This window comes from Adiantum capillus-veneris, chromosome 18 (assembly GCF_014529385.1).
Source record: "Adiantum capillus-veneris isolate H3 chromosome 18, ASM1452938v2, whole genome shotgun sequence".
Classification (NCBI taxonomy): Eukaryota; Viridiplantae; Streptophyta; class Polypodiopsida; order Polypodiales; family Pteridaceae; genus Adiantum; species Adiantum capillus-veneris.
In genome coordinates this window covers 68450029-68905028 of record NC_140948.1, presented here as the reverse complement: position 1 = coordinate 68905028, position 455000 = coordinate 68450029, and the positions used below count along the sequence as shown (strand labels likewise).

At 43.8% G+C, this 455000-nt stretch overlaps 2 protein-coding genes and 3 pseudogenes across 13 annotated transcripts; 2 read left to right on the top strand and 3 right to left on the bottom strand.

Moving 5' to 3' along the window:
- Positions 1–11478: 11478 nt before the first annotated feature.
- LOC147435843 (3-ketoacyl-CoA synthase 11 pseudogene) lies at positions 11479–13373 on the top strand (annotated as a pseudogene).
- A 104951-nt stretch (positions 13374–118324) lies between these two features.
- LOC147435839 (uncharacterized) lies at positions 118325–387404 on the bottom strand. Of its 7 annotated transcripts, XM_086488763.1 has the most exons (6): positions 387017–387404; positions 281913–282039; positions 225167–225348; positions 157571–157777; positions 118835–118968; positions 118325–118752 (listed from the first exon to the last, which is right to left on the bottom strand). In XM_086488763.1, exons 2-4 carry the CDS (start codon positions 281915–281917, stop codon positions 157686–157688), a joined length of 279 nt encoding a protein of 92 aa, XP_086344889.1. In that variant the 5' UTR covers positions 281918–282039; positions 387017–387404; the 3' UTR covers positions 118325–118752; positions 118835–118968; positions 157571–157685. The 7 variants fall into 7 exon arrangements, 4 of the variants coding, with proteins under 4 accessions (XP_086344889.1, XP_086344886.1, XP_086344887.1 ...); XR_015185120.1 differs by lacking the exon at positions 225167–225348 and having other exon boundaries at positions 387017–387403; XR_015185121.1 differs by lacking the exon at positions 225167–225348 and having other exon boundaries at positions 157571–157715; positions 387017–387402.
- On the top strand, positions 118382–386971 carry LOC147435840 (uncharacterized). Of its 6 annotated transcripts, XM_086488754.1 has the most exons (20): positions 118523–118660; positions 121617–121820; positions 158111–158305; positions 158412–158523; positions 158632–158741; positions 181921–182139; positions 259583–259727; positions 259865–259962; positions 260101–260409; positions 260542–260736; positions 266414–266919; positions 278694–278967; positions 279079–279156; positions 279232–279435; positions 331994–332204; positions 332616–332872; positions 332946–333128; positions 385730–385944; positions 386018–386241; positions 386330–386971. In XM_086488754.1, the coding sequence occupies exons 1-20, from the start codon at positions 118523–118525 to the stop codon at positions 386443–386445; spliced, it is 3993 nt and encodes a 1330-aa protein (XP_086344880.1). In that variant the 3' UTR covers positions 386446–386971. The 6 variants fall into 6 exon arrangements, with proteins under 6 accessions (XP_086344881.1, XP_086344882.1, XP_086344880.1 ...); XM_086488755.1 differs by lacking the exons at positions 158412–158523; positions 158632–158741 and having other exon boundaries at positions 118382–118660; positions 386330–386969; XM_086488756.1 differs by lacking the exons at positions 158111–158305; positions 158412–158523; positions 158632–158741 and having other exon boundaries at positions 118382–118660; positions 386330–386970.
- On the bottom strand, positions 222371–222891 carry LOC147435842 (uncharacterized; annotated as a pseudogene).
- Positions 227717–228323, bottom strand: LOC147435841 (uncharacterized; annotated as a pseudogene).
- Positions 387405–455000: the final 67596 nt, after the last annotated feature.

Below are 455000 nucleotides of genomic sequence, written 5' to 3'. Positions count from 1 at the left end.
GAGAAAACTTTCATATTTTCATTCTTGAGACATAAACATTCAAAACCTTAAATACTATCAAACTTTCCATGTAGATAAACTAAATGTATCAAATTACGTGGTACATACACAATTGGGGTGCCTAAAACCTTGGTTTCAATGCTATTATAGAGAACTCAAGATTTTCAAGAGTTTTTGCACGATAAAAAATTCAAGATAGAGTTCAAGCAACAAGATCTAATTGAGTTAGGGAGCCCAAAAAATACGTAGTTTCTTGGTTTAAACATATAAAGTCATTTGTAGTTGTCAAATTGCACTAGATTAGTACCAATTTCATGAGGGGACCTTCGAAAGACCAAAATTATGCTCTTATTCAGCACGTGCTCAAGTATGAAATTATGTCTATAGCTTGTATTTGACTTGAAAACTTATCTTTGAAGTGCATTCCATTGTTTTGTTACACTAAGTGCTAATACTTGGCTTTTATAAACATAAAAAAGGCCATCTCTACAAAAAGATATAGTAATTTTATGGATTTTTTTGGCAAAATAGCTTGAAATTTTACTAAAATTTATGTCTTAGAACTTACCAAAATTATCTCCATACAGATTGTATTTTGATATGGAGAAAAATCCAATGTTTTCTTTCCCTCATAACCAATCTATGGTAGAAGCAAGGTGTAAAAAACTTCTTTCTAGCTTGACAAATAAATTGCCAAAACTTGGTAGAAAAACAGGACACTTAAAGTGTCTGAGGACACTTAAGTGTCCAATTACAGAACTAGTGTTAAGCAATGTACTCCACAACCCTTTGCATGCCCAAGACCTCAATGGGAAGCGATCCGGACTCAAGAAGTAAGAGCATGCAGGGTGTTTGTGTCTTGACTTGGAGAAAGTTGGTGAGAAAACTCTTTTGGACATTCTCAAACTCTTTCCAAGTAGACTTCCTGATGCTACCACCCCACACCTCCACTCCATAAAGAAGCATCGGTGTCACCAATGTGTCAAAGAGGTACTTTTTGAGAGCCCAACACTTGATCTCTCCAGCATTGCACATATTCTCAAATGCATAATAAGCCCTCTTTCCGCATTCCAAGCGACGCATTGCACAATCCTTCCATCTATGATTGGATGGAACCTCAAGGCCAAGGTACTTGAAGCTATCTACCACTTCAAGTTGCTCATTGTTGTATACAATGCATGATTTTCATCATTGAGGATCTTTACAAGCATAACCTTGGTTTTGGATCCATTCACGACCAACCCGCTATGTAGCCAAAAGCGTTCCAAGACACTCATAAGCTTTTGTGCATCTTCTAAGGTATATGCCAAGAGCACTACATCATCGGCATAAAGCAAAAGAATGATCACCACATTTCGGATCTTAACCTCTTCTATGCCTTCTTGTTGCATAAAATCAAGAACCATGCATTCCAATTCATCAATGAGTAGCCCAAAGAGGGTTGGGGAAAGAGGGTTGCAATATCACAAGAAATTGATGTGCATGTGGCTTTTTTGCTCAATCAGCCTAATTTCTTGCACCGGCAGGCCGTCGCCTGAGAGAGAGAGAGAGAGAGAGAGAGAGAGAGAGAGAGAGAGAGAGAGAGAGAGAAAGAGAGAGAGAGAGAGAGAGAGAGAGAGAGAGACTTCTTTGTGTCCGAGCTCAAGGGCGAGGTCAAGCAAGCGCTCTTTCAAGAAAACAAAGCAGACGCCGATAAGTGCCTGGTGGGGATGGGGTTTGCACCTTGATAGAAGAGGTGTTGCTTGTGTATCTCCAAGGGCGTGCTTCCTGTGGTGCTGCAGATGTTGATGAGAAGGGAGGCCACCCACCATTACCACCTTTCTCCTCTAATTAGTTGGGGAGCCAAAAGGTCAATCTGAGGAGCGAAAAGGTGAGCCAAGAGAAGGTGATGGCCATGTGGCGCAAAAGAGACATCTACACAGATCAGGCCAAAGGAAAACTCCTGGGATGAGGTTCTGAGCGTGTCGCAGTAGTTCCTAGAGCACTTACAGAAATGAATCACGCTACGAAAGCACCAAGAGGCCATTGGAAGCTGGCGGTTATCAATGCAACGCCCAAGAGGTATCTGAGAGTCTGAGAGGGACTCAAATTAACTGTGCAGGCTAGCTATGGTGCACCTTGCTCTCGCCATCATTCTATGGCCTACACATGAAGTGGATCTCTCTCTCTCTCTCTCTCTCTCTCTCTCTCTCTCTCTCTCTCTCTCTCTCTCTCTCTCTCTCTCTCTCTCTCTCTCTCTCTCTCGCGTGCACTCTTTGACCCCACTACCCCACTTGGACCACCCTCGAATTTCTAGTTTTAGCATATTGATAGGTAATTAGTCTTCTTATGAAAAGCTACAAATTTTTTTATCTTTGGAGAAATTTAATCTCACAATGAGGGGTATTTAGGGAATTCTCAAAAATTTGAGGGGCATTTTGGGAAATTACGACAAAATATTGGAGGTATTTTTGGAATTTCCACAAATTAGAGGGGTATTTTGGTAATCTTCCCAAAAATTATTTCCCAACATTGTGCAATACAGCCGGCTGCGCGAGTGCTCTCTTTCTCTCTCTCTCTCTCTCTCTCTCTCTCTCTCTCTCTCTCTCTCTCTCTCTCTCTCTCTCTCTCTCTCTCTCTCTCTCTCTCTCTCTCTCTCTCACACACACACACACACACACACACACGCGTGCGCATGCACACACACACACACACGCGTGCGCATGCACACACACACAATGGAAAATTGGCAATGCATGCTCTCTCTCTCTCTCTCTCTCTCTCTCTCTCTCTCTCTCTCTCTCTCTCTCTCTCTCTCTCTCTCTCTCTCTCTCTCATGCGCATGCTCATGCCGCTCACGGTCATTTCTGCCCGGCTAACTCTAGGAAATCGCCCAATGCCCATCAGCCTTTGAGTATTTGCTACACGTGCGTATCCCCAAAGTTCCCCCAACTTCCAAGGTAATCCGCAGAGAGAGCAAGCCACTCCTAGCCGAGTGTTCAGTGTGCACTGAGCATAGGCTATTCACGCATGGAGAGAGAGCAAGGCGCGTGTACACTGAGCGAGCATACACACATGGAGACAGCGGCGCCAACGTCAAGGAGTGCAAGTATCCGTTATAACTTAGTCAATTCGCTCCTTACCTCCCGTAGGCCATCCTCTTGCACCGCAAAATTGCTCCACATCGCATGTCTGAATTCGGTTCTCCATAATAGAGTAGTATAGAGAGTAGATGCTTTATCTTTCCTTCAATGTTTTTTTCTCTTTTTCCATGATGTAGGTACAACACTATGGGGATAGTGAATTTATTTATTTTGAACCCATTAAAAAAATGTATACATTAGTGTAATTACTACGTAGGTACAACACTATGGATCTAATGAATTTATTTTTTTCATACAATGCACTAGAAAGTAAGCTTCAGAAAAGATGAGTCATGACGAAAATACAAAGCACAATGACTCAAGGAGTTACGGAGCCTAGCATCATGTCACCTAATTCTAGAATTACAAAATCACCTGTCATAAAATCTAAAATCTAACCAACCCAAATGATTTTATAATATTAAATTGATCACTTAATGTGGGAGAATGAACGGGAACAAGTGTTAAGGTATAGATAGGTGCTTATAGATCTATCTCAACACGCGGCCAATGGTAAAGGGGCCCAAATGAGAGATGGTCTATCAAAGAGCAAGGCTAGCCAATGGAGCATAAGACCTTAGGGTTACCTTCATTGAAGACCTCCAATAATGTGTGTAAAAGTCCTTTGACATTTGGTAAGCTAGGTATGAGCTTGAGGTGGGAACCCGGCCCAAGCTCGAGGTGCTTGTCGTGCTTGAGGTGCTTGATTAAGGTGCTTGAGGTACTTGACCTGCTGCATGATTAAGGTGCTTGAGGTGCTTTGACATGCTTGCCTGAGATGCTTGTGGGAACACCCCTAGTCCAAGTGCTTAGTCATGCTTAATGACTAAGGTGCTTGAGAACCAAAGGTCAAAAAGATCTCTACAAAGAGGGGGGCGAGCCCTTTTCTTAGGGGCTACAGAGAGAACACACACACACACTCTCAAGGAAATCCCAAGCTTAAAGAGGCAACAAGGACACATGTCAAGCCCCTACCCATGTTACCTCCATGAGGTGCTTGAACTCTATTGGCTAGGATTAAAAGGGGTCCAATGATAATTTAAAACAATTATCTAATTGTTTTTGCATTTATCAAGTCCTCTCTCTCAAAGGGGAAAGGGGGACACTTGTCCCAAGACTACTACACCTATTGCTAGAAATGGCTCAAGATTGTGATTGGCTAGGCTTGGCATGAGCCAATGAGCTTCAATGATGAGCTAGAAGAGGGGGTAGACCTAGCAAGGAGGGGGGTTGCTTAGGGGGTATACTCACCCACACACACTCACAAACACTCTCATTGTGTGCTATGCAAAGTGCAAGAACTCCCTCTCCTTCTCCAAGCAAGTAGAGGTTGAGAGCCTACACCAGCACTCTTGGATATGGAGTGCAAATCCAACCAAGAGCCATGCTTCAATGCTTAAGCTTGCCATCTCCTTCTTCTTCATTACTATTCTATTATGTATGCTAGCAACAAGAGTTATGATAAGTGAGGAACTAATTCTTTCTCCTACGAAATGTTTCTTCTTCCTCTTCCCTAACCTCATTCCCTGCTAGCTCTCTCCACCTTCGAAGGTGTTTGAGGTCTTGGGACTGAGGCTTGGGATAGTTAAATCTTTCTTCAAGTTTATGTTATGTTTGTGATGCATGAAGCTTTTCATCTTCATTGCATCACCTAGGTCACAAGGAACACAAAGATTGTATTGTAACAAGTCTCTCTTAATGGGAGAAATCATAATACAAATGCCTATTGGAGGGGGGACCGGCTCCATATAAATCCGGTCCTCAACTGTTGTCATGTTCTCTAAATTCTCTCTCTTGCAAAAGTATTGTTCATGCCAGGTTAACTAATTGCTATGATTATGTTGCTATCTTCAACTATGTTCACCCGCTGTGCTCACAAAGTCATTTCTCAAAAGTACTCTCATTAATTTCCGATACTCTCAAATTAAATAGGCCAATTCCATTACATTGGTATCAGAGCATTTGGTTTCTCTTTTCTTGCTTAAGAAGAGAGGTCCTTAAGTAGCCTATAAATGGTTGATGTTGTTAATTATATTAGGGTAAGTGGAACTCGAATCTATTATCGGTTTTGTTGAGCCCACTATGTGGGGGATGGTGCACACCTCGGGAGTTTTGGACTTAATAATGGAGTCTTTTTAGACTTGCCTACGGCTTTACCATTATTGAGCCATAAGAAGTGCGAAAGGAGCTAGCCCTTGGCAACTCTCCCATGTTAGATCTACTCCTCTACTCTCTATAATTAACCACTTCGAGCCATGGGTGTAGATACTTAAGAGCCGATTTTCAAAGGCTAAGAGGAGTGGCAATTAAGGTTTTGAATTGCCAAAGCATAGACTATGTACATACATAAATTTTGTTAACATGGCTGACAATAATCAAGAGAGTAGAATGAACATTGATAGCTTTGATTTTCCACATGAAGGTGCTAATGATGATGCTCCCATGTTTGTGAATTATCTCGTCACTAGGTTACAGCAAGCTATGGGCAACCTTGCTTTGCAAGCCGAAGTTACTCAAAAACTTCGTGCTTATGGAATTTCCCTTCCTCTCCAAGAGGAGAGAGAGCTTAGGAGGCCTCTTGCAAAGCTATGTCGACAAGGAAGACTTCTTCATCTCTCCTCTCCAACATGAGGATGTTATCCTAGGGGCACCATGGTTTGATCGCATGGCTACCAACATGAAGTTCCCTGAAAGGAGAATCTACTTCACTTACAGGGGAAAGAACATGTATATAGATGCTAGTGAGCGTGGTCGCACTATTCCACTTGTAAATCCTCTTGCTTTTGATAAGTCAATGAAGAGCTCAGTTTTTGCGTACATGATTTTTGTCAAAGAGTCTCTAAAAGATACTAATGTTTCATCAAATGTAAATGGTAAGAATCAAGAAGAGTTAGACTTGTCTAATTTTCTAAAAGGATTCCAAGATGTGTTCATCGATGATATCCCTATGGACTTACCTCCAAAACGAGGGGATGATGACCATCGTATTGAGCTCCTTCTTGGAAGCTCACCACCTAACAAGCCTCCTTATCGAGTCTCACAAGCTCAACAAGAGGAGATCATGAGGCAAGTACAAGAGCTGGTAGACAAAGGGATGGTGAGGCCTAGTTCCTCTCCCTTTTGTTCTCCAGTACTTTTAGTGCAAAAGAAAGATGGTACATACCATATGTGTGTGGACTATCGAGCACTAAACCATATCACTATCAAAAATAGATTTCCCGTACCTCAGGTAGAAGATCTGTTTGATAAGCTACAAGGCTCGACCTACTTCAGTAGGATTGACCTTAAGAGTGTCTATCATCAAATAAGGATAGTGGATGAAGATATCTTAAAGATCGCGTTTCGCACAACGTTTGGTCTTTATGAATATCTAGTCATGCCTTTTGGCTTGACTAATGCACCACCTACGTTCAATCGTTTGATGGAGAAAAATTTTAGACCATACCACAAATTCACTGGAGTGTTCTTTGATGATATCATCATCTACTCCAAGTCTTTGGAGGAACATAAGCAACATCTCCAAGTGATTTTTCAAGGATTGAGGGAGAACAAGCTTTTTCTCAACCAAAAGAAAAGTGAATTCTTCCTACAAGAGATTCAATACCTAGGTCATATTATCTCTAAAGATGGTATCCAAATGGATCCATCAAAGTTAGGGTAATACTTAACTAAGAAGAACGTTAAGTTTGTGTGGACTGCTAAGGAGCAAAATTCTTTTAAAAAGCTCAAAGAGAAGCTTACTAACCAACCAGTCCTCGTGCTTCCGGATCTCTCAAAGCCATTTGAGGTCCAATGTGATGCTTGTGGTGATTGCCTTGGAGCAGTTTTGCTTCAAGAAGGGCATGCCATAGCATATGAGAGCCGAAGGCTCACTATTGATGAACGAGTCTTGGGAATTTATGAGAAAGAGCTTTTAGTTGTTCTACATACACTAGACACATGGAAGCACTATCTCTTGGGGACTCCATTTATCCTACGAACCGACCACCAAAGTCTCAAGTATTTCATGACGCAAACCAAGCTTTCCGACAAACAAATGAGGTGGGCAAATTTTCTTTCACAATTTAATTTCCATATTGCTCACATAGCTGGTAAGCACAATCAAATGGCCGATGCACTTTCACGACGACCCAAAGTTAATGCGGTGTCTATAGCTACTCACAATGATCTATCCTCTATGATAGATGAGTATGCTATTGACCCTGACTTTAGAGACATAATGTCAGCCCTTGCTTTGGGGAAGAAAGAGGAACCATTCACCTTGCAGGATGGTTATCTTCTCCACGGCAATAGGCTATGTGTTACCCATTCTCTTCGTGAGAAAGTTATGTATGAATCCCATGCTCCTCCATATGCGGGGCATAGAGGTATTCAACCTACTCTCCGAGGAGTAGAGACGTACTTCTATTGGCCTACCATGAAAGTGGACATACAAGAGTATGTTTCAAAATGTGTAGCATGCCAAAAGACCAAGTATGATAGAGGGAAGCAACGTGGATTACTCCAGCCATTGCCTATTCGAAATTCACCATGGGAGAGTATATCCATGGATTTCATCTTTGGATTACCCAAGTCTATCCATGGGAATACAGGAATATGGACAATAGTTGACAGGTTTAGCAAGCAAGCACATTTTATTCCTGTCAAAAAGACTATTAAGGCACATCAAATGGAAACTCTCTTCATATCTCAGATTTTCAAGCACCATGGATTACCCACATCCATCGTGTCAGATAGAGATCCTAGAATGACCAGTAATTTTTGGAAAGGTCTCTTTGAAAATCTAGGAACAAGATTGAATTTCTCTTCGGCCTATCACCCACAAACGGATGGCCAAAGTGAGATAGCCAATCTTATGATACTCGATCTACTCAAGACTTATGTTACCGAAGTAGATCAACGCTCACAATGGAAAAAGTACTTACCTCTTGTAGAATATGCCTACAATAATACTGTACATACTTCTACGGGAAAAGCACCTTTTGAGATCATTGAGGGAAGACCTAAAAGTCCCTTGCTACTCAAAGTACATGGGAGCCGATGAGTATAGCCGTGACCTACAAGAATCTTTTCAAAAGATTAGGGAGGCTATATCCCTCTCTCAACAAAGGCAAAAAGCTGCTGCTGATAAGCACAGAAGAGCCTTAATGTTCAAAGAAAATGATTGGGTCTTACTCAAGTTTTCTAAGGCTCGATTAAGGCAAATGACGGGTAAAAATCCTACAGGCCATCAAAAGTATTATGCTAAACTAGCAGAAAGATACTATGGTCCTTTCCAAATCTTGAAGCCTATCAATGAGATGGTTTATCAACTCAAGTTGCCCAACCATTGGCTCATACAAAATGCCTTTCATGTAAGCCTACTTAAGCCCTACAAAGGAGAGCCACCAACAACTGAACCAATTATTGAAGACCCTCCCGAAGTTGAAGACCAAGAAGAGGTGCTACAACCCGAAGCTGTTCTTCGGCATGAAGACAAGGTACTACGACATGGTAAGATTATCCGACGATATCTTATTAAGTTCAAAAATTATCCTTTTGAAGATGCTAGATGGATGCAAGGAATACATCTTAAGGATAGTATGAACCTTGTCAATGCTTACAATGCTACATTAGAGTAAGCAAATGTACAAATTTATTTTAAATGACTCATGTTTTTGTCTTATAAGACTAGTCCTCTTTTTAATTGTGCACAAATTTAACTAGTATCCATGCTTAGAATCATGTTTGTGATGACGACGTCTCTCAAACACCAAGTAGAATTTGTCACTCTACTTTGGGAGAATGAAATGGACTAAAGAGCAGACATGCTTGCGGCAGCTATATCTCCCAAGCACCAAATGGATTAGTCATCCATCTTGGAAAGATGTTGTATGGTAAAAAGGGATCCTCTACCCGCTAAGTAAAATTGACTAATGACTAAGGCTTTATCTCTTCTACCTCATAGTCGAGGACGACTATGATTTCAAGAGAGAGGTAATGTCATAAAATCTAATATCTAACCAACCCAAATGATTTTCTCATATTAAATTGATCACTTAATGTGGGAGAATGAACGGGAACAAGTGTTAAGGTATAGATAGGTGCTTATAGATCTATCTCAACACGCGGCCAATGGTAAAGGGGCCCAAATGAGAGATGGTCTATCAAAGAGCAAGGCTAGCCAATGGAGCATAAGACCTTAGGGTTACCTTCATTGAAGACCTCCAATAATGTGTGTAAAAGTCCTTTGACATTTGGTAAGCTAGGTCTGAGCTTGAGGTGGGAACCCGGCCCAAGCTCGAGGTGCTTGTCGTGCTTGAGGTGCTTGATTAAGGTGCTTGAGGTACTTGACCTGCTGCATGATTAAGGTGCTTGAGGTGCTTTGACATGCTTGCCTGAGATGCTTGTGGGAACACCCCTAGTCCAAGTGCTTAGTCATGCTTAATGACTAAGGTGCTTGAGCACCAAAGGTCAAAAAGATCTCTACAAAGAGGGGGGCGAGCCCTTTTCTTAGGGGCTAGAGAGAGAACACACACACACACACACACACACACACTCTCAAGGAAATCCCAAGCTTAAAGAGGCAACAAGGACACATGTCAAGCCCCTACCCATGTTACCTCCATGAGGTGCTTGAACTCTATTGGCTAGGATTAAAAGGGGTCCAATGATAATTTACAACAATTATCTAATTGCTTTTGCATTTATCAAGTCCTCTCTCTCAAAGGGGAAAGGGGGACACTTGTCCCAAGACTACTACACCTATTGCTAGAAATGGCTCAAGCTTGTGATTGACTAGGCTTGGCATGAGCCAATAAGCTTCAATGATGAGCTAGAAGAGGGGGTCAACCTAGCAAGGAGGGGGGTTGCTTAGGGGGTATACTCACCCACACACACTCACAAACACTCTCATTGTGTGCTATGCAAAGTGCAAGAACTCTCTCTCCTTCTCCAAGCAAGTAGAGGTTGAGAGCCTACACCAACACTTTTGGATATGGAGTGCAAATCCAACCAAGAGCCATGCTTCAATGCTTATGTTTGCCATCTCCTTCTTCTTCATTACTTTGCTATTATGTATGCTAGCAACAAGAGTTATGATAAGTGATGAACTAATTCTTTCTCCTATGAAATGTTTCTTCTTCCTCTTCCCTACCCTCATTCCCTGTTAGCTCTCTCCACCTTCGAAGGTGTTTGAGGTCTTAGGACTGAGGCTTGGGATCGTTAAAGCTTTCTTCAAGTTTATGTTATGTTTGTGATGCATGAAGCTTTCCATCTTCATTGCATCACCTAGGTCACAAGGAACACAAAGATTGTATTGTAACAAGTCTCTCTTAATGGGAGAAATCATAATACAAATGCCTATTGGAGGGGGGACCGGCTCCACATAAATCCGGTCCTCAATTGTTGTCATGTTCTCTAAATTCTCTCTCTTGCAAAAGTATTGTTCATGCGAAGTTAACTAATTGCTATGATTATGTTGCTATCTTCAACTATGTTCACCCGCTATGCTCACAAAGTCATTTATCAAAAGTACTCTCATTAATTTCGCTACTCTCAAATTAAATAGGCCAATTCCATTACATCACCCCTCTAGAAAGAGTGAGTCGAGGCGGCCTGCGGTGCTCGAAAAAAACCTAGGTTTAGTGTAATCCCACCTACAAATTTTGAGATTTACCTTTAAATTTTATATTTGAAAGTGAGAAAACCTATAAATCTTTTTACAAATTAGTGTAATTTGGCCTGAAAACCTTCAAATTTAGTCAATTTACCTCTGTTGTTTGATTTTGTTTTGTTTTCGGAGTCGAGTAGGGCACGCCCGGCCGCTCTCTTCATACACCAAAAAAATATACAAGAAGAATGACTAGGAATATGTACCCAGAAAACCTCTGTTGTTTGTCATACGTAGGTTTGCCAAGTTTTTGGAAAAACATTTTTTGGAGCAATGGCTAGGGGTTGGTTTTTCTTGAGGGATACTTTTGTATTCTACAATTACGTGACGAAGATGCCAGGCTCTGACTCCCGCCAGTGTGCCATGAGAACTTAAAGAGGAAGACTTGTATACAGCCTTGGATATATAGCGAATGCTCGCAGTGTAAGGTGTGTACACAGACCACATGTTATCTATTAACCATCAAGACTCCATCACTCCACTCTCACAACGCCACGAGATACACCCACCCCATGTCACCACGTGCGGTGGTACAACTCCATGCCTTGAAGGCGAACAGCTACTCCATTGCTGCATGACCAACTCTCTCTCTCTTCACACACACACTCTCTCTCTCTCTGTCTCTCTCTCACGCACACACACACACCCAAGCTCTCTCTCTCACTCACTCACAGGCTCACTCATGAGAGACTCACTTACTCTCATTCTCACTCACACCCACACACACACACACACTCTCAAGCTCTCACTCACTCCAGATTGCCCATTTGTGTGTAGGACTCTGATGACCTAATTCGATTGAGCCTCAGGTGCTACATGTGCCAATCTGCAACACAGCCTCAATGCTGCGTCTTCTCAAGGCGGCGCTCCCGCTCCGCTACTTGCTGCAGAATGCCATGTATAGCTCACTCCTGCTCCCCTTGTCTGTCGCAGTTGCCGCCGAGGTTGCTCGCCTTTGGCATAATGTCAACATCGATGTCAATGTCGCAATGAAGCCAATGATGGTGCCTTGGAATATCATCATTTCCGTTGCTGTTGTATCTGTTGTCACAATGTACATCACGTCTGCCTCGCAGCGCGTGTACTTAGTGGATTTCTCATGCTACAAAGGTACCACAAAGGATGCTTGCAGCCATGCTAACTTTTTGAGGTTTTCTACTGCATTGGGTGCTTTTAATGAGGAGAGTATGGAGTTCCAGCGCAGAATATGTGAGCGCTCTGGGCTCGGCGAAGAGACGTACTTACCGCCTGCGGTGATTAGTGAGCCCCCCAATCCATGTATGGCTGAGGCCCGCATCGAGGCCGAGCGAGTCATGTTTGGTGCCATTGATGAGCTCTTTGGCAAAACAGGATTACAGCCTAAGGATGTTGGTATTCTTATAGTGAATTGCAGCCTCTTTGTTCCTTCTCCTTCCCTATGTGCAGTCATAGTGAACCACTACAACATGAGGAGCAATATTCATAGTGTTAATTTGGGTGGCATGGGATGCAGTGCGGGTGTCATCTCCATTGATCTAGCTAAGCACCTTTTACAAGTACACAAGAACACTACTGCTTTGGTAGTGACAATGGAGAACATCACATTGAACTGGTATTGGGGCAATGACAAATCAAAGCTTGTGTCAAACTGTATCTTCCGCATGGGTGGCGCCGCGATTTTACTCTCTAACAGCATGTCTATGAGGAGTAGGTCCAAGTATGAGCTCATGCACTCCATTAGGACCCACAGAGGGGCAAATGACAAAGCATACTCATGTGTGTTTCAAGAAGAGGATGGAGACAGGAATATTGGCGTCTCTTTGTCAAAGGAGTTGAGGGCGATCGCAGGGAATGCGCTGAAGATCAACATTACAACATTGGGTCCGTTAGTGCTTCCAATGTCGGAGAAATTGCGGTTCTTTGCGAGCTTGTTCAGGAGGCGGCTCGGAAGGACGAAGGTGTCGCCATATCTACCGGATTTTACATTGGCATTTGAGCACTTTTGCATTCATGCAGGGGGGAGGGCGGTGCTAGACGAGATCGAGAAGAGTTTGGACCTGTCAGAGTGGCACTTGGAGGGCTCAAGGATGACATTGTTTAGGTTTGGCAACACGTCAAGTAGCTCTTTGTGGTATGAGCTCGCATACTTGGAGGCGAAGGGAAGGGTGAAGAGGGGAGATAGGGTGTGGCAAATTGCGTTTGGGTCTGGGTTCAAGTGCAACAGTGCAGTGTGGAGGTCTTTAAAAGCTATCAAGCCCAAGGAGTCTACCAATGTGTGGAGCTCCTTCATTGATGATTTCCCTGTGAAGGTGCCTTCTGTATTACATCTCTCATAAGCCCAAGCGCCCCCCTCCCCCCTTACAAAAGCGCAAACACACACAGTTACATGTGCCTCCCCCACCCCTTCTTCTCTGAAATCCTATTCTTATTGTCTCCCAAGTTTGCTAGCTAAATCTGGTTTGATGCTAATTGTAGTTAAGAACTTCCGTCAAACCAAGTTAGCTAGCTAATTTGTTATCCAATTTAAGTTGTAAACTCGCATCTGCCATGTAATACCCCTCATTTACAAGCTTTTAACTTGGCGCTGTCTCTCTAATTACGATTTACCTACGTTTTGTTAACGCGAATCTTTTTACATTCTCTCCCCGGCGCTTTCCGCTGCATGGTGTTCCCATGCCTCAAGCTGGCTCTCCCCTCCCGAGTCTCTCCTTCACTGTGACGTCGTAGAGGCTGCCCCAGCTCGTCACGCTGACACTGTCAGTGCCACCCCTCTGGGGTGTGCTGTCCACCTTTGTCTTGCACCCCCCACCTCACATCGTAATACCGCATTGGGGCACCCGCCGTCACAGTACTGCACTGGGCTACAGATCCTATCGGCCCTCCCACAGCTCAGCAGTACGCCTCCGTCGGCCTTATGTTGCTGCTTGATCTCCGCTTCCCTCTCCCTTGCCTGAGCTTCCCTGCGCCTCGACCGCCTCGCCTCTCTGCCTGGACTATTGGAGACGAACTCCGTAAAATTGTCGCCTCTAACGTGCGAGAGACTAACACCGACAGAACAAATATCTCCAGGCTCGATAAAAGAGAAAGAGTTGCCCTATTTGCAGAGAGAATATTGAGCTGATGAAAAGAGGAACAGACAGAAAGTAGTAGGATATGGAGTATCCTGGCCAAAAGAAGGAAGCACAGTGCCATAGTTACCCGGAATAGGAAATCGAAACGGGGAACGGGAAACAGCTACATGCATGAAATGCCATTCCTTGTTTCGGATACTCAGCTTGAAACACGGAACGGGAAATTGGGATGGGAATGGGGTATGGGGACCGAAATGGCCATTCCCTGTTACTATCGAAGGAAGGCCTGAGGGAGAGGGCGACATCAAGCAAACGAGGAAAAAAAAGGGAAAAGTATCTAAGGATAACAAGCACTTTAAAGGTTTATACAGACATTTGAAGGTTCATAGTACATACATAGACAAGATAACAGGTCTCCATCTATGCCACGAATGTTTAGGAAAAATCATTTTTCTAGCCATACAAAATTCTTTTCCTTGAATTTGCCAAGAGGAAATTTTGTAAAATGAGGTTACTTTTTTGGACTTTTACACTATTTTTCTCTGTTTTGGGGCGGAATATCTCCTTTTCCCCTCTCCCTCAACCGGCATTTCTGAAATTGAAATGGCACGAATTAAGCTGAGTCACATTTTTCCCGAACACTGTATGCCATCTAAGGGCTTTTTGAAGCTTTAACATTATACTAAGAAGCATCAATAATCAAACATAAATTCTATTCATAATATCAAAAACACTACCAGAGAGAGGTGAAGTAGGTGAAACGTACAAGTACCTTGGCATCGATGTAGACTCGACCTTCTCCATTGAACGTATCGATAAAGAGCAAGCAGACAAGAGGAGGAAAAGTCTCTTCGCATGTCAGCACCTATTAGCGAACCGAGCCATCCCTATCCGGTCTCGACTAATTGTTTTTAAGGCGTATGTACATCCAGTGATTTGTTATGGCGCGGAAATTATGGGGGCCCATGATCAGCGTGTCCTTCACTCTCTGCAGCGCCTCGTCGCCACCGGGATGCAAATGTTACTCGGAAAGGGAGCAAGGTTAACTTTTGTAGGGACGACAACTCTCCATCATGAGTTTAACATACCACCCATACTTACCTTTTGTGGGGGACAACGAGCACGGGCTTTCGACAAGTACTGCTCGATTTCATCTACTTGGATGGGCGCCTTGGTAAACAAGAAGCCTAAGAACCAATCGTTCAAGAAGTGGACTAGGACGACAAGAGCTGAGAATTGGATGAATAAATATATTCCAGCGGTTGACTTCAGCTCAGTACGCTACCATGCATGGGACAAGTGGGACGAGAGGCATTCGTGCCTGGCGTTGGAGCCCTATAAGGAGGCCGGCTACGAATAAACATGTGGATACCGTAGCTCAATAGGAGCACTATAGTCAATAGAAAGGAGGAGAGTATGATGGCTCTCGTGAGAGTAGGTGGGCTTAAACTGGATGATAGTTACATGCGCAGACACAGCATTTGCACGTTGTGCTCCCAGTTAGAGGGTCGTTCGCTTTCGCATTTGTTGATGATGTGTCCAGCGGCAGATAATTTCAAGGGGCGTCGGCTAGATTGATTTAACTCCACCTTCAACGCACTCGACCCTTCGTTGGACCCTGAAGAAAGGACCGTTATCCTCCTTGGTGGGGAGGCTCACGAGAAGCGGTTGCCCTTTTGGGTATGCCATGATCTGCACTCGAGGGACGATACTGTAGGGCACGTGCCTGTGGCAAAGTTCCTCGGTGAAGTTGTACCTCGGTATTTGGGTGCTCTGCATAGGCGGATGGGGAGATAATGCTCCCCTTCCTATGTTGTTATTTGAATCCGATCCCTTCGGGGGGAAATGACGTAATTCTCCCCAAGCGAAGCCAGATGAGCTACGAGAGCACCCAAGTGCCATTCCCCCCCGGGGGGGTCAACTTCACCTAAACGGGGTTGGGAAATGCAAAAGGGAGACATTACCAGCCTTAGCGGACGCCACCTGTGAGCCGACGCCCTTCCAAGCGGGTATGGCATTTCCTAGGGGAAAATCGTTGGGTTTCAAAGGCAGTTTAGTGAGGTGAGCGATAAGTTACCTAGAGGAGGCAACTCCAAAGGGAAGACCGAAGCAAGTCCCGCAGTACTTGGGCCTCTGAACGGAGGTACTTGGTCGCTGTCACGCCCAAATCCAAGTGGCGAGTGGGTCTCTCAAGGGATTAGTCATGGCCCTAAGAGAGTAGATAATTCTGGACTCTCATAGTCCAGAGGAAACTAGTGACAAAAGCGTCTGCCTTCGGTTTCTGGGTACATAGTCTTGGTCATTCTTCTTGTATACTTTTTTGGTGTATGAGGGGAGCGGTCGGGCGTGCCCTACCCGACTCCGAAAACAAAACAAAAAAGAGAGGCACTCCTAAAGAGGAGTGAGGAAGATCAAATGAGGCTTTGTTTCTCTCAAACCAGACCATCCACGAGAATGTCCTCTAAGATAGGTCCCAAGAGGTACATCTAGAAAACTACATCCTCCCAGTGGTAATGATTGTCAAGTGCACTGAGCAGTGTCAACATAGTAGACATTCTAGAGCTCTTCTTCAAACAAAATGCTGTGTACAAACAAGTGTGAGAGAGACTCTTCATGAACTTTGCACTTGCTATGTATTCCATGTGAAACCAATTCTTTAGGCTTTTGCACCTATCCATATACAGCTTGGAAAAATAACGAGCAGGGAGTTGTGGCATGCGTCATACAGTTTCCCACCAAACTCATCGTGCATGCAGCAAAAATAGCATGTAGCAAGCATCTTTCCCGTGTGTGTGTGTGTGTGGGGATATATATTGCGATGCAGGTTGACTACATCTCAACTGTTGCACCGCTACCCATGTGTGGAACGCGTTCGAGAGAGAGAGAGAGAGAGAGAGAGAGAGAGAGAGAGAGAGAGAGAGAGAGGACCCTTCTTTCATCGCTCTAATAAAGTATGGGAAACAGACTCTACCCTTCTCCCATCCGTTTTGAAAAAGTATGAGAAAGAAAGGCTCTAGAATGTGAAGAGAAACCAGGAGGCGATTACTTGTGTATTGTGTTTGGGCAGGTAGGCAGACGGACGAAGAGAGAGAGAGAGAGAGAGAGAGAGAGAGAGAGAGAGAGAGAGTGACATAAAATCTAATATCTAACCAATCCAAATGATTTTCTGATATGAAATTGATCATTTAATGTGGGAGAATAAATGAGAACAAGGATGAGGATATGTAAAGGTCTCCAAATGAGAGATGGCCTCTCAAAGAGAAAGGCTAACCAATATAGCTTAAATACCTTAGGGTTAGCTTTATTGAAGACCTCCAATAGTAAGTGTTAAAAGTCCTTTGACCTTAGATAAGCTAGGGTTGTGCTTGAGGTGGGAACCTGGCCCATGCTTGAGGTGCTCGTCATGCCTGATAACTGAGATGCTTGAGATGCTAGGGCTCTACTTGAGGTGGGAACCCAGCCCAAGCTTAGGGTTTAAGGGCCAAGCTTCTGGTGAATACTGGCCCAAGGTTGAGGGGACTTGAGGTGTCACAAAAGTCAAACGAAATCCCTACAAAGAGGGGGTGATCCATGCAAGAAGGCGGGTGGTTGCTTGTCCACTCTCTCTCCCCCAAAGGCACCCCTTGCCCTAGAAGCAAGTAGGACACATGTCAAGCCCCTAGCTAGGTTACCCTCATGGTGTGCCTAAAGCCTATTTGTTGGCCTTCCAAGGGGTTTTAATGATAATTTAGTGAATTTAATTTTATTGTTTTAGCATTTATCAAGTCCTCTCTCTCAAAGGTAAAAGGAGGATACTTGTCCCAAGGCTACCCTTGTTGCTTGATTGGCACCCTTGCTTGTGATTGGCTAGACTATGAGAGGTCCAATGAGCTTCAAGCATGAGCTACAAGGGGCGGTCAACCAAATCATGCTAGGGGGTTGCTTGAGGGGTATACTCTCCCTCCCTCTCACTCACACACACACACACACACACACACACACACACACACACTCATTGTGTATTGTGCAAAGTGGAAGAGCTCCCTCTCCTTCTCCAAGCGAGTAGAGAGGTTGAGAGTCTATACCAACATTCTTGGCTATGGAATGATAATTCAACCAAGAGCCATGCTTCAATGCTTAAGCTTGCCATCTTCTCCATCTTCATTACTATGCTATTATGTATGTTAGCAGGAAGAGTGATGATAAGTGAGAAACTAATTCTTTCTCCTATTGAATGTTTCTTCTTCCTCTTTCCTAACCTCATTCCTTGCTAGCTCTCTCCACCTTCAAAGGTGTTTGAGGTCTTGGGACGGAGGCTTGGGATAGTTAATGCTTTCCACAAAGTTTATGTTATGCTTGTGATGCATGAAGATTTCCATCTTCATTGCATCATCTAGGTCACAAGGAACACAAATATCGTATTGTAACAAGTCTCTCTTGATGGGAGAAACTATAATACAAATGCCTATTGGAGAGGGGATCGGCTCCACATAAATCCGGTCCTCAACTGTTCTCTAATCTCTCTCTCTCTCTCTCTCTCTCTCTCTCTCTCTCTCTCTCTCGTGCAACAATATTGTTTATGCCAAGCTATCTAAATGCTATGTTTATGTTGCTTAATCAATTAAGTTTACCCGTTATGCTCTCAAAGTAATTGAATAAAAGTACTTCTCTAATCTTCACTGCTCTCAAAGTTAATAGGCCATTTCCATTACATTGGTGTCATAGCTAGGTTTCTCTTTTCTTGCTTAAGAAGAGAGGTCCTTAAGTAGCCTATAAATGGTTGATTTTGTTAATTATGTTAGGGTAAGTGGGACTGGACTGGGATCTATGTGGGATATAGTGCACACCTCGAAAGCTTTGGACTTAATAATGGGGTCTTTATAGAATTGCCTACGGCTTTATCATTCTTGAGCCATTAGAAGCCCGGAAGGAGCTAGCCCTTGGCAATTCCGCAATATTAGAACCACTCTACTACTCTCTATAGCTAACCACTTCGAGCCGTGGCTGTAGATACATAAGTGTCAATTTTCAAAGGCTAAGAGGAGTAGCAACTAAGGTTTTTTAATTGCCAAAGCATACACTAAGTAAATACACAAATTTTGTTAACATGGCTAACAGTAACTAAGAGAGCAAAATGAACATTGATAGCTTTGGTTTTGCACATGAAGGTGCTAATGATGATGCCCCCATGTTTGTCAATTATCTCGTTACTAGGTTGCAGCAAGCTATGGGTAACCCTGCTTTGCAACCCGAAGTTAACAACTTCACGCTTATGGGATTTCCCTTCCTCTCCAAGAGAAGAGAGAGCTTAGGAGGCCTCTTGAAGTCAGACCCCCAAAAGAAGACTCTCTACCATACGAGAAGAGAAATCCAAAGAGCAAGAAAGCAATGAAACTTTAAATTCCTCCGAAGATGTGGCTCCACGTAGATGACGGTCTAGACGATCGCCAACTCCTCCCAAGAGGAAAAGATCAACACACAGTCTTTCTCCTCGTCATTCCAAAAGGGAAGAGAGGAAACAAAGAAAGAAAAGGGAAAGAAAGAAGTCACTCTCTTCTCGTTCTTCACCTTCCTCTTCCTCCGACGAAATCTATGGCTATTCTCTTAGAAAATACAAGAGGAGAGGACATACAAATTATACCTTGCATGGCGAAGGTCACAAAAGCTCAAGAAGTTCGAAGAGGGGGGAAAGAGTATCTCTTTTCTCACCTATGATGGTACCTTTGGTACCTTTGGCCTTCATCCAACAATTTTGATGCGACCTTTGGAGATGAGGGCTTCACGAAGTCCTCCAAGCTATGCCATGTAGCTATGCACTTCCAGAAATCGGCTCGTCAATGGTGGGCTAGCCTTCGTTAAAATGGATAATCTCTAAAGACATGAAAAACTCTATGAGTTTCCATCATGAAGCAATTCATTGCAAGCGATGCAAAGGATAAAGTGCTCACCAAATGGCGCAGCTTGAAACTTCTCTCTTATGAGTCTGTCTACAAATATATAGACAAGTTTTGGGATTTACATCTCAAGACTAGTGTCTTCCAAAAGATAGACTTTGCCGAGCAAAAGCAACTATTTTGTGTAGATTACTGGAAGAGATAGCCAAATACGTCAACTCTCAATGGCCTGGTTCTATCACCGAAGTAATCCATCGCACCATGGTTGCTTTACGCATCAATTTCCAACAAGGGGCTAGATAGAATGTCAAGCCCATGGAAAACAAAGACAAAAATGATGCAAAGGAGAAAACCAATGCCCAAATTCTTCCCAAGACACTTCCAACAAGAACAACAACAACAATCGGTTCAAGAAGAAGGGAGTTTACAAAGGCAAAAAAAAACTCTCTCCTGAAGAGCTTGAAGCTTTTCGCAAGGACCATAATTGTTTTGTGGGGAGCAAGGACATGGCTATCATTCTTGCCCCCAGAAAAATGCTCGCAATGAGACTCTGAGGGCTTCCACCATAGAAGCTCCAAAAGAGGATTCTCATTGCAAAGGATCATCTCTCCTATGCTTGGGGAAAGATAAGGGAGCATGATGCCTTCATTCTGTTTGACTCTACCTCTACTAAAACTTCATAATAATGGAGATAGAGACCAAGTTGGGCATTCAAGATTTCAAGATGGGAGATATTCTAACGGCTGACATACCTTTCAAGGGACAACAAGCCTCTATTACTCCCTTATTGGGAAGTTAAGTCTCCATGTCCAAAGCTACGTTGACAAAGAAGACCTTTTCATCTCTCCTCTCCAACATGAGGATGCTATCCTAGGGGCACCATGGTTTGATCGCATGGCTGCCAACATGAAGTTCCCTGAAAGGAGAATCTACTTCACCTACAGGGGAAAGAACATGCTAGTGAGTGTGGTCGTACTATACCACTTGTAAATCCCCCTTCTTTTGATAAATCAATGAAGAGCTCATTTTCTACATATATGATTTTTGTTAAACAGTCTCTAAAAGATCTTAATATTTCATCAAATGTAAATGGTAGGAATCAAGAAGAGTTAGACTTGTGCAATTTTCTAAAAGGATTCCAAGATGCGCTCATTGATGATATCCATATGGCCTTACCTTCAAAACGAGGGGATGATGACCATTGCATTGAGCTCCTTCAAGGAATCTCACTGCCTAAAAAGCCTCCTTATCGAGTTTCTGAACCTCAACAAGAGGAGAAGAGGAGATCATGGGACAAGTACAAGAATTGGTTGATAAAGGGATGGTGAGGCCTAGCTCCTCTCCCTTTTGTTCTCCAATCCTTTTAGTGCAAAAGAAAGATGATACATATGTATGTGTTTGGACTATCAAGCACTAAACCAGCACTAAATCATATCATTGTCAAAACCAAGTTCTGTTTGATAATCTACAAGACTCTACCTACTTCAGTAGGATTGACCTTAAAAGTGGCTACCATCAAATAAGGATAGTGAATGAAGATATCCTAAAGACCACGTTTCGTACAACATTTGGCCTTTATAAATATCTACTCATGCCTTTTGGCTTGACTAATGCACCAACTACATTCAATCGTTTAATGGAGAAAATCTATAGACTCTACCACAAATTCATTGGAGTGTTCTTTGATGATATCATCATCTATTCCAAGTTCTTGGAGGAACACAAGCAACATCTCCTGGTGATTTTTCAAGCATTGAGGGAGAACAAGCTTTTTATCAATCGAAAGAAAAGTGAATTTTTACTCCAAGAGATTTAATACTTAGGTCATATTATCTCTCAAGATGGTATCCGTATGGATCCATCGAAGTTAAGAGGTAGTATAAGCATGGACTAATCCAAGGAATCTACATGAGCTAAGAGGCTTTAATGGCATGTGTGCATACTATAGACGCTTTATAGCAAAATTCTCTCAAATAGTAGGAGCATTGCATAACTTAACAAAGAAGAACGTTAAATACTCATGGACCTCTAAGGAGAAAAATGCTTTTGACAAGCTCAAAGAGAAGCTATTCTCCCAACCAGTCTTCATGATTATGGATCTCTCAAAGCCACTTGAGGTCGAATGTGATGCTTGTGGTGATTGCCTTGGAGCCGTTTTTCTTCAAGAAGGGCATGCCATAGCATATGAGGGCCGAAGGCTCAATACAGATGAACGTATCTTAGGCATTTATGAGAAAGAGATTTTAGTTGTTCTACATGTTCTAGATACATGGAAGAATTATTTATTGGGGACTCCATTTATTCTACGAACCGACCACCAAAGTCTCAAGTACTTCATGACGCAAACCAAGCTTTTCGACAAACAAATGAGGTGGACAAATTTTCTTTCGCAATTTAATTTCCATATTGCTCACGTTGTTGGTTAGCACAATCAAGTGGTTGTTGCACTTTCACCCAAAGTTAATGCGGTGTCTATAGCTGTTCACAATGATCTATCTTCTATGATAGATACTGACCCCGACTATAGAGACATAATGCTAGTCCTTGCTTTGGGGAAGAAAGAGGAACCATTCACCTTGCAAGTTGCAGGATTGGTTATCTTCTCCATAGAAATAAGTTATGTGTTACCCACTCCTTTTGTGAGAAAGTCATGTATGGATTCCATGCTCCTCCCTATGTGGGACATAGAGGCATTCAACCTACTCTCCGAGGAGTAGAAACATCCTTCTATTGGCCTACCATGAAAGTGGACATATAAGAGCATGTTTCAAAATGTGTAGTATGCTAAAAGACCAAGTATATTAGAGGGAAGCAACCTGGATTACTCCAGCCATTGCCTATCCCAAATTCATCATGGGAGAGTATATCCATGGATTTTATCTTTGGTTACCCAAGTCTATCCATGGAATACGGGAATATGGACAATAGTCAACATGTTTAGCAAGAAAGCACACTTTATTCTTGTCAAAAAGACTATTAAGGCACACCAAATGGCAACACTTTTCATATCACAGATTTTCTAACACCATGGGTTAAATGACTAGTAATTTTATAAAAGGTCTCTGTGAAAATCTAGGAACAAGATTGAATTTCTCTTCGGCCTATCACCCACAAAGGAATGGCCAAAGTGAGATAGCAAATCTTACGATACTTGATCTACTAAAGACTTATGTTAAAGAAGTAGATCAACTCTCACAATGGGAAAAATACTCACCTCTTGTAGAGTATGCCTACAATAATACTGTACATACTTCTACGGGAAAAGCACTTTTTAAAATAAATGAGGGAAGACCTAAAAGTCCCTTGCTACTTAAAGTACATGGGAAGATCTTTGTTGCCGATCAGTATAGCCGTGACCTACAAGAATCTTTTCAAAAGATTAAGGAGTCTATATCCATCTCTCAACAAAGGTAAAAAGCTACCGCTGACAAGCACAGAAGGGCTTTAAGCTTCAAAGAAAATGATTGGGTCTTATTCAAGTTTTCCAAGGCTCGATTGAGGCAAACGATAGTCAAAAATCATATGGGCCATCAAAAGTATTATGCTAAGCTAGCAAAATGATACTATGGTCCTTTCCAAATCTTGAAGCCCATCAATGAAATGGCTTATCAACTCAAGTTTCCCAACCATTGGCTCATACACAATGTGAGCCTACATAAGCCCTACAAAGGAGAGCCACCAAGTGAACCAATTATTGAAGACCCTTCCGAAGTTGAAGACCAAGAAGAGGTGCTAGAAGCCGAAGCTATCTTTCGGCATGAAGACAAGGTACTATGACATGGTAAGATTATCCGACGGTATCTTATTAAGTTAAAAAATTATCCTTCTGAAGATGTTAGATGGATGCAAGGAATATAGCTTAAGGATAGTATGAACCTTGTCAATGCTTACAATGCTACATTAGAGTAAGCAAATGTACAAATTTCTTTTATGACCAATTTTTTTGTCTTATAAGACTAGTTCTCTTTTCATTTTTGCACAAATTTAAATAGTATACATGCTTAGAATCATGTTTGTGATGACGACGTCTCTCAAATACCAAGTAGAATTTGTCACTCTACTCGGGAGAATGAAATGGACTAAAGAGCATACATGCTTGCGGTAGCTATGTCTCCCAAGCACCAAATGGATTAGTCATCCATCTTGGAAAGATGTCTTAGGGTAAAAAGGGATCCTCTACCCAGCAAGCAAGATTGACTAATGACTAAGGCTTTGTCTCTTCTACCTCATAGTCAAGGACGAGTATGATTTCAAGAGAGAGATAATGTCATGAAATCTAAAATCTAACTAACCCAAATGATTTTCTCATATTAAACTGATCATTTAATGTGGAATAATAAACGGGAACAATGGTTAGGATAGAAACATGTGCTTATATATCTATCTCAAAACGGGGCCAACGTTAAAGGGGCCCAAATGAGAGATGGTCTATCAAAGAGCAAGGTTCACCTATGTAGCTTAAAGACCTTAGTGTTAAAAGTCCTTTGACTAGGTGAGCTAGGGCTATGCTCGAGGTGGGAAGCTGGCCCAAGCTTGAGGTGCTTTCCATGCCTAATGACTGAGATGCTTGAAGTGCTCGGTGATTAAGATGCTTGAGGTGCTGGTCATGATTGAGATGCTAGGGTTGTACTTGAGGTGGGAACCTAGCCCAAGGTTGAGGTGAGAAATGGGCCTAGGTTTGAGGGACTTGAGGTGTCACAAAAGTCAAAACCAAATCCTTACAAGGAGGGGGCGAGCTATGCAAGAAGGGGGGTGGTTGCTTGAACACTCTCTCTCCCAAAGGGCACCCCTTGCCCAAGAGGTAAGTAGGACACATGTCAAGCCCCTAGCTAGGTTACCCTCGTGGTGTGCCTATTGGTTGGCCTTCCAAGGGGTCCAATGATAATTTAGTGAATTTACTTAATTGTTTTAACATTTATCAAGTCCTCTCTCTCAAAGGGGAAAGGGGGAGACTTGTCCCAAGGCTACCCTTGTTGCTTGATATACCCTTGCTTGTGATTGGCTAGGGTAGGAGGGGTCCAATGAGCTTCAAGCATGAGCTACAAGGGGGGTCGATCAAAGCATGCTAGGGGGTTTCTTGAGGGGTATACTCTCCCACTCTCTCTCTCTCTCTCTCTCTCTCTCTCTCTCTCTCTCTCTCTCATTGTGTGTTGTGCAAAGTGCAAGAGATCCCTCTCCTTATCCAAGCAAGTAGAGAGGTTGAGAGCCTACACCAACACTCTTGGCTATGGAATGCAAATCCAACCAAGATCCACACCAAGATCCATGCTTCAATGCTTAAGCTTGTTATCTTCTGTATATTCATTACTATGCTATTATATATGCTAGCAAGAAGAGTGACGATAAGTGAGGAACTAATTCTTCCTCTATTTAATGTTTCTTCTTCCTCTTCCCTACCCTCATTCCTTGCTAGCTCTCTCCATCTTCGAAGGTGTTTGAGGTCTTCGAATAGTTAATGCTTTCCAAAAAATTTATGTTATGCTCGTGATGCATGAAGCTCCATCTTCATTGCATCAGCTAGATCACAAGAAACAAAAAGATTAAATTGTAACAAGTCTCTCTTGATGGGAGAAACTATAATGAAACTGCCTATTGGAGGGGGGACCGGCTCCACATAAATCCGGTCCTCAATTGTTTTCATGTTCTCTAAACTCTCTCTCTTGCAAAAGTATTGTTCATGCCAAGCTAACTAAATGCTATGTTTATGTTGATATCATCAATCAAGTCCACCCACTATGCTCACAAAGTAATTTCATAAAAGTACATAAATCCGGTCCTCAATTGTTGTCATGTTCTCTAAACTCTCTCTCTTGCAAAAGTATTGTTCATGCCAAGCTAACTAAATGCTATGTTTATGTTGATATCATCAATCAAGTCCACCCGCTATGCTCACAAAATAATTTCATAAAAGTACTTCTCTAATTTTCGTTGCTCTCAAAGTTAATAGGCCATTTCCATTACAGAGAATGTGTCTCTAGAAAAGAGAGAGTGAGCAGAGGCTAGAGAGAGAGAGAGAGAGAGAGAGAGAGAGAGAGAGAGAGAGTGCTTGATGAGTCTTGAATTTACTATCTGATATGAGATGAGAGAGAGTGATGAGGGAGGGAGAGAGTCCTTGAACACACCACTTGATAAGAAAGAGAGAGTGGAAGAAGAAAATTTTTAATTTCATTGTAGGAAGGAGACTTCAAAGATCTATCCGATAAGTTCTAAACTCAGGAAGTAATGTCCGCACGCACACGAGAACGAGAGAGAGAGAGAGAGAGAGAGAGAGAGAGAGAGAGAGAGAGAGAGAGAGAGAGAGAGAGAGAGAGAGAGAGAGATTGTCCTCTCCCTTAAGTGGTGAGAGGTGCTGCATTTTGGTTGTCTAGATTGGGGCAAGAGAGACCGTTGCATCAAGCATGCTTACGACTTAAATCCAAGAAACAACACGGATCTATCGGAGGAGTCTTGAATTTTTATATATATATATATATATATATATATATATATATATATATATATATATATATATAATATATATATATATATATATATATATATATATATATATATAATATATATATATATATATATATATATATAGAGAGAGAGAGAGAGAGAGAGAGAGAGAGAGAGAGAGAGAGAGAGACTCACATCAAGCATGCTTATGGCATCAATTCTAAGGGACTTCAAAGATCTATTTGAGGAGTCTTCAAGACTTGATGAGGAAAAAATAGAGCAAGAGCTGCCAACTAAGCATGCTTACTACCTCAATCCTAAGATGCCAAAAGATCTATTCTCAATGAATTGTGAACTCAAGGCTTGATGTAAACAATTGAGAGAGAGAGAGAGAGAGAGAGAGAGAGAGAGAGAGAATTTATACAAGCTTACATCAACTATTTTGCATTATGCTCTTTGGTTGAGCATGATGAGAGTTTGGAAACATGCATGCAAAGATAAATAACATAGCTCTCTTTTTAACCATGGAAGCATGATTGTAGGTTAGGTTGTGTTGATATGCACATCTAATGTATCTTGCAAACAAGACTTGTGGCAAGACATAAATAGAGATGTATTGCATAAGTGAGGAAAGAGACAAACACATTCCCAATGTCACATCAAACCCCATTTGTGAGACTTGAACCTCCACAAACTCAAGTCTCCTTGGAAAAGGTTTTTTAAGTACTATTGATTGTTTGCAATGCAATGGTTGATGCAGTCTAAAGATGTGCATCTCTTCCCCCCTACTAAAGTACACAATGTGTGCCATCAGGTATTGGTGCCATTGCCAACCAAAGGTAGAAAAAAGGAAGGACAACCAAATCTACTATTGTAAACTAGGCGATGATGATCACTGCTACGATACATTGATCACAAGTTAGAGACAAAGATGCAAGGAAGCAAGAGAAAGCTATGTAGCTAGAAGGACCAGTTGCATTCCCAACATTGAATCCAATGTCAAAGCACACTCCACCTCATGCACTCACATTAAGGCCGAAGCACTAATATTACATTGGTGCTTATGTGCTCTCATCTTTTGACACCTTGCTAATGTGCTAGGTTTGTGCCACCAAGATTGGTACCATTGTAAACCCAAGGAGGGCACAACCTCTCTATTGTAAATTATGTGGTGGTGTGCATTACTACAATACCTTGCTCACATGAAAGACACACAACTACAAGCAAGGATGTTGTGAACAATTCCATTTTCAATGTTAAATCCCATGTCATAGAATCTTCTTTCTAAAGAAAGGTTACATTGCTGTTTATGAACCTTATCTTTTCACGCCATGTGGTGAATTAATCTGATCAACTACTTTAGCAAAGATTATGTGACGTTGTGCATTGTCTTGTGCAAGATAATGCTTCTTGCTCACAATATAGAGCTAGAAATGCAAGTAGGATAGAGTAATGGAGATGTCAAGGCCAATTCCATTCCGTGAAACTAATGTCAAAGGCAAATTCAAGAATCTAGAAGCATGAGGAGGGGGGGTTAGGGGGGGGCGGCAGAGGGAGAGGGAGAGGGAGAGGGAGAGAGAGAGAGAGAGTTATGCCATCTTTGTCAGTATGGCATCCAATGGTTTGTAGGTCCTCCTTCCTTGCCAGGCTATGGTAGTGTTACTATCATTTATAAAATGGAGAAGCAAGCTAATGCATAAAACAATGGTTATAGACACTAATGGAGTGTCAATTATATAGCTAATATAACATAAGGGTGTGCAAAGAAAGAAATTTTATTTTTCAATTTCAGAGAGGATAATGGTGTTACAAAAATGGATGCGTTGCTTTTTCTAGCCGCAGCAATGCGCGGGTCACATACTAGACCATATGCATTTAACTTTGTAACACCATTGTTTGGCATTCCAAGAGACACCCCATTTGGTAGAGTTATGCTTTGGCTATAAAAAATGATTTGACAAACTTTGGAAAGAGAAAACGGTTTCCCTTTTAAACATCTCTTGAAATTGACTTGAAAACTTGCACCCTCTCCAAAACCAATTCAGTACATCCTTAAGAAATGTGAAATTGCTGAATCAGTTCCATTTTAGTAAGCTAGGCTCCATCCTTGCAAACATCTTTCTAGATTTGAATGCCTGATTTGAAGCATTTGTGTGTCATAAAATCTAATATCTAATCAGTCCAAATAATTTTTTTCTCATATTAAACTAATCATTAATGTGGGGGGAACAAGGGTTAGAATATAGACATGCGCTTATGGGTCTATCTCAACATGGTAAAGGGGTCCAAATCGGAGATAATTTGTCAAAGACCAAGGCTAGCTAATGGAGCTTAAAGACCTTAGGTTTAGCTTTATTAAATACCTCCAATGGTTAGTGTTAAAAGTCCTTTGACCTTAGCTAAGCTAGGGCTGAGTTTGAGGTGGGAATCCGGCCCAAGCTTGAGGTGCTTGTCATGCTTGTTGACTAAGGTGCTCCATGACTAAGGTGCTATGGTGCTCCATGACTAAGGTGCTTGAGGGCGTAAGGTGTTCCACACAGTCGCTTATCCCTACACAAGGGGACAAGGAGGGGCGAGCTCTCATTGTAGGGGCTAGAGAGAGAACACACCCCCTCACACAAGGCAAGCTTGGTACAAAGAAAGCAAATAGGACACTTGTCAAGCTCCTCTTCATGTTGCCCTCATAATGTGCCTAAAGCCTATTGGTTGACCTCCAAAGCGATCCAATGATAATTTAGTTAAATTAATTAATTGTCTATGCATTTACCAAGTCCTCTCTCTCAAAGGGGAAAGGGGGACACTTCTTCCAAGGCTACCCTTGTTGCTTGATATGCACTAAGCTTGTGATTGGCCAAGCTTGAGGAGGTCCAATCATGTGCAGGAGAGTGCTAGAAGAGGGGGCCCGACCAAAGCAAGGAGGGGGCTATCTTGGGGGGTATACTCTCCCCCCCCCCCCCCCCCCACCCACACACACACACACACCAACATAACCCAAAATTATCGACGCTCGTACCTTTCCACGCCCATATCGACGTTCTTACACACCGTCAATATGCGCGAGTCGATATGGTTGTGAAAATATGCGTAGAAAGGAAAAATTTTCCATGCGTATATCGACGCGCTTATAGACGCACATATCAATGCTAAAAAATTGGGGAAAAAAAAGGCGAACCCGCCCGTAGAGGCCATTTTCGCCCTCAACGTGCGCACGGTATTATGGCACTCTCCCCCCCCCAACCCCCCCCCCCCCCCCCCCCCCCCCCCCCCCCCCCCCCCCAACCCCCCCCTCTCTCTCTCTCTCTCTCTCTCTCTCTCTCTCTCCACATCGTGTGTGTGTGTGTGTGTGTGTGTGTGTGTGTGTAGGAAAGAGATAGATAGATAGAGAGAGAGAGAGAGAGAGAGAGAGAGAGAGAGAGAGAGCAGTGTGTGTGTGTGTGTATGTAGAAAAGAGAGAGAGAGAGAGAGAGAGAGAGAGAGAGAGCGATGTGTGTGTCTGTGTGTGTTTGTGTAGGAAAGAGAGAGAGAGAGAGAGAGAGAGAGAGAGAGAGAAGTGTGTGTGCGTGTAGGAAATTAAAGAGAGAGATAGAGAGAGAAAAATGTGCGTAGGAAATTAAAACGAGAGAGAGAGAGAGAGAGAGAGAGAGAGAGAGAGAGAGAATTATGGTTTGCGTAAAAAATTAAAATTAAAGAAATAAATGAAATGAAATGTTATATTAACTCTTTAAAAGGCCAAAGTGACCTATGAGACCAAAAAGTTACAATGTGGTAGATCTGATACAAAGTCGCAATAACAAGATGACAAAATAATATATTATGGAATCCTAAACTGCTGGGTGTGGACTAAACAGCTAAAACAGCTAGTTGGGATAGGTAGATCATAAGACATCCAGCATCTCTCGCTGGCGGACCTCATCAATCTCCTCCATGGTCAGTAGTCTGACCGGGCGTTGTGCATGTCGAGCCAAAGTGACCTGGATCATTTGATGTAGCCTCTATCGATGTTGTGTAGTCTGGCCTCCGCAGTCGTGGGCGTCTGGATCTCCCTAGCTCAGTCTCTCGTTTGATCAATACGTAGAGAGATAGGGAAGTAGACAACGAGCGAGAGAGAGAGAGAGAGAGAGAGAGAGAGAGAGAGAGAGAGAGAGAGAGAGAGAAAGAGTGATATATATATATATATATATATATATAGAGAGAGAGAGAGAGAGAGAGAGAGAGCGAGAGAGAGAGATAGAGAAGTGGAGAGCGAGACAGAGAGAGAGATAGGGAAATAGGAAAATAGAGAGAGAAAGAGAGATAGCGAGAGCGAGATCGAGAGAGAGAGAGAGAGAGAGAGAGAAAGGACATAGCGAGAGTGAGATCGAGAGAGAAAGAATGAGAGAAATAAAGAGATAGAGAGTGATATATATATATATATATATATATATATATATATATATAGAGAGAGAGAGAGAGAGAGAGAGAGAGAGAGAGAGAGAGAATTAACTAGAGATAGCTACAGAGATAGAGAGAGAGAGATAGATAGTAGATAGAGAAAGAGAGAGAGAAAGAGTTAGGTTGGCTGACCAATTGCATGTGTGAAAAGGACAGAAACTCTCTCTATCTCTCTCTCTTCCCCTCTAGAAGAAACTATGAAACTGAAAGAGGCAAAGGGGTTTTTCCGGCTACATGCATTGCCATGTACACTTGGGAGTGCACGTATGTGTCTACCCATATAGGATTTGACCAATTAAGACGAGATTTTCCATGTACACTTGGGAGTGCACGTATGTGTCTACCCATATAGGATTTGACCAATAAAGACGAGATTTTGACCCGGTGGTCCTCATCTCCATACACCTCTAGACCGAGGTGTACGGAGATTGGGCAAGACTAGAGAATGCGAGGTAGTTTACATTGTGAGGAGTATATATATTAAAACAACATTCATAATCATTGTAGATGGCAACGTCATCAACTAACATGGAGGAAAAGATTGCATGCTCGTGCACGCTCTGCAAGTATCAAATCCTGCTCAAGTGTAGGATATGTAATGAGCATGTGCACAAGTACGGAGAGTTTGCTAAAGAAACCGTACAGAATCTACGATACGACTCCTACAGAACGGGCATCGATTTTTGCGACATAGCGCCTACATCTGAGAGAGAGAGAAAAAGGATTATGCGTGAAGATCCGACCAATATAGAGCCAACTATGGAAGAAGAAAAGGACTTACAGATAGAAGACGACGGCATGGAGGAGATGCTGGATGCCTTCTTCCAGACAAGTGAGGAGAACGCTAACGAAGCAACACCAGAAGCCGTGCGCTTATCTCTTGAAGACATGTTGAGGAAGTTGGCACGTCAACCAATTTATGAAGGCGTCAAAATATCTACTCTTCGTACTTGTCTGGCGTTTTTAAATCTTCAGTTAGTGTACGGGTGGTCAGATGCAAGTGTTTTTGAATCTTCAGTCAGTGTACGGGTGGTCAGATGCAAGCGTCACTGCTTTGTTTAGGTACGTAATTTACAAAAGAGATTTTCCGATTGCAATGGTGACGTGCTTGGAGATCTTTTTAATTTAATGTGGCTTAAACAGGTTGTTGCAGGAGAAACTTCTCCCGGCTGGCAATGAAATGCCCCCCTCTAGGCCAGAAGCAAAGCAACTATTGACCTCAGTTGGCTTGGACTACAACAAGATTCATGCATGTCCAAATGATTGCATTATTTTTTGCAATGAATTCGCAGATTGTCTGTCGTATCCTAAGTGCAGAGCAATGCGCTACAAATAAGATGCAGTTGGCGAGACAGTGCCAGCTAAAGTGTTGCGGCATTTCCCTATTATTCCTAGGATAAAAAGCATGTTTCGTTGTGGTTCCATTGCAAAGTTGATGCGGTGGCATTCTACGAATAGATCCACTGACGCAACATTTAGGGTGTCCGCTGATTCAAAGGCCTGGAGGCACATTGAAGGTACCTGGCCACATTTTAAGAGTGAACCATGCAATTTGCATTTGGGCATGCAATGGATGGAGTCAATCCATTTGGCTTGAGAAGCTCGTCATGGAGCACTTGGCCTGTGTGCCTTATCAATTACAACCTCCCGCCGTGGCTTGCCATCAAGAAGGGTCATTTGATATTAAGCTTGATTGTATCTGGTAAGTTCAAGGCAAAAAACATGGATGTTTATCTAGCTCCACTAGTTGACAAGCTCCAGGAGTTATGGCATGGGATCAACATAGCAGATGCGGTTGAACTAGTAGGAGAACATTATGCAAGGATCCATGGACTTCTTGTGTGGACTATGCATGATTGGCCAGGATACGGAGAAGCTTCTGGTAATGGTTCTTGATTTACAAAATTCTCGCTATTCGCAAGCACTTTGCCTTGGCCTAATTCATGCTTTAATATATGCAAGGCTAACAACTTTGGGATACAATGCATGTCCAATTTGCGGGCAGTACGTCTTTGGATGTGTGTTATTCTGCCTCTCTTCGAAAGACAATTTATCAAGGCCACCACCGTTATCTTCCAAATGGCCATCACTTGCGCGAAGGTCAGCTTGGTAGTGTCGAATGTCGTCCTATGCATGTACAAGAGTGACGTCGCCGATGGAAGCAACATGAGGGGCAACCTGTTCCAGGAATGAAACGTTTGTCCATTCTCCATACGTAGCCATACTGGGGTGATCTACTAATTAACCATTTGCTAGATCCAATGCATATATTCAAGAATGTGGGAGATCTCCTCTGGAAGACAATCATGGGAATGAAAGACAATCGAGCTTCACGAGATGATTTGCAGTCAATTGGAAAGATGCTAGAGCTGTGGCCTTTCACCAATGTAGCTGGCCAAACAAAAATTCCAAGAGCGCCATGGGTATTGCTAAAAAACAAAGAGCGACAAGTTAAAAGGGTGATTTCAGAGTTCAGGACGCCAACAAGATATATGATGTCTCAAGACAGCATTCACCCATGATGATCAACTGTCAGGACTGAAATCGCACGACTGGCATAAGTTCTTGCAATTCATTCTTCCAATTGCGATCAAGGGGTGTTTAACGAAGGAAGTGCGGACCTGCATATACAAGATTTCAGAGCTAGTGCGGTGGATCTCTTCCAAGGAGATACGGGAGGAATCTATTGCAGTTGCAAGGGCTAACTCCATTGAGGCAGTTTGCATGATTGAGAAGTATCTACCCACGAGCTGCCTAACTATCCAAATGCACTTGCTCATCCATGTAGTAGATGAGGTTGCAGTGGCAGGTACAGTCCACAGCCGTTGGATGTTCTTTCTAGAGAGGTTCATGAAAACACTTAAGGGTTTTGTTCGCCAAAATGCGCGTCCAGAGGGGAGCATGGCAGAAGGATGGCTGGTGCAAGAGTCTCTTGTATTGACGACCGAATTTCTATCCGTTTCTGACCCACAAATGCCTCGACTGTGGAGCGATGAGGAGGATGCAAGACTGGCGAGAGGAGCCGCAAGGGCAAGGGGTGCCGAAGAAACTGAACGACGCCATGCGAGAAAGAATCATGAAGTTCTGTATACTAAATTCAGCACTGATGCAAAAATGGCTTGAAAGGTACGAAGAAGAGAAAGAGAGACGCAATAGGGAGCGACAGGATTTTAGGCGAAGCCGAACGACTAGAGGCTTACCCTTGCCAGACTATCTCGCTCCTCTACCTGAATTCCCTACAATGGCATGGTTGGACAAGACAGTGAGAGCAACTCGATAGATCGGAGAACCCATATCTCTAGAAGGGGAAGAGCTGGCTATTGGATGTGACTGCAAGTATCATACATACATGGCACTGTGGTCGCATGGAAAGCATTTCAAAACACAACAAATTGATAGTAGAAGAAACACGTTTGACAGTGGGGTAATGGTTAGTTTCATGCAAAAGAGCAGGGCCAATGCTAGAGACACGAATGAGAGCACTAGCAACCTAGATTACTCTGGTCTGGTGTCAGATATCCTGAAAGTAAGCTTCAGGCGGTTTGAGATGTTTTTGTTGGATGTGAAGTGGTTCAAGGTGATTACTTCTGGTCGCAATGCAACGGTACACAGAGATGGAAACAAACTTGTGCAAATAGATTCTACAAAGGTTTGGACACATGCGAGCAACACATTTGCTCTCCCCGAACATTGCGTGCAAGTGGTCTTTGTACCGGACCCTCGAGAGCGACAATGGTGGTTTGTGGTTCAGGTTGCTCCAAGAAATAAACAAGTATTTCAAGGGCAAGAGCTCTTGGAGGAAATTCAGTCAGACGACGTCCATACTACTGTGACATTAGATGAGATGGATGAAGGTATGGCAGAGGAAGCTGACAGATATACGAGGGATGACGCAGACGAGGCAAAATTGACACTTGTAGATGAAGATGCAATGGATGAAGACAATATGCCAGAACGAGTTGGGGCAAAGTTATGTTAGCAATTAGAGATAGACGATGATACGGTGCAAGATCTTATCGATGATGCCTCACTCGTCGAGGCCTAGGCCTGGAAGTGTTTGTGTGAAGACGTTTATTTAAAATTAAGCTTAAAGTTCATTTAAACAACTGTGTTCAGACGCTATATTTTACTTTCTTTGTGCAGTACTTTAGTATGGCAGACCAGTTTCCAGATCCCACTTCTATGAGTGCAGATGCATTCATGGGCTTCGTCACACGGATGACTCCTGCTCAGATGGCAGAGGCTTCTCAATACTGGGTAGCCAGAGGCACGGGTACTACGCCTCCGGGCTTCACACCCGAGGGTCCGATGCCTAGGGGGGGACACCTATGGGGGCGGGACGCCTATTGGGGGGGGGGGATACGCCTACGGGTACGACGCCTGCTTCTCCCATCACGGCCGCTTCGACACCCTAGGGGTGGGGCAGAGGCGACGGGTACGTCCTCATCTCTGCAGCACAAGCGCACTCGTCGATCTCGGCAATCGTCAGGTGGAGGTGGTGGTTGCTGTGGAGGAGGGTCCACAGATGCTTCGACCCCTCCTCGCTCACGACCCCCGTCCTACCTAGGCACACCTCTCGACACACCTCTTGGCACACCTCGGACACCTTGGGGGGCACACGATCCTAGTGCCTCCAAGCTTTATACTGTACGGGCAGATGGTTCTGTTGACATGGATAGAGTCGGGACTGAGATGAGACAGCGGATTCGCCAGCTCGCTGAGCTGCAATTTTTGACCAGCATTCTGACGCCTTGGCTTGAGCAGGATGAGGACAAAGTCAGTTACATAGTGGAGACCATCCTGAGAGAGTACCAGCCTCCTCTGGGTTCAAAGGTTTTTCTGAGGATGTGGATCAAGGGTGTTGCATGGGACACCGTGAAACATCGACGAGATGCAGCTCGGAAGGCTTTCAGGACCGGCTCGCCGAAGCCTTCGGGCATCCCACACGAGATGTGGCTACAGATCAGGGAGCATGAGCGAACAACGGACACGCGGTTCAGACTGCAGCGTGAGTCCGCGCAGATACGACAGGTGACCAGGGGGACATCTCATCTTGGCAGCGGAGGCTTCGACACCTTTCGCTATGAATTTGTGAGTTTCCAATCTTAACTATGGCGTTTTTAAAACGTGATGAATCCTGTATTCTTGTTACTTTGATTTTTGTATAAACGCAAAATCTTGCGATGCATCGAGTCCCGACATGCCAGGAGGAGTCAGATGGATATCGCAGAGGTATCTATGAAGTATTGAATGATCTTGATGCTTCAGGAGAGCCTGTAGACTGGGAGGCCTTAGAGTCTCGCTGATCGCTTGAGGTGAGACGTTAATATGTGTGAGTTGATTTAATTAAGTAAGTATATGTGAAGTAATATCAATACTAATTTTGTGAGTTGTCCTATGTGTAGGTTGTGATGCCTAGTCATCAGTGGACCGGATTTCATATATATGCTTTGAGAGACACAGACACACTTCTATGTCTCTTTTTTGTATAGACATATATGGTTATGGTTGTTCAGACAGTTATCGTTTTCCTTATGGTTATGGTTATTGTCATTGTCATTGTATAGACATGGTTATTTCTCCTTTTCTTGTATAGACATAGTTATGGTTCAGGTTTTGTTTATGGTTATGTTTAACTTTGTGGTTATGCTTATGGTTATTGTTAATTTTGTTTATGGTTATGGTTATTTGCATTATGGTTTTGATCAAAGTGGTTATGGCCAGTTATGGTTTTGCACAAATTAAGTTCGTTATGGTTATGCTTTTAAGTTGGTACGGTTATGGTTTTGCACAAAGTTCATTTCATTTCTTTCATTGGCCTTAAATCTCATGTGAGATCCTACATGGATAGCATGTAGGAGGCGTATACATGATATGGTTTTTTTTGAAAATTTTATGTAAAAACGAAGGGAACTTTGCCGAAATTTCTGTGGGAGCACGGTTGATTTTGGTGCTGCTCGCTTTCTTGGGCTGAGGACAGGTAGTCTAGCTGTGGCTGTGTCCATCTTTTCATTGGACACGGGCCAAGCTGCCTATCCTCTGTCCAAGAGTTTTTTTTTCTGTTATGGTCGTCGCTATGCGCGTCACTATGCCCGTCGCTAAAGTCGTCGCTAAGATCGTCGGAATATGCGTTGATTAAAGTACCTTTCGACGCGCATATCGACGCATATAGCGACGATTTCGTAGGGACGCGTATATCGACGGACATAGCAACGGAGTGCGTTGATATGCGCGTCGAAGGTCCCCTTTTTTGTTGTAGTGACACACACACTCATTCTGTGAAGTGCAAAGTGCAAGAGCTCCATCTCCTTCTCCAAGCTAGTAGAGAAGTTGAGAGCCTACACCAACACTCTTGGCTATGGAATGCAAATCCAACCAAGAGCCATACTTCAATGCTTAAGCTTTCCATCTTGTCCATCTTCATTACTATGCTATTATATATGCTAGCAAGAATAGTGATGATAAGTGAGAAACTATTTCTTTCTCCTATATGAATGTATCTTATTCCTCTTTCCTACCCTCATTCCCCACTAGCTCTCTCCACCTTTGAAGGTGTTTGAGGCCTTGGGGCTGAGGCTGGGGATGGTTAATGCTTTTTACAAAGTCTATGTTATGCTTGTGATGCATGAAGCTTCCCATCTTCATTGCATCACCTAGGTCACAAGGAACACAAAGATTGTATTGTACCAAGTCTCTCTTGATGGGAGAATCTATAACAAAAGCCTATTGGAGGGGGGGGGACCGGTTCCACATAAATCCGGTCCTCAACTATTGTCAAGTTCTCTAAACTCTCTCTCTCTCTCTCTCTCTCTCTCTCTCTCAAAAGTATTGTTCATGCCAAGTTAATTAAGTATTATGATTAAGTTGCTACCGCTAAATAAGTTCACCCTCTATGTTCTCAAAGTAGTCTCACAAAAATGTTCTCTTTAATCCTCCTAATTTTGCTATTCTCAAAGTTCATAGGCCATTTCCATTACATTGGTATCAGAGCTACTGGTTTCTCTTTTCTTACTTAAGAAGAGAGGTCCTTAAATTGTCCATGAAAGGTTGGGTCTATTTATTGCAATAGGGTAAGTGAGACAAGGATCTATTATCTCAGTTGAGAAGGACTTAGTTCGAGGTACACCATTGGGAACTATAGTCTTAATGATGGAGCCTCTCGGGGCTTGCCCTTGCCTTAACTATTAATGAGCTACGAGCAGTCTAAACAGGAACCATAATCAACCGACCAATGTAGGCCCTCTCCACTAGTCTTTGCAATCAACAATTTCTAAACCACGTGTGTGGCTGCTTGAGAATTGATTTTTAAAGGTAAAGAAGAGTAGCGACTAAGGTTTTTGAGGGTACCAAAGCACAAAGTAATCCTACACATAAGTTTAATTAGCATGGTTGACAATAACCAAGAGAGTAGAATGAACATTGATAAGTTTGATTTTGCACATGAACGTACTAATGTGATCCCCCCATGTTTGTCAATTACCTTGTTACTAGGTTGTAGCAAGCTATGGGAAACCCTTCTTTGCAAGCCAAAGTTACTCAACAATGTTTAATGGTTTGGTTTAGCCGAGCATTTTTGCACACAGATCCTGACAAACTGTCTGACAATTCACTCTGACAACACAGAAATTCCTCCTACTGCAGATTCATCACTTCAACAACACAGACATTTCGAACTGAACATTTCTTTCTGCACTTGTATTGTACCCAAAACATAGAATACACAGAGAGAATGAGAAAGACATAAGAGAATTGATATGAATTATGCATTCGACAAACTGCTGCATCTGACATATTGCATCTGACAACTAGAAATCCGCCATTACACAGAAAATCCTCCCAACACCATCACGCTACATAATTGAATGGCTTTCTTCCTCACGTGAGAGAGAAAACGACCCTTAACTTCCAAGATCCCAAAAGTCACTTAAAATAGACTACGGCTCACACCTTTGTCAAAAGTAATCCTCCTAAGGTCTAACTCTAACACTTGGCACAGCCCGGTGGCTTGAGCCATAGGCTGACCTCGCACCCACAATCCCTTGATCCGTAAACTTGATAAAAGAAGAAACTTGCAAAGATAAAACAAAATCAGCATAACAGCCATCTGAATATCATCCTCTTTGAAATTTTGCAAATGCTATGACTTTTCTTCTGCAATATAATCCTCCACTGATTTTTGATGAATATGCCACACTGCCAGTGACTTTTTGCTTCTCTGATTTCTTGCCTTGTCATTGAATAAATTCTTCCTCCATATTTTGAAAATTGGACCATACTCCCTTGTCAAACTAAATGAAAGAAACTTGACTGTCAAATCAGACAACACTTTTGCAACACTCAAAATTTCCACCTTGATGAAGAAAGTCCGCATAAACTACATCGGATCATCCCCCTGAGTAAAGCACATTCCACTGAATCCATATGTCAATTCCTCTTGAACTTCTTGAGCATCCATACAAACTTGTAACATATTCCTCTTCCACAAATCAACAACTCCAAAATCTGGAACACATGAAAATCTGAATTTTGCCAATCTGCCATCCACATCTGTGAGGATTCTATCTGATCCATTCTTATCAAAATTTGACCATAGAACAATCCGCTCAGCTACATTCTTTGCAACTAAATGTTCTCCTTTCACATACTCAATCTTTGACATCAAAATATGCTCTTGAATCTGCCAAGCATCAAGATAAGCTTCCATAAACTTTTTTGGTATTCTTGTATCACCTGCAATGTAACCATAGCAATTATCTGCAACAAACATGCTTTGACGACCTAGAATGGATTTGCCTCTTGTTCCTCCATATTCATCGTGTAGAAATTCAATTGTTGAAAATTCCTCCCATTGATGATAAGTTGATTCCAACTTCTGTTTATAGGATTGAAATATCACTTTTGCAATATCCTTTGGCTGTATATCCTCTTGTTTTTGCTGATCTTCCACCTGCTTCTTTTTTTTATTTTTCGCCTGTGGCTTATTCTGATATTCCGCATCATACTTCCTCCTTGAATCCAATTTGATCCTCCACACGTGCTTTGGCATTATTAGACTTGTAAACCCTGCTTCAGATTCTTCAAATATGTGCATTTGACATCCTCCAAGTTGAATGCTATCATAATAGCTTTTGTCAAATAGATTTGAACCCAAATTTGCCAAATAGTCGATTTGATCACCAACTTTCTTCACAATGAAAACATCCTAAAAGTTAAACTGAACATTTTTATCCACATCAAGGATTTAGATACTTCAAAACCGAAGTTTTCCCCCTCAACAACTTTTGTGACTTCCCACATAAGAATTTGACATTCCACTATTGACTTCGGATTTGCATCCACATCTCTAATCAGATTTGCTATTTTCCTATCACATTCCTTTCCACGCTCTCTATCATCTATAACTATCCAAAGCTTCAACCAACAAACTATTCTCCTGCATTATTGCATCCTTTCTCTCTGGCTTAATTTACATCAGGATCTGACTTCCATGATGACAACTCAGCTTTGCATTCATTCCATATCTCTGCTGAATTACTGAAATTGCATCTTCTTTCACATTAAACTGATGCTTGTACACATTTGATTCCATACCTTTCAGATTTGAATAATCCCAAGCACATACATGAATGAATGAACTCCTGCAATAACTTCTTCAAATTCAATATAAATATGTCATCAAGATGAACACTGATTTTGACAAGTTTTGGATTCAATTTAGAACCCAAATTGAGCTCTTGCAAAGCATCCTCCTTCACCCTTGAAACTATCTCCATCAGCTTGTCATACAAGTGCTCAACTTTTGTATTTGCTTCTTTTGTTGCAATGTCCCCGTCCAAATTGTTGAAATCCTCCTTCACTTTTGACCTCTGATTGACTTCTCTCTTTTGAATTAAATTCTGATCTGCATCTACATTCTCTGACTTTTAAATAAATTCTAATCTGCATCTGCATTCTCTGACTTTTTGAATTAAATTCTAATCTGTATATGCATTCTCTGACTTATCAGATGACTTCTTAGAGTTCTCCTGACTAACTATAAATTCAGACACAATAAAATAACTTTTTGCTTGAATCTATAAACCATCACAATCGGCATATGTAAACTCCTTTATGGTTTGTTCAATGCACTGGGATCCTAATTTCAAAATCTGCTTATGGGGTTCATGTATCAATTCCACAACATCATCTTCTGCAAATCCTCTTGTGTGAATATGTTTGGTAGAAGTTCCACAGTCACTGCGTGAGCATACTCTAGTGGTAGGTTAGGAGTAGCTAAGGGCTCTTTGAGGCTCTCTTGGCCAAGCTCCTTCTGCACTTCCTTCTCCTCCATCTTTGTTACTCCCACTTAGTGACTTTCAAACTCCATGCCAATCCAAATGTCATCATCATCACTGGACTCCCCTTCAAACGGATCCTCAAATGTTTCTCTCAACTTCTCACATGCTTTTTGTAATTGCCCAATGCTTTTCCTGCTTGAACATGACTTCCGCTTGTCCCCTTTATGAGTATCCAGCCATTCATATGCATTCTACAAGTCATCCTCAAAATCAGTTAGCCTTTGTAATGCATTCTTCATTTCCCCCAAATCTTATGCTTTATGCACTTTACGGATTATTCTATGAAACTTTGTGCATAAATCAACCATACACCATTTCCTACATGTGTCTTTCATCGAGCATTCATCAACCGCACATCTGCTTCATGCTTCCTACTCATACAAATCTTGCACTTCTTCTTCTTCTTTTTACCCCCCATTACTTCGATTCTTCTCGAAAACCTTGTGATAAAATGTTACCTTCTTGTGGTTGCAAATCAGATTCCATCTCTGCAATTCAGATTTCTCCTTGTATTCTGATCATCTTCTTCGTTCTGCTTTACAAACTGTTTGCCTTCTTGTAACTATCATCATAACTGCTACTTAGTAATCTTCTTGGCACTCGTCAATCCCACAAGAGAGAGTAAATCCGACCATGAAGATGCTTCATAAGCACTGTGATCGCCAGTGTTTAATGGTTGGTTTAGCCGAGCAGTTTTGCACACAGATCCTGACAAACTGTTTGACAATTCACTCTAACAACACAGAAATTCCTCCTACTACAGATTCATCACTTCAACAACACGAACATTTCGAACTGAACATTTCTACACTTGTATTGTACCCAAAACATAGAATACACAGAGAGAATGAGAAAGAAATAAGACAATTGATATGAATTCTGCATTCGAGAAACTGCTGCATCTGACAACTAGAAATCTGCCATTACATAGAAAATTCACCCAACACCATCACACTACATAACTGAATGGCTTTCTTCCTCACATGAAAGAGAGAAAACGACCCTTAACTTCCAAGATCCCAAAAGTCACTTAAAATAGACTATGGTTCACACCTTTGTCAAAAGTAATCCTCCTAAGGTCTAACTCTAACAAACAACTTCGCGCAGTGTATGGGATTTCCCATCCTCTCCAAGAGGAGAAAGAGAGAGAGAGAGAAAGCTCAGGAGACCTCTTGATGAGGCCCCCAAAAAAAGACTCTCTCCCATACGAGAGGAGGAATCCAAGGAATGAGAAAGTAATCAATCCCTAAGTTCCTCTAAAGATGTGGCTCCACGAAGACATCGGTCTAAACGGTTGCCAACTCCTCCCAAGAGGAAATGGTCAACCCACAGTCCTTCTCCTCGTCAGTCCAAAAGGGAAGAGAGGAAACAAAGGAAGAAAAGGGCAAGAAAGAGGTCAAAGAGGGATCTTGAAAGAGTATTTCTCTTCTCACATATGCTGGCATGTTTGCTGCTACCAAGAGAGTATTGGCCTTCATCCAGCAATTTGATGCGGCCTTTGGAGACGAGGGCTTCTCAGAGTCCTCCACGTTACTCCATGTAGCTATGCACTTTCAAAAATTGGCTCATCAATGATGGCTAGCCTTCCTGGCAACGGAGAAGCCCCAAAGACATAAAAAACTCTACGAGTTTCCATCATGAATAATTCCTTGCAAGCGATGCAAAGGACAAAGTTCTTACCAAATGGTGGAGTTTGAAGCTTCTCTCTCATGAGTCTATCCACAAATATGTGGACAAGTTTTGGGATTTTACATCTCAAGGCTACTATCTTTTGAAAGATAGACTTTGACGAGAAAAGCAACAATTTTGTGCAAGATAACCTGAAGATTTGGTTGTGTACATCAACTCCCAGCGGATTGGTTCTATCACCATAGTAATCCACCACACTATGGTTGCTTTGTGCATCAATTTCTAACAAGTGGCTAGAAGGAATGTCAAACCCATGGACAACAAAGACAAAAGTGATGCAAAGAGGAAAACCAATACCCAAAATTCTTTGCAAGGAAATTCCAACAACAAAAACAACAACAATCAGTCTAAGGAGAAGGGAGTTTACAAAGTGAAAAAAAAACTCTCTACTGAAGAGCCTGAAGCTTTGCAAAAGGACCACAAATGTTTTAAGTGTGGGGAGCAAGGGCATGGCTACCGTTCTTGCCCCAAGAGAAATTATTGCAATGAGACTCCTAGAGCTTCCACGATTAAAGCTCCAAAAGAGGATGCTCATGGAAAAGGATCACCTCTATCCTATGCTTGGGAAAAGGTAAGGGAACATGATGCCTTCATGTTGTTTGACTTTGGCTCTACTCACAACTTCACATCAATGGAGTTGGCCAGCAAGTTGGGCATTCAAGCTTTCAAGATGGGAGATATTGTAACTGCCGATACCGCTTTCAAGGGACAAAAAGCCTCTGTTACTCCCTTGATTGGGAAGTTGAGGCCTCATGTCCAAATCCATGTCGACAAAGAAGACTTTTTCATCTCTCCTCTCCAACATGAGGATGCTATCGTAGGGGCACCATGGTTCATCCACATGGCTGCCAACATGAAGTTCCTTGAAAGGAGAATCTAATTCACCTACAAGGAGATATCGTGCTGTGACACGTACATAGTGGGAACGAATTCTACAAGATATATCTTATGACTTTTTAGATACATAAGTATATTTCATATAATGTACATATATATATTTAAGTATAATAATAAGCTTTCTATCTCATCCTACTATTTATCTCAACGATAGCATATTCTTACTTTATCGTCAGAAAATACTATGGGAAAAGCGTCAATAGCTACGTCTCTTTAACTTTGGGCAAAAAGCATTGATTCTTTATTTCTACTATCTTATTATCATCTCACACCCTATCTAGATCCAATATCTAAGGTAACTCCAATATATATATATATATATTCTATGTATTTTCATATTTTTCTTATATTTCTTTTAAATAGCTACTAGGAAGGAATCAAATAGTAGTGGGACACTAGCTTCCATGATTCTCAAAGATACCCCTATTTTTATGCATTATTGCAAGAATGATTACAAAAAATTGTCAAGGAGCAATGTCATGCTTTCATATGGCATGAGGTGTCCATTGGAATCAAATAAAAGTCTAGGCTAAGGGGACAATAAGAAGACTTTTGCTGCCAAAATTGTACCCTATTTTGATGATTTATTTACACAAGGTTCCAATCCGAATTGGAAAAATTATATAAAATGGGAGTCGTAGCTAATGAGCTGAATTTTATGTCCATATTTGTATGTTTTTATTTGGAGCCACGGTTGAGGAGATATAATCAAAATACTGGACCCCAGTCTGTCCACATCATGCAAGGACAACTCAGTTCCAACTTTTCCAGTTTCTGTTTACACTGGCTCTTCTCTTTGATGAGAGGAATTCATGAGGGAGTGAGTAGTAATGCCTAAGTGTACACTTTCTCCTAGAGGAAGACTAGCCATTCTTGTATACTATCCTTGGAAGATCAACTCTAGTCAAAGGTCTTGGACTTGGTGTATCAATCAAAGTTGAATTCTTCCCTCTTCTTCTTTCTCCATTAAAAATGGTACCGAAGGGTTTGACAAATAAGATGTATTCTACATTGATATTTATTTGATTTCTTGTTGTTTTCTTTTTCATCTCTAATCCAACATATATATATCTAGTTTCATCTCCTTAACCAAACCTATATCTCTCGCTCTTAGAAATACATTCTCTATAAATTCTAGGTTCTCCTTGCTAGAAGTACATCTCTCCCCGCAGTATCCTTATTGCCTACGGGCAAGAAAAGGGCTTGGGAAAGAAACTTCTCATCTCTTCACTTCTCTATCTACATTTCTCACATACTATCCTAGATTAATAATCCACATGATGAGAATTTCTATTGCTTCCACTCTGTGGGATCTATTAGAATTAACATATGGATTAGCCATAAAATACACTTTCAACAATGTATAGTGTTTCTCTTTGGTTTATAAAGGCTCCATGAAATACTTCTTTCACCGGGTCCCATCATACTACCTCTTATAGACTATAACTTTTCTTTTGATGTAAGTGTAGTTACCTTGCTATGAACCAAGAGGATTTGTACACACAACTAATACCAATCACTAGACAAAACATATATATTATGGTGAACACAAAACTACAATTCCAAAGAACAATTCTTAGCTTGTTTGGTCGGTAAAGATTGAACTCATTTATTAACCCTTTCATATTACCCATGATACGATATGACCATAGCCTTGATGTTTTCATCTTTGTGTTCTTTTGTTATTCTCATTTTTGCTCTTTCTTTGTGCGTGTGAGTACAAGAGAGAAAGAATGAAGCTTCTTTGATTGCACTTCCTTCCAAACCCTATACTTCATGGCATCTATGGTTTAACTCCATATAGTTTTTGGCTGTGAGAGTTTGTGAGAGAAATATTTTTTTCTTGACATATTTTTGGTGATCCCGATGCGAATCTGTCAGTGTGAGAGTGTTTGGGTAACCATGGGTGATCATGTTGAGCAACAGGGTACGCATTTTGACCTAGCAACAATGCAAATGTTTCAAGAATTTGCAATGTTCATGCAACAACAACATGCCACTGAAAGAAGGGAGATTTTAGCAACGAAGGCCATACAAGTGGCCGTGAACATAATGGATCAGGTCAATGGCAAAGATGTGACCAAGTACTTACGCGAGTATGTGAAGGAGGTGCAGCTGCATCGAGTGTCAGAAGGTGAGATGATTCAAAGCTTTGAGCTAGTTGTGTCTCCAGAAATTAGGGAACATTTTAGGGGAATTCAAGATGGACATGGGAGAAACTGGGAAGAACTCAAAGTAGCTTTGAAGGAGGAATATTTCATGGAGGACTCTGAGAGAGTAACCAAAAGGACATTCTTAGAATGGGTAGTCAAGCCAAAGAAAGGACTATCAATAATAGAGCTACTTAGTGAATTTAAGCGACGCTATGCACAACTCACCAGGATAGAAAGGGCCACACTAGATGCAGAGAAGACATATATTTTCTTACAAGTTGTAGGTAAAGCGTTTCAAGAAAACTTGGAGCTTCTTCTTGAAGATAAAGATGCTGAGCAAGGACTAAAGACCGATAGGAATGAGGTTGAAGGTGCTGTCTCACTGCTTGCCAAACGACAAAGAAGAAGGGACAAGATGGTAGTAAACACTACAAGTCCTTACACCTCAACTTCTAACAAAATGATAAAGCCTACTTTTATCGCTCCTAAGTTTGATGAGTCCATGCTAGATGAGCTTGTGAAGGGCATGCATGCCTTGAAGGTGAAGCTTGCAAAGCTTAAAGAAAAAGGCCAACCGTCAGGGGCCACTTCCTAGGCAAAGACAACAACCCAAAGAAGGGTTTGTTAATAGATGTATTTGGTGTGATAGTACAGACCATGTAAGAAGGGATTGTGATGATTTTAGTGATGCTTTGTCAAAAGATGTTGTCTTTTTTGAGGATGGTAAAATCCACTTAAGAGAGACAGGTCTACCCTTGAGAACTAACTTTGGGAAGGGGGGAATGCAAACTTTAGTTGAAGATATGGCAACTAACCATGCCACCTCTTCAGTTGAGGCAGCTACTTATGGAGTAAAAATTGAGCATCTTAGTGATGAAGAGGTGAGTGACCATCATGGTCAAATTTGGCCAAATGTCCTGCAATTAGCTAAAAAGGGAAAGCTTACGAAAGAGATTCTACATGAAGCAGGTGATTGCATACGTTTAGAAACAAGATGGAATGATCCAGTGGACTCATTGTCGGTGCATGTCTACATTAGAAAATGCCAACAAAATGAGGCTATTGTAGAAGAGACGAACAGACGTGAGAATGCTGATGAAGGACCATCAAAAAGAGCTTCTAGAAGAGGGGGAAGAAGCGACTCAATGCCTTCTCAAACACCCTCGACACAAGGAGCATCTCCACCTGAGGTACTCATAGAGGAGTCTACAACAAGAAAGAAGAAAGAGCCAACAAAAGGTAAGACAAAAGGCCCAACTTATAAACTACAATCTGATATTGAGGTTGCTACAGATTTAAAGAAAGTCTTGGAGGAAAGGATTTTGAATAGCAAGATTGAGTTCACTCTGAGAGAAGTCCTTGGCATTGCAAAGCGTGAATTCCACGAGGAGATCATTGACATCATCAAGAGAAAGAGGCAAACTCTTGCTGAGGTTGCTCGTCCACAGGTTGACGGAGAAACCTTGAAGACACAAGGGATGTAGTTGCAAAATAAGGAGGATGATGGGTCTGTGGTAGGATGCTACCAATCTAGTGGGAGAGTGAAGCAAGTGCATTTCTCAAATGATGATGAAGAAGTTGAAGCTATTCCTAGGAGCTATTATTCACAAAGTCACTGAGCAAGGGCTAGTACAGAAACTTTGGTCAAGGTAGGTGATCTTGAAGATCCATTTGTTGCCTTGATTGACCATGGTTCAGAAATAAACATAATGTCAAAGAGTCTCTACAACAAGTGCAAATGGCCAATGGACACAAATCATGGTTGGATGGTAAAAGTGGCAAACAATTCATCTGGTGAATTGTATGCAGCATGTCCAGGGGTGAAGGTGACAATAGGTGATGTAAAGATTGACCAAAACTTCTTTGTATAGGATACATCTTCATATCATCTCATCCTTGGACAACCCTACATTGTGGGAGTTTGAATGGAAACAAAGGTAATGGATGATGGTTCAACATATGCTAGGATACGTAGCAAAGATGGTAAACGAGCTGTCCACTTTCTCACAGTTTGTGTAAACCATGAAAGAAATCGTGACAACCTTAGAGAACATCCTCTACCAAAGGTGAGCAAAGAGTTTCATGATCATATAGAAATGATGGGTTTTGGCCAAGTACCATTGTAAAGCGGGATTGCAGTGGTACAGAAAGAAAAAGTGTCTCGCCTGATCCAAAAATAGGTGAAACTTTCTCAACGGGCTCCTTGGTAACAAGGAATGGATCAGTATGTTTTACAAAACTTGAAGATTTGAAGAGATGTGAGAGGCAATATGTACATAATGCACAGATAGGCATGAAAGAGAGTGGGTTGCTAGAGCCTACTGAAAATGTTTTGGGTTTGTGTGAACAATTTTCTTTTGTAGATACTATGGGTGAGCTTGATGCTATAATGGGGTCTAGTTTGCATCTTGAAATTGAAGTTGTGAAGGTTTTCTCTATGGAAATGTATCAAGTAATAGAAGCCTTTAAAGAAAACCAATTAGTTGGCCTAGAAGTCCATGTTGAAACTAAATACAAGAGTGTAGCAAAGAAGGTGAAACTAGTAGCTTCACCCTTACCACCCAACAACAGGGAAAAGATTGAGCAGGCTTCTTTACAACCAAGTTTGAGGAATCCTAAAAAGATTGGGCATACCTTCACAAAGGAGTCTTTCCAAGAGTTGCAGATTGGTCGCGAGGAGTTTCTAACACAGAAGGAGACAAAGTGCTTCAAAGAAATGATTTCAAAGCATGGTAAGGCTTTTGCATTTGAGCCACATGAGATAGGATATGTTGATCCTTCTATTGTAGCTCCTATGGTATTTTTCACAATACCTCATGTGCCTTGGAATCTGCAGCCTATTCCGGTTCCAAAGGCTCATTTGCCAAAGTTAGTAGAGCTACTGAATGAGAAAATCAAAATGGTAATCTTGGAGCCTTCTTGTGCTCCATACTCAAACAGGTGGTTCACAGTTCCAAAGAAGAATGGTTCTCTACACTTCATCCAAGATATGCAACCAATGAACAAGGTGACAATTAGAAATGTAGGTACATGTCCAATTGTGGATGAGTTTGCAGAGGCATGTGCAGGGAGGGAAATCTACTCAATGGGGGATCTCTACTCAGGGTATGATCAATTTCAGCTTGCAATTGAAAGCAGAGACTTGACAACCATGAAGACACCTTTGGGTTTGGTAAGGATGTGTACCTTGCCACAGGGAGCAACCAACTTGGTTGCACATATGATGAATGGGATGAATAAGGTCTTACGTGACTTTATTCCTCAAATTACAATGCCTTTCATTGATGGTTTGCCTATCAAAGGATGTCAAGAAAGTGAGAAAGATGAAGCTTTGGATCTTAGGGGATGTTGCAGGTTTGTGGTAAATCACATAAATGATTGTGATAAAATTCTATCTAGGTTGGAGGAAGTGAATCTTACTTTATCAGGGAAAAAGTCTATGTTTGGTGTCAATGAAGTGCTCATTGTGGGGCACATGTGCGGACCATATGGTAGGAAACTTTGTCCAACAAAGGTAGATGCCGCCCAAAGAATGAAAGAAACATGCACTAGCATCACTCAGGCTAGAAGGAGTGTGTGTCTTTTATGTTATTTGGATTTCACATTATACACATGTAGTTGATCCTCTTTATCAGTTGCTTAGAAAGAATCAAAAGTTTAAATGGACAGAAGCACAAGTAAAAGCCATGAAAATGCTAAAGGAGTTACTTCAGCTAGCACCAACTTTAAGAAAGGTAGACTATGAGTGTCAAAGACCAGTCATTGTGACAATAGACACAGTCCTACAGAGATTGGATGGGCAATAGGGCAAGATGACGAAGAAGGACACAGGTATGTGGTGAGATTTGGAGCAAAGGTACTAAGTGCTCGCCAAAGAAACTACCCACAGATAAAGAGAGAGTTATGGGGTATGGTTACAGCTTTGAAAAATGGGAAAGAGTACCTAATTGGTGCATGTGTGGTTGTAGAAACAAATTGTCTACCACTTCTTGGGATGATTACAAGCTGCTCAACACCATACATTGCTATGTTGCGGTGGATTGCCTACATTAATCCCTTAAACCCTGAGTTTAAGCACATTACATTAAGCCCTTAAACCCTGAGTTTAAGCACATTGCAAGGTATGAAGATGAGTCACAAATGATTGATGAGGGAGATGATGTGAGCACAAAGTTCTATTCCATCTCTCATGTCCAAGGTAACAATGTCTGCATGACTAATCCACTTGAATTGTTCTTGAAAGATCTTTATGAAGGTGATTGGCTTCTTATTGGAAGCTACTTGAGTACTCTAACTAAACAGGATGATTGGTCTCAACAAGAATTCAGGAGGATACACACAAAATCATATGGGTTCTTTTTGAGGGATGGTTTCTTGTCGAAGCATCCTAAACAAAAGAGTTCTACACCACAACGGGTTATATGTAAAAAAGAGACTCAAGTAAAGATCATGCAAGAGTTTCATGAGAGTCTATGGGCTGGACACAGGGGTGTGTGGGAAACCTTCTCCAAGTTGAAAGAAAAATAATGGTGGAAGGGTATGTATAAATATGTATCTCAATTTGTAGAGTAATGTGTAACTTGTCAAATGTATTCAAATGTCTGACATCGTGATGGATTGCACCCTACATATCAACTAACCATGCACTATAAATGGGTTGTGGATCTAGTCACAATGCCTTTAGGACTCTAGCAGATGAGGTACTTGGTTCTTGCACGAGAGGACCTAACTAATCAGGTTGAAGGAAGAGAAATAAGAGCTAAAACCATAGAAGCTGTGTGAAAATTCCTTTTTGATGAGGTGATTTTCCGTTATGATTGTGTGGGAAAGATCACTGCAGATAGAGGTGAGTTGGATACTGAGGAAGCAAAGGAGTTCTTTTCTTACTATAGCTTACAACCCTGAAGGCAATGGAAAGAGTGAAAGAGGGCATCCACCTATCATCAAAGCTTTGGCCAAGGCTTCTGAAGGAAGAGTTGGTGAGTGGCCAAAACTGTTACCATATGCTTTATGGGCTGATCGTACAACACATGGCTCAGTATAACTGGCTACATGCCTATGGAGCTTATGTATGGTCAAAAGCCAGTGATGCCGATTGAAGATACAATTCCCACATGGAATGTACTACCTTGGCAAGAGGGGCTTAGTAGGGAAGATCTCCTTGCATTGCGCAATAAGGCAACTAGAGAGAAGACCTAGAGACATTGAAGCTGCAAAAGAAAGACTCAAAAGCAAGGCTAAAAAACAAGGACTACTTTGATAAGAGACATCGGCTCAGGAGCAAAGCAATTGACAAAGGTGACTAGGTTTTAGTGTATGCTACTAGCCTTGATAACCAACACACAGTCATGCGTAAGTTTTCAAAAAGATGGTTTGGACCATATGTTGTAAAGCATGTGCATGAAAATGCTACTTCAGCTTGTCTGGACTAGATGGTACAGAAGTAAAGGCTCTCATTGCAGGAAAAAGGATCAAAATGTTTAAGAGAAGAGGAGACGATGATCCTGAAGATGTTGATGAGGAAGAAGAGCAAAACACAGGTGAAGATCAAAGTGAAGATGAAGCTCTGGAATCATCCAGTGAAGAAGAAAGCAAGGAAGATGTACATGAGGGCTGATCTTACAAAGAGAGAATGTGGCACATACCGGAGGATGTGCAGGTTTAGAGGGGGTGGATGTCGTGTTGTGACATGTACATAGTGGGAACGAATGCTACAAGATATATCTTATGACTTTTTAGATACATAAGTATATTTTCTATAAGGTACATATACATATTTAAGTATAATAATAAGCTTTCTATCTCATCCTACTATTTATCTCAAGGGTAACATATTCTTACGTTATCGTCAAAAAATACTATGGAAAAAGCGTCAATAGCTACGCCTCTTTAACTTGGGGCAAAAAGCATTGATTCTTTATTCTTACTATCTCATTATTATCTCACACGCTATCTAGATCCTATATCTAGGGTAACTCCAATATATATATATTCTATGTATTTTTCATATTTTTCTTATATTTTTTTTAAAATAGCTACTAGGAAGGAATCAAATGCTAGTGGGACACTAGCTTTCATGATTCTCAAAGATACCCCTATTTTTATGCAGTATTGCAATAATGATGACAATACATTGTCAAGAAGCAATGGCATGCTCTCATATAGCATGAGGTGTCCACTGGAATCAAATAAAAGTCTAGGCAAAGGGAACAACAAGAACACTTTTGCTGCCAAAACTGTACCCTATTTTGATGATTTTTTTACACAAAGCTCCAGTCTGAATTGGAAAAAGTATATAAAATAGGAGTCGTAGCTAATGAGCTGAATTTTTTGCCTTTATTTTTACTTTTTTATTTGGAGCCACGGTTGAGGAGATACGATCAAAAAGTTTTCAAAAAGATGGTTTGGATCGTATGTTGTAAAGCATGTGCATGAAAATGCTACTTACAACTTGTCCGAACTAGATGGTACATAAGTAAAGGTTCCAATTGCAGGAAAAAGGATCAAAATTAAATATACATATTTAAGTATATATTAAGATTTATATTTCATCCTACTATTTATCTCAAGGGTAGCATATTCTTATTTTACCATCAGAAAATACTATGGGAAAAGTGTCAATAGCTACGCCTCTTTAACTTGGGGCAAAAAGCATTGATTCTCTATTTCTATTATCTCAATATCATCACACCCTATCTAGATCCTATATCTAGGGTGAATCCAATATATATATATATATATATATATATATATATATATATATATATATATATATATATATATATATATATATATATATATATATATATATATTCTATGTATTTTCTTATATTTCTTTTAAATAGCTACTAGGAAGGAATCAAATGCTAGTGGGACACTAGCTTCCATGATTCTCAAAGATACCCCTATTTTTATGCATTATTACAAGAATGATTACAAAACTTTGTCAAGGAGCAATGTCATGCTTTCATATGGCATGAGGTGTCCATTGGAATCAAATAAAAGTCTAGGCTAAGGGGACAACAAGAAGACCTTTGCTACCAAAACTGTACCCTATTTTGATGAATTTTTAACACAAGGTTCCAATCTGAATTGGAAAAAGTATATAAAATGGAAGTCGTAGCTATGAGCTGAATTTTCTACCCATATTTTTACTTTTTTATTTGAAGCCACGATTGAGGAGATATTATCAAAATACTGGATCCCAGTCTGTCCACATCATGCAGGGACAACTCATTTCTAACTTTTCCAGTTTCTGTTTACACTGGCTCTTCTCTTCTTGTGTAAACCCTTGGGGGTTCCCTTCACCTATAAAAGGGGACCTCTTCTTCCTTGAAAACCATTGAAGCATACAAGCCATTGATGAGAGGAATTCATGAGGGAGTGAGTAGTAATGCCTAAGCTTACACTTTCTCCTAGAGGAAGACTAGCCATTCTTGTATACTATCCTTGGAAGATCAACTCTAATCAAATAAGGTCTTGGACTTGGTGTATCAATCAAAGTTGAATTCTTCCCTCTTCTTCTTTCTCCATTAAAAATGGTACCGAAGGGTTTGACAAGTAAGATGTGTTCTACATTGATATTTATTTGATTTCTTGTTGTTTTCTTTTTCATCTCTAATCCAACATATATATATCTAGTCTCATCTCCTTAATCAAACCTATCTCTCTCTCTCTCTCTCTTAGAAATTCATTCTCTCTACAAATTCTAGGTTCTCCTTGCTATAGGTACATCTCTCCGCACAGTCTCCTTATTGCCTACGGACAAGAATAGGGCTTGGGAGGGAAACTTCTCATCTCTTCACTTCTCTATCTACATTTCTCACATACTATCCTAGATTAATAATCCACATGATGAGAATTTATATCTCTTTCACTCTGTACGGTCTATCAGAATTAACGTATGGATTGGCCGTAAAATACACTTTCAACAACGTATAGTGTTTCTCTTTGGCCCAGAAAGGCTCCATAAAATACTTCTTTCACCGGATCCCATCATACTACATCTTATAGACTATAACTTTTCTTTTGATGTAAGTCTAGTGATCTTGCTATGAACCAAGAGGATTTGTACACACAACTAATCCCAATCACTAGACAAAACATATATATTATGGTGAGCACAAAACTACAATTCCAAAGAACAATTCGGAGCCTATTTGGCCGGCAAAGATTGAACGCCATATTAACTCATCTATTAACCCTTTCATATTACCCTTGATACGATATGAGTAATGAGATAAGTTTTGGTGAGAGACAGGGAGAGTTTTGGGGGGAGAGAGAGAGAGAGAGAGAGAGAGAGAGAGAGAGAGAGAGAGAGAGAGAGAGAGAGAGAGAGAGACTCTTCTATTTGTATACAATGGAATGACTAGAAAAAAGGCCACTACAAGAAAGGGGGGCAAGGGACCATGGTTAGTAGCTAAGGCAAGTAGCAGATCTGCAACCCCAAAGAAGAGACCTGGAAAACCAAGTAAGATTTTGAAAGGTCCAAGGACGAAGAAGTTACAGAGCTGCATGGGACTTTTCAGAGAAATCAGGAAGGCGCAAAAATGTGTTGATTTGTGTATACCAAAGTTTCCCTTCCAGAGGATGGTGAGGTCTATTTGTGAGGAAGCGACCTGGGGCACTAAAAGGTGGAAAGTGGCTGCACTGATGGCTCTACAGGAAGCATCAAAGGACTTCCTTCTTGAGTACTTCAGTGACATGACCATTGTAGCAGCCCATGCCCATAGGGTGACTGTAATGGACAAAGACAGCGAGACACTAAAAAGGGTAAGGTGGAGGTATGAAAAACTTCTGGTACCCAATGACTGCAGGGATAAGAAAATGAGGAAAATTTTGCTATACCCCCTTGAACTATTGCCACAAGTCACAGTTGTAGATGTCACACATGATGTTTATACAAGGGAAAGGGCAAAGACAGTTGCTCGCCAAACAGAAGACATAAGGGAAGCAGAACTTAAGGAGAAAACGAAAGCAGCAGTGGAGTCCCATAGGCAAAGAGAATGCAATGTGACTCGATTCATAGATGCCAGCAACAAAGATACTCTACTTTCAATGAAGGATGGTTTGCTTGCAGAGATACCATTTATAGATGGAGCCAGAAAGCTGGCTCTGGATATAGTGGACGTTAATATATTGCTGGATCCAGATGCTCAGATATCAGATACAATTATCTACATTTGTCTTAAGTAAGTTTTAGTATTTTGCTAACTTTGAAAACTCAAATGATAGGTGTACTAAATCAGGTACACTCCTTGCAATTTGATCAAAAGTCAACTTCCATTGCACACCCACACGGAGGTGTTTCTTCTTGATCTACAAATGTCTGTAATTATTAGACAGGAGAACAGTCCATCTGGCACATTCGAAAGTTGGTTTCTCCACTGTGCTATGCTTGAAGTAACCGTCATCATCTTTCCTTATGAGAAGAACCATCACTGGAGTCTCATATGCTTTGATGTTGACCAGCCAGCAGTGCGGGTGTTCAATTCAATAAAAGGAACCCACCCTGAAATTAGGCTGTAAGTGTTATGTATTAGAAAGTGTTTCTTATGGATATCCATGTAAATTTGAAAGCCTCAAGCTAACATCCTGATAATCCTTTATGCAGTTGTGTAAAGAGATTATTGCTTGCTTATGGCAAGCAATGTGGAAGGTACGAACTATACAAGGCCCCAATCAAAGATGTGCTTGTACCAAATCAAACCGATGCAACTTCTTGCGGGCGGCTGGAGATGTCTTCTCCATGCAAAATATGTCCTGCAAAGCTACTTTGCATTACAACCTTTCATGACTAAGGTAACCATTTGGCAATGCATTCATTCAGTTTTGGTTTTCTTTATACAAGACTTCTCACTATGTGGTCTTTCAATTTTGCAGAGTGCTGTGCAAAACTACACATATGATTATTTGCAAAGATATCGGGCAAGTCTAATACAACACCTGCTCACTATGTCGAACCCCAGAGAAGCTGAAGATAGCTGCTTGGACGACCGCACAACAAATCGATATGACAATACGTGAAGAGACACCACCACAAGCCCCTGCATCAGATACAGTGGAACCACAATGGGCCGAGGGGGTCATACCAGCCAAAGATGGAAGGGCCGAGGATGTAAAAAGGCCAAACGAGGATATGCAAGGTGCTAGTGTACAAGCAGAGGAGCTTATGGAGGAGACAATGAAAGAGGAAAGTAGGCCAGTGGAGGAGCCAAGAAATCCCATGGAGGAAACCCTAGATGAGGCAAGCATGGATGAGCAAAGCAGGCCTATGCATGAGGCAATCCGGCCAATGGAGGAGCCCCAAAAGGATATGGATGAGGCAAGCCGGCCAACGGAGAGTGAGGAAAAGACCTTGGAGGAAACTCTGGATGAGGCAGAAAGAGCCATGGGGGAGACCCTTGATGAAGATGAGAACGATGACTACGACGACGAAGCAAAAGTAGAGGATAGCAACAATGACAACAACACTATAGAGACACAGTATGGACCCTTGCTACCTGTAGATACGGTTGTTCCGGTTATAATGTCTATTCAAGTATGGAAAAATATGTTCAGCTTCAAACTACTCATATGTACTTGTCAACTTTTGCAGAGGTTGATTATCTTGGACATCAATGGATTGCTGCTGATGCGCATGCCTCTGGGTATAACAGACACCTATGAGGATTTGCAAACATTTTGGATGGGTACTTGTCGAGTTGTGATTCGTCTAGGAACAAAAGAATTTATTCAGTTTCTTCTTCCGCGCTTCAGAGTTGTCGTATGGTCTTCAATGCAAAGGAAAAACTTGTCGCCACTAGTTAGAATAGTTTGTGGTGTATCCGGTGCTGATACGGCAGATTTTTCCTTTTTGTACGATCAGGAAAATGCGTTACTGTCGAGGGCCACTACCACCCTAAAAAACCCAACTTACATCTTTTGTACAAACCGTTCAACCATATCGATGTACCCTTTGATGCAAATAATAAACTACTGATTGATGATACTCTTGAAAAGGGAGACCTAAATCCACCAGGAACAACTATCTCACCACCCTCTTTTGAAGGGCATACCTTTGATTTTTACCTTGAAGACATTTTGATTCCATACTTATAAAAATTGTATCTTCGTCCATTGTTCACGAACGAGTTTGTACTTTCTAATGAATTAAGATGACTCTTCTATCATGTCTTTGTGTTGCCTTACATTGAGAGAGAGAGAGAGAGAGAGAGAGAGAGAGAGAGAGAGAGACTAAAGAAATGTATTTCAAGAACACTTATATTCACAGGCCACAATTGACAAATGAGCTCAAAAAAAATTCATGTATTGAAAGTCACTTGTATACACTTGGGTTCACAAGAATCTCTATTACATTGACACTATTTCAACCTGACCATCCAACTCTTTGCACAAAATATCTTTCTCCCTACACCGCATCAGCTTACGGCCAGCTAGGAAAAAGGAAAAATCTAAAAGGTCCATGTCCATTGACTCTTCAATTATGTTGTGCCGCAACTGCAGAAGACTGCATAGCCCCCTTATTGTAACCACCAACATTAGGCCATGCTCTTTATCAAACACTTACACATCCATAGCAGGATTATCTTCCAAATCTGCAAAAACCTAGTCCATAGGAATGTACTTACCTATGAGCATTTGTGATCACATATACCAAAAGGAGACTAACAGTGATTGGCTTGCAATCATGTACTTGACAACTAGAGTGTCAAGCGCGACCTCACACCGTATGCCAATCTCTTCCTTTACATACCATCCTCTGTCAAGAAGTTTGTCACAGGATGACTGCTGAAATGACTTGCACATGAACACAGTTTTCATAACACGTATATTGTAGTTATGAAACAACTCTATGAAGAGTGCAACAGGACAAAAGTTTGCAATTCTAACCAGTTTGGTGGGAATAGAGCTACGTAGAGACCTTTGTATATCCTTGTAGAGATTACTTCGCATTGCCTCCACCATTGTTCCCTCAGGAACTGGCCAGTCCATAGTGTTCTAGTCGGTTGGTAGAGGCACTTTCACCAACATGCCATTCTTATTCCTTGGGCAGAGTTGGTAGAAGTGGTCATAGAAAAATATTCCTTCATCAGCCAGGCTTTTGCTAGTTCTCCCTGAATGTAGAGAACCAATGTGGACATGAATGATAAGGAAGAGGCCTATTATGCACTCCACAGGCTCCCATTGCTCATAAGAAGAGGGATAAACATCTGCAAAATATATAACAAGAGTTAAACTAAGAGTATCAATAAGTGAAAATGACAAATCTAATGTAGTTGAGATGTGAAGAATGGAACCATTGCTCATAAGAAGAGGGATAAACGTTGCAAAATATATAACAAAAGTTAAACTAAGAGTATCAATTAGTGAAATGACAAATCAAATGCAGTTGAGATGTGAAGAATACTTACAATTGCAACGTGGTTGATGTATATCTGACACATTTCCACCATTTGCTATCACGTCTGGATGGGTAAATACATGCTGAACAAGAACTTCCTTTATAGATATTTTGCCGATTTCAACTTTGAAATCCAACACTCTGGCCTTCCATGTTGAGCGGTAAACATTGATAGCACTAGACCTCTTGGCTCTTCTTGGTTGCATTAGGACCCATGAACCTTTGTTTATCCTTTGTCCAACCCATTGGTTCTCTGCACTTATTGAAGTTGATATTGTAATTGATGATATGCTACTACTTGGCCTTCTAGGCAAAGTGTAGGTGTTGCTAGTTGGTGTGAGAGACCATAAACACCTAGAGCTTCTTGGGCGGGAAGACGTGGAATCCATAGCTCTGAGAGAAAATCTTTAGTGGAGGGAGATTCACTTTGAAAGCATCCTAATGGAGGGAAAGTGTTTTACAATTCCAATATATTGTGTGGGCTTAATGGCCATCCTCCAGTACGTTAATGACCATAAGAGAATATCAGCAGTGGGACCACACATGCACCTACCAGCTTGGTAAAAGCAACCACAATCCTAGATTCGTGAAAGTTTTTAAATTATGTTCATATTTCTTGAGTCTTTCCACGTATTTTCCTACGTAACGTAGCCCTCAAGCTCATTGGACGCACTCTATTTTCTCTCTCTTTCATATGGCCCTCCAAATGACCTCCGAAATTTCCTAATGATACTGACAACCAATAAGTAGGTAAACATGTTGCCAAATTTTTTCCAAGTTTGTATGCTAAGAGCATATTCCAAGCTTCGAAAGATCCTAGGAAAAATGGCCCAAAATGAATCTTTTCATCGAGGAGATGAGATAGAACTGATCATGATTTCTCTTACCTATTAGATGGTTCGATTGGCACACAAATGTAATAGCAAAACAAAATCGACACAATCAATATTTCATAGAGGAATGGCCATGCCAAATCATGTAGCTTATTGGAAATCATGGGATTTTCCAATATTAAAGAGATAGCTCTTAAAGCTTAGCTATCAAAGGTATCAAATTGTCAAACTCTATTTGAACAAAACAGCATTTTCTTGTCAAGTTGACATTGTAGAAAATCATAAAAAATGGAATAAGTTCAAAATTAAAACTTAAATTTAAGGTTCTTACCAATTTATTGCGACTACCGTCCCTAGCATTAGAAGTCGGAGCATCATGTGGCGAAATTGTGTTTCAATGTACTTTGTGTATGCCTGCACTCTGGCAAGCTGTGATTATTGTGGAAAGAATATGCATTGAATGCATATACATAGAGATGGATCCATGATTCTAGAAGCCTTGTTTTACAATAAGTATTTCAAGAAGTTATTGTGCTTGTAGCTATGTGTTGTTTCACAAATGTTCATCTATCATGAAAACTGGTAGAAGAAATTGTACATGGTTTGAAGGGCCATTCCTGCAAAAGAAAAGGTATACCATATCTTATTGACTCACCTAAATGTAAAGGACATAAGGATAAACACCATATGTATGCAGTAGTCAACCCTTATGAGAACCAAAGTAGAAAGCAACATTTGCAATTTTTAGACTACATAGGCTATGTCTATCCATCTCCTGTATCTTATACAAAGAGAAAAGAAAATAGATACCTACTTAATGACATATAAAAGATATTTAATAGCTTATTGATGAAATTCATTAAGGTCCTATGGGTTCGGTGCATGGGGACAATTGTTTCATTGATGTCGTCCCATGCTATGAAAGCATAACTTTCGTAAATTTTCTCTCTTAAACTCTGTACTACTAAAAGTCTCCTCTTGTCCATGTTGATTGAGACTTTTTTGTCCATATTGCGAGATGTATGAGGTGACCAACTCCATAAGCTGCTCCACCTAAGTAGGGAGCAGTTGAACTCAAACGACCAATGTACAAAATCGGTCATCAAACTTTTGGAGGTTATGATGCATTATCGAGAATTGTGTGTAGTCTAGCTTGGAAGGTGGGGAACCTATGGCTTTGAGAGTTAGTGATGAGAATCACAAACAGTCTATGAAAAAGTGTTTATGGGGAATCACCAATCCTCTTCTATCGTGCTTGGAACCTGCTTGTTTTTGTAGTTGAGATTATGATAAAATGATCACCAGATCACATTCAGTTTTTTTTCAAAAGATCAATTAAAAACACTAAAGTTTCATCCATGAAAGCTCAATGCTCATACAAGCACAAATCCAAATCAAAACCAAAACCTCTTTCATGGAATCTTGTAGCCTCGCCCCCAATTATATAGTCGTAAAACATCAAACAGTTGAAAGAAATACAGGAGCTTCCACCTTCATAGTGATTTTTTTAATTTATTTTGTAGAGATTTAAGAGCTTCTAAATTGAATGCCACACACCATTTTGATAAGGGAAAACCTAATTCACTCCCTCATAAGCTTAGATACAAGATTGCGAAAAGACGGGACTGCACTACACATAGAATGAGCAACCATGAAAGCAATTTCCCAGTAATGAAAAATTGCAAATTTTTCCACTAAAGAGAAGGCTTCCCTTTGCTCCCTATGGAGTTTTTAGCTGATGTGTCAATTTTTGGGCCATTTTTCCACTTTGGACCAAAACTATGTCATTTTCAACTTGTTTTTTATGTGAAATATCCCAAATGGATTCAAGAAAATCCCTAAATTTGTGGGATCGCTTGCATAAGCATAAAAAGCATAGATATGCATCATTTTTCATCAATATTTCATTTTGGGTCACTTTCCATGCAATCTTACGACGGCGCTCTGCTATTTTCGGCAGTTTTTGTCCGCATGAATCTTTGTAGGCATGCCACCATGAAATGCTTGGAATATGTACAATGCAAAACCAACTTATGCATCTTATCAAGTAGGAAAAACACGCAATGATTACACATCCAGGGGCATGACTCCCCAGATAGGTATGTACATGACAGCGACCGCAATAGCCACTTCAGCATATATCACAATATGTACATGATTGCTTTTATTTCCATGCATCCAAAGGCGTCAAAAGTGAGGTGAATGTTTTTATTCATATTATGTATGCTCCACAACATGACATCCACTACACATCCTCTAATATGTGCTAACATTTTGGTTATGTATGTTAATTATTCATTAAGATCCACAAATATTTGGATATCATTTTCATCTTTTGCAAAGTCTAGGAGAGCATCCTCTGCTTCTTGATCCTCATACATGGCAATGTCATTAAGTTCTTCATCTTTATTTTGTTGTGAATCAAAAGGATCATTATCATGTCTCCTCTTGAACATCTTGATTCTTTTGCCTGCTATGGGATTTTTGAGCTCTATTCCATTGAGCTCTCTCAAGGTATATGTAGCATTTCCATGCACATGTTTGAAAATATATGGCCCAAACCATCTTTTTGCAAACTTTCTTTGTGTGGTGTGCTAGTTGTCAAGGCTACTATGATAGATTAGGACCCAATCACTCTCTTCAACTGGTTTTGGTTGAAGCATATGTCTTTTATCAAACCTATCTTTATTCTTTAGTCTTGCATCCTTCAGTCGAGCTTTTGCAATCTCTATGTCTTCTTCTTCTTTCCAATTGCCTTATGTGCAATGCAAGTATATTTTTCCTAATTATCCCATCTTCCCAAGGTATCATGTTCCAAGTAAGAATGACATCCTCAATTGGCATGGCTGGCTTCTGACCATACATCAATTCATCAAGCATGTAACCAATCACCGAGCTATGAGTTGTACGATCGGTCCATAAAGCATATGGTAGAAACCTTGTCCACTCACGCATTCCTTGGGTGCCTAAGGTATAAAAACACATTCACAAAGAAACCATGGCACTCTACAACTGATGAGCGAGGAATAGGGAGGGACATAGTGCATGATGTGTTGCATTTTTGGCCACGCCACAGGGTCGTGAAAGGTCCCTCTTACTGTCGCAAACCCAACGAGCCCAAGATCTTGTCGTTTTGACCAGGTACAACTTTGGCTTCCTCCCTGCCTTAGCGATCCTGTACACAGATTTCTTGACCTCCTCCTCCATGGCTTTGCATGCTCATGCAAAAATCACCCTCAAACTTAGAACCACACCCCCCTTTTTCCAAGAATTGCATGAGGATATGATACCAGTGTGAGAGTCCCCCCAGAGAACTACCATAAGGATACTCTGCCCTACCATCCTTTATATAGGCCCTTGGCCATCCAGACTTAGAATCCCCTATCCACACCTAGCAGTCAGCCCTTGGCCTAGGTCCTAACCCCCCTGGGTTTTCCCTTGGCATTTTTGCCAACCACTACAACATGTTTCATCAATGTTGCCTAAATTGGTGAATCAACACCAATGAGACGTGCTGCCTAAATCAACAAATCTACACTTGTGTTGCCTAAACCGGTGGATTTTCACTTAGTATTGTTTTAACTATTGAATCTGATATTTGTTTGTATGCTGCCTAAATTGACGAATGTTCACTTGTGTTGCCCAAACTGATGAATCTCCACAATTAATTGGTGCTGCCTAAATTGGCGAACCTATGCCAGGATGAGCATATACACACTACCTAAATTGGTGAATCTATGTGCTTGTGAGCAGTGGACTAGACAAGGCATAAGAAAGAGAAAAACATTTGCTACCTATTAAACACCAAATTGGTGTAGGTTGGAATAGCGAAGTTCGTATAAAGTTTGTTAACACTTCTCCTATAAAAAAATAACTACTTTTGTGGCTTTAAGAGGCTTTTGTAAAGAAATAATTTAATACCTATTTATATGTCTAAACAAAAAACCCTCTCAGAAAATACACCCAACACATGTATGAGTTGGTAAAAAATATCAAGATAATAAATCAAGGAATGAAGTTGCCTTTGCATGGCCATCTCTAAGGACTAATTTGGTTAAAGGCATATAATATTACTAAATTGACTCAATGGTAGACCAATTTTTTTTTAACAGACTCAAACTTCTTTGAGAAATCTCTTAATAGGTATGTAATGAGCTTATCACACTTTGGTGTTGCTTATATAAAGACTGACAAAATTTACTACTCGCCCAAGTCAAGTAAGAAAATACAACTTTATACAAAAAAGGCCCTAGTTCTTTTGTGGTTTGTGACTACACGTTTGTGAGTTTTATCTTCAGTTTTGAGTGCTTAAATTTCTATTTTTCACATTTTTACCATAGGAGACTGTTATTAGAACTTACGAAGACCTCGTTATGTTGTTCTATTGTAGTTTTTGTGACCTGGTACATGGTGGAGTGTGATTTTGGTAACTTGTCAAATAACCACCAAAAATTGGAAACTTGTCTCCTTAGACCTAATATAGCTTTCCTTAAAGTTTTGTGACAATCCAAGTCCATTTAGTCATCAAAATGACATGATAGCTTGGAGCAGTGAGATAGGACATAGGTAGATTTTCCAATCTGGAAGCGATGGCTAGCTTGATCAGTTGATGTGTGCTTGCTAGGTTCACTTCTTGAGGGCTGACAACCTAAAAGAGTCTCTATGCCCCATCCAAGTCACTTCCCTGAGTTAACATTATTATGTTAGTGCCAAAAGTCTATGCTATAGATGTTGGATAGGGGGAAGGGGATACACACCCGGAACACAAACAATCTACCCCTCTATAGCCCAAGGTAAACATAGGATGGGATTCACCTTCAAAATCATTTTTTCTGCTAGTAGACCACCGCCTGCACACCGCTTGACTCAACCACACTATATCATCACGATCCAACACACACTCACCGCATGACATATTGTAGAGCTTTCCAGACACACCAAGATCCTCTTTATCTCTCTATTTTCCACAAGACACTGTTAGTTTGATGGGGGCACACTTGCCTCTACACACACGTGACACTGCGGACACAAGCACAAGAGCAGTAGAACAAAGGGGAGGAAAGGGGAAACAATGCCAGAAAGCGGGCAATGATTGTTTCACTATATTCAAGATAGCCAAGTACAAGCGGCCTCATTGACACAAAAAAACAAACCTCTGTAGCCCTCACTGATGTCGCCTCGATGATGGAGCTTTCGTCCTCCTACTTGCGTTGCAGAGGCACACACAATCGAGCTCTCTTTCCTCAAGCTTCCATCGTCTAAAATAAAAGAAACCTTTGCTTGTGCTGACCCCTTCCTCTAAAAAACCATCTAGAGAAGCATATCTAGAACCTTTCGCCTTCACCCCTAGCTCCTCGCTCAAAAAGAAAAAGAAAACTCCTTGGACTCCCTTGAGCACCCCTCGAGAACCCCTCCCCCGATGATTGGGAAACCCCCCCTCTTTTTTTCTTTTCTTCTTCTTTCTTTCTCCTTCCTTTCTTCTTCTTCTTCCTTCTTTTCTTCTTTCTTTCTTCTCTTCTCCTTTCTTCTCTTTGATAGTGCCCTCCTCTTCTCTCCTTATTTGTTTTTTTGTTTTTTTGCAAAACTTTCAATTGTGAATGAATTAAATTGAACAGCCCAAAAAATTACAAGGTCTTGTCATGCTCATGTTAAGCCATGACAGCATCCAGGGACCATAATTACATCGGCTATCAGGGCAGCCATCCCTACCAACCCGTCCTCTCATCCTTGATACACAAGGTCCATAATCTTGTCATTCTGAGATCTTTTATTTACCAATGGCCAAGATTTGTCCCCAACCTAGGCATTTCGTCTGCATTAGGAGAAATATGGACCTTGCATGGGCCTTGTAAGGAATCTTAATTTTTAGGGATTAAGGCTAATGTTGTGTAGGGTTAAGGGGACAAGGGCATTCAAGAAGTTAGTTTTGAGTAGGCTTTTCTAGACTTTTTTTTAAACACATGTAGGATGTGGACCTAAGAGGTCACCTTCTCTCTCTAGCTTTTTTGAAAGTGAAGGGAGTAAAGAGGTGTGGCCACATCAACAAAAACGTGGGTCACTAAGAGCTAAAATTTGACTTTTTTTCAAAAAAATATTTTTACTTCTTTTTTACTTAAAACTTCCCCCCAACATATATACATATCAAAAAATCATTTTTTGACCTTTTTTAAAACCTACAAGCACTAAAAGTCTAATTTTTCAAAAAAAAAACCTTTGTTCTCTCTTCCTCCTCTCTCCTTTTTCCCTCTCCCCTCCCTCCCTGCTCCCTTCTCTCCTCCTCCTCCTCCCCTCTCTCTCCCCCTCTCCCCCACTACCCCCTTCTCTCCTCCCATGTTCCTCCCTCTCCCTCCCTGTCCCCTTCTCTCCTTCTCCTCCCTCTCTCTCCCTCTCCCCCACTGCCCCTTCTCTCCTCCCGTGTTCCTCCCTCTCCCTCCCCCCTCTCTCTTTCCATCTTTTCCTTCCTCACGCAACAGCTGCTATGGTGCTCACAGACATCAGAAATCATATGCATACATGTTTTCTTGTCCGTGGTGTTTGCACTGAAGGCCACACTTGAGGGTGAGCAGAGGTCATCCCAAGAACATCGTACCATCGCGGTGAGATGAATATTGATGGTTCTTCAATATCTTGCCAATACCATCACATATTTCACTAAAACACCCCTTTTGTGCAAGGTAACAATATACTTATTTCTTTTGGTTGTGTTCTTCTTATCATAAACTTTGAAGTATAAAGTGTTGCCTCTACTTGTTTTGTAGTGCTTGGCACAAAGGTTGCTTTTGTGCACAAATAGTGAAAGGCTGCAGGTTAGAGAGGCCAAGTGTCACCACTTTTCCTCTAAAACAATCTTCTTTATTACATCTTGCAGGTAGGTGCTTCAAATCCATGATTATTAGAGGTGGGTAATCTCATCATAATGTATATTTTAGGATTATTTATTCCCAGTTGGATGGAAATACTTGCAAATTTGTACAACTTATACTTAACAAGTGTCTTTATTATACAGCTTGCAAATGTTGAATTCATACATGTTTTTGTTACAAGGTGACCTCTTACTATGCTAGTTGAGTGGTGTTGTTTGCAAGAATGGCTCAAGGAACTGGCATAACATGAAGCTTTTATTACGGTGGCACAAAGCTCTCCTCAATGGCAATGTGGCTCCCATTACACCAAAAATCATTATGCTAACATGGACAGATCTCTAGTAGGACAATGCAACATCTTTTCATCAGCATCAACACACCCTTTCCTAACATGAGGGCACTCCTACCAAAGATATTTTTAAGTGATAGTTCACCCCATACCATGCCATGTCATCGAATGGATGTAAGAACTATGACCATATTTTACATTATTTGATAAGTTAAATAAGATTTGTAGTCATTTAAAATGTAAATTTGTTTTTGTTTGGTAAGATTGTACATGAGAAGACATGATAAAGTAGGAGAGATCTTGACGGAATAAACCTTGATGCCACATCTCTCCTTAAACCCTTTGATTTCTATCGTCGTGGAAAGTCCAAGGGAAGTCTATTTTCAAATTTTTAGTAATAACTTTTTTTGAAAGAAATTTTGGTTATTTCAAAGTTTGTACACAGTTTAGGAGTTCATTCTGATTATTTTCCTTCAGTTTCAAATTTTGACCGAGGGCACTCCTTGGAAGCCACTTTTGAAGGTGTTAGGGCAGGATTTTGGGAAAGTTTTGTATGTAGGAAACACAGTCCTTAACACAATAAAAACATTGGTTCTTTGAGTATTTTCAGATTCCATGGTTTTAATGCTCGTTGGAGCCCGCAGATTAAGGAAAAAGTAAGAAATGTCTGTTTTACATTATTTTTTATGAGATTGCCAACTTGCACGTTGTTTTTTGGAGAATCCGAGCAAGATATGTTTTTTTTTTGCATCAAAGTCTACAAGTTCAAAAAAAAAAAAAAAGTGGCCGCAAAGGAGCGTGAAATGGCCATCCGGGACTTTTGGATGGCCATTTTGCGCCCCCTTGTGGCCACTCTTGTTGAGGGCCCTAGAAGCTTTTACATGATAAAAATTTGCAAAATCATTGTGTATAAGTATGAAATTAGGCTGTAAGCTAGATGTACAGAGAGCAAGAGCTCACCCCCTGGGGCCTTTGAAGGTGTTAGAGCAAGATTTTGGGAAAGTTTTGTATGTAGGAAATACAATCCTTAACACAATAAAAAACATTTGTTCTTTTAGTATTTTCAGATTCCATGGTTTTAATGCTCGTTGGAGCCCGAAGATTAAGGAAAAAGTAAGAAATGTCTGTTCTATATCATTTTTAAAGAAATTCCCAACTTGCACATTGTTTTTTGGAGAATCCGAGCAAGATATGTTTTTTTTTTTGCATCAAAGTCTACAAGTTCAACACTAAAAAAGAAAAAAGTGGCCCGCAAGGACGCGCGAAATGGCCATCCGGGACTTTTGGATGGCCATTTTGCGCGCCCTTGTGGCCACTCTTGTTGAGGGCCATGGTAGCCTTTACATGAAAAAAAATTGTAACACTATTGTGTATAAGTATGAGAAAAGGATGTAAGCTAGATGTACAGACAACAAGAGCTCCCCCCTTGGGGTCTTATAAAGACAAATAGGGGCTTTTTTAATGCATGGCCATGAGATAGAGGTGTAGCGTTTGATGTAATCAGAGCCCCCTCTCCCGGGTCCCTTTTTCTATGTGTTCAAAGGTTTGGAACATTCACTATGTAAAATTTTCCTATATCATGTGCGTTCACCAGAATGGATTAAAAGTATCCCTTATAGACCTTATCTACACATGTTTCTGTAACTTTACAAGAATATAAAATTCCTTATGTTGAACACATGTGCTATGTTACATATACTTTAGTGAACTCCCCAGGTCAAACGCCTCACAAATCCTGTGCACTAAACATTCACACTAGAAATTGACCAAACAAGGAGCCAATTTTTACTTCCTCGTGTCCACCTCGTGTTCTTGGGAATGTTTTGGTTAAGCCATTTCTTTGGTATTTGAAACCACATGTGACCCCTATTGTTATAGTATCCAACCAAAGGTTTCTTGATTAGCAGATTACATAGGCTCGATTGGTACATATCTTCCATGTTAACAATGCATGTATCTATAATTTATGCTACACTTTCTCTATCCAAATGAGCTACATAGTAAAAATCAAATCCGCAATTTAACAGTTAAGTTACAAGGTAATAGCTATTGGTATCATCTTTAGCAATACCAAAGAAATAGCTACCAATAGCTCATGAATAGGGATATTTAAGAATATTTGATACCAAAAACTTGTCAACGCTACTCAAAAAGGTGGAAACTCAAAGGCTTTACAATATATGTATGATGAAACATGACTCAATAATAAGTCACCCTTATACATCGACACCTTCATCTCAAGTTGTCATTTCTATAAGTCAAGCTTGGCATAGGCATAGTATGGAAACAATAACATGTTGGAAAGAAAGAATTTAGCTTTCTCAACTTGTGAAACGTTATTAATGATATATATTCAGCATCCCCAAATGAGGACATCTTGACAAAGGTTATGATCCACTTTAATAAGAATAACCATTAATGATTAAACTGAAATCAAAATATTGCTTGAATTTCTGATTAAGACTTGAGACTTGAAACATCTTACAGGCAAATACAAATATCCATAAATTTCAACAATAATTCTCAAATCTGTATGAAACTCCAATAATCTAAATTAAATACTCTCACTCAATGCGACACCTTTTAACAAAAAAACACATTTATATTGCATTTATAGAGGAATCCAACCTCATGAAAATAATTACAAACGGAGACAATGTTGTTGTTATTAGGCTTCTCTTACAAATATTTGTCTTCCTCATCTAGAGATTCATATACGCTTGAGTATTTGTGTGTCTATGACACTAGGGAAGATAGTAGTACTATATGGATGGCTTTTCTAAGAGCTCCTAGAGAGTACCTATTAGTTCAAGATTCTATTAAAATTCTACTATTCTTATCAAAACCCTTTAACATCATAGTGAAAGTTTCCTCATGGAACAAAAATAGAGTGATTTCTATCTCTGCACATGGTTGCTTGCTCATGTCCTTTGAAAAGAAGTTGACTCTGTAAGTAAACAACAGATTATGTGAGCACAAAGTTATAAAGTAGAAAATGATAATCTAATGACAACTATACAAAGAATAAATTATAAGAAAAATCTTTGATGACTCTCCATAGATAGCACAACTTACTTGCATTGTGAGACTCACTCACATGCTACACAACTATAGATGGCGCGTCAAAGCCATCAACAAAATAGCACCACCTAGTGTTATGAGGTATGAAGCCTAAACATTGAAAGCCATAAAGAGGTTTATTCTCTCCAGCATGATAAACTTAAAGATGGAGATGATGTTAAGCTCTGAATGTAAGCTACAAGGGTAGTTTTCTTACCATTTTATCTTTATGTTGGAGATGAACCCTTGCAAAGCCCACACACTATTGACACCTCATATTTTTGTGGTATTCAAGTCATGTGAGTTCATATTTTTTCCATCTTTGGGAGTAGAGGTTTCCATGTAGTGTGAGTGAATAAAATTAGAAGGAGTAGAATCTTGTTTCATGGTGTAATGGAGGTGAGAGAAGGAAGAGGAGCTAGCTTGGTGTGAAACTATGTGGTGGCCAAGGGGAAGAGATGGGGGAGGAGCTTGCTTGGTGCTACAATGGAGGTGGGAGAAAGCTAGCATAGAGATAGTGTTAGATTATAGGGGGTACATGTGGTTGTTGTAGTAATGGAGAGCTTAGAAAAGAGTTTGTAGAGAGAGAAAATCACTTTTTAACTATAGAATAGGTTTGGAAAGACTTTGGAGGGTGGAAAATGATGTTTTGAACTTTTTTGAAAAAATTTCAATTTTTTGTAATTTTTAGTGCACGTTTTTTACTTTTGGAGGTCAAAAATACTTTTTTGACCATGCAATAAGCTTGGGAACCTTTTAAAGAGGGGAAACTTGAAATTTGATTTTTTTTTTAAAATTTGATTTTTTCAGTGTATTTTTAAATCCGGAGCAAAAAGTGGGAGAAAAAAGGTCAAAGTGGTCCTCCCCCCCCCCCCCCCCCCTTTTCCCTAGCCACCTCCCTTACCTTCTCATTAGGTAAGAGGCCATAAAGAGGTGTAAGGCTACCTTGTCCCCCTACTTTTTTGAGGGTATAGAGTGTGTCCACCACCCTCTTCCTATTGACTGGCCTCTAATTAACCTTAATCCCAAAGGGCCCCTACAGGGTTCATATTTTTCCTAATGGTTGACAACAAGGCACAAGTAGTCCTAGACCAATCCTCCGAGTGTTGCTTGCGCCCAAGTGTCCATATTAGCACTTTTGTTTCTTGTATAATTTCTACGAAGCTTGCCACCTCAAAACCTCCTTCAAAAACACGGCGGTTCCTTGTCTGCCATACATTATGTAAGAAGAAGTATCTGACGATCTGAGTGCTGACGAGGAGTGTAGGACTACCTGAATTTTTACCTCCAAGGAACAGGTCAGTCTTGAAAAAACTAATTTTCCATGTTCTTTGGACCCACTTGCATATTTTCCTTGCGAGGCCTTTGATAGTTGGGCAGTCCATGAATAGGTGGGCCAGATCTTCACTAGACAACCTGCACCCCAAGCATCGATCTAACCCAATCCCTCTCTCCTGAATCTTCACCCCCGTTGGTAGAGTACCCCAAATAACCTTCCATAAGAATACCTTCATGTGCTGCGGAACCTTTGGCTTCCATATGTTCTCCATTACATGCTCCCAACTTTCCTCCGACCATTGATTTTTCCATAGCTTGTTAAGGGGCTAGAAAAATTATTCTTTTGCATCATTGTCTGATAAATGCTTTTAGTATGGGGTTTCCATAAGAGACTGCTTCCGGGCCATTTCCAAGCATTCCAGTCCAACTCCGAATCACAGATTGGCATCACTAGATTGTCAAGCTCTTTCATCACTTTGTGGACAAGCAAGGCCTCCAAGCTATTAAGTTGGTACTAAGTAACCATAAGGTCAATGGTTTTCCAACTCCTGTTGCCACTGTCCTAGAAGTGCCCAAGTGGCTTCAGACCCTTATTATTCAGCTTCCTGGTTGTCTCAATCCAATAGGGAGTTTGTGGCGGATCTACAACTTTGGAAAGCAAGGGGGACCAATGCAGAATGGAGTTCTTGAAGTATCTGGATTCTTCCCCCCACTTTAAGACTCCTGCTGCTCTATTGCATTTTCTTACCAATTCTCCTGAGCTGCCCCCCAGTCTTGGCCCCCAGTCTTAAGGTAGACCACGCTGGGGCTAACAATTTGTCATGAACCTCCACCCCTCTCCACTTTCCACCCTTCGAGCCAAGTTTATTAAAACAAGTGAAAGGGTCACTAGAGCTTCTAAACCAATAAGAAAGTGATAAAATCGTTAAGTTGAGTTTAAATAGAATTATATAAGGTGAAGCACTATTTTGAAATGTCTCTTTCACTAAGCGATTGGGTGTCCTCCTCGCAAAGAAGCAAACGAAAAATACCATAATGTTTTTAAAATTTGTAAGATTTTTGAACTAAGTTTTGACATCATTGCACCGGTTTTTCTTCTCTTTACCATGGTTTGCTCATTGATAGATATATATATATATATATATATATATATATATATATATATATATATATAAAGAATTCATCAACATATATATGTGTGTGTGTGTATGTATATATGTATAAAAATTACTAGAATTATGCAAGAATAGAATGCAAGAGAATTCAAGCCATGTGAGGAAGGGAAAGGAAAGGTGAAATAAAAATATCCATTTAATACTTTAAAACCAAAATAACATTTTAGGTAAGTCTCAATAGTACTGAAAACATTAAAAGTATGCATAGCCCAACACTTCTAAGGATTCTTTTAGAAAGCCAAAAAACTAGGTCTTTTACACGCCTCGATGGAAAACGAAGGTGCCACCATTGCCTCTTTCCTTCTTTCAATGGAGTCAAAAAACCTTTTGCCTTTCACACACAAGCCTTTAAGCTTTCCAAATGGGTGTCATAGAGCCCCTTCCAATGCGGCATGACCAGTTGCACCTCGAGCTTCTCTACCCCAAGCCGCAAAATCCGACTTGCCGATTCGATTATTGACCTTATCTTACATAAATACCGCCACATCCCAACTTTTTTGCACCCGCCAACCGAGACTATTGAAACGGAAAAAAATTATCAAACCTCCTCAAAGTAGCAGCCGTCACCAACTTCAACTACCTGTATCTTCCCAATCTAGACTCCGTTTGATGAGTTGTAAATTCCATGGAATTCACTTGCCGCATATTTCACATAAAAAACTTGGCGAGGCCCCAAAAACTTCAGATGGAACACTCCCAATACAACCAGGTGGGCCCACAACTATTCCTCGAAAAAAAATTTGAATGGCCATAACTTCCCCCCTGGAGCTCCGATTGACGATCCAAAAAGTTGGCATGCTCCACAACTTGAGCTTCACATGCCTACCTACGTGTTCTAGCCTTTAGCCATACCAAACATAGTTGGAGTCAATACCTATAAATCACAAAGAGGCCATGGAAAAGAACCGGAGACAACCCTACAATCATTAAAAGTACCAAACAATATTGTATGCACCAAAGACCAAGGAGATACCAAGGCAATCCTAGAGAAAGCTATGATTGGTGGTATATCAAGGGAGCACCAAGGTAGCTAGAGATAGTACCAAAAATACTAGAAGGTAGCAGTCAAAAACTACCAAAAGAGACTATGGAAAGGTACCAAGACTAAACAATTGGCACTATGCCAAGGAGGTAGGTACCAAAGCGGTCCAATCCTACAATGATATGATCCAAGGAACTACCAAAACAATGCAAAGGACCAAAACTACCTACAAAAACTACTAAAAAGTGTACCAAAGAGTCCAAGGGTACTGTATGCACCAAAGAGATCAATAACATACCAAGGAATCTTCTAGTCAAAGCTAGATTTGATACTATAATAGGAAAGCACCAAGGCAGTACCATCCTAGATGTCTAATTACCCAGGCACTTCCCAGGCAAAGTAAACATACCAAACCTAGCTAGAAGAAATACCAAATAAAGTTGGAGGCAGTATCTATAAATCCCAAAGATACCATGGAGAAGAACCCGAGACAACCCTACAATCATTAAAAGTACCAAACAATATTGTATCACCAAAGAACAAGGAGATACCAAGGCAATCCTAGAGAAAGCTATGATTGGTGGTATATCAAGGGAGCACCAAGGTAGCTAGATAGTACCAAAAATACTAGAAGGTAGTAATCAAAAACTACCAAAAGAGACTATGGAAAGGTACCAAGACTAAACAATTGGCACTATGCCAAGAAGGTACCAAAGCGGTCCCATCCTACAATGATAAGGTCCAAGGAACTACCAAAACAATGCAAAGGATTAAATCTACCTACAAAAACTACCGCAAAGAGTACCAAAGAGTCCAAGGGTACTTACATACCAAAGAGATCAAGAACATACCAAGGCGTCTTCTAGTCAAAGCTAGATTTGGTACTACAACAAGGAAGTACCATCCTAGATGTCTAAGTACCCAGGCACTTCATGACAAAGTAAACATACCAAAGCTAGCTAGAAGCAATACCTAATACAATTGGAGGTAGTACCTATAAATACCAGAAAGACCGTGGAGAAGTACCCGATACAGCCCTACATCCATTGAAAATACCAAACAGTATTGTGTGCACCAAGACCAGGGAGATGACAATGCAGTCCTAGAGAAAGCAATGATTGGCGGTATATCAAGGAAGACTCAAGGCAGTACTAAGACAAAGTAAAGTCAAAGTTAGGTAGAAGTCGTATCAAATTAACTGGGGTAGTGTTTATAAATACCAAGGAGACCATGGAAAGGTACCAAAGCCAATCCTACAGTATGATAGTGCCAAAGAGTACTGTATGCACCAAAGACCAAGGATGTTGATGTACAAGGGAAATCTTTGACTATAGGCACAATCCAAAATTGCAAGATGTATTACCAAAATGCATTACACAACTACAAATGAAGTATCAAATGTACCTACATGCCCTAATGTAAAACATAGGAGTCCCTAGTCAGATAGACAAAGTAGGACCAAGGGAGAATTTACCATACATGTTCCTGCTCAAGCTCCATTTGGAGCTTCTTAATGTCCTCAGTGACCCCTAAGCATTGTAGCATGTGTTGGTTTGCTGCAAGATCATCTACCACCTATTTCACTTCTTCGTCATTAATTGAAATTTGGTTTTGGAGCTCTTGCAGTTGCATTGTATACAGTTTGATGTATGCCTTTATCTGCTTGGCCATAGCATTGGACCCCTCACACCTAAGCAGTGCCTCCTTTTTTAGCTAGATCGAGGTCCTTATCTCAAAGAGCCTATCCATAGTGTGCTTGCTTTTGACCGACATCCTCTCCACCAATAACTCCAAATCAGTGACATAGTCACAATTCAGCAAATTATGCGAATAAGCAGCAGTCGACCCAGTCTTTGTGCACAAGCTGTTGCCAGACTGTGTAATGCAAGGTTTTTTCCCGCTGTGATGGGCAGCCTTAGAGGAACCATTTTCCTTTCTCCAACCCTCAATGTTCTGCTCCAACCCCCTCCTCTTGCTTTGCACATCTAAATAACATTCCCACTAGACTTGGCCCATGCCATGGTGTGGCTTGTAGGGTCTTTCGCTGCAGCATGGAACCTCTCAAAAGAGTGCCCTTAAGTTATAATCTCTTCACAAGATGGTGGTGCTTGATACATCTTGTGGAAGAGCAACCTGCGGTCATCTATGAAGCAAGGGTACACATGATTAAGATAAATCTTGGCACCACTTGGGGACTAGACCCTCAAGTACCAGATGGCAAGGCTTTGAAGGTGGGCGGAATAAAAGCTCCACAAGATCCTAGCTATGGTGTGCATGTGTGATGACCATGAACGGCACCGTGCTGGTGGCAGTCTTGGTGGTGCACGGTGCCTATGAGCAAGGCAGTGGCTAGTCATAGGAGAAAACATGGCGCGAACAAATGGAGATGTGGCATGAAAATTTGCGAGGTGCATGGGCCCCTCTCCCAAGTTTTCTAAAAGGAAAAAGAAGAACTCAAAGGGAGCAATGGTGCCATCGTTGCCCCTTGAGTGGTGTAAAGAGAAGGTTCAAAACATACTATTAAAAAAAGGGTAAAAGAAGGGGGAGGGAAAATGTACTCTCGAGGAGGAAATTAAGCCTGTTAAAGCCTACAAATTATGTGCCTATGGAGGTAGTAGGATGTTCTATGGACCAATCGAGGTTGGTACCAAGTGTGCAAAGTCCAGAGCCTGCTAGGATAACGCCTTTGATCGACTTTGTTCCTTGGGAGTTGCCTGTTTGTGAGGGGTCTATGCCGATGGTGGAGGAGCTTGTCAACGAAGATGAGCCTTTTGTTGAAGAGAGCCTATGTGCGGAGGAAATAGCAGATGCCAAGTCCCAGTGCAGCTTGAAGAGATGGAACATATTCTTGTGGAGTGCTTGTACGAAAAGGCAGTAGATTGTGACCAAGTTGTAGGTGCCGAGAGCTTGGGGTTGGGTGACGAAAGTGGACACGATGATAGTCCAAATTTTGTGGAGCATCTAGAGGATGATGGTGCTGAAATCGAATCGGCCTATGGTACCATTTCCTACAAGGCACAAGCCACCACAACTACTACCACTATGGTTCAATGATGACATGATGCAAGTGCTACAAAAAGAACCCCTTTGTGGGTAAATTGCAAATGGACACTTCACTCAAACTATCTTTACCTTACCTTGTACATGTACTAACATTTGATAGTGGGAAGAAGGATGTTGACTCCATAGTAGATGTTTGTATAGCCATTATACAAATAGGTTGGAATTCAACCAAGACTCCACTCCACTTACCCAAGTACATCAACATCTATGGGATAGGAGGCCAATGTTGTAAGTGGAAATATGAAACTCTAAATCTCCACAACCGTCTTCAAGAGAAGCAAGAAAACTAGAAGCCATACAAGTAGACTATCGGTGAGTTGAAATAAGATTATCAAGACTTGGGATTGATCAAATCCAATTTGGATGTCAAAAATAAGAATCTAGTGAGAAATCTAAAGAATAAGATAATTGAGTATTAATCAATTCTAGACCAAAAGCAAGCAATGGTTGATAGTCTAAAGGCAACAAATAGTCTTATAAAATAAGCCATTCTAGACAAGTATATATACCACTCTCTAGTAGATATTTCAGATTCTAAAGTAAACATAGCACTCAGATTAGACAAGTAGAGTATTTTTGTTGATCACATGAAGAGTGACTTAGCAGACTCTGGCACTAGGGATCTCATTAACATGATCACAAACATTCAAACATGTAAATAATGTGGAGTGATCACTTTTAAAAACATGTGATCACATTAAAGGTTCATGTGACCTTCCTATCAATCTACAAAAAACAACCCAAGTCAATAGTCTTGTCTGGATTTTCTATATCTTGGCATGCCCACGGGTGGGTTTTTGCCATATCCCAATGGGCCTGCCATGAAAAAATAATAAAATGACGAGATTTTGGTGGGTTATCAGGTCACCATTCATCATCTTAAATGTGATCGTGTTAAAATGTGATCATGTAAAGTCAACTTGGCCAGACCCTAGACATCCAGTAGTTGGACTTTAAATAGAACCTTACCTTGACCCTCTTTTCTTAGCATAGCTTCTGAGCCTAAACAAGAAACTAAGGCAAGAAAAGAAGCTCTAGACATAAACATACTTGAATGACGACAATGCTTATTTTGATCTAGAGAGATTCAAAATGTTGTATGTTGGTGCCAAGATAATGGTGGATCATTGGAAATCACATCAGTATCATGATTAGAAGGAGTGTCGGGTACCCTATCACCCCAATGTATTCAATTTCTACATAGAATTCCATAGTAGATGACTCCTAACTAGATGCACAGAGGAGTCTGTAGATTTGAAAACTTACAATGATTAATACACAAAGTTTGGGGATTCAGCTAGAAGTCATATTGGAGAACCGACCAACATATAGTTATATAAAGGTGCTTATGGAAGAATTGAAAGCAACTCTACTCAAGCTATATATTGATTGAGGGATAGTAGATCGTAGGGGGGTAGCACTACCAAAAAACAATGCATCAAGTAGCAGAGATAGGATCACTAGAATGATAGTGTGTAAATAAGAACATGTACTCAAGAGTCTATTTCATATAGTCAATCCCATAAGAAAAATGATGTTAGGCTGAGAATGGCATTGTCCTTTATTAAATTGCAACTTGGTGAAATCCTTATGTAGTGATGTATGCACTACCTATGAAAGAGAATGAACTCCTAAGATCCTACCCAACAGTCTACCCAACATATAATGGACCTTAAGACAGGATGACCTATGTTCAAGTTGTACATGAGCTTCACAACTAGAATGAGCATGCCAATGCTTTGGTAGCCTAAAAATTGGTGCTCAGCGACATTGATTAGAAAGACATAGTTTTTGAGCTAAAAGATGACCTAGCTAACTTCATAGTGATGATGACTCAGTGGAAGGACGAACTAGGGTAGTTAGTGAAATACACAAATGACCTTCTATAATTGTCTATTCAATTATCCAAGATCCTAGAGAAAAATTAGTTAATAAAAACTAGTCATGAGCCTCAGTTCGAAGAAATATCTAAGATCTTTTTTGTGGCTGGAATTAAGATCAATCAGCCAGATCCAACTAGGTGGATGACAAGTGCCTCTATATGCCATAAGTTGGCCAGAGCTAGATGAACTAAGGGAAAAAAAAACACTTTATGATCCAGATACAAATGAGTACCACTAGATTAGGCCTTATGAAGTAGAGATGCTAACAAACAAGAAGGACCAACTGGAGCAAGAAGCAATCTATGTCTTAATCACAAAGGAGAATGCAACTATCTAGATGCCTCATAATCAAACAATCTAGAATCAATCAATAAAATTGGGCACCACCAACTCTATTTTCTCAATGCCACCTATTGTACTCCAAAAATTTCATGTGAAGGAGGCACCACACAAAGGAAGGGAAAACGCAAAAGATGAAGCCTTGTGATTTGGAATTTTGGGATATACCAAAATTTTCCGGGGGGGGGGGGGGGGGGGGGTGGAGGAATGTATAACGTGGGACCAGTCTTTAGAGATATGTCGTGCACTCCTTCTCATGGGACCAAACTCTCCAAAGAAATACCTCACAAAGGTCCTCTTTGAAGCCTACAGGTTGATGCTTCTAAAGCAACCAAACAAATGCCTTGTGGAGGTGCACGTAGAGCAATTCTATATTGTACAACTATGCCAAGTAGTCAGAATACAATGTCAACACCTATAAACAGGACCCATTAATCTTGTTTTAGTTGACTAGACTCTTGTAACTCATGAATCTAGTCTCAAAACTTTCTACTCTTGCATTGTATCACTCAAGAACGAAGAGAGCTCACGAGTACTCATTAGTGATCATCTTTTTATCCTTAGTACTTTGTAGTATCATTTGCACTCAATTTTGTAACTTTGTATCTGAATCTAAATCTGAACTAATTGTATTGAGTTGTATTGTGAATTATATTTTGAGATCTAAATCAAAATGCATTCTCAATTATCTCATTTAGTTGTTTAATCAATTAAATTTATTCATGTGTATGAAGTCTCCTTGTCATTATGCCATCCGATTGTCTAATACGTCAAGGTCCAAATTCCTCATCATAGACTTTGAGCCTAACTATGGAATAGATTTCAAGCTTGTAGCTCATTGCGTGTAGCTTCTAGAGGATAGAGGTAAATGTAAGCTTAACAGTGGTAGGGTGAGTGCTTAGTTAGCTGCCTTGGTACCCACAAGGTCCTTGGTACCCACAAGGTCCAAAAACCATCGTTATTATGAGTGTGAGAAGATGCTTTTTTTTTTGGCGTAGGTATGCAAAGCCAAGAGAAAAAGCACGAACTCACAAGAGGAAAAAGCCAAATTCAAGCTTGATAAAGAAAACGGTGATAAAGATTTGATAGAGGAGATTGGCATGGCACATGGGGTGGAAAACACAATGGACATGATGCCATATTTCTAGTTAGGTGGATGTTGCCACAACTAGGTACAGCCGCAAAGAGGCTTGTGAGCACTAGAGAGGGGCAAAAGAAGATTCCTTCAAATCATTTAGACCCGTTGGAGTTCAAGTCATGCACAGATTCTTATTGTATGCATGTCCAAGTATTTTTAGGAAAAGTTTCAATATGCTTTGAAGGTTCTTAAGGGTTCTACATGGGATATCAAAACTTTTGAGCAAGTTTTGCTCGATTGTACCTAAATGATGACCCTTGAAAAATACTAGTTTTATATGGAATTATTCATTTATATTTTTTCCAACTCCCTACATGCCTTGAGCAAAAATCCCTGAAAGCTATTGGTGAGGTTTTCTATGGTTGATGAGAATAAGAATTTACACAAAAGTCACTTATAGCCACTAAAGTGGCTTATGTTCACACAACCCTAGTGCTAAGCAAACCTCCTATCAAGCTGTTGCAAACCATTCCTCCATACTATGTTTCAAAACATTGTAAGCTTTGCATCCAATTTGCTATCCTCACTGGTCCAAATTTCCTTTGATTGCCCTCTGCATTTCAAAATGGTTGCTGCAAGTTTACCATTGTGCTCTTCAATTTCAGCAACATCTCAAAATGCCATCAAGGAAAATGTTGATGGAGCTCAAAAATGTTGTTGATCAAAACGCTAAACAAAATGCCGGTCCTTCCTTCTATTCCTCTTCTTCATGGGGTGATCTCCTCCCAATACCAACGAGCCTTGTGCTCTGATACCATGTCAAAGTCGACGATGCAAAAGCATAGAGCAATCAAGAGAATACATAAGAGAGAGAAAGAGAGAGAGGGAGAGACTCCTAAACTAACCAATTGGGCAATGAGTAAGTGATTATACAATAGGGGCTTGTGTGCTCCTTATATACTAGCTTTAAGGGCCTTAAATACCCCCTCATAAATTTCCTTACACAAGACTTTGACAAATAAGTAAAATAAATGCCTAGAGCCAAGATAAATATTGGGATCACATTGTGCTATACACCAAAGAGAAACTTGGATGAACATGGAGCACCTCTCAACCTGAGCAAGGACCCATATACTAACCGGTCATTGTGCCACCAATTACCCTGTTCCACTCATCAAAGTTCATACGTTTCCCAATGGAGATAATTTCTTCCTTGCTTTCTTGTATAATCCTTATGAACCTAGTTGTTTTTAGAGAGTTCTTAAAGACCCAATAGCTCCGAGCATTCCACATGTGTTTGGAGTAGTAGAATCTAGCAATTTGCGTGCCAATAAGTAGTGCTTGTCTCTTGAACACCTTCCCACCTAGGAAGAGACCATTCTTGAAGAAACCTATCGTCCAGCTCTTTTGAAGCCATTTTGAAAGTCTTTCCTCAAGGCCACAGATTGACGAGCACTTCTTGAATAAGTGAGGGAGGTCCTCACTAGCCAGTCTGCATTGCGAGCATCTATCTAGACCAATACCTCCTGCTAGAACCTTCACACCAATACGTAAGAAATGTTGTAACTTTAAAATTATTGTGGGCTTGATAAAATTCTTCATTATTACCCACCTACTTGTGAGCTCATTGGTGAATAATTTTGTTTAAGAAATTTAAAAATAGATCTCCATTGTCGCAAGAATTAGACTATCCAAGTTAGGGAAAATCCATCCCAAAATGATACAAGGGTATATTGAAATTTTTTGAAAGTTCAACAGTATTTTTGAATCTTCACAAATTTTAGGGGTAGTTTGGCAATTTTCCCTTTCTTCAAACACCCATAAATATCACATAAAATCAATGATCTTAAAATGTCTCTATTTAGGCCTAGGCATATTGTGTGCTAGTTATGTCTATGTAGAGGTATTGAGGATCTCTCTCTCTCTCTCTCTCTCTCTCTCTCTCTCTCTCTCTCTCTCACACACACACACACACACACACAAATTTGTGTTTACCTTACATAGCTTTTACAAATCTTTAAATAGAAGTAGTAAAAGAAACAAGGGGAGGAGTCACAAAGGCCTGTGGATGCTAGGGGGGATGAGAGTTGTGGAGAGTACATAGAAGATGCAGATCTAGGAAGGTTTTGTCTTTTTTGTAGCAAATTGCACATATCCCATGCGAGAAAATACAAACATCCGTGAGCGCTACCAGGGTCTCTTGGCAACACTCAAACCCATGCCCCAGGTCATAGTGGTCTCGAGTGCCTAACCAACCAATCTAGCTTCTTTGAATAGGAAGGTTTTTTCTTATAGATCCATGATCCATCAAGCTTTTGACTTTTAAATTTGTCTTAATTTTAGTCTCTCTCTCTCTCTCCCTCTCTCTCTCTCTCTCTCTCTCTCTCTCACACACACACACACACACACACACAACAACAACAACAACAACAACAACAACAACAAAAGTGACGTGATTATAAGCCCATTTTTCCTATTCTTATCCAAATGACCTTCTCTTGTGAAACAATGAAGTTTCCTTTAACTTGAAAGGTCCCTTCGTTTCAAAGCCCTACATTACTTGATCTCTTTTTCATTTTAATATGTTTTAATATTTTATAAGTTTTTTGAAAAACGAAGGGGGGAGATGTGAAGTATGGAATTGAAACTTCCTTTTATATTTTAGTTTATAGAAAGTATTTTCATTTAAGAGCCTCATATGGATCCATCCTCTTGAATTGTTTGAGAATGCAAACGTGAGCCTTCACCTTGTTTGTGTTAATGTGTGTGTGTGTGTGGGTGGGTATCCATGTATGCATGTGTATGTGCATATGTATGTGTGTGTGTGGAGAGAGAGAGAGAGAGAGAGAGAGAGAGAGAGAGAGGATAAGTATGTCTATGATTATCTATGTACCCTAACCTTGAGGATGCTATTCAAATGCCTCACCATCCAATCTATCACCATTTGGTGAGCCCTTTTGCTATAGTTTAGGTGTGAGTGACTTGTTGCAATCACATTACATTTTTGTTGTGTTTTAATATAAACTGTATTGTTATTATACACACATAATCAGAAGTTCCCTATATGTTAAGAAGGGTCCTCTTAAACAACAAGGTGAAGGGCTCACATTGGCATTGTAAAACAATGCATTGAAAAAGAAGTTAAATAAAAACAAGAAAATAAAGGGACCCATTAACAAACTTAACAAAAAAATTTAATGCTTTCATTACAAAATTAGGTTTAATAAGCATAAGAAATAATAAAACAATTTAATAAAATGAACTTTTCATGAGATCCTTAAATGAAAAGACTCTTTTACTTTTTTTACAAAAAAGAATCAATGAGTCAATACTTCACATCATAGGATCAAACTCCTATTAATGCACTCCTTAATCCCTTGTTCTCAAAGGCCTTTTGAAGCAAGCCAAAGCACTTGTGAATGGGAGACTTACAACATGATTAGGTAGGCAATCAATTATCATGTAGGTTAGTATGAAGGAAGGAGGTTATAATTGTATACAAAAATATCTCTTAAGCGTGAAAGAGAAAGTCATTAGGCTTATTTGTACTTATGAATGTCACTGCATATTTTTCTCTTGCGTGGGGTTCAATTATTGGCCTCTAAAGGCCTTAGTATCCATATAAATGAAGCTTGTTCAATTTTTGTTTTTGACACGTGTCCTCAAAAGAGCCTCAAAAAGTATCGAAGAGAATTGAAAAGAAAGAAACTATGTCCTTTCAAATGATCTTTCCCAAAAGGTGCATTCATTTTCTCAAAAAAATTTGGAGGGGATGCAACAAATGATTTGAAATTTGAATATAATAAAATTTTTAAAACTATTAATCATTTTGAAATTAACTAAATTCCACAAAAGCATATATGCCAATCGCAAGAAGCTTTTTATTTTGTACACCCTTCACTTTTGCATTTTAAATGGAGTGTTTATTTTTTTCAAATTGTGGAGACCTAATCATTGAAATTAAGACATTTGGTGAAGGGTTTTGATTTTTAATATTATCCAATAAGAACAAAAAAACACAAAGTTGTTTTTAGTCAAGGCAAAAAGAGTGAGGCAAGTTAAGGCAATGTCCCTTGTACATGCCAAAAATGGGTTAATGTGAAATTTTCATCTCATATTGTAGATGTTTTTTTTTTCCAAACTCACAATTGGGAGTATATAATTTGCTCGATGGTTTGAACGATGGACGTTGGTAGTCTCATATGTAAATGTTAAACCAAACATCCTTTTAAAGTAGATTTTTAAATATATATCTCTCTCTATATATATAAAGTCATCTCATCAAATAAATAACTACTAATGAAAAAAATATCTTGAATATGTTTGGATGTTTTTTTGTGAAATAGTACTTTTATATAGTAACATGCATGATTCTTTAAAGCTCCAATGTCCCTCCATGGCAGATAAGATAGAGCAAGATGTATTGTAAGGAAGCATGCTTTTAGATCCCTTTTTCTTTGGCAAAACCCACAGTTGTGAGTGATTGTATTATAATTTCACCAAGAAATATACAAATTAGCTTCAAGCTTACGTCGAGCCTTGAGGGACAAAGGGTAACACCCAAGATTAGTTAAAAGTACCTATTAGTATACTATTGCAAACAACCCAATCCTTTACAAAGTTAATTTTATCTCCAAGAAAACTCAATTTTTCACTTGAACTTCCCATTAGAATCTCTGTAGATTCTTACTAACCAAGTGGGTTCAAGATCATAGCCACATATTTACAATAACTTTTGGTATCCAATGGTATCTTCCTTCCTTGATAGCTCTTGCTTTCCAATAATATCCTCCTTGAGTATTGGGATCTTTTAGTATGCGATAAAATCCTCCTTCCTTGAGAGCTTTACTTTAACAACAATATCCTCCTTCGTTGATAACTTGCCCAGCTAACAAGGTGAAGTCTTCACATGGGCCTTCAAAAGGGAAAAAGGTGACTATTGAGGGGTCATGGGAGTTAAAAATATATTAGACTCATAATGATCTCCAAGAAAGAGAGAGAGGGGGAGGGGAGGAGGGGGTAGTGTTTAATAGAAACGTTTTACTTAGCCATTAATGTAAAGGGTAGATTTGCCAGAATTAAGCTATCAATTGTTATTTATGATTAAAAGTGCACTAATTTCAGCCATAACAAATTTCAGCCATAACCATTAAGGTACAAAATTCTTTTAAATCATTTTTAATTGCTTTAAAAATCACATTTTAAAAGACTTTGAGCTATTAATTGTTTATATAAAAAGTATGAAGTTTACCAAAGTTTGGAGGAGCTCTCTACAGGTTGGGTATTGATAGTGTACTTGAAAGGTGTGTGCCTATGAAACAGAGGATGCAAGTAGTCACAAAGTCTCATATTGGAGGTTCAAGTGGACATTTCTCTACTAACATTACCTATAAGAAAATCATGCAAGAAAACCTCTAGTGGAAAACAATGATGGCGGATGTCAAAGCATTTTGCAAAACTTGTGACATTTGTTAGCGTATGGGAAGACTAACAACAATAGCTGATGTGACACCTCTGACTCCACTACATCCAATGGGAGTATTTATGAAATGGGATTGGACTTCATGGGTCCATTCTAAAAGATTACTCCTAGGAGGTACATCATAATGGCTACTTGTTATGTGAGAAAGTGGGATAAAGATAAGTAGAGGAGACTCTCCTGGATTTTCCCCATGAATCATACATACGCATTCTTGGCACACTTGATTGTTCACATTGTGATTTTTCTGCATATTATTTTTTAGATTTTGATCTTGTTACAGAGAAAACTCTGTCAAAATTCTCCCAAAAACATTTCCATAGGTCTTTTGGTCACATTCTCTTGAAATGTGGTTGCTAGTAGTGCTTCAACAAGGATTAGTACTACATTAAAAATTTTGAGGGCATAAACTTTACAATTTGGAAGTAGCTTATGCGCAATGTGTTGATCAATAAGGGTTTGATAGCACCATTATGTGACAGAAAAGAGAATGCATAAATTGATAATTAGTGGGAAGATTTGAATGAGTGTGCTATGGAGACCATTCTCCTGCACCTTGGTGATTCCATTTACTTCACAATAATGGATAGACCAATAACAAAGATTTATGGGATGCTTTATGTGTAGCATGGGATGGTAAAAGTGCCTCAAATAAAGTATCTCTCATGAAGAAAAGTATGTGCATGAACATGAAAGAAGAAAACGGTGTTAGCTCTGATTTGAATCAAGTCAACAATGTCTTTTTGCAACTTATTTCCAAAGGTCTTAGCTTTGATGATGAGATGAAGTCCATCTTCTTGCTATGTTTGCTACCATTGTCATGGGATATGTTCAGTACAACCATAAGTACCTCAGCACTAAGCATGAAGCTAGTGTTTAGTGATGTTACTAGTGCATTGCTCACTGGGGAGATTAGACATCAATCTCTTGATGCAAGTGGGAATGGTGATGCATATATGGTTAGTGGTAGTTGTAATAAGACAAGGCAGCATGTTGTAGTCTCAATCGTTCCCAAGATATGAAGAATAGTCATAGCAAGAGTTGTGGAAGAGACATGAAGAACGTTGAATGTTATCAATGCCATAAAAAAGGACACTTGAAGAAGGATCGTTATGCATTATAGTGTGGAAAGGGCAAAGAGAAAGTGAATTCCGACACACCTAAGAGCATTGTGAAGATAGAAGAACTTAATGTTGCTGAGTCTCTAGCTATTGAGACTGTTCTTGATGTGACAAAGAAATCATATGTGTTGATCTTCACCTAAGATGTGAGTCCGAATGCATTGTTATCTCTTGACAAGTATTATTCCCAAAATTGGATCGTGTACTTAGGTGCTATCTTTCATGTGACTCCTCATAAGTAGTGGTTCTCCACATATACTGCTACATATGGTAAAGTGAAACTGAGTAATTCTTATGAGATCAATATATGTGGTATTGGGGCCATAAAACTTTGTATGTGCAATGGAACCGAGTTTATGTTGCAGAGTGTCAGACATGTACCCAAATTGACAAAGAGTTTGATGTATGAAGGACAATTAAACTATTTGGGTTACACTATTGTTTTCACACATGGTTCTTCAAAGATCAAGAAAGGAAACTTGGTCATGGTTAAAGGCAAGAAGTTTGGCTCATTGTATTCACTCTATGTCTATTCAATGAAAGAGAATTCTATTTGTGTAGCCAAGCTATCGTCTATAGAGTTGGGGCATGGCTGGCTGGGACATATGAGTCAGAAAAGAATGAAGGTACTACAACATTTTGGCTATATCCCTGTGTTAATTTACTCTAACCTTTCTTTTATGGAAAATAGACTAGGTTGACCTCAACACCTTTAGACAAGGAGTTAGGAACCCTCTATATCTTGTTCATAGAGACTTATGCGGACCTATGCGTGTTAAGTCTCTAGGGGAGGACACTAAAATTTCTAACATTCATAGATGACTCTACTAGGAAGGTGTCGGTTTATCTCTTAAAGCAGAAGAGTGAAGTCTTTAGTGTCTTTTAGAAGTTCTTAGCAATGGTAGAAAACCAATCAGGTAGAAATTAGCTTGAAGCTTTGCAAACTGACAATGGAGGCAAGTAAATCTCCTTTGAGTTCAAGGAATTATACAATAAATGAGTAAAAAATATTGTTATCCCTCATAGTAAGACATCTATCAATGCCCCTTTCCTCATCTTGTTAAGTTCCAACATCCCAACCCTGTCAGCATCTTCGTTCTAAGCACTCAGTTACCTCATCGAAAGATGTTGCCCTAGCAACCCTCAATCTCTGTCCATCGGTGTCCTAAATATTCATCCTTCAATCCCCTTTCTTTCCTATCGCAACGCTGCTCCCGCCTTAAATAATCTCTTGTATTGCATCCTTCTCTCAATTAAATTTTATTGCCTTGTGATATTGTCCTTAGTTAAAATTGAGTTCTTTTCAAGTAACGTTCATTCACATTCTCCATTGGTATTAGGGCCTTGCGTTTTCGTTTTCTCCCTAACTTTCTCTCCTAGCACCTACCAGTGATAAAACCACATACTGTAAAACATGGCTTGCCGTGTTCATTTGAGTCTTTCCTGCTAAACAACTTTGCTTTCACTTCTTCCTCACATCATTAAGTTCCTCCTCTTCTTTACCATGCGAATTATAGGTGATGAGACTGTTTTTTTTTTAAAGCTTGATTTTCCGCAATAAAATAACCATGTGACTTCCTCCTCTTGCATCTTCCTATATCTGTGACAGACTTCCTGCATTTTACTATTTCTAACTACCTAGCCACTCACCACTATCCATTGCCCCTCCCTAACCTCTCTAGCCCCTACCCTCTCCTCTAGCCCCTATCCAATCTCCCTCGCCTCTCCCTACCCTCTCTCTCCCCTATCCTCTCCTCTAGTCCCTATCCAATCCCCCTCTCCCCTCCCTACCCTCTCTCGCCCATACCTTACCCCTCTTGCCCCTACCCTCACCCTCGCCCCTATCTTGTAATTCCTTTGACCCTACCCCTCTTGCCCTCGCACTACTCTCTTGCCCATACCCTACCCCTCTCGCCCCTACCCTACACCCTCGCCCCTATCCTGTACTTCAACCTACCCCTTGCCCCTACTCTCCATCGGTCCTACCCTCGCCCCTACCCTACTCCTCTTGCCCTTTCCCTACTCCCTTGCCTACCCTACCCTAACCCTCGCCTTTGTCCACTCTCCTTGCCAATACTCTCTAATTCTTGTTTGTCCTCAGTTTCCCTATGTCCCTCCCCCATATCAACCTATCAAGTGTAGTCATAAGTTCGCCACTCCCCACCCACGGTCAGTCTAGTTCTGCGTTATGCGTTCTGCATTCTCCACATGACCCTGACTATCTCCATCAGTCTCATGTCCTCCACAAACTGCTCTTCAATAGCTCTTTGTGTGAATTCACGTTTTTGTGGCTACAGGCCTATATGTATGTTTTTGAGGATACAGAGGTGCATAGAGTACTTGGCATTCACAACAACTCACTATGGCTGATACAAGCAAGAAATCTCGTAAAAAGACCTTGTGCGACAGAGGCCCTTGTTTGATAAATCTAGAAGTTCTGTTGAGGAAGACGCGGAAAACACTAGCCATGGCCTCACAGATCTATCCTCCAATGATCACAGTGATGAGAGTTACAAAGCTTCTCTAGAGTCCTCTTGGAGATAGACTCTGGCCCTGGCTCTGGCTCTGACTCGGAGTCTTCTAGCCAATAGGAAGAGTATGTGAAAGACAAAAAGAAGGACAACACTCAGGTGCTCAGCCATCCAATCACTAGGCCTCCTTCATCAAAAAGTTAAGTCAGATTCACTTTGAATTAACCCTATGGATGTGGATGTGGTTGTGGATGCGAATGCAGATAGGCGGCATAGAAACTCAAAATCAAAAGGGAAATCTACTGAACATGCGATGGATCTACTTGATAGGAAGAAAAAGAAGAGGGCTAGAGTGGTGAAGGACACAATAGAATCCCTAATATTGCTACCAGTATCTGAAAGTTAGCAGCTTCAAGTCAAGCACCCTGTATGGAGCTCCTTGTATATTCCCGCTACTTGTTCTACAAAGCATGTGGTATGCTTGGGCGTTTCGGATCACACTTTGCATGCTCTAGCTGTGGTTTCTACAATGGGTGTCCCTCTCTCTACTTCTGCCATTTTCACTTCTACCACAGTGACTAGCTTCTATGCCCCGGCTGCAGTTGCCTCTTCTCTTATACCTATCCCTGTTGCAGCCACTCCACCTGTCTCTACTCCACCAGAGACGCATGCTCCTACTTCACCACCAGAAGTGCCACTTGCCAGTCCTCTCCCACCTGACACTCTCCCACCTCACATTGTTGTGGGATCTTCCACAGATTCAGACTCTACATCACTTTTTCGGGATCCATTCACGATCAGCCCACTATGTAGGCAAAAGCGTTCCAAGACACTCATAAGCTTTTGTGCATCTTCTAAGGTATGTGCAAGAGCACTACATCAACGGCATAAAGTAAAAGCATGATCACCGCATTTTCGATCTTAACCTCTCCTATGCCTTCTTGCTGCATAAAATCAAGAACCATGCATTCCAATTCATCAATGAGTAGCCCAAAGAGGGTTAGAGAAAGTGGGCATCCTTGTTTGACACCATTGGTGCTTGCAAAAAATTCTAAAATTCCATCTCCCATATGTAATCGACATATCACTTTTTGGTAAATGCGAAAGACTGCATGCATAAATTCTCTCGACACTTGAAGGCTTTGCATACGTCTCCAAAGATTTTCTCGTGGTACCATGTCAAAAGATTTTTTGAAATCCACAAAGCAACAATATAACTTTTTTCCTTTCAATCAAGACGCTTCCATAAGAACTCGAAGAGTGACAAGGTGATCAACAGTGCTATGATGCTTTTGAAAACCTGCTTGGCCAAGCGCACGTTTGCCATTCTTTTCAGCCCATTCACTTATCTTCATCTCCATGATACATGCAAATAACTTTGCCATCAAAGAACCATCCATTTTAGTGCGATAGTTATTCACATTGTTTACATCTCCTCCTTTGTGCAAAGGTTTGATCCAATTTGCACTCCAATCATGAGGCATGCCATGCTGAAGTGCAAGGTTAAACATATCGCATATCCAATATCGTGTTTTCTTGCTTGTCCATTAATCATTTCAGCCTTGACACCTTGAAGGTCCCCTGCCTTGCGAGTAGCAAGTTTCTCAAGTGCGCGGCATATATATTCAATGGTAAAGAAGGGAGACATAAATAGAAGGGAGCTACAACACTCCATCTTATCAACATTGGGTTGCTGATAGAGGTTCTTTCAATGCATATACATATCCTCAAGAGTCAAGTCACCAAAGCTCTCAATGTGCTTGCCTTTTAGATTTTGCCAAAACTTGCCACATGCATGTGCTTTCTCTTGCGCTAAAAGAAGTTGTTTTTTGACTTCCCACCTTCTCCTCTTCTTTTGAACAAGTGCTTTTTATGTGTGTAAACATTCCAAGTAAAGTTCCTTGTCTTTGCTTGCATCCAAAGCTTAGAAAGTGTTTTCGGGCTTGACTACTTTCCATGTCAAAGCATTTCTTCTTGGTGCTACCCTTCTTAGACCTTTTGCAAGACATGTGTTTCACCAAAAAGCATTCCTTCACACAAGAGAAAATTACTTCTTTGAAAACTTTCCACTTGCATTCTAATGTTGGGCTCTCTTGATGCTCTATCATTCTTAACATTTGGTCCACCATATCAGCATATATAAGTGCTCATTTGAAGTCTAGACGTAGGTAGAAATGATTCACATCATGATTGGAGACTACATGATTGGGCAGTTTACCACACTTGAGGTCAATACATAACATCCTATGATCCGATTCCGGATTCCATTCACCAAGTGTAAAGCTTTGTATGCATTCTAGAGTGGTTTCCAAGAACAACATATAGTCAATCACGCTATCACCATTGTGCTTTCTACATGTAAAGTCATTGGTGCCTTGCCATAGAGATACACCATTTGCAATGAGCATTCCGGTACTATTGCACATATGTAGAAGTGACTTTCTATATTGATCCAGTTATTTTGCATCATTAGAACTTCGATTATACATGTATGAGTCATCCATTCTTCTTGATACATGCGGCATGTCGACTTATTGTGTGTTGTGTTGTAACGTATTTGTGCGAGCATTCATGTCTCCAAAAACAATGACTTCATCATGTTGAGCAATGTCTTCCTCTAGTTCAACAACGGGTTAATCTCTATCCATATCCAAGCGAGCATAAAAGTTGGAGTCATAGTGAGGAATGTAGCAACCAGCCACAAACACGACTTGACCATTTGGTGGGCTGATTTTCAGCCATAAGTAGCGTTATACTTATCTTCTTGACAATGGAAACAACTTTCAAACCCTTTTTGGTCATATATGCTACACCTCCTTGGCCTCTTCGTTGCTTTTCATTTTTGGCCCACATCAAAGAATGCACATCGTATTTGTCAAATCCAAGAATTCGTTGCGCATCATGCTCCCATGTTTCGACAAGAAGTATCACATCGGAGTCATTGGTAAGCTCATCAATGCCAATTCCTGTATTCCATGGATACCCATTACAATTCCAAAAGCTTATTCGCAAGCGTGAGTTGGTCTCATAGATCATGTGTCTCTATTTGTTGGGTGGACTTGCATCCTCCTCAAGTGGCTTTTCTTCTTGAGATGACACCTTAACCTTCTTGCTTCTTTCCTCATATGCTTTATGACGTACATTTTGTTGCATAAGAGTGCGATCCTCATATACATTACAACCTGTTCCTTTGAGGTAGATCCAACTATTATCAAGGATGATCTTTCTCTTTACCTCATCAGCCATGGTACATACAATAGGTCTTTCTCCTGAGCAAGGGACTCCTTGTTTTCCAACTTGATGTGCACCATAAGCCATGATTCCTGACCTGCCAAAGTGTGTAGCAAAAAACTCTTCAATAGCAACCACAAGAGATTGGGGTGTTTCCATGCTTTCCTCCTTGATTCCACGAATGACGATGTTCTTTGAGCGTTTTTGTCGTTCTTGCAATTCTTGAGTGTCCACAGTCTCTACATTCTTTGCTTGAGCAACAGCTTGCGTGATAGGAGATGTAGAAACCGCATTATCCTTACATATATCAGCCCATGATTTGGATGCATTTCTCATCTCACATACATCCAGTTGTATTGTATCTATCGTTTCCTCTTTTCAATACATGATCACTCTCAACTTTGCTCAAGCACTCTTTCAATACATTCATGTCAACAAGAGAGCGTTTATATTCTTGAACTTCATTCTCAAGATGCATCAAGCGTGTTGTTTGCATTTCGAGAACCTTCTTGATGTGCTCATTCTTCACAACGAGAACTCTTAAAGTGCCATTCTCCATTGCAAGTGCGTGCAACTCTTCACCTTGCTTGTTGATGGTTTCTTGTAATGAGATCAAGTAAGCCATGATCATTGCTTCCGTTGTTGTAGACGATGTGGTTGGATTAGCATCCAAATTCCTTGGAGATTTTGCAATATTCTCCATGGCGAGTGTGGATTTTCTACCCTTGCGAGTTTTGTCTGACATTGCCTTCAAGTCGGCAGCAAAAACAAAACGTTTTGACAGTTTTTCAGTTCTGAGATGCTGTTACAGCAAAGCCTTCCATTACACATAAAAATTTTGTCTTTACATCAATGCTTAGAGGGCTTTGTGCTCTTCGATTGAGGCTATAGATCACCTAAATCGGAGTTCAAATGAGCGAGTTATGGTCAAAAGAGTGAACTGCTGTCTACTAGGTCAAAAAACGGCAGAGAGAGAGAGAGAGAGAGAGAGAGAGAGAGAGAGAGAGAGAGAGAGAGAGAGAGAGAGAGAATCTAGCCAACCCTCTTATGATTCATCACATCACTACATGCATTATGATTTGATTAGTATAATCTCTGAATCTCCACAACTCAAAAAATATGTAATGGATTTATGATAGGAAATATCAATCTATGCAAGAAATAGGAGATGCATAAATTGATTTTCTCTTGTCAAAGTTGCTTAATGACGTGCTATTGTCCTAGGACCTAGCACCAACAGAGTACCCCTACCTTTACTTATGCCGCCATGAATAATTCGTTGGCATATGCTACCTTCTCCATTCAAACGGATGGCCTATTCCTCCCTCTCCAAGTTGGCATAGTGCACCTTCACATCATACAACTTAGGGCGTCCCACTTGCGATTGCACAAAGCATGAGTCCTGCAATTAGCAGCGTCAAATTCAAACATCTCAAAGCTTAAAAGCTTGGGGAAAGGTTGCAAGCATGAAAATTCTTCAAGTTGGCATAGTGCACCTTCACATCATACAACTTAGAGCATCCCACTTGCCATCGCACAAAGTGTGAGTCTTGCAATTAGCGGTGTCAAATTCAAACCTGTCGAAGCTTGAAAGATTGGAGAAAGGTTGCAAGCATGAAAATTCTTCAAGTTTTTGCTCTACAACTAGCATAATCCTGAGAGTATTTTCCAGCCTAAGGATATGTAGTTGTCTCGTCAACAACATCAGGAAGGGCATGGGGTCTAAGGGGGCCTCTTTATTTGCCATGGGATTAAAAAGGAGATTATGGAAGGGGCAAATGGGTGGATGCCATGTGGACTGAAATGGTGGGTATGGCAGGTCCTAAAAGTAAGTGGTCAAACTTGTGCTCTTTTACAAAATACAAAGAGAAAATCTCTTATAAATTCAAAAAAATGAAATTTTCTCTAAATAATTGAGTAAAAACCAATACTTTCTCTCTCTAGTGGCTGTCAGTTTCTCTCCCCCTCTCCTAAAAAGGGGTTCCTCCAAAAACATGTTGATCATTCCCTCCCTCTCTCTCTACTGTACCGTCTCTCACTTCTCTTCACTTCCCTTTCAGTTTTCCCTCCCAAAAGCTCTGCAGCAGAAGTTTGAACCTTCTTTCCCTCCTCAAGCTTACTGCATTCTCCTGAAGATGAAGTTCTCCATTTCTCCATGAGCCTCACTAAACACCTCTACCTAAAGCTGAAGATTCGCTAATACTTATGTAACGCCTATGCAAACTGGGTATGGTAATCTTTCTCCAGTTCATCCACCAACCTTGCAGAGTATGGAATGGCCTAAGCCTGATAGTGCCTTGATCACAGGAACCAAAAGGAGAATCGAGGCAGATGTGTATTCAACAATGAAGTGCACCTACGGTTCCCATAAAGCTTCCCTAACTTGGTTTATGTCCCTTCATGTGTTCGTGTTTATCTTTCGACTGCAGAGTGTTCACAAGACACCAACAGTGTGGACTTGCAAAGGGGAAAGTGCGATCAACAATTTCCTTGCAGTTGGATGGCAGATTAAGGTGGTTAATCACCAGGGAGATACAATCAAGTGCTCTATAGTTGCTGAGAATGTGGTGTGCAGATACCATATTATGAAGCAGAGCTTGTCAATTGTCTTTCCCTACAAAAGATGGAAGCTGACGGAGGGAGAATGGGAGGCACTAGACTTTGATGTTGCTCCTAGAGAATCAATGGATCTGCAAATATGCCTCCACAATAATGCAGTGCATGACATCTCGGTGAATAACGATTGGAATCTCAGTCACCTTCGCAAGTATATTAATCTTAGATATACCTTGCCCAATCAATATCTTTTTGTAATCAAAGAAAAGGTTGTTCGTTCCAGAAAAGAGAAGAGCTTTTTGTGCGCGATGTATTAATGTAAAAGCTTGTAACTAAAACGATTTCGCTCCCATTAATACATATGGTGTTTTGAATTTCTTTCTCATTTTTTAATTTGTTCAAGATTAAGTTTGAAATATGCAAGTTTTTTAGTTTCGAGCGTGAAGACTTTCAATGTTGGTGTCTTTCAATGCTTGTCGCGTGATTTTGTTTATGATTATAGTTTTAATTTGATGTTAATTTTAAGTGCTTTAAAAAAGTGACATTGAGTATAAAAGTCACTTTGTAGGTTTTAAACTTCATTTCTCACATTCACAAACCACAAGCTTTCAGCTCTCTTCCCATCTTCTTCACAAACAGACCCATGGCAACATCTTCTGATGCACTTCTCACACAATTACAGAAGATACGACTTGCAGATCGTGCACATGAACTAGTCAGTGTGTTTGAGGGGATGATCGACATGCATGCCACTGCTAACCTTCTTGTAGAGGGATTCTAGAGCTTTCTTGACTACATGATGGAGCACATGGAAGAATATGCAATAGTCTTCAAGGGATCCAACATGGCATGGTTGCCAGTGGATTTTCTCAGACACCTCTATGCGGTTAACAAAAACTTTCGCTATCACTTGTTGAGGTTTATAAAAGGGCTTACCACTAGGTTGGTAATGGGACACTTTTATGTCCTGGGACACTTTTATGTTCTGTTAAGTGACCATTTTCCTTGAATTATGTATGTCAAGAGTTTCAAAATAGATTTTGAGGTGCTATCTGTCTAGAAAGTTGTCTCATGAGCTGAAAAAAACTCGACATTTTTTTGGAATATCAATTCCATCTTTAACCTTGTCCTTGCACAACATTTCACAACCTAAAGTGTGTGAAAAAATGGGTCCTGTTTTTGGCTTTTTTCAACTTTTTGCAACTATGCCACTCTAGAATTCATGTTTGTGAGGTCTATAATGCTACAGAACTATCTTTACTAGTCCTCAACATGTCCTGATGCTTCTAGGGAGAAATAAATGTTAAAGTTGTAAGTTATGACCAAATTACAAAAATTGTCAGATCCTGTTTTTTAGCCAATTTTAGCTCTTCTATGATTTTTTTGGTGGCTTTCATGATATCCAAATGCAGTTTTGATTTTCTATGTCACATATTGTAACATAAAGCTAATTCCTTGAGTTTTGGGACACCTAATACCCTATTTTTCATAGTAGACAACAATGGTTGATTTTTTCAATTATAGAAGAAAACGAAACATTCTAGTATATCAAGTATAGCTTTTTCAATATTGTTAGTTTCTTGTGACAACTGCATGCATTTTATAGGTAGTAACCATATCTAGTCATAAGGATCAAATTTGGCTAGATATTGAATAGTTTCTATGGGATTCTACAACTCATAATGTTGAACCCAGTTTTTTCATGTTTGCTGTATTTAGCACTTCATCTTTGTCCCCAAGATTCCCCTTGGTAAGAGATTTATTATTCTTTTGACATGCTCCATGACTCCTTATGAACCTAAAGGACAATAGGGAACTAAGAAAACATGCATATATTATTTGTATTGAGCCTAGCTATAGAAACTTGATGATAGGTTTGCAGAATGGTAAAAATTCAACTTTTTTGTACCTATTTCTTTTGGCAAAACAAAAATTAGTGAGTGAGAAGCAATCATATGTTCTGATCACCAACCCATTGAAGTTAACTAGGGAATTTATCTCAAGTCCTACAAAAATCCCTAATCTTATTTTTATGCAACAAAACGTAAGAAATGACTGTTTTGATGAAAATGTATTGGTCCATCAACTTTGGAGGCTTGGTGTGACCAAAAGATGAGAAATTTTACAAGTTTCTTATTTTTTACATGTGTAGCAGGCCTTGAACTATAACCTCATGAAAGGATTTTACAAAATGAGTGGATCTACTATGGTTTTGGAGGTTTTTTTCAAAACCCTGAAAGGACACTTTTATGTCCGGTTAGGTTACCAACCTAGTGTTACTGAGCACGACTATAGGACAGAGAATGAGGATGACCTCATAGACTTGGGCATGGGATGCATAGGCACCCAATTCATCTCTTGGGACATGGTTGTGGTATTGCTTGTGCTTGAGGGCATGGAGAAGGGAAAATCAAAGGAAAAGGCCGACTAGAAACCTCTTGCAACCATTGTGGAGGAATCAAATGAATTTATTGAAGAGGTTGATGAGCAGGTTGAAGCATCTATGGCACTTGTCCTCTTGCAAGATCCCAACTCCACTAAGGAGGAAGATGGGATGATAGAGGGAGACGAGGTGCTGGAAGAAGCTCCTGACCTCCAAATTCTCACTTTGCATGCATTGGTGGTGGATGTTCATCACTTCTTGTTCCTTGATGACATTGCAAAGACACTAGGACTCAGAGAAGATGAGTGGCTCTCAGTGCTCGCTATATATGCGGGCGTGAAAGATCCCAGTGGAAGGCAAGAGAAGGTCAACTTTCAAATTGACTTTGAAGATCAAGGTCTCCCACCAAGCCTCTCATTCCTCCCTAGTGAAAATGAACAGAATTTGGTACAAACCGTGGCAAATACACTTATGGAAATCAAATCATGTGCCTCATTTTATGAAAGCATCCCAAAAAGCGATTTTCTTCCACACAAACCGCTGACCATTATGGGTGGAGAAGATCGCTCTAGCATCGACCTTACAAGGAAAACTCTTGAAGAGATGGATGAGGAAACTGAGTTATCCACTTTTAAACTTTATTGATAGTAAATTGTTTCCTATAGCAAGTGTTGAAATTGTTTAAAATGTTTTGCAGACCGCATACCATGTTGATAAGTTTGCAATGCATACTGGAGGTTCACGCAACAATCCTATGGGTAGAGATAGCTCCCTGTGGCACTACCTTGGCCATCTAGGGCCATCCATTCTTCGAGTTGCACACACAGAGTTCTCTAAGCATGGTTCTGCGGAGCTGCTCAAGTACAAGGCATTAAGTGTCATCCTTGCTAAAGATTCCCTTACCCTTAATGCTCACAAGTGTATCTTGGTGGATCGAGAGGCTGCATTGTATGCTTTTACAGGAAAGCACCCTAGGTCAGTTCTCTCGCACTGTGCCTTAAGCCTACGTCAAGGGGTGACAAACCCAGAGGAGATTGTCAAAACTTTTGGTGTCAAGTCAACCATTCTCCCTATACCAAAAGATGTAATTTACAAGAAAACCAACCATCCATGATGTAATATCCAGAGCAATATACAATAATTTTTTCTTCTGTATTTTGTTTATCACTTCATGTACTTTTTTCTTCTATTGCACATATTCGCCAATAAATCTTCTTCTTCAACGCATTCACACCTCCTTGACCATCCAAGCACCCGTCTAACGTGGGACGCCTACTACCGGTGAATATTTTGTGAAACGGAGCCATTTCAGGTGCGTACGGAAGCCGTGGGACGACCAAAAGCCATGACGATGACCAACGATGTGGAACGGGCCACAAAAATTCCTTGTGCACCACGACACGCATGTGCACCCGAAACGGCTCCGTTTCACAAAATATTCACCGGTAGGCGTCCCACATCAGACGGGTGCTTGGATGGTCGAGGAGGTGAAATCTAACTACTTGCTTAATTCAAATACTTCAACAATAGAAAGTACACAATTAACTACTAGAGTTACACCGAATGAGAGAAAATCGAGTCGTTTATATTATATCGAAAGATTACAAATCTGATAAACAGAGGTTACATGGAAAAACTAATTCTTATGGAGGCACCCTTCATTCCTCAGATTGAGCGCTAGAGCTAGATCTGTATTTTTTAATGTAACTCGCTTTGCATGCACCCATACAAGATACACCATCTTGGAACAACTGCACCAAAATGTCCTCCGCACGTTGGATACGTGTAACTGAATCTGAATATTCGTCCATTATTTCTCTTACCACCCGAGGAAAAGGTGCCTTTGGTATTATTGGCTCCGTGCTCTTTTGATATTTGCGGATCTCACGTAGAGCAACTATTCCAGGCTTCCATTACCTTTTCTTCTGCGCTGTTGGCGGTGGTGGAGGATTCGCTTGTTTGGCCCATTGAGGAGGGTCATTTTTATACTTCTTCCTCCTCTCTTCTTGGGCTTGTTGCTCTTCAGATGTGAGCTTGTCCTTTTTCTTTTTCGCATATTGTTTTGCTTTTTGAGGAATTTTTGATGGTTTGGAGCTCCCAGCCTTTGCTTGTTGGGCGGCCTGAGCCCTGTCCTCCTCCGCTCTCTTCTCGGCCTCTGCTCGTGCTTGTAAATTAGCCAAGTGGACTCTCTCAGCCTCGGCTCTCTTCCATTCTTCTTGCTCTCTCTGTCTTCTTTGTTCTTCATGCAATTTTTGTGCTTTTCTATCTGCTACCTCTTTCTTTTCTAACTCTCTCATTCTCTTCCTCCTCTTGGCATCTCATGCTATTGAAACAGGATCACCGGGTATTACTTTGATCACCCTTTGTTTGATTCGTAGAGGGAATTTCTGCGGTGCAGTTGTGGCTGCTTGAGCTTCAAGTGTTGCCATTGCTTGATCTCTAGTTGCTGTCATTGCTTGATCTCAGTTGTTGTCGTTGCATGAGCTCCAGGTCCTATTTCTTGTGTTGGTCTATTAAGACCTGCAAATGCTCTGAGGGCTGGTAGAGGTGTGCGATTCGCATACTGTAGTGGCTGGAGATCACCCAAATCTGTCGCATGGTGATCCTCTATAGTTGAACGTTGGGGGAGTGGTTGGGTGTTAGGAGCTGGTTCTTGTGGTTGAGGCTGTGGATTTGAAGCAGTGGATTCTGTATGAGGTGCTGGTTGTGGATTTGCAGTGTTGTCAGTGGCAGTGGTGTCATCGTTGTGCGTGGTGGTATGCTCTTGTGTATCGTCCATGTTGTGCAAGATATGAGTGCGTGTACGTTTGGGCTTGAGAGGATCTTCTAAAATGTGCAAACAAGAAATGAACTTTGAGTTGTGAGTTTTGACTTATAGTACTTAAACTTTAAAAAAAATTTAAAAACTCAATAAAATCATTAAAAAAGATGAAACTTGAGCCATGGGACTAATAATTGTCGCCTTTACAAATCACTTTGCATGACAATGCATATTTACAATAGAAATGGTTAGTGTCAAAAGGAAATTAAATTTCTACCCAACGCCTGCCATCACGCCGCCTTGTCTCCAACCGGCGTCGGAATCAATCTTTTGCACTCGAAGCATGATATGATTGTGATTGCCTCAAGCTAACCACTTTTATATTCTACATTTTAAACTTCTTTGTTCTCTTGTCTTTTTTCTCTCTCCCTGCTAAAACTCTGTAGAACCAATTGAACATCTCATGAAGGGAATTGCTCTTTTTTCTTCCACCTCCATGTCGTGTATTTTTAAAATACACTGCTTTTGCTTGATAGTGTGAGCGCTCCATACCTTGGCTTCTCCAAATACCTAATGAGCCCTAAGTGTCGAGGAAAAAAGCACTATGTGCAAAAAGAATGTGCTGAAAAAAAACAAACTTTAATTTCGCATACAGATGTATTTTGATTGAAAATATCAAATGTGCAACACACCATGTAATGTGTTATGTGTGTCTCCCCCCAAGCATCCACCATTTGTGCTGTAAAACTATTGATTACAAACTTTAGGGTGGATATATCATCATCGGTTAGCTTTGCCTTTTCGAGAAGACAAAAAATTACATCAGTAGACTACCACACATGAGCACTCTTAATTCCTAGGGCTACTTCATTACCTTTGTAGGCGGTAATGTCACCCACCTTTTTCCACAACTGAAACTCATTGGGACTTTGGGAGTCTGAATAGTTTGAAGAAAATGTCTAGCTTTACTACCACCCATACAAAATTTATTAGGGCGATCTTGTGTACTTCTAGATGCCTTCTTGTCTTTTAATAGCTCAACTACACCCCCATGTAGACCAACACTCGATAGAATAGATTCTAGTTCTTGTATACACTCTTCTCTTCTTTCTGCAGGCTCCATATTCCAAGCATAATTAATATGGAGCATAAGCAACTTGTCAAGAATTCGTAGATGGGCATGAAGGGTGCACACATGCACATTTATCAGTGGTATTGAAAGAATAGGATCCCAATTGGATCATCCATGTTTCGATTAGGAGGTACTTGCTGGTGCTTTACCCAATGCTTGTGTAGTGGGTACACCTTTTGCAGAGTTGACTGTAACTTTGCCTCCCTTACCCTTACCACCTTTCAACTTGCTGGCCTTTGCACTCTTGCCATTAGTTCCCATTGAGACTTTACTGTGGCAGCAATAAATACATGGAAAGAGGGTCATTTCACCTTGCTTGCACCCTAACATACACTTAAGTGTTTTCAAGTATCCTGCCAAATGCCACTCAACTTGGAACGTTCCAAGACCTAAAACATGCAATCTCTATCCTTCTTGTTGTTGTCAAATGATATCAACGATTGTTGTGTGATTGAAATATCATTTGAGAGTCTCATGTGTCTCATGTGGGAGATGAAAAGCTACCAGCCACCAAATATTTTTCTCTGACTGAACACCTAAACAAGTGTTTCCCTTCTCGTTGGCATTTAGCTCCACATCGACACCCACCAAGGCCCTTCTCATCAACGTAACACTTACCCTTTTGAGCCGTTGACCTTTAACAACTTGGCACTCATCAAGCTTCATAGAAAATATCACTTTCCCATCACACTCTTCTTGTGTCAACCCATAAAATCTTATCATTGACTCTTGGAGCTTCAACAAGAACATACACATTGTTGAACTCATTATAGCGGAATAATTTGTTGTCATCTAATGGCATGTCATCCTTTACATACTGAAATCCTCCCAACAAGCTTGCAACATCATTATTGGCGCACTTTTTTGCAACACTGACACTGTAAGGCGTTGGCAGAAATCGAAACAAACCTTTTGTCCAATGACCGACTGTGACACTTTTATAGAAAGCTTCATAGGCCTTGAAACTTATTCCTGCGCTGTCACACACCTCCATCATCTCTTGAGGCGACACAATTTTCTTTAGCTCATTGAAATACTTCTACCACAAAGCATTAGCAATGCCAGCGTTGGATGGATCATCTAGTATCTCAACCAACTCCTTTGGCTTGATGATATGGTGCAGCAAAGCACGTCCGGTTGTTTGAGCATCGGGATCAATTCCCATCATCATTCGAGCCAAGTTTCTGCATATTGAATTACCATTACACAAACCTGTAGAACATATAGAAAATTGGAATCTTGCATCAATATTCTTACCGAGTTTGATGGACACGTTTCTTTCGAGCTCCACCACTTGAAGATAGCAAGGACATCGCTTGTCTCTTGCGCTTACGAATTTGGTAGCCGAGGGGAATGTGTGAGATGATCGATTCGCCGACGCATATTGCATGAAGTGTGTTGTAGTTGAACGCAATTGTCTAGTCGACGCTCTTGCTCTTTTTTTTGTTGCTGTACTTTTTCATTGAGATTCGCCATCTCATCGTTCAGCTCCTTCATCTTCTTGTTGGCTTCCTGTGTAACTTGCTCTAGATCTTTTTGCAGACTTCTCTTATAGTGACGAATAGGCATCCAAGAGATGTTTACTTGCTTCCCTTTCATTGACAAAAGCTAAATACAATCTCCAGTAGTAGCCAAACAGTCCACCTCTTCCATCTCCAATAAAACGCAGAAGCTCTGTGACATTACGAAAGGATAGTGGTGCATTAGTCATTGGATCACCTGGGTAAATGTGGTCATCAAACCATAAGTTGCCTTGCACCTAATGCTTCGTAGCTGATTTGCAACATTGGGATTCAATGTGCCAAGTCACACAGTAGCATACTATTGCTCCAAATCAGTGTTTAATCGATATCGTTTTGGCATGTTAGTAATGTCTTGCAGTGGAGGGAGATTGAATGACATGTTTGTTAGGCTAATCAAGAAAAATAGTGAGAGAATGTGTAATGGTGACTACTACAAGCAAGAAAATGTGGCTATGGAGGGAAAAAGTGGATAGTAGAGAAGGATTATGTTGTGGAGGAAAGAAAGAGAGGGAGTGTAGCTCAATCTCTTTTGAATTCAAAATATTGATCATGAGGGATTTAGAGAGAGAAATGTAGCTGCACACAGAGGTAATGGAGTTCTCCATTGCTCTCGCTTGAAGCTCGAATGGGAGGAGAGAGAGAGAGAGAGAGAGAGAGAGAAAGACATAAAGGAAAAGAGTGAGAGAGAGAGTAGATCTGCAGCCTTGGAGGATTTGCACTTTCTGTCAGATGTAGGCAGCATAGAATGTCCTCTTGATGATTGGGAGGTGGAAGTGATAAGAGAGAAAAGGGGGGGAAAGAGAAAGAGTTGGCTCATATTTTAGAGAGAGAATATGCAAAATCTGCTTTCTTGGCAGGGGGCTGAAAAGTTCTTCCTTTAATGAGAACTAAGTGAGAGAGAGTGTTTTATATGTTAGAGAGAGACCAGAGAGACGGGGAAAGACATTTTAAAATTCAATTACCCACCTCTCTTTTGTGTTAAAGTAGCCTATTTTCAAAATACAAAATATACAAATGGTATTTTTAAAAATCTCAGCATAGGCTTTTTTGCCCTCTCTTTTAGGCTTGGTCAAACTTGACTTAAGCTTTAAGCATTTCCTTAAACTGTCAAATAAAGAGGCCCTCCTATACCCCATTCCCTTCCTAATGATAATAAACTCATGTAGACGATCCACTAGCATCAATCACCTTGCATAAACTCCATACTTCCACTCCTTCTCCTTCAAGTTTACCCAGACTACCCCTTGCAATCTTGATAGAGCATATTAAAGCATATACCTACCAATTGAGTACCGATCAACCCACTTGAAGGCTGGTCTAATGTCAAAGCACAAATTTTTTCTCTATCACCAAGCTTTGCAAAATCCTTACTTCTGTTACTAGGGCCTGTACCCACTCATTCAAAAAGGTCAGTCGATAGAGAAGCTCATATTCTTTTCTTCCTTGGATGATGTCCTAGGACCTAACACCAACAAAAGATGTGAATCGGTCTAGTTTTGGGGCCGTTTTTCATGAGCTGGAGCCAATAGTGGTGAACGAAGTGAGAGCCGAAAAATACAATTTACAGTTTTTCAACACTAAGGAGCTCACTAGCGAGAAGGAGGACGCATTTAACAACTTTTTACAAGAACACTACATGAGTAAGCCATGCACTAGTGTACAATTGCACGGGGCTACAAGGGTTCCTGGTGCAATGGTCCGTGGGGCCACATGATCAGGCCTGGAATTGCTTGTTAGTGGACGAGGGCAAAGATAGCCAAGATTGGCTTAAATGTGCAGTGTGTGTCCATCCATGCACTCGGTGTTTAAGCTGGACAACAAGGTCATTTAGCATTTGATGGTGCTGTGAACATGGAGATATGCATAGAGTCCACTTCATGTTCTTGTAAGTACAAATCAGTACGTCGTGAAGGTGATCTTTGTTAAGAAGGTGTATCACAACCACTTGTCAACAATAGCATAGATCACAAACATCACCTTCGAGTAAGGGTGAATTGTCTTCGACTCTTCGGTCTCTGGTCTAGTGCTATTGGTAAGAGAAGATGGTACTCACTGCTACAACGATAGAGAATCCACAAAGGCTCTCATTATTGCCTAAAAAACGAGGGGCAGGCAGAGCCCCTCCATCATCCACGAGCGCACAGATGATGAAGAGGCTATGCCTGCATCCTTTTTTTCTCAAAAGGAGCTCCATCTGGCTTGCCTCTTAGGATAGTGAAAAAGTTGGGACTTTTTGATAGCCGTTGGATTAATTGTGGATCTACGGTCCAACACTACAGAAATTTCATCGATGGCCATATTTTCAAGCAGGGTTCTGGAATTATGGCTCATTTATACTATATAGAGAGGCATTGCCCGACAAATTATTAAAAGAAGCTCTCATTATTGCCAAAAAAAGGCGCAGGTAGAGCCTCTTCATCATTCTCGCGCACGCCGATGATGAAGGGGCTCTATCCGTGTCTTTTTTTTCTAAAAAGACGCCATGGATATGGCTTGAGATTATGGATTACACTACCAAAGAAAAGGGGAGGCAGAGCCTCCCCATTGTCTGTACGTGCACGGATGATGAGGGGGCCCCATCTCCCCTTTTTGGCATGCAGAAGGCCTTAGGATAGTGTTAAAAAGTTGAGACCTTTTGATAGCTATTGGATTAATTGAGGTCAATGGATGACATGTTTCAAATCTTATGTCATGGTGGCTACACGTTGATTGGTAGCTTTTATGGCTCATATGCATTGACTTTTGCAACCCTACAGAAATTCCATGGCATTCATGGCCATGTTTTCAAGTAGGGTCGCAAACTCATGGCTCATTTACACTGTATAGGGGGGTTGTTGTGCATTTTTGTAATAGCGGATGATGCATTTCAATGGACATTTCTTACATATAGTTAGCATATATGAAGTGATCTTAGAAGGAATTTATGTGCAGGAAGCTTCAGAACCTGTATGCCATATGGAAAGCATTATTCTCTACCACGATGTCTACACAACTTTGAGGCCCTTTAATTGGGTGCACACAAGTTGGAGGCTCATGCGATATTCAGAGAAAGAGAGAGCATTGAGCCACTTTATTAAAAGAATATCTATGCTATAGAAGGATCACACAGTTTCGCCATGAATTCTTAATTAATCCATGGTCTCAAATTATTGTTTTTCTTTGTCATCAAATGCCATCACAATATAGACTTTAGGGTGTACATAGCGGGGATTGAACTTGCTTTTATAGGGATATAATTATAAGGCTCGCATAGGATGAGCTAGTAGGTGCATGAAAAATTATCAAGCAACATAAAGGGTAGATCAGTGTATCTCTACTTAATCTTTTTTTGCCTCTGTTGGCTATTTTTGTTAAATATTATCAAAGTAGTAAGAGGTTGAGTTTTCTGCTCAATCTTGTAGATCCATGTGCAGAGCATGTCAAGAGTAATTGAAAGATGATCAATTTGAGGCTTGAAATCTCTCTCTCTCTCTCTCTCTCTCTCTCTCTCTCCCCCCCCCCCCCCCCCCCTGTTGGGATTAAAGCCCAAGTGGCCTCTTATACGGATATGGCCGCCCGCCCGCCTAACTCACTTACCTCTAACTCTTTGTATATACTCACTTATACTTTTGTGGATAATAAGGTTTTTGGGAGATAACCCTTCAAACAGAGTTCTCTGCGTACTATGTACTGTGTAAGCTCTCTGTGTAAATCTGTGTGTGTGTGTGTGAGTCGATCCACGCTCCGCCCCGCGACTTCAATTGGTATCAGAGCCGAGGTTCAGTGCGTATTTACGTAATCGCGCGCGCACGCACTTTTCAGGCAAATTCTGGATCCGAAGCTCGAAAATTCACTCTCGGCGTTCCGGGAGCATTTCCATCAAGAGACCTGGGGTTTTACCCCCCTTTCAAAGCTGTTTATGCCCTCAAAATTTCGTTCTGAGCACTACAACAGAAGATAGATTTCAGCCGCAAAGAAATCTGTCTTGTGTAGATTGGCAAGCAGGAGGTGGTTGGCATCGATATGGGCATCGACATACATCACTCATTCATCTTCAAAGCATCATCTATAGACCAGGTACACATATATATCATCAGATATATATATTGCAGTCTGCATTGCTACTTCTTGTTCTTGCCAGGTTACAGGGGAGGTGTGGCCATACGACGGCTTGACACCACTGGCATGTATTGCAGATTGATGTACTGTGATTGTGGGTCTGCTAGTTGTGAGTCACGCTAGTAGACAGACCGTCGCAGCGGTAATAGGACAGTGATTGGTCTATAGTAGGATGTATGCTAGTTCTGGGCAGTTTGCTGAGCCATCTGTGAGGGTCGTGTGTGAGGTTTTTTGAAGCCAAGCATTGGGGGTGGGTTACCCAGTGTGAGGTGGATTAGGTTGCTGGAGTTCCCCTCTACACGCATCTTCTTCAGCGACTTTTATCCCATAGGATGTATGACTTTGTGTAGACAGTGGATTGCATCTTATGCGTCAGGCCATTGAGGCATTGTTCAGGGTTCAGTTTTGAGACAGATACAGGTTCTGTGATCGCCCAGACAGGAGACAGTGTATGCTTACAGGACAGCATATTACAGAGATTTTCAGATTTGTCATTGGTCAGCTATTTATGATTGTTTTTGACCTATCTTTTGGTTCCCAGAGCTCCGTTTACAGGGGAGACTCTGTCAAAATTTTTCCAAAATACTGACAGTTCCTGAGGAAAGGTGTTCATCTTGTTGTTTACAGCTTGTTTATTGTGTACAGAGGCCAGTTTACAAGGGAAACTCTGCCGGATTTTTCCCAGGAGTAAACAGTTTGGTAGATATGGCATCTTCTCAAAGTGAGACTCTTTACAACATAAAGAAGCTGGATGGCACAAACTTTCCATTATGGAAGAAGCAGATTTGGCAGGTTTTGGTGTAGAAAAAACAAGTGAAGCCAGTGAAGCTCAAAGGGGAGATACCAGAAGGTATGGCTGAAGATGAGTGGGAAGAGCTTGACGAGTTAGCTTGTTCCACAATCATGCTGACACTGGCAGAAAATGTTTACTTCAACGTAGCAAAAGAGACTACAGCGTATGGCGTATGGCAAAATCTATGTGGTATGTACGAGAAACAAAGTGCTGCTTCTCAGATTTACTGGCTCAAGAAATTGGTGGATTTGAAGATGAAGGAAGGGACAGCTATGTCAAATCATCTCAATGAATTTCACACAATTTTCAGCTAGTTAACAACACAAGAGATAGTCTTTCCAGATTCAGTGAAGGCTATTGATAGCCGTTTTTCGGCTATTCAAAATTATCATAGTGAGCTATATCACCCTACCAAATTCACCCAAACGCTATGGCTATCCCTACCATTTCACTGTAAATAGGCGTGTGTGAGTTAGGGGGCTTTTCCCATATCTTCTTAAAATCCTCAGCTAGCTAGTCACTAGGCTAGTTGAGTCAAAATAAATAAATAAAATCAAAAAAATGAAATATATTATGGCCCATTTGTGTGTAAATATTGCATTATATATAGGGATTTTTATAATTATTCTGGTATTTTATTTAAATATTTATACTTAGGTGTGTGTTTTATTAAACCTGTGTATGCCTTCTTTCATCCTCTTACACCATAAGTATATTTTGCCAATGTGTACATACTCTAACCTCATATTTTTCTTTTATACGAATCACCCCCACATTTTCACCCTCACCCTCGTGAAAACAAAAAAATTGATTTCTACTCATTGGTCACGTTTATTATATTATTTACTTGCATACCTTTTCCTCTTTCACCCAAAATAATACAAAGAGGGACCATATCATATGATTCCAATATCTTTCCATATCCATAATTCCTCCATATTTTTATTATTATTTTTACTCATTATTCTAACACCATGTGCTCATTGAGCTAAAGTCCATGAATAGTCCATACACTAGTCCCACCATGTATATATTTCTTTATTCACCAATAATCCTCCTCCATGCATGGATCAAGGGCAACTTGGATGCTTTTTATTATGATATGACAAAGGAGGGACTCACTCTTGGATGCATTATACAAATTCAACAAAGGAGGGGGCCACTAAAAGACTTTTGCAGGCATAAAAAGCAGGCTTTTTGGTGAGATTTTTGGCACCCATCTCCACTCCGAATTTGGAGTGGTGGTCAGAAGAGAAAATTTAGCCCACGCTCTGAATAATCACCTCAAATTTTTTCATGATTTTTGGAGAAACCACCGGTGAGCTATGATTTTTTGAGTGGACCCCAGTCTGCCCACTTTTCTCACAAGTAGCCCATAGTCTTCTCTCACCTCTTTCCACACTTCTACACACACACACACACACACACACACATACACATTCCTCTCAATTCCTCACTCAAACCTGTACCTTCAATGGTTTCTCTCACCTTCTTCACCATTAACCTCCCCACTTACTTCCATAGCTCTCATATGAGCTCTCCATGTACATACACCATCTCTATGCCTCTCTCTATTATCTCCAAAGTACAATTCCATCTTACTCCTTATATATATATATACATAAATTCAGCATGTGTACCATGCTTAACCTCTGCAAATCAAGAGATCTCATCAACGGAATTACCATTTTCATCACGATAATCAACCTTGACGACGGTGGCGTAAAGAAGGGAAGACGAAGAAGAAGATCGATAGTCATTTTGAGAACCTACACCATCACAAGGATTTTCTCACTTCATTCAACCATCTTACTTCAACCATCCACCTCATTCTACCCATTGTAAATGTAACATTAACGTTCTAGTGATTACTAACACTAACCACTAACATACTAGCACAAAATAGCATTGACCTAACCATAAAAAACACCTCACCTCAAGACATGTACAAAGTAACTCTCTCTCTCTCTCTCTCTCTCTCTCTCTCTCTCTCTCTCTTAAAACTTTACTTTCACCTTATCTACCATCAATAATACAAAGAAGGCCCGCAATGTTTTGATATTCAAAAAAATCATAATCCTGATTTGTTAGCTTGTAAATTAGGATTTCCAATAATCTTAATGAGGGGTCTCCAACCTATAAATAGGCCCCTCTCCTTCTTGTAAAACAACCTCCAACATCTCACATAGCACCCCAACACTCTATGCGTGAGGAGAGACTTAGGTGTAGCAACCACTTGTGAGCTTCACTCTTGGTGTGAGAGAAGCCTTCGAGCTACACATTGCAAGTGAGAGAGCGTGAGTTCCTCAAATCTCAAAACCACTATTGTATATGCTCCTTCATCATCAATAAATTGAGGTTTGGTGCATCAAAGGCGTGATTTGACGTTCAAATCTTCGTCCTTCCATTTGTGCAATACGGTTTGGTGAATTAAAGGTGACTTGTGTATTTTGAATTTCTATCGGTTGATCTTGATTTTAGAAAGTGTTTTAGTGTGTTTTTCATTGCCAATTTTGTGTCCATTGTAAGACGGTATTGTGGTGAGAGGTCTCCCACACCCTAAGACAGTGTGTGTGTGTGTGTGTTTTGGCAATGATTAGCAATCACTAAGCATTGAGTGAGTTTTTGTACAAGCTCTACGATAGCATCATAACAAACCATCTCCATTTGCAAGTCACAAATAAGGTATTACGCAAGATCCTTTTCTCTCTCTCTTCCCTTTGCTCTAGCTCTCTCTGGTCCATTTTGTGTGTGTCTTGGTATGAGGTTGCTTGTGTGTGTTGTGTGGTGCATCTTCTTGGTTGTACCAAAATCTCTTTTGCGTCCTAGTTCGCATACCATAACTAGGTGGTGCCCCTATCTTGTTTGGGTTTGGCTGTGGGTTTGCTTTTTTGTTGTGCTTGTGGTTGCCCCAGCCCCAATTGAGCAGCACGGGAGCCTTGAGGGGTGTTTAGAGGTCGCCTCTCTTGTTGCCCGCCCCGGATCGCCTCAATTTTGAAGGTAAGTATATGGTTGTTTTTTTGTCTTAAGCATAGCTATTGTGCTATGGCTCTTGAAATAATTTGACTTTTGATGGACTTCACCATTTAGAAGATAGACTGTAAAGTAATAAGAAAGACTGCTAACATACCAGTTCTAAATGAAAAAACTAGCTTGTTTGAAGTAATTAAAACCTATAAGATGGACATGGATAACAACCGATATAGTCCATTGATACATGTAAAACACATCCAAGGCTAACAAGATTGTTGTCTTGTTTGGATGGATGCAGGTAAGGACTCTATCTTATCTTGGATGGCTTTCTTTTCTTTGGAAAGAAACCTTTCTGTAATGAAATACTCATTGAGGAACGGGGAAGTTCTTTTACTTCTAGTCTTACTGAAAGAGGATCTCTTTCCTACAATCATTGTACCTAAATAATTCTAATACTGAGTTATTTTTGTACATATCAGTACATTATTCCTTGGCCAGCTATCTTTTGAATGTAAAAATTCAATTATGTCTTATTAGTTAAGATTTAAATAGCTATACACACACACACACACAAAGAGTTGTGTATTGTAGCAAAACATCAACAAGGTAAGAAAGGGGCAGAAAGGGAGGGAAATCAATCCCAAGTGTGGTGAATTGAAATGGAGCACATGCAAGGGCTATTAAGCAATGAATTGAAATGGAACACATGCCAGGGCTATTATTAGGTTAGCATTGCAGAGTGCTCCTTGAATGTTCCCTCTAGATGACATAGAATGATAAATGTTCTGCTAAGCCCCTAGTTGTTCCTCGTCTTGTGCATTTACAATGGGACCCCAATGGGATGGCTCTATGAAAGATATAAGTGAGGTTTTAACTAATATTTTTGGTATTAAATGCAAATTTTAATCCCCCTTCTAGAAGTGATGTTTTGAGAGTCTTCATAACTATCTATTACAGGTGAAATGTGTCCAAGTTATACTACATTCCAATTTCATTTTTATGTAATTTTAACTTATTGAAGAACACCATGGACCTTCACCAAAATAGTTAAATTGATGACATTGAGCCACATAAACCTTCCCTCATATATGCACTCAGCAGTGCCTCATGTCTATATCCGTCACCTAACTCCTGCTTCACCCTTCTAGCTCTAGCTACCGTCGCTTGTCCATGTATAGTGTTGCTGCTTTTGGCATCAATTATAAGTTCTTCTCAGAACACAAACATATGCACCCATACAAAAATGTAGAGAAAAAAATAACCTAGACAAACTCAATCCATTGTGCAAATTCCTTAAAAGCTATTAGGTTTTGGTTCAAAATCTACTAGGTTTGGTTTGATTTGGACCTAGTTATCTATTGGGTTTCAAAGATTTTGGTTTGGCTTAAAAACTACTAGGTTTTGGTTTGGTTTAAAGGCTATTAGCATTTGGTTTGATTTGAACCTAGCTAGATAACATGCCTCGCACCTTCCACGATGATGTAAGCTTTTGTGCACCTACTATATAAACACTATGAAATCTTTGAATGAGCAAGATAACATATGAGAATTCATATTTGCGGCCAAAAGACTTGCACACATGTTTTCCTATGACCTCTAACCCTATTTTCTATTAGCATTTGATTAAATCAATAGTACAAATCTTACATTGCACTTTCTTGTCTTAAATTCCCCGTGCAAGCCCAAAAGAGTACATGGCTGCATAAATTTTGGAAATGAGCCCCTCGTACAAAGGGGAATCTGTTGATAATGTATACTCATGATGAGTGGATAGTGTGAAGTGTCAACCAAGTGTTTTGAATGCCATAAATTCCTTGTGGAAGCCTACATGAGGGTGGCCATTTTTTCTTATCTGATAAAAGTGCCCTTGGTAGTACAGGAGGGGCATGGTCATCCTTTTTGTAATAAAAGTATAGTCATATGAGGTCAATGAGTATAAATATTTGTAAAGTGCCTTAAATTCCCCATGAAAACCCACACGCGGGTGGTCATGTATTTTTTGAAATCAAACTCTTGATACAAACGAGATTTTGCTAACTTTTTCAAGAGTCAAGGGATGAAATAAATTGGGGTTTAAGTAGGTTTCCTATGATTGTGTGTGCAAATGGATAAAAAGTTATCTAGAAGAGGCAAAGATTGATATTGTGTCTTCAATCATATGTTCATGCAAATAAATTAGTGTATGACCTTATGTTGCTTTAAAAAAAAATGCTATAATATTGTCAATCCTATCTTGATCTCTAGTTGTGTCTATGGAATCATGCAAGGCATATTGCATGCAGTTGATTTTGTTTTGTTTCTTTATCTAATCACAATTACATTATGGGTGTCTTAGTCCACCTTATCAAGATTGATGGATTCTTTATAAGCGGCAATGCAAAATGCTCAATGTGGTTCTTCAAGTGAGATGGATAACTCTTTCATGTCTACTGCATATGCATGGGAAGTGTTAAATTTAGAGAGATACTATTGTTGGTAATTTATTTTGTGGCATATACAATGACTAGGTGGTTGCTTATAACATTCACACAGTGGCACAAATGCAATATTGAATGTATGTGCACATAGAGTGTGATGTATTGAGACATGCAAGCATAGAGGAGGGTCACCATTGTATGTGTATAAAGATTGAAATTTTCCTCCATATATAGTGTTTCTCAAGGCCACCATTGCTTGTGAAAAATTGCCGTGCACATATGGTGCTTAGCTTAAGAGAATATTGTATGGACATTGAGTTTTGGATTCCCCTCTTGTTAGATGTATGCTTTGGGGTTCATACAGTGCCATATATAAAGTTTAGACTTTGTGAAAGTTATGTATGCATTTTGGTGTCTATCATATGTAGAATGCGTGCTTTTTTGTTTACTATTTTGTGCCATCAAAAAAGGCTCTAAATTAAATTTCAAAAAGCTCAAAAAAATACTCATTTTTTAGCAAGTTAGATAGAATTGAAAAGATGTAATTTTGATTGTGCGCATGCCGTCTATAGCATATAAGCATTCTTCCTTCAATTTTTCAATACCTACTAATAAAACATAGGGTTTGTTTTTGTTTGTACCAAAATTAGGCCGAATGTGAGATATAACTATTGCCAGTAGTTTGGCAAGAGAGACATCTTTAGGATTTGTAGATTACATACAATTATCATCATATGTTCAAGATTTGGCTCTGGTATTAAAAAAATTTGAATAACTATAAAGGCCAAGCCCAAGGAAGGATTTTGCAAATTAACAAGTCTACATAGAGTACCCTATTTTTCTACAAGAACTAGAAATGACACTTTTGTGTCCTAATAGGTTACCAACCTAGTGTGTATGTGTGTGTGTGTGTGTGAGAGAGAGAGAGAGAGAGAGAGTTTCTCATCAAGAGATTTCCGTAGGTACCTTTCACACGGGTAAGGCAACTTTGACCACACTCTCTCATTCTTATCGTCCAATCTCTCTTATCTATCTCGTCATTTTTGTGCAAAGAATAAAAAGCATTCATGCTTGCGATTGTCATTGACTATGTTGCGATTAAAGCGTGTGAAAGAGCTCTTAAGGGACTTTTGCATGGGTGAGGCAAATCCTTGCCCAAATGCCTATCATTTCCATCGCATGCAACTTCATTGGCTACGAGGATTTTCGCCATAGTTGAAGAAAAGAGTGCATCGTTAAGTGACATCACAACTTTTCAAATGTTTTTACCATGAGACAAATTGTATGTGTCTTCCATGTCATTGTTAACCTCAACAATTGTAACTTCTATACTCTTTATAATGCAGCTTAAAAATTTCAAAGCCAAAGAAGCCCTCGAGGTGTCTCATTTTGATGAAGCTTGAAAGCTGTGAACATTTGCAGCTTTCAACCTTTGAATTGATAAAAAAGATTGACTATACTTTTGCTTTCAATTTGCTTTTGAAAGCAGGCTTTACCTTTGCTTTTGAATGCCAATTGAAAGGGAGGTTAAGCTTTTCTTTCTAAAGGCCAATAGCCATAAAAGTTAAAAATTTAAGCAGTTGTTCATATAGGAAAACTTTTAAAAATTATTCTTATTGACACTAGCAAAATTTTATCGGTTTACTTCAAGGAAAACTTGGAATCTAGTTAGGTTCTTGCAATTTTAACCTTTAAAAATACACTAAATCCAAGTTTGTATAAACACCGATCTCAAATAGCCCCAAAATGGAAGGACACGTGTGTGTGCATGGGAGAGAGAGGGAGAGAGGGAGAGAGAGAGAGAGAGGGAGGGAGGGGGGGGGAAGGGGTTCAAAGAGAGTTCCATATATTTTTTTTAATTAAAATAATCTTAAAGTAAATAAGAGACACACTAAAACTTTTTCTGCTTTTAACTCAAAATTTGAAGAATTGATGGTATTTATATTAAAACTTGCAAAATTTTACTGGTTTTCTTCAAGGTAAGCTTGGAATATATCTAGGATTTTAGAATTTTAGCTGGTCAAAAATACAATAAACCTTGGTTTTGCAATCTGGGATTTTATAAATTTAGATGGTTAAAAATACAAACCTTGGTTTTTTGCAAACACAAGTTTTGAATAGCCCCAAACTGGAAGAGAGAGAGAGAGAGAGAGAGAGAGAGAGAGAGAGAGAGAGAGAGAGTCCCCAATAACTTGGCAGCCATCCAAAAGCAATTATATATTGTTTCAAGAAAAAGGGAATCAATTCTACGATAAAATTCTTCATCTACTTAGAAGAATTAACATATTTACACCAAAACTTGCTAAGTTTTCAATTTTCTTTAAGTCAAGCTTTGAATGTAGCCCAGTTTTTACAATTTTAGACGCATAAATATACAATAAACCCTATTTTCTTTTGTAAACACAGGTCTCCAATAGACCCAAAATGGAAGGGCATGAAAAGCCCTAAAAAGTTAGATGTTCAGTATATCCACGGTCACTCTCTTTCACAAGCTATGCACAAAGAGGAGGTGCATCTGTCAAAAATCTATTACACCCTCGCATGGGACACTGGCATGAGAGAGAGAGAGAGAGCTCCCCCAAAAACTTGGCATCCCTCCAAAAGCCATTACATATTGTTTCAAAAAAAAGGAGTCAATTCTACGATAAGAAATGCTTTATCAATTTATACTATTTTTTCTAATTGAAGTGATTTAGGAAATAAGGGCACGATATTTACACTAAAACTTGCAAAAAATGAAGAATTGTCAAAACTTGCAAAATATATCGATTTTCTTCAAGGAAAGCTTGGAATGTAGCCCACATTTTAAACAATTTTAGCTGTTAAAAATACACTAAACTCCTCTTTTTTTTTTTGGGAACACACGTCTTCAATATGCCCAAAATGGAAAGACACGAGAGGCGCTAAAAAGTTTGATGCTTAGTATATCCACAATCACTCTCTTGCCACCTCAAGCACAAGCTATGCACAAAGAGAAGAGGTGCACCTATCAAAAAAATTTTGCACCCTCACGTGGAACACCACGAGAGAGAGAGAGAGAGAGAGAGAGAGAGAGAGAGAGAGAGAGAGAGAGAGAGAGAGAGTTATTCCGTGGCAACTTGGTAGCCTTCCAAAAGCAACTACATACCATGAAAATGAGAGTTAGGGATTCTTCAATGGGAAATGCTTTATCTAACTAGCACTCGCAATATTGGCTTTCAAATAATGCATAAAATAATAGATTGTCCGTGTTAGCGTTTGTAGACATGACAACCTTGCAAGGGATAGATTATGGAAAGCCAAAGATGAAGTATCCTAACATACATTGATAAAGTCTTGATTAAAGCTCAAGGACCTGAGGTTGTGAACACCAAAAAAGGTTGAATCTCGTGGTGGATTGAGATGGTTACACTATTGGCTATTGAGGTCATACTTTTGAGGTTCAAAATAAAGCAAAGGGTGGGGAATTAGAGGGAATGAGAAGTGTTATTTCATAATGTATCTTTGGACTCATGAGCTTAGGTGGTGTATGGAGAACTATATTACCATGAGAATTTGGATATCCAGATAATGATTTCAACTTTCTTTGGCAGGGGCTCTTCGCATTTGTGCTACAGAAGACATTACTTTTTGACAAAGAACTCTTGAAAATTTCTTCCATATAGAGGCATCAATTGCCTGAAGGATTGTTTATTTGGAAAATTTCTTCCACATAAAGAGATGAAGGCCATGCAACTGACCATATTTTTAATGAAGAAGATATTCTATTATTGTCCAAGAAGGATCAACTACCAGAATTGTATTACATGTACATTTTGTAGAGAAGATTTGTATGACATGCTTCCAATTACAATTCCCAGAGAGAGAGAGAGAGAGAGAGAGAGAGAGAGAGAGAAGTTGCAACTCCTTACAAGCCTCCATCTTCCCATAAGAAGAGAAAGATTGATGGAGGGAGATAGAGAGGGTGTCAAGAGGTTGTGCACCAACACGTGTATGTATGTGTGTGTGTGTGTGTGTGTGTGTGAGAGAGAGAGAGAGAGAGAGAGAGAGAGAGAGAGAGAAGAGGTAAAGGGGGGGGGAGAAGAAGATAATTTTCATTGATCCAAATAGATATCAAAGATCTACTTGACAAATCTTGATCTCAAGTTATGGAGAGAGAGAGAGAGAGAGAGAGAGAGAGAGAGAGAGAGAGAGAGAGAGAGAGAGAATTGTCATATTCTTGGAGTGATTACAAGTACTACGTTCCACCCTCTTCACTTGTGTACATACGCACACTCACACACACTTACAAATATAGATGTATGTGTGTGACCCGATGACCATGCTTTTCTTGGCCGCAACAACCCGCGGGTAACACACTAGTTGTATAAATCATATCCCTATGTGAAACTGATCTCATATTGGATGAGAAAGATGTTAAGGCGAATGCTCAAGGACATTTGGGCCTAAATGTGACATAAGCATAGATGATGTGTGGGATGATGAGATAAAGACACATATTATATATTTAATGTAGATTCTTTATGTGCTAAATGTGGCTCATTCTAAAAGCTTGTTTTTTTCCTAAGAAAGATAAAAGGTGTTTCACATGACGATAGGCAAGGTTGAGCAAGTGTTAGCAGCTTTGTGGTTTTGCTGCCATGTAAAGCTCACATTAGTGTTTGTGTGGATAGTTGACGGGGGTAAAGAGCTCTGCTTGCAACACTGCCAAAATGGGCAAAATTAGCAAAGGAAGATAGAGAGTACGTGGTACTAGCTGAAAGAAAATCGTAAAATATATAGAATCTTAAAATATGCTCTGTCTCATGAATTGTACGCAAGTCCATGGTTGAAGAAGGTGAGGTAGGGTGAGATGAGAGTACGCTTCGCCTGCATGCGGGGATGAGGATGAAGAGCAGGGCTGGGTCTGCTGGGATCATGCATGCTGAGAAAATTTTAAAATAAATAACAAAAGCGTGAGGGATGTATTGGTTTAAGCTAGTGGAAATAACTCCTCGATGAGGAGGTTGTGAGTTCGATTCGTGGACATTTTATTGATGCAATGCCTTATTGGCCACATGACATAGGTTAGATATGCGAGTGGATTCCACCGGGAGTCTCGATAGTAAATGAATAAATTGAAGCGGCTGCCAGTAGGCCTAGCAAAGGAAGGCAAGGAGCACAGATGACCCCCCTTAGTGGGAGGTAAAATGTGCCCCATACGTAACACCTCTAACATATTAGACTACTAGCATTATATTGTATATTACATAAACTTTAAGAATATGAAAGTCAAAAATCAAACAGCAGAAAGACGTATGCATGACACATCACTTGTATCATGTCTTTTTGTCAAATCATTAAAGAAGTTCTAGAATCCAAAAGAAACTTATCAAAAAACCCATCACGCGAATCAAAACCAAATAAATGAGCTTATTCAAATATCAACATGATTAAAAAGTTGGCTTTTTTTTAATGCAATTTCTTATTTCCTGTTTGATCTTAAAGAAGATAGTTTTTAATTTCAGTACTGTTCCTTCTATATATATTGGATATTAAAAGGAATTACATGAGTCAACTATATATTTTAATATATGATCAAATTACATGAGTCAACTATATATTTTTAAATATATTCAAATTTAACAAGGCTTTGCTTAACACCTCTCTCTCTCTCTCCTCTTCCTTGTACGTACCATGATTGGGAGAGGGAAACTTGAATGAATATGACTCTCTCTCTCTCACACACACACACCAGGGCTAGAAAAAACTCTCTCTCTCACACACACACACCAGGGCTAGAAAAATACATTTTTCCTAACCGAACAAAATAAGGGGAAAATTAAAATTCTCCCGGTTTTTAGGTCAAAATTTGAAGCTTTTGCCGGTAATTACACTAAAACTTGTGTAAATTTGCCGGTTTTTTTAAAGGCAAGCTCAAAATTTAACCAGGATTTTATAATTTCAGCCGGTTAAAATACACTAGACCCCGGTTTTTTCTAACATTGACATTGTCTCTCTCTCTCTCTCACACACACACACTTTTTTTTGTAAATCTTTGGGATTAATTTACAAGTGGGAGCGAGGAAAACCTGCAGAAAAGACGATATACAAAAGCAAGAACATATAAGTGTTCATCAGCAAAAATTAGCAAGCTGATGCATGTCATCACCAACTTCCCAGGGAAAGCTTCAAAAAACTGAAAAGGATCTGCATCAGCCCGAATAGCTGTTGCGATGACGCCAGAGAGTCCAATAAGCCCAAATATCTGACCCACATCTTTCACACACATGATAAGTGTCACACACATATACACGCACGCGCACACAGAAGGGTGGTCATTGGCTAGAATTCGCTGCCAAGAAACATGTAGCATTGTCTGCGTATCTAATTCTGCGTGAGTGCTACTAGTTGACAGCTATGTATGTACTCTCTCCCTCTCTTTCTCTCTCTCTTTCTCTCACACACGCGCGCGCGCAGTACTGCACACATTGCTTTTTGTGATCATTTTACTGCTTTTGTCGACAATATGTGATTAGAGTCTAAGCGAGCTGCTGATATATAGCTTCATCTTCATTTTCGTTAACGCACTGCATGCATGATGAATGTGTGTGTGTGTGAGAGAGAGAGAGAGAGAGAGAGAGAGAGACCCATGCAGGAACACTTAATTATATGTGCAATTTCTGTGGAGCATCAAGAGGCTGCGATATTTAATTTGCCAAGCAACCTGCAAGCCGCCATGGAGGATGAGGATAATTTGAACGCGCCACCGAAGACAGCAGGGACAAGCCCAGAGCTCAAGGCATCTTTTTTGAGCACCTGGAGTTGGCATTGGCTTCAATCATTTGTCTCGTTGGGCAACGCCAAGACTATTGAGGTAGTTCTAATTTCTGATCATACTGACATACAAGCAAAAAAGAGACCGGTGTGTGTGCATGCACATTATGGCCATCATTTTTGTGCACCTGCCTGCAGGCGTATAAAGCTATCATTTTCTTATATAGATTTTAGGTATCCCAATGCACGATGAAACTCTGTGTTATATACTCACATAACGTAGCTGAGCTGTCAGAGGTTGAAGGTTGGGAAGAGCCCAAAAATCGCGATTTATAATGCCAGGATTATAGGCCAATGTTGGGGAGAGCCCAAAAACCAGGATTTATAACGCAATGATTGTGTATGCACCTGAAAACATTTCACTACAGACGCATTATGCAAAGATTGCTACTACTGTGGTTTCAAGTCAAAAGAGTTTATATAAGAACATTTGCTTACCCAAGCGATTATCATGATGCGGGAAACTAGAATCAGGCATGTGTCCACGCCTCGTTCAAGCAGAGATTTGGCTCAGAGATCAGTCTTTCATAATTCACCAGTTATACTAGTTTCATTAACAGAAGCCCTTGAATTTTGAGTTCTCATTGCATTGCCACAATATTAATCAGAGACTGAATTCAATTGGTCCTATTTGGTCTTGTAAAAAGATTATATTGTCAGGAGCCATATCGCTTGGCCCCTTCACTTGCGTTGTAGCATCAGTGGCATTCTATGTTAGTGAACTAAGTGTAACAAAAGAAGATGTCACGAGGATACACCGTTTCAGGCCCTATCGGATCAGAAACTCCTTTTCTAACATTCCCCGCATTTAGTTTCCTCTGTGCAGTTTCTTCAGGAAGTTTCGAAGATTGCATACATGATATAACCGTACAAAGCCGCTCCTAAATTCGTTCCATTGAAAAGAGCAAACCATTTCCATCTTAGATGGCCTTGCTAGTCTTGTTCCGTTTCTTGTTCCATGTGACTATGGGGTTATTATGGCACAACAGTCATGCAGATATCTTCGAAGCACCAATTCCTAGTTATGTTTTTGAGATTTTAAGCAAGTTGTCTACTGAATAAGCTGCACAAATTTTTGTGTTCTATGGATTTCCAGTATTGTAGGCAAATTGTCAACATTGTGGGCAACGAAATCTTGATTTTAAAGAGGGTATTGAGACACAAACAGAAATGGAGTTTTAAAGTGATTGTTTCCTCTTCATGCATAGTTATATTTCCATCTGAGACAATTTTAATATGATCTAGAGTTCTCTACAGTATTAATGGTTGACATGAAGAAAATGAGGTGTCTGAACCTTGGATAGTTACCTAAATAACATTCATTTTGTATTCCTATAAGGAAATCATGATATGCTCAAGCGAGAGTAGTTCTTCTTAGTTTGAATACCACATAGATATCTGTAAAACAAATGGTGTAATATCAGGGTGCATAGCTCAGTTGATAGAGCATTGGGCTTTTAATGTAGTGGTCATAGGTTCAAGTCCTGCCACACCCAGACTTGAGAGTTGGGTTGGTGAGCCGAGTGATCAGAGGAGATTATCTAGCTCATTACTACATTGCGAAGTATTTAGTTTAGAGTGAACAAAAGAAAAAAATCTCTTTCTTGTTCTGCTTAATCAACGGTAAAAATGAGTTGTTTTGCTGTAGAAAACAACCGATTTTCAATCTCAGAGAAGTTGTTCAGCCGCTTCCTTGTTTGAGGCCATCAGTGTGCTTCACTGGCACCGTATGACATCAAATTGTTCTAATGATTCCTGAAGAGTTACTTGATCTGCCCCTCGCAATGTTAGTGTTAAAAGCCGTAAGCCTCCTGCCCGCACTCCTTGTTGCAAAATACTTGAAGGACTTTTAGCAGGAATGTGCTAGCATCATGAAGATATCTTGCTATACGTGGTGGTGTGTTTTGCATAGCATTGAGGTCTGGGCCAACACTGGGTTGTAAGCAGGCACCAACTTTTGGCATGAGCGAATAGGGGTGCGATAGCTCATCCAGGCCATGCATGATGAGTTCATGATATGGTGGACACTTTCAATTATAAAAGTTATGTTCTTTGTTGATAGGATATATCTTCTTTAGAACTCCATGGCAGCAATAAATTAGATAAGGTAAAGATAATGAGAATTGTATTATTTCAGAGCTCCTTCTTCAGGTCAATTTTTCAAAACTTTTGTCAAATTACAACGGAGGAAAGGAGCTTATAAAATCTGGTTTTATATTCTCAAGAGTGTTTTTGTCTCCCTTTCTTGGGAGCCTTGATGATCTCAGTTGTCAGACATTGGGCCTTATTAGGCAAAGAAACATAAAGAGACCATTGAGATACGCCATTGTAGAAATTTCTTGATATGTTTCTTGCCCATAATCTACAAAACAGCAAGGTTAACTAAGCTATTCTATTTTGCTAGTCAAACCTTCTGTTTTCACCACTAAAACATTCGCTATATGCATCTTAATTGTAATTATTATCACCTGATTGATGGTTTCTTATATACTCTTAAATGTTTGATGTCAACTCTTTCCTTTTTGATTCGTCACTTAACTGTTTTTGTTCTTTCAAGATTACCCAAAATTATATACCTATTTCTGTATCTAGTCTTGTGGGGCATACTCTTGGATTTATGTAGACAATAATAAATGTGATATTGTCCATTTGGCCTTTCTCCTGATCCATAAGTTCAGATTGGATTTACGGCCGCCTGGAGGAACATCTTGTAGCTAATTGATTGCTTTGTTTTTCCCCATCTGTCCATATTCAAACAGGAAAAAGATGTAATGGTTTGGTCCAGCACATAACTTGCATGGAATAGTTAATGTACACTTGTGTGTGAAACACTAATTGTCCGGCTGGTAATCTTGATTTTCTTGAGAGTTTTTTTTTCTTTTCCATGTAGTTGGGAATCAAATATGAATAATGAGGTATGTGTATCACATAAGCCTCTGCCGGTTTGTGTCAAACCAGCTGACGCGGTATACTTAATCAATGTTCTACTTTTTCAGGCTGAAGATCTTTATGATATGAATCCAAAAGAGAGAACACAATATTGTGAACAGCTCTGGAATGATGCAATAGAAACGGTAAGGCGCACGTCTAACGAAAATGCACCATTATCAGTCTGGAGGTTGCTGTGGCTTTGTTTTGGATTTGAATACGCTCTAGCTGCAATATTCAAGCCTGTTTGGCTAATAGGTGTAATACTTCAGGTACACTTTATCCTTTGTTCTTCTACCTCCTCCATTTTAGTTGGTCTTTTGAATATTAAGGGTGATTTATTATAGTGAGACTCTGGTTTTGAAATTGAGGTCTTTGGCACACCTATCCCAGTCCGTGAATTGATCATTGCAAAGATGATTATCAGAATAAGGCATTTTCATTCAAGATGAAGTTCAAGAAGCAAGCTCTGTCTTTGAAAGCTGTATAATGACAATCCAATGTGTGGACATCTACCTTAGCAGTTCTGCCCACTACTAGTTATAATGGGCAATGGGGGGCTCTTGGGATGGTATTCGACTATTTTAGGAAACAAAAATGCCTAATGATTGAGGGGCAAGGCCTCTACTTGATTTCTTATGTTTCTCTCTGTGGCGGGTTCTAGGCTTTTAGATTTTCAAATTAGGTAAAGAAGACTGTAGACCACTGCCTCCATCTGGCCTAGTAGGGGAGCTCCAGCTCTCAAAAATTGATTGTAATGTAGGTATTTCCTTTTTTATTCAATTTCATTGTATATAATTGCAGGATCAAAGCTCCTTGGAATCGAGTGCAAAAAGGGGGCTACATCTCTTCAGGAAGTATTGCAGAGATGGAGTTTTTGCTTTGTCTTTGTGTTGATCCCGTACGCTTAGGGAAGTTGATAGGAAGCATCGTGCTTTGTCTTGCAAAGGGCAAGGAGGTAGCAAGCTCTAATATCAATGCAAGCACTCGGCTCGAGCTTGCAAAAATTCTTGGCATTCTGCCTCTAAATCTCACAAATTTGAATTCTTATGTTCTTTAAAATCTTTGAAAAGGATCGAGTAGCCAAAAAGATTGGATTTCAGTACTTTAGTAATGGCTCAAGCCGATACAAGTGGGACAGAATTTCCTTTTAACTTTACATCGAGGATGATATCTCTACCCTTACCATTTTTCAAAGTGGCCTTTTGGTTGATGGTCGACCACGACATTGTTCATGGTATCATGGTATCCCCAAAAGTACAACACACCCCTCAAGAGGCATGATATGAAAGTGCTCGTGCCCTAAGTAACCCTGGCAATGCAATCGAAGTTTGCCAATGATAGGTGTAATGGCGACGTCATGCCCGGGTGCCGCAAGAGCAACATCCATCTGTGGTCCCATCTCTTATGGTATTATTTCTAGTCAAGCCACCATTTCCGGTGAAATGAAGTTGGCCTTGGCTCATCCATTGAAAAAAATCAGGCACTCTTGATCTCGTACCTTGCCCCACACTTTGCAAATCTCGGTACGCTCATCCTCATGGTCCCTCCCCTCCCTAAAAAGTATCTTCATACAAGCACTTGAACCGAGCGTATTCCAACGTTCGTTCTAGATCTTAAACTTGATGGAACTCGGAAGTCTGTGCTTCCTAATCTCAAGGCAAAAACCCTAATCCTAGGAACCTCTATTCCTTACTCAGAATCCTCAAGAACCAAGGCTCTCATCTTTGGAACTCACCTTCAATCTCAGAGCATGGCATCCTTATAACTCGATTTCCAGAGTCCTCTTCTGTAGAAATTTCAGTATCTATCTGTTTATATTCGACATGAAGTCCCTCCTTGAGAATCTCTACTCCCTGATCCCAACTCGAGAGGCTACCACTCTCAGATTTGTGGATCTACTCCGAATCTTAGGGTGCGAAACCCTTGGGCTGATCTGTCTTTGTTTCCACAAAGCGCTATTTCTCCTACATAGGTCTTTCCTTCTTCTGTCCCTACTTCCTCGTATGAAGGGAGAACACCTGCAATCAAAATACGCATAGATCAAACCATCTAAACATAAAAAGTATCACTTATGAAGACTCAAAACTTGGAAAGTAACTCCTCGGAAGATTTCTATCTACAGGACCTTTCCTTCAATATCTACACACTAGAACGGCGTTGTCAAGAAGTACGCAGTGCGACTAGGAAAGCGCCGGGCCTCTGACTGTGAGGATTCGTAGCAAAATCAAGCAAGGCGTAGATCGTTTGAAGCTAAAAACACACTAAAAAAGAAAAAACTCCAACCATGAAATCTCCACTTTGAAAAAGAACCAATCCTTACTCAAAACTCTTGTGTGTGTGAAGATTAGGTGTAGCCTCGCTCCCAATTGCACAGATGCAGTGCTAATTCGACCTGTTAAAAACCGTAAATTTACGCTTCGATTCTTCGTCATGACCATTTCATGGAAGCTTCAGTACTCCATTGGAGAATCCCAAGTAGTTATTTGAGGAGGGGAAACCCTAATTGGAGGCCTCTGTTGGACGGGAGAGACTCACACACCCATGAAGTGCATGCAAACACTACCTAGATCAACATAATGTCAATCGAGGACATATATGACACGATAGGCACACGGAGGAAATCTCTTAAGCTTGTCAGGCTGAGACCATCCTACACATACAACACTCTGGAAGGCCAACTAAACCACAATCAAGAACCTCACTGCTCTCAACTACACCACCTAGCCACATACACACATACTAAAGGTAACTCACCTAATCATGCCAGATTCGTACGAAACTTAAGGAACACCATCCCCTCACTAGGATACACCTGTCCCTAAGCTTCTACACTCAAAACCCTCACTCTAAACCCGTCTGCGGAAAACGCGTAGGATGATAGAGCCGAATTTTGAAAGTGCCCGAAACTGAAATTTATGAGTACCTATGCGTAGCTTATGTCGCCACGATTCTATAGACTACTAGCACGCAGAAAACAGACATCGTTTGATACACTTACGGCCACAAATAGCTCGTAGATGCGTCGGCGTGTGCGCTTCGTCTCGCGTGGAATGCTTGGCGTTGTCGCGTAGCTCTCCTCGAGCCTACAACAATGGTGCAGTCGGATCTCCAATGTGTTGAGCGAGCAGGGCGTAGCGAGAGGATGAAGCTCACACTCACTCTCTTTCTCTCTCACACACAGTAGACGGCAGCGCTAAAGTTTGATTATGAAAAGTCTCCTTTACAAAATGACCTAGGTACCTTATATACTAAGGCTACCTTAGGTTTAACCAAAAATGGGGTTGAAAAGGTCAAATGGCTTTGTATTTACAATCTGGAAGTGCCATTGCACCCCGGCTTCTGAAACTAGAATAACTACTCATTACAAATGACGTTTATAGCCACAATCCGGAGCATTTCATAACTCACAAAAGATAAGACTTTGGTACGAAACTTGAGTTATGTTGTGTTGTTGACCCAGCGGTCAACATTCCCCCCTTCCGCGGTCATGTCGTCCCCGACATGACCTGATTGTCGATGGCGATGTGGTCTTTGCTGTCGTTTTGTTGTTGGAAAGAAAGTCTAGACTATAGCCTTTGCAGTAGCTTCTCTTGTTCGTCCAATCCGATGTACATAGTCTTCTTATGATTCAGGAAAATCATAATTGATGACAAACTTTATGTCTTTCACATCCACGCTCCGAGCTGCAGCATCTGTTTCTGTCATTATAGGTCTACTGCCAGATCTAAATTCAAAAGAACCCAATGTCGTTTAACTTGACTCTTATCATCATGGATAGAGAAAGCTCCATCCATCACTTGCTCCAGCAAATATGTCAATTCGGAGTATTTGTGATTCTCAGAAACAACTTCTACAATCTGTAGAATTGAATGATTGGCTTTCTGATCTTGTGAGCCAATGACAACTTTGTAAGGATTTTGTAGAAATTGTATGGCTAAACCCTTAACTTCTTTAGGCCAAGTTGCACTCCAATGCAAAGTCTGTCTGTCAGGCCGAATCCAGGACTTAATTATTCGAATTTGAGGTTCAAAACCCTACCGAGCATCCGATGAGCATTATCAAGGACAAGCTTTTGAGATCCTCTGATTACCCTTATGTCTGCTCTTCTTCATTGGGGACTTCTTTGTTCCTGTGCAATCATGTTGCTAGTGTTGTCTGCAGCTTTGTCATTGTAGGCCATTCTTCGACTCGCTATTGAGGAGAAGTATGCTATGATCTAAAATTGGTGCTCCAATTGATTTGTCAATTGATTTGAGTAGCATTTCCTTATTGTTGATGTAGAAGGAATATGTACAAGAGGATGGTGATAGGTGTCTTTAGATTAGGGTCTGAAACCTGGATGACCAAAGGGAAAAAACCCGGTGGGAAAAAAATGCCTTTGGTATACGCTCTTATTGGAGTTGAGCAGTTGAACGTGAAGTACATGTTCATGAAAGGTGAGTGCTTGGGTGAAACACGGAAAGAGTGCTTGATGCAAGTGCCAATTATGGGACACTCTATATGCATATGAGAAATTTTGTCAACAAAAAGCATGCAATGTGAAAGAAGGAGATGATGGGTTATCGAGGAATAAATGTAGCACATGTGACATCAAAAGATGTCTCAATAGCTTCCACCTTTCCAAGAAGGGTTTTCGATGTAGAAGTTTCTCCACTCGTATCTCACTGTGCTTAGTACGTGAGTGTCTTGTGGACCTTTTCCTTCACTTCACCAGACTTAAGTACTTAGACTTCGACTCTTTTGCTCACCTATACCAGCATGAGCGACACAACTTAAATATGCTCAACTCTTCCAGCTTGAGCAGTACCTAGAATAGCTAAGACGCTTAGACCACAGAGAATATTACTTGAAGCTTTGGGACTAACACCTCACTCATTTTGTGGCTTAGCTACTCGACTCTGACTTGTATGACTTGTCGGTTGCATGCTGACACTGCTTTGTGACAAGTTCTTCGGCTGTTGTAGTGGCTGCCGATACATACTTCGTGAAGTTTCATCGTTTCCCTGCACCTTCTTCTCTTTGTAGTGCTCAGGCCTCTCGGTCAGTCTTTTCTTCATGTGGATTATGGATTTTTTTATTTTTTCTTAATAATAAACAAAGAAAAACTCAATCAAAAGAAAAATCATTTAAATAGAAATCTAAATGCTATGTACACTATACACATGTCCCTAGGGGCTCATATATGGATTTTGTCCCTATACTCCTCTGTAACACTACTATGAGGGCATATACTCTAAATTTCATCAAAAAATTTATCACAATAAAACGCAAAAATTCAATGCATCTCACAAAACATTGCACTCTAATAGTCATAATGTTAGGTCCGCATTCAGAATGCCTCCCCCCTTCCTATTTGGAGTCATCCTTTACGACAGGGTATCGCAAAGGGTATGTGTTGTGCTTGGGCAATTAAAAGTTGTGCTTATGCAGGCCTTGTAATGTAGCCCTATTATGCATACACAGTCAATGCATGGAAAAGATTTATGTTGTGCAAGATGTGGGTATAAGCAATTTGCTTATTGGCATTTGTTGGCGAGGCTTCTTATTCTAAGCAATGTAATGGTCTTTGAAGCTCCTGTATCGTTGCTTGATTGAAGCGACTTGCTCTCTTCTAACTGTACTGTAATCGTAGGAAGAATTGTAAGAATTCAAGCGGCGATGCACTGACAGTAGTTTTGTTGTTCTTCTTTGGGACCCATTTCTTTGCGATTATTGGTTGTTTTGTTGTTGGCTCTCGTTTGGGAACCCATACTTGCCCGTGCTTCGTTTGTGTTTGAAGAGACTTCTTTGGGATCCACCTTTTTGTTGTGTGAGTCGACAGTGGTCTTTGCTTCATCCCTTGTACGCTTGGTTGGTGACGGGATTCAGGCTTTGAAAGTTGATACTGTGGTTGTTTTGGAATCCAAATGAATTCCTGACTTTTTTGTGCTTGAATCAACTTCTTTGGAGCCCAAACCTGAGTTGTGAAAGCTTGCGACTTTGTGGTATTCTTACCCGTTCGTGCATGCTTTCCTTGTTTTTGTTTTGGTGTTGGATCTTGTGATTTGTCATTAGAGATCTTTGTCTTCTTGATCTATATCTGTTTTTGGCCGATCTGGCTTTTTGGTATCCAGATTTGTCGAACTTTTCGTCTTTGACTTGTTGTCCTGTTCTTTTGACCTGTTATGGTTGTTGCTGAAGGGGTTGGTGATAGTGATGGCCTGAGTTGATGATAGGGGATGTCGTAAGATTCATCACTATCGCTACTATCCCCAGCAAGGTTGACTTCTTGTACTTTCCCTTGATTTTTTGGCTGGTAGTGGAAAGTTACTGTCTGTTTGCTCTTGGGTGGTAGTTTCTTGGAGGACTTTTCTAGCCCATTGATGAGAGCATTGTTAGCTTTTTGCTCTGGTCGTATTCCTCCTAGCTGAGTCTTTGCATCCTTATTAGGAGCCATGTATGAGGATGCTTGTGGTGGCTATGTCTTCACGGAGGACTTTGGAATCCACTTTTGATGCACTTTACTTGTGTAGCGATGACATTGACTCCCGGGTCGTTGATCTTCTGGAAGCTCGAAGTGTTCTATAGAGTCATAGAACTCGTCGTCTTCTTCATCTTTTGAGTCTCCACATTTCTTTGTTTGCTCCTTATTTCGAGAGATTGTTGATGTCTGGATCTCTTCGTTTTCTTGGATTACACTCACTGCAAAATAAGGAACGACATCATAGCCATTTTCATCAAAAAACTTTGTTGTGGGAGCATCCTCCACGGCGCACACGTCCAGAGTAGCCAAGATGTGTTCCCATCCAAAAGGCTCTAACTCTTCTTCAGGAAATGGTTCTGGGATATAGTCGCTATCCTCTATAACCCGCTCTAGGATACATTCCTCGCGTTTCAAGCTACCACATTGTGAAGCTCCACACATCCACAGTTCTTTAGGCTTACCTAACCAAGCTGGAAGTTCTGATCCTGCTACTGTGGCGGAATCAAACTCCTCAACCGGTGTTCTCGTCACATCCCTATAGCTATGGTCCCTCAAGTTTATCTTTGTTATGGTTTCCATATGTCTCAGGTATATATGGTCACAACCCCAATCCTGGACCATTTTCAATTGTCGCATGAATGGTCTTCCCAGAATGATGTCATAGTTGTTCTTCTTGCCAAAGTCAACAACAACAAAAGTGTGTTCATATTCAATGCCACAAGAAGTAACAAGTACTTTTTCTAGCAGTCCTAGGGGCTTTTCCTTGTGTCCGTCTGCAAGTTGCAGGGTCATTCGTGTGGATATCAAGGCAGGTTTTTCCCATTTTTTCCAAACCTCTTTGGTTGCAATGGCCACACCAGCTCCACTGTCAAGGATTGCCATGGTTTTTACACCATTGAATTCCATAGGAAGGGTGGTGTTTCCATCTTCTCCCTCGTAATACTCGCCTACCTTGTTTAATGGCACTGGCCTAGTATTTAGTTGAGGCATTTCAAGCTCTTTGATGCCTTCCTCGATTTGAGTCATTGGGGTTTTTACACCAAATTTCTCTAGACATTTACCCACATTAGCCCACATGTTTGGTCTTATTCTGAGCAACTCGGCTAACATTATTGTACAGGTGACTGGGGTAGATAGAATATCTACTAGCCCCTTTGAATCGATGGCCTTGTTGGGAGACAGTCTCTGTGATGGGACTGCAACCACATCTGACTTGGTCTCGTACTCTCCCATGTAGGATGGTAGTGTTCGTAGCGAATGGGGTTGACTATCCATAGATTGTACAGATCCTTTCTCGCCCCAATATGATTGCACGTCTAGATTCGTTTGAGATCCAGTCTCAAATTCCTCTATTGGTGGTAGAAACACTCCTCGTTCATCACCAGTCTTGTCTACAAGTCTTCTTAGGTCATCGGCTTCATTGGCCTCTCTGACTTGTTTCCACAATTCGTCAAGATCATCTATCTCTTTACAATCCTCAGGTATAGCTTGGTGAAATCCCTCGGAAGAGTTATCCGTGGTATTCAGTACTATCCTTGGTTCTAATGCTGGGTCTTTGAGGTTTGGTCTGTGCTCATGACTAAAATCTGGCTCTTTTAGTTCCTGGTTTGGTGGGATTACTTGTGTAGGCATGACACGCATCACGTCCTCAGGTTTTGCAACTGGTGGTTCTAGTAAAGCTTGGGCTGTTTGAATCATTTTCTTGCACATTTCAAACCTTTGCTTTTCTAGTTCCACATAGGGATATGTCATCCACCTTTGTTCTTGGGTTTGATTGTTTTTGAGCCTCGCATCATAGGCTTTCAAGAGGGCATCTAATGTCTCATTAACCTTCTTTACCAACACAGATCCTCCTGAACTAGCACTTCTCGGTTTCTCATCCGTGGATGGTTCTTCTAGAGGTTTAACCATCTGTGTAAGAGAAGGTGCCTCCTTTTCCTCATGTTGTTTTATCTTCTCCTCGGCTTCGATAAGCTTCTCAGCTAGGGATTTTTGCTCTCGTTCCCTGCGTGCTTTCATCCTAGTCTTTCTAGCTTTCCAACTATTTCGTTTGCTCTTGGTTTTCTGACTAGGTGCGTCTGTCTTTGGTCCATCATCTATCTTTGGACTCGTGTCACTTTCTGTGTTCTTTGTCTCTGGATTCTCATCAGCTTTCTTTTGAGCTTGTGCTCTCGTAACCACTTGAACTGGTACAACATTTTCATTTTCTGAGCTACTTGGGAGCTGAACAATCCCTGATACATTTGTCGTGATTTTCCTGATTTGATTTGGTTTTTTCGGGCAATCGGGGATCAAGTGAGTGATGCCACACTCAAGACAATAGGCATTTACTTCAGTGATCTCCGTATGAGGACATTGTTTGACCAAGTGGTTGTCACGACTTTTGTGACAATCTGTCTCTGGTTGAGGAGATTCTTTTAGCATTTCCTCTTGGCTATAAGCAAGCTTTGACCTAGATAAGCCGCTATTTGCAATGAATCGCAACGTCCTTTCGTCCATTTCATACCTTCTTTCTTTCGACTGAAACCCAGGAGGTGGAGGTTGTACCGGCCTCACCACTCCATGTGTTTCTCTCACCTTTTGTTGCTCCGAAGGGTAGTACCTACTTTGGTTGCTATACCACATTGTAGCTGGTACTGGCGTTGGTTTATTTGATGCTTCCATCATTGGAATGTATCTCATGTCTACCTGCATTCTAGCACCTGGCAGCGGAGGTTGTTGTCCTAAGACAAGCTGTGGCCTTAAATCTCCTACTGGTCTTGGCGCATTCCCCGTAATGTATCTAGGTGGAGTAGGTGCTTCTGGAACAGGTTATACATACCTCTCCCTAGCATTTTTCATGCTATAATAGCACTCTTCCCCCACATGGTTCGTCCATTTTCTCTCAATTTCACACCACTTTGGCTCTCCCAAATCTGACCTTACAAGAGGAATCAACCTCTTGACCAAGTCGTCGATAAGCTTTTCTTGATCAATAGGTGCCGTTGGCTTGGCAATGGACTCACTTATCTGTGAAACACTGTGCTGAGAGGATGTGTCATCTCCTTGACTCTTTAAGTCCTTTTCTTTGTATGTCTCACAGTTATCCACTAGATAAAGAGCTTCTTTGATCAACTCGTTTAGCGTCATCCTCCTTATCATATGCAGATCCTTCTGAAGGCCCTCATCTCTCATTTCCTGGATAAAGATCAGCATCAGTCGTGCTTGCGTAGGTAATTCCGCTCTCGGACAGAGCTGAACATATCTCTTGAGTTGTAATGATGCTTTGCGTACTGATTCATTCTCTTTCTGTTTGAATCTATGGATTTGCGAGACCGTGTTGTGAGCAATGCCTTTTGGCGAGAATTCTTCAATAAACTCCTCAAACAGCTCATCTAGGGTCTCAAAATCCCATTTTTCCACCGATTCGAACCATGTAGCTGCATCATCTTCTAGAGTCAATCCAAATCCCGCAAACTGTGTCGCAAAATTTGAAACTTCCTCTGCTCTAATCACTCTTCTAAAAGCCGCTACGTGATCTCTCGGATCTTTATCTCCGGAGTATTTTCTGTTTACCCATTTCTGGACTTGGGATGGTCTAACTCGTCGATTGTCGACAAGTCTAACGAGAGACTCTCCTAATCCTTCTCTCGTTATCGCTCTTGAAGGGAATCCTGGTGACTCTCTTCTTGGAACTCCTATAGGAATTCTCGTGTTTGGTGGAGGCAGATGTGGTCCTTCATTGACCAAATGTCCACCTCTTTCTAGTACAGTCTGTGGATTTGTGCTTTCTACAACTCTGTATTCTCGTCCATACTTGTCGACAACTATAGATCTCCATTGACAGTCAACTATAGACATATAAGAGCTTGTAATCCGTTATCTCTTCTAGGTATGGATCTGAGCACTTATAAAGATTGACCTCATTGTCGTCAATGTATCTATATAGTCCTTCACTCTCATGACCAATCATCCAGACTCTCTCAACAAGATGGGTCTTTATCAATTGCAAGTTTGGTAGATCCATTGTGGGAGGATATTCCTCTATCGTCGGGATCTCCAAGCTTGTGTAAGCTGCGTTTGAATCTAGGGTAGACATGATTACTGGGCTTAAGAGCTTTTGCTTGGTTTAAGTAGACTTAGTCCACTGTGTTCAAGTACTTTGGTTAGGGAAAAGTCGAAACTATGTCCAAAACCGCAACCGTTTCGTCACAATTCTCGCAAATTGTCGCTTTCAGACACCCTTGACTTCCGGATGAATTTTGAGGCCTGAAACGATGTTTTTTTCAAAGTTGAACTGAATGGTTGCCGTCGGCATACATTTAGTTCAAGTTTTGCTCTAAGATCTGTAGAGCCGCTCTCAAGCTACGTTTTGATATAAAAACTTTTCCAATCCGATACCGTTTGTGAAAGTTATGGCCAAAACAGCAGTTTAGACTGGTCAAAATGAGTCCAAATTCAATTTTGAAAAAAGATTTGGGATCTCTATGACACTGAACACTTCTGTATGGTCAAAAGTACAGTTAATCTGGCCTAGAGACATCCTACGCGTAGTATGTCTATATGCTCAGAATTTAACAAAATTTGGTCCAGAGACTCCCCTTAAGTCCAGCAACACAATGGTATGCTCAGAATTTCATTTGGACCTAAAAATGACCTTGAGACATCCTACGCGTAGGATGTCTTTTTGCTCAGAATGACTTGAAATTTTCACCCCAGCTTCTCCTTGAGGTGCTGATCACAGTGGTGTGCTCATAGGTTGGTATGGAGTCCTAAATCAAGCTGGAGACATCCTGTTTCAGCTCAAACTTGCACTATAGCTTCCCCTTGATGTGCTAAACTCACAGCTACTTTTATTTTTTGATTTTGACACCTATGGGTTGGTCAAATGATCAAGAATCTGTTCCAAAAGCCTGATGTCTGTTCTGATGAATTCCTAAGTCAAATCAACTCCAAATTGGACCAAAATTGACTAGAAGGCTTGCCTAAGGCTATATGACAGCATGGTATGGTCATAGTAGAATTTTGATTTCAGAATTATGCATTACACATCCTACGCGTAGGATGTCTTTTTGCTCAGAATTGCCCCAAATTTGAACCTCAGACTCTCCTTAAGGTGCTGATCACTGTGGTATGCTCAAAATTGAGTTTGGAGTGCGAAATCACACATATGACATCCTACGCGTAGGATGTCTTTCTGGCCTGTTTGACCCCAGACTTGACCCAATGCTTCCCCTTGATGTCAGCAACCCAGTGGTATGCTCAGATTTTGGTTTGGATTTCAAAAGTCCCAAATTTTAGTTGTTCTTGCCTTTTTCAGTAAAAAGTGCTAAAGTCCGCTTTGAACCCAATTTTCTCACCCAAATGAGCTGAAAACTCTCACATGCACTCAAAACATCATGTATAATATGCACATGAAGTCACCCTATGGTTTGGTCTCAAAAATTATGCCTTGGCACAATTTGGGTAGGATGTCTGGCAATTCTCGTCTTTTGGATTTAATATGTCACAATTTGGTCAAATTTCCACTTTCCAGGTGAAAATAGGGTAAAACCTACCTTCTAAACACACTGGTAACCTCAGATTTTCAAAAAAGTGCCCAGATCACCCTGTAGACATCCTACGCGTAGGATGTCTACTGCTGATTTTTTGAGACTGAAGTGTCCCTGATGCTTCCTTACGCTCTCAACAAGTGCAAGTATGCTTTGAAGTCGCGGAGCGGAGCGTGGGTCGACTCTTTCTCTCACACACACACAGTGAGCTTACACAGTACAGTACGCAGAGATCTGTTAGAAGGGTTATCTCCCAATTCCTTAGTATTCACAAAGAATATGTTAGTATATACAAAGAGTTAGAGGTAAGTGAGTTAGGCGGGCGGCCGGCCATATCCGCATAAGAGGCCACTTGGGCTTTAATCCCAACAACCTCCCACTTAAAGTCCAATGTGGCACTTTAAGTAACTGTAAATCTATGAACATAAATGTACAAAGATTTACATGGCTGCCATCTATCCAATGCCCAATAACTCACGACAATGCACAAAGCCCTCTCCTGGAAGTCCCTTTGTGAGTAGATCAGCAGGATTGTCCTTGGTGTGGATCTTCAGCAGTTGTATCTGCTTGTCTTCAAGTACTTCCCTAATGAAGTGATACTTCACATCAATATGCTTAGTCTTCGAATGGAACACTGGATTCTTTGCCAATTGTATAGCACTTTGACTATCACAATATAACTCTGGCATATCTGCATTGATTCCCAAGTCTGCAACCAATCTACCAAGCCAAATAGCTTCTTTGCATGCCTCATTTGCTGCAACATACTCAGCTTCTGTAGTAGACTGCGTAACACAATCTTGTAATCGAGATCGCCATGATATGGCACCTCCAGCCAATGTAAAGACATAGCCTGATGTAGATCTCCTCTTATCCAAGTCTCCTGCATAATCTGAGTCAGTGTATCCTCTGACACTCAAATCCTGACTACCATAGCATATGCGCATACTCTTTGTATGTTTTAAGTATCTCATGATACCTTTCACTGCCTCCCAATGTTTCTTGCCGGGATTTGACATATATCTGCTAACCACTCCCACTGCAAATGCAATATCCGGACGTGTAGCAATCATTGCATACATCAAACTACCCACTGCAGACGCATATGGAATCTTATCCATTTCAGCCTTTTCTTCCTCAGACACAGGACAATCTTGTTTGCTAAGTTTCACATATGGTGGCAATGGAACACTCAATGCCTTTCCCTTCTCCATATTGAAACGTTGCAAAACCTTGTCAATATACTCTGTTTGAGATAACCAAATCAACTTCTTTGATCTGTCTCTCTCAATGCGCATACCAAGTATATGACTTGCCTCACCCATGTCTTTCATGTCAAACGATTTTGCCATCTTTGACTTCAAAGCTGAAATTTCTTCCAAGTGTTTGCCAGCAATCAACATGTCATCCACATACAAAATAAGGATCAGCCAACTGCCATCCTTAGCCTTCTTTGTATATAGACAGTGATCGAACTCACTACGTTTGTAGCCTTGAGAAAGCATAAACTGGTGGAACTTATGGTACCATGCCCTCGGTGATTGTTTTAAGCCATAAAGACTCTTTAACAACTGGCATACCAAATGTTCCATGCCTTTCTCAACAAACCCTTCTGGCTGCTGCATGTAAATTTCCACATCTAAATCACCATGCAAGAACGCTGTCTTGACATCCATTTGGTGCAACACCAAATCCAATATAGCAACCAATGCAAGAAAGCATCTCAATGTAGTCATCTTGACCACTGGAGAGAAGACTTCATCAAAGTCAATGCCTTGTTCTTGCTTAAAGCCCTTGGCAACAAGCCTTGCTTTGTACTTTGGCTGACTATCATGAGCGGTGATCTTATACCTGTAAACCCATTTACAAGGTAGAGCCTTTTTGCCCTGTGGTAATTTAACCAACTTCCATGTCTGGTTTTTATGCAGAGCTGTCATCTCTGACTGCATGGCCAACTGCCATTTTTTCGAGTCAACCACTTGTAATGCTTCCTTGTAACAAGATGGTTCTCCGCAATCTGTGAGCATGACATAATTTAGAGATGGCACATAACGATCAGGTGGTTTGGAGACACGCTCAGAACGTCTCACCACAACTGATTCTGCCTCTCTAGCCACTATAGGCTGTTCCTGAGCCTGACCATGCTGTCTTGATGTGCTAGCACTAGGTCCATCTTCCCTGAAGACAACTCTTCTGATCTCCTCTGTCTTCTCTGGCTTAGCGTGAAACTTGGCTTCATTGAAATGCACATCATTGCTACGAATAAGCTTTCTGGACTCAGGATCCCAAAGCCGGTAACCCATCTCGCCCGATTCTCCGTAGCCAAGAAATATACACTTCTTGCTCTTTGGTTCTAACTTATTTCTGAACTCCTTAGGAATATGGCTATAAGCTTCACAACCAAAGACTCTGAGATGCTTATACGAAGGTGCCTTGCCTGTCCATAGCATCTCGGCCACTGCACTCTTATCCAGAACCCTACTAGGAGACCTGTTGATCAAATGGACTGCTGTAGCCACTGCTTCCGCCCAAAATCCATCAGGCAACTCAGCATTTGACAACATGCTTCTGACCTTCTCTTGTATGGTCCTATTCATACGTTCTGCAACCCCATTCTGTGAAGGATTATATGGTGCAGTAAGTTCCCGCTTAATCCCTTTTTCTTGACAAAAGTCTTGAAAAGCTTTGGAAACGTACTCTCCACCATTGTCAGTTCTCAAGCACTTCAGCTTCTGACCACTCTGATTCTCCACCAGCTGCAAGAATGTCTTAAAGACCTTGAGCACCTCATCCTTGTGCTTCAAGAAGTAAACCCATACTTTGCGAGAATAGTCATCTATGAATGTACAAAAGTACGCTGCTCCCCCTAGTGACAAACTAGGCATTGGTCCGCATAGGTCACTGTGTACAAGAGCTAACCGTTCGTCCCTACGATTCCTCTTTGATCTGTGCGGTTCCTGTGTTTGCTTACCATAAACACAATGCTCACAAAACTCAAAATCTTGAAATGAAAAGCCAGGCAAATAACCATAATGAGAAAGTATTTCCATTCCTCTTTTTGACATATGTCCCAACCTACGATGCCACAGTGACACACTTGGCTGCTCAATCACATTAATTACATGGTTTTTAACCTCTGAAACATGTAAAGTGTACAGAGTTCCTGACTTGCTGCCATGTGCTACAGTCATCGAACCTTTGGAGATCTTCCAAGCGCTGTTCCCAAAAACTGTCACATAACCCGCATCATCCAACTTCCCTGTACTAATCAAGCTCTTTCGGATTGCTGGAACATGTCTGACATTCTTGAGCCATAAAGAAGAGCCATTCTGAAACTTCAACTGCACATCTCCCACTCCAAGTATGTCACAAACCTGCTCATTGCCAAGTCTGACATAGTCTTTAGTAGCCACATATGATGTAAACCACTCTTTGTGCGGAGAAACATGTAAAGATGCCCCTGAGTCGATAATCCAATCACTCATAGCATGTCCATCCTCTGCAGTCAAGAAAACAGAATCAAGATTGCTTGTAAGGAAGATGTCACCAGCTGCTATACCAGAATCACTGTCTGAACCAGATCCTGTGACATTCACCTCTTCAATCTTCACTGAACTCTTCTTTTCATCTTGCTCAAAACTCTTTGTTTTGCCTTTTTCTTGTTTCCACTTCGTACAGTCTCGCTTCATGTGACCCTTCTTGCCACAATGGTAGCATTCTATGTCATCCTTTGACTTCGAATCACGAGACTTACTTCGGTTTTGTGCCTTCTTACCCTTCTTCTCTTTAAACTGTTGTCTCCCTCGAACGACCAAAGCGCTATTGCCTTTGCCTTTGTCAATGTTCTTCCTGTTCACTTCCTCTGTGAGCAAGCTGCCTTCTACATTGGCACTTGTAAGACCTTCTGGTGCGACAGAATTACTTAACGCTGTACGAAAAGTATCCCAACTGTCTGGCAAAGTGATTAAGAGAAACATAGCCTTCACTGAATCTGGAAAGACTATCTCCTGTGCTGTTAACTGGCTGAAAATTGAGTGAAATTCATTCAGATGATTTGACATGGCTGTCCCTTCCTTCATCTTCAAATCCACCAATTTCTTGAGCCAGTAAATCTGAGAAGCAGCACTTTGTTTCTCGTACATATCACATAGCTTTTGCCATACGCCATACGCTGTAGTCTCTTCTGCTACGTTGAAGTAAACATTTTCTGCCAGTGTCAGCATGATTGTGGAACAAGCTAACTCGTCAAGCTCTTCCCACTCATCTTGAGCCATAATTCTGGTCTCTCCCCTTTGAGCTTCAGTGGCTTCACTTGTTTTTTCTGCACCAAAACCTGCCAAATCTGCTTCTTCCAGAATGGAAAGTTTGTGCCATCCAGCTTCTTTATGTTGTAAAGAGTCTCACTGTGAGAAGATGCCATATCTGCCAAATTGTTTACTCCTGAGAAAAATCCGGCAGAGTTTCCCCTGTAAACTGGCCTCTGTACGCAGTAAACAAGCTGTAATCAACAAGCTGAACACCTCTCCTCAGGAACTGTCAGTATTTTGAAAATTTTTGACAGAGTCTCCCCTGTAAACTGAGCTCTGGGAACCAAAAGATAGCTCAAGAAACAATCATAAATAGCTGACCAATGACAAATCTAAAAAATCCCTGTAATATGCTGTCCTGTAAGCATACACTGTCTCCTCTCTGGGCGATGACAGAACCTGTATCTGTCTCAAGACTGAACCCTGAACAATGCCTCAACGGCCTGACGCATAAGATGCAATCCAGTGTCTACACAAAGTCATACATCCTAAGGGATAAAAGTCGCCGAAGAGGATGCGTGTAGAGGGGAACTCCAGCAACCTAATCCACCTCACACTGGGTAACCCAGCCCCCAGTGCTTGGCTTCAAAAAACCTCACACACGACCCTCTCAGATGGCTCAGCAAACTGCCCAGAACTAGCATACATCCTATAATAGACCAATCACTGTCCTATGACCGCTGCGGCGGTCTGTCTGCTAGCGTGACTCACAACTAGCAGACCCACAATCACAGTACATCAATCTGCAATACATGCGAGTGGTGTCAAGCCGTCGTATGGCCACACCTCCCCTGGAACCTGGCAAGCACAAGAAGTAGCAATGCAGACTGCAATATATATATCTGATGATATATATGTGTACCTGGTCTATAGATGATGCTCTGAAGACAAATAAGTGATGTATGTCGATGTCGATATTGATGTCGACCACCTCCTGCTTGCCAATCTACACAAGACGGATTTCTTTGCGGCTGAAATCTATCTTCTGCTGTAGTGCTCAGAACGAAATTCTGAGGGCATAAACGGCTTCGAAAGGGGGGTAAAACCGCAGGTCGCCTGCTGGAAACGCTCCCGGAACGCCGAATGTGAATCTTCGAACTCCGGATCCAGAATCTGCCGAAAAAGTGCGCGCGCGCGCGATTGCGCAAATCCGCACTGAACCAAGGCACCAAGGCTCTGATACCAATTGAAGTCGCGGAGCGGAGCGTGGGTCGACTCTCTCTCTCACACACACACAGTGAGCTTACACAGTACAGTACGCAGAGATCTGTTAGAAGGGTTATCTCCCAATTCCTTAGTATTCACAAAGAATATGTTAGTATATACAAAGAGTTAGAGGTAAGTGAGTTAGGCGGGCGGCCGGCCATATCCGCATAAGAGGCCACTTGGGCTTTAATCCCAACATGCTTTACAATTGCAAAAACATGCAAAAATCACTCCATTTAAGCCTTTTCTGAAATTTTACGTTTTTTGACTCCGCCTTTTGGCTTTTGGTCAACAAAAATAGGGAAAAACACCCAAGTCAATATGTTGCTAAGGTAAAACCTACCCTCTGAACCCATTGGTGCAGTCAGAATTTTCAAATTTGGTCTCCAGAACCCCCTTGAGACATCCTACGCGTAGGATGTCTATGTTTACAGAATTGCAGGTTTTCTTCACAGAACCCTTGCAAATGCTCTTTTATATGCACAGCATTAGTCAGTCATACAAAAATGTCCACAAAAGCTTGTTTAATGCATTTTTACCCTCAAAAGCACACTTTTCCGTGATTTCAAATGCAATCAAGCACTTTAGCAAATAATTCAGTGATGAATAGCTCTAGATCAGAATCGGATCACTTACCTAAAGCTACTCCTACAAATCATATGGGGTTTTGCATCTATGAGTAGAAAAACGCTTCACTACCACACACGGACTAGTAAACGATTTTATCACCTCACAAATCACTCGACCACCAACAACTACTCTAATCCACAGATCCTAACTAAACCTATCTAGTCGTAGACCCTCGGCAAGACACATGCTTCCTGGCTATCCACTTGATCACGGAATATCCTCTTCAGGATCCACTTAAGAAAAATGCTTTCTTTAGCCGAAACTAAATCAAGCAACCATCACATGAGTGTTAGTAGGAAACCTACTTAGGTCCTTGTGTCCCCGGCAGCGGCGCCAATGTTGGACGGGAGAGACTCACACACCCATGAAGTGCATGCAAACACTACCTAGATCAACATAATGTCAATCGAGGACACAGATGACACGATAGGCACACGCAGGAAATCTCTTAAGCTTGTCAGGTTGAGACCATCCTACACATACAACACTCTGGAAGGCCAACTAAACCACAATCAAGAACCTCACTGCTCTCAACTACACCACCTAGCCACATACACACATACTAAAGGTAACTCACCTAATCATGCCAGATTCGTGCGAAACTTAAGGAACACCATCCCCTCACTAGGATACACCTGTCCCTAAGCTTCTACACTCAAAACCCTCACTCTAAACCCGTCTGCGGAAAACGCGTAGGATGATAGAGCCGAATTTTGAAAGTGCCCGAAACTGAAATTTATGAGTACCTATGTGTAGCTTATGTCGCCACGATTCTATAGACTACTAGCACGCAGAAAACAGACATCGTTTGATACACTTACGGCCACAAATAGCTCGTAGATGCGTCGGCGTGTGCGCTTCGTCTCGCGTGGAATGCTTGGCGTTGTCGCGTAGCTCTCCTCGAGCCTACAACAATGGTGCAGTCGGATCTCCAATGTGTTGAGCGAGCCGGGCGTAGCGAGAGGATGAAGCTCACACTCACTCTCTTTCTCTCACACACAGTAGACGGTAGCGCTAAAGTTTGATTATGAAAAGTCTCCTTTACAAAATGACCTAGGTACCTTATATACTAAGGCTACTTTAGGTTTAACCAAAAATGGGGTTGAAAAGGTCAAATGGCTTTGTATTTACAATCTGGAAGTGCCATTGCACCCCGGCTTCTGAAACTAGAATAACTACTCATTACAAATGACGTTTATAGCCACAATCCGGAGCATTTCATAACTCGCAAAAGATAAGACTTTGGTACGAAACTTGAGTTATGTTGTGTTGTTGACCCAGCGGTCAACAGCCTCACAGCCTCAACCATGGAGTGGAAGCAGCACGTGACTGCACTAGCACCCTGTAAAGGAATAGCTGTATCTCCTTGCTCATATACCCAAATGAGCTCATTCTTGGCTCTAAAACTTCCCACACAACTTGAGCAGCAACGCCAGCGTCTTTGATGTGGCATTTTGAGCTATTTTGAGCATTTTTTAGGTTATTTTTGACCATTTTTAGGCCATTCTTAGCCCAAAAATGTCACTTTTTGTTCGTAAAAAGCCCAAACGAGCTGGGAAAAATCCCTAAAATTGTGGAAAAATCCCATTGGGCTCAACATTCATGTTGAACCTCATTTTCCCACTTGGTAAGCACTTTGGACACCTCTTTCACGCCAACGCACGAAACCTGCTATTTTTTGTCGAGATTGCCTGCATTGAACTTTCTAGGCAAAACGAGCGTGCCACTTCGAAACACTTGGCATTTGTACATTCCCAAAGAAAATTAGGCATATATTTATGTTAAAAAGCGTTCCATGGTGGCACGTGTAGGGCCTCGTCTGCCCGGCAAGGTATGTACACGGCTGCTGCAACCGTGGCATTCATTTTCGCATATATCACACTATGTACATTATAGCATTTGGTCCCACACATCATAAACATTAAGAGTGCGGTAGATATTTTAATTTCACATTATGAACGTGCCATGGCACGACATGCACCCCCTCTAAACCTGCAGATCCTCCGGCATGTGCCACAGATATCTTTTGCAGGTTTAGTCTTCATTTAAGTCAACATACATGTCGATTTTCATCATCGCTTGCAAAAAAATCTAATGCATCATCCTCTTGTTCTTCATCCACATCCATACCATTTTCATCAGAGCCTTCATTTTGACCTTCCTGTGAATCAAAGGGATCTGTATCACCTCTTCTTTTGAATAACTTGATTCTTTTCCCTGCAATGGGAATCTTCATTTTTGTCCCATCTAATTCATGCAAGGTATAAGTTGCATTCCCATGTACATGCTGAACCACATAAGGACCAAACCATCTCTTTGAAAGCTTTCTTATTGTTGAATGTTGGTTGTCAAGACTGCTGTCATACACCAACACCCAATCACCTTCCTCAATAGCTTTAGGTCTGAGCCTATGCCTCTTATCAAATTTGTCCTTATTCTTTAACCTTGCATCTTTCAATCGTGCTAGTGCAATCTCAATATCTTGGGGCCTTCTTTCTAATTGTTGTATGCGCAAAGCAAGAAGGTCTTCCCTACTCATTCCATCTTCCCAAGGTAATACATTCCATGTGGGAATTACATCCTCAATTGGCATTATAGGTTTCTGACCATACATAAGCTCAAAAGGCATATAACCAGTAACCGAGGTATGAGTTGTACGATCAGCCTATAAAGCATAAGGCAACAACCTAAGCCACTCTCCCATTTTACCTTTGCAGGCCTTAGCTAAAGCTTTAATGATAGGAGGATGCCCACGCTCTGATTTTCCATTTCCCTTAGGATTATATGCAGTAGTGAGAGCAAGTTTAATGCCCAACCTAGAGAAAAACTCCCTTGCTTTGTCAGCATCTAACTCACCCCTGTCCGCTGTTATTTTCCCAACACAGCCATAACGGCTAATTACATCATCCAAGAGGAACTTACATATCCCTTCTGTGCTTTTTGTTCTTAGAGCACGACCTTCAACTTGGTTGGTTAAGTCTTCTCGTGCAAACACTATGTATCTCATTTGCCATAAGCCCAATGGCATTGTAACCAGATCTACTTGTAATGCATGGCCAATGGGTAAGTAGGGTGCTACTCATCATGATGACATTTGAATACATTTGACAGGTTTCACAGGACTCCACAAAGTGAGATACATCTTTATATATACCTTTCCATCAATACCTCTCTTTCATTTTAGTAAAGGTGGCCCATACACCTCTATGTCCAGCATAAAGACTCTCATGAAACTTTTTCATAAGCTCATTTTGAGTGTCCTTATCATTCACGACTCTCATCAGCATTCCATTTCTTTGTTTTGGATGCTTCCATAAGTACCCATCTTTCAAAAAGTATCCATAGGCCTTTCTCCGTATTCTTTTGAACTCTTGATCTGTCCACCCTTCTTGCCTTGTCAAAGTGCTCAGATAGCATCCAATGAGCAACCAGTCACCTTGATATAGGTCCTCCGTAAACGTCTCAAGTGCATTTGATAGGCAAACTTGATCACCCTTGGCATGAGAGATACTATAGAACTGTGTGCCTACATCATCGCCCTCGACAACCATGTCTTCTTCATTTTCATACCTTGCTCTTGAAAGCATATCTACAACTGGATTATCTTTCCCTGCAATATGCTTAAATTCTGGATTCAAGGACTTTATGTAGGCAATCCATCTCAACATAGCAATGTCGGGAGCTAAGCAACTTGTTATCATTCCAAGAAGGGATAGACAATCAGCCTCCACTATTACATTTGCTCCTATCAAATACTCTTTGTCACATTTCAAAGCTGTCCATAACTCTCTTTTTACCTGTGGATAGTTGCGTTGACGAGCACTTAGGACTTTTGTTCCACCTCACCACATATCGCTTGCCATCATTATCATCTTTCCCAATCGCCCATCCAATTCTTGTGGGGCTAGAATCCACTGTCACAATTACATATCTTCCACATTCATAGTTTTCTTTTCTCAAAGTTGGAGACATAAGCAGCAACTTCTTTAATTTTCTCATGGCATGGGTATGCATTTCTTCCCATTGAAACTTTTTGTTCTTTCTCAAAAGCTGATACAAAGGCTCTGCTACATGTGCATAATGCGGAATCCAGATAACATAAAACACGCATGCACCCAAGAACCTTCGAACCTCAGTGGAATTTATACATTTCTCTTTCATTCTCTGGATTACATCAATCTTTGCAGAACAAGGCCTTCTACCATATGGCCCGCACATATGTCCCACAATAAGAACTTCATTCACACCAAACACTGACTTTTGGTCAGACAAGGTAAGGTTCATCTCTTCCAACCTTGACAAGATATAACAATCATTGATATGGATTGCTACATACTTTCGGCACCCCCTCGAGTCTAGAGCCACATCTTTATCACTTACATCACATCCTTTGATTGGCACATCATCAAGGAAAGGCATTGTAGTTTGCAATATGAAGTCACGTAGGACTTTGTTCATACCATTCATCATGTGTGCAACTGAATTCGTTGCCCCCTGAGGTAAGGTGCACATCCTTACTAAACCCAAGGGTGTCCTCATGGTAGTCAGGTCCCTGCTTTCCATTGCTAGTTGGAACTGATCATACCCTGAGTACAAAGCTCCCATAGAATATATTGCCCTTCCTGCAAATGCCTCTGCAAACTCATCGACAATTGGCCCTATACCCACATTTCTGATTGTCACTTTATTTACAGGTTGCATATCCTGAATAAAGCGTAAAGAACCATTTTTCTTCGGAACTGTGAACCACCTGTTTGAATACGGAGCACAAGAAGGCTCCAAGATACCCATCTTGATCTTTTCATTAAGCAACTCAATGAGTTTTGGCAAATGAGCCTTTGGAACAGGAATAGGTCTCAAGTTCCAAGGTACATGAGGGATAGTGAAGATCACCATAGGAGCAACAATGGATGTATCAACACACCCTATCTCATAAGGCTCAAATACAAAAGCTTTTCCGTGTTTGGCAAGCATGTCTTCAAAGCATATCTTTTCAGCTTTTGTCAAACTATCCTCGCAACCAACCTTTAACTCTTTCAAAGAATCCTTTGTGAACTTGTGTCCAATCTTGCTTGGGTTACGAAGGCTAGGTTGCAAAGCAGCTTGCTCCATCTTATTTGTGCAATCTTTTGGTAGAGGTAATGCCACTGGTTTCACTTTCTTTGCTACGGACTTATACTTAGTCTCCACTTGTACATCAACACCTTGAGCATTTTTGAAATCCTCAATTACCTTGTACATTTCTATTGACCATACTTTCACAACTTCACTTCCCATATGCAAATTTCAATCCATTAAAGACTCCAAATCTTGCATAGTATCCACAAAAGAACACTCATCAAACACACCTGCAATGCATTCTTCATCTTCTAGCAAACCATTCATCTTCAAACCTCTTTGTACACTATTTACATGTTGTCGTTCACCCCGCTTTAAGTCCTCACACTCTGTAAAAGCAATTGATCCATAGTCTGATAATCCTACATAACCTTAGAAAATGTTTCCTTTGCATATGCATCATGCGAGAACCTTTCTCTTCTTGTAGCACTGCAATCCCGCTCTACAATGGTACATGGCCAAAACCCCTCATATTCCTATAGTCCTTGAATTCTTTATTTGTCTTTGGCAAGGGTTGCTCTCTAAGACTTTCACGGTTCCTTTCATGGTCCACACAAACAGTAAGGAACTGTACTACACGCTTACCATCCCTGCTCCTAATCCTTGCATAAGCTGACCCATCATCCATCACCTTGGTTTCCATGCGAGTAGTAGTGATGTACGGTTTCCCAAGGATAAGAGGGTATGTAGACATCTCCTGCACAGAAATTCTGGTCATCTTTCACATCCCCTATAGTCACCTTAATATTTGGACAAGCTCCGTACAGCTCCCCGATGAGTTGTTTGCTGCACGAATCATCCATCCATGATTTATATCAATTGGCCATTTTCCTTTTTGATAAAGACTCTTTGACATGAGGTTAATTTCCGACCCATGATCTATCAATGCAATGTATGGCTCTTCTAAGTCTCCCACTTTTACCAGCGTCTCAGTAGTTGCTCTTGCCCAGTGACTCTTCAAGTAGTAGCTCTTGTGAGTGGTCTCCACTTCATCTTCATCATCCAAGAAGCGAACGTGTTTTACTCGTTCCCTAGACTTGTAGCATCCAACAACAGTTTCTTCACCTTACTCGCCATAGACCTGTACACCTTGTGTATTTAAAGTCTCCTCTTCACCCTCTACATGGATAGATTCAGTAAGAGACTGCCGATTTCTCTTTATGATATCAATTATTTCTTCGTGGAATTCTCGCTTTGCTATACCAAGGACCTCGCCCAAGGTAAATTCCACCTTACTGTTTAGAATCCTCTCTTCCAAAACCTTTTTGAGATCCGTTGCTGCCTCTATATCGGATTGGAGTTTGTAGGCTGGACCCTTTGCTTTGGATTTTGTTGCATCCTTCTTCTTTTCTTTAGAGGCTTCTTACATAGGCACTTCGGGGACAGGCATCTATTGCAGGGAAGGTGATCTAGGAGGCACTCTGTCATTTCTACCTCCACTCCTTGTTGCCCGCTTTGAAGGCCCTTCATTTCCATTCTCGCGCCTACGTTTCTCTTCAACAATGGCCTCATTTGCTTGACATTTGGCAATATATGCATACACTGACAATGAGTCCACAGGGTCATTCCAACCTGTTTCAAGCCGAATGCAATCTCCAGCTTCATGTAAAACCTCTGTAGTCATTTTACCCTTCATAGAAGACTCTATATCGCATGGCCATAGCTCTCCAATACCATTAGATTCCTCTTCTCCAACCTTGACTGATCCTTTTTTCTTAATAGGATCCACCTTCAACCCATAGGCGGCTGCCTCAACCATCGAGATGGCATGGCTAGTAGCCATGTCCTCAACTAGTTTCTTCATCCCATCTTTGCCAAAGTTTGTTCCCAAGAGCTTACCTGTTTCACTTAAGTGAATTTTTCCATCTTTAAAGAAAACGAGCTCCTTTGTCAAAGCGTCTTTAAAACTTTCACAATCCCTCCTTCCATGGTCAGTACTATCACACCATATGCATCTATTGACAAAGCCTTCTCTGGTTTGCGGTCGTTGCCCTGTAGATTGACCTGATGGTTGCCCCTTTTCTTCTAGCCTTGTAAGCTTTAACTTGAGCTCTTGCATTCCCTTGACAATGTCATCTAGAATGGACTTGTCACTCTTTGGAACCACAATAACAGGTTTTATAGGACTCTCCGGAACACTTGGGACTTGAGTAGGGTTGACTATCATCTTGTCTCTTCGTCGTTGTCGCTTAGCTAGCAGTGAAATGGCATCTTCGACCTCATTCCAATTGGTCTTCAAGCCCTGTTCAGCATCCTTATCCTCAAGTAATAGCTCTAACTTCTCTTGAATCTCTTTACCCGCGGCTTGCAAAAAGAGCTCTGTCTTCTCCGAGTTTAGGGTAGCCTTTTCAGTTCTTGAAAGTTGATCATAACGGCGTTCGAATTCCCTTAGCAGCTCGGTAGGCGAGAGCCCCTCTTTTGGCCGAACTACCCACTCTAAGAAAGTCCTCTTTGTTACCCTTTCGGAGTCCTCCATGGAATACTCTTCCTTCAAGGCTAATTTGAATGCTTCCCAAGTTGCCCCATGCTCATTTTTAATTCCTCTTACATGCTCTCTGATCTCGGGAACCACAGGAAGTTCAAAACTTTGCACTATCTCTTCTTCGGGCACTCGATGAAGCTCCATCTCCTTTACATATCCACAAAGATACTTTGTTACATCTTTAATTTTAAATTGGTCCAATTTCTTCACCACAGATTGAAGCGCTTTGGTTAAGGAGAGCTCCCTCCTTTCTGCAGCTTGCTGCTGCTGCATAAACACTGCAAAATCTTGAAACATTTGCATTGTGACTGGATCAAACCGAACCCCCTGTTGCTCTTGTTGCTCCATAACTTTAAACCTTTCTTTTGAGACCTTCAATGAAGCTTTCGAACCCTCACCCTAGCCTACTTCGTGTCGGGTTCACCAAAAACGTGTCAAGAAGTACGCAGTGCGACTAGGAAAGCGCCGGGCCTCTGACTGTGAGGATTCGTAGCAAAATCAAGCAAGGCGTAGATCGTTTGAAGCTAAACACACACTAAAAAAGAACAAAACTCCAGCCATGAAATCTCCACTTTGAAAAAGAACCAATACTAACTCAAAACACTTGTGTGTGTGAAGATTAGGTATAGCCTCGCTTCCAATTGCACAGATGCAGAGCTCATTTGACCTGTTAAAAACCGTAAATTTACGCTTCGATTCTTCGTCGTGACCATTTCATGGAAGATTCAGTACTTCATTGGAGAAGCCCAAGTAGTTATTTGAGGAGGGGAAACCCTAATTGGAGGCCTCACAGCCTCCACCATGGAGTGGAAGCAGCACGGGACTACACTAGCACCCTGTAAAGGAATGGCTATATCTCCTTGCTCATATACCCAAATGAGCTCATTCTTGGCTCTAAAACTTCCCACACAACTTGAGCAACAACGCCGGCGTCGTTGATGTGGCATTTTGAGCTATTTTGAGCATTTTTTCGGCTATTTTTGACCATTTTTAGCCATTTATAGCCCAAATATGTCACTTTTTGTCCGTAAAAAGCCCAAACGAGCTGGGAAAAATCCCTAAAATTGTGGAAAAATCCCATTGGGATCAAAATTCATGTTGAACCTCATTTTCCCACTTCGTAAGCACTTTGGACACGTCTTTCACGCCAGCGCACGAAACCTGCTATTTTTGGTGGAGATTGCCCGCATTGAACTTTCTAGGCAAAACGAGCATGCCACTTCGAAACACTTGACATTTGTACATTCCCAAAGTAAATTAGGCATATATTTATGTGAAAAAGCGTTCCATGGTGCCACGTGTAGGGCCTCGTCTGCCCAACAAGGTATGTACACGGCCGCAACCGTGGCATTCATTTTTGCATATATCACACTATGTACATTATAGCATTTGGTCCCACACATCATAAACATTAAGAGTGATGTAGATATTTTAATTTCACATTATGAACTTGCCATGGCACAACAACGTGCTCTCGGTTTGTTCTCATAGATCAGCCTCCTCTACGCATCGGCTGATACGTTTGGGACAGCCATAGGGTACATTGGCATCACCTACTTTGCGGCTGAAATCCGTAGCGACATAAGAGGAATCTCTGGTGCCTTGTTCTTCTTCTGTGTCATCATCTTCTTGGCTGAAATCTGCAGCAGCATGAATTGAACTTTGGTGCCTGGCTTTTCTGATGTCTGAGAGTGAGAGAGGGCACTTTTATAGCCTTTGGCAGCCGGTAGGAATAGAAGTGGTCTTCCCAGTATAAATAGGGCAGAGGGGGCGTGTAGGGCTAGAGAGAGGGGTCGCTTTTCCTAGTGCTAAAAAGAGAGAGAGTGTGTGGGCGCCATGTTGTTGTTGTTATTTTCTACTTGAGGTGGCCCACTTATTAAGTGGGCGGCCGGCACTTTTAAAAATGGTATGAACCTACTAAAAACTCAATAGAAACTTATAGAAAATTATGCTTACACAATCATGACCAACGTATCCTTGGATATAGTCTCATGCACATGTGCAATGCCAACATAGACTCCTTTACAGGAAAGCATCTGCTTTCCCAAAAAGCAACTCGCTTTTTCAGAAAGCAAATGCATTCCTCAACGCTTACTCAGAACCATCTTTATTGAGGTGCTTGTCTCATCTCTTGTGCACAACTCTAACTCGGTTCGGAATCTCTCTCGACTATGAAATATTCCTTATCCAATGCCCCCATCAACCCACCATGTGACGCACCAAGAATATTCACCACTTAGTCCTTACTCACTGAACTTACAGAACAACTCCTTTGCAATGCTCTATGTCACCCATCCAATGATGCATCAAAGATGTCCGTTCCAAATGGTCGAATACTTCGACTTGATGCCCTCTGTCCCCCATCCAATGCGATTCACTAGAAGTATCCATTCTTGGCCTCCAGATATTCCCATTTACAGTGCTCTCGTCATTCCCTTGAATGATGCACTAGAAAATCTATACACGGATGTCTCAAGCGAGAAATATCTATAATCGGATGTCTCGAGAAAGTCCTCTGCTTATTAATCCTAGTTATTTCCAACAATTCATTTAGAATTATTTTTCTTCCAGATAAAGCTAATTTAGCAACGTTGTGCATGCTCATCTCTCTATAATACTTGAATGATAGTGTGCAATCCCTCTCTATATAACATAGTGATGGCTCTTGATGCTTTGCTCCCTGTACTCGTGTGTGCTCCACTTCTGAAAGCTGATGATTTCCACCTATATCTTGTAACTATGGGCAAGGTCCCTTGTCGACACTGGTTGGTATATGTATAAAAATTAATATCTCGTCCTCTAAATGTCTCCTCAAAGACTTCCGCGTCTAATTGTAACACTCCATTGCAATTCCAATCCGCGATCTGCAAACTGGTGCCATAGGTCATGCACCATCATAAAGCCCTCTTCTCTGATATGATCACCCTTCTAGCATCCCTGACCTCGAAAATGCGTAACATACACCCCTCCTATGTTCCATTTGGGTAATTGTCATCTTGCAAAAAAACCTTCAACCCCCGTCGATGTGAGAAGAAATTTTTTCCTTTCTCCCATAGGAAGCAAAACTTAAGGATAAGGGCTAGTTCCTTCGTGCATCCTTCCCCTATCATTTATGCGGTCGTCATCTTTCAAAAATACCTTCTCCCCCTTCAACGCCTGTTGAGGTAAGAAGAAATTCTCTCTTTTCTCCCACAAGAAGCAATTATAGGATAAGGGTATGTTCCTTCGTTGCATCCTTCCCCACTCTCCATGCATCTATGTATTGGGATCTCTTTTACTCCATCTTTTGGCATAACGCCAATACTTCCTTTTTAGGGCTTCTCTTCTCCTTCCACCCTACCAATTGCACATGTATGACTAAATCCCTTAGTATGGATTTCTCATTGTCCCTTTCCTTGAGCATTTCCATCCACCCACTCATCTTCCATATATCCACTCTCTATTCAATCCACACTTGCATCTTTATTTTTGCATTTGAGATCATATCCCCCATAACCTGCTTCCCCTTTCTCTGAGAGTATTGAGACATGGTGCCCTTAGATTTCACACTTTCAGATGATATCTTGTGTCACAAAACCCCTTATAAGAAACCCTCAGAATGCATACACTGTGAGCAAGTTGCCCCCTCCTTGCTCTAACCAAGCATCCCCCTTAGACCTCTGTTCACATAAAAAATCAAATACCTTATTTGGATAATCTTCACATGGTAACTTTCAAATTCGGGCAACTAAGGTGTGGGTATCAAAACTGATGGGCGTGATGTACGGATGAGGACGCACGTGTAGTAGGGGCACGTGTGCGCGCGCGAGAGAGAGAGAGAGAGAGAGAGAGAGAGAGAGAGAGAGAGAGAGAGAGAGAGAATAAGAAGAAGAGTATTTTAACGTCGTAGGAAACTATTCCAAGAGACCTTAAAGATCTATCCGACGAGGAGAGTTGAACTCAAGACTTGTTATTCAAGAAGGAAATGGCATAACCAATCTACCACATTTGGGTGATAGAAAGGTTATACCATTTTCCTGTTTTTATTAGCACACACACACCCACACCCACACACACACACACCCGAGAAGAAGAGTATTTTAATGTCGTAGGAAATTATCCCAGGAGACCTTAAAGATCTAACGAGGAGAGTTGAACTCAAGACTTGTTATTCATGAGGGAAATGGCATAACCAATCTACCACACTTGGGTGATAGAAAGGTTATATACCATTTTCCTCTTTTTATCAGCATACACACACACCCGAGAAGAAGAGTATTTTAACGTCGTAGGAGACTATCCCAAGAGACCTTAAAGATCTATCCGACGAGGAGAGTTGACGCGCGCGAGAGAGAGAGAGAGAGAGAGAGAGAGAGAGAGAGAGAGAGAGAGAGAGAGAGAGGTATTTTCCAGGGGATGACTTCTTGGGTGAGTGTGAAACCGACACCAGGGCGACCGTTAGTCATTTAAATCAAGAGAAATCTGAATTCATCTCACACACTTTGATATCTACCTAGATATTAAAAGCTGATAGAATGAAGAAATATTTCTCACGTCTTCCATGTATAAGATCTTTGCTCGCATGATAATTATGTGTTTGAGACCGTTTTGACCTGATCAGGTTTTGCGCAGGAACGATGCATGCTGGACAACATCTTAAAATTTTATGAGGCAAATAATGGGCAGGCCAGTCAGGACAGCCGATAGCTATCATGCTTCTTGTTTTTGAGAAGGCTTATCATAGGAGTTGATTGGGGTTTTTGGAGGGCACTGTACAAAGGATGGGTTTCCCCTTACAATGGATGAGAGGTGTTGCTATGGTACATTGTATGGCTTCTAGAGTCATGATGACTAGAGTCTTGGGCGGAGTTTTCCTCTAGCTCATTCAATTCAATAGGGATGTCCCTTGGCAACTTACTTGTTTGTGTCTTTTGTTGAGGCCATGTCATTTTTCTTGCGTTGTATGACTCCACAATTGCGAGGTCTTGCTATTCCTTTGGATGGTTCGCCGGATTTGCTCGATCAGGAGTATGTAGATGACGCTTTGCTCTTTGAACACTATGACACATACACTTTAGATAGTTTACGGGATGCTCTCGCTACCTTTTGCTTGGCTAGTGGTGCACTCATCAATTGGCACAAGTCTTTTGGTTTTCCTGTGGGAGTTGATGAGGACTATCAGTGTCGTGTGCAAGACGATTTCACGTGACTTCCTAGAGGATAGACTTGCAGATACTTGGGTTTTCATGTTGGCATTGATGTGTCTATTGAGCAACAATTGGAGCAGCAGTTGAGCCAGTATTATGGTCTATCAAGAGGAAGCTCTACCATTGGTCTTCCTTGCATTTGTCTTTGGCTGGCAGAGCCCTTGTGTTGAATTAGGTACTTCTCCTGAAGATAGCTTGGTTCACTACATCTTGCATGACTCTACACTATGGAGTCATGGCGTGTTTGCACCGCCTATGCACAACTTTTTGTGGAGTGGTTTGGATGGATCTACTAACACATGGCCACGATTTATTTCATTGGGACATAGTTATATTGCCTAGAGAGGAGGGAGGCTTGGGATGATTGATCCAGAGATGTAGAGCAAGGGTGGGGTGGTTTGGATGGATCTACTGACACATGGCCACGATTTCACTGGGACATAGTTATATTGTCTAGAGAGGAGGGAGGCTTGGGGATGATTGATCTAGAGATGTAGAGCAAGGCATTTCTTTCCAAGCTCATAGTACGCAGATCGTTTCCAAACAATTTCTATACCATGCTTTATCACACGCCTCTCCTCAGTTTGGGTCTATGGATAGTGTTGGAGCTTGGCACCCAACCATTAAAATCATCTTTACAGATGTTCCTTTGGATATGTCTCATTTGTCACCCATTATGTGCTACTTGGTGAGGATTTGGAGGGATTTGCGCCTTGCTTTGATTCCACACCCACCTTGTATGGAGGAGGTAGAGAGGCAGTCACTTGTTTGGAATGCATGTGACAAATTCAAAAAAATGTCATCTAGGAGAGAGGACACACATCAATTAAACTAGATGGGATGATGGTTCGACAGCTTCTTTACATCGTTGGTTAGATGCTTCCTTGATTGGTGGAGAGGTCATTGGTGCTACTAACGGGATACACAGAGGAGTTGTTATCCGTATGAGAGAGATTGATGAGGCTACTTGTGCTGACTCTCATGGCTACATTGGGAGAACATACTATTTTACCTTTTCATGAGGGTTGGTGGGTGATTTTTCAATTTTTGGCCCTAACTCTGGCGTCTTGATTGTTGCAGGGGAAGGGACTTTGGTGTTTGGCATTGTACGTATTGGACTCTATTGTTTGGCATTGCACGCACTGGCCATTATGCTATTACATTGGATTGGTTTCTCAGCGTGAGGTGCCTCTTGATTAGCGGATGGATGTTCATTGGTAGCATGTTAGAGTGGTGGGCTCTTTAGAGAGGCGCGCTTGTGTTGATCCTGTTTTCACTGCAGAGGAGGCACCGCTTTGGAGATTGTGGGTATGGCAGGGAAGGCCCTTGGTTGAGTTGGAGTCGGATCGCGGTGAGTGGCAGTGGTTGGGCCCCCTCTTTCATTTTTGAGTACATTGTCTCCCTTGGGAGGATGCTCATATCTTGGACATGACACCCATCTCACAGTCCACGTTAAGTCAAAGGTATAGCAAGATCAGCGCATCTATCCTACTTTCAACAATAGTTTTCTTCATGCATTTGGACCCTTAGGATCAGTTGCAGGATACGTTATTTCATGTGGATGATTGTGCATACAGGATTGCTTGTTGGCACTTGGGCTGCGATCACTGGCCATGATCAGACTGGCCAAAGATGTACTTCGCAACAAGAGTCTTTGAGACATTGTTTCTAGGTTTGCCCATATGCTCAGCAAGTGTGGAGGGAAGTTTGTTGTTTGTTGATTAGAGTGGGCATTGATGATGGGTTTGTGACGTGGAGGGCAGTTGCATGGCTTTTGCAATTTTTGGGGTCACCCCCCCTTTTTTAGGGCTCGCCAACAGATTCAGTCTTCTTGCTTACTTCATTGTGATATAGATTGGGCAATGTATAGATGATGCTAGATATAGGTCAACAGTTGGACCTCTACGAATGGGATAGAGTTTTTACTATGATCTGCAGCATCACTCTTTGGGCCATGTGGAAGGCTCATTGTGCTCCTAGTCTTCTCCTACATCCACCACTTTGACAGCTATTTGGACTGAGCTGCTACATACTCTTTACAGCCAGTGGGGTGTTATAGCAGGCTCCTCGGACCTCCACGGCAATGGAGAGACGTAAATACACACTTCTTCAAACATGGGCGAGATCTTATTTTCAGTGTGGACCATGGTCACATCACGTACCATTATGCACCTCCCCAATGGTTCATTTTGCACTCCTCATACTTGCCACCTTGATGTATACATAGCCCTCACATTGCTATCACTGTTTTGTACTTTTTTTGGGTGATAGGCCATTGAGCATCTCTAGAGGTCTCTTTTGTGCATAGCATACAACCAGTTTCCCTGCTCTGTGTGTGTGTGTGTGTGTGTGTGTGTGTGTGTGTGAGAGAGAGAGAGAGAGAGAGAGAGAGAGAGAGAGAGAGAGAGAGAGAGAGAGAGAGAGAGAGAGAGAAACTTTTTAACGTTTTCTAGAGACCGAAGTCGGCCTATGATACAAAACCATATACATGTGTGTATCCTCTGGGTATCCAAAAAAGGATAAAAGTGTTGAAGATTAAAAATGATACAAATTGCTAGAGGTGGCTACGTAGTATGATAATCTCATCAGAGGTGGGGTGAGTACATGGGCGTGTATAGGGAGGGGATGAAGCTCTATCTCTAGTGGATGTGAAACTATATGCTCAAGGAGTACAACCATGATATGCAAAACTATGTACCAAGCTGGGGGTGTAGGATATCATGCATGGGTGGATAAGGCAAGAAAAGCCCCTGTAGTATAGCAGCAGGGTCGGAGAATACTCGTTGTATCTCTTTCTCTCTCTTTGGCTTGCTCATGTTGTGTTCGAACCTAGTGAATCTCTCTTTGGTCTGCTTGTCGAGCACGATATCTCACCGCTCTAGTCCGTCTTGTGTGGGCCATGCCAAGGACCGTCGGCTACACCATCTCCAAATGGATACACCACGATTCCTTACATCCCTCGCATGATTTGGACCCACACAACCACGGCATTCTCTTTGTCACGATAGGCAACATTACTTTGTGGTTTATAGGGAAGACTAGATGCACACATGTTTTCAGTGCTACTCCTTCCTCGATGTGTGAAAAATTTGGTTGAAATATGGTTGGAGCTACTGCACATTTTGCACAGTCAGCGGGATACAACACCAGGCTTTTTACATGGAAGAAAGAGAGCATCGCAGAGTCTTTCTCAAGCAGTGGGCTCGCACTACAGTTTTGTTCAGACTAGATTGGGGCCACATTACATGGCACTATACAGCTCCCTGGTGGGTCATTTTACATTCCTCATACATGCCATTATGATGTACAGATAGTTTGCACACATTGGATTTCTCACAACGTTGTACTTTCTCTTGGTGGTAGGCTCATTTGAGCACCCTTGGAGGTCTACTTGTACTTAGTATATAAGTATATCACCCCCTCCTTAAAGAAAAGAATTTGCTCTGTTCTAGAGGCAAAACCGTATAGCAAGGTGTAGAGAAATTGATATAGAGAGAAAAAAACTGAAAAAATCAGGTTTAGAGAGATAGAAAATCAACATGGTCCCTAGAGAGAAAATTAGTACATAGCTAGGAGGTTTCTTGCTCAGACTAAGAGTTTGACATGGAGAAAATTCTGCAAGCAATTTTAGATAGAGAATGTCCAGTAGATTCTAGAGTGAGAAAAGAGAGAAAACCAATTTCCATTTTCAACTTTCTAGAGAGAGATAACAGATTAAATCAAGTTGAGGGAGTCTCTGAGAGAGAACAAATCAAGTTTAGGGAGAGAAAATCAGCATTTCTAGAGAGTGAGAAAGTCAACACGTAGCGAGGAGGGTTCTTGTCGAGACTTTGAGTTTGACCTTTATTGAGAGAGAATCTTTGATTGGCTAGATGCACACAATAATATGTTTTGCGTTTGTGAGCTAGTTGCAAAACCCCTAACCCCTAAAGCCCGTCACACCTTCCCTCTCTTCAAGGGTAAAATTAGTGCCCCCTACTTTTTTGAGGGTGTGAAGTATCACCCCAGCACACTCTTCCTTTAGGTCCATGCATAATCACCTCTTAATCTTAAAAGCCATTTGGGGTTCAAATCATTGGCAATGATAACTTGTTTCGTGTTGTTAGGCAAAAGAAAAATTGGGACACCTCTATAGATTTATAGCCCAAGAGAGTTAAAACTTCAACCTCAACACCAAAAAGTATACCAAAATCACTCTTAGTAAACCCCAACCAAAAAGCTTATGCTCCCTTGGGAATTTACAAGCACACGCCCACCCAAAGGACCATAGCACATAGGAGCAAAACCCTGTCAAAGCATGGATTTACAACACACGCCGACCAATGCATATGAAGACAAGGGCCTCCCCTTTCACAATTGAACATCACAAACCCACAACTTCAACATCAACTCCATAATTCATAGATACATGCCCTCCCAATCTGTTTGTGCATAATTTGTCACTAAGCTGCCATAGCCATAACCCTGCAGAGAACTAGTCGTAACATGAAGAGCACAACTCCAATTTGGGCACTTTAAAGCTTGGAAGAAATCTTGAAAAATGACTGGCGAGAAAGCTAAAGATGACCCAAATTGATTTTACATGTCTCTATGTGCAAAATTGACGCGCACAAAGAGCTGTCTTGAAACGACTACACGTAGGAAGGCAAGGCGAGGGCAAAAAACTGCATCCAAAAGCATCAAGAAGGCACAACGAGCTAAAACTTGCAAATTTCTGATATTTGGCCGAACTTTTTTAAGTTTTTGCATGATTTTTAGTTATATACAAGTCTCACTTCAAAAAACTCACTAACAGACACTTACAATAACCTAGGGCTAGTGCTACCCTAGCGACTTACCCTGCATGTACGTGTGCTTACTAAAGCAAGCTAACAAACCCACAAAAAGAAATCCCACACACCCTTTTGACATTGGGCGTCATATCCATAGGTACAAATTTACAAAAAACGGGGTGTTGAAAATGGCCCAACATAGTCAAACCAATCTTGAGTGATGAAAACCAAAATGACAAACAATCAACAATCAGAAAGAATTGTTTTTGGCAAACCTGGAATACTTCAAAGAAATATTTTTAAAGTTCGTGCAAAATTGCTCACCAATCTGTCCTACAAAGGTAGTTCTTGATGGCATCTGAAGACTGTGCTTTTTTCCATAAGATCTCTCTCCCTTTGTCAAATCCAGATCTCCCTTGCAAATCTTTAGTAAATCTTTCTAAAGACCATAGTCAAGTATTTTGCTGATCTGTAAATACAAATGGATTAGCCAACTCTTATCGTCTGAAAGGTTTGGCTGCCACTGCTTACCTGCAAAGGGCATTTTTTTTTAATATAAAAATAGAAGTCTTTTGACATTGAGGTGTACAGTTTTGTATGCTGGCATAGGACAATCACGCATGGAAGGGTAGATATAATTTTGGTTACTTAAGACATGTTAGAATAATAGAGAGGGGATCAGGATTGTGAGAGGACAGGAGAGAGGCTTTTAAAGAATAATTTCAATTTTATCTTTTTACCTAGTAGAGAGATAAATTGTCTTATTGCATGGTTTGTGCTTTTTGTATTATAAGTTGTTTTGCGTATCCATGATTTGTGTACGATTTAATTCTTATGGTGAGTTCCGATTTTCATGTGCATTAGGTGTATATATTGAAGGCCTTAGTGAAAGTAGTCGAAGATGAACACAATTTTAAGTGGTGGTGGGGGTCACTTCTAGTCCTTGGTATGTTCTCAATGTCTGTGCTAGTGAGTATATCACAACATATGTGCCTGACCTTGAGCCAAAAAGTTGGTATGAAATTACGATCGACTATGAGCATGGCAGTCTTTAATAAGGTTACACTTCTGCTTTGCTATTTCATCAATTCCTCTAATTGCTATGTCTTGCTTCTTAGCTTTTTCTTTTGCACTTCTACTGACTCAGCTCTTTTTTCCCTTACAGCTATTAAGCATTAAGTTATTTTCTTTGGTGGGAACAAATAGTGGATTTTTATTAAATCTTGTTACAAATGATAGTCAGAAACTTCTTGACACTGCTACATTTTTTAACTTTGGTAAGCTGGGTTACCATTGCTTAGTCCAAGTGACATTATTGTATTTTAATCTTGTAGTAAGTTGGATTTTTGTACATCAAGTAACACGAAGCTTTTTTGAGTTTACAGTATGGTTTGCATTGATAGAGCTCGGCACAGTCAGCACACTTGCCATAATAGAGATCGGTGTTTCAGCTGTTCCTGGAGTGATATTGTCTTTTCTTACACAGCCATTACAAGTGAGTTTCCTGTGGGCGTAGCCATTCAGAAAAAACTGGATTTGAAGCCAAATTGAAAGTCCTAAAATCCTGGCCTTTCATAGGAGGCCTGGCATGTTTTGGTAGGCTTTCGTTACTCTCCTATAAAATAGCAAGTAACAGTGCTCTGGTTTGCACTGGATTCTGCAATGTAATTGGCGGCTTATTGCATGCAAGCCACAGAGCATGCTACCACATGTGGCAGATGGATATTTCACTTGGACACTTGGGTGCTTGGGGCAGCCCACTTGCATACTTGGGCACTTCAGTCCATCATTTTAGCACTTAGGCATGACAGTTGCAAAGGTGTTCCGGGTGGACTGGACCTTTAGAAATGCGTTCCTAGATTAGGTGGTTTAAGCAGTACTCTTTGGCACGAATGGAGTGGGCGGTGACATGGCATCCCTTTTCAATTGCGTAACATGCTAAGATTTTCTGGTTGATCATCAGTTATATCTACAGTCTTCCTGCAATCTAGGGATATCTGATACTGTTTGCATCTCATCAAAGGAATCTCACAAAGTCTGGTCTATAGTCTTCTAGACAGTCATGCATTACACTTTTTGGTGCAGGATTGAGCCTCAAAATCCCCCTTGTATTTCAGTCTTTGGTCCTTGTTCTGGAGCACAACATGCTTCTAGCCAACCACCTTGTATCTCTTTATATTTGGTCCTTGCTATTGTGCATTGAGGTTCCCTTTTCAGTTCATTGTCTCTATGAGCTCCGGCTATTCTTTGTTTCTGCGTCTTTTGTGTCTGTTGTCCACAACGTGGTGCTCATTGTCTTCCTTAAGTGTCTTGACTTCTGGAATACTGCACAGAGGCAACCGACTTCACCTTAGACACAATACTGAGATTTCTACTATTGGTATACTGTTTTATGGATGACTACTGGGTGTCCATAACTTGCACTTTCCTTATGGGTAAATCTTGCCTATTCCAGGATGCTGGTAGTATTTATTCAAGGAAATAAATTGTTTCCTAACCTATTATCTGTTCATGGTTGTGCACTTGCTTCAACAATCAAGAAAAAGAGCATGTATGTGGACATGCATTCATGGCTCCACAGGTCCCCAAACCTGAAAGTGGCATGCAGTGAACTTCACTGACAGAATACTAAGTATTGTCACAGTCAACTTCTTTTGCACCTGCGATTGCATCTTGCTTACAGTTTCAAGAACCATGAAGATAATTATGGTTGTTTAATATGTTGGTACACCGAAGTACGGTACCAAAATTTGGGGGCCTAGTATCTACTCGTAAAGGAGGGATTTATTGGTGGATGTGATGGTTGAGAGGGAGACTCATATGATTCAATATTAGTCATCATTGCACGAGATTTTGATGGCAGAGGTGGGGACCTCTCCAATGGTCTCTGAGGAACTTGCCTGAGCAGTTACTTTCTTCGTAGGATAAGAGAGCTATCCTGGCAAAACTACCCATGCATAGACGTTTCTTGCTAGATTGCTCATATTGAATAACAATTATTTGAAACATAATCTTTTTAAAGAAATGGTCCTTCATGCTTTAGTACCTCTTTATCATCAGGTTTATGAGGACATTGATGTTGCATGATTCCAGTTTGTTCAGTGAATGCAAGCTGTTATTACTGACTATGGGAGATTCGTGAAGACGCTCATCAACAAAACAGGCATGTGAATCTCTTAATGTTTATGTTTAACAAGGGCCCTCTTTTAAAGACTGAGCAAGATTTGTTGTTGTAGGCAAAGAATGTTATAATGTTCAAGGATCAACAAACTACAAAAATGAATGACCCGCTCTCGTCAAAAGGCTTTACTGAATAAAGAATGCTCCTCTAAACAGTTTTTCAAGAGTTTGCAAGAGTCTAGGCAAAAGAAAAATATTCCAAGGGTGAAAAATTGGATGGCCAAAGGTCCAGTTCTATGTAAGAATTGTTTTGACTATGCTCGACTCTATTTTTCTTCTCTTTCTGCCACTACTTCGAACGTCTCTTTAGATGTTTTGGAGGCTCATTGTGAACGTTTGCAATTTGTGCCCTCTTAGTGACTAAACAAGGAATCTGTGCCCACGCGTGCTCTCTACATGTATCTTGACGCTCTGACTGTGGCTTGTCAACTGAAAGCAACTCACGGTAAAATTCAATAGCAACTACGCACATATCCTCGAGCTGTGTAGCAACAGACCCATGGGGACTCCTCAACCGGCAAACACTGGTGTGCCCATGACAAGGACCCACAATCTCAAAGAACTCACCAGTAGCTCTGTTGCCCACCTGAGTCCACTAAGAAGCGTGATAATGGAAGAAAAACTCGTGGTGCCGCTTCTCAATGGTGATCAGCTCCTGTCGAGCCTGCTGTTGCATCTTCTCCTCCATCCATGGACTACCTGGGTGGCACTCCTGCATCCGCTATAAGGAAGCAATGCCCAGTCGGAGCCATTTCTCCTCCTCCTTGGTCCGGAGCCAAGCAAGCTGCCGAATCCTAGAGGAAGAAACGATCAAGCTTCACAAGGCCAGTGGCGGCTCTAGCAGCAAGACCCCGCTATGTGTTCATACTTGTTGTCCAACCTGTTGTCTGTGTTAGAGTTTAGTTTCCTCTCCAGTGGTAGCTCCAGTATCTCCCAGGAGCAGATTAGGGAGTGACGGCCGTTTTGTGGCTGTGCCCGGATGTACTTGAGGTAGACGTACGTGTACTCAGCGGTGCACTTCACTTTGTTGCTCACCTAGTAGGCTGGTATGAGGCGGGACACCCATTCCTAGAGTTTCCTCGGGTCCGAGTTCAAGTCTTCTGCGGTTCTACTACTAAATATGTGTCCCAGGTCACTTTCAGTGAGTTTACATATTTATTAGCATTTTTGCCATTTATTGGGATCATGGGGTTTTCTGGCTGGGTAGGGAAAACTTCCAGTTTGCCTATATAGGTAGCTCCTCCCCTTGTACTTTTGGCATGTTGTTCAGCGCAGAGACTCTCTCTATAGCCTCTTCTCCATTTCCCCTCAGCTTCAGTGTTTCCTTCTCTTTGGCTTTCCTCGCCACATCTTCTCTCTCTTGCTGACGTTTTCAGCTAACGCTACCTCTCTCCCTTGCTAGCGCTCCCCTTCCATAGCGTGTGCACATCCATTCTGGTGTGCCACATCCTATGGTGTGTGCTTGTGCCCGTTCGGTGGGCGGTACGCGCTAGGGCCTTGACAGCGAGGAGATCCATCACGATAGATACGAGATCTATTGGCTGCCCGTCACGGAGAGGTGTTTTGCTCGCGGTTGGAAACGAGTTTCTCATCTGATTCACCCTTTTCCGCTACACCTTTGACACTCTGAGCTTCGAATCGAACAAAATCCTCTCTGGGATGCGTAGCATGATACTGCCACTCCTCTGCCTATCTGACACAATAAGAATCATTGGTGCATGATCGGAAAAAGTACTCCCTGTCAAAATGCAGATTGAACTGCCCATGCTATAGATGTGATCGCTAGCATAGAACTGCCCATGCTATAGATGTGATCGCTAGCATAGAATTGAACTATCCTGGATAGATTCACGTCCCCTACTTTGCGGTCAGACCGAGAGAAAGAGAGGTTATCTGAGGGCCGTACAAAACCTACATTCTGCCATACATCCGAAACCCTCAAAGTCATACATAGGTGCTCCCAAGATACCAACTTAGTCCCATGAATAGTAGCATGACTACCCCCAATCCTTTCCAAGGGGTCATCCAGCATGTTGAAGTCCCCCCTAGTGCACCACTGCTCTGCGTGAGGCAAGGAATCCACAATTTGTAACTAAAAATCAGCCCGTGAACTCGCATGGTTGGATGCATAAATGTTGAAGAAGCCCACAAGGCTACCTTGAACACGCATGGTGACACAATAACACCTCTGTCCATAATGGCCTGCTACCATGAGTCCGCAATAGTCATACATACACCTCCTTGAATGGCCCAAAAGCAGCAAACCAAAAAGTTTCATAACGGCCACGCAAGATCTGTCCACAACGCAGATTACGGCTCTCATAAAGGTGGTGCTCCTAAAGCTTAAGAATACCTATCGTGCCACCCACAAGCCATCTCTATGGCTCCTGTCGCAAACGACCCCTCTGGCATTGTACATTCCATGAGACAATCCTCATGGGATTAGTGAGAGAAATATGTGGTCGATGCGGCATCCAACCTCTCAAGCTTCAAGGCCGGCTTGAATAGGGAGTAATATGCATCCGAGAAACCCCGAGAGTGGCGTGCTTGAAGTGACTGTCCAACCCATGCCTAAGAGGAGCGTGTAGTCCGTAGGGCTACATCCTGTGTCCAAGAATCCTCACATATAAAAATACATAACAAGGAGCTATCTGCAAAAAAGCATATCACAATGTGTGTCTACAACCAGTTTTACGAGGTGGTGTCATATTGAACTTAGCTAGCAGCCAAAGTGTGTGGATCAAGTCTATCACTCCCAGGTCCGCTGTGCCATGCGAGAATTCAAGAGCTAGTTGGGGAGTGTGAGAAGGGCCAAGAGATGAGGCTGAGGGGCCAATGGGAGAGATGCGAGGGGCGGGAGCACGGAGTGGGGGAGGGGGGGGGGGGGGGGGGGGGGGGGGGGGGGGACTGAGGAGAAAGGAGACTCCTTCATAACATACTGCTGTAAAAGATCAAAATGGTTCTCTGTAGGAACCCAACGCTATTGGCCTCTCGTAGGTCGGCCACCAGGGTGACAGTATGGCGAGCCCATCCCTCACGGCGATGGCTGTGTACCTTATCCTAGCCATCATCTAACTCACCATCCATCTCTGAAGAAGTGCCAGCCTATGCTCCCTGGGTATCCGCCTGCTGTTCCTGACCAGCCTTGGGAGGCTGAGCGTGTGGTGCGGGTCGAGCTCTCCTGCGAGGATAGGCCTTGGCAAGATGGCCCATCTCTCTGTGTATGAAGCATTGGCTCTAGAGTCCCGAATACTCCACGCTCTGGCGGAGCCAACTACCACTCACCGTAGGCAGAACGACAATCTTCAGTAGAGAGTGGGTGTCCCGAACCAACACGTACAGTAGGTATACTTGCTACCTTGGCAACGGCTGAAGCTGTCGTGCGCAAGGTCTCCAAGATTGTTCCAATCTCGAAATAAATCCAAGATAGAAGCGGAAGGTACTCTCTCCTCATGCCGAGGAAGTAGACTAAAATGGGTAAATCGGCTTCCTCGATAAGAACATTAGAAGCGGCTCACCGTAGGCAGAACTACAATCTTCAGTAGAGAGTGGGTGTCCCGAACCAACACGTACAATAGGTATACTTGCTGCCTTGGCAACGACTGAAGCTGTCGTGCGCAAGGTCTCCAAGATTGTTCCAATCTCGAAACCAATCCAAGATAGAAGCGGAAGGTACTCTCTCCTCATGCCGAGGAAGTAGACTAAAATGGGTAAATCGGCTTCCTCGATAAGAACATTAGAAGCGGGGTCGAAACCATGGCGCCACTATTGGAAATAAGCCTTGACTGCTCGGATGGCAAGCGGGCTCATCGAAATGACCTTGGAAGCCATCTCGAGAGTCTCAAACTCGATCTGGTAGTAACCACTGCCGAGGAGCTATCTGTCGATGATCTTTCCAACCTCCGTAAGAAGGTAGGCCTAGAAAGAGGTCACGCACCTCATCTCTGCTGGGTCGGCTACCGATAATCTTGCAAATGACAGAGATGGCCTAAAGGTGCTCCACCTCTGTTGCAAGGCTCGCTTGTTCCGTCAACAAAAGAGCAAGTCAGATGGTAAGATCTGCAAGGTCATGCGAGGGGGCTTCGTCAAGTCCCCTCTCCTGCTTTGAAGAGTCGATGTTGAGGGAAGTAAGTCGAGAAGAAGATATCAAGATGGTGCCTGTAAACAGACTTGGACACCCCAAGTCGGAAATCTGGCATGACACACGAGAGAATCACTAAAAAAACACTTCACAAACTGTATCACAGTTAAATAAAGTCGACACGGCCCGTCGGCGTAGTTCCGTGCCCAAAGGTATTGGCCCCAGAGTCTAGCACCCCTTTCGGTATTTATTTTTATATTAATGCTTGAGCAAAGTACAAAGTCTAGGGGTTCTCTCTGCTCAGTTGCTCGTCAGCAAGTCTGAATGCAAGAGGCCCTCTCAATACATATTTAAAGGCCCATGGCCTCTCACAAAAGTAGTACAAGAAAAAACTTCAAATCCGTACGTTGCCACGTTAGCACCTGTTAGCGTTTTTCATGGAAATCCGTACACTGTGCCACGTCAGCAGTCCAACATGATTTGTGACATCCATTACAACCTGTTAGACCAGCGTAAAACGTGGTGTTCCGTACTATTCTGCCACATCATCAGTTTGTGACATACCCCTCTCTTGAAAGAATTGTAACTCGCCCTCGATTATGCCTGCAAAAAGACAGAAGCCAAAAACTAGTATAGTAGATACTGGCTCTAAGTACGAACACACTAGACGACACAAATCCAGCACTTGCACAAAGATGACAGCCACTGAACATCAAATCACATTCAAATCAAATCACATAGAATCCATCAAGATCTAGGACCATGATTCTTGGCAACGTATTTAGCAATCGCATCTAGATCTACACCGGACCTCACTGATGTCGGATTAAGTAATTCTTTTTGCAATCATGTCCATAGAATCTCAAGACCGAAATGTTGCAGTCTCAAACAGAGTCACATGTTAGAGCACACATAAATCAGAGTCATCTTCAAGAATTCGCATTTTAAAGTTCTTTATTCATAGTCACAAAGCAGAATATTGTCAACACATCAGTATCCCTTTCAGTTTCCTTTCCAGTATCTGTTCTAGAGCAAGTATCTCCTCGCCCTATTCTATTTCTGTCTATCGGTCGTTCTCATTCTTGTGCCTTTTTGGGGCACCGCGCAGATATATGTCCTTGTTTCCCATAGTCGAAGCACTTCCCCGTTTTGAGGTATTCGGCTCTCTGTTCCTCTATTAGGTTGAGGACGTGTATCTCTCTTTCCTCTTCTTCTATTATCATTTGTCGAACCTTATTCGGTCCTTGGTGTCAAAAGTTGATATGCTAGAGAAGTCAAGTTACCTGAATGCATAGAAAACCCTTGCTTAGCATGTCCCATCAATTGCTCTATGGACTCAGATTTCCGTAATAAGCAGTAATCTCGTATCTCTTTGAAAAGTCCACAGCAAAATCGCTCGATTTTCTGCTCAAAAATTTTATTTTAAAAGATGAGGCAGGTAGAAAAACGTCCAAAAATCTCTCATAATAAAGATCCAAAGTATCTCCCGAAGATGATTCCAAGAGGTAATCACAGCACGTTCGTACTCCTGAGTGAGCCACGAGAAAATAAAAAGTCGCTTGAACTTTAGCCACTTTTTTGGTGCTTCTTTTCGTAGCAGAAAAGTGGACCACTATGTTCGTGCATTTCCTTTCAAATAGGATGTTGCCCTCCTAATCTTGGAGTGCTCTGAGTAGTGGCCTAAGCTGTGTCAAACTGTTGAATAAAAGTGAGGGCCTTGTATCTCAAAAGCCTGAAAAGGTATCAAATTTTAGTGCTTGTCCACCCTCCTTAGATTCTTTGGTCTTCTTGCTCTTATCCTCGAGAAAGTCGTATTGATTGGCTCGATAGAAGTGTCTCCTCTTAGGAAAAAACACTTGGTCGTCAAAGTCCGAACTCTCAGAAGAGGATGAGTCCTCCTCAGAACTGTCAAAAAAATTTTGAGATCTTGGAGGGGATCTAGACTTCTTGGCCTTCTTCTTGTTCTTACCGTGTCTCTGAGTCTTTCATCGTTTCCAGCTCTTTTGGTCCTCATCACTTGAATCAGAAGAGTTGTCTAAAGCGTTAGAAGAGGATGAGGATGAATTGGAAACACCCTCAAAACATACGTGCTTCTTTGGTTTTTGTGCATTTGCAAAAGAAGATTGATGACCCAAGTAACCAAGGTAGTCTGTTCCCTTGTTGCGTCTCTTCGAATGCTTTGTGGTCCTCAATATTTGATTGACTCGTCGTTCTATGACATCGTCAAGTTAATCTTCAGTGTACTTGTGTGGGACAAGTGGTTTCTTCAATGTTGGCTTTAAAGGTGAGTTGATGGCTATATGCCATCGAGTGTGCATTTCGTCAATTGGCTTAGTCGAAAATTTTGCATACTAGGGATCCTTCAAATGCTGGAGCATCTGCTTAGCACAAGCATCAACCTGCTGTTGAAGATGCATCTCCATTCGTTCATACTCCATAGGCCACGGTGTCCCGTACTCTTTTTCTAAATCCACAAAAGAAGGTGGTCGTTGTCCATTTGAATTTTTCTTGCTTTCACTCGGTCCAGAGTTGTCGGGTGGGTTCGTCTGATTCTTGTGGGATTCGTCACTTGAATCCATGTGTGTTGCGGTAGAAAGGATCGGAGTTTCCCGGTGGAAGGAAAATCGGCTGAGGTCTGATACCACTGTAACAGACTTGGACACTGCCACAAAGTGATGACGTGGCTGCCAGAAACCCTAATTCTGTCAAAAACCCTAATTCTGCCAGAAACTCTAATTCTGCCCAAAACCCTAACTCTAAAAAGACGGCAAAAAATGCTGACGTGGCGGCAGCGTCGGCAACTTGCTTTTTGCGGCAGTTTTTGGGCGATGCTTTTTATGCTACGCAATTGAAGAAAGAGAGAGAGAGCTTTTGTTTGCTTTATTCCCTCTCAAGAGAGAAAGAGAGAGAGATGGTGGAAAGCAAAAGGCTTTTGCTTTATTTTAAAAGCTTTTGATTTTCAGCTTTTGAAGCTTTTGCGGCTTTGCTTTTGGCATCCATTGTACTCTTTAAATAAGTGGGTAGGCCACTCACAACTCACAGCATCTGGACGCAGACTCTGAGTGTGAGCGCCTGCCCGCACTCTTGTACTTTGAACTCAGATTAATACAAAAAGAAATACCGAATGGGGCGCTAGTCTTTGGGGCCAATATCTCTAGGCACAGAACTCCGCCGGGCCAATGTTGAATCAATTGTGAACCGTGAATTGTATTTGAAGTGGTTATTTGGTGCTGTCGTGGTATATTCTTGACTTGGAGTGTCCAAGTTTGTTACAATGGTATCAGAGCACGGCCGATTGCTCTTCGACGGGAAATCCGATCCCCAATTTTTTTCCCGCGGCACCTATGGCTTCACGCAAGGATCAGTCGACTCCCTCGGCATCCGGAGATGCAGGCAGGGATCACAAAGAAGATTCCGGCAGAGAGTATGGCCCACCTCAGCCTACTCAGGAGGAGCAACGAGAGATGAAGCATCGTCAATTGATCGGCGATGCAACAAAGACGATGGTCAGTTTTGCGAAGGACCTGAAATTGGCGAAATATATGAGCGAGACTTCTTTTCAGGAAGTGCACGAGCAGTGACAGAAAACCACAACACCACCCCCGAAACCCGCTCTCAAGAAACCTTCTTCTCACAAGACCTATTCAGAGAAGGAATTAGAAGAGATGGTTGATGCACGGATTTCTCAGTTTTTTGACGCGCAAACAAAGCTAAAAAGCACATCAAAAAGCTGAAGAAAGGCACTGACTTCTCGGGTTATTTGGGTCGTCAGTCGACATTTGACAAAGCAAAGAAACAGAAGAAGCGTGTTCGATTTGAAGAAGTACCTAGTTCTTCTTCTTCTTCTTCTTCTGACAGCTCTTCTAGCTCATCTGATTTGAGCGAAGAAGACCGCAAAGGCAAAAAGCGAAGCAAGAAACAACGCTTCGGAAAGGGCAAGAAAAAGGCAAAGAAGTCTAAATCTCGCCGAGTGAGAGACATTTCTACGGAGGACTCTTCTACAAATAGTTCAGACTCTGATGACGGCAGCTTTAATGCAAAGAAGAAGAATTTTTACAAAGCCAACTAGTATGACTTTCTGGAAGACAAAAGCAAGAAAGTCCGAGAATTTAAGGAAGGTGGACAGTCAATTAAATTTGATACGTTTTCGGGATATAGAGATGCTTCGAAGGCTTTGCCTTTTGTACAACAGTTTGACATCGCTTTCGCGGGAGGACGCTACTCCGAGCACTCTAAGATTCGGAGAGTTGCCTCTTACTTTAAAGGGAATGCTCAAACTTGGTGGTCCACGCTTCTTTTAAACAAGACTGCGCCAGTTAAATGGCTGAAATTCAAGAGGCTTTTTATTTCTTCTTGGCTGACTCGAGAGTATGAACATGATATACGAACTGCTTGGAACCATCTTCGGATGGCCAAGAAAGATACAGTGGACGCTTATTGCGAGAGATTCTGGAGCTCTTTTCTACCTGCCGCTTCATTCAAAAAGATCTTGTTCAGAGAACAAATTGAGCGGTTTACCTTGGGTCTACCTACAGAGATCCGAGATCACTGCTTGGAACAGAAGTCAGCTTCTATTCAGGAGTTGATGAGTCATGCAAAATGGGGTTTTGCCATTCACTCTAGCAACCTGACCTACCCCACCGATGAGGTCATGACACAAAGAGCCGAATAGACTTCGACGAACGAAAGTAGAAAGAGAAAGAGCAACTCAGAAAAGAAAGATGCACGACCCAAGCTTACTCCTCAGAAGCGGGCTCGCTTCGTCATGGAGGGGAAGTGCTTTGGATGCGGGGAACATGGACATATCTCCGCGAAGTGCCCTAGCAAGGCACCGAATGAACAGGATGAAGAAAGGCCAGAAAGTTCTAAAGCAGCTGAGAGACGTGGCAGAAAATGCAGATAAAAAGCAGAACTGGTACCACATTGCGTGGGGCCTGAACCGAATCAAATGAATGAAAGTACAAACTTTGCTGCTTCTGGGGCAAAGTGAAAGATCAGGAAGCTCTTTTGAAGGAGCCAAGGCCAACTTCTTTTGACTTGGAATTGGCGGCTCGATTTGGAATTACGCCCGACAGGCGGAGGCCACAGGCGGAGGTAGTTCGAGTGGCACCCAGACGGGATGTTGCCATTACATCGAGCATTGGCAAACTTCGTTTGCAATGACAGGGGTGTTTTAGGGCACGCGGAGTGACGTTCTACTCGAAATCCCTTGGTACCACAAGAACAACGCCGTGGTTGACTACCGGGTCGAGAATGCGACTTCGACAAATGAAGGGCTCAGAGATTGTACTTGATGAATTTCAGTTTCTTTACTCACTTTTTTTTTGAGAGAGAACTCAATGATGGATGAAGGTCGAATATGTTTTGACCTGAACAAAAGAACGCCAAGATTTTCTCCACACTCATGTCGATTGCTTTTCAGAGGGCTTGTCAGGCGAGTTACCGCCTGCTCGTCTTGAAGATCATACCATTGATCTGATACCTGGAAGCACACCACCGAACCGGCCACCTTACCATGTGAGCCGAGCACAGAATAAAGAGATTATGAACAAAGTGAAAGACCTCTTGGAAAAGGGTCTTGTCCAGCCTAGTACTTCACCGTATTGCTCTCCAGTGTTGTTGGTTTTGAAGAAAGACGGATCTTGGAGAATGTGCATCGATTATAGAGCTCTCAACAAAATCACCATCAAGAACAGATTTCCGATTCCTAGGATCGATGATATACTCGACAGATTACAGGGATCCTCGTGCTTTAGCAGGATTGATTTGAAGAGTGAATATCATCAGATCAAAATCGCGCCGGGAGACGTCTACAAGATAACTTTTCGGACGACTTTTGGGTTATTTGAGTTTTGGTGATGCCTTTTGGCTTAACCAATGCTCCTGTGACATTTAACCGGATGATGGACAAGATTTTTTGAGAGTACAGGCTATTCGTTGGCACTTTCTTTGACGATATCATTGTTTTCTCCAAGAATGAGACAGAACACAAAGATCACCTGCTTCGGGTCTTTTAGGCATTACGAGATCACAAGTTAGTGATTAATGCAAAGAAAAGTGAATTTTTCCTACCAGAGATACACTTTTTGAGACACATTGTCTCAGCAGCGGGAGTGCAAATGCATCCGGCCAAGATAGAGACTATCCGTGATTGGCCCGATTTGAAGAATGTCCATGAAGTTAGAAGCTTCTTGGGATTGTGTTCGTCCTACAGGCGGTTCATTCGAAAGTTTGCAGAGGTTGCTTCCCCTTTGCATATCTTGACACAGAAAGGAGTCCCTTTCTCGTGGGGACCAACAGAAGTGACTTCCTTTCAGGAATGGAAAAAGAATTTGACTATAGGACCAATTTTTGACTTTGCCGGATTTGTAGAAGTCGTTTGAAGTATATTGTGATACTTGTGGTCGTAGTCTAGATGCGGTCTTAATGCAAGAAGGCCAATGTCATTGCCTATGAGAGCCGATTGTTTTCAAGGCCGGAATTGACGGTACAGATATGTGAGAAAGAGCTTTTGGCGGCTATCCATGCTCTTATTTAGTGGCGACATTAACTACTCGGAGTCGATTTTACGATTTTTACAGATGATGGGAGTTTACGCTACTTCTTGTCACGAAAGCAATTATCGGAAAAAAAGCAGATGCGGTGGGCAAACATCTTGTTACGGTTTACTTCCGGATTGTCCATGTGCATGGACAAAAGAAATTGGTGGTAAATACTCTGTCCCGAAAGTCGTTGGTTCTGGCTATTTCCGCGATACATCATAGAAACTTCGAGGTATTGGTTGGTCAGTATCACCATAGATACAGATTTTGCATATGTATTCCGTTGAATACAGAAAGGGGAGATGGTAGCGGACTATTCCATTCGGGATGGCTACTTGATGAAGAAAACCATGTTGTGCGTTGCACAGCCGTTGAGGGAAAAAGGTTATGACTGAATGCCACCGTCCGCCTTTTACGGGTCACTTCGGCATTGCTACCATCTTGAAAGGGGTAGAGAGATACTTCTTTTGGCCGAGACTCAAGAAGGATGTGGAAGAGTTTGTGCGGAGTATGCCAGAAGGTCAAGTTTTGACAGGCATAAACCACAGGGATTGTTACAGCCTTTTTACCCATACCCACCCGCCCTGGGAAAGTATTGCAATGGATTTCATCTCCCGAGAACACAGCGTGGGCACGATTCTTTATTGCCCAGGTCTTCAGATTACATGGCATGCCTGAGACGATTGTCTCCGACAGGCACCCCAGGTTCACGAGTTTGTTTCGGACGGCTATTTAGGAGAACATAGGCACGTGGTTGCAGTTCTCGTTCCACCTGCAGACTGATGGGCAATCAGAGATTGCTAATTCAGTGGTACTGGATTTGTTAAAGTCTTCTATGTTGGATTAGACGACTACTTGGGAAAGGGTTTTACCTTTGGTGGAATATGCCTACAAAAACACGTTTAAACTCTTTGATGGGGAAGGTGCAATTGAGATTCTTGAAATTGCTACGAAGGTTTCACCCTTCCTTAGCACGAAAGATAAGATTTTTCTTTGAAGCCGACCAGTTCACGAGGGACTTGGTCCGGAAGGCTTTGCGGAAATTTCGGGAAAGACAGAAAAAGGCAGCAGATCGCCATTGTCGCGATTTGAAATTGAAGGAGAATGATTGGGTGCTCTTACATATGGGAAGGCACTCTCGAGAAAGAAACCAAAAAGGGAAAGAAGCGGCTTCTTTGAAAGCTTAGCATGAGATAGTGTGGACCTTTCCAGATTCTCGGAAAAGATAAACGATATCTCCTTAGGATTGAAGCTGCCAAAATACTTAGAGGATTCACAATGTTTTTCATGTGAGTCTCTTGAAGCCTTTTGAAGGCGATGTGCCTGATGATGAACAACCCAAAATGGACGAAAACGAGCAGATACTCGTTCCAGAACAGAAATTGGCACAGAAAGAAAGAATAAAGGTAAAGTCCGAAGGCGGTTCTTGGTTAAATTTAAGAACTATCCTACATTGGATAAGTGCAGGAACTGGTAGACAAATGACTGCAGCATTTTGGTCTAATTGATCTCGAATAGACATGGTTACAATAGGGGTTAGTCAATTGGGCATTGATGAGGTCCCGACTACATCTAGACGCGATTGCTAGCTACATTGCCGATAAATCATGGTCTAAGATCCGAATGAATGTTGAATGTCATGTGATGTCCTGTGATGTCGTGTGATGTGACTGTCGATTGGTACATGTGCGAGATGTGTGTTCCTAGTACGTAGGTACTAACAGTCAAGTGTCTACTAAGACGGTTTATGGCCTTTGTCTGTTTTGCAGGCGTAATCGAGGGAGATTACAGTGCTTTCAAGAGGGGGGTATGTCACAAAGTGATGACATGGCTGCCAGAAACCCTAATTCTACCAAAAACCCTAATTCTGCCCAAAACCCTAACCCTAAAAAGATTGTAGAAAATGCTGATGTGGCAATGCTGACGTGGCAACAGCAGCGGCAACTTGCTTTTTGTAGCAGTTTTGGCAATTTTTGGGCGATGCTTTTTATGCTACGCAATTGAAGAAAGAGAGAGAGCTTTTGTTTGCTTTATTCCCTCTCAAGAGAGAAAGAGAGAGAGATGGTGAAAAGTAGAAGGCTTTTGCTTTATTTTAAAAGCTTTTGATTTTCAACTTTTGAAGCTTTTTGGGGCTTTGCTTTTGTCATCCCTTGTACTCTTCAAATAAGTGGGTAGGCCACTCACAACTCAGAGCATCTGGACGCAGAGTCCGAGTGCGAGCGCCTGCCCGCACTCTTGTACTTTGAACTCAGATTAATACAAAAAGAAATACCGAAAGGGGCGTCAGTCTTTAGGGCCAATATCTCTAGGCACGGAACTCTGTCGAGCCAGTGTTGAATCAATTGTGAACTGTGAATTGTATTTGAAGTGGTTATTTGGTGCTGTCGTGATAGATTCTTGACTTGGAGTGTCCAGGTTTGTTATAGACACCCCAAATCAGAAATCTAGCACGACACACGAGAGAATCACTTAAAAACACTTCACAAACTTTATCACAGTTAAATAGAGTCGACATGGCCCGGTGTAGTTCCGTGCCCAGAGGTATTGGCCCCAAAGTCTGGCGCCCCTTTCGGTATTTACTTTTATTTTAATTCTTGGGCAAAGTACAAAGTCCAAGGGTCCTCTTTGCTCAGCTGCTCGTCAACAAGTCTGAGTGCAAGAGGGCACCTCAATACATATTTAAAGGCCCATGTCCTCTCACAAAAGCAGTACATGAAAAAACTTTAAACTCAAAATCTTCTGACCCCAAAAGATGGAGCACAAATCAGGGAAATCCGGACACTGCCACATCAGCACTTGTCAGCACATTTTGCGGAAATCCACACGCTCTGCCACGTCAGTAATCCAGCATGATTTGCGGCGTCCGTGCAGCCTGTAGGTTAGCGTGAAACGCAGGCTTCCGTCCGGTTCTGCCACGTCATCAGTTTGTGACAATACCGAGGGAATCTAGTCGAGAAGATGGTGGCGTACGGTTGAGAGCTCGAGTTGTTTTGCCAAGGACAGCGAATGACAGCAGTGGCGAGCGACGATGCAAGGGAAGCAGCAAGAGGGGGGGGAGGGTTTGTTCTCCAACGCGAAGGTAGAGGGGAAGGTGAGGTAGCGTGCGAGGGGGAGGGGGCCCACAATGAGCAGCAAGCTCCAGGAAAGTCAATAGCTCCTTGGAAGCAAGGATTGGCCAATCTTTTCCCGAAGAAGCATTTATTTGAATCAACTTCGGATTGGCGCCTTATTGTTCTCATGCCACTATGCCAGTTATTTATAAGCTAGCTACTAAGATGTTGGCTACTAGAACTAAGGGTTTCTTACATGATGGATTACATCCTGCTCAATATGGTTTCATTTCTCAGAGGTCGATTTATGATAATATGGCTACTGCATATTTTGGCATGGAATATACCAAATACATTAAACAGGATGTGCTTGTGCTTCAAGTTGATATCGAGAAAGCCTTGGATACTGATAGTTGGGATTACATTGCCATGACCATGGCACAATTAGGATTTGGATTGAGATTGTAGAATGTAGTGTATTGGCTTACCAAAGATTGAGATCTTGGAATTTCTAAAGATTTGTTAGGTAAGGCTGCCCTTTGAGTGCCTTACTTTATGATGTGTGTCTTCTCATCCTTTGCTTACATATTTGGATCATACGTTGACCTCTAGTGCACTACATGATTTGCTACTGCCAGATGGTAAATCATTTGTAGCTTGCGCTTATGTTGATAATTCCTTTTTTCTGGCCCGCAATATGCAATTAGATGTACAAAGGTAATGGAAGCACTTGAATTATTTGAACAGGCTGTAGGCCTTTATGTTAATTTTTGAAAATCCAAACTTTTAGTCATAGATGCGTAGCCATGGCACAATTTGACTTGGCCGGGTGACATTCCTTCACAGTCACATGTGGTCAGACATTTGGGATATCCGATAGGTTCCATATCTCATGTCAACAAATGACTCAATGGGTGATGCAGAGATTAAATTAAAATCTTGATCACTAGAAGCTTTCTACATGGCCACCGCGTGTTTAGTACGGACTGTGCAAGCTATTGCTATGGCATATATTCAATTCTTTTTGCCATTGATAATGTGGAGGAAAGAGGATACATATTTTTTTATGACTTTGGCCATGGATATTATAAGGAAATTAAACATGCTAACAAGGGGCCTATATCTTATGTTAGTCAAGAGGCTTTGTTCTCCGAAACAGCATGGTGGTTTGAATATTCTCAACATACACTTTTATGCATTGACAAGAAAGACCTCTTTGCTTCTCGAGCTTGTATCTCAGTGCTAGGATTGGGCTATTATGTTGGCATACTTGTATGTTAAGATGTTTTCTATGTCTTTTGGCAATTGCACAGTTACACATTGGGACATGGGTTTTGGTCATTTTGATGGCAAGATTGCTGGTTTCCTTTCTCTACAAAGCCGATTTTAGCGTGGGAAAAGGTTGTACATTTTTTTTAATTAGCACCACAATTGAATAATGGTTCTAATTCTCTTCATTTGGAAAGTATTTATCGGAGCAGAGTTTTTCATGAACCATTGACTGTCCAAGAGCCTAGGAAGGCTTATTTTCTTGCAAAAAAAGGTGTCTACTTCATTAAGATGTACTAGATGATAGAGATCTATCTTTTGTAGATGCTTATGTCAAACTTGGCTTGGGCTATCATTATTGTCCTTTATGGAGAAAGATTCAAAATTTGTTGGCACCTTATGAGCCTATTCCTCCTCTGAATAAGTCCAAAAGATTGGTAGATTGAAGTCTTTGTAGGGCCACCCCTGCTTTGTGATCCTTTGTCTTTGTCTCAGCTTTCTGTGCATTAGGTTTACACTTTCCTCCTTCTTGGGCCATAGGTTCATGGTTATGCAAATAGCATTTGGAAAGTGCATAAACCTTTGTCTTGGTGGAAAAAATGACTCAAGATTATATGGAGCAATAAGATGGCTTTAAAATGTCGGCTTTTTCTATGGCACTGCTTGCTTGCAGTTCTTCCGGTTGGGTCTTTCCTGGAAAGGTGCCATGTGGCATCCTCTCTTTGTTATATTTGTGGTCTGTCGATTGAAACTGCTCCTCATCTATCATGGAATTTTACTACCTCTCGAAATTTGCTTGATCATATAGCAAGGCTTCTTCGAGCTCGTTTTTCCTTCTATGTCTTTTGGGAAACATTTTGGCTGTTTGGTCTTTCTGGCAGTACATAGCCTTTTTTTATTGGCTTCAAACTGGGCCATATGTATGATTTAATAGTCAAGAAATCGGTCTCATTTTGGTGAGTCACCGATTCACACCTTTTCCTTATCAAGGAAATCTCCCTTGTGTGTGTGTGTGTGTGTGTGTGTGTGTGTGTGTATCTACAGCGATTGATGTATGCTCATGTGCGTGTGTGTGTGCGCGCGTGTGTGTGTGAGGTGTGCGTGTGTGTGAAAGTTTGTCGTTCTCAAGCAGTTCGCGAGCAGGTCTGAGAGAGTTCGCGAGCAGCTGTGTTTGTGACTCCGCGAGTAGGTCTTAGTCAAGAAGGAGAGCGCGAGCAGGTCTGAGAGAGTTCGCGAGTAGCTTTCTCTACGTGTTCTGCTGCGTTCGTCTGTGCGCTGCAAGCAGGTGACCCAGAGCGTGCTGCAGTTTGTGCCTTTGCTCGTCCCCTGCGACTGCTTGTTGGGCTTCTTGGTACCCAGCAGGGCTGATGTGATTGGGTGCTGTGTTTTTGCTGACTCTGCAGGAGGGGTTTTTTCAGTGACTCTTTTTTTCTCAAAGGGTGTTCTAAGCATACTCGGTGTAGGTTTCTGTACGCAGTCTGGTGGAAGTGACAGGCTTTTGTACAGCTGCTGCTGGTTTTGTATAGAGAAACTTAATAAAACAAAAAAGTGATTAAAAAATCTGCTGGTTTTTTTTTTGGGTGCTCGCTACTACAGTAAGGTGTTCCTGCTTTCTGTTCGACTCTTTGTGTGTTTAGCGTCGGAAAGCCATGGGAAGTTTCTTGGAGGCCTCGTCTGAGATCAAAGCCTATTTGTATGAAGACTTTGGGGAGGCTCGGAAAGCCTGGAATGCACAACCCCCTCTTCTTGAAGTTCGTATTCACGTACAGGAGCTCATGGACCCGGTTGCACAATATGCAATGAATGCAGTTATTTTGTTTTTTCCGGTGAAAATGCCTACTGCGCAGGATGTTGGGCAATGGGTTGATTTTTTGCTCAAACGCCAGGTTGTCCGAGGTGCCTATTTGGTGCTCGTGGCTTTTACGAAGTCCTTTTGGTGGATATTGAAGCCAAAAACCTGTTATTGGAAATGTCTCCATTGTTTTTTGGCACATAGATGACCCATGTCCTACCATGGGCATTGACAAAGGACTATCAAAGTCTTATTCGTCATAAATGTCCAGTGTGGGTGGAAATTGTAGATTTCCCCCGAACTTGGAGACACTTTTTGCCACTGTTGGTTGCACAACTTGGGAAGGTGATTTGTCCTCCAAAGCTGGATGCGAATACCAACAGGTTTTGTATTTTATGGGACACTGACAAACCTATGCCGGAAGGCATCATGGTTTATTCGGGGGACCCGTGGGTGGGCAAGCGCCCATTTAAACTTAAATGGGGCAAGTTTGCAAATTCATGTTTCCATTGTGGTAAGTTTGGGCACATGCAATCTGAATGTCCTGAACCCGTTCTCCAACCAGCCCCTTTGGCAGTTCTATCTCCTGCTCCTGTTTCTACAAGCAAAACTCTCAGTGAGTCTAAGCAAAACTCTTAGTGAGTCTAAGCAAAATGGAAGTTTGGTTGTTAATGTAGCTCCTAATGTGGAAAAAGGAACAGCCAAGTCTCTACAGTGTGCAGCTTCGGGTAATGGTAATGCTGTGAAGGGGAAAAATGTAGGGTCTAGCGATTGTGGTGCTTGGGTGACACCCAAAAAGATGGTGAAGATTCGCACACCCCTCTCCTCTCGTAATTATGTTCCATCTACAAATGCGAATTAGAATGCATCGTTTAAGAAACTCCCATGTAATGATAATCGTACGTGGAGAGACAAGCATGCGATCATCTTCTGGTTTCTGCGCAGATATTTGACTTGTGGCATTCTCTTTATCCGGACGGCACGGGTTTCACCTTTCAGCATGTTGCTCATCGCTCGTATCGTGCACGTCTGGATAGATGGTATGTTCTCCACAGGCAACAGTATGTTGACTTAACATGTGGTATAAAAATGGACTATTCCTTGCAGATGTGTGATCATCACCCTGTGATATTGAATTTGTACTTTGGGCAATCGCTTCGTGATAGACCTCTTTCTCGGAAGCGTCTGCTGCATATTAATAATGCTTATCTTACCCATGACGCTTTCGAGATATGATTGTTGGACTTGTTCCCCCCTTGATGGTTCACATGCATCTTGATCTTGATGCAGCGTGGTTTCAATTTATTGTGCAAGTGCAATGTGCTATTCAGGATTATGGCAAACAATATTTGCATTGGACTCGCGGCAAAGTTATGGATGCTAAACAAGCATGTCAACATTTGCAGGAATTGGCTAATTCGAGGCCTTTATCTGACTATGAATTATCGGAGTTGTGTGAAGCCCATGTATGCATACAACTTCATGATAAACGGAAGCTTGAAAAATGGAAAACACGGGCTTGTCAACAGGCTTTTGTGGATAAAGGATGTGCTTCGAAGCAATTTTTCAAGCATTTGCATCACACAAGACATTCTCAGAGCATCAAGCGTGTAAAGACTTCTTCAGGTGCTTGGACATCCTCTAAATAGGAACTTGTTGACGCCATGGTCTTGCATTATACACAGGTTTTTGCTTCTCCGCCTCAAGAATCGTTAGCGGTGCATCAAGCTCGACGGTTGCTGCTCTCTCATGTTCGTCCGATCATTTCTTATCAGGATGCACTTTCCCTTGAGGAACCTTTCACTGATTCTGAATTGCATAGTGCGTTGCTTTCATTGGGCCGCTGGCGATCCCCCGGCTAGGATGGGCTTACTGTGGAGTTTTTCATCTCTTTTTGGGAGACTTTGAAAGAGCCCTTTCTTTTCATGATGAATGCAGCATGGGAAAAGCAAGATTTGCTGGTTTCTTGGCAAGAGGGCCTGCTTAAATTGTTGCCCAAACAGGCACTTTGTGAGCATTTCTCGCACTGGAGACCGATTACGTTGATGCCTGTCGTGTATAAGATTTTGGCTAAGTTGTTGGTGAACAGAATTAAGGATCACCTTTTTGCAGGAATACATCAAGCTCAATATGGTTTCATACCACGTCGGCAAATTAATGACAACTTGGCTAATGTGATGATTGGCATGGAATACACAAAGTACACGCACCGGGATGTGCTTGTCATGCAGGTTGATATTGAAAAGGCTTTTGGTACTGTGCAGTGGGACTACATTGCAACCACGATGCGTTGTCTTGGGTTTGGTTCTAAATTTGCCAATATCGTTTATTTCTTGTATGCTTGCAGTTCGTCTTTGGGGATCCTTGATGGTGAACTGACAGACTGTTGGCCCCTTGGTTGCTCAGTTAGACAAGGATGTCCCCTTAGTGCATTGTTGTATGCTATTGCCACACATCCTTTGTTGATGCATCTGGACCATTTGACTTCCATTGGTTGTCTTCATGGCCTGCAGTTATCGTTGGGTCGCAACTTCGTTGGGCAGGCTTATGCCGATGACTCGTTGTTTATGCCTCGTAATTGTCAAGCTGATGTTCGAGTGCTCATGGAAGCTTTGGAGATGTATGGGCTTGCAACGGGTCTTCGAGTCAATTTTCGTAAATCGAAGCTTCTACCACTGACTTCTTGTGATTGGCATGATTTGCTGTGGCCGGGAGAGATTGTTCCTCCGAATGTGATTGTAAGGCACTTGGGGTACCCTATTGGTTGGAATGTCACCCATACTCAAAAAGTGCATTGGGTCATGCAATGTTTGAACGTCAAATTGCATTACTGGAAATTGTCCACTTGGCCACTGCATGTTCGGCTGCGAATTGTTCAGAGTATCATGATGGCTTATGTTCAGTTTTATTTTCCATTGTTGTACTGGCCTCGACATTGTCGCACGTCACTTATGTCATTGATTTTATCTCATCTGTGGCGCACTCATGCTCATAAAAAAGGCTTGCGTTTGATGTCAATGGACAAACTTTGCACTCCAAAGCGATATGTTGGTCTCAATATCTTGGACTTGCGCCGGCATGTTCTTGCCTGGAAAGCTATGTTTTTGCCGACTCTTGTGCAACAAACTCAACCATGAGCCCTTATGCTTGCCTCCTTGTGTCGGCATGTTGTTACTTCCTCCTTTGGTCATTGGAAACCATCTTTTTGGGAGGTTGTGTTTGGTAGGATGGAAGGGCACGTTCTCGGATGCCCTATCACCTCCACTTTGATTTCTGATTTGAAGGAGGTTACAATGCATTTATCGTGGTCCGTTCGTCAGCATCAGTATGGGAATTCACTTCGATTAGAGAGTCTCCATTGGAGTCGGGTATTCTCTCCTGCTTTGGTTGACCGCTCACCCCGTCAGGCCTACTTTCTCTCCTATCGTGGTTTGCGAGTTGTTGGTGATGTCGTTGATGATGTAGGGTACACTTTTCAGTTTTCCTTTGCTGCTACTCGTTTTGGGTTGGGCATGCATTACCGTCAGTTCTGGAGACAGCTTCAGCTCATGCTGGTTGACTTTCTGCCTGTTCCGCCTTTTGTTGCTGGGGATCGCATGTCTGATTGGTGCCTCCAAGACATGCCTTTCAAAGCCATGTCTACTAGTAAGGTTTATGCTCTTCTTCTGCCTTAACCCTGGATTGCTGATCATTGTAATGCATTATGGTCGATGCATAAGTCTGATACTTGGTGGAAGAAAGTGCTTGTTGCCCTTTGAAAGAGCCATTTGCCTTTTAAGGAGCGATAGTTTCTTTGGCGATGCTTGGTTGGAGTCCTTCCAGTGGGTGCTTTTCTCAATGTACGTCAAATCTACTCCTCCCATTGTGTTCGTTGCTCGGTTGCAGCGGAGACTGTCAGCCATCTCCTATGGGATTGCTGCGTCACTAGAGAGTTTCTTCATGGCATAGCAGCTGGCATGCGGCTTCAATTCCCCTTCATGGTTTTTCACAAAAGGTTTTGGGCTTTCAGCATTCTCCCACCTTCTTCACAACAATTTGCAGTTTTCTTTATGTGGGTCAGATTTTGGGCCTATTGGACCCTGAGGCGTCAACGCAACAGCTGTATGTTCTCTCGTGCTGATGCAGATCATTTTCAGTTTTTCCAGCTTTCCCTTGGGCAATCCTTATGTTTTGCCTTGGCAGTGGGTGATGTCACTTCAGACATGCATCGCCTTTCTTATGAATGCTTTTAGCCTGTTTTGGCAGATGAACACTTTTGTGTTCACACTTTTGTATGTGTTCATTTGTGTGGGTTTTCCTCGTCTTGAGGTTTCCCACTAGTAAATTAATCCCAGAGATTTACAAAAAAAGTGTGTGTGTGTGTGTGTGTGTGTGTGTGTGTGTGATTCCATGTTTGCTAATTGTATATTCTCGCAAACATAACACATTCTTACTAGCATGCGAAATCCAGCAAGTAGAAGTCATAGTTTTCTTGCAATGAAGCTACCTGCTGACTATAAAAGATAACATTTATCATTGTGACATGTCATAGCATCATGCATATTAGAACCCAAAGTTTGCATACTCAAAAGATAGCCACCATCTAGTACAATTGTTTTACATAAAAACTGCTTAAAATCGCTAGTAGATCATAAGTTGTCTAGACTCGAGAGTCTCAAGTGTTTTGGTCGGCCATTTGATCATTTTGCCAGCTGTATTTACTGCTGATGCCTTAGAGAAATTTTCAAGCTGAGTTGAATATGTTGCATGTTACCTTACAGGTCTGGATGGCTCACGTAGGGGCACGCTTACGCATAAAAGCTGTCAAATACACTGATTCTCGAGTGCATTTAACTGAAGAAATTCTTAATGGTATCCGGGTCATCAAATACAATGGCTGGATAGCTCCATTTCTGCATCGAATTGAGGAATTGCGCCATCATGAAATAAATAGAATCAGGAGGGCTTCATTTGTAAGAGCTTCAACTTCTGCTATACGGGTATGTCTTGTCTCCTCAACATCGACGTCACAGTATGAATGAATCTATACTTTTATTGAATTTTCTCACACACATTTTGTCTCCTCCTGAAATAGAAACTCAAACATCGATTGACAAATGGCATCATAGATTTAGTGCTGATTCACGAGGCTTGCTCGTGAAAGCATACCGGTCCTGCAAAAGAGCACACAAAGCAAACCTGAGACTATTGGAATTTTATTTGAGTATCTTTGGACTTATTAGCCACTCCCACTCTTACTTCATCGCACATCGGGCACGCTCCCGCGTCTTCATCGCTCTGTCTTATAGGGCATAAGCCATAAATTACCCAACACATGGCGTTCATGGATTCAGTAGAATATTTGCAATTTCTGCTCAATGACCTTCACGACATTCTTTCGTGGCATCCTAGGAAAATCTTCCGATGCTGCAAAGTTTTTCAACAATTTTTGAACTACATGTTACTTCCTCCGATGCTCCAGGTGGTACCTCCTCCTCAGGCACCAAAAAGTACGAGAGCTTCCAACCGGAAACCTTCTCAGCCGTCTGTTTCGATCGGGGAGTCTTTAGGAATATGATGCAGCCATCTGACCTCAATCTAGTGCAACCGCTTTTGCCACCGCCATTGCCCCCACCTCTACCACCACCGCCGCCACCAGGCTACAATGGTTGGAGCCGGTATGGATAACCTTATTATCCATACCTGGGATATGCACCGAACCAACCCAAAGATTTCAAGGAAGGCGACACGACAGTCACATTGCTCACTTTTTCCAGGGTGAAATATCAGAAGAAAGCATTGTAGTTCCTACAGCAATTCGACAACATCTATGCTTTGGGAAACTATACAAAAGAATCCAAGATTTCTTGAGCAGCAAGATTTCTTAAAGATAGTGCTATGCAATGGTAGAGTTCAATTGCGACACAACCGCATACTCCAAGGACCTGGCAAGCTTTCAAGACAGTTTTTGCACGCAATTACGTGACTTCTATGTTTGAAGTCCGGAGTTTGGTAGAGTGAGGCAACTTGAAAATGCTTGCCACCAAAACCATAGACGTCTATAACCAAAGGTTTCTCTCAGTGTACCTTCTGGTGTCCTTCTTTAAGTTCATTTCCTTGGAGGACCAGTGCGAGCGCTACACCATTGGACTACCATCACCATTCCAGGAATATTGTCTTTCCAAGCAAATCTCTACCATGCAAGAGCTTATGGACCATGCCGCAGTCATCTACAAACTGGTGAAGGGAAAGCTAGAGTTTACCACAGAAGAACCTACAGCCACTAACCACAACTCTCGCCAACAAAGAACAAATTCTCGAGAGTCTCGTGAAAGCCAACCGCAAAGGCCTCGTTTGACACCTCAACAACGAGATACCTTATCTAAACGGCCCGTAGGGCGGTAGGCGTTGGCTTTCACCCGAAATTCTTTACTTTAGACACGCACACAGAGTACTTTGTAAAGAGAACCTGCGACGGGAATTAACACTTGAATACACACAGCTCGGAAGCTAGAATGCTCCGAGCAGACACCGACAACCTGTAGGCCCCAAAATTGGCACCCCTTTCGGTATTTCTTTATTCCTTAGGAGGGTAAAGTACAAAGAAGAGTCCTGGGAATCCTTTCACTGTATCCCACTAGATACCGCCTGTTTTGGGCAAATTTCAGCAGCATAACAGCCCCAAAACTTGCGCGAAACCAATTCCCCTGCTGGAACTCACTTCTACTGGCGTATACCCTCTGATTCCTGCCCAAAAACAGTAAATTCAGCATGCTGTATTTATTGGTTTTTGCCCTGTTTTCAGCCCCAAACAGTCCCCTAACTGTCCTCTGCCAGTGGGGCACGATTCCCAAAGGTTTTGGCGTCCGTATGGCTGAAAAACGGTCAAATTACAGCGCATACACAGCGCTGATTTTGCACCTGTATGGTGAGGTTATGACCCTCACCAGTGCCTGCTTTGGAGTAGCAGCTAGCTACCCCTGTTCCTGCTCAAGGAGGCTCTTGCCTCAGCAAAAAAGCATGAACCCACACAGCTGTACATCAGTCAAATGAGTAGCCCTCTTGTGGGACATCACATAACTGCACGTAGGGGAGAGAGAGAGCAGTGTGTAGTGTGCAGGGCATCACTCCTAGCACCACACTGTACATGAGAGGGAAAGGAAGCACTCCATAGCTCTTAACCTGTGACAGTTTGCAAAAAGAGTCTCTCCCAGCTTAAAATTCAGCGCCCTTTCTTCCTTGCATTGGAAAGTGCACAGAAATGTGCCACCTGGCGCATTTACAAGCATTTTCCCGTTTCGGGTTCGTCGCTTAAAAATATCCTGACTGGTTGTCCAATTGACATCGCGGCAGAGTTGTAAAATGTTCCCCGAGTCATACCGGAGGTAATGACGCGAAAACATTTCACGGCCCAAAATAGCAATTCCCTAAATTTTAGGAGATGCTTCCGTTGGGCTCCCACTGGTCTTTTGACCATCTATCCTCGTTGGGACCGCATCCAAAAGTGCAATGTGGCCCAACTATCAGATACTTTTTGTTGGTGATCCCACCTTGACTTTATGCCTTTATTGAGTTCACTTCCTAGTATCCACCAACTTGCTCAGTGCGACGGGGGGACCTATATGATCTTGCTCTGAGCCTAGACATCCTCTTACCGTACGAATTCCAATGCCGACCACTTCCCGTCTGCGGGTGAATCTACCGTTCACATTGGCCATACAATGTCCGACCGTTTGCTACTTCAAAAAGAGGGTCTCAAAACAAATAAAATAAACCCCATTGGAAAGAAACCAACAACCAAGGTTAGCAATTGCCACATCTTTGTGACATGGTTAATAACTGCCACGTCCTCGTGACACATTACTACAAGAAGGCTAATGTTTTGGATGCTTTCAAACAGGACATAACTATTTTGGTTGTCCCCAACGCACTGACAGACCAGTGGAGCCGACGCCCACGCCGACGGTTGACGGAAACCAAGGACCATCTCCAACCAAACGAGCTAAACCAGCCATTGGATTAGTACGTGACATCTATGGCATATGCCTTGAAAGTACAAATGAATTGTGTCGAGCATATAGCAAAGTCAACAGTTCGGAAGACCTAATTTTCTTTGACCCAGGAGCTACAGAGAACTTCATCCATCCAGAATTCTTGAAGCAGATGGACTTTGATTATGATGCAGAGGGTGGAGAAATTGAAGCTGAGCTAGCCACGGGGCAAACTCAGAAAGTGGTGCCGCTCATTGGTGCTCTTCTAGTGACTATCCAAGATTATCATGGAAAAGCCGATTTCCACATTATGAAGTTGGGCAATTGTGATGTTCTCTTGGGCATGCCTTGGCATGACAAGAATGATGTGACTCTCCAGGTTCGGAACCGAACCATCACCATGATGCAGAAGGGCAAGCCAGTCGTCCTCAATGTTCGGTTGTTCGAACAAAACCCTGAATGAACTATCTAGTTGTTTTATAGTTAGACACTTTTAAACTTTGTTTGGAAACTATTGTTTGAAACTTTGTTTGAAATGGATGGTATCTATTTTAAACCTGTCTTGGTGCCAATTTGAATTGTCTGACTCTGGTTTTAATACTGGCTTCAATGATTGGTGATTTTTACTCCCAGCTCGAGTAGTGAGAAATAATGTTGAGAAAGCTTGTTCATACTCATGGCTTGGACCCTTGTGGTTATTTGTGGGGGGAGTATTGAATGATTGAAAAGTGTTGTGTTTACTCATGCCCGAACCTGGATGGTTATTTACGGGAGGACTATTAAGAAGTCTGAGTAGTCCTTACTCTCAGCACCTCCAAACGACGCAGGCTACAGTTTGGGGGGCGTTTGGTTGTAAAAGGCCTCTATATCTCATGGCCCGGACCTTTTTAGGTTATTTGCGAGAGGAGTAATGAGGGAGTCGTTGAACAGCTTATGGCCCAGACCGGGATGGTTATTTGCGGAGGGAGTGTTTATCGGCGACTTTATGTTTATATGTCTTGTAACATGCATATATGAGGACGGCTGTATAGAATTCAAAAGTGGGAGAAAACGCTTGCTGTTGCTACCCTCGCCCCCTCCCCTGCGCATTCACCTGCACACCCTCTCTCTCACCATCGCTCTCTCCCCCCCTACCCTCCCTCGGTCTGCCCTGTCCTGCACAACCAGCTGCCTGCTCTGCCCGCTGCCAACGTGCAGCCAGTTCACAGCGCGTCTCTCTCAGCCCCTCGCGCCTCAACCCGCCCGTCTGTCCTTGCGTCACGTTCCCGCTTGCATTCGCGTTCCCCCCCCCAACCAATCCCACTTCTTAGCTCGCAGGAGTCTGTCTTTTCAGCCTTGTAGGAGTTTCGCGTCACCTTCGCCTTTCTCGACTCAGCAGCAGACACACAATGGCAGCTCCTACTCCACCTCAGAGGGACTCCACTGAAGCCCCCTTGCCCGACACCGCGGAGCAGACCCTTAGACTTGCTCTTTCGCCAGAAGAGCAAGCGAGCTTGATGGCCGAACTGGAGAGCTTGCAAGCCACTTCGGTTATTTGTAAGATCATTGGCACTCGACGCAGTCGGGGCGAGGTTCGCGATTTACTACAGGCCCGTCCTCTCTCCAATGTGGGCAAGATCACCGATGTTGAGATCCTCGAGAGAGGGTACTACCAGGTAGAGTTGGAGTCTACAGATATGACAGCCAAGGTGATTTCGATGAGCCCACTCGGCATCCGAGCAGCTCAAGCTTACTTCCGACGTTGGCATCATGGTTTTGACCCTACTATAGATGTGCTCGAGAAGAAGGCAGACTTGCTGATTTCGGTCTGTTTCCCAGGCCTGAGGCGAGAGTACCTCCCTCTCCTCCCCAGGATTAGTTCCATGTTTGGGACAGTTTTGGAGTCTCCACGCACTGCAGCTTCAGTTGTGGCCAAGGCCGTAGGTTTACCTGCACAGCTACAGGCCCGTCCTCTCTCCAATGTGGGCAAGATCACCGATGTTCAAATCCTCGAGAGAGGGTACTACCAGGTAGAGTTGGAGTCTACACATATGACGGCCAAGGTGATTTCGATGAGCCCACTCGGCATCCAAGCAGCTCAAGCTTACTTCCGACGTTGGCATCATGGTTTTGACCCTACTATAGATGTGCTCGAGAAGAAGGCAGACTTGCTGATTTCGGTCTGTTTCCCAGGCCTGAGGCGAGAGTACCTCCCTCTCCTCCCCAGGATTGATTCCATGTTTGGGACAGTTTTGGAGTCTCCGCGCACTGCAGCTTCAGTTGTGGCCAAGGCCGTAGGTTTACCTACTGTGCAGGTTCTTGTTCGTGACACACACTCCCTCCCCAAGGTGGTATTGCTCCCTCGAGTGAGTGGGGGATGGATCAAACAGAGTGTGGAATATTTGGGTCTCCCGAATTAGTGTTTCATTTTTAAGCAGATAGGCCATTTGGCAAAGGTCAAACAGAGTGTGGAATATTCGGGTCTCCCGAATTAGTGTTTCATTTTTAAGCAGATAGGCCATTTGGCAAAGGCCTGTCCTCACAGGAGACCTCGACCCACAGCACATGCGCAGCCTCCCAAGGATGAGCATGCCAAGCAGCCAGATACAGAGGGCGCACAGGCTAGTACCTCAACAGAGACCAGTGATCAGATAGCTGACGGTTGGCAACAGGTGCCTAGCTGCCATCGACAGGGGCGGGCACGCCCCACTGCTCCCCCAGGTGGCCGACCTTCTACAGCTCAGCAGCACTCGGTTCCGACTGGGAACCGTTTTGACCCCCTTCAGCAGGACCCGCTTGAGGAGGCCCCGTCCACCCTGGTGGCCGACCTTCTACAGCTCAGCAGCACTAGGTTCCGACTAGGAACCATTTTGACCCCCTTCAGCAGGACCAGCCTGAGGAGGCCCCGTCCACTTCGGTTCCTCCATCACCGCCTCTTCCTCCCTCAGACACTGCCGCTACGCCTCCCCCGCCTCCTCCCTCTCCCCCCCACCTCCACCTTCGCCTCCCGCCCCTCCTCTCTCCCCGATGGGGCCCACAGCCTCATCTCCCGACCCCTCCTCCACTCCTCCTCAGACGCAAGGTACTAGACACGTTTCTGCCGCGAGGCGTTCTCTTGGTAGTGTTTTCGCTACGAGTTGTGTGGCTTGAGAGGGACAGCCCCACCTGAGGCCGCCTTTTTTGGTGCAGACTTCTCCCTTTGCAGCAGTCCCTAGAGGTTTGACTAGCTTCGACATTCACAGACGCTGGGACTTCTTCGACTACAGTTTCACTCGGTTTCTGGGTGACTCTTCTCCTGACCTGGAGGAGGCTAGCTTTTGAGTCCACGTCCTCTTTCTTGCAGCTAGAGGCATTGAGGCTCTGGACACAGCGGTGGGTTTCTGCTTTCCACCGTGTGGTAAGATCTCATAGAATGGACCCAGCACACAGTCCTTGACTGGCTCTAGATTCAGGCTATTGAGTTCTCACACCACACAGGGGATTTAGCGGTGACGGATCTGGTGCAGACACTTTGGCCTCTTGCCCGGTTCAGCGTGACGCCTTTTATGCAGTGGGTTGCAGGCACATTGTGGTGCATTTGTTTGCTGACACTCGGTGCCCTCCTTGTTATATATTTGTGCATGAGGATTCTTAGCCAGAGGATGTAGCCCTTCGGGCTGCACTTTCAGTTGGGCGGGACAGTCACTTCTCTTGCACTTGTCTAGAGGTCGTTCGGATGCGGATTACTCCTCATCCAAACCGGCCTCAAAGATAGCGAGGTTGGCTGCTGTTGGCAGCATTTGTTTTCTCTCACTGACTCCATGAGGATCATCTCATGGAATGTGCAAGGATTAGGAGGGCCCCAGTTTCAGCGTCAAGAGCTGCAGAGATGCCTTGTGGGTGGTGAGATTGACGTTCTTATACTACAGGAGCATCATCTTTGTGAAAGCCGCATTCGGCGATGTGGTCAGATTTTGCGTGGTCGCTATTAGAGATTTTGGTCAGCTGCATTTGGACCAGGAGGCATCCAGGGTGGGGTATGTATGACTATTGCGGACTCTTTGCAGCAGGCCATTGTGGGCAGAGGGATTATTGTGCCAGGCAGGGCTTAGTCGATTACTATGCAGGTTCAGGGTTGCCTCATGGGCTTCTTGAACATCTACGCGCCCAACGTGGCGAGCGCACGTGCAAAGTTTTGGGCTCACATTGTAGAGTCTCTGCCGCAGGCAGAGTAATGGTGCATTGGGGAGACTTCAACATGTTGGAGGACCCCACTGACAGGATTGGAGGTAGCCATACTACTGTGCATGGAGTTGAGTTGGCAGCTTGGGAGAGGTTATGTATGACTGCGGGTTTTAGATGTGTGGCAGCATTCTAGCTTTGCAAGGCTACCTGATAGCTTGGCCTTCTCTTGTTCAGCAGACCGTAGAGTGGGAGGAGTGAATCTATCTCGGAGAGATCGCTTCTACACTAGTGACCACTTCTGTGACTTGGGTGGGTCAGTTTGCATTTTTCCTAGGACTTCTTTTGCGGACCATGCACCAGTGATCCTCACAGTGATAGATAGACAGAGAAGGGGGAACATGATGCTTCGCATCCCTGAGAGGGTCTTGTTGGACTCTGCGCTCAGAAAGCGAGTGGTGCCTCTTTGGGCAGAGGGCTTAGACTTTCAAGACTCTCCTACTGACAGAGTGGACTCTGGACTTGCTCAGCTTAGTCGGCTATTTCTCACGGAGTGTACGGCCCGCTTGGCTGCGCTGCCTTTAAAGCTAGAGGAGCTCCACGCGGCCCTCAAAGCACTTCCCCGTGGTAGCTGTCCAGGTGAGGATGGTCTGACTCCCATCTTTTTCTTAGAGTATTGAGACGTGCTTGGCTCAGATCTCTGTAGTGCTTTTCAGTACATCCTACACATAGGAGAGATGCCTGACAGCATGAGTGAGGGCCTCATCTACCTTATTCCCGAGGAGGGTGGCTCCTTGGATGAGATTCGACAGTGGCGGCCCATCACCATCCTCTACTGAGCCTACAAAATTCTTGCCAAGGCTCTAGGTTTGAGGATCCAGCCACTGCTAGAGAGCATCATACATGGGACATAGACACGTTTTGTCAAGGAGCGCAGTATCCTTGACAACATCTTTACTTTCTGGTCCCTTGTGCGCCTCCGTGCTGAGGATCTGGGGATACTTCTTCTCGATTTTGAGAAGGCCTACGATAGAGTTGACTGGGACTTTTTGGAGGGCACTCTACGTAGGATGGGCTTCTCAGATGCCTGGATTAGAGATGTGTCAGCTCTCTACAGACGGGCACACAGTCACGTACGATTGTCAGGTGGCAGAGGTGATTGTTTCATGCTCACACGTTCATTCAGACAGGGCTGCCATCTTGCCCCCTTCCTCTTTCTGTTCTATGCTTAGGCGATGAGCAGGTTTTTGGTTTCACAGCAGGTCGGTCTACGTGGCTTAGCGCTCCCTATTCGGGGAGATTAGCTATTGGATGCTGAGTTTGCTGACGACTCAACCTTGTACTTGGAGGGCCAGGAGGCCAACCTTCACAGATGTGAGCAGGCTCTTGAGACCTTTTGTTGTGCATCAGGCGCAGAAGCCAACTCCTTGATCAAAAGAGCCGAAAGAAGAAGCCAACTCCTTAACAAAAAAAAAAAGAGCAAATTGATTGTCCCTCAGAATTCTCCCTCGGAATGACCCTCGGAAATTTTTGAGCTAACTTGAATTGTTTTGGAGCTATGCTGCAATCGCGGACGATTACTTTCTTTCAAGAAGGGGGGATGTCACAAACTGTTGACGTGTCAAGTCACTGAAGAGCAGAGCCAACCTTCAGATCACGGACGAGGGGCCTAAAACCTAAGAAGAACAAGCAACAGCAAAAGAAGAAGTCCTACCAACTTATGGGACCACGTTCAATGGGGTCCAAGTCACATAAAGGGATTAAAATAAAGCAGGGGACACATACACACACACAAAGACTTGCGCAGCTGATGATGTGGCAGCTTGTACGGATTTTTGCGATTTGCACTGCCTACGTGGCAGTTGTACGGATTTTCGTAAATTACGTTGGCAATTGTATGGGCATTGCTTTTGGACCAGATGCTTTTGAGTTCGAAGGCTTTTCATGTAAAGTGCTTTTGGACCTAGGGCCTTTAAATATGAGGCCATGGGCTCATTCTATGGCATGCTTCTTGGAGAAGGTGCAGAGTCTGGTGTACCGGCTTGAACTGTGTTGATGCAATATAAAGAAATACTGAAAGGGGCGCCAAGGTTTGGGGCCGATATTCCGCCACTCCGTGTCGCGTGTTGTCTCTCTCTCTCTCTCAGTTCAATTGTTATTGAAGTTTTCAAAGTCTGTTCAATCTGTTCTTTTCTATTGGCACGTGGTGCCCCGTCTTGTGACAGCTTCCAGTCGCCCTTAGAAGAACCTGTTGCTTGTTGCACGCTCGTTTCTCCCACTGGCGACCTGCACGATCTGCTGCTGCAGTCAGCAGATTGTGCGATCTTGCTCGTTGCCTGCGTATGAGTGTGTGTGTGTGTGTGTCGTCTGCAGCGCTCGTTCAATTTGTGTCTGTCAACGTGCAGCGAATCAGTCTGCGTAAGGTTTTGCTTCTGTCTATGGTCGGCACTCCAATGTATTACTGCTGTAGGAATTGAGTTTCAGAAGAATTGATACTCGTGGTGCTCTCTTTTGTTGAAATTTCTGCAGAGCAAGATCAAGTTATGGACAACTTTATATTTTGTACAGAGAAACTCTGATAAATCAAAAAAGTGAGTGATAGTCTAGTGTGTTTCAAGTAGTGCTCTTTGTTTGAATAAGATCTTCGTCTGTAGAAAGTGCGGCACCGGATTGTCATGGAAAAAGAATCTCTATATAAGCATAGGAAATAGGTTGATCTATCCTTGATGGATGCTGCGAACATCATTAAAGAGAGTTTTTCGGAGGATTTCGCAGATGCTCGGAATGCCTGGGAAGGCCAACAACCTACTACTAAAGTGGTTATTCCGGGTCAGCGACGTTGAATGCGGTTATTCTGTTTTTCCTTGGCAAGATGCTCTTGGCACAAGATGTAGGTCAATGGGTTGTTTTTTTGTTGAAAAGACAGGCAGTCCGAGGTGTGTATTTTGGCACTCGTGGGTTTTATGAGGTGTTACTGGCAGACATGGATGCTAGTTCACGCTTGTTGGAAATGTCGCCTTTGTTCTTCAACATGCAAATGACACATGTATTGCCATGGGTGCTCACTAAAGATTATCAGAGCATAATACAACATAGGTGCCCAGTTTGGGTGGAAATAGTCAGATATCCAATGACTTAGAAGCATTTCTTACCTCTTCTGGCTGCTCAATTGGGCAAAGTGATATGCCCCCAAACTTGTATACTAATTACAATAGACTTTGCGTGTTGTGGGATATGGATAAGCCAACGCCGTCAGGAATTACAGTTGACTCTAGTGATCCAATGGTAGGCAAAAGGCTGTTTAAACTAAAATGGGGGAAGTTTGCAAGTGCATGTTTTAGCTGTGGCAAATTTGTCCATATGCAGTCTGAATGCCAAGAGTGTTTGTTTAAATTTCTACCCTCTACTGTTCCTATTGTTGGAACTCATGTTGCCTCTCCCTCCTCTCTTCATTCGTGAGGCCTAAGATGAGGATCCTAATGAAAGCATGCAGGTCAAACAGGGTAAAGACCAGATTCAAAGCATGGCTAATGTGCACCCTGCTGCAAAGGCTGGTACCAAAGGTAAAGCCGAAATGGGAGATTCCACTGATGGTTGGCAGATTCCAAAGAAGACTGCAAAACCTCATGTTTTTCCTATCTCAAGAAATTATGTACCTGCTTTGGATGGGAGAGGTGGTGGAACTTCTGCATCTCCATCTCATGATCATAAGTTGCTAGTTGAAGTGTGGGATAGAGTAGTTCACTCATATAAAGATGCTCTGCTTGGGTCGACATCTATGTCGCTGCCGATGCATCAAAATTGGAAAACGATGTTTGTGTGTTACATGTCCTTCAAGGGAAAAGGTTTTGACGGAGTGCCATCGTCCACCTTTATCGGGCCACCGCGGCATAGATACCACCATCATGAAAGGTGTTGAGCGTTAGTTCTATTGGCCGAGGCCCAAAAAGGATGTGGACGAGTTTGTTCGCAGTTGCTTAGTATGCCAAAAGGTCAAGTTTGACAGGCATAAGGCACCAGGTCTCCTACAGCCTCTACCCATACCCTCCCGTCCCTGAGAAAGCATCGCTATGGACTTTATTTTTTATCTTCCCAAGACTCACAGTGGGCATGGTGGCATTTGGACAATCATCGACATATTCAGTAAACAGGCCCACTTCATTCTGGTAAAGAAGACAGTTAAGCCTGGCAAAAGTGTTTGTCTCACAGATTTTCCGATTACATGGTATGCATGAGTCTATTGTTTCAGATAGAGATCCTTGATTCACTAGTTTGTTTTTGGAGGAAAAATGAGAGAACATTGGCACGCGGTTGCAGTCCTCATCCTCGTTCCACCCACAAACAGACGGGCAATCTCAGATAGCCAATTCAGTGGTTTTAGATTTATTCAAGTCTTACATTTCGGATCAGAAAACGCAATGGGAAAATTATTTGTCCTTGGTGGAGTTTGCCTACAACAACACAGTTCATTCGTCGACAGGGAAGGCACCATTTAAGGTAATCGACGGTGTTAAGAAGGTAGCACCGTTTCTAAGCACCAAAGATAAGATTTTTGAAGCAGACCAGTACACTCAAGATCTGGACAGTGCTTTTGCCAGGTGCGTGAGGCTCTTGAGAAGTCTCAAGCACGGCATAAAAGGGTAGGAGACAAGCATCGACACGACTTACAACTGAAAGAAGATTGATTGGGTGCTTTTATGGTTTGAGACGGCACGCCTAAGGAAACGAAAGGGTAAGGAGCGGCTTTTTCCAAAGCTGAGTATGCGATACTATGACCCTTTCCAGATTCAAGAGAAGATCAATGATGTATCCTTCAGATTGAAATTGCCAGATACTTGGAAGATTCACAATGCATTTTATGTGAGTCTGTTGAAAACTTTCAAAGGTGAGGTGCCGATGGGCAAGGAGCCTAAGAAGCAACTTGAAGTGGAAGAGAGCGAGGAGATTCTCGTTCCAAAATAGATATTGGCCCACAAGGAATGGAAAGAGAAAGGTAAAATGATACAGTGGTTCTTAGTTAAATTCAAGAACTATCCGGGATTGGATGCGAAGTGGATGGAGGAGGAGGACCTAGGAGTTGCACCTCACATACTAGAACTTTACCTTGAGGCTTTTCGTCTAGCTTTGCCTATTTCGAGAGATCCTGGAGATCAGCGCGTTGAATTTGGTGCAGATCTCTGCATAATTGGGGAGTTACTTCGCTCCTTTGTCACAGATAACCTAGATGGAATAAAGTCACTCACTTCCTTTGGACTTCAGGGATACTAATGAGGCTGACAGTATTTTGTTATATGACTTTATGAAAGAAGTACTTCGAACTGGGAGTTCCCAAAATGAATTTGTAACTTCTGCTCTCTCATGTGAGTAGTGTTTGAAACACAAAATGACTGCAGCATTTTGGTCTTCTTCTCTGGAGAGATGAGATGGACATGATAGTAACAAGATTTAGTCAATCAAGACATCTACGAGAGATCAGTGACAGATCTAGATGTGATTGCTAAATACGTTACCATAGATCATGATTCTCGTCCAAGATCTCAACGAAGTTAGTGATGTGAATGTGATTTCAATGTTCATTGACTATCATCAAGTGCTGGATATGTTTTGTCTAGTGCGTCAGTACATAGAGTCAGTGTCTACTGAATTGGTTTCTAGCTTATGTTGTTTTTGCAGGCATAATCGAGGGCGATTACAATTCTTTCAAGAGGGGGGTATGTCACAAAGTGATGACGTGGCATGTCCGACGAGACAAACCTTAGAGAACTGACAAAAACTCAATATTCTAAGTTGTTCCAACTTATGGGGTACTCGTCCAATGGGACCCAAGGGACACTAAAGTAATAAAATAAAGCAAGGACCAAAGTTGCGTGGAGCTGCTAACATGGCAGCGCTCTACGGAATTTCGGAAAAATTGCGAACTACTGCTAACGTGACAACGTATGGGTTTCCATGATTTGCGGTGGACAGCACTGGTAGCTTTTTGAGGACTGGACGCTTTTAGAATTTGAATCTTTTCATGTACTGTTTTTAGCAGACCAAGTGCCTTTATAAGAAGTGCCAGGGCCTCATTCTCCCTCCGATTGGCTTGGGAGCACTAAACAGAGAGAGGACCCTCGGACATTGTACATGGCAAGCATTAATATAAAAAGAAATACCGAAAGGGGCGCCAGACTTTGGGGCCAATCTCTCTGGGCACAAAACTACGTCGGGCCGTGTTATCTCACACTTGTGTTACATTAATTTTAGTTTCTCTCACGTGTGTTGTGGCAGATTCTTGACTTAGGTTGTGCAAGTCTATTACAGTTGGTTGGGACACCCATTGATCTCTCTCTCTCTCTCTCTCTCTCTCTCTCTCTTATATGGGTTCACCATTTTGTAACAGATTGGTCTCATAGGTCATTTTGGCCTTCTGAAGATGTTAATATAACATTCTCACTCTTATTCTCTCTCTCTCTCTCTCTCTCTCTCTCTCTCTCTCTCTCTCTCTCTCTCTCTCTCTCTCTCTTTCTTTTTTATGGGGTGGGTCCTAAGAGGATTGGTTGGGACCCTGGACATCCTCAGGGGCAATTCGTATCTCATGATACCCACTCTTATAGTCTATGCGACTAAAGATGCTTGCATCTTGCAACTTATCGAGAATGTCATCAATCTGAGGAATTGGAAAGCGATTCTTTGATGGTGATCTTGTTTAGAGATCGGAGGTCTGTGCACATTCGATCTTCTACACCACTAGAACTAGAGAGCAGTAGGGTGAAGTATTTGGTCGTACTACACCTTTTTCTAGAAGCTCATTGACTTGCTTCAAAATTTCCTCTTGCTGAGCAAGACTTACCCTGTAAGCGGGTTGGTTAGGAGGAGAGCTACCCGGTAAGAGATCAATGTGATGATCTTTCGGGCATTCTAGAGGTAGCCTATCCTGAAGAGTTTTTGTGAAGCAGCCCTTATACCTTTCAATATATTGAAAACGTTTAATTCCCAAACTAGAGAGCGAACCCTTATTAGTTTTATCCTTTTCCCATGCAAAAATCAAGCGAGCAGCAGGTGCTCGCCGCGGTAAGAGAAAACTGCTCGCGCTCGCTGCTGCTGTGTTAGCCCCGCTGCGCCATTGCACCCCCCCCCCTAGCGCTACCCGCTGCCCTCCTCCCCCCCCCCCCCCCCCCCCCCCCCCCCCCCCCCCCCCCCCCCAGCGCTGCCTTATCGTCAGCTAGCTACCTCCCACCGCCTCGCCTGCCCTCATCCCCCACTGTCCCCGTCGCGCTGCCCTTGTCCCTGCCTGTCCGCCCGCCCTCAGCCCCAGCTGCCGCCGCCCACCGCCTTATCCCTTGCGCCCGTTCGTTGCCTGCCCGCTTGTCCCAGCCCAATACCCCCCCCCCCCCTCGGCCCGCTAGCCTGCCCGTTGGGTTCCTCCTCATCGGCAACTCCCTGCAGTTCGGCACCTTCGGCACCTGTTTCAATTCTTTGGAGCAGTGTTTGGCGCGCCCAATTGCAGCACCCTCCGTCGCCCTCTTCTTATGCCACAGCAGTAGACACAGATGGAGACTCCAGCTTCGCCACAGAGGGACTCGCCAGAAGCCCCCTCGCCCGACCCCGCTGAGTCCACCATTCGACTTGCTCTCTCGCCTACAGAGCAAGCGAGCCTTGCCGCAGAGGTAGAGAGATTGCAGGCGACCTCGGTCATCTGCAAGATTCTCGGCACCCAACCTAGCAAAGGAGAGCTGCGAGACTTTCTCCAGGCCCGCCTTCTCGGTGGGCAAGATCTTGGATGTCCAGATTCTCAGACGGGGTTACTATCAGATCGAGTTTGAGTCCTCCGAGATGGCATCCAAGGTCATTGCTATGAGTCCACTGGCCATCCAAGCATCACGTGCCCACTTTCGACAGTGCCGACATGGTTTTGACCCAGCCTCGGATGTTCTAGTAGAGGAGGCAGACATCCCCATCTCAGTCTGCTTTCCGGGTTTACGGAGGGAGTACTTACCACTTCTTTCCAGGATCGGTTCCGCCATTGGGACTGTCCTGGAGACACCTCGTACGGTAGCATCAGTAGCTGCCAAGGCGGCTGGCATTCCCTCAATTCGAGTTTTGGTCAGAGATACCCACACACTCCCGAAGGTTATCCTTTTACCTCGGGTGAGTGGGGGGTGGTTTCGACAGAGTGTGGAGTACTTGGGCCTCCCGAACCAGTGCTTCATTTGCCGACAGATGGGCCATCTAGCAAAGGCCTGTCCACGGAGGAGGCCGCGACCTGCACCACAGCCTCAGCCACAGCCAGCGGCACAGCGCACAGATGCAGAGCCACCCTCCGAGCCTGGGGCTCCAGCGGAGGAGGGGTGGCAGCAGGCCCGTGGCCGACCACGTGAGGGGCCACAGCGTCAGCCTGGCACTCAGAGTGGCCCTCAGGTGCCTACTCAGCAACAGTGGGTTCCCACGGGGAACCGTTTTGGTCCTCTTGAGCAGGAGGAGATCCCTGTGCCAACCGCCACCTCCACTTCTCCCTCGACAGTCGCTCCCCCCCCCCCCCCCAAGAGTTCCCCCCCTCTGCCTCATTCTCCCCGCCTTCTGCTCCCGTCGCCTCTCCACCTCGCCCCTCTACCTCTCTCGCCCCATCTCGCTCCTCTTCTCCTCCACTCTCCCCAGCCCCTTCTCCCCCCCCCTCCTGCTCCAGTTTCACAGTCACCTCAGGCGACTGGTCCTTCTCCTACGGCTAGGAGATCTCTTGGCAGCGCCTTTGCCGCAAGTCGCCTAGCAAGAGAGGGTCAGCCTTTCTTGCGGCCCCTTTTGCAGATTCAGACATCCTCCCTTGCAGCTATCCCTGGAGGGCTGACGAGCATTGACATTCGACGCCGCTGGGACTTATTTGACTACGGGTTCACTCGTTTTCTCGGCGATGATGGAGCAAAAGATGTCGTGCGCACACTCACACACCCAGACAACTCAACACAACACAAGGAATTTACTTAAATTCCTCACCTCACTCACTACCACTCAAAAGTTCACTGAAAACACTACCCACAAGCTCAATTCAAGCTCAATTCTGTTGGACTCTTTGGAGTAGCGCCAGCCCTAATGGCACCAATACAGGGTCACATAGTCTTGCAAAAAGCCGCACCTTCTTCCCTCAATTCATTGCACACACACATCCATGGAAACCTCAGAACTCCCATAGACTCTCCCAAGTGCAAAATTGAAGAGATAAAGCTCTCATTTACTCCTCCACACACTCGAAAAGAGGACGGGAACGCAACGGGACCCACCTGTAGGAACCCTGCTTCCTCCCACACACAGAGGGGTGAAAGTGTTGATATTGCTCTTCAAAAGTCCTCCCTCAGCCAGGACCATCATGGCACCGTGAGTGATGTGGCAATTTGAAGCCATTTCACACCTTTTTTGACCATTTTTTGACCTTTTTTGGCCCAGTTTTGACCCCTAGCGGGCATTTTTCGCAGGGAAAACCCCAAACCGACTCCAAAATTCACCAAATTTCGCACGCTTGATCCTCGATACCCAAAGCACATTTCCACATCTCCACATTCCATTTTTGACCACTTCTAGGGCGATGCACATATCACCGCAGATCAAGCGCCGCAAATTAACAGTTACCGCATGTGTCAAACTTCTCGAGCGGGATGAGAGTACCCACACTTGTCACTTGCATTATTTACATTCTAGAAAGCTCAAACACATTATATAGAGCCAAAATAAGCCACCTAGAACCATATCCAAGGCCCCGATACCCTATACGGGCATGTACATGTGTTCGACTGCTAGCGCACGAACCTGACTATTCACAATGTGTACACGTTGCATCTTTTTTTGAACTTGAAACCACTTTGCAAAGCTCCCGAATGCATGTATTAACATCCTTTTGTACATATGACCATGCATACAAACGCTACTTTGTACACGCCAAAAGCGGTCTATCATCATTGCCCACCCTCTAGGTAGAGCATTTATACTCAACCAAGAGACTATTTGCATCTGGAACCACTCCCCTTGCAAAATATTTCTTCAGTCTATAACCATTTATCCTGTAGCGCAAACGTTCACCAGATAATTTTTCCAACTCATAGGTGCCATTAGAAAATACATGCTTCACTCTATATGGACCCAACCATTTGTCCCTCAATTTCTTCTGAAAAGTAAAATCCAAGCGAGAATCATACTTCATCACCAAATCTCCTTCTTTGATCTCTTTCTCTGGCAGCCTCTTATTCATTTTCTCCATCCTTGTCTCTGCTTGTTGAAGATAATAATCACTGGCTATCTCTCTATTCATTCGCAACAACTCTAGAGAAAGAATTATTCCTTGCAGCTTGTCACTATGCTCACCTTGCATTCTGCACAACAACTTAAAGGCATCCAATTGCACTTGTATGGGCATAAGAGCTTCCTTTCCATAAATAAGTTCATATGGTGTAAACTGTGTTGACACTCTATACGCAGTTCTATAAGCCCACAAACACTTTTCCAAGTCCAAGTCCCACTCTTTAGGATGCTCTCTAGCATACTTTGATAGCATCTTCACAATTTGACCATTGCAGTTCTCAACCAACCCATTGCATTGTGGGTAGTAAGGAGAAGAATTCCTATGATGAATTTTCAATTTCTCCATGAGAGCAGCAACAAGTTTTCCCTAAACCGTGGTCCACGATCAGAAATGATAACCATAGGAGCTCCAAACCTGCAACACACCTATTCATATAAAAAAGAGGCCACTCTTCCTGCTGTTACATCTTTTATTGCTCTTGCCTCCACCCATTTTGTCAAATAGTCCACAGCCACAAGGATATACCTTTTACCATTGTTGGTCTTTGGCATTGGACCTACAGCATCTACTCCCCATTTTGCAAATGCATCAAAAGACATTATAGCTTTCTGAGGCTTAGCCAAAAGCTTCCGATTTGCAAACATTTGGCATTCATGGCATGACTTGCACCAAAAATAAGCATCTCTCATCATAGAGGGCCAACAGTAACCTGCTCTCAAAACACGAAAGACAACCTGATCCTTGCCTTGATGGCCTGTTTCTTCATGGCAGTGCTCCAAAATCAAGCCTATCTCTTCTTTGTACGGCACTTTTCTCAAAATGATATCTTTGCCATAAAGCATGAGATCCTCACCTACCAATGTGTAGTTTCTTGCTTTTGCAACTATTCTCTTACGCCGAACCTTTGACATGCCCTCTGGACATTGCCCTTTACCAAGAAATACTTCTACATCTTGCAATGATTCCCTTCCTGCATACAAGGCTTCCTTGACCTTTAAAGGAGCTACCAAGGCATCCAACTTGTCCCTAGCCAACTCATCAGCTTCTTTATTCTGCTCACGAGGAACATGCTTAAACTGTATCTTCTCAAACTCATGCAAAAGCTTCTTGATGCCATAGAACCACTTCTTCAAATTGTCTTTCTTAACATTCCACAAACCAAGCAACTGATTCATGACTAGCAATGCATCCCCTTTTGCAATGACCCTCTTCAGTCCAAACTCAACACACTGCATCAACCCAAGGAAAAGCGTGAGGTACTCGGCCTCATTGTTACTTTCAGCTTCATCAAGATTGTAAGCTCTAGAAAAGATTACATCGCCTTTTGGGTTCTTAATGACTACCCCACCACTTGCCTTTTTAAGAACTTTCCTGTATGCACCATCAAACATCATTGTATACGCATCTGTAATATCTACTTCCTCTTCATGATCATCCTTGTCAACCCTTGGGTAAGATGGAAGCTCCCCCCCCTTATGTACCACTATGTCTGCCAAGTTAGCTTTAACAGAATGATCCACTTTAAACTCAAACTCATACTCTTGAAGCCCCAAATTCCACTTTAAGATGCAGTTGCTAGGCTTCAAATGTTGTACTACATCCGGCAAAAGATTCGATGTGGTGAGCACATAGAACTTTTGGGGCAACAGATAGGTTTTAAACCTTCGACAAGCAAGAACCAAGGCGAATACCCACTGTTCCATTTCTGTATAGGAGAACTCGCTTACATTCTTCATCTTGCTATCAAAATAAACTGGCTTAAAGTTTCTTCCTTGCTTTTGTAAGAGAGCCGACCCAAAAGCTACTGACCCCACACTAATAGATACATAGAAAATCGACTGCAAGTCGGGAGGAGTCACTGTTGGTAAAGCACACAATACCTCCTTGATGCCATCAAAAGCATGTTGCATGTCTTCATTCCATTCAAACCCTTGAACTCTTTGACTCAATTTCTGGAGAGGATACACATATTGACATAGCATCAGAAAAAATTGTGACAAGTACCTGAGCTTATGTACAAATGATGCCAAATCCTTTGTGTTGCTGGGCGGATCCATAAGCAATAAAGCCTTAACTTTCTCTGAGTCAGCTTCTATTCCATTTTGGGAAACCACATGTCTTAGCAAATGGACTCTGGTATGAGCAAACTTACACTTCTTTGGGTTGAGTTTCCCACCCTCTTGTTGAAGCCTTTCAAAACTCAACCTCAACTTCTCCAAATGTGTGACCCTTGAGCTATAACACCCAATGTCATCCATGAAAACGCGAATGAACTTACCCAAGTAGGGACCAAACACTCTATTCATCCATCCTTGGAAGGTAGCATATGCATTAACCAGCCCAAAAGGCATCCTTTTGTAGGCAAAACAACCCCAAGGAGTAATGAAGGTCGTCTTCAATCAATCTTCAATCGCTATCAAGATCTGAAAGTAGCCAGAAAATCCATCCATGATTGAGTAACGTTCATGACCTGCAACCTGATTGAGGATTTTTGTGGCAGCATTCAAAGGTTTGAAATCGACACATATCCTAAATCTTCCGTTCTTCTTGGGCACAATAACAACAGGAGAGACCCAATCAGACTCCTCCACTCGAAAGATGAAATTTGCTTCCAAAAGCTTCGTCACCTCTTCACGAAGTGCCTTCTCATGAATGACCCCCAATCTCCTAAGCTTTTGAACCTTTGGCTTGGCACCTTCTTTTAGATTGATTCTATGCTCGACTCCTTTAGCTCCTTGCAACTCTGTATATTCAGTGGCGAATAGCTTTGGAAACTCTGTAAACATGTCTTCATACTCCTTTTTTTCTTTTTCTGTCAAGTCCTCTCCTAGCATGCTCCTTACATTCACTTTGGTAGGCTCTACAATTGCTTTTGGACTACCCTTCTCCTCCTTGACCTTCACATCATGCATCGATGCTTCCTTTTCAACACTTATCCCAAAAAGATCAGGACATAATTGCATCAAGCCTTCCTCTGCACTTTCTTCTGATGATGTAGATGAAGCATCACTATCGTATGATATGGTTTCCATCGAATCCGTATCTTGCATCTCCACTAGGGGCTATGCACGGCTCTCGTGTGTCTTCATGTTGTAGACAACGGTCCTTCCTTTCTCTTTGTCGGGGATGGTGATCAAGCTCGTGCCCCAATCCTGCTTAGCACCAAGGGTTATAAGCCATGGCCTCCCTAAAATAATTGGATACGCATTCTAGCCCGCTTGCATCACATAGCAATCAACCAAGCACTCAATCCCCAAGACTTTTATCTTCACATCTTCAGCTATTCCAAGACACCTTGCCTTTTTGTGGTTGGCCATCCTTATACGGATCGAAGCATTCACTCACATCTTAACGCCTGCTTCCTTCATGATAGCCTCGGTCACGACACACACCTGGGCACCACCATCCACATATGCTTGCACTTCCGTCTTCTTTCCCAGCATAGCTTCAACTATTGGCACCATATCCACTGGGTGACCAACCCTCAAAGATGACACTATGCTTTGACGCTTTTCCTTCTTGGAAGGGAGCCGCGTACTCACACACTTGGTCCACTGCCTCCTCAATTTAGCATTCAAAGCCACCAACTGACCAAAAGATATATTTGCCTTTTGATTTCGTATATCGTCGACAATATCATAGTCTTCAACACCTTGGCCAAGGAGGTAGTCCTTTGGACCAATTTTCCTTCTTCGCCACCTCTTGCTACTTTCGGGTTTGTCTTCTATCTTAGCCTTTCCTTTCCTTGCTCTTGTTTCCCTCTCTTCTTGTGTCTCTTTCTCCCTATCATACCTAGCTCTCTTATTGGCCAAAACATCCATATCTTGATGCTCAAGGGTAATGATGTTGATAGCCCTACCTTCTCCATTTCCAGGCAACAGTTGTGGAGGTTGTTGTGGCGGCGGTGCTTCTAGTGCCCGCTCTTGATGATTTTCTTCTATTCTTCCTCGACCACGTCCATATAAGGGGTATATCCCTCCTCTCTCTCTTGGTGGTTTAGGACAATCAGGGGCATAGTGACCCTCTTCATCACAATTGTAGCATCTTCCTTGTAGCCTTCGTCCCCTGCCTCTCCCAGCTGGCCACTCTTCTCTTTGGTTTCTATTCAATATGTTAATTCTTAATTCTTGCAACTGACCGGCAAGATAATGTAGAACTCGGGCCATAACAGGATCTGGACCTTGAACCACTCGCTCCACTCTATCATCCGTTGTCACAGGGACCATTGGTTGCACCGCAACAACTGGCTCAGTATGTGTCAGGCCTTGCTCCCACCTTCTCTTGATCTTCTTGCTCTTGGCCTCGGCAATTTCCACAGCTCTTTCAAATGTAGCAGGCTCATCTTGATCGACCTTCTCCCTTACACTTGGATGGAGACAATCCATAAACTGTTGCACTTTAAAGAAATTCCCTGGAGGTACTTGGGATGCCGCCTCTAATTGAACTCAAAGCCCTTTGAAGTGTTGCAAAAACTCTTTAAAGTTAGCATGAACATCTTGCTGCAAACCTCTCAATGTTGTTGTCGCTTTTGTTGCGGTTAGTTTCTTTCCAAACCTGTCAAAAATTGCCAGCTTCACCTGCTCCCATGTTTGTTTTTTTTCTTCCTCTAAACCTTCAAACCACTCCCGAGCTTCTCCTTTGAGCGCAAGAGGAAATACATGAAGCTTGGCTTCGTCATTCACAATGTCCATACCAAGCGTATGCCACTCGAAGTCCGCAATCCAATCCTTCACATCCTCCTTCCCTGTAAACACTGGCTGACTATACGCCATCCCTTTAAAGTTGCTTCTCCCTTGCGTGAGTAATTCCACAACATTTGAAGTCTTTCACCTCAACCAAACCACCACTTTTCTTCAATGAAGCTCGAACTTCACAGCAAAACCGCTTCACCTGGGTGCACAACCGGCAAATTTCCGCTCCCCAGCAGGATCGCCAAAGGGTGATGGAACAAAAGATGTCGTGCACACACTCACACACCCAGACAACTCAACACAACACAAGGAATTTACAACACAACACAACACAACACACGGAATTTACTTAAATTCCTCACCTTACTCACTACCACTCAAAAGTTCCCTGAAAACACTACCCACAAGCTCAATTCAAACTCCAAGCGCCTCGACCTACAAGCCCTTGCCTGCACGCAGACACTACAAGGTGAGTCGAGGTGATCAACACTTGAAATCACGCTTGATGGTGACCAAAATATACAAGAAAAACCATCAAAATCTCAAAAACTCCAGCCACAAAAGGCCACTCTCAAACCATTGCAAAAGCTTCACCAAACTCCACTCTGTTGGACTCTTTGGAGTAGCGCCAATCCTAATGGCACCGATACAGGGTCACATAGTCTTGCAAAAAGCCGCACCTTCTTCCCTCAATTCCTTGCGCACACACATCCATGGAAACCTCAGAACTCCCATAGACTCTCCCAAGTGCAAAATTGAAGAGAGAAAGCTCTCATTCACTCCTCCACACACTCGAAAACAGGACGGGAACGCAACGGGACTGCACTAGACCACCTGTAGGAACCCTGCTTCCTCCCACACACAGAGGGATGAAAGTGTTGATATTGCTCTTCAAAAGTCCTCCCTCAGCCTGGACCATCACGGCACCGTGAGTGATGTGGCAATTTGAAGCCATTTCACACCTTTTTTGACCTTTTTTTTTGCCCAATTTTGGCCAGTTTTTACCCCTAGCGGACATTTTTCGCAGGAAAAACCCCAAACGGACTCCAAAATTCACTAAATCTCGCACGCTTGATCCTCGATACCCAACACATTTCCACATCCCCACATTCCATTTTTGACCACTTCTAGGGCGATGTACGTATCATCGCAGATGAAGCGCCGCAAATAGACAGTTACCGCATGTGTCAAACTTCTCGAGCGGGATGAGAGTACCCACACTTGTCACTTGCATTACATTCAAGAAAGCTCAAACACATTATATAGAGCCAAAATAATCCACCTAGAACCATATCCAAGGCCTATACGGGCATGTATATGTGTTCGACTGCTAGCGCACGAACCTGACTATTCACAATGTGTACACGTTGCATCTTTTTTTGAACTTGAAACCACTTTGCAAAGCTCCCGAATGCATGTATTTACATCCTTTTGTACATATCACCATGCATACAAACGCTACTTTGTACACGCCAAAAGCGGTCTATCAGCGACTCCGCAGCAGACCATGAGGCAGCCTGCTTTAGGGTTCATGTTTTGTTCCTCGCCGCTAGGGGGACAGAGGCCTTGGACTCAGCAGTTGGTTTCTCCTTCCCCCTCTACGGTAGGGCGGACACAGACTGGTCCCTCGACTCAGTGGTGGGATGGTTGCATACACAGGTCTTAGAGTTCTCTCACCATATGGGAGAACTTGGAGTTACAGATATGCTGCAGACTTTGTGGCCATTGGCCAAGTTTGCGGTGACACCCCCAGACTCAACAGGATGTAGGCACATTGTGGTGTACTGCTTTGCTGATACGCAATGTTTGCCTTGCTATATATACATTCATGAGGTCTCCTCGACAGAGGAAGTTGCTTTACGCACGGCTCGCTCTGCTTGGGCTTGGGCTAGGCACTCACTACAGTCACGCCTATCTAGAGGACGCTCGGATGCGGATTACTCCCCATCCAAGCCTACCTCGAAGATAGCCCGCCTTGCTGCTGCGGCAACATCTGTGCTCTCTCGCTCCCCATGAGGATCGTCTCATGGAACGTGCAGGGACTAGGTGGGCCCCAGTTTCAGCGACAGCGGGGCCGATTGCGTCAGGAGCTTCAGCATTGCCTTGTGGGAGGAGAGATTGATCTCCTTATGCTTCAGGAGCATCATCTGAGTGAGAGCCGCATTCGGCGATGTGGTCAGATTTTGCGTGGACGATATGATACCTTTTGGTCAGCTGCTTTTGGACCTGGAGGCATCCAAGGGAGGGTATGTATGACTATTGCGGACTCATTGCAGCAGGCCATTGTGGGCAGAGAGATTATTGTGCCAGGCAGGGCTCAGTGGATTACTATGCAGGTTCAGGGTGGCCTTGTGGGCTTCCTGAACATCTATGCGCCCAATGTGACGAGTGCTCGTGCAGAGTTTTGGTCACAGATTGTTGAGTCTTTGCCGCAGGCCGATCATTGGTGCATAGGAGGGGACTTCAACATATTGGAGGACCCTTCTGACAGGATTCGTGGCAGCCATGCTACTGTGCATGGAGTCGAGTTGGCAGCTTGGGAGAGGTTATGTATGACTTTGAGGGTCTCGGATACATGGCAGCACTCTGGTTTTGTGAGGCCCCCAGACAGTCTTGCCTTCTCTAGATCGGACCGCAGAGTGGGAGGAGTGAATCTATCGCGGATAGATCGCTTCTACACTAGTGACCACTTCAGTGACTTGGGGGGTTCAGTGGGCATCCTGGCAGGGACTTCCTTCTGAGACCATGCACCAATGATCCTCACGGTGGCAGACAGGCAGAGGATTGGGAGCACGATGCTTCGCATCCCAGAGAAGGTCTTGTTGGACTCAACACTCAGAGAGAGCGTAGAGGCTCTCTCTTCAGAGGGCATGGACAGCCAGGTTTCACCCGCAGACAGAGTGGCCTCAGGCCTAGCTCAGCTCAGCCACTTTTTTCTTCAGGAGTCTCTGACTCGCCGGGCTACAGCAAGAGAGGCGGAGCAGCGTCTGAGACGAGGCATTGCCTAACTACAGAGGATGCAGGAGCAGCATCCACACAGTCCATGGTTGGAGAAGCAGTTACAGCACGCTCGACAGGAGCTTGCTAGCACATAGGAGAGGCGTCATGAGTTTGCCTTTCACCGACAGGCATCTCAGTGGACTCAGGTGGGTGACAGAGTGACTGGTGCTTTTTTTGAGACAGTGGGACCTTGGCACTCACATGCCAAGGTCATTCAGTTGAGGAGGCCCGATGGGTCAGTTGCTTGTGAGCCCGAGGATATGCGTGCAGTTGCTACTGACTTTTACCGTGAGTTACTGTCGGTTGAGCCTCAGTCAGAGCGGCAGGATGCATCAAGGGAGCAGGTTTGGGCACAGATGCCATGTCTTGTGACAGAGGAGATGCGCCAGAGGCTAGAGATGCCACTTCAGCTTGTGGAGCTGCACACGGCTCTTAGGACTCTCCCCCCGTGGTAGCTGTCCAGGTGAGGATGGGTTGACTCCCAGCTTTTTCTTGGAGTACTGGGACCTGCTTGGCCCAGATCTTTGTAGTGCTTTTCAGTACATTTTGCACACAAAGTGATGCCTGACAGCATGAGTGAGGGCCTGATCTACCTTATTCCCAAGGAGGGTGGCTCCTTGGATGAGATTCGACAGTGGCGCCCTATCACCATCCTCCACTCAGCCTACAAAATTCTTGCCAAGGCTCTGAGTTTGAGGATTCAGCCACTTTTAGAGAGCCTTATACATGGGACTCAGACAGGTTTTGTCAAGGAACGCAGTATCCTTGACAAGATCTTTACTTTCTCGGAGGCTTCTGCCCTGGCACGGCTCCGTGGTGAGGACCTTGTGATTCTTCTTCTCGATTTTGAGAAGGCATACGACCGAGTTGACTGGGACTTTCTAGAGGGCACTCTCCGTAGGATGGGCTTCTCATATTCTTGGATCAAAGGGGTGTCAGCTTTGTACAGACAGGCTCACAGTCAGGTGCTTTTGGCAGGAGGGAGAGGTGAGCGCTTCATGCTCACACACTCGGTCAGACAGGGTTGTCCTCTTGCCCCCTTTCTCTTTCTGTTCTATGCGGAGGCGATGAGCAGATTTTTGGTGTCACAGCAGGTTGGTCTTCGGGGCTTAGCACTCCATATTCGGGGAGATGAGCTACTGGACGCTGAGTTTTCCGATGATTCAGCCTTGTACTTAGATGGCCACGAGGCCAATCTTCTTAGCTGTGAGCAAGCTTTGGAGACCTTCTGTTGTGCATCGGGCGCACTGATCAACTGGAGAGAGAACAGATGCTGCCGCAGCAGCTAGACGGGCTATCTTCGAGGCTGGCTTGGATGGGGAGTAGTCCGCATTCGAATATCCTCTAGATAGGCGTGACTGCAACAAGTGTCGGGCCCAAGCCCAAGCCGTACGTAAAGCAACCTCCCCTGCCCAGGACTCCTCATGAATGTATACATAGCATGGCAAGCACTGTGTATCGGCAAAGAAGTAAACCACAATGTGTCTACATCCTGCTGTATTTGGAGGTGTCACCGCAAACTTGGCCAATGTCCACAAAGTCTGAAGCATATCTGTAACTCCTAGTTCTCCCATGTGGTGAGAGAACTCTAGGACCTATGTGTGCAACCATCCCAACACTGAGTCGAGAGTTTACTCAGTCTGGTCCCTGCTGCAAAGGGGAAAGAAGAAGCCAACTGCCGAGTCCAAGGCCTCTGCCCCCCTAGCTGCAAGGAACAGAACATGGACCCTGAAGCAGGCTGCCTCATGTCCTGCTGAGGGATCGCCGAGAAAACGGGTAAAGTCGTAGTCGAAGAAGTCCCATCGGCGCCGGATGTCAATGCTCGTCAGACCACGAGGGATCGTTGCAAGGGGAGATGTCTGTATCTGCATAGGGGGCCACAAGAAAGTCTATTCTCTCTCGCCAAGCGACTCGTGGCAAAGGCGCTTCCAAGAGATCTCCTAGCAGCCGGAGAAGGCCCTGCCCCCTGGGTCGACTGGGGAACTGAAGCGGGAGGGGAGGGAGAAGGAGCAGGGGGGAGCGGTGGAGAAGAGGGCCGGGGGGAGGATGATGAGGAGGGAGGGAACTCTGGGGGGGAGGGGCTGTCGAAGGTGAAGCTGGGGTGGGGGTTGGAGCAGGGACCTCATCCTGCTCAAGAGGACCAAACCGGTTCCCCGTGGGAACCCACTGTTGCTGAGTAGGCGCCTGAGGACCACTCTGAGTGCCAGACTGTCACTGTGGCCCCTGTCGTCGTCGACCATGGGCCTACTGCCATCCCTCCTCCGTTGGAGGCCCAGGCTCAGAGGGTGGCTCTGCATGTGTGCGCTATGCCTCTGTCTGTGTCTGTTGGCAAGCCCTTGCCGGCTGGGGCTGAGTCTGTGGTTTAGGTCGAGGCCTCCTCCGTGGACAGGCCTTCGCTAGATAGCCCATCCTTCGACAAATGAAGCACTGGTTCGGGAGGCCCGAATACTCCACACTCTCTCTAAGCCAACCCCCACTCACCCAAGGCAGAAGAATAACCTTAGGGAGCGTGTGAGTGTCTCTGACCAAAACGCGAACTGAGGGAATGCCAGCCGCCTTGGTAGCTACTGAGGCTGCCGTGTGAGGTGTCTCCAGGACAGTCCCAATGGCTAAGCTGATCCTAGACAAAAGTGGTAAGTACTCCCTCTGCAAACTTGGAAAGCAGACGAAGATGGGGATGTCTGCCTCCTCTACCAGAACATCCGAAGCAGGGTCAAAGCCATGGCTCAGCGGAGTCGGGCGAGGGGGCTTCGGATGAGTCCCTCTAGGGTGGAGCATGAGCCTCCATTTGTGTTTGCTGCTCTATAGGAAAAGGGAGGGGGAGAAGGCTAACGCTTGAGAACTCGGCAAGAAGAATCCAAATGAGAATCCATTGCAAGGCAATTCATGCGAGGCCTTCGGGGGGGGGGGGCGAAAATGCGCAAAGGGTGGGGGCGGGAGGATAAGGAGGGCTGGAATGGCGGGTGCAGCGGGCAGCGAACGAGAGGGGGGCAGCGGGCGGGACTGCACGTTGGATGGATTGCGCGCTGGCTAGGTGCAGGCTCAGCAACACTGAAACCGGCCCGTGGGGCGGGAGGCATTGGCTTTCACCCGAAATTCTTTACTTTAGACACACACAGAGAGAACGTGCAAAGGAAACCTGCGATGGGAATTAACACTTGAATACACACACGGATCGGAAGCTAGAATGCCCCAAGCAGACGCCGACAACGTGTAGGCCCCAAAATTGGCACCCCTTTCGGTATTTCTTTATACTTTGAGAGGGTAAATTTACATAGTAGAGTCCTGGGAATCCTTTGTCTATATCCAACTAGATACCACTTGATTTGGCCAAATTTCAGCAGCATAACATCCCCAAAACTTGCGCGAAACCAATTCCCCTGCTGGAACTCACTTCCACTGGCATAAGCCCTCTGATTCCTGCCCAAAAACAGTAAATTCAGCACGCTGTATTTACTGGTTTTTGCCCTGTTTTCAGCCCCAAACAGTCCCCCAAGTGTCCTCTGCCAGTGGGGCACTATTCCCAATGGTTTTGGCGTCCGTATGACTGAAAAACAGTCAATTTATAGCGCATACACAGCGCTAAAAACGCACCTGTACGGTTAGGTTATGACATCTGTCTGGAGTCCCACAACCTCTCCCAGAAGGCTGCCAAGAACTCAGCTGTGAGACCCGCCTCCTACCAAGGAGGTGCTGCAGCGGGGCAGGCCTCTCTCTGTGTTGCTAGTATATGACGTCCCAGTCAAATAGTGTACTGAAAGAACGGGACTCTTGGATGGTTTGCAGCAGAGAAGAGGTCCCTCCAAAGCCACTCACCAGGATCCCACTGTACTCGTGCCAGTGGACAACACTCCCAAGCCCACAACCTCCAGTGTCCAGTCTCAAAAGCTGTTGGGTCAGGATCTATGACACAAGTTCTCCCACAGATGCCCACTACTCGGATCCTCTGAAAACAGCACTCAACCACCTGCGGGGCCTCTACTGCAACTCGCTGTAGGCGTCCCCCACCCTGAAGCTCGAAGAAAAGGGTTGGAACAGTCTCTGCGCACGCCCTGACTGAGATGAGAACCTCCAGTCGTGTGAAGGCTCCCACCCACCTGGGTGCTACTGGCTTGAGAGGCGTGAGCCACTTAGCTGGAACTGCCTCTAAGATATCCTGGCACATGCTCTGCACTCCTCTCATGCCCTGTAGCTGGAGACCCTGCACCTCCTCTTACAAGTCTGTAAACTCTAACCAGTCACCTAGAGAGCGCGCTGGACCCGCTGCCATGGGACCCCAGGAAACATGAGGCCGACTACCAACCAAGTGGCCTCTCTGAGTGTTAACCATGGGGTTCCAGACAAGGGGCTGTCGTAGGCGCTCCTACGTGCAAGTAGTCTGTCTCTGCTCCAGGCCTCGCCGCAAGAGCTCCCAAGATCAAAGCAAACTCACAGCGAAGCGGTCCTCCAATCTCCTGCTCAAACCAACTTTGCGCATCTCTATGAAGATCCATCTGGTCGAAGGTTGCCAGGGGCCTCCTGCCTGAGGCACCCTAGCACAAAGCCGTTGTAGCAAGAACTCCTTCCAGGGCTCCTCACCTGGAAGGAGTCCTCTGACGATGAACTTCCCTAGAAGGGCTCTGCTCTACTGTGCTGGGTCAATGATCCCAAGTCCTCCCTGTGAACAAGGAAGAGTGATGACCTGCCAAGCCACTTTGTCTCGGGCTATCTGAGTGTCACGTCCTGACCAAAGGAAGTTCCTGATCAGCCTCTCTACCTGGCTGATACAAGAACTCGAGAAGATCCAACAATAAGTGATGTACCACATAGTCGCCAACAACACTTGGTTGGCCACTACTACTCTGCCAGCCAAAGAAAGTTGTGCTGAGCTCCAATGTAACAACTTTCTCCTGATAGACAGGAGAAGGGGAGCAATCTGCTGCTCGGGAGACAAGTCCAAACCAACCTCACAGCCCAAGTACCGAACTGCAGTCCCTACGGGAATCCACCTAAAACCCTCTCCTGGCATCCAATCGGGTACAAGAGCACTACCAACCGAGAAAGCCACTGTCTTTCTCCAGTTCATCAGTGCGCCCGATGCACAACAGAAGGTCACCAGAGCTTGCTCACACCTGTGAAGGTTGGCCTCCTCGCCATCTAAGTACAAGGCTGAGTCGTCGGCAAACTCAGCGTCCACAAGCTCATCTCCCCGAATAGGGAGTGCTAAGCCCCGTCGACCAACTTGTTGCGACACCAAAAACCTACTCATCGCCTCCGCATGGAATAGATTGAGAAAGGGGTCAAGAGGACACCCCTGTCTGACCGAACTGTGAGCATGAAGCGATCCCCTCTTACCTCCCGCCAAAAGTACCTGACTGTGAGCCTGTCTGTACAAAGCTGACACCCCTCTGATCCAAGCATCCGAGAAGCCCATCCTGCGTAGAGTGCCCTCTAAAAAGTCCCAGTCAACTCTGTCGTATGCCTTCTCAAAATCGACAAGAAGAATCACTAGGTCCTCACCACGGAGCCGTGCCAAGGCAAAGCCTCCCAAAAAGTAAAGATGTTGTCAAGGATACTGCGTTCCTTGACAAAACCTGTCTGAGTCCCATGTATAAGGCTCTCTAGAAGTGGTTGAATCCTCAAACTCAGAGCCTTGGCAAGAATTTTGTAGGTTGAGTTGAGGATGGTGATGGAGCGCCACTGTCGAATCTCATCCAAGGAGCCACCCTCCTTGGGAATGAGTTAGATTAGGCCCTCACTCATGTTGTCAGGCATCACTCCTATGTGCAAAATGTACTGAAAAGAACTACAGAGATCTGGGCCAAGCAAGTCCCAGTACTCCAAGAAAAAAGTGGGAGTCAGCCCATCCTCATTGACAGTTACCACGGGGGAGAGCCCTAAGAGCCGTGTGCAGCTTCTCAAGCTGAAGTGGCAGCTGACACATCTCCTCAGTCACAAGACAAGGCATCAGTGCCCAAACCTGCTCCCTGCATGCATCCTAACGCTCTGACTGGGAGTCTGCAGACAGTAACTCACGGTAAAAGTCAATAGCAACTGCACGCATATCCTTGGGCTTAGAAGCAACTGACCTATCGGGCCTCCTCAACTAACTGACCTTGGCATGCGAATGCCCAGGTCCCACTGTCTCAAAGAAAGCACCAGTCACTCTGTCGCCCACCTGGGTCTACTGAGACGCCTGTCGGTGGAAAGCAAACTCATGTCGCCTCTCCTCTGTGCTAACAAGCTCCTGACGAGCGTGCTGTAGCTGCTCCTCCAACCAAGGACTGTCTGAATGCTGCTCTTGCATTCTTTGTAGCGAAACAATGCCCCGTCAGAGACGCTGCTCCTCTCTCGCTGTAGCCGGCAAGCCAAAGACTCTTGGAGAAAAAAACGGCTAATCTGAGCTAGGCCTGAGGCCATTCTGTCAGCAGGAGAATCCTGCCTGTCGAAGCTCTCTGTCCAGAGAGCCTCTACCCGCTCTCTGAGTGCTGACTCGAACAAGACCCTCTTTGGGATGTGAAGTATCGTGCTCCCACTCCTCTGCCTGTCTGCCACTGTGAGGATCACTAGTGCATGGTCCGAGAAGGAAGCCCCTGCCAGAATGCCCGCTGTCCCTCCCAAGTCACTGAAATGGTCACTAGTGTAGAAGCGATCTATCCGCGATAGATTCACTCCTCCCACTCTAAGGTCCGAACGAGAGAAGGCAAGCTTGTCTGGGGGCCTCACAAAACCAGACTGCTGCCAAACATCCGAGACCCTCAGAGTCGTACAAAACCTCTCCCAAGCTGCCAGCTCAACTCCATGCACAGTAGCTTGGCTACCACCAATCCTGTCAGAAGGGTCCTCCAACATGTTGAAGTCCCCTCCTATGCACCAGTGTTTTGCCTGCGGCAGAGACTCAACTATCTGTGACCAAAACTCTGCTCAAGCACTCGCCACATTGGGCGCATAGATGTTCAGGAAGCCCACTAGCCAACCCTGAACTTGCATAGTAATCCACTGAGCCCTGCCTGGCACAATAATCCCTCTGCCCACAATGGCCTGCTGCAAAGAGTTCGCAATAGTCATACATACCCCACCTTGGATCCCTCCAGGTCCAAAAGCAGCTAACCAAAAAGTATCATATCGTCCACGCAACAGCTGACCGCAACGTCTAATGCAGCTGTCACACAGATGGTGCTCCTGAAGCATAAGGAGATCAATCTCTCCTCCCACAAGGCAGCATTGAAGCTCCTAACGCAGTCGGCCCCGCTGATGCTGAAACAGGGGCCCACCTAGTCCCTGCACGTTCCATCAAACGATCCTCATGAGGAGCGAGAGAGAACAGATACTGCCGCAGCAGCTAGACGGGCTATCTTCAAGGCTGGCTTGGATGGAGAGTAATCCGCAGCCGAGCGTCCTCTAGATAGGCGTGACTGCAACAAGTGCCTGGCCCAAGCCCAAGTAGAGCGAGCCGTACGTAAAGCAACCTCCTCTGTCCAGGACTCCTCATGAATGTATACATAGCATGGCAAGCACTGTGTATCGGCAAAGAAGTAAACCACAATGTGTCTACATCCTGCTGAATCTGGAGGTGTCACCGCAAACTTAGCCAATGGCCACAAAGTCTGAAGCATGTCTGTAACTCCTTGTTCTCCCATGAGGTGAGAGAATTCTAGGACCTGTGTGTGCAACCATCCCAACATTGAGTCGAGAATCCACTCTGTCTGGTCCCTGCCGCAAAGGGGAAAGGAGAAGCCAACTGAGTCCAAGGCCTCTGTCCCCCTAGCTGCAAGGAACAGAACATGGACCCTGAAGCAGGCTGCCTCATGGTCTGCTGAGGAGTCGCCGAAAAAACGAGTGAAGGATGTCAATGCTCGTCACACCACGAGGGATATCTGCAAGGGGAGACGTTGGAATGGGGGAAATGGCAATACACACAGTACACAAACTAGATGCCTCTCTATAGCCCAACAGATATCCAGCACCCCAAGCCACTCGGATAAACTCACACACACTGTATTTTCTATATGGCTTTAGTAGTAAGCTCGTAATTTGCACAATTCACGACTACACCCGCCTAGCTATATGCACCTTAACAACACAAACTCGCCAATAGCTCAACACATAGCACACACCTCGAGCAATATAACATAGCGGCAATCATTCCATCCCATCTCTTGCACTCACACATGCTCTCTCTCTCTCTCTCTCTCTCTCTCTCTCTCTTTTGCTATACACAAACTCCAAGGGTCCACACACAAGCCCCGAGCTTTGAGCACAAAGGAAGACGCCGAGACACAATAGATGGAGTGGGCAGAATATTGAGCTTTTGATTAGAGTTAGGATAGTCTTTAATGCGACATATACAGATACGATCAAGGTCGGCCCCTACACGTATGGCCTTCCTTCAACACACCCGGTCGCTCCTTCCAAAAAAATTGGCCGCCCTCAGCCCGTGATTTCCTTGCAGTCAGTTTTCAGCCCTCGAGGAATCGCCCTTGCAGTTGATGGTTCTCCCTCTGCTTTCTCAAGTGCCAATCGTTCTGCCTCCTCTTGCCCTTGGCGTTCTCTTTCTTGATCAGCCTGTAGGGCAGCTGTAACAGACTTGGACACTCCAAGTCAAGAATCAACCGCGACAGCACCAAATAACCACTTCAAAACAAGTCACAGATCACAATAGATGTACACTGGCCCGGCGGAGTTCCATGCCTAGAGATATTGGCCCCAGAGACTGGCGCCCCTTTCGGTATTTCTTTTTGTATTAATCAATCATCAAAGTACAAGAGAGCGGCTAGGGTTTCACTCTCAGACTCTGCGTCCGGATGCTCTGAGAAGTGAGGCCCTCACCACTAATTTAAAGGTTACAAAGGATGCCCAAAAGCAGAGCCCCAAAAGCTTTTAAAATAAAAAGCATCAGTTCTCTCTCTCTTAGAGAGTCTTTTCTCTTTTTTTTTATATAAAAAAAAAAAAATTCGCGTCGCTCATCATTTTTCAAAAAAAAAAAATTTAATAACCTCCGCCATTTCTGGAAATTAGGGTTTTTGGCAAAAATTAGGGTTTGCAGAAATTTTAGGGTTTCTCGCAGAAATTAGGGTTTCTGCTGTCCGCCACGTCATCAATTTGTGACATACCCCCCTCTTGAAAGCATTGTAATCTACCGCGATTACGCCTGCAAAACCGACAAAAGCCATAAACCATCTTAGTAGACACTGACTGTTAGTACCTACGTACTAGGAACACACATCTAGCACATGTACAAAATCGAAAGTCACATCACACGACATCACAGGACATCACCAGACATCACATGACATTCAACATTCATTCGGATCTTAGACCATGATTTATCGGCAATGTAGCTAGCAATCACATCTAGGTCCAATCGGGACCTCATCGATGTCCGATTGACTAACCCCTATTGCAACCATGTCTATTCGAGATCAATCAAACCAAAATGCTGCAGTCATTTCGTCTGTCAGTTCCTGCACTCACAAGAAGTCAAGAACAAATCAGTATCATTATCAAGAATTCCATTTCATAAAGTCATCCAGCAGAATACTGTCAGCTCTCAGTATCCCTGAAGCTCAAAGAGACATCAGTGACTTTAGTATCAAAATCAAGGTATCTGTTGACAAAGGAGCGGAGTAACTCCCCTCTTGTGCATCCCACTGCACCAGATCTTCGGCCAAGCTTAATTTCTGGGCTCCGTTTGGAGTAGACTATGCTAAACCAAAACATCGAGGTAAAGTTTCACAATCCGAGGAGTATCTGCTAGGTCCTCCTCCTCCATCCACTTCGCATCAAATGTAGGAAAGTTCATGAACTTAACCAAGAACCACCTTCGGATGTTACCTTTCTTCGTATCCGTATGTGCCAAAATTTGTTCAGGAACAAGGGTCTCCTCGTTTTCTTCCTCTACGGGTTGCTCATCACGTTCCCCATCATCAGGCACATCACCCTTAACAGGTTTCAAGAGACTCACGTGCAATGCATTGTGAATCCTCCAAGTATCTGGCAGTTTCAATCGGAAGGAGACATCATTTATCTTTTCACTAATCTTGAAAGGTCCGTAGTATTGCATACTAAGCTTTGGAAAAAGCCTCTCCTTTCCCCTTTTCAAAACGTAAGAGCACCCAATCATCCTCCTTCAATTTCATGTCGCGACGATGGCGATCCGCTGCCTTTTTCTGTCGTTCTTGAGACTCCTGCAAAGTCTCGCGAACCTTGGCAAAAGCCGTATCCAAATCTCGCGAATATTCATCCGCTTCAAATATCTAATCTTTCGTGCTCAGGAAGAAAGCAACCTTCGCAGCACTTTCAACAATCTCACATGGCGTCTTCCCCTTCGAAGAGTGTATCGTGTTATTGTAGGCAAATTCCACCAAAGGTAAGTTCTTTTCCCATTGAGTCTTCTAATCCGAGATACAAGACTTCAATAAAATCTAAAATCACTGAATTGGCAATCTCAAATTGCTCGTCATTCTGCAAGTGGAACGATGACGAGAACTGCAACTGCGTGCCAATGTTCTCCCAAATTGCCTTCCAAAACAAACTCATAAATCTAGGGTCTCTGTCGGAGACAATCGTCTCAGACGTGCCATGTAATCAGAAAATCATCGTGATCATTCTGTGTTCTTGGGAGATCAAAAATGAAATCCATTGCAATACTTTCCTAGGGGTGGGTGGGTATGGGTAAAGGCTGTAACAATCCCTTTGCCTTATGCCTGTCAAACTTGACCTTCTGGCATACCAAGCAACTGCGCACAAACTCTTCCACATCCTTTTTGAGTCTCGGCCCAAAGAAGTATCTCTCTACCCCCTTCATGGTGGTAGCCATGCCGCGGTGACCCGTTAAAGGTGGATAGTGGCATTAAGTCATAACCTTATCCCTCAACGGCTGTGTAACGCACAACATAGTCTTTTTCATCAAGTAGCCTTCCCGAAGGGAGTATCCAGCTACTGTCTCCCCATCCCGTATCCGGGCGAAAATATCTGCAAAATCTGTATCTGTGGCATACTGATCGACCATATCCTCGAAGCTCCTATGATGTATCGTGGAAACAGCCAAAACCAACGGTTTTCGAGACAAAGCATCTGCCACCACATTCTTCTGTCCCTGCACATGGACAATCTGGAAGTGGAACTGTGACAAGATGTTCGCCCACCGCATCTGCTTTTCCGAAAGCTGCTTCTGTGACAAGAAGTAGCGCAAACTCTGATGGTCTGTAAAGACAGTAAAATCCGCTACGAGTAGGTAATGCCACCACTGAGTAAGAGCATGGATAACCGCCAAAATCTCTTTCTCATAAATCTGTGCTGTCATCTCCGGCCTAGAGAACAAACGGCTCTCGTAAGCTATGACATGGCCTTCTTGCATCAAGACCGCACCCAGACTACGACCACAAGCATCACAATATACTTCAAATGACTTCTACAAGTCCGGCAAAGTCAAAATAGGTCTCGTAGTCAATTTCTCTTTCAATGTCCGAAAGGCAGTCACCTCTGTGGGTCCCCACGAAAAAGGTACTCCTTTCTGTGTCAAGGTATGCAAAGGGGAAGCAACCTCTGCAAACTTTCGTATGAACCGCCTGTAGTACGAACACAGTCCCAAGAAGCTTCTAACTTCATGGACATTCCTCAAATCGTGCCAATCACGAATAGTCTCTATCTTGGCCGGGTCCATTTGCACTCCTGCTGCTGACACACTGTGTCCCAAAAAGTGTATCTCTGGTAGGAAAAATTCACTTTTCTTTGCATTAATCACTAATGTGTGATCTCGTAATGCCTGAAAGACTTGAAGCAGATGATCTCTATGTTCTACCTCATTCTTGGAGAAAACAATGATGTCGTCAAAGAAAGTGCCAACAAATAACATGTACTCTCGAAAAATCTTGTCCATCATCCGGTTAAATGTCGCAGGAGCATTGGTTAAACCAAAAGGAATCACCAAAAACTCAAATAACCCAAAAGTCGTCCGAAAAGCTGTCTTGTAGACATCTCCTGGCGCTATCCTAATCTGATGATATCCACTCTTCAAGTCAATCCTGCTAAAGCACGAGGATCCCTGTAACCTGTCGAGTATATCATCGATCCTAGGAATCGGAAATCTGTTCTTGATGGTGATTTCGTTGAGAGTGCTATAATCAATGCACATTCTCCAAGATCCGTCTTTCTTCAAAACCAACAACACTGGAGAGCAATACGGTGAAGTACTAGGCTAGACAAGACCCTTTTCCAAGAGGTCTTTCACTGGGTTCATAATCTTTTCATTCTGTACTCGGCTCACACGATAAGGTGGCCGATTCGGTGGCGTGCTTCCAGGTATCAGATCAATGGTTTGATCTTCAAGCCCTCTGAAAAGCAATCGGGATGAGTGTGGAGAAAAATCTTGCCGTTCTTTTAATAAGGTCAAAACATATTCAACCTTTATCCAGCGTTCAGTTCTCTCCCAAAAGAATGAGTAAGAAACTGAAGTTCATCAAGTACAATCTCTAAGCCCTTCATTTATCAAAGTCGCTTTCTCGGCCCGGTAGTCAACCACGGCGTAGTTCTTGTGGTACGAAGGGATCCTGAGTAGAACGTCACTCGCGTGCCCTGAACACCCCTATCATTGCAAACAAAGTTTGCCAATGCTCGGTGTAATGGCAACATCCCATCCGGGTGCCAGTCGAACTACCTCTGCCTGTGGCGTCAGTCTGTCGACGTAATTCCAAATCGAGCCGCCAATTCCAAGTGAAAAGAAGTTGGCCTTGGCTCCTTCAAAAGAGCTTCCTGATCCTTCACTTTGCCCCAAAAGCGGCAAAGTTTGTACTTTCATTCATTAGATTCAATACAGGTCCCACGCCATGTGGTACCAGTTCTGCTTTTCTATCTGCCACATTCCTCAGCTGCTCTCGAACTCTCAGGCCCGTCGTCGTCTTTATCATTCTGTTCTTTCTGTGCCTTATTAGGGCACTTCGCGGAGATATGTCCCTGTTCCCCGCATCCAAAGCACTTCCCCTCTCTGATGAAGCGAGCTCTCTCCTCAGGAGTAAGCTTGGGTCGTGCATCATTTTTCTCTTGGTTGCTCTTTTTTCTTTCTACTTTCATTCCCAAAAGTCTGTTCGGCTCGTTGTGTCATGGCCTCATCTGTGGGGTAGGTCAGACTGCCAGAGTGAATGGCAAAGCCCCACTTCGCATGACTCATCAACTCCTGAATAGAAGCTAACTTTTGTTCCAAGCGGTGATCTCGGATCTCTGTAGGTAGACCCAAGGTAAACCGCTCAATCTGTTCTCTGAACGAGATCTTCTTGAATGAAGAGGCGGGTAGAAAAGAGCTCCAGAATCTTTCACAATAAGCATTGATTGTATCTTTCTTGGTCATCCGAAGATGGTTCCAAGCAGCTCGTACATCTCGTTCATATTCTTGCGTCAACCAAGAAGAAATTAAAAGCTTCTTAAATTTCAGTCATTTAACTGGCGCACTCTTGTTAAAAGAAGCGTGGACCACCAAGTACGATCATTCCCCTTAAGGTAAGAGGTAGCTCTCCGAATCTTGGAGTGCTCTGAATAGCATGCTCCCGCGAAAGTGATGGCAAACTGCTATATAAAAGACAAAGCCTTCGAAGCATCTGAGTATCCTGAAAAGTATCACACTTGATCGAGTGGCCACCTTCCTTAAACTCTCGGACTTTCTTGCTTTTATCTTCGAGAAAGTCATACTGGTTAGCTTTGTAAAAATTCTGCTTGTTCGCATAAAACTTTCCGTCATCAGAATCTGAGCTATCTGTAGACGAGTCCTTAGTAGAACTGTCAGTCTCTGGGCGAGATGTAGCCTTCTTTGCCTTTTTCTTGCCCTTTCTGAAGCTTTGTGTCTTGCTTCGCTTTTTGCTTTTTCTGTCTTCTTCGCTCTAATCCGAGGAGCTAGAAGAACTGTCAGAAGAAGATGAAGAACTGAGTAAGCCTTCAAACTTGACACGCTTCTTCTGTTTCTTTGCCTTGTCAAAAGTCGACTGACGACCCAAATAACCTGGAAAGTCAATTCTTTTCTTCTGCTTTTTGCCATGTTTTTGGCTTTCTTTTGCGCGTCAAAAATCTGAGCAATCCGTGCATCAACCACGTTCTCCAGTTCCTTCTCCGTATATTTTCTTGGAGGCAGAAGGTTTCTTGAGAGCGGGTTTCGGGAGTGGTGTTGTGGTTCTCTGCCACTCCATCTGTACCTCTTCCAAAGAGGTCTGGTTCATATATTTTGCCATCTTCGGGTCCTTGGCAAAATTGAGCATCATCTTTGTTGCATCGCCGATCAACTGGCGACGCTCCATCTCTCGCCGCTCCGCCTAAGTAGGCCAAGGCGGGCCATACTCTCTGTCGGAATCTTCGTTGTGATCCCTGCCCGCATCTCCAGATGCACAGAGAGTCGACCGATCATTGCCTAAAGCCATAGGTGCCGTGGAAAAAAAATTCGGGGATCGGATTTTCCGTAGAAGAGAAATCGGCCGTGCTCTGATATCACTGTAACAGACTTGGACACTCCAAGTCAAGAATCAACCGTGACAGCACCAAATAACCACTTCAAAACAAGTCACAGATCACAATAGATGTACATTGGCCCGGCGGAGTTCCGTGCCTAGAGATATTGGCCCCAGAGACTAGCGCCCCTTTCGGTATTTCTTTTTGTATTAATCAATCATCAAAGTACAAGAGAGCGGCTAGGGTTTCACTCTCAGACTCTGCGTCCAGATGCTCTGAGAAGTGAGGCCCTCACCACTAATTAAAAGGTTACAAGGGATGCCCAAAAGCAAAGCCCCAAAAGCTTTTAAAATAAAAAGCATCAGTTCTCTCTCTCTCTTAGAGAGTCTTTTCTCTTCTTTTTTATAAAAAAAAGTAAAATTCGCGTCGCTCATCATTTTTCGGAAAAAAAAAATTTAATAGCCTCTGCGATTTCCGGAAATTAGGGTTTTTGGTAAAAATTAGCGTTTGTAGGAATTTTAGAGTTTCTGGCAGAAATTAGGGTTTCTACTGTCCGCCACGTCATCACTTTGTGACAGCAACCCGACAAGGAGACCTCTTTTCCGGTTCAGACCCCAAAGCCAAGGCCTTTTGTTGCCTTCTCTGCTCCAAAGCTGCTTGCCTTTCAGCAGCCTCACGGGCAGCCCTTGCTGCAACTCCTTCCTCCTCTCTTTCTCCTTTCCGTTGATGGCCCCTAGCGGCTCCTCAGCCCCTCAGGCTCCTTTATTCGCTTGCAAACCTCTTGGCGGCCCACTTTTATCCGGTCTTCTAGGCCTTCTCTCCCAGCTATAGCCTCCTGCACACTGTCAATAGCGCTCCTCACACCCCCAACAGTCTCTCTCAGTGCCCTCTCCTTCTCCTTGTTGTTGATCCACCCTGGCGGCTCCTCAGTCCCGGCTCAATATCCTATTGCTCTCCCCTTTCACTTCTGTCCAAGGTGGATCCTCCTGCCTCTTGCTCACGCACCTGGCAACCCCCCCATCTGGCGCAACTTTCCTCTTCTTCTCACATGTTGTGGACGACTTCTCCCCTGCATGACTTCCACCTGTACACAGGACGGACTTCAACTCGTTGGTTGCTTCAATCCATGCGCCACTTGGTGGCCTCGAACTGCATGGCTGACCCTTCATCAACTTTCCCTGCTCTAGCCCTCCATCTGGTGGCGCCATCCTAAACACAGCAGCTCGTTCTCGTTTTCTTTTTTAAGCATGGCATTATTTTAGAACTCAAGCTTTTCACTTACTTAGCACGCTGTTCCCACCCAAGGATGACCGCAATTAAAAGCTCCGCAAAATTTGTAAAACTCAAGGTCGTGGTCGCCGAGTTCGAATACTCCCAGCTTCAAGTAGCCCTGGCCGCCCCTTTGGAGTCACACTTCAATTGCTCTGTCATTCGCCGATAGTGGCGGCCACTCCAAGTGTTGACCACCCTGAACTTGCCGTAATCACAACAAATAGCCTCGTTAAATCTTTAACCGTGCAATAGTCCTCCAAAAAGAACCGCGTCGCCAAATAACTGAACCATAGAGTGGCCCTAGAGAAAATTCCCTGCAACTGCAAGTATTTCAATAATTAGAGATTAAAAACCAATGCCTGACCTGCTAATTGCCACATCTGGCATACACATCATGGAAAAAATTCCCGCAGTCGGCATCTGGTTCTGACTCCACCATCTCGTCCTGTATTTGCATGATGCCATATGAATGCAGGAATCATTAACTTGTGCCGACATAGCTTAGCTGTACCATCATTGTCCAACCCCCTGGTTGAACATTTATGTTCAACCAGTCCAAGCTTTTATTGTTTAAAAACTGTAAACTTGCTAACACTATGCAAAGATGAAATAAAGCCATATGTACAAAGTATTATTTATGTCTTTGTACTATCTTAGACTGCACCCCTAAGTGGGATGCCCATCTCTTTCAACAAGAATTTGATTAACATCCGGCGTGAGAGCCCTGTCGAAGTAGAGCTTGAGACGAACTCCGTTTACCCTATGTCGAAGAGGCTTACCATTGGACCGCTCTAACTAATAAGTACCATTAGGGAAAGCTTTGGAAATTCTATAGGGTCCAATCCACTTCTTTTTGAACTTCTTCTGAAATATGAAATCAAGGTAGCTCTCGTACTTCATGACCAAATCACCTTCACACAGCTCCTTCTTTGGTAATCTTTGGTTGAACTTCGTCACACGTTTCTCTCTTTGTTGCACATAGAAATCTGTTGCAGCCTCTCGATCCATCTTCAAAGTCTCCAAGTATGTGATTCTGTCCTGCAAAACATCTTGCTCATTCACATTAACTCGCCATAAACCTTTTAATGCACCTAATTGGATGTGTACAGGTAAGACTGCTTCTTTGCCAAACACCAGTTCGTAAGGAGTGAAATTGGTGGCCACTTTATAAAAGTTCCGTAGGCCCTTAAGCACTTATCAAGATTACCCTTCCAGTCTTCCACCTGTTTATAAATATGCTTGATAAGCATTTTAATGATTTGACCGTTTGCATTTTCAACCAAACCGTCACACTGTGGGTGCTAGGGAGACGAGAATCTGTGTTGAATTCCCATCTTCTCTACCAATGCACGTACTAGCTTGCTGCGAAATCCCTGTCCTCTATCTGATATCAAAACCCATGGCACTCCAAACCGACAGCAGACAAAATCAAATACAAATTGAGCAACTGAAAAAGCATTTACCTCCTTGACTCCTTCTACCCACCTAGTGAGGTAGTCGATAGCTACCAATATGTACTTTTTTCCACTTGTAGATTTGGGAAGCGGGCCAATAGCGTCCAATCCCCACTTTTCGAATGCATTTTGGGCCAAGATAGCCCCTTGCGACTCTGTTACTAAACGCCACTCACCCATAACTTGACATTCGTGACATGTCTTACACCAATAATGAACATCTCGTACAAGAGATGGCCACCAAAAACCTGCTCTGAGAATGCGAAAGAGTACCTGATCTTTACCTTGATGCCCGCTTTCTTCATGGCATTGTGTCAAAACCATGCCGATCTCCTCCTTGTAGAGAACTCTCCTCAATACTCCATCATGGCCGTATACCATAAGGTCTTCACCTATCAAAGTGAACCTGCTAGCCTTTTGGGTAATCCTTTTTCTTTGTAGCTTAGACGTGCTTGCAGGACCTTGACCTGTGCTCAAGAAATCATCAACGTCTTTCAGTGTCTCCCTACCTGCATAGCTGCCAGGCGCCACATATAAACCTGCCACATGCATCTGTACTCGGCTACTGGCTATCTGGTCAGCTTCTTGATTTTGCTCCCTCCTAACATGCTTGAATTGCACCACTTCAAAAAACTTCAATAACTTTTTAACAGAAAAAAACCAATGCTTAAGAGAGTCCCTCTTCACCTGCCATTTCCCAAACTCGATACATTGCTTAAGGCCCAAGTGGAGAGCCAAGTACTCTGCCTCGTTGTTTGTATGCACATCCTCCAAATCATAAGCTTTTGAAAAAATAGTGTTACCTTGTGGATCCTGTATAACGACTCCGCCTCTGGCTTTTTGGACAACCCTCCTGTAAGCACCATCGAACCACATGACAAAAGCTTCTTTTAGATCCGGTTCATCATTTGCCTCTTCTCGAACCAACCTGGGATACATAGGCAAATCCACACCCTTATTTACCAGCACGTCTGCGAGATGTGACCTGCAAGTAAGATCAATTTTAAACTCAAAATCGAACTCTTGTAATTCTAGCACCCACTTCATAATGAGCCTCCCTGGTCGTAGGTGAAGCACCACTTCAGGTAATAAATTGTTAGAAGTAAGCACATAAAACTTGCGAACAATTAAATGCACTTTGAACTTCCTGCAAGAAAACACTAGTATCATCACCCATTGCTCAGCCTCTATGTAAGACATCTCTCCTGGACTGATGACCCGACTCTCAAAGTAGACGGGTTTGTAGCACCGCCCTACCTTTTGTAGTAGGACTGCACCAATTGCAACTGTACCCACTATCATAGCAACATAAAAATCATCCTCACGGTTGGGAGGACAAACAGTAGGCAATTGACATAAGATTTCTTTAACCCTGTCAAAAGCTACCTGTGTGTCCTCATTCCATTGAAATCCATGAACCTGTTGACTCATTTTTTGAAGAGGGTATACATATTGTGAAAGCATCCAAAAGAAGCGAGAGAGGTACTTCAACTAATGCACAAATGATGCCAAACCTGTAGCACTTTTGGGAGGCTCCATCAACACAAGAGCCTTTACCTTTTCCGGATCAGCTTCAATACCATTCTGTGAGACCACATGCCCTAGCAGATAGCTCGAGGTTGAGCTAACTTGCATTTTTTGGGATTCAATTGACCACCCGCTTCATCCAGTCGATGAAAACATAACTTTAACTTTAACAAATGATCATTCCTAGAGCTGTAACACCCTATGTCATCCATGAAAACTTTGATAAACTTACCAAGGTAGGGACCAAACACTTTATTCATCCAATCTTGAAAAGTTGCATAGGCATTCACCAAGCCGAAGGGCATTCTGCGGTAGGCAAAATAGCCCCATGGCGAAATGAAAGTGGTTTTCAACTGGTCTTCAAGTGCAATGCCTATCTGGAAGTAAACAAAGAAGCCGTCCATAATAGAGTACCTTTCGTAACCTGCAACTTGATTTAAAATTTCATCCTGAAAGGGTAAAAGATAATAGTTCCGCTTGGTTGCAGCATTTAAAGGCTTATAATCAACATGCACTCGCCATTTGCCGTTCTTCTTAGGTGTTATGACAACCGGGGAGACCCACTCAGATTCTTGCACGGGATAGTTAATACCTGCATCCAATAGCTTGTTGACTTCCTGCCAGAGAGCCTCTTGCTGAATTTCCCCTAACCTCCTTAGCTTTTGCGCCTTTGGTTTATGCCTCTCCTTGAGTATGATCCTATGTTCGACTTCCTTGGCACCTCGCAAATTTTTTATACTCAGTGGCAAACAAATTAGGATAGGATGCACAGAGTTGCACATAACTTTCCTTCTCTTGCTTTGTTAAGTCTTCTCCTAGCATACCTCTTACCTCTTGGGCATCAATAGGGGAAACTTGAGCTTGCATACCTTCTTTTGGAATAGAGTTATCGATAGTAACCCCAAAAAGATCAGCATCAACATGGAGGAGATCGTCGTCACTCTTTCCCTCTTCTGTATGTGTGTAGCCTTCATCATAGGTTGACTCCATTTCGTATTCGTAGCTTGTTATAGAATCATCTCTCTGATCCTTCGCCATGGGATGAGAGCAACTCTCCCTGGTCCGTAGATCAAGCATCACCTGTCTATCATTCTCTTTATCAAATAAAGTAAATACCCCTTTTCCCCAATCCTGCTTGGCCCCCATTGCAAGAAGCCATGGTCTACCCAATATGATAGGGTAAGCATTGTCGCCAGCTTTCATAACAAAAAAATCAATAAGGCATTCAACACCCCTAACCTTTACCTTCACATCCTGTGCTATGCCCAAACACCTGGCCTTGGTATGGTTGGCCATCCTCATTCGCACATTAGATCTTACCACTGCTTTAACTCCTGCATCCTTCATGGCGGATTCGGTCATGACACACACTTGGGCCCCTCCATCGATGTATGCCTATACCTGCATCTTCTTTTCAATAAGAGCATCAACAAGTGGAAGAACATCCGCTGGACTCCCAACCCTCAATGCTAGATTCCCCATAGTATGCACTCTTGTTTTGTCCCGTGGAAGCCTGGTGCTAGCACTAGTAGACCACTGACGTCGCAATTTAGGATTTAAGGCAAGCAGCTGACTGAAAGTAATATTAGCCTTTTGGTTCCTGACATCACTCACCGAGTCATATTCGGGATGATCCCTTCCAAGTTGGTAGTCAGATTGCTTGATTTTACACCTCCTCGTTCTTTTGCTCGTCTCTGCCTGCTCTCTACCTTCGCCGATTTTTCCTTTGCCTTTGCAAGCTCTAGTCTCCCGCTTTGTCTCCGTCTCTCTTCCTTCACGTGCTCTCTTGTTGGCCAAAACATCCACTACCTGCTCATCTACCCCAATTATGTTAACACGATGAACTTCTTCATTACCTTAAGGAGTGGGAGGCACAGGATTGTCTGACTGCTGATCTCTTTGCCCGTTGAATTGCCCTTGTCCTCTCCCTCTTCCGAATAGTGGGTACATACCTCCTCTTTCCCTTGGTGGATGCGGGCAATCCGGTGCGTAGTGTCCTTCGTTGCAATTATAGCAACGGCCAGGCAACTGCCTAGCTCTTCCCCTTCCCGTTCTTTGATGCCTTCTGTCCATTATACTTAAACGAAGCTCTTGCATTTGTTCTGACAAATCTTGAACAGTACGTACCCATTGCTGAGGAATAGCCGCTACTCCATGATTTGATTGATCCTCCGCTCGAACCTCGCCTTGAGGGGGCTGCTCGTGTCCCACCATACCTTGCTCGATCTTCTTCTTGATCTTCCTGCTCTTTGCTCGAGCAATTGCTACAGCACCGTTGTAGTTCTTGGGGCTTTCAAAATCCACCTTTTCTCGTACCTTGGGATGTAGGCACGCCATAAATTTGTCCATCTTGAAGTAGTCGCCGTTGGCCAATTGCATTGATGTTGCTAATTCTGCCCAACATTCTTCAAAACGATTAAGAAAAACATTAAATTACTCACTTACATCTTGTCTGAGAGCCTTCAGTTTCGCGTCCAAGTCCATAGGCAATACTTCCTTTCGAAAATTTTGTAAGAGGCTGGCCCGTAGAGCCGGCCATGCGTGTCGCGGCTCGCCCTGCAATGTATCGAACCATGCTTTCGCCTTCCCACGTAGCACAAATGGAATAGTGACCATCTTGCTGTCTTCATTAGGCATCCGCAATGATAGCATGTATAATTCAAAGTCTGCAATCCATTCGACTGGATCCTCCTCACCTGTAAAAATAGGGCCATAGCTTCGAGCTGCCATGGTATCCTTCGGTTGATCTTTGCACTGTTTTCTTCAAAGCGATCAGCGAGTCCTCAGTGGGGGCACCACTGATGGAATGGGGGAAATGGGAACACACACAGCACACAAACTAGATGCCTCTCTATAACCCAACAGATATCCAACACCCCAAGCCACTCGGATAGACTCACACACACTGTATTTTTTGTATGGCTTTACTAGTAAGCTCGTAATTTGCACAATTCACGACTACACCCGCCTCACTATATGCACCTTAACAACACAAACTCGCCAATAGCTCAATACATAGCACACACCTCGAGCAATATAACATAGCGGCAATCATTCCCTCCCATCTCTTGCTCTCTCTTGCACTCACACATGCTCTCTCTCTCTCTCTCTCTCTCTCTCTCTCTCTCTCTCTCTTTTGCTATACACAAACTCCAAGGGTCCACACACAAGCCCCGAGCTTTGAGCACAAAGGAAGACGCCAAGACACAATAGATAGAGTGGGCAGAATAATGAGCTTTTGATTAGAGTTAGGATAGTCTTTAATGCGACATATACAGATACGATCGAGGTCGGCCCCTGCACGTATGGCCTTCCTTCAACACACCCGGTCGCTCCTTCCTCCAAAAAAATTGGCCGCCCTCAGCCCGTGATTTCCCTGCAGTCAGTTTTCAGCCCTCCAAGAATCGCCCTTGCAATTGATGGTTCTCCCTCTGCTTTCTGAAGTGCAAATCGTTTTGCCTCCTCTTGCCCTTCGTGTTCTCTTTCTTGATCAGCCTGTAGGGCAGCTCAACAAGGAGACCTCTTTTCCGCTCCAAAGCTGCTTGCCCTTCGGCAGCCTCACGGGCAGCCCTTGCTGCAACTCCTTCCTCCTCTCTCTTTCTCCTTTCCGTTGATGGCCCCTGGCGGCTCCTCAGCCCCTCAGGCTCCTTTATTCGCTTGCAAACCTCTTGGCGGCCCACTTTTATCTGGTCCTCTAGGCCTTCTCTTCCAAGTATAGCCTCCTGCACACTGTCAATAGCTTTCCTCACATCCCCAACAGTCTCTCTCAGCGCCCTCTCCATCTCCTTGTTGTTGATCCACCCTGGCGGCTCCTCAGTCCCGGCTCAATATCCTATTGCTCTCCCCTTTCACTTATGTCCAGGGTGGATCATCCTGCCTCTTGCTCACGCACCTAGCAACCCCCTCATCTGGCGCAACTTTCCTCTTCTTCTCACATGCTGTGGACGACTTCTCTCCTGCATGACTTCCACCTATACACATGACGGACTTCAACTCGTTGGTTGCTTCAATCCATGCGCCACTTGGTGGCCTCGAACTGCATGGCTGACCCTTCATCAACTTTCCCTGCTCTAGCCCGCCATCTGGTGGCGCCACCCTAAACACAGCAGCTCATTCTAGTTTTTTTTTTTAAGCATTGCGTTATTCAAGCTTTTCACTTACTTAGCACGTTGTTCCCACCCAAGGACGACCGCAATTAAAAGCTCCGCAAAATTTGTAAAACTCAAGGTCGTGGTCGTCGAGTTCGAATACTCCCAGCTTCAAGTAGCCTTGGCCGCCCCTTTGGAGTCACACTTCAATTGCTCTGTCATTCGCCGATAGTGGCTTCCACTCCAAGTGTTGACCACCCCGAACTTGTCGTAATCACGACAAATAGCCTTGTTCAATCTTTAACCGTGCAATAGTCCTCCAAAAAAAACCCTGTCGCCAAATAACTGAACCATAGAGTAGCCCTAGAGCAAATTCCCTACAACTGCGAGTATTTCAATTATTAGAGATTAAAAACCAATGCCTGACCTGCTAATTGCCACATCTGGCATACACATCATGGAAAAAATTCCCGTAGTCGGCATCTGGTACTGACTCCACCATCTCGTCCTGTATTTGCATGATGCCATATGAATGCAGGAATCATTAACTTGTGCCGACATAGCTCAGTTGTACCAACGTCTGTACCTGTAGAGCGCAGCCGCAAGAAAGGTTGTCCCTCTCTCGCCAAGCGACTCGTGGCAAAGGCGCTGCCAAGAGATCTCCTAGCAGCCGGAGAAGGCCCTGCCCCCTGGGGCAACTGTGGAACTGAAGCGGGAGAGGGGGGAGAAGGAGCAAGGGGGAGCGGTGGAGAAGAGGGGCCAGGGGGAGCGGTAGAGGTAGAGGGGCGGGAGGAAGAGGCGGGGGGGAGGATGAGGAAGAGGGGGGGAACTCTGGAGGGGGAGGGGTTGTCAAGGGTGAAGCTGAGGTGGGGGCTGGAGCAAGGACCTTATCTTGCTCAAGAGGACCAAACCGGTTCCCCGTGGGAACCCACTGTTGATGAGTAGGCGCCTGAGGACCACTCTCAGTGCCAGGCTGTCATTGTGGCCACTATCGTCGTCGACCACAGAACTGCTGCCAGCCCTCCTCCGCTGGAGCCCTAGGCTCAGAGGGTGGCTCTGCATGTGTGCGTTGTCTCTGTCTGTGTCTGCTGGCCAGCCCTTGCAGGCTGGGGCTGAGTCTGTGGTGTAGGTCGAGGCCTCTTCCGTGGACAGGCCTTCACTAGATAGCCCATCTGTCGACAAATGAAGCACTGGTTTGGGAGGCCCGAATACTCCACACTCTGTCTAAACCAAACCCCACTCACCTGAGGCAGAAGAATAACCTTCGGGAGCGTGTGAGTGTCTCTGACCAAAACGCGAATTGAGGGAATGCCAGCTGCCTTGGCAGCTACTGAGGCTGCCGTGCGAGGTGCCTCCAAGACAGTCCCAATGGCTGAGCCGATCCTGGACAAAAGTGGTAAGTACTCCCTCCGCAAACCTGGAAAGCAGACAAAGATGGCGATGTCTGCCTCCTCTACCAGAACATCCGAAGCAGGGTCGAAACCATGTCTCCACTTTCGAAAGTGGGCTCGTGCTGCTCACATGATCAATGGACTCATGGCGGTGACCTTGGACGCCATCTCGGAGGTCTCAAACTCGATCTAATAGTTACCTCGTCCGAGTATCTCTACGTCCAAGATCTTGCCCACCTCTGCGAGAAGGCGAGGCTGGAGAAGGTCACGCAGCTCTCCTCTCTTAGGTCGGGTGCCGAGAATCTTGCAGATGACAGAAGTCACCTGCAAGCGCTCTATCTTTGTGGCTAGGCTCGCTTGCTCTGTCGGCGAAAGAGCAAGTCGAATGGTAGGCTCAGCAGGGTCGGGCGAGGGGGCTTCGGACGAGTACCTCTGTGGCGGAGCTGGAGCCTCCATCTGTGTCTACTGCTGTGTCGAAGAAGCGGGCGGTGAAGCGACTCTGCAGCCGAGCGTGCCGAGCACTGTCCAAAGAAAACAGTGCTACCGGAGCCAAGTAGAGGAGGCTTCGGGAAGAAGAAGACGGAGGCGGGGGGGGGGGGGGGGGGGGGGGGGGATAAGGGGCTCCCAAGAGGCAGGGGGGGGGGGGGGGGGGGGGGGGGGGGGGGGGGGGGGGGGGTATGGGGGGCGAAAGGGGGGCAGCGGGCGGACTGGGGGGCAGCACGGGATGGGAGCAGCGGCGGTTATGCGCAGCAGGGGGCGGGCGGGCTGGGCTGCCGCACGCAAGGGCAGGCAGGGGTGGGGGGGGGTAGCGCGAGGGCTGCGAGGGGGGGGGGGGGGGGGGGGGGGGGGCGTACAGCAGTAGTGAGCGCTTCCGAGCAAGCATGCAACTTTTAAACAGCACCTTGTTGGCCACTACTACTCTACCAGCCAAAGAGAGCCATGCAGAAGTCCAATGTAGCAGCTTCCTTCTTATGGATAGGAGGGAAACAATCTGCTGCTTTGGAGACAATTCGAGGCTAACCTGATAGGTGCAGCTCCTCGATAGTAATCAGCTCCTGTCGAGCCTACTGCATCTGTCCCTCTAACCAAGGACTATTAGGGTGGCGCTGCTCTATCCGCTGTAGGGAAGCAATGCCTCGTTTGAACCGCTTCTCCTCCTCCTTGCTGCAGCCAAGCGAGCTGCAAACTCCTCGAGGAAGAAGCGGCTAAGCTCAGCCAGTCCAATGGCCACTCTACTAGGAGGGGTGTCTGAGTGCCCAAGCTCTCTGTTCAAAGTGCTGCTACCCGATCTCTGAGCTCTGTATCTGGCAAGATCCTCTTTGGGATGCACAACATCACACTCCCACTCCTCTATCTGTTTGTCACAGTAAGAATCGTTGGTGCATGATTTGAGAAAGAAGACACCGCGAGAATGCAAACAGGTCCTCCCATTTCACAGAGACGGTCACTCCCATAGAAGCGATCTATCCAAGATAGATTCACTCCTACTCTGCGGTCAGAGCGAGAGAAAGATGAGCTGTTTGGAGGCCGCACAAAACCTACATGCTGCCATACATCTGAAATCCTCAAGATCATACATAACCACTCTCAAGTTGCTAACTCAGCCCGGTTCACAGTAGCATGACTACCTCCAATCATGTCTGAGGGATCCTCAACATGTTGAAGTCTCCCCCAACACACCACTGCTCTGCATGCGGCAAAGACTCTACAATATGTGACCAAAACTTACCTCGTGTACTTGTCACATTGGGCGCATAGATGTTCAAGAATCCCATGAGGCAACCATGAATCTGCATAGTAATCCACTGGGCCCTACTTAGCTCAATAATACTTCTGTCCACAATGGCCTGCTGCCATGAGTCCGCAACAGTCATATATACCCCTCCCTTATTCCATTGGGCCCTACCTGGCACAATAATACCTCTGTCCACAATGGCTTGTTGCCATGAGTCCGCAATAGTCATACATACCCCTCCCTGAATGCCTTTAGGCCCAAAAGCAACTGACCAAAAAGTCTCATAGCTACCACGCAGAATCTAACCACATCGTTGAATGCAGCTCTCACAAAGATGATGCTCTTGAAGCAAATATATATCAATCATACCACCCACAATGCATCTCTGAAGCTCCTGGCGCAAGCGGCCCCTCTGGTGCTAAAACTGAGGCCCACCTAAATCCTGTACATTCCATGAGACAATCCTCATGGGATCAGTGAGAAAAGATTGATGCTACAACCAACAGCCAATCTCGCTATCTTCGAGGCCGGTTTGGATGGGGAGTAATCCGCATCCGAGCGACCTCTAGACAATCACATCTGAAGTGACTGTCCAACCCAGGCCCAAGCAGAGCGTGCAGTCCGTAGGGCTACATCCTTTGTCCAAGAATCCTCATGTACAAATACATAGCAAGGGGGATTGTCAACAAACAAGTGCACCACAATGTGTCTACATCTTGCGGCATCACACTGAACTTGGCTAGAGGCTGAAGTGTGTGTACCAAATATGTCACCCCCAGGTCCCTTGTATGGTGTGAGAACTAACCAGCCTAGCCAGTCAAGAACTGTGTATTGGTTAGCCCACGGGGGACTACTACAAAGGGAGAGGTCTGAACAAGAAGTGGCGTCCTCAAGTAGGGCTATCCCTCTCGAGCCATGTGGCTTGTAACGAAAGCACTACCAAGATAGCGTCTAGTTGCGGAAGGGGGGGAGCGGGAGGTGGGAGGTGGGAGTGGGGATGGAGGAGGGGGAGAGGAGGGAGGTGGGGAAGGAGGTGGAGGCCGAACAGAGGAGCCTCAAGGTGGAGGAGGGAAGGTGGTGGCGGTGGTGAAGCTGAGGTGGAGGGGGGCTCCTCAAAGGACTCCTGTTGTAGGGGGTCAAAACGATTCCTTGTCGGAACCCAATGATGCTCAGCTGCTGCAGGAGGTCGGCCAATAGGGAGGGGGGGTAGTGTGATGAGCCCGTCCCTGTCAATAGCGATCAGGCACCTGTTGCCAGCCGTCAACTGGCTAATTGCTGACCTCTATCGAGGTACCAACCTGTGTGTCTTGGGTACCTGTCTGTTGGGCACGCTCAGCCTTAAGAGGCTGAGCATGCGCTGTGGGTCGAGATCTCCTGCGAGGAAAGGCCTTCGCTAAGTGGCCCATCTACCAACAAATGAAGCACTGGTTCAGGAGTCTCGAATCCTCTACCCTCTGGCGTAACCACCCCCCACTCACCCTAGGTAGAAGGATCACCTTTGGGAGAGTGAGTGTCACGAACCAAAACGCATACTAAAGGCACACCAGCAGCCTTGGCTGCAACTGAAGCTGTCGTGCGCGGGGTCTCCAAGACTGTCCCGATCTTAAGACCAATCCTGGAAAGAAGCGGTAAGTACTCCTTCCTCAGGACGGGGAAGCGTGCCAAAGTGGGCAAGTCTGCCTCCTCGACAAGAACATTCGATGCTAGATCAAAACCATGGTACCACTGTCGGAATGAGCTTTGACCGCTCGGATAGCCATCGGGCTCATCGAGATGACCTTGGCAGCCATCTCGGGAGTCTCAAACTTGATCTGATAGTATCCTCGCTCGAGCAACTAGATGTCAATGATCTTCCTCACCTCTGCTAGAAGGCGGGCCTACAAGAGGTCGCGTACCTCTCCTCGACTAGGACGACTCCCAATTGTTGGAATTAGGGTTGCAGAGAAACGCGCACAGCTTGGAGAAGACGAAGGAAGCTCAAGGCACACAATAGAGAGTGTGTTACTTAGTGTGCAATGGAAAGATAGATAGCCCTAGAGTGATGGACGTATATACAATGCTCGGGGAAAAAAACCTCCTAAAGAGGGAAAAAATGCCCCAGCGCTCCTAGTGTGTTCACACACATCACTACCACATGTATATGGTAACAAATCCCCCCTGGAGTGATGCGGTGAACGAGAGCTGACACATGAGTAAAGGGAAGTGCCATGCCCTGAGGACATGATCAGTCCACAAAGAGGAGTAAGCCCAAAGCTTTGCGGAAAGCTTCAAGCTTCTCACGAGACAATGCCTTTGTGAAAAGATCTGCAAGGTTGTCCTATGTTGGTACATAAGCCAAGCTGATCTCTCCTGCTGAGAGCCTCTCCCTGACATAATGGTAATGCACCTCAATGTGCTTTGTGCGAGCATGAAAAACTGGGTTCCTCGCAACTGCCAATGCGCTCTACCTGTCAGTGTAGATAGTGTTGACAGTGTCCTGTCCAACACCCAAATCAGCCATAAGGCGTGTGAGCCATACACACTCAACCGTAGCTGTGAAGGCTACCCTATACTCAGCCTCACAACTCGAAGTGGCCATAGTAGGTTGCTTCTTGCTCAACCATGATATACAAGAATTGCGAAGCATGAAACAAAAACCACTTGTGGACACTCGCGTGTCAAAACAACCAGCCCAATCTGAGTCCGAAAAAGCATGTAAGTCTGGCGGCAATGATCCCCTCTTGGGATAAAACAAGCCAAGATGTAAAGTGCCACTAAGGTAGCGGAAAATCCTCTTGACAGCCTGCCAATGCTTAGACCCTGGGCTATGCATAAATCTGCTGTCCTGTGAGACTGCAAACTGAATATCCGACCTCGTGTTGCATACATAAATGAGGCAGCCAACAACAGTTTGGTAAAGAGTGACATCAGCAGGATCGTCAGCATCATGTAGACTCAACTTCAAACCTGTTTCCATGGGAGTGGCAATAGGTTTGCAATCCTCAAGTCCAAACTTACATAGCAATGTCTCTATGTAACTTTTCTGACACAAGGCAATACCACAATCACACTGCTTAAATTGTATACCCAAGTAATGATGCAACAGCCCCAAATCTTTCATCTTGAAAGTAGCATTCAAATCAGCCTTAAATTCAGCAATATGTCTCTCATTTGGTCCAGTGATCAGCAAATCATCAACATAAAGAACCACAATGAGAAGTACATCACCCTCATGCTTTACATACAATGTGCTTTCTGTTGGACTGTTACAAAAGCCTCGTTTAACCAAATGAGTGTCAGCTTTCTCATACCAAGCACGAGGACATTGTTTCAACCCATACAAAGCCTTCTTACATCTGCACACTTTGTCCTCTTGTCCTTTTATGACAAAACCGCGAGGCTGCATTACATAAACTTCCTCAAATATGTCATCATTCAAGAAAGCAGTAACAATGTCTGATTGATGTACATCCCAACCAAAATGAGCTGCCAATGCACATAGAAAACGCACAGTAGTCATACGACAAGTGGGAGCAAAAGTCTCTTCATAATCTATGCCTTTTTGCTATGCATAACCCTTTGCAACAAGTCGAGCCTTATGGCGATCAATCTCACCATCCGGCTTGCGTTTCAACTTGTAAACCCACTTCGTACCAATGGCCTTTTTGCCAGGAGGCAAATCACATAAAGTCCATGTGTCATTTTCTATGAGTGCATCATATTCTGATTGCATGGCAGCCATCCAATTTTCTGGTTCTGTGCTTCATCAAAAGACAAAGGATCCTCAACATCATGTAAGCTAGACACAGCCAAAGCATAACAATCTGATGCATAAGATGCATGGCGAGAGCCTGAACGAGTACGACTAGACAAAGGTGCATCCAATTTACTGTCACGCAAAGTGTGCACCAACCATTTTGGCATACCTCTAGCCTGCTCATTTTCAGCCCTTTCCTCATCAAGTACATCATGTACATCTGCATCAGTAATAGGCTGATCTAGAACATTTTCAGAAACCCCCATAGGTTGTACATTTGCCTCATTGGAACTTACATTCGTATTTCCACCACTGAAAAGAGGCAACAAAGTGTCATAAATGTCCTGTGAGCTTACATTACTGTCTCTAGTACATGACAGCAAGGGCTGAACAGAATCTTCCACAAACACTACATCTCGAGAAACAAGAATACGTTTTGTTTGCGGATGATACAACCTGTAACCTTTGCTTTCAGCACTATAACCAACAAAAATACATTTGACAGCCTTATCATCCAATTTTCTACGTTGCACTTGTGGCACCAAAGCATATGCCAAACAGCCAAAAACACGCATGTGCTCAATAGAAGGCTTTCTATCATGCCATGCTTCATATGGAGTAATAGACTGCAAAGCTTTCGTAGGACACCTGTTTAGTACATAAGTGGCACACATGATGGCCTCAAGCCAAAAAGAATGCGGTAAAGCTTGACTTTTTACCATACATCGTGCCATTTCCGTCAGTGACCTGTTTTTCCTCTCAGCAACACCATTTTGCTAAGGTGTATAAGGCACTGTACATTGGTGTTTTATCCCACGACTAGCCAGAAATGCATTAAATTCATGAGACATATACTCCCCCCCTCGATCGGAACGGAGGGTGCCCATGGTACATTTCGAGACATTTTCAGCCATAGCCAGAAATTGTCACGAAGTACAGGTAATTGCCCAAGGACGGAGTTTGCAGGGGCCCACAAACATCACTATGCACAAGCTGCAACCTGCATGTGGGGCGGACTGAACCATCCTTTGGAAACTTAGAACGCTGCATCTTACCCAAAATACAGCCTTCACAAACATGTTTGATAGGTTCTTCAAGAGGTGGCAAAGAAGCAACCATATCAGATTTCTGCAAACGCAGCAAACTGGCAAAATTCAGATGATCAAAACGTGCATGCCAAAGTTTTGCATCTGAAATAGCCTTGAATCTGCAACAGCATTTGCAAAATTTTGTCCACACTTGTCATACAAAGTGAGCTTATACAGCCCACGGCACAAAAGGCAAGATGCAACAATTTTATCACCAAAACTGAGATCATGAACTGTACATCTGTCATCCACAAATTTGACTACAAGTCCAAGTGTAGCAAGTGCGGATACAAACAATAGATTCTTCTTGATCCCAAGTACATAAAGTGCATCAACAAGTGTGAAAGAATTGCCATTAGCAGCAGTAAGCACAATCTTTCCAACTCCCTAAACTGGATAAGAGGCATTGTTGGCACAAGTGACTGAATTCCCATGAGGGACAGACTCGAGAGAGGTAAACAATTCACGATGTGAGGTGATGTGCTTTGTAGCACCACTGTCGAAATATCACACATGTGAAACTACAGCAACTGACAAGCATGCATCATAGACAGCAGGATTGTAAGTGCACTCTGCGCTAAAAGCCCATTCTGCATCAGCATCAGCATTACAATCTCCTTTCACAGAAGACTCAACAATGGCTGCATTTGTAGTGGAACCAGCATTTGCAGTGGAACCACCCTCTTTCTTCTTACCTCTTTGGCCTTCAACTTAGGACACGACTTGATCAAGTGATCATTAGTTTTACAATAATGGCAACGCATCTTCTTTTTGCCCTTATCACCAGAATTGCGAGATGAAGTGCTGCCAACAGAAGCATTAGGAACAGTATTTTTGCCGCTCGCAGCAGAACCATAAGAAGTAGCTGCATTGCTGTTACGACCCTTTCTTTGAGAAGCAATAAAAGCCTGTTCAACTGCACGCTGCCTACTCCTGTTTTTTCTGGAAAGTGACTCTTGCAACAACAATGTGCATAATGCATCAAACTTGACAACTTCAGGATTTCCTTGGGTCATAAGTCTCCAAGTACTAGCAAAAGTCTGGTAAGAATCTCGCAAGGCATCAAGAATAGTCTGCACAAGGGAACTGTCTGAAATGACTTCACCTGCAGAAATAAGTTGCTCATGATCCTTGACACTAGCAAGGAAAGTGTCCATATCATCTTCCTCATGCATAATCTTCGACTCCGGCTCTTTACGCAGCAAAGCAAATTTAGCCTCATTGCGACTTGCATAAAGACTAGCCAAAATATCCCAAGCCTGTTTTGCAGATTTTGCTGAACAGATATGAGGAACAATGGTACGCTTCACAGATAACGCAATCAATGCATGAGCCTGCGCATCCTTAACATCCCAACGAGCTTGTCTGCCGTAGGCAAAACAACTCTAACAACAGCAATCCTTGCAGCAAGACCTGCAACATCCTCAACATCACCTACATTCTCAGAACCAGGACGTACATCAATGCCCTGCACAATGTTCCAGACGCCCTTTGACACAAGAACATGTTGCATCATATAAGCCCACATAGGGTAGTTGTCCCCATCCAACCTGTCCTCAACAGCAAACATCTTGAACACATCTGTGTTGTTGTTGTCAACCATGGTAAATGTTGCACCTGATGTGAAAACTGCCCGAAAATAGGAGAAATGGAGCGAGAATAACACGTGCTATATAGCACAAACCACAGAAGACTATAGGGCACCTGTTATGCAGAAAAAATGCCCCGGCGGTCCCATTGTGTTCACACACATCACTACCACATGTATATGGTAACACCAATAATCTTGCAAATGACAAGGTGGCTTGAAGGTGCTCCACCTCTGCTACGAGGCTCGCTTGCTCTGCTGGCGACAGATCAAGTCAGATAATGGGCTCGGCGGGGTCGAGGGAGGGGGCTTCATCTAAGTCCCTCTCTATGGCAAAGCACGAGCGTCCATCTGTGTCTGTTGCTGCTGGTGAGTGAGGTGGCAACTCAACCTTTGCTGCTACAAATCCCTTTCTCAGAAGGCAAGCCCGAAACAGGATAAGGAAAGTCGACACAACGGAAAACAAGAGGGATTTGGGGGGGGCAATAGGTAGCTGGGGGGGGGGGGGGGGGGGGGGGGGTTTGGTGCTGTGAGTGAGGCTAGACCAACTGTACTAACTATGTGTCCTGTGAAAGTGACACTGTAGCTTGCTACAGGTTGCCCGCCACAAGACCGCTCATCTTCTCGATGAGAAAAACAACTGAAACTGCTAATCGATCGCAAAGAAACCACTACTGCACATCACTGTCATTATAAAATACTGCCCAATCACCCAAGAGAAAGATTAGTCGCCACACCACCCGAAGCATCAGTCTCTGAAGGTGGAGCCATCAAATCAATGTTGGGGCCCTACTGTATGTGAGCTCTCCTTTCCGTAACTGGGCCCCTTGGGAAGGGACCAGCCACCTGCTGCTACTGGACAGACGGTAGCACTTGTCCTGTAGTGTACTGAGGACGTCGAGAAACACAGCCATGGTGGTGCGCTCCAGCAATTCCGTCGCAGCAAGTAACATTTTGCATCTGAGGCAATGGTGACGACTGAAACCCCTGAGGATATTGTTGTTGATTGTAGTACTGAACTGGAGTCTGCGGCGCAGGTAAAGTCTCATAAATTGTTGAGAAGGACCCGTTGCTACATTCTGCACTGGTGTACCTGCTCCACTCCACCCATATACCATACTCATCATCGTAGGCTGGGTTGCCCTATTTTCATGTAAGAGCAGTTCTCTAAATTCTTGTACCTGATTTTGAAGGTCACTAATCACTTGAGACTTTAACTTCAAGGCCTGTTGGAGTGCGAAAATAGTAGCATCCCGATCGGCGATGGCGCTCTCAGCAACTCGCACAGATCTCTCCATAGCTGCGTAAGTAGCTGCGTGACGTTGTTGTGTAGCTGCTAACCGCTCTGCTCCAAGCTCAATGGTGGCAATGACTTGCTTGGACTCTTGCAGTATATCCTCAGATAGGCGAAAAAGTATGTCGAGTCACACTGTGGAAGGTCATGTAACAGTGTCAGGCGGAAGAGGACCGGCAAATGGTACTGCTGGTGGCACTGGGGTGGCAAGTGGCACTGCTCGTGGTGGACTGGGAGCATGCCTCTCTGGTGGAGCAAAGACGGTTGGAGTGGCTGCAGCAGGACTAGGCATAGGAGAAGAAGCAACTCCAACTGGGGCTCGGGAGCTAGTCACTATAATAGGAGTAAAAATAGCAGCAATACCGAGAGGAACACACATTGTAGAAGCCGCAGCTGTGACATGCATAGTGTGATCTGCAACACCTGAACTTACCATCGAACTAGTAGCAGGAGTATGCGAGGAACGTCGAACAGGTTGCTTCACTCGAAGCTGCTTGTTTTCCGAAACTGGCAGTGATATTAAAGATTCTATTGTGTCCTTCACTACCTTCACCCTCTTTGTCTTAGACTTCCCAGGTAGATCCATTGTCTGTTCAGTATCCTTCCCTTTTGCCTTAATGATTTACGCCGCATATCCGCATCCACATCCATGGGACTAACAGGTATGTTAATGACCCAGGCCAACATGGGACCTGCAAAGCATTGAAAGCTAGATTGCACAAATTGCACCTGAGCTCTGAATCTTTTTACCCGCGATTGTAAGGAGGTAAATAGAATTTGATGAAAGGCACACGGGATGGTGTGGATGAGGCAATATAGGCCTTCGCAATGCGAGAATATAGTAGGTACGTCACATCTGCCCTTGCTTACTTTAGCAGCTCTGACCAAAAAGTAGTACTTGAAAATGGCCCAAAGCTTTTTATTTCTTGCATAGTCAGCATGACTAGTACTAAGTAGCTCTTTGCATGCCTCAATGGTCGAATCTTTCGAAAGTTGTGAATAGGTTCTCGTAGCGGGTTTTACTACCTTTGCCCTCTTTGTCTTAGGCTTCCCAGGTAGATCCATTGTCTGTTCAATATCTTTCCCTTTTGCCTTAGAGCTTTTACGCCGCATATCCGCATCCACATCCATGGGACTAACAGGTATGTTAATGACCCACGCCAACATGGGAGCTGCAAAGCATTGAAATCTAGATTGCACAGATTGCACCTGAGCTCTGAATCTTTTTGCCTGCGACTATAAGGAGGTAAATAGAATTTGATGAAAGGCACATGGGATGGTGTGGATGAGGCACTATAGGCCTTCGCAGTGCGAGAATATAGTAGGCACGTCACATCTGCCCTTGCTTACTTTAGCAGCTCTGACCAAAAAGTAGTACTTGAAAATGGCCCAGAGCTTTTTATTTCTTGCATAGTCAGCATGACTAGTACCAAGTAGCTCTTTGCATGCCTCAATGGTCGAATCTTTCGAAAGTTGTGAATAGGTTCTCATAGCCGGTTTTACTGCAAGAAAGGTTGTCATCCCCAAAACATGACCAATGCGTGTAGCAGTCAGTGGGTGCCCTCTTACTTTGGAAAAAAGCTTGAGAATCTCATGCACCATATCCATGGGAATATCAGAAGGCAAATCAGCCTCTACTAATGTTGACAGACCCAGCGTATGTAGCTGATCTTTTGATAAAACTTCTCGAAGAGACGGACGAGGCTGCTGCAGATGGAAGTTCAAAGTGAATTTGGTTTGAGTTTTGGAAGAAGAAGGCCGAGGAATTTGATGGCTCAGCACCTACGTGATTGCCTTCTTCCTTTTCTTTTTAACATTACCTTCCTGTTCATCATCTTCCTGTTGGCTGGAAGACTTTGAGTTCGAGTTAGAGGTAGAGCCGGAGTCAGAAGCTCTGTGATTCTCATCACTGTGATCAGTGGAGGATAGATCAGTGAGGCCATGGCTGGAAGCTTCTATATCTTCTTCTTCTGTAGAACTTCGAGGTGTTTCAGTAGGTCTCTGTCGAGACAACGCTTTCTTCCGAGCCTTCTTGCTTGTACCAGCCATCCTGAATTGATCTGTTTTCTTTTCTTTTCTTTTTGTGTTGAAATAGGTTCTGAATGAAAAGCGTGAGATGTTAATCCGACTGAAAAGCGTGAGATGAAAAGCTAAAACAGCTTCGGTTGCAAAGGTTGAGATCTGTCTAGGATCGCCTGTAGTGTGAAGAGGGGCGCGATAGACTGACCCGATTACTATTGTAGGGAGGAAGAGGTGAGCGACAGACTGCAGGAGGGCGAGGGGTTTGGTTAGGGTAAGGGCGATAGGCTTAGGATAGGGGCGAGGGTTATCATCTAGTGTAACAAACTTGGACACTCCAAGTCAAGAATCAACCGCGACAGCACCAAATAACCACTTCAAAACAATTCACAGATCACAATAGATTTGCACTGGCCCGGCGGAGTTCCGTGCCTAGAGATATTGGCCCCAAAGACTGGCGCCCCTTTCGGTATTTCTTTTTGTATTAATCAATCATCAAAGTACAAGAGAGCGGTTAGGGTTTCACTCTCAGACTCTGCGTCCAGATGCTCTGAGAAGTGAGGCCCTCACTACTAATTTAAAGGTTACAAGGGATGCCCAAAAGCAGAGCCCCAAAAGCTTTTAAAATCAAAAGCATCAGTTCTCTCTCTCTCTTAGAGAGTCTTTTCTCTCTTTTTTATAAAAAAAAAAGCAAAAGCAAAATTCGCGTCGCTCATCATTTTCCAAAAAAAAAAAAAAAAAAATTATTTTTTTTTTTTAATAATCCGCCTCCGCGATTTCCGGAATTTAGGGTTTTTGGCAAAAATTAGGGTTTGCAAGAATTTTAGGGTTTCTGGCAGAAATTAGGGTTTCTGCTGTCCGCCACGTCATCACTTTGTGACATACCCCCCTCTTGAAAGCATTGTAATCGACCGCGATTACGCCTGCAAAACCGACAAAAGCCATAAACCGTCTTAGCAGACGATGACTATTAGTACCTACGTACTAGGAACACACATCTAGCACATGTACAAAATCGACAGTCACATCACATGACATCACAGGACATCACCAGACATCACAGGACATCACATGACATTCAACATTCATTCGGATCTTAGACCATGATTTATCGGCAATGTAGCTAGCAATCACATCTAGGTCCAATCGGGACCTCATCGATGTCCGATTGACTAACCCCTATTGCAACCATGTCTATTCGAGATCAATCAGACCAAAATGCTGCAGTCATTTCGTCTATCAGTTCCTGTACTCACAAGAAGTCAAGAACAAATCAGTATCATAATCAGGAATTCCATTTCATAAAGTCATCCAGCAGAATACTGTCAGCTCTCAGTATCCCTGAAGCTCAAAGAGACATCAGTGACTTTAGTATCAAAATCGAGGCATCTGTTGACAAAGGAGTGGAGCGACTCCCCTCTTGTGCATCCCACTGCACCAGATCTTCGGCCAAGCTGAGTTTCTGGGTTCCGTTTGGAGTAGACTATGCTAAACCAAAACATCGAGGTAAAGTTTCACAATCCGAGGAGTATCTGCTAGGTCCTCCTCCTCCATCCACTTCGCATCAAATGCAGGAAAGTTCTTGAACTTAACCAAGAACCGCCTTCGGACTTTACCTTTCTTCGTATCATTATGTGCCAAAATCTGTTCAGGAACAAGGATCTCCTCGTTTTCTTCCACTTCGGGTTGCTCATCAGGCTCCCCATCATCAGGCACATCACCCTTAACAGGGTTCAAGAGACTCACATGCAATGCATTATGAATCCTCCAAGTATCTGGCAGGTCCAATCGGAAGGAGACATCATTTATCTTGTCAGTAATCTGGAAAGGTCCGTAGTATCACATACTAAGCTTTGGAAAAAGCCTCTCCTTTCCCTTTTTTTTTCTTAGGCGTGCCTTCTCAAAAGTAAGAGCACCCAATCATCCTCCTTCAGTTTCCAGTCGCGACGATGGCGATCCGCTGCCTTTTTCTGTCGTTCTTGAGACTTCTGTAAAGTCTCGTGAACCTTGGCAAAAGCCGTATCCAAATCTCGCGAATATTCATCCGCTTCAAATTTCTAATCTTTCGTGCTCAGGAAGGATGGAACCTTCGCAGCAGTTTCAACAATCTCTCATGGCGTCTTCCCCGTCGAAGAGTGTATCGTGTTATTGTAGGCAAATTCCACCAAAGGTAAGTTCTTTTCCCATTGAGTCTTCTGATGCGAGATACAAGACTTCAATAAATCTAAAATCACTGAATTGGCAATCTCAAATTGCCCGTCAGTCTGCAAGTGGAACGATGACGAGAACTGCAACCGCGTACCAATGTTCTCTCAAATTGCCTTCCAAAACAAACTCATAAATCTAGGGTCTCTGTCGGAGACAATCGTCTCAGGCGTGCCATGTAATCGGAAAATCATCGTGATCATTCTGTATTCTCGGGAGATAAAAAAAAATGAAATCCATTTCAATATTTTCCCAGGGGCGGGTGGGTGGGTATGGGTAAAGGCTGTAACAATCCCTATGCCTTATGCCTGTCAAACATGACCTTCTAGCATACCAAGCAACTGCGCACAAACTCTTCCACATCCTTCTTTAGTCTCCGCCAAAAGAAATCTCTCTCTACCCCTTTCATGGTGGTAGCAATGCTGCGGTGACCCGTAAAAGGTGGACAGTGGCAATCAGTCATAACCTTTTCCCTCAACGGCTGTGTAACGCACAACATAGTCTTTTTCATCAAGTAGCCTTCCCGAAGGGAGTATCCAGCTACTGTCTCCCCATCCCGTATCCGTGTGAAAATATCTGCAAAATCTGTATCTGTGGCACACTGATCGACCATATCCTCGAAGCTCCTATGATGTATCGCGGAAATAGCCAGAACCAACAGTTTCCGAGACAAAGCATCTGCCACCACATTCTTCTGTCCCTGCACATGGACAATCTGGAAGTGAAACTGTGACAAGATGTTCGCCCACCGCATCTGCTTTTCCGAAAGCTGCTTCTGTGACAAGAAGTAGCGCAAACTCTGATGGTCTGTAAAGACAATAAAATCCGCTCCGAGTAGGTAATGCCGCCACTGAGTAAGAGCATGGATAACCGCCAAAAGCTCTTTCTCATAAATCTGTGCTGTCATCTCCGGCCTAGAGAACAAACGGCTCTCGTAAGGTATGACATGGCCTTCTTACATCAAGACCGTACCCAGACTACGACCACAAGCATCACAATATACTTCAAATGACTTCTGCAAGTCCGGCAAAGTCAAAATAGGTCCCGTAGTCAATTTCTCTTTCAATGTCCGAAAGGCAGTCACCTCTGTGGGTCCCCACGAAAAAGGTACTCCTTTCTGTGTCAAGGTATGCAAAGGGGAAGCAACCTCTGCAAACTTTCGTATGAACCGCCTGTAGTACGAACACAGTCCCAAGAAGCTTCTAACTTCATGGACATTCCTCAAATCGGGCCAATCACGGATAGTCTCTATCTTGGCCGGGTCCATTTGCACTCCTGCTGCTGACACAATGTGTCCCAAAAAGTGTATCTCTGGTAGGAAAAATTCACTTTTCTTTACATTAATCACTAACGTGTGATCTCGTAATGCCTGAAAGACTTGAAGCAGATGATCTCTGTGTTCTGCCTCATTCTTGGAGAAAACAATGATGTCGTCAAAGAAAGTGCCAACAAATAGCCTGTACTCTAGAAAAATCCTGTCCATCATCTGGTTAAATGTCGCAGGAGCATTGGTTAAGCCAAAAGGCATCACCAAAAACTCAAATAACCCAAAAGTCGTCCGAAAAGCTGTCTTGTAGACATCTCCTGGCGCTATCCTGATCTGATGATATCCACTCTTCAAGTCAATCCTGCTAAAGCACGAGGATCCCTGTAACCTGTCGAGTATATCATCGATCCTAGGAATCGGAAATCTGTTCTTGATGGTGATTTCGTTGAGAGTGCTATAATCGATGCACATTCTCCAAGATCTGTCTTTCTTCAAAACCAACAACACTGGAGAGCAATACGGTGAAGTACTAAGCTGGACAAGACCCTTTTCCAAGAGGTCTTTCACTGAGTTCATAATCTTTTCATTCTGTACTCGGCTCACACAATAAGGTGGCCGATTCGGTGGCGTGCTTCCAGATATCAGATCAATGGTATGATCTTCAAGCCCTCTCAAAAGCAATCGGCATGAGCGTGGAGAAAAAAATAAAATAAAATCTTGGCGTTCTTTTCTTCAGGTCAAAACATATTCAACTTTTATCCATGGTTCAGTTCTCCCAAAAGAATGAGTAAGAAAACTGAAGTTCATCAAGTACAATCTCTAAGCCCTTCATTTATCAAAGTCGCTTTCTCGGCCCGGTAGTCAACCACGGCGTAGTTCTTGTGGTACCAAGGGATCCCGAGTAGAACGTCACTCACGTGCCCTGAACACCCCTGTCATTGCAAACGAAGTTTGCCAATGCTCGGTGTAATGGCAACATCCCATCCGGGTGCCAGTCGAACTACCTCCGCCAGTGGCGTCAGTCTGTCGGGCGCAGTTCCAAATCGAGCCGCCAATTCCAAGTGAAAAGAAGCTGGCCTTGGCTCCTTCAAAAGAGCTTCCTGATCCTTCACTTTGCCCCAAAAAAAAAACGGCAAAGTTTGTACTTTCATTCATTTGATTCGGTGCAAGTCCCACGCCATGTGGTACCAGTTCTGCTTTTCTATCTGCCTTTTCTGCCACATTCCTCATCTGCTCTCGAACTCTCAGACCTGTCGTCGTCTTTATCATTCTGTTCTTTCTGTGCCTTATCAGGGCACTTTGCGGAAATATGTCCATGTTTCCCGCATCCAAAGCACTTCCCCTCTCTGATGAAGCGAGCTCTCTCCTCAGGAGTAAGCTTGGGTCGTGCATCCTTTTTTTTTCTCTGGGTTGCTCTTTTTCATTCTACTTTCATTCCCAGAAGTCTGTTTGGCTCGTTGTGTCATGGCCTCATCTGTGGGGTAGGTCAGACTGCCAGAGTGAATGGCAAAGCCCCGCTTCGCATGACTCATCAACTCCTGAATAGAAGCTGACTTCTGTTCCAAGCAGTGATCTCGGATCTCTGTAGGTAGACCCAAGGTAAACCGCTCAATTTGTTCTCTGAACGAGATCTTCTTGAATGAAGATGCGGGTAGAAAAGAGCTCCAGAATCTTTCACAATAAGAATTCACTGTATCGCTCTTGGTCATCCGGAGATGGTTCCAAGCAGCTCGTATATCTCGCTCAAACTCTTGAGTCAACCAAGAAGAAATAAAAAGCCTCTTGAATTTCAGCCATGTAACTGGCACAGTCTTGCTTAATAGAAGCGTGGACCACCAAGTACGAGCATTCCCCTCAGAGTAAGAGGCAGCTCTCCGAATCTTGGAGTGCTCTGAATAGCGTCCTCCCGCGAAAGCGATGTCAAACTGCTGTATAAGAGATAAAGCCTTCGAAGCATCTGAGTATCCTGAAAAGTATCAAACTTGATCGAGTGGCCACCTTCCTTAAACTCTCGGACTTTCTTGTTGTTATCTTCGAGAAAGTCATACTGGTTGGCTTTGTAAAAATTCTTCTTGTTCGCATAAAACTTTCCGTCATCGGAATCTGAGCTGTCTGTAGACGAGTCCTCAGTAGAACTGTCAGTCTCTGGGCGAGATGTAGCCTTCTTTGCCTTTTTCTTGCCCGTTCCGAAGCTTTGTGTCTTGCTTCGCTTTTTGCTTTTTTTCTGTCTTCTTCGCTCTAATCCGAGGAGCTAGAAGAACTGTCAGAAGAAGAAGAAGAAGAACTGGGTACTCCTTCAAATCGAACACGCTTCTTCCGTTTCTTTGCTTTGTCGAATGTCGACTGACGACCCAAATATCCCGGGAAGTCAGTACCTTTGTTCTGCTTTTTGCCGTGCTTTTTGCCTTTCTTTTGCACGTCGAAAAGCTGAGCAATCCGTGCATCAACCACGTTCTCCAGTTCCTTCTCCGTATATTTCTTGGAGGTAGAAGGTTTCTTGAGAGCGGGTTTCGGGAGTGGTGTTGTGGTTCTCTGCCACTCCATCTGTACCTCTTTCAAAGAGGTCTGGTTCATATATTTTACCATCTTCGGGTCCTTGGCAAAATTGAGCATCATCTTTGTTGCATCGCCAATCAATTGACGACGCTCCATCTCTGTTTGCTCCGCCTGAGTAGGCCGAGGCGGGCCATACTCTCTGTCTGAATCTTCGTTGTGATCCCAGCCCGCATCTCCAGATGCAGAGGGAGTCGACTGATCATTGCCTGAAGCCATAGGTGCCGCGGAAAAAAAAAAATCGGGGATCGGATTTCCCGTAGAAGAGAAATCGGTCGTGCTCTGATACCACTGTAACAAACTTGGACACTCCAAGTCAAGAATCAACCGCGACAGCACCAAATAACCACTTCAAAACAATTCACAGATCACAATAGATTTGCACTGGCCCGGCGGAGTTCCGTGCCTAGAGATATTGGCCCCAAAGACTGGCGCCCCTTTCGGTATTTCTTTTTGTATTAATCAATCATCAAAGTACAAGAGAGCGGTTAGGGTTTCACTCTCAGACTCTGCGTCCAGATGCTCTGAGAAGTGAGGCCCTCACTACTAATTTAAAGGTTACAAGGGATGCCCAAAAGCAGAGCCCCAAAAGCTTTTAAAATCAAAAGCATCAGTTCTCTCTCTCTCTTAGAGAGTCTTTTCTCTTTTTTTTATAAAAAAAAAGCAAAAGCAAAATTCGCGTCGCTCATCATTTTCCAAAAAAAAAAAAAAAAAAATATTTTTTTTTTTAATAATCCGCCTCCGCGATTTCCGGAATTTAGGGTTTTTGGCAAAAATTAGGGTTTGCAGGAATTTTAGGGTTTCTGGCAGAAATTAGGGTTTCTGCTGTCCGCCACGTCATCACTTTGTGACATCTAGGGGGGCGAAAGGGAAAATTGGGAAGGGGCGAGTGGGAGTGTTGTTGGGTAGGAGCGAGGGGGGATTAACTGGTTAGGGGCGAGGGGGGTGGTGAGAGGCAATGGTTTTTAGTGCGCAGGGGCAATAGGCAAGAGGTGGTTTAGATGGTAGGGACGAGGGGGTTTTTAGTGGGTAGGGGCGAGGGTGGGTTTAGAGGGTAGGGGCGAGGGCAGTAGAGGGTAGGGGCGAGGGGGTTTTTAGTGGATAGGGGCGAGAGCAGTAGAGGGTAGGGGCGAGGGGGATTTGTTAGTGGGTAGGGGCGAGGGGGTAATTTAGAGGGTAGGGGCGAGGGAGTATAGGGTAGGGGCGAGGGGATTAGTTGGTTATGGGCAAGGGGGGAATTAGAGGGTGGGCGAGATAGGGGTGTTGAAGGGCTAGAATAGAGGGAACGATGGAAGGGGGATAAGGCGAGGGAGTTGAGGGTAGAGGCGAGGGGATTTGGCTAGAGAGGGGTGGTGAGGAGCAAAAGGCAGAAAGGAGAAAGGAAGTTGTGATGCAGCAGAGAAGGGTGGTGAGGAGCAAAAGGCATAGTGCACCAGAGAGAAAGGAGAGAAAGGAAGTTGTAATGTGCTGCTAGAGAGAAAGGAGAGAAAGGAAGTCGTAATGTGCTGCCCATAAAAAATTGCCTGCTTCTTTTAACTAGGATCTGGTCGCTCAGAAAGGCAAGAGCAACCATGCCCACCTTCGAGCAAACTTGCATGTAAGATTGAGAGAGGGAAAGAGCAATGAAAAGAGTATGGCTGAGGAGTGAATATTGAACGAGTGTTAAGAAAGAGATCTCACCAAAAAGGCAAGGAACTAGATGTGTGTGTGAAAGAGCTCACTATAAGAGATAGAGGGGAAGGGAGATACAGCAGAGCAGTTTGAATGTGATACGAACAATACCAAAAATCAAAGATCTATCCGACGAGAGCTGAACCTCGGACATTCAAGAATCCATGAGGAGAGAGAGGCAATAGAAACAAACAAAGCAGTAACATTGGATCCTAGTAGAACTCTAAAAGCCCAATTCTATTAATGATAAGAGAGCAAACTGATACACGCAGTCAAACGAGGAGAATTTTTGACGATTACAACTGAGATGCGAACTGACAGAGGAAGACTTGAGAAGAGGGAAAAGGTAAAGCAGGAGAAAGCTGAGGGGGGGACAATCATACGGTGACGGATGGATAACATCATCAAATCTCTATATAATCAGGGCGAGTGATAGCACTTGATTCTTGATCCATTTACCAGTGGCAAGGGAACATTTTCCAGAGTGACTAATGGGACAGCCTCCTGTGGCAAAATCTCTTGTACCATGAATGGCCCTTGCCAGGCTGGGACGAGCTTCTTAGCTTTTGTCAAATACTTTGCTTGATAGACTAGGACCGATGTCCTCTAAGTTATTTTCGGCTTTCTGAGATGGCGATCATGCCACGCTTTGCGACGAAGTTGCTCGGCTTGGAGAGCATGTGAAGCTAACATCTTGCTTTCTTCTAACATTGAGAGACGAGAGAGGTTTGCGGAAGCAATCCCCGCTGTGACGCGAGCACTTCCCACCCTTGCTAAACCTGAGTTGAACTCATATGGTGCAATTGCTTCTAGACCGGAAGCTTGCTGGAATGGGGTGTAGTTAGTGTTTGCCTTGAAGGAGGTGCGATAAGCCCAAACTGTGCCGAGGATAGCTTGAGCCCAAGAAGTTGGATGCAGGTGACAAGCTTTCCTGAGAAGCGCGATCAGCACTTTGTTAGTGCTCTCAGCTTGCCCATTTGCTCTAGGATAGTAAGAGCAAGATTTGCGATGAAAAATTTTGTAGTTCGTGAGGAGTGTGGAGATCATGTCGTTGACGAAATGACTACCTCGATCACAGGTGATTTCCAGAGGGCACCCAAGCCTACAAAAAATATTTTCACACAAAAATTTTGCGACAGTGGCGGCTGTACAGTCGATGGTAGCCACCACTTCGGCCCACCTGGTTGCATAATCCGTTGCTACCAGGAGATACTTACGATTGTCGGGTTGAGTAGGTGGATTAACTGGACCAACAAACTCCAAGCCCCATCACTCAAAGGGCAACCACGCCATAGATACTTGCAAAGGGCGATTGGATTGCTTACTCGGCTTAGGCGTACATCGCTGACAGACATCGCAAATTTTGACATGAGCAATAGCATCACTGAATAGATAGGGCCACCATAAGCCTGTTTGTAAGATTTTTTGCGCCGTGATGTGACCAGGGTAATGGCCACCTGTAGGACCACTGTGTGCATCTTTAAGAATGTGGTCTACTTCGTGAGGGGAGACGCACCTGCGCAGCACACCATCTCGCCTAGATATGTAGAGTTGTCCACCAATGAAAGAGAAAGGTAGAGACTTCAGCAAGAGTCTTCGTTTTTGCAAGGGAGAAGAATTCTCAGGATATAGGCCAGTAGAGAGTAGATGTAACACATCTCCATACCATTCTGGGGTCGTGTCGACCTTAAAGAGATGATGATCAGGAAAGTCATCATCAACCCTAGTATCGGGCTCACCTGTATGTATGTGAGATAGATGGTCGGCCATGACATGTCGCTTGCCTGAACTAAGAACTACTTCAAAAATCGAACTCCTGGAATATCAGTAGCCACCTCCAGACTCTCCCTGCAACTTGGGGTTTATTCAAAAGATATCATAGCGCATGATGATCTATAATGATAGTGAAGTGAACCCCTAACAAGTAATGACGAAACTTTTGTAAAGATTACACCATAGCCAAACCTTCCCTTTCTGTGGTGCTATAGTTGCGCTCAGCTTTGGTGAGCAAGCGACTTGCATAGTGAATAGGGCGATCCAGGTTGTACTGCTTACTAGGCTGAGTCAACACAGCACCCACAACCAGTTGACTGGCATCAGTACGCACATGAAAAGAGAGAGACCAATCTGGAGCCACTAAATTAGGTGCTTCAGTGAGGCGTTTTTTGAGGTATGCAAATGCTTCAGCCTTAGCTTTTGACCATTGAAAGGGTACAGTAGCACTAGTCAGTCGAGTCAATGGTTGAGCCACCTGTGCATACATTCGTATAAATCTGCGATGATAGCTTGTGTGGCCTACAAAGCTCTGAACACCTTTCAGGTTGATGGGAGGTGGTAACTTCAAGATGTCCACTATCTTCTCTGGGTCAGGTGCTAAACCTTTGGCAGACACCACATGGCTTAGAAGTGTGCCCTCAGTGACCAAAAAGTGACATTTGTTAGGATTGAGCTTTAGCCGTGCCTCTCTGCACCTGAGAAAGATAGCAGAGAGCTGAGCGAGGTGCTCGTCTAGATTTTCCATTGGGGTTGAACATTGGGCACCTAAGAAGGTCGAAAAATCGTCCATGAAGACGCAAAGATATCCGAAAGTAAAGGACAGAATATAAGATATATTGCTCGATTGAAGGAAGGTGGAGCGTTTTTCAACTGAAACGACATCCTAGTGTAGATAAAAATACCCAGGAAGTCACAAAGGCCGTTTTAAGCTGATCACCTAGATGGATGTCCAACTGATTGTATTCAGTAAACCCATCCATGAAACTGTACAATACATGCCCTGCTACATCTTCGAGCACACGCTCAGTGAAAGGTGTGGGAAAACCATCTGGGATAGTTACCTTGTTCAGAGCGCAATAATCTACATACACACGGATTTTATTTGACTGCTTCTTAGGCGCTATCACCATGGGTGATAACCACTCAGAGTGCTCCACAGGTACAATGATCCCTGCCTCTTGTATATTTTCGAGCTCTGACTTAACCGCCTCTGCATACTTTGGGTTGAGCTTGTAAGCTCGGCCTCTGACAGGCTTAGCCCCTTCAATCAGAGGGATAGTGTGGACACTCAATTCTGGTGGGATCCCTTCCAAATCCTTGTAGGACCAAGCAAAAACATCTTTAAAAGAGTGTATAAAAGAAACTATCTGATCAAGTAATGTGGGATTCTCCCATAACCAAACTGCTAAGAGGACGTGCTGAGGGTTGTCAGGGTCGCCCAGGTTGACTTTTTTGACCGGGTCAGGAGGTGTAACTGTGGAGTGTACTTCGAAAGTTGAGAAGTGAGCTGCCTCTTGGAGCTTCGAGACATCATGGGCTGGTGTTTGATCGATTGGAAACTCTGCATACTCTTCTTGCAACCATCTTGGTGGAAGCTCATCGAATGGTAAATCTTCAGACACAGACATAGCAGAGTGCTTTTGAGGGGGCGGAACGTCCGACCTGGGAGATGTTAGAGGAAAGGGGGAATCGTTGGCAAGTTCATGCGGAGGAGATTTCTTCCCCCTTAGGTGATGTGTTATAGGTTCACCAAGGCCAACGGCTTCCATCAGACGAATACTTGAATCATGGGAATTAGGGACTAACACGCTTACTTCTTCGATTGGCACACTTTCTGCTATAGGGCTTGGGACACTAGTGTCCACCTGAGGAGCTGGGAGAGAGAATGTTACCGGCACAGGTGGGGTGTGAATAGACCACGTAGCATGGCATCGAGGTTGTAGCTTCCAACCACTGCAACAGGTCTTCGTCAGACCCGTCAGGTGGGATGGGCTACTCAGGGTCGGGGTTGGACTGTACTGACAATGAGCTGTGATGAACCACTGTATCCATACCTCCTTCGAGAAATTTTGGTTGCATGGGGGAGCCAAGAGTATGTATCCACATGGCGTCGTTTCCCCAATCATGAAGTGCCTTAGTATCCGGTAACCATGGTCTACCAATAAGCAAAGGAAATCCTCCCTCCACCTGAGGAAGAGTGACCACCACAAAATCCAAGCTAAATGTGAAGTCTTGTACCATCAGAAGCACCTTCTCTACTATGCCCACAGGGTAGACTGTCCTCTCGTCTGCCAATGTAACAGTGAATGGAGCAGGACGGGTAGGCTGCAGACCTAAGGCCAACATAGTAAATTTCGGCATCAGATTGATCCCAGATCCACCATCCACTATGACGCCTAAGAATTGATGCCCAAGAATAGACACAGTGAGACGAGGACTTTTGTAGTCGGTGAGGGGAGCAGCTGGATATGAAATCATGTAGGACTCCAAGGGCTGCACAAGTAGGTGCCCCCCACTAGGTCTTGCACCAGGATACAGAGACTGGATGATGGAAAGGCTGTCACTTCAAAAATTTGCATCAAGTCGAAGCATGTCGTACAGTGACACTTGCTGAAAGGTGTTTTTCAAGATAGACTCTGCTGTAGGCTTCTCTCTTTTGCTCAGATCTTGCTTTGGTATCTTAAGCTTGTGCAAGTCCTCTACTGTTTCCATGAAAGCACCATCAATATCTGATAGAAGAGAGGTAGGTTGGCTCTTGGCACTACCTGCTGTTTTGTCAGCTACTAAGGGAGTTTGACTCATTTGTGTGACTGGAGATGAAAAAATTGGACCGCCAGGGAGGCTGAGACCAAGAGCAGCTCTCTATGCGCGTGTGAGCACCCCAACTGGCTCTTCCACCTGCTTCAACCTGTCGGGAGAGGCAACTACAAGAGTGGAAGGCGGGGCCTATGGAATGGTGCTTACTGTGATGAGGTTAACCTTTGGGAATGTAAACTCCTGTTGGTTCTGGCTTGTAGTTGCAGATGTGGAAGCACGTTGTTTTGGGCAGTCCTTACTATAGTGATCCTTAGCTTTAGGGCAGTGTCCGCAAGGAGGGGACCCTTCGGGCAACAAACATTTGCTTTGATAATGTCCATACTCCCCGCACCTGTAGCACAAAATTGGCCTATTGGAGGGGCGAGGTGGTCTCGGCCCTTGCTGCATGGGGCCGGATGCTGAAGTGTAGAAGCTTTGGGGGACTGAAGGAGTACTAGTATGATAAAAGCTGGGGGATGCAAAGTTGTGCATACCTTGCATAGCTTGCATAGGAGGTGTTGTTAGCAGAGGTGGTGTTGTTAGCAGAGGTGGCATCAGGTTTTGATGGCCATAGGGTGAAACCATGTTGGATGCAAGTGCTATCCCTTGTTGGAGAGAAGGACCTAGACTTTGCTGTATTTGCCGCAATCCCTTGATATGGTAGGAATCGTTGTCCTTATGCCCCGACTTTTCGCAGAAGTGGCAATAAGCCCGAAGGGGACAGTCCTGTGGAGGATGTCCTTGAGAGCGACACGAGCTACACCATACCATAGCCTTAGTCTCCTACTGAGATCGAAGCTCTTCTAGCTCTCTCTTGATTTGATCCAAAGCCTCAAGATATGGTGGTTTCTCCTGTTGAAGAGAGATTGATTTCTCCTCTTGAAGAGCACGTTGTAGTTTTAGGGCTTCAAGTTCTCTACGTAAAGAAGTCAATGGATCAGCAGGACTTTCCGAAAACACAAAGGGGGTCTCTATGTGAGGGGAGTTGTTGAACAGCTTCCTAGCCCCCTCTATACTAGTAGCAGCTGCGATGAAGAACTCCAGAGTGGCGTCGGGTCGGAGACTCTCGGAGTTTTTGCTGAGAAGTTTGAGAAGCGCCTTCTCCACCCACTTCTTAACCATAAATTCACCGGGTTGCTGGGAAGCTTGGCAACCAGAGACTTGGTTTTAGTCATAATTTCTGCAAAAGTCTCCTCTGGCTGGAGCACCATGTTGGCCAACTCATCCAAAACCTTCTCTTGGTAGTCACCTGGCCTGAATGCTGCACAGAATTGTTGTCTTAAGGCTGCCCAAGTTGCAAAATGGTTCTCTGCAAACTGGTTGTACCATTTGTCTGCTAAGCCATCCAAGGTAGATGGAAAGAGTACCAAATAAGCATCTTCTCTATTAAGACCACGACCCTACAGAGAGATACAAACCTCTTTGCATGGTCGTCAGCATCTTCTGAAGACAGTCCTTTTGAAACCGGCCCGTAGGGCGGTAGGCGTTGGCTTTCACCCGTAATTCTTTACTTTAAACACACACACAGAGCACTTTGCAAAGAGAACCTGCGACTAGAGTTAACACTTGAATACACACACGGCTCGGAAGCTAGAATGCTCCCAGCAGATGTCGACAACCTGTAGGTCCCAAAATTGGCGCCCCTTTCGGTATTCCTTTATTCTTAAGGAGGGTAAATTACAAGGTAAGGTCCTGGGAATCCTTCACGTGTATCCACCTAGATACCATTTGATTTGGCCAAATTTCGGCAGCATAACAGCCCCAAAACTTGCGCGAAACCAATTCCCCTGTTGAACTCGCTTGCACTGGCATATATCCTCTGATTCCTGTCCAAAAACAATACATTCAGCACGCTGTATTTACTGGTTTTTGCCCTGTTTTCAGCCCCAAATAGTCCCCTAACTGTCCTTTGCCAGTGGGGCACGATTCCCAATGATCCTGGCATCCGTACGGCTGAAAAACAGTGAATTTACAGCGCATGCACAGCGCTGATTTTGCACCTGTTCGGTGAGGTTATGACCCTCACCAGTGCCTGCTTTGGAGCAGCAGCGAGCTACCCCTGTTCCTGCTCAAGGAGGCTCTTGCCTCAGCACAAAAGCATGAACCCACACAACTGTACATCAGTCAAATGAGTAGCCCTCTTGTGGTGCATCACATAACTGCACGTAGGGGAGAGAGAGAGCAGTGTAGTGTGCAGGGCATCACTCCTAGCACCACACTGTACATGAGAGGGAAAGAAAGCACTCCATAGCTCTTAACCTGTGACAAAAGTTGAAAGCCTCTCCCAGCATAAAATTCAGCGCCACTTCTTCTGCAAGAGGAAAGTGCATGAAAAGTTGACACTTGGCGCATTTACAAGCATTTACCCGTTTCGGGCTCGCCGCTTAAAAATATCCTGACCGGTTACCCAGTTGACTTCGCAGCAGAGTTGTAAAATGTTCCCCTAGTCATACCGGAGGTAATGACGCGAACACATTTCACGGCCCAAAATAGCAGTTCCCTAAATTTTAGGAGATGCTTCCGTTGGGCTCCCACTGGTCTTCTGACCATCTATCCTCATTGGGACCGCATCCAAAAGTGCAATGTGGCCCAACTGTCGGATACTTTTGTTGGTAGTCCCACCTTGACTTTACGCCTTAATTGAGTTCACTTCCTAGTATCCACCAACTTGCTAAGTGCGACGGGGGAACCTATATGATCTTGCTCTGAGCCTAGACATCCTCTTACCATACGAATTCCAATGCCGACCACTTCCCGTCTGCGGGTGAATCTACCGTTCACATTGGCCATACAATGTCCGACCGTTTGCTACTTCAAAAAGAGGGTCTTAAACAAATAAAATAAACCCCATTGGAAAGAAACCAACAACCAAGGTTAGCAGTTGCCACATCTCTGTGACATGGTTAATAACTGCCACGTCCTCGTGACACCTTTGAAGATAGGGAACTTGATGTTTACCTTGGCCAAAAACACCTCCATGGCCCCTTTCTCAGGAGCCCGTTGCTCAATAGCCTGCTGTAACAGAATAGGAGAGAGCTTTACTGGGAAAGGTGATCTGGAAGATGTAGAACCGGATAGAGGAATGAGTGATGTCGTATGTGGAGGTATGGGTGATGAGGTTGATGGACTTCTACTAGGTACCAAGGATCGTCCTCTGTTGTAGTACTTCAGAGGACTCAGTAGTGCGCTTTGACGCTCGACTCACCGCCTTGTATGTGTCATGCAGCGACCACCAATCCAACCAAGCTTTGGGCAAGAAAACCTTTAACTGGCTGAAGACATGTCTAGACTCTACTAGACCAGGCAAGTGACTAGACTCAGGCTGGACCAGGGACAAGGAGGACTAGACCAGGGTTGAGGAAGGACTAGTCTAGGGACGAGGGCTGGTTGGACCAGGGCGAGAGAGGAATAGGGCAGTTGGACCAAGGCAAGAGGAGACCAGACCAGCAGACCACACAGTGCAAGGCAAGGTAGGCGAAGCTAGGTAAAAACCACTAGCTTCACTAATTGTATTCTCAACAGAGAGTGAGACTTCAGTTGAGGTCCCATCGTGATCGCCAAAATGAGAGCACCTGTAGCGCAGATAGTGTGTCGTGCTCTCTACAGTGGGTGCTCCTCAGTGCAATGTGCGTGGCAATCTCACTCAAAACAGACTGAAAACAAGAAACAATAGACAACAACTAAGCTCACACAGACACAACAGCAGCAGACCACAACAAATGACTCGATTATCTCAAAGAACTGATACAGACTCTGGCGTGGCAGCACACTCAGCTCCAGCCCAGGACTCTCAGGTACAATGGGTGTTGAGGCTCAGATGTGTAGGGATGGGGAAGACGTGCTGTGTGTATAGACTCACTCCTCCTAACGACGACGCTGGATCATAGAGCTAGAAGATGATCCGATGACCCAATAGCTGCTACTCATATGTACAACCATAAAGAGCCACCAGCGGCTCATAAATGTCAGACATCTAAATTTATCCCCAAACTGAGTGGTGGTGACCTGGCCACGATGTCCACTAGACCACCGTCCGTATCCCTGCTGCCACGTCACTGCTCAGCCAAGAGAGTCCGTCTAGTGTGAACTGGCCTAGACCAACTGTACTAATTGTGTGTCCTGTGAAAGTGACATTGTAGCCTACTACAGAGGGGTGCAAGTGAGAGCAGCGCAGCGAGTGGCTTGACTCTCTCTTTTAGATCTATCATGTCTACAACGGCTCTCTATCTTTCCGTATAGGTATACAGATCTACATTTAAAAATCTCTATCTCTGTCTATTTCTCTATGCATGCGAAAAACAATCAGTTAAGTGTCATGCCTGTGCTTTTGATTGTGTGTAAGTGTGCTGATGCAGCGTATCTCACCTAAAGAGTACTCTGTAAGAGCATTTTACAGCTCTGTAGAATAAATTCATGAAAAGCACCTATAATGCTCTTTGCAAGGAAAATCACATTACTTTCTTTTGTTATCGTGCTTTGCCTCAGGATTCTGTCACTCCCCTTGCGTCCTTGGCAACTTTTGGGACATACCTGGCTATTCACAAAGGGACTTTCATGTCACCCAGCCAGGCATTTACAGTTTTGGCATTGTTTAGTGTTCTTGTCCGCACATTCTCTATTGCTTCTGTAGGTGAGAGTGGATTTTGTCTTTTAAACTTTGATTCTGCTTATCCTTTTCCTTTGCACTCTGAAATGGACGGTAACTAAAAGCCCCTTGGCTTTCCATTTTTTGACCCAAAGCTTAGTAACTCTTGTTATAAAACATAGGTTTTCAAACCTGTGGGGACGCGGTTATAGCAGTACGCCGCTTGCAGCAACTGATAAATATGGATAAAGATGATCATATCATCTTAGAGGAGAATGAGGTATGTGCCTTTGCCAGTTTCGAGTTTGCAATAGTGAAGCTTCGTTAGATTTTACTGCACGAGTATAGCTTATGTTTGTATTTTTTAAGGTCTATAAACCTGATTCCCTGTATCTTATCTTATCATTGCTGCATATAGATCTCTCGGAATTTTCCAGAGAAAGCTGTCATGCTCAAGAATTGCTCATTCTGCTGGGAGCAGAGACAGAAGAAAGTCCTGAGCAATAAGGATAGCGGAAAAGTACACATTGAAGTTGAGAAGGATATTGGGACAGATGCTCATGACTTGAAGCTTGACGACTATCCTTCTAGACGTGATCAATTCGAAGCTGATGTAGTCCTGAGGAATGTAAATTTCTCAGTGGGAAAAGGGGAGTTGGTATCAATCTATGGCCCAGTTGGAAGTGGAAAGAGCTCCCTATTTCTTGCGATACTAGGGGAAATGCAGGTAATGAGTAGGAATTTGTGCATATTCAGCACTAATTTCTTCTCTGATTTTTTTTTCTGTGTTTTCTTTCCCTTGGTTTGAGAAGCAAGTGTCATGTTATGCTGTTACTCAGGTTTATGTTTTTTTGCCCAGTGCTTGACAGGAAGTACTTTTGTTCAAGATAACATTGCCTATGTGCCTCAGCAGCCGTGGATTTTGAATGATACCGTCCGTCAAAACATTGTTTTTACAAGTCCTTTTGACCCAGAACGCTATCAAAGGGTAATTGCAGCATGTGCCTTGGAGCATGACATTTTACTATTTGCTGGAGGCCATGATACAGAGATTGTATGTCTTCTATCTCCTCTTCTTTATTTCACATTGACACCTCAATATCTAAAAGAATTCAAATAGGAAACAAACGATCTTATCCGTATATAGATTGTCTTACTGAGCACATTTCTATGTCATGAACATGTCTTTTAACCATAAGACCAGCCTTATTTACGATAGAAAGGCACGCATCAAATGAAGATTAAAAACGCATTGAACTCTTAATGGTTGTGATTGGAATTATCTATGAAACATTGAGCTGGCAAAGTATAAAAAATGTAAATATACGAACTGTGTTGTAGTCCAAGTAAATATTGTTTTGAATCAACTATAGGGGTTTACTGAGATTTTGATGAACTCCAAGAACTTTGTTCAAAGTCCACGACAAGCAAGCTCTGTTATTGTACAAAGGTCTCAACAATGGCTTATGAGTTACAACATAGCAGTTGATCGCTTACGGTGAGCAGTTGTGGCGCGAACATTGTAAGAATTTCAAATCCATTCCAGTTTGTGTTGACTATGTGTATCTCTGGGACAACAAAGTCGCTTTAACCGATTGAAACCACTTGATTCTTAACACAACCTCATGCTCTTTATGACAGCCAACTTTTCGCATATACTTGTACATATCTTCGATTCAGGTGAGCTCAAGAAGGGTTATGTATCTTCGAAGGAAATTAGAATTAAAAAAACCAACAAAATTTATTTTACTCAAGGCACGCCTTTGCTCAAGTAATGTGTTTTCCTCCGTCTTTCAGTTTTGTCAAACTATAATGAGCCTCTTTAAGTGGTTTACAAGAATCGAGGAATAATCAGGTAACTGAAAATCATTATGTCAACCCGTATATCAATGACGTTTTCTTATTTGCTTCGTAAACCTGTACTCAATTCTCTGATTGCTAATTTGGCAATTCCATAAATTTCTCATCAAAATTGTACCGGCTTTCTAACTCAAATCAGCATAGCCTTCAAATTCAACGGGAGTTTCGTTGTGTTGTTCATATTGGGGAGCTTGAAGACTTTGATCTCATGTAGGAAGTTGAGATTCTTGAAGGGCTGATCTAGGGTTATACATCGGGACCACAATAAAGTCATGAACAAAACAAAGGCTTACAAATTTCAAGGCATTTTTAGAGTCCTCATCAACTATCTCAAGACTTGCTTATAATCCACTCTTTGACAATGCTCTTTCCTGGGGAAACTTGGAATAAGCTGGTCACTTAACAGCATTCCAGAGTTAAAAATTCAGAGTCAGATGCCACATATCAGATCAGATGAACACAATTAAACTTCAAGGATCATGTTGAGAATTTAGGTAGACAAATGAACTGGAATGAAAGACTTCAAATGACATGGACTCAGACAACTTGTCTGCAATACTCTTATACCTCTGTTGAGCCTCTCTGATGTTCTTTGTCAATTCTTTACAAACGCTTTGTCCATGTGTGGATAAATGTGTGGGAGTCGTATTCTTCACTTGGTGATTCATGTGGACATCCATCTTTGCGTCTTGGATATGATCGGCAAGGAATGGGGTATGTCGAATAGAAGCATGAATAGTGTTGTTGTAGGCAAACTCAACTAGAGCCAACAATTTTACCCAATTGTCTTAACGATAGTTGATTGTGCATCAAAGCTACTGCTCTAAGACTTGCTTGACCCCCTCTGTTTTTTCATCACTCTGTGGATGATTGGATGAAGAGAGGTTAATCTTTACTACTTGAAGCTTGAACAAGCCTTTCCAAAAGCTTGATATCAACTGTGGTCCTTGATTTGGAAGAATGTCACCTCGAAGCCCATGATAGCGGTAAATATCTTCAAAGAAAAGCTTTCCCATTCCTTCCCCAATGAATGAAGAAGGGTAATAGCCTTTTCGTAGCTTGCGAAGCTTGGCTTCAACAACTACTTCTCCAAAGCGCGTTGAGAGAAGTGGGTGCCAATGACACTAACTTGAGAAGCACCATTCGAATAAAGCTTTGATTCCATGCATATAAACAACTCCGTTTGTTGAAAGAAGCCTATAAACTTTGATATTACCCCATCATACTTTTCCGGTGGGTTCACCTTGGGCTCCCTCCTTTGTTGTGGTGGACTAGCTAAAACCACAAGTGGATTTTTGCACGTATTGGCTTCACGTAGTTCTTGGACTGGGGGTTGAAGCTCTTGCACCACTGGACTTGGCAAGTGTGGTTGGCAAGTTGCTCTACTTGCCCTACTGAACTAGCTAAATTATGGGTGGATTTTGGCACATATTGGCTTTATGTAGTTCTTGAACTCGGCGTTGAAGGTCTTGCACCACTGGACTTCAGCCAAGTCTACCTTGACTTACCGTACCCCTTTCTTGGGCTGCTTCTCAAATCCTTTTGTTGGTTTCTTAGCTCCTACCTCAACACTCTTCTTACCAGATTCAAAAGCTGAAATTTCCACTTTTAGAGCTTCTGAAGCTATCAGTGAAAACCTCTGAATGGTTCTGGCCTCTAAGCAATTTGGCCTCTCCAATTTCCTTCTCTCCAGATCCTTAGTGATTTAAGCTGCCAGCGCACTCTGCTCCTATCACTCATTTACTTCCTTGGCCTTTCCCTTAGCCTTCTAGATAGCCCTTTGTTTCTCCCACTTCTAAGCCTCTTCGCTTTGCTTCATTTGATTGGATGGCTCATCTGGTAATTCTTCGATGACAATGCCAGCGCTCTTAGTGATCACGTGTGCTAGAACTGGCTCTGCCGCCTTTTAGCTTTTACATTGTCTAGACATTTCACTGCAAAGTGTCCGCACTTTCCACAGATATAGCAACTGAAATTACGTCTGGTAAAGTCATCTCTACCTCTACCCCTACCAGAAAAATTCTGATAGTGTTCAAATTGCTGATACTCGCTCCATTGTCGATGTTCTCAAGTAGCCTCTCTTGTTTGACTGGTTCCGGGTTTGTCGTGCTATCATGGAAACATCTTTCCTTCCCTAGAATGGTGCATTTTGATTCTCCAATTATTCTGTAGGTGCCCAAAAGCTTTGCAATAGTGGATTGGCAACATTCCTTAGACTGATGTTCTTTGGATTTACATTTCATACACCAGGTCTCTGCTTTTCCTACTAGAGTGTTGGTCTTAGAGATCTCAGAGATATGCTTGGATAGAGCCTCAATCCTCTTAGACCAGGCTCCCTTCTTCCTACTCTTGGATGTGTCTTTCAAATCACTATCTGAAGAGTTGGAACTGGTCAACGATTCTTCTATAGATGACTAATTGGAATCGGCCCTTCTCTTTCTTAGATTGTTGCTCTAGTTATAGAGCCCTTTGCACTAGATCAGTAAACTTTTGGGTTGGTGCTAGTACCTCTTGTTCTTTACGTTTCTTGATTCCGAACCCACTCAAGACCCATGCACACATCCATGTCTCCAATGGTGGCTCCTTCCGTTGCCTTGTGAACTCTTTTATTTTCTCAACGTAGCTCCTAATAAATAGCTTTCCTTGCCTGAGCTTATCTAGCTCACAAAGAATATCCTCATCCCCTCAGTTCTCACTATATTTCAGCAAGAAAGCTTTTTCTGTAACAGACTTGGACACTCGACCGTGGCAGCACCAAATAACCACTTCAAAACAATTCACAGTTCACAATAGATTGGATGTTGGCCCCAAAGATTGGCACCCCTTTTGGTTTTGCTTTTTGTATTAATCAGTGTTCAAAGTACAAGAGTGGTTGGGTCTCACTCTCAGACTCTGCATCCAGATGCTCTGCAGAGTGGGAGCCCAAACCACGTATTTATTTACAAGGGATGCCAAAAGCAGAGCCCCAAAAGCTTAAAAATAAAAGCCTAAAAATAAAAGCAAAAGCTCTTTCTCTCTTGAGCTTATCAAATTAAAGCAAAGGGTTCTCTCTCTCTCATCCTTGGCGTAAAAATAAAAAGCAGTCAAAATCTTGCGTAGCTTTTTCCCATCGCTGCCGTACAGTCCAGCGTGAAAAGCGCCGCAATATCCGGAATCTACCGTACGGTGCCACGTGTCATGTCTGCGCATTTTCCGGGATCTCCCTGCTGCCCTTAGGGTTAGGGTTAGGGTTTCTGTAGTTTTAGGGTTTTTGGCAACAGAATAAGGGTTTGCAGGTTTTAGGGTTAGGGTTTCCAAAATTAGGGTTTTTGCATACACGCATTCATGTCATCCAAACCCTAGCAATCGGGCAGCCACGTCATCACTTTGTGACATTCTCTAGTTTGTTGTATGTCCTCAGCTTACAGGCTAGATAATGATAGTGCCATTTTCGTGCAACATCTTTCAGGGTTTGAGAAAAATACTCCGCCCAATCATCTCCATCTATATCCTTAAGATCAGCATATTGGTCATATCAATGACGTTTTTTTTTATTTCCTTTCAAAATATCAACCTGCACTCAATTCTCTAATTGCTAATTTGGCATTTCCATAAATTTCTCATCGGAGATTGTAATAGCTTTTTGATTCAAATCACCATAGCCTTCAAATCCAACGGGAGTTTTATTGTTTTATTCATATTAAGGAGCTCACAGAGTTGGATCTCATGTAGGCAATTGAGATTCTTGAAGGGCTGATGTAGGGTTATAGAACGGGACCGCAATAAAGTCATTAGCAAAACAAAGGCTTACAAACTTCAAGGGATTTTTAGAGTCTTCATCTACTATCTCAGACTTGCTTATAATACACTCTTTGCCAATGCTCTTTCCAGGGGCAACTTTGAATGAGTTGGTTACTTGACAACTATTCCAGAGTTGGTTAGTAATTCAGAGTTAGATACAGCATATCAAATCAGATCAGATGAACAGAATCAGACATCAAAGGACCAGATTGAGAATCCAAACAGACAAATGAACTGGAATGAAAGACTTCAGATGACATTGACTGGGACAGTTGGAAATGTAGATTCAGTTTCATAGATTGGTTCAAAAGTACAAACTTCAGAGTACAATTGGTACATCACTCAATGCTCACACGCTCTATAAGGCATCTAGCAACTAGAGTTCCAATAGATACAAAAGTTCCAACTCCCAAAATGGGATTAATGGGTCCTATTTATAGGTATTCGTACTAGCGTCTGACTCGCCGCACAGTCACACACGGTCGGGTAACTATGGGTAACTCCACTAGGTAACTCATTCAAGTAACCCGTCGTGCAAGGCATTGCTAGAGCTCATTCCTACCTTCTACACACCTCCTTTGTACTACAAAGCTCAACCCAAATTTTGACTTTTAAATTTTTCCTTCACATCCACATTTACACTCTACATTCTACATGACAAGTTTCCAGAAGCCTTAAATTTTGCTCCAATTTTCAATCCACATTCTACATGATAAGCCTTAACGATATAACTTTGGAACTCATTTTACATGAAAAGGAACTGCAACATTTTCTGTCTTTGACATGAGCTGGTTTGCTATAAATTTCGTTTTAAATTAAATTTTATTTTCAAAAGAGGCTGAAATGTATCTACTCTTCGTAAGGGGCGTCCACAGGCAACGATCTTAGCTGTATTCAACTTGGATGTACATTCAAAAGAAACGAATATGATGTTATTTATTTTTGTTCTGACCTCTTTGTTTTAGAATATGCACTCACTCTCTTCTTTGAATTGAGTGTTCAACTTTTTGAAAATTGAGCTTCTTACTGTTCTCCATATTTGATGCCCTTGAACATGTCAAATTATGTTGATAACGTTGTATGGAATTCAGGGTGACAAAGGTATCAATTTGAGTGGAGGCCAGAAAGCACGTATCAGTCTTGCTCGAGCATGCTACAGTGCAGCTCCAATAGTTTTTTTGGATGACCCTTTGGCTGCAGTTGACGTTCCCACAGCAAAGCATTTGATTGGTCATGTCCTTAATGGTGTTTTGAAAGGGAGAACTGTTGTCCTAGTTACCCATAACAAAACAGCTCTTGAAGTATGTGATCGTGTTTACTTCATGGAGAATGGATCACTTCATGAGGATAAGGAGCTTAAAAGAGTGAATACTTCAGCCGATCCTTCAGATCAGATAGAAGAAACAGATGTTGATGCATTAATACATGTTGGAGTGAATGAAAACAGCGAAGCAGCTGAGAAAATACTCATCAAGAAGTCAGAACCTCTCAATTTCACAAAAAACAAGGAGAAAGGAAGATCTACAGTTAAAGAAGACAGAGTTATGGGCAACATACAAGCATCAACTCTTATTGCCTATGCGAAGGCATCAGGAGGGTCTCTCTCTCTCTCTCTCTCTCTCTCTCTCTCTCTCTCTCTCCCCCTGCCTGCCCCCCCCCCCCCCCCTTTTAAAAATTTCAAATCTCTCGCCCCCCCCTCCTAACTCTATCGCCTATCGCCCCCCTCCCCCCGTGCTCCTTCTCTCTCTCTCTCTCTCTCTCTCTCTCAGTGCAGCCGTTTTTTGACCTAGTAGACAGCAGTCTACTCTTTTGATCATAACTTCTTCATCCGAACTCCGATTTGGGTCTATAGCCTCAATCGAAGAGCACGAAGTCCTCTACGCATTGATGTAAAGACAGAAATTTTCAGAGTTATGGAAGGCGTTTCTGTAGCAGCATTTCCGAAGTGAACAGGTTCAACAAAATTGATTCTCATCTCCTATTTTACATACAATGTCTTCCGGCACTCGCAAGGGTTCTTCTTCTTCAACAAGATCAACAACCATTGTGGAAAGTGATCCAAAATCTCCTAAGTGTGGAGATAGCAACACAACCACCCAACCAACGACATCGGAAACCATGATCATGGCGTACTTGGTATCATTGCAAGAGACCGTAAACAAACAAGGCGAAGACTTACGAGCACTTGCAATGGAGAATGGCACACTAAGGGTACTTGTGGTTGAGAATGAAAATCTCAAGAGGACACTTGAGATGCAAACAACACGTTTGATGCAACTTGAAGAGGAAGTCAAGGAATGTAAACGCTCTCTTGTGGACTTGAATGCTTTGAAGGAGCGGATGAGCAAAGTAGAGCATGACCATGTATTGAAAGAGGAGAAATTTGACACTATGAGCCGGGATGTATGCAACATGAAAAATGTATGCACAAACAAGTCTTGGGCTAATGTATGTGGTAGCAATGTGGTTTCTAATTCCTCACTCATGCAAGCTATGGTTCAAACAAAGAATGTTGAGAATGTGGATGTGGAGGAGTTTAAGGAACGGGAGCGACGTTCCAAGAACATTGTTATTCGTGGAATTCCCGAAGAGAAGTTAGAGACACCTCCTTCTCTTGCCATTGTTATTGAAGATTTCTTCAAAACCCACTTTGGCATGTCCGGAGTTATGGTCTATGGAGCACATAGAGTGGGGAAGCAAGGAGCTCCTCGCTCGGGAGAACGGCCAATTGTATGCACCATGCCGGATGAGATCAAGCAAAAGATTATCCTTGATAATAGTTGGATCTATTTGAGGGATACAAAATGTTTTGTATGTGAAGATCACACTATTAAGCAACACAATATGCGTCGCAAGGCATATGAGGAAAAGAATAATAAAAACAAGGAGATCTCTCATGAAGAAAATGTGCCCAAGGAGGAGGCAAGTCTCTCAAGCAAATAGGGATGCGTGACCTATGAGACCGAGTTACGATTGAAAATATGCTTTTGAAATTGTAATGGATACCCATGGAATGCGGGGGTTGGCATTGATGAACTCACAAGCAAAGCCGATGTTGTACTTCTTGTTGAAACTTGGGAGAATGATACACAAAGGATTGACGGCTTGGAGGATTACAATGTACATTCATTGATGTGGTCAAAGAATCTCAAGCAACGAAGAGGACAAGGAGGGTTAGCATGTATGGTTAAGAAAGGATTGGAAGATTTTGTATCAATTGTGAAAGATGACAAGTACAAACGTTATGTATGGCTGAAAATTATGACACCAAAAAGAGCACCCATTTTTGTAGCTGGTTGTTACATTCCTCATCATGATTCTCCATTTTATGCTTGCATGGATAGAGATCAACCATTTTCTGATTTGAAAGAGGACATTGCTTATTTCAAAGGTGAAGGTGATGTTATTGTATTTGGGGATATGAATACTCGCACAAAAACATTGCAACATGATACTCAACAATTTGATATGCCATACATTTCAAGGGAGTTGGAGGAAGTTCACTTGTATGATCGTACTTCAATGGATGAGAAAGAGCCGGATCACTATGGAAAGTTACTTTTACACATGTGTAATAGCACGGGTATGCTCATTGCCAATGGTGTATCTTTGTGGAGTGAAACCAATGGATTTACATGTAGAAGACATAATGGGGATAGTGTGATTGACTATATGCTACTCTCTGAAGCCATCATGTATCGCATAAAGAGTTTTATGTTTGGTCAATGGACCCTGGAATCCGACCATCGCACCTTATGTATTGACCTTTCATGTGGAGAAGCAACTAAGCATGATAATCTCAGCCAAAGGAAAGAGAAGTTATCACTATGTATGGATTTCAAACGGGCACCAATGTACATTGAAATGGTTGAGCAAAAATTATGGATGACAAAGCTTCAATGTGATGCACCATTGGAAACTAAATGGGAAGCTTTCAAAAAAGCTATTTGTTCTTGTGCGGAGGAATGCTTTGCCATAAAGCATCTCCATGGTATCAACAAAGATAGATCACGCAAAAGGTGGTTTGATAAAGAATGTCAAGATGCTCGAAAGTCCTTGATAAAGCTTGATGCAACTATGGACAAAGACAACTATCAAAGTCATTTGCATACATACAAGGCATTGATTCAAAAGAAGAGAAGAAGATGGGAAGTAAAGCAACAAGAATTTCAAGTCCAAGAAAAGGCACATGCATGTGGAAGATTTTGGAGAAACTTGAGAGGCAAGCGGATTGAGAATTTTGGTAACTTGAGTCTAATGGATATGTACACACATTGTAGGCAATTATATGAGCAAGAAAATACTGAAAAAAGGCCATTTTATGGTTCACTCCCATGTATGCCGTCTTTTTTTACTATTGAGGATGTATGCGGTGGGCTTGAAAAGTTGGCCACTCGCAAAGCGGGAGATCTTCAAGGTATCAAGCCGGAGATGATCAAATGGACGGGAGATTTTACCCATGAGTGGATGTGTGATATGTTCAACCTTGCACTTCAACATGGTATGCCTTATGATTGGAGTACTAATTGGGTTAAGCCTTTGCATAAAGGAGGGGATGTAAAGAATGTAAGCAACTACCGGACTATAATGATTGGGTCTCTTATGGCAAAGTTGTTTGGGTGCATAATGGAAATGAAATTGAGTGATTGGGCTGAAGAGAATGACAAGCGTGCAAAGGGACAAGCGGGTTTTCGTCGATGCCATAGCACCATTGATTATCTTGTCACTCTTCGTGTTCTCATGAAGGAAAGTCCGTTGAAAGGCAAGCTCCAAGTGCCAAGTGAGTTTATGCTTGCGGTTTCTCGAATCTATGAGAAGGTGATTTGTCAATTACACATGGGAAGAGAAATTTCAGAAATTTTTGTAAGCACTATTGGGGTTAAACAAGGATGTCCATTGTCACCAACTCTCTTTGGTCTATGCATCGATCAATTGGAACAAATGGTACTTGACTTTATGCAAGAAGAAGGCATTGAAGAGGTCACTATTTGCAATGCGGTAATCATGCTTTTGTTGTATGCGGATGATGTAGTGCTTCTAGCACACACTTTAGAAGATGCACAAAAGCTTATGGTTGTCCTTGAGAACTTTTGCTTGCATAGTGGGCTGATTGTAAATGAATCCAAAACAAAGGTTATGCTTGTGAAAACCAACCATAAGGAGAAGCCATGCATTGTGTACAACAACGAGACACTTGAAGTTGTTGAGAGCTTTAAGTACCTTGGCCTTGAGGTTCCATCCAATCACAAGTGGCATGAATGTGCTATGCGTCGTTTGGAAGCGGGAAAGAGAGCATATTATGCATTTGAGAACATGTGTAATGCGGGAAACATCAAGTGTTGGGTTCTCAAGAAGTATCTTTTTGATGCATTGGTGACACCGGTTCTTCTTTATGGAGTTGAAGTGTGGGGCGGGAGCATCTCAAAGTCTACTTGGAAAGAGTTTGAGAATGTCCAAAAGCGTTTTCTTACAAACTTTCTCCAAGTTAAGACACAAACACCATATATGCTCCTACTTCTTGAGTCGGGATCTCTTCCAATTGAGGTTATGGGCATGGAAAGGGTTGTGGAGTACATGATAAAGATGCGTCAAAACCCCTCACATCGACTTCCTACAATTGCATGGGAAGCAAGCAAAAAAGTTCAAAAGATGCATAAAAGCAAGATCTTGAGCACGGGATGGATGCAAGATATAAAGAAGTGGTTTGGGAGATGGGATGCATTACACTTGCTACATGATGCTTCAATTGACTCTCAAGTGAATGAAGCTTTTCTACAACGCCAATGTATTACGGCTTGGGAGAAATCCGGTGGGTCACGCTTCATACATTACACCACCTATATTGCCCCGAACTACAAAACCATGTTCTTCGCTAAGAGAGGAAACCGTACTCACACTTACATGCTTGAGCCTATTCCCTTGTCCGCGATACGCACTATCGCAGCAATTCGGCTTAGCTCCCATTTCCGTCGATGCGAGATAGGGCGTTGGGGCAATGGAGAAGAGTCAAATCGATTGTGCACATTATGCTCACTGCAAGTTCGAGAGTCTGAGTACCACACACTACTAGAGTGCTCAGCTTTTGATCACATCCGAACTTGCTTCTCTCACATTTTCAGCCATAACTTAGACCTACACACTTTCCTCTCCCAGCCAAAGTGTGGGCTCTCCATTGCGACTCTCATCACTACAATTTTGGAGCATCGAGAGTCACTCATCAGCCATACACATACTACATCACATGTAACTTTGGTCCCATAGGTCATATTTGACCTCCGAGGACGATAATAAAATCTATCTATCTCTCTCTCTCTCTCTCTCTCTCTCTCTCTCTCTCTCTCTCTCTCTCTCTCTCTCTCTCTCTCTCTCTCTCTCTCTCTCTCTCTCTCTCTCTCTCTCTCTCTCTCTCTCGCGGGACTGTAGTAGCAGCCCAGCCTCCCTCTGTTCGCGCGGCACCACAGCAGGAGCATCGACAGGACTTTAATCTCTCTCAGCGCGCCCATCTTTGAACACATGGCGGATTGCAATGACTGAGGACGTACAGAGCGCGCAGCCCCAACAAATCAGGTAGGGTACTCTCTCTCTCTCTCTCTCCCTCTCTCTCCCCCTCTCTCTCACGGCAGCCCTGCGCGTTCCTTCCTGAGGGTTCCCTCCAGCCCTGCACGTCCAGCTTGAATTTTATAATGGAAAATGATTCTTTGAGCCACACCGTAATGGATCAACGTCAAGGCCATGAATGTTTGATGGATGTTGCACAAACTGTCACACTTGAAGAAGACCCTACACACGACAAGGAATCCGCCATGTCTCACCTGTTTGCAAGCCAAGAGCGAAGGCAACCTTCATGCTCACGAATAAGCAGATGGAGAGGGAAATGAAGGAGTGGAAAACAGAGATGGAAGGATGGTGGAAGGAGAAGGCCAACCTCCTTCAGATGGTCTTCAATGAAGGCGCACAGTGGAAGAAAGAGAAAGAGAGCCTTAACGCAGAAATAAAGACACTCAAAGAAGAAGTCTCAGCCCTCAAACAGGAGAACCCAAACGCCGAGATACGGGCACTCAAAAAAGATGTCTCAGCCCTTAAACAGGAGCTTGCTGATAGAGTAAGCAATGGACTAGAGGAAGGCGAATTTCAACCCTCGGTAATAGATGAAATCAAGGAAATTAAGGAACAGGTAAGGATATTCACCTAGGAAGAAAAACTGAGTGTGCCAAAGACATCTTCATGGGCGGAAATGATAACAAGGACACAGAAAAAGGCAGACGAGGCTGAAAAATGGATTGAGGTCGCCAAGAAAGGGAAAGGTCAAGAAACTCCTTGTACACCGACGCTTATCAACATGACTCTTGAAGAGGAACAAAGAAGGCGGATGCGAACATTGCATATGAGAGTGACCGGTCTCAAGGACATAAACAATGTAGAGAAAGAGGTCACAAGCCTTACATCCATGATGGGGATGGAGATGCCTTTGCACACAAAGGCATGGAGGGTAGGTAAGAAAAGTGATGGCACGGGAGAGTCTTCAAAGGGGAGAGCTCTCATACTACCCTTCCCCTCGTTGGAAGAGAAGAAGGAATTCTTGAGGAAGAGGTCTACTCTCAAAAAGACAGGTACTTTCCTCGGCGATGATCTGACTCTCTCACAGCTCGCACATATGACAGGGGTAATGCCAGAGATTACAGCGGCAAGGGAGAAGGGAAAGATAGCCTTCTACAGAGATGGAAGGGTGGTGATTTTAGAGCGGCGTACTGCATGACGGTGCGAGACATATGGGACCACACTGAAGATGGCTACCTGGAATTGTAATGGGTCTATGAGATTGGACGTGGGTGCATTTGAGGAGAGTTTCAAAGACAAGGATATTGTGTTCTTCTCAGAGACTCATCAGGCCCCTGGACAGGTAATGCCACATGTGGTGGGATACACATGGGAAACAGCTCACAGGACAAATGCGAGATCTAAGCATGGGAGTAGAGGCTCATGAGGAGTAGCAGTGCTATTCAGAGAGGAACTACAACCATTACTGCATATTGTACGAAGAGATGATCATGCTAGATATATGTGGGTGAGACTGAGAGCTGACACTGGCCGGTTCCTATATACTGCCATATGTTACTTTCCTCCCAGTACATCAATGTATGCCGCATCCAGAGGGCAGTCGCCTTTCTCTATCCTAGATGATGACATTTGGGAGTTCTCTAGGGAGGGTGATATCATTCTCCTAGGGGACTTCAATGCCCGAACGGGCAACTCGCAAACAGTCTTCTACGACACTTCAGATGAGATACTTAGAGAGCTGGATGTGGGTGAGTTGGGACTTGACAGATGCTCAGATGACAGAGCGCAAACGGAGTATGGGAGATACCTCATGGAAATGACGACTACACATGGATTAGCCATACTTAATGGATTACAGCGATTTCCTGGAACAGCCGGTTTCACATGCTTTCCGCATAGACATGGGGCCAGTACAGTGGATTATGTTATGACACAACCGAGCTTTGTCCCCTGCATTCAGGATTTCACAGTGGGAGCCAGGCCAATGGGCATAGCAGTAGATCATGCTCTCTTGACACTATCCATTAAATTTCAGTATAGTACAACCCAGACATCAGGAGGCAGGTCACACACCTGCTATACATTCACACCAGAGACTGATTTCGTTTATTCAGTGGAGATCTGGGACCGTCTATTGGAAGGCACAGCTGGCACAAATGGTACATGCCTCTCAGTGGAGGAGTGCACCCCTCTATTGACTGAGACACTGCATGGGGCTGCATCAGTGGTGTACCCACACACTCAGCCGGGCAAGAGACGACATTCTAGGAGCATGCCCCATAATAGTTGGTATGATGAGGAGTGCAGAGAGATGAGAGCCCAGCTTCAGAAGGATCTTCTTTTAGGAGTCATCACTTACAGACAGTCTCGGATTGCTTTCCGACGCCTTATGCGACGGAAGAAGCGAGCTTACCTAGCTCAGATGGAGCGAGACTTGTATCAGATGTTCTTGAGTAGGGACTCAGGAGAGGCATGGCGACTCTTCCATGAACACTCCCCTCCCCCAGTGATTACTTCACCTGAGGTGTGGGGCCAATATGCGACATCATTATATACGGTTCCTGGACAGGAACCCCTTCCAGACCCTACCAAGCCTTGCCCAGCTACAAGCACTTTCTTTACACCTGAGATGGTACAAAGGGCCATCGACAGGATGAAGACCGGGAAGGCATATGATCATGACGGTCTAGTAGCGGAGCACTTTATACATGCCAGCGATATGCTCATGGAGGTTCTCGCAGTGTTGTTCAATCGTGCCATGTGTGAGGGATTACCTGAGACTTGGAGGCTGTCTAATATTGTGCCTATCTTCAAGGCTGGTGACCCTACAGAGCCTGGGAACTACCGCACTATTATGGTTGGACACACATTGGCACGGTTGTATGCATCTATCCTGGAGCAACACTTGAGTAATTGGGCAGAGGGCGAGGGTGTACAAGCGAAGGGTCAAGCTGGCTTCAGGAGGGGTTTCTCCACTCTTGATCATATTCTGACACTCAGGGCCATCATTGAGGAGGGCAGACCACATGGGAGACGGATCTATTGTAGCTTTGTGGATTTTCGTAAAGCATTTGACATGGTACCAAGAGCTCGATTGATGCGTAGATAACAGGAGATGGGGGTGCCCATAGAGGTGATTTGGGGGATTATGGCTTTGTACAGATCAGTGATGGGACATGTACGCACTCCGGAAGGGGTATCTGATTTAATTCACTCTACTATTGGAGTGAAACAGGGCTGCCCATTGTCTCCTACGCTATTTGGTATGTATGTTGATGAGGTGTCTGATTACATCGACAGAGAGGGTGACAAAGGTGCACAGCTGGCAGGGACGTGGATCCCATTGTTGCTTTATGCTGATGATATTGTGCTGATATCTGATTCACCAGAAGCTATGCAACGACAGTTGGATGCACTACGCAGTTTTGCACAGGATAGTGGATTGTGTGTAAACCTAGGTAAAACCAAGGTTATGGTGTTTAACACCACACCGCAATGGGTCAGGAGATCAGCACCTACTTTCAAGTATGGTCAAGAGACTGTGGAGTATACAAATGCATACACTTACCTGGGGGTAGTCTTTACTGGGCCGAGATTTTCCTTGAAAAGAGCGGCAGAGACTAGACTAACCAGAGCTGGTGCAGCTCTGGGAGGAATGGAGAGGATGTGTTCGCAACTTCAGTTCCAAGAACCCAGGACAAAGTTATGGCTCTTTGATACTCTGGTTGCCTCTACTATGTTATATGGGGTGCAGGTTTGGGGACCTTCTGTAGGCCAGGAGGGTTGGAGGCGTATGGAGAAGCCCGTGGTATCTATGATCTCTCGGCTGATTAGAGCCAAGGCTTCCGTACCGCATGATATCATTCGAGCGGAATTAGTTGCTCCCCCTATGGTGATTGAGACACTTACTAGATCAGTCTCCTTTGTTCACAGTCTGTGGGATACTACCAGAGACAGATATGCCAGGGTGGCTCTAGAGTCCTCCAGACAATTAGCTCTTAATGGGGATACATCATGCTAGTATGCACAGATGGCATCATGGTTTCAGACACATGGTTTCACCATGGACAAGTTGCCTCCTTTTCAATACTCTCTACAGGCACCCTTGAGGTCTTTGATGCGGGTAGAGATTAATAGACTCATTCGTCAGGATTTGATTCAGCTGGACACGAGGAGGACATGAGTTATGAGGATCAGAGATGTCTTGGGCTATATCTACTTGAGCTACACAGGCATAGAGAAACTTTACTGAGGAGAGCTGAAGAGAGACAACCCCAGAGACAGATCACAGATTTCTTTACACTAGATACTGTACACCCAGAAGAACAAACAGAGGAGCAACCAACAGTAGAGAGGTCTACCCGCACTACTGGCATTCTAATAGATCGTGCATTGGAGCTAGGGAGATCTAGACGACCCCGATGGAGAAGAGGAGCTACACAGTTTCGAAGGAGGCTACAGCAAAGGATTCGAGCCATACGTTTTCGTCGTCCAGAGTACAGATGAAGATGGATCTCTATGCAGATAGATTTCTACTTCCCTCCCAAATTGTCTGCACATTGTATAGCTCAGTTCACACGATTCACGCCTTTCGCCTTTCACACCTATCCGCTTAGTTTAGGATTCCGCAGTATTTATATCTTGTTATCCCTAGTTTAATTTATTTTGTTAATCTGAATTGATATCAGATACACCGCATTGTAACTTCCTGGTCTCATAGGTCACTTTGGCCTTTTGAAGACGTTAATATAACATTTCATTTCAGTTCTCTCTCTCTCTCCTCTCTCTCTCTCTCTCTCTCTCTCTCTCTCTCTCTCTCTCTCTCTCTCTAGGCTTCATGCTACTACTATATTGTATCATGGTGACACTTATCCCCACTTCGTACCTTTGTGGCATGATACCATTGCTCAGCCTACCAGCCACCCATAAGAGTCGGTAGCACTCCTATCTCAGTTTTTTGTTTTTAGTTTTCTTTGTTTGTACCCAGACTTAGTACCAGACTCATCATTGTAATCAATTGGTCTCATATGTCATTTTGGCCTTTTGTAGACGTTAATATATCATTTCATTTCATTGCATCTCTCTCTCTCTCTCTCTCTCTCTCTCTCTCTCTCTCTCTCTCTCTCTCTCTCTCTCTCTCTCTTTGTGTGTGTGTGACATCGAGCCTGAGACAGAGTTGCACTACACATGCCACTGCCCCGTCTACTATCAGATACGAGGCCGCTTCCATTGCTTGTTCAGAGAGGGCTTTGGACCACTCTCGAGTCATGCGGTACGAGGATCAGAGATGCCTGGGTCTGATTTTGCTCAAGCTGCGCAGACACAGAGAGAGCTTGATGAGAGGAGAGGCTAGCCAGTCTCAGAGACAGATCACAGACTTCTTTGGAGCTGCCACTGGACACCCGGAGGAGCTACTACCACAGTAGAGCTCGCCGCCTCACACCAAAGGCACACTGATCGACTGATCGACCGAGCTGGGGAGATCCAGACGCCCATGATTACAGAGGAGTACACAGCATCGACGGAGTCTACATTAGAGGATTCGGATCACTTTGGCCCGACACGCACGACGCCCGGTCAGACTACTGACCATGGAGGAGATTGATGAGATCCACCAGCGACCGATGCTGGATCTCTTGTGATCTAGCTATCCCAACTAGCTGCTTAGCTCACACCTAGCAATTTAGGATTCCATAGCATTTTATTTTTTCATTTTGTCATTTTGTCATCTTGTTAATCTAACTTTGTATCAGATACACCCCATTGTAACTTTCTGGTCTCATAGGTCACTTTGGCCTTTTGAAGACGTTAATATAACATTTCATTTCTCTCTCTCTCTCTGACAAGTGTGTATTATTGAGTATTGTGAGTCCTTGAGGATGTTGGGGTGAGCCTGTCCTCAAGGTGCCGTACAAATCAAAACATACATACAAGGACTCCAAGGTTAGGGTGATTTGTAGGAGTCATAAAGTATGAACCATTAAGGATGTAGTGATGCGAACCCATCGTCTCAATAAAGCATGTTGACGCTTCCCCATTGCCCTGGAGGAGCCAGCTGAAGTATCCCACTGACCACAAATAGTGTGGACTACCTCTGTGGAAGGGGAAGGCTGACTACCAGTAACATGCAACCATCTAGCTTCCAAATCATCAAAGTGACTATAACTATAGTAGAGAAAATCAGCTTGCCGGGGTGACACTCAAAAGCATGTATAGTATCTGGCAACAACTCGACTGTGCCCCGTCGGTAGCCGAGATCCTCAACAGTTCAAACTCACACCCGCGGTACTCTCATTGACCGAGTATTGGAGCTAGGGAGATCGAGATGCCCACGACTGAGGAGAGGAGCTTCATAGCATCGACGGAGACTACAGCAGAGGATTCGAGCCATACTATCTCAACATCCAGAGTACAAATGAGGATGGATTCATCACCCATTATATTACCCTCTTGTATTGGGCACCCATTGTATCAGTGGTCACACATACCCCACACAATTCCAGCTAGTCGCACTTATGCCATTTCCCTCTTGAATAACAGGTCTTGAGTTCAACTCCTCGTCGGCTAGATCTTTAAGGTCTCTTGGGATAGTTTCGTACGACGTTAAAACTCTCTTCTTCTTCTTCTTCTTCTTCTTCTTCTTCTTCTTCTTCTTCTTCTTCTCTCTCTCTCTCTCTCTCTCTCTCTCTCTCTCTCTCTCTCTCTCTCTCTCTGTGTGTGTGTGTCCATTTGCAAAAATTTTATTTTTTCACCCACTAGCTCATGCCGAGTATACTTATTGAGAAGTCAGAGGACACTTTCGTTTTCTTGCAGGCTACCTTTTGTTTTCTTTGTTACCATTGTATTCCTGTTTGGGCAAGTAGTTCGTGTTATGGTTGATTATTGGCTTCGAGTATGGACAGACCAAAAATATCAGCTGAGGGAAAACATTTACATAGCAGTTTATTCGAGTTTTGTCATCGGTGCAACTATATTATCACTCTCTAGAGCCCTTCTCTATATGCTTGCAGCAATATCTGCAGCAACCAGGATGCATGGCCAAATGGCTGAACGAGTGCTTCGTTCGCCACAACTCTTCTTTGATCAGGCATTTACTTCTTCTAAACTTTGGGTTCACCACTTATGATGAATTCTGTATTTTGAAGTACACCAGGAAATGAGTAGTAAGTTTTTTACCTCTTACTTTCGCTTTTGGCAGAATATTACTGGAAGAATATTGAATCGATTTAGCAAGGATCAAGCTTTAGTAGATGAAACCTTACCCACCACTGCACAGGCAGGTGTTTTATGATTTCTGATTGTTTTTTATATGTTTGCACCATTCCAACTGTCTATTTCTGATTTTCTGCAGCAATTTTTTGAGTATTCTGTCTCAAGCTTGGGAAGCTTAATTTTTATAGGAGTGCTCATTCCATGGTTCTTATTGGCGTTCCCTCCTTTCCTATTTGTTTTCTTTTATCTTCAACGTAGATATGTTGTGATATCAAGGGAACTAAAGAGACTTGAAGGAATCTCACGGTCACCTATCTACGCACACTTCACACAGACCCTTCAGGTAAAATTTGAATTTAATTCAGTACAGGTACTAATATGTAGAACTTCCTTTTGCTGTCATTTTTTATTCCTGTGAGCTAATAACATGATTATCACATCTTTTTCCTGTAGTTGTCTATACGTCCTTAGCAGAAACACAAATAAGAATATGCAGAGGTATGCTGCACGTTAAGACTGTTATAAGTGCAAAGGAAGGTGGAAATACGTAGGAATTAGGAGTGTGTAGTGTCAAATGAAAAATAAAGTAAAGACTAGAGATTGAGGGAAGGAGCGGGCGGGGGGGCGGGCCGGGGGGGGGGAGAGGAAATGAAATGTTAAATTGACGTCTTCAAAAGGCCAAAATGACCTATGAGACCAAAAGGTTACATCCATGTGTGACCAGTACAATGTTTTGGGGAACATAAAAATCAAAATAAATGAGGGTACCTAGAGCGGGTAGGTATGTAAGCCTACCCTACAGATGAGAGAGAGAGAAATGAAATGAAATGTTATATTAACGTCTTCAAAAGGCCAAAGTGACCTATGAGACCAGAAAGTTACAATGCGGTGTATCTGATACAAAGTCAGATTAACAAAAAAGAAAAAAAGAAAAACTAGGATAACAAAATATAAATACTGCGGGATCCTAAACTAAGCAGTACAATGTGAAGACAATATGGGAGGGGAGTAGATCCATCTTCATCTGCACTCTGGACGACGAAAGAGTATGGCTTGAATCCTTTGCCGTAGCCTCCTTCGAAATTGTGTAGCTCCTCTCCTCCCTCGGGGTCGTCTAGATCTCCCTAGCTCCAATGCTCGGTCTATGAGAATGCCAGTAGTGCGGGTAGACCTCTCCACCGTCGCTGGTTGCTCCTTTGTCTGTTCTTCTAGGTGTACAGTATCTAGTGTAAAGAAATCTGTGATCTGTCTCTGGGGATGTCTCTCTTCACCTCTCCTCGGTAAGGTTCCTCTATGCTTGTGTAACTCAAGTAGATAAAGCCCAAGACATCTTTGATCCTCATAACTCATGACCCTAGATAGAGGCCCAAAACCTTCTCTGAATAGACAGTGAAAACGACCTCGTATCTCATAGTACACTGTGCAATGACATATGTAATGTACTTCTGTCTCTAGCTCTAGATGGCATAAGCGGCATATTCTGTTATATGCCGGTGTCCTTCTGAATCTGCCAATCTCAATCTCGAGCTGATGTGAGGACGTGCGTATCTGGCCAATGGCACACCGCAAACCATGCGAAAGATGCGTGTCCATATAGCTAGGTCGAATCACAAACCCATCCCCCGTGAGGTGGAGAAGATGCTCTCTATAGAGAGAGAGAGAGAGAGAGAGAGAGAGAGAGAAGAAGAAGAAAGAAAGGAAGATGTATTTTTTTTTAAAGAAAAAGATCCTTCCATTAGTTAAGAAAACTGCCCATAGGGCTACAAACCACCTCTACTAGAGAGGGCTACATCAAAAGCATGGGGAGACTCTCCCAGTGAGTAAACAAAATATGTACAATGAGGGCTAAATCACAAAATGGGAGGAGAAAAGAGCCACACAGGTGCACGGTGGTGCCATCTGGGTGCACCCTGGACCAAGATGAAGAAAGGCCCTGGGCACTAGAGTTGCAAGAAAGCCTCTTTGCGCTCCCGCATGCGGTCGAAGCTTCCCTGAAGTCTCTCGAACTGACCCTTGAGAGTGTAAATCAACTCCAACCAAAGGTCACGAACAGTCTCTGTCAGTGGGATAGGGCGAGCCTTGAAGATGCAAAAGCAACAGGCCCACCAAATGAACCAGAGTGTCAGGCCAATTACAAGCTCCCAACACACCTCTCTCTCACTGCACCACTCTTGGGGGGGTAATCTCTGTGGCAGGCTGAAGTGTAGGTCGACCACCCTAGATCACTATCATCCTATTGGTGGAGGCTAGCTCAAAATGGGAGCGCAGGGCCCGTAAGAGTGGACGAGGCTACAGCACCCCAAGTGTACAGTCGTGCTGTGGAAAGAGTCATCAGCCGAAGAACCCAAAACCAAACCTGTTGTGCCATGGGGCAGTCCCACAAACAGTGACGCTGACTCTCCAAAGGATGCTCGCAAGCTGCACTCCCAACTGTTGTAGCTCTGTGTGCAACTACCCACTGGAACAAAGTGACTCCTCGGCTGTCTGGAGTCCCACAACCGCTCCCAAAAACCTGACAAGAATTCAGCTGAGACCCTCCTCCTGTCAATGAAGTGCTACAGCAGGACGAGCCTCTCTCCTTGCTGCCAGTATGTGGCGCTCCAGTCGAATAGTGTACTGAAAGAAGGGGATCCCAGGGTGATCAGCTGAAGAGAAGAGGTCAAAAGGAAGACATATTAACTTCTTGTGGAGGCCAAACATTCCCTATAAGACGGAGAAGGTACATCCTTGCTTACATTCCACTATGGGCATCGATGCCATAATCTGGCATAAAGGCATGAAAGGAAAAAGAAAAAACTTAAAAATTACAAGCTTCCATACCTCATGGGAGCTGAATATCACAACTTTTAACAATCATCATGTGCATCTCTGATGGCTGGCAGTAGACTTCACATCAACAGACCTTCGGGCTACCAGCAAGACCTTCAACACCTCCACCTGTTGCATCCTATTAACATAGTAGGATCGTTTAGAGAAATAGCACTTGAGATAACAAAATACACACATTAGACACAAAGTTTTTGCATTACATATTGAGAGAAATGAGGCTTATATAGCTATGTACAAAGGAAACTGCAAAGACCGGGATGTCGTAATCACTGAGGTATGCTATGCATGCGGATGTTTCCCGTAGAGTGTGGCTTGAACTAGTACAAGGATCTATAGTTGAGGTTGTATTCCAAAGCCCTCCTTCAAGCTCAACATTCTAACCTAATTGAGTATCCCCTAGGGACCACCAAACATTGCTAAGTGTGGATGGCACAATAGGCGCTTACTCTAGTGACAATTGCTTAGGTGTGATGTGGCTTGTCAATTGGCATTGATGCCAAGAGTGGCTGGGCGGCGGGGGGGGGGAGAGAGAGAGAGAGAGAGAGAGTTTGTGCATACGCAAGTAAGAAAGAGATGGAGCTAGTGTTGGCACATGAGAGAAGATGGGGGTGTTGCAACCCTTGAAGAGTCTCAAGCTCTTATGGGTCCCTTTGGCGTTGGCCTTTCTGTGCACATGAATCACATACGCCTTGTGTTTTTATTTTTAGAGAGGTGGTAGCCTTAAACGGCTCCCTCTAGAGTGACTTCATCACTTGGGCTATCCAAAATCCATACTTGGGAGTAGAAAATTTCCCAGGTAAAGAAAATGATCTTAAAGAGATTAGACCAATTTAGTTAGCTATAAGCATAGGTAACTTAGAAAATTAACGGAGATAATAAAACATAATTAAAGTAAGCTTATTACTACTCCATAGCAAAAAATTCTCTAATCACTTAGGCCCTGATACCATGTTAACATATTAGGATCATTATTAGAGAAATATCACTTGAGATAACGAAGTACACACACTGGACACAAAGTTCTTGCATTTGATTATGAGAGAAATGAGGCTTATATAGCTATGTACAAAGGGATATTGCATAATCAATGAGCAAACACTGTGATGACCTAATCGATGAGTGCAATGAGGGTGTTCCCCATAGATTGTGCCTTGAACTAGTACGGGGATCTAATGTTGAGGTTGCATTTCAACACATCCCTTGCTGCTTCTCAAGTGTTGACTACTCCACCTTTTGTGTCTAGAGCGAGGAAGACTCCTACGACTCCTTGTTTCGTGTTGGAATTCAGGCCAACTCGCCGGACATCCCACTTACTACTAACCCATCTACTAACTTAACCATATATACACTTATTCTTTAATACAAAGAGAATAAGGAGTTGCAACAGGATAACGTTGCTGTGTGCTCTACCCACAGTAGGTCTCCCTCTCTTAGCTCTCGCACTTGCACTCGCACACGCTTCCCGCAGCACCTTCAATTGGTATCAGAGCAAGGTTTTGTGCTTGCCGTTTTCGCGTCTGTGCGCACGCACTTTCAAAAGTGCAAACAGGTTTTAGATTTAGGCATCGGCAAATTCAACGTTCCGAGAGCGTTTCCATCAGGTGTCCTAGGTGTCCTGAGTATTTACCCCCCTTTCGAAGCTGTTCGTGCAGTCGAAAGCTTCATTCGAGCTACGCTTCAGGAGTTGTATTTTTCAACTCCACTTTTGCTACAGCTACAGCTACAGCTACAGGTACAGGTACAGGTACAGGACACAGGTGCAGGTTGTTCAAAGCCTATTTTGGGATGGTATATAGCCGTTTTATGGCTATTATGTGCTATTGAGACGGTGTTTATGGACTGATTAGGAGCACTTTTCGGCATCAACATTGTCTTGGGTTTTTCAGGCATCCATCTCCTCACAGGTTCTTGCATACATACAGGATATCCAGGTTTCTGGTTGCAGTGTTTTGCATCAGCACAGATTTCAGTGGGAGTATTTGATGCAGATATACATTGTTTTGGCACTTTTGTTAGTGCTTGAGCTCTTTTGAGAGCGGTTTTACTCCCCGCAGGGATTTGTTTACTGCTTGCACATTTTGTTTGGTGCCTGTTTGAGCACGTATACTGCACCTTACAGTATTGTTGACAGTGGATGTACGTTGAGTTGCGGAAATTTTCATATGTACCTTTTGTGGAGCCTATTTGGCTTGTTTCTGGCAACCCCGATCCTTTCCGAAACTTGGTTCGGAGACCCTTTCTGAGACTGTGCTGGTTTCTTGTCTGCATAACCTTTTGTGAGGATCGATAGCGTGAGATTTTCTTGAGCTGGGGGATTCTCGAATCTTGAGATCCTTTCGGTGATATAGGTTGTTGGAGTACCCCTTTTTCGTGGCCTCGCCATAGGACATGTATAGAGAGGGCTAGGTGCATTTGACGCCGTGTTGGCAGTCTTGGGTCAGCTTTTGACTTTTTATGCACAGTTAGTGGTTGATGTGTTTGTCTTATGCTCTGAGAGCATTACTCTTTATGCATTATTGATCTCTTGTGACTGTTTTGGATTGAGATTCTGTCAGTTTTTCTGGGAAAACTCTATCGAATTTTTTCCAGAATTACTAGTGTTTATTGCCATATTATCTTTAGCTTATAGCCACGTCATTTAGTGGTGAAAAGAATATTTACAATATCCGGAAATTTGATAGGATGAATTTTGCTATCTGGAAAGAGCAGATTCAAGATGTTCTTATACAAAAAGGCCACTTGGATCCTATCATGGAGCACCCAGAGGGCAAGTATACACATGTTGAGTGGGAGAAACTTGGTGCTAAGGCCAAATCTACCCTTCGTTTGCATTTGGCCGGATCTGTGTACTTTACTATAGTTGGAGAAAGGACTGCTAGAGATGTATGGGATAAGTTGTGTTCCAGTTATGAGAACAAAAGTACCACTAATAAGGTTTTCTTGATGAAGAAGCTGTTTGACCTTTGTATGAAGGAAGAGGGCACTATTTCTACTCACATTAATGAGTTCAATATCATTTTCACTGAGTTGACCACTCAGGGTTTGGTCTTCGATAAGGAAATCAAATGTATCTTCTTGCTATGCAGTTTACCCTCATCTTGGGATACGTTTTGTACTGCGATTAGAAACTCGGCACCTGGTACCAGTCTAGTGTACAATGACGTCCTTGGGAGTCTGTTGACCGAGGAGATTCGCAGGAAATCTCTCAAAGGCAAGAAGGATGGTGATGCGTATGTTGCTAGTGATAGACAGAGGGGTCGCACTCAAAGTCGTGCCAAAAGCAAGGAACGTGGGGGCTCACGCAGTAAGTCTCTAGGTTCTATGCGTAATGTCGAGTGCTATCACTGCCATAAAAAAGGGCATGTGAAGAAGGATTGCAGGAAATGGCAGCAAAGCAAGAAGGATAAACAATCCGGTGAAACTTCTAAGTCTGATGACTCAAACAAGGGCAAAGCAAAGTTGGAGGAGATCAATGTGCTAGAGTCTTCAAATGCTCCTATTGTAGAGACTCTTCCAGCGGTTGTTATGCCACTTACCTCTAACGTATTGGTCTTCACAGCAGATCTACCTGTCGAGGCTCTTGTTTTAGAAGATGTCCACTATGCACACAATTGGATAGTACATTCTGGTGCAAGTTTCCATGTGACACCACATAGAGAGTGGTTCTCTACTTATTCTCACTCTTGTGACAAAGTGAGACTTGGTGATGCTTATGAACTAGACATTGAGGGTGTCGGAAACGTCAAATTGCATCTAAGGAATGGCACGCACTTTACTTTATGTAATGTCAGACATGTTCCCAAGTTGACTCAGAGGTTGTTTTCTGTTGGTCAGCTTGATGATTTGGGCTACAACACCACATTTGGCAATGGTTCGTGGATAGTACACAAAGGTAATCTTGTTGTACTCAGAGGTCAAAAGCATGGTACCTTGTATTCCATGCATGTGCCAGATGTTGGTCATGATTACATATCTATAGACGAGTTGTCGTCTATTGAGTTGTGGCATTGCCGGCTAGGTCATATTAGCCAAAAAGGAATGAGAACTCTGACTCGTTTTGGCTACTTACCTGTCTTGTCTTATGTTGACTTTCCTGTTTGTGAACACTGTATCTATGGCAAACAGATTAGGTCCGTCCACTTACCATTGGCTCAAAAGCGAGTTGAACCTCTAGATTTAGTACATAGTGATGTTTGTGGTCCTATATCAACCAAATCTCTAGGGGGGGCCAGCTATTTTGTGACATTCATAGATGACTCTACTCGAAAGGTTCGGGCATATCCTTTGAAACATAAGGATCAAGTTCTTTTTGTGTTCCAGAAATTTTTGGCACTCGTTGAGAATCAGTCTGGCAAGAAACTCAAGAGGTTGCGAACTGACAACGGTGGAGAGTATGTCTCCAAGGAGTTTGACAATTTCTCTGCTAAAAGGGAGATTAAAAGGCAGTTTATTGTACCATACACACCAGCTCAGAATGGAGTTGTTGAGCGCATGAATCGTACGATTTGGGAAAGAGTCACAACCATGCTTTCTGCGGCAAATCTCACACAAGGCTTCTGAGCAGAAGCCGTCTTGATAGCAGTGCACATCATAAATCATTCACCTAGTATGCCATTGAATTATGAGATTCCAGAAGAGTTATGGTCTAAACGTAAGCCCCAATATAACCATCTTCGTGTTTTTGGTTGTGAAGCTTATGCTCACTTGCCTAAATAACTTCGACAGAAGTTAGAGCCAAAGTCACATAAATGTATTTTCATTGGATATGGTGCAGATGGAGGATGGGATATCGTCTCTAGCACCCGGAATCTCGTCGACTCATCCGTAGTTCAGATGTGATCTTCAATGAGTCGAAGATGCATAAACAACCTATCAAGGAAATAGAGGTTCGAAGAGGCACTTTTGAGAATGTTGCCTTAGAGACAGTGAATCAACTCAACGCGCTACTGATGTACCTTCCACTAGCAATGCTCCAGAGGGAGCGGATAGCAATGGTCAAGGAGTGAGACGGTCTACCAGAGTCTCTTGTCCACCTGCGCATTTCGAGCACCAGGTCTTGATTACATCATGTTGACCAGTTGCGGTAAGCCAAGCTGCTACCAAGAAGCCATGATGACGGATGATGCGGTGAAGTGGGAGCAGGCTATGGAATCTGAGTATAACTCGATTCTGGCTAATGACACTGAGACTTGGTAGAGCTGCCAAATGATGCGAAAGCTTTACCTTGCAAATGGGTTTACAAGAAGAAGTTTACCTCAGGTGATCCAAATCCAAAGTACAAGGCTAGATTTGTAGCCAAAGGGTTCAAACAACAAAAGGGAGTCGATTTTGATCAAATCTTCTTGCCTTTGGTCAAGATGACAACGCTTAGAACCGTACTTGGTCTTGTAGTGATTGAGGACATGGAACTTGTCCAAATGGATGTGAAGACAGCATTTCTTCACGGGGATCTAGATGAGGATGTTCACATGCAGCAGCCTGAAGGGTTTGTTCAGGAAAACGCATCTCGTGAGGAGCTAGTATGTAAGCTCAAAAAGGAACTTTATGGCTTAAAGCAAGGTTCAAGGAAGTGGTATCATAAATTTGATGCATGTATGAGGTCTCAAGGGTATAAAAGGAGCGAAGAGGATCACTGCTTGTACACGAGAAAGCTAGATGATGGCTCGATGATCATTCTAGTTTTGTATGTTGATGACATGCTTATAGCTAGGAAATCCTTTGCGGAGATTGCCAACTTGAAGAAAACACTTAGCAATGCTTATAGCTAGGAAATCCATTGCGGAGATTGCCAACTTGAAGAAAACTCTTAGCAACAATTTTGCAATGAAAGATTTGGGGGATGCTACTCACTTCTTGGCATGCGAATCAAAAGAGATCGCAAACATCGTATTCTTGGGTTATCTCTTGAAACATACATTGAGAAAGTTTTACAGCGTTCCAATATAGAGGGGGGGAAAGCATTGAGTACCCCAATGCAGGCATTCTTGAGTATCAGCAAGGAAGATGCACCCAAATCTGATGCTGAGCAAGTAGAAATGGCTAAGGTACCATATTCTTCGGCAGTGGGCAGTCGCATGTATGCTATGGTGGCCACAAGGCCAGACATTGCTTTTGCAATGGGAGTGGTGAGCCGATATATGGCAAATCCTGGCAACAAGCATTGGGAAGCAGTGAAGCACATTCTTAAGTACCGCAAAGGTACGGTCGGCAGGTGTTTACGCTTCGGGAACAATGATGCATCCATCGTGTGTTATGCGGATGCAGACTATGCGGGTTGTGTCGACAATAGGAGATCGACATCTGGCTATGTCTTCATATTTGCTGGAGCAGCAGTATCTTGGAGGTCGTGTCTTCAAGATTGTACGTCGTCTTCCACTACGGAAGCAGAGTACATTGCGTTGTCGGATGCAAGTAAAGAGGCTGTATGGTTATCTCACTTGGTCAGAAATCTTCGCATTGATGAGACTCCAGTGATGTATTGTGATAGTCAGAGTGCTCTTGCATTGGCAAGGAATCCCGTGTTTCACTCCAAATCGAAACACATTGAAGTTAGGTATCATCTCGTGAGAGATTTCTTGGCCAAAAAGCTCATTGATTTGGTCAAGGTACACACTGATGACAACCCAGCAGATTCTTTGACGAAAGGCTTAGTTTTGGAGCGGTTTACACATTGCAGTGAGTTGATGGGTATAGGTTGAAGCCACTAGATTGCTTCACGGTTGTACATACCAGGTCACTTGGGCTGCATTGGTCTTCAAGTGGGAGTTTGTTGGGATTCAGGCCAACTGGCCGGACATCCAACTTGCTACTAACCCATCTACTAACTTAACCGTATAGAAACACTAAAAGTTTATTTACAGAGGCTTGAGCGCGCTCGCTGCTGCTGTGTATTCCTCGCTGCGCCATCGTACCCACCCCCCCCCCCCCCCCCCCCCCCCCCAAGCGCTACCTTGTACTCCCGCTGGCTGCCTCCCCCCTCCCGCCTGACCTCAGCCCCGCTGCCCCCCCTCGTGCTGCCCCTGTCCCAGCCTGTCCGCCCGCCCTCATCCCCAGCTGCCGCCGCCCGCAGCCTTATCCCCTACGCTTGTTTCGCTGCCTACCCGATTGCCTCCCCCCCCCCCCCCCCCCCCCCCCCCCCCCCCCCCCCCGCCTCGGCCTGTTCGCCTGCCCGTTTGGTTCCTTCCCCTCGGCAACTCCCTGCAATTCGGCACTTTCGGCACTTGTTTCAATTCCTTGGAGCAGTGTTTGGCGCGCCCAATTGCAGCACCCTCCCGTCGTCCCCTTCTTACGCCACAGCAGTAGACACAGATGGAGACTCCAGCTTCGCCACAGAGGGACTCGCCAGAAGCCCCCTCACCCGACCCCGCTGAGCCCACCATTCGACTTGCTCTCTCGCCTACAGAGCAAGCGAGCCTTGCCGCAGAGGTAGAGCGATTGCAGGCGACCTCGGTCATCTGCAAGATTCCACCGGACCTAGCAGAGGAGAGTTGCGAGACCTTCTCCAGGCCCGCCTTCTCGCAGGTGGGCAAGATCTTGGATGTCCAGATTCTCGGACGGGGTTACTATCAGATCGAGTTTGAGTCCTCCGAGATGGCGTCCAAGGTCATAGCTATGAGTCCACTGGCCATCCGAGCATCACGTGCCCACTTTCGACAGTGGCGACATGGTTTTGACCCAGCTTCGGATGTTCTAGTAGAGGAGGCAGACATCCCCATCTCAGTCTGCTTTCCAGGTTACGGAGGGAGTACCTACCACTTCTTTCCAGGATCGGTTCTGCCATTGGGACTGTCCTGGAGACATAGTTACAAGGGAGGGGGGGGACGGCCGTAACCAGGCCGGGGACGGAAGGGGATGCCTTGGGACGGCCGGATCTCCGCCGGACGGGCGGGTCGCAAGGGGACGGACGGGGACAGACCAGGGACGGCCGGATCGGACGGGGTCGGACGGGAACGGCAGCAGTCGGGCGGGCTAAAAGTAGCCGTTTATGGATCTTTGCAGCCCAATTGCCACATTTTGGGGGTCCTTGGCCCTTGGGAGGCTATAAAAGGCTCCCTTGGGCCTCTTAATACTCATTCCAATTTCCCTTAAGCTCAAGCTTTCCTCTCTACTCAATGCTCAAGCCTCATAGCCTCATTGAGTCATTGCTCAAGGCTCAAGCATGACCATTGACTACTCTACACTCTAGTATCTACCCTTGAAAGTTGAGTCTCCACTCTCAAGTCTCTCCCTCTTCTACCCACTTTGAAGTTTGAAGCTCTCCTCTCCCTCTTCTACCCACTTTGAAGCTCTCCTCTACTCTCTCTCCACACAAGCTCTCCTCTAACTCCTCTAACTTCTAAGCTCTACTCTCTCGAGTCTCTCCACCATCATGTCATCTCAAGCCAACTCCACTTCTCAAGCCGGTTCTTCTCGAAGGAGGCCCGCCGTGCAAACGTGGTCGTAGTGGGATGAAGTCGACTTTAGCACGCGTGGCAAAGGTGGCGGTGCAAGACCATGGACATGCAAGCTATGCCCATACAACAGAACGGGTGGTTCAAACAAAGTGCAAGCCCCCATCTTCTTCATGAACCCGGTCACGAGGTGAAGTTTTGCCCTCATGTAGCTCCCGAGAAGAGGTTGGATCTTCTTGAGAAGCTCACGGTGTATGAGGTTGCGGAAGCGGCCAAGAGGGACCGTTTTGTTGCCGTTGATCCCTCCGTCACGGCGACACCGCGAGAGCAAAGGGAAGCCAACCTTGATGACATCTCTCGAAGCTTCAAGAGCCATGCATCTACACCGTCCTCTTCCGTTCCGCATCGCCAAAGCACTCTCAACGAAAATTGGAATCCTAAATTGAAGGAAGAAGTGGATAGGTCGGTTGCCCGATTCTTCTTCCACGACCACATTGCCTTCCATGCGTCGCGGTGAGTTTCCCTTGGCATATGCATATTGCAATCTTCCATTTGTCCTCGACTCTCGACTCTCCATACTAACACAACATGCTCTATTTTGTGTGGATAGGTCTCCATACTTTCGAACCATGGTTACGAAAATAGGGGAATATGGCTCCTTTTATGTGCCACCTTCATCGGAGAGGCTTCGCACCACCCTCCTTGACAAAGAGAAGCTTGCCGTGGAGCAAGCGGCCCAAGCAACAAAGGATTTGTGGGAGACCAATGGCGTCTCTCTCCTTGTAGATGGATGGAGCAACACCCGCAAGCGGTCCATCCACGGGGTGGTGGCCTACTCTCGGGGGGAGATGTACTTTGTGGAGTCACATGATGCATCCGATAGTGGCAAGGCTGCCGAGATGCTTACTGCGGAGTGGACAAGCACCATAGAGATCACCGGCCCGGAGAATGTCCTTTGTATGGTTGCAGATGGAGAGGCGTCAAATAGAGCAACTGGAGCTATCATTGAGGGTATGTATCCCAGCATCCATGTCACATTTTGCATGGCGCATTGCCTCAATAACCTCCTCAAGGACATAGGGAACTTGTCATGGATTTCACCCACCATTGGTGACGCCTCTCTAATTGTCTCCTTTGTGCTCAACCATCAAGAAGTGTGCCATGAATTCTCAAAGTGGAGCCACTTGTCCTTGCTCAAATATTCAGCGACAAGATTTGCATTCAATTGGCTTATGCTAGGTCGCTTGTCTACATGTGGCGGAGCCTTAAGGGGCCTCTTTCTCAGTGATGAGTTCCAGGCCATGCCGGAGTCTACATCAGCAGTAGGATTGAAATGCCGAGAATGGGCCGACGACGCCACTTGGTGGGAGGAGGTGAAGACTCTTGACGCCATGGTCAAGCCTATTCTACACCTACTTCGAGTGGTGGATGGCTTGCAGCCATGCATTGGCAAAGTCTACGAAGCCATGGATCGGATGATAGAGACACTTGAGAAGCTTGTGCCTGGACCTGTTCATTATGCGGAGATTCATGGCTTGTGTGAGTCGAGGTGGAATGGATACTACTCTCCACTTCATGCGGCAGCTTATGTGCTTGACCCTGAGTTTCAGGGAAGGCATCAAGAGACCGACAAGGAGGTGAGCAAAGGATGGCGGCTTGCATTGGAGCGCCTTGAGCCTAGCAGTGACATTAGGCGCAAGATTAGAGACGAGCTACTCAACTACAGGCAAAAGAAGGGCTCCTATGGATGTGTAGATGCATAGCTTGATCGCAACAAGATTGGCTCGGTTTTGTGGTGGGAGGACTATGGAGGAGATGGCCCACATTTACAGTGCTTGGCTGTTCGTGTCCTTAGCCAAGCATGTACCACTAGTTGCTTGGAGCAACTATGGAGTGTGTACAGCCACATTGCCTCTAAGAAGAGGAATCGCCTTGGGGTTCAGAGGGCAATGATTTCGTGTTTGTGAGCGCTAACTTGCGCATGCTTGCCAAGAGCGTCACACACAAGGGAGATCCTTTCACTGAGTGGGAGATGACACAAGAGAATCCATCTATGGCCGATACTCTTTTGGAGGAGCTAGAGGAGGACTTCGAGCCTCAATGCGAGCCTCCCGAGCCCTCATACGTCACTGACGACCTCGACTACGACGACGATATGGAGATTCAGCAGGCGAGCACTTCTTGAGTTTGATGATCATTGATCACTCGACTCTCGAGTTTAGACTCTTGAGTCTACGACTCTACCTACTACATAGCCCTTTGTACTTTTTGTTATCCTTGAGGCCTCAGGCTTGTCCTAAGTCCTTTAGGCATTTTGACTCTTGATCCCTTGTGGCATGCACTTCTCATTTTGTATCCATCGATCATCGATGTTATATTAGCACATTTCAGCCTATATCACTCGTGTTCTTTGGTCTATTTAGTGTAAATTTATGGTCAAAGTGATGCTCTATGTGTGTGGCATGTGTGTAGGTCAAAAAATGCCAAAAAAAACTCTCTTTTTTTGCCGTTCCGACCTCCAACCCCGTTCCCGACCCCGACCCGCTGTCCCATGTAACTATGCCTAGAGACACCTCGTACGGCAGCATCAGTAGCTGCCAAGGCGGCTGGCATTCCCTCAGTTCGAGTTTTGGTCAGAGATACCCACACGCTCCCGAAGGTTATCCTTTTACCTCGGGTGAGTGGGCGTTGGTTTCGACAGAGTGTGGAGTACTCGGGCCTCCCGAACCAGTGCTTCATTTGCCGACAGATGGGCCATCTAGCAAAGGCCTGTCCACGGAGGAGGCCGCAACCTACACCACAGCCTCAACCCCAACCTGTGAGGGCTGGCCTGCAGCCACAGCCAGCGGCACAGCATACAGATGCAGAGCCACCCTTCGAGCCTGGGGCTCCAGCGGAGGAGGGGTGGCAGCAGGCCCGTGGCTGCCGACGCCAGGGGCCACAGCGTCAGCCTGGCACTCAGAGTGGCCCTCAGGTGCCTACTCAGCAACAGTGGGTTTCCACGGGGAACCGTTTTGGTCCTCTTGAACAGGAGGAGATCCCTGCGCCAGCCCCCACCTACGCTTCTCCCTCGACAACCGCTCCCCCCCCCCCCCCCCCCAGAGTTCCCCCCCTCTTCCTCATCCTCCCCGCCCTCTGCTCCCGTCGCCTCTCCACCTCGCCCCTCTACCTCTGTCACTCCATCCCGCCCCTCTTCTCCTCCACTCTCCCCAGCTCCTTCTCCCCCCCCTCCTGCTCCAGTTTCACAGTCGGCTCAGGAGATTGGTCCCTCTCCGGCGGCTAGGAGATCTCTTGGTAGCGCCTTTGTCGCCGCGAGTCGCCTAGCGAGAGAGGGTCTGCCCTTCTTGCAGCCCCCTTCGCAGATTCAGACATCCTCCCTTGCAGCTATCCCTCATGGGTTGAGGAGCATTGACATCCGACGCCGCTGGGACTTCTTCGACGACCGGTTCACTCGTTTTCTCGGCGATTCCACAGCAGACCATGAGGCAGCCTGCTTCAGGGTCCATGTTTTGTTCCTCGCTGCTAGGGGGACAGAGGCCTTCGACTCAGCAGTTGGTTTCTCCTTCCCCCTCTGTGGTAGGGCCGAGACAGAGTGGTCCCTCGACTCAGTGGTGGGATGGTTGCATACACAGGTTTTAGAGTTTTCTCACCACATGGGAGAACTTGGAGTTACAGATATGCTATAGACTTTGTGGCCATTGGCCAAGTTTGCGGTGACACCCCCAGACTCAGCAGGATGTAGGCACATTGTGGTGTACTTCTTTGCCAATACGCAGTATTTGCCTTGCTATGTATACATTCATGCGGACTCCTGGACAGAGGAGCTTACGTTACGCACGGGTCGCTCTGCTTGGGCTTGGGCTAGGCACTCACTACAGTCACGCCTATCTAGAGGACGCTCGGTTGCGGATTACTCCCCATCCAAGCCTACCTCAAAGATAGCCCGTCTTGCTGCTGGCAGCATCTGTTCTCTCTCGCTCCCCATGAGGATCGTCTCATGGAACGTGCAAGGACTAGGTGGGCCCCAGTTTCAGCGACAACGGGGCCGATTGCGTCAGGAGCTTCAGCGTTGCCTTGTGGGAGGAGAGATTGATCTCCTTATGCTTCAGGAGCACCATCTGTGTGAGAGCCGCATTCGACGATGTGGTCAGATTTTGTGTGGACATTATGATACCTTTTGGTCAGCTTCTTTTGGACCTGGAGGCATCCAGGGTGGGGTATGTATGACTATTGCGGACTCATTGCAGCAGGCCATTGTGGGCAGAGGGATTATTGTGCCAGGCAGGGCTCAGTGGATTACTATGCAGGTTCAGGGTGGCCTTGTGGGCTTCCTGAACATCTATGCGCCCAATGTGGCGAGTGCTCGTGCAGAGTTTTGGTCACAGATTGTTGAGTCTTTGCCGTAGGCCGATCATTGGTGTATAGGAGGGGACTTCAACATGTTGGAGGACCCATCTGACACGATTGGTGGCAGCCATGCTACTGTGCATGGAGTCGAGTTGGCAGCTTGGGAGAGGTTTTGTATGACTTTGAGGGTCTCGGATACACGGCAGCACTCTGGTTTTGTGAGGCTCCCAGACAGTCTTGCCTTCTCTAGATCGGACCGCAGAGTGGGAGGACTGAATCTATCACGGATAGATCGCTTCTACACTAGTGACCACTTCAGTGACTTGGGAGGTTCAGTGGGCATCCTCGCAAGGAGTTCCTTCTCGAACCATGCACCAGTGATCCTCACGGTGGCAGACAGGCAGAGGATTGGGAGCACGATGCTTCGCATCCCAGAGAGTGTCTTGTTGGACTCAGCACTCAGAGAGAGAGTAGAGGCTCTCTAGACAAAGGGCCTGGACAGCCAGGTTTCACCTGCAGACAGAGTGGCCTCAGGCCTAGCTCAGCTTAGCCACTTTTTTCTTCAAGAGTCTCTGGCTCGCCGGGCTGCAACGAGAGAGGCGGAGCAGCGTCTCAGACGAGGCATGGCTTCACTACAGAAGATGCAGGAGCAGCATCCAGACAGTCCATGGTTGGAGGAGCAAATACAACAGGCTCGATAGGAGCTTGCTAGCACAGAGGAGAGGCGTCATGAGTTTGCCTTTCACCGACAGGCATCTCAATGGACTCAGGTGGGTGACAGAGTGACTGGTGCTTTTTTTGAGACAGTGGGACCTTGGCACTCGCATGCCAAGGTCATTCAGTTGAGGAGGCCCGATGGGTCAGTTGCTTGTGAGCCCGAGGATATGCTCGCAGTTGCTACTGAGTTTTACCGTGAGTTACTATCGGCTGAGCCTCAGTCGGAGCGGCAGGATGCATGCAGGGAGCAGGTTTGGGCACAGATGCCATGTCTTGTGACAGAGGAGATGCGCCAGAGGCTAGAGATGCCACTTCAGCTTGAGGAGCTGCACTCGGCTCTTAGGGCCCTCCCTCGTGGTAGCTGTCCAGGTGAGGATGGATTGACTCCCAATTTTTTCTTGGAGTACTGGGACCTGCTTGGCCCAGATCTTTGTAGTGCTTTTCAGTACATTTTGCACACAGGAGTGATGCCTGATAGCATGAGTGAGGGCCTAATCTACCTCATTCCCAAGGATGGTGGCTCCTTGGATGAGATTCGACAGTGGCGCCCCATCACCATCGTCAACTCAGCCTAAAAAATTCTTGCCAAGGCTCCGAGTTTGAGGATTCAGCCACTTTTAGAGAGCCTTATACATGGGACTCAGACAGGTTTTGTCAAGGAACGCAGTATCCTTGACAACATCTTTACTTTCTGGGAGGCTTTTGCCCTGGCACGGCTCCGTGGTGAGGACCTTGTGATTCTTCTTCTCGATTTTGAGAAGGCATACGACCGAGTTGACTGGGACCTTCTAGAGGGCACTCTCCGCAGGATGGGCTTCTCAGATGCTTGGATCAGAGGGGTGTCAGCGTTGTACAGACAGGCTCACAGTCAGGTGCTTTTGGCAGGAGGGAGAGGTGAGCGCTTCATGCTCACACGCTCGGTCAGACAGGGTTGTCCTCTGGCCCCCTTCTCTTTCTGTTCTATGCAGAGGCGATGAGCAGATTTTTGGTGTCACAGCAGGTTGGTCTTCGGGGCTTAGCACTCCCTATTCGGGGAGAGGAGCTACTGGACACTGAGTTTGCCGATGACTCAGCCTTGTACTTAGATGGCCAGGAGGCCAATCTTCATAGATGTGAGCAGGCTTTGGAGACCTTCTGTTGTGCATCGGGCGCACTGATCAACTGGAGAAAGACAGTGGCTTTCTCGGTTGGTAGTGCTCCTGTGCCAGATTGGATGCCAGGAGAGGGTTTCAGGTGGATTCCCCCAGGGATTGCAGTTCGGTACTTGGGTTGTCAGGTTAGTTTTGACTTGTCTCCCAAGCAGCAGATTGCTCCTCTTCTCCTGTCCATCAGGAGAAAGCTGTTACATTGGAGCTCAGCACGACTCTCGCTGACTAGTAGAGTAGTAGTTGCCAACCAGGTGTTGTTGGTGACTATGTGGTACATCACTTCCTGCTGGATCTTCTCAAGTTTTTGTATCAGCCAGGTAGAGAGGCTGATCAGGAACTTCCTTTGGTCAGGACGTGACACTCAGATGGCTCGAGCCAAGGTGGCTTAGTCGGTCATCACGCTTCCTTGTTCTCAGGGAGGGCTTGGGATCATTGATCCAGCACAACAGAGCAGATCCCTTCTTGGGAAGTTCATAGTCAAAGGACTTCTTCCAGGTGAGGAGCCCTGGAAGGAGTTCTTGTTGCAGAGGCTTTGTGCCAGGGTGCCTCAGTCAGGAGGCCCTTGGCAACCTTCGACCAGATGGATCTTTACAGAGATGCGCCGAGTTGGTTTGAGTAGGAGATTGGTGGACCGCTTCACTGTGAGTTTTCTTCGTTCTTGGGAGCTCTTACGGCATGGCCTGGAGCAGCGACAGCCGATGTGCACGGAGGAGCGCCTACGGCAGCCCCTCGTCTGGAACCCCATGGTTAGCACTCAGAGAGGCCACTTGGTTGGTAGTCGGCCTCATGTTTCTTGGGGTCCCATGGCAGCAGGTCCAGCGCGCTCTCTAGGTGACTGGCTAGAGTTCACAGGTTTGTCAGAGGAGGTGCAGGGTTTCCAACTGCAGGGCATGAGAGGGGTGCAGAGCATGTGTCAGGACATCTCAAAGTCAATTCCAGCGGAGTGGCTCATGCCTCTCGAGCCAGTAGCACCCCGGTGGATGGGACCCTTCACACGACTCGAGGTTCTCGTTTCAGTCAGGGCCTGCTCAGGGACTATCCCAGCCCTGTTCTTCGAGCTTCAGGGTGGGGGACGATTACAGCGAGTTGCAGTAGAGGCCCCGCAGGTAGCAGAGTGTTGTTTTCAGAGGATCCAAGTTGTGGGCATCTGTGGGAGGACTTGCGTCATAGACCCTGACCAGCAGCTCTGGAGACTGGACACTGGAGGCTATGGGCTTGGGAGTGTTGTCCACTGGCACGAGTACAGTGGGATCCTGGTGAGTGGCTATGGAGGGACCCCTTCTCTTCTGCACACCACCCAGGAATCCCCTTCTTTCAGTACACTATTCGGCTTGGACGTCATATACTTGCAGCACAGAGAGAGGCCCGCCCCGCTGCAGCACATCATTGGCAGGAGGAGGGCCTCACAGTCGAGTTCTTGGCAGCCTTTTGGCAAAGGCTGTGGGACTCCAGACAGCCGAGGCGTGTCACTTTGTTTCAGTGGCTGGTTGCACACAAAGCTACAGTAGGAGCTGGCTTGTGCATAGTGGTCTCTCGACCACATGTGCAGCCTGTGACCAGTTGGTGGAGAGTCAGCGTCATTGTCTCTGGGACTGTCCCTCGGCCCAGCAGGTGTGGCTACGAGTTCTTCGGCTGATGCCTACTCTCTCCACGGCTAGACAGTGCACTTGGGGGGCAGCGGCTTGGTCCACTCTCACGGGCTCGGCACTTCAGTTTGAGCTATCTTCCACCAGGAGGATGATAGTGATACAGGGGGGGCGTCCTACACTCCAGCCTTCTACAGAGCTTACTCCACAGGAGTGGTACAGTGAGAGAGAGGAGTGTTGGGAGCTCATCAGTGGCCTGACACTGTTATTCATCTGGCGGGCCCGCTGTTTTCGCATTTTTGAGGCCCGCTCTGTGCCGCCAGTAGAGACTGTTCGTGACTTTTGGCTAGAGTTAATCCATACTCTCAGAGGACAGCTTGAGGGACTACAGGGCAGCTCCGACCGCATGCGGGAGCGCCTCAAGGCTTTCCTTCGACTCTGGCGCCTTGGGCCTTTCTACACCATTGTCCAGGGTGTGCTCAGATGGCACTACCGACCACCTGTGTGGCTCTTCCCTCCTCCCATCCCTTGATTTAGCCTCATTGTATATATGTTGTTCTTTCATTGGGAGAGTCTCCCCATCATGTTTGTTGTAGCCCTCTCTTGCAGAGGTGGTTGTAGCCCTACGGGCAGCTTTCATTAACTAATAGAAGGATCTCTTTCTCGGGGGGAAAAAAAAAACTTTACCATATATACACTTATTCTTTAATACAAAGAGAATAAGGAGCTGCAAAGGATAACGTTGCTGTGCGCTCCACCCAACAGTAGGTCTCTCTCTCTCAACTCTCGCACTTGCACTCGCACACGCTTTCTGCAGCACCTTCATTTCGCTTGTCGCAGATCAGCTTCGCCATATTTCTTCTTCCTTAATGCTCCTCCCGACTTTTCCATGGAGAGATTTCCCTTCACTACCATCCACTTTGGTACCGCGTCCACCTTTGCTGCCTATTCCCCGTCCTTCCAATTTCGTTGAGCATGCGCCTCTGCTTGCTTCTCCTCCTACAGTTGCTACCACATACATTGTGCCCTGCCCACCCCTCATGTCCCTCAATCTTCATGGATAGTCCCCCCTCTCACATGGCAGTTTTCTCGATCACAACATAGTGGGGACTAATATGGTCCTATGCTGGTTTGTAGCAATATTCTCCGCCGATCATGAAAGTGTCAGTCCCTGATTGTGAGAGCCTCATGCTATCTAGTGTTTCAATTTGGCGGGGTATATGCTTTCACAGCTTCTATTGATAGCGCAAGATTATAGAACAAAATCTTCTTGTATTGTTGGTGTTTTGATACATTTCTTTGTGGAGATTTTAACAATGCGCCAACCACTGTAGACAATACTACTCGCCAATCACACATGTTGTGTATGGAATGTCAGGCATGGGATCATATGATGCGTTCCTGTAATGCACTGGGTTGTGGCCGCTTTTACATGATGGAGATGCAGGATTCACTTTTCAGCACAATGTTCGATCCTCTTACCAAGCTCGCCTTGACCGCTGGTATCTCTTTCATAGGCATCAGTATGATGCCTTTGTGTGTGATATGAGGATTGACTATACTTTATGCCCTTCAGATCATGCTCCCATATGGTTGACTTTGCAGTTTGGCCCGTCTCCAAATGTTGCTTCTTTGCCCAGGAAACGGTTTTTGCATGTCAAGAATGCATATCTGACGCATGAAGTTTTCCGTAACATGATTATAATTATAATCCCGCCTTTGATCTCCCATATGCATATAGATATGGATGCTGCGTAGTTTCGATTTGTTATGTGTGTCCAGTGTGTTGTTATTGATTATGGCAAGCACTATATGTCTCAGTTGTAGGGCAACATTCCGCATGCAAGGGATACCTGTCAGCGATTGATGCATTTGGCTAATTCCTCCTCGCTTTTCGAGGTTGAACTATACGGCATAATGATGAGAGGAAATTGGCTAAATGGAAAACTAGTGCAAGGCAACACGCTTTTGCTGATAAAGGTTTTGCCTCCAAACAGCTTTTCAAGCATTTGCATCATTCTCATCAATCTCAGGACATCAAACGAGTCAAGCTTGCCTCTGGGGAATGGACATCTTCCTCGCAGCAGTTGGTAGAGGCCTTAGTTGCTCACTATGGGAAGATCATTGAAGCACCGCCCCCTCTTACTCAAGAAACCAGATAGACACACAATATTTTTATGTTGCATATTACTACCATCATCTCTGTACAGCAAGCACAAAATTTGGAAGTAGCGTTCTTTGAGGCAGAGTTGCTTGCAAGTTTATGAGACCTAGAAAGTTTGAAATCTCGTGGTTGGGATGGGCTTACTGTTGAATTCTTCGTGTCCTTTCGGGATTACCTTAAGGAACCATTATTGGTGATGATGCATACGGCTTGGGAGAATCAGGATGTCCCCCTTTCTTGGAAGGAAAGGCTGCTAAAGCTATTTCCAAAGCATGCTTTTTGTGATCAGTCTTTCCACAGGCGGCCTATCACTCTTATGCCGGTGGTTTACAAATTGATCGCCAAAATGATAGTCAACCATATCAAGGATTACGTGCCTCAAGGACTTCATCAATCCTAGTATGGTTTCATACGTCGACACATTACTGAAGATTTGGCGAATGTCATTATTGGCATGGAGTATGTGAAATACACTCAGCAAGATGTATTGGCCATGCAAGTTGACATTGAAAAGGCCTTTGATACTATGTTTTGGGATTATATTGCAGACATGATGCAAAGGCTAGGTTTTGGGATCATGGTTTGAAGAGACCTTTGAAGAGGATTGCTCGCTGCTGCTGCTGTCGCCTCACTGCTCCCCCTCGCGCTTTCCTTGCTCCCTCCCGACACTTTGCCCTACCCCATTCCCCCCGCCACTCCCTCCCTCCCCCTCGCACTACCCCTGCTCCCTCAACGCGTGCTGCCTTGCCCCTTCCCCCTGCTATTCCCTCCCTCTCCCTTCCTGCTACACACCCCCCTCCCACTTGCCCACCTGTTGTCACTTCTGCTTTGCCCGCCCCCCCCCCTCCCCTCCAATGCTTCCCACTACCACCCGTTCCTCCGCCTGCTTTTTTTATCGCCGCCCCCCCCCCCCCCCCCCCCCCCCCCCCCCCCCCCCCCCCCCCCCCAAGGAGCCTCTACTGTGGTGTTCACTTTAGCAGCAATATGCCCTCTCGCCTTCATCAGGAGTATCAGACACAAATGGAAGCTCGTGCTCCGCCTCAGATGAGCCCCCTCGTCCGACCTCGTCGAGCCCACCATCCTACTTGCTTTGTCGCAAGTAGAGCAAGTGAGCCTCGCAGTAGAGGTGGAGCGCCTTCAGGCCACCTCTGTCATCTGCAAGATTATTTGCAGTCGTCCTAGTCGAGGAGAGATACGCAAACTTGTCGAGGAGGCACACTTGCCTATTTTAGTCTGCTTCCCTGGCCTGCAAAGGGAGTACTTACCTCTTCTTTCCAGGATTGGTTCCGAGATCGGGACAGTCTTGGAGACCCCATGCACGGCAGTTTCAGTTGTAGCCAAGGTTGTCGGTGCGCCTTCAGTTGTAGCCAAGGTTGCCTTCAGTTCGCGTCCTAGTTCGTGACACATTCTCTCTCCCGAAGGTGGTCCTTCTACCTAGGGTGAGTGGGGGATGGTAACACCGCAGGGTGGAGTAATCAAGACTCCTGAACCAGTGCTTCATTTACAGACAGATGGGCCGCTTAGCGAAGGCTTGTCCTCGTTGGAGATCTCGACCCACAACGCATGCGCAGCCTCCCAAGGCTGAGTATGCCCACCAGACAAGTACTCAGGACACACACGCTGGTACCTCGACAGAGACGAGCGATCAGCCAGCTAACGATTGGCAGCAGGTTTCCGGGCCGCCATCGACAGGGACGGGATCGCCACAATACCCCCTCTGATGGCCGTTCTTCTGCAGCTCAGTAGCATTGAGTTCCGACAGGGAACCGTTTTAACTTTTGACCCCCTCCAACAGAAGCTCCCTGAGGAGCCCCCTCCACCGCAGCTCCTTCACCTCCACTGCCTCCACCTTCAAACTCCTCCGCTCCACCTCCCCCTCCTCCCGCTTCTCTCTCCCCGGTGGGGCCCTCAGTCTTATCTCCCGAGCCATCCCACGCTCCTGCTCAAACGCAGGGGACTGGACACACATCCGCAGTGAGACGATCTCTTGGTAGTGCTTTTGCTTCAAGCTGCATGGCTCGAAAGGGACGGCCCCACCTGAGGACGCCTCTTCTGGTCCAGACCTCTCCTTTTGTAGCAATCCTGTCACAAACTGCTGATGTGTCAAGCCACTAAAGAACAGAACCGCTGTGCAGATCCTTGCAGAGGAGCCTAAAACCTAAGTGAAGAAGCAAAAGAAGCAGAAGATGAAGCAGGACCAACACACACACACACTCACAAAAGATACACAACCAATTGATGACATGGCAGACCTGTACGTACAGCCCGGATTTTTCGCTGACTGCTAACGTGGCAGAACTGTATGGATTTTCGGATTTATCGCAAGCTGTGCTGACACGGCAGTTTGTACGGATTTCCGCGATTTGTGCTGCTGACATGGCAGTTGTACGGATTTTCGTAAATCACGTTGTCAACTTTTGGGCATCGCTTTTGGACCAGATGCTTCTGAGTTTGAAGCCTTTTCATGTAAACTGCTTTTGGGCCTAGGGCCTTAAACATGAGGCTAGGGCTCATTCTCTGGCATGCTTCCTGGAGAAGGTGCAGAGTGTGGAGTACCAGCTTGTATTGTGTTGATGCAATATAAAGAAATACCGAAAGGGGCAGCAAGGTTTGGGGCCAATCCTTTTTGAGGTGGAATTCCGCCACTCCGTGTCGAATTCCGCCACTCCGTGTCGCCTATCGTCTCTCTCTTTTACTTCAGTTGTTATTGAAGTGCTAAAAGTATGTTCAGTCTGTTCTTTTCTATTGGCACGTGGTGCCCGTCAGTGGTATCAGAGCATCACACCTGTGCTTTTCTGAAAGCATACCGGTCCTACAAAAGAGCATACAAAGCAAACCAGAGACCACTCAAATTGTATTTGACGTATCTTCGCGTCCTGACCCCGGACTTATTAGCCACTCCCACCCTTACTTCATCGCGTATCGGGCGCGCTCCCGTCTTCATCGCTCTATCTTACATGGCATAAAGCCATAAAGAACTCAAGACATGGCGTTCGTGGATTCAACAGAATATTTATAGTTTCTGCTCGACGAGCTTCGCGATATTCTTTCACGGCATCCCTTACAGAACCTTCCAATGCTGCAAAGTTTTCAACAATTTTTGAATTACATGTTACCCCCTCTGATGCCTCAGGTGGTACCTCCTCCTCCGGCACCAAAAAGTACGATGGCTTCCAACCGGCAACCTTCCCAAATGTCTGTGCCGATCGGGGGAGTTTTCAAAAATATGGTGCAGCCATCTGACCCTGATCCAGTGCAACCGCCATTGCCCCCACCAACACTGTCACCAGGCTACAATGGTTGGAGCCCATATGGATACCCTTATTATCCATACTTGGGAATCTAGGATATGTGCCTAACCAACCCAAAGATTTCAAGGATGGCGGCACGACAGTCAAATTTTTCACTTTTTCCGGGTGAAAGATCGGAAGAAAGCATTGCAGTTCCTACAACAATTCGACAACATCTATGCTTTGAAGATTTCTCGAGCAGCGGGATTTCTTAAAGATAATACTATGCAATGGTGGAGCTCAATCGCGACACAACAGTGTCCTCCAAGGACCTGGCAAGCTTTCAAGACAGTTTTTGCACGTAGTTACATGACTTCTATGTTCGAAGTCCAGATCAGGTTAGAATGGGGCAACTTGAAAATGCTTGCCATAGAGACCATGGAGGACTATAACCAAAGGTTTCTCGACATCTACCTTCCGATGTCCTTCTTTAAGTTCATTCCCTTGGAGGACCAGTGCGAGCGCTACACCATTGGATTACCATCACCATTGCAGGAATAATGTTTTTCCAAGCAAGTTTCAACCATGCAAGAGCTTATGGACCATGCCACGATCGACTACAAAATGATGAAAGGAAACTTGGAGTTCACCATGCAACGAACTCCAACCACTAACCAGAACTCCCAGCAACAACAACCCCGTGAAAACCAACCTCGTCTGACACACCGTCAATGAGACACCTTGTTACAAGAAGGTTGATGCTTCGAATGTTTCCAAATAGGGCATACGTTCAATACATGTCCTGAGCGAGCCTCAACATCCTCAGAGCAACCTTCTGCTCCCACAACAGACAGATCCCTAGGACCACATCCGGCTAAAAGGGCTAGACCCACTATTGGACTAATCTCTGATATCTATGGCATGCGCCTTGAAAGTACAAATGAATTGTGTCGAGCATATGGCAAAGTCAACGGCTTGAAAGCCCTTATTTTCTTTGATCCCGGAGCTACAGAGAACTTCATCCATCCAGAATTCTTGAAGCAGATGCACTTTGATTATGATGAGAGGGTGTAGAAATTGAAGTTGAGCTAGCCACGGGGCAAACTCAGAAAGTGGTACCGCTCATTGGTGCTCTTCCAGTGACTATACAAGATTATCATGGAAAAGCCGATTTCCACATTATGAAGTTGGGCAATTGCGACGTTCTCTTGGGCATGGCCTGGCATGACAAGAATGATGCGAACTCTCGAGGTTCGGAATCGAACCATCACCGTGATGCAAAAGGGCAAGCGAGTTGTCCTCAAAATTCGGTTGTCCAAACAAAGCCCTGAATGACCTCTCTAGTTGTTTTCTAATTAGATACTTTTGAACATTGTTTGCGAAAGTATTGTTTGAAATTTGTTTGAAATGGATGCTATCTGTTTTAAACCTGTCTTCCTGCCGATTTGAATTGTTTGACTCTGGTTGTAATACTGGTTTCAAATTGATTGTTGATTTTACTCCCGGGTGGAGAAGTAAGGAATATTGTTTTGGTATTGTTTGCATCTCAAAACGATGCAGGCCGATGTCTGGGGAGCGTTACGTTGTATGCTTGAAAACCTCCGAACAACGCAGGCCGATGTCTCGGGAGTGTTCCGTTGTATGCTAGGAAACCTCCGAACGACGCAGGCCGATGTCTGGGGACCGTTTGGTTGTATACTTGAACCTCCAATCGATGTATACTGCGGTCTGGGGAGCGTTTGGTTGTACCAATCCTCTGAAATCATGGTCCGGACCTTTTTAGGTTATTTGCGAAGGGAGTGACGAGGTAGTCGTTGAGTAGCTTCATACTGCAAACTGTTAGTCTTGGGGGGAGTGCTCAGCGGAGTTGTTTGCTGTGTCTTGTAACATGCATATGTGAGCATTTGTGTTGCATTGTGATGTGTCAACTATTGAATATTCCTAATTGCATGAGATTGCCTGATTATGTAATTTTAGTGCATCAAGACACCCGTGGAAGATTAGTGTAGTCTAGGTGTGATGGCTAATTTTACTACGTCGGAATATCAAGAGTTCTGACCTGGACGAAAGGAGAAGCCAACTCCTTGATCAAAAGAGCCGAAAGAAGAAGTAACTCCTTATCAAAAGAAAGAGCAAACTGATTGTCCCTCAGAAATTTTTGAGCTAACTTGAGTTGTTTTGCAGATATGCTGTAATCGCAGACGATTACTTTCTTTCAAGAAGACGAGATGTCACAAATTGCTCACGTGTCAAACCACTGAAGAATGGAGCCACTGTTCAGATCCCAGCAAAGGGGCCTAAACGCTAAGTGAAGAAGCAGAAGCAGCAGAAGATGAAGCAGGACCAACCCACACACACACAAAAGATACGCAGCCAACTGATGACGTGCCAGACCTGTACGGATAGCCCGGATTTTCCGTTGACTGTTGACGTGGCAGAACCTGTACAGATTTCTGGATTTTCCGTTGGCTGTGCTAACGTGGCAGCCTGTACGGATTTCCGCAATTTGCGATGCTGACATGGTAGTTGAACTGATTTCCGTAAATCACGCTAGCAGCTTTTGGGCATCGCTTTAGGACCATATGCTTTTGAGTTTGAAGGCTTTTCATGTAAACTGCTTTTGGGCCTAGGGCCTTAAAATATGAGGCTAGGGCTCAGTCTCTGGCATGGTTCCCAGAGCGTGGAGTACCGGCTTGTATAGTGTTGATGCAATATAAAGAAATACCGAAAGTGTTTCTAAATTGGATTTATCTGACAGGAAAATAATCCTAAATGAACTATTGGATTTATAAGTGAGAGGGTTTTCTCGCTTGGAACACCAAGAAAAATAATTCTAAATGAATTATTGGAATTTTAAGTGAGAGGGTTTTTCTCACTTGAGACATCCGAGTACAGAGTATTCCTAGTGTGTCATTCAAAGTAATGACAGGAGCATTGAGAACGGGAATATCTGTAAGGCCACCAGGAACGGGTACTTCTGATGCGTCACATCAAATGGGTGACAGGGAGCATCAAGAAGAAGTATTCGACCATCTGGGAATGGACATCTCTGATGCCTCATAGGATGGGTGACATAGAGCATCGCCAAGGAGATTGTACCGTAAGTTCGGTGGGAAAGGACTAGTAGGTGATGGGTATTCTTGATGCGTCACAAGGTAGGTGACGGGTGCATCGCAAAGAGAATATCCATAGTCGAGAGGAAATTCCGAACTGTGTAAGAATTGTGCACAAGGAAAAGCAAGCACTTGAATAAAGATGGGTTCAGAGGAAAAAAAGATGCTTTCTGACACTCAGAGGGGAAGACCAATTTTTGCACGAAGAAGATGCTGCTGCAAATTTCAGCCGTAAAGAAGACGTTGCAATGATGCCCATGGCTGCCCCAAGTGTACCAGATGTTGCTAGGACCCAGTGCGCGAGTTCTCTCGCGAAGAAGTGCCTACGGAGCATGTCTCCATCGCGACAAGCTGCTGTTTTTCTCTGTTTTCAGCCCATTAACATCGTAGACGGGGCTGATTTACGAGAAGGAACCCGAGAACACACCTCTTTTGTGTGTAGGATTGGAAGAGAGGATTTTCTATGTAGAGATCTCTTCCGGGGAATGGATTTTTCAAAACCGAGTTGCGTTTCGAGCGTCGAGACATTGAAGGTAACGATTTTCATGTTATGATCTCTAAGTATTTGTTTGCAAGTGTACTTCCTCTTAGTGAGGGAGTAGGAGCAGAGGAAGGCATGAGCCTCTGCAGGAGAAAGCGCTTTGAGGAACTAGTGCCAGATCAGCCCAAGGGTTTTGTACCCGAGTTTGGGAAGTATGTCACAAAGTGATGACGTGGCGGACAGCAAAAACCCTAATTTCTGCCAGAAACCCTAATTTTCGGAAATCGCGGAGGCTAAAGAAAAAAAATTAAATGATGAACGACGCAAATTTTGCTTTTTCTCTAATGAGAAAGAGAGAGAGAATGCTTTTGCTTTCAAGTTTTGACTCTATGAGAGAGAGAGAGAGAGAGAGAGAGAGAGAGAGAGAGAGAGAGCAATTGCTTTTGATTTGAAGCTTTTGGGGCTCTGCTTTTGGGGCTCTGCTTTTGGGGCTCTGCTTTTGGGCATCCCTTGTAATCTTTAAATTAGTGGTGAGGGCCTCACTTCTCAGAGCATCTGGACGCAGAGTCTGAGAGTGAAACCCTACCCACTCTCTTGTACTTTGATCTGATTAATATAAAAAGAAATACCGAAAGGGGCGCCAGTCTTTGGGGCCAATATCTCTAGGCACGGAACTCCGCGGGGCCAGTGTAAATCGATTGTGATGTGAGACTTGTTTTGAAGTGATTATTTGGTGCTGTCGGGGTTGATCCTTGACTTGGAGTGTCCAAGTCTGTTACAGTGGTATCAGAGCACAGCTGATTTCTCTTCTACGGGAAATCCGATCCCCAATTTTTTTTTTCCGCGGCACCTATGGCTTCAGGCAAGGATCAGTCGACTCCCTCTATATTTGGAGATGCAAGCAGGGATCACAACGAAGATTCCGGCAGAGAGTATGGCCCGCCTTGGCCTACTCAGGCGGAGCGGCGAGAGATGGCACGTCGTCAATTGATTGGCGATGTAACAAAGATGATGCTCAATTTTGCCAAGGACCCGAAGATGGCAAAATATATGAGCCGGACCTCTTTGGAGGAGGTACAGACAGAGTGGCAGAGAACCACTACACCCACTCTCAAGAAACCTTTTGCTCACAAGAAATATTCAGAGAAGGAATTAGAAGAGGTGGTTGATGCATGAATTGCTCAACTTTTTGACGCGTAAAAGAAAGCCAAAAAGCACGGCAAAAAGCAGAAGAAAAGCACCGACTTCCCAGGATATTTGGGTCATCAGTCGACTTTTGACAAGGCAAAGAAATGAAAGAAGCGTGTTTGATTTGAAGGAGTACCCAATTCTTCTTCTTCTTCTTCTTCTTCTTCTTCTTCTTCTTCTTCTTCTGACAGTTCTTCTAGCTCTTCAGATTCGAGCGAAGAAGACAGAAAAGATAAAAAGCGAAGCAAGAAACAAAGCTTCGAAAAGGGCAAGAAAAAGGCAAAGAAGGCTACATCTCGCTGAGAGACTGACAGTTCTACTGAGGACTCGTCTACAGACAGATTCCGATGACAAAAACTTTTATGCGAACAAGAAGAATTTTTACAAAGCTAATCAATATGACTTTCTCGAAGATAAAAGCAAGAAAGTCCAAGAGTTTAAGGAAGGTGGCCACTCGATCAAGTTTGATACTTTTTCAGGATACTCAGATGCTTCGAAGGCTTTGTCTTTTATACAGCAGTTTGACATCGCTTTCGCGAGAGGACGCTATTCAGAGCACTCCAAGATTCGGAGAGCTACCTCTTACTTTAAGGGGAATGCTCGTACTTGGTGGTCCACGCTTCTTTTAAACAGGACTGCGCCGGTTAAATGGCTGAAATTTAAGAAGCTTTTTATTTCTTCTTGGTTGACGCAAGAATATGAACGAGATAGACCGGCTGCTTGGAACCATCTTCGGATGACCAAGAAAGATACAATCAATGCTTACTGTGAAAGATTCTGGAGCTCTTTTCTACCCGCCTCTTCATTCAAGAAGATCTCGTTCAAGAGAACAGATTGAGCAGTTTTACCTACAGACATCCGAGATCCCTGCTTGGAACAGAAGTCAGCTTCTATTCAGGAGTTGATGAGTCATGCGAAGCGGGGCTTTGCCATTCACTCTGGCCGTCTGACCTACCCCACAGATGAGGCCATGACACAACGAGCCGAACAGACTTCTGGGAATGAAAGTAGAAAGAAAAAGAGCAACCTAGAGAAAAAGGATGCGCGACCTAAGCTTACTCCTGAGGAGAGCTCTCGCTTCATCAGAGAGGGGAAGTGCTTTGGACGCGGGGAACATGGACATATCTCCGTGAAGTGCCCTAAAAAGGCACAGAAAGGACAGAATGATAAAGACGACGACAGGCCTGAGAGTTCGAGAGCAGCTGAGGAACGTGGCAAAAAAGGCAGATAGAAAAGCAGAACTGGTACCACATGGCGTGGGACCTGCACCGAATCTAATGAAGAAAGTACAAACTTTGCCGCTTTTGGGGCAAGTGAAGGATCATGAAGCTCTTTTGAAGAAGCCAAGGCCAACTTCTTTTCACTTGGAATTGGCGGCTCGATTTGGAATTACGCCCGACAGACTGACGCCACAGGCAAAGGTAGTTCGACTGGCACCCGGATGGGATGTTGCCATTACACCGAGCATTGGCAAACTTCGTTTGGAATGACAAGGGTGTTCAGGGCCCGCGAGTGACGTTCTACTCAGGATCCTTTGGTACCACAAGAACTACACCGTGGTTGACTACCGGGCCGAGAAAGCGACTTTGATAAATGAAGGGCTTAGAGATTGTACTTGATGAACTTCAGTTTCTTACTCATTCTTTTGGGAGAGAACTGAACGATGGATAAAGGTTGAATATGTTTTGACCTGATCAAAAGAACGCCAAGATCTTTCTCCAACTCATGCCGATTGATTTTTAGAGGGCCTGAAGATCATACCATTCATCTAATACCTGGAAGCACGCCACCGAACCGGCCACCTTACCGTGTGAGCCGAGTACAGAATGAAAAGATCATGAACCCAGTGAAAGACCTCTTGGAAAAGGGTCTTGTCCAGCATAGTACTTCACCGTATTGCTCTCCACTGTTGTTGGATTTGAAGAAAGACGGATCTTGGAGAATGTGTATCGATTATAGCGCTCTCAACGAAATCACCATCAAGAACAGATTTCCGATTCCTAGATCGATGGTGAAGAGTGGATATCATCAGATCTGGGAGACGTCTACAAGACAGCTTTTCAGACGACTTTTGGGTTATTTGAGTTTTTGGTGATGCCTTTTGGCTTAATTAATGCTCCTGCGACATGATGGACAGGATTTTTCGAGAGTACAGGCTATTTGTTGGCACTTTCTTTGACGACATCATTGTTTTCTCCAAGAATGAGGCAGAACACAGAGATCATCTGCTTCAGGTCTTTCAGGCAATACGAGATCACACGTTAGTGATTAATGCAAAGAAAAGTGAATTTTTCCTACCAGAGATACACTTTTTGGGACACATTGTGTCAGCAGTCAGCAGGCAGGAGTGCAAATGGATCCGGCCAAGATAGACACTATCTGTGATTGGCCCGATTTGAAGAATGTCCATGAAGTTGAAAGCTTCTTGGGACTGTGTTCGTACCACAGACGGTTCATACGAAAGTTTGCAGAGGTTGCTTCCCCTTTGCATATCTTGATACAGAAAGGAGTCCCTTTCTCGTGGGGATCCACAGAGGTGACTACCTTTCAGACATTGAAAGAGAAATTGACTACACGACCTATTTTGACTTTGCCAGACTTGCAGAAGTCATTTGAAGTATATTGTGATGCTTGTGGTCGTAGTCTGGGTGCGGTCTTGATGCAAGAAGGCCATGTCATAGCTTACGAGAGCCGTTTGTTCTCTAAGCCAGAGATGACAGCACAGATTTATGAGAAAGAGCTTTTGGTGGTTATCCATGCTCTTACTCAGTGGCGGCATTACCTACTCGGAGCGGATTTTACTATCTTTACAGACCATCAAAGTTTGCGCTACTTCTTGTCACAGAAGCAGCTTTCGAAAAAGCAGATGCGGTGGGCGAACATCTTGTCACAGTTCCACTTCCAGATTGTCCATGTGCAGGGACCGAAGAATGTGGTGGCAGATGCTTTGTCTCGGAAACCGTTGGTTCTGGCTATTTCCGCGATACATCATAGGAGCTTCGAGGATATGATTGATCAGTATTCCATAGATACTTTCACACGGATACGGGATGGGGAGACAGCAGCTGGATACTCCCTTCGGAAAGGCTACTTGATGAGAAAGACTATGTTGTGCGTTACACAGCTGTTGAGGGAAAAGGTTATGACTGAATGCCAGTGTCCACCTTTTACGGGTCACCGCGGCATTGCTACCACCATGAAGGGGGTAGAGAGATACTTCTTTTGGCCGAGACTCAAAAAGGATGTGGAAGAGTTTGTGCGCAGTATGCCAGAAGGTCAAGTTTGACAGACATAAGGCATAGGGATTGTTACAGCCTTTACCCATACCCACCCACCCCTGGGAAAATATTGAAATGGATTTCATTTTTGATCTCCCGAGAGCACAGAATGATCATGATGATTTTTCGATTACATGGCACGTCTGAGACGATTGTCTCCGACAAAGACCCCAGATTTATGAGTTTGTTTTGGAAGGCAATTTGGGAGAATATTGGCACGCGGTTGCAGTTCTTGTCATCGTTCCACTTGCAGACTGATGGGCACTCTGGGATTGCCAATTCAGTGGTTTTAGATTTATTGAAGTCTTGTATCTCGGATTAGAAGACTCAATGGGAAAAGAACTTACCTTTGGTGGAATTTGCCTACAATAACAAAATACACTCTTCGACGGGGAAGACGCCATTTGAGATTGTTGAAAGTGCTGCGAAGGTTCCATCCTTTCTGAGCACGAAAGATTAGATATTTGAAGCGGATGAATATTCGCGAGATTTGGATACGGCTTTTGCCAAAGGTTCGCGAGACTTTGCAGAAGTATCAAGAACGACAGAAAAAGGCAGCGGATCGCCATCGTCGCGACATGAAATTGAAGGAGGATGATTGGGTGCTCTTACGTTTTGAAAAGACACGCCTAAGAAAGAAAAAGGGAAAGGAGAGGCTTTTTCCAAAGCTTAGTATGCAATACTACGGACCTTTCAAGATTACTAAAAAGATAAATGATGTCTCCTTCCGATTGAAACTGCCAGATACTTGGAGGATTCACAATGCATTGCACGTGAGTCTCTTGAAACCTGTTAAGGGTGATGTGCCTGATGATGGGGAACCTGATGAGCAACCCGCAGAGGAAGAAAACGAGGAGACCCTTGTTCCTGAACAAATTTTGGCACATACGGATACGAAGAAAGGTAACATCCGAAGGTGGTTCTTGGTTAAGTTCAAGAACTTTCCTACATTTGATGTGAAGTGGATGGAGGAGGAGGACCTAGCAGATACTCCTCGGATTGTGAAACTTTACCTCGATGTTTTGGTTAAGCATAGTCTACTCCAAACGGAGCCCAGAAATTAAGCTTGGCCGAAGATCTGGTGCAGTGGGATGCACAAGAGGGGAGTTACTCCGCTCCTTTGTCAACAAATACCTTGATTTTGATACTAAAGTCACTGATGTCTCTTTGAGCTTCAGGGATACTGAGAGCTGACAATATTTTGCTGGATGACTTTATGAAATAGAATTCGTGATAATGATACTCATTTGTTCTTGACTTCTTTTGAGTGCAGGAACTGATAGCCGAAATGACTGCAACATTTTGGCCTGATTGATCTCGAATAGACATGGTTGCAATAGGGGTTAGTCAATCGGACATCGATGAGGGCCCGATTGGACCTAGATGTGATTGCTAGCTACATTGCCGATAAAGAATGGTCTAAGATCCGAATGAATGTTGAATGTCATGTGATGTCTTGTGATGTCTGGTGATGTCGTGTGATGTGACTGTCGATTTTGTACATGTGCTAGATGTGTTTTCCTAGTACGTAGGTACTAACAGTCCGTGTCTGCTAAGACGGTTTATGGCTTTTGTCGGTTTTGCAGGCGTAATCGCGGTCGATTACAATGCTTTCAAGAGGGGGGTATGTCACAAAGTGATGACATGGCGGACAGCAGAAACCCTAAAATTTTTGCAAACCCTAATTTTTGCCAAAAACCCTAATTTTCGGGAATCGCGGAGGCTATAAAAATAATAATAATAAATAAATGATGAGCGACGCAAATTTTGCTTTTTCTCTAATGAGAAAGAGAGAGAGAATGCTTTTGCTTTCAAGTTTTGACTCTCTATGAGAGAGAGAGAGCAATTGCTTTTGATTTGAAGCTTTTGGGGCTCTACTTTTGGGCATCCCTTGTAACCTTTAAATTAGTGGTGAGGGCCTCACTTCTCAGAGCATCTGGACGCAGAGTCTGAGAGTGAAACCCTACCCACTCTCTTGTACTTTGATCTGATTAATATAAAAGATTGGCGCCAGTCTTTGGGGCCAATATCTCTAGACACGGAACTTCCTCGGGCTAGTGTAAATCTATTGTGATCTGTGACTTGTTTTGAAGTGATTATTTGGTGTTGTCACGGTTGATCCTTGACTTGGAGTGTCCAAGTCTGTTACAAAGTAGATCCACGGATCGGAGAGGTAGTCTCTCAAGTTTTGATCTGGAAGTTGGTATTCCCAAATAAGGACTTCGTGTCTGGGAAAGCGGAGTTATTCTGCAGGAAGAGGACTCTGGAAACAGAGTCGGAAAAGAGTTGCAAGGATGCCATGCCACGGTCTGGAAGGTGAGAACCAAAGGCGAGAACCTTGATTCTCGAGGATTTGGAATAAGGAACGGAAGTTCCTTGGAATAGGGTTTTGCCCTAGAAATAGGAAGCCGAGGCTTTCGAGAACCATCAAGGCTTATTCTAGAACGAACATGGTAATACGTTGTGTTCAAGTGCTTGTATAGACTTCTCCTCAGTAATAAAGATACTATTACGGGGAGGGACCAGCCCATCTTCTAGTCCCCAGTACTGTGTCGATCTTCTCACTCTCTATCTCTCTCTCTCTCTCTCTATCTATCTATTTCTCTCTATATTCTCTGGCTTCAGTAATAAGTGATAAATCCTATTTATCCGAATATATTTTATATTGCTATGCGCTCCCGTTTGTGATAGTGGTATCAGAGCATGGTCTCCTCTCTTTCTCTGTAAAGGAGGACGACTCTGGGAAGATACAGGAAGAAGCCATGACAAGTTAAGAGAGAAGTAAGCAGGTGGAACCCTAAACCCTGCAGGAAAAGCTCGAAGAGATGGGAAAATTTTTCTCTCTGCAAGAAGTCGACACAAGACTTGGGATTCTCTAAGAAGGCGACAAGAGCATGATGCTCAAGAACCTAGAGAATCCAAGGAGCGGAATGCTCAAGATCCTTTAGAATCTAGAAAATATCCATGAACATCAATCCAGAACCATAGCCTAGAAATCCAGTCATTCCGGGAAGGATATGAAGAAGGTTTGTAGACCTCAGAACACTTGGTCAAGTTTGATACTTTTGACGGAAGAGAAGATGTCCCGAAAGCCACCGCTTTCATTTGGCAGTTTGAAGTTGCTTTTGCAAACGGCAATTTCTAAAAAGTGTTGAAGGTGAGGCATGTGACCAAACATCTCAAGGGGATTGCAAGTACTTGGTGGTATACCAAAGCTCTGCAAGGAACTTACAACAAGACTTGGATTAAATTCAAGGCTGAATTTTTCGACAAATTTTTTTTCCTCTACTTTTGAGGAAGGCATTCAAGAAGATTGGGATTGGTTTGCCCAATAGGAACACAAGCGAGTCAAAGCAAGTAGTGGTTCACTCTTGCCAAGGTAGCTCCACTCTTGATCCTCTCTGAGGAAGGAAAGATGAAATTCAACGAAGGACTTTTGCCCGAATTTTTGTAGACGCATCTGCAAGATACTTTGCAGCAGATGGGGGAGTCAGCAATAAAAGCTGAAAGTGTACACCTTAGTATACATAGAATCTAATCCCCGGAGTGGGACGGGAACCATTGAACACAGAAACAAAAAAAATTTGTTACCTCTCCTCGAAGGATACGTTGCTATCCGGAAAAAGTTTGGAGTAAGGAATTCAATCTAACTCTTAAGTTTTTGAATCTAAAGACCCTCAAACTATAGGTGAGAGGGCCGATCTTTGATCAAAGTTACATCTTTGAGGAAATCATAAAGTGCATTGTGTACCTTATGAACCAACACCCCCTACCCTGTAAGGGAAGACATTCCGAGATTTCAACCGAGATTAAGGTGCTCAAAAAGCTTAAGGTACCTTAAGCTTTTTGAGTACCTTATGAACCAACACCCCCTATCCTGTAAGGGAAGACATGCTAGTGCTTTTTGCACAAGTAAATGAACACTCACTTTACGAGGGAAGGAACAAGCGACGACTATGGCCTGTGCCTGAGGAGTCCAAGGATTAAAATCCTAGTTTATTTGATGAGCGGGTTTTGCTCTAAGATCGAGCCAAGGGATCGTTAGGTTGAGCGTCTTCGCTCTAAGGATCTTACAACGGGAAAGTAATTTTCCAGGTTCACCAAAACTCTTAACACAACTTAAGAATTATGTATACCTTTGAGTACAACATGGATAACACACGAAGATGCAGACCTATGCCAAGGTGGGTCATCTACCAACCGAATTTTTTTTCTACTGAACGGAATGAGATGAACCAAATTGGACGGGAGTTTGTTATACTCTCTTGAGCGCCTTTTTGCGCGCAAGGATGATCCGACACAAGAATCTCTATTTGAAATGTGTTCGGGAGAAGGAATTTGAGTTTCTCTAAGGAGAAGAGGTTTTCTGATGGTCGTTGATCATTGAGTACGCTATGTGCTTTTACCATTATAGTAGCAACTTTTGGTTGCGGTATATATTTCTCCATGAGCAGGTCAAGTAGCATTTACACGCTGCTGGAATAAATTCGAACCATTATGTTCGTAAGAGTAAAATTCGCCAACCGTTTTAAAATAGTAAGAATTACCCTAACCACATATGGGAGAACATCATTGAGATCTACGGTGGATTCGCCCTTAAGTGGGCCGAGTTTGAACTTATGTTCATAGAATGGTATGGCCAGAATTTTTATATGCGTAAGATTTTGCGAGCAATCCTAGATGCTTGCTAAGCGAAAAATTCTTGATGATTTCCACAAGAAATAGACGCAAGTCGGCGTAAAGAAAACACTGCAGGTGGAAACCACCCGCTAGAGGAAAAACGCGGAAAGACATGCGGCAAGCACAAGGGATCCTCGGATCAGAACAATTGGCCTACCCAAAGCAAAGTCCCGGAATAAGAACTTATTCTGGTAAGATAGCACACTTTGTCTGCCACAGGAAGATTCACATGAGCTTAATGCTCTCGACATGCCCTATGTGGGAGGACACAAGAGGTTTAATATCCTCAGGACTTATAGCGCAAGGTTATGCGCAAGCACAGACACCTAGCTTGACTTCTAGCAGGATAACTCTTCTCGGGAATGAGAAGGCGGAATTGACTTAACAGATTTTCAGATAAGGAAACTTCCGATTCGTTGGAAATACGCGAATGACGAGTTCTTACATGGCTCGTAAGTTTGATGATTGGTGAAAGATATCCTCGAGGTACTAGAGGAAGGACATGGACCGGTAAAGTACGTATTGAATTATGAATTTTTGTTTAATTTAATTTTTAAGTTCTCTACCCTCACCATTGAGCAAGATTTGGAATCTTTCCGATTTCTCCCTGGCAGTTTAGTTGGACCTCTACAGTTGAGGACAATGTTTATAAGTGAGAGGGATGTTGCTAAATTGGCTTTATCTAACAGGAAAATAAGTCTAAATGAAATTATTGGATTTATAAGTGAGAGGGTTTTCTCGCTTGGAACACCAAGAAAAATAATTCTAAATGAATTATTGGAATTTTAAGTAAAAGGGTTTTTCTCACTTGAGACATCTGAGTGCAGAGTATTCCTAGTGCGTCATTCAGAGTAATGACGGGAGCACTAAGAACGGGAATATCTATAAGGCCACCAGGAACGGGTACTTTTGGTGCGTCACATCGGATGGGTGACAGGGAGCATCGAGAAGAAGTATTCCACCATCCGGGAACAGACATCTCTGATGCCTCATAGGATGGGTGGCATAGAGCATCGCGAAGAATATTGTACCGTAAGTTCGGTAGGCAAGGACTAAGTGATGGGTATTCCTGATGCGTCACAAGGTGGGTGACGGGTGCATCGGAAAGGGAATATCCATAGTCGAGAGGAAATTCCGAACTGTGTTAGAATTGTGCACAAGGAAAAGCAAGCACTTGAATGAAGATGGGTTCAGAGGAAACTTTGAGGAAAAACAGATGCTTTCTGAGAAAGCGGGATTGCTTTTCGAGAAAGCAGATGCTTTCCCGCGAGGAAGTCTATGTCTGCATTGCAACTGTGCATGTGATTGCATCCAGGGACGCCTTGGAACTGCTGTGAAAGCATTGTTTTTAACTTATAAGGTTTTATTGAGTTTTTAGGCAAATTCAGATTATTTTGAAAATATGATGTCCGTCCATTTAATAAGTGCGCAGCCATCTGATAAATAAGGCAACAGATCAGCCAGCGTCTTCTCTCTCTATTTCAAGCAGAACAGCACACCAAAAAAAAAAACGGTTGCGATCTCTACGCGAGCAGCCTGCGCTGAGCTATTCGTGCCATGGCCAGGAGCTATAAAAGCATCACATGCCCTCACTCAAAGGGGAAGACCAATTTTTGCAAGGAGAAGATGCTGCTGCAGATTTCAGCCGTAAAGAAGACGTTGCGGGTGATGCCCATGGCTGCCCCAAGTGTACAAGATGTTGCCAGGACCCAGTGCGCGAGTTCTCTAGCTCGTGAAGAAGTGCCTACGGAGCGTGTCTCCATCGCGACAAGCTGCTGTTTTTCTCTGTTTTCAGCCCATAAAACGTCGTAGACGGGGCTGATTTACGAGAAGGAACCCGAGAACACACCTCTTTTGTGTGTAGGATTGGAAGAGAGGATTTTCTATGTAGAGATCTCTTCCCAGGGGAATTGCTTTTCCAGAACCGAGTTGCATTTCGAGCGTCGAGACTTTGAAGGTAACGATTTTCATGTTATGACCTCTAAGTATTTGTTTGTAGGTGTACTTCCTTTTAGTGAGGGAGTAGGAGCAGAGGAAGGCATGAGCCTCTGCAAAAGAAAGCGCTCTGAGGAAGTAGAGCCAGGTCAGCCCAAGGGTTTCATACCGAGTTTGGGAACATCCACGGATTGGAGAGAGGTAGTCTCTCAAGTTTTGATCCGGAAAATGGGATTCCCCAAGTAAGGACTTCGTGTCCGGGAAAGCAGAGTTATTCTGCAAGAAGAGGACTCTAGAAACAGAGTCGGAAAAGAGTTGCAGGGATGCCATGCTCTGAGTTTGGAAGGTAAGATCCAGAGGCGAAACCCTTGATTCTTGAGGATTTGGAATAAGGAACGGAAGTTCCTTGGAATAGGGTTTTGCCCTAGAAATAGGAAGCCGAGGCTTTTGAGAACCATCAAGTCTTACGAACGTGGTAATACGTTCGGTTCAAGTGCTTGTATAGACTTCTCCTCAGTAATAAAGATACTATTATGGGGGGGACCAGCCCATCTTCTTGTCCCCAGTACTGTGTCGATCTCACTCTCTGTTTCTCTCTCTCTATCTATTTCTCTCTATATCCTCTGGCTTCCGTAGTAAGTGATAAAACCTATTTATCCGAATATATTTTATCTTGCTACGCGCTCCTGTTTGTGACTGAAAGGGGCGCCAAGGTTTGGGGCCAATACTCTTTGGGGTGGAATTCTGCCACTCCATGTTGCGTGTCATCCCTGTCTTTCAGTTCAGTTATTATTGAAGTGCTAAAAGTCTGTTCAGTCTGTTCTTTTCTATTGGCACATGGTGCCCATCTTGTGACAAGTCCCTCGTGGTTTGACCACCTTCGACATTTGCAGACGATGGGACTTCTTTGACTACAACTTCACACCCTTCCTTGGAGACCCTTCTTCTGACCTGGAGGAAGCTTGCTTTCGAGTTCACGTCCCCTTCTTAGCAACCCGAGGCACTGAGGCTCTGGATACAGCGGTAGGTTTCTCCTTTCTGTTGTGCGGCAGGGACCATACAGAGTGGACCTTGCACACAGTTCTTGAGTGGCTCCAGGTCCAGGCTATTGAGTTCTCACACCACACAGGGGACCTGGGAGTGACAGATCTGGTACAGACACTTTGGCCTTTAGCCAAGTTTAGTATGACCCGTCGGATGCAGCAGGTCGCAGGCACATTGTGGTACACTTGTTTGCTGACACTCAGAGCCCCCCTTGCTATGTATTTGTACATGAGGATTCTTGGACAAAGAATGTAGCCTTATGGACTGCACGCTCGGCTTGGGCCTGGGTGGGACAGTCACTTTAGCTGCGTTTGTCTAGAGGTCGTTCAGATGTGGATTACTCCCCATCCAAGCCGGCCTCTAAGATAGCGAGGTTGGCTGCAGTTGCAGCATCTGTTTTCTCTCACTGACTCCATGAGGATCGTCTCATAGAATGTGCAGGGATTAGGAGGACCACAGTTTCAGCATGAGAGGGGTCGGTTGCGTCAGGAGCTTCAACGATGCCTTGTGGGTGGTGAGATCGATATTCTTATGCTACAAGAGCATCGTCTCTGTGAGAGCCGCATTAGACGATATGGTCAGATTTTGCGTGGTCGCTATGAGACATTTTGGTCAATTGCGTTTGGGCCTAGAGGTATCCAAGGACTATTGCGGACTCATGGCAGCAGGCCAATCTGGGTAGAGGTATTATTGTGCCAAGTAGGGCTCAGTGGATTACTATGCAGGTTCAAGGATGCCTCATGGGTTTCCTAAACATATATGCGCCCAATGTGGCAAGTCCACGAGCAGAGTTTTGGTCTCATATTGTAGAGTCTTTGCCGCATGCACAGTAGTGGTGTGTTGGGGGTGACTTCCAACATGTTGGAGAGTCCCTCTAATAGGATTGGAGATGACCATGCTACTGTGCATGGAGCTGAGTTGGAAGCTTGGGAGCGCCTATGTATGACTTTTGAGGGTTTCTGATGTTTGGCAGCACTCGGGCTTTGTGAGGCCCCCAGACAGCTTGTCTTTCTCTTGCTTTGACCGCTGAGTAAGAGGAGTGAATCTATCTTGGGTAGATTGCTTCTACACCAGTGACCATATCTGTGACACGGGGGATCTGTTTGCATCTTGGCAGGGGCTACTTTTTCCGACCATGCGCCAGTGACTCTCACCGTGACAAACAGACAAAGGAGGGGGGGTGCGATGCTACGCATCCCTGAGAGGGTCTTGCTGGATATAGAGCTTAGAGAGCGAGTGCAGGCACTTTGGACAGAAAGCTTGGACACACAGGACATTCCTGCTAGCAAAGTGGCCTCTGGACTGGTTGAGCTTAGTCGCTTCTTCCTCCAGGAGTCTACAGCTCGCTTGGGAGGAGGAGCAGCATCTCCAATGGGGCATTGCTTCCTTGTAGAGAATGCAGGAGCAGCATCTAGACAGTCCTTGGTTGGAGAAGCAAATGCAGTAGGCTAGACGGCGGCATGAGTTTGCCTTCCATCGGCAGGCATCTCAATGGACCCAGGTGGGTGACAGAGTTACTGGGGAGTTTTTTGAGATGGTGGGGCCACGCCATGCGCACACCAGTGTCAGCAAGTTGAGGAGACCCGACGGGTAAGTTGTTTCAGAACCTGAGGATATGCGTGCAATCGCTACTGACTTTTACCGTGTTCTATTGTCAGCTGAGCCTCAGTCAGAGCGTCAAGATTCATGCAGAGAGCAGGCCTGGGCACAGATGCCTTGCCTTATTACTGAGGAGATGCGACAGAGACTTGAGCTCCCTCTCCAACTAAAGGAGCTCCATGAGGCCCTCAGAGCACTCCCCCGTGGTAGTTGTCCGGGGCAGGATGGTTTCTCCCAACTTCTTCTTAGAGTACTGGGACTTGCTTGGTTCAGATCTTTGAAGCGCATTCCAATACATTTTTGACACTCGCAAGATGCCTGACAGCATGAGTGAGGGAATGATCTACCTTATTCCCAAGGAGTGTGACTGCTTGGATGAGATTCGACACTGGGACCCATCACTATCCTCAACTCATCCTACAAAATTCTATCAAAGGCTCTGAGCTTGAGGATTCGGCCACTACTCGAGACCATTATACATGGGACCTAGACAAGTTTTGTCAAGGAGCGTAGTATCCTTGACAACATCTTCACTTTCTGGGAGGCATTTTGCCCTCGCGTGTCTCTGTAGAGAGGATATGGTGATACTCCTCGATTTTGAGAAGGCCTACGATAGAGTTGACTGGGACTTCCTACAGGGCACTCTATGCAGGATGGGTTTCTCAAATGCTTGGATCAGAGGTGTGTCAGCTCTCTACAGGCATGCACATAGTGGGGTGCTCTTGGCACAGGGAAGAGAGGAATGCTTCATGCTCACGTGTACGGTCAGACAGGATTGCTCTCTAGCCACCTTCCTTTTTCTGTTCTATGCTTAGGCGATGAGCATATTCTTGACTTCTCAGCAGGTTGGCTTGCATGGTCTCAAGCTCCCTATTAGGGCAGATAAGCTACTTAACGTTGAGTTTGCCAATGACTCAGCCTTGTACTTGCAGGGCCAGGAGGCCAATCTGCACAGGTGTGGGCAGGCCCTTGAGGTGTTTTGTTGTGCATCAGAAGCACTGATCAACTGGAGGAAGACAGTATCTTTCTGGGTTGGCAGTGCTCCTACTCTTGATTGATCGCCAGGTGAGTTTTAGATGGATTCCCTCACGGATTGCAGTTCGCTATTTGGGTTGTTCGGTTGTCCTGGACTTGTCTCTTGAGCAGCAGACTTCTCCCCTCCTCCTGTCCATTAGGAGGAAGTTGTTGCATTGGAGCTCAGCACAGCTCTCTTTGGTAGGCAGAGTTGTAGTGGCCAACGAGGTGTTGTTGGCTACTAGGTGGTACATCACGTCTTGCTGGATCTTCTCGAGCTCCTATATCAGCCAGCTAGAGAGGCTAGTCGGGAACTTTCTTTGGTCAGGGCGCGACACCCAATCAGCCCAGGCCAAAGTGGCCTGGCAGGTCATCACCTTACCATGTTCTCAGGGGGGGCTTGGGATCATAGACCCAGCACAAGAGAGCAAAGCCCTTCTTGGGAAGTTTGTTGTCAGAGGACTGCTTCCAAGGGAGGATCCCTGGAAGGGTTTGTTGTTTCATCGGCTTCGAGATCAAGTCCCTCATGCAGGAGGCCCTTGGAGCCCTGCCATCAGGTGGATCTTTACAAAGATGCGCAGAGTTGGTCTGAGCAAGAGGTTGGAGGATCGGTTTGCTGCGAGCCTACTTCGGTCTTGGGAGCAGCTGAGTGGCCTGGAGTAGCACCAGCCCACTTGCATGGAGGAGCGCTTGAGACAGCCCCTGGTTTGGAACCCCATGGTTAGCACTCAGAGAGGCCACCTGGTTGGTAGTAGGCCTCATGTTTCTTGGGGTCCCATGGAAAATGGCCCAGCCCGCACTCTCGGCGATTGGCTTCAGTTCTTAGGTTTGTACGAGGAGACATAGAGCATCCAGCTACGAGGCATGAGAGGGGTGCAGAGCATGTGCAAGGACATTACCAAGGCTTTACCAGCTAATTGGCTCACCCTCTAGAGACAACAGTTCCCAAATGGATGGGGGCCTTCACACAACTGGAGGTCCTCATCTCAATTAGTGCTTGCTTGGAGTCCGTACCCCTCATGTTTTGATCTAGGGAGAGGATCGCCTACACAAAGTCTCAGTAGAGGCTCCACAGGTTGCAGAGTGCTGTTTTCAGAGGATACGAGTAGTTAGCATTTGTGGGAGGACTTGTGTCATAGATCCTGACCCAGCAAATCTTGAGACAGGTCACTGGCGGCTTTGGGCTTGGGAGAGCTGCCCTCTGGCACGAGTGCAGTGGGACTCTAGAGAGTGGTTTTGGAGAGGCCTATTCTCTTTAGTTGATCACCCTGGGATCCCCTTCTTTCAGTATTGTTGGATTGAGGTGCCACATATTGGTAGCACGGAGAGAGACTCGTCCTGCTTCAGCACTTCATTGGCATGAGGAGGGTCTCACAGCTGAGTTCTTGTCAGATTTTTGGGAGCGGTTGTGGGACTCCAAACAGCCGAGGCAAGTCACTTTGTTACAGTGGCTAGTTGCACACAGAGCTACAGCAGTGGAGAGCTGGCTAGTACATAGTGGCTTTTCGATAGCCTGTGCAGCTTGCGACCATCCTTTGGAGAGTAAGCGTCACTGTCTGTGGAACTGCCCCATGGCACAACAGGTTTGGCTTCGGGTTCTTCGACTGATGCCAGCTCTTTCCACAGCGCGACAGTATACTTGGGCTGCCTGGTCCACTCTCACAGGCCTTACACTCCATTTTGAGCTAGTCTCCACCAGCAGGAGGATAGTGAATCAGGGGGGTCGTCCTACACTTCAGCCTGCCATAGAGCTTACCCCCCAGGAGTGGTGCAGTGAGAGAAGTGTGTTGGGAGCTCGTCTGTGGTCTAACGCTCTGGTTCATTTGGCGGGCTTGCTGCTTCCACATCTTTGAGGCTCACCCTGTTCCACCGGCGGAGACTGTTCATGACTTTTGGTCGGAGCTAATTCACACTCTCAGGGGTCGGTTCGAGACTTCACGGCAACTCCGACCACTTGCGGGAGCACAAAGAGGGTCTTTGGCGCCCAAGGCTTTTCTCCACCATGGTCCAAGGTGCACCCAGATGGCATTACCAGCCAGCCACCTGTGTGGCTCTTTCCTCCTCCCATTTTGTGATTTAGTCTCATTGTACATATTTTGTTCACTCACTGGGAGAGTCTCCCCATGCTTTTGATGTAGACCTCTCTAGTAAAGGTGATTTGTAGCCCTATGGGCAGGTTTTATTGACTAATACAAGAATCTTTTTCTCGAAAAAAAAAAGGCTAGGTTTTGGGCCGAAAATCTCACAGGTGGTCTCTCTCTTGTATGCTCAGAGCACTTCTGCAGGTTTGCTGGGTGGTTCTCTCACAAATGCTTGGGCTCTAGGGCGTTCAATCAAACAAGGGTGTCCTCTTAGCCCTTTCCTTTATGCCATTGCTTCGCACCCCTTGTTGTTGCATCTTGAGGCCCTAACTACCTCAGGCCATTTGCATGGTCTGGCTCTACCTTCTGGTGAACAATTTATAGAAGACACCTATGTTTCTGACTCTCTTTTCATGCCCAGAAACGATAAGGAGGATGTACAGCAGATTATGTATGCTTTGCATTTATTTGGCTTGGCAGCTAGACTACATGTTAATTTTCGTAAAACCAAGTTGCTGCCTCTAAATGAATTCGATTGGCACAAGCTTCTATAACCAAGGGAGGTTGTTCGCCTTCAAACCATAGTACGCCACCTTGGATATCTGATCGGTTGAAATGTGTTTGCGGCGCAGAAACTCAACTAGGTGCTCCAAAGGTTGCACTTAAAGCTCAGCTATTGGAGATTATCAACCTAGCCATTGCATGTGCATCTCAGAATTGTCAAATGCATTATGATGGCTTATGTGCAATTCTATTTACCGCTTTTATCCTAGCCTCAACAATGCCTTAGGTCTCTTCTGTGTATATTGGAGCATTTTTTGCGCACATCCTCCCACAAGAAGGGATTGCGGTTTTTCTCCATGGATAGATTACTCACACCTAAGCAATTGGGAGTGATTAACATTTTGGATTTATGTCCGCAGGTTTTGGCCCAGAAAGCTATGCTATTGCCTGTTTTGTTGGATCAGCAAAACAGGTTTCACATTTATGCAAGGGTATTGTCATGCTGTATTTTGGTCATTGGCACCCTTCATATTGGGATGTCATCTTTGGGCAGCTTGATGGCCAGCTTGATGGCCATATTCTGAGATGTCCCTTGACTTTGTCTATTGTTGCAAATTGGAAGGTTGATACCTCGTACTTATCCTGGCATGGTCGTCAATCTCCTCAAGGTAACTCACTTCGATTGGAGAGCATCCACTAAAGTAAAGCATTCTCTCTTACTCTGGTTCAGCGCTCTCCTCGACAAGCATACTTTCTTTCGCAAAAAGGGATTTGCCAGGTTGATCAACTTGTGGATGACTTGGGACAGGTTTTTTCTTTTCCTACTGCCACTCTTCGTTATGAGTTGGGACCTCATTATCGGCATTTGTGGCAGCAAATTCAGCGTTTACTTGTCGATGTTCCTCCAGTGCCTCCATTACATGAGGACTCTCTACCTTCTAATTGGCATCTCACCCATACTAGGTAGGATTGCATATCAACTGGGTCAATTTATGCTTTGTTGCAATCTGATGCAAGGATTGTATCTCATGGAAATCAACTGTGGTCACTCTCCAAGTCTCAGTTGTGGGCAAAGAACGCTATCTCGTATTTGAAAGGATCACCTACCACTCAAGGAACGCATTTTCTTATGGCGATGCATGGTGGGTGCTCTACCGGTTGGAAATTTGTTGCATGTACAATGCATCACCTCCTCTCATTTTGTCCAATGTCATGGGGCTCATGAGTCTGTTACGCATTGATTTGGGATTGCCACTGCTCCTGGACTTTCATCAGACAGGTGTTCTCTACTCTGTGCCTTCGTTTCCCATCCGGAATCTTTCATAGACAGTTCTCGATTTTTGGAGTCCTCCAACCGCCATAATCTCCGTTTGAGGTCTTCTTCAATTGAGTTAGGTTTTGGGTTATGTGGACCATATGGCACCAACGTAACTCTCAGATGTTTCATGCACTAGCAATTGACCCTTTCCGTTACTTCAGGTTTTCACTTGGACAAGCACTACATTATGCTTATGATGTGAGGGACATCTCTTTTGAATCCTATAGGATTTTCTTTGATTGTTTCTAGCTTTCGAAGCATCACAATGCTCCATCTTTTGTACTCTTTATTGTGGGTTTTCCTCGCTTTGAGGTTTTCCACTTGTAAATTAGATCAAGATTTACAACAAAAAAAGTGTGAGCGCGCGTGTGTGTATTCCAGTAACATTATAATATAAACACCAAAGAATCCTTTCAAATTTCAAAAGACACAAGAAACTATGTCAATAAAAAGGTGGTATAATTCCCATTCATAGTACAACACAGACTTTATACATAAGTACAAGAGAATCAAGAGCCTGAAGATATATAAATCCGCCATCTTCAAGCCAAGGTACTTTGAAAACCATAGTTGAGAAGGTAACCCTCATGTGCACCCATGGAAACAACACAACTTTTACTTAGCATTGGCATTGTATGCAGGTGATGCATGGGTATTCCACATGTTATAGATGTCACCCAACTAGTTTGCTTTCAAAGATAAATAATAAGAAAGGTAAAGCTACTCATATATTCAGAGATGGTTTCATTTACAAGGGGAAAAAACATTTGGAACCCCTTTTGCTTTGCAAGCTCTCATTCATGAGATAAGGCCGGAAACGAGTTTTAAGAGACAATGTAGCTTCGAAGTGGGCCACATATACCTGTTTCTTGACTTTACAGAGTTTGGCATTAATTGCCGCTATTTTTTATGGGTCAGTGACAGTGCTCATACGTGTAGTTAATCTATACTTCGGAGTCACCTGTAACATCCCCTAAATCATACTACATATAGATGGGATATTCCATAGTTCCACATTTGTTCCAAAAGCTAGGGGAGTGAGCCTCCAAGGCCCATAACTTTGATGCAATAAGCAACCATTTACGGCCTCATGAGCAACCCATTTATAACCTTATCTGCCATATTCCACAACCTTATTCTTAACCATATTCGACCACAATCAATCTTAACCATGTTCACAACCAACCGTTTATAACCATATTTGACCAAGTTAAGCAATTTTGCAAAAGATCTATATACACAACACGAAAACGGCATAGATCGTATCTGAGCAAGAATGGTACGCTTGATAACAAACCCAAAGGCACATCATCAGTAGAATAATCGCTGCGGCAGCCTTAATAAAATATACCAAGCCGCTGTTTTACACCCCACAAGTAGGTCAACCCTACCATATTCGGTCACACCAAGTATTAAGAAGAACTTCCATCATTAATTTTTAGTTGAAAAAGAAATTCAAGGCAACATTTATCCAGTATTGAAAGAAGATACCACCTTTCAATGATTTTTTTTACCTGCCTATGACAAGATCGTAGATATGCATTGACAAATATCCCTAAACTCGAAAGGGAATTACAAAACCAAAGCCGCAGATACCAAAAGGGTACTCATATACATGCTTATGAAAAGGCATTCATAAATTGAGAGCATTTCCTAAACTCGAAAGGCGAGTAAAAAAACACTGCCGTAGATACAAAAGGTTCAATAGAAGTTGCCATTCATGTACACATTCCGGTATATGCACGAGGAATATTACCATAACAACAAGTGAATCACAACACATCCAAACAGTTCGAACAGTAGTCCATATCAATGCCATAAGTCACCTGAGATTGAATCGGAGCAGCCAACTCCACAATAGCCTGTTTATCCTTGCCTTTTTCCATACAGCCGACTACTTAACCCTAAACCCTTTGCGGGTAACACCCTCACAATCCCAATGTACAACTACTCACAAGTACACACGCACACCTCAAAAGCACAAAGTACCAATGCTAAGTGAGCATGGAAGCTCACCTTTATAGGGTTTGGTGCTAGTGGCCACATTCCTTCACAGTAGTATGGCGGGCCAGCTTCAAGAGGGAGAAGATACAGCAGCGCAACCTTGTACAGTGGCCACATTCCTTCACAGCAATATGGCAAGCCCAGCTTTATGAGGGAGAAGATACAGCAGCGCCGCCTTGTACACGGAGAGAGAGAGAGAGAGAGAGAGAGAGAGAGAGAGAGAGCGCTGTAGCGTAGACCCGCCAAGGGGGAGCCACCGTGATATTACGCAGAAGAGGACAGAGTTAACAGAGCCAGGCAACCCGCCCAAACCTCATAACCCTATTTAACTACTAAGGGTTAGGTACCATTAAGGTACCACCTACTAAGATCTTCCCAAAAACTCACCAAGTGAATTCAAGCCTTTTTTTTCACCAAAGACCTCAGGCCACCAATCCCAAGGTAATTATACCAAGGAAATAGCAACACGCTATAACTAGCCATGTGTGTGTGTGTGTGTGTGTGTGTGTGTGTGTGTGTGTGTGTGTTGAGTGAGAGAGAGAGAGAGAGAGAGAGAGAGAGAATTGAATTGTTATATCAACGTCTCCAAAAGGCCAAAGCGACCTATGAGACCAAATGTTACAACCGTATCAGATGTGATACAACCGTCTAAGGAAGAAACAAAAAGAGAGAAGTGAAATGAAATGTTACATTAATGTTTTTTAAAGGCCGAATTTACTTAATAAGGCCAAAATCTTCACCACCTTTCCTATTGGGATTGTATCGTAAGACAAAATGATTGTTTAGATGATACAATCATCCGAGATAAAGCATAAAAGGAAAGATCCTAGATCCTAAACAATCCGAGTAGGAAAGGTAATGAGGCTAGTAGGAAAGTAGGATACAATCTCATGTTACAAATTGTAGAATGGGGTATGGCAATAAGGACGAGACACTAATGGGGGGGGGGGGGGGGGGGGGGGGGATTATGAGTCATCTCATGAACTCTTGCATAGACCGTTGCAGCATAACGTCAGTCTTCTCCATGGTGAAAAGCTGCGGAGGTCTCGCCAGGTCTTGAGCGATGATACCCTGTATCCTCATGTGTGCACACCACCTATGCATAGATCTCCGAGGCCTTGGGCATCTTGAATTGCCACACTGGACTCCTCGATCAAGCAATATACCTTGTCGAGGGGATATATGATATTGCCGCTCAGCACCATCTTGAGTGGTGCTAGTAAAGAAATCCCTCAGCTCTCTCCAGGCCACTGCTTTGTTTGTCGCTTTCTGCTCCTCAAGAGTGTCTCTCTAAACCGGCATATCTCTAGAAGATAGAGCCCCAAGCATCTCTAGTTTGTGTAGTTTATGATCTGAGAAAGTGGTCCAAACCCCTCTTTACAAAGATGGTGAAATCGTCCTCAGATCTCATAACAAGCAATGCAACATCATAAGTAATGCTGCTATGTCTTAGGCTCTTGCTCACATATCCGCTTCTCTTTGGAGACGGACTGTTTTATCTTCTCATCAGGGTTGGTGGGCATTTTTCGACCCTAACCTGGCGACCCGATTGTTGCACAGCAAGGCACTTTGGTGTTTGGCATTGCACGCGCTGGCCATCATGGCAATCACATTAGATTGGTTTTTCAAGGTGAGGTGCCTCTTGATTAGCGGTTGGTTGCTCATTGGCAGCCAGTTAGTCCCTTGCAGCCTAATCTCTAAGACACTGTTTCTAAGTTTGCCCATATGCTCAGCCAGTGTGGAGGGCAGTTTGTTGTTTGTTGATTAGAGTGGGCCTTCATGTTGGATTTTGTGAAGTAGGGGGCAGTCATGGCTTTTGCAATTTTCGGATCACACACCTTTTTCCGGGGCTCACTGATAGATTGGGTCTTCATGATTACTTCATTGGGATATAGACCAGGCACTCTACAGATGATTCTAGATACAGGTCATCACTTGGTCTTCCACCAGTAAGATAAAAGAGTGTCTACTAACGATCTACAACATCACTCTTTGGACCATGTGGAAGGCTTGTTGTGCTCACATTTTGGGCTCACAGCTTCTCCTACATCCACCACTTTAACAGCTATTTGGGCTGAGCTGCTACATACTCTTCGCAACCAGTGGGATACTTCAACAGACTCTTGTAGGGTAGCGGAGAGGCATAGATGCCCCTTTCTTCACATTGGGCGAGATCTTCAGTTCTTTTCAGTCTGTATCATGGTCACATCACAGGGCATTATGCAGGTTCATTTTGCATTCATCATACATGCCATCTTGATATCTACATAGCTCTCACATTCTTATCTCGCTTTTGTACTTCCTCTGGGTGATAGGCAATTGGCCATTGAACAGCCACTTTTCTTGTGTGTGTGTGTGTGAGAGAGAGAGAGAGAGAAATGAAATGAAATGTTATATTAATGTCTTCGAAAGGCCAAAATGACCTATGAGACCAAAAAGTTACAATTGGTGAATCTGATATCATGTCTAAGTACGGAAATTACAAAGAACTAACACTAAAACACTAAGGAAATGAATCTGAAGCTGATTCGGAATTGAAACGAGATAGAGAGGGGGGGTGGGGGGGGGCGGGGGCGGGGAGGGGAGGGGGGGGTTGATGGGTTCAATGAAATCTCTCATCGGTCGCTGTCGAATCTCATCAACCTCCTCCATGGTCAGTACTCTGGTTGGGCGTCTTGCATGTCGAGCTAGAGTGATCTGTATCCTTTGTGTTGCAGCCTTCGTCGATGGTGGGAGACCCCTCAAGGTCGTGGGCGTCTGGATCTGACTAGCTCAATGGCTCGGTCAATCAACATACCTCTAGTGTGGGTGGGCTCTGAGATCTGTTGTGATGACTGCTCCTCTGGCTCTCCCTTGGTTGGTGTAAAGAAATATGTGATTCGTCTCTGAGACTGTCTCTCCCTTGATGTCCTCAACAAGCTCTCCCTAAGTCTGTGCAGCTCTAGCAAGAACAATCTGAGACATCTCTGATCCTCGTATCTCATGACTGTAGAAAATGGTCTGAAACCCTCTCTGAACAGACAGTGGAAGCGGCCACGTATCTCATAGTACCCCGGGCAATGACGTGTAGTGCAGCTCGGCTTGGATAATCTCATGCAGCACTGAGGCCTTAGCCCGAATCACACTAGCAATAATAGAGACCAAAGGCCTCTCCATATATCTCCATCAATCTGTGTTGCCAGATCTCCCATGATGGTCTTCTGAGGGTCCCCATACCTGAACTCCGTAGAGCATAGCTGAAGTCACTAGAGTGTCAAAAAGCCAGAGCTTTGTTCGCGGTTTCTGAAACTGAACCTGCGAACACATCCTCTCCAGTCCTCCCAAGGCTGCATATGCTCTCGTCAGTCTAGTCTCTGATGCTCTCCTCAGTGAAAACACCGGTCCACCGAAAACTACCGGAAGATAGAGAGAGAGAGAGAGAGAGTTACCCAAATTTAGTCTCTTCAAAACTGAGCTACAGCTGGCTTGAAGCCCTTTAAATAGACAGCTTTGAAAGCAATTGAGCCACTTATTGAGTAACTTCTCAAAAAATCGAGCCACTTGTCACATAGTACAAAAACAACTACTGATGTTGAATTTCCCATGCAAGAGCTGTCCAAGCGGACACTTGCTGTGCAATACCTGCCCATATGGAAACTTTCCCATGTAACAACTGGACAAGCGTAGACTTCCCAACAGTCATGCAACAAGTGCCACATGTGGATACCTGCGCATGCAAGCTGCCACATCAGCCAGCCATGCAACGTGCCACATCATCAGTCTGGCATGTCACCTGGCTGGTCAACACATGAACAAGCTGGTCACCACATCAACAATTAGGTGATTACTCTCCTGCAGGGGAGATAACTCTTGGGGTACTCAGTATAGTTAGCTTTCTATGCCTGCAAACCAAAATGTTGTTGCCTTCAGATCTTTGATTCTAAGCAAGCCCTAAAGGGGTGCCGTTTCAGCGATAGGAAGTGCCTGCACAGGCTGATGAACATGCAGACTTTTTGAACCAAAAGCCCATTCTAGCGAAAGCACAGCTATAGGGGACAACCAAATGCTCCAATGCTTAGCCATATCAGGCACCTTTGTTCTTCTGAAACAGGAGGTCTGGTTATTTATTCAGGTCTTAAAAGTGGTTGCACATGTTTATGCAGAAACAACAAAAAATTAACTTATTTTCACATGTGTCTTGGTTATCTGAGTCTTTAATTCAAACCAACATTATTGGACTGATCATAAACCTTGTTTCTTTTCTGGTTTCAGGGAATTACTTCAGTCCGTGCATATGGCACCCAAACAATAATGCATAATATATTTAATTCTTTAATCGATGAAAATCATCGATCATATATATTGTTTGTACATATGTCTCGCTGGATAGGGATAAGGTTGGATTTTGCAACATGTATGTGTGTGACATTGGCCTCTCTACTCATTGTCGTTTTGAGGCACTCCATTACCGCAGGACTAGCAGGTACTTTTCTATTATTTAGTTTTAAATATAGTGGTTAAGATCTTTATGTTTGTCAAATAAAAGCAAGCAGTTGTTACGAGCAATAACAGGCATGTTTGAACCAATGCTAACTACGTGTTTTTTTTTATGTGTGGAGGTGAAATACTTTCAATAGCTATGAATCCTATTAGTTTTGAACGGTGATTCTACGTCTGGTCTTTTCAAGGGATCAACTTTTAAAATCAAGCTTGAGGATTTCTTTTGGTCACTTTTTGTTTATGCGTCGCATTTAAACATAGTTGAGGCCTTCTTAGCTCAGGGAGATCAACAATTATCTCGCCTTTGGTACTCTTTGAAAATGGAACCCACAATGATGTGCTTCCTCTTTTCCAAGGTCTTTGTATCAATTTATAGCATCCCTTTCCTTTTCAGGTGTTGTTATAGTTCAAAGCATGCAGGTGACTGGGTTTATACAATTTGCCGTTCGACAAGCAGCAGAAGTTGAGAATTATTTAACAAGTGTAGAGAGAATCAATGCTTATGCCAATCTAGCTACCGAAGCTGAACCCCATACTGCACCAGGGATCATTGAAGAAAATTGGCCTTCAAGAGGAGAAATTGAGTTTGTGAAGTATACTATGACTTATAGAGTAGATTTACCACCTGTCTTAAATGAGGTCTCATTCAAGGTAGCTTTTTTTCTCTCACAAATTTCACGACGTTGTTTTGCACAAAGTGGTTAATCTAATGCTGCTTTAGCAGATCAATGCAAAGGAGAAAATAGGTATTTTAGGCCGCACTGGTGTTGGAAAGTCAAGCTTGGCTGCAGCGTTATTCAGAATGGTTGAGAATGAACGTTGTGGTGGAGACATCCTTATTGATGGTGTAAATATCAAGTTTGTTGGACTTGATGACCTACGCCAACGTCTCTCCATTATTCCTCAAGTAAGTCAAGAAGTGCTCTCAAAGCTTCAGGCTGCCAGTAATAGTTTCTCAGCACATTGTTACAAGTGTATTAAAGCCTTCACATTCTATAATGCAAATACATATAAATTCAAACACACACGGAAAAAACAAATATCCGAATAAAGGAGGTGAGATAGAGCCACCCGGCCAACTAGGAGGGCCGTTCCATCTCTCCCTTATGATCGAATATGTGAACTGAGTTTTAACAAAGCGTTGCCTTTGAAGGCTTAAACTTGTCACATTAGATTACTTGTGTTTAAAGTACGCTTGCATGTTTGAGTTTCTTTGTGTGAGCATGAATGTCAGAACTCTTTATTTAACAACTATACATATAGAGAGTGTGAAACCAGGAGCACGTGCAGGCAGCAGGGGAGCACATTCTTATCAAGGAAAAGGTTATTGTGCAATCTTAGGCCCTTCCTCACTATTGAACCATCTGCTTGAACCATGATCTTCTTCTCTTCTACAATGTTTCCTTGCGTGAAAGTCGGCGGCGCAGTCCGCTTCCTTTTGGCATTATCATGGGTATTGGAGGTAGCTTTTGGCTTTTCCTCCTCCCTCTGTTTTTTATGCCAAATCGCATCTGAACCAAGCTCCTCCTCTTCAACTGCATTTACCTTATCTACAGGAATAAAATAGGCATTCTGAGCAATCTCTATGACATCTTGCACACTTCGTACTTCATGTATTGATAGCAAAGGATTTCATGTAGTCCTAACAATAAGTGCTGGACATAATCTATGATGAATAGCACTGAGAACGGTTTTGGCGAGAGAGCTGCTGTCATGCTAAGAACCCATCAATCCCAAAGTCTGGAGAGGAGTAGACAATTGAGGAAAGTCTACACCTAGTTTATGGTGCCCTGCCAGTACATCTATTAGTTTGGAGTCATCATAAAGGTACATCATCAGCCTTGAGTCATAGATGTACAACCTTGCATGAGCAACAGGTACTATTGCTTGTATGAACTCCTTTATGCAATAGGAAGCAACTTCCACTCTGGAAATAGAATCAAAGGACCCTTGAGATGGTTGGTCGAAACCCTATTCTGGTGTCATCTTCTCTCTCTCTCTCTCTCTCTCAGCCTCAGCTGAGCTACCAGGCTCCATAAAGACATGACATTGGCAATTGTGTGGATGACTTAGGCCCCCTCCTATGCCCCACATTTGTTACCAGCTGAACACCAGTATCTTTTCAGCAAAAGATTCTTGACTCAAACACCCAAAAGTACATGAGAATGTCACAAAGGTGTTTAGGCAGAGATGTCCTTTTCTCGCAGCCAAAGGAGATGAATCCACACCTCGGCACATGCTCCTACAAGCAATGGGTTTCTGAGAGGTTATCTCTCTCTCTCTCTCTCTCTCTCTCTCTCTCTCTCTCTCTCTCTCTCTCAGCCCAGGCACCATTGCTGCTGCTCTGTAGCGTGCACGTGCTCTCTCTCTCTCTCTTTCCCCCTCAGCCCAGCGCTCCCCCTCCCCCCCTCAGCCCAGCGTTCAACGTCAATCTTTTGCGCAGGTACAAAGTTACGCGTCAGCAGTTATCGATTAAAAACCTTAGGACAGAAAATCAGCCGTAGATAACCCTTTTATCAAGCATGGGGGGGGCTACTTAAACACAGAGGTTGCTTAAGCGAGGAGGGGGGCTGCTTGCTTCTCTCTCTCTCTCTCTCTCTCTCTCTCTCTCACACACACACACAACCAGAGATTTACAGATTTTGAACGCAATTCAGAGCTCAGAAATTCAGCTTCAGAGCTGCAGATTTACAAAATACAGAACAGCTTTGACAGAAAATCAAAAAAGAGGAAAACATATGTATGCATTATTCGGGACATGGATGTATGCGTAATGTGGATATAGTGGGTTGGCCTGTCTTGCAGAAGTGCAGATTGTGTTTTTTATGGAGGTCATGAGCGCTTCGCCAGTGTGTAAGCCCCATACGAAGCCAACCTTGCTTACAAACAAGCGGATAACACAAGTGGAAAGGGAGATGAAAGAATGGAAAGCAGATACGGAGGGATGGTGGAAAGAGAAGGCCAACCTTCTTCAAATGTTTCTCAACGAAGGGGCGTAATGAAAGAAAGAGAAAGAGGACTTGCACGCACAGCTACAAGCACTTAAGGCGGATTCCAAAGCACTTAAAGAAGAGGTCTCAACCCTCAAGCGAGAGCTTGCTGATAGAGCAAGCAGTGGACTAGAGGAAGGGGAATTCCAACCCTCGATGATAGAGGAAATCAAGGTCATCAAGGAGCAGGTACAGATGATCAAAGAGGAGAAGAAACACAATGTGGTAAAGACGTCTTCGTAGATGGATGTGATCATGAAGACACAGAAGAAGGCGGATGAAGCCGAGAAATGGATAGACGTCGCTAAGAAAGGGAAAGGGAAAGAAACCACATCTGTCCCCACTCCTACAATCATCAACATGACTCTAGAAGAAGAGCAGCGAAGGAAAACTAGAGCTTTGCATATAAGAGTAAACGGTCTAATAGATCGAGATGATGTGGAAGGGGAAGTCGAAGAACTTCTCCGCATGATGGGTAGTGAGGCTACTCATACAAAGGCATGGAGGGTAGGGAAGGAAATGGGGAAACTTCAAAAGAGAGAGCTTTAATCATCCGTTTCCCATCCATGGAGGCAAAGAAGGACTTCTTGAAGAGGTGTCCTACACTAAAAGAAAACGGGCATATTCCTTGGAGATCACCTCACTCTCACACAGCTTGCACATATGAGAGAGGTAATGCCAGAGATTCAAGCGGCAAGGGAGAAGGGAAAGACAGCCTTCTACAAAGATGGTCGGGTGGTGATTGTAGAGTGGCGCTCCACATGACGGTGCGAGGCCTATGGGACCACACTCAAAGTTGCCACCTCGAATTGTAATGGATCTAAGCGCCTTGATGTGGGTGCTTTTGAGGATAGTTTTAGGGGAAGAGACATCGTCTTCTACTCTGAGACACATCAGGCCCCTGGGCAGTCAGTCTATGCCTCACAGTAGTGGATATAGATGGGAGACAGCCTGTAGACAAGAGACACGATCAAAGCACAGAGGACGGGGCTCGGGAGGACGACCTCTGGAGGAGCTTACTACTATACTGACACAGACACTACATGATGCAGCAGTAGAGGCATACCCACATAGCCAGCCTGAGCAGAGACGCCGTTCGAGGAGCATGCCCCAGAACAGTTGGTATGATGAGGAATGTTGGGACACTAGAGCTAGATTTAAGAGGAAGGTGCTTTTGGGATATCACTTACAAACACTCACAGATTGACTTCCGATGCCTAGTGCGGCGGAAGAAGAGGGCATTTTTGGCTCACCTAGAGCAGGATCTATACCAGCTATTCTTGAGTCGGGACTCACGTGAGGCATGGTGACTCTTTCATGAGCACTCCCTCCCCCCCCCCTGCCATCACTTCTATAGAGGACTGGGGCCAGTACGCATCACTTTTGTACATAGTTCTTGAGCAGCCCCCCCCCCCTTCCCGACCCCCTCGATCCATGCCCACACACGTGCTTTTTTCACCGCTGAGATGGTGAAGAAGGCCATTGACAGGATGAGGACTGGGAGAGCATATGATCATGATGGCTTAGTGGATGAGCATTTTACGCATGCCAGAGATCTACTAGCAGAGCTTCTAGCAGCTATGTTTAGCCGTGCCATGTGTGAGGACTTGCCTGATACTTGGAGCCTATCTACTATTGTACCCATCTTCAAGTCGGGAGACCCTATGGAGCCTGGGAATTATCGCACTATCAGGCAGGGTTGAGGAGGGGTTTTTCTACTCTTGACCATATCTTGACACTCAGAGCCATCATTGAGGAGGGCAGATCAAATGGGAGACGGATCTATTGTAGCTTTATGGATTTCTGCAAAGCATTTGACACAGTACCCAGAGCTAGATTAATGCGCAGATTACAGCAGATGGGAATACCCACAGAGCTCATTTGGGGGGTCATGGCATTATACAGGTCAGTAGTGGGGCATGTACGCACCTCAGAGGGTCTATCCACACCGGTTCACTCAACTATTGGGGTGAGGCAGGTTTGCCCGCTCTCTCCTACTCTATTTGGTATGTATGTGGATGAGGTTTCTTACTACATTGAGAGAGATGATGATAGAGGTGCACAGCTGGCAGGGACATGGATTTCACTATTGGTATATGCTGATAATATTGTGTTGATCTCCGACTCTCCAGAGGGGATGCAACGTCACTTGGATGCTTTGCATAGGTTTGCCCAGGAAAGTGGATTGTCCGTCAACCTTGGTAAAACCAAGGTCATGGTATTTAATACCACCCCACAGTGGATCAGGAGGTCAGCGCCCGCATTACATACGGCCAGGAGACAGTGGAGTATACAGATGCTTACACTTACCTTGGAGTGGTCTTTAGTGGGCCAGCATTTTCATTGAGAAGGGCAGCAGAGACTAGATTGACCAGAGCCCATCCAGCATTGGGTAGATTGGAAAGGATGTGTTCAAAGGTTCAGTTTCAGGAGCCTCGGACGAAGCTCTGGCTCTTTGACACTTTGGTGGCTTCTGCATTGCTTTATGGAGCTGAGATTTGGGGACCTTCATTGGATCATCACGAGAGGACAGGCCGCACTGATGGATGGGGGGACATGGAGAAGCCTCTGGTCTCTATGATCTCGCGGCTCATTAGAGCTATGGCTTCAGTACCACGTGCTATTGTCCGAGCAGAGCTAGCTGCCCCCCCCCACTAGTGGTTGAGGCACTCACCAGATCTGTCGCCTTCATACACCGCATGTGGGAACTTCCCAGAGACAGATATGCCCGCCTTGCACTTGAGTCCTCTCGACAATTAGCCATGCAGGGAGATACAGCATGCTGGTATAGGGATGACATCATGGTTTCAGGCGCATGGGTTCAACATAGACGGATTACCTCCCTTCCAGTACTCACTGGATGCACCCTCTCTGACTCTTATACAATCCGAGATCATCAGGCTCATCCGCCAAGACCTGACTCAGCTAGACACTAGGAGGACGTGGATACAGCCAGCACAGGAGCTGGGCACGAAGATGGCTTTCTATAGAGAGCATCTTCTTCAGCTTCCAGAGGATGGTTTTGTGACGAGACCCAGATACATGGACATCCACTTGTCTCATGGGATACGATGTGCTATTGGCCAGATACCCACATCTTCACACCAACTGCGGATCCAGAATGGGAGATACAACGGAGTATCAGCAGAGGCCAGGACATGCCCCCTGTGTGACATCGAGCCTGAGACAGAGTTGCACTACACATGCCACTGCCCCGTCTACTACGAGATACGAGGCCGCTTCCATTGCTTGTTCAGAGAGGGCTTTAATCCACTCTCCAAAGTCATGCGGTATGAGGATCAGAGATGCCTGGGTTTGTTTTTGCTCGAGCTGCGCAGACACAGAGAGAGCTTGATGAGAGGAGAGGCTAGTCAGTCTCAGAGACAGATCACAGACTTCTTTAGAGCTGCCACCGGACATCCGGAGGAGCTACTACCACAGCAGAGCTTGTCGCCTCACACCAAAGGCACACTGATCGACCGAGCGACCGAGTTGGGGAGATCAAGACGCCCACGACTGCGGAGGACTACACAGCATCGACGGAGGCTGCATCAGAGGATTCGGATCACTTTGGCCCGACATGCACGACGCTCGGTCAAACTACTGACCTGAAGGAGATTGATGAGATCCGCAAGCGAACGATGTTGGATCTCTTGTGATCTAGCTATCCCAGCTAGTTGCTTAGTTCACACCTAGCAGTTTAGGATTCCATAGTATTTTATTTCGTCATTTTGTCATCTTGTTACTCTGACTTTGTATCAGATCCACCACATTGTAACTTTCTGGTCTCATAGATCACTTTGGCCTTTTGAAGACGTTAATATAACATTTCATTTCATTCATCTCTCTCTCTCTCTCTCTCTCTCTCTCTCTCTCTCTCTCTCTCTCTCTCTCTCTCTCTCTCTCTCTCTCTCTCATAGCCTAATGTGATCACATTGATTACCTAAAAGAAATGTACATGGCCAAACGACCAATCAACCATGTACAAAGGCCAGAAATCCAATATTGGACATGAACATAAAAAAAGCCCATACGCAAGGTGGCAAAGCATTCATGCTAGATGATCAAGTAATGAATGTCACAGACGAGACGCCATCCTTCCAGATGCTTGCATTCGCCACAGAAATGACCCCAACGGTGGTGAGCGAAGAAGCATTCCAAAGCAAAGTACCTCTCAACCTAAATGGGTGGTGTTGTACACCGCTTGCAATGTCAAAAAGCAGCTGAATTGTCGACAGAGGTGTTCTTTGGCAAGCCAGGTAATAATTCTAGAGGTGGCAAGCACTTGAGATTGTAGTTGCCTCCTACAAAAGGGTGTCTTCCAATGAGTAAACTCGAATACTTCTTGTGGTGCCTCTATTTTAGTCTTGTCATGCAGGGAGACCTGTCCGGCATATGAGAAACTCAGTAACAAAAATCCACGGCTACACGAAATCAACACACGTATCTTGAAGAAGGCTCCAAAGCCTACCTATCATATTTGTCCATGCATCCAAATTGTTGCCCCACCCATTCTTTTACCGGTCCGTAAGTGCTCCCATGAGAATCAAACCATCCCTCACTTGAGTTTAATTTTCTTCCAAAGCATGATTCTCTAAATTCCTTTAGAATTCCAAGGCTTACTAGCAAAGGCATGAAATACAAAATAAAATGAAGCATGATTTCTTGAGCTACTCTTAGCAGCGCATGAGAAGGCCGTGTCTGCCATTTCCAATGAACAAGTTAACCATGATCTTGCTGGAGATCCAAGAGAGAAAGTAATTGACAGTAACATCTACAGCCATCGGCAAACTAAGGTGCCTAAACTCAATATATTTGTGCACCACATGTCTTTGCCTTCCCAAGGCTTGCAGCTGCTCCTTTATGCAGCTAATAAGGGCAGATTACACGTTTATGCAGAGACTAGAAGCAAGTGTACAGAGAGACCATGCTTGCATTGCTTTGCCCGCCTTAAGGAACATGAAAGAATCAAAACACCATAGCCTTGGTCTTCACAAGGTTAACAAACATACCAGTATCCTTGTTAGGTGCCGCAGAAGTGTTTTAAAGATGTAGCTCGGATCAAGTACTCCGCACAAACACAAGGTTGCTTTACTTCACTTGAAAAAAGAAACTGAACTGAAGACAATGAAGGAGAGATGCAAAGAGAGACAAAGAGAAACGACACTACATGTCGGGTCCCAACCACCCTCAAGGGCCCCTTGCTCTGTTGCAGTGACATTCATACAAAGCTTAATGGAAGCTCCCACGAGATCGTTATGCTCGGCTGGCCCTAGAGTCCCCTCGGCACTTGGCAGCACAGGGAGATACATCATGTTGGTATGCACAAGATGGCAGCATGGTATGAGCTTCATGGTTTCTCTATGAACAAGCTCTCCCCCTTTCAATATTCTCTAGATGCACCCTCTCTCTCTGACATGAAGGGAGGTCACTAGACTTATTAGATAGGAGCTGTTTGAGTTGGATACGCAGAGGACATGGACATTGGATACAGCCTATACAGGAGATGGGCACAAAGATGACTACATATAGAGAGCATTTTCTCCAGCACACAGAGGATGGGTTCTTATATCGGCCTATCTACATGACAATGTTAGGAAATATCACATAGCTAAATAGATATTTGAGTAGATTACTTAATGGAGAGAGATAGATTTCACACACAAGAGATTATAGAGTAGAGAGAGAGAGAGAGAGAGTACATACGATATACGTGGTTCACCCAATGTGGGCTATTTCCACGGGAAAGCAGCCACTCAATGGCTTTAGTACTTCAAAACAAGAAGTAGTTTACAAAGGGATTATACCCTTAATAGAGCTCCCACTTTGCTTCACTCTCACCACCTCACACCCATCTTGTTGCATCAACTTCACACTCTATAATGTGTGTAGAAATGGCCTCCTTTTATAGGCCAAAAGGGCTGCCTCTCATGATGTAGCCGCCCTTGTGTAGATAAGTCCAAATCGGACCCTCAAATCCGCCCATGTGTGGCCGCCCTTGAGAAGACAAGTCCGCTTTTGAATTCGGCCACCGGCCATTGACTTCCGACCCACCGGCCACCGGCCATTGACTACCGGCCAACGGCCAACCGACCGATCGTTTTCCAACCACTTTCCAGTGGCCGTCCTGTGGGGGAGCAGGAGAGAGAGCCCACTTGCTACTCTATGCAATGAGAGTGAAGGAGAAGAGGAGAGTGGCGCAGAAGAAGCACACGCAGAGAAAATACGTGAGAGAGAGAGAGAGAACTCGTAGAAGATTTTGGGAAAAGTCACGATAGTTCCATTTTGGGCTTGACCTTTGAGTATATGAGTAAGTGACCAGGGGGCCATTCACACTTGGGCCCCCTCACTTATAAGTCTTTTAACTTATAAGTTAATAAGTACAAGGCACTTAGGCCTTTATTCCCTAACAACCTCCCACCTAAAGGCAATGTACCTTGGGAGATCAAAGAATCAGCTAACTATGATACATCAGCTGATCATGCACTTACTCATCCAACACCCATCATCTGACGGCAATATGCAAACCGCTCTGCTGGAAGACTCTTGGTCAAAAGATCTGCAAGATTGTCATCTGTGTGCACCTTGACAAGTGTAATGCTCTTGTCATCAAGCACACTCCTGATAAAATGATACTTCACCTCTATGTGCTTTGTCTTGGCATGAAAAACAGGATTCCTTGCAAGCATAATAGCACTCTGACTATCACAGTGTAGCACAGGAACCGGTGACTTAATGCCAAGCTCTTCTACCAAACGCATGAGCCACAAAGCTTCTTTGCATGCCTCAGTGGCAGCCACATACTCAGCCTCAGTGGTAGACAAAGCAACACATTTTTGCAGTCTAGAAATCCAAGAAACTGCACCTCCTGTGAATGTAAACACATATCCAGAGGTAGACTTCCTGCAATCTGGATGTCCAGCAAAATCTGCATCTGTAAAGCCATGCACAGATGTCTCACTCTTCCCAAAACAAATGCACAAGTCTTTAGTGCCTTTCAAGTATCTCAAGATACACTTCACTGCTTCCCAATGCTTTTTGCCAGGATTGCTCATGTACCTGCTTACCACTCCCACCGCAAATGCAATGTCCGGACGTGTAGCAACCATAGCATACATCAAACTGCCAACGGCTGATGCATAAGGAATCTTAGCCATTTCAGCCCGCATATCATCTGTGTTTGGGCAGTCATGTGCAGTTAGTTTTACATATGTAGGCAGCGGAATACCAAGTGCCTTTCCCCCATCCATATGAAAACGATGTAGCACCTTATTAACATAATCTCGTTGAGATAGATACAGACGCCTGTTGGGTCTATCTCGAGAGATACGCATGCCCAAAATATGATTAGCATCACCAAGATCCTTCATGTCAAAGCGATTCTTTAAGCTTTGCTGTAATGCATCCAACTCCGTGACATTTTTACCCGCAATAAGCATGTCATCAACATACAAAATCAGCAATAGAAGAGATCCATCACTTGCCGTTTTGATATACAAACAGTGATCAGAATTACTTCTTTTGTATCCTTGAGACCTCATGAATGTATCAAACTTGTGATACCATGCACGGGGAGACTGTTTCAAACCATACAAGCTCTTCAAGAGTTTACATACTTTCTTCTCTTGCCCCTTTGACACAAAACCTTCTGGCTGCATCATATAGATCATCTCAAGCAAATCGCCATGCAAAAACGCTGTTTTGACATCCATTTGCTTTAACTCCATATCTTCAGAAGCAACCAGGCCTAAAACAAGACGTAATGTGGCAAGCTTTACAACAGGAGAAAAAATCTCATCAAAATCAACACCATGCTTTTGCTTGTACCCTTTAGCAACCAAACGTGCCTTGTACTTAGAAGAAGCATCAGATGTGACCTTGGTCTTGTAAACCCATTTACATGGCAGAGCCTTATGCCCTTTAGGCAAATCAACCAAGTTCCATGTATGGTTTTTCTCCAAAGGCTGCATTTCCGAAACCATTGCTTTGAACCATTTCTTACTGTCTTCCCGTTGCATAGCCTCTTTATAGCAAGACGGCTCACCACAATCAGTAAGCATGACATAGTCCAAAGACGGTTCATATCTATCGGGGGGCCTTGTCACCCGAGTAGACCTACGCACCCAATGATCCATAACAGGTGGATTTTCAGCCTGTAAACCATCAAAAACAGCAGGCTGTTCAGCCGGTTGCATCGCAACAACGGGCGGTCTAGGAGCATCAACCTGTTCCCCTACCTGTGGTGCATCAATGGCAACTTGTTGGGGCTGATTTTCAGCAGCTAATGGCTGATTTTCAGCACCATTTTCAGCATGTAAAGGCTGCTGAACATTGGGCCTTCTTGGCTGTCCATATGTAACATCTTCACGAAAAACAACCCGGCGCACTTCCTCGACCTTTGTGGGCTGTTTGTGCATGCAATTCTCATTGAAGATGACATCATTGCTGCGTATGATTTTCCGTAATGCGGGATCCCATAATCTATACCCCATTTCACCATCCTCACCATATCCTAGGAAAATGCATTTATGAGACTTTGGTTCTAGTTTGGTGCGCAGTTCACTCCGGATGTGAACATAGGCCTCACAACCAAACACTCTTAAATGTGCATATGAGGGTGGCTTGCCAGACCACACCTCCTCAGGCACCTTTCCACCCAAAGCCTTGCTAGGTGAGCGATTAATCAAGTGAATAGCTGTTTGCACAGCTTCTGCCCAAAAACCATGAGGTAATACAGCATGTGACAGCATACTCCGAACTTTCTCTTGGATAGTCCGGTTCAACCTCTCTGCAACTCCATTCTGAGAGGGATTAAAAGGAGCCGTGAGCTCTCTTTTAATACCTCTAGTAGCACAAAAGTCAATAAATGCTTTTGATACATACTCCCCCCCATTGTCTGAGCGCAAAGACCTAAGCTTCTTGTCAGTTTGATTCTCAACAAACGCAAGAAACTTCTTGAAAGTATCCAAAACATCGCTTTTAGCACGTATTGGATACACCCACACCTTACGTGTAGCATCATCAATAAACGAGACAAAATATTTCTTCCCCCCTAAGGACAACTGTGGCATTTCACATACATCGGAATGCACTAAGTCTAACCTGTCAGACTTCAAAGAAAGAGACCTTTTGTGCGGTGTTTGACTGTGCTTACCATAAATACAGTGCTCACAATGAGAAAAATCAGCATACCTCAAACACGGCAAATAACCACAACGAGACAGAGTTTCCATTCCTATTTTACTCATGTGTCCCAACCGGCCATGCCACAAAGAAACACTTGGCTGCTCGGTTACGGCGACAACATGGTCACGCACACTAGATACATGCAAAGGATACAAAGTGTCCGATTTACAACCCTTGGCTACAATCCGGGCCCCTTTACAAATTTTCCACTTGCTATCACCAAAAGTGGTGTGATAGCCTGCATCATCTAACTGCCCTGTACTAATCAAACTCTTCTTGAGTTGTGGCACATGGCGCACTTTGTGCAAAACAAAAGTCATACCATCAGCAAAGGAAAACTGGACACTGCCAATACCTGCAATGTCACATGCATAGTTGTCTCCCAAATAAACAGTGCCCTGCACCTCACCTGAGTACTGTGTAAACCAATCCCTATGAGGTGTTACATGAAAGGAGGCACCTGAATCAAGAATCCAAGTATGCATGTCCACATCAGAACCCATAGCAAGGGTATGTGCATCCACAGAAGAGGCATTGAGTACATCAGTGCTGCTGTCACTGTCACAACTACTAGCAACATTGATTTCCTCAATCAACACAGTGCTCTTCTTGGCATTTCCCTTGTCCTTTGCATCAGTTTCAGCACCCTTGTTCTTCTCTTTCTTCCACTCATAGCATTCCCGTTTATAATGCCCTTTCTTTCCACAATGATGACACACAACATCTTTCCTACGAGATTTGCTGCGTGCCCTGTCCTTAATGTCAGATTTCTCCCTCTGTTGAGACCTGCCTCTCAAGTGCAATGCATTAGAAGACCCACCTGTGGTGTTCTTCTTGTTCATCTCTTCCATCAAGAGAGAACTCTCTACATCTGCATACTTAAGTGACGCACTTGAGTTACTAAGAGTTGTCCGGAATACATCCCAACTCTCGAGCAATGTGCATAGCAGAAAAGTAGCTTTGAACTCCTCATCAATCGTGAATTTCAGCTCTGTCAGTTGGCTGAAAATAGAATTGAATTCATTGAGGTGCACTGACATGTGCGTGCCCTCCTTCATGCGGAGATCCATAAGCTTCTTAAGCCAATACACTTTACTGGCAGCACTCTGTTGTGCATACAACTCGTCTAAACGCTTCCACATGCCCCATGCTGTCTGCTCATTCTCTACATTGAAGAGTAAATTGTCAGACACCAAAAGCATGATCGTGGAGCGAGCCAACTCGTCCACTTCTTCCCATTCTTCAACCTCCATATCATCCGGTTTCACACCCTGTAACTTAATAGGTTTCGCCTGTTTCTTCTGCAACATCACATTATAACATTGCTTCTTCCATATAGCAAAGTTATGGGCCCCTTCAAGCTTGCGAATGTGCAACAAATTGCCACTTTCACTGCTAGAAGCCATTCTGAGTGATTGCAAACACTGAAACCCTGTTTTGCCGACCTAAACACGCCCAAATGTGCGCAATCGGGCAAAAACAGCTTGCTGTTACAGAAAAACAGCGAGCAAATTTCACGCGAAATCACCCCAAAACTGCGTACATTCACTGCCAAACCCTTACCAAAGGTTTCCACAAGGCGTATACATCATTTGCTTGCTGAAATTCCCTGTTTTAGGGCAAAAATCAGACCTGTAAACACCTGTTTTGTTGAATTTTCAGAGCCTCGTTGGTGGAAACACCTGTAAGATTGACCTGTGAGACTTGCCCTAATGAAATTGCATCAAATTGACCCCGAAATTGATCAATTTCAGCAGAAATAGGCTGCTGTTCGCCAGTTTTTGAAACCCTAATTTTGGGGAAACTGTCACCGGAGGTCGATTCTACACGGTGAGAGGATCCCTTCGCGACAGAGTTGATCGAAAACGGTTGAATATCCTTCCCGCAGCGAGCAAGAACAGAATTCTGATCTGTGTTGCGAAAATGGCTCTCTTGGAAACCCTAATGCTCTGATACCATGTGTGGGGGAGCAGGAGAGAGAGCCCACTTGCTACTCTATGCAATGAGAGTGAAGGAGAAGAGGAGAGTGGCGCAGAAGAAGCACACGCAGAGAAAATATGTGAGAGAGAGAGAGAGAGAACTCGTAGAAGATTTTGGAAAAAGTCACGATAGTTCCATTTTGGGCTTGACCTTTGAGTATATGAGTAAGTGACTAGGGGGCCATTCACACTTGGGCCCCCTCACTTATAAGTCTTTTAACTTATAAGTTAATAAGTACAAGGCACTTAGGCCTTTATTCCCTAACATGTCCGATCATAATATTCGGCGAAAAGGAATATTCCGATGAAGCCGGCCGTGAAAATTCTGATTCCCGACGAGTGATTTTATTGTCCAGCGAGTTATTTTTTCTTCACGCACGATGGCTTCTCCTCATAATGGGGGCCTTACAAATGTGCGTTTTTACCACAGAAAATTACAAAGGATAAATCAAGCTCCATACTTAACAATCTCCCACTTAGAGACTGATCTCCAAACCAAACCTGTGACTACTTTCCATCCTGACTTCTTATCCTTGAATACCGATTGAAGATGAGCAAAAGCTCAACTTCTCCTTGTTGACCACCTTTGTAAACATGTCTGCAGGATTTTCACTTGTATGCACCTTTCTTAGCTTTGGTTGTCCCTCTTCCAAAAAAGTGCGTACGAAGTGATATCTCACCTCAATGTGCTTTGTCCTTGAATGAAAGACTGAGTTCTTTGCAAGATGGATAGCGCTTTCGCTATCACTGTACAAGACACAATTATCTTGTTTGAATCCAAGCTCTTCTAAGAATCTATGAAGCCACAGAATTTCTTTGCTTGCCTCCGTCATTGCTACATACTCTGCTTCCGTGGTAGAAGTGAGACCACTTTCTGCAGCTTTGAAGCCCAACTTACTACTATGCCTCCAACCGTGAAGACATAGCCAGTAGTGCTCCTTTGAGTATCTTTGTCACCTGCCATATCTGCATCAGCATACCCTTCTAAAAAAATATCAATTCCTGTAAAATACAAAGCATTTGTTGTTGTCCCTTTTAGATACCTAAGTATCCACTTCACAGCTTGCCAATGTTCTTTACATGTGTTGTCCATGAACCTACTCACAACTCCCACTGCATGTGCAATATCTGGCCTTGTCCAGACCATAGCATACATTAGAGAACCTACCGCTACAGCATATGGAACTTTAGACATATAGGCTATCTCCTCTTGTGCCTTTGGACACATATCCTTCGTTAGTTTAAAATGACCAGCCAAAGGTGTAGAAACTGGTTTTGCATTTTGCATTGCAAACCTTTCTAGTACCTTCTTAAAGTAATCTTCTTGAGATAGCTTTATTGTCTTCTTCGTCCTGTCCCTTGATATTTTCATACCAAGTATCTTCTTTGCAGCACCTAAATCTTTCATTGAAAAAGATTTAGACAGCTCCTCTTTTAGGTCTTTGATGTCCTCCATGTTAGCACTTGCAATCAACATGTCATCAACATACAACATTAGGATGATGAACTTCCCATCTCCCAAATTCTTCGTGTAGACGCAATGATCTGAGTTGCATCTTCTGAATCCATGATCTAACATCCATCGATCGAACTTCAAGTACCATTATCTTGATGCTTGCTTTAATCCATGCAATCTTTTCTTTAATCTGCAAACCATTTTCTCCTTACCTTTTACTTCATACCCCTTTGGTTGAAGCATATAAATTTCCTCGTCTAAATCACCGTGAGGGAATGCCGTATTTACATCCATTTGCTCAAGATTTAGATCATGAGCAGCCACAAGGCTTAAGACAAGCCTAATTGAGTTCATCTTTACAACAGGAGAAAATATTTCATTGAAGTCAATACCTTTTTTTTGAGAAAACACTTTTACCACAAGCTTAGACTTGTACCTTTTCTTCCCACCTTCTTCTTCCTTCAACTTGTACACCCATTTGTTTTGAAGTGTCCGCTTACCTTTAGTGAGTCCCATGTTTTGAACTCAACCAACTCCCATGTTTGGTTGCGATGTAGTGAGTCCATCTCCACTTGCATGCTTTTCATCCATTCTTCTTTGGATTCGTGTTGCATAGCTTCTTCGTATGATTCCGGCTCTCCAAAATCTGAGATTAAGAGATGGTTGAAGGAAAGAACAAACCTTTCTGGAGGTCTACTTGCTCTTGTAGATCTTCGGGGAATAGGTTAAGGCTCCTCATTTGGTTGACGTTGTTGCACATTGTCACCGTTTAAAGTCCTTGAGTCTTCACCGTCCTCAAGCTCCATGTACTCATCACCTGTTTCTTTTGTATGTTTTCTTTCCAAGTAATTTTTGTACATATTTTATACGTTAAAAATTACATCCCTGCTCCTTAAGATTTTACCATCTTCAGGATTCCATAGGCGATATCCAAAGTCACCTTCTCCATAGCCAATGAAGAAATACTTTTTGGACTTTGCATCTAGCTTTGATCTTAGGGTTCTATCTATGTGCATGAAAGCCTCACACCCAAACACTTTGAGAAATGCATAATTCACCGGTGTACCTGTCCAGGCCTCTCTTGGAACTCCACCATCCAATGCCGTTGAGGGTGACCAATTGATTAAGTACACAGACGTACTTACAACTTCCGTCCCAAGCTCAAGCGGTAGGCCTGCATGTAGCCGCATGCTTCGTGCTCGCTCCATGATTGTCCTATCCATCCTTTCCGAAATCCCATTTTGTTGAAGTGTCCTTGGGGTTGTCCTTTGCCTCCGAATGCCATTGCTAGCACAAAATCTTTCAAAAGCTTGGCTGCAATATTCTCCTCCATTGTCGGATTTGAGGCATTTAACCTTGGTACCTGTTTCATTCTCCACAAAGGCTTTCCACCTTTGAAATATGGAAAATACATCGGACTTATTCTTCATGACATAAACCCTATGTTTTTCTAGTCGCATCATCTATGAATGTTACATAATACAATGAGCCACCAAGTGATGGTGTACTTGCAAGACCCCAAACATCAGAATGAACCAACTCAAGTTTTTTATTTTTTCTTTCATTTCCTGATTTTTGAAATTTTACCCTCTTTTGTTTACCATAAACACAATCTTCACAGAACTCTTAACTTTTAAGTCAACTTCTTTCAAACCTGGTAGAAGCTTCTTCGTTTGAAGGATTTACATTCCTTTGGCACTCATATGCCCAAGCCGATAGTGCCACACCGCACTGTCAACTGTTGTAGTTGCTGCACAAGCTGAAGGTTGCGTGCTGATAGTACACAAGTAAAGTGTACCGACCTTTTCTCCCGTGGAGACCACCAAAGATCCCTTTGAGATCTTCCACTGTTTGTTTCCGAATGCAATGTTGTGACCTTCATCGTCCAATTGTCCTGTAGAGATCAAATTTTTCCAAAGAGAAGGAACATGCTTAACATCTTTAAGCTTCCATTCATTTTCGTTAGCAGTTTTGACAAAAATTGTACCTTTGCTGACAACCTCACAAGCTTCATCATCTCCAAGTATACATACCCAAAATTACCTTTGGTGTAATCTTGGAAATGTTGCTTGTGTGGTGTCGCATGGAATGAAGCCCCGGAATCTACTATCCAGGAATTAGACACATTGTCTAATGAAAGAATTAGAGCATCTTGCTCTATTTTACCTGCCACATTGGCTTCCGATGTTGGCTTGTTGTCTTGAGACTCAGTCTCCTTCTTCTTCTTGGACCAGCAATCCTTCTTGACGTGGCCCTTCTTGCCGCAGTTCCAACATTCAAGAACTGACTTTGTGTGTGACTTGCTACGTCTTGAGCGATCACGACCCTTTTGGTTTTTGAACCTCTCCTTAGGCCTTCCTCTTGTTTCCATTGACAATGCAACACTTTATGATTCTCGTGTGCTTCTCCTTCGTATTTCCTCGCTTAGGAGAACACCCACAACATCATCAAACTTAAGAGTATTTGTGCCAGAAATAGAATTACTTACAGCCATCACAAGGCTGTCCCAACTATCCGGTAGAGATGATAGTTTAAGGAGAGCTCGCACTTTGTCATCGAAATTGATTTTCACCGATCGAAGTTGACTTATGTTTGTGTTAAAGTCATTTAAGTGTTCTGCAACTGAACCATTCTCTGTCATCTTTAGATTGAACAAGCGCTTCATAAGAAATACCTTATTGGATGCCGATGGTTTCTCGTAGAAGTCGTCAAGTGACTTCATCAAGTCCTCCGTGGTCTTCATCTCCGAAACATCGAAGGCCACCGTTGACGCCAAGCTTAACCGGATTGTCCCCAGTGCCTTTCGATCAAGGACAATCAATGCTTCATCTGTCATTGTTGCGGGCTTCTTCGCAAGACTGCCTAGTGGCAAATAGAGATCCTTCTGATAGAGATAGTCTTCAATCTGCATCTTCTAATGTTGGTAGTTTTTGCCGTTGAACTTCTCAATCTTGAGCTTCCCTTCCTCCGCCATAACTCCCACTCAATTCAAGGAATCCTTTCCTTGAGATAATTTAGCTACGAGCAAACCTTGCTCTGATACCAGTTGTTAGGAAATATCACGTAGTTAAATAGATATTTGAGTAGATTACTTAATGGAGAGAGATAGATTTCACATACAAGAGATTATAGAGTAGAGAGAGAGAGAGAGAGAGAGAGAGAGAGAGAGAGTACACACGATATACGTGGTTCACCCAATGTAGGCTACTTCCACGGGAAAGCAACCACTCAATGGCTTTAGTACTTCAAAACAAGTAGTAGTTTACAAAGGGATTATACCCTTATTAGAGCTCCCGCCTTGCTTCACTCTCACCACCTCATACCCACCTTGTTGCATCACCTTCACACTCTATAATGTGTGTAGAAATAGCCTCCTTTTAAAGGCTAAAAGGGCTGCCCTCTCTCATGAGAGGCAGCCATGTGTAGCTGCCATTGTGTAGATAAGTCCAAATCGGACCCTCAAATCCGCCCATGTGTGGCCACTCTTGAGAAGACAAGTCCGCTTTTGAATTCGACCACCGGCCATTGACAACTGGCCACCGGCCAACCGACCGGTCATTTTCCGACCACTTTCCGATCGTCGTCCGGTCATAATATTCCGCGAAAAGGAATATTCTGACGAAGCCGGCTATGAAAATTTTGGTTTTTATTTTCCAGCGAGTTATTTTTCTTCACGAACAATGGCTTCTCCTCATAATGAGAGCCTTACAAATGTGTGTTTTTACCACAGAAATTACAAGGGGTAAATCGGGCTCCATACTTAACAGACGCTCACTCATAGGACCGATTACGAGGTGGTATTGGACCCATTCGGTCATCGTTACATAAGTTGAAAATTGAGACCAGTCGATATCGAGGCATTTCAACCGAGGCCAAGTTGTGCCAATTGTGTCAAAAATGAAATGATATATTAACGTCTTCAAAAGGCCAAAATGACCTATGAGATCAGTCCGTTACAAACTAGTGAGGATGTTCTTTGGTTTTCCATTGTCCATCTAAGGATGGAAGTTCCAGTTCCGGCCTTAGGTGGCTCTTGTTCATCCGGTATGCAGCAATTTAGGTGCATGTTCCAGTGCAGGTGTTGGAGTTGGCTTTGACAAGCAAAGGGGGATACTTCTATCTTCAGAGCACTTCTTGTTTGATCATCCGACTTCTTTGGATGAGGTTTAAGGTGGAGCATGTGGTATCAGACCCCTAGCCGACAATGACAATAGTTCGAGGAGGCTTTGTTGAAGCGTGGACCTTTCCTATCTCCATGTTCTCTTTTTTCCTAGTGGTAGTGTGGCCCTACAGATTTGGTCATGTTCTTGCCCTTTTGTGAGCTTGACAGCACCAGTTTTGGAAAGGTTTGCAACCTTTTGTGGGCAGTTTTCTTGATGGTCAACTTCAGATTTATTGAGATCCTTTGGATGACAAGTTTGCAGGTAGTGTCGACAATTGGTGGGGACCTCTAGTTCCTAATCCTGCAGTCAGCAACATTTGAATGCTTCTTCCATACATCCCTTTGGAGAGCTCCAGCCTAGGGGGCGACCTTTTTCTGGTGCAGATCTGGCCACGGCTCGCTAGTATAGCAGTTCTTTTTTTCTCTTGTAGTTTTTGCCCAGTTTTCTAGCATGTTACAGATCAGCCCCAGCGTTCACAGGCTTGTTCCCTGAGCCGATTCCTTTACTCTTCCTTTAAGTCTTGGTGTCATGTTGTGTATTGGATTGTATCTACAGGTTTGATCTTGGCAAATGCAGAGGAGTGGCGGACATTTGGTTTGATCTCACGGAGTTTTCTTAGTAGCTAGGTTCTTTTTGGACCTCAACAGCTTCTTTGGCAAACATGATTCTAAGGTGACGACGTTTTAGGTCTTCCTATTCTTAGCGATCCGAGTTTACCGATGGTGTGATTCTGATCGAGTCTCGAGTTCCATGAGATTCAGGTTTTGCTATTCAATTACAAAGGAAGCAGTTTTACTCCAGGTTGTCTCAGATTTCTTTCTGGTGGTACTCATCCTCTTTTCCTAGGGTTGAGCGGGAGGGGGACTTTCTATCTTGGGGGGAGTTCTCAGCTTCAACTTTGGAGCTTCTAGCGACACTATTTGCTATGTTTCAACATGGGTTGAAGATACTTCTCTTTTAGAGGGGATTTCCAGATTATTATCTTTAGTCGATTCTCGCTGCTTCATTCAACGGAGTACCATGCACGGTGTCTTCTAGTCCTTGGTTTCTCTTGCCCATTTCTTTCGGTTTTGGATGGTGTGCTTAAGCACAAAGTGCAGTTAGTATCTTGGCGGATGTTCTTCTTTAACCATTTTGCTGATTGCCTCGTCTTTCGGAAATGTGGTGTGACGATTGCTCTTCTCAATGCATCTAAGCAGCAGTTCCTATGCCTCGTCTTCCAGATTGATCCCTAGAGACTGTACCATTCAGGACACACCTACTTCTTTATCCTTACACTGGCATGTTATTTCATACAGATGGATAGTGGTCCTTCTCGGACTAGGAACCAGCTATAGTTAGCCATGGCATACTTCAAAGTGGGGAGGCAGTCTTCTTGGTTCTTGTCACGAGGACGTGGCAGTTATTAACCATGTCACAGAGATGTGGCAACTGCTAACCTTGGTTGTTGGTTTCTTTCCAATGGGGTTTATTTTATTTGTTTAAGACCCTCTTCTTGAAGTAGCAAACGGTCGGACATTGTATGGCCAATGTGAACGGTAGATTCACCCGCAGACGGGACGTGGTCGGCACTGGAATTCGTATGGTAAGAGGATGTCTAGGCTCAGAGCAAGATCATATAGGTCCCCCCGTCGCACTTAGCAAGTTGGTGGATGCTAGGAAGTGAACTCAATTAAGGCGTAAAGTCAAGGTGGGATTTCCAACAAAAAGTATGCGACAGTTGGGCCACATTGCATTTTTGGATGCGGTCCCAATGAGGATAGATGGTCAGAAGACCAGTGGGAGCCCAACGGAAGCATCTCCTAAAATTTAGGGAACTGCTATTTTGGGCCGTGAAATGTGTTCGCGTCATTACCTTCGGTATGACTAGGGGAACACTTTATAACTCTGCCGCGAAGTCAACTGACGCGTCGGTTGGGATATTTTTAAGCGGCGAACCCGAAACGGGAAAATGCTTGTAAATGCGCCAAGTGTCACATTTTCAGGGACTTGCCTCTTCCAGAAAAATGGGCGCTGATTTTTAAGCTGGGAGAAGCCTCATTTGCAACCTGTCACAGGTTAAGAGCTATGGAGTGCTTTCTTTCCCTCTCATGTACAGTGTGGTGCTAGGAGTGATGCCCTGCACACTACACACTGCTCTCTCTCTCCCCTACGTGCAGTTATGTGATGCCCCACAAGAGGGCTACTCATTTGACTGATGTACAGTTGTGTGGGTTCATGCTTTTGTGCTGAGGCAAGAGCCTCCTTGAGCAGGAACAGGGGTAGCTAACTGCTGCTCCAAAGCAGGCACTGGTGAGGGTCATAACCTCACCGTACAGGTGCAAAATCAGCGTTGTGTATGCGCTGTAAATTCACTGTTTTTCAGCCATACGGACGCCAGGATCATTGGGAATCGTGCCCCACTGGCAAAGAACAGTTAGGGGACTGTTTGGGACTGAAAACAGGGCAAAACCCAGTAAATACAGCGTGCTGAATTTACTGTTTTTGGACAGGAATCAGAGGGTATACGCCAGTGCAAGCGAGTTCCAGCAGGGGAATTGGTTTCGCGCAAGTTTTGGGGCTGTTATGCTGCCGAAATTTGGCCAAATCAAATGGTATCTAGGTGGATACACGTGAAGGATTCCCAGGACCTTACCTTGTAATTTACCCTCCTAAAGAATAAAGAAATACCGAAAGGGGCGCCAATTTTGGGGCCTACAGGTTGTCGGCGTCTGCTCGGAGCATTCTAGCTTCCGAGCCGTGTGTGAGTTGAAGTGTTAATTCCCATTACAGGTTCTCTTTGCGAAGTGCTCTGTGTGTGTGTATAAAGTAAAGAATTTCGGGTGAAAGCCAACGCCTACCGCCCTACGGGCCGGTTACATGGTTCCATTGCCGGGATATCAATCACTTTTTCCTCAAAGAGTGAGCCTGGATTGTTCAGGGTAAAGACACACATTGCAAGAACGCGGGGATTACACTATGACCGACAAGGGAAAGGGAATTATGGAAGAGGGTTCCTCTCCAAAGGACAGGCAGGAGATTCCTATGGTTTTTGAGATTGGCGAGAGCTCACGGCCACGTCAGTCTGTACCTCCTGTCAACGTGAATGTCCCTCCAGTAGTACAGGGCTTTATGACAGGGCAACTCGAGGATGATGCGTTTAAGACTCAGTTGCCGCGGTGAATGTCTTTTCGCAGCTGGTGCAGAATCCGAGGTTTATGGAATTCTTGCAAGCGCCACCAGTGCAACATCAAAATAGGCAACCTACGCCGCGTACGGAGCTTGTTGAAGCTCAAGCCCAGGTACTTCATGAGGCGCAGGAGGAAAGGGAACACTCGCATGTTGCGGAGTCGGGGGCTCCAAAGCAGGTTCCTCCCGTGCTTGAACAGGTGGCTAGAACGCCTATTCCACAGGTTATGCCAGTTCAGCCCGCCACCTTTCAGAGCCAGCATGCTGTCTTGAATGGGCAGGGAGCTGGATACCAGGCTATGCACTCAGTTTTTCCACCACCCACGGTACATCCTGGGTATTTCGGGGGTGGATCAGTGTTCCAAAGTATGGCTGGTTATGCGTCTGGAAGTCAGCCGTACATGCCAGGAACAGTGTTCGGGGGTATGCAAGGCATCATGCCAAACCCCATGTATGGTACTATCGGCATGCAGCAAGGTTTCCACAGCAACCAGGGCCAGTTTGGGGTGCCACAGGGTCATTTTGGCATGGCTGGTTTTTCTGGACAGCAGCCAGATATCGCACCTCTGACGCAAAATGTGAATGGCCAACACGTGCCGATCATGCCTACTATAGTGCCCATGTTGCAGACCATCCCGTATGACAACTTGGGGGCACTAGAGAAGCCGAAGGCTTACAAAGAAGGTGGTGCAGCAGTAAAGTTCAGTACCTTCAGTGGTTTCGAGGACAAGACAAAGGCACTCACTTTCCTCCAGCAGTTTGATACAGCTTATGCGGGAGGGAATTTTACAGAGGCCTCGAAGGTTAGGAAAGCTGCCACTTTCTTAAAGGACAATGCGCTGACATGGTGGACGACATTGTTAATGCAAGGACAGGCACCTGCCACTTGGGTTTACTTCAAGCAAATGTTTGCATCTGCTTGGCTATCAAATGAATTTGAAGCCGATGTCCTGACAGATTGGCACCAGCTTACGGCAGTTTCGTGCAAGAGCTTGCTGGAGTACAATAGGAGGTTTTGTAAAGCATTACTCTCAGTGACCTCCTACAGATTTGTGCCACTGACAGAGCAGATAGAGAAGTATTGTTGTGGGTTGCCTAAAGGGCTTCGCGATTACTGTACAAAGAATAGAGTGGCTACCCTTACTCAGCTTATGGAAGTTGCGAACACTGGTCTTGCCCTGTTGAAAGGAGAGGACAGTGGATTTCCGAGCAGTGATAAAGGAGGGCAGCAAAAGAAAAATTCAGCGAAGAAGCCCTTTGTGAAGACGGCTCCTGATGCGTCACAGGGGTCTGAACAGGCCACCAAAGACAAGGATTCAGCTGGGACTTCTGGAGCGCAGGCAAAGAAACAGAAAAGGAAGCCTTTTGTGCGCAAGTCGCTCGAGGAAAAGAAGGTCCTAATGGCTGAGAACAAATGCTTTATATGCGAGCAGCCTGGTCACTTTTCTATCAATTGTCCACAAAGGAAAAGGCCAGCTGACTCAGAGGATAAAGAAGACCAGAAAGGCAAGAAGCCAAAACCCACGGCAGGTTTAGTGCCAGACATGGTGGGTGACAGGCCCAGCACAGATGCTGGTGAGTTATGCAGGGCATGGGGTAACGTTAGAGATCAGACGGCACTCATCTTCTTTGATCCAGGTGCCAAAGCCAACTTTATCTCACCAGAGTTAGCTATGAAGCTCGGCATCACAGCTGAAGAGATGGGGTACACAGCAGAGGCAGGGTTGGCATGTCCTGGCCACTCAGAGTGTGTTACTCCCATCATTGGAAAACTGCGTCTACATATTCAGTCGTATGTGGACACTGAAGAGTTTTACATCATGCCGCTGGAAGGTTGTGACGCCTTGTTGGGGATCCCGTGGATGTTCCGAGTGCATGGAGTCTTGGATGCCTACAACAAAAAGATCATTGTACAGCATAGGGGCAAAACTCACATCTTGGATGTAAAGCTTAAAGGAGAGTCAGTCCCTATTGTATCTGCTTCTGCTATCACTTCTGTAATAAAGAATCATCTTTCTGTGTACTTGATTTTTGCACGTGATGTCTCAGATAGTGATCAGTCAAATTTATCTGTGTTAGATAAAGAAAGGTCAGCATTTTTGCAAAAGTTTAGTGACTGTTTTTCTGATTCATTACCGTCGCAATTGCCGCCAGAGAGACCTGAGGACCATCGGATAGATTTGGTGCCAGGGTGTAGCCCACCAAATAGACCTCCCTACAGGGTTAGTGCGGCGCAGCAGAAAGAGATTATGGGACAGGTTGAGGAGTTATTAGAGAAGGGGCTGATTCAGCCTAGTTCTTCACCCTTTTGCTCCCCAGTGCTCCTAGTGCAGAAGAAGGATGGCTCATGGCGCATGTGTATTGATTACCGTGCGTTGAATAAGAATACCATCAAGAATAGGTTTCCTATTCCTCGCATTGATGATATTCTCGATCGTTTAGAGGGTGCTGCAATTTTCAACAGGATAGACCTGAAGAGTGGGTACCATCAGATTCGTATAAGCCCAGAGAATGTGCACAAGACTGCGTTTAGAACGACATTTGGTCTTTATGAGTTTCTAGTGATGCCGTTTGGGCTAACAAATGCTCCAGCCACGTTCAACAGAATGATGGACCGGATTTTCCGCTCGCATCAACAGTTTGTTGGAACATTCTTCGATGACATGATTGTGTATTCGAAGAATGAAGAGGAGCATAGGCGTCACTTGACCATTGTGTTCGAAGAGCTGCGCAGTCACAGGTTACTTGTCAATCCTAAGAAAAGTGAATTCTTCCTTGAAGAGATCCACTTTCTGGGCCACAGTCTCAAAGGATGGTGTTAGAATGGATCCCGCAAAGGTCGAAGCTATCAAGACATGGCCAGACTTGAAGACTGTGCACGATGTCAGAAGCTTCTTGGGATTGTGTTCCTACTATAGAAGGTTTATCAGAAATTTTGCAGAGATAGCATCGCCTCTTCACGCATTGCAAAAGAAAGAGGTCACTTTCAGATGGACCCAAAAAGAGATTTCAGCTTTTAGTCTCTTAAAGGAAAAGTTGACTTCAGATCCAGTTATTGTTCTGCCAGATCTCAGGAAGTCATTTGTGGTCCAGTGTGACGCGTGTGGCAGTAGCATCGAAGCAGTGCTAATGCAAGATGGACGGGTAGTAGCCTATGAAAGCCGAATTTTGCAAGGGCCAGAGAGGACTATGCAAGTCTATGAGAAAGAGCTCTTGGCCGTGATTCATGCGCTTTCTAGCTGGAAGCACTACCTCTTAGGTGCTGATTTTGTTGTCCAAACAGATCATCAGACCTTGCGATACTTCTTGACACAGTCAAAGTTATCCGAAAAGCATATGCAATGGACAAACATTCTTTCCATGTTCCACTTCCAGATTATGCATGTGGAAGGCAAGAAGAATGTTGTGGCTGATGCGTTATCAAGAAAGCCACAAATTTCAGCTGTGTCAATTCCTTATCATCATGAGTTAGATGACATGAAGGAACAGTATATTGCTGATGAAGATTTTGCAAGGATCTTTGAACAGTTACAAGAGGGGCAACATTACGAGCACTACCTCCTCAGAGATGGTTTTATGATGATGCATGGCAGACTTTGTGTCACTAGGCCACTGCGACATAAGGTCATGGAAGAGAGTCATGTCCCACCGTATGCAGGGCATCGTGGCATTGATGCAACAGTTAAAGCGGTAGAGACGTTCTTCTATTGGCCTACCTTGAGGAGAGATGTGGATGCCTTTGTGCGAGCATGCATAGTTTGCCAAAAGGTCAAGTTTGACAGGCAAAAGGCACCAGGGTTGTTACAACCACTGCCGATTCCGGATAAGCCATGGGAAAGCATTGCTATGGACTTTATCTTTGATCTTCCAAGGACACCAACAGGGAATGATGGTATATGGACCATTATCTGCAGGTTCAGCAAGCAGGCCCATTTTATCCCTGTCAGGAAGAAGATAAAATCTGATCAGATGGCACGCTTGTTCATGTACAATGTGTTTAAGTACCATGGTATGCCACAATCGATTATCAGTGATCGTGATCCTCGCATGACCAGTTTGTTCTGGAGAGGATTGTTTGAGAACATGGGTACTACGCTCAAGTTCTCGTCTTCGTTTCATCCACAAACTGATGGACAGTCAGAAGAGGCCAATTCTACTGTCTTAGATCTGCTGAAATGCTATGTGTCAGATAATAAGGGCAAGTGGGAACAGTATTTGCCTATGCTTGAGTATGCGTACAATAATACGGTGCATTCGTCTACTGGCAAAGCACCTTTTGAAATTGTTGAAGGCGGCAAAAAGGTTCCTCCCATTTTGCACACAAAGGACAAGATCTTTGAGGCAGATCGATATGTTGAGAACATGGATGAGATGTATAAGAAGATTAAAGTTGCCTTGGAGAAGACTCAGGCAAAACAGAAAAAGGCTGCTGATCGTCACCGTCGTGAATTGCTACTATCACCTGGTGATTGGGTTCTTTTAAGGTTCGAAAAGGCAAGGTTAAAGAAGATGAAGGGTAAGGAACGGCTGTTTCCTAAGCTCAGCATGCGTTACTATGGGCCTTTTCAAGTGCTTGACAAGATCAGCGATGTGGCTTACAGGCTGAAATTGCCTGATGCGTGGAACATTCATAATGCGTTTCACGTGAGTCTTCTAAGACCCTTCGTGGGTGATGTGCCAGAAGATATGCCAGTTGAGGATCAACCAGAAGTTGAGGAACTTGATGAGATCCTGGTACCTGAGCAAGTTTTGGCACATAAGGACAGAAAAGTTAAAGGACAAGTTGCAAGACGCTATTTGGTGAAGTTCAAGAACTATCCGCCTATGGATGCAAAGTGGATGGAAGAGCATGAACTGTCAAAGTCACCAAATGTATTGCAGCTTTACCTTGAAGCCTTTGGGTTACAGCCTACTTATGCCCCAACCCAACGTGTGCAAAGGAGGGGTAATGAGAGAGCTAATACATCAAATGTACATATGAATTCAGTGCCATAGATGGAAATGGCAAAAGTATGAAGGCCTCATTAAGTCATTTGTATCTATGTATGTTACGACCTTTCTTGCGGATACATGCGATGATAAAAGAGTGTTAATAGCACAAGATCATCAGTGGCGTGTATTTATGGTATGCAATCGAGGACGTTTGCGATTTCAAGAGGGGGGTATGTCACGAGGACGTGGCAGTTATTAACCATGTCACAGAGATGTGGCAACTGCTAACCTTGGTTGTTGGTTTCTTTCCAATGGGGTTTATTTTATTTGTTTAATACCCTCTTCTTGAAGTAGCAAACGGTCGGACATTGTATGGCCAATGTGAACGGTAGATTCACCCGCAGACGGGACGTGGTCGGCACTGGAATTCGTATGGTAAGAGGATGTCTAGGCTCAGAGCAAGATCATATAGGTCCCCCCGTCGCACTTAGCAAGTTGGTGGATGCTAGGAAGTGAACTCAATTAAGGCGTAAAGTCAAGGTGGGATTTCCAACAAAAAGTATGCGACAGTTGGGCCACATTGCATTTTTGGATGCGGTCCCAATGAGGATAGATGGTCAGAAGACCAGTGGGAGCCCAACGGAAGCATCTCCTAAAATTTGGGGAACTGCTATTTTGGGCCGTGAAATGTGTTCGCGTCATTACCTTCGGTATGACTAGGGGAACACTTTATAACTCTGCCGCGAAGTCAACTGACGCGTCGGTTGGGATATTTTTAAGCGGCGAACCCGAAACGGGAAAATGCTTGTAAATGCGCCAAGTGTCACATTTTCAGGGACTTGCCTCTTCCAGAAAAATGGGCGCTGATTTTTAAGCTGGGAGAAGCCTCATTTGCAACCTGTCACAGGTTAAGAGCTATGGAGTGCTTTCTTTCCCTCTCATGTACAGTGTGGTGCTAGGAGTGATGCCCTGCACACTACACACTGCTCTCTCTCTCCCCTACGTGCAGTTATGTGATGCCCCACAAGAGGGCTACTCATTTGACTGATGTACAGTTGTGTGGGTTCATGCTTTTGTGCTGAGGCAAGAGCCTCCTTGAGCAGGAACAGGGGTAGCTAACTGCTGCTCCAAAGCAGGCACTGGTGAGGGTCATAACCTCACCGTACAGGTGCAAAATCAGCGCTGTGTATGCGCTGTAAATTCACTGTTTTTCAGCCATACGGACGCCAGGATCATTGGGAATCGTGCCCCACTGGCAAAGAACAGTTAGGGGACTGTTTGGGACTGAAAACAGGGCAAAAACCAGTAAATACAGCGTGCTGAATTTACTGTTTTTGGACAGGAATCAGAGGGTATACGCCAGTGCAAGCGAGTTCCAGCAGGGGAATTGGTTTCGCGCAAGTTTTGGGGCTGTTATGCTGCCGAAATTTGGCCAAATCAAATGGTATCTAGGTGGATACACGTGAAGGATTCCCAGGACCTTACCTTGTAATTTACCCTCCTAAAGAATAAAGAAATACCGAAAGGGGCGCCAATTTTGGGGCCTACAGGTTGTCGGCGTCTGCTCGGAGCATTCTAGCTTCCGAGCCGTGTGTGAGTTGAAGTGTTAATTCCCATTACAGGTTCTCTTTGCAAAGTGCTCTGTGTGTGTGTATAAAGTAAAGAATTTCGGGTGAAAGCCAACGCCTACCGCCCTACGGGCCGGTTACATGGTTCCATTGCCGGGATATCAATCACTTTTTCCTCAAAGAGTGAGCCTGGATTGTTCAGGGTAAAGACACACATTGCAAGAACGCGGGGATTACACTATGACCGACAAGGGGAAGGGAATTATGGAAGAGGGTTCCTCTCCAAAGGACAGGCAGGAGATTCCTATGGTTTTTGAGATTGGCGAGAGCTCACGGCCACGTCAGTCTGTACCTCCTGTCAACGTGAATGTCCCTCCAGTAGTACAGGGCTTTATGACAGGGCAACTCGAGGATGATGCGTTTAAGACTCAGTTGCCGCGGTGAATGTCTTTTCGCAGCTGGTGCAGAATCCGAGGTTTATGGAATTCTTGCAAGCGCCACCAGTGCAACATCAAAATAGGCAACCTACGCCGCGTACGGAGCTTGTTGAAGCTCAAGCCCAGGTACTTCATGAGGCGCAGGAGGAAAGGGAACACTCGCATGTTGCGGAGTCGGGGGCTCCAAAGCAGGTTCCTCCCGTGCTTGAACAGGTGGCTAGAACGCCTATTCCACAGGTTATGCCAGTTCAGCCCGCCACCTTTCAGAGCCAGCATGCTGTCTTGAATGGGCAGGGAGCTGGATACCAGGCTATGCACTCAGTTTTTCCACCACCCACGGTACATCCTGGGTATTTCGGGGGTGGATCAGTGTTCCAAAGTATGGCTGGTTATGCGTCTGGAAGTCAGCCGTACATGCCAGGAACAGTGTTCGGGGGTATGCAAGGCATCATGCCAAACCCCATGTATGGTACTATCGGCATGCAGCAAGGTTTCCACAGCAACCAGGGCCAGTTTGGGGTGCCACAGGGTCATTTTGGCATGGCTGGTTTTTCTGGACAGCAGCCAGATATCGCACCTCTGACGCAAAATGTGAATGGCCAACACGTGCCGATCATGCCTACTATAGTGCCCATGTTGCAGACCATCCCGTATGACAACTTGGGGGCACTAGAGAAGCCGAAGGCTTACAAAGAAGGTGGTGCAGCAGTAAAGTTCAGTACCTTCAGTGGTTTCGAGGACAAGACAAAGGCACTCACTTTCCTCCAGCAGTTTGATACAGCTTATGCGGGAGGGAATTTTACAGAGGCCTCGAAGGTTAGGAAAGCTGCCACTTTCTTAAAGGACAATGCGCTGACATGGTGGACGACATTGTTAATGCAAGGACAGGCACCTGCCACTTGGGTTTACTTCAAGCAAATGTTTGCATCTGCTTGGCTATCAAATGAATTTGAAGCCGATGTCCTGACAGATTGGCACCAGCTTACGGCAGTTTCGTGCAAGAGCTTGCTGGAGTACAATAGGAGGTTTTGTAAAGCATTACTCTCAGTGACCTCCTACAGATTTGTGCCACTGACAGAGCAGATAGAGAAGTATTGTTGTGGGTTGCCTAAAGGGCTTCGCGATTACTGTACAAAGAATAGAGTGGCTACCCTTACTCAGCTTATGGAAGTTGCGAACACTGGTCTTGCCCTGTTGAAAGGAGAGGACAGTGGATTTCCGAGCAGTGATAAAGGAGGGCAGCAAAAGAAAAATTCAGCGAAGAAGCCCTTTGTGAAGACGGCTCCTGATGCGTCACAGGGGTCTGAACAGGCCACCAAAGACAAGGATTCAGCTGGGACTTCTGGAGCGCAGGCAAAGAAACAGAAAAGGAAGCCTTTTGTGCGCAAGTCGCTCGAGGAAAAGAAGGTCCTAATGGCTGAGAACAAATGCTTTATATGCGAGCAGCCTGGTCACTTTTCTATCAATTGTCCACAAAGGAAAAGGCCAGCTGACTCAGAGGATAAAGAAGACCAGAAAGGCAAGAAGCCAAAACCCACGGCAGGTTTAGTGCCAGACATGGTGGGTGACAGGCCCAGCACAGATGCTGGTGAGTTATGCAGGGCATGGGGTAACGTTAGAGATCAGACGGCACTCATCTTCTTTGATCCAGGTGCCAAAGCCAACTTTATCTCACCAGAGTTAGCTATGAAGCTCGGCATCACAGCTGAAGAGATGGGGTACACAGCAGAGGCAGGGTTGGCATGTCCTGGCCACTCAGAGTGTGTTACTCCCATCATTGGAAAACTGCGTCTACATATTCAGTCGTATGTGGACACTGAAGAGTTTTACATCATGCCGCTGGAAGGTTGTGACGCCTTGTTGGGGATCCCGTGGATGTTCCGAGTGCATGGAGTCTTGGATGCCTACAACAAAAAGATCATTGTACAGCATAGGGGCAAAACTCACATCTTGGATGTAAAGCTTAAAGGAGAGTCAGTCCCTATTGTATCTGCTTCTGCTATCACTTCTGTAATAAAGAATCATCTTTCTGTGTACTTGATTTTTGCACGTGATGTCTCAGATAGTGATCAGTCAAATTTATCTGTGTTAGATAAAGAAAGGTCAGCATTTTTGCAAAAGTTTAGTGACTGTTTTTCTGATTCATTACCGTCGCAATTGCCGCCAGAGAGACCTGAGGACCATCGGATAGATTTGGTGCCAGGGTGTAGCCCACCAAATAGACCTCCCTACAGGGTTAGTGCGGCGCAGCAGAAAGAGATTATGGGCCAGGTTGAGGAGTTATTAGAGAAGGGGCTGATTCAGCCTAGTTCTTCACCCTTTTGCTCCCCAGTGCTCCTAGTGCAGAAGAAGGATGGCTCATGGCGCATGTGTATTGATTACCGTGCGTTGAATAAGAATACCATCAAGAATAGGTTTCCTATTCCTCGCATTGATGATATTCTCGATCGTTTAGAGGGTGCTGCAATTTTCAACAGGATAGACCTGAAGAGTGGGTACCATCAGATTCGTATAAGCCCAGAGAATGTGCACAAGACTGCGTTTAGAACGACATTTGGTCTTTATGAGTTTCTAGTGATGCCGTTTGGGCTAACAAATGCTCCAGCCACGTTCAACAGAATGATGGACCGGATTTTCCGCTCGCATCAACAGTTTGTTGGAACATTCTTCGATGACATGATTGTGTATTCGAAGAATGAAGAGGAGCATAGGCGTCACTTGACCATTGTGTTCGAAGAGCTGCGCAGTCACAGGTTACTTGTCAATCCTAAGAAAAGTGAATTCTTCCTTGAAGAGATCCACTTTCTGGGCCACAGTCTCAAAGGATGGTGTTAGAATGGATCCCGCAAAGGTCGAAGCTATCAAGACATGGCCAGACTTGAAGACTGTGCACGATGTCAGAAGCTTCTTGGGATTGTGTTCCTACTATAGAAGGTTTATCAGAAATTTTGCAGAGATAGCATCGCCTCTTCACGCATTGCAAAAGAAAGAGGTCACTTTCAGATGGACCCAAAAAGAGATTTCAGCTTTTAGTCTCTTAAAGGAAAAGTTGACTTCAGATCCAGTTATTGTTCTGCCAGATCTCAGGAAGTCATTTGTGGTCCAGTGTGACGCGTGTGGCAGTAGCATCGGAGCAGTGCTAATGCAAGATGGACGGGTAGTAGCCTATGAAAGCCGAATTTTGCAAGGGCCAGAGAGGACTATGCAAGTCTATGAGAAAGAGCTCTTGGCCGTGATTCATGCGCTTTCTAGCTGGAAGCACTACCTCTTAGGTGCTGATTTTGTTGTCCAAACAGATCATCAGACCTTGCGATACTTCTTGACACAGTCAAAGTTATCCGAAAAGCATATGCAATGGACAAACATTCTTTCCATGTTCCACTTCCAGATTATGCATGTGGAAGGCAAGAAGAATGTTGTGGCTGATGCGTTATCAAGAAAGCCACAAATTTCAGCTGTGTCAATTCCTTATCATCATGAGTTAGATGACATGAAGGAACAGTATATTGCTGATGAAGATTTTGCAAGGATCTTTGAACAGTTACAAGAGGGGCAACATTACGAGCACTACCTCCTCAGAGATGGTTTTATGATGATGTATGGCAGACTTTGTGTCACTAGGCCACTGCGACATAAGGTCATGGAAGAGAGTCATGTCCCACCGTATGCAGGGCATCGTGGCATTGATGCAACAGTTAAAGCGGTAGAGACGTTCTTCTATTGGCCTACCTTGAGGAGAGATGTGGATGCCTTTGTGCGAGCATGCATAGTTTGCCAAAAGGTCAAGTTTGACAGGCAAAAGGCACCAGGGTTGTTACAACCACTGCCGATTCCGGATAAGCCATGGGAAAGCATTGCTATGGACTTTATCTTTGATCTTCCAAGGACACCAACAGGGAATGATGGTATATGGACCATTATCTGCAGGTTCAGCAAGCAGGCCCATTTTATCCCTGTCAGGAAGAAGATAAAATCTGATCAGATGGCACGCTTGTTCATGTACAATGTGTTTAAGTACCATGGTATGCCACAATCGATTATCAGTGATCGTGATCCTCGCATGACCAGTTTGTTCTGGAGAGGATTGTTTGAGAACATGGGTACTACGCTCAAGTTCTCGTCTTCGTTTCATCCACAAACTGATGGACAGTCAGAAGAGGCCAATTCTACTGTCTTAGATCTGCTGAAATGCTATGTGTCAGATAATAAGGGCAAGTGGGAACAGTATTTGCCTATGCTTGAGTATGCGTACAATAATACGGTGCATTCGTCTACTGGCAAAGCACCTTTTGAAATTGTTGAAGGCGGCAAAAAGGTTCCTCCCATTTTGCACACAAAGGACAAGATCTTTGAGGCAGATCGATATGTTGAGAACATGGATGAGATGTATAAGAAGATTAAAGTTGCCTTGGAGAAGACTCAGGCAAAACAGAAAAAGGCTGCTGATCGTCACCGTCGTGAATTGCTACTATCACCTGGTGATTGGGTTCTTTTAAGGTTCGAAAAGGCAAGGTTAAAGAAGATGAAGGGTAAGGAACGGCTGTTTCCTAAGCTCAGCATGCGTTACTATGGGCCTTTTCAAGTGCTTGACAAGATCAGCGATGTGGCTTACAGGCTGAAATTGCCTGATGCGTGGAACATTCATAATGCGTTTCACGTGAGTCTTCTAAGACCCTTCGTGGGTGATGTGCCAGAAGATATGCCAGTTGAGGATCAACCAGAAGTTGAGGAACTTGATGAGATCCTGGTACCTGAGCAAGTTTTGGCACATAAGGACAGAAAAGTTAAAGGACAAGTTGCAAGACGCTATTTGGTGAAGTTCAAGAACTATCCGCCTATGGATGCAAAGTGGATGGAAGAGCATGAACTGTCAAAGTCACCAAATGTATTGCAGCTTTACCTTGAAGCCTTTGGGTTACAGCCTACTTATGCCCCAACCCAACGTGTGCAAAGGAGGGGTAATGAGAGAGCTAATACATCAAATGTACATATGAATTCAGTGCCATAGATGGAAATGGCAAAAGTATGAAGGCCTCATTAAGTCATTTGTATCTATGTATGTTACGACCTTTCTTGCGGATACATGCGATGATAAAAGAGTGTTAATAGCACAAGATCATCAGTGGCGTGTATTTATGGTATGCAATCGAGGACGTTTGCGATTTCAAGAGGGGGGTATGTCACGAGGACGTGGCAGTTATTAACCATGTCACAGAGATGTGGCAACTGCTAACCTTGGTTGTTGGTTTCTTTCCAATGGGGTTTATTTTATTTGTTTAATACCCTCTTCTTGAAGTAGCAAACGGTCGGACATTGTATGGCCAATGTGAACGGTAGATTCACCCGCAGACGGGACGTGGTCGGCACTGGAATTCGTATGGTAAGAGGATGTCTAGGCTCAGAGCAAGATCATATAGGTCCCCCCGTCGCACTTAGCAAGTTGGTGGATGCTAGGAAGTGAACTCAATTAAGGCGTAAAGTCAAGGTGGGATTTCCAACAAAAAGTATGCGACAGTTGGGCCACATTGCATTTTTGGATGCGGTCCCAATGAGGATAGATGGTCAGAAGACCAGTGGGAGCCCAACGGAAGCATCTCCTAAAATTTGGGGAACTGCTATTTTGGGCCGTGAAATGTGTTCGCGTCATTACCTTCGGTATGACTAGGGGAACACTTTATAACTCTGCCGCGAAGTCAACTGACGCGTCGGTTGGGATATTTTTAAGCGGCGAACCCGAAACGGGAAAATGCTTGTAAATGCGCCAAGTGTCACATTTTCAGGGACTTGCCTCTTCCAGAAAAATGGGCGCTGATTTTTAAGCTGGGAGAAGCCTCATTTGCAACCTGTCACAGGTTAAGAGCTATGGAGTGCTTTCTTTCCCTCTCATGTACAGTGTGGTGCTAGGAGTGATGCCCTGCACACTACACACTGCTCTCTCTCTCCCCTACGTGCAGTTATGTGATGCCCCACAAGAGGGCTACTCATTTGACTGATGTACAGTTGTGTGGGTTCATGCTTTTGTGCTGAGGCAAGAGCCTCCTTGAGCAGGAACAGGGGTAGCTAACTGCTGCTCCAAAGCAGGCACTGGTGAGGGTCATAACCTCACCGTACAGGTGCAAAATCAGCGCTGTGTATGCGCTGTAAATTCACTGTTTTTCAGCCATACGGACGCCAGGATCATTGGGAATCGTGCCCCACTGGCAAAGAACAGTTAGGGGACTGTTTGGGACTGAAAACAGGGCAAAAACCAGTAAATACAGCGTGCTGAATTTACTGTTTTTGGACAGGAATCAGAGGGTATACGCCAGTGCAAGCGAGTTCAAGCAGGGGAATTGGTTTCGCGCAAGTTTTGGGGCTGTTATGCTGCCGAAATTTGGCCAAATCAAATGGTATCTAGGTGGATACACGTGAAGGATTCCCAGGACCTTACCTTGTAATTTACCCTCCTAAAGAATAAAGAAATACCGAAAGGGGCGCCAATTTTGGGGCCTACAGGTTGTCGGCGTCTGCTCGGAGCATTCTAGCTTCCGAGCCGTGTGTGAGTTGAAGTGTTAATTCCCATTACAGGTTCTCTTTGCAAAGTGCTCTGTGTGTGTGTATAAAGTAAAGAATTTCGGGTGAAAGCCAACGCCTACCGCCCTACGGGCCGGTTACATGGTTCCATTGCCGGGATATCAATCACTTTTTCCTCAAAGAGTGAGCCTGGATTGTTCAGGGTAAAGACACACATTGCAAGAACGCGGGGATTACACTATGACCGACAAGGGGAAGGGAATTATGGAAGAGGGTTCCTCTCCAAAGGACAGGCAGGAGATTCCTATGGTTTTTGAGATTGGCGAGAGCTCACGGCCACGTCAGTCTGTACCTCCTGTCAACGTGAATGTCCCTCCAGTAGTACAGGGCTTTATGACAGGGCAACTCGAGGATGATGCGTTTAAGACTCAGTTGCCGCGGTGAATGTCTTTTCGCAGCTGGTGCAGAATCCGAGGTTTATGGAATTCTTGCAAGCGCCACCAGTGCAACATCAAAATAGGCAACCTACGCCGCGTACGGAGCTTGTTGAAGCTCAAGCCCAGGTACTTCATGAGGCGCAGGAGGAAAGGGAACACTCGCATGTTGCGGAGTCGGGGGCTCCAAAGCAGGTTCCTCCCGTGCTTGAACAGGTGGCTAGAACGCCTATTCCACAGGTTATGCCAGTTCAGCCCGCCACCTTTCAGAGCCAGCATGCTGTCTTGAATGGGCAGGGAGCTGGATACCAGGCTATGCACTCAGTTTTTCCACCACCCACGGTACATCCTGGGTATTTCGGGGGTGGATCAGTGTTCCAAAGTATGGCTGGTTATGCGTCTGGAAGTCAGCCGTACATGCCAGGAACAGTGTTCGGGGGTATGCAAGGCATCATGCCAAACCCCATGTATGGTACTATCGGCATGCAGCAAGGTTTCCACAGCAACCAGGGCCAGTTTGGGGTGCCACAGGGTCATTTTGGCATGGCTGGTTTTTCTGGACAGCAGCCAGATATCGCACCTCTGACGCAAAATGTGAATGGCCAACACGTGCCGATCATGCCTACTATAGTGCCCATGTTGCAGACCATCCCGTATGACAACTTGGGGGCACTAGAGAAGCCGAAGGCTTACAAAGAAGGTGGTGCAGCAGTAAAGTTCAGTACCTTCAGTGGTTTCGAGGACAAGACAAAGGCACTCACTTTCCTCCAGCAGTTTGATACAGCTTATGCGGGAGGGAATTTTACAGAGGCCTCGAAGGTTAGGAAAGCTGCCACTTTCTTAAAGGACAATGCGCTGACATGGTGGACGACATTGTTAATGCAAGGACAGGCACCTGCCACTTGGGTTTACTTCAAGCAAATGTTTGCATCTGCTTGGCTATCAAATGAATTTGAAGCCGATGTCCTGACAGATTGGCACCAGCTTACGGCAGTTTCGTGCAAGAGCTTGCTGGAGTACAATAGGAGGTTTTGTAAAGCATTACTCTCAGTGACCTCCTACAGATTTGTGCCACTGACAGAGCAGATAGAGAAGTATTGTTGTGGGTTGCCTAAAGGGCTTCGCGATTACTGTACAAAGAATAGAGTGGCTACCCTTACTCAGCTTATGGAAGTTGCGAACACTGGTCTTGCCCTGTTGAAAGGAGAGGACAGTGGATTTCCGAGCAGTGATAAAGGAGGGCAGCAAAAGAAAAATTCAGCGAAGAAGCCCTTTGTGAAGACGGCTCCTGATGCGTCACAGGGGTCTGAACAGGCCACCAAAGACAAGGATTCAGCTGGGACTTCTGGAGCGCAGGCAAAGAAACAGAAAAGGAAGCCTTTTGTGCGCAAGTCGCTCGAGGAAAAGAAGGTCCTAATGGCTGAGAACAAATGCTTTATATGCGAGCAGCCTGGTCACTTTTCTATCAATTGTCCACAAAGGAAAAGGCCAGCTGACTCAGAGGATAAAGAAGACCAGAAAGGCAAGAAGCCAAAACCCACGGCAGGTTTAGTGCCAGACATGGTGGGTGACAGGCCCAGCACAGATGCTGGTGAGTTATGCAGGGCATGGGGTAACGTTAGAGATCAGACGGCACTCATCTTCTTTGATCCAGGTGCCAAAGCCAACTTTATCTCACCAGAGTTAGCTATGAAGCTCGGCATCACAGCTGAAGAGATGGGGTACACAGCAGAGGCAGGGTTGGCATGTCCTGGCCACTCAGAGTGTGTTACTCCCATCATTGGAAAACTGCGTCTACATATTCAGTCGTATGTGGACACTGAAGAGTTTTACATCATGCCGCTGGAAGGTTGTGACGCCTTGTTGGGGATCCCGTGGATGTTCCGAGTGCATGGAGTCTTGGATGCCTACAACAAAAAGATCATTGTACAGCATAGGGGCAAAACTCACATCTTGGATGTAAAGCTTAAAGGAGAGTCAGTCCCTATTGTATCTGCTTCTGCTATCACTTCTGTAATAAAGAATCATCTTTCTGTGTACTTGATTTTTGCACGTGATGTCTCAGATAGTGATCAGTCAAATTTATCTGTGTTAGATAAAGAAAGGTCAGCATTTTTGCAAAAGTTTAGTGACTGTTTTTCTGATTCATTACCGTCGCAATTGCCGCCAGAGAGACCTGAGGACCATCGGATAGATTTGGTGCCAGGGTGTAGCCCACCAAATAGACCTCCCTACAGGGTTAGTGCGGCGCAGCAGAAAGAGATTATGGGCCAGGTTGAGGAGTTATTAGAGAAGGGGCTGATTCAGCCTAGTTCTTCACCCTTTTGCTCCCCAGTGCTCCTAGTGCAGAAGAAGGATGGCTCATGGCGCATGTGTATTGATTACCGTGCGTTGAATAAGAATACCATCAAGAATAGGTTTCCTATTCCTCGCATTGATGATATTCTCGATCGTTTAGAGGGTGCTGCAATTTTCAACAGGATAGACCTGAAGAGTGGGTACCATCAGATTCGTATAAGCCCAGAGAATGTGCACAAGACTGCGTTTAGAACGACATTTGGTCTTTATGAGTTTCTAGTGATGCCGTTTGGGCTAACAAATGCTCCAGCCACGTTCAACAGAATGATGGACCGGATTTTCCGCTCGCATCAACAGTTTGTTGGAACATTCTTCGATGACATGATTGTGTATTCGAAGAATGAAGAGGAGCATAGGCGTCACTTGACCATTGTGTTCGAAGAGCTGCGCAGTCACAGGTTACTTGTCAATCCTAAGAAAAGTGAATTCTTCCTTGAAGAGATCCACTTTCTGGGCCACAGTCTCAAAGGATGGTGTTAGAATGGATCCCGCAAAGGTCGAAGCTATCAAGACATGGCCAGACTTGAAGACTGTGCACGATGTCAGAAGCTTCTTGGGATTGTGTTCCTACTATAGAAGGTTTATCAGAAATTTTGCAGAGATAGCATCGCCTCTTCACGCATTGCAAAAGAAAGAGGTCACTTTCAGATGGACCCAAAAAGAGATTTCAGCTTTTAGTCTCTTAAAGGAAAAGTTGACTTCAGATCCAGTTATTGTTCTGCCAGATCTCAGGAAGTCATTTGTGGTCCAGTGTGACGCGTGTGGCAGTAGCATCGGAGCAGTGCTAATGCAAGATGGACGGGTAGTAGCCTATGAAAGCCGAATTTTGCAAGGGCCAGAGAGGACTATGCAAGTCTATGAGAAAGAGCTCTTGGCCGTGATTCATGCGCTTTCTAGCTGGAAGCACTACCTCTTAGGTGCTGATTTTGTTGTCCAAACAGATCATCAGACCTTGCGATACTTCTTGACACAGTCAAAGTTATCCGAAAAGCATATGCAATGGACAAACATTCTTTCCATGTTCCACTTCCAGATTATGCATGTGGAAGGCAAGAAGAATGTTGTGGCTGATGCGTTATCAAGAAAGCCACAAATTTCAGCTGTGTCAATTCCTTATCATCATGAGTTAGATGACATGAAGGAACAGTATATTGCTGATGAAGATTTTGCAAGGATCTTTGAACAGTTACAAGAGGGGCAACATTACGAGCACTACCTCCTCAGAGATGGTTTTATGATGATGTATGGCAGACTTTGTGTCACTAGGCCACTGCGACATAAGGTCATGGAAGAGAGTCATGTCCCACCGTATGCAGGGCATCGTGGCATTGATGCAACAGTTAAAGCGGTAGAGACGTTCTTCTATTGGCCTACCTTGAGGAGAGATGTGGATGCCTTTGTGCGAGCATGCATAGTTTGCCAAAAGGTCAAGTTTGACAGGCAAAAGGCACCAGGGTTGTTACAACCACTGCCGATTCCGGATAAGCCATGGGAAAGCATTGCTATGGACTTTATCTTTGATCTTCCAAGGACACCAACAGGGAATGATGGTATATGGACCATTATCTGCAGGTTCAGCAAGCAGGCCCATTTTATCCCTGTCAGGAAGAAGATAAAATCTGATCAGATGGCACGCTTGTTCATGTACAATGTGTTTAAGTACCATGGTATGCCACAATCGATTATCAGTGATCGTGATCCTCGCATGACCAGTTTGTTCTGGAGAGGATTGTTTGAGAACATGGGTACTACGCTCAAGTTCTCGTCTTCGTTTCATCCACAAACTGATGGACAGTCAGAAGAGGCCAATTCTACTGTCTTAGATCTGCTGAAATGCTATGTGTCAGATAATAAGGGCAAGTGGGAACAGTATTTGCCTATGCTTGAGTATGCGTACAATAATACGGTGCATTCGTCTACTGGCAAAGCACCTTTTGAAATTGTTGAAGGCGGCAAAAAGGTTCCTCCCATTTTGCACACAAAGGACAAGATCTTTGAGGCAGATCGATATGTTGAGAACATGGATGAGATGTATAAGAAGATTAAAGTTGCCTTGGAGAAGACTCAGGCAAAACAGAAAAAGGCTGCTGATCGTCACCGTCGTGAATTGCTACTATCACCTGGTGATTGGGTTCTTTTAAGGTTCGAAAAGGCAAGGTTAAAGAAGATGAAGGGTAAGGAACGGCTGTTTCCTAAGCTCAGCATGCGTTACTATGGGCCTTTTCAAGTGCTTGACAAGATCAGCGATGTGGCTTACAGGCTGAAATTGCCTGATGCGTGGAACATTCATAATGCGTTTCACGTGAGTCTTCTAAGACCCTTCGTGGGTGATGTGCCAGAAGATATGCCAGTTGAGGATCAACCAGAAGTTGAGGAACTTGATGAGATCCTGGTACCTGAGCAAGTTTTGGCACATAAGGACAGAAAAGTTAAAGGACAAGTTGCAAGACGCTATTTGGTGAAGTTCAAGAACTATCCGCCTATGGATGCAAAGTGGATGGAAGAGCATGAACTGTCAAAGTCACCAAATGTATTGCAGCTTTACCTTGAAGCCTTTGGGTTACAGCCTACTTATGCCCCAACCCAACGTGTGCAAAGGAGGGGTAATGAGAGAGCTAATACATCAAATGTACATATGAATTCAGTGCCATAGATGGAAATGGCAAAAGTATGAAGGCCTCATTAAGTCATTTGTATCTATGTATGTTACGACCTTTCTTGCGGATACATGCGATGATAAAAGAGTGTTAATAGCACAAGATCATCAGTGGCGTGTATTTATGGTATGCAATCGAGGACGTTTGCGATTTCAAGAGGGGGGTATGTCACGAGGACGTGGCAGTTATTAACCATGTCACAGAGATGTGGCAACTGCTAACCTTGGTTGTTGGTTTCTTTCCAATGGGGTTTATTTTATTTGTTTAATACCCTCTTCTTGAAGTAGCAAACGGTCGGACATTGTATGGCCAATGTGAACGGTAGATTCACCCGCAGACGGGACGTGGTCGGCACTGGAATTCGTATGGTAAGAGGATGTCTAGGCTCAGAGCAAGATCATATAGGTCCCCCCGTCGCACTTAGCAAGTTGGTGGATGCTAGGAAGTGAACTCAATTAAGGCGTAAAGTCAAGGTGGGATTTCCAACAAAAAGTATGCGACAGTTGGGCCACATTGCATTTTTGGATGCGGTCCCAATGAGGATAGATGGTCAGAAGACCAGTGGGAGCCCAACGGAAGCATCTCCTAAAATTTAGGGAACTGCTATTTTGGGCCGTGAAATGTGTTCGCGTCATTACCTTCGGTATGACTAGGGGAACACTTTATAACTCTGCCGCGAAGTCAACTGACACGTCGGTTGGGATATTTTTAAGCGGCGAACCCGAAACGGGAAAATGCTTGTAAATGCGCCAAGTGTCACATTTTCAGGGACTTGCCTCTTCCAGAAAAATGGGCGCTGATTTTTAAGCTGGGAGAAGCCTCATTTGCAACCTGTCACAGGTTAAGAGCTATGGAGTGCTTTCTTTCCCTCTCATGTACAGTGTGGTGCTAGGAGTGATGCCCTGCACACTACACACTGCTCTCTCTCTCCCCTACGTGCAGTTATGTGATGCCCCACAAGAGGGCTACTCATTTGACTGATGTACAGTTGTGTGGGTTCATGCTTTTGTGCTGAGGCAAGAGCCTCCTTGAGCAGGAACAGGGGTAGCTAACTGCTGCTCCAAAGCAGGCACTGGTGAGGGTCATAACCTCACCGTACAGGTGCAAAATCAGCGCTGTGTATGCGCTGTAAATTCACTGTTTTTCAGCCATACGGACGCCAGGATCATTGGGAATCGTGCCCCACTGGCAAAGAACAGTTAGGGGACTGTTTGGGACTGAAAACAGGGCAAAAACCAGTAAATACAGCGTGCTGAATTTACTGTTTTTGGACAGGAATCAGAGGGTATACGCCAGTGCAAGCGAGTTCCAGCAGGGGAATTGGTTTCGCGCAAGTTTTGGGGCTGTTATGCTGCCGAAATTTGGCCAAATCAAATGGTATCTAGGTGGATACACGTGAAGGATTCCCAGGACCTTACCTTGTAATTTACCCTCCTAAAGAATAAAGAAATACCGAAAGGGGCGCCAATTTTGGGGCCTACAGGTTGTCGACGTCTGCTCGGAGCATTCTAGCTTCCGAGCCGTGTGTGAGTTGAAGTGTTAATTCCCATTACAGGTTCTCTTTGCAAAGTGCTCTGTGTGTGTGTATAAAGTAAAGAATTTCGGGTGAAAGCCAACGCCTACCGCCCTACGGGCCGGTTACATGGTTCCATTGCCGGATATCAATCACTTTTTCCTCAAAGAGTGAGCCTGGATTGTTCAGGGTAAAGACACACATTGCAAGAACGCGGGGATTACACTATGACCGACAAGGGGAAGGGAATTATGGAAGAGGGTTCCTCTCCAAAGGACAGGCAGGAGATTCCTATGGTTTTTGAGATTGGCGAGAGCTCACGGCCACGTCAGTCTGTACCTCCTGTCAACGTGAATGTCCCTCCAGTAGTACAGGGCTTTATGACAGGGCAACTCGAGGATGATGCGTTTAAGACTCAGTTGCCGCGGTGAATGTCTTTTCGCAGCTGGTGCAGAATCCGAGGTTTATGGAATTCTTGCAAGCGCCACCAGTGCAACATCAAAATAGGCAACCTACGCCGCGTACGGAGCTTGTTGAAGCTCAAGCCCAGGTACTTCATGAGGCGCAGGAGGAAAGGGAACACTCGCATGTTGCGGAGTCGGGGGCTCCAAAGCAGGTTCCTCCCGTGCTTGAACAGGTGGCTAGAACGCCTATTCCACAGGTTATGCCAGTTCAGCCCGCCACCTTTCAGAGCCAGCATGCTGTCTTGAATGGGCAGGGAGCTGGATACCAGGCTATGCACTCAGTTTTTCCACCACCCACGGTACATCCTGGGTATTTCGGGGGTGGATCAGTGTTCCAAAGTATGGCTGGTTATGCGTCTGGAAGTCAGCCGTACATGCCAGGAACAGTGTTCGGGGGTATGCAAGGCATCATGCCAAACCCCATGTATGGTACTATCGGCATGCAGCAAGGTTTCCACAGCAACCAGGGCCAGTTTGGGGTGCCACAGGGTCATTTTGGCATGGCTGGTTTTTCTGGACAGCAGCCAGATATCGCACCTCTGACGCAAAATGTGAATGGCCAACACGTGCCGATCATGCCTACTATAGTGCCCATGTTGCAGACCATCCCGTATGACAACTTGGGGGCACTAGAGAAGCCGAAGGCTTACAAAGAAGGTGGTGCAGCAGTAAAGTTCAGTACCTTCAGTGGTTTCGAGGACAAGACAAAGGCACTCACTTTCCTCCAGCAGTTTGATACAGCTTATGCGGGAGGGAATTTTACAGAGGCCTCGAAGGTTAGGAAAGCTGCCACTTTCTTAAAGGACAATGCGCTGACATGGTGGACGACATTGTTAATGCAAGGACAGGCACCTGCCACTTGGGTTTACTTCAAGCAAATGTTTGCATCTGCTTGGCTATCAAATGAATTTGAAGCCGATGTCCTGACAGATTGGCACCAGCTTACGGCAGTTTCGTGCAAGAGCTTGCTGGAGTACAATAGGAGGTTTTGTAAAGCATTACTCTCAGTGACCTCCTACAGATTTGTGCCACTGACAGAGCAGATAGAGAAGTATTGTTGTGGGTTGCCTAAAGGGCTTCGCGATTACTGTACAAAGAATAGAGTGGCTACCCTTACTCAGCTTATGGAAGTTGCGAACACTGGTCTTGCCCTGTTGAAAGGAGAGGACAGTGGATTTCCGAGCAGTGATAAAGGAGGGCAGCAAAAGAAAAATTCAGCGAAGAAGCCCTTTGTGAAGACGGCTCCTGATGCGTCACAGGGGTCTGAACAGGCCACCAAAGACAAGGATTCAGCTGGGACTTCTGGAGCGCAGGCAAAGAAACAGAAAAGGAAGCCTTTTGTGCGCAAGTCGCTCGAGGAAAAGAAGGTCCTAATGGCTGAGAACAAATGCTTTATATGCGAGCAGCCTGGTCACTTTTCTATCAATTGTCCACAAAGGAAAAGGCCAGCTGACTCAGAGGATAAAGAAGACCAGAAAGGCAAGAAGCCAAAACCCACGACAGGTTTAGTGCCAGACATGGTGGGTGACAGGCCGGTTACAGTTCTCCTAGATTTAGTTCTAGGTTCCACACGTATATTTTCTTTTGGATTCACCTACCACGGGTGATCCAGTTACACAAGCACTGACTGTTGGAGAGACAGTTATCCATATTTCGGGTGTTCTCCCTTCAAAGGGGGATGTGGAGCCAGCTTGGGAGTCGATTTCCGCAGACTACTTCCTTTCAACACCAATGGCTCCATGTGCACCAGACAAGATTGACAGTCTTGTTGGTAACTTTCTACAGCACCTTGTTCTTCTCTTGCAGAGCTTGGGAGCGCGATCTTCTCTTGATCTTGTCGTGTTAGCTGCAGTCTCACATTAATATGTGTTTCTTTTCTGTTAATTATTTATCCTCGATTCACTCTGAGAGTGGAGTGATATTCTCTCGGGTGGTGTTCCAAACAGGTGAAGATCAATAGCAGTTTTCACTCTCAGTTCTGATGAAGTTCCAGATACAGTTTGAACTTTGCAGTGCATCACCGAGGTGTATCCAGTAGTCCAAGGCCTTCTATTGGGAGTCCATGGTAGCTTCTTCATTGACTTGGTCTCACTATTGATGTCCACTATGAGCTGCAAAGAGGGTGTTAAGTTTTGGCATCTCAAGTGAACTATCCAATGTGATCCCATTATTTATTTTGGCTTTTAGATATTTGTTTTACTTTTGTCAAAGTTTGGGTAGGGCAATTTACTGAGGTTGCTATATAAGCAACCCCTTGCCTCCATTGTATTACACATTCAGTTATTCATTGCCAAGGTTGATTGGTTCAGGAGACTCTCTCTCTCTCTCTCTCTCTCTCTCTCTCTCTCTCTCTCTCTACCTCTACGCTTCCGCATCGTCGACTTTGACAGTTTGCATATCCAGCCATTCGTTGTACGAGCATCCATCTGGTTTGCAATTTGGTTCACACCATCTGAGTTGCGGCAGCAAAGGCTGGAGGTAACCAACAAGGGAAACGTTGATCCAAGAGGCAACCCATTGGTTGCGAGTATATGAATCATCACCATCCATGTCTTTTGGACATTTCCACATCACCCAGGGGAGCCTCTCTCTCAAAGGTAGCTGTGGCAGACATCATCTAGAAGGCCATTTATTCCAGATCATGTTATGGCTTGCATAAGGTTCGGTACCCGTACCTCACCTTAAGCAGGAGGGGATGTCACATACACATGGCTGTGTGTGCCACATGGACATGCTTCATCAACTTCTAGAGCCAATTTTGTACATATCCCTAGATAGGCGTGTCTAGAATCCTAAGAGCATTAGTACCGACAATTTTGTGTGCTAGGATCTGCATGTCCGAACGAGTCCAATAAATTAGGTCTTCCAAGTTTGAAATGCTCTTGCACAAACGGATTGTACAAGCGTTTTGACAGATGTTATTACACTTCGGTGGGCATCTGCATGACAAGCATGTAGATCTAGGTTAGAGAAACGTGTCGATCCATTCGGTTCGTCAAATGGGTCAAAGATTAGTGAGTTATCGTCAAAGAACTCCAACATGCGCACATTTTTCCCCGACCTGTCCAAAAATTCCCAACCTAACCTAAATTCCCTATAGAAGAAGCCGTAGAGCCAACGTTTTGCATCGGATGAGCTAGAGCTTGCACCAGTTCTAGCATTTTAGCAAATCAACACCCAACATTTTGCGAGTCGGGACTCAGCACCTTTGGCGTTTTGGCTCACCCTCGCAAGTGCATCCTCGCCGGATCAGTAAATCAGCCAAGTGTTTTCAGATTTCAGCCTGTGTCCTCGCGAGATGTCCTAGATCTGCTAACGCTAGCCTCTCTCTTGCATCCCGGTACTTTGGCAACCCATTGAGCCTCTTCTCGCCATTCCTTCACCCCATCAAGTGCTCCCATTGCTATCCATCATCGGCTCTATCATGCGTATTCAACCTTGCTTTGCGTGATGGATCGGTTGCATTTTTGCAGCTAGCTTTCAACCCTTGATTCTTCTCACATCGGGAGCGCAAATCAGCCCCACATCTACCCCTTGCTGGCCATCAGCAGCCCCTCATCGAGACCGATCAAAAGGTGCATAAAATCAACCCCGGAGGTGTTTCATCTTGAAGAGTTACACGGCGACATTTCCCAGAGTCAATAGAGTCTTCATTGAGGTATTACATGTGTGTACATTCCATTTGGCATTTACCCAATCAAGAGGAAATACCATATCAGCAAGGGTATGGGGGGCCCTTGAGAGGGTTGGTTGGGACCCCATCGGGTGTCATTCTCCTCTTCTCTCTCTCTCTCTCTCATAAATCATTTTGGCTTGTAGAAGACATTTAATACAACATTTCATTCTCTCTCTCTCTCTCTCTCTCTCTCTCTCTCTCTCTCTCTCTCTCTCTCTCTCTCTCTCTCTCTCTCTCTCTCTCTCATCCCCATTTTTGTACCTTTGTGGCATTATACCATTGCTCAGCTTACCAGCCACCCATAGGAGTCGGTAGCACTCCTATCTCAGTTTCTAGTTTATAGTTTTCTTTGTTTGTACCCAGACTTGGTACTAGACTCACCATTGTAATCAGTTTGGTCTCATAGGTCATTTTGGCCTTTTGTAGACGTTAATATATCATTTCATTTCTCTCTCTCTCTCTCTCTCTCTCTCTCTCTCTCTCTCTCTCTCTCTCTCTCTCTCTCTCTCTCTCTCTCTCTTTGCACCTGCCACTCTCGAGTGCCTCCCCTCGGTCTCAGCCGGCGTGCCTAATCTTTTCAGACCTTCAACCCGTCTGCCCGCAATTGCCCCGCATAGCTTGCGAAGTCTACACACTTTCAGCTTGTGCAGTCTACACACCTGCTTGGATAGGGGTTAGGGACTAAACCTCAGTACAAACCCCCCCCCCCGCGCGGTCAAACTCCAAAGTTCATGGGAAGCATATTTCATGGGAGAGATGAGGAAATTACAGCAAGAGGTAGCACACCTCAAGACGGAGTTCTCAACCAAAGAAGAAAAGATTATTAATCTTGAGGCTCAACTACAAGAGGTTAAAGCTAAACAGGAGACTCGAGAAGAAGCCATGAAGCAACACACCCAAGAGGAAATTTCTGCAAGAACACAGCAGGAAAGCACCCCACCTAAGGTAAAATCTGAGACCTTTGTCAATGAAGTGTTATCTGTTTTGAAGGAAAATGAAAGGGTGAAGAGCTTGGAAAGTCACATCAGAGTTGGAGGTTTACTAAAAGGTTGGGCAATAGGTACCAATCCAGATGAATAGCTTGAAGGATACATCCTAGATGCAGACATACTCAAGGAAAGACTCACCAAGGTGGTCCCTTTTGTAGACCTTGGTGACCCAATTGACACCCAAGTAACAGGCTAGAGTTTGCTATTATGACGTAGATGACAAGGTCAAGATAATGAAGCAGACCAAGTCACTACAAGGTACATCAGTGTGGTGGATTTCAGATGAGTTGACACCCCTACAACTAAAGAATAGAGCTAGAGACTTTGCCAAACAAGGAAGCAAGGAAGCAAGAGAAATGGGCAGTGTACAAAGGAGGGAAAGCTATCATTAGAGATTTCAAGAGTCCATCACCCGCCTCCAAGACATGGACCTGACACTTGTAGCATCTAGCCACTTTAAGCGCATGGTGATCTATACCATTGTAATATTTACCTCTCATGAGTTATGAGAGTTTTGAGGTTAATGAGCACATGCACTATTTTTCTTTTCTTGTACCCGAAGTGGATTGTATCCAAAGATGTATCTGATTTGTCCCATAGGTCGACTTCAACCTCCAATGGATGTTAATAGACTCTCTCTCTCTCTAGTCTAGTTTAATTTATTTTGTTAATCTGACTTGATATCAGATACACCGCATTGTAACTTCCTGGTCTCATAGGTCACTTTGGCCTTTTGAAGACGTTAATATAACATTTCATTTCATTTCATTTCTCTCTCTCTCTCTCTCTCTCTCTCTCTCTCTCTCTCTCTCTCTCTCTCTCTCTACAAGAAAATGAAAGGAACCATCATTCGTGCTAAGTAGCGCACATGCAAGCAAGGAAAAAAGTAAAGATTTGTCAAAATGTAAAGTTTAGATCTTGTCAACCATTTCAACTTTGTTGCACCTGACAGTGGTATCAAAGCTTTGTGATTTGCACTAATCTGCAAATATCTGAATTTTCTCTCTCTGGTGTTTGAATGTGTGTTGTAGCCTTTTGCCCAAGGCTGCTTCTCTCACTCTCACGGAACTGTAGGAACTACCATTGCTCGTAGGACCATGCACCTTGAGCGTAGGAAATGCAAACACTGTATACCGAGGGTTAGAGTTGTGGTGCGCTTGCAAGAGGATAGATGACTTGGTGTGCACGTTGGACCACCTCGACATAAAGGAATTATAGCATGGATATTTGCAGTCGTAACTTCTTCAACATCACACATCGCATCATTGAAGACATGCACTGGAAACATGAAGATGTTGATTGCAAGTATCAAGATTTGCCAGTGGCCTATGACGACAAACCAAATCAGTCTATTAGCTTTGGAGTCTTGGTATTGTTTACACAACCATCTCTCCCATCTGCTTGTAAAATTCCATCATTCCAAAAGAGGCATTGCATCGTCATTGATCTGTACACATCTTTGGCAACACATCAGGTCCACACCATCTGCATCTTCTTAGCAATCAATGGCCATTAATCCAGAGCCAAAAGGTTACAATCAGAGGCAACCACCGCAGGAGTCCGCAAGCACCGTGAGCCTACATTCGCACCCACATCCGTTGCGGAGACAAGGATTCATTTAGAGCTTTCATCATAGGGAATCTAGTCGAAGCCCCAAGAGGAGCCTCATTCTTTGAGGAGTTATCTGGCGGTTTCATGAGACATCATACAAAGGACTTGTCATGGTTCGTGGGCATTCCAAAGGACATATCCTTCATCGTCCATTTGGCGTTGCTCTCGCCAATCTTCCCACGTAGTGATAGCTTAGGCTGGCCATTCACCTTCGTGGACATTGACGTTTGCATATCCAGTCATTCGTTGTACGAGCATCCATCCGATTTGCACTTTGGTTCACACCATTTGAGTTGGGGAAGCAAAGGTTGGCCGGTAAACAACAAGGGAATCGTTGATCCAAGAGGCAGTCCATTGATTGCGAGTAGATGTATCATCACCATTGCTTGCGAACAGATGTATCATCACCATCCCTATATTTTTGGAAATTTCCACATCACCCGAGGGAGCCTCTCTCTCAAAAGTAGTTGTGGCAGACATCATCTAGAAGGCCGTTCATTTGAGATCATCCAATGGCTTGCATGGAATTCGGTACCCGTACCTAGAAGGGATGTCACATGCACATGGCTATGTGCCACATGGACATGCTTCATCGACTTCTAGAGCCAATTCTGTACCTATCCCTAGATACGAGAGTCTAGAATCCTAGGAGGACTAGTATCGGTAATTTTGTGAGCTAGGACCTGCATGTCTGAACGGGTCCAATAGATTAGGTTTTCCAGTTTTGAAACCCTCTTGCATAAATGGATTGTACAAGCGTTTTGATAGATGTTATTACACTTCGGTGGGCATCTGACATGACAAGCATGTAGGTCTAGGTTGTGTCGGTCCCGTCATAGATTAGTGAGTTATCGTCAAAGAAAACCAATATGCGCACATTTGCACATTTTTCCCAGCATGTCCATAAATTCCAGACCTACCCTAAATTCCCTATATAAGAAGCCGTAGTACGAGTTCTGGCATTTTGCAAATCAACCCCTTTGGCGTTTTAGCTCACCCTTGCGAGCGCATCCTCGCCGGATCAGCAAATCAGCCAGCATTTTCAGATTTTAGCTTGTTTCCTAGCCAGAGATGTCCTAGATCTGCTAATGCTAGCCTCTCTATTGCAGCTCGGTACTTCGGTAACCCATTGAGCCTCTTCTCGGCCATTCCCTCGCAGCATCAAGTGCTCCCATTGCTGTCCATCATCGGCTCTATCATCATATGCGTTTTCAACCCTACTTTACGTGACGGATCAGCTGCGTTTTTGCAGCCAGATCTGCGTTTCTGCAGCCAGCTTTCAGCCCTTGATTCCTCTCACATCCGGAGTAACCCACATCTACCCTTGGTGACCATCAGCAACCCCTCATCGAGGCGGATCCAAAGGTGCATCAAATCAGCGCCACAAGTGCTTCATCTTGAAGAGTTGTCGTGGCGACATTCCACATCGAGTCAGCAAAGTCTGCATTGAGATATTGCATGTGTGTAAATTCCATTTATGCAATCAAAAGCAAATACCAGATCGGCAACGATGTGGGGGGCAAACCAAAAAAGAACAAACCAGAAAAGACGTTTAGCACTTCAAAACATCTAAACTGAAAGAGATGACGGAGTTCCACTCCCAGAGTGTACTGGCCCCAAAACCCTCGCGCCCCTTTCGGTATTTCTTTGTATTACTTTCTACCGGATACAACTTCGGGGCTCTGCTCTACTCTTCGGCGATGTAGTATGCTAGAAGAGAACCCCCATGTACATATTTAAAGGCTCTTGGCCTCTCCAAAAGCAGTTACATGAAAAGTAACACTTCTAAAAGCTTTTGGTCCAAAGTCTAGCATACATGTGGTTGTACGTACAGCGCTGCCACGTCGTCAGCTTACCCAAAATCTGGGTTTCTCCTTGTCTCTTGGGGTTTTAGGCCCCTCAGCCAAGATCTGTAAGTTGGTCAAGGTTGGGATTCTAATCCTACCCCTATTAGTCTTCAGTTGAAGGTTTTAGGCCCCTTGGCCGTCTATAGTAAGTTGATCTTCAGGTAGTGCCACGTCACCAACTTTGTGACAAGATAGCTTGCTGTCTTTTGCGACTCAGATCTGAATTTTCACATCCTGTGCTAATTTTCATGGATTTGATGCGAGTCTTGCAAGCAAGGAGAGGTTGTCTACTGGCTGCAGTATATTTCATATTTGAAGGAGTCATTTTGACCGCATGTAGACGCAAATTCGGAGGTGAAGAAGCAGTGCAGAGGAGAGATAAAGGCTGGCTATTCATTTCTGTCTCAGATTTGATGCTGATCTGAAGTTGTACTGGCCGATTTGGAGCATTTTCTTCCAAGTACTTGAGCTTATCCTCCTCACACGACTATACTCTTCCCATCAACAAGTCTGAAGGTGACACAAAGGGCGATGGTGTTGGATAATCAACAAGTGCTAAGTGGGATTGGTATACAACCGAGATGGGTCTGGCCTGTACAGCAGACACAAGCTTCCGGAGCCTGACACAACCGACAGGATTGTCTATCCTGCCCTGCAGTATTCTATACAGAGGTGGTGTGCTTCATGGAATGGTGGACTCGACTTGTCACATGCATTCTTCAGCCATGGAGGCCTCAGATCAGTTGCTAAGAGTTTTGGAGGTCATCCCGTCCAGGTCTAGTGAGAGAGGGTTTTATGATGGAGTCAAAACAGTAACAAAGGCAGACTCTTTTATTAAACTAAAATGAACAGCAACTGTTTTCAGCCAATTCGGAGGCCTGTGAAACGCATACCCTGGCTGGAAATGCAGAGAGGACGTTTCCATCCCTGAGGCATAGGTTTCTTGCAACCTAGCAGTTGCCATTGAGGAGCATATCCATGCTGATGTTTGTGAAGATATACTTGTCAATAAGTACTCTAAAACCTCATCAAAAATGATAAATGAAGACACTTAAATGTTTGTAGTCAAGCCTTTGCATCTTACTAGGCTTGCATGAAGGCTTGCTTACAGTAAAGAATGGTCCTCTACGTTGATGTGAACAAGCATCGGTACGGGGAGATTCAAAACATCAAACATGTTCCAATTGCATACACCAAGGTACTCTCTGTAATCCAGACTAAGAAGCAAAACATGATTGAGAGCACGGCAGGGACCATTGTAGTTTGAGACATTACTCACAATTCGACTATTGATGAAAAAAGGCATAGTGGAGGGAGGTGAGAGGGGAGAAGCTGAGTAGAATTGCAGCTTTGATACAAATCTGGTCATATGCTTGCTGCTTTTAAGTCTTGATTCCATCATGCTAAGATTATTGCCCATTGTAATCAATAATTCTTTCACCCAATGGATGTACATGCAAGCTTCATAAACTTGAAGGCAAAAGTCCATAGAAGTGGTTAGTTTCTTCTTGTTAATGTTCATGGGTCTATCGCGCTTTTGAGGCTTAAATGTTGTCATCAAATACAGGATCCAATCTTGTTTCAAGGATCTGTTAGATTCAATCTCGATCCCTTCGAGCTCTATGAAGATGCAGAAATTTATGAGGCATTAGAAAGAGTGCATCTGATAGCAAAAATTCTAAGTCTGGACAGGGGTCTAGACAGCTTAATAGCTCAAAATGGAGAAAATTTTAGTGTTGGCCAGCGACAGCTGATATGTCTTGCAAGGTCTCTTCTTAGACGGTAAGTATCTTGAGAATTTGCTATGCATACAATTTGTCAGGACTGCTAGCTAAACTTGCAAGTGTTTTTGAAGATCACAAATCATAGTGATGGACGAAGCCACTGCCGCAGTCGATGGGGAGACAGACACGCTAATACAAAGAACCATACGAACAACCTTCCAAGATTGTACCATGCTCACAATTGCTCATAGAATTGACACTATAATTGATTGTGAGCGTGTCCTGATTCTGGCAGCAGGCGGTCAAGTTGCAGAGTTTGACTCTCCACACAATCTTCTCAATTCCAATAATCAAGGTTGGATGGGTGCTCTCTCTCTCTCTCTCTCTCTCTCTCTCTCTCTCTCTCTCTCTCTCTCTCAGAGTTTCTTGTCTTTACAACGCAGGGATCTTTGCTGAAATGGTGAGGCAAGCTGGCCCAATTATTGCAGAAAGGCTGCACAAAGCTGCATATGATGCGGAAAGTCATCGTCTAAGAGAGCAACAGTGCATTATAGAATAATGTCGCCACTCCAAGACAGGAGCTTATTATCAAAAAAAATTCATCCTTGTTTTTGGCGGCTTGGCCCTGTTACTGACAGATTACTACTTCAAGAGCTGCCACCGCATACAAAGATTAGGGGATGGGCATTCAACATCATCATTGTAAATGAAGCTGCCCTCTATTCCTGAGGACAGCCCTCTCCTCAAAAATCTGTGGGGGGGATTTTTGCGTATTTTGATGTTGCAGAACAGTTTAGAGTTCAACAGAAAGTTATAATGAAGAGTCCCCCCTCCCCTCAACCAAAAAAAATAAGATGAAAGAAAAAAGAAAAGAAAAATGACACTTAATCATTTGTATCTATGTAGAACGCACTTACGATGAACAGCTGAAGAAGAGACACCTGTGCAGAGATGATGAAATCTCTCTCTCTCTCTCTCTCTCTCTCTCTCTCTCAACCTCAACCATGAGGTCTTGAATTCAAGACTTCTCTTGGGATTGTTCATACGCCGCTAAAAAGTTCTCTCTCTCTCTCTCTCTCTCTCTCTCTCTCTCTCTCTCTCTCTCTCTGCATGTGTACATGCGCACGCACCTCAGTAGCAAATTCCATACTGACCACAACCAAATGCACTCGAGAGCTTTGCTGAAGAACAGGGCTGGACACGTTGAATGTGTTGAGGAGAGCATATAGCATCGTCAGTTGAAATCTGTAAAAGCAGCGAGGCGGTCGCCGAAGCTCTCTTCCCTCATCGCTTCCTAAACTCTTCGATAAGAGCAGGCTCCCGTAGACAAACTAGAGGCGAAAATGAGCTACATCCCCGTAGCTATGGAGAAACACAACCATAGAGCCAGATTTCGGCAAAACAACCAGGTAGCACTACACCTAGAAAGAAAAAGGCGGAGTCGGCGTGTTTCTTTCCGACATCGGATAAGCAGAAGAGAGAGAGAGCGCGCGCGCGCGCACACACACACACATTTTGAAAGAGAGAAGTGGGAGGCGGGCCTCAGCACTAAAGGGCACAAGTAATTTAATAAAGCTCAAGCGATGGGATCTACGACAGCGAAACTAAGACACGAAGATCGGGATGCACGCAGCCGTAAGATGAGCCAGAGTAAATTAAAACATGAAAAAGTCAACTTGAACAAGCAGTGAGCCTGTCCAAATTTATTTATTATTTCATGGTTTACCCACATGTCAACGAAAACGTCGTAGGTGTAATGGTTAGTGCATTAGGCTCTCACGACGGTGGCGAGAGTTCGAGTCCGGGTGCCTGTGACGAGTGCCTATTTTTTTCCACCTTCCATTCGCCTCGAGATCCGCATGCTTCTCTCTTGCCCGTTGATCCCACCACTCGCCCCTCATTAGGGCTCCGAGCCCTTCAGTGTTCAGGGGCCCTCATCACTATATCACACGGGCATGCTCAAATGGGATCAATGGTGGAGGAGGAAAACGCGGGGCGCACCAATCGTAGACCGTCGGATTCGGTAGTTGCCCCGAATTTACTAGTCTGCACGAATTTACAAATTTGCCTCGAATTTACTAATCGGCCCACATTTACAATATGACATATTCGAATCTCCTACATTTCAACGAACGCATGCGGGCATAGAGGTTAGTGCACATGGCTCGTAGTGGGGAGGTCATGGGTTCAAGATATAGGGTGCGGATTGTCCCGAATTTACAAGCCTACCCGAATTTACTTTTCTTCCCGAATTTACCAAATGTCCTGAATTTACAAATGTGCATCTGACGGTCCGAATCACCTCAACCATAAATCCCATTTGAAGCCGCCCGTGTGAGATAGTGTGGAGGGAGGCCTAAGGACTAAGTGACAAGGGTGGGGGAGGGTAGGATCTACGATCGGAGCATTGTGGGCCGTAGTTCTGGGTACCCCATATTACTTTTTGTAATTTAGGGTACCCCATTTTGCGATCGTGGGGTTTGAACACGTGACGTCACCCATGTGAGGCACATTTCCTAACCACTTCGTCTTGCGTGCGCTTCTGAAGAATGCGGGTCCTAATTTAGTTAAAACACGTGTGCAAGGTGACGATTACGAAAGTAATCTAGGTACCCTAGATTACAAAAGTAATATAGGGTACAATAATCTAAGGTACCCTAGATTACTTCCAGTGCCGTCGCCAAAATCTACGATCCACAATCGCCTCATTGTAGATCCCACCCTCCCATGCTCGTGTCACTTGGTCCCGAGAGGGGGTTGTGACTAAGTGACACGGACATGGGAGGGTAGGATCCACGGTGGGAAGATTGTGGGCCGTAGATTTTGGCGACGGCATCGAAAGTAATTTAGGGTACCCTAAATTACTTTTGTAATTTGTAATCGAGGGTACCCTAGATTACTTTTTGCGTTGGTCGTCTTGCACACGTGTTTTAAGTAAATTAGGGCCCGCATGCTTCTGAAGCGCGCACAAGGCGAAGTGGTTAGGGCATGTGCCTCTCATGGTCACGTGTTCAAACCCCACACCCGCAAAATGGTGTACCCTAGATTACTTTCGAAATGTGGGTACCCTAGTAAAAGTAATATAGGATACCTTAGATTACAAAAAGGAATCTTAGGTACGCACATTCCAGTTCTACGGCCCACAATCTTCCCTCAGTAGATCCCACCCTCCCATGCCCATGTCACTTAGTCACGGGCGGGGGGGGGAGAGAGAGAGAGAGAGAGATCCCTTAGGTGGCCTTCACATAGGCCTTCTGAAATAGCCCTATAAAACCACCTCTATCTGCATGCCCTCTTACTTGCCTCTCACGGCACTCACACTCTCTAAACCAAAGAGCAAGTAGGAGCGTGTTTTTATCCTCGCAAGAAATATGTTTATGATACACACTTTTTGCTTCCCAACATCGGCTCTTGGCATCGATGGCCTCATCTTTTGGAGTGCAACAACAGCGACAAAATCTTTGAGCATTGTCCCTTCTACACTGGTCACTACGGCATAGCACACGAGAGAGAGCACTTCATCTTTCTCGCCGTTCGGCATCGATGATGCACTTCTGTTTGGTGGCGAAAGTCTACATCAATACATAGCTTTTCAACATCATAGACATTCGACGTTCGGCATCGACTTTGGTGACTCCAGATTCTCACAAACACGCTCTTTGGTATCATAGAGAACGAGATAGAGAGACAATACAAGGTACAGATTGTCGTTAGCAACCATTTCTTATCTCTCTCTCTCTCTCTCTCTCTCTCTCTCTCTCTCTCTCTCTGGCTGCACAAAGTTGCATATGATGCGGAAAGTCATCTTCTAAGAGAGCAATAGGGAATTATAGAATAATCTTGCCACTCCAAGACAAGAGCTTATTATCGAAAATTTTCCATCCTTGCTTTTGGCGGCTTGGCCCTGTTTACTGACGGATTACTACTTCAAGAGCTGCCACCGCATACAAAAATTAGGGGATGGGCATTCGACGTCATCATTGTAAATGAAGCTGCCCTCTATTCCTGAGGACATCCCTCTCCTCAAAAATCTGTGGGGGGGATTTTTCGCATATTTTGATGTTGCAGAACAGTTTAGAGTTCAACAGAAACTTGTAATGAAGAGCGCCCTTGCCCCCCAACCCCCAAAAAGGAAATAGATGAAAGAAAAATGACACTTCATCATTTGTACCTATGTAGAATGCAGTTACGATGAAAAATGAAGAAGAGATACTTGTGCAGAGATAAATCTCTCTCTCTCTCTCTCTCTCTCTCTCTCTCTCTCTCTCTCTCTCTCTCTCTCTCTCTCTCTCTCTCTCTCTCTCTCTCAACCATAAGGTCTTGAGTTCGTACGTCGCTAAAAATTTCTCTCTCTCTCTCTCTCTCTCTCTCTCTCTCTCAACCATAAGGTCTTGAGTTCGTACGTCGCTAAAAATTTCTCTCTCTCTCTCTCTCTCTCTCTCTCTCTCTCTCTCTCTCTCTCTCTCTCTCTCTCTCTCAACCATAAGGTCTTGAGTTCGTACATCGCTAAAAATTTCTCTCTCTCTCTCTCTCTCTCTCTCTCTCTCTCTCTCTCTCTCTCTCTCTCTCTCTCTCTCTCAACCATAAGGTCTTGAGTTCGTACATTGCTAAAAATTTCTCTCTCTCTCTCTCTCTCTCTCTCTCTCTCTCTCTCTCTCTCTCTCTCTCTCTCTCTCTCTCTCTCTCTCTCTCTCTCTCTCTCTCTCTCTCTCTCTCTCCACACATGCATGTGTACATGCCCACGCACCTCGGTAGCAAATTCCATGCTGACCACAACCAAATGCACTTGAGAGCCTTGATGAAGAACAGGGGACCTGGGAATGACACGTTGAATATGTTAGAGGAGAGCATATAGCATTGTCCGTTGGGTTTTTAACAAAGAGAAAGGTGGGGGGGGGGGGGAGGGGGTTGGGCGGGGTTGGGGTGGGGGAGGGTGGGATCTACGGTGGGAGGATTGTGGATTGTAGATATGAGATGCGGGTACCCCGGATTACTTTTCGTAATCAACGGTACCCTAAATTACAAAAAGTAATCTAGGGTACCCCATTTTGCGATCGTGGAGTTTGAACACATGACCTCACCCATGTAAGGCACATATCTTAACCACTTCATCCTGCGTGCGCTTCTGAAGGATGTGGGTCCTAATTCACTTAAAGCACGTGCGCAAGACAACGACACCAAAAGTAATGTAGGATACCCTAGATTACAAAAATAATATAGGGTATCCTAAATTGCTTTCGACGCCGCCGCCAAGATCTACGGTGCACAATCGCCTCACTGTAGATCCCACCCTCCCATGCCCGTGTCACTTAGTCCCCCGGGGGCCGCGGGGGGGGGGGGGGGGGGGGCTCACGGTGGGAAGATTGTGGGCCGTAGATTTTAGCGGTGGCGGCGTCGAAAGTAATTTAGGGTACCCTAGATTACTTTCAACATTGGTCATCTTGCACGTGTTTTAAGTAAATTAGGGTCTGCATGCTTTTGAAGCGCGCGCAAGGCGAAGTGGCTAGGGCATGTGCCTCTCATGGGTGAGGTCACGTGTTCAAACCCCACGCCCACAAAATGGGTTACCCTAGATTACTTTCAAAATGTGGGTACCCTAAATTACTTTTGTAATCTAGTGTACCTTATATTACAAAAACTAATCTAGGGTACGTGCATTCCAAATCTACGGTCCACAATCTTCCCACCGTAGATCCCACCCTCCCATGTCCATGTCAGTAGAGAGAGAGAGAGAGAGAGAGCGCTTAGATGGCCTTCACATAGGCCTTCCAAAATGGCCTCTATCTGGTGTATGTGGATGCCCTCTTATAGTAGTCAGGTAGTGAGCAGATTTACGCGAGCCTCTCGTGCCCATAAATGTTTTCAGTCAAGGTTAGACTATTTATTGGTCACTAACTGAGGAGAATTTACCTGCTACCAAGAGGCAATTCGGATGGAAGATAACGTGAAGTGGGAGCAAGCAATGTAATCGGAGTATAACTTGATTATGGCAATTGTGACTTAGGAACTAACAAAGTAGCGAAAGGGCAAATAAGCCTTTCCTTACATATAACAAGAAATACCCAAAGAAGATCCTAAGCCTGAACATAAGGCTAGATTGGTTTCTAAGGGATTCAAGCCGAAAAAATGCGTGGACTTTGATGAGAGTTTCTCTCCAGTAGTCAAGATGACTACATTGTATCTTGTGCTTGGATCATTGGTCATTGAGGACATAAACTTATCTAGATGGATCTGAAGATGGCTTTTCTGTATGGGGATCAAAGAAGAAGATGTCTATATGAAACAGCCATCGGGTTTTGAAGTTGAAACTGAAAAGCCTATGAGGGCAGAACTGGTGTGTAGGCTATAAAGGCATTATATGGCCTAAAGCAAGGCTCAAGGTAGTGGTACTAGAAATTTGACAAGTACATGTAGTCCCAAGGTTATGTACGGAGCCAAGAAGATCATTTCTTGTATACCTAGAAGTTGAACGATGGTTCACTTATCATCTTGATACTTTATGTCGATGATATGCTCATTGCTGAGAAGTCTGAAGACAAACTTGCCATCTTGAAAAAGTCATTTAGCATGCCTTCTTGAAAAGGTCATTTAGCATGTAGTTTGCTATTCAGAAGGATTTGGGAGATGCAAGCCAGTTTCTTGATATGCGAATAAAGAGAGAGAGAAAACATGGAATACTGGAGTTATTTCAAGAAACATATAGGCTACATTGAGTATCCCAATGCAAGCATCTGCAAAGCCTAACAAGAATGATGCTCCCAAATCTGATGTTGAGAAATAAAAAACGACAGGTGTCATGTTCTTTAACAGTAAGCGGTCTTATATATTCCATGGTAGCCACCAGATTAAACATTGTATTTGTACCAGGAGTGGTTAGCATATTTATGGCAAATCTTGGTAGGAAGCACTGGGAGACAGTGAAGCACATTCTATGATACCTTAAGAGTATAATAAGCAAGTGTTTATGCTTGGGGAACATTGACGCATTCATAGTGGGTTACATGAATGTGCACTAGGCGGATTATGTGGATAGTTGACAATCCACGTCTGGCTATGTTCCTATTTTTTGGAGCAGTTGTGTCATGGAGATCATGTCTTTAGGATTGCACTTTGTCTTCCACCATAGAGGAAGTGTGTTGTAGTTTTTGGTGATAGCAAAGAAGCTGTGTGGTTAGCCGGTCTTATGAGAGACCTTGGATAGGTATCGTATGATACATGACATATTGGCTAGCAAACACATCGACATAGTCAAGGCTCGTACGAAAGACAACCCCATAGATGATCTCACAAAGAGCCTGGTCTCATAGCAATTTTCACATTACATTGAGATGATAGGTGTAGGGGGAAGCTACTGGAATGATTCATGGTTGTACATGTTGTACATACATAGGCCAATTGGGCCATGTTGGCCTTTAAGTGGGAGATTGTTGGGGTTCAAGCCAATTGGTCAGACCATTACTAACCCATCACCTAACATCTAACCTTATTCATTGAGAATACAAAGAATAAGGAGTTGTGAGGGATTCTTATTCTCACTTTGCGCTCCACCAAGACCGTGTGCTCTTGCTTCTCCCCCTTACCCGCATGCACGCATCCGGGCCTCTCACACTCCACTGGATACACCTTAGATTTGCTACCACCAATCTTTTACTTTCTTGCCAACGGCAATGGATTTTCATAGTGTTTTGTATACGTTGCATTGGTTCCTTGCCACAAGCATGTGCCTTGAACTCTGACCCACGAGTCCAAACTCCAATAACTTGAACTCCAACACATGGGTCCAAATCATTTATCGGGAGCTCTATTTGCCCCTCTTTGCCGCTCACAAGCCTCTCTCTGGATGAGGCTAGTTGCAACAACATCCATATGATTAGAAATTTGGCATTTGGGCCATTGTTCACTGCTATCTCTATCAAGATTGCCTTTTCCTTTGTCCTCTTGTGAGTTGTTGCATTTGCCACCCAAGCCAAACAAAGCATCTTCATCTCCCTTGAGGACTCCAATTGTGTCAAGACTGTTGACTGAGTATCCACTTTTCATGGCCATGTTGATCAAAAAATGGTCGACGTTGAAGCGGGAACATGTATGCGCTTGTAAAACTTACAATAATTCACTATTCACTTATACACTTTCAACAACCAAATTCGATCAAGGAATCGACCTTCCAAGTTCTTCATGGTAGGCCCTCCAAATTCTTGGCTTTTCACCAACCAATCCTAAACTCACCCTTCACTCACGCATTTGAGAATCGAGATGCTTCAAAAGAAATTTTATTTTTCTAGATTGGGAGGCCCTACTCACCTCCTCAAAAGCATATGATTATAAAAATTGAGTAGTCCTACACAGAGGGAGAGGTGAAATTCAAAAGATTATGTATTCATTATTATACAACTTAAACGAGAAGTTTTTGGGATTAGTAAAATCCCTCTTGTTTGCCATGTTGCAATAGATCAACCGCTTAGTAAGTGTAAGACTAAATTAGAGAGAGAGAGAGAGAGAGAGAGAGAGAGAGAGAGAGAGAGAGAGAGCGCTTTTGGATGAGTCTAATCGGGCTCTAAGAGGTTTATGTATGCACTATATACACACACATGCACACACACACCGTCACAGAGAGATGACAACCCATATTAGCCCAAAAGTAGTATATCTATTAGAATTAGCAATTAACTTGCATAATAAGTTGGAACCCTAGCTTTTCTCGTTCTTTTCCTACTTTTGTGGACTGATCCCACCGTCTAGGATCGTGTGAGATATTTGAAGCTCGTGTGTAGCCTATTCACTTTGCATAAGCTCTATTTCATAGGGTAGCTTTTTCATGAAATTCTTTGTATTGCTTTTGAAACACAAAACTCAAAGGTTTCTTAAATTATTTCCCACATCATAATAGACTAGTTTGCGCGACCCGCCTACCGGCGGGTCTCGCTCACTCTTACTATGACACAAATTAAAATAATACACACATGATATTCATAAGTTGTGATTGTATGATCTTAATTAGTTTTTTTCATGGTTCTCTCTCTCTCTCTCTCTATCTCTCTCTCTCTCTCTCTCTCTCTCACTCTCTCACACACACACACACACACACACACACACACACACACACACACAAAGAGTGCAACATGGTTTTCATTCCAGAAAGGAGCCAATCGTTCTCTTACAAAAAAGAGGCTTCTTGATAAGAGAGTAATCATAAGAAACATAAGGGATAAAACATAAGGAATCCCAAGCCCAAATAGAAATCACCATCAAACCAAACCCATTGTAGAAGGCATCATTTAGGTTTAAAACGAAGCTTGCGATAGACACGGGTTTGCACTCATAACACCCAGGGCCCAATGTATCGTACACTTCATCCAAGCCGCCTTGGAGTATCATCGACAACATACATTCCCACTTTCCAATTCTCTGCTTCAAATTCAAAGGAAGGTAGTGCATTTATGGGCCGTTGATACCCTATCTCTCTAAGAGAGACGTGACCCCGTCCTGCTGCCCAGTTCACAATCTGGAACATGTGTACAACTTCTACAAAGTCCAAACTCAATATCCTCCAAGCAGCAACCCAGTTCACAACTTTCTTCATATAGATCATGAACATGGACCCTATAAGTGTGCGCACACGTCTGTAGTCACGACTTGTCTCTCCCTCTCCCTCTCTCTCTCTCTCTCTCTCTCTCTCTCTCTCTCTCTCTATATATATATATATATATATATATATATATATATATATATATTTCTTTCGTACGCAAACATGGTATGAGATTCACCACTTTGTGTCTCATAGGTCATTTTGGCCTCTTGAAGACGTTAATATATTATTGGAAAAAGTACCATACCCCTCTAATTTGTAGAAATTTCCAAAATAATCCTGAAATTTCAAAAATCCCCAAAACACCCTCGTATCTATTTTGATTGGATTGATCAAGATTTTCTAATCATTATCCTTTTTTGACAATTGAGATCTGCTTTTGAGTACTTAGCATGTAATTTGTCACAAATTATCCTTCAAAAAAGGCAATAATGTTTGAAAATAATGAAGCAATTCATCTCCAAAGCCTACATAACCAACTCAAATTTTTGTTATAGCATCTTGTATTGATAGACAATCAATCTTCTTATGGAAAGCTACAAAAAAATTTATTTTTGGAGAAATTTAATTTCACAACCACGACTTTGGGAATTTTTTAAATTTGAGGGGTATTTTGGAATCCACAAAGTAGACGGGTATTTTGGTAATTTTAGCTGTTTATTTTGGACGGCCTCTTGAAGTTTATTTTGGACGGCCTCTTGAAGTTTTGGCTGACGTTAACATATCATTTCATTTCTTTCCCATCACACACACCTTTCTCATGCGCGCACACAGAGAGGGGGTATTTTCTCTCTCTCTCTCTCTCTCTCTCTCTCTCTCTCTCTCTCTCTCTCTCTCTCTCTCTCTCTCTCTCTCGCACACAGACATGGAGTTGGGTCTGTGGTGGCTCTGCCCTGCAAGCCTCATCGTCAAAGTCTCTCTCTCTCTCTCTCTCTCTCTCTCTCTCTCTCTCTCTCTCTCTCTCTCTCTCTCTCAGTTCACTTTAAAGCGTTCATTGCAGAGCATGAGGACGTCGCATTCAGTGGCGTGTCGCACCCACTAATTAGCCGGGTTGACTTGAGAGACGAAGAGAAAAGTGCGTCAACTAAGTCTTGAGCAGCTGAATTGAACAATCAAAATAGCCGGTTGAAGAGACAGGGAGAAGGAGAAAGTCTGTTTGGAAAATTCAAGAAAATAGAGTTAAATTGTTAAAAAAATCTTCTATCTTGAAAAAAATTCTCTTTGAAACTACTCCAAAGAAAACGTTTGATTGAATTTTTTGGGGAAATTACCAAACCAAAATACCCCTCTAACTTGTGGAAATTCCCAAAATATCCCCCAAATCTAACTTGTGGAAATTCCCAAAATACCCTTGTTTTTGTTTTCCTAATCTTTATTTCTTTTTGATTGACAATTAAGATCCGATTTTGAGTGCTTAGCATGTAATTAGTCACAAATTATGTCGCAAAAAAAGAAAAATATTATGTCTAAAAGTAATGAAGCAATTCATCTAGAGAGCCTACTTAATGGACTCAAATTCTAGTTTTAGCATGTTGACTTGAAAGACAATCAAGTCTTCTTATGAAAAGCTAAATTGTCTTTCGAGAAAACTTAATCCCACGACCAGGGGTATTTTGGGCATGTTGGAAAAATCGAAGGGCATTTTGGGAATTGTGACAAAATATTGGGAGTGTTATGAGAATTAAAATATTGGGCCATGGACTCTTCTAAGTTCTTAGTTTTGTCTGTGCATGTGATTGTGTGTGTGTGTGTGTGAGTGTGTGTGTGAGAGAGAGAGAGAGAGAGAGAGAGAGAGAGAATATGCTGCCTAGCGCCAGTGGAGTCCTCTGCCTGCGCATGTGTGTGTGTGTGTGTGTGTGTGTGTGAGAGAGAGAGAGAGAGAGAGAGAGAGAGAGAATGCTCGGGTGCCATCAGTGTCACCTGTCTAGCTGCGCGCACTGTCCTCACTGTCGACTCAAAGCACACTCGCCGGGGTCTCTTGGTATCACGTCACTCAGGCAAACGACTTCATTTTCAGCCACGTGGCCATCGGAAAGCCTGTCTCCTTCATATATAGTATAGATATTTATAGATATTTTTACACCTTTATCCCATTCCCCCATTCCACAGATACTTTTTGGATAGTACAAATGCCGTCTTAGAATCATTTTTAAGTCATTTTGTTCCTAAACAAACTTCCAAAATCCTTTATCAAAATCTTAGTGGCTTTTGAATCTTATAATGCTCTTTTAATACTTTAGCCTTATTCTTGATAATCTTGCTCATTTTGTACCCCATTTTAGGTCAGATACAAACATGTTCTCTCCAGACTAGAGAGAGGACTAGTTTTAAACCTACCAAAAATTTATTTTGGTGACATTTTGGCTTGAAGATCTATAAATCTTAAACATGACTTGCCTGTAATAGATTTTCACACAATGAAAACAACTTGTGCAAAAATCTTGTTGTACATATGTTGAATAGAACTCACTCTAGTGTCGACAAGGATGAATTTTTTCCCTCCAATCAACAAAATGTCATAAAAAGGAACCGATCTGATGTTATCTTAATGGCTTGAAAGTATGCCCTTTTTTTTATGACAAGATTCTTGGTGCATCTATGAATAATGGCAAGTGGAATGATGGATGGATCATTGTGCTACTTATGTTGAATGATGCCTTACCAATGTAAGTCATAGAGCATAACTATTGGAAAATCTACATAATCTTGGATATTCTAGCATAGTTGTAAGGTAGACTTTGGACAATGAGCAACAAGGTGAAAGTTTTTTCAGTGCCCACACCACCAATCAAAAAAGGGAATGAGTGGTTCATCCAGATTGAGTCTCATGCAAAGCATGGTATCATTAAAGAATACTTGTTTCTCATCATTGAGTTTCTAGAGCTCATTGTAAAAGTTTGTGTTCTGCATAAAGACATATGTTTTTGGGAATCTGAAAACAATTGTATTTTTCTTGCAGTGGTAAGGATATCAATTGTAATGACATAGTGATTTCTATATTTACCAAATAACTTGAAAACTCACTTAGTTCTAATGGCCTTTTTTCTAGGCTTCAAGTCAAAAAAAGAACATGTGCCATTCTTCACAATGATATCATACTCATATTTCATTGCAACCAACCAATGTTTTGCTTGGCTAAAATGAGTTGCTACTAAAATGGAGCAGGTTGCTTGGCCTCATTCATGGGAACACTAGTAGCCCCCATTTCCACTTTTGATAGTACTACATAGGTAATTTTGTCCTTTTGCAGATTTTTTTACAATGGAGATTTTTGCAAAAAGGTTCTTTGTAGTCTACTATGGGTTGTACTTTATAGCACAGGTTGGTTGTATGCAATAATTTTAATAGACATGCAATGTTTGCATCAAGTGGAGTAGCTGTAAGGTGTGAGTTTTGTCCTAGTGTCCTAGAGAATGAATCAAGGAGAGAAGAGTAGGAATTATCCCACATGCAGTGGTGCAAGGTTGTAGAGCTACTTAAAGCTCATTTCATGAATGAATAACACAAGTATATTTTGCATTACATCTCCCTTGTTTATGGTGAGCTTGTGATGACTTAGCAAATACTCAAGATCGTGTTTATGAGTCCAAGTTAATTGATTTTGGAACCTAATTCTCTTGAGTGATAATCTAGCCAACACACACTCACTTGTGTGCACCTTGTTTCTTTTTCATCCACCCTAGCTAGCACGATACCATTCCCATCAAGTGGTATCAGAGCACCAGGATAGGCTAGCTAGGTTTCCCGTCATGTATTTGTGTGATTAACATTTCCTAATCTTTATTTTCATTAGCTTAATAATCCCAATCCCTAATCACCACTTGGGCAAGAGCATGCTCCACTACCCTTTGGTGATTAGGTGAAGGGGAACTCGCATTTAGCATTGGTTGTGTATGCAATTTCTCAATTAGTGTTTTTCATCTTGCATTTTGGCTTTGCATTATCACCATTTACCTTCAATTTTACATATATTTATTCCTTTAATTACTCTATGTGCGAGTGTCTGTTTGAAGTGTTACTCGTGTGTTGCAGCTGAACTCAACAAGAGCTTTTCATTGAGTCTTAGTCTCTACATTCAGGAGATCATAACATTGTCAATTTGTTTGCAAAAGGTTTGTTGTCTTGGCTTATGTAAAAGCCCCTTACCTAATTGTGCAAAAGGAGCAAGCTCTAATCATGTTTCTATTTTTGAGTGTGTGTGTGACTCTATATTATAGAAGCATAACGACAAAGGAACTCGTTTAAATAGTTGACTCCAATTCTTGGATGGGGGATCATGCCCAACTACCCGATATTATTTTCCTTCTTTTGGAATATTTAATACAACAGCCCGAATTTGAATAAGCCCAAAAAAAGAAGAAAAAAATCTCCCCACACAGCCCCTACTGATTACGTCATCACCACCCAGCTCGACATCCTCCAACAAGTGGCGTACTGTCTCGCGGGCCTCAGGACTAAATAACACCTATATTTAATGTGAGGCCAAGTAATGGGATCGGCGATGAAGAAGTTCACGCACGAAGATCGAGAAGCTCGCAATCGTAGATGTCTGCTCAAAAACTAAACCTAGACACACACTAAACCTGGACTGCTTAAAAACTAAACCTGGACAGGCGCTAAACCTGAACAACGTGGCCAATGCACCCCGAACTCACAATATTACAGCATCAAAACGGTTTGGGATGCACAATGAGCGCACGGGTGAGGTGGTTAGCCCGCTTAACCCCCGAACCTGGACCTCGAGGTCGCGGGTTCAAATTTCGCCAATGCGCCTCGTTTTTCACGCTAGCTCAGTTTAGCGCGGCTCGTTTTTCGTGCTGACCAGGTTTAGTGTGCCTCGAGATCCCGCCTCCAACCCCGACCGTCGATCCCATTAAGTGGCTCCGCATTAAATATAGGTGTTACTTAGTCTCAAGGCCTCGCGGGCCATTGCCTAGGGCCCTGGATACTTCTCGTTGTTGTGAAGCTCCCAAGGCATGCACCATCACCAATGATTCACCAACCGGCTCAGCGCTACGCTCCCACGGCCCACACCAGATCGCTTTTCTTGGCATCCTCGTCAATTGCTATGCTTCCACTGCTGGTCTGACCTGTCGGAGCAGCCCGTTCTACTAGCCCGCGCCGGACGCGCCCTGTTGGCCATAGCCCCTAACCCAATCAGGCTTCAGCTCGCTCACCAATACCCTGCGTCCATCGCCCTGCCTACACATGATATCGGCCTCGCTTCACCTCGCGAGCCTGGTTTGTCTGCTTGTAACCTCTAGCCTCGTGCACATTTGCCCACTGCTATCATCCAATACAGAGCCCCACTGTCTGCTCGCCCTGCACCCGCTCGTCAACAACCTGTAAAGGCTTCTTGGCAATATGTATTTTTGTTTTAAATTCATATTGTAAGCCCTTGTTCCCACATCGGCTGATCATTCAAAGCTAATTCTCCAAGAGCCCGCGACTTCAAAGAGGGAGCACAACTAGGCATCAAAAAGGCCTTCATCGAGCAAGCATTTAAAGGCAACACTCAAAGCTTAAACTTTCAAAACTTTTTGTGAAGAGGGGCTTCACTCCGGTGAAGAGGAGCTTCACAAAAGGAATTTTCTCTCTCTTTCTCTCTCAATTAATCCTAAAATTTTACAACCAAGCACAACTGTTTTTGCAATGTATAAGGATAATGTCATTGTGCTCGTGTACGGAGTCAAGACACTGGCCTTGGAGAGTCTCCGAGTGCAAAGACCGCCCCAAGGCACCATGGGGGAATTCAAAGGTTCACTTCGAGGGGAGGGAAAACCGAAAACATCATTAGCATACGCATAAGCAGTTATTTTAGATCAGTATTTTTGCATTGCACTTGTTTTTTCAATAAATTTTGATTGCACAACGAAAGTGGGGAAGAAGCACTTGTTTGAGGGGCGGATACAAAGACAAAAACCATGATGCAATTGAAGACAAAGCTTTGGAGAAGACGAAGGTGCTCTTGGATTAGAGCAAAGCAGACATTTTTCAGGATTTTTGCTCTTGGATTAGAGCGTTGTTTTTGCTCCTAGATTGGAGTGTGGCTCCTGGATTGGAGTGTTGTCTTTCTTCATCAATTTGTAGCCAAAAGTTCAAGGGGAGGATTCCTCTTATATTGACGTCCTTAGTGGATAAAGAATCTTCCATGTTTTCCTCCTAGTCCAAACCTCAAGGGCAGGATTGTAAGGTGTGAGTTTTGTTCTAGTGTCCTAGAGAATGATTCAAGGAGAGAAGAGTGGGATTATCCCACATGCAGTGGTGCAAGGTTGTAGAGCTACTTAAAGCTCATATCATGAATGAATAACACAAGTATATTTTGCATTACGTCTCCCTTGTTTATGGTGAGCTTGTGATGGCTTAGCAGATACTCAAGATCGATTTTGCTAGTTTCATTTTTTTTGTCTCTATCCGCGTCGCTATCCGTGTCATTATGAAACTAGTCGCTATTTGCGACGCAGGTATAAACGTGTATAGAGACGCAGATTGCCACGCACATAGCGACGACCATAACAAGGAAAAAAAATTCCTTGGGCAGAGGGCAGGTAGCCTGGCCTGTGCCCAGTTAAAAGATGGACACAGCCACGCCAGACTTCCTGTCCTCTGCCCAAGAAAGTGAGCAGCACCAAAATATCAACCATGCTCCCGCGCACAGAAATTTCGGCAGAGTTTCCTTTGTTTTTACATAAACTTTTAAAAAAAACCATATCATGTATACGCCTCCTACACGCTATCCATGTAGGATCTCACATGAGATTTAAGGCCAATGAAAGACAACCGTACCAACTGAAAAGCATAACCATAACGAACCATAACCATAACCATAACTTAAAAGCATAACCATAACGAACCATAACCATAACTTAAAACCATAACCGGCTAAAACCACTTTGATCAAAACCATAATGCAGATAACCATAACCATAAACAAAATTAACAATAACCATAAGCATAACCAGAAAGAGAAACAATAACTGTCTATACAATGACAATGACAATAATCATAACCATAAGGGAAACAATAACTGTCTGAACACTAACTATTTGTACAAAAAAGAGACACAGAAGCGTGTGTGTGTGTCTCACAAAGCATATATATGAAATCTGGTCCACTAATGACTAGGCGTCGCAACCTGCACATAGAAAAAATCACAAAATTAGTATTGATATTACTTCACATATACTGACTTAATTAAATCAACTTACACATATTAACGTCTCACCTCAAGCGATCAGCGAGACTGTAAGGCCTCCCAGTCTATAGGCTCTCCTGAAGCTTCAAGATCATTCAGTACTTCATAGATACCTCTGCGATATCCATATGACTCCTCCTCGCGTGTCAGAGCTCGATGCATCACAAGATTCTGCGTTTATACAAAAATCAAAGTAATAAGAATACATGATTCATCGCGTTTAAAAAAACGCCATAGTTAAAATTGGATTAGAAACTCACAAACTCATAGCGAAAGGTGTCGAAGTCTCCGCTGCCAAGATGAGATGTCCCCGTAGTCATCTATCGTACCTGCGTGGCCTCACGCTGCTGTCTGAACCGCGTGGCCGCTGTCCGCTCATCCTCCCTGATCTGCAGCCACGTCTCGTGTGGCATGCCCGAAGGCTTCGACGAGCCGGTCCTGAAAGCCTTCCGAGCTGCATCTCGTCGATGTTTCAAGGTGTCCCGTGCAACACCCTTGATCCACCGCACTGGAACAACGGAAGAACCCGGAGCAGGCTGGTACTCTCTCAGGATGGTCTCCACTATGTAAGTGACTTTTTTCTTTTCTTGCTGATCCCAAGACGTCAGTATGCTGGTCGAAAACTGCATCTCCACGAGCTGGCGAATCCGCTGTCGCATCTCAGTTCTGACTCTATCCATGTCAACAGAACCATCTCCTCGTACAGTATAGAGCTTGGAGGCACTAGGATCGTGTGCCCCCCAAGGTGTCCGAGGTGTGCCAAGAGGTGTGTTGAGAGGTGTGCCTGGGTAGGACGGGGGTCGTGAGCGAGGAGGGGTCGAAGCATCTATGGACCCTCCTCCACAGCAACCACCACCTCCACCTGACGATCGCCGAGATCGGCGAGTGCGCCTGTGCTGCGAAGATGAGGACGTACCCGCCTCTGCTCCACCCCTAGGTGTCAAAGCGGCCGTGATGGGAGAAGAAGGCGTCGTACCCATAGGCGTCCTGAACCCCGTAGGCGTCCCCCGCTACGCGTTGGACCCTCGGGTGTGAAGCCCGGAGGCGTAGTACCCGTGCCTCTAGCTACCTAGTACTGAGAAGCCTCTGCCATCTGAGCAGGCGTCATCCGTGTAACGAAGCCCATGAATGCATCTGCACTCATGGAAGTGGGATCTGGAATCTCGTCTGCCATACTAAAGTCCTGCAGAAAGAAAGTAAAATAAAGCGTCAGAACACAGTTGTTTAAATTAACTTTAAGCTTAATTTTAAATCAAAGTCTTCACACAAACACTTACAGGCCTAGGCCTCGACAAGTGAGGCATCATCGATAAGATCTTGCACCGTATCATCGTCTATCTCTAATTGCAAACATAACTCTGCCTCAACTCGTTCTGGCAGATTGTCTTCATCCATTGCATCTTCATCTACAAGTGTCAATTCTGGCTTGCCTGCGTCATCCCTCGTATATCTGTCAGCTTCCTCTGCCATACCTTCGTCCATCTCATCTAATGTCACAGTAGTATGGACGTCGTCTGTCTGACTTTCCTCCAGGAGATCTTGCCCTTCAAATACTTGTTTATTTCTTGGAGCAACCTGAACCACAAACCACCATCGTCGCTCTCAAGGGTCCGGTACAAAGACCACTTGCTCGCAATGTTCGGGGAGAGCAAACGTGTCACTCGCATCTGTCCAAATCTTTGTAGAATCTATTTGCACAAGTTTGTTTCCATCTCTGCGTACCATTGCATTACGACCAGAAGTAATCACCTTGAACCACTTCACATCCAACAAAAACATCTCAAACCGCCTGAAGCTTACTTTCAGGATATCTGACACCAGACCACAGTAATCCAGGTTGCTAGTGCTCTCATTCGTGTCTCTAGCACTGGCCCTGCTCTTCTGCATGAAACTAACCATTACCCCACTGTCAAACGTGTTTCTTCTGCTGTCAATTTGTTGTGTTCTGAAATGCTTTCTATGCGACCACAGTGCCATGTATGTATGATACTTCCAGTCACATCCAATAGCCAACTCTTCCTCTTCTAGAGATATGGGTTCTCCGATCTGTCGAGCTGCTCTCACTGTCTTGTCCAACCATGCCATTGTAGGGAATTCAGGTAGAGGAGCGAGATAGTCTGGCATCCAGCATCTCCTCCATGCCGTCGTCTTCTGTCTGTAAGCCCTTTTCTGCTTCCATCCGTGGCTCTATATTGGTCGGACCTTAACGCATAATCTTTTTTTTCTCTCTCTCAGATGTAGGTGCTATGTCGCGAAAATCAATGCCCGTTCTGTAGGAGTCGTATCGCAGATTCTATACGGTTTCTCTAGCAAACTCTCCGTACTTGTGCACATGCTCATTACATATCCTACGCTTGCGTAGGATTTGATACTTGCACAGCATGCACGAGCATGCAATCTTTTCCTCCATGTTAGTTGATGACGTTGCCATCTACAATGATTATGAATGTTGTTTTAATATATATATATATATATATACTCCTCACAATGTAAACTACCTCGTATTCTCTAGTCTTGCCCAATCTCCGTACACCTCGGTCCAGAGGTGTACGGAGATCAGAACCACCGGGTCAAAATCTCGTCTTTATTGGTCAAATCCTATATGGGTAGACACATACGTGCACTCCCAAGTGTACATGGCAATGCATGTAGCAGGCAAAACCCCTTTGCCTCTTTTAATTCCATAGTTTCTTCTCTGTCTACGTACCCTATCTCTCGTTCTTTCTCTCTCGGTCTCGCTCTCGCTATCTCTCTTTCTCTCTCTCTCTCTCTCTCTCTCTCTCTCTCTCTCTCTCTCTCTCGATCTCGCTCTCGCTATCTCTCTTTCTCTCTCTATTTCCCTATTTTCCTATCGCTCTCTATTTCTCTATTTTCCTATTTCTCTGCCATAACTCCTGGAGCTCCACTTCCCTATCTCTCTCTCTCTCTCTCTCTCTCTCTCTCTCTATATATATATATATATATATATATAACTCTCTTTCTCTATCTCTCTCTCTCTCTCTCTCTCTCTCTCTCTCTCTCTCTCTCTACTTCCCTATCTCTCTAATGATCGAATGAGCGACTGATCTAGGGAGATCTAGACGCCCACGACTGCGGAGGACTACACAACATCGATAGAGGCTGCATCAGAGGATCTAGCTAGGTCACTTTGGCTCGACGTGCACAACGCCTGACCAGAGTACTGACCATGGAGGAGATCTACCTATCCCAACTAGCTCGTTTAGCCGTTTAGTCCACACCCAGTAGTTTAGGATTCCAATATATTTTATTTTGTCATCTTCTTACTCTGACTTTGTATCAGATCCATCACATTGTAACTTTCTTGTCTCATGTCTCATAGGTCACTTTGGCCTTTCGAAGACGTTAATATAACATTTCATTTCATTTCTCTCTTTAATTTTTTTTCTTTAATTTTAATTTCCTAAGCATACATTAATTCTCTCTCTCTCTCTCTCTCTCTCTCTCTCTCTCTCTCTCTCTCTCTCTTTGATTACCTACACACACACACACACATTTCTCTCTCTTTCCTACACACACACATACATTTCTCTCTCTCTCTCTCTCTCTCTCTCTCTCTCTCTCTCTCTCTCTCTCTCTCTCTCTCTCTCTCTTTCCTACACACACACACACACGCAGCCGTTTTTTGACCTAGTAGACATCAGTCCACTCTTTTGATCATAACTTCTTCATCCGAACTCCGATTTGGGTGATCTATAGCCTCAATTGAAGAGCACGAAGTCCTCTACGCATTGATGTAAAGACAAAAATTTTCAGAGTTATGGAAAGCATTTCTGTAGCAGCATTTTTGAAGTGAACAGGTTCAACAAAATTGATTCTCATCTCCTATTTTACATACAATGTCTTCTGGCACTCACAAGGGTTCTTCTTCTTCAACAAGGTCCACAACCATTGTGGAAAATGATCCAAAATCTCCTAAGTGTGCAGATAGCAACACAACCACCCAACCAACGACATCGGAAACCATGATCATGGCGTACTTGGTATCATTGCAAGAGACCGTAAACAAACAAGGCGAAGACTTACGAGCACTTGCAATGGAGAATGGCACACTAAGGGTACTTGTGGTTGAGAATGAGAATCTCAAGAGGACACTTGAGATGCAAACAACACGTTTGATGCAACTTGAAGAGGAAGTCAAGGAATGTAAACGCTCTTTTGTGGACTTGAATGCTTTGAAGGAGCGGATGAGCAAAGTAGAGCATGACCATGTATTGAAAGAGGAGAAATTTGACACTATGAGCCGGGATGTATGCAACATGAAAAATGTATGCACAAACAAGTCTTGGGCTGATGTATGTGGTAGCAATGTGGTTTCTAATTCCTCACTCATGCAAGCTATGGTTCAAACAAAGAATGTTGAGAATGTGGATGTGGAGGAGTTTAAGGAACGGGAGCGACGTTCCAAGAACATTGTTATTCGTGGAATTCCCGAAGAGAAGTTATAGACACCTCCTTCTCTTGCCATTTTTATTGAAGATTTCTTCAAAACCCACTTTGGCATGTCCGGAGTTATGGTCTATGGAGCATATAGAGTGGGGAAGCAAGGAGCTCCTCGCTCGAGAGAACGGCCAACTGTATGCACCATGCCGGATGAGACCAAGCGAAAGATTATCCTTGATAATAGTTGGATCTATTTGAGGGATACAAAATGTTTTGTATGTGAAGATCGCACTATTAAGCAACAAAATATGCGTCGCAAGGCATATGAGGAAAAGAATAATAAAAACAAGGAGATCTCTCATGAAGAAAATGTGCCCAAGGAGGAGGAAAGTCTCTCAAGCAAATAGGGATGCGTGACCTATGAGACCGAGTTACAATTGAAAATATGCTTTTGGAATTGTAATGGATACCCATGGAATGCGGGGGTTGGCATTGATGAACTAACAAGCAAAGCCGATGTTGTACTTCTTGTTGAAACTTGGGAGCATGATACACAAAGGATTAACGGCTTGGAGGATTACAATGTACATTCATTGATGTGGTCAAAGAATCTCAAGCAACGAAGAGGACAAGGAGGGTTAGCATGTATGGTTAAGAAAGGATTGGAAGATTTTGTATCAATTGTGAAAGATGACAAGTACAAACTTTATGTATGGCTGAAAATTATGACACCAAAAAGAGCACCCATTTTTGTAGCCGGTTGCTACATTCCTCATCATGATTCTCCCTTTTATGCTTGCATGGATAGAGATCAACCATTTTCTGATTTGGAAGAGGACATTGCTTATTTCAAAGGTGAAGGTGATGCTATTGTATTTGGGGATATGAATGCTCGCACAAAAACATTGCAACATGATACTCAACAATTTGATATGCCATACATTTCAACGGAGTTGGAGGAAGTTCACTTGTATGATCGTACTTCAATGGATGAGAAAGAGCCGGATCACTATGGAAAGTTACTTTTACACATGTGTAATAGCACGGGTATGCTCATTGCCAATGGTGTATCTTTGTGAAGTGGAACCAATGGATTTGCATGTAGGAGACATAATGGGGATAGTGTGATTGACTATATGCTACTCTCTGAAGCCATCATGTATCGCATAAAGAGTTTTATGTTTGGTCAATGGACCCCGGAATCCGACCATCGCACCTTATGTATTGACCTTTCATGTGGAGAAGCAACTAAGCATGATAATCTCAGCTAAAGGAAAGAGAAGTTATCACTATGTATGGATTTCAAACGGGCACCAATGTACATTGAAATGGTTGAGCAAAAATTATGGATGACAAAGCTTCAATGTGATGCACCATTGGAAACTAAATGGGAAGCTTTCAAGAAAGCTATTTGTTCTTGTGCGGAAGAATGCTTTGCCATAAAGCATCTCCATGGTATCAACAAAGATAGATCACGCAAAAGGTGGTTTGATAAAGAATGTCAAAATGCTCGAAAGTCCTTGATAAAGCTTGATGCAACTATGGACAAAGACAACTATCAAAGTCATTTGCATACATATAAGGCATTGATTCAAAAGAAGAGAAGAAGATGGGAAGTAAAGCAACAAGAATTTCAAGTCCAAGAAAAGGCACATGCATGTGGAAGATTTTGGAGAAACTTGAGAGGCAAGCGGGTTGAGAATTTTGGTAACTTGAGTCTAGTGGATATGTACACACATTGTAGGCAATTATATGAGCAAGCAAATACTGATAAAATGCCATTTTATGGCTCACTCCCATGTATGCCGTCTTTTTTTACTATTGAGGATGTATGCGGTGGGCTTGAAAAGTTGGCCACTCGCAAAGCGAGAGATCTTCAAGGTATCAAGCCGGAGATGATCAAATGGACAGGAGATTTTACCCATGAGTGGATGTGTGATATGTTCAACCTTGCACTTCAACATGGTATGCCTTATGATTGGAGTACTAATTGGGTTAAGCCTTTGCATAAAGGAGGGGATGTAAAGAATGTAAGCAACTACCGGACTATAATGATTGGGTCTCTTATGGAAAAGTTGTTTGGGTGCATAATGGAGATGAAATTGAGTGATTGGGCTGAAGAGAATGACAAGCGTGCAAAGGGACAAGCAGGTTTTCGTCGATGCCATAGCACCATTGATCATCTTGTCACTCTTCGTGTTCTCATGGAGGAATGTCGGTTGAAAGGCAAGCGATTGTATTGTTGTTTTGTGGACTTTAAGAAAGCCTTTGATATGATTCCACGGAACAATTTGTGGAGAAGGATGGAAGAACTCCAAGTGCCAAGTGAGTTTATGCTTGCGGTTTCTCGAATCTATGAGAAGGTGATTTGTCAATTGCGCATGGGAAGAGAAATTTCAGAAATTTTTGTAAGCACTATTGGGGTTAAACAAGGATGTCCATTGTCACCAACTCTCTTTGGTCTATGCATCGATCAATTGGAACAAATGGTACTTGACTTTATGCAAGAAGAAGGCATTGAAGAGGTCACTATTTGCAATGCGGTAATCATGCTTTTGTTGTATGCGGATGATGTAGTGCTTCTAACACACACTTTAGAAGATTCACAAAAGCTTATGGTTGTCCTTGAGAACTTTTGCTTTCATAGTGGGATGATTGTAAATGAATCCAAAACAAAGGTCATGCTTGTGAAAACCAACCATAAGGAGAAGCCATGCATTGTGTACAACAACGAGACACTTGAAGTTGTTGAGAGCTTTAAGTACCTTGGCCTTGAGGTTCCATCCAATCACAAGTGGCATGAATGTGCTATGCGTCGTTTGGAAGCGGGAAAGAGAGCATATTATGCATTTGAGAATATGTGTAATGCGTGAAACATCAAGTGTTGGGTTCTCAAGAAGTATCTTTTTGATGCATTGGTGACACCGGTTCTTCTTTATGGAGTTGAAGTGTGGGGCGGGAGCATCTCAAAGTCTACTTTGAAAGAGTTTGAGAATGTCCAAAAGCGTTTTCTTACAAACTTTCTCCAAGTTAAGACACAAACACCATATATGCTCCTACTTCTTGAGTCGGGATCTCTTCCAATTGAGGTTATGGGCATGGAAAGGGTTGTGGAGTACATGATAAATATGCGTCAAAACCCCTCACATCGACTTCCTACAATTGCATGGGAAGCAAGCAAAAAAGTTCAAAAGACGTATAAAAGCAAGATCTTGAGCACGGGATGGAAGCAAGACATAAAGAAGTGGTTTGGGAGATGGGATGCATTACACTTGCTACATGATGCTTCAATTGACTCTCAAGTGAATGAAGCTTTTCTACAACGCCAATGTATTACGGCTTGGGAGAAATCCGGTGGGTCACGCTTCATACATTACACCACCTATATTTCCCCCAACTACAAAACCATGTTCTTCGCTGAGAGAGGAAACCGTACTCACACTTACATGCTTGAGCCTATTCCCTTGTCCGCGATACGCACTATCGCAGCAATTCGGCTTAGCTCCCATTTCCTTCGATGCGAGATAGGGCGTTGGGGCAATGGAGAAGAGTCAAATCGATTGCGCACATTATGCTCACTGCAAGTTCGAGAGTCTGAGTACCACACACTACTAGAGTGCTCAGCTTTTGATCACATCCGAACTTGCTTCTCTCACATTTTCAGCCATAACTTAGACCTACACACTTTCCTCTCCCAGCCAAAGTGTGGGCTCTCCATTGCGACTCTCATCACTACAATTTTGGAGCATCGAGAGTCACTCATCAGCCATACACATACTACATCACATGTAACTTTGGTCCCATAGGTCATATTTGACCTCCGAGGACGATAATAAAATCTATCTATCTATCTATCTTCTAATTTATTCACACGCCCTACATTGGTTAAACAAGTGATAAAATCACAAGGCCTGCGATTTCAAGGTAGCTACTAGAGAGTTCTATATTATTAGTAACCGTTGATAGTTTGTACTGATCAACAAAAAAAATGTCTAGTTAATTTCCAGCTTTGTTTATTTCTCTCTGTCTCTCTCTCTCTGGCTACTGCACAATTGGAGGGGCGCCGGAGGCGCTCTTACTCTGTTGCTCTCTGTTGCAGGTTCGCGACCACCAGAGGGGCACTCTTAGTCGATTGAGTAATCCCGCTGGTGCAGATCTGTAGGGGTCACAGAGGCACCCTCTCTCCTCTCTTTGCGCTACAGGTCAGCAGAGAGGCAACCTCTCCACTCACGAATCCAGGGAGGAAGGGGGATACCTGTGGGGGATCCGACTGCAAATTAGGGACTAAGGGGAGTATACAACACACAAGGAGGGGGGGGGGGGAGGGAACTGTATTGCAATTGGTGAGGGCAGCAGGGCAAAAGCTCAAGTGCATGCCATGGTCTATGTGAGAGTTTCCACAAGAGGGATCATTTCCACCAGGTTTTGATATAGCACTTCGTCAATGGTGTCATCACTAAAGAGCAAGGAGTGAGTTGATGCAAGAGTCCCTTTCTCTTGCTGTCGCGTCCCAACTCTTGCTGTAATGCGGTCCTGTTGTCGCAGTTTGACCCACTTCCATAAATAGGCTTAACTACTTGGAAGTAGGGGAGATAGGTCTGCGTGTTGGCCGAGGAAAACCTGCATGCAAGTGGAGACGCCCGTGTGACCAAGGTTGCGATTTGTACCATCTATGTGGCCCATCCACACTCAGCCCACCTCACCATGTTGCGATACTGACGCCTTGAGTTCATTTCCTAACTCGTCAATAGTATTCCTTCGATACCTTAACTAATAAGGACTTCCATATCAACCATTAAGCTCTGACAATGCAAGCACACAAAATAGCATAGCCATGGTAGGCCTCGGCGCAGGGCCGAAAATTGCAACCCTTCCTGCCCTTCCTTTGCTACTAGCCCTGCACACGCTAGACAAATTTATAATAGCCCTTCCTAAGGAAGGACAAGTTGTTCGACTGGCCCTGCCCCAAGGAAGGGCATATCTTTGCAAGGCCTTCCTAGTGAAGGGCAACCTTTGAAAATGCCCTGCCGAGATTAATCATTTCAATGCTTGGCATTGGGACTTTTGGACTTGTACATAGAGGATGTTCTATGGACTTTGAGAGTCACTAATGAGTATAGAATCTGATTTTGAAGGCTGTTCAAGCATGCATTGCCATGCACCTTAAAAAAAGTTAAGGTATACTTTTTAATATAGGGAATTTCAAGTATGCTTTTTAATATAGGGAATTTTAACGCGTTGGGTAGACTATAGAGGAAAGAAAGTGCAAAGATTGAAGTTCGAAGTTTGAATTTGAGAGTTGAATGTTCAATCGCTCTTGAGTTTTCTAATGAAGGCATCAGGCTTGAGTGACAAGTCTCGTCACTTGTCTCTCTCATCCACCAACTGCTGACACAAAGCTTCTATATCCAAGTTCCAACTGAGATGAGGAGGTTTGAGAGATGCCATGTAATCAAGGCTAGTGGATTGGAAAAAGAGAGAAGGTAAGTACACTAGAGATTAACTCAAAGCATGGTTGAATAATGCCTTATTGAAGGAAATTACGGAGAGAGTAAAGATTAAGCACTCTTCATGCTCCCGAATTTGATTTGCTATGAAAAATCTTTTAAAGTTGTTCTCAGATATTGATTGACAAGCTCCAGATTCCAGAATTGCCTAGCGCTCTCCCATTATCCATGAACTGCAAGCTCCCCTCGAGAGTCCCTTGGGAAACCTCTAGGTAGTGAGTCCAGACAACTCCAGAGTCTATGATTGCAAAGGTCCTTCAAGCCTTAAGGCTCCTTGAAAAATCATGATTCACATAGTGCTAGCCTCCTGGTTTGTTAGGCATGCTCCCAAAATCTATTTATATGAACCCGTACTTATCACTTCATCATGTTTAAGATGGCACCATGTCTGATAGGATGCTACAATTTATGTTGCTATATAATATTATAAGGATCTTGTTTTTTGCCATTGGTGATTCTTAGGGGACGAGAACGACTTAGAGGGAACTTGTAAGCTGGAAGTTTGAAGAGATGTCTCTCCTAGCTTCACAGAGAGAATAGTGATAGGTGATAACTTCATGAGCTCAACAATGGAAGGTCTGTAACTTGGGAGGAGACTCTTCATGGTTACAGTTCTAGCAAAGGGCACATCCCAACAAAAATCAAGATATATGATCTCGTCACCGCAGCTGCATTGCAAAACATTTCAACTTCCAAGTATTTGCATGTTCCATTTACAACTTGCTATTTCTCTTGCTCATTGTGTAACTTGTAGAAAATGATTTTTAGTACTGCTACACAATGTTTTTAAAGTCCACCCTTTCTCATGGTACTTTAGATTTTTCTTTATAAGTTATAATTGCTCAAAAACACATATAAAAACTAGATTTTGGTAATGATTTGATCGGAAGGACAGGGAAAATTTTGCCCTTCATTTTGAAGGTCAAAATGCCAAACAACCCTTCCCATGGGACGGGCACTCTTTGTTGGAGTATAAAACCCAATGTGGTCGCCCAGGTAAGTGGGTGGGCCGCCAGGTATGTTCACATGTTCTTTTGTAAAAACCTAATAAGAACTCACTATGCTCTACACATTACAGTAGAGCGAGTTCACCATATCGTCGTGCTCTTCTTCTCGCACTCTCTCTCTCGCGTCGCACTTCCGCTCGCACTCCTTCAACTGGTATCAGAGCTCAGATCGAGGCTCGAGGCAGCACTGCAGGAGGCTAGAGTCACCAGCTCAAATTGGAGTGAAATTCGACAGGCAAAGACACGGCCCCAAATTGTGTGGGGGAGCCCGAAGGTCTGGTGTTCTCAGAATTTCATTCTGAGGTCATCTCGGTCACCGTTCGGCTTCGACAAAGATCTGCGCAGGCCATTTTCGACTATGTGGTCTCGACGGGTGCATATCCAACTCTGCAAATTTGGGGTTTTCCGCCTACGACTGCAGGTGCTGAGGATATCGACACTCCCAAAGTGTTGATTTGTGGCTGTCTACACAACGAAGGACGGCTCACAGTTCTTGGAGGCGTGTCACATACGACACGGGTGCACCTACACACAGATTGTAGGTGACATCCACTAGTTCATCAGGTAGCTTGTGTTTGCTGCTTGATATTCCAGATTTCATCCTGACATTGCAGGTACTTCCACATGGGATGTATTGTCAGAGATGATGTATGTCTCTTGAGGGTTTGCTGGCTGTGAGTCACGCAGCAAACAACCACCGCAGCGGTTACAGCATACAGTGGGAAATTTGTGGATGTATGACTTTGTGGGAAGTCTAAGTCTATGTACTGTTAGATTTACTGCAGCCTTTGTTGAGGGTCGAGTGAGGTTTTATTGAGCTGGGGGATTCTCGAATGTTGAGATCCTTTCGGTGATACAGGTCTTGGAGCAATCCCTCCAGCACCCTTAGATAGGCAGCTAGGATGTATTGACTGTGAGTTAGACAGTTGGGATTGCATCTTTGCTTTACTGCCATTGAGGCATTGTCGCAGTCTATGCTTAGAGGATAGTGACAGGACAGTGAGAGACAGTACAGGTGCAGGACAGGTTTACCCACAACTTACAGTGTTAGAGAGACAATGGTTTTTTGAGCTGTTTTTTTGTCTGTTTTTGAGTACACCAGAGCCATTTTAAGGAGACTCTGCCAAAATTTCTGCAAAATCTGAAGCTTTCTTCGTTCATTTGACAGGTTGATATTGGTTCAGAGGTCAGTTTACAGGGGAAACGCTGCCGAATTTTTCCCAAGAAAGTAAACTACCGTGAAGCATAGTTATGGCTGGATCACATGACACTGCTCTTTACAATATCAAGAAGCTGGATGGAACCATTGTGGAAGAAGCAGATTTGGTACGTGTTGGTACAAAAGGAGCAGATAAAACCTATAAAGCTCAAGGGGATAAAACCAGAAGATATGGACGAAGATGAATGGAGTGAAATGGATGAATTGGCACTTTCTACCATTATGCTAACTTTGGCAGAAAGCGTTTACTTCAATGTAGCAGACGAGATGTCGGCTTATGAAGCATGGACAAAGTTGAGTGATCTTTATGAGAAGCAGAGTGCAGCTTCACAGGTATACTGGCTTACGAAGCTTGTTGACTTGAAGATGAAAGAAGGGACACCTATGTCCAATCATATGAATGAATTCAACACAATCTATAGTCAGTTGTCAGCTCAAGGTGTCAAGTTTGATGAACCTGTTAGAGCTATGTTCCTGTTGATCACATTGCCGAAAAGTTGGGACACTTTTCGCACAGCTTTGAGTAATTCTGCACCTCCAGATGGTTTGAACATAGCAGGTGTAGAAGGAAGTCTGCTTACTGAAGAAACCAATAGAAAGACAATGGACAAAGGCAAAGGAACAGCCTTAGTTGTCAGGGGAAGGACCAAAGAAAAGTACAAAGGTGGAAAGAGGAATCAGTCTGGTAGCAAGTCCCGCAGTGCTAAAGGCAAGAGTGACATAGAATGCTACCATTGTGGCAAGAAGGGTCACATGAAAAGAGACTGCAGAGAATGGAAAGCAGAAAAAGGCAAAGAGAAAGCTGAAGACCATGGTGAGAAGAACAAGTCCTCACTGAAGATTCAAGAAATAAATGTGACAAACATTGTTGCAGAGGATGACAGTCTAGTGTCAGGAGACATCTACTTCTTGAAGAATACAATGGACTCAACTCTTCTTACAGCATCTGATGGAAATGCACTGAGTGACTGGATTATAGACTCAGGGGCATCACTTCATGTGTCTCCAAACAAGGAGTGGTTTACCTCTTATGTGACCACTAAAGATCATGTTCGGCTAGGCAATGGGCAGACATGTGAGATCTTAGGTGTTGGAGATGTTCAATTGAAGTTTCAGAATGGCTCTTCTTTCACGCTGAAGAATGTGAGACATGTTCCCGCAATTACAAAGAGCTTGATCAACACAGGTTTACTTGATGATGCTGGCTACGTCACCACTTTTGGACAGAACATGTGGAAGATATCCAAGGGTTCTGTGACAGTAGCACATGGAGTAAAGTCTGGAGGACTTTACATGATTTATGTATCAAATGTCTCTAAAAATGTAATCAATGTAACCAAGCAGCCGAACGTTTCTTTGTGGCATAGCCGGTTAGGACATATGTCCAAGAAGGGAATGGAAATCTTGTCTCGTTCTGGTTATTTGCTTGGCTTTTCATTTAATGATTTTGAATTCTGTGAACATTGTCTGTATGGTAAGCAAACACAGCAGCCACATAAGCATAGAAGCAGTAGAAGAGATACACAGTTGGCACTTGTTCATAGTGATTTGTGTGGACCTATGCCTAACCTATCTCTAGGGGGAGCTTCTTACTTTATGACATTTATAGATGATTACTCGAGGAAAGTATGGGTTTACTTTCTCAAGCACAAGGATGAAGCGTTTAGTGTTTTCAAAACGTTTGTAACACTTGTGGAGAATCAGAGTGGCAAGAAGCTTAAATGCTTACGCACTGACAATGGTGGAGAGTATGTTTCAAAGGTCTTTCAGGACTTTTGTGAGTCAAAAGGTATAAAACGTGAGCTTACTGCTCCTTAGAATCCTCCTCAAAATGGTGTTGCTGAGAGGATGAATAGGACCATACAAGAGAAGGTCAGAAGTATGTTGTCTAATGCACAACTGCCAAATGGGTTTTGGGCTGAAGCTGTATCAACAGCTGTTCATCTTGTAAATAGATCTCCTAGCAAGGTTTTGTAGAAGGATTCAGTGGCAGAGATGGTATGGTTAGGCAAAATGCCCTCATACAAGCATCTCAGAGTCTTTGGCTGTGAGGCATATACTCACGTTCCAAAGGAATTTAGGGACAAACTTGAGCCAAAGAGTAGAAAGTGCATCTTTCTAGGCTATGGTAATTCTGGTGAGATGGGGTACAGACTTTGGGATCCCGAATCCAGAAAGGTTGTCCGCAGCAATGATGTTCACTTTAATGAATCCAAATATCATTCTAAACCAGAGAGGGTTGAGGAGATTAGAAGAGTTGTCTTCCAAGAAGATGGACCTGCACATGCAAGACAAAATGTCAGGGCTCAAGAGAAGCAAGGACAGGATAGAGTGGAGCCACAGGTTGTGGCTGAGCCTGAGCCACCTATTGTGCGTAGATCTGGACGTGTCACGCGACCTCCTGATAGGTTTGTTCCATCTATGAACTATGTCATGTTGACTGATTGCAATGAGCCTTCATGTTACAAGGAAGCAGTGCAAATGAAGGACTTCGGGAATTGGCAATTGGCCATGCAGTCAGAGATGACAACTCTGCATAAAAACAAGACATGGAAGCTAGTTAAATTACCACAAGGCAAAAAGGCTCTACCTTGTAAATGGGTTTACAGGTATAAGATCACCACTCATGATAGAAGACCATATTAGGTATTTTGGTAAAAATCTCACATTATGGGAATCTCCAAATCGACCGAATTCATGTAATTTGGGAATTTTCCACTTAAAGTGGGAAAAATTGAGGTGTGTGGCTAGTAAATAAAGTGAAAATCTCATAGGATTGTGGTGTTGATAAACACCAAAAGTCAAGAGGATGTACAACACATGGATTTGAATAATAACTATAAATTACATAAAACAAAGGAAGATACAAAAAAGATTTTGTTTACAAATTGACTAGTATAGTCACAATAGAAGCTCCACATAATTCTACTCCACATTTGATACCATATCTGAACTTTGATCCAAGTGTGGCTGATGTGCACGAGTGAGGCCTTCTTTGGCTTTTAGAGCATGTCTTTCTGGAATCTTTATTCTAGAAAATGGTCCTTCTTTGTTGGGTCTCCAGGACCAAACAATTGCATCTATAGTTTCCCACACTTGTGGGTCCTTATAGTTGACAGCCCAATAACCCTTCCAACAATTACTGTAAGCTTGAGTATCTGTCATCCCACTTTTTCTCGCGCAAGGTGCCCAATATTGAATCAAGAGTTTTCTGTAGTTTGGTGATGTAGGCTCATTATCAATGTCAGATAAAGCCATTGCAAGCCACACTGGATAGATTTCTGTGTCACTCGGAACAAGCATAAGAAAGTCACCTTGGTGCACATCAGACATAGGGTCAAACTCTTCCCTTGGCCTATCTCGTTGAGGCCCACAAAAATGATCGTTCAACTCTTCAAGGCCTAGGAATCTTTCTGCTCCTTGTTGCAAATTCATTGTAGTGCTTTGTAGGTGAGAATCTTCTTGAGTTTTTGGCCAAAACATTTCATACAAGACTCCCTCTGATATGATTGCTTTTCCAATCTCTTCAATTACCTTACTCCAATAATCTATCACGGGTCTATAATATCGCCGAATACTTGAACCATTTCCTAAATTTTTCCAAAATTTTATATAGTTCTTTAGCCCCAAAATGACTTCTTCGTGGGCCTTGACATACTCCGCCATTTGTACTAGAGGTGGATCTCCATGTGGTAACATTGGCTTGCCTTCTGTGTCTGTTTTCCAAAGGCGAATACTTCCACTCCAACTTGATACACCTACATGTGCCTTATATTGCATCATTGGTGTCTCATCCTGCATAAAGAACCTGAACTGAAGCGGTTTGGAATGTCCAACAAGTATGTCTTGTCCATCACAAAGATAGCCATCACAATATTGCTTGAAATCGGGGATCTTTGTGAGAAAAAATGGAGCTGGAGATGAAGATGAGCTGTTTCGTAATGTATCCATCAAATGTGGCAAAGTATAGGTTTGTGTAACTCTCAACTTCTCTGAAAACCTACTAAACATGGCGTCTATGTCCTCATGTGTATGCCCAACCATTAAAAATCCCAGCTGGATGGTTTTGAAAACACCCCTTGCAACAAGCATTGACAAATAGGCAAATAATTATCGATTTTTGTTTTCCCCTGCACAATTATCCAATTGTAGCAACAAGTTCTCTGGCAATCTGCGAAATGTTGACGACTGCACAATGGGCTCTTTTCCATCACTCAAGTTATGGTAGTCCAAAGCATCCCTTGAGTTCAAAGCATGTAGTAGTGAAATATTGCTCCTTGGAAGTCCATTTGTTACTAGATCACCAAGAGGATGCTTATCTATCCTCTCGAGGTTATGTAAACAATTAGCAAGTGAGCCAATTGTAAGATTTGGATCAACTGGCCACAAACCATTCAAGACAAAGTGTCCGTAATGACCTTCTCCATGTCCATGAGTGATCATGCCAATCAATGCCACCTGCAGATTATATCCTGAATCCACACCCTTGGGAACAATGCGTAATCTAGGAATGGCAATCTTCTTTTGATCCATCTTATCATGGATTATGCATACATATTTTTGTGGTTGAGTTTCTGAATACGTGCGCCATGCATAATATAGGCTTGTGCAACTCTTTTGTTGTGCCATGTGAACTTCTCTCTCCCTCAAGAGAAGAGCTCTCTCTTCAAGAGAAGGTTTAGCTTCTAACCTTGCCTTGATTGAGCTACAAATATTGCACTTAGAGAACTCACTCGTCTTTGTTAAAGTGACATGTGGGTACTCTTTGTTCCAAATTCTACCAAAAGAAGATTGGGATAGCTTCTTCTCATAGCCCATTTGGTCAAGTGTCGTGTTGATTTCACATAAAATATCCACTTGTTTGTATGTTGATGGAATCACCAATTGAGTCTCTCTTGAGCCATCTAGCAGTGTTCTACTTCTATGTGGCATCTTCTCAGAGTTGTTTTCCACAAACTCATTTAGTAGTGCTCTTGCTAAACTAGTATGTTGAAGTCCCCTTCTCAATGTACATGTGTTCCCATGTACATATTGGCGCACACCATTTTCAAAGTTCTCCTTGTATCGATAAAATGATGTCTTTGGTATTCCATGTAGCTCATACCATGCTCTACAACAAACAATAGAGCCATTTAGCCTGAATTGGTATCGTGACTTCTCATCTTTCTGATAACATATAGAAAGAACATCATAAACATAATTAGTGCGTGATTTTTGAGACTCTCCCCAAAATTGTTGTCGTAACCTTGTCACCATATCACGATCTGCAAATTGGCAGCATTTTTGTGCACAACAATCAATGCATGATACCCTTTGAATTGATTTGTTTGAAAGGTAAAAAGTCGAAGCTGGTGCTGCTTTTGATTTTTGAGTCCTGTTCATGAAAGTGTATCGTCTCTTCCTTGACAACTGGACAACATTACTCCCATCAAGTTTTTTTCCAACATTGCCATCGTTGGATACATCCTCATATGTAGCATGCATGCCATCAACAAGAACAAAGCGTTGTAATGGGCTTCCATTCAACATTGTTGTCTGCTTGATGGGCCACTTTAGCAAAGTGATGCTACCCACTTCAACCACATCATCAATGCTTGCATTTTCTCTTTCAATACCCACACCCACAGAATCAGGACCAAGTTCCTGAAAGTTGACATAATCATGTGGAAATACATATAAGATGGTCCCTTCATTCATGGTTTGCATCATTGTGTCATCTTTTAAAAGGACCCTCTGATTTCTCCAAGACTCTCGAATCATTGCTTCAAATTCTGGGCTTGTCATAGGTATTGCATCTGTAACTAGAGGATCAGAATGATCATGTTCTTCATCACCATTGTAGCTTTCGTGTGGATCAATTAAGTTCCCATTTAATACAAAAGATTGCAAAAGAAGCTTTGACCATCGAACAACACTCCATCATGAGCCTTGGAGAGATGAAGTATCCATTGTAGGAAAAGGTAGGACCACATCCTTCAAGCATTCCTCCACTAGTATGGAGACATTTCCCAACCCTATCTTTGTACCACCACAAGTGGAATCTGGATCTGTTCTACACACACAACCAATACCAACGATTTCATTGTCAAGTATCATATGTACTTTCTCCCCAGATTCGAAGTCCATCCTGTAAGTAAAAAGATTACATTGTTAAATCCATAGTTATAGAAAAATACTCTTCAAACAAAAAATCATGCTACAACATGAAAAAGGTTTGCATAGGTTGGACAAGTGGTGAACCTTGAGACCAAATCCTCCTTGCTATATTAATGGAAGCAAGGTTGGACAAGTGGTGGACCTTGAAACCAAAGCCTCTTTGCTATATGAGAGCATAGGTTGGACAAGTGGTGGACCTAGTTGTAATACCCACTGCCACCTATCAACTACTATAGGACTATGCTTTCCAATGTCCAAGTATCCCTTGAGTCTTTCAAGGTTGAAAACGTGGTGGACCTTGAAACAAAAATCCCCTTTCTATATCAGAGCATAGCTTGGACAAGTGGTGGACCTAGTTATAATGCCCAATATCCAAGGTGAAATACCTTAGGACTTTGCTACCTTGCTTGCCAATGTTTACGTAGCCCCTCATTTCTTTAATGGAAGTAAGGTTGGACAAGTGGTGGACCTTGAAACCAAAGCCTCTTTGCTATATTAGAGCATAGGTTGGACCTAGTTTTAATACCCACTGCCACCTATCAACTACTATATGACTATGCTTTCCAATGTCCAAGTATCCCTTGAGTCTTTCAAGGTTGAACACGTGGTGGACCTTCAAACGAAAATCCCCTTTCTATATTAGAATGGTTGAACACATGGTGGACCTTGAAACGAAAATCCCCTTTCTTTATCAGAGCATAGCTTGGACAAGTGGTGGACCTAGTTATAATGCCCAATATCCAAGGTGAAACACCTTAGGACCTTGCTACCTTGCTTGCCAATGTTTACGTAGCCCCTCATTTCTTTAATGGAAGCAAGGTTGGACAAGTGGTGGACCTTGAAAGCAAAGCCTCTTTGCTATATGAGAGCATAGGTTGGACCTAGTTGTAATACCCACTGCCACCTATCAACTACTATAGGACTATGCTTTCCAATGTCCAAGTATCCCTTGAGTCTTGCAAGGTTGAACACGTGGTGGACGTTGAAACCAAAATCCCCTTTCTATATCAGAGCATAGCTTGGACAAGTGGTGGACCTAGTTATAATGCCTCTCCTTTCTTTAATGGAAGAAAGGTTGGAAAAGTGGTGAATCTTGAAACCCAGACCCTTTGGCTATATATAGAGGATATCTTGGACAAGTGGTGGGCTTAGTTGTAGTATCCAATGTCCAAGGTCCAAGGTGAACTATGTAAAGACCTTACTTCCAAAAACAAAGTCGTACAAGTGGTTCTCCTTGAAACCAAAACCTCCTTAGTGTATTAGAACATAGCTTGGAGAAGTGGTGGACTTAGTTGTAATGGTGAATGTCCAAAGCAAACTATTATAGGACCTTGCTTCCCAAATCAAGTTTGGACAAGTGGTGGATCTCGAAACCAAAACCCCCTTACTCTATTAGAGCATAGCTTAGATAAGTGGTGGACCTAGCTGCCATGGAAAATGTTCAATCTGAACTGCTGCAGGACCTTGCTATTAAATGTCTAAGTAGAGCTAGCTTCTTTAATGGAATCAAGGTTGGGAAAGTGGTGCATCTTGAAACCAAAAGCCCTTTATTGTATTAGAGCATAGCTTGGACAAGTGAGGGACCTAGTTTTAATGTGTGATGTCCAAAGAAAAGTATTACAAGACCTTGCTTTCCAATATTTGAATTGTTCAAGTGGTTAAAACTAAGTATAAAACTTTGACCATTTTCTTCTCGAATTGCCAAAAAGCTAGTTTTAGACACCCCTAAATGAAAATGGTTTAGGGTGGCCTTAAACAATGTTTTTTCAAAGACTTGAACAAAAGGGTTGCCGAAGAGTAATGACAATTTATTGTGGCTTGAAGTGCCTGAGTATGTGAAAACAAGCCTAGGTTTTCCACGAGGCAAAAGGTGACATAATAAGAACATTGGAAACTTAGGATTGACCATGTGGCCTAAACTTTGGCAAGTGAAGTGGTGGCCAAGTTTTGTGGCACAGTGTGCACTTGGTCCTATATGTGTTGACCACTTGGCTAAATCTAGGACCATAAGGCCAAACCTTTGGCACCTTAAATATAGTATGGGACATAATCTAGAACTGCTATAGTAAATTAGTAGTATAGCTAATATGTTAATATTTGTATTATATTTAAGTATATGCTAATATAATTTATGTTCAAAATTTCACTAATGAAGAATGTTCCCATTTAGCACTCCAGATGCGGGGTCTTAGGGCAATGCCACAATGGGGTGACAAGGCAGCGCTTCCACGTGAGGTTTGGGGGTAGCGCTCTTGATGGGGATGTGGAATATAGCGCTCTCGATGGCGGGGCTTGGGAGGTTGATTTTGGGATATTGTTCTGGGCGGGGTCCTGGGGCAGCGCCCAAGGTGGGGTCCGGGGCAGTGCCCCGGGCGGGGTCAAGGGGCGGCAGCCCCTTGTCGCCTCCCGACGCGACTGCCGGGCGGGGTCGAGGGGCAGCGCCCAAAGATTTTTTTTTTATAAAGTGAATTCCTAGTATAGAGTTACGCATGTTTTTCATATTTTCAACCATGATTTCTTTAATTTTGGCCGTGTGAATTGCTTAATTTTTTATATTTCTTTTGTTTTTTTTAATCCTATGATAAAACATGGACTTGTAGCATACGTGGCATTCTAATAAACCCTATCAAGATTAGGCACACAGAGAGCGCACGAGCAACGCACACAAAGAAAGCAGGCGAGCAGCAAACACACAAAAAGCGCACACGGATCGCACACAGTTGGAGTATACGCGCGCGTAGAGGAGCAAGCTCGGCATCGTACACAACACACAGGTGGAGTGCACATGATTGAAAGTTTGCGCACAAGATAAAGAAACAGCAGCGTACACAACGCTTTCCAGAAGGGCAGGATCGGGCAGTCTTCTCAGGAGACATTGCACACCTCACGAATAGAGAAAAAACAGGTATTTCTCTCTCTCTCACTCTCTGTCTTTCTCCATATAGAGAAGATGGTTCTCTGTAACTCTTCTTGCACACACACTCTCTCGTCAAAAGACAGAGATACATAGTTTAAAAGTATCCCCGCACACATACACATATTCCCACACATCGTCTTCCTCTCTTCCACATACATAACCACAGTGAAATCTGTTATCTTGCTGTCTCTCTCTTGAAAATACATGCACATATTCCCACACATCATCTTCCTCACTTCCACATACATAACCACAATGAAATCTGTTATCTTGTTGTCTCTCTCTTGAAAATACGTGCACATATTCCCATACATCGTCTTCCTCTCTTCCACATACATAAACACAGTGAAATCTGCTATCTTTCTCTCTCCTCTCTCTAAAAAACAGGTATTTATCTCTCTCTCTCTCTCTATCTATCTATCTCTGTATCTTGCTATCTCTCTCTTGAAAATACATGCTCATGTATGTGTGCGTCTGTGTTATCTATGTGTATGTATGTATATTTGTGTTATTTCATTGTAATACTCATACATAATGCAGATACACAATTACACTTAATTACGATATGCACACATAGTATATATACATACATAAATATCACAAATAACAAACACATTATAATATTAGTAAAATTGAATGGAAGACTTACTTGCGTGATCTGTTAAAGTCGATTCTTGTAGCGAGTTCTGGATGTATGCTGAGCTGATTTTCCTCTAATCCATTTGTAGATATGATTGTAACTTCTGTTTCTCAAAAATAGTAGTGTTGTTTAGTGATACACCTAATGGACATAAATGGTTTAAACTAGGACATGTAGACCAAAAATACGTGTATTTCTTTGGATGAATATATACACTTTTTGGTGACCCTTACCACAAGTGGTGGACCTTGAGACCAGTGGACTATAAGGACCTCCAAACAATACCTTGTACACTCAATCCTTCTTGGTATCTAGGTTAGACAAGTGGTGGACCTTGTTCAAATTCTCTAACCACTCTCTCTAACATGGTGACATAATTTAGGTGTGATAAATTCCTATCTATGCAAACTAATATCAGTTTAGGCTTGTTAATTTGAATTTGTTTGAATTTATGTACAATATAATGATTTGAGGTTTGCATATTTGAATTTAGGTGGTATAATGATATCTTTTTGTGGTAAACTTGAATTTAAAATCAATTTCACGTGGAATATTTTAAATTTAAGTAGTAAAATTTAAATTTTTATAAAAAAGTTTGAATTTTAAAATTTGGGCGGGATATTTTAAATTTAGGTGGGAAGGTTTTGAATTTATAGCGAGATCTCCCTTACATAAGAGAGTATAGGTTGGACAAGTGGTGGACCTTCAAGCTAGAGCATCCATGCTACTGGACATGATAGGTAGGGAATCTAGTTGAATATTGTATGTATAATATATATGTAATAGATCTAGCTTGGACAAGTGGTGGACCTTGGAACAAAACCCCATGTAAAACATATCATGCACATTCCAAGTGGTAAAAAAAAATATCATTTAAGATATAGCCTTATAGGTTGGACAAGTGGTGGACCTTAACACCCAGATATTCTTCATATAATGACATAGAGTGGAAAACTGGTGAATCTTGAGACCAAACCATGCTACTAGCGATAATAGCTTGGACAAGTGGTGGACCTTGAAAGTAAACCCCCCATCTACGAAATATCGTGGGTTTAAGGTATTTCGATGGAGCCTAGCATCTTGGAGACATCGTGCATCTTGCTTCTCTTCATGTTTCAATGGAGCCTATCTTGGACAAATGGTGGAGCATCCTTCTCTCCATGTTTCAATGGACCCTAGCTTGGACAAGTGGTGGACCTTGGAACCAAACCCCCATGTAAAACCTATCATGGTCACTCCAAGTGGTGAGAAAGAATAACCTTTAAGATATAGCCTTATAGGTTGGACAAGTGGTGGACCTTAACACCCTAATATTCTTAATATAATGACATAGAGTGAAAAAGTGGTGAATCTTGAGACAAAACCACTCATGCTACTAGCACTAATAGCTTGGACAAGTGGTGGACCTTGAACGTAAACCCCCCATGTTTCAATAGAGTTAGCTTCGACAAATGGTGGAGCATCCTTCTCTCCATGTTTCAATGGAGCCTAGCTTAGACAAGTGGTGGACCTTTGCTTCTCTCTATGATTCAATAGAGTTAGCTTGGACAAGTGGTGGACCTTGGAACCAAACCCCCATGTAAAACCTATCATGGTCACTCCAAGTGGTAATAAAGAATAACCTTTAAGATGTAGCCTTATAGGTTGGACAAGTGGTGGACCTTAACACGCGCATATTCTTAATATAATGACATAGAGTGGAAAAATGGTGAATCTTGAGACAAAACCACTCATGCTACTAGTGATAATAGCTTGGACAAGTGGTGGACTTTGAATGTAAACCCCTCATCTACGACATATCGTGGGTTTAATGTTTTTCGATGGAGCCTAGCATCTTGGAGACATGGTGCACCTTGCTTCTCCTCATGTTTCAATGGAGCCTACCTTGGACAAATGGTGGAGCATCCTTCTCTCCATGTTTCAATGGACCCTAGCTTAGACAAGGGGTGGACCTTTGCTTCTCTCTATGTTTCATTAGAGTTAGCTTGGACAAGTGGTGGACCTTGGAACCAAACCCCCATGTAAAACCTATCATGGTCACTCCAAGTAGTAAGAAAGAATAACCTTTAAGATATAGCCTTATAGGTTGGACAAGTGGTGGACCTTAACACCCACATATTCTTAATAAAAGTGGTGAATCTTGAGACCAAACCACTCAGGCTACTAGCAATAATAGCTTGGACAAGTGTTGGACCTTGAATGTAAACCCCTCATCTACGAAATATCGTGGGTTTAATGTATTTCGATGGAGCCTAGCATCTTGGAGACATGGTGCAGCTTGCTTCTCGTCATGTTTCAATGGAGCTTATCTTGGACAAATGGTGAAGCATCCTTCTCTCCATGTTTCAATGGAGCCTAGCTTGGACAAGTGGTGGACCTTTGTTTCTCTCTATGTTTCAATAGAGTTAGCTTGGACAAGTGGTGGACCTTGGAACCAAACCCCCATGTAAAACCTATCATGGTCACTCCAAGTGGTAATAAAGAATAACCTTTAAGATGTAGCCTTATAGGTTGGACAAGTGGTGGACCTTAACACGCGCATATTCTTAATATAATGACATAGAGTGGAAAAGTGGTGAATCTTGAGACCAAACCACTCATGCTACTAGTGATAATAGCTTGGACAAGTGTGGACCTTGAATGTAAACCCCTCATCTACGACATATCGTGGGTTTAATGTTTTTCGATGGAGCCTAGCATCTTGGAGACATGGTGCACCTTGCTTCTCCTCATGTTTCAATGGAGCCTACCTTGGACAAATGGTGGAGCATCCTTCTCTCCATGTTTCAATGGACCCTAGCTTAGACAAGGGGTGGACCTTTGCTTCTCTCTATGTTTCATTAGAGTTAGCTTGGACAAGTGGTGGACCTTGGAACCAAACCCCCATGTAAAACCTATCATGGTCACTCCAAGTAGTAAGAAAGAATAACCTTTAAGATATAGCCTTATAGGTTGGACAAGTGGTGGACCTTAACACCCACATATTCTTAATAAAAGTGGTGAATCTTGAGACCAAACCACTCAGGCTACTAGCAATAATAGCTTGGACAAGTGGTGGACCTTGAATGTAAACCCCTCATCTACGAAATATCGTGGGTTTAATGTATTTCGATGGAGCCTAGCATCTTGGAGACATGGTGCAGCTTGCTTCTCGTCATGTTTCAATGGAGCCTATCTTGGACAAATGGTGGAGCATCCTTCTCTCCATGTTTCAATGGACCCTAACTTGGACAAGTGGTGGACCTTTGTTTCTCTCTATGTTTCAATAGAGTTAGCTTGGACAAGTGGTGGACCTTGGAACCAAACCCCCATGTAAAACCTATCATGGTCACTCCAAGTAGTAAGAAAGAATAACCTTTAAGATGTAGCCTTATAGGTTGGACAAGTGGTGGACCTTAACACGCGCATATTCTTAATATAATGACATAGAGTGGAAAAGTGGTGAATCTTGAGACCAAACCACTCAGGCTACTACCAATAATAGCTTGGACAAGTGTTGGACCTTGAATGTAAACCCCTCATCTACGACATATCGTGGGTTTAATGTTTTTCGATGGAGCCTAGCATCTTGGAGACATGGTGCACCTTGCTTCTCCTCATGTTTCAATGGAGCCTACCTTGGACAAATGGTGGAGCATCCTTCTCTCCATGTTTCAATGGACCTTAGCTTTGGGGTGGACCTTTGCTTCTCTCTATGTTTCAATAGAGTTAGCTTGGACAAGTGGTGGACCTTGGAACCAAACCCCCATGTAAAACCTATCATGGTCACTCCAAGTAGTAAGAAAGAATAACCTTTAAGATGTAGCTTTATAGGTTGGACAAGTGGTGGACCTTAGCACCCACATATTCTTAATAAAAGTGGTGAATCTTGAGACCAAACCACTCAAGCTACTAGCAATAATAGCTTGGACAAGTGGTGGACCTTGAATGTAAACCCCTCATCTACGAAATATCGTGGGTTTAATGTATTTCGATGGAGCCTAGCATCTTGGAGACATGGTGCAGCTTGCTTCTCGTCATGTTTCAATGGAGCCTATCTTGGACAAATGGTGGAGAATCCTTCTCTCCATGTTTCAATGGACCCTAGCTTAGACAAGTGGTGGACCTTTGCTTCTCTCTATGTTTCAATAGAGTTAGCTTGGACAAGTGGTGGAACTTGGAACCAAACCCCCATGTAAAACCTATCATGGTCATTCCAAGTGGTGAGAAAGAATACCCTTTAAGATATAGCCTTATAGGTTGGACAAGTGGTGGACCTTAACACCCAGATCTTCTTAATATAATGACATAGAGTGGAAAAGTGGTGAATCTTGACATCAAACCACTCATGCTACTAGTGATAATAGGTTGGACAAGTGGTGGACCTTGAATGTAAACCCCCCATGTACGATATATCATGGGTTTAAGATATTTCAATGGAGCCTAGCATTTTGGAGACATGGTGCAGCTTGCTTCTCTTCATGTTTCAATCAAACCTGGCTTGGACAAATGGTGGAGCATCCTTCTCTCCATGTTTCAATGGAGCCTAGCTTGGACAAGTGGTGGACCTTTGATTCTCTCTATGTTTCAATAGAGTTAGCTTGGACAAGTGGTGGACCTTGGAACCATACCCCTATGTAAAACCCATCATGTGCATTCCAAGTGGTGGTAAATAATACCATTTAAGATATAGCCTTATAGGTTGGACAAGTGGTGGACCTTAACAGCCAGATCTTCTTAATATAATGACATAGAGTGGAAAAGTGGTGAATCTTGAGACCAAACCACTCATGCTACTAGGGATAATAGATTGGACAAGTGGTGGACCTTGAATTTAAACCCCACATATACAAAATATCATGGGTTTAAGGTATTTCAATGGAGCCTAGCATCTCAAAGACATGGTGCATCTTGCTTCTCTTCATGTTTCAATGGAGCGTATTTTGGACAAATGGTGGAGCATCCTTCTCTCCATGTTTCAATGGACCCTAGATTGGACAAGTGGTGGACCTTTGCTTCTCTCTATGTTTCAATATAGTTAGCCTATATTAGACAATTAGTAGACCTCGAATCTCTCCATATTGTCTAGAGCTGAGCTTGGACAAGTGGTGGACCTTACTTCTCCCTTCCCTTAGTTTACTAGCTTAAATGATCATTATGTATACTTGCTTAGATCTAGCTTGAACTAGTGGTGGAACTTGTATTCACACAAACTTAATCCATTACAAAAAAGTATATGTTAAAATAACATTTGGTTTTTTTTGTTTCAGGAAAGATGGCTCCAAAAAAACAGGTTGCAAGGGTTGCTGTCTCAGTTGACTATACTTGCAATGATCTTAGGAAATGGTATTTGGACATACATGGTGTAGAGGGTGCACAATTTCATAAGGTGCATCTATTTATTGCCAAAAAGGAGAATGACAGCTTGTTTGAAGATGTTGGACAAGTTGTGGAAGCATCTGTCTCTGTAGTTGATAGTCATCCAGAGGTGGAATGCATTGACATTCTAGTTCCAATGAATCTAGAATTTCAACTATCTCCAGGAGCATATGCATTGGAGCGCATGTCTAGAAACAAAGAAGAGACAATGTTTTCTCGAGGATGGAAGTTTGCAGAATCAAATCCAAATATCACAGCAGATCAACTTCAAAGCTCCATCATTGCCACACTACAACGAAAAAAGGTGAAAGCTTCACGACCACCATCCACAAAGAAGCAAGCAAAAGTGCAGAAAGTAGAAGCTAAGCGAACTAGTTCCATTTTGGATGTAGACAAGGCATCTTTGGCATCCTCATCAACAGAGGGTTCAATGTCAAAGATGAGAATTGTGGATCCAGATGTTTTAGAAGCTGAGGCCATGAAAGGACAAGAAAAAGATACAGGTGGAATGAATAAGTACATAAATTATTTTCCTTTCTAATATAGGGAATTTGATATCCCTATTCAAAATTGTTGGCTTGCTCCTGATCACTATAATGCACATATTATGGATAAAAAACACGCTGAAAGTGTGTTATTTGGATTTTCACGGAGTACGACCAAGCCTGCAGCATGTGCATATTTGATGCCTGTTCGAAATGCAAAATCAAAGAAGGGGACTCCTTTGGCAGTAGAAGAGGTAGAGGAGCAAAAAATTAAAGATTATCATTATTGGATTCTTGATGGGCAGCATTCAATCTATGCTGCAAAAGTTTTGCTTCACAATGAACAAAACAACAAAGAGATCTTTGAAAGACTGATTAGCGTGTATAAATTTAGAAAGGCTCGCATTGTTGTGAATGCTCCTCCATTTGTTACAACTGCTATATCTGCCATTGCAAATGAGGAGGCTCAGGCATTGTATGTCAAGCAACCTTACAGCCAAATATTGAGACATTTACGGAGTCAATGGATCTTCTCAGGACGACCACCAAAGGCAGCAAGTGGAATTGCAGAGGGACATGCATCTCGTGCAGGATGGGATGTAAGTTATTTTCTTTGTCTTTTTGATAGTGTTTAATTAACAAATCTTGCTCAATAGTTTAATTATTTCTGTATTTATTTTTAGGCTTTTCTTTGATTGGCAAGAATGAGTGCAGCAGCAAGTTGGATTGCTAAACAGGCACACATGGTCACGTACTCTGATTTAATTTATGATTGCTGGATAAAAATCATTGAAAAGCTAGAAGAGGAGAATAAGAAACCCCCAACAACTGTATTTAGATACCTTTGTGGCCTTGAGGAATCAGAGGTAAAGACTATTCAAAAAGAGATTAGAGATGAGAAGATTTTACTGTCAAAGAGTGCAAAGGATGGTGATGCAACTGACATGTATGATCGAATCAAGCAGTTGAAGCAAGACAAATTGATTCAAGATGCACTTCTTGAAGGATTCAACAATTTGAATGAGTCTTCACCATGTAAAGACTGGGAGGAGGTGGTCAAAATGTATAACATCAATGATGTTGTTTATAAAACAATTTTAATGCTATGCGAGGAATGGATCAGATCTAGTTTGACGCGTGGAACAAAGAAAATGGCTTTTCCAGATGGAGCAATAAAATACATGCAATGGGCAATTCACCTTCAAAAGGAGAAAACTGAGCCTAGAGATTTGCCATGGTCAATCTATGTGGTGAGCCTACAAATGGAAGGCAATCTCTACTTGATGCGCCACTTCAATAATAAAGTGCCTATTGGCTTATGTGTTTTAGATATGACAAAAAACGTTGGAGGCAATTTGAAGTGGAGTGAGGGGACATTTTACAATGCTTTGGATGGGATCTTGGCTATTGCTGGAGGGTCAACAGATCCTGGATTTGTCTTTCTTGCATTTGTGGATTTCACTAACTTCACAAAATTGCAATGTGCCTTTCACGCCATGGGAGATAATCTGAGCTACCGTTGTTGTGGTGCATTGCATCACTTTCCATCAGCTCCTTGCAAAGGAGCAATTCAATTCCTAACAGTTATTGCCTTCTTGGGACAAGGCAATGCATTTGAAGACTTGAGAAGAAGATCAGAGGAACATCCCATGCCAATTGATTGTTCTCTTCTTCAAGTAGCAGATAACGATATGTCAGATTTGCAATATTTGGAGGCCAAAAAAAGAGCTTTGGTCAAGCACTACATTCGTACATATTGTTTTGAAGACCGCAAGCTTGTTGATGTTTTTGGTGATGGCTCCTTGGTTGCACAAGAAGGAATACAACAGAAAAAAGAAGTTATCTGCTTAATTGATAGTGTGGAGGAGGCAAAAAGCGTGGAGACCATGCTGCTAGACTTTGTTAAGTCTCATGAAGATATAGAAAAATGGGATGGACTTCAACAATCCACTTCGCAATCAGGCGACATTGTGCCTGTTACAGAGGAGTGCTCTCCACAAAGAGAAGAAGAACAACAACAACACCATCCTCTGTCAATGGAGGACTTTTTGGAAATGGAGACACGTATGTTTTGAGTTTCTTGTGCATGTTAGTGTTTCTTGTTACTGATTTGATACTCTTAATGTTAGATTTTGCTTTATATAGTATTGATTGAGTTTGTATTTTTTATCGCAAGCATTCAAGGTTTGAATGTAAATAGTAAATTACTTGAGTTTTTGAATGGTGGATCTGTAGACTAAAACTATAACATTTAATACTCACAAAGACTTAATTACTTAAGAGCTTGAACTCAATAAGTTTTGGACCTTTTATCAATACCCCCTTGATATGATACATTAGATCGTAGCATGGTTAAATGGTGATGCTTCATAAATTGAACCTAGCTTAGACAGGTGCTGGAGCCTAAATTTAAACTAACCTTGCTAGAAGGGAGCTTATGTTTGGACTTTGAGAACTAGCATAAGTAATCAATTAGATTATAGATTAGACATGTGGTGGTGACCGGCCTTAGAGACCAAAATCTTAATGAGCTTGGAAAGGTATTTAAGTACTGCAATTTACTTAGTTTTAGTACTCATTAAATGCATAGCTTGACAAAAAGGTGGACCTTACATGGATCCTAATTTCAAGAGGTGTGGTAGACCTTCAAAACAAGCTCATATAGCTTGGACATGTGGTAGACCTTGCATGAAGACTAGTTTAGACAAGTGTGGTACACCTTGTAACCAACACCCATTTGTTATATTAGCTTGGACAAGTGGTGGACCTTGCTTTTATGTTTCAATGGAGCATATTTTGGACAGGTGGTAGACCTTGTTTCTCTCCATGCTTCAATGGAGAGAAACTTTAGCTTGGACAAGTGGTGGACCTTGTTTTTATGTTTTAAAGGAGCATATTTCGGACAAGTGGTAGACATTGTTTCTCTCCATGGTTCAATGGAACCCACCTTAGACAAGTGAAGTACCTTGAAACCAAACCCCCATAATACAACCTACTAAATAGGTTGGAAAATTGGTGGGATATGAAACCATCCATGATAGAGCATAGTATAGGTGAAAACGTAGTGGTCCTTATATCAATTACCCATGCATAGCTTGGACAAGTGGTGGACCTTGATTCTCTCCATGTTTCAATGGATCCTATCTTGGACTAGAGATATATCTTACTTAGTTCCATGCTTCAATGGATTGTAGCTTGGATAAGGAGTGGAACTTCAAACAAAACTCAACAGCATAGCATATATTAACAATTCATGGGTTTTATAGAGATTGTCTTGCCTATTTTGGAGAGTTGGTACACCTTTATTCTCCATTCTTCAATGGATCTGAGGTTGGACAAGCGGAGCTGGAGAAGTGGTCAACCTTAAAATGAAACCTCCCATGCTACAACCCATCATAGATCGTATATGTAGTGGACCTTGAAACTCTTTTATGTCCCTAGCTTAGAGAAGCATTGCACTCTTGATTATCTCCATACATGAAGGCAAGGTTGGACAAGTGGTGGACCTTCAAACCAGAATCTCTATGCAATAATAGGCAAGTGGTGGAGCTTGTTTTCTCCATGTTCCAATGGAGCCTAGCTTAGACAAACAATGGAGCTTGCTTCTCTCCATGTTTCAATGGATCCTAGCTTAGAAAAGTGGTGGAGCTTTGCTTCTCTCCATGTTCCAATGGACCATAGCTTAGACAAGTGGTAGACCTTGAAAAACACTCCCCGTATACAACATATTATGGGGTTTTCATGTTTCAATGGCTCCTAGCTTGGACAAATGGTAGAGCTTGCTTCTCTTTGGTAATAACATATTTAACTTTCTTTTAATATGGGTGGAAAATATATTATTATGTGCATTTGGAACCTAATTGCTTGACCTTCAAACCAAGATTCCTATGTTATTTTTTCATATACTTTTTTGTACTGAATTAAGATTGTGGATGCAAGGTCCACCACTTGTTCAAGCTAGATCTAAGAAAGTATATATACTGAGTCTTCAAACTAGTAAACCAAGGGAAGAGAGAAGCAGGGTCCATCACTTGTCCAAGCTCATCTCTAGACAACATAGAGAGATGTTATGTCTACTAATTGTCCAATATAGTCATGGAGAAATGATAGAAGGTTGATCCACTTGTCCAACCTATCATCTCTAGTAAAATGGGAGGTTTGGCCTTAAGATTCACCATGTAACCAACATATACTTCATTGTATTATGAAGAGTAGAAAAAAAAAGCTCCACCACTTGTCTAAGGTAGTTCCAAAATCAACATGGAGAGAAGCAAGCTTCACCATTTGTCCAAGATAGGTTCTATTAAAACATGGAAAACCTCATATATGTTGTACATGGAAGCTTTTTTCCAAGGTCCACCACTTGTCCAAGCTAGGATCCATTAAAACATGGATAGAAACAAGGCTCCACAACTCGTCCAACCTTTATAGCTGCGAAGTGTACCGGTTGTCTAAACTAGGCATGGGAAAATAATAGAAGGTCCACCACTTATCCAATATATTATCTCTAATAGCATGGGAGGTTTGGTCTCAAGATTTAGGAATTGGCTGACCTGTATTTCATTGTATTATGATGAATTTGGTTTTAAAGTCAACTACTTATCCAAGCTATAAGTTATCTTGAATGGTATTCCTTCCCATCACTTAGAAAACCAATGATATGTTGTACATGGGGGGGTTTGTTACAAGGTCCACCACTTGTCCAAGCTAGTTTCATTGAAACATGGATGAAGACAAGCTCCACCATTTGTTAAAGCTAGACTCCATTGAAATCTAGAAAATCCATTCTATGTTGTACATGGGGTTTTTGTTTTAAGGTCCAACACTTGTCCAAGCTAAGATCCATTGAAACATGGAGTAGAGAAACACTCCACCACTTGTCCAAGCTAGGCAACATTGATAGTAGTTGGTTTATTTTGAAGATCCACCACGTGTCTAAGCTAACTCTATTGAAACATAGAGAGAAGCAAAGGTCCACCAACTGTTCAAGCTAGGCTCCATTGAAACATGGACAGAAGCAAGCTCCACCATTTCTCCAAGATAGACTCCATTGAAACATGGAGAGAATCAAAGGTCCACCATTTCTCCAAGCCAAGATCTAGTTGTCCAACCTATAAGGTTATATCTTAAATGGTAATCTTTCTAATCACTTGGAATACCCATGATATGTTTTACATGGGGGTTTTGTTCCAACATCACCACTTGTCCAAGCTAACTCTATTGAAACATAGAGAGAAGCAAAGGTCCACCACTTGTCCAAGCTAGTCTCCATTGAAACAAGGAGAGAAGCAAGCTCCATCATTTCTCCAAGATAGGCTAGCATGGATAAGTGCACCTTGAAACCAACCTTCCTATGAGGCAATAGAGCATATGCTACATAATTTATGTATGCCCCATGCCTCAAATTAAGAAGTTATAGATTAGAAGTGGACCTTGCTTAAATGTCACATGCAATAAATTAAGGAAAAATAGCCAAGTGGATTGTATTCCTCAATGGATCCTTGCTTTCACAAGTTGTGAACCTTGAGTCACTTTTACATTAACTTGGACAAGTGGTGGACCTAGAAACCAAGCTCTCCATGTTGAGATAAGTTGTAGGTAGGACAGTAGAACATAGACAACGATAATGGATGCAATATACTCCTCTTCTAATAATCCAATTGATTGAAACCATGATATTTTAGTTGTTTTCATTGTGTATTGTATGTGCATAAAGTGGAATGAGACCTTAAGAAAACTCAAATTTTTGACAAAATCTCTATATTTTATACATGATATATTGAAAGTTGTCCAACATGGGAATTGGGATTTTCCCACTTTACCTAATATGGTCTTATAGTCAGCCAAAGTACAAAGCAAGGCTTGTTGCCAAGGGCTTTAAGCAAGAACAAGGCATTGACTTTGATGAAGTCTTCTCTCCGGTGGTCAAGATAACTACATTGAGATGCTTTCTTGCATTGGTTGCCATATTAGATTTGGTGTTGCACCATGTAACATTTAATGGCCTAATAACTTATGTGTAGCGGAAATTAGCATGAACATAGTGGGCATTTCATTAGAATAGATTCCTAATGAGAATTACAAGAGTGCTTGGGTGGAGAGAGCAACAAAAAGCATAACACCTAGTTAGATAGCATCAACAATACTTTCAAAAGAGAGAGAAATTAAGCTATTGACAACAGTTGAGGACCGGATTTGCATGGAGCCGGTCCCCCCTCCAAAAGGCTTTGTATTATGGTTTCTCCCATCAAGAGAGACATTGTACAATACAATTCTTTGTGTTCCTTCAAAACTAGCTAGTGCAATGAAGATGGAAGCTTCATGCACTAAGCAAAACACTTAACAAACACAACTTGAATTATCCCCGTTCTCAGACCCAAGACCTCACACACCTTCGAAGATGGTGAGAGCTAGCAGGGTATGAGAGTAGATTGAGAGGAAGAAGGAGTATCTTACGAGAAAGATGTACATCTCCTCACATAATCACTCATATGTAGCATAGCTTAGCTTAGTAATTAGCTTGGTAGAGGAGATGAGCATGCATTGAAGCTTGGCTCTTGGTTGGATTTGCATCCACATGCCAAGAGAGTGTTGTTGTAGGCTTCTATCTCACAAGCTTGGAGTAGGTGATGAGTTCTCCATTAAAGCTTGGGAAGAGATAGTCTTCTCTTCTTCACACATGAGCTTGTGTGAGAGTGTGTGTGATAATGCCTTGCAAAAATCAGCCCCCTCTCTCTCTTGGGCGAGCCCTCTTGCTAATTGCTCTTGCTGAAGCCTCATTGGCCCTCCCCAAGTAAAGCCAATTACAATTAAGCAGCATAAGTGATAGCCTTCTGACATGTGTCCCCCTTTCCCCTTTTGTGAGAGCTTTAGGTAATTAAATAATTAAACTAAACTCTCATTGGACCCCTTTGCCTCCTGGCCAATAGGAATCAGGCAAGCCATTGGGCTCCTGAATGCTCATTGGACCCCTTGGGAGACTGCCCAGTAGTCTTCTAGGAGACTTTATTCTCATTGGTTTCTTTTATTAAATGTTTTTAAATTAATTAAACTAGATTTACTTTAGCTTAATTCTCATTGGTCCACTTCAAGGGTCTTCCAATAGGAATTGGGCACACCTTGTGGGCATCTGGCCTAGGGAGCTGACATGTGTCCCTAATTCCCTTTGTGAAAAGGGAGCCTGTGTGTGTGTGTGTGTGGCTTTCTCTCTCATCCCCTACCTTTAGGGCTTGCCCCCTCCCATGTAGGGATGTGCAAAGACTTTTAGGGCACACACAAAGCATCCAATTTTTCCTAGGGTTGACCTTTGGACACAACCTTTGAATTTTGGAACCTTAGCATTTTGGAAGTCTTAATGGGCTGAACCTTAGGGTCTTTTTAGCCCATTGTTGCACATGGCTCTTTTGCAGATGGCCCCCCCTTTGGATCCCTATTTTTCCTCCTTTGGATCCCTATTGTGGCCGGTCTGGTAGCTTAACCAATATTCTAGCTTTTTCTCCCCTGGTACCTCCCCACATTAAATGATCAGTTTAATATGAGAAAATCATTTAGGAGAATTAGATATTGATTATTATGACATTACCTCTCTCTTGAAATCATAGTCGTCCTCGACTATGGTATAGAGAAGATAAAGCATATCATGAGTCCTTTTCTTAGCGGGTAGAGGATCCCTATGTTACCCTACGACATCATTCCATAATGGATGACTAGTCCATTTGGCGCTTGAGAGCCTGAGGCTGCCGCAAGCATGTCTGCACATCAGTCCTATCAGTCTTCCATAGTAGATTGACAAGCTCTACTTGGTGTTTGGGAGACGTCGTCTCCGCAAACTTGATCTAAGCATGCATACTACTTCATTTTTGTGCACAAATAAAGAAAAAGAGAGTCTTATAAGACAAAAATTTTGTTCATTTTTAACATTTTGTACATTTGCTTACTCTTGGGAAGCATTGTAAGCATTGACAAGGTTTAGGTTATCCTTTAATTGTATGCCTTGCATCCATCTAGCATCTTCAAAAGGATAATTCTTAAACTTAATAAGATATCGTCGGATAGTCTTACCGCCTCTTAATACCTTGTCTTCATGTCGGAGAATGGACTCGGGCTGCAACACCTCCTCTTGGTCCTCGATCTCCGGTGGGTCTTCAATAGTTTGTTCTTGAGGTGGATCTCCTTTTTAAGGCTTTAATAGGCTCACATGAAAAGCATTGTGTATGAGCCAATCATTGGGCAACTTAAGTTGATAGGCCATGTCATTGATTGGCCTAAGAATCTGGAAGGGACCATAGTACCTTTTTGCTAGTTTAGCATAGTACTTTTGGTGGCCCGTAGGATTCTTGCCCGTCATGTGCCTTAATCGAGCCTTGGGAAACTTTAACAAGACCCAATCGTTTTCTTTAAAGGCTTGGGCTCTTCTGTGCTTGTCAACAGCAGCCTTTTGCCTTTGCTGTGAGATAGAGATAGCATCTTTAATCTTTTGAAAAGATTCTTGTAGGTCTCGGCTATACTCATCTGCAACGAAGATCTTCCCATGTACCTTAAGTAGCAAGGGACTTTTTGATCTTCCCTCAATTACCTCGAAATGTGCTTTTCCCGTGGAAGTATGTACAGTGTTATTGTAAGCATACTCCACTAAGGGTAAGTACTTCTCCCATTGGGATCTTTGATCTACTTCCGTTACATAGGCTTTTAGTAGATCGAGAATTGTTAGGTTAGCTATTTCACTTTGGCCATCCGTTTGTGGATGATAGGCCGAAGAGAAATTTAGCCTTGTCCCTAAATCCTCAAAGAGACCCTTCCAGAAATTACTGGTCATTCTAGGATCTCTATCCGACACTATGGACATTGGTAAGCCATGGTATTTGAAAATTTGTGAAATGAAGAGGGTTGCCATTTAATGGGCATTGATAGTCTTTTTGACAGGTATAAAATGAGCTTGTTTACTGAACCTGTCTACTATCGTCCATATTCCCGTATTCCCATGGATAGACTTAGGCAATCCAAAGATAAAATCCATGGATATGCTCTCCCATGGTGAATTAGGGATTGGCAAGGGTTGAAGCAATCCAGGTTGCTTCCCTCTATCAAATTTTGTCTTTTGACATACCACACATTTGGAAACATACTCTTGTATGTTCACTTTCATGGTAGGCCAATAGAAATATGTTTCAATTCCCTTTAAGGTAGACTGAATCCCTCTATGCCCCGCATACGGGGGAGCATGAGATTCATACATTACTTTCTCACGCAGGGAGTTAGTAACGCATAGTCTATTGCCATAGAGAAGATAACCATCTTGTAAAGTAAATGGTTCTTCTTTCTTCCCTAATGTAAGGGCTGAAATCACATCTCTAAAATCGGGATCAATAGCATACTCATCTATCATTGAAGATAGATCATTGTGAGTTGCTATGGAAACCGCATTCACTCTCGGGCGTCTTGAGAGTGCATCGGCTACTTGATTATGCTTGCCAGCAATGTGAGCAATATGAAAATGAAATTGCGAAAAGAAATTTGCCCACCTCATTTGTTTGTCGGAGAGCTTGGTCTGCGTCATGAAGTACTTAAGACTTTGGTGATCCGTTCGTTGAATGAAAGGAGTCCCCAATAAATAGTGCTTCCATGAGTCTAAGGCATGTAGAACTGCAAGGATTTCCTTTTCGTATATGCCTAGAGCTTGCTCAACAGGGTCGAGCCTTCGTCTCTCATAGCCTATGGCGTGCCCTTCTTGGAGAAAAACAGCTCCAAGGCAATCGCCACAAGCATCACATTGGACCTCAAATGGTTTTGAGAGATCCGGTAGTGTAAGCACAAGTTGAGAGATAAGCTTTTCTTTAAGCTTTTCAAAAGCATTGTTCTCCTTAGCAGACCATGTATACCTAATGCTTTTTTTTGTTAGGTCGTGTAATGGTCCCGCAATTTGTGAGAACTTTTCTATGAAGCGTCTATAGTATGCACACATACCTATAAAGCTTCTTAGTTCATGCAGATTCCTTGGTTTAGGCCATCCTTTTATTACCTCTAACTTGGATGGATCCATTTGGATGCCATCTTGAGAGATAATGTGACCTAAATACTGAATCTCTTGCAAGAAAAATTCACTTTTCTTTCGATTAACATAAAGTTTGTTCTCTCTTAAAACTTGAAATATTACCTGGAGATGTTGCTTGTGTTCCTCCAATGAATTAGAGTAGATGATAATATCATCAAAGAACACTCCAGTGAAGGTTCGATGAGACCTGAATAACTTCTCCATCAAGCGGTTGAATGTGGCTGGTGCATTGGTCAAGCCAAAAGGCATGACAATGTATTCGTAAAGACCAAATGTAGTGCGAAACGCGGTCTTTACAATGTCTTGATCAACTATCCTTATTTGATGATAGCCACTCTTTAGGTCAACCCTACTGAAGTAGGTCGATCCTTGTAGCTTATCAAATAGGTCTTCTACCCGTGGAACGGGAAACCTATTCTTGATAGTGATCCTATTTAGTGCTCTATAGTCGACACACATACGATATGTGCCGTCTTTCTTTTGCACTAATAGCACAGGTGAGCAAAATGGAGATGAGCTAGGCCTAACCATGCCCTTCTCAACTAACTCATGCACTTGCCGCATAATCTCCTCTTGTTGAGCTTGAGAAACTCTATAAGGAGGTTTATTAAGCGGTGAACTTCCTGGAAGAAGTTCAATTGCATGGTCATCATTACCTCGTTTAGGAGGTAGCTCACAAGGGATGTCGTCAATAAAAACATCTTGAAACCCCTTGAGAAAATTGGATAACTCTAATTCCTTTTGGTTGCTTTTATTTTCGTTTGTTAAAGCATTAGGTTCATTTTGAGAATCTTTAACAAAAATCATGTACACGGAAATAGAGCTCTTTATTGACTTGTTGAAAGCTAGTGTAGGTACAATGGGGATGGTGTTACCCATTTCCTTAGCATCTATATACATGTCTTTTTCCCTGAACTTAAAGGAGATTCTCCTTTCAGGAAATTTAACATCGGCAGCCAGGCGGTCAAACCATGGTGCCCCTAGGATTATATCCTCACGCTTGAGAGGAGAGATAAAGAAGTCCTCTTTGTCCACATAGCCTTGGACATGAAGCCTCAATTTCCCAATTAAGGGAGTGACTGAAGCTTCTTGCCCCTTAAAGGCATTGTCTGCGGGTAGGACATCTCCCATCTCGTAGGATTGTATGCCTAGCTTGGTGGCTAACTCCATAGATATAAAATTGTGAGTAGAACCAGGGTCAAAGAGAATAAAAGCATCATGTTCTCTTACCTTTCCCCAAGCATGGCATAGAGGAGATCCTTTGTGTTGAGTTTGGTGAGTCTCCTCCTCTTGGATTTCAACCAAGGAAACTCTAGGAGGATCTTGGCGGTTGTTCTTTTGGGGACAAGCGCGGTACGCATGCCCTTGTTCGCCGCACTTGAAACACCGGTTATCCTTACGATAACGCTCAAGCTCTTAAGGAGAGAGTTTATTCTTACCTTTGTAAACTCCCTTCTCTTTAGCTTTGTTGGAGTTGCCCTTAGGAGACTTTTGGACATTGTCCTTCCCCTTAGGCTCATTGGAACCCTTGTTTTCCGGGGGCTTATTATTTCTTTTTGCCCCCGTTTGGAAATTGATTCGAGAGGCGACCATAGTGTGGTGTATTACCGCTGATATGGTACGTGGTCTTTGGCAGTTGACATACTCCACCATTTCTTCGGTTAAGCCCGCACAAAATTGTTGCTTTTGCTCTCCAAAATCCAACCTTTTGAAGACAGTGGCTTTGAGTTGTAAGTCCCAAAACTTGTCTACATATTTGTGGATGGATTCATTGGGAGAGAGCTTTAAGCTTCGCCATTCGGTGAGTACTTTGTCTTTGGCATCGATGGCCAAAAATTGCTTCATAATGGAAGCTCTTAAAGCTTTCCATGTTCGTGGAGCTTCACCGTTGGCTCGTAGGCTAGACCACCATTGTCTGGCGGACTTTTGAAAGTGCATAGCTACATGGCGTAGCCTAGAGGACTCCGTGAAGCCCTCATCTCCAAACGCCGCATCGAATTGCTGGATAAAGGCCAAGACTTTGTCCGTAGCACCAAAGGTACCATCATAGGTAAGGAAGAGATGCTCTTCCCTCCCTCTTTGAATTTCTTCAACTTGGACGACCTCTTCCATGCGGCATAGGATTTCCTATGGCCTCTTCTTTTTGATGGTTCAAAGGTTGCACCATCACTTTCTTCAGAGGGTGAAGAATTTGAAGAAGGTGGAGAAGAGGGTGACCTCTTTCTCGCCGTTTTCTTGTCTTGATCTTTGTCATCTTCACCATAGCTTTCATAAGAGGAAGAGGACGAAGAAGATGGAGAAGAGGGTGTCCTCTTTCTCGCCTTTTTCTTCTCTTGCTTTTTATCATCCCTCTTTGAATTGTGGTGGGGAGAAGAATATGATGGTCTTCTCCGCTTTGGTGGTGATGGAGAGCGTTTAGCCCGCCGTCTTCGTGGAGCCATCTCCGCCGAGGTGGCGGGAGACTCACTTCTTTCTCGTTCCTTCGGTGGAGGCTCTCGAGTTCTCCTTTGGGAAGGAGATACATCATCAAGAAGTAAATTTTTGAGCCCTTCATAAGGATTCTCTTCTTCTTCCCGAATCGGAGAGAGACCTATTTTGGTAGTCTCACAAGGAGGCTTCCTAGGTGTTCTCTCATCATGGTGATGAGCTTGGAGAATCCCGTGAGCACGGAGCTGCCGTTGCACTTCACTTTGGAGAGATGGATTGCCCATGGCTTGTTGAAGCCTAGAAACAAGATAGTTAACAAGCATTGAAGCATCATTAGTAGCTTGCTCATGAGCAAAATCAAAGTTATCAACATTAATTTCACTCTCTTTACTATTGTGAGCCATTCTAACAACTTTTAGGTGTAAACTTTTTAGGTGTACTTTGGCACTTCAAGCCCTAGTTGCTACTCCTCTTTACCCCTTTAGAAAAAGCACTCAAGCTACTGTACCCGCGGCTCGAATACCATTAATTGCAAGGAATAGAAGAGAGGGTCTTTCGACACCAAAACAGCACCGGCTCCTGTCAAGCTTCTAATAGCTCAATAGTGGTTAAGCCGTAGGCAAGCCCCGTAGGACTCCACTATTAAGACCATAGCTCTCGACGGTGATGCCCCGTTAACTGCACAAACGCAGGCGCATTGCAAGGCTGAAAATTCCCTATTCTACTTACTCACAGGCAATTAATAATACCAACCATTTGTAGCTAGCTTGAGGACCTCCCTTCTTGAGCAAGAAAAGAGAAACCTTGAGCTCTGATACCAATGTAACATTTAATGGCCTAATAACTTATGTGTAGCGGAAATTAGCATGAACATAGTGGGCATTTCATTAGAATAGATTCCTAATGAGAATTACAAGAGTGCTTGGGTGGAGAGAGCAACAAAAAGCATAACACCTAGTTAGATAGCATCAACAATACTTTCAAAAGAGAGAGAAATTAAGCTATTGACAACAGTTGAGGACCGGATTTGCATGGAGCCGGTCCCCCCTCCAAAAGGCTTTGTATTATGGTTTCTCCCATCAAGAGAGACATTGTACAATACAATTCTTTGTGTTCCTTCAAAACTAGCTAGTGCAATGAAGATGGAAGCTTCATGCACTAAGCAAAACACTTAACAAACACAACTTGAATTATCCCCGTTCTCAGACCCAAGACCTCACACACCTTCGAAGATGGTGAGAGCTAGCAGGGTATGAGAGTAGATTGAGAGGAAGAAGGAGTATCTTACGAGAAAGATGTACATCTCCTCACATAATCACTCATATGTAGCATAGCTTAGCTTAGTAATTAGCTTGGTAGAGGAGATGAGCATGCATTGAAGCTTGGCTCTTGGTTGGATTTGCATCCACATGCCAAGAGAGTGTTGTTGTAGGCTTCTATCTCACAAGCTTGGAGTAGGTGATGAGTTCTCCATTAAAGCTTGGGAAGAGATAGTCTTCTCTTTCTTCACACATGAGCTTGTGTGAGAGTGTGTGTGATAATGCCTTGCAAAAATCAGCCCCCTCTCTCTCTTGGGCGAGCCCTCTTGCTAATTGCTCTTGCTGAAGCCTCATTGGCCCTCCCCAAGTAAAGCCAATTACAATTAAGCAGCATAAGTGATAGCCTTCTGACATGTGTCCCCCTTTCCCCTTTTGTGAGAGCTTTAGGTAATTAAATAATTAAACTAAACTCTCATTGGACCCCTTTGCCTCCTGGCCAATAGGAATCAGGCAAGCCATTGGGCTCCTGAATGCTCATTGGACCCCTTGGGAGACTGCCCAATAGTCTTCTAGGAGACTTTATTCTCATTGGTTTCTTTTATTAAATGTTTTTAAATTAATTAAACTAGATTTACTCTAGCTTAATTCTCATTGGTCCACTTCAAGGGTCTTCCAATAGGAATTGGGCACACCTTGTGGGCATCTGGCCTAGGGAGCTGACATGTGTCCCTAATTCCCTTTGTGAAAAGGGAGCCTGTGTGTGTGTGTGTGGCTTTCTCTCTCATCCCCTACCTTTAGGGCTTGCCCCCTCCCATGTAGGGATGTGCAAAGACTTTTAGGGCACACACAAAGCATCCAATTTTCCCTAGGGTTGACCTTTGGACACAACCTTTGAATTTTGGAACCTTAGCATTTTGGAAGTCTTAATGGGCTGAACCTTAGGGTCTTTTTAGCCCATTGTTGCACATGGCTCTTTTGCAGATGGCCCCCCCTTTGGATCCCTATTTTTCCTCCTTTGGATCCCTACTGTGGCCGGTCTGCTAGCTTAACCAATATTCTAGCTTTTTCTCCCCTGGTACCTCCCCACATTAAATGATCAGTTTAATATGAGAAAATAATTTAGGAGAATTAGATATTGATTATTATGACACACCAAATGGTTGTCAAGACAACGTTCTTGCATGGTGATTTAGATGTGGAAATTTACATGCAGCAGCCAGAAGGGTTTGTTGAGAAAGGCAAGGAAGATTGGGTATGCCAGTTGTTAAAGAGTCTTTATGGCTTAAAACAATCACCGAGGGCATGGTACCATAAATTCCACAAGTTTATGCTTTCTCAAGGCTACAAACGTAGTGAGTTCGATCATTGTCTATATACAAAGAAGGCTAAGGATGGCAGTTGGCTGATCCTTATTTTGTATGTGGATGACATGTTGATTGCTGGCAAGCACTTGGAAGAAATTTCAGCTTTGAAGTCAAAGATGGCAAAATCGTTTGACATGAAAGACATGGGTGAGGCAAGTCATATCCTTGGTATGCGCATTGAGAGAGACAGATCAAAGAAGTTGATTTGGTTATCTCAAACAGAGTATATTGACAAGGTTTTGCAACGTTTCAATATGGAGAAGGGAAAGGCATTGAGTGTTCCATTGCCACCATATGTGAAACTTAGCAAACAAGATTGTCCTGTGTCTGAGGAAGAACAGGCTGAAATGGATAAGATTCCATATGCATCTGCAGTGGGTAGTTTGATGTATGCAATGATTGCTACTCGCCCAGACATTGCATTTGTAGTGGGAGTAGTAAGTCGATACATGTCAAACCCAGGCAGGAAACATTGGGAGGCAGTGAAAGGAATATTGAGATACCTGAAAGCTACAAAGAGTATGCGTATGTGCTATGGGAGTCAGGAGCTAAGTGTAAAGGGTTTTACAGACTCAGATTATGCAGGTGACTTAGACAACCGAAGGTCTACGTCAAGGTATGTCTTTACATTGGCTGGTGGAGCAGTATCATGGCGTTCTAGATTACAAGATTGTGTTACTCAGTCTACTACAGAGGCTGAATATGTTGCAACATCAGAGGCATGCAAAGAATCAATTTGCCTTAATCGACTAGTAACAGATTTGGGAATCAAAGAAGAGATGCCTGTGTTATATTGTGATAGTCAAAGTGCTATACAATTGGCTCACAATCCAGTTTATCACTCAAAGACAAAGCATGTGGATGTGAAGTATCATTTCATCAGGGAAATGCTCGAGGATAAGCAACTTCAGCTTGTCAAAGTTCACACCACAGACAATCCTGCTCATCTACTTACAAAAGGACTTCCCTCAGAGAGCTTTGCGCATTTTCGCAAGCAGTTAGGTGTAGGGTAGTACATCACTTCTCTACATCTCTTGTATATTAGCTTGTATAGTAAGCTTCTCTCACACTTAAAGTACCACAATGGACCTTAAGTGGGAGGTTGTTGGGGTATAAAGCCCAATGTGGTTGCCCAGGTAAGTGGGCGGGCCGCCAGGTATGTACACATGTTCTTTTGTAAAAACCTAATAAGAACTCACTATGCTCTACACATTACAGTAGAGCGAGTTCACCATATCATCGTGCTCTTCTTCTCGCACTCTCTCTCGCGTCGCACTTCCGCTCGTACTCCTTCACTCTTGAAAATTTCCCTTCCCTAGGATGGGTAAGGGTGCCCTGCAATTTTCAGGCCTGCCTCGGCGTAGAAGCAACAAAATTATAGAGAGAGAGAGAGAGAGAGAGAGAGAGAGAGAGAGAGAGAGAGAGAGAGAGAGAGGGCCAAGTTCCTTGCCTAAGCTTTGTGTGCGCCGAGAGAGAGAGAGAGAGACAGAGAGAGAGAGAGAGAGAGAGAGAGAGAGAGAGAGAGAGAGAGAGAGAGAGCGCTGACGCGTGTCGCTCAACTCGGACTCCCCAAACCCCCTACCCTCGTCAACCATGCTTTCCTCCCCATGCACGGCCACTTGTTGACAGGTGAGCTAGATGCCGACTCCCCTTCCTTCTCCCATTAGCATTTCCCTTCTCTAGAGCAAGAGAATCTCCTCACATTCGTTTTGCAAAATCGAGCACGCTTGCTCTACTTTCACTTTTCATTACAGAGAATCTTGCCAAGATGCTTTAGGATCTCCAACCCACTCACAATTCAAAACCATTTTCAATTTCAACTCTGATTTTGTAGGATTTGACCTCATCTTATAGAGAGTTAAGTTCGAGCTTAACCACTAGGCTACATGCCTACGGTGCCATTTGGGGTGCCTTTAACCATTAAAAAAAAAAACAATACCCCCCCCCCCCCCTCTCTCTTTGTTTCCCCTCACCCTTCCCCTTTCCTTTCTTCCCTCCCCAAACTAATTAATGGGTTCCAATCCAACCATAAATTTGCCAAGACAAAATTTCAGAAGATCAAGCTGTTTTTTTGGGTTTTAAGACTATCTCTCTCTATTTTGGGATGGAATTTCTCCTTTTCCCTTGCGTTCAACCGCCATTTCTGAAATTGAGAACGGCATAATATTAAGTTGGGACACATTTTTCCCCAACAATGGGCCAAGCACTCAAACACGAATCTCGATTGTCGAAAAGGAACAAAGATTAGAAAATAGATACATGGGTATCTTGGCAATTTTTGAAATTTGAGGGGTATTTCAGGAATTTCCAAAGATTACAGGGATATTTTGGTGATTCTCTGTAATGAAGAGGCATTGGAAGGCAAAAAGAGAGATAATAGAGAGACTTTCCCTTTTTCAAGTAGATGAACCTAAGCATCTCCTCTGAATCCTATAAAAAGAAATGAAAAAAAAAGATTGTAAGGACATAAGAGGAGAGAGGGGACAAGGCCACAAGAGCAGACATCAAGAGAAGAAGAAGAAGAAGAAGAAGAAGAAGAGTATTTTAACGTCGCTGGAAACTATCCCAAGAGAGTTTAAACGTCTATCCGACGAGGAGACTTGAACTCAAGACATGTTATTCAAGAGAGAAATGGCATTTTTGAAACTAAAAACGGCACGATATCAAGCCGAGACACGTCTCCTCCAAACATTGTTGCCTTGGAAAAAAGTTTGCTGCTCTTCCCTCTCTCCGTTTCATCGATTTGCCATGCCCATGGGGAACCCCCCCCCCCCCCCCCCCCCCCCCCCCCCCCTTCCTAGATTAACTTTCATCCAAACTTTTAAAGAAGCATCTTTTGTGATTCCTATAAAAACTAATGAAAAACAATGTTTTGGAGACCTACTCAACATCACTGGGATGTGAGTAGATTTACTAGTCTTTGTAATGAGTGGCATTTAGTCCCATTGTGTTTAGCCAAAACATCCTTGTAATGAGTGTCTAAAAAGATAAATCTTTATAATGAGTGTCTGATCTGACAAGCAACCAATAACAAAAAATTACATTTTTTTAAAACAACCTCTCCTTTTTCATTAGGAAAAAGAGAACACATCACTATGGCGTTAAGAATGGGTATTGTAAATGATAACAACTCCGATTAGACTATGCATGAATGGGATTGTTGAAATAGAATGAACAATCCACTACTACCCTTTCATAATGCTTTTCTAACCAATGATATACCATTTGAATGGTTGAACTAAACTTCACATCAAGACACTTTATAAAAACACTGAAGTGAAAACATATGTCATATTATATCAAACATGATGGTGACAAAAGAGATTTTTAGAGGAATTTGCAACCTCTCCTCTATCATCTATGGCGTTCTTCTTGGTAGTGTTAGGATTTGAAAGGCAACCTATTCTTTCAAAAGATGGGTTGTAGAAAAATTCACCCTTCCCTACAGAAGGGTCTATTTTCAGTTTGCCCTTCCAATTGTTACCATATACATGTGGTAGTGATGTGTGTGAACACACTAGGACCGCCGGGGCATTTTTTCCCTCTTTAGGAGGTTTTTTCCCCGTGCATTGTATATACGCCCATCACTCTAGGGCTATCTATCTTTCCATTGCAGACTAAGTAACACACTCTCTATTGTGTGCCTTGAGCTTCCTTCATCTTCCCCAAGCTGTGTGTGTTTCTCTGCAACCTTGATTCCAACAATTGGTATCAGAGCAGGTCACGTCCTCCCGGGCTTAGTCGCCAGCTGCTCCAACACACTCCTGCTCACTTTCTCCGATTTCAGTGAGCTTTGACGAGCGTTCGCAGGTAGACAAAATTTTTGGGAAAGCTCAATGAGCTTGGTCTGCTCAGAATTTTGATTTGGGCTCATTTCGGCCTCCGTTTCCACTACAAGCAGTACTGCACAGGCTATTTCGTCATTTTGTGCAAAATTTCAGTCAGTGCTGTTTTCTGCATAACAGGTGCCTTATAGTCTTCTACCATTTGTGCTATATAGCACAAGTTGTTCCCGCTCCGTTTCTCCTATTTTCGGGCAGTTTTCACATCAGGTGCAGCATTTAGCATGGCTGACAACAACAACACAGATGTGTTCAAGATGTTTGCTGCTGAGGACAGGTTGGATGGGGATAACTACCTTATGTGGGCTTATATGATGCAACATGTTCTTGTGTCAAAGGGTGTCTGGAACATTGTGCAGGGCATTGATGTACGTCCTGGTTTTGAGGATGTAGGTGATGTTGAGGATGTTGCAGGTCTTGTTGCAAGGATTGCAGCTGTTAGAGTTGTTTTGCCTACGGCAGAACAAGCTCGTTGGGATGTTAAGGATGTGCAGGCTCATGCATTGATTGCGTTGTCTGTGAAGCGCACCATTGTTCCTCACATCCGTTCAGCAAAATCTGCAAAACAAGCTTGGGATATTTTAGCAGGTCTTTATGCAAGCCGCAATGAGGCTAAAATTGCTTTGCTGCGTAAAGAGCTGGAATCGAAGATTATGCATGAGGAGGATGATATGGACACTTTCCTTGCTAGTGTCAAGGATATCAATGAGCAGCTTATTTCTGCAGGTAAAGTCATTTCAGACAGTTCCCTTGTGCAGACTGTTCTTGATGCCTTATCAGATTCCTACCAGACTTTTGCTAGTACTTGGAGACTGATGACCCAAGGAAATCTTGAAGTTGTCAAGTTTGATGCATTATGCACATTGCTGTTGCAAGAGTCACTTTCTAGAAAAAATAGGACTAGGCAGCGTGCAGTTGAACAGGCTTTTATTGCTTCTCAAAGAAAGGGTGGTTACAACAATGCAGCCACTTCTTATGGTTCTGCTGCGAGTGGCAAAAATTCTGTTCCTAATGCTTCTGCTAGCAGTACTTCGTCTGGCAATTCTGGTGATAAGGGCAAAAAGAAGATGCATTGCCATTATTGTAAAGCTAATGATCACTTGATCAAGTCGTGTCCTAAGTTGAAGGCCAAAGAGGCTAAGAAGAAAGAGGGTGGTTCCACTGCAAATGCTGGTTCCACTACAAATGCAGCCATTGTTGAGTCTTCTGTGAAAGGAGACTGTGTTGCTGATGTTGATGCAGAATGGGCTTTTACTGCAGAGTGTACTTACAATCCTACTATCCATGATGCATGCTTGTTAGTTGCTGCAGATTCACATGTGTGGTATTTCGATAGTGGTGCTACAAAGCACATTACCTCACATCGTGAATTGTTTACCTCTCTCGAGTCTGTCCCTCATGGGAATTCAGTCACTTGTGCCAACAACGCCTCTTATCCAGTTCAGGGAGTTGGAAAGATTGTGCTCACTGCTGCTAATGGCAGTTCCTTTACACTTGTTGATGCACTTTATGTACCTGGGATCAAGAAGAATCTCTTGTCTGTATCCGCACTTGCTAGACTTGGACTTGTAGTCAAATTTGTGGATGACAGATGTACAGTTCATGATCTCAGCTTCGGTGATGAAATTATTGTATCTGGGCTTTTGTGCCGTGGGCTGTATAAGATCACTCTATATGACAAGTGTGGACAAAATTTTGCAAATGCTGTTGCAGATTCCAAGGGCTATTTCAGATGCAAAACTTTGGCATGCACGTTTTGGTCATCTGAATTTTGCCAGTTTGCTGCGTTTCCAGAAATTTGATATGGTTGCTTCTTTGCCGCCTCTTGAAGCACCTGTCAAACATGTTTGTGAAGGCTGTATTTTGGGTAAGATGCAGCGTTCTAAATATGCAAAGGATGGTTCAGTTCGGGCCTCATGCAGGTTGCAGCTTGTGCATAGTGATGTTTGTGGGCCCATGCAAACTCCGTCCTTGGGCAATTACCTGTACTTCATGACTTTCATAGATGATTACTCCAGGCATGCATGGGTATTTCCGCTTAAAGCGAAGTCCGAAGTTTTTATGTGCTTCAAACAATTTCTAGCTATGGCTGAAAATGTCTCGAAATGTACTATGGGCACCCTCCGTTCTGATCGAGGGGGGGAGTATATGTCTCATGAATTTAATGCATTTCTGGCTAGTCGTGGGATAAAACACCAATGTATAGTGCCTTATACACCTCAGCAAAATGGTGTTGCTGAGAGGAAAAACAGGTCACTGACGGAAATGGCACGATGTATGGTCAAAAGTCAAGCTTTGCCGCATTCTTTTTGGCTTGAGGCCATTATGTGTGCCACTTATGTACTTAACAGGTGTCCTACAAAATCTTTGCAGTCTATTACTCCATATGAAGCATGGCATGATAGAAAACCTTCTGTTGAGCACATGCGTGTTTTTGGCTGTTTGGCATATGCTTTGGTGCCACAAGTGCAGCGCAGAAAATTGGATGATAAGGCTGTCAAATGTATTTTTGTTGGTTATAGTGCTGAAAGCAAAGGTTACAGGTTGTATCATCCGCAAACAAAACGTATTCTGGTTTCTCGGGATGTAGTGTTTGTGGAAGATTCTGTTCAGCCATCAATCAGACATTGTTACTGCTTTCTTGAATGGTGACATATTTGAGGAAGTTTATGTAACACAGCCTCGCGGTTTTGTCATAAAAGGACAAGAGGACAAAGTGTGCAAATGTAACAAGGCTTTGTATGGGCTGAAGCAATCTCCTCATGCTTGGTATGAGAAAGCTGACACTCATTTGGTCAAACAAGGCTTTCGTAATAGTCCAACAGAAAGCACATTGTATGTAAAGCGTGAGGGTGATATACTTCTCATTGTGGTTCTTTATGTTGATGATTTGCTGATCACTGGACCAAATGAGAGACATATTGCTGAATTTAAGGCTGATTTGAATGCTACTTTCAAGATGAAGATTTGGGGCTGTTGCATCATTATTTGGGTATACAGTTTAAGCAGTGTGATGGTGGTATTGCCTTGTGTCAAAAAAGTTACATAGAGACATTGCTATGTAAGTTTGGACTTGAGGATTGCAAACCTATTGCCACTCCCATGGAAACAGGTTTGAAGTTGAGTCTACATGATGCTGGTGATCCTGCTGATGTCACTCTTTACCAAACTGCTGTTGGCTGCCTCATTTATGTATGCAACACGAGACCGGATATTCAGTTTGCAGTCTCACAGGTCAGCAGATTTATGCATAGCCCAGGGTCTAAGCATTGGCACGCTATCAAGAGGATTTTCCGCTACCTTAGTGGAACTTTACATCTTGGCTTGTTTTATCCCAAGGGGGGATCATTGCCGCTAGACTTACATGCTTTTTCGGACTCAGATTGGGCTGGTTGTTTTGACACGCGAGTGTCCACAAGTGGTTTTTGTTTCATGCTTGGTAGTTCATGTATATCATGGTTGAGCAAGAAGCAACCTACTGTGGCCACTTCGAGTTGTGAGGCTGAGTACAGGGCAGTCTTCACAGCTACAGTTGAGTGTGTATGGCTCAGACGCCTTATGGCTGATTTGGGTGTTCGACAAGACACTTCCAACACTATCTACACTGACAGTCAGAGCGCATTGGCAGTTGCGAGGAACCCAATTTTTCATGCTCACACAAAGCACATTGAGGTGCATTACCACTATGTCAGGGAGAGGCTCTCAGCAGGAGAGATCAGCTTGGCTTATGTGCCAACACAGGACAACCTTGCAGATGTTTTCACAAAGGCATTGTCTCGTGAGAAGCTTGAAGCTTTCCGCAAAGCTTTGGGCTTACTCCCCCTTGTGGACTGATCCTGTCCTTAGGGCATGGCACTTCCCTTTACTCATGTGCCAGCTCTCGTTCACCGCATCACTCCAAGGGGGGATTTGTTACCATATAGATGTGGTAGTGATGTGTGTGAACACACTAGGACCGCCGGGGCATTTCCGTGCATTGTATATACGCCCACCACTCTAGGGCTATCTATCTTTCCATTGCACACTAAGTAACACACTCTCTATTGTGTGCCTTGAGCTTCTTTCGTCTTCTCCAAGCTGTGTGTGTTTCTCTGCAACCCTAATTCCAACACCAATGAGAAAATTTTGCATAATTTACAAGGCAAGATACTATATTCTGTCAATGAGTATAACCAATATACATATAGATATTGTAAATGAGCATTAATATATATATATATATATATATATATATATATATATATATATATATATATATATATATATATATATATAATTAGCCCTTCCATTGACATGTATTCTATTTTTTCACCCTTCTCTATAGAAGGATAATTTTTGAACAAGCCCTTTCAATGACAGACTCAAAAAAACTTTGGCCTTCATACGATCGGCAAAATGCCTTAAGAAAGGTAGATGGGCGTCAAATCCTATCACTGCTCGGAGTCCTTGGCTTTAAAAATGATTTGACAAGAAGACATGTCATGCAGTTATCTATAGGCATGTCTTTCTATAGAGTCACTTTTAATGTCTAGGTTTTGATTTTCCATTTCTTTATGTGACTCATCTTTATATGTGAAAGGTGTTTTCCACGAGGCAGAGTTTACCCCGCCAAGGAGCGTCATCTTTGCCATCTCCTCCCTTTGATTACACTCCCCAGTTTGGAAGAGTTACAAGTTGAGCTCTTCACATCTGCCAATTCTCCACACAAAAAGAGATGTAAAAGCTTTACATAGGATCAAATTAACAAAGTTGTTGATGCTTGCTCAACCTTGCCCAGTGTCATGTTTCTCGAATAAAGCATATTTAAGAGATTGATAATATATATTAAATATATAGTTATGTGTCTTTCTCTCATCATCCTATAGATCATCTATCATATCAGAGTAGTTTTGCACATAGGGTTCACCTTCCCTCGACTATCTAATGCTCGAAAAGATCCTTTTTATAAAACCTTGTAAAACTTACATATGATAAATTTTAGAGCTAGATTGACTATATTTGAAGGTTTTTACACTAAGTTTCTCAAAATTTTGTATTATTTCTCATCTTCAAATTGATGATTTAAAGGTAAATCTCAAATTTTGTAGGTGAGATTACACTAAGACTAGGTTCTTTTCAAGCATTGACGTTGTGATATTGCAGCTTACCAAATTAGTTGTTGCATTTGCAAGCATGGGGACTTCCTATTCACTCCACAAAAATGACAAGATATATAAGAGAGATTGAGGAAAAAGGATGAGAGAGAGAGAGAGGCGTCAGAGCAAGCCCAACTTGACCAAAATTGATTGAGTTGTGTTTGCTCAAGTTCATTCTTTCATGCAAAAGAAAAGTGCACATGATGTAGGCAAAAAAATGTGTCAGTTGTGCAATAGGGTAGAGGGGCCAGTAAGTGGACAACCCCCAAACCAAGGACTATGGTACCCCCAATAATAACTTGTTTTTAGACTAGCTTGACAACCAAAAAGACGGTCTCAAATGGCTATCTCGTTTGAAACAAAGCAAATGTATTGGTTGGTTTGTGGGTTCAAATCTTTGTGCCACATTATGCTGTCTTTTAGCCCAGGGTACATCTCCCTTTTCGTCCCTCTTTTTGTCACACGGGATTGCATAGATGCTGCTGTATCTCTTGATTTGTGGCTCGCGTCAGAATAAAAATTATTCATGTGAATGCTCTTGTTTAGGCGATTTAGATGAGCTGT

What these genes read in the sequence shown, in the direction of transcription:
- LOC147435840 (XM_086488754.1), top strand. Translation starts at nt 118,523, where the DNA reads ATGGAGGATGAGGATAATTTGAACGCGCCACCGAAGACAGCAGGGACA. An exon ending in TGCTACATTTTTTAACTTTG is followed by an intron (nt 158,524 to 158,631) that starts GTAAGCTGGGTT and finishes TTGAGTTTACAG; the next exon opens with TATGGTTTGCATTGATAGAG. An exon ending in TAAATGAGGTCTCATTCAAG is followed by an intron (nt 332,873 to 332,945) that starts GTAGCTTTTTTT and finishes CTGCTTTAGCAG; the next exon opens with ATCAATGCAAAGGAGAAAAT.
- LOC147435839 (XM_086488760.1), bottom strand. Translation starts at nt 387,111, where the DNA reads ATGCTCTCCTCAACACATTCAACGTGTCCAGCCCTGTTCTTCAGCAAA. An exon ending in GTATGGAATTTGCTACTGAG is followed by an intron (nt 225,349 to 387,016) that starts GTGCGTGCGCAT and finishes TCTTACTTGCAG; the next exon opens with GTCACATCTCGCAGACGTGC. An exon ending in CGTTATACAGGATCCACAAG is followed by an intron (nt 157,778 to 225,166) that starts GTAACACTATTT and finishes TGCCCTTTGCAG; the next exon opens with GTAAGCAGTGGCAGCCAAAC.